Source organism: Mustela lutreola, chromosome 2, assembly GCF_030435805.1.
Source record: "Mustela lutreola isolate mMusLut2 chromosome 2, mMusLut2.pri, whole genome shotgun sequence".
NCBI classification, from domain to species: Eukaryota; Metazoa; Chordata; class Mammalia; order Carnivora; family Mustelidae; genus Mustela; species Mustela lutreola.
The window spans coordinates 84,074,284-84,650,999 of NC_081291.1; the positions used below are offsets into that span (position 1 = coordinate 84,074,284).

Here is a 576,716-nt window from a genome sequence, read left to right on the forward strand (position 1 = left end):
TCCCAAATCATGTTTGCATCCCTCTGGCTGAGAACGCCCTTTGGAAAATGCACACGTCTAATCTGGATGGGGGCTTGGGAGCGTTTCTAGAAATAACATCGCAAGCCCAGAAGGCACTCTCAGCGCGAGGATGTCAGGCCCTTGGGTAGCCGGCCGCGGTCTACTGGGGCTTGGGCGGGAGTAAAAGGTCTAACTGCTCTGCTGACCCAGCACCACAGGTCCCGGGATCAGAGCGACTTCACAAATCACATTTTATAGAAGAGAAAGAGGAGATGCCTGGAGAGGTGAAAGGCAGTCCCTTGCCAGGGCCGGGGCTGGAACCTGATCTTCTGACTTCCCAGGGCCTCTTCAGTTTACTTAACCCCTTTGCTACTCTCTGGAGGCTCCTATGCCCAGGGCTAGAGCCAGTTTCTTTGCGACCTGCTTTAAATTAAACATGAGTTTGCATGCGCTCTGCCTTGTGGGCGATGACGATGCACAAGCATTTTCAAACTCTTTGGTCATCGTGCATCTTTATGAGCTAATTTTGATCTACTGTTATCAAGAGAAAGGTATGCCTTGGATGAAGGAAATTCTCTTAATAGCCCTCAAACTGTTTGCTGGAGAGAATTCTGTGCTGTTATGCTGGAAGCTTTTTTTTTTTTTGGGGGGGGTGAAGCTATAGTAGTTACGCATGGTTAATATTCACATAGTGCTAAAAGTATGTTATAAAAAGTTGTCTTTTTTGGGACAACTGGCTGCCTTCGGCTCAGGTCATGATCCCGGCGTCCTGGGATCGAGTCCCACATCAGGCTCCTTGCTTGGCAGGGAGCCTGCTTCTCCCTCTGCCTCTGCCTGCCACTCTGTCTACCTGTGCTTGCTCTCGCTTCTCTCTCTATGACAAATAAATAAAATAAAATCTTTAAAAAAAAAAGTTGTCTTTTTAACTCTAACTTTTAATACCCCAAATCCCCTCCCGAGAGATAATGGCCGTCACTGTTTCTTACGTATCCTTCTAGAGCTATGGAGGCGGAGGGGTAGCTTACACGTAGGCACCAGTGAACTATCTGAAATGAAACAAATTTCACTAGAATTAATAACTTTGGGAAAAACCGCTCAATCTTCACTGATCCAGTGTTTCTACCCTGCCCCTTGTGTAACTCACATTCTTCCTTTTTCTCATCCTCTTTTAATTAAATTTTAACCCTTTTGTATTTCTAGGTTAAGAATTCAGGAGAGGGATAAGGCAGGCAGCTTCCACTGCTACACTACCACTGGCTAATAAAGGAGGCTCTGACTGCACCCATTAGGTGTGTTTGGCAGGATGATGATTTGGGAAGGGTGAGAAGGTGAGGAATAGCATTTATTCAGCACCTACTATTTGAGAGGCACTGGAAAATACAACTTCATATGGTGGGTGTTTTATTTCCAGTTTGTAGACAGGCACACAGCAGTGAGGGAGGTTATGTAACTTGCCTAAGTCCTGGCTTGTCTGTTTCCCAAGCTCTCTCAAACGTGCTTCCTCCCGCAGTGGGAACTGCGGCGGGCCAGACCTGTGACTCCACTGGGAGTGACAGATGAACATGGTCTGGGGCAGATTTGGTTCCTTGCAGGATGCTTTGTCTTTTTTTTTTTTTTTTTTTTTTTTTTTTATGCTTTGTCTTCAATTGCACGTGATCGAGAGAGGTGATAAACCCAACTTGAGTGAATGGGTTTAACACAAATACATACAGAGCAGGCTGTGCTGCTGGTATTCCCAGGCACCCAGTTTTAGTGGAAAGTGGGAAATCTAGAGCTGACGTTTGTGAGAGACCCCAGATGAGTGGTTCAGAAGGCATCAGAAAACATGAGATCCTCAAATGAGGGGGAAGGTGAGAAGACACGCCAGAAAACCAGGAATCCGATTCAGTCAGTGGGTGTGAAAGGCTGCCGCGGGGCCTGCGGGATTCAAACCTGAGCTAAGGGAGAAAATTCAGGAAGAAGGGTTTTGGCACGGAATGCTCTAGAATCTGAAGATGGGCTTCTAGAGGCCACTATTGGCTGTGATATTTGGAAGAGTGGGTTCAGAAATGTGGCAGAAAGGAAGCGAGATTGTGTGTGTGTGTAAGGCAGGAATGGGGAGAGAAAAAGAGAGCAGGAGAGGGAGACAGAAGTCCACATAATGTTCATGTTCACCTCGTGTCGTGTTTTTGTCTACTGCAACTCTACGTGGTTAGATTCACCAGCCTCTATTCTGAAAACTGGCATTTCTCCCAAGAGCACCTGTCCTGCCTAATGAGGGCAACTCAAGTGAATCCACAGGAAAGAAAAAGCAAAGTGATACTTTAAGTTTATCCAGCCTGAAATGCAAGGGATGTGCCTGCAATTCTGAATCATAAATGTATCAATGCATTATTTTATGGAATAAAGATGTGTTCTGCCCAAATTGGCTGTGAAGCGAATAAACATTATTTTTCTACTGAATTCAGCTATAAAATGGATTGAAATCTTCCCGTGAGGATTGGGTGGGGGATAAGAAAGAAAAGAGATAAAAAGCAGAAACTTGTTGCTGAAGGGAAAAGAAGAAATGGGTACGGAGCTGGCTTTGGTGGGCTCGTGAAGGACAGAGGTGAGGTCCCAGAGGTGACTGGGACTGATCTGTGTTGCTTTCTTTCACATACCTCAGCCTGTAAGGCTCACTCACATTTCCTCCTGCTTTGTTCTCCTGGTTTTCCATTTGAGGGACTATTAAATCCAAGAGAGCTGTATGCAATATTTTGCTTTACCAGGGTATGGGTTGTATAAAACCAGTGATTTCCTACATCATCAACTGGCAAATCCCCAATTATGTATACCAAGTTTCCTTGGACTGGGAGGTCAGATCCCACAGTGGTTTAGCCCATGAGCTTTGCGGCCACAGAGATCTGGGTTTGAGACCCAGCTCAGCTACCTAGCAGTTACGTGACTTTGGGTCGATTAAAACCTCTGGGTCTCAGTTTCCATACCCATATGGTGAAGATAATACACGTCTCATGGGGTTTTAGGAAGGGTTAAATGAGATGATACATATACATATAATATACATATATTTTTATAAGTGTGTTCCATGCCCTGTGCTGAGTATTTACATAGTAGTGATCATGGTAGTGATTATGGTGATAATGATGATTATTATGATGATGATAATAGTAATATAGTATCTTGTCCTAGTAGAATACCCTTTTTATTCATTAAACACACACACACACACACACACACACACACACACACACACATCCCAGTAAAGGAGAAAAAGAAGTTCGAAATCTTCTGCTACAGAAATCTATTTTGTTGCCCAAATGCACACAGTTTTCAGCTTTTTAGAATTTCAAGCCTTGGACATCAGTACTTCTAAAAGAACTTTATTCCCAATTAGAATGCTAACTTAAAAAAATATATATACAGATAAGAAATGCTATCATATGCTTGAGAGCCCCCACCTTAGGCAAGTCACATCACCACCCAAGAATGCTCAGGGGTCTTGCTAGTTTGTTAGTTAAACAAAATGTGGCAAGAACCCTGGAATGTGTGTGCTGGCCCAAGTGCACCTGTTTGCCCACGTGATGGTTAATGAAGTCACTCGTCTTACAGGGAGTGGCAGGAAAGTTTAGGAGGAAGGATTCAGAACCCTGACAAGGTCACTCCCTCACTGGGTGACCTTGGGCAAGTTACCGAACCTTTCTGTTGCTTCTCCTGTAACCTGGGGCTGATTATGTCTCTCCCACAGGGCTTATCCTAGGGATAGAGGTGAGAAAAGGACATGAATATAAGGAAACTGGCCTGGAGTAAACGCAATGGCGATTCCTCTCTTCCCCTCCTCAGAGCACCTGGTACAATCTTTACCAGTAATTCAGAATATAGATTACTGCAGTTTTCACCACTAGCAGACAGAAACAGTGACACACATACCCAAACTGCAGGCAGCACTTGAATCATGTGGAGAGCAAACTCTCGCATCAAAATAGGAGACCCGTTCCAATTAGAGTAACTTGACTATGTTGTTAATAGCTAACCTCAAAGAATCATCATACGGTGAAATGTATCAAAGCTGCACTGCCTGTTACTAATCTGTCATCACCACTTTCTATTGTTCCCTTGCCTTTGGAACCCCACCACCAGGATGGATGTCTCTGTCCCCCATTTAATCAGTTCCTTGTGAATGCCTGGAATCCTCTGGCCTTTCTCTCCGCCTCTGGACTATGAGGCCCTGCACAGTCCATTCTTGGCCGCCTGTCTGCCTTTTCTTCCTGCGCCCGAGCAGCTGGACATTGCTGGAGAAAGCCATTCAAGCTGGATGACTAGTTTCAGTTTCTTTTAAAAAAGGCTCAGAGCTCCCCTCTCCACGTGGGCGTCCCACACTGGTCACTTCCCCCTTTCTGAGATGACCATTTCATGTTTTCTCTCTTCTCAAACCTCCCACGCTTCCCTCTCTGCCTCCTAGAAAGTGATTCTGCCTCATTCTTTACTCTGAAAACAGAAGCTGTCTGATGGGGACTCCCTCCGCTCCTCGTCGCCAAATCAGTGATCTTCCTGCTTCTGCACCAGCCCCCGGGAACCTCCCTCTTGCTACGACAGAGCGCCCTTCCCACTGCAGGCTGGCTGCCACGCGCTCCGTCTAAGTGCTGCTTCAACTTCAGGGCACACATGAGTCACCTGGGGGAGCTTGCTAAGTGCAGAGCCGGGTCCAACAGGTCTGGGCCTGGGAGTTTGCATATCTAACAAGCTCCCAGGTGATGCCCATGCTCTGAGTAGCAAGACTGATTCTTATCCCTTCATTCTTTTTCTGGTCATTTTCATCATCATAAGGAGGCTCTAGCACATTTCAGTTTTAAGACTCCTCTTGTGATTAGATCTCCCACATTTTCTATATCTCCTTTCAAAACAATTCTTTTTTTTTTTTTTTAAAAAGATCTTATTTATTTATTTATTTGAGAGAGTGTGTGAGTGTGCAGGGGGAAGAGCAGAGGGAGGGGCAAGCAGACTCCGCCCTGAGCTCAGAACCCATTATAGGGCTTGATCTTAGGACCCTGAGATTATAACCTGAGCTGAAATCAAGAGCTTAACTGGCTAAGCCACCCAGGCGCCCCAAAGGGAGTTATTTTTTTTTGTTGTTGTTGTTTCCTTTTTAGTAGGCTCTGCACCCAGCATGGAGCCCAAGGCAGGGCTTGAACTCACGACCTTGAGAGCAAGACTGAGCTGAGATCAAGAGTCCCACACTTAACTGACTAAGCCACCCAGGGGCCCCTAAAACCATTTTTATTGAAGGAATTTTCTACCTAGGCTGCCTATATCCATTCAAGTTTCATCTCCTTTGTTATATCTTGATTTTCCTTCTGATTTTAAAAGTAATACACACTCATTACAAAAAAAACCTTAAGGTTATCAAAATATATCACACAGAAACTAAACCCTCATTCCGTCTTACGTAAGGCTTACTTACAATCTGTTTTTCACATTAAATTTTTTTTAGCTTGGAGAAATATTTACATATAGAAAAGTACAGATGATGATATAACAGACATCCTGTTTTCAGCCACCCAAAATGTGTTAACATTTGTCATAGTTATTGGCTTTATAACTCCTTAAAAAAAGAAACATGTCACTAGAGGTCAGACTGAAGTCTTGACTGTCTCCCTAGCGTTGTTCCCTCCCCTCCTGAAGGCAGCTGTTGGCCCAGATCAGCTGCAAGCGTCGGGAGCACCAACATGGCAGGGTCTAAAGAAGACAGAAATGGACTTTTGTCTGCATGGAAGTCTGGATGTCATGGTCGTTCATTGCTCTGTAGTATCGGGGACCCAGGCCTCTCCGTCTTGGAGCCCCAGCATGTCGCTCTCTAAGGTAGCAGGTCCAGATCTCACAGTTCGGCAGCAGGAAGGAAATTGAACTGTGGAATGGCTGAGAGGTTGCCCTTGGGTGAACTCTACTTTGTCCACATTTCTGCTTATGGTCCATCTATCATTCCAGCTTCTCTGTCAACCTCTAATTCCTCAGAATATTTCATCTGCCAGTGGCATTTTTCCCCCCACCAATGTATAGATTACGTTATTTTTAAGACAAACGTTTTAAAGACAATGTTTTAAAATGTCACCTCTGGATATTTGATTTGGGACTGTTTGGTCAGCCATTTGGTTCATCCACAAGGCTTGTTTCTGCCCATCTTTCTCTTCCCATTTTACCCATTTCACACTTGCTCTGCATCACATCATCCTCTCCTGGAATCACATTTCTTTCCATACACGGATTCCCAACTTCACGGCTACATTCTGGATACTAAGCTTTCCTGAATATGTGTCTGGTATGTCCAATAGCCTGACATTTCTAGATGGATGTATCTGAGGCACTTCGATCTCAACAGGTTCAAAACTGAACTTTTTCTGCTTGTTGTTGCTCCATATTCTCCTGGGTGTGGCCCCTGTCAACATGGTCCCAGCTGGCTCACCAGCACCACACCTACATTCCAGACCGCGGAACGTGCAAAGAGGCAATGTAAGGCCAGCAGTTTCCTTTTACAGGATGAGATCTAGAATTTGCTGCTGTCCCTTTTGCTCACTTCCTTTGGCACTGGTATTCGTTACTGTTGTGTAGTTAGGGCATTTCAAAACTTAGTGGCTAAAAGCGATACCATTTATCATTGCTCACAAATACAAGGATCAGGTGGACAGCTTACCTGGTCTCAGTGGGGTTGATGCACGCAACTGCTATCAGCACAGGTACGTGGTTCTGCTGGTCTTGGCTCGGCTGTCTGGGCCTTTGGGGGATGGATTGGTCTAGGATTGTCTCAGCTCATCTCTACGTGGTCTCTCATCTTCTGACAGCCTAGCCTTGGATGTATTTTCAAGGCATGGAAGGGTTCCAAGAGCTTGAAACCAGCACAAGATCACTTCCCCCACAAGTCTGCTGGCCAAAACAAGTTGTGAGGCCAGCTCCAATTCAAGGGGCAAGGGAAAAAAGGGACTTTTTCTTTCTTTCTTTCTTTTTTCATGGAAGAAGCTACAAAAATTTGAGTACTGGAAGGATTGAGATTTGGGACCATTTTTTTTTTTTTAAAGATTTTATTTATTTATTTGACAGACAGAGGTCACAAGTAGGCAGAGAGGCAGGCAGAGAGAGAGTGGGGGAAGCAGGCTCCCTGCAGAGCAGAGAGCCCGATGTAGAGCTCGATCCCAGGACCCTGGGATCATGACCTGAGCCAAAGGCAGAGGCTTTAACCCACTGAGCCAACCAGGTGCCCGGGGACCATTTTTTATAGTGGACCTATCACAGGAAGACTGGGGAATTTAGTTTCTAGCCAGGTCATGTGCCCAGCAAAAACTTGATGGTTCCATTTATAAAAGTAAGAAAGGGAGAATGGGTATTAGGGATAATTTATAGACTCTGCCTCAGAAGGAATTATAGTTCCCTATTCATCTTCCCTAAATGGAAGCTACACTCTCAATCTCTTGCTATAAATAATAATATTATCATTCTGACAAAATTTCTGTTCTTAACTAGTGCACAAATTTTCAATTTCCCTGGACTCTGGTGATTTAGCAACTTACTCCTTGACCTCTTAGTCCATAAAACAAATCAAATTAAGGTGCTTACAAACATTTTGAGAATTTAATACATCTAGTCTTTGGACTAATTTTGAAGTGCCTCGGAAAGCAGTATTTTTTTTTTTTTTAATTACTTAGAACCTACTTTTTCTCTATTTTACTCCACTGTGTAAAAACCCCCAAACAATACCATTACCATTCCTCCAAAGTCAAACAGACCTAATCTGGATTAACAAGGTCATCCTGGTATTTTATTACAAACCACTAAGAACACAGAACAATCTGGGGATTCTTTAATAGGGACAGATGTTTTACATTTAAGTAAAAATGCATAGTCATGCTTGAATTTAAAGTAATTTCCTCATTATTGTTTAAAGTGAATGGGGTCTCCTAGGGATTAATAACCACTTCTGGAGTTTCTCATCCTAGGTTTTGAATAACTGTCCATAAGCTGCTCTGATTTTTAAGTCATGGTGGTAGGAAGCTGTCTGGTGAACACGTAGTCATGAGCTGTACGTCTAAAGGACAGAGGCTCGAACTGTCCAGTTGCACAGTGATGCCCATCTTCATTTATTTGTTTGCCAGTAGTTCCAAGGGGGAGACTAAACAATGAAGAATGTTATCATCTTGCTTCTCGACGAGCCCGATGGAGGCGGGCTGTACCTGGCGAGTGTGACCTCTCTCTGCCCCTTCGTACTGTTCTTGCACGACAGATTAAGTAGAAGAATCTGGCTGGGTGTTTCTCAGTGTGCTCAGTGGCACCAACTGGAAAGCATCTGTTACTTTTCTGTTGCATAGCTTGACAGAGTTTCTCAGGAGGTCCAGATTTCCTATAAACCAGGACATGATTGTCATCCTGAACTCTGACCTCCCATCCAATATTTAAAAAGATGGCTGAGAGCCCAATGTAGTGTGGGAGGGGGGATGATGTGAGGGTGGGGTTAGGAATCTCGCCAGCTCCAAAAGATGCTGAGGTGACTGGTAAGGTTCATTCTGTAACCAGCACTGAGAGCCCCAACACCAGGAGACCCGGAGCAGCTGGGGTTCGTCTCCACTTTGACGATGTGGATTTACGAACAGGGAAGAGACAGGTGATCTCATTATGTCCTATGTTTTCCTGAGTGGCTCTGATACAGTAAGAGATTTTAAAATTCAGGAATTTCCCTTCAAAGAAAATCCTCTCAAAAAGTGATTTATGCGTAAGACTGCCTCAGAGAAAGGCATACATACCTTGAGTCATGTTTGCAGGCATAAAGGAAGATTGTGAGGCGGCTTAAATCACTAACACACCTCTGAACCAGTGGATGAGTGGCTGGGTGTGAGAGCCATAGAGAGTGGTGAGGATTCTTCAGACTGTAGGATGTTTATCTCTTTTAAAAGGATAACTGTACCACAGGGAAAACACTCCTCCAAACTGGCCCTGTGCAACGCCTGAGACGTGTTGCTAAAATTTAGTATTAGCACAAAAGCTCGAGTGACCAGCAGTACTGGTTTGTCCCAGACTGAGGGCGTTCCTGAGACAGAACTTTCTATTTTAAAACAAGGTATAAATAAAATCTTAAAAAAAAAAAAAAAAGGGAGAGGGTGGTGGGATTATGGACATTGGGGAGGGTATGTGCTATAGTGAGTGCTGTGAAGTATTGGCGATTCACAGACCTATACCCCTGGGGCTAATAATACATTATATGTTTATAAAAAAAGAAAAAAATTAAAAAGAAAAAAAAGAAAAAGAAGGGGGGTGCCTGGGTGGCTCAGTTGGTTAAGTGTCTGCCTTTGGCTCAGGACATGTTCCTGGGGTCCTAGGATCGAGCCCCAAGTCCGGCTCCCAGCTCTGGGGGAAGTCTGCTTCTCCCTCTGCCCTCTACCCTCCCACTCCACTGGTGGTCTCTCTCTCTCAAATAAATAAATCTTAAAAATAAAACCAGGGTAAGTCCTGGCCAAACTGGGATGAGTTGCTCACCCTAACCCACATTACCAATTCACATGATGAATGTGAGAGTGAAAGGTGCCTCGTGGAGAGGGCATATTTCCAGGCTCAGAGAGGGGGTCAGCTCCCCACAGGTGTACAGATGTGGCACTAAGGCAGGTAGGTCCTCAGAGGCCAAGCTGCCCTGAGCCCCTGAGAGTGTCAACTCCAAGAGATTCCAGATCTGATGTAGCTTTCAGTGCTATGGTTCAGAATATAGTCACCCTATATTCTGCTCCAGATTCCTCTGAGGACAGCTGTAGGACTCCTTTAGGTCACGAGGTGTGCCCCATGGCATGAGAGGTTCTGCCCCACATACCAGAGAGCCCCATACGGAAGGGACATTTTGACAGTGTGATAAAGCCACCTTGAAATAAAACACATATAGGTAGGTCAGGATCTTCTGGGAGGGCTTTTTGTACAACTGTTTTTGGTGTCAACTATGGACATACCTCTTTTTAAAACACAACTTAGAGAGACATTTAAAAACTGCCATTCCTGGCAATAATTAATGGCCCCTTTTATTGCAGTACTGAGATGCAGAGAAGTTCAGGGTCTTCCAAGGGACATGTTTCCAACAGTGGTCAAGTCTTAATGGTCACAAATCTCTAAGATTAAAAGCATTGTTTGATCTCCCATGTAATACCAGGTCCGCACATTTCCTTCAGTATTTTTTCCCAATTCTTGAAGATGGCAAAATTCCCACTACCTAGAAAGTGTACGGCACCTTGACTCTAAGACTGAATTATGACACTGTGTTTCTACAGTATGATCTCATAGAAGAAAGGTGCCAGTGGTTTTGCTTTAGCAAGCCTCTAACGTCATATACTTGGGTTGAAATCTCACTTTGGTACCCTGATCATTGTGCATAAATGAGGGCCACTGTCTTAGTCTGTCCAGGATGCTATAACAAAACACCACAGACTAGGTGGCTTATAAACCATAGAAATTTACTTCTCATGGTTTGGAGGCTGGAAGTCTAAGATCAGGGTGTCAGCATGGCTGGGTTCCAAGGAAGGCCCTCTTCCTGACTACAGACCACTGACTTCTCAGTGTCCTCATATGATGGAAAGGAGACAGGGAGCCCTCTGGGGTCTCTTTTGTAAGAGTACTAATTCCAACCATGAGAGCTCTGCTCTTAAAACCTAATCATCTCCCAAAGGCCCTGCCTCCTAATACCATCACTTTGGGAATAAGATTTCAACATATGAATGACCAGGGGTTGGGTGGTGGTGGGGGGGGAGATACAAATATTCAGACCATGACAGCCTACACCTTGAAGGCTTTGCTGAGATTTTATTAAGTAACTTACGGCCTGGTACATAGTTATTCTGAATAAATATTTCCTTTCTTCCTAATTCCCAAACCAGTGTTATAGGATGAACTTCTAGGTTGACTCTCTAATCTTGGAATAAGAAGAGAAGATCAACCACTTCTACTCTTGCTGTCTACACTGGATTCCTGTAGAAGAGATGAGGACTGTTTTATTTATTTGTAGTTTTATGACAAATTAAGGACATAACTTTCTGAATTATTTAAGATTTCAAACTACTTTCTCAATGACCAGTGGTCTTTCCTCTGTCAAGGATCTGCCAACATTTTATTAAAACAAATCTATAAAAAAATACTATAACTAGCAATAGCTGGCATGGAAAGTCAAATATTAAGGTATAAAATCACCCTGAATTTTAGAAATGCTATCCCCATGATCATTAGTGAAATGACTTAAGCTTTCTCAGTGCTAAACTACTCCCAAATCTTATTTTACAAACATTTTTGAAAATTTACTGGAATTGTATTGCTGCTGTGGTTATAGATTTCAAGTAAAATTACCATGTTTTCTGGAATCTAGACTCAACAGGCTCAACTACGGATTTGCTGCTCTCTCTGGAGTTTCTCTAGCTTTCACATTTTGAGGAAAGGGTACATTTGTTTGTCATTAAGTATTTAGATTTCATAAACATGGAGAAAGAAATTTTATAGACTTCCTATCAAATTGACATAAAATCTAAAGATGACTCATGGGAAAGCAAGCACAGATTTGTGACAGGATTTCCTACTAGAACTGTTATGATCTCTGGCTTCTAAATAGCACACATTTTTAAATGATCTGAAGTACATCCAGTTATGAGATGTAGATGTAATATACTGGATATATCACTTAAAATGTGCCCAATTGGAGTTGACATTTTAAAAAGTAGAAAAGCAAATTGAATTTAAATACTGTCAATAAAAGTCAGTATTAATATCACAAGTTTGGTTAAACATTCAAAAGCAAAAAAATCAGTTTAATAATTAATATTATTATATTATAATATATTAATATAATACATTAATATGGCTCAGTGCTTTTAGGATTGACTTTTTAAAATCCAAGGTATTAAAGTAAACATAAACTTTAGTGGTTAGAAAGTCTATAGAAAATAACACATTCTGGGTAATTTTCTAATAATTACTCTTGTATTATATTAATTTTATTTAAAAGAAAGAGATGTTAAGCAACAGGTATCAGACTCCCCCCCGCCCCAAGTATTTAGTGTTCTATATATCAGGGACCGGCAAACTACAACTCACAGGCCAAATTTGGCTATTGATTGTTTTGATAAATTGTTTTAAATTGTTTTACTGGAACACAGCTATGTCCATTCACATGAATGGTCTATAGTTCCCTTTGCTACGAGCATAGGGTTGAATAGTTGCAACAGAGACCATATGGTGTCTGGTATGCTGGAACATGTTTTCAAATAATATGAATGGTAAAATCATTATTAAAAAGAGAAAAAAATACCCCTACGTACTCTGGTTTAAAAGTTACCTTTTCAGGGCACCTGGGTGGCTCCATTGTTAAGCGTGTTTCTGTGGCTCAGATCATGATCCTGGAGTCCTGAGATAGAGCCCCAAGCCAGGCTCCCTGCTCAGTGGGAAGCCTGCTTCTCCCTCTCCCGCTCCCCATGCTTGTGTTCCCTGTCTCTCTCTCCGTCAAATAAATAAATAAAATCTTTAAAAAAAAAAGTTACCCTCTCAATATTTGAACAATATTTTCTTTAGGACTTCTCTAACCACAAAAAACGGCACCTTTGGAATAAAGATTTTAAATCTGTATCAGAACTATTTAGAGGTGAATGATTTCCATTTGTAAACCCCACTAGTTAGCAGTAAAGATGTTCTTTCAATGAGACCAAGTGGTATGGTGGGATTGTAACTGTAATTAGTGAACGCAGGAGTTTCCAACATGCCCTGCAACACAAAGAACCCTTAATTTTGGTCAGTGTTATCAGTGTGTTTTTCAAACTGCCCCACATAGAAGTCTCCTCTGCCTCCTATAGCTGGTTACCTAAAATAGTCTGAAGGTCAAAGCCAGCCAGACATACCCTTGTCACTGAATGTGTTGACCATAAGTGATACATTTGAGTTTATTTCTTCCACTAACATTATGGAGAAAAAAACAAAACATACCTAAAATAGTCTGAAGGTTAAAGCCAGATATACATACCCTTGTCAGTGAATGTGTTGACCATGACTGATGCCACTGAGTTTACTTCTTCCACCAAAATTATGGAAAAAACCCCACAACCAAAACTCAAAGGTAGTCACTGTAACAATTGTAAAAAGGAAAAAGGAGAGAAATAAATTCAAGTGGTCAAATGCAATGATAGCTCAGCTCAGACATGACTTTCACTAGAAGCTATTTTTGGAGTCTCATATTTTAATTGTTGAGTGAAGAAGGCTGCAACAGAAAGCATGTCTATGAGAAAGTAATGTCCAGCTAATATGTAAAGTGATTGTGATCTGAAACAACTGTAAAATCATAGGGTTATTGACAGCTGGAGAAATTCCACATGCTAAGCAACTCAGCTACAAAGAAATACTAGAGGTTTCAGATGAAAAATACACTTGAATCTTAATTGAATTAGACAAGCCTTGCTGCATGAAGGGCTATGCTGGTCACCAGGATACAAAGCAAACGCTGGGTTACCAGAAGTGCATTTACCAGCCACAGTGATTTATTGAGTGCTTTAATAATACAAGTGTACATCAACTGATCCACAGTCAAAAGTGGCAGGTCCCTAAGAAATTTACAAGCACTTTAAGTAAATCAAAATACATATTATTTTGTTCAATCCAACAGTCTTCTGTGTGGGGGACAGAAGGCTAGTGATAAACAGAGTCTCAGTAATGCACAGTGATTCTGATTGAAGCTTTTGTACAAAAACTTGTTCCCAGTAGCATGCACCCACCAATAAAGACTTCAGTACAAAAAATTAACCCTAAGCACTACATTTAAGTAGAAATGAGATATAATTCTGAATTCGTGTTTTCCCAAAGATCACATGAAAGGAAAAAAATAAAAATAAAACAAACAACAACAAAAAACAAAACCACACAGTAATACAAAGCTTTGTAAGAAAGCTCTTACTATTACAGATCCAACATTGTTTGCACTGAAAACAAAATTCCCATCCATGTTGAGGTGGGGAAAAAAAACCCCAAATCTTTCAAGTTAATAGAAATCAAAAAAGGGAATAAATTGAGAAGGGGGGAGGGATGGGTAGAGGGAAAAGAGAAGGAAAAGGAGGAAGAGGAGGGAGGGAAAAGGGATGACATACCATCAGAAAAAGGTTCAAAATTTAATAAAAATAAGAAAATAAGAACCGAGGTCAGGGCGGGGGGTTGGGTAGGGCTATTGATGCACTTGGTGAATGTGCTTGCACAGGTCCGGCGGGGGCAGCAAGCAGCAGGCCCCTATGTGGCATACCGCTTGGTCCACTGTCTGGCCATCCGGTCGTGCTCTGCTCTGTTGGTCATGTACTGTGTGGCAATGCTGCCCACCAGAGGGTCAGCTGGAAGGGAAGCAGAGTCAGGAGTCAGTAAATACCAGCGGCACTTCCTCTTTCAAAGTAGGGGAAAAGGAGTGTTTGGAAATAGCCCAAGATCAAGGAGGGGATGTGGAGGTGGTAGGAAGCTGCTGTTCTAACCTGGAACAATATCACTGTTGAAACTGAAACCATCACAGAAACAGGTTCAAGAGGATTTAAACTAGTAACACCAAATGTCTGAAAACTGGCTAAGATACTTTAAAAATGTGGTCTTTCCATTCAGATTAAGTAATGACTTTAGAGTTTAAAGGGCCAAAGAGAGGTCTGAGTCACATTTCTCCACCCTTGGAAAAAAATAATCTTATTCTAATTTTTGGCAGTCTAGAATGCATAAGTTTGAGTAAAACATAAATATCTTTAAGAGTTAGAGTCTATGTCACTCAAGACAGGTGTTTAACTGAACAGAATCTCTACTAGGGAAATGCACTAAACATCCATCTGCGCTTTCTAACTCACTGATCAAGGTAAAGGACAAGCTTAATGTCAGAATGACCAGTGACGTTCATGCTCTGCCTCAAATTGTATTCTAACAGTGTAGGCTGATGGGGAGCAAGACAGGCCTGTCATTCCAGCTCAAAGGAGGAAGAAGGGGACAGATGAAGGATAGGGAACAGGACACTGTGAGTGGGAAAAGGTGTTACAATCAAGTCTTAATATTATTTCAGTAGGGGAAGAAGGGGGAAAATCTCAAAACAAGTTAGAGAACTGATTAAAATTAACACGTGCTGTGAAGTGTGTAAACCTGGTGATTCACAGACCTGTACCCCTGGGGATAAAAATATATGTTTATAAAAAATAAAAAAAGTAAAAAAAAAAAAAAAAAAAAAAAATTAACACGTGCAAAATTTTTTAGTATGCTTAAACAATTAAGATTAGATTTCTTTCAGAGTTCCTTTTATCTTTCCAAGTTTAATTTTAAAAAGAATATTTTTTACCTGTAAAATTATACATGCTAACTATAAATGCAATATTAACAATAAAAACTGCCTCAAACAATACACAAGACAGAAAACTGTAAGTGAATATCATCTGTAAATTTACTCAGAGAGAACTACTCTTAACAGCTGCCTTATAAATCTTCCTGGACTTCTCTAAACACACAATTAAAAAAAGGTTATTATTTATAATCTGCTTTTATAATGTTAAAAACTCACTATATGGTAAGTAACTTTTTATATCAATAATCAAAAATCTACTTCATCATTTTTAGTATTAACCTGAATATAGCCAACTTCTTGTTTACAGGCATTTGGGTTCTTTCCAATTTTTGGCTTTATAAACAGTGCTGTGAGCAACATTACTGTGCACACACGTTCACAAATTTATGCAAACGTGGAATTTTTTTTTAAGTATATATGAATAACGTAAAAGAATGAAATGAAGGAATTTAAAAATCACATGTTATTAACCAAGTAGTTCTCAGTGCTAAAATGTTTTGCTGAATAGAAAATTAAGATTATAGGCTAGTGAACCAAATCTATGTAACAGGGGGTGCCTGGGTGGCTCAGTCAGTTGAGCGGCTGGCTCTCAAATTCAGCTCAGGTTATGATCTCAGGGTCCTGGGATCAAGTCCTGCATTGGGCTCCATGGTCAGTAGGGAGTCTGCTTGATGATTTTCTCTCCCTCTGCCCCACCCCCTGGCTCGCGCTCTCTCTCAAATCAATCAGTCTTTTTTTTTTTTTTTTTTCCAAATCAATCAGTCTTAAAAAAAAAAAAAGGAAAGCAAAAAACAAAAACAAAAACAAAAACCCAAAACAAAAGCTATGCAATATATATGTAGCAAATGACTATCACAGTGAATTTAATGGACTAACACACTCTTTTTGTAGTATTTATAATTTTGCATGTATTTATAATTACAAACCTAAGTACAGATGAATCTCCTTAAACAGGTTTCATATTTCATGGATTCAGTTATGACAGGAATGTAATAACAGTCTCTAAATATACATTACTTGCTTATTTCTCTGACAATTCCTTTCTAAAAAAGAAGGAAAAAATTCCCATCACTTTGAATTTCTACTTTCCCAAATCCTCATCAATCTTTGATATTATCCTCTATCAGTCTTCCTCCTCTTTATACTAAAGAAAACCTACAAAATTTACCAGTGGATAATTAAAATTTAAGTCTTCTACATTTTTTGCCTTGTTCTCAGCAATTATTTGAATTTAGGGTGTTTATGCTTACAGCAAAGGGTTAGATGATTTTAAGAAGTTCATTTTCCCAAATACCAATGCTGCATTGTATTAGAGGTTCCCTGAGGCTGAGGAACAGGATTTACAGTAGGGGCAATGGAAAATCAGGGGACTGCGAGTTGGTATATAATGCTCTTCATTAACTAAACCTCAAAACCACATCACCTCACCTGTTTAATAAAAATGTCATTTTTGTTGACATCATACTAGCTATGAAATACTAGCCGGAATGAAAGTCTAAGACTGAAAGACCTCCCCCCCGCCTTTTTTTAGATTTTATTTATTTATTCAACAGAGATCACAAGTAGGCAGAGAAGCAGGCAGAGAGAGAGAGGAGAAAGCAGGCTCCCTGCTGAGCAGAAAGCCCCATGTGGGGCTCAATCCCAGGACCCTGGGATCATGACCTGAGCTGAAGGCAGAGGCTTATAACCCACTGAGCCACCCAGGCGCCCCATGACTGAAAGACCTTTGACAAGGGGCAGCACACCTTCCTTTCCCCTCCTCTCTACTTCCTTGTTTCACCTCTGCCTCCCTACACAGCTCCAGGTGCAAAGAGAAGCTGTTTAGTAAGTGCTTGTTGACTGAATAACCATCATGATCATACTGAATACTCTGATCCCTCTCTCTCTCTCTCTCTCTCTTTTTTTTTTTGGAGATCGGTGATCTGTGCACCTTTAATTCTGGAAGAGAAAGGCTCAGACAACTCTTGCAACTTCATCTCCAGGCTCACCTCTTTACTGGCTGGGGCTACATTGGATACTCTGGAAACCAAATGGCTTAAAGCTTGTCCAGAAAAGGTGGGAGACAGGAATCAATACTAAACGGGATAAGCAGCAGCTGCATGGCAAGAAGGGAGTGGAAAAGACGGGCAAAGTACTGAACTGCTGAGTGATTCTATTTGCAAGATCAAAGAACATTCTATCTTGGTTGGTAGGTGATAGGGGAAAATTACATGGAAAAAAATTGGATTCTCCCTCCCCCCTCCCTTTCTAAAAAAGATTTTTATTTATTTATTTGAGAGAGGGTGATCCAGGGAGCATACACAAACAGGGGAAGGGGCAGAGGGAAAGAGAGAAGCAGACTCTCTGCTCAGTCAGGAGCTCTCCATGGGGCATGACCCTGGGATCATGACCTGACCCAAAGGCAGATGCTTAACCAACTGAGCCACCCAGGCACCCCTGGATTTCCTTAAGAAAACATAAATATTCTTAAAAAAACCATAAGCAAAAAAATAGTACAGAATAGTGGACAAGGGCATGAGGTTTGGATACATACGGCATGGGTGTGTATCTTAGTTCTGCCAGTCACCTTGGGCAAATTACTTAACTTCTCTATGCCTCAATTTCCCCAACTACAAAATGGCGACAATACTCCCTTGAATTAAATAAAACCTGCCTCATGGGACTCTGCCTGTCACTCTGTTTCCCTTTTGCTAACTCCATTTATTTCATGAATGTTAAGTATGGATAGAAGAACATAAGAGAAGGAAGGAAGGAACACACACAAAATAGCAACCATAAATAGCAGCTACTCCATATGGCATGTGTCCCTGTGTAGCACTGGCATTACAAGTTGGTTGATCACAGAAGTTTCTTCTCTAGACCTGAATTATCAGCAAGTCAGAAAAAGGGGCCTGATAGTGACTGTGATGGCTTTCTTTCACTTTTCTCCAGTTATTTTTAAAAAATTATTTTGTTATTGAAATTTTTGCTTTGCATTTTGCCATTTTTTGGATTCTTCAAGGCTATAAATGACTGCTTTGCCAGCTGTTCCGTTATACCTGCGATTAACACTATTCTCTTAGCAACCCATCAAGTCACTGGAGGTCTTCTGTGTGTCTGCCTTGTGATGATTTTTGTCTCTCATGGAATTTTTCATTGGTGGTTTGGTCTAGCTTAGTTTTCTTTAAATCTTTTATAAAACGAAAGAGTAACCGATGCTCATCATAATAAACTCAAATAATAAAGAAGTATGTACAATGTAAAAAACATTACCTTCTTCCCTCTAATTTCCTCCATCCCAAGGTAACCACTTAACGGTTTGATACTCATCCCTCCATACTTTTTTCTTTATGTATGTTTAAATCAAATAGAAAGCACATAAAAAACATCCTGCAACTTGCATATTCCTCAGTAACAATACACCGCAATTGCATTTCTGAGGCAGTACAAACAGACCTAGCTCATTATATTTAATAATCACAGGGCATTCTTTTGTGATTATTCAGCAGTCTGACATTCTTCTCCTGATGCACACATAGATTTGATCTGATTTTTTTGTTATTACAACTAGTATTACAGTCTTGTGTAAGTCTTTGAGCACATGGGTAAGTACTTCTGGAGGGTAGATTCCTCTAAGTAACAGTGCCAGACCAGAGAACACATATTATAAACTTCAGTAAATACTGCCAAACTGCTGTCACTCAAAGGATGTACAATTTACCCCATTTCTAAGCACTCTCAGCAACACTGCATTACCTATAATTTAAATTTTATTAGCTTAACAAAAAAAACCTGTCATTGTTGTAACTGCATTTAACTTGATGTCTTACTAAGGTTTAACATTTTCTCCTATTTGTTTACTGTTTTTACTTCTTCTCTGTGATTTGTTTGTTCACGTCTTTTGTCCATTTTCCCCTACCAATATGAAGGAGCACTTTATACATTATAAATATCAAGCATGCACTAAAGTTTAGCTTTGGCCTCAGCATTCAGCCAAAATCTGCTTTAGTCTATGGAAGACCGAACAGACAGACGCCTCCTTTGATGTCATTTCCAGCTTTACTGGACTTGTGGAGATCAAAGATCATGCAAGTTATCATCATATTTAATAGGCATGATACCATCACTTGTACTCAATGCTACTATCTGAATACTGGTTTCAAAAGTCTCAGTAAACATTATGGATGTCACTTGGGACTGAAAATCTCTTTCAGCCAAAGATAAACATTATGATGTACAAGGGAATAATCTGGAACTGCTTTCTCAGGTATTCAGACAAATGCTCAAATGAGATGGAAGAGGAGCTACCACATGTGAAAAAGCTGCTGGAACAAAATCGGTCTTAGCATTGTCCGCTGCATAAAATGATACTGACGGGATAGGTAACAACCAGTGGCTGCTGGGAAAGTAGCATATCCAGTGATTGTGGGAACCAGCAAGTGATGTACAAATAATAGAAATTAAAATGTGAGGGGAAAAAACCTTATGTTTGTTTCTTAGATACTCAGGAAGTGTTTCCTTTAAGCACTGCACACAGCTTCAGTTCATGGGAGCACTTCAGTGACACGCACTGCCACCGCCAGTCAAATATCCAAGTCTGGGAGCGGAGAAGGTAAGTTTACCTTTTTGTAATAGAGGAAAAGGAAAGTTCACTGATTTGACAGCAAAATCTCCATTACCAGCAATTTACACTGGCATAAATAAGCCTCCCCTCCCAATTCATGCTTTTCATCAAGTGAAACATCCATTTAAGTATTGTAAATACACAGAGGACCCATCAAGGAGCTGGCAGTGCTCAGAAATTGTATTACTACATCATCATGACAAACTTCAAATTTAAACATCCTGAATTTTTAAAAATAAAATTATAATATTACTTACATTCTTTTTTTTTTTTTTAAAAGATTTTATTTATTTGACAGAGAGAGAGAGAGAGAGAGAGATCACAAGTAGACAGAGAGGCAGGCAGAGAGAGAGGGGGAAGCAGGCTCCCTGCTGAGCAGAGAGCCCGGTGCAGGGTCTCGATCCCAGGACCCTGAGATCATGACCTGAGCCAAAGGCAGAGGCTTTAAACCACTGAGCCAACCAGGCGCCCCTATTACTTACGTTCTTAAAATAAAATTTCATATTTACTGTTGTATCTAAAAGGATCATTTTATGATAGGAATAATCAGCCTTGCCTCAGGCTGCTCATTGATTTTAACACTGGTTGTTCAGTATTCAGCCAAAATAAACTTGATGCATCTCTAAGAATAACACTATTTATCCATTATATATGGATGAAATACTTTCACTCAGTGTACCATTTGTCCTTTAACCCAGTTTACAATGTCCCTTGCCACACATAAGTCTAAAATTTTTAATAAGTCAATCTTCCCTTTAAGGCCCTCTTCATCCACCCCGGTATTTTAGAAGTATTCCATTTACATATAGTAACTTTTACACGCAAAGCTAGATTTATCATACACAAAATTTCTATACATATCTGGATTGCATTCTGCACTGATGTTCTTTCAACAGATTAATTTGCCTTTTGCTTTATTTGTTCCTCCTGCTTTTCTCACTATAGTTTTATAGTATGTTTTCATATCTGGTAGGGTAAGTTCCTACTCTTTTCCCTTTTTCCTTTACTAAAATTTTATTTGAAGAATCCTAATCTTGATGAGGTTAAGACTACGAGGATTTAAAGCTATTCCACCCCACAGGTATAGGAATCTTATGTTTCCTTTGAAGAGTGTTATCAAGATTTAGGAACATCTGAATTCCTCTGAGTCTACTAATTAAAAATCAAGTGAGTAGGACAGAGTTAAGGTTTTTGTATTCTGGAATGTGGGGGAACCAGACTACTAATTATAGCCTAGCCCAAACCTGAAAGATTGTTAAGTACCCTGAGAAAACACACGTGTATGTGCGCGTGTGCGTGAGAGAGACTCAAAGTGATTTAGGAGGAAAATTATCATATCTGTGATTTAAACCAAATGGTGGATATTACCAAACTAGATTTAAATTTGAAAATGCTAAACAGAACTGCATACAAGTCTAGCAAGATAAGCTGTTACTCCAGAATTCATATCTATTGATGGTAAAAGAGGTACTGAGTGTCCCAAATTCTAGAGAGACCATCAATACCTTCCATAGGACTTATTTAGAGAAGATGAGCTGGCTCTGACAACCCCAAGTACCTATCACAAAATACGGGAAAGGAGAGAAAGAAGGTTTGTGGGAATACTGAGCTACCACCTTGGGAATGTGGTGTGTGGTAGTGGAGCATCTCTGTGTCCCTCCTCCTCAGAACCATAAAAAGGGGGAGAAGATGGCTTTTTTCTCTCAAAGCCATGCAAGAAGGGTACCAAGAGACTCATCAAGTAAAGAATGGGGTGTCTGCAAGAAGCAGACTGGAGTGTCTTCCCTGGCCAGAGATTTAAACAGGGTATGAAGTGATTTGCCCTTGTCTATCTCATTATAGAGAGGGAGCACCAAGGAAGTGGTCTAAACTGTCCCTGCTGTCTCACTGGGGTCCTATCAAGAAGGCAGCTTCCCATGGGAGGGAACCCCAGTAAACTAAGAGGCTTTTAGGAGAATGCTATCTGGAACCAGCTTGCAACCAATTTTTAAATTTCTAGGAATTTAAACACAGCTATTATAAAAATTAAAGTTACAATTTAAACAAATTATTTATAAACAAGGGAAATACTTAAAACTTATTTCTTAATTATTTTATTGTTATGATTATTATTCTCATAAATTTTTTTATGCCTACTCTACCCATATGGTGCCAAAAATTCATGTGCTATCAGTTTAAGGTCAGGCATGTACTCCAAAGTTGGCAAATGCTACAATTTACCACTTGGGTTTACTGTTTTGTTGATTGTCTGGAGCTAAGAAAGTGATGGATAAAATGCTACTAATGCAGATTAAACCAAAAAGTGTAGCATGTCCAGAGTCTTTACATTATGAATAGCATAAAAGCTGGAGGATATATTCTTCCAGTTTTTGACATGAATTCAGCAAAGAAGTTGTTCAGGACATTAACAAGTGAAATTCCAACATCCTTCTTAATTTCATTTTTGTCTTAATTCTTAAATGCAAATATCATCCAACATTCATGTTAGAACTACACTCATTTGTCAGTTGCAACCATAGGATGGCTATAGAAGCAGGGAAAATAATAATCACGGGAAATTAGGAAAAACCGTTTTCATTCATTACCTAGCCCCCAACTGCTTAGGAGTTAGGCCTTGAAAAGGGAGAAGAAGGCACAATCTAAGAGCCAGACCATGTTCCATCCACCCTGATGGGAATGGAGGAGGAAACTGAATTTAAATCAGGTATGAGAGGAAAGTTTAAAAATGGACCAGATTCACCTTCTAATAACTGAAAGTGACCTGGATGCTATGGGAGCTGCTAAATATTATTAAAGAATGGAAAAGCAAAATTCAACAAAACATGGCCTAAGGCAGCGATGGGAGAAAATTAAAACCATTCCATATTAATACCTACTGAACTGAGACTGCTCAATAAACACAGTACAAAATATACTGGTTATAATCTAATGTATACTCTTGATAAAATATCTTTAAAAATTTAAAACCTCATCCTGTATGTCTACATAGCAGTGCTATCTATGTACATGAAATCAATGTGTGTTTTGAAACATAAAGTGTTTTATTAGACTAGACTCCTCTAAAGAATGGCACAGATGGTGCATTCCTACTGAGAAGTGATTGGGTTACAATTCCAGGCTTAGTTAAGCAATACTTTCTAATGAACTCTAAGAAAATATCCTTACAGTAGAGCACTTGTTTAAGACACTAGAGATTCACACATTGCTTTCCCCAAAATACCACTGTAAAGAGCTGTTGCTGCAAAAAGCAGGAAAGAGTCAAAGAAGCCATGATGTTAACGCTGTTTTTTTTTAAAAAAAAAGCAGCTTCACTGAGATGTAATTCATATAGTTAGTTTACCCAGTTAAAGTGTACACTTCAATGGCTTTTAGTACATTCACATTTATGCAACTATTATAATCCATTTTAGAATTATTTTCATCACCACAAAAAGAAACCTTGTACCCACTGGTGGTGACTCCTCATCTCCCCAAATCTCCTAGTAAGCTACTTTCTGTCTCTACCTATATATTTGTCTGTTCTAAACATTTCATAGAAATGGAATCATACACATGGAATCTTCTGTGATTGGCTTCTTTCACAAGACATAACATTTTCAAGGTTCATCCATGTAGCATACATCAGACCTCATTCATTTTTATGGTCAAATAATATTCTATTGTATGAAAAGACCACATTATATTTATCCATTCATTAGTTGATTGACATGTGGGATATTTGCACTTTTGGCTATTATAAATAAAACTACTATGAACATTTGTGTACAAGTTTTGCTTGAAAATGTTTTCCTTCCTCTTGATATATACCTAAGTATGGAACAGCTTGGTTAGATGGTAACCTACGTGTAACCATTACAGGAGCCACCAAAGTGCTATCCAAAGAGATTGTATCACTGTACATCCCTTCTAGCAATGTGTCAGGGTTCCAATTCTCCACATCCTCATCAACATTTGTTATTATCTAAGGATGGTAGATTTTAAGGAGAGACTAGCTTATTGGCTATATATGTACCAGGTATCCAGTTATCTATTTTTTAAAAAAAGATTTTACTTATTTATTTACTTAACACAGAGAGAAAGCAAGAACAACAGAAACACAAGGAGGGGGAATGGGAGAGGTAAAGTCGACTTTCCGCCAACCAGGGAGCCTGATCCGACAAGATCATGGGATCATGACCTGAGCCGAAGGCAGATGCCCAGTGACTGAGCCACCCAGTTATTTTTTTTAAAAAGATTTATTTATTTGAGAGAGAGAGAAAGAGAGCTCGAGCATGTGTGAGCAGATGTGAGGGTGGGGCAGAAGGTAGGGAGACAAGACTACTCCCTGAGCAGGGAGCCTGATATGGGTCTTGATCCCATGACCCCAAGATCATGACACGAGCTGAAAGCAAGAGTTGGATCCTCAACCAACCAAGTCAGGTATCCAGTTATTCAAAAATACATATTCTTCCCCATCAAGCATGGAAAACAAATTATTTTAGAGTATTTTTCTCATGGTCTCTGGCTGTGAGAGACTGAAGATTATCCTGATCTTGTCTTCTACTTCTAACCCTGATGGAAGTAAAAATGACAATAATAATCTAGTGAAACTTGTTTGCGATGCACATCTTTTCTTTAAAATAAAAAGATATATTTTTATTCCATAGTCCTAAATGTAGTCCACTCACTACAAACATGTATTCTAACTGATCAATTTTTCCCTCAAACTGTCTTTTCTGTTTATATTATTCAGTAGCTGAGATTGGGACAGGAGATGGCTTTCAGAGTGAGTGTGAGTACTGCAAACTTGCCCTAGATACTATCACACATGGCCATGGTCTCCACTGCATCTGGGAATCTGGACTTGAGTCCAGGGATATAAATAACCCAGCTCAGAATCAGAGCTGGACAAGAATCTCAGGGGTTTCAGTTTACCAGATCATCCTGCTTGCCTTTGAGTGCCGGAAATTTGTAGTTGAGGCAGCCATATGGATGTTGTCCTTGCTGAGGAATGACACTGAGGGTGTAAGCTTTGATTTGGGCTGAGGCTGCTCTTATCTTCTCCTCCAAAAGGGATGTTGTTGAATTCTCTGCTAAAGTTAGAACCCAACCATTACCTCTGTCTCTCACTGTGCTTGCCAACTCCCCTCTCTCAGTGTGGGTAGGCAGTTTTTCTTTCTCAGTCTTCTACCACAAAACCAGCAGTGTCTGGGGCACTGTGGGGCACTGTGGAGGATCAGTCAATAAATATTTAATAAGTGAATTAATGAGTAATCAGACCCAATGATAAGGATGAAATTTGGTATGTAAATGGCATCAAATTCCTGACATCTTCCTTCTCATGCTTAAGCCTAACTGACATTTTTATATCTAGATGATCAGCAGCTCTCCAAATTGCTGACTTGAGACAATAAACATTTGGGCAGACCTAGTGTCGTGTGTGTGTGTGTGTGTGTGTGTGTGTGTGGTTTAATATTTAGTTATCTTTGCTTTGAGTCTAGATCAGGCAATATGATCTACTTTTATAACTGTTCTCTTGCTTTCTTCAGGCTTCCCTGTCTCCTTTTTTTGAGTCCTTGAAGTTTCAATTCTTACAATTCATAAAGATTCTTATAGTTTGTCTGTATTCAGGAGTTTCCTGTTTTATTGATTACTTGCCTGAACTTGAACGTGTTGTTGTTTTAATCCCTTGGGCAACATGTTCTCTCCTATTTCTGCTTCAGCCAGATGGGCAGGTCTATTTCTAGGACTCAAACTCTTATTGTATCCTTCTAACATAGGTAAAGAACCATGTCCAAAAAAAAAAAAAAGAACCATGTCCAAACAAATTCTAATATATCATAAGTGGTAAATTATTTTCCATTTGTCTGGTAACCCACTGGCTACCATAAACCGACTAAATAATATTCACTGGTCTTAGAATGCATCTTTCTTGTTCACCAAAATTGGCTTAGAAATCTTTGGGAAACCAGGTATAGCCAAGTTCACATAGTCATTAGTGATGCTGTCACAGTGGCTAGGAAATCAAGTGCTGGGGATTCTGATTCCCAAATATCTCTTGGCCCTTCCCCCCCTCTTTCTCTTCATGGCCTCTGTCAGCTCTTACCTGGACCATCAAAAGATGTTCTTGAACGTCTGTCTTCAGTCTCTCCACTCTCAGATGAACTAAACTTTAGTCTTTAAAGGCACAAACCTGGTTCTGCAAGATCCCGCTTTCAAAACTTTCTATTCCTGTCCAACTTTGCTTCCTTCACCATACCCATCCTTCCATGAAAACCCCAGTGGCAAGGTTAACTATGCAGAAAGATGCACTTTTGCCAATAACTTGTCTGATGTTCCAGATTGTTTTTACATATTGATTTTTCAGTATTTTAATCATACTTTTTTCTTCAATAGGGGCTGTTCTAATGTTTTCCTTCCTATTTAGTTTTTATAGTTTCTGAAGGAAATATGTTTTCAAAAGAAGAAGACATATTAATGCAAGAGAACACTATAACATAGATTACTGTGAAATCATTACCCCTAAAGAATAATTCATGATAAAAAAACTTTGTGCTAAGTATAAAGTGCTGGTCTACATATTAAAACAATGCATCAATGCAAAGTGGTTTCCATCTTAATCGCTTAGAGCAACAATTCCTGACAACAGTTTGGTCAGTCTATATTTGTCCCTGTTTTCCCTAGGGAGATCAATCCGTGCAGAAGAAGAAAATACAAACCACTAATCTCATGGTGGGGGTGCCACGGGTTATGTTTTAAAACACAGAAGGAGGAAAGAAAAGAGGTGAGACAAAGGCACTTAACAAAGTTATCTGTCTACACATTAACTCCTTAAAAATAATACTGAACTATTTTTATTTTTAAAGATTTTATTTTAAAGTAATTTCTACACCCAATGTGGTGCTGGCACTTACAGCCCCTGAGGATCAAGAGTTGCATGCTCTACTGAGCCTGCCAGGTGCTCCAATAATGCTGAATTATTTGGGGACAATCACCTTGTCCCATAAGTGAGAAAGGGAAAAAAAGATCAAACTGCTCATTGTAGGATTTTTCTAATTAGCATTTTAAACTGGATTTTAAAGCTTTTCAGACTTAAGCCAACTTCTCTCTCACCAGATGGCCCTGTAACTTCCCTAGGGTGGAAATCCCAACTCTGCTTCCTGCTGCTTCCCTAAGTAGGTCTTTGATTACTTCTAACAAGCCCTGTTGCATTGGCCTCTCTAACCTGCTGATCTTTCTTTACCTTAGCACGTCTCAGGGGGAGCTGCTAGCCTCTTTAAAAGAAAAAAAAAAAAAAAGATGCCAAGCCTAATTTGGGACAAGGACATACCTCAAAACTCTCCAACTTTCCCACTCTTCACCACAGTGTAGGAATTCCAAGTTGGGCCTCTCTTTAACTGAATGCATAGCACCTTTGTAAAGCAGGGGAAATCCAGTTTGTATCTAGTTGGCTCCCTCCCCATTTGGCTGATTTCTTGGCATATTTTCCTCTCCTGGCCCGCAAAGACCTCTCTCCCAGAGGAAACGTTCATATAATGTAACTGTTATCTAAGGTGCCATCTTTTCCACAGGTATACACATTTTCAAAGAGAATTGTAGAGACCACATTTAGCACAAAGAAATGAAACTAAAAAAATATAATTTGAACAAAAGAGTATGTGCATAATTTCATTGTTTTCTGATTAAAAGGAATCTGGGGTTCTTCGGATCACATAGCTGAAAGCCACCCTTCACTCTGCCACTAAGGGGCCCAGCACACAACTGTATCTTTTCCATCCCCATCTCAGAAGCCTGCTTTTTTATGTCTACTTTTTTTTAAAAAAAATATTTTATTTATTTATTTGACAGAGAGAGATCACAAGTAGGCAGAGAGGCAGGCAGAGAGAGAGAGAGGGAAGCAGGCTCCCTGCTGAGCAGAGAGCCCAGTGCGGGACCCAATCACAGGACCCTGAGATCATGACCAGAGCCGAAGGCAGCGGCCCAATCCACTGAGCCACCCAGGCACCCTTTATGTCTACTTTTTATGTAGCTAGCTGCGTGAGTCATCTTCATGGAAATCTGACCTGCATTGATGCTTTAACTTTTCAAATGACATTTTAACATTCATATTCTACTACTTTAATTCTTTCTCCAAGATTTATTGTTAAAATTAAGAAAACAGGTTGTAGAAAGCTGGCTTCTTGGCTGTGATCATGCAGGCCATTTAATGTGTGAGAGGGACCACGCCTGTTACCCTGTGGAGGATGCTGACAAGAGTTCACTGACAGGGGTCTTAACCCACCCCACCACTATATTTATTCAAGAGTGGTCAAACCATGGGATTTTTGTTGGAAATTCAAAGGCCACTCTTGAGTCAGCATGAAATGGGACATGCTAAGGCCCTAAATTTTAAATGCCGTGTGGTGGGCATAGTCACAGGTCCCCGGACGCAAGGCTTCCTTTGGAGTATTTTTTTGAAACAAAATTTTGGTGTTAAAATTGAATCTGGTAACAACCACGAAATTATACAACCATACTTAAATTCTAAAATAGTTATTTTTATAGCAGCCCTATAAAGTTTAATTTACTCTCTTGCCCTGAGAGATTTAATGAATGCTTAAAACAGCTCCACCTATTTTTCTATAATTGGCTACATTTGTTTCAGATATAAACATGCTGACTAGATTTGCATAGCGATTATAGGTCTGGAGCTGCATTTTTTGGTGGTGGTGTGGGGGGGTGGGGGAGGCAATGAATAGACCTATTGCCCCTAAATGAGAATTAACTCACATCTGCATAAACAATTATATTTTCACTTGCAAATTAGGTACCATTTGTATCTATAAGGTTTTCTTAGTTTAAACAGCCATTCTTCAGACACACACACAGTGATTATTATTAGCAATTATGACTTTAAAAATATACATTTCTTTTGCAAGGTTAAATCAACCCTCTAGACCTGTTAGTTTTGCTCCATTTTGTCAGAGGTCATGAGAACAAATTTTTCGTCCTCATACATGCTATACTGTCCTACTTAGGTCTAAAAAAACAAACCAAAACACAAAAAACCACCCCTAAACCAAACCAAAGCAACAAAACCAAAACCAAAAAACCCAAAACAAAACAAAACCACTCAAAACCCCGAAACCCCACAAATACAGCCCTGTGGAAAATATATAACTCAAGGACTATTTATGATGAAAAGAATTAATAGAGTGGATGTTCCTTTTCATTTTATTTACTTGCCACATTCCCCTTATAGAATACTTTCAGCAAGGATTCTTGTTTACATCCCTAAATAATCAATTTGAAATTTACTGAATTGTTCAAAGAATTTTTATTCCAGATAAAACAAGAAGTTAAAAGTTTCAAAAAGAAAATCATTACAGAAAATAATATGGCCTGCTCAGCACACTAGGAGGGACTTCCAGCTCCATATTAATGAACAGATCCAGAGGGATACTGGATAGCCTTTTGGCCTCTAAATGAGAATATGCCCACTATTTGCGTGAACAATAACTATATTTTCACTTGCAAATTAGGTCCAGCCGGTACCTATAGGGCTTTCCACATTATATTACTCAGGCCAGGATAATTGTAGGAATTGGTAATAAATCAAAATAATATTAAAGAACTATTCTTATAAAGATAACAAAAGATTTAAGCATCAGCATTTTACTTGAGTAGAGTTTATTTCTAATGTACATACAACCAAACCACTGTGGTGTCAACTCATGTGAAATATTTTAACCAAACTTTAAAAATTCTCATGGGAGAAACAAGCAGATGTTTGTGTCCTTTATTCAGCACTGTACCAAAAAAAAAAAAAAAAAAAAAAGGGAAGGAAGGATGTATATATACTGCTCATGGCAAGATAGACCAGGCTGCTGGTATTAAACATGACTATATCTTATTCCTAGAGGCAGGTATTTAAGGTTTGTTTAAAATCGGAAATGAAAATTAGCTTAGTAATTTAAGTCTAATTCTCATTTGTACTAAGTTCAAGTCTCTAGTATATAATATCTGACAGAGAAAGACCCTCAGGTAATCTAGTGTGGGGGTGACAGGTCATGGTTAAGGCTGATTACAGGGCAGAAAAATGAATGTTTAATGTCTTCCATGCTCAATGGCTGTTTAGAATTGCCTGTCCCCGGGAGTGACGTTAAATGTTTAATGAAACGCACTTGGATTCCTTAAAAGGTGCTTGGCTGTACCAACAAGCCAACCTTCAAATTCATAATGAAGATATAAACCAAAATAAAAATGAGTCATTATTTCTCCAGGTCCAACACAGAACTTTAGTGCTTTATTTCATTAGCTGGTTATTTTTAATCCATCAAAACTAAAGTCTATGAGTTGCAGCATGGTTAGCCCATACCTATACCAAATCATTACACTACACTCGTGTTGAGACTTAGTTTTCTGAGGATTTATTTGACTGATCTCATTAAAATTTCTTAGGAAATGGTACTTAATTTATCAGGGGGAATGAAAGTGTTGTAAAAATTTGGTTTTAGACTTTGAACTATTAAAAAAAAACACATTCAGATTAGATTTTGGTGAACAGAAGTGTGGAAACAGGCAAACCAAAATGCTCATCCTGAAAAGGCATGGCATTTTCTAACTAATGGATCCTAAGAAACTATGTCATATTCAAAAATTTGGTACACATAACCCTTCTATTCACCTACAATATACCATAAGTTAGAGGAAGGATGAAGTTCTATAACTGGCTACAAGGTGAGTCCACTTTTGGGAAAATCTGATAAGATGGTACCTTGAAATTTTTTTCCAGGAGACTGATTTTGGGATGATCCAAACATCACACTACTTTTATTATTATTATTTTAAAAAAGATTTATTTATCTTAGAGAGAGAGTGAACAAGCATATGTACACAAGCAGGAGGAGAGAAACTGAAGCAGAGTCTGTGCCAAGTGCAGAGCCTGACACAGGTTTCAATCCCACAACCCTGAGACAATAATCTGAGCCAAAACCAATAGTTGGATGCTCAACTGACTGAGCCATCCAGGTGCACCCATACTATTTTTAAGTGAGTCTGAGATTCAGGCATCAAGCTGAAAACATATACATGTATACTTACAGATAAGTCTGTTGTATGTGTTTGCTGTGGTGCATACATATCGGGCAGAGGAGAAGCAATAATAACAGTTTTTGTATTCTTTAATTTATTTGGGCTTTCACCCTATACTTACAGAATAGAACATACTAGGCAATGTACTTTTGAGATCTGAGAATGAATGTGCAGATCGGACATGGTAAGTCTGATACTAGCTCAAAGTCATGGTGAAGTATTTAAGCAACCAGGTTTTGTTAGGGCATCAAGCCATTAGAGGCTTTGCAGGACATATCTCATTAGGTGGAACCAATCTTTGAGCAGCTACTATTGTTGGTCTGCCTTTGATAAAATGATCTATAATATAACCTTCAAGGGATATCAACCTAGAGTATAACAATGAGAAATGCAGTAAGACAGCCATTTTGACATGCTCCTCTCGAAATAGGCTGACCTAGTGTGTTGATGTCAAGAGACACAAAAAACTAGATTGACTTTCTAAAGGAATTTGTCACATCCTTATAAACTCCAAGGAAGGCTACTTAAGCCTCGTTTGTGTACAAGAGGGTAGGGAAATACAATGACAGACTAACTTGCTAATAAAGAACTGAGAATTTACTTTTGAAAGAAGCTATGGATGAAGTCTGGTAGGCTCTTAATCTTCGGAAAATTGAGTAAATGACTAGGAAGTTGAATCTCATCAACAGTATGAAACACATTACTGATAGATAAAGAAAGAAATAATGATACAGAACATACTGATTCTGTGTGCAACATCTCAGAATCATGAAATGTTACTGTTTGTTTTCAAACTGTATAGGATTTTATTTATTTAATTAAAAAAAAGATTTTATTTATTCATTTGACAATGAAAGAGAGAGAGAGAGAGAGAGAGAGAGCACAAGCAGGGGAAGTGGCAGGGAGTGGGATAAGCAGGCTCCCATCAAGCAGAGGGCCCAACATGGGGCTTGATCCCAGGACACTGGGATCATGATGTGAGCTGAAGGCAGATGCTTAACTGACTGAGCCACCCAAGTGCCCCCTGTGTAGGATTTTAATGAGTTAATTTAAAATATAAATTTTGGAGGCACCTGGCTGGTTCAGCCAGTAAAGTCTGTGATTCTTGATCTGAGGGTCATGAGTTTGAGCCCCAAGTTGGGTGTAGATTGCTTAAAAATAAAATCTTAAAAAAAAATATAGGGGCACCTGAGTGGCTCAGTCAGTTAAGCATCTGCCTTTGGCTCAGGTCATGATCCCAGGGTCCTGGGATCAAGCCCCGCATCAGGCCCCCTGCTCAGTGGGAAGCCTGCTTCTCTCTCTCCCACTCCCTCTGCTTCTGTTCCCTCTCTTGTTGTGTCTCTCTCTGTCAAATAAGTAAAATCTTAAAATATATATATATACACATGCATATGTATTTATATGTACATATACATATATATGTACATTTATTTATACTACACACACACATTTTGATGGTATTGAGGAAGAAATGTTGCATTCCTAAGATACACACAGTTTAGTCACTTGAATGGCATAAAAGATAAAATTCTAAAACATAAGTTTGTATTATATATTTTAAGGATGAGTCTTTAACTTCATATAAATTTGATGAATGTACATAACACTAATGTTAATAAAGAAATAACAGGCCCAAAGTGGAGTCTCTTGTGCTAAGCCCAATGTTAGCAAATCAAGATTTAATACTAACCTAGCTGCCATTTCAGTCCCTCCTAGCAATGGAATCTTAACTGGTCAGTCTGAAATTTCCTGGTCAGTAGTAGTGAGGTAATCCACCTGACAGACCCCTGAAGAAGCTGGGGGTAATCTGCTTTTTCCTTATCTCTCCCCCCTTCTGCCTATGAGAGCCTTCCATTTTGTTCGGTACCTTGGAACTCCTTTCCATTTCTATTTGCTAGATGGGATGCTGCTCGAGTCAAGAATCATGGAATAAAGTAATTTACTCAGCTGAATTTTGTCTAACACTAATTTCATCTTAAATCTAGGATCAGCTGGTTTTTTAATACTGATAAAATGTCAACAATTCTAATCTGCTTTCTTTTTGTGTTTATTCTGAGGTTTTGTCAGGTACCACTTTTGGTAAAAGTCTTCTCATGTCTCAAAAATTCAAAGAACTATTGTTAATGGTTGGAAAAAAAAAAAGGAACAGAGGCATTTAGAAAACCAAACCATTTCCTCCAGAAACAGATGTCCAATTTTGGGTGGCTATGTACAATCCATTTTAAAAGCGGTGTCAGTTTATTCATGTAAATGGAAGGTTAAAAATCATTCATTGACCAAAACAAAAGCACCAAAGTTATGGCTACAAGCATACTGAAGTACTCTGACAAGACATTAAAAAAGCTTAAGACACTGTAATGGAAAACTACTTCACTCCATGCTCACAAGTCATGCTTCTTTGTAGTTCTCCTCTTTTTGCCTCAAAAGGTTATAAACTTTATAATACCACTGATCCTTTCTCTAGCATTTCGTTTTACTAACGTGTGACCAAAGGTTTCTATCATTCCATTAGAAAGGAAATGTAGAGCCTTTTGGCTATCTTAACAATGGAAGCCTGTCAAGTAACTTACTGATTTTGCATAGATTTACATAGATTAATTTTATGATTTATACAAAAAAGTACATTTCCCCCCCGGAACCATTTTCAAATTGATATGACGACCTTAGGGTAGATATAATCAAGGTGATTAAGAATCAATATGAAAATGTTTATTATAAATTCAGAAAAGAAAGGACTTTTTAAACATTAATAATTTTATATAGTAACCACTATTGACATATTTTGGAAAATTCATTTTGTTATAAAATGCCTAGCTCCTATGGCAACATGTAAATGTGTTAGTAGTTAAGACAACTGGCCGAAAACAGCAGAAAATGGAGGAAAACAGGCTTCTAGAATTTTAGTCATCCTAGAGGTCAGTGTTTTTCTGGATGATTTATGACCATAACTACATGTTCAAAGCCTTGAGTGCTAACTCAAGAGCATTTCAGTCTGTGCTTCATTCATGTGGTAAAAAGTGATGCAAAGATGAAGTTAGCTAGTAGAGATGCCACAAAACCTTATATTCTTTTTTTTTTTTTAAATTTTTTATTTTTTATAAACATATATTTTTATCCCCAGGGGTACAGGTCTGTGAATCACCAGAAAACCTTATATTCTTAAATGTTCAGAAGTATGATTTGTAAAAATATCGTCACAAAATAAGAAACAGTGATCCAGACTATTCATAATGAAGAGAACCAGGATTCCTGATTGTGCAGACACTGAGCCGCAGGGTGGGTATACACACGTGAACGTACAACCTTTTCTGTGTACACCTACTTAGTTCTCAGGACTGTAGAAATGCCCAAACCCAAAATCTCTTCTTGGTGACTTCCTTGTTTAGGCCCTCTTTCCCTTATGCCTCAATAATAGCAACATCTTAATTCAGTCAAACAGATATTTACCATCAGCCTTCTATAATGCAGGACATGTTGCTAGGAGTAAGGATGTCGTCTTCCTGCCCTTCTGTCTAAAATTTGGGATAAAACAAACATTGGTCCTCCTTCAAGACCAGTGGGCAGTGCCATATCTTAAATAAATTAAGGAAATCCAGGTCTAGTCAACACCCACAGTCCCATAGGAATTAGTATACAATGTAGAGTATTTTTACCAACATTTTGACTGAAACTTTATATACACCCTGTATTAGTGTGCTCAGACTAATACCACAACAAAATACCATCGAGTAGGTGGCCTGAACAACAAAAACTTATTTCTCACAGTTCTGGAAGCTGGAAAGGTTCAAGATCAGGGTGTGAGTCAATTTGGTTTCTAGTAAGGACTCTCTCCCTGCCTTGCCGACAGCTACCTTCTCCCTGTGTGCTCAAAGACGGGGAGAAGAAGTGTCCTCGTGTAAGGACACTAATCCTACTAGTATACCCCATGACCTCGTTTAACTTTAAATACCTCCTTATTGTCCCTATCTTCTCATACAGTCACATGGAGTTAGGGCTTTAACATATGAATTTTGAAAGGACACTGTTCAGTGAATAGCACACCCTCAGAGGCTGCTTTTCCTGGGCCTGGAGGCCAATGATAGGAAGCCATGTTTAACACCTCCATCCTCTTTTCCTGACATTAAGTCCTCTCTGGTCAGCTATCCTTCTCAAATTCTCATCCATACAATTTCCTTTTTTGTCCTATACTCCTTCAGAATAATCCTCTCCAGCTGACCCCAACCTTGCTAGCCACACCCTCTCTAAGCTTCAACAAACAATATGCTATTTATGTACTTCCCTTATTCCTGACCCACCCTCCATTAGACTGTAATAGCTAGAAGAATATTTCCCATAGTAGCAGTGATCATAGCCCTCATAGAATCTCCTGTAGAGTCTAAAACAGTTCTTTCCAAGTTTTGGCGCTAAAAATAAATGTGTTGAATCGAGTGCCTGAGGATTCTCTAAAATTATAGTAATTAATAATAATTGCAATGGCTATTTATTAATAGGCCAATTTTAAATGACTACTTTAATAATGAATAGGAAAATGATTTTATGTTCAGAAATCTGTGAGAATAATTTGTGTGAAGGCAAGTATGTAAACAGAATACTGTGAAAACATTGGGGTAGACGAAGAATAATTTGAAAAGATTGCTAACCCCTGGACATTCATTCAAGAGAGACTTGCAGAGTACTGTTAAAATGCCAAGAGCAAGCTATCCTGTAGCTAGAGGTATCCTGGAAAAGATATTGGCACCTTATAATCACCAAATGTCAATATTGGCAGAGGTACTACTAAACACATAAGAAAATGGATGCTACACAGAATATATGCAGGGAACACTCACACATATAAAGGTTGTGTAAAGGTTCTGAAGTCCTTCAGAACTAAAGTCAGTTTCCTCTACTTTACCCTAAGCTGGGCAATTCTGAGCCCACAATTTAAATTGTGTTCCTAGAGGAGATTTTGAGTGATGTGTACATTATAAAATGTGCAAGTGAGTGTGCTACAATCGACTTTGGTGATGAATAAATCAGTTAAGAACAATGCTGTGTTTGAGGGTGATTTGTCTTAAACCAGCTTCTGGAATCTTACCCATGCAGAGTTCTCCTCTTTCTCTTCATGATCTCTTTGTACAGATTCCTAGGACCCTCTGAATGGGGAGTGGGGGTGGTTTCAAGGAGACAAGGCATCTTTGTTTGGGGCAGATGGAAGGGGAGTGGAATGTGCTGACTCTACCTCTTGGGTCTAATGTGTTTGGCTATTAAGGACCCACCCTGGTAAGGATGTCTGATGACTGAGAAAGAGTGGAGTTACTGTTATATCATGCCCCATTTCATGCTTCTACCCCTTGAAAGAAGGGTGTTGAGTCTCGTACCCAGACATAGGGCTGGAGACTGCAGAAAAGCTGATAAAAGCATTCTGGACTCTGTATAAGGGAGCACCATGTACCCTAGCCACAAGATTGTATGGGTAGAGAGGTTTTTAGCTGTAGGACATCCTGGTGGAGCAGGCATCCCGAGGCAGAGGGCTTCCATCATTGGTCACCATGGCCTTCATGGTGAATGAATACATGTTTTGGCCACAACTTCTGGTTTGTGATAATGTGAGTACTGTCAGACTTTTGTATTTTAATCTTCTCAAAGGCAGAGGGACTTTAACCTGAATATTTTAACTATTCCTTCTTTCTTTCCCTGGCCTTGGGCCTGAACCAGAGCTTAGTAAATAACTGTTGAATAACCAAGTGACTGAGCTTAAGGCATCAATGTGGTGTCCATGCATAGGAGCCGCAACTCAAATGTGTCACACACAGATCATGGTTGGGGCCATGTAATTGGCTGTTCAGAATTAGGCTCCAGAATCAAACTCCTTACCTATAAATAAGTTCTGACCATCCTTAACTGGGCAAATCACTTGAGCTCTCTGAAGCTATTCTCTCATCTACAAAAAGCAGGTTAACATTAGTGTCTACCTCATAAGGTGGTTGAGAAGATTAAATGAGAAAACTAATGAGAAGCACTGAATATAGTGCCTGGTACTTGGTAGGCTCAAACTTAGCTGTTGTTGTTAGCACCATATTCATTATTGTTACCACTAAGAAGCTTGGCAAAAGAATAGGAGAGAAGTTATCAGCCATGACTTACCCTCTCACTGCTTGGGTGTTAATGCTGCTGCATTCATTCCATTTCAGCTGCACTGGCGGGCAGAGAGGGCTTGCTTCTCAACACTCCTGTCTTTTCCATCCTGGGTCAAACTGTTACTCAACCTTCAGGATAAACTGTTTGGTGTCCCTAGGGAGCTGCTTTTATTTAATTATCTATTTATTTATCAAAGATTTTATCTGTTTATTTGACAGAAAGAATGAAAGAGAAGAAGCAGGGGGAGCAGCAGAGGCAGAGAGCGCCCAATGCGGGGCTCGATCCCTTAACCCTGGGACCAAATCTGAGTTGAAGATAGACGCTCAACCATCTGAGCCACCCAGGTGTCCCCCTGGCAGCTGCTTTTAGAAAGTCGATAGTGATCCTCTCCATTTGTTTTATTGTAGTAAAATATACATAAAATTTACCATTTAAACCATTTTCAAATAGTACAAACTCAGTGGCATTAAGTGCACGCACACTGTTGTTGGATTGTTGTTCTTTTATTATTATTATTTTTTAAGATTTTATTTCTGCATTAGACAGAGAGAGAGTGAGCACGCATGCACGCACAAGCAGGGGGAGGGGGAGAGGAAAAGGGAGGAGCAGGCTCTCCACCGAGTAGGGAAGTGACATGAGGCTCAATCCCAGGACCCTGGGATCACGACCTAAACTGAAGGCAGATGCTTAACCAACTGAGCCAACCAGGCATCCCTGGATGGTGATTCTTGAAGGACAATATTTTATGGCTTCCCCAGGGATGACCTATAGAACATTTTCCTTCCTCCTGGAGTCCACTGATGACCCTGACAATGACCAGGGGCCGCCTGGGTGATGCCTAAAGATCTGCTTCGGTTCAGGCACTGCCCCACATGCAGTCTCCATGCCTTGGGACTAACAGAGATGTACTCAGATCTTGGTCTAAGTTTTTTTCCATCATAAAAACATTTGTTTTCATAGGCAGTGAAGTCATTAAATGGTGGCTGGTGAGAACCCAACTGTGATCATGTGGATTCATAATTAAGACATGAAGTCAGACCTAATTTTTATCTTCTGAGCCACAAATAGAAAATCTACACGGTAAATAGATTGTCTGGGGGTGGGATGACAGCATGGGGGATAATAATGTTATCACTTATTTGACTACTTAAATTGCATAACACCTACTGCCTTTGAAACTATTTAAAGAATGTTAGACTAGAGAACATTTAAAGAGGAAAACGTCACAGTCATTTAAGAATTTCCTCCTTGGTGTTAACAAACTTTTTTCCATCCTATCTTTTAGTTGATTACTACAAAGGCCATGTATGTCACTGAAATAATGTATTAAAATAAACACACATTACACATTTTATAAGTAAAAACTGAAATTTCTCAAAAAGCATTCTAATTTCTATTAGGAAGACCACAGAAGAAATAAGAGGGGTACATTTTTCCCTTGATGCCTCGTAGATGAAAGATGATGCCTGTTCCTATGCTCCCTTGTTCTCAAGAGGGTACAGCTCTAGGAATCACTTTGCTGATATCAAAGAGGAGCTGAAACAACACTTCTTTACTAAAACCCCGTGAAAAAAGTGGAAATTAATTCTCCTGTATTTCTGAAATGTGTTATTTTTATTTCCTAATGAGTTTCTAAGGCTCTGTAGATTAACATAGTACAAGTAAGCAGTAAATGCACACATTACTAATTATTCATAGAAAAGGAGACACAGAGGGGAAACTTTATAATTTTAGGAATGAATCATCAGTAATTTGAGTGAACGGAAACAGGCTGATGCTTTGAAACTATAACGAGGCACAGAGAACATTCACAAAGTACAGTCTTGGTAACAACAACTTACTGCAAAGTTTGAATAGAATAGTTATTTGCACCTTTCTACCACAACGTAAGTTTCTGCTCAGTTTAACATACATACGGTATTTTGATTCTTATTAAGCAAAAGACATACTAGACAATTCTCAGGCATTTACTTTACATGAAGGTTAGGACCCAGATAAATTTGAAAATATTAATTAAAAATTACTAATGCTTCAGAATTTAACTTAAAAGCTTGCCCTTTCATCAGCTAAAATCTAACTTTAGGTTTTCTCATTTTAATTTACTAATTCTTAAAATTTTTTAATTATATAAAAATTTTAAATTATTTACTAACCCTTAAAAAATCAAACAATAAAACAAATATAGAAGTAAATCATGAAAATCCTCTCTTACCTTACACCTTCAAATTCTAATTCCCCAGAGGGTAACTGCGTTTTAACAGCTAAAATTCTAAACTTTAACAGCTAAAAATTCTAAAAATTTTCTATGCATGTTATAGTCAAATATGTATGTGTGTGTGTGTGTGTTTATGTGTACTTGGCCAGTTTTATTTTTTAATAGATCAAACTACATAGTATTGTGTATTTATTTGCCTTTTCCCTTTTTCAGGGTTGCAGAGCATCTATTTAACCATTCCCTAATGACACCAGTAAGAATTCCCCAGTTTGTTGGTATTATAATGTCATGGAGAGGTCCTTGTACCTATATCTTAAAGCACTTGTGAGTATTTTTACAGGAGGTATTCCCAGAAGTGCAATTACTGGTCAGAGGTTATGTGCATTTTACATTTTGCCAGGTGACTCCAAATTATCCTTAAAAAAAAAAAAAAAAAAAAAAAAAAAAACTAGTACCAGTTTACATTCCTAAAAACTGTGTCACTAATCTTTTGATTTTTTGTCAATTCAGTGATTAAGAAATGAAATCTCCAGTTGGTATTTACTAGAGTTTGAAGATCTTTTCCTATGTTTCCTGGTTGTATTTTGAGTTCTATGCATTGCTTGCTTAGATCATTTTCCCAAATGTTTACCAAGTTGCTGGTTTTTCACTTGTTGATTTATAGTTCTTCCTCTTTTAGGCATATTAAGTCTCTGTCCATTATATATGTTGCAAGACTGCTATCTGTGAGCAATTTAGGTATTTTTGCCATATAGAATTAAACAATTCTTACATAGTCAAATCTGTTGATCTTTCTTCTTTATGCTTTTTTTGGTTTTCATCTTGCTTATAAAGGCCTTTCTCCAATGCCAAATTTTACTTTAGAATGTGCATAACCTTTGGTATGTTTTATTGGAAATATCTTTTTTGAAATATATTTCCACTTGGTATAGAATTCTAGGTTTACAGTTTTTCCTTTAGCACTTTAAAGATATAGTGTGACCATCTTTCAGGTTGCACAATTTTCCAATAGACATTAGCTGTCATTATCTTTGCGTTTTTTGTAATAAAATGACCATTTTTCTGGGGATGGGTCTACTTTTAAGAATTTTACTTTATCACTCTCAGCAATTTGATATGATGTGCCTGGGTGTGGTTTTCTTCTTTCTTCTGCATGAGGTTCATCACGCTTCTTTGATACGTGTTGAAAGTTCTCATCAAATTCAGTATATTACCAACCATTATTCAGTCTAATTCTAACATCTGTGTTGGTTCTAGGTTAGTTTCCAGCGAGTGGTTATGCTCCTTACCACGTGCCACCTTTTCCTGCTTCTTTGTATGATGATAATCTTTGGGTGCCAGACACTGTGGATTTTACCCTGTTGGGTGCTATTTTTTTTTTTAAGATTTTATTTATTATTTATTTGACAGAGATCACAAGTAGGCAGAGAAGCAGGCAGAGAGAGAGGAGGAAGCAGGCTCCCCGCTGAGCAGAGAGCCCGACATGGGGCTCGATCCCAGGACCCTGGGACCATGACCTGAGCTGAAGGCAGAGGCTTTAGCCCACTGAGCCACCCAGGTGCCCTGTTGGGTGCTATTTTTGCATATTCTTTAAAAAAAATTAATTATTAAGTTTTTTTATTTTTGAAAACTTTTTTTTTTTCCCTGAGAGAGAGAATCTTAAATGGGCTCCAGGCCCAGCACAGAGCCCAACACAGAGCCCAAGACTGGGCTCAATCTCACGACCTTGAGATCATGACCTGAGCTGAAATCAAGAGTCGTATGCTTAACCATCTAAGCCACCCAGGCGCCCCTTACTTTTGTGTTCTTAGAAATATTCTTGAGCTTTGTTCCTGGAGACATTTTAACCCTGTCTGGTTTTGCTTTTATGACCAGGTAGGTAGGTTGAAGCAGTGCTTACTTAGTCTAGGGCTAATTATTTTCCATAATCCAAAGCAACTCCTTCCTGTGTATCCAAATGTCCCATGAATTATGAATTTTTCTAGTCTGGCTGATGGGAAAAGCACTATTTCCTTTAATCCTTTAGGGTGGTTCTTATAGTATAAGACCTAAAATTAAGATTCAGCATTATATGCTGCCTCAACATCTCAGGCAAACTGGGAAGGCTTCAAATGGCATAACCACACACATCCTCTTCCCGACTGCTTCCAGGATATTTGGAGTTCCCTCTGTGTGTGCAGCTCTCTCCTCTCTGTACTCTTGTCTAGTGAACTCTCACTGCCTCAATTTTCTTGGACTCAGTTTTGTTTGCTCAACTTAGAGAGTCGGCTGGAGTCCACCCTGGTTCCCTTTCTAGCACTACAGACTGAAACTCTCAGAGGGCAGTAGTCTTTGTTTCCTACTGTGTATCAAGGATCACTAACCTTTCCTGCCTGAGTTCTGTGTCTTTAAAACCATGGTTTAATAAATTTTGTCTCTTTTGGTTGTTTCAGGAGGGAAGGTAAATATGGTTGTCCCTGTTACTGGAAGGGGAAGTTCCTCCCTTTATTTTTTAAAATATTTTTTCTTTCTTGACTGCCTTTTCTGGGACTCCAATTACGAGTATTTTAAACAGCCTGATGTCATCTCACAGCTCACTGAGGCTCTGTTCATTTTATTTTTTAGACTTTTATTTATCTTGCTTCATTACTGATAGTTTCTATCACTATGTTCACTTTCGTTTTTCAACTTTCCTTTACTGTATGCAAGCTGTTAATGCTATCCAATGTACTTTCAATGTCAGGTACTATATTGTTTATCTCTAGAAGTTTCATTTCCATTTTCCTCATATTTTTTCTCCTCACCATGTTTGTGTTTTCTCCTACCATCTTAAGCATATGGAATTTACTTATAATAACTGTTTGAGCATTCTTGTCTACTAATTCGATCATCTCTGTCATTTCTGGGTCTGTTACTATGGACTAATTTTTCTCCAGGCACGGATTCTATTTTCCTGCTTTTCAAATGCCCAGTAATATTTTATTGGATGAACAACATTGAATTTTACATTGTTGGGTGTTGATATTTGTTGTATTCCCTTAAAGAATGCTGTACTTTGATCTAACATGTCTTTATTTAGTCAAAGTTTGATTCTTTCAAGCTTGCTCTTAAATTTTGTTAGGGTAGATCCAAAGCAGTTTTTAGTGCAGAGATAATTTCCTCCTACTATATTAAGGTAGTATTTTCTGAGGATTACGTAAATTTCACTTATTGGGAGGTCTTTCTTCTCACAGACAGCCTTGTGTGAGCTTTAGGAATTATGCGGCCTACTGCTTTGTGTAGATTCCTTCCCTGGCCCCAAGTGGCTTTTTCTGACATATGCAAAGATCTAAACTTAGCCAGACTTGAGGGGCTCCCTTTTCAGTTTCTGGAGCATTTTCTCTGTACAGTCCCTCTTCTCTGGGTCTCTGTCCCCACAAACACAAGCCACTTGGGTCTTCCCAAACCCCTATCTCTGTCTCCTCAACTCAATGAGACTGCTGGGTGCTCTGTTGGGTTTCCTCCTCCCTGTACTGCTCCCTGTACTGAAACTACCTCTAGGCAGTGAGCTGGGACAAATGTGGGGCCCACATTTGTTTCTCCTTTCTCAGCCATCTTGGTCTCGGGCTGAACCACAGTTCAGTGTCTGATTTTCTAGTTGGGTAAGGTAAGAGTATAAATCTAATTCCTGTTATTTCCTTTGTGGCTAGAAGCAGAGGTCCACTCTGCTGTATTTGAAAAATATTACAAACAATCCAGATAATAAAGTAGAGATAGTTCAATAATTAAATTTACTCAATCCTGCCTAAAAATAGCTAGGTTTCACTTCTACCTCAGGAACACATAGTCTCTGAACTTTAGGAGTCTGTCAGTTGATAGATCCTGACAAATTTTAAGCTGTCTTGGGGTCTGAGACATATTTTATACAGGGTAAAAGCAAAAGAACAAAAGGAGTGGGAGTAAAGGTTTAAAAAGTTCAGTTGACTTGAAATAAGGCAAAGTTTCTTGGGAAGTTCTTTGGCCAGATGGAGTTACATACAGGCACACAGTTTGTACACTTTGTGGGCTGTGAATAGAGAAGCAGGCTTCATATTATAGATGGCAGAAGACAAGACTAAATATTTCAATTTTTTAGATTATAAAGATAGGAGCCTAAAGCAAATTGAAATAATTAAGTCAAGTTTGAATTACAATTCATTTTTCTTATTAGTTTTCCTTCTAGAAGGTAAATTCCATTACATATGAAACTCCAAACTCACAAAACTATGAATAAGCCATTTAAAAGATCTTGTGCGAGAAATAAAATGGCTTTTTTTTTTTTCCTTAAAGACATCTCAGAGGCCAGGTTCACCATAACTTGCAGAGCTAATAAAGACCTTCAGTTCAATACCTCCATACAAGGATACTCACAGCCTTCAAAATGTTTACAGAGGCCTATACACACCACTTTATCTTTACAATACTGTTGGCAAGATAGGGTCAGAAGTACTATCTTAATTCACAAATGAGGGCACCAATTTATCTAGTAGGTGAGAGAGCAGGGCAACACTCTAGGTTTCTTGACATATTCAACATTCAGTATAATTTAGCTCCTTTGACTTAATCTTTCTTAACATGGCAAGGTACAACCTTCATTGTGCTCATGATCTACCTGATATTGGTCAGTCTAGCAAGGGCCATCATAAGGTTTGCTGAAGAGATGTATGCATGCAAAGGTATGCCAGTACTACTTAGAGAAGTCAGGCATAAATACAGTGAGGGACAACAGCTTAGAGCTATACAACATAAACCATCTTATACTGTAGACTAACCCCAGTGTTTTATTTATTTTTTAAAACATATTTTATTTATTTATTTAAGAGAGAGGAGAGATAGAGTGAGCAGGAGTAGGAGACAAGAACTCCTGATGAGCAGGGAGCCTGATGTGGGGTTCATTTCTAGGACTCCGGGATCATGACCTGAGCTGAAGGCAGATGCTTAACCGACTGAGCCACCCAGGTGTCCCTCCAGTGGTTTCATTTAAAGCCTTGCCATCCATACACAGGACAAAGAAGTTCAGAACATCAAAAAAGAAATTTTCCCATGCATGTGATACTGCTTTGGCAATGCTTCTTACAGAGCACAGGGCTTTAATATAGTTCCCAAACTAGATTTTAAAAAGCTACTGTTTAAAAAAAATAAACAGAAATCAACTGTTCAACTGGAGGAAGAGGTCATGGCATTCAGAAGGTATGTACTAGCTAAGAATGGCCACAATTCCAACATTACTCACAGGGCTCAGCCACATTTTCAGAGATGACACCATAACCTTTTGTGAGGTTATTCCTGCCCTGGCACATGAGATGGACAGGAGCCATTGCTTGGCATGTGAAGTGAAATGGTATATTCCAAGGTTATACTAGATCAACAGACACTACGAGCTAAGTCATATGGTTATAGAGATAACACTAAATAAAGTTCTTTTAAAATAAAACCAAATAAAACATAGTTTGGATATCCTTCTTTTCTTTCTTTTTTAAAGAACATTTTTCTGGGTGAAAGAAAGGTTAAAAGAAAAGGGAGAGCAACAGGTGACCAATTAGGATAAAAAAAGAAAAGACGAAGAGAAGTAGCAGCAGAGAAACAAAGAGGCTGAAAATACAGAAAAAGAGAAGAGACTGGCTAATAGGAAAAGGGAGAGAGGAGAAAAACTAACCAAGGATAGATACACCACAAAGCTCTGTCCTAAGGAAATAAATATGTGCTGGTCCATTTCACTTTGCCATTAGCTCCAGCTCAGTGATTCCTGAGAAGGATACACTTCAGGCTTGAGGGAGGAGTCAAATAAGAGCCTGGGGTGAAGCTGGAGTTTGTACGTATGCACTCTGAAAACATATACAGTAGATCAGTTATTTTTATATTACACACTACAGGAAGTAAAGCAGTAAAGAGTCCCTGGGCTAATGTGGACAGGATAAAGATGAGTAAGAAAGCACTGCAGGGTCACAAAGGCTGGGAAACAGCTATATATAAGAAGTTCTAGTCACTATCTCTTTCAAAAAATGATGTGCAATTACATTACTTCTTAGATGACCTCGGATGTGGTTCATTCTCTTTCTCTTAATTGCTTATTCTCTTGGAATTTGTGAAAGAGGCAGTTGGTAGAAGGCAGTAATGAATAAGCTGATGTGAGAATGTAAGCAAAAGCCCAGTGGTTCACATTGCTTTGGCTATTTCTATCTGCAGTCAGAAGGAAAAACCTAATGCTTCATCTTAAGAGGATCACTATTCTTTCCAGTCTCCACACCTGGTCCCTGAGGATATTAGGCAAATACTAGCAAAATACAGAAGTTTCACGAACAATTCCTCTGTACATAAAGATTCTTTAAAAGTCAGTGTGATCATAGAGTGTGATCCTTAGTGCTACATGGGTGATGTCAATGGTCTCAGAAGGTGGTGCTCTCTGAAAGGTCACCTGAAGAGGGAATGGGACAGCCACATGGGGAATTGTACTAAGACAGGAAGGAGAGATCAAGGCATCACGGTCTCTAGGTGGAGAGATCCTTCTGAGTGCACAAAGGGCAGTCAACATCCTGTACAGTGTTTTATGCTGTTAGCAATTTTAAAAATTACTTTTAATTTTTAAAATTATGTTCAGTTAGCCACTGTACAGTATATCACTGGTTTTTGATGTATGGTTCAATGATTCATTAGTTGCATGTAACACCCAGTGCCCTTCTTAGTACCTATCACCCTGTTACTCCATCCCCTCACACCACTCCCCTCTGTAACCCTCAGTTTGTTTCTTGGGGTCCACAGTCTCTCATGATTCATCTCCTTCTCTGATTTCTACCCTTTCAGATTTCCCTCCCTTTCTCTGTGGTCCTCCATGTTATTCCTTATGCTACACATATGAGTGAAACCGTATTAGAACTTTCTCTGCTCGACTTATTTCACTTAGCATGATCCCCTACAGTTCCATCCATGTCAATGCAAATGGTGGGTATTCATCCTTTCATGATGGCTGAATAATATTCTATTGTGTATATGGACCACATCTTCTTTATCCATTCATCTGCTGAAGGACATCTCGGCTCCTTCCACAATATGGCTATTGTGGACATTGCTGCTATGAACATAGGGATGCATATGCCCCTTCTTTTCACTACATCTGTATCTTTGGGGTAAATACATAGTAAGGCAATTGCTGGGTAATAGGGAGCTCTATTTTTAACATCTTGAGGAACCTCCCCCCATCAGGGAAATACAAATGAAAATGACAATGAGATACTACTTTAGCCCAGTTAAAATGGCAAAAATCAAAAGACAGGAAATAACAAATGTTGGAGAGGTTGTGGATAAACGGGAACCCTCTTATACTGTTGGTGGGAATGCAAGCTGCTATAGCCACTCTGGAAAACAGTGTGCTGTTAGCAATTTTTAAAAATGTATTCACTTAAAATCCATGCTATGCCATTTATAAACCAGGTACAGGTGTTACCGCTAATAAATATTATTAGAACAGTTCCAATTATCAATAACAAACCTATTATATTACCAAACCACCACAATATAGAAATGGACTAAATGAGGACAGAAGTGTAAATGGCAAAATAAATTAACCAACAAAGAAATAGCATTTAGAGTTTCATATGTAGCATACAGTGAGGATCTAAGAGAATTACATGAACCATACTCAGCTACTTAATAATCTCATGACTTCTACATATTTTAAATGATAGAAAAGATACCTGTGGCAAATGCCTACCTGGGAATAACAGCTGAAACCTTTCTGCTCATGTGGAGAGCAAGAGACTACAGAACAGTTGGACAACAGAATCAGGAAGAGTAAGTCTTCCTGTTGGAACTAAATTGCTTAGCAGACACAGTTATTTCTCTCCTGACAAAAGCTGTAAATAAACCCACATAGTGAGTGCTATGGTAAAAAAAAAGTGACTACAGAAGGAAGAGGACCAATTTTAAAGAGTGACAAACTTACTACTTGTCTGAAGCTGTAAAAAAATGAAAGGAAAATTTTTTTTTAGAGGAATAGAAAAGACCTTTGACCTAAAATATATAATTTTTGCATAATTTTATCCCTATCATTAAAAAAAAACCCTTTTTACTCTAGAATGAGAAAAAGTCATCTTCTGGTCCCTTTTTACCATTGTAATCTTTTAAAATCACCTTCATTAAAGAAATAATAAAGAAAAAGTTAATTAAAATCTACACTAAATGTTTTTGACTCTTCAGAAATTCCTCAAGCAAAGGAAAGAAAAAGATAGTCTTTGAATCACTCCTTGGGAGAACAGTTGTGAGGGAAATACGCATTCCCATGTGAGGAAGGAATGGTGCCTATTTATACCGAGAGTCTGCTTCACTTTTCAATTTCTTATTTGTGCTTTCAGAGCCTTCCACTGACAACATAAGAAACACGTTGCTTCAACAGTTTTATGCAGTCCCCCCTACTAAACAGCATCAGATGCCAAAGACTTGAAGATGCTTCACGGGAGAAAAACACCTCAAATACAATTTGCTATATTTTAAACTAAGAAAGACACTGATTAATTGATATTAGTGGAGGAAGAGGGCAGTTTTGGGAGAATGTAGAAATTGATAAGTACTGATCTAGTCCATCCATTTCCTTATTAGTGTTTCCCTAAACAAAAAAGAGATCATTGGTGATTTCTAAAAAGGAGAACCCAAAATGATATTTTCTAAAAAAGTAAATTGAAGAAGAGAATTTTCATCATAAATTAATATATACAGCAGCTGTGAGATCGACTTCCAAACCAATAAATTAGAGGTTATTGTTGCAGGGTCAGCAATCGACTTTTTAACCAAAAACTTGGAGCAATGGCTAATCCCTGTGTCTAGATTTATATTAATTAAGGGGCAAAAAATATGCATAGGGAAATACTAAGGAGAAGCAGGTCAAAGCCAGGGCTAAACATTGAGGTCAGTGTGTCTAAATTTACACCAAGATTATAATGAGACAAATTTAACTGACAAATACACTCTGCTGAGTTTCATCAAATTTGAGTTTGCAAAGCAAAGAGTCTCAAATGAAAATTAAATACTTAATCTTTAAAGGATAGTTGATTTAAGAGAAATTTAATAAGTACATACTATTTCTATGAGAAAAGAAGAAAGATATTTCCATTTTGAAAAACAAAAAAGAAAACCCAGTACTGAGACATTATCAAGGAGTACATCTAGACCCTTTTTTCACCTTTAAGATATCCATGCTCCACCATGAAAACTATGAATATGCAACACAGCCAGAGTTCCCCAAATGCAACTCCCATATATAAATTAATGGCTTCTTTGTCTTGTTTGATAACTGCAACTTTAAATCACCTTTCACCAAATTGGACACAGACTCCTTTGAACACAAATGTGATGAATCCTAACTTGAAGCTATCCACAATACTCTGAATGTGAATCCACTGAAACAATGCATTTTCTGCAGGAACGGAACCATTCTGAATAAGGCTAATGTTAAAATACACCAGCCCTATTAAACCCTTGCCTAGATAAAAGTGTATACATTCCTCAGGTAGATGAATCCCCCTAGAGAGGACCAGGGGTGGCTGGCAGGCTTATGTGCCTTTTCCCCCAATGGAGCAGGACTATTTATTATTCACACACTGTAGCTGAACAATCTTTTTGAGAGCTTTTCTTATAAAAATCTAACTCAAAGCTAGATAAACCACAAAGTTCCATCTCCTCTAGGTCTCCATTTGTCCTTACTTCCCTTATGTATTTGAATTAGACTGTATACGAAGAACATGTTTTCATCACAGGAGCCAGTCTCGACAGAGTCAGTCATTGGAGTACATGTGGCCACAATGCTCTGAATAACCTTGCTGATGTGAGCAGTTGCATCGTAAGGTACTATCTATACCTGCCTACAGGCACTTAGCTATATGGGTTTTTGTAGGCTGCCCTCAGCACTTGAGTATCACAAAAAATATGACTTATTTGGGGAATGCTTTCAGAGGGAAGGCCGTGTTGAATTAGGGAGAAAATATCCTTATATTTTCAAGAAAAGATAAATTGGGGCATTCAAAATTCAAGCTTATAAGTGCTTTATTTGGCAATAGGTCCCTTCATAGTATACTTAAGCAGAAAATTCTTCAAATATATCTAAAACATTTTGATTTATGATTTTTTTCCAGGAACACTACTTGTCACGGAAAGAAATATGCCTGTAGTTTAAAGGAACTCCTGTGCTGCTTATTATGCAAATTCCTCACCAATATGACATGACCAAAAATTCAACACCTGTAAGAAGCATTAAGCTCTAGGATCTCTTACAGGACAAACATAAGGAGTAAGACACAAGAAAGAAGTTATTGCTGTTGTGTAGGAATGATTAGTATGACATGCCAGACACATTTTTTTAAAGTAAGAATTACTGTGAGCGTTGTTACTGGAAGCACCCTGCCCAGGCCAGATACTGAATGGAAGGTTTTTTAAAAAGTAAGGAAATATAAAGATAACTGCTTGGTAATTAAGGGTCTCAGACTCAGACACTGGTAGGGTTACATTAATTCCTAATATTTCCATAATTATAATGTTTCTCCTAAGACACAGTATGATCTCAAATATCCAAATTAAAAAGGCAACATGTTATTCAATCATCCAGATGTTTTGTCCATACAAGTAAATCCCTGGACAATTAGAGGATTTTTATTATGTTGTTTTCAAACTCTCAAATTTCCATATTAAAACACCATAGAGCATTGTTATGATTTCAAATATATATTATTTAAATGTGTTGTTTAAATAATTTATCTTCATTTCTTCTTATAAAGAAAACCAAGACTACCAGTAGCCTACTGTGTGCAACACATCCTGCATACTTCAGTAATAAATATTAATAGAAATTCTAACACAGCAACTTATTCTGAAGTTTACTCTATTATTTCTTTAAAAAGGGTTGCTATGAAAGTTAATAAGTATGAAGCAATATTATCTAAGAATATTTAGCCTGTCTGAAAAAAGTCCTTGATAGCCTATAAAAACACCCAAACCTTAAATAAAGGTAAAGTTTTGAAGCTGACTGAGGAATATATTAGGATTTGTTACAACCATCTTTTCTACTTTATGAATGTGAAAAATCCACTTCCTCTCTGTCCTTGGTAAAGCAGAGTCTAAAGCCATCAAGTATAAACATTTTACTAGTATTTCCTACATGTGCTTAAACATATTAGGTCTTCATTTACTTAAAATTTCCTACAATTCATTAAAAATTACCAACCTGGTTGACATCCTAATTACACTGAGTTGGTGAAATTTTAGTGCTGTTATAGGACACACCAACCAGAATCTACAATGATGAAAAACAAAACTGTAAAACAAAACAAACCCAGAAAAGATATTATAGATCACCACCCTAGGGATTCATCTTCCTGCTTTAAAAATGCTGGTAGCATAGCTGTTACCTGGTTCAGTGGTAAGAAAACAAGTGAGAAAAATAAATACAAGCATGATAATACAAAGTTGTATTTTCTTCTTTACCAAAAGGGAGCAATTTCTTCAATGCCTCCCCACCCTTTTTAAGATTTTATTTATTTATTTAAGAGAGCAAGAATGTGTGTGAGAGAGAGAGAGTGAGAGAGGGAGGACACTTACATGCATAAGCTGGGGGAGCTGCAGAGGCAGAGGGAGAAGCAGGCTCCCTGCTCAGCAGGCTGGATCCCAAGACCCCAGGAACATGACTGGAGCTGGGAACATGACCTGAGCTGAAGGCAGATACTTAAATGACTGAGCCATGCAGGTGTCCCTGAGCCATACAGGTGCCCCAACAGGCACATTTTGAATGCAACCCATATAAGAGCAAATAAGGTATAGTTTTTACCATCTTTAAAAGAATCAATCTACCAAGGAGATATATATTTAAAAAAGTAACAGAGTTTTTCAATTAGCAATAATCGCGCCTCGGATAAACTTCATTGGCTACGATACTGCCACTGCGCAAAGCTGAAAGTAACAAAGTTTTTGTAGGTCAGCACTTTTGGACAATGATATAGCAAAAAAATAATAAACTGCTAATATTCTTTTTGACCTAGACAAACTGGATGTTCAGGAAACCTAGCAAACTGATTGTTATGTTAGATAAAAACTTGCCTACACAAAGTAGAACTATCAAGTGTTGATTAGGATACCTGCTTTGTCAAGGAGTCATCTCTCCCCTATATTCTGAAGCCACTAATTCCTTCTAGGCAACTCTGACTCAACTTCTTTCTATGTGTTTCACTACCTGGCAATTCAAAACCTAAACCCATGGTCAGATAATTTTAGCTTTCTTTTCTCATCCTGTGTTTTCTAGAAAATCACAATACTTTGATAAAGTACCATAAAATTGGATCTTTTAGTTTACATTATTATATACTAGTATCCCTTGTAAGACAACTAACGAGTTCCTTTCTACAGAAATAACAAGGTAGGGAAACACATTTATAAATATATTGGTACCAGAATTGATACCTTTTTAAAAAAGATTTTATTTATTTATTTATTTATTTATTTATTTTAGATGGGGAGGAGAGATCCATTAACAACTGGGGCTGGGGGCAGAGGAGGAGGGAAAGGGGCAGAGGAGGAGAGAGAGGGATAAGTAGACTCTGCACTGAGCACAGAGCCCATTGTGGGCTTGATCCCATGACCCTGAGATCACGACCCCAGCTGAAATCCAGAGTTGGATGCTTAACAGACTGAGCCATCCAGGCACTCTGATATTTTGTTTTTTTCCATGTATGATGGTACAGAATCATTTCTGTGAAACTTCTTTAACTCACAAAACAGATATGTTCTTCTCTTTAATAATGTGTATTCCCTGATTTTGTTCATCCTTTCAATGAATCTTCAGTTCTTCTAGGGCCAACACATCATGGATGGCATATTTCAAATAGATCTGAATTAGCCTATGGGAACCTGTGGTTTTAGAGGGGGCAGGGTGCCAGGATTCTGCTGATAATACTGAGTTAGAACCCAAAGTCCTTTACACATTTTTTTGGACCTGACTTACTCTTCTGGCTTTTAAAATATCAGATAGATTGACTACTTACATATAAATATAGCTTTCCTTTACATAAGGTGTCAGAGAAGTTAAGACAATGAATTATAGCCTATCTACATCCACATTTGAAAGTACTGATTAGAATGACTTCTGGAATTTATCAATGTGACATTTTAGAAGAGAGCCAGTTCTTCACAAAGAGAACAGCTTGAAGTTAGCTTTATGTTGTACCATATATTTCTAGTTCACAATTTTCTCACTTAAAAAAAAAAAGTCACAAGCATTAGGAGAAATCTTATGTCTATGTACCCATATTTAATGTCTTTTTTAGAAAAAAATATATTTTTGCATTCCTGCTGTAAGGGCCTATTTAGCCAGAGCGGCCCCACCTTGATTGAACAGCCATTTTGTTGTTTATGCAGTAAAACTTAAATTAACACCCCACCCCCCCACCCCCCCGCAGGGGAGCTTATTTAAAAGCAAGTCCAGGAAACTAGTCCCAGGTAACAAAGCCCCAATACGTGGGTGGGTCAGGTCAGGTAGAGATAACAGCCCAAATGCAGGGATGAGTCGGGTCAGGTGGAGGCATCCAATCAGTAAAGCGCACATACTGTTCCCTAGCTACCAAGGAGTGTGGGCCCCGCCTTTTGGGCGCCAATTCTCACCAAGGTGATAGGCTAGTTCAAATGTCTACTATAGGGTAAACTGTAATTCAATTGGTCACTTATGTGTGACCTAGCATGACTGTGCAGCTTTCTCTGTGTGTTATAATCTCATTCGCCACCTGTGTGGCCAGGCCCAACCACATGGCCTTTGCTCTATAAAAGTTAGTCTGTGAGGCAGGGAGGGGTTGTGCTCTCTGTAAGAGGCATGGCCCCAGCCAGTTGGTTTGATTCTCAATGCTTGGCACGAAATAAAGCTTTGCTTGACCTTCGCTTTGTATCAGTCTCGCTCCTTTAATCATGGACCCATTACTGGGGGATCCAACACTGGGGACCCAACACTGGAAAGAGAGTCAGCTTTGAAAACAGGTAGGTTTATTGTTTTTAGAGCTTCATCTGAATTTCAATTAAAGAAATTGTTCTTTGCCACTTCTCAAGTGTAGTAGAGTAGGATGTGTAGAAGCCAGGTCCATGCTGTTACAGGAGGAAGTAGGATCCTCTTAGAAGTCCATTTATGTACCTTTCATCAGTCTAAGAGCTCACAAGCTTAGTATATATAAGCTACACAAATATGCCTTGTCGAAATAATTAATTCTACTTTATGGTCCCCATTTCCTAGCAGTTGTTATCAATTATAAAATTTTCATGCTTAGTGACACAATTTATTATACAATCATAACCAGGTCAAAGATAAGCAATAAATAACAATCAAAGTTAGGTATCTGAGACAATTTATGGATAAGGATTCTACCAGTTATTTAAAAAACAGGCCATAAGTGATCGGAAACAAAGGGCTGGGACATTGGAGAATGAGGAAGAGGCCATTCTCTGACCTTTTCCAAAACACTATAAAAGAGCCATTGGGAGCAAATTCCTCTTTCCATTTGCTCAGTCCATTTGAGAAGAATAAAGCTCTTAGCAATGAAGCTGCAGCTGTGCTCACCCTCGGCTTAATCATTGTGTAAGGCTGAGGGTTAATTAGCTGCCATTCTTAGCTCTATTTGTTGTTCTAAGAAAGATATGCATACATCTAAGACTGGGATTAACCAATACTTGATATTTATTTGGAAGGTACTGGGAGGTACGGGGAAGAGCTCACCCATCTTGAGTGTTGATATTTGTGGGTATGCTCAGAGCATTTTCATATGAACTGACCTGTACAGTTCTGCCTGTTTGAAGAGTGGTCAGCAAAGACTTCATGGTTGTATGAATGCAGGACCCTGATGGCCCAGGCCAAACCACCAGACAGCTTTTAGTTTGAAGGCAGATGACAGGAATGAACTACATAGGGTGAGGGTCAGAGCCCAAATGATTCCCTCACAGAACAAAAGAGCCAAATCACACACCTTTTATAGATTACATCGCAGCTCATCTTAGGCAGTTAAAAAGAAATCCTCATTACGGGAAATTTCAAACATACTCAAAGGTAGACCAGTATAATGAACCCCCGCCAAGTACCCATCACTCATCATTCAACACTTATAATAGTCAATCTCATATCTTCCATATCCTTATCTACTTCTGATCTTTCTGGATTATTTTGAAGCAAATTCTAGATATCAAAGAACTCTATTTGCAAATAGTTCCATTTTTCTAAAAGGTAAGGATATATAAAAAATTCATAATCTATTTTCCATTTTATTATGTCTAAAAATTTCTGGCAATAATTCCTTAGTATCAAATGCTCAGTTTATAAAATTTCCAATTATCTCATAAAACCCATACATTTGGGGGATAATTTTTTAATGATACAGTGTCAGAATTACACTCAGAATAAAACAAATTTCTAATACTTTAGATAGCAACAGCAGTACAGTAGAAAAGTAGAACTGAGATAAATAATGCCAGATAACATCCAGATTTATATACATTTTGGAAAAAGAAGAGAAAAAAAGAAGTACTTTTGAAGTACTTCTGAAAATTACTCTGTAAATAAAGCATCTGGTAAAGGAAAACTGTTGACCTGCTTGTTTTATCTCATAATTTTCAGTGTTCTCAGGATAGTTCATTTTGTATGAGGCAAAATACTCATTATTTTTGGGCCTGAGGACCATAAGATAAGCATATTTTAAATAATGAAGAGACTTCATATAAAGAATGTAATGCATATCTAATAAGAGTCTAAAAAAATAACCACAAAAGGGCAAAAAACCCCTCAAAAGATAAAATCAAAAGGAACAGAGCCTAAATTTTATATATGCTTGAGAGGAGAGTATTGACAAATAAAAATATTCCGTGAAAAATGGAAATCTGATTAGTACTTTATATTCCAGCAATTCATGGATTAGATCACGTTTGAAGGAGAACTAAATTCCGAGAGCCTGGAAGGTTGGTCCTGGTCTTTCGAGTTTATCATCCTCTACTTTCTGCTGCCACTCTGTTCCTCAGCCAAACTCTGGCAGCCAGAAGATGTCTGACAAGTAAGAGTGCTCTGGCAGGCTCAATAAGCATCGCTGTGAAGTGTGAACAGCCCTAGAAAGGCCAGCAGTTAGACCTACCTAGACTGCTGCATTGGGATCAGAATGATTATCACTGGTGCACCCGTCCACTGGCTGGTAACTGTTGGACATTTTGCCACCCAAGAGATAATCCTTCCTAGGAAATAATGCAATAGGGACTACTAATTGAAGGTTAGGGTTCTTCCAGAGTTTAAATACAAGAGTGTCAGTGCTGAGGTGGTGTTTCGAGATTATTCAATGTTCTCTTCTCTCAACAAAATTTGACTGAGTGGGGATTTATCAACCATTGAATCTATGGTTAGTTGGAGTCTTAAACACTCTAGGAAATGACATCAACACCAGTCCCTGACTGTTTACAAGGGGCTTGCATATGTACCTCATAGGAATGCTGTGATTTAGGTAGGGCTGATGGTTACCTCTGCGTTGTATAAGAAACTGAATCTGAGGAAAGTTAAGAAGCCAGTACAAGTCACACAACATTGGGCTGGTATTAAAGTCTGTAACTGCTGACTGCAAATACCATGCAGTAAGGATGTGTGGCCGCACCCTCAAACATTTAACATTTATGAACAGACCAAAAAGTCTTAAAAGAGACAAAGGAAAATTATGAGAAAAGTATGAGAACTGATTTAAAAAATCAGTTTATGTAGGGAGAAGAGTAAGAAAACACTTTTAAAATTGGTTAAATTTATATCCTTATGCAGAGCCTACTTCAGAACTGACAGCACTCTGGTGTTAAAATAGCTCTATGTATTCAGTATACAAAATTATAGGAGAATCTTATTTATTTGTATTCTACCAAACTTATATGTGTGATAATATGAAGATAGGTTAGACTGAGGTTTAACTAAAATCTGGGGGGGTGGGAATCTGCAGATTGGAAGTGACCCAGGAAAGAGTGTGAAACAAAAGAATGGACATTATGACTTAAGATAACTCTCTTCAAGCCTCTAAAAGTGTGAACACACATATAGATGATGTGCCAATTAGGAAGCATTTTTATACGTGTTAAAGAATAAACATTTAGTCTGTTGGCATGTATTTTACAAACAATATTCTATTATCAGATGGGTTACAACTGGTAAAACTTGAGGTTTTATATTAGGCTTATTCTTACTATCAATAGCATTATTTTAAAAATCTATTCATTTTATTTATGTGATTTTGCTTTAGTCTAGGGTGATTTTATTTTTACTGTTTTGCAGAATGTATCTGTAATTTTCTGAGACACAGCAAAAGAAAAGTCTGATTTACTCAATAGAAATCCTTTTGATTGCTGAGAGAAGGTTTTGGTGGGATGAATATATTAAGTGGGGAAGACCTGTAAAGAGAACAGTTTCCCACATAGAAACTGATTCAGAGAGACAGGCCCATTTCAGCTGACTGGGACACCAAGCAGGTCTGGCTACCACTGGGATAAGGAATGCTTGTCAGTATGCAGCTTTTTCTCTAAGTGTGAAGCTACACCTTATTCCATGTGTAAGAAGTGAGGATGTTCATCAAGTGCTCAGAAGTGCCTAATAGTATGGTCTCAAAAGTTTCCTTCTTTTCTCCCCCTGGTTTTAGTGAGACATATTTGACTTGAACACTGCATGACGACCTGACATCAAAAATCTCTTTAATAAGTGACTTATTTCTCAAAATAAATTTTTCTCCTAAAATACCCCTCTAAATTTCAGCAAACCCCAGAAGTACTCTTTTGGAAGTGGGGAGGCAAATGCAGTTCCATGTTCTACCATTTCCAGGAGGACCATGTGGGTTAGTCCTCATATCACACAAAGAAATGTCTTTTGATGACGTTACCTCTAAAATGAAATTATACACAGACATACAGACAAATGGGATTGAAATACGAATAATGAGATAGAACACAGTATTTGTCATTCAGTTTTACATTAGTGTGACATTACTGAACTTTACTATCTGGGATAAAAGTATGAAATAATTTAAAAAACATTTTATAATGATCTTGTACAGTTACATTTTATTTTCCTTTTGGTTGAAGTATTTTTATATATCTTTATTTTAAAAAGTTTCTACTACTGAAAATAACAAACACACAAAATTTGAATAGATAATTTATAATTATAATTCAAGTTTTATAAACCAGCCAGGAGCTTAAGAGAGACCCCTGGTTCCCCTTTGTCATTTCTCTTTTCTAAAACTTCACATATTTAGGGAATAGAGTTTATTCCTGAACGTGGAAGATAGAAACTTATGAAATATTAACACTACTAATTAAATACTTGCAGAATTTCTCATTGAAAACATCAATGAAAACTCTGTAGCTACCTTTGAACTTCTGTAGTTTTTAAAATAAACCCAAATATGTAAAAAACTGGCAGCTGGTTTGTATTCTGGTTAAAATAAACTGGTCAAAGACACATAATCACACATCTAGGACAACACAGAAATTAAGAACTTCCAGCATTAAGCACACCAGCAAGCCACAAAGGCTTGGCCACAGGCTCTTTTAGTTTTCCTGGGAAGCTGTATTTCCTAGTTGAGGACCATTCAGCTTTTTTGTTCTATTAGCTTGAAAGGACGCATGGTTATTAAAATGCCAACAAGGTCATGTCTGCATGGAGCTGCTTGGTTGTTATCAGATTTTAATGGCCCACATTTCTCAAATTAACATCTTCTAGTAGGCATCTAATTAAAGATTAAGCCATTCAATTTGAATTTTTATTATTATTTGGCAGTAGAATGTAACGCATTCTTTAAATGCACTTCCCAATCCAAAATGATTTTTCATTAATTTTTATCACACTATGCTTCTTCCTTCTTGGTAAATAATAGGTCTTAAAAAGACTAATGAGAAGACACAATTTAAAAAGAAAGCAGTTACATACTATGGAAATTAAAAATCAATAATAATAGTGGTAGTAGTTATAGTGGTCGTAGTAGTGGTGGTGGTAGTAAATAATTCACTAAGGTCTGCCATTTATGTCTTGAATAGACTTGAATTCAGTATTAGACTTAAAGTCTCTTACCAGGGTTGCAATCTGTAAGAAGTGAGCAGATGGAGAGGAGAACTTTAGAAATGGTTAGGGCTGGACTCCAGTTGTCCTTTAGGATGTCCAGACAGATGACGCCCTGGCTGTTAATATTACAGTGATAGATTCTTGTTCGGAAGGTAACCTAGAAGAAAAGGTAAAGTTGTTATAAACAGACATACTTTTTATTGGACTAAATAATCCAAGGGTAGCTGGTTGAACCACATACTTAAATTCTCCTTAGGCACATGAGAAGAATCACGAAACAAAATCATTATTTTAGAATTTGTTATTTTGGACATAAAGAACTAAGCCCAAAAGCAAAATCATGTCCTTTTGCTTTTGATAAAGAGTCCTATCACTTGGGCGCCTGGGTGGCTCAGTGGGTTAAGCCGCTGCCTTCAGCTCAGGTCATGATCTCAGGGTCCTGGGATCGAGTCCCACATCGGGCTCTCTGCTCAGCAGGGAGCCTGCTTCCTCCTCTCTCTCTCTGCCTGCCTCTCGGCCTACTTGTGATCTCTCTCTGTCAAATAAATAAATAAAATCTTTAAAAAAATTAAAAAAAAAAAGACTCCTATCACTTAACCAATTTTCTGGGGACTGAATTTGCTCTTAGTGCAATTGTGGGAATGTTCATAAGAGAAAAACTAACTGTGATTTCCAAAAACATTTCAAAGAAACAATTTCGGAAATAAAAATTTCTAAGGTAACTTGGGAATCTAGTTGTTTTTAAGGATTTTGTATATTTTAGAGTTCAAAACAGCATAGAAATACTATAAAAGAACATAAATATTATTCATTATGGTTTAAAAACATGAATTAGGCATGTATGTAAATAATATAGTTTATAAAAAAACTTATTAGTTACAATTTATGAACCTTTTCCTCCTTAAATTCTGTATCTTGAATATAATATTAGCATAGCGTACCTCTGCCCTATGACAGCTAGATCACCACTGCACTTTGTTTAGGTGTAATTCTGAAACATGTTTATAACATTTTTAAAGAACTTCAATTCAAAATTTAAGTCTAAATCAGTTTTAAAACTCAGTCTTATAAAAGTCTTATGTAAGCAATAATAAGATCTTAATGCCATTTATTAATATCATGTACATTAGTATTCTCAAAAATTAAGTTGAAATATAAAAAAATCTTGATGTGTTAAAGACCAGTCTTCTGGTACCCTAAGTTTAAAATGGCTATGAACAACAACAACAACAACAACAAAGGCAGATCTCTGCTGTCACATCACCAGGGCATCCAGCATCCACTCAAACATCAGAGTTACTTCATTTGTAAAATCAAGACTCAGAAAGGACAGACAGATCCTGTCTACTACAATTACTGAACAACACAGTACCATTTTCATTTCATTAATACTCCTGATAGAACTGCCCTTCTGGTGTGCCTGCGTAGCTCAGTCAGTTAAGTGTCTGTCTTCAACTCAGGTCATGATCCCAGTGCCCTGAGATCAAACCCCATATCTGGCTCCCTACTCAGCGGGGAGTCTGCTTCTCCCTCTGCTCCTCCTCTTGCTCATGCTGTCTATCTCTCTAAAATAGATAAATAAAATCTTCAAATTAAAAAAAAAAATCTGCCCTTTTAGGAACATGCCAGAACTTATAGATAACTTTAACATTCCTTCTACACAAACACATTCTAAACACCTAACAATGCTGAAGAAAATAAAGCTAACATTTAAAAAAAATGCATAGCTGAATTTGCACAGAGAATCCCGGAGGCCAGAATTGAAAACCAAAAATTACAGTATGTACATGAGCTGACAGTATAGCTATCAGGGGTGGGACGTAGGGAAGAGGAGCGGGGGAAAGGATAGGAGCCAGTCTTGGTAAAATGGAGGCTTGGGTTTTGATGCCTTCGTGGAGAAAGGTGAAACCTTAGGACTACCTGTGGAAAGAGGCTGGAATTGAGAGCCCTTACATAGATTAGGATACTTGAGCAGCTAGTGTTTTAGTAAGCGGATGGACTTGAAAGATAATGTCTTCTGGGAGCGATAGCAAAGATTCTTACTAGAGAAAGCCTAGGCTCGGAGGTGAAGAGAAAAATGTTTCCCCTGAATTCTAAATCCGGGATATATATATACTATGCAAACACCAACTGAAAAAGAGTTTAAATGGCTATATTACTATCAGATCAAACATATGTTTAAGGCAGAATGAATAAAGTTGATTGCTGCATTAAGATAAAATGAACAATTCATGAGAAAAATATAATAATTCTGAATCTGTTGAACCTAATAAGATAGCCAAAAATATAAAAAGTAAAACTTAGCAGAATTATAAGGAGAAAATGACACATCTACAATCAGAGGGACATTTTGCTGCAGCAACTGAAGTCATGCAGACCAAAACATAGTAAGGATACTGAAAATAGGAACAACCAAATAAACAAAATCAAGGGATTGAACAAAGATGAAATTCCACACTCAACAAAGAACATATATTATTTTCCAAGCACATAAGAAATGGTTATAAAAAACTGATCACATGCTCTGCCACAGAGGAAGCTTAATATATTTCAAAGAATTATTAAGGCCACAAAGATTCTCTATCAAGTGTTTGGGAAACTGAAAACACATTTTTCAAATAATTCTTGTATCAGAGGGAAAAAAAACAGCTACATTTATAACTGAATGACAATGAAATGTTGGATTACCAACATCAAACTTTGCTATTTGGTAAAACAGTTGTCAAAAAGAAAACTATAGTTTCATATACATAAATTAGAAAGGAGGAAAGACATGTAATGAGTGTTTAAGGAAGAGAAAAAGAATAACAGAGTCCCATAAAAGTAGAAATAAATACATGAGCAGGATTTAACGAAATAGAGAATACGTAGTAATATTAAAATTCTGCAGAGAAATCAAAGTGCCTATTCCTTTAAGTACTAGATGAAAAGACAAAATATTTTTTGTGATCCAATGTAAATGATGAGTGGCTTCTATATACAACAATGTTTTAAAAACCTATCAGATACTGATTGGCTACTCAGAGCTAGTTAATACTCAAAATAACTCAGAGGTAAGTAGTATTACTGTACCTACTTTTAAAATAAAGAAACCGTAACTCTGTAAGGAGACAGATGCTAGCTAAACTTATTGTGGTAATCATTTTGCAATACATACATATATCATATCATGATGTTGTGCACTTAAAATAAATACAATGCTCTATGCCAATTATATCTCAATAAAATGGCAGGAAAAAAATAAATGAAGGCACAGAGGGGTTAAGGAACTGGCATACGGTTGCACAGTTGGTAAGTGGAGGAGTCAGAATCTGAACATAGCTTTGTTGACCCAAAACCTCATGTTCTCCTACTTAGCCTCAATGCCTCTGTTCTTTTTTTTCTTCCAACTTTTTTTTTTTTTAAAGATTTTATTTATTTATTTGACAGAGAGAGATCACAAGTAGACAGAGAGGCAGGCAGAGAGAGAGAGAGAGGGAAGAGGCTCCCTGCTGAGCAGAGCCCGATAAGGGCTCAGGGACTTGATCCCAGGGACCTGAGATCATAACCTGAGCCAAAGGCAACGGCTTAACCCACTGAGCCACCCAGGCACCCCTCAACTTTTGAGATTATTATAGATTCATACTGTGTTGTAAGAATAATACTGATGGATCATATATGTTCCTCATCCACTTTCCCCCAGTAGTAACCTCCTGCAGAACTGTAATACAGTATCACAGGAAACTCACCCTCAAATAGTCAGCTGATCTTTTCCACTTATAACCAGTTTTATACGCACTCACGTATATGTGTTTCTATGCAATTTTATCAGATGTAGATCTGTATGACCACAATCACAGCCAAGATACATAACAGTTCCTTCACAAACATCCTTTGTACTACCATTTACCTGGTGCAGCCACCTTCCCACTTTCCCCTCCCGATTCTTGACAACCACTACTCTCTGCCTCATCTCTATGATTTTGTCATTTCAAGAATGTTACATAAATGGAATCATATAGAACATTATTTTTTGAAGTTTGCTCTTTCTACTTGCACATTTCCCTTCAGATCCATCTAAGTTGTTGCATTATCAAGAGTTTGCTCCTTCTTATTGCTGGGTAGTATTCCACGGTATGGATGTTCTTTGAAGGATAAATGGATTGTTTTCAGTTTTTAGCTATCACAAATAAAGCTGCCATGAACATGTATGTGTATTTGTGTGAACACAAGTTTTCATTTCTCTGAGATAAATGCCCCAAAATGCAATTGTTGGGTTGTATCATAAGCTCCTATTTAGTTTTATAAGAAACTGCCATGGGGCGCCTGGGTGGCTCAGTGGGTTAAGCCTCTGCCTTTGGCTCAGGTCATGATCCCGGGGTCCTGGGATCAAGTCCTGCGTCGGGCTCTCTGCTCAGCAAGGGGCATGCATCCCTCTCTCTCTCTCTGCCTACTTGTGATCTCTCTCTGTCAAATAAATAAATAAAATCTAAAAAAAAAAAAAAAAGAAACTACCATAATTTTTTCCAGAGCAGTTGAACTATTTTACATTCCCACCAGCAGAGTGATGACCCAGTTTCTTTGCATCCTTGCAGCATTTAGTGTACTATGCTTTATTTTCGCCATTCTGATTGGGTGTAGTGGTTGGTAACATATTGTGGTTTTATTTATTTATTTGACAGAGATCACAAGTAGGCAGAGAGGCAGGCAGAGAGAGAGAGAGAGAGGAGAAAGCAGGCTCCCCTCTGAGCAGAGAGCACGACTCGGGGCTCGATCCCAGGACCCCGGGATCATGACCCGAGTCAAAGGCAGAGGCTTTAACCCACTGAGCCACCCAGGCGCTCCCACATTGTGGATTTAACTTGTATTTTCCTAACTGCTAATGATGTTGAACTTCTTTTCATGTGCTTATTTGCTATCTGGATACCCTCTTTCTTAAAAGAGGATGTTCATGTCTTTTGCCCATTTTCTAATTAGGTTGTTTTTTACTGTCCACTCTCTATTTTAAGTGGCGATATTTCATTTAAAGTGAAGTACAGTTGGATAAAAAATAAAGCATGAATTTGCAAAGAATCTTGTCGGTTTTTTGGACAGAGAATGCTTTACACTTTAATTTTTTATAATACTAATTAAAGGATCTACTTTGGTGATGTTTGTTAACTCTTGTCCCAAAAGGTGTTCATAAATAAACCACAAGAATCAAACAGGTAGTTTGACTGTTCCTATACTTTAATGTTCTTGGCTCCCAGAAACAGTACTTAAAAATATTTTATTTGTGTATGGTTGACACACAGTGTTACATTTCTTTCAGGTACAACACAGTCATTTAACATCTCTATGCTAAGCTCTGCTCACCACAAGTGTACCCACCATATAATACTATTACAACTGTCCACACTATAACACTATTACAACATCATTGACTATATTCTCTATGCTGTACCTTTAATTCTTGTGACTTATTCATTCTGTAAGTGAAAGTTTGTATCTCCCACTCCCTTCTACCCATTTTACCTACTCCCCAACCGCTTTCCCTCTGTTAACCATCAATTTGTTCTCTGCATTTATAGGACTGATTCTGGTTTTTGTTTATTCATTTGGATTGTTTTTTTAGATTCCACACACAAGTGAAATCATATGGTATTTGTCTTTCTCTGTCTGACTTACTTCACTAAACACAGTACCCTCTAGGTCCATCCATATTGCGGTAAATGGCAAGATCTCATCCTTTTTTTATGGTTAATATTCTATTGTATATATACAGAACACATCTTCTTTATCCATTCATCTATTGATGGGCTCTTGGGTTGCACATCTTTTCAAATTAGTGTTTTCTTTTTCTTTGGGTAAATACCCAAAAGTAGTTATTAAATCATATGGTATTTCTGGGCGCCTGGGTGGCTCAGTTGGTTGGACGACTACCTTCGGCTCAGGTCATGATCCTGGAGTTCCAGGATCGAGTCCCACATCAGGCTCCCAGCTCCATGGGAAGTCTGCTTCTCCCTCTGACCTTCTCCTCACTCATGTTCTCTTTCACTGTCTCTCTTTCAAATAAATAAATAAAATCTTAAAAAAAAAATCATATGGTATTTCTATTTTTAATTTTTTGAGGAACCTCCATACTGTTTTCCACATTGGCTGATGAGTAGTGATGCTGAACATCTTTCCATGTGTCTGTTGGCCTTCTGTATGTCTTCTGTGGGAAAACTGTTTATTCAGGTCCTCTGTCCATATTTTAATCACATTGTCTGATTTTTTTAGTGTTGAGCTGTATAAGTGGTTGATACAGTTTGGATATTAACCCTTTATGGGATATATCATTTGCAAATATCTTCTCCCATTTAGTGAGTTGTCTTTTTTGTTGTTGTTGTTGATGATTTCCTTTGTTGTGCAAAAGCTTTCATTTTGGTGTAGTCCCAACAGTTTGTTTTTGGTTTTGTTTCCTTTTTCTTAGGAGACCTTTCTAGAAAAATGCTGCTAAGGCCAATGTCAATGAAATTACTGCTTACATTCAGAATCTTCTAAGAGTTTTATGGTTTCAGGTCTCACAGTTGGGTCTTTAATACATTTTGAGTTTATTTTCCACAAATACCACCATTTGAACCAGAAAAAGTTGATGATCAGAGTTTTAAGTGTCACACATCTACCTATTGTAATGTAAGCTATGACCTCTTCAGGGTTCCCTTATTATACTCCTATTTCTAATATCACATTTGCCACAGGACCTCCTCATCAAACCCTCAGTTACCCATGAAAGTATTTTCTTTCAACTGATATCTAATGCAGTGCTGGCACATAGAAAAAGCCCATTGTTTGTTGAACAAATGCTGCCAAATCACAGGCTACTGCTCAGAGACAAGTATCTTTCTTAGGGGATGTAACATTTTATTGTTCTTTAGGTAAAAACATTTTCCAGCCACAACTTATTGTAGACTGAAAATTGGGGAGAATAATCTGGAAAGTAAGACATATTTGTTACTACTGCCTAATAATAAAGGACATTTAAAAAAACATGTGGCCTGTTCAGATCAGCATAAGTGTTCCACAATCAAGGCAAAAACTTGCTAATAACTCTTGAAACAGTTAGCATTCTTTTCCAGATGCTAGCAACAAAAAGGGGAAATGAAAAAGAATATATGCAAACTGATAAGGAATTGTCTGTAGTTCTTTTAGACTTTAGTGATACAGAAACAGAAAATGATGTTTTGAATATTGACAAATATCAAGGGATTTGTACACATTAGAAGATTTTTTAAAGACTGAGAAAGCACCTTTCTCCCACTCTCATTCTGAAGAAGATTATTCACATCTGACTCAATTTTATAGAAAAACCATCATGTTATCTTTTTTAGGGGACTGGACGGCAGTACATCCTTCATGTCACCCTTCTGACAAAAAAGCAAATGATAAAAAATGACCGAAAAGAAAATTCCAGTTCCATGCAGGGCTTAATATTTACTGAGTTCTGTGTATCACACAACCCACACCTGCATTTGCATTTATTGCTGTATTTGAAGCACAGCTCAATACTGATGTTTATAATGATAGCTATCATTCCTCAAGGAGAGGTAAAATTATATTGAGAATACTGTTTTCAAAGGCAGGGAAGACAGCACGTTTTAGAACATTTTCCATATATTAAGGAAAATTTTTAAATGATTTGGATATAGTGATACAGAAAACTTGTTTATCCAGAGTATCTAATTCCTAGATGACTTGGAATGAGAAGTGTTTTGATTGTTGTATAATACATAAACACACAACAGAGGCATTTGGGTGTGTATGTGTGGGGTAGACAGGATAATGCCCTATTACCCCAAAGATGTCCATATCCTAATCCCTGGAACCTGTGAATAATGTTACCCTTGCATGGTAAAAGGGACTTTGCAGGTGTGAATAAATTAAGGCTCTTGAGATGGGGTGATTACTTTGGGATTATATAAGTGGGCTGGATATAATCACAAGAGCTTTGTAAGAGGGAAGCAGAAAGATAGGCAGGGGATGTCAAAGAGTCAAAGCGAGATGAGAAAGCAAGAAGCCAGAGTGATGGGGCCATGATCTAAGCAACAAAGTAGGCCTCAAGAAGCTTGAAATGGCAAGGAAATGAATTTCCCCTCAAGACCTCAAAAAGGAATGCAGCCTTGCTGACACCTTGATTTTAGTTTGCTGACATCCAGAACCGTAGGACAAGAAATTCATATTGTTTTAAGCCTCTAAGTTTGTTGTTAATTTGTTACAGCAGTAATAGGAGACAATACCTGTATGTATATTTTCCGGCTGCATTATTACTTTAGCTTACAAATGTAACTTAAAATGTAGCTGTGCTATTTCTATACTTCACACAATCAGCTGCCCTTAAAAATAATTTTAGAAAGAGTTAACAGAATTCTTTATGTTGACTATAGCATAAAACAATGCTACTAAGTGGTGAATGATCTAGGAGAAAAGTCACTTTACTACTCTGAGCCCCTATTTCCTGACAAAATGAGATTTAAATTATTCTCAAGACCATTCGAGTTCCAAGATCCAAGAGTTATTATGAAAAGAATACGTGGTTTTGGGAGCTCATTGGACTTGAGCTGGAATTCTGACTTTAGATGAATCAAATTAGCCTGTTCAAGATTCAGTTTCCTCATTTTAACATGGAGAAAAATACTAGCTATACCCACAGTGGCTGTGAAGACTGAAGTACACAAGAAGTTCTAGTACCACACCTGGCACTCAGCAGAAATTCAAGCAGTGCTAGTCTCTCTTCCCCTCTTCACATCTCCTAGTTTTACAAAGCTATTTCAAAACCCGTGTTCATGTAATAATTCCCCTATCACCTGAGTTTTAAGTGTATTTTCTCTGTACCACTTCTTTGCTCTAGGGTAAGGACAACACTCCACATACAGACAAAAAGTGGTTTTATAAAGGGAGAGAAATCATGTAGGGCATGAGTATAGACAGAGAAGAAAATATTTTAATAAAATATTTCTGCCAAACTGATGCTAGATAATTTAGGAAAATGTTTTAAAATAAACATGAGATGTTTAACATCATTTTTTAACATCAGCTGAAAAGCTGATAATGACATTAAAAATGATCATTTAAAATAATATTTCAGAAATAACCTCTATTTTGCACATAGATTCCATTTTTCAAAAAACTTTTCATCAGGAGATAAATGACACAGTGATTTTACTGAGGAAGTATAAGATCAGTGAGAAATATATTCCTCTTAAAAATACTTTTCCATGGAGACCCAGAGAGGAAATATTTGGAGCTCCTGTGCCATAAATCAGTGAATCATGTAACAAAGGTCCAAAAATAGCAGGGTTAACATCATTCAAATGGATCTTGGCTGAAGGCTTACTATGAAACTAGTTTATCTGAACAATTTGTTAGTACACATTTTAAAAATGTCAGTAATACTAACCTTTTTGAGATTTCAAGTGCTCTTTTCTTAAAATGGACTTAAGAGCACTGCACCATCAACTACCACATCCTAAGAAAATAAAAACTAGAATAACCCATCATAAGTGAAGAGAATCACAAATCTTAAAGAAACTCTAAGAAATACACATTAGCAAAATAAAACTAAACCCCTTCCCAAATAGAAAACAAAACAAAAACAAAAAACCTGGAAATATATTTCTTCCCTCATAAATGGCAGTAAAGGAATTAAAATTAAACATTACTTAGAAACTATCGTGTGTAATGATGATGCCCACTCCGTTACACATGACTGTATGGTACAGTATGTTTAACTAGAGGATAGAGCCACTTTTAAAAAAAGAGTTCAAATATTATTTAAATGGTGAATGACAAAAGAACTTTCGAGTATAGAAATTTAAATTTAAAAAGTCTTTCTCAGTTCCTTTTAAGTACAGATGTAGAAAAACATGGAACTACTCCCATCTTGAGTAGTAAATCTTTTGAAGACAGGAACATCGCACTCAATCCTCAGGCCCCTTTCTCACTGCGCATCACCTGACTATACCCAAGCCCTGCAAGGGAAGATACTTGGTATGACTTTATTATGGACCAATAATTAGATTCCTTCTTATCTAACTTATAAAAATTAAATTTATAATAGAAAGTTTCAGGAACATATTTATATCAATGAGGTTCAATTTGATTCTTTTTCCAAATTTGTGTGTTCTTTTCTATTAGTGACTTATTCTCTCATTATATTTCCTATTCCATTTTTTAATCTTTTTGGGGGGAGAAGGAGAAAGGGAAAGAATGAATCTTTAACAGGTCCATGCCCAGTGAGGAGCCCGATGCCAGGCTGGATCTTGGGTTGGATCTCACAACCATGAGATCATGACCTGAGCTGAAATCGAGCCAGACACTTAATTGACTGAGCCCCCCATGTGCCCCTCCATCTTTTTCTCTTCAAAAGATTATCTCATTTCTTTTGACTTGTTCTACTGACTCAAGTTTCCAGAAATGGTACTCCAGCTCATTCTCTTTTATGGTAGGATCATATCATGGAGTGCACTGCAATCTGAGTAAGAGTTCATTCTGTGTGTATTATTTATTTTTCTGTAGAAGTCTCATGTACCTTAGACTGTATTGCTCTACATTTCCTTCTTCATGGGCTTCATGGACAACACTAGTTTGAGACCAGATTGTATCATATATGCCAAAATGTAAGGTAATATAGAGTTATCCTTAGGAAGAGCTGATTTATATTTAAATCTATATAAAAATCTCTTATAGATGTTGTCTCAATTACTTTATTTTGAACAAAATACTATTTGTTAAAGACACAACAGCTTGAAACCAGCTCAATCAATGTTTGTTTGGCATGCATATAGAGGTTTCCTTCCTCAATCAATTAAAAAAGAAAGAAAAGAAAAGAAACAACAAAGCTCTAAAAGTGGCACGCTCTAAGAGTACAACTTTATCATTTGAAGGCTTGGCTTTTAACTGCCTTTTAAAGGCCATTTGAAAAAGTAATATGGTAGTTTAAAACAATTAAGGCTTTTTTTTTTTTTTAAAGAAAACTGGTTTTATCAGTTTTGCATGCTAGAGAGGAAAAGGTACTGGTTTCTCTGTTTATACCATGAAATTAAAAAAAAAAAAATCGCAGGTATATCATGGAACATTGTAACACAAAAATTAATAATAAAAATTAAAAATGGCTAACAATTATTCAATGTTTATGTGCTGGGCAATACTCTAAGTGATCATGGCTTGGACAATTTTTCCAGTAACATAATTATATATGGATTAAAAAACTGCTGAATCCCCAGCAACTGAGGGACAAAGGATGATCCGGTATCTAAACTTAAACATGTACACAAAATATCATGGAAGCATTCCCATTATTTTAATTCATTGAGCATATACACAACAGGTCCTCATTCAATACCTGGGGGTCCATCAAAACCAAAACCCAAAGCTCTCTTGAGTTTAATACTTCCACCAGAGGCCTCACTCCTCAACCCCCATCCCTCATAAAATACTAGAACAGCTGTTCTTGAACACTGAACTTAAAACGATTATATGGGGCTATGTTGATCCAACAACACTCACTTATTAATTAGTACTGCACAGAGAAAACATAATTTAACAGATGTCCAATGAACCTACATTTCTAAGACAAGATGATTCATTTCTGCTTTATAACTGCAAAAGTGTCTCATACATAACGACAATTAATTACGAAGTACAACAGCTGAGATACTTAATGGATTAATGGATAATAAATGGCCAACCATATGACACTTGCTATTAAATTAGAGACAGTGACATAAACATAAACATAAGAAGAATACCCTCCTTTTATTTTGTTCACATTTTTTATAAGTCTCACACTACCCAAGGCAATTATATAAAATGTAACATATTTACAGATTTCCTAAATGTAAAATGGAAATAATATACAGGCTTCCTTTATCCTTTGGGAAAGAAGTAGTATATTTTATGTTTGTAGACATATGAAGTGACAGTTATTTATTTAAGAGATTAATAATTCAATATACATACAACACAATACAAAGTATTCATCATAACTTGCTGGAAATGACAATTTGATTTTTCATATAGCCCACAACAGTGTTGAAGTAAACTATATTTTAACACAGTTGAAAATGAAACAATGACTAATTCTGTTAATGATACAGTAAATTAACAGCAATTACAGAGTTGGCTGAATGCCCACTCTCTCAGTGAGTGTTATATTACACAAAAAAGAGACATTCTTTGAAAGTCTCCTTTGAAAGTGGCAGTATTCAAAGTTTCCAAACTTTGCACATATGCATGCTAGAGAGGAAAAGGTACTGGTTTCTCTGTTTATACCATGAAATTAAAAAAAAAAAAATCGCAGGTATATCATGGAACATTGTAACACAAAAATTAATAATAAAAATTAAAAATGGCTAACAATTATTCAATGTTTATGTGCTGGGCACTATTCTAAGTGATCTCCATTTATTACATAACTTAGTCTTCACAATCACCCTATGAGGGAGGTACTATTATTATCCTCATTTATGGATAAAGAAACTGAGACACAAGTTCAGAAAAATTCGAATGTGTGTAGTTGAGGCAATTTCAATACTAAATAAAGAAGCTGTAAGAAGGAAGGAAACAAAATAAACAAACACACATGCAGCTGCGTGTGCGTCATACCCCACCCCCCACAGGAGAGAAAATAGGAAGAGAATAAAGAAATTTATGTGATTTTTAGATCTAACAGTTTGAATTCACACAGAAAAGCTAATGTTGTAGGGATTTAGTTGCTTTTTCAGACCAAGTTCTGGTAAAATGAGAATTCATGTAAAGTGTTAGGCAAAGAGAAGAAATGTTTAATGATATTCCCTATTATTATCATTGTACTTATGCCAAATGACCTGTCATCTCTGAGATTACTGAAGATAAGAAAAACCAAGTCAGTTAAAAAAAGGTAAACAAATAATATTTTAACATGACTTGAAAATTGGCACTAAGATTTATCTATCTTTGAATAATTTAAATCTCCGCATTTAGAATATCCTAGTGAGTAATCTTTAGACATCTGTGGAGAACAGATGCAATGAACCAACCTGATACTCATGATACTGTACACTATTAATAGACAGCTAGCCAGGTAGCTTATTTCAAAAGTAAAACAAGGTTGAAGTCTGACTGAGAGAATGAAGGAGTGGGTGTTGAATGATAAAATAAGAAGCTGTCTGTTACTCTGTAGTTTTTGATCATGGGAGTGCAATGACGAATGGGGTATTTAAAAATCTGTAAGACAGTTGTTACATAGCATTCCCTTTTTTTTTTTTTTTTTTTTTTTTAAAGATTTCATTTATTTTAGAAAGAGAGGGAGAGGGAGAGCGTGTTGCCTGTGTGCAAGCAGGGGGTGGAGGCACATAGGGAGAGGGAGAGAGAGAATCTTCAAGCAGACTCCCCACTGAGCATGAAGTTTCACAGAGGCTGCATTTTACAACCCTGAGATCACACTGGAGCTGAAATCAGGAGCTGGACACTCAACCAACTGAGCCACCCAGGTGCCCCAACACAGCATTCCTTCTTAAACTAACGTCTCATGCATGAAATGAATCCTTTATGGCTGATGACACTACTTATTCCTAAGTACATAGAAAGGTATGTTAACACCATGGGAGGTTTTTTATCTTTTTTTGGGGGGGGTACATGATATGGATAGTGACCAAACCAAGAGATAAATGTATACACGTGAAACAAAACAAAACAAGGGGCACCTGGGTGGCTCAGTGGGTTAAGCCTGTGCCTTCAACTCAGGTCATGATCTCAGGGTTCTGGGATCGAGCCCCATGTTGGGCTCTCTGCTCAGCAGGAAGCCTGCTTCCCCCCCTCTCTCTGCCTACCTCTCTGCCTACCTGTGATCTCTGTCAGTCAAATAAATAAATAAAATCTTTAAAAAACAGAACAAAAGAAACAAAAAAAGGGAAATGGAGAAAAGATGGGCAACTCAAACCACAATCTGCAGCAGGTATGCAGGAAAGGAGGGACCAGATGTACAGTCAAAGAACCAGAAATGGATGAAGAACCATTTCTGACCATGGCCTTATTACCTCCTGGAACCCACCTTGCTGAGAAGAGCAAAGAAAGGAAAAGGTAAATGGTAAATATATAATAGACAGTCCAAGGTAGTCACTCTTATCTTGATTCTTTGGATTGAAGTATCCTTATGAGGATGAATATATTTCTCTCATTGCAAAAAAGGGGTATATAGACTTTTACCTCATATTAAGAACTACCACCAATATATTTCTGTTTGCCCTCCAGGAAACTACTCAAGAATTACTTGCTAGTTTTGCTGAAGGAGTATCTGATATTTAGAGGGATTTCCTTTTCTTTTTCTTTTTTAAAAAGATTTTATTTATTTATTTAAAAGAAAGCGATTAAACAGGGAGAGGGGCAGAGGCAGAGGGAGATGCAGACTTCCCGCTGAGCAGGGAGCCCAATGCAGGACTCAATCCAGAATGGAAGGATCATCACCTGAGTGGAAGGCAGAATCTTAACCAACTGAGCCACCCAGGTGCCCCTAAGAGGAATTCCTTAAATTTTTTTTTCTAAAGATAATTACGTAGGGTTTGTTTTCTTTTTAAATTTTCTTGTCTATTTATCTATTATCCTGGGCAAGTTTTTTCCTTCCTTCCCTTTCCCAATCTTCACTTGTCTACCATCTAATCTTTGCTACCATTCTGTGATTTCTAACATTATTTCTCTAGTCTCTATTTCCACTTTCTGGGTTATCTTACTTCATTCACATTTCAGAACTTCTGAAGTTTTGAATTTGCTTTCTCCCCTCCAGAATTCTATGTAAGACTACTGCCCTAAAAAGACTCAAAAGGTTAATTTCCTCTAAGGTTTTGTAAAAACACATCTGATAGAAACAAGGAAAAAGAAGTGTCAAATAGGAATGATTCAGAATTGCATGGAAAAAAATACACTGGTTTCCTAATGGAATAATACACTGGTTTCCTCGAATCTGCTGCTTGAATCTTCCATCCCTAGTATCTTACTAGTATCTTGAATCTTCCATCTGAACTAGTATCTTAAATAAAAATTGTAAGCTGCTTTTTTCTTTTCCCTGTAACTTGCAACATTCAACTTCATGCTATAGAAAATTGGCTGCTATGGTGTAACAACAAATACTACCTTTTTAAAGCAAACAGCTACACCATATGTGGCTTTTTAAAATAGTGCCAATTTCATTTTACAAAACTGATAACTGTACATATAGCTAAATAAAGATTTAGAAATGAATTTCTGTAGACAAGCTAGCAATGAATGTTTACTTATAAAGGGAACAAATTTATAAAAGGTTCTTAAGAACAGGATTTTATCTGATATTGATTTAAATCCCCAAGAGGGGAGAGTGGGATGAACACATATATGTGTTCAGTAAACAATGAACTGGGAAAATACAGAATATTTACATTTGAAAAAGAGGTCATATATAACACAATTAAAAGTGACAACCACCTGAGAACTTCTGATGTTTCAACAGTTATGATTAAGTGACTTTTACTGTGGGGTGGGGGGGATGGAGAAGGGGTGGGGGTGGAGGGTGCGGGGGGTGGGTAGGAGTGAATAATTGCCTGATATATAAAGTTTATAAAGAAATGTGTTATTTTGGGAGTGTCTGGGTAGCTTAGTTGGTTAAGCGTCTGCCTTTGGCTCAGGTCATGATCCTAGGGTCCTGGAATGGAGCCCCATGTCTCATGGCAGGCTCCTGTTCAGTGGGGAGCCTGCTTTTCCCTCTCCCTCTTCTGCTCCCCCTGCTTGTGTTCTCACTCTCTCTCTCAAATAAATAAATGAAATCTAAAAAAAAAAAAAAAAAAAAGAAAAGAAATCTGTTGTTATTCAAATTTTGCTGTAAGGCAGTTTTCAAAGTCTTGTAACTAATATTTTAGACAGTAGAGATTATAAATCTCAAACACTAACTGCAGAGTTGGGATTAAGAATATTTCATAGACCCTTCAGATTAGAAAATAGAACTGACAGACATCCTAGAAGTACAACACATAATCCTACATTGTATCTACTTCAAATAAATAGTAGAAAGAATTTAAAAATTTGAGATTTCTGAGTAAAAGTGACTAACAAACTCTTTCCCCCCACACCATAAGAATATTCATGTACTTCTGTCCTAACAATATTAGGATAACTTACTTTTCTTCAAAGGCCTGAATCAGTCAGTTTTTCATGACTTTTCTCCTTTTTTGGGTCAGAATTATTTAGTGATACACAGATTAAAGGCCAAAGGCAACAACCTCTTGTTTGCAGCAGAAACTAACATATCATCATAGTATGATAGTTATGCTGACCATCACCCTGACATGTTCTAAGGTCTTCAAAGATGTATGCATTCAGAGGCCCCACAACTCTTACAGATAGATGGTTTGAACTTCTTGGATGTCATAAAAGTATAAATTAAAAAGATTCATTTCTCAGGTATATATTTAGAAATTGTATCACTACTTTATAGTCACATAATGGATTATTTTTGGCTTGGTTAGGAGTAACTGTTTTTTTTCACTGACCGTAAGAATCAATTCATGAAAGATGTTAAGAATAGAAGATACAAGAACAAACCAAATATTTTATCCAAATACTAATTATTAGTACATTTCCACACTCAAAAATTTTTGAGTTGAATCTTCAGTTTGATATTACAGTGCAGGAATAGTATTTTCTTGAACACTGCTGATTGTCAAAATACACATTTGCTTACTTTATACCTAGCTTAGTGGAAGAACAAGATACAGTTATTTGTAGATACTATTGGTATAAGATACTGTTTGTGATAGAGTTATTGAGCTTTTCTTCCTCTGTAATAGTAACTGATAAAGGTAACAATGGGGCTCCTTTTCAACAATCTGTCTTAAAGATATGGTCCATAGTGATAATGCAATTTCACTGAAGTAATCTCCTAAATTAAGTTTTATGTACTGAGATGTTTTTGAATATTTTTAAGAGCAAACATAATGCTGTTACCCTGATTTATATTCTTATAGACATATATATTACATATATAAATATTGGCATATATTATATTTTAAAATGTAAGACTATATTATATATGATATTTATAAATAAATTATAATATATATCACATTTAGTGTATTGCTATAAATGTGATATTTCTCTAAATTCAAGTTCCATATATGTAATAGATTATGAAGCTTAGGACATGGTTGGTAGATCAAACTTGTTTTTTCCACACTTCAAAGTTCTGCCATCCTCCATCTTGATAACTTGACATTTTCTTTTACCTATGGAAATGTTATTCATCTTTAATGGATAGTTCTTTTTTTTTTTTTTTTTAAAGATTTTTTTTTTTTTTTTAATTTATTTGACAGAGAGAAATCACAAGTAGATGGAGAGGCAGGCAGAGAGAGAGAGGGAGGGAAGCAGGCTCCCCGCCGAGCAGAGAGCCCGATGCGGGACTCGATCCCAGGACCCTGAGATCATGACCTGAGCCGAAGGCAGCGGCTCAACCCACTGAGCCACCCAGGCGCCCCTTTAATGGATAGTTCTTTTATGAAGCATTCCCCAGCCACTTCCAGTTATAGTACTCAATCCTTTTTTCTAAACTTCTTTACATTTAATCTTACCCTTTTGTGTGTATATGTATATTTCTTTTTTCTTACCTAGACAGAGGGGAATCTGAGGGCAAGGCATGTGGGAGATTCTTTGCAATCTCTGTGATATCCAGCACTGCCACACATCTAATAGGGCTTGGATATATATTTAATGAGTGAATGAGTAAAGAGTAATTTTCTGTAAAAATCTTTCAGCGATCAAATGCTTGTGTTTCCTCTTCAATCCCCAAATAGGCAGTAGGAGTAAGTGTGGAAGAAGAAAAGAAAAGTTTTCTCTGAATAAATTTACTGCTTTTCTATTTGATTTGTATTTAAATTTTAATTTAATTTGGAAATTTTAGGATGTTTAATCCCAGAAATATGCTTGACATGATCAGACAGCAATTTTCGGTATTGGTTACAATCAACTCTTTTAAATAGTTACCAGTCCTCCTATAGGCCCCCAATACTTGCTCAAATATAACTCAACTCACTTGTCAGCATTTATACAAGTAAATATAACCAAGTAGGTCAGAATTTTTTTCTGAGAAGATGTATTAATGAATATGTCATGCATTTTAACCCTTTCTTCTTTGTCAAGAATTTCAAAATAATCAATTCTAAAAAAATAAACCAAGAAGATATTTATTAATGCCTATGGTCTAAACAGATCTATGTTAGGTTCTAGGGAAGATACAAAAGTATAAATATTGTTTAGTTCTTAGGAATGTTAGCTGCCAATTATAAAAAAAGTTTTGGTTTAGAACAAAGAACAAAAAGGATAAACTTTCACTTATTCAGTAGATATCTGTTAACTACTACCTTCAAAGGACTGTGTGGAACTGAAGAGAATGGGGCTAATGGATGGGAGAAGAAGCTAAAATGTACAAGTTAGGTCCTGACCCTCAGATGCCTGACCATCTAGCAGAGAAAGAAGAGAATCATACAGATAACTACGAAGAAATGTCACATGTGAGGACACAAGGCTCTAGGGTTCAGATCAGAACAGATAGTACCTGGTTGGGAAAAATCCCAGAAAGTATCAGAAGTAGGTATAGACTGAATTATGAAGGACTGGGATAAGGAGAGTTTGATGACTACCTTTTTTTCTCCTTCCCTGAAATTGTTCACCAAGAAGAAGATAGGTAACTTCAAATATGTCTACATCAAAAATTCTTTCTATGTCATGACATACTGACCTGCAGTTACTGACTTTATATATTCTCAGCTGATAGCAATGATTGTGCACAAAAGCTTAGATCTTCAGAAAAAATATACAGTGATATTAATGCATCCTGCAAAAAATGTGGAGCATGGACATGAGAGAAATGTATGAGTAGACACTACCTCATCAATTTCTCTATCTCTTCATTCTCCTTATTACAACTCTAGGCACTCATCATCACTAGACGAAATTATTACAATAGCCTCCTTCATGACACTTTCTCTTTGCTCTCCTTCCCTACACCATGCACCGGATCACTTCAAGGGTAATCTGTCTAGCATGCAAACACATCAACTGTCTATTGCCTGTAGGATAAATCCCTTAAGGTGGCAACATCTGTCTATCCCTGTTGGATGTACCACACAGCCCTGAAAAGGTCACACACTTGCAGTCCTCTGTGTACACTATTCTTTTTGTTAGAAATACAGATTTTTTTGGGGGGGAGGTACTGCTACCATCCTTCAAGTGCTCCTTCTTCAATGTTTCCACTGTATTGTTATCCTTAGTAGAGTTACTGGTATGTCTGTCCAAGCTCCATAAAGGCCAGGGCTGGGTCCCACCCTTTTTTTTGGGGGGGGGGGTGTCTCTTTTATTCCAGAGTGGATACTAACCCCCATCTTTATCTTTTAATTGTCTTGAAATCCTACCGTTAAAATCAATTCATGGATTTAGACATATAAACCAAAAAACCACCACCACTAAAACAAAACAAAAAACAACTAAAGAAAATATGGCTTATCCAAGCAATAATGTAGCAAATTAAGAAAAAAAATCACTCCTTGGAGTAGACAGAAGTGAACTCTAACAGATGGCAGTGTGAAGAGAAAGTCTTCAACTCTATTCAATTATATTAAATTTTATTTCTTTTGTTAACAAGGAGAATGATAGAATTTTTAACAAACCTCTAGAAAGGATTATTAAACAGAAGATTTGCTAGTACTTAGAAAATGATGTGGTAATCAATGTGATTAAGCATGGATATACCAAAACCAAACTATGCCATAGGTCACTCCATTTCCTTTTCAGTATGACTATTAAATTCCAGATTAAGGGAAGACATATTTGAACTCCAGCATGGTTTATGATGAACTCTATTAAAAGTCATTAAAAAGTCTTATGAGGTCAAGGCATAAACTGAGGGTCATATGCAGATTCTCTTTGAATGCTGGCGCTGTGCCAACCAGTTATATCTCTAAGGTGATTGCATCATTCTTTGTTTACCCCCATTAACAACTTCTTCCTATTCTGCTCAGGCATATACACAATCAAAACTCTTGGAAGTCTTCTTCCTTTATCACTGTCAATGGCGCTGGCCCAGTGCTAAAATAGACACAGCAGACTAACAGTCATAAATTCGACTTTGATGTATGTGGGGAAGTATTATTTATGACCAATGAGATTGTAACAAAAGTAGGGCCCAAAAGCAAACTGCACTATGGGAAACCTCACTTTGATTGTCTCCTTGGGGGCAAGAGAGAATCCCAGGCTGGGTGATAACTCAGTTTAGTAGATGTGCAATAAGCTCAAGAAGCAAATTTTAGCAGGGCGCCTGGGTGGCTCAGTGGGTTAAGCCGCTGCCTTCGGCTCAGGTCATGATCTCAGGGTCCTGGGATCGAGTCCCGCATCAGGCTCTCTGCTCAGCAGGGAGCCTGCTTCCTCCTCTCTCTCTCTCTGCCTTCCTCTCTGCCTACTTGTGATCTCTCTCTGTCAAATAAATAAAAAAAAAAAAAAGAAGAAGCAAATTTTAGCAGATTTTGCCATACAACCAAATAAATTAAATAGGCACAAAAAAGTTCTTCAGTGGGATAATGTGTGATCAGTCCTGTGTTTGTCAACACTTTATCAATGACTTAAATGGAGATATAAAAGACATGTTTATCCAAGCTGCAGGTAATATGAAGCTGGATTGTTTACACACAAGTTAGAAACTAAGAATAAAAAGATTTAAAGAGGTCAAACTATATGTTAAAAGAAATAATACAAAGGTATCAAGAAAAAAAGAACAAGGTATATTTAGGCTCAATGCTTACAATCTTTATAAGACAGAGGAGACCTGGCCTAAATGTAGCAATACAATGCTTTTTGAATAGAAACTACTGGAAAAATGTATATAAAGAAAAGTACACAGATCATCAATATACAGCCTGATGAGTTTTTAAAAAGTCAACAAGCTCAGGGGCGCCTAGGTTGCTCAGTGGTTATGCCTCTGTCTTCTGCTCTGGTCATGATCTCCGGGTGCTGGGATCAAGCCCCACACTGGGCTCTCTGCTCAGCAGGGAGCCTACTTCCCCCTCTCTCTGCCTGCCTCTCTGTCTACTTGTGATTTCTCCTTCTCTCTGTCAAACAAATAAATAAAATTATAAAAAAAAAAAAAAAAAAGGTCAACAAGCTCAGGTAACAAACACTGAGAACAAGATATAGAATATTGCCAGAACCTCAGAAATCTTACTTGTTTCTTCCCAGTCCCAACTATCCTCCCAAATGTAACCATAATTCTGACTTTGACTTCTACATAATAGTTCTGTTTTGTAACTTACATAAATGGAATCATATAGTATATAAGTGGAATCATAGAGTATATGCTCTTTTGTATCTTCTTTTAATATGTTTATAAGATTCATATGTATTGTTCATTGTTCTATTTTTAATTTCACAAATATATATTCCACTGTATGAATACACTATAATTTATTCATTCTATTACCCACAAACTCTTCCTCAGGAATCTTGTGTTTAAATACAGTTTAAGAAGTGATAGTTGTGCAGTGTGACATAGTGGCAGCAAAGACAGAGTTTACATACTTTCTTTGCCTAAGTATGCCTTGGGAAAACAAGATCATGCATTGAACTGGCTTTCATGATATGACTTCAAATTCTGATGCTCTAAAAATGGCACAGAAAAGTGAGTATGTTCATACTACATTACTGAAGGTGGATATCTATAGGGAAAAGTACTTAGTTCTTAAATTATAGTATTTTCCTGTTTTGCAAAAATTGGCCTGTATACTTAGCCTTATTTGAACCTGCATTTAAAGATGCAAATTATTTGCTTGTAATTTTTGTTGACAGATGGTCTGCATAAAACATAGCCTCAATACTTTATAAAATCAAGAATATACTATTTCAAACAAGATGAAAATAAAAACTCAAGTTTTTTCTTTTTTTCAAAGATTTTATTTATTTATTTGACAGACAGAGATCCAAGTAGGCAGAGAGGCAGGAAGAGAGAGGAGGAAGCAGGCTCCCTACTGAGCAAAGAACCCAATGCGGGGCTTGATCCCAGGACCCTGAGATTATGACCTGACTGAGATCAGGACCTGAACTGAAGGCAGAGGCATTAATCCACTGAGCCACCCAGGTGCCCATCAAGTTTTTTCTTTAACAAAGATTAATTTCTTGCCATTAAATTTCATGCCAATATACGCAGCACTTAATTTTAAGCATTTTAAGATAAACTGTATTACCATTCACTGTTTTAACAAAAATGTATTACTTTTTACTGGGTCTACTATATGTCCTTATGATAAACATCTTTGTAAAAAAGGACAACCCTAGGGGGACATAGGTGGCACAATTAGTTGAGCATCTAACTTGGTTTTGGCTGAAGTCATGATCTCAGGATTGTGAGATGAGCCCCACATCAGGCTCCCTGGGGCAGTCTGCTTGAGATTCTCTTTCCCTCCTTCTCTACCCCTCCCTGCTCGTTCTCTCTCTCTAAAAAAATAAATAAATAAACCTAAAAAAAAATGACCCTACCCTCTAGGTATATCTAATTCTGTGGGAGTGAATGAGAGCATGTGTGCACATACATGTACACACGTACACACACACACACACACACACACACACAGTCTCTCTCTTGCTCATTTTGAACTTTTCAATATGACACACCAACAAAGAAGAAACAAGATTTCAGAAGTGTTAAAGATATGAGAAAATAAATGTGTATTCACTTGCTTCATCAAATCTACTATTTGTTAGGTACTACAAGATCTTTGTTCTCATAGAGCTTAGAGTCTAGTGTGGTAGGTAGAAAATAAACTAACCAACAAAAAGTAAAAATGTCAGACTTTGAAAAGTTTCATCAAAGAAATGATCTGATGTGATAGAAAACAACCAGTGTGGAACTATCTATATAAGGTGGTCAGAAAATACACCTCTCATTAGATAATATTAAAGATGAGCTCTAAAGAATGAGGTGTTGGCCACGTGAAGAATTGTATCAAACACATCCCAGGCAAAGGGATTGGAAAAATCCTAAGGTACTTAAGATAAAAAGGAGACCAAAGAGAGGTGCAGTGTGGTGAGCCTGGTGGAGAGACCATGAGGGATTTGTAGGTCATAAGAAGTTTGGATTTTACTCTAGGTGCAGTGGGAAGTCACTAAAGATTTTAAATGGGCAGTGGCCAATCACTGACAGTGCAAAAATGAGGGCAATGTTGGAGACAGTTAAACATCCTCTTTATATAGGTATAGGTGCTAAATTCCAGAGTTTAGTGTCATCAAATTTCCATGGTTGGAAAGTAGAAAAAGCATAGGTAACTATAAGGTTTCTTTTTAATAAGAAAAAGGCTAACCTTCAGACACATGAAAAAGTGTTATTCTTACTCATAATAAGACAAATGCATATAGTTAAACACTCCTTCCTATTAGATTGTTAAAAGTCAAATATTCAGTATGCCACATAGCACTTGTGAGGAAATAGGAAAAAGGCAGGTACATACATGTAAGCTTGGAGTACAGTTTGATACAACTTCTTTGAAAACAGAGCTGGGAAAAACCTATTAAAACTGGAGAGGCATATAGCCTTTTCCCCTAGCAATCCAGTTTTAGGAAATTACCCATCACACAAATTCACTAAGACAGTATCTACAAATATTCTCAGTGAAGCACTACTTACAATGGCAAAAGATTGTAAATCATCTATACATCCATTGTCAGAAGACTGGTTCAATGATTATGTTATATTCATCCAATAAAATGCTATATAATTACAATGAAGCTGATCTACACATACAAATACAAGATAATCTTGAAGATGATAAACGAAAAGAGCAACTGTAGAAAAAAGAATGGTTTTGGAGGGGAATTAAAATGCCAGGAAATAAGAAGGAAGACTTAATTTTACTGTATATCTTTTGTGTTGTTTGAATTTTTTACTCTGTGTGTGTGTATATATTTATATAACACCTATTTAAAACTATTTAAAAATAAAATAGTCTGGAGGTGCCTATGTGGCTCAGTAGGTTAAGTTTCTGGCTTTGGCTCAGGTCATGATCTCAGGGTCCTGGGATCAAGCCCTGTGTCAGGCTCCCTGCACAACAGGGGGTCTTCTTCTCCCTCTCCCTTTGCCCCCTCTCAAATAAATAGATAAATAAATCTTTAAAAATAAATGTCTGAAGAGGGAAGTTTAGATTGATATAGGCCTACCTCAAAAAAGAAAAATCTCAATTAAAAAAATCTAACCTTACATGCAAAGGAATTTGTAAAAGAAAACAAAGCTCAAAGTTAGTAGAAGGAAATAATAAAGATCAAATCAGAGATAAAAGAAACAGAATTAAAAAAAATAGAAAAGATTAATGAAACTAAGAGCAAGTTCTTTGAAAAGAGAAATGAATAAATCTTTACCCAGATTAATCAAGGAAAAAAAGAGAGAACTCAAAGTGAGAAATAGAAGAGAAGTTATAACCAACACCACAGAAATACACAGGATTATAAGACTTCTACAAAAAAAAAAAAATCACACACCAACAAAGTGGATGAACTAGAAGAAATGCATAAATTCCTAGAAATATGCATCTTCTAAGACTAAATCAGAAACAAATAGAAAATCTGAACAGACTGATAACTAATGACAAAATTGAACTGGTAATCATAAAAACAAAAGTCCAGGACCATATGGATTCACAGGTGAATTTTATCAAACACTTAAAAAAAGTTAATACTTATATCTCACAAACTATTCCAAAAAATAGAAGATGAAGGACTGTTTCCCAATTCATCCCATGAAGCCAGTATTATTTTGATACCAATACTAAATAAAGACAGTACAAAAAATTTAAAATTATAGACGAAGATTCCTGATGAACACAGACACAAAAGTCCTCAACAAAATATGAGCAAACCAAATTTAACAATACTTTAAAAGGATCATTCACCATGGTTAAGTGGGATCTATTCCAGGGATGTAAGGATGCTTCAACATTCACAAATCAATCAATGTGATATACCACATTAACAAAATGAAGGATAAAAATCACATGGTCATCTGACTAGATGCAGAAAAAGTATTGGACATAATTTAACATCCATTCATGATAAAAACTTTCAAGAAAATGAGTATAGAGGGAACATAGCTCAACATAATGAAGGTAATCTATGACAAACCAGAACTACCATCATACTCAATAGTTAAAAGCTTTATTAAAGCTCTACGAGTAGGAAAAAGACAAGGATGTTCACTCTTACCACTTTTATTCAACATAGTACTGGAAGTCCTAGCTATAGTCATCAGACAAAAAAAAAAAAAAAAAAAAAAAAGAAAAGAAAAGAAATTAAAGGCATCTATATCGTTAAGGAAGTAAAACTGTCACTATTCGCAGATATCGTGAAACTATATATAGAAAACTCTAAGGACTTTGCCAGAAAACTATTAGAACTAATAAATGAATTCAGTAAAATACAAAGTTAATATACAGAAATCTGTTTAATTTCTGTACACTAATAACAAAGCAGCAGAAAGAGATAGTAAGAAAAATAATCCCATTTATAATCGCATCAAAAAAATAAAATACCTAAGAAAAAGTTTAACCAAGAAGGTGAAAAACTTGTACTCTGAAAATAATAAGACACTGATAAAAGAAACTGAAGATGACACAAATAAATGGAACAGATACATCATGACTGTGGGTTGAAAAGAATACTGCTAAAATGTCCCTACTGCCCAAAGCAATCTACAGATTCAATGCAATCCCTATCAAAAAATACCAATAGTAATTTTTACAGACTAGAAAAAAATTCTAAAATTTATATGGAACCACAAAAGTCCCTGAACAATCAAAGCAATCTTGAGAAAAAAGAACAAAGATGGAGGTAACACAATCCCAGACTTTAAGATATACTATAAAGCTATAGTAATCAAAATGTTATAGTACAAAAATAGACATATGTATCAATGGAAGAAGACAGAAAGCCGTGAAATAAACCCATGCTTATACAGTCAACTAATCTACAACAAAGAAGGGAAGAATATAGAATGAGGAAAAGAAAGTCTCTTCAACAAATGGTGCTGGGAAAACTGGACAGCTACATACAAAAGAATGAAACTCGGCCACTTTCTTATACCATACACAAAAATAAACTCAGAATGGATTAAAGACCTAAATGTGACACCTGAAATCACAAAAATGCTAACAGAAAACAAGCAATAAGCTCTTGGATGTTGGCCTTAGCAACTTATTTATGGATATGCTTCTAAAAGTAAGGGAAACAAATGCAAAAATATATTACTATACACTGGGACTATTCCAAAAAATATATTACTATATACTGGGACTATTCCAAAATAAAAAGCTTTTGCACATGAAGGAAACCATCAACAAAACAACAAAAGAGAAACCTAGGGGCGCCTGGGTGGCTCAGTGGGTTAAAGCCTCTGCCTTCGGCTCAGGTCATTATCCCAGGGTCCTGGGATCAAGCCCCGCATCGGGCTCTCTGCTCCACAAGAAGCCTGCTTCCTCCCCCCTCTCTCTCTCTGCTTGCCTCTCTGCCTACTTGTGATTTCTCTCTCTTTGTCAAATAAATAAAATCTTAAAAAAAAAAAAAAGAAACCTATGAAATGGAAGAAGATATTTTCAAATTATATACTCAATAAAGGGTTAATACCCAAAATATATAAAGAACTCCTACAACTCAACACCAAAAACACAAATGACCTGATTAAAAAAATGGGCAGAAGACCTGAATAGACATTTTTTCAAAGAAGACATACACATGGCTAATAGACACATGAAAAGATGCTTGACATCACTCATCATCAAAAAATGCACATCAAAACCAGAATGAGCTATCACACTAGTAAGAATGGCTTCTAACAAAAAGATAAAAAAATGTGTTGCCGAGGATGTGGAGAAAAGGGAATTCAGGTTCATACACTTTTGTGGAAATAAAAACTGATGCAACCACTGTGGGAAACAGTATGGAGGTTTTTCAAAAAATTAAAATAGGAATATCAATATGACCCAGTAATTCTACTACTAAGTATTTATCCAAAGAAAATGAAAACACTAATTCAAAAAGATATATGCACCACTATGTCTACTGCAGCATTATTTACAATAGCCAAGTTATGGAGTCAACCCATCGACACATGAATGGATAATGAGATATATATATTGACATAGTTATATGTATCTATAGATCTTCATATATAATGGAATATTACTCAGCCATTAAAAAGAATGAAATCTTGCCATTTGTGATAACGTGAATGGGGTATTACATAAGGGTATTACAGTAACCTAGGGGTATTACAGTAAAGTGAGATAAGTTAGACTGAGAAAGACAACTGCCATATGACATCACTTATATGTGAAATCTTAAAAACAAAGCAAATTAATGAGTGAACTCTTAAGTACAGAAAAAAAACTGGTGGTTGCCAGAGGGGTGGAGAGTGGGCAGATGAGCAAAATATGCAAAGGGGATTAAGAGGTAAAAACTTCCACTCATAAAATAAATAAGTCAGCGGGATGAAAGATACAGCATAGAGAATATAGTCAATAACACTGTGGTATCTTTGTATAGATACAGATAGTGACTACACTTATGGTGAGCATTTTGTAATATATATAAATGTTGAATTACTATGGTGTACACCCGACACTAATATTGTAATGTCAAGTGTAATTCAATTAAAAAAAAGAAACAGTTGGTTTTAAAAGCAAACTACTATGGAAGAGAGATGTTTTAAAGTGAGAAAGGCAGAATAAATGTGGAAATGAAGAAAACAGCTGCAAAAATTTGAAATAAACATATTGCTTTAGGTATTATTTCCTTGTATTAACTATTGTTTTATATAATCTATACAGATAGAGTTTAAAATAAATTAGTGGCCATGTGTAGGAGAAATAAAAATATATAATATACCACACATATATACTTTTATATTTGCAGATGACAAAGCAAAAAACCTTATTTAACCTAATTCTCTAAAAAACAAAAGAAAAATGGACGTTTCCCATTAATTACAGAAAAGACTATAAGGGGCCTTCTAAAGTATGGCTGTTGGCGATAAACCAATTGCTGATTTTTTTAGCAAAGATCGCTTCACTATAAAGGGCTGGGGCAGCTAGAATGGAAATCAGGAGGCCAGGAGTTCTAATCCTGACCCTGGCACTTATTAGCTATGTGATCCTAATTACAGTACTTAACAGTTTCAGTTTCCTTGATAATGAAACCTACCTCTCAAAGTGAGAGGATTAAGTGAGATAATGAATGTAAAATTACAGTATAATGTTTGCATAAAATACTAGGCACTAAAAAAATACAGTAATGTCTAATACACAGCTCTCCATAACGACCAAAATGTCAGCAGAATTTGAAGCTGAAACAAAAGGCTCAAGGAGAGCTGGAAGAAGGTCATTTAATCCATTCCCTTGCAGAGTAATTATTTTGATTTATTTTAGTCCTTATTTAGGCACTTGTGGGAAGAGTAATTTATTTGACTTGGTATAATTGTTCATGCTTTTATGATTTATTAACAGATGAGTCTTTTTAAAATAAGAATGTGATATTTTGTGAGGCATTATTATGTACTCTTGCATGGAAAATAACCTCCAATCCCCAAACACCGAGCACATAATGAAAAAGAGAAAATGTGAGTTTTGTTAATCTATTCAATTAACAGTCTTTCCTTTGGGGAGCCCATTCTGGAAATTTTTAGCTCCAAAAACTCAGTTTTGGTTTAAAATTGCATATTTCTGTGGGTGAGGTCATTTATTCTAGAGTTTTAATCCCCAAACCTGTATCTTTAGTTCACATCACTCACTTGAATTCCAGACCTGTAAAGCATCCTAATGAACATTTCCCACCCAAATGTCCTGTAGGTTCCTCATAAGAAACATGTCCCTGCCACCCTTTCTGGCCTTGGTTACTTAGAGTAGAAACTGAAGAATTGTCATAGATGTCTCTAAATAGTTACCAGTCGATACCAATACTACTGCTAAAATAGGACTTCTCTAAACAAACAAACAAAAAGCAGAATCAGACTTATGATACAGAAAACAAACTGATGGATGGCAGAAGGAAGAGGTATAAGAGATAGGCAAGATGGGTGAAGGGGAGTTCAAGACACAGTCTTCCAGTTATGAAATGAATAAGCCACGGGAATAAAGGCACAGCACAGGGAATGTAAGAGCATTGTATGGTGACAGATGGCAGCTACACTTTTGGTAAGCATAGTCTCATGTATAAAGAAGCTGAATTACTATATTGTATACCTGAAACTAACATAATATTGTGTGTCAACTACACTCAATTAAAACAAAAACAAAAACTCTGTTTCTCAACCACGGGTGATCTCCCAAGGGTCTCCAGAGGACATATGATAATATCTGGAGACATTTCTGTTTGTCACAAACTGGGGGGCTGAGAGTGGAGGAGAAAGCCTATTCTTGGCACCAAGTGAGCAGAAGCCAGGGATGCAGCGATTCATCCTACTTTGCAAAGGATCTCCCTCCACAAGTGAATTATCTTGTCCAAAATATCAATCATGCTGAAACTGAGAAAACTTGTTCTATCATTTCTTGAATGTAAACTCTGCAAAAAGAGGCATTTCTGTATGTTCAGTATTTGGATGGATGCTGCATAGTACACACATATTTACTGAATAAAGGGATTAAAAAAAAGAATTCATATATCATTCCCCTTGTCTTTATCCCTGAAGCAGTCTTCATTGTTTCTAGCATGGACTTGTATTAGCCCCTGCCTGTTCTCCTTGTCTACATGGTCCCTGGAGCTGTATCTTATTGATCTTTATATATCAAGGCCTAGAAAGCAGTAAGGGTTCAATAAATCTTTGCTTTATAAATTAACCTTAATATAGACATTTTAAATAGCAACTAATAAGAACTTACAGGAATCTTTGGCAAGTTTCTGCTAAACTACTGAAACCATAAGATAAATGTATCTAATTGCTTAGAATAGTTATACCTGTATGGATTAGTGTAGCTATCTGATGGTAGGTTTATTTTATTCACAATCTCGAACTTTTGTATGACTTCGTTCCTCCTCATTTTCTCCATGGGAAGACCTGCATAATACTTGCAAAGGCCAGCTGATAATATCTTTCCCTTAACTCAGTGACAAGCTATGATTACATGCTGACTCTGATCTTGGCCAACTGGGTACTGAGAACATTCCTTTCTTCCTGCCTAATTTTTCCTTGGACCTGTTTAAGCAAATCTCTAAGAGGCTGCTATCTTATCAAGAGATCCAGATCCAACTCTATGGAAAAAAAGAAAATCAAGGAAACTTGACCATTTGCCATAAAGGAGTTGATATTTGGCTGGTAGTCTTAAAAATTAACTCAGACCTCCTGGTTCTATGCAACCTTGAACACAACGGCATTACATATAGCTCTCTGAACAAATAATACCTCTAAATAAAGTAGAGACTATCACAATATTTTCTTACATGTAGAATACCATTTATCCACCTCATTTCTTAAGTGGATGACAGAAAATAATTTTTTTAAAAAATTTACAGACACTTAATCAACACAAGCTGTCTGTTCTGTCTTAATCTGTTCTCCTCAAGGGGCTCTTTTCTACAAGGTTAAGAAAATTACAAATTTTAAGCATCTTCTGACTCATTTGTGCAGAAGTTTCTGTCTTCACAAGACTATTTCTTTAACATGGCCTTATTGTCCCTGAACTTTCTGCAACTCATGGTGTTTCTCTCAGAGTTCCTAGTATTCCCTGTTTTCTGGAATAATGGATCCCTGCCCTTTGATGTTTGGGATCCTGAAGATTTCATTTTGAAGACATCTGATCTTTTTCTCTTCGGAAAACCCTTGTGAGGGGAGAGCATTACTTATCTAAATCTGAAAACCTTTCTTTGGAGAATTCATGTCTCATTGATAAGTGAGTTGCTATCTTCCCTTGGCTGTGACAGCAAGAAAGCTCCTCAATTTCCAAACATCTGAATGTCTCACTCTAATTTCCCTTATTCACTGGGCACCCTCCTCCCAAATAGAAAAACATCCTTTGTGAAGGAATTTAGTTCTGCCCATTTCTTTCAGTTAGTTATGCTGACAGTAATATCAATAAATACCAACTCCCACTCGGAGTGAGGTCACAGAGAAAGGAATTCCAGAGTATGAAGGAACTGCAAAATACTTGTTTGAGATCCCCTTTTCCACAGCAAGACTCTGATAGGGGTGTGTGAGTAGATCATCAGAGAGTCTGATTACATATCAACTCCAACTCCAAAGTTTGATCCAACCCAAATAGCTTAAGATGTCTTGGGCAATAAACATTTCAGGGAAAACAATGATAAACGAAAGGTCTTTCTCCAAAGTGTGGGGCTGCATTAGACTACAGAAAACTAGAGAGAGGGATCCTCATAAAATACGATGAAATTGAACTTCCTGTCACCCAAATGGCTGATTCCCTTTTAGCTTATTGGCATATTTAACTTGGTTTAGAACAAATAAAGTTGCTATTCCTAGCCTTGAAAACAAACAAATAAAATCCAAACCTTCTTCTTAGTAATTTTTATTTTTATTTATTTTTTTTAAAGATTTATTTATTTATTTATTTGACACAGAGAGAGAGAGAAAGATCACAAGTAGGCAGAGAGGCAGGCAGAGAGAGAGAGAGAGGAGGAAGCAGGCTCCCTGCTGAGCAGAGAGCCCAATGCGGGACTCGATCCCAGGACCCTGAGATCATGACCCGAGCCGAAGGCAGCGGCTTAACCCACTGAGCCACCCAGGCCCCCTCTTCTTAGTAATTTTTAAATTGGTGATGGTTGGGGGTGGTAGTTGGACACAAAAATGGATACAATGTGTATCGTTTTAAAAGTAGGAAGAAAATGCCCACTGTTATGATCTATTTTTATTCATCCCATTCTTTTGAAATTTCACACAACATTAAATTATAGCAGGGCATTTTGAAATGGCTTATTATGAAGGAGAATGGACTGAAAAAGAAAACTTACTAATGAGATACAAGTAATACTGTAGCCCAGTCATGACACTGAGGATACAACTGTGAGACTGATCTGTGAAATGGGAAGTAACCTCTCTTTCACTTAGGGCTAACAAAATCCAGAAACCAGTTATTTACTGTTCAACACAGAATAAATAGCTCAGTGTCTGTGAAGTAGGAATACTCTGGAGAAAAGGGCCAGGTGCCTTTGGAAAGAGGATTCTCACCAAAATGGGAAGATAGACACTTGAAATCTCCTCCTGACATTATTTCATCTCCCTTCCAATAAACCTGGTTTAGAGAATGATCTGATATAATTAACGTATATCAGAGTGTAAAATCTAAGTACAAGTGTTCCTTCTTCCCGGGACATGAGCAATTTAAATCGTCTCCACAATTGGGGAATGAAAGGGCCAGTTCAGAACTGGGTTTGGTTTCCAGTTTAGCTAACAAGCTTCTTTGTGACCCATGGACCACTTAACCTCCATGAGCCTCAGTCTTCTAGTCTACCAATGGGGATGATGGTAGTAATGAATACTGTCCTTATGGCAAAGTCGTATGGATTAAATTAATTCAACCTCTTTTTATTGAATGCCTACTGAATTGCCAGGCACTGTTATGGGTGCCAGGAATTTAGGAGTGACATTAAGATAGAAAAAGTCCCTGTACTCACAGAGTTTACACGCTAACTGAAGAAAAGGAAACATAATAAGCCCTTAGACAAAGAAATATATAACGTCAGGAAGGAGAAATGCTACTGAGAAAAATCAAGTATGGTGGTTGTGGTGGGGAATTTCACAGGGAGCAGAAGATGGTTGGGAGTTGTCATACCAGAGCTTCTCTGAATATGTAACATTTGAGCAGACACCGAAGGGAAAAATGGAATGACCTATGAGAATTTTAGGCAGAGGAAAACAATGAAAGCAGAAGGAAGAGCAAATGGAAGGGCTCTGAGGAAGGAATATGCTTAGAGTACTTGAGTCAAGAGTGACAGTGATTTTGTGAAAAGTATACGTGAACAGGGTTTTGTGTGTTTTTATTCAGTGAACAGGGAATTGCTGAAAAGCTTTAGGCAAAGAATGAACATATCTGACTTACATTATAAAAGGACTATTTCGTATAGGGGTGTACACTGCAGGGGGCCAGAGTGTTTGTTACTAGGGAAGGGTAATGAGAAATGGTTAGAGTCTAGATTTATTTTGAATATTTATCTTGAGCCAGTGAACCTGGGTCTGGCTAGGCTATGCATGTTTTTAACTTTAGCCACAAGAAAAATGGAATTCTCATTCATTGAGAGGGGAACCTGGAGGAGCTGGTTTGGCAGGAGTAGGATGGGGTTGCACAATCAATAGTTTGGTTTTGGACCAATTAAGTTTGAGGGGACTGTTGGGTGTTAAACTGGAGATGCCAAAAAGGCAACTGAATCTGTATGAAAGCACTTAATCCACAGCCAGGCCTCGTATGAACGTATGAACTCAGGTTAAACAAGGTAAGTCATGTTACTCCAAGACATGAGGCCAAGCCTCTCAACACCGAGGCCAGGGCAAATAAGTGAGAAACTGCACTTACACACATAAGCCATTGCTCTTTCTGAAAATCCTGAGACATATCAACTTTTGTCTTTGAGCAACAGCAGAAATATAAACAGCAGTAAAAACAAGTAAATAATAAAAACCTAATTCAAATAAAAAGTAGAACCCCTTGTTGAACTTTAGTTAAAGATCTCTCTCTGGCTTTTAAATGCTGAATATCACTGCTTCTTACAACTTTATTCATTATTAGCCTTAGCCTGTCAATTTAAGGTTAAAATCTAATGAGGATAATAAAGACTTTGAAAATCTGACGGAACTAAATTACTTATTTCATTGTCTGCTTTCAGACAATTAGTAAGTAATTCATGGTTTGATTTTATAAAGAAATAAAACAAAACCATAAACCATAAAATATATTCTGAAGTGATCTTTAAGATTTATTTTTAAATATATTTGATAAAATTTGTAACGAAAAAACAAACTATATTAAAAAACCTTTTGGATATTAATAATAGAGATTTCTTTTTCTCACACAAATACTTCAACATATGTATGTACATTTTTAAACATTTTAGGCACAAATGTTATTATTCTCTTTGGAAAAATACCTACTGGCAGTTACCATCTTGCCATTACCAAAGACAATAATGTTTTCCAGTAATAGATATGAACACTGAGAGTATGTTTGTCTTGTGCAGGGGTTGCCTGAAACACTAAAATAACAAACATATTGCATTTCCTACCTAACTACCTAACTACGCTTAAATCTGATTTCCTACCTAACTACGCTTAAATCTGTTTAAAATGCCCACTTATTGGGCACGTGGGTGGCTCAGTCAGTTAAGTGTCTGCCTTGGCTCAGGTCATGATCCTGGGGTCCTGGGATTAAGCCCCACATTGGGCTCTCCACTCAGCAGGGAGCCTGCTTCTCCCTCTCTCTATACCCCCTCTCCCAGCTCCTGCACATGATCTCTCTTCTTTCTCCCCCTCTTTGGCTCAAATAAATGGATAAAATCTTAAATAAAATTATCACTTACTTGTTTATAAAATATCCAGATCTACAGGGAGACAGAAAAAGCTGAATTATGAATAGGCAACCTCTATGCATTTCTACTGTAAAAATAAAGATCTACCTGTTACCTAATGTGACTTAAGTTTGTATGCACATCATTAGAATCTCTGAGACACAAAATATCATAGGGTATCACCATATTTTCAAAGTGCTTTTAGTAGAAAAAATAACATAGAAATTAAGCAATATAGAAATAAAACATATTCTATTGTTTTGCTTCTGATTTTTTCAAGTATGCTTCTTAATTTCATTTGGTGTATAACTTTCACGAAAAAAACAGTTTCGTATTATTCACAAAAAGAGAAATAATTCGGAAAATGGTATATGTGAAACCTTCCACATCTCATTGGTAGTCAAATCAATAAAAATTAAAGCAACCATGAAATATTACTTTTCATCTACTGGGTTGGCAAAGATTAACAAGGACTACGAATCCTCAGAGCTGAGCAGAGTGAAGGGAAGTACCGTACTATCACTAAGTTGATGGCCATGATGTCAATGGATACAATTTTTCTGGAGGGCACTTTATCAACTTTTAACAAAACTCTACAAATATGTATAAACCCATCTACCCACAGAAGTTCCATGCCAACAAATTTAGCCTCAGGAAATAATTATGTAAGTATACAAAATATGTAATTAAAAGGATGTTCATCACATCACTGATTATAACAGAAATCTTGGCAAATCTTATGTCCAAGAACAGGAAATTAAATTTGGTATATATATATACAATGGAATACTGTGGAGCCTCAATCATTCTAATGCAGTTATATGTTTATTAGAAAATAAAGAGCGTTGGGTGAAAATAGAATATTACGAAAAAGTAATTCTAAAACCAGGGGGACTATGGCTCAATATTTATGTATATTATCTGTGTGTATGCATACAGTATATTTTAACACAGAGAACAAAATCTCAGAAGAGTCATAAAAAAATGGCATGAATAATTAATTTTGGGGTCAGGATTATAGACCGTGAGAAACAAACTGAGGGTTTTTTCACATTTTAAGTCATAGAGGTTTATTTGTTGATATTTTTAAACTGGTAAACATGGCTAAATGGTTTATATTGTTGAATTATTTAATCTGAGCATGAGAGCATTTAAAATCCTCACTAAGGATTCCAAGTGTAAGAGTTTAGAAAAAGTCATCTCATGGATCCCATTATGCTATAGACTAATTTTATGATATGGATACCTGATAACCATTAGACAGCCAATCAGATTTTTTGTGAACCTCTGGGCTCACCAATAATTCTAACACCTACTGCCATCTGGGTTCATTCTTCAGACCACTGAGAAATGTTTCATTAATCAAAATATGTAGCTACTATGGTTGATGGAAAGGATGAGGGCAAAAGAGACCTCCTACCCCCCAAAAAAGGATAATTCCAAATACAGCCTATTTAGAATAATAGAGATTAGAAAAGCACAGACATGGCACTTCAAAAGTATTAATAAAAAATGCCTTTGTTTTAGTTAACAGCTTTCAAGACACCCACAAACTTCCGCCCCCACTTAGAATAGCATATCTGCCTACAAAATCTGGCTTCTAAAATTGATAAATTAGGTAGTGATAATTTGCATTCAAAAACTTCCCACAGGTTTCTAATAAATGTACATTTAAATTGTGATTTGAGTCACCAAAATTTGATTTTCCTCCATCTTAAGAGATTGTTTATTCAAATTCATTTAGTGAAATAACTTATTTTTTTCTGGTACTATTCTTAACAGATACTAAATCTGCCTTTTTTTTTTTTTTTAACAGAAATACAGGCAAATATTTACTTTGAGTAAAATGAAGCCCACTGTCTGAGAAGTAGAGCTATTCAAAAGCAGACTATGCAGTTGTGGGTCAGATTTTCCTCATAAGAATTAACATCTACTTCCCTGTAACTGATACCCTCCTGCTTCTATTTTTGTCCCATCCAGCCACCCAAAATAAGGTCTAAATCCTAACCCACACCATAGTTCCTAAAACATCTGAGGACAGATATCACATTCCTCCTACACCCTATTTTTACTGGTGAACATCTCCACGTTAACTGTTTTAATTCAGTGGAAGTACATGGTCTGTGTAGTCAGAAATCAGTAAATCCTTGGTTGTCTATTCTTGGAAATCTCTCTAAGCCTCATCGAAGTTTCCTCATCTGTGAAAGGGAACACTCAAACCTTAGTAGGGTGTTTCAGAAAAGAAATGAGTTGACACAACCGATATCCACTGTAGTGTTTTACCCAGTGAAGCAGTTCAAGAATGTAGATGACTCTCTGCCCAGCTTATTCTTGTTTGTTCTTAAAATGCAGAACTTAGTAGTGACTGGAGCACTCCAGATACAGTGCGATTGGTTCAGAGTTCCAAGGACTGTAGTCCTAAAAATATCTCCTTAAGGCTTCAAGAACCTTAAGTTCCCTCAGAATTCTAGTGAGCCAAAAGCCCCAAAATTTTATTTATCTGAAAATAAAGTAGGTCTCTCCTATCATGTATCATGCTTTCTTTCTGATTGTCACTGAACACATTTAGCTTTGTTAAATTCCATCTTGTTTTGGACCATTCTTTCAGTCCATTGGGACCTTTTTGGAAACTGAATTATTTTATCTAATCTATTGGTTCCCCATTCTAGCTTTAATCTACACGTTTCTGTCATCAGAACTTGGAGAAGCCCACACATCTTCCGAGATGTACAGAACAGCCTCTACCAAACTCACAAGCAGCACAATTTCCTGATCTGAATTGTCACTCCCCGTCCCCACTCTGTACTTCCTTTACTGAAGAGGCTGTCAGAGACAGGTCCTCACATCACTGGCAGGGCAATAAGTACTCCAGGTGACTTATGTGCTGAGCCCAAGTAGAATGAAAGACAAAAGGTTCCCATCCAATAAAAGGAGAAAATAAATATTAGAAGTTCTATGGCTTCATCACTGAAAACCAACCTAATGCAGGTATGGGTGGTCACCAGTGCTACCAGCTCTGTCAACTTGGTTAAAATATATCATGTAATGTAGAAAGGAACACAGGCTTTGAAGTCAGACTTCCTGGGTTCAAATACTGACACTACTATTTGCTTGCCATGTAATGCTGGGAAAGTTGCTTAGTTTCTCTGCACCTTGGTTTCCTCTTTGGTAAAATTATAGTTATTACTTTTGCTTTGGTAACAAAACAATATCCAAGCATCAGTGGAAAAGAAGGAAGAAAGGAAGAGAGAGGTGAGAAAAGAGAGGGAGGGTGCAAGGGAGGAAGGGGAATTACAGAAATTCATGGTAAAGGTATGGACCTATTTTTGCTTTTTAAAACTGTCCATTCCAACCTACAACTCAAGCAAGTTTTATTTCCCTCTGCACTGCGAGGTTAAAGTCGGGTCAAATGAGATTTTCTTCTTGGTGGCCAATGCAAAGAGTCAGTGTCCTTAGGGTCTTTTCCTTTCCAAAGTGGAGAATAAATTTAAATTCATCAAATGACTGACTTATAGGCAGTAGGAAGGAATGTGAAGAATTCTTAGAGTATATAGTCTTGTCTTAAATAAGTGTAAATTCCCCTATGGTTCATTTATATTAATCAACTATTACAAATAGGTTTTCATGAAATGTTCTTGGCATCACTTTTAAGTCTTTGTAGGTCACATGTTCCATTCTAGTGCCTGTATACTTCACGTGAGCAGCTGAACTGTAGAGGCATCAAAACTCCATAGCTGGTGCCCTGAGACTTGCTTTAGTGGGGCTCCCTCCGCAGTTAGTCTGGCTCCAGAGCTTGGCTCTGGCTCCAGCTTCAGGCTATGTCTGTTTTTCTGGGTTCTAGGGCTGGCATAGACCCATTCTCACTCACCTAGTTCCACCCATAATGTGCTGTTTTATGTTATATTACAACATAAACCACAAAAAGGAGACACTGAGAAAGGATGAGAAAAAGCAATGAAATATGAGTAAGGGGATGGGGTAGGGAAATAGCCTATAATTTTTTACATTCTGTTTCCTTTCACATATAATTAGCCCTGGGAAGTTGTCTATGTTAACAGAAGAGACATGCATTCCTAGATATGTATATTTAAGAATATGTATATGTATATACATATACAACAATACATATTGCTAAAAATGGATGAACACTTCATACTGACCTTAGGGGGTTTAAACGGATAGTCTGGTGAAAAGGTAATGTCAAGAAAGAACACCCCTCCTTCATAGACAGATCCTGGGGGTCCCAATATAGTTGACCTCCATTCATAAATGTTGTCTCCTTTGGGTCCAGCACTGAAATAAGACATACAAATCAAATGTGCTTAGAGATTATGTAAACCCTGGAACTTAAAAAATTCTATTTATGGTAACAATAAATTGAGCAATTCCACAAAAACATAACAAATAGGGTAATTCTATATGATGATTCATTTGTCAATATCATCAACACTCTATAAAGAAAAGATGCTGGTATTACTTAATAAAACAGAACCAGGAAGATTCTGTTTTGCCATTCACAACCCTATACCTATTGAACAAAAGATTCCTAGGACCAAAGACCAGAGGTAAAAGCACAAATATTTAATAAAGCATGAAATTATTTGTGAGATCCTGAAAAGATGATATAGTCATAGGGTGAAAGGACACATTTTTGAAGACAGAAAGGTCATTAGAGAAGAAAAAAAGTTGGATAAAAAGTAATCTAATTCCTTTGTTAACAACTGAGAATACAAATGAGGCTCATGGAGGTCAGTAAATGTTCATCATCCATAAAGCTCAGCTCAAGTATCATATCCCATCTCAAGTTTCCTCTTTTCTCTCTTTCTAGTCACAGAATCTCTGCCCCCTCAATCCCCATGTGTCACAAATAGTGTGGTCTATAGAAAACAAAATGTATCATTTCATTTTATAACCATGTTTTTAATTAAAAGTTGTTTTTAGAGTAAGATCTATGCCCAGTGTGGGGCCTGAACTCACAACCCCAAGATCAAGAATCACACGCTCTACCAACTGAGCTGGCCAGGTGTCCCTATAACTGTTTTTAAAGTGTTTACTTTTCTGTCCCTCCCTAGAAGGTCCCTGAGGAACAGATTTCTGCTTTGTCTTAGGGCCTAGTAAGTACATGTTTGTTTGATGACGAAGGATTAATAGGAAAGCAAGTGAAGCCACATGACTACTAGTAGTAAACATCTGTCCCTGAGTCTCAGACAAACTCACTGAGGAAATAAGGCCCACATGCGTCAAATGAATTATAATCTCCCTAGTGAACAGAAGGGCAAAATGAGATATAATTTAGCTTTTCAGTGTTCTTTTTGTTACATCAAGCTAATACCTGCATCTAATAGCCATAAATTCCCCTCACACCCTGTAGCAAAGTGGGCAACCCTTTGGAGAAGATTTTATTGTCAACAAAAATTTAGCTACTATTCTTTCTTATTTTGAAATTAGTTTATATCCATAAAACTTCATTGTTAAGCAGTATATCAAAAAAAACATGCATCTTAACTAAGGTGGGGTATATCCTGGGAATGTAAGGATAATTTAATAATAGAAAATTATTAATGTGGGGTGCCTGGGTGGCTCAGTGGGTTAAAGCCTCTGCCTTCGGCTCAGGTCATGATCCCAGGGTCCTGGGATTGAGCCCCGCATCGGGCTCTCTGCTGAGTTGAGAGCCTGCTTCCTCCTCTATCTCTGCCTGCCTCTCTGCCTGCTTGTGATCTCTTGTCTGTCAAATAAATAAATAAATAATCTTTAAAAAAATTATTAATGTAACTTACCTAAGAGATTAAAATTGAAAAAAATGGGTAATCTCAATGGTTGCAGGAAAAGCACTCAATAGGTTTAATAATATTAGCTATTTATGATTAAAAAAAAACTTTTAGCAAAACTAGAATAGATGTCAACTCCTTTAACCTGATAAATGGCATCCACTAAAAACCTCACAGCAACTAACATATTTAGTGACAAAATATCAAAAGCATACCCTTTAAAACTGAGGAACAAGATAAGGATGCCCACTATATCTATTTCTAATCATTACTGCACTAGAGATCATATTCATCAAGGTATGAAAGACACAACAAGGAAGGAAAAAGCAAAAGGCATATAGTTTGGAATAGAAAAAATAAAACTGTGGGCATCTGCAGTATCTACACAGAAAAATCTATATATAATTAAAAAATCAGTAAAAGAGTTTACAAAGTGGCTAGATTAAGATCAATATGAAATATCCACTGCATTTCAACACACCAACAAAATTAGAAAATATATTTTAAATATCTTTTATAGTAGTATTAAAAATAACAAAGAACCCCTATGAATAAATTTCATAGAGATTTTAATGGAGGAAATTATAAAACTTATTGAAATGAAAAGAGAATTAAATAAATGGAGGGAGATACCAAGTTTATGAGTAGGGAGACCCAGCATCCTACAAATGTCAATATACCCCCCAAACTGATCCAATGCAATTCCAATAAAAAGTCTAACAGTTATTTAAAAAAATTAAACTTGACAACTTGATTCTAAAATATGTTTGGAAACTCAAAGAAATCCTTCAAACTTTTCCACACACTTACAGGAATCTGATCTATATCAGAAATAATGGGGCCAAGAAAACAGTTTTTATATTATGGCAAATAGTGAAACTGGATTTCTATGTCAATAGACAAAGCTCTACTGTGGATGGATTAAGCAGCCAATGCAAAAGTCAGAAGTTTAGAGGTTGCCTAAAGAGACTGACAAGCCACAAACTGAGAAAAGGTATTTGGAGCACATAAAACTGACCAAATTCTAGTGTCCAGAGCATACAAATTTCTATGAATCAATAAAAAAGATTACCAATCCCTTAGAAAAGATATAAATGGGCATTTTGAGAAAGAAGAAACATGAATGGCCAATGAGGGGTAGGAAAAATATCCAATTGCATTAAATCAGGGAAATGAAATTTAAAATTATAGTTTAATATTATTTTACACAATGTCCAGGCAAAGATAAATGTGTGACAAGACCAAGTGCTGATGAGGATGTGGAAAAACAAGTTATACATTGCTTAAGAGTGTTCAATCACTTTGGATAAGAATGTGGACTTACCTAGTTAAGTTGAATCTATACACTCCTATATTATAACATTTCAATTACATTCCTATGTAAATACCCCAGAGAAATGTTTACACATGTGTACTAGAAGACATATACAAGGATGTTCATGGAAACACTACTTTTAATAGCAAAATTGGAAACAACACAAATGTCCACTGACAGAAAAAGGAATAAACTCACCCAAAGGAATACAACACAACAGTGAAAACATATTGATAAGCATGGATAAATCTTAAAAAGTGTCATATTGAATAAAAAAGAAAGTCTAAAGAATTATATACAGTATAATACTATTTTCACCAAGTTTAAAAACAAGAAAAAAAATGTATTGAGGACACAAATGTATGTCCATGGGAACATATGTCCCCATGCAAGAAAATTAATGAGAACAAAGCTCCAGTGAGTAGTTTCCTGGGAAGAAGCAGATAGTGGAGGAGTAGCATACAGGAGCTTCAATAGTTCTGGTGATGCTCTACTTTTCAGTATGTATGGTGGATTCAGGAGTTACCAGTTTTATTATACATCTCATAACTTACTTATGTGTTAGATATGTTCTTATATATGGGCCAAGTTTTCCTATTAAGAACAAGTATGCCCAAAAAGTCTACTAGGATGCTATATGAGGAAAGCAAGTTGCAGCATATGTATGGTGTGATCTTATTTATAAACTAGAAATATAAAATTTTATATTGTTTATGTATATATATCTATGTCAAAGTCTTTGAAGAAATGAACTGGAAAGACAGGCCTAAATTCATGACAGTGGTTGTGCAGGGAACAGGAGGAAAGAGGTGTAGGGTGATGGGATACCTCTAAAGATGGGGAACGAAGAAGAATTTGGTTTTATCCCTCATTTTGATTTCTCTTATTTAAAAAGGATGAAGATAAAAAGAAAAAATAAAATCACAGTTAGCCAAGTTTATTGCAAAGTGCTGAAATATAATGAGAAGCAGGGAAAGGGGCCAGAATGTAACATTCCTGACCCATGTTCCTCTTCTCCTGAAGTTGACAGTGAGGTACAGACAGAATATATTCAAGCCAGATGACAATAAAGCTTTGGCAACAACAGCTCCTTGTTGCCAGACGAGCTCACTCATTCAGATGAATAATATACATGGTGACACCCTGAGCTATAATTAGACCCAATATGAATAGATAAGTTTATCAGAAGGAAGAACTTAAAAGTAGAGTAAATTATAGGTTTGTAGTTACAACATTATTTCAAGGTAGATGAAGAAATTTAGTTTAAAAAATTCACACAGAGGGGCACCTGGGTGGCTCAGTGGGTTAAGCCGCTGCCTTCGGCTCAGGTCATGATCTCAGAGTCCTGGGATTGAGTCCCGCATCGGGCTCTCTGCTCAGCAGAGAGCCTGCTTCCCTCTCTCTCTCTCTGCCTGCCTCTCCATCTACTTGTGATTTCTGTCAAATAAATAAATAAAATCTTTAAAAAAAAAAATCACACAGAGAGAACACAGGTGTGAAACAGTGTGTGTAGGCATGTTTCCCAAATACCAAGAAATAATTTCTCTGAGTCACTTTGAGAAATTTTAAGATGACCTTCCAAGAATGGTCATCACATAGTTATATAATTTAGGTTAACTGAGAAGTCACCAAATAGTGCCACCGGAAAGGACTCAGAAGTAGAAGTGAAGTGATATCTCAACAAAAGCAGGCAATGCCTATGAATTATTTATTTTCAATTAGCACTCGTTTTAAATTTTATTTGGCTCTCAGTGAGAATATCATATTTTATTAGTTCTCTTAAGTCAGTCAGCGATCTATACAGTTATCAACAATGGATTAAATAACGCAGCTAACACTATCACTCTGAGTTGGTTTATACTATCCAAATATGTCTTCTAAAAAAGACTAGTAGTAACAAACTATCTTAAACACAGATTGGTGTTTTTTGACCTTTTTAAAAAGATTATTTATTTGACAGACAGAGAGATACACAGACACACAGTGAGAGAGGGAACACAAGTGGGGGAGTGGGAGAGGGAGAAACAGGCTCCCCATTGAGCAGGGACCCCAAGGTGGGGCTTGATCCCAGGACTCTGGGATCATGACCTGAGCCGAAGGCAGACGCTTAACATCTTAGTCATCTGAGATGAGGTATCTCAGGTGCCCCCAGGCTGGTGTTTTAAAATGCATCTAGAGGAACCTGGATGGCTTAGTCAGTAAGCATCTGCCTTTGGCTCAGGTCATAGTCCCAGGGTCCTGGGATCGAGCCCCACATCGGGCTCCCTGCTCAGTGGGGAGCCTGCTTCTCCCTCTCCCACTCCTCCTCCTTGTGTTCCTCTCTCGCTGTGCCTCTCTCTATCAAATAAATAAATAAAATCTTAAAAAAAAATGTATCTAAAACTTATAATACTTCTCCAATATATACAGATTAAGTCTTATCATCTTGGAAGTGTCATGTCTACAGCACCTGCAGTCCCAACGCTTATAGCAGTGGTTCCTGAACTACACAGCCCTTTGTTCCACTTCCATTTTGATATGTTCCAGTTGAGAAATTCTGGAATAAAAGTACAGAACTGTGTTGTACAATATGGTGGCCACGTAGCTACTGAACACTTTAAATGTGGCTACTTATTCAGATATGCTGTAACTGTAAAATATATACCAAATTTCAATGATAATGCAAAGGAAAATAAAATACATCACAACTTTTTGCTAATGACATTTTGAAATAATAATATTTGAGACACACTGGACTAAAAATATATTAAAAGTAACCACTTTTTTTTTTTTTAAATTTTAAAAAGATTTTATTTGACAGAGAGACACAGCAAGAGCAGGAACACAAGCAGGGGGAGAGGGAGAGGGAGAAGCTGGCTTCCCACCAAGCAGGGAGCCTGATGCAGGGGCTCAATTCCAGGACCCTGGGACCCTGACCCGAGCCGAAGGCAGACGCTTAATGGACTGAGCCACCTAGGCACCCCGAATTTTTTTTTTAAATGTGTCTCCTAGAAAATTTAAAATTACACATGTGGCTCATATTGTAGTTCTATTCGACACTACTGTTCTAGAGCAGTGCTGTCTAATAAAACTTCCTGTGATGATGAAAATGTTTTAGTTCTTATCATTATCCAGTATGGTAAGCACTAGCCACACAAGGCCTTTAGGCACTTGAAATGGAGCTAGTGAGAATAAGGTTGTGGATTTTCAATTTCACTTGATTTTAATGAATTTAAATCTAAACAACTCCATGTGGCTAGTGGTCAATACAGATCTAAAGGCTCCAGTAGCCCACACTGACCAAATCAATCTTTTTTTAATATGTCAGAATTATTTGAATTTATATAAATCCATTTACATAAAACAGAAGAATGGGCTTTGATATACTTTGGACCAAAAAAGTGAGATGCTGAAGCTGCAGACAATTTAATATTTTTAACGATCACTTCCCTCTTAAGTTGACCAAATAAAAGTTAGTGCCATAGACACCTGCACCATATAGACTATATGCACATAGTCATCACTATGATGATGAACATGACTGGACTCTAAGTTAGACTTCCTTTTCTGAATCCTAGTCTAACCATGTAAGGCCTGTAGAGCCCTGATGAATATGTAATCTCCCCGTATCATCTTTCAGTGCCTTAGTTTCCTCATCTACAAAATGAGGGAACTACAGCAAGAAACTTGTGTGGCAACGGAACTTTTAGTAGAGCTGTACTCCCAGACCTTGGAAAATGGGCCTGCAATGGTTCAAATAGTACTTTTCCAAATGTTAGCTGCTATTCTAGATGTTATTATGCTTCGTGGATGATACAGAAGCTCATCAACACACTCACAAGATTAACTGCCTGGTGATTTTATAAGAAGGATTTCAAGATCCCAGGACTAAAAAACAGGTTACTAAGCCCCAGACATTAATAATCATTATTACTACCACCATTATCACCATCATCATCCTGCAGTTTAATCTTAGGATATGTATGTAGATAGGGCAGAACTTTAGAAATCTTCAGAAATCAAAGCTGCCACTTCCAGGAAATTCAATTTTGCACTCAATGGAATGTTTATTTAACTTCAGGATTCTTAGGTATGAGGTTACTTAGCAATGTTTTCCCACTTGCAGCATTCTTAGTGATAAATACCCTTTAGTTTTATTTTCAGATTTTATTTTATTTTTTATTTTTTTAAAGATTTTATTTATCCATTTGAGAGAGAGACAGTGAGAGAGAGCATGAGTGAGGAGAAGGGCAGAGAGAGAAGCAGACTCCCCGCGGAGCTGGGAGCCTGATGCGAGACTCGATCCTGGGATTCCAGGATCATGATCTGAGCTGAAGGCAGTTGTCCAACCAACTGAGCCACCCAGGCATCCCTGTTTTTGTTTTTTGGTTTTTTTTTTTTTAAGATTTTATTTATTTATTTGACAAAGAGAGAGATCACAAGTAGGCAGAGAGACAGGCAGAGAGAGAGGGAGAAGCAGACTCCCCGCTGAACAGAGAGCCCGATGTGGGGCTCTATCCCAGGATCCTGAGATCATGACCTGGGTTGAAGGTAGAGGCTTAACTCACTGAGCCACCCAGATGCCCCTTCAGATTTTATTTTTTAAAGAAGAAAGATGAACACAGCTAACAGAGTCATTTAAAAATAAAATATATTTAGATAAATCTATTAAAATGCAAATATCAGTTAGCAAATTACTAATTAGTTGAATAACCAAAGTTGCTCCTTGGAGGAATTCTGTTAGAGAATCAACCTTGTAAACTGTGTTCAGCATTCTATGCTGTGGCCTACAGTGGATGACTCCTTCTACCATAAGAAATATTACTCACATTCAATAAAAATGCTGAAAAAGACTAAGCATTTACTGTATTTATTTAAGATCACAAGTTATTTTACATACATTGAATACTTTCAATGTGCTGTGTCACAGATGTGACTCTAAGACCAAGAGTTTTTGGCTGTGCCTGCCACCTTTTCATTTAACATCAACTTGAGATAGAAAAAGAGTAAGGCAGCCCAGGCAATGTAGGGATCCTGGCTCCAAAGCACAAGAAACTTGCCTTTGTAGAATGTCTGATGTGCCAACACTAACCTGAAATTGATTGGGACAGAATGGTGAAGAGAAGACAGTACAAGGGATTTCTTAGGAGCTCTGGAAATCTCTGCTTATACGTCAGATTCCACATAGCTGAATTCATCCCTTTCGGTGGTAAGCACAATGTTCACAGGCAAATGACATGCGCACATATCTCCAAAGTCCCTTTCAGAGTAAACAGCTGCAGAATATTGAGCTTCTTGCTTATAGTACAATAATGTAGGTTTCTCTAATGTCAAACTGGAAGGAAAGAATAGTCCCATCACTTAAAAAAATATGAAAGCAAGGTCCAGACCAGTTACAGATAAAGATAATTGGAAAGGCAGCTAAAGAGGGGAAATACCACCAAACTGTATGAATGAAATGAGAAAAAACATGTGGAAGTGGGGAGACCCAAGGGGGAAATGTTTTCAGACTTTTCTCAAGGTCATGAGCTGACCTATTTGTTGCTAAATTCAATAGTGCCTTTTGTTTTCATTTTACTGAAACTGCAGCTTCTATTCCCTGATTCCTAAAAAGCTCTCTTGCCCACATAGCTCTCCAAGAGTCTCTCTCTCTCCACTTTAGGGTAACTTCTCCTAGGGGTTCTACCATCAGTTACCCTGTTTCTTCATCTTCATTCTAGATATCTCATTACCCACCTCTGACAATCAACCTAACAAAACTGATGGAACCTCTAACCAGGTGGGAAACTCAAGAGTTATCCTTGACTGTGCTTCCTTCCTCCGTCTCTTCTTAATTTCCCAAAGCCTGTAGAATCTAGCTCTATAATCTGTTTATTGGCTGCATTAGCTCTCACTTAGACGATGGTACCAGCATGTGGTTTCCCTTCCTCCAGTCCTTCTTTCTTTCAATCCATCCACCAAACTGGAGATAGGGCAAGTTCCAGAATATCCTTTAAATGGGATCTTCTGTTTTCCTGCTTTCTCTGACTTCTTAAAGATCAGGCCCAAATTCCTTTGAAATATACAAAGTCTTTCAAAAAGATCTGGCTTCAGCTGACCTCTCTGGTCTCATCCCTTACCACTCACCCTTTCTCCAGCTCCATTTTCTAGTCATACTGGACCTACTTATAAAACTTTCAAGAGAGCTGGACTTTTTCCTGCCTCCTGGCTTTGGATAAGATGCTCTGTAAGTCTGAGCATTTTATATGTCCTTTAGGCCTCAAGTTAGCTGTATTCTTCTTGGGTATATCTCCTTTACTCTCAAAGGCTAAATACTTCTTTGGAAGTGGTAACATCCTATGCAAACACAGCATTATAAAAAGTCACTTATGGGAACTTTAATACTTGGAAAAGAAGAAATCTTAAGAAACAGCATTATCTGTGTCAAAGGAAAAAAAGGACTCATTCTGATAGTGAAAGAACATCCTCTATAGCTAAAAGGGTATTGAGTAAACAGGCCAGGATTATAGCTCTTGAGAGGAAAAATGAAAAATGGCATTTCATAAAGTTGTGAGGTTTCCTATATTTATATGTGGTAATTTTTTTGGAAGACCAATGACACCAAGGTCCACCACATTTTAGGAGGTTAGGAACAATAGTGGTGATAGAAAAGATCCACTTTGTACATACACTAAGCTCTAAGGAGAACTGAATGATTCATATTTTCTCCTTCATGTATTTTTCTTTCTAGTTGTTAGCAGTCTGGTCCTTATTCTTTTTTTTTTTAAGATTTTATTTATTTTACTTGACAGACAGAGATCACAAGCAGGCAGAGGCAAGCAGAGAGAGAGAGGAAGGGAAAGCAGGCTCCCTGCTGAGAAGAGAGCCCGATGCGGGGCTCGATCCCAGGACCCTGGGATCACGACCCGAGCCAAAGGCAGAGGCTTTAACCCACTGAGCCACCCAGGCACCCCTGGTCCTTATTCTTGAAGTATTCCAAGGAAAAATTATTTTTTTTGTCAATGAGTACTTAATTAATGAGACGAATCTCTGTCCTCGATCACGCTTTCCAGATTTGAGATGTGAAGATTAAAAACAAAACAAAACATGATTTCAGGTGACCGTAGGTATCTTTTACTAAAACATACTTTACTTTTATTTACTTATTTTTAAAGATTTTATTGATTCATTTGAGAGAGAGACGTAGACACACACATAAGCAAATGAGCAGAGGCAGAGGCAGAGGGAGAAGCAGGCTCTCCACTGATTCAGGAGCCCAACATGGGGCTTGATATCAGGACCCCAGGATCATGGCCTAAGCTGAAGGCAGATATTTAACCATCTGAGGCACTCAAGTGCCCCCCAAATCATATTCTAAAGTCATTATGGTCATATAATTTGTAATCTTTGTTAATAGTGTCAACAACTTAGCAGAGGTGAAGAAACTGGAGAAAAAGAGGTTTTTAAACAAAAAAATAATTACTACTTAATAATCACAATATTTCCTTTTCCCAGGGAAGGCAGTAGCTAATAAGATAGCGTCCTTAGTGAGTAAAACCAGCCTTCTATAAGTTACTGAAGAACGACTCAGTGATTTGATGACACCTCAGACTTCTTGCTTCTTTCTATATTACGTGTATGGTGTGTGTGTGTGTGTGTGTGTGTGTGTGTGTGTATTTAATTTGCGCAATGTGGAATATATTGCAGTGAGTATACAATTTTGCAACAGACTTAAAATTTTAAGACACAACTATATGAAATAATGAGCCAGGAGAAACAGAAATTGGGAAGCAGGAAGGAAGACCACAGGGAAAAACTGCCAATGGTTCCTTTTTCTCCCAAGCTGCATCTTTATAAGACACATTCATTTATAAGGACAAAGACAGTTACAGTCAAAAAGAACCAAATCTTATTTTATATATATGGGTTGTTAGAAATAAAATTACAATTATAAAGACTCGGGAGACCATCTAGTTCAACTTCTTCATAACACAGAAGAAGCAGAAGCATTAGTACTGGACTGCAATTTTACTGAGTTAGACATCTGGCCATGAAATCAGTCAGAATTACTTAAAATACTGCTATAGGATTTTTAATCATTTAGTTAGCTGAAAGGACTCTAGAAATAAGTTAACGGAGTTATTCACAGCCTTTTTTTTCCTTTTCAACAGACCCTCTTACAGAAAAAAGTACCTCCTTCAGCAGTGATTCTTACCGTGTATTTTGTGTGTGTGTGTGTGGGGGGGGTGATAATTTGAAAAAATGTAAAAGCTCCTCTCCCACCGAAAATCACGTCTACCAAAGCCTTCATTTCAAAAGTGATAAAATTAAGATTCTACAAAGTGAAGTGCTTTGCTCAAGACCCCACCCATAGAAGAAAACCTGAGCCCTCTGATCCTACGGAGAGGATCTTAATTTGCTGTCAACTTAGATAAGAAGACTCACCTGGAAAAACCATATAGTTACTATTATAATGAACTGCCCGGTGTAAGACAGGAGACCAGACATCAACACTAACACCCAGGTTTTCTTTTTATCTTTTTATCCTGGGCATGTTTCAAGGATTAGATTCAAGGTTTGGTGAAAAGCCATTTTTATTTTAGCTACTCAATTTTTCTTCTACTTTTTTTTTTTTAAGCTTTTCAAACTGAAATACTGATCTTATGCTACTCTCTCCATTTCCTTATCAATGTTACAACTTCTTGCAACACTACTTTTGCTGCCCACCTCCCACCCTGATGCTTGTGCCTTTTCTCTATTCTGTGTAAGAGATGAAAGGTCAGAAGGTACTCAGGGTTTACAGAACTAGCCTCTCTTATCTGCAATGAAATAACAATTTTGGCATGTGAGTTATCCAATGTAGCAGGTAATGTTTCTTTATTATTTAAAAATTTCCCTCATACATGTGATAGGAAAGCTGTAGAACTTTAACATGTCTATTAATCTTATTTGCAAGTTAAATAAGCTTTTGACAGAGTGCAAGTCACTGTTGCCCTACAGAGTTCTGAGGAAGCCAAATCCTTCCCAATCTTTTAGTTCTCAAAAATGTTACTACTCACAGAGGACAGAATGTAAAGTTCCCTGGTATCATTCCACAAGCAGCTTTATTGTTTTCTAACATTTATAATACTGTATCAAAGTAAAAATTTCATTTGAAAGTTACCAGGGGGCAGATCTTAGCAGGAGCTAACTATTCTTAGACAGGATAGTTACTGTTTATCAGTTTATTTGTGTAGAGTTATTACCGAGTCAGTTTGTTTTCCAAGTAGATAAAATACCTCCAATATACTCAATACACTTTCCTTTGGCTGAGAACATCTTTTGTTTTTGGACAGAAAAATGGTAAACAATAATTTCTTCATATGGCTAATTTAGTCCCCAAAATGTTGCCTGTGATATCCTGCATTTCCTTTGTATCCCTGACATTGCTATCTGGCTCCAAGACCCACTATCATGGTTCTCTTCCAACAGGTCAACTAGAAGGCCAATGGCAAAAGTAAACTTCGCATGAAGAAACACAATAAATGTTTGTTGAAAAATAATAAACAAACATCTTTAGTAAAACACTAGTCTATTAGTATAGCTTAATAGTAAAGACAGCTGGCTTCAGATCAAGACAGCCAGGGGTCCTGGCTCTGCCACTAACAGAGTGAACTAAAGCAAGTTATTTAGTTATCTCCTGTAACTTTTTTTGAAAAATGGCTCTCTCATAGAGTTGATGTGAGTAATAAATGAATTAATATATATAAACAGCTTAGAACAGTGCCTGGCCCACAGTAAAAGATTATACAACTTATGTTCTTAACATTTTCAGGTAAGTGAAAAACTAGCAGGGCTGAATCAGGGTCCTGAAGCTCACCTCATTGTTTACTCCTCGACCAAAGGCATGGAAATAAGAAGGGTTTCTCTTTAGGGGGTCTAACTTCCCTCTCCTGTACCTGCTGTATGACACCTTGTATGCTAATGTCTCTCTCTGTCCCCCATATTCAATACAAAGCTCATGAAAGAAAGTGACAAGTAACTGCTGAGTCCCATCTTTCTTGGTTAAGAATTCAGTAAAGAATAACTTTAGTTTCACCTATTCCATCCTATAACAACATCTGAGACTGCACCAAGTCTAAATTCTCAGATCCTATATAATAGTGGCTTTGAAATCTATGCTCTCATCTCTATGATAGAAGACACATCACAACTTCAACAAAAACAAATAATAAAATAGAGACCGCCCCCCCCCCCCCCCATGTTCAGGAGAAGAAAAGCTAAATGTCAGCTGTAGAGGAAGGTGCTAGGTGGCAAAAACAGACCCTACTGTAAATAATAATCCTGCATTAAAAGACACTGACTGTCAATAAAAGTTGGCATTTAGCGGACTTAATTCAAAATTTCCCTACGATTACTTCAGGAGATCAAGATCTCCACCAAGACCAAAATGCTGGCTATTGGGTGCAGAGACTTACTTTCAAGAGTTCCCCAGGGGCACCTGGGTGGCTCAGTGAGTTAAAGCCTCTGCCTTCAGCTCAGGTCATGATCCTGGGGTCCTGGGATGGAGCCCCGCATCGGGCTCTCTGTTCTGCAGGGAGCCTGCTTCCTCCTCTCTCCCTCTCTGCTTGCTTCTCTGACTACTTGTGATTTCTCTCTCTCTGTCAAATAAATAAAACCTTTAAAAAAAAAAAAAAGAGTTCCCCACCTTTTCCTTATAGCTTATTATGTGCAGAGCACTGTGCTATGATCAGCCCTGATCCCTAAGGGGCTTCATATCTGGGCAGCACTGGAGAAGGCAAGATAATGTGCTCCACGGTATTCATAATTAGGATGCTTCGGGAGCCCTGTAAAAAGAATGTTTTCATTTCCTCGTGGGTAGGTGTTCTTACACCAAAGCACTAGCAGGTCTCATTTCAGCAGTGACCTGAGAAGAAGAAACATCAGATTTACTCCAAGTAAGCATATGGTTTGAACATATCCCACACGTGGTGCTGACATGAACTGCACCTTCTCTAGGGAAAGGCTTCATAAAAAAGATGGCAATTAAATTGGGTTGGAAATATAAAGTAGATTTCAACATGGTACGGGAAGATGTGGCATAACAGGTTAAAGGCACCGCATGGAAAAAAGCGGAGTGGAGGAAAGTGATTTTCTTTTTTGGAAGAACAGCAAAGATGCCAGCTGACTGAGGTTAGATAATATAGGGCTTCAAATGCCATGACAGGAATTGGAAATATATTCTTGAGACCTACAGTTCTCAAATTTGTTCCTTCTAGGAGCTGCAGGGTTCCAGTGAGGTCTTTTGGGAAATCTAATCTCTCTGCTCCCTCCCTGAGTTTCAACTAGAAAAACTCCACTTTGTTTATACATACACACACACATATGTATATATTCAGCACATGATTTCATGAATAAAGGGAGTCCAGTGTTTTAAAAGAAAAGTTTGAACTGCTTCTGGAACTTAAACAGAAACAAAAACAAAACACCTGGGTCCCATCCCAGACTAATTCGATCAGAAATTAATGAGCACCTAGGACTGAGAACCACTAATCGGAGTCACTGAGGGCCTCAAGGTGCGGTCCAGAAAGCAAAAGCACTATGTAATCCTATAGAGTCAGAATTTACATTTTTTTAAAAAGATTTTTTTTTTTTTTAAATTTATTTGAGAGAGAGAGAGGGAGAGAAAGAGAGAGAGAATGTATACACAAGTTGGGGGAGTGGCAGGGAGAGGGAGAAGCAGACTTCCTGAGGAGCAGGGAGCCTGATGTGGGGCTTGATCCAAGGACCTCAAGATCATGACCTGAGCTGAAGGTAGACACTTGACCGACTGAGCCTCTCAGGCACCACCAGAATCTACATTTCTGAGAAGATCTCCGGATGACTAGTATATACATTAAAGGTTGACAGGCATTGAAGGAAGGTTTAAGTAGGGATCACACAATGAAATCCATGTGATATGATTTACTGGTCATCTTCTACATGTCAGATATGATGCTGGGTACTTTTTGTACTTCTGTGAGCCTCAGTTTTCTTATCTGGAAAAGGAAACTTTATTTACATTGTGGGGCTTCATAAGAATTAAATATCCATAAAGTGTTATGGCAAAAAGCATTTTAAAAATGGTAGCTATTACCATTAACATATATTTCTTCAAATTATTGCCATTCTGCAAAATTATTGCTATATGAAACTAAGGCTCAAAGAAGGTCAATGGCTTGACAAAGGTTACACAGTAAGGGGTTGAACTAAATTTCAAACCTAGAACTATCTCATTTAAAAGCTTCTCTTCTTTCCCACACAATGCTCTGACATCAAGGCTCAGTGTAGACTGGAAGTGGGAGAGACGGAAGACAAGGCAGTACTGATGATATACTAACTGGTGCTAGCATTAGCTTCACACTTCTGTTTAAGAGATTAGAATTGGCCAAAATTATAGACAAGTATGAATAAAAAGCAGGTTTGAGTTATGTAAATCCTAATATCATGTAAACACTTAGCAGCTTAGTTAATATTTATATAATATTTAGTTAGTATTTAACAATATTTAATCTCTAGATAGGTTTATAGAGTTCACAAACCACTTTCATATGCATCATGGTCTTTAACCTTCACCACAATTATGCAAGATGGGATTATTATTCTAAAATGAGATCACTTCATTTTTTCCTCCTTAAACCCCTATTTAATACATAAACCTGGGTTTCCAAATCCCTTATAGTGGCTTTCATGTCAGACCTTGTGTTAAAAAAAAAAAAAAATCCAGATTTTCAGTGACATGCGTAGAGTTCATCTCCTATCCTTTTTCCCTTTACACCATCATCAGAGGTCAGAAGATACACCGGTTTTTGGTCAAAGGAAATAAGAACAGGGCAGGCAGCATAGGTATATCTAGCTTGTTTGCTTCATTCGGCTCAACCGAATGAGCCACCCAGGCACCCTGCTACATCAATTTTCTACAGAAGCTATTATAACCTTTCTGATTTCAGCCATTGCCTTCTCTCTTTTTAAGCAAGTACTTGACTGAGCTCTCTGGGTTCTTGGCAGAAGTGCTGCCCCAACTGGAGGAGAGGTTATGTTTTTGTTTTTGTTTTTGTTTTTAAAGATTTTGTTTATTTATTTGAGAGAGAATAAGTGAGAGAGAGCATGAGAGAGGAGAAGGTTAGAGGGAGAAGCAGACTCCCCAAGGAGCTGGGAGCCCGATGCGGGACTCGATCCTGAAAGTCCGGGATCATGACCTGAGCCGAAGGCAGTTGCTCAACCAACTGAGCCACCCAGGCGCCCCTGGAGGAGAGTTTTTAAGAGATCAGCCCCACAAAACACCTCAGTAGAGATGAGAGAATAAGTAACCAAACAGAAGACTAAGAAGTCACTTCTTGGCTTTTGGTGTATTCATTAAATCTACTGAGGTATGTCCCCTATTTCCCACATTCTTTGTGCCAACATTTCTGAGGCATCCTTAAAAATCTACAAAATTCCTCATTCTATAGCTATAAAGATACATGTTTTTAAAATGGAAGCAAATGAAAGGCTCTAGAAACATTCTGTTCCTCACAATAATCACACAGGTGTAGCTATGACAGCACTTTTATTTTGCCTAGTTGTCTAGGAACAGCCCATTATGTCCTTGTTTTCATGAGAGATTTCTGCAGTCTGCCCTTGTAAAACATTTATAGAAGTGACTTCCTGCACTCAACTTAGTGATTTAATATTATACAAAGTTCATTAGTCATGGTATCTACATCATTTAAAAAAAAAAAAAGATTTTATTTATCCACTTGACACAGAGAGCAGAAATAGGCAGAGGGAGAGGGAGAAGCAGGACCCTGGGATCATGACCCCACCCCAAGGCAGCCGCTTAACCGAATGAGCCACCCAGGCACCCTGCTACATCAATTTTCTACAGAAGCTATTATAACCTTTCTGATTTCAGCCATTGCCTTCTCTCTTTTTAAGCAAAACAAACACAGATTTTATTGAAGATTTTCTATTTTAAGAACAACCCATTTGTAGTATCCGTAATAATTCCTGTCAATGTAGAGTATCTTTGAGGGATTTAGTGGTTTTTGCTTTTGGCGGTGCTACAATGGTGGAAATACCTTAATACTGCCCATCCCCATCTTAGTGTCTGCTAATACACAGGGCTGTTGGAGGCCAAGCAGATTTAATTTACCCACTTCTCAGCTTGCATTAACCTTTGAATAATAATGCACAGCTGAGGCTGCTATAAGAAACAAACTGAGGAATGAATAATTAAAAACATCTCCTCAGCCTTGGAAAGACCAATTCCTAACCATTAGGGGAGGTTTAATTGTGACTACAGCATTAAAAAGGCTAATTGTATTCTTTATAAATTGAAACAAATGCTAAGGATATAGTGTGACTACAATATATGTAGTATATGAAAAGCAAAGCTCTGAAAGCACCCAGTAATCAATTCAAATGAAAAAAGTAAGAGTAGTCTGATTCTAAAGAAAAACAATTACTTCTAAAGATGGGCACTCTTATTGTCAACATATAGAAAAAACTGCTACTACTTATAAAAAGCTATTATACTTTGGATACAGGTGGACTGGCTGGAATAGCATTCAAAGGGATAGAAATGTTAAAGCTGAAACAAAAGATTGAGAATAGAATAGATTACAGGAAATCCCTACCTTCTTTCAATCTGTCAAGTGCTTATGCCAGCTGGGATTCTTCTTTGCTTTTGATGGATTTCATTTTCCTTTGGGAACCGAAATCTAATGTAGCTGTCATATTTATGTGTTAAGATCACTAAACAGTTGTTGTTATTTTATGTACTTGCTAATAATTGTTAATATCTAATACAATTTTTAAACCAAAGACAACCCTCTTTATCTGAATAGCTGGAAACAATTATCTCTGTTACTAGACCTCCAGCAAAGGGCAGGACATCTCCTTAAATCAAGGAGGGCAGTTTCCTCCTATTACTGACTTTAAAACATGTACCTTTAATTCTTCAAATTGGGAAGTTTTTCTTGCACTTAATTATATTTTGCTAAATTTAAGGTCTTTTCCTTTACCTCTGTTCAAAAAACCATTATTGTTAGTGCCTTCTCCTAATAACATTTCTATTACTGGGAATTAGGGAGATAGAAACCTTTCTTCTATATGAAGCAATTTTGTGGCGTTTAAAATGACTTTAGTTTTCATTCCTATGCTTTTTTTGTTCTCTGAATCTTCTATAATTTTTGGTCTAACTTATTATAGATGACTCTTTGTACATAAGAGGTAAAAGGGTGACAAGTGAGAACAAAATTGGATTCGTTATTTTGGTATAGAACAGCTTCTCATTTGGGAGAACAAGAATATTATTTTTTTTCTTGTAGGTTATATTCTTGATATTTTCTTGTACCACATAAATTTTTGATATAAGAAAACTGTTGGCTTATACTGAACTTGTTTCCTATTGGGACTAAAAATTTCACAGTTCTACTTGTAATTAGTCACCACTGGAAAGAGTTCTCATTACTCCACTTTCCTCTGAATGTCACTACAACATTGTCAGCACTCTCAAATTGTCAGATACTAGTTTAAATTTCCTCTGGTATTCAGTCTATTGTATTTTTCTCAGAGTTAGCTGTTTTCTAACACTTGGTTTCACTCCATCCCTACCAAAATAAATGATCCCTACCCCTGGTTTCCCACAAGCCATGACTTCTGCCTCCGTGACAGCACTAACCTAGGCAGGCTTTGTTGTTTTTGGCCTTCAGCAGAGGGGTCCCTTGGGGGCAGGTACTATGTCTTACTCATCTTTGCATCCTTGTCAGCTGCAATGGTGTCTGGAACCCAGCAGATACCCAGAGAACATTTTTTGATTCAATGTGAATTCACAAAGAACTGACACTTTTAAGAGTGACCAAAAAGTATTGAGGGCAAAGTAGATACTGAATAAATATATGATTAACTTTTTTGGGGGAGGGGAAGGATGGAATTATATTTTATTTTAATCTTTTTAATTTTAAAAGTTTTAAATTTATAGAAACATTGCGAAGGTGAAGAGTACATAGTCCCTATATACCCTATAGCCAGTTTCCTCTAGTATTAACATTTTACATAGTATGGTACATTTGTCACAAATAATGAAGCAATATTGATACATTATTATTATTATTCTCCTTAATTTATTGAGATTTCCTTGATTTTTATTTAATGTTCTTTTTCTGTTTCAGGATTCCATCCAGGATACATATTGTTTAGTAGTTGTGCCTTTTTATGTTCCTTTCTTTTTTATAAAAATACAGGCATGCCTCATTTTATTATACTTTGCTTTATAGCACTTTGCAGATACTGCATTTTTTACAATTTAAAGTTTGTAGCAACTCTGCCTCACAAGTTTGTCAGCACCATTTTTCCAACAGTATGAGCTCACTTTATGTCTCTGAGTCACAATTTGGTAATTTTCCAATATTTCAAATTTTCTCATTATTATTATATTTGTTATAGTTACAGTGGTCTCTGATATTATTAATTGTTTTGGGGTACCATGACCACACCCATATGAGACAACAAACTTAATTGAGAAAAACTGTGTTCTGACTGGTCTACTGATTGGCCATTCCCCCTCTCCCTCTCTGTGGGCCTCCATATTCCCTGAGATACAAGAGTAATAAAATTAGGCCAATTAATAACCCTACAATGTCTTCTATGCGCTCACATAAAGGGAAGAGTTGCATATCTCTCACTTTAAATTAAAAGCTAGAAATTATGAAGTTTAATGAGGAAGGCATGTCAAAGGCTAGGATAGGCTGAAAGCTAGGGCTCTTACAGAAAATAGTTAGCCAAGTTGTGACTGCAAAGGAAAAGTTCTTAAAGAAAATTAGAAGTGCTGGTCCAGTGAACCCAGGAATGATGACAAAGCAAAGCAGCCTTATTGTTGCTATGGAGAAAGTTTTATGGTCCAGACAGAGGATCAAACCAGCCACAGCCTTCTGTTAACAAAGTAAAGCGGGAAGTGATCCTGTAGAAGCTGCAGCAAGTGATTCAGAAGATCTAGATAACTGATGAAGATGGCTACATTAAACAACAGATTTTCAGTGTAGATATAACAGCCTTATACTGGAAAGAAATCCATGTAGGACTTTCATAGCTGGGGAGAAAAAGTCAATGGCTTGGCTTCAAAGATTTGAAGGATAGGCTGGCTCTCTTGTTACAGGCTAACGCGTTGGTGACTTTAAGCTGAAGCCAATACTCACTGACCATTCTAAAGATCCTAGGGCTCTTATACATTATGTTAAACCTACTCTGCTTGTGCTGTATAAATGGAACAACAAAGCCTAGATGACAGCTCATCTATTTACAACATGTTTTATGGAATATTTTAAGTTCCATTGTTGAGACCTACTATTCAGAAAACAATGATTCCTTTCAGGATATTATTGTTCATCGACAATGCACCTGGTCACCTAAGAGCGCTGATGGAGATTTTTAGTAAGATTAATGTGTTTTCAGTCCTGTTAACACAACATCCATTCTGCAGCCCATGAATCAGGAGTCATTTTGACTTTCAAGTCTTATTATTTAAGAAATACATTTTGTAAGGTTATAGCTGCCATAGATAATGATTCCTCTGATGGATCTGGGCAAAGTAAATTGAAAACCTGGAAAGAATTCGCAATTCTAGATGTCATTAAGAACATTCATGATTCATGAGAAGAGGTCAAAATATCAACATGAATAAGCCAACCCTCACAGATGACTTTGAGGGATTCAAGGCTTTAGTGGGGAAGTCACTGCTGATGTGGTGGAAACAGCAAGAGAACTAGAATTAGAAGTGGAGCCTGAAGATGGGACTGAATTGCTGCCATCTCATGATAAAACTTTCAACAGATATGGAGTTATTTCTTCCAGATAAGCAAAGAAAGTGGTTTCTTGAGATGACTCTACTACTAGTGAACATGCTGGGAAGACTGCTGAAATGACAACAAAGGATTTAAAATATCACATAAACTGAGTTGATAAAGCAGTGGCAGGGTTTGAGAGGATTGACTCCAATTTTGAAAGAAGTTCTACTGTGGGTAAAATGCTATCAAATGGCATCGTGGGCTAGAGAGAAAGTGTTCGGGAAAGGAAGAGTGTAGAGATGCAGCAAACTGCATTGCTGTCTTATTTTAAGAAACTGCCACAGCCACCGCAACCTTCGATAATCACCACCCATTAGTCAGCAGGCATCAAAAACAAGACAAGATCCTCCACCAACAAAAAGATCAACTCCCTCAAAGGTTAGATGATGGTTAGCACTTTTTAAGCAACAAAATATCTTTTAATTAAGTTATATACATTGTTTTTATTAGACATAATGTGATTGCACACTTAATAAAATATAACATCATATAAACACTACTTGTATATGCACTAGGAAATTAAAAAAATTAATTTGACTCACTCTATTATATTTGCTTTACTACAGTGGTCTGAAATCAAACCTATAGTATCTTTAACCTACACTGGTAATAAAATAAAAACTTAAGTAGAGAAACTGTGTTATGGAAATACTTGGTACTATCTTTGCAACTTTTCTGTAAATCTAAAGTTATTCCAAAATAAAAGTTTATTTGTGCTCACTCTGGCATCACATATACTAAAATTGGAACTATACAGAGATTAGCATGGCCCCTTCACAAGGATAACATACAAATTTGTGAAGAGTTCCATACTTAAAAAAAAGAAAAAAGAAGTTAATTTAAGAACTGACACTGAAAACAACAAAAGCAATGGCTTTCTTGAATTTCCTTAAAGAAATTCTATACGTACAAATGTTCATCTTGTACAGCATGTTTGTTTTATTTTTATTTAATTTTTAAAAAGACTTTATTCACTTATTTGACACAGAGAGAAAGATCTCAAGTAGGCAGAGCAGCAGGCAGAGAGAGTGGGGAAGCAGCCTCCCCGCTGAGCAGAGAGCCTAATGTGGGCTCGATCCCAGGACCTGAAATCATGACCCAAGCCGAAGGAAAGGCTTAACCCACTGAGCCACCCAGGTGCCCCAATAAGTTTAAGTTTTAAATTTAAGTATATGATTACTCATCTCTCTATATGGAAGTTTTCCCAAAATATTTTCAAATGCTTTACATTAGCTACATTCTAATTCTATTAATCATACTGGTAACAGGATAGTACTGACCAAAAATATCAGTAAAATATCAACATTAAAACTACTTGCTTTCTGGGGAGGAGAAGCATAGGGAGAAGTGAGGGTGGGGATATTTCAACTAGATCAGTTCTGTACTCAAGTTTGAGTGTACCAATTCAGTTTGCTTGATCTTCTGCTCCCCAGACCACCAACCCTTCCACGGTATATTAGTTATTTATTCTCATTACTAAGCTCAATGAAAATGGATACCCAGTAAAAGAAAAGTTAGCTGAAATGCCAATGGCTACTTTCCAGTGAATGAGATCATGACATTTTAGGAACCCAAAATACCTTCTAAAACCCATCTCCCCTTTTTCCAAAGACTATGGATAGGCTGTGTCATTCAAGATTTTGTTTAAAGCAAATTATGTCAATTGAATTCAAAAGAAATGATACAACACCCCCCACCCCGAAATAGTTAAGATTTGCTCCGTAGTGATTTATCAGTTCTGCAGGTCAGGCTCTGTCACATTCCAAACTGTCCAGATGTCCATTCTTGTGACTTCCAGTAAGCTAGCGGTGGAGAATGCATTGCTGATAGCACCACAGCTCCAATATAACTACTAATAGACAGTAAAGCTACTTTTTAATATTGTAGTCCCAAACTTTCTGTGTTATAACTGCCTATCAAATGTCTTTCCATGAAGTTATAAAGGAGATCAGTACAGAATGTAAACTGATAAGAATGGGATTATTTGAGAGACCTGAGAAAGAAGTGGGGTTGACTGAGCAACAGTTAGTTACTTCAGCATACCTGCACATTTGACCATTTATCCCCTCATTTACTCTGAAGGAAGAAAAGAAAAGGGAGAAACAAGGAAGTGGGAGATAAAAGAAAGATAAGAGAGAGGAGTAAAAACTAGGTCTGAGACCATTAAAATGTGACAGAATACACTTAGAATTTACTATTACATTTTTAAAAGCTGACAGAATTGAATTTTCTTGTCCTATTCCAGTTCAAGCCCCAGTGAGTATAAAAACCTAGTTTTGTTTAGATAGAATATATTCTTTAAAATGTATAAAAGCAGGGGCACCTGGGTGGAACAGTTGATTAAGCAGCCAACTCTTGGTTTTGGGTCAGGTAATGATCTCACGGTCCTGGGATGGAGCCCACTTCTGGCTCTGCGCTCATCAGGGAGTCTGCTTGTAGAGTCTCTCTTCTCCCTCTGCCCGCCCCCCATCCAGTAACTAAAACATCTCCACCAGATTTGATTTACATTTATTGCTTTAGCATACCATGACTTCTTTTTAAAAATGGTGTTTTCTTCTTTAATAACATAAAGAAATGCTTAAAATGTTAAATAAAAGGGAAAAATGATATAAATGAAGTCAATTTACTTATTTATTCATGTATTCAACAAATACATTCTAAGATCCTTCTGTGTGTAGGTCACATAGGTAATGCAGATTTAGCATCAAGCAAAACCAAACTCTTTATGTTCATGGAATTCATATCCTAATGAAGAGAAGATAACACTAAGCAAATAAAAAAGTAAACACACAGTTTGATGGTGAGAACTAATGGGGAGGGGAGCAATAAAACAGGTTTGGTAAAGGCAATGATTCCAAATTATTTCTAAAAACAAAATAAAACCTAAAACACATATATAGAACATTTAGGTATTACTTTATGAAATTTATCTACTTCTATTAAGTTGTATTTTCCCACTCCAAAAACAATCACGTAAAAGCTCCTAAAAATTTGTTAGCACATGATAGACTCTTTTCTCTGCGAACTGTAATCTTATTTAGTTGTATGTTCATAGTTGGCTAAGGATTTGCAAAATAGCAAGAAAAACTGTCCTAATCCATGTAAGAGTTCTTTCTATTTTAGGTTAACAATTTATCCACTGCAAACACAATTATACTGTTTAGGACCAGAGCATGCTAAATATTCACAGTGTAATTTTTTAAACGACAATTTTGGTAAAGATTATACCTCTTCAGCTGAATCTTTTTTTTTTTTTCTTTTAAAGATTTTATTATTTATTTGACAGACAGAGATCACAAGTAGGCAGAGAGGCAGGCAGAGAGAGAGAGAGGAGGAAGCAGGCTCCCTGCTGAGCAGAGAGCCCGATGCAGGACTCGATCCCAGGACCCTGAGACCATGACCTGAGCCGAAGGCAGCGGCTTAACCCACTGAGCCACCTAGGCGCCCTTCAGCTGAATCTTAAAGACAGAAAATGTTTTTAGTAAAAGAAGGAATTTAACACACAAACTTCCAAAGTTAAATCAGCACAACTGGAAATAAAAAGCTCTGAAACTTATCAGTTAATATCAGAACATTCCAGTTTGATTATTCCTATAATTTTATGTATGATGTAGGTAGCAGTTTTTATAGTATACATGGATGTATAATAATAAAAATAGTTTATTAAACACTGAGCACAGTAGAAATGAAAAATCAAATTATTTAGATTCATTAAATTTAAATTGTGGGTCAATATCTTTTAGTGGTTTTCTACTGCCAATTTCATAAACTGTATAGCTTCAAGTATAATAAATATATCTGATGTCTTTGCTCATAGAAGCACTACTAGTATTAAGAAAATATTTGAATTGCCAAAACACAACACTATTTCTTAAATTTCAAAACAACAGCAACAAAAAAGAACCTCAGAGACAGGTAAAATAATCCCACCAGGTAGCAGACAGAAAAGCAAACCAATATTGATAAAAATATGTTGGGAAAGGAATAAAAATCTACTTTAAAAAGAAAATCTGTTTGCTGGGTTATTTGGGGAATGCCAAAAACAATAAGGAAAGGGAAGGAAGAAGCATGTGAACTTCAAATACTATAAAACAGGTGATAACTCATATAGTGAATGGGAATCCTTGGGTATTCTATGCTTCTGCTTGGATTGGCCGTAGTTCATTTCGAAAGCCCAAAAAATCACCACAGAGAAATTGATCCTCTAATTTTAAATTTAGACTCAATTACTTAGATGGCAAAAGAAAATCAACTCATCCTTGTTCAAAAAGACTCAATTTGCTGTAGACACATTAAGAGTATTCACAGGTTCACCTCTAATGTTCAGCTTGCCAACTCAGAGGCCTTGTACGGCAATTAAGGTAAGCAGCAGTTGAGAAGAAGGGTCTATGCTTTGGTAGTTATGATATTATCACATATAAGCATATTTCTCTTAGAATAAACATATATAAATGTGTTCTTCCTTTTACTAGAACAGTCTCAGTGCCAGGAAAATATTAAAGACCTGCTACTATGTTTGTAAACTTGGTTCACATGGATTTCAAAGAGAGTTGTATGTTTAATTGAAAAATCCAGCACAAAACAATTGAGATCTGTTTTCCTTTCATAGTTAATCATGCTTTAAAAATAAACTCTTGAAAAAGTTCAAACTCATATCTTGGCAGGTTCCTGCTCCAACATAAACCCTAGCTGATTGAAGTTTTGCTTTATTGATTAGAATTTTAAGAAATCCATTTTGTTCAATTTAACTATGCTACATATTAATAATGGAGTCACAAACAGAGACCAAGAGAAATATATTCAGGGATAATTGAAAAGAGAATGGATCATTACTCTTCCTAACAATGTTGTTAAAGGACTTCACTTAGAAAAATGGTTTCAGGGGCGCCTGGGTGGCTCAGTGGGTTAGGCCGCTGCCTTCGGCTCGGGTCATGATCTCAGGGTCCTGGGATCAAGTCCCACATCGGGCTCTCTGCTCAGCAGGGAGCCTGCTTCCCTCTCTCTCTCTCTCTGCCTGCCTCTCCAACTACTTGTGATTTCTCTCTGTCAAATAAATAAATAAAATCTTAAAAAAAAAAAAAAAGAAAGAAAAATGGTTTCAGAGACAGAACCTCTGAGAATGCTTACTCTCAGGGAGTAGAAAGAGTGAAACTAGAAGCATACCAAGAACAGAAAAATCTAGGTGCGATCCTGTTAGGTTTGATTGACCTTTCTGATACTGTAAGAGTTATCAAGAGGGCTTAAAAAACATCAGTTCTCTGAGCAAAGCCATGATGAGTAGATAAAAGTATACCTACCCCTGATAATGTAAAGGCCAGGAAACAAAGATAATCATCACAGGGTTACTCCTAAGAAGGAACCTTATGGGAAGAAACCAGAGGCTGATGTGGACCGGAAAGGGACCAAACAGAGAAAAGGACACTGAGGAGAGAATCCATGTTCAATCTACGAAATGGGTGGTCACCAAGAAGGTGAAAGAGAACACCAAAAGAATACATACACTGGATTGTGTTAGTTTTTTAAGTATATTACTTCTTTCAACTCATGGCCAGCATTCATGAACATTAAAATGTTAGGTTACTCTGCATATAAGTAACAAAGGTAGATTTAAAAGCTATTTATCTCAGTGGTAGGATGATTAACAACTGTTAATTGGAAAATTAGGCATTATTTCTAGAAAACAAAAAATAGTAAGATAATATTTTGTATTCACAATTTGCCCACCAGATAAATTTGTGGGTCTTCTGAGGTTTAGCCACCTGTTCTTAGGCAACATCTAAGTACAGATGTGTTTGTATAATAAAGGTCATTTGATCTTTTTGTTTCTCATTTATTCATTATAATTAATTCAAAGTCACTGAACCAGATGCATGAAGTAAAGAAAAGAATTACACATGGCCTTGAGAAAGAAAGAAAATCTTTTCCCAGGTTCTAAAGGATAAAAAAGAGAACTTGGAAAATTTTCCTAGAATTCTCACAGAATTACTGAAGTTAAGGTTCTTCTCAAACATTTAACACTTTGGAAAACTTGTGTTCCATTATTACAACTCACTAGACTGGAAAGGGACTATTCTATTTATTTCAAAGGTCCAAGAGAGCTTATATATTTAGTTTTTCAGAGGACTTAAGTCTCACCTATAAGGTAGGGATATGGTGTGGCTCCCAAAGGCTAGTTGTAGCTGAGCTTTAATTTCACTTCAGTGAAGAAAACAAAATGTCTTTATTATAACCAAGGGTATATTAATTCATCCATTAAAAGAAAATGCAGATGCTAGATCCTGGGTGCATGGTGGTAAGACACAGCTGCTCTTCTCGAGTCTTAAAAAATAAAGGGAGAAGACAGACAAGTTCAGGGACAATTACAATGTACTATGATGAATGCTGTCTGTAATAGGAGTAAGTACCGAGCACCTATGAAAGCAGAGAGAAAAGGCCCCTCAACCAACTTTCGAGAGATGAGATCTCAGATATTCAAAAAAGTTATCCAAGAGTACGGGAAGTGGAAGGAAAGGCAGGGAGAGAAAGGCAGGTAGGGGAAGAGCATAGGCAAACTGCAGGAGGCAAAAGACAAGAGGAAGTTTCTTGCAGAAAACTAGGCGTTGTATGGTGTGTGAGAAAGGGTGAGGCAGGAAAGGTAAGCAGAGTCAGACCAAGAAAGCACTTTTATGCAGTGCTCCACTGGACTTACCCTGAAGGGAATGGAATCAGGAATAGGTTTTAGAAAGAGAAGTGAACATGAACATATTTTTGTTTTAGACAGACCTCTCTGACAGCAGCGAGGAAGGGGAGACTGGGGACATGAGACCAGTCAGGAGCTTTACAGTACTCAAGGTAGAAGACGATGGTGGTAATAACAGTGTCCTGGAAAGAAGTCTGAATTCTGGAGCCAAGACACAAAAGGAACATGCTGAATTTGAAGGAGCTATAGGATGTCCAGGTGCCAATGCCCAGCCAAGTATGAAATTTAGGTGAAAGAACTGTTGCAGACTAGATTTGTGAGAAAAACAGAACACAGTGGGTATTCCAAGCCCCAGGAGTAGATCAAGTTATGAGAAAGCTAGCAGTGAAAATGGGGAGATATTAGGAGGGTGTTCTTATGAGAAACACTCATGGACATTTAAAAGTATGGCCTAACATGAGGAACCAAATGAGGAAAGTCAGGAGAGCATGGCATTACAGAGGCTAAAAGTGAGGAAAGCACTTGAAGGGAAAAAAAAGAAGTCAACAGTGTAACATACTGCAGAATGGTAGAGAAAATAACATTGAGAAAGGTCCCTCAGTTTTTATTTTTTTTTTGTTCAATTCAATTTTATTTCATATTTTTTGTGGGTGTATATATATATATATATATATATATATATATATATATATATATAATATACTTTTTAAATTTTTTAAAATTTCTTTTCAGCGTAACAGTATTCATTGTTTTGGCACCACACCCAGTGCTCCATGCAATATGTGCCCTCCTTGGTCCATCAGTTTTAGTGAAAACTGACGTTCGTGACTTTGAGAAGAGCAGGTTAAGTGAAATGTCTGGCATTGTGTGTTGTGGATTAAGGAAGAATGCACAATAAAAGAGATTAAAAGAGGGACAATGTGTTTCTCTCTCTCAAAGTCTGGATGGAAAGGGACAGAAAGGAATGTGGCTTGAAGAGGACTCAAGAGGGGATGAATACAAAGTATTAGGCAAGAGGGAGGATGAAATCATAGACAGAGCATTGAAATTTCTACCAGGACAGGAAGGAGAGAAGGAAGATAGAAGAATGAGGTTTAGCACAATGTTAGCCTCACATGTGTGGAAAAGCACATTTTAGTCCAGACTGCCACCTTGGTTGTGTGCCCATGGGTAAATCTGACCATGTACAAATTGAAAGTTTTCTGGTTCTCAGTTTACTCTTCTTAAGATGAGGATGGTAGAGTAGATAACCGCTAAAGTGCCCTTCAGTAATAAAGTTCGTAATTATAATTAGGTCATAATCTCATGAGGGTTGGCTTTTTTTTGTCTTTTTGGTGATAGAAGACTATAAAAACATACTAAAATATACAGAAGCGGACTTACTTCTGTCTGATATCCACACAGTCAAAAAGCACTTCGAACCAGAATTACATTGTAAAGAAAAAACCAGACTCACTGTGTGGCTCAGGCATGTAACAGAAATGTTCAGTCTGGCCTCGTCTGCCCAACCACAAAAACTGAGACAGGTTGGTGTTTCTTTTAACTCCTGGAGATAATCAGTAAAGACCATGTAAATTGATTTTGAGTAACAGGAAGCTACTAAAATATTCAGAAAAACTAAAGTTCTTTCTACAAAAGTATTTAAATGAAATCAAGGAAGATCTTACCTCCATTATGTTTTTAAAATTTCCTTTCTTAAATATCATTTTCATTTAACTATAACAAAAGTTTCTTACTCAAGCCATTTTCAATGTGTGTTGACAGAGTGGGGAAAAGGCACTCTGTTCTTACTAATTTAGAGACCCCATCTCTTTCCATTGAAATCAGAAGTTCTTAACCTCTTTTTTGTTCCATGACTCATTTGGCAGTTGGATGAAGCATATGAACCTCTTCTCAGAATAATGTTTTTAAATGCATCATATAAAATGCATAGTATTACAAAGGGAACACTATATTAAAATATGATTGTCAAAGTATTTAAAAATTTGGTGTTATAAATGTGCTTCCTTATTAGATTCAATGACAAAATTTAATCTGAACTGGTGAATCCAGTAATTATTGTAATCTTGAAGCAGTGAGGCATAGATATTATTTTGAGGTATCTGAAAGAAAAATAGTATGATTTCTACTGGTGTTAAGAAACACTGTGCAAGACCCTTTGCACCCAGCAGGCCAATAAGCGAAGAGAATGTACATGGTGCCTGGAAGTACTTTGTATTTCTGCCACCCCACCTCAGCGGATAGAACTGAGTCATATGGACCACTACCTAGTGCTAGGAAACAGAATTTCACTAGCTCTTACTCTGAAATCTCTCCAGTTTCATTTTGGTTTTTTTTGGGGGGTGGGGGAAGGGCTTTTATCTGAAACTCATTCTCTTCAGCAAGAGCTCAAAAGAACAACACTTCAATTCTTGAAATATCCATAACCATTTATCTATGGTAGTCACACTGGAAGGTAAGTTTGGCTGGGTAGAAAATCAGTTGCTCATGTTTTTCATCCTTGAGTGTCTTAAATATAGTACTTCATGGATTTTTCTTCAATCAACTAATTTTTCAATCTTTTCAAATTCCAATTTATGTTTTTTTTCCTATCCTATAGTATCAAACATTTTTTTTACTTTGTTTTAAAATAATAGTTCATAGTTTCCATCTATTTTGTAAACTTTTGGGGACATGTATGTTTTCATTGTTGGGATATTATTTCGTTCTTTATTTTTTCCTTAAAAATCTTTGCTTAATTTTCTTTTTTTAATGAAATAAGTTTTCCTATACTTTGAAAAGAATAGCCCAGGATAGTTTTTCCAACTTCATGATTCTAGAATTTTCTCTTCTCTTGTTTTCACAAAGTGATTTTTTAAAAAATGGCCTTCTACTTTGTGGGACTGTCTCTGTTGTCATCACCTGCTTTATTTATCTTTTTAAAAGATTTTATTTATTTATTTGATGGGAAGGGGGGGTAAATGAACTCAAGCAGGGTGAGCTGCAGAAGGAAAGGGAAAAGCAGGCTGCCCAATGAGCAGAGAGCCCCACGAGGGACTCAATCCCAGGACTCTGAGATCATGACCTGAGCCATAGGCAGATGCTTAACTGACTGAGCCACCCCAGGTGCCCTTTTTATCTGTGTACTTATTTATTAATTTACTTTTTAAATTTATACTGAAACTTCTTACAAAAAGAATTGAAAGCATTTTTTATGGTTTATCATTTTTAAGAGCTATATATATATATATATATATATATATATTTTATTGGATATAGTTGACACAATATTAGTTTCAGGTGTATAACATAGGGTTCACAACTCTATACATTATGTTATGCTCAGAAGTGTAGCTACCATCCATCACCATACAACACTACTGTAATACCGTTGACTATGTTCCCTGTGTTTTACCTTCATTCCCATGACTTATTCATTCTGTAACTAGAAGCCTGTACCTTCCATTCTCCTTCATCCATTTTGCCTGTTCCCCCACCCCACTCCCTCTGGTGGTCATCAAATTGTTCTCTGTATTTATGGTCCTGTTTCTGTTTTTTGGTTTGTTTTGTTTTTTAGATTCCACATATAACTGAAGCTTATGGTATTTGTTTTTCTCTGACTTATTTCACTTAACATAATAATCTCCTATATATATATATATATATATATTCTCTACTATAGATATAAAATGGAATATGTATCTACTTTTATATATAGATATATATCCATATACATATCTCACATCTTTTTTTATTCATTCATCAACTAATGGACACTTGGATTGCTTCCATATTTTGGCTATTATAAATAATGCTATAATAAATACAGTGTTTATTAACTTATGCATGTATCTTATCAAATTAGTGTTTTCATTTTCTTTGGGTAAACACCCAGTAGTAGAACTGATGGATTGTATGGTGTTTCTATTTTAAATTTTCTCCGTACTACTTTCCACAGTGGCTACACCAACTTACATTCCCATTGCCAGTGCACAAGGATTCCCTTTTCTCTACATTCTTGCCAACATTGATTATTTCTTATCTTTTTTGATACTAGGTGTTAAAGTGATATCTTATTGTGTCATTGTGCCATCACCTGGTTTTTATCTGGATTTTTTCCTCCCCTCCTCCCCTATTGCCCTGTACTGCTCAATTTGGATTCTACTTCAAGTAGCTTTTCTCTTTGAGATTTGTTCTGGAAGGGAGCTTTGGTTTGCTTGTTTCAAAAGTATATAAGAACCAGAATGATCCAGCACCATCAAGCTGAATTGCTTCTCAGTCCCCTTGTATTCACCTATGAATTAGATCTTACAAAAACACCCATCTAATCTCAGCATCTACTCCAATTGGATTAATGTGCTTGCCAGTGAGTAGCTGCCGGCAATTGGAGGGATTTCCTATTCTCAGGGCTATCAGCTGCCCTGTTTCTTTTCCTCTCTGCTCGCTCCCACACAGTTACTGGACCCATATGAATCTTGTAGTAGTTGGTAATTGGTCCTTACCAGCTAATATCTGGGGGCTAGAGGGGGTACCTGGTTTTGACATAGCTGCTATATATAGATTTTGATTCTGATATCCTAGTTGCTCTACCTGTTTTTATGAAGAAATTAAAGAATGATGCCACTGCTGCCAATCTTTCAGGGATCTTCTTCCTGAAATTTGTGTTTTTTATTTAAAATAATTATTGTTCAAAGTCTGCTTCAGAATAATATGAATTGGGGCTGTCAGTCATTCTAACAAATAGTAAAACATCGGTGATTTTCAAACTATAGTCCTTGGAACCATGGGAGATTTATGAATATGTGTATGCATGCCCGTGTGTGTACATGCACCTCTGCTTTCCTTTCTTCACCCCATTTTGAACAAAGGGGATCCACTGAGCTTCCATGAAATATTCTGTTTGAAGAAACGATTACATGGTTAAAACGGTCTGAATACCACTGTTCAGGAGTCATCTTTTAAAATCAGTATTAAAGGGGCACCTGCGTGGCTCAGTGGGTTAAGCCTCTGCCTTTGCCTCGGGTCATGATCTCAGACTCCTGGGATGGAGCCTCTCTGCTCAGCAGGGAGCCTGCTTCCTCCTCTCTTTCTGCCTGCCTCTCTGCCTACTTGTGATCTCTGTCAAATAAATAAATAAAATCTTAGAAAGAAAAAAATAAAAAAAAATGATATCAGTATTTAAAACCCAAGTAAAGTGTCATAAAACAGATTTAGTATTCAGAGAAATAATTCAAAACAAGAACTACAACCAGAATTCAAGCCAAAAAAAAAAAAAGAGTACTTTCAATAATCCCTCATGTTTTTTCAAAGGCTTGGGGAAAAAGTATGTATTTATTATATTCCTTTACATTTTTGTTAACAATTTCAACTATGGTATCAAATATAATTCTTAAATTGTCCAACTATTTGCTTAGAACAAATATGAAAATTTAAAGTTACATATGCTTAATCACAACAATGATCAACCAAATTCAATTTTTCCACTTTGTCTTATCTATTTAAAATTTCAATTTCCCTTAGAGGTGTTATGAATGAAATGCTTAAAAGAACAACTTAAGAAAAAATAAAAACAGGACCCTAAATGTAAGTGCTTGTTGATTCCTTGTAGGCCAATCATTCTGGTAGGTACTACAGTATACTATATACCTATGAAATTGAACCTCATGGATCCACCTGTCAGTCCCCTGGATCCAAGAGATCAAGATTCATACCTTCTGGTAAGCAAAGAAATTTTCATTTCCCTAGATGGTGAGATTCCCCAGGAAGCAAGGAGGGTAGAGCCATCTTAGAATTCTGGCAAACCAGAAAATAAAGAATGGGGCACAGCAACAGTAACCCTTCAGAGATATATATGGCCCAGTTTTAAAATTTGTTGGTGGATTCTAATGTATCATTTGAGATCTCCACATTTGATCTCTGGTAAATAGGGTCTTCCCAGGAATTCTCTTATTACTGTAATACTTTTAAACTTTCCAACCTGGCTGACAGATAGCAGCTTCTTTTACTAGAAGTTTCAGATTAGTACTACTTGGGCCTTTTAACATTTGCCTACAGGGTTGCAGGCCAGATAAACAAGGCATTGTAAATCCTTATTCAGAAACTTGCCAGACTGAAAAAATATTCAAGAATTGTGTCTACAGGAAATCTGTGAAGATGAGGGAAAAGAAAACTGATTTTGTGTTTATTTTAGAAATTAAAGGCCCTCAAGTAAAAGACACACAAACACACACATACAGAGTCAACAGATTACATTTTTCTCTGCAATAGGCAAAGTCCTTCACTGAACAAAGAGTGAATCAATGTTACATTCTCTTGGAACTTGTTTAATCATGTATAATATTAAGGAGAAGTTAAACTTGACAAGTATATTAAAAAATATATATGCCAGTGAATTACCTGTCAACTTGACAGGTTCAACTTTGCTTTAAGTTATTAACTGAGGTACTTGATTATCCTAAGAGTATAATATGCAAAAGTTCTTACTGTGCAGAATGAAATGTCAAAATGTCATTCTGTCAATGTCAAATGAAATGTCAAAATCCATGGTGATGACCATCCAGATGACTACTGATAGGAATATAAAGGTAAAGCCATAATGTGAATAAGAAAATACATTTTATTAGTGACTTATGTAATTTAGATGTATCCATTTTTTGTTACAACTGTTATTTTTAAGTTAAGTTATCCTCCTAATCCTCTGATGAGCTGAAAAATAACAATATCCATTCTTTACCCATTAACTTCTCTCAAAGGTAAAGGGTGCAGAATGTCAAAACTCGGAGATTTTGGTGCTCCTCTAACTCAAGTCCCTCATTTTATAACTAAGTCAACGTAGAACCATTGATGTTTATTTAAAAATAAACATAACGGGGGTGTCTGGGGAGCTCAGTCTGTTAGGTGTCCCACTCTTAATTATGGCTCAGGTCATGATCTCAGGGTGGTGAGATCAAGCCCTGCGTCTGGCTTGGCACTCAATGGGAGTCTGCTTCTCTCCCTCGCCCTCCCAGCTCTGGCACTCTCTTTTTCTATCTCAAATGGATAGATAGATCTTAAATAAATAAATAAATAAATAAACAAAAACAAAATTTAGTATGGAACCACAATATACCGGGCATTATATATACACATTTTCTAATTTAATCCTAATAACTTCGTGAGATGGATTTCATCACCCTCCATTTAGAGATAAGCAAATAAGAGATGCATGATTTGATCAAGAACACATACACAATTAGTTCCAGAGCCAGGATTAAGCTTCAGAGTCCAAGTCTATTTTAATTTTTTATTAATTGTTTGGCTTGTTTCCCAACTCTCTCTAGCCCTCTAATTTTACATCTAACGTTAAGTGACTTATCCAAGGTCATGTATCTGAGTAATAAAATTAATCCAGGTCTTCTGACACCAAAGATTTAGTGTATTTCCTCTTTTCTTCTCCACTGTTGTGCTAGGTATCTCTTTGACTTTAGACTTTGACTACTTCCTAGTGACTGCAATGAGTAAAGTACAATGGTGGATGGTCTGTGTAACATAACTTACACCCCTATCACAATGTGTCATGCTCTTTTTACCTTCTGATCACCACTTTCCCCTTTTCTCCATGGATCTGCTTCAATGTTTTTTTGTTTGTTTTTGGCATTAAGCCAAACAACTGTGTGTAATATGGGGAAAATAAAGGATAGTATTCTTTATCCATAAATACTTACAGTTTGTAGAAATTAAAATTTGAATAGAAGAAGTAGAGGGAGAAAAACAATTGTTAAATTGTGTGTTATCAACAGAAGTCCAGATAAAACAGCAGTAAAGAATGAAATCAGGGAAAATGACACATAGGACTGACAAGGAGGACTGGCCTTGAGGGAAGGCGGAAGACATGGCTTGAAAATACAGTAGGTGAACAGCAAAATCCAGAATGGTCTATATGGAGCAAAAGTAAGTGGGCTCTGTACGAGAAGTTCAAGGAAAGAAGGCTGTCCAGTATAGTGAGGCTTTGAATATGAGGCTTATATGACCATAATTTATGAAGACATTGTTGATTGCTGAAAATAAAACTAATAGTTACTATCTAAAAACCATAGTTATTATCTATTTACTCTGTCCCTATGCTGCACTAAACTTTTTTAGTATTTCACATTAATCTTGATTGTAACTCCATGAAGTAAAGATTATTAGGCTCATTTTCAGTTGGTATAACTGAGGCTTGGTCAGGCAGCTTGTTTAAAAGTCACTGGGAAAGTAAGTGGAGGATAAGTATTCTAAACCGTATCATTTGGATCCCAAAATCCACGCTATTTTCTGACAGCTGTTTCTCTGATAAAACCAACAGATAAAACAACAACAAAAAAACTTGCTCAAAGCACAAATCTTAGGCCTTCAACATAAGCCATATACAAGTAAACCACAAAGGGAAAAACATAGTTAAAAGATAAAAAGCCAAGAAAACAAAACCTTTAAGTCTGAGGTTTCTCATGCAGCCAAATGCAAAATATATAAACACATGTAATGAAGTATATTTTATGACCAACAGTGACTTTGAAATCCAAATGGAGCATACATTTTATATTTAATAGAGCCCTTACAATATTCCTTTTAGCCAACTTCACTTAATTGAGTACCTTATTTTTTCAGGGAAAAACTGCTTTGAATTTTTATCTCAGACCTTTCCGTAGTTAGATCTCATTTAAATCACCAAAAAAAAAAAAAAATACTCACTGTTTTGCATTCATTTTGCAAACACGTACTGAACTCTATGGAGCTTCTCCTACTGTGAAGGAGGAAGCAAATAATAAATACATTGTTGTAAGGGAAGTAAAGAAACTTTACTTCCCTTACAAGGGAAGGTTAACCATTACTTTGCAATAGGATAAAATATTCTGTAAAGAATTTACTATAATGCAATGAATGACAAATCCAAAGTTATCATTACAGATTGTCACACAGGCAAGGATCATAAAGACTTTGTTTTATAGGATAGTACTTGGTAGAAAACTAGCTATGGACTAATTGTGCATAAAAGGGGTCAATGTTTTCCACCTACCATTTACATGGGTATTTATCTACTTAGGTACTAATTGTAGTATCGTTCATTTAAATTCAAATTTAAAAAAATTTCTTCAAATTGAAAAAAATTTTTAAAAGCAAAATGCCTATTTAAGCCTTTTAAAAAAAATAAAAACCTAGTTTAGCCTCAATTAAAAAAACTATGAAATCACAGTTCTGATTACTAGTTATATTTTTCCCAATATAAACTAAAATTAATATGGGTAATTATACATTTTAAAATGTTTATTCTGTACTCTCTGTAATCATTCTGTACATCTCGGGTATAAAGTATCATGCTTTGTAAGCCACTTTAATAGGTAGGAACTCTCCTAAGATGTGGTGGTGGTGGGGAAATGGATTGCGGGGAGACAGTTACTACTGGGGCACCTGGGTGACTCAGTCGTTATGCATCTGCCTTTGGCTCAGGTCATGATCCCCGGATCCTCGGATCGAGCCCCACCTCGGGCTCCCTGCTCAGTGGGAGGCCTGCTTCTCCTTCTCCCACTTCCCCTGATTGTGTTTCCCTTCTCACTGTGTATCTCTCTGTCAAATAAACAAAATCTTAAAAAAAAAAAAAAAGGATTCTATTACTGTGCAAACTGTTATAGGAATTTGCTCAACTCTAAAGAACAGGTGCCTATACTAATAAATGCATGCTATGCTCTGAGACTAGAAACTCAGTCAAAACAGAAATTTTGTAAAAAGTGAGGCATACTACATAACTCTCAGTTACAGTTAAACATATATTTTCCCTTTGATAGCTATTGTTCAAGAGGACCTTTGTAGGCCTTCAATTGAAATGGCTTAAGTAATTCTATAAATATGTCACAATACTTGTCATTAGTTAAGGAAAAATGCCAGTTGTGCTAGAGCTGGGAGGCTGAAGGGTAAGTAGGGTTTGGAGATGTGAAGTATAGAGCTCTATAGACCTGGCCTGGGGAACAGCAAAAGTGAAGATTCCTTCTACCCACATTTCTATTCTGGCTAAAGGGTTTCCAATTCAGCCACTGCATAACCACTGGTGGTCTCTGAGAAGCCAGAAGATCATCCACTTCATCTTAAAGTTAGGAAATGAATTTGTCAGATACTCTTCGTTATTAGCAAGAGCTAATGGGACTGTGTGTGGGGAAAAGTTATGATAAACTATTCTAAAATTATTTTTTGACAATGGTCTTTTAGAAATTTGTGACTTTGGGGGTTTTAAAATGAGATGAACTATACTACATCTAGTGTGACTCAAATTGCCTACTTACAGGGGCAGGTAGAGCAGCCTGGATTCTGGATTCATGCAGATATAAGTTCTATCTTAGTTGTCACTCATTAGCTGTGTGACCTTGGAAATTCTTTAAGCAATCCTGTCTCAGTTCCTCCAATGGTGATAACATTACCTACATCATAGGATTGCTGTGAGGATTAAATAATAGGACATGTAGAAATAATAGTTGAAGAGTACAAATAGTGTGTAGAATAATAGTAAGAAGTCAATAAATTTTGTTATCAATTATGTAAAGGAACTTCTCCTTTAATGAGCAAAAATGGAAATGGAAATTTAAGTATCCATGAAATCTGGAAATGAAAATTTAAGTATCCAGAAAGCTCAGGTTACAACGTACTTGCTTTTCAGAAGATGTTAAGCAAATTATTTTCTAAGATACAGATGAACATATTGCTAATTGCTTTATTTGTATATAAGATTTATGTACATTTGAAAAACACTTGGTAATTAATGAAGCATTTTCTCACATATTATGTCATTTGATTCCCACCACAACGCCTAAGAAGTAAGCAGCACAAGCATAATTCATATTTGTAGATGAGGAAACTAAAGCTCAGAATGGCTATTTAATTACCATAGTTACACTAAGTGGAGAAGTACTTTTTTAGTACATCACCTTTGCCTCTCATAACATTTACTTGTTTAACAGTTTAGGATTAAAAAAATGGGTATTACAGGGGGGCCTGGGCGGCTCAGTGGGTTAAAGCCTCTGCCTTCGGCTCAGGTCATGATCCCCAGGGTCCTGGGATTGAGCCCCACATCGGGCTCTCTGCTCAGCGGGGAGCCTGCTTCCCCATCCCTCTCTCTGCCTGCCTCTCTGCCTCCTGTGATCTCTCTCTCTGTCAAATAAAAATAACATCTTTAAAAAAAATGGGTATTACATAATTAAATTCTGATTTAAGATTACTGTTTATTTGCTTTGCTTTAGATTTAAGTAGAATTGACAAAGTATTTTTCAGCACAATAACATTTCAGATATCTTCTTATTAGGTTCTAGAAAAGTACCCTGTGTTTGAGAGGCCCTAAAAATAAATAAAAATAAAAATAAAAATGTATGTTAATAGTTGATGCTACTGGAGTTTATTTTGTCTCCTTGGAAAAAAGTAGTAAGTACATTTAAACAATGAATTAAACACTAATCTACCATAAATGATACAAAACACTTTGCTAATACCATTGACTTTGCAGGTCAGGTTCTGGTTTATCCTTCAAAGACCAACTTTATCACTAGGTGACTGTTCACTTATGCAGCTACGAGGCAAAGTTCCTCTGCCATAGTTGCTGACTTTCTGTTAAATGTAAGCCAGGACTTTATAGTTCATATATTTTGTATATTTTAATTTATCAAGAACATTATGATCTTTAAAATGTTAACATTGGGTTAATGAAAATGGCTAGCATGAAGCGCTTTATTTCTTTTGAGTTAAAAGCAGAGGACCATTCTATAATACAATAAATGACAATCACTAAACATGAAGGAGTTTGTAACTATACTGGAATAAACTTAAAATGGGTTTAATCTGAGTAGAAAGATGTAGTCAATGATTATTACATTATGCTGGGTAGTAGTAATTAAAGACGAATAATAAGCAGCTTATTAATGTACTATTTTTAAGAAGCCAGCAAAAAATTTTACTTTACTTTTTAAAAGATTTTTATTCATTTGTTTGAGAGGAAAGGGTAGGAGGGGCAGAGGGAAAGGGAGAAGCAGACTCCCCACTGAGCATGGAGCCTGATGTGGGACTCAATCCCAGGACCTGGAGATCATGACCTGAGCTGAAGTAAGATGCTTAACTGACTGAGCCACCCAGGCTTCTCCTCTGCGCACATCTCCCCACCCCCAGCCCAAGCAAAAAATTTTAAATAAACAATGTAGAGGAGAGAGAATAACTCATCAGATCCAGAAGCCGCTTTAAGGCCCTCCCTGCAGACATTTGGCATCTAGGGACCCAGGAGGTCGGCCATCTCAAGTCATTGGGAAGAGAGTCCTATTGGCCTAATGTTCCATAACCAGCAGATTATGCAATATATGGTTACTAGGAATATATGATAAAAACTGAGTCTTGGATCTCTTATGGTTTACAGTAAGGCAATATTCTCTCTGATGTGAGAAGCAAAATAGATTTGGGCCTCCAGGTAGAGAGGCTCTGATTCTCCTTCGTAATTCCAAGTTTCCTATAATTCTGCCAATTAATACCATTTAAATAGAAAACATTGCTAGGGTGGGGCCAATATTCATACCTGCACAGTACGATTTGGGTTAGTTGATGATTATTTTTTCTCTCTTTGTACCCTAAAAAGGGTGTACACTGCAGGAATTATGGGAAAAAGACTGAGAATTAATTTTGAGCAAAATGCATTTACAAGAAAAGGCAGGTCTTTCAGTAATAAAGTATCAGGAAATGCAACATCTATTGAGCCCCGTTTATTGAGAGTAGTAGGTCTCCCCTGGAACATAGCTTTAACCATCTAACATGCAGTAAGAATAATTTATTATAGTATCACTAATGCTAACACTTCTGTAGTGTCTACTAGGTGCTAGGCACTGTTTTATATACTTTACATCCCAGTTGTGGTGGATTACCATTGCACACCATCCCAGTTTCATAGACAAGGAAATTGAGGCATAGAAAGGTTAAATAATTTCCTCAAGCTCACACTGTCAAGTGGTTCCAGAGTTCCTGATTATAAGTTACCCCACTGCTCTACAAGAACTCTTTTATTAGCTATAAAGGGATGACCAAGAGTATTAAAGATAATAAAATATGCAAAAGAGTATCAAAAATCAAGAGTATCAAAATCAAGTTCTTGGTCTGGAATTGGTCTGGTCCTTTCCTTAATGTGAAGTGCCCAGGTATCATTTAACACTTGTCCTGTCCTTAACCCTACTCACTTCCTCCTGGCTGCCTAGACTGGTGTGTGTCTAGCAAACAGGAGCAGGAGAAGACCTTGAAAGTTCTCTGAGATGGAGTGGAAAAACTTGAGGACTCAGGATTGGTCATGTACAGCAAATAAGATTTGTGAGATGCTGTAGTCTTTCATCACACATTATTCTATACCCGCAGAGACAGATAAAAAACTATCAATGGAGGATCGTCATTTGTCTTTTGAAATAAAATTAAGAATCTCTGGAATTTGTCACCGCCTAATGAGAATTAGCATTTTAATATCGTGCCCTACTTAAGACTGGCAGCTTGAAAGTATTACTTCACGTCTAAATGTAACAGATATTCTTGATACCAGTTACATATAGGTAAAAAAACATATATTCACACACGATTTTTAGCAATATTAAGAATAGGCACCATATAGAGAAAGTGTTAGACAATGAAGACTTCAAGTTAAAATCAATAAAATACAGTGACAACATCAGGGAGACATTTTTGAATTATGCTGTATAACAATATAATATTTCATACTGAATGATGCTAATCTTGTATTATTAAAAATGAAAAACAAGTTACAATGTATTCCAAATAAATCCCTTAGTGGGATATTTATGATAAATCACTTCAGTTCACTCCTAAGTTTACAACAGAGCCAGAACTCGATGGAATTACAGTTTGTTATAATTTCAGAAAACTCAATACAGTAGATGAAAATTACATTTAATATAAATGTCACATCATATAGTCATATTACTTTTGAAGTAACTATTTTATTGGAGTAGTGTGAGTTTTCAGAATATGCAATGTAATCAAGACATTTCAAGTAGAAATATGTTAACTTCATATTTAAAATGTAACAAATGTGCAATAGCGTAATCATGGGAAGTAGACAGTATTCTAATATCAGAAATATCTGTCTTGGAGATTTGCTAATCACACACATGTATGTACACATGCACGCACACACACTTCTGTGGCTTATTATATCAACTAAAATAAATGATAAATATAAGATGTGACATTTTATTTACATCCAGAATCCTTTAAAAAGGAAATCTAATAGTAACTAGAGAATCATTCAGAGTACTACAATCTATGAAGAGATGACTATTTGACTATTATGAATTTATAATTTCCTGGTATCAATGTATAAAAATTCTAATTTCTTATTTTCAATATCTTTGAATCAAGAATCAAGAACAGGATTCCTCTATCATACTGCTGCACAACTTCACCTATTGGTCAGTTTCAACTCAATAAATTGAAGACAACAATACTTGAATCAAAGCTACCTAACAGACTTAAAATGAACTGTGGCAAAATGGAGCAAAGATCTCACATAATGTTACTAACACTTGCTTTTGGGCCTCCTTCTAGGTACTATCACTAGCAACCTGTGGGTCTGAGGTTACAGTAGTGGTGCTAGATTTACCTGGGATCAGCTCAACTCTTTTCCAGTTCCTAATACAGCACACATTTTCAGAAAGTGACTGTGGGCCAACTATATGGATGACAGTTTTGAGACTGCCTCTACTTAGACTAATAGAGGCAACATTCTGCTGTAGAAATATGTGAAATTTAGTCCTAATTTAGTCCTGTACAATGGTTGTTCTGTTCTACCAATAACTGTTGTGAAGGCCACAGTTCCCTTACCTATCAAATGGAAATAACAAAACAGATTTTAATGGTTTTCTGTGAAAATTAGGAGTATTCTGTGAATTACAAAGTAGTTTAAGAATTTCCAGTACCAGGGCAGCTCACTGGCTCAGTAAGTACAGCATATAACTCCTGATCTCGGGGTTTTGAGATCAAGTACAACATTCAATGTAGAGATGACTTTAAAAAATAAAAAAGTAAAAATAATTTTCATTACTTAAAATCGTAGGCTCATAGATACATGGCCAAAAGATTAATGAGATGTAATGATTTCTTGAAATCAACAGAGTAATTTAGTAATAACTACTTAATTTTGTTCATGCTTTTTCTTTTCCTTGAATGTCCCTGACCACTTCAATTCCTCCTAATAGGTATTTATGTACATATTTTATCTCCTCTGATTATATATTAACATATGGTTTACAGTATAAACACATCTCATTGATCCTAATACTAGTAGTAATAATAATATCAAGAAAGAGCAGTAGCATTACCTACTGCTGCTGTTCCAAACTATGGAGGGTTTATTATACACCAATAATCTTAGATTTCTTGAGAGCCTTAAATATAACCTATGCGGCAGGTACCATTATCATTTTATATATTGATGAGAAAATAGAAAACAGGGGTGGTCGAGCTGGGATTTGAGTCTGAGTACTAAGTTAAATCACCTCTGCAATCGGTATTTTGTATGGTAGGCAAAAGATATGATTTCCACAGGGTCAGTGAGGTAGTGAATTAGCAGAGACTTGAACCCAGGTCTTCCCACTTCATTCTAGTGTTTTATCTTGTATCTCTGGCTTTCACACTAACTCCAACTGTGTGCCTATGACTTTTGGGAGGCAGCTCAAAGACTTAAAGTGCCAATCAGTAAGTGACATCCTCTGAGTTGCTGCTGCCTAGCAGTATCATGTCTTGAGACAGCTAGCTCAGTCATTCAACTTCCTTGCCAGGGATTCTTCATGGCGAAAACAGAGATAAGCAACTGACCATTACCTAAACTCACAGGACTTGAAAGAAAGGGAGGGGGGGACCTCTTTTAGTTATTCAGAATAAAAGTGTCCAGCACAACGCAGTTTTTATGTTCTCTTTTCCTTTTCAAAGTTTAAAACTAACACAAGAATTTGAATTCATCATATAGAAAGTACACAGAGAAAGGGGGCTTCATTCTGGTCTGTGTTTTTTATAAATCATAAAAGTTCTAAGGACTATGGAATTAAAATAGGCAAAGTAGCTCTATCTACAACAATAGGTGGAACTTCTCCAGAAACTTCCCTCGCAACTTAAAATGGGTCAAGTCCTGAATAATTTCCTCACATGATGAGTTTGTGTGGCAGACTTCAGAGCAATTGAAAGTTATTGCGGAGGTCCTGGAGGGGTGTGTGTGTGTGTGTGTGTGTGTGTGTGTGTGTATTTATCTTCCCTATATATATAGCTTCCCTACTATAAAACAGTATTTGCTTACTTTTTCTCCTCATATCTTGGTTAGTTTAAATATTTCATAATGTGTTTGCATTTATAAAAATTTTATGGTTCTCACTTATCTTCTCATTATTAGAAGCTGGTAAACAACTAAGAGTTCCCAATTAAGCAGATTTAATGGTTACTGAACTAATTTGGGGTGTACTTCAACTATGTGCATCAGTTACAAGTTTTGCTCTTAGTATTTCTTATCTTTCTTAGCCAAATTTTCTTTGTCAACCAGCAGAATGCTAATGAATTATTAAAAAATAAAAAAACATTTTGTTCTACTAGCTACAAAATAACTAAACAATGAAAAAGAAATTTCAAGAAAAATACTCTAAAGAGCCAGAGATGGTCCTTCTGGAATTTCCCATCAGTAGATTTGCATATTTAAAAAACAAAAAAAGCATTTGTCAGGCTTTGAAAACGTAACAGAACTCAATAATTTGTGAGCACAAAAGATCTGTGTTTAGTTTATTTATTATTATTATTTGCAGGTGGTGGTAAACAGTTTTATTGATAGGGAGGGAGCTGTGGGAGGCAAACTCCAGAGAGGGTCCAGGATTCAGGGGGCATGCATAGTGAAGGGGGAGGTCATAGGAGGGATCTGTGTTTAGTTTAAATGTGTGTGGCCCCATAATTAAGGCAGAAAACTGAATCTGAAGGGAGATCTAGTTCAAACTACATTTGCAAAAATTGAGATTGAATCTTATCAAATCAGAATAAACATAAAATATAGGCAAGTAATGATTCTCTTACTTCTTGATTTACTGATACTTTACTTGTATGGGAGACACAAAGTGCACTTCCTATTGGCAGTTAAGTTAGCTATGGACAGGTTAGGTAGTCAACTTGATTAGTTACGGCCCCTGTTAATAGTTTTGCTCCATCTACTTTGTATGCTGTGAAGCCTCTGTAAACCTGTACTAGGCAGGCACAGGCCCTTGTATGGCAGAAAGATAGGACAATCGTAGTGAGTTCTTTGTAATCCAGTCTCTCAGATTGGCCCCAATAAGAATCTCTAACACACCCATAAAAGAGCAGAGCATACTGCAAAATGTTAAGTCAAGCAAACAATTCTAATGTTTTCTACGCAATGTTCAGAATCTGAGTTCAGCTGAATTGCAGCTTAATTATTAAGTACATTGTATAGCAACCTAAAAGGAGATAGTATTTTATTTTAGCGTTTGCATTTGTATGCAGTTTTGAAAGTCTGGCATCTTAAGACATACACATAGTTCAAATACAGCTTTACAAAAGTTTTTATCCTGGTGTATCTGCACAGCATGATTTCACATCTACTCAACACCGGTTCATAGAAAGAGAGCTGTTAGATGATCCTAATAGTAGGCTATGCTTTCTGGTTTGTGAGCTGACAGTCTTTGTCCTGTAAGTAAAGCACTGTGAATGCTCATTTCCATTACATCTTCTTGCTATTTTCCTCTGGCATACAACTCTGTTGTTTTAGGCTTTCTGGCAGTTTACTTGATAATTTCTGTCTTTAAGTTATTTTTGAAACTAAAGAAGACACAAGGTAGAGCTTGAGACTTCAGAGGGCAGATGGAAAGCGCTCAGACCTGAGATTTCTATATAGGTCCAACCGAGCTCTAAGCTTTTAAAATAAGGACTCCCTTCATAGGTAGCACCACTTAAAATAAGCCATTATTTTTCAAAGCTTTTTATTCCCCTAAAATAACATGCTCTTTCTCTCTTGCAATAAATTAATAACTAATAAACAGAAGGTATGAGAGAAGGAAGTTACTACATGAAGGGCTATAAAAATTTTAAAAATCAGTTACAAAGTATTAAAAGCAAAGAACAGCTGATGACCATCTAAAAAATTGATTTATTTTTAAAAAACACAGAACTAAATTGAGAAAAGTAAAACATGTCTCTCTCTTATTCTTCCCTTTAAGTTCTAATAGCTTATGATTCTAACAGGAATCCGAAGTTAGCATTATTAGTTTTACACAGTTTGCAAATACCTCAGACTTTCTGTCTACCTACTATGAAACTAGAGCACAGAAAACTGTACTTTCAGGTTATAATATAGCAGACATCATAGCTATTTATTCTCAGGTGTTTATCTTCTTTATAAAGTAATCAGCAACTCTGTAATAAGCTCAGGAAGGGGTTTTCTCCCTCTTCAAGGTATTAACATCTTAACATTCAGGAGATACTTTTGGGGCCAATGTGCAAATACATCCTGAAAAGAAAGCTGTGACATCTTGACCTAGAAGAGAGTTCTGTTGGTGCAGAGATTAGGAAAATCTGTAATAAAAAATTTATTATTTGCTTCACGATGTACTTTTTAAATATGCAATATCTTGATTTATACTTTATTAGTATCTTAAGCGATTCCCTTTCTAAACTCAGGAAAGCACATAAATAGATTTTGTAAATCCCCAAACTATGTAGTTCTGTGTACCTCAGTTCTAGTCTCCTAAAATTTGTACCATTTTTACACGAGGAGTGAATATACAGAAAGACAAAGTGTACCAAAGCTTTAGTCTTGGGGTTTTTTTTGTTAATACTTTGGATATTCGTTCTGTTTAATCCTTTAAACTATATTTGTATCAACTCTCTTTTAAAAAACAGGTTAGCAATATACAGCATTTTCTCTTTTTGGTCACCATGGAAAGCAGAAACAAATTGAGAGCTTGAGAACATATTGTTTCCAACAGAAATGGATGAATTTAAAATAGTCTGTGCTCATCTTATCAAAAAATTCATTATTTTTAATAACATGTTGAAAATACCACAACTAGGGCGCCTGGGTGGCTCAGTGGGTTAAGCCGCTGCCTTCGGCTCAGGTCATGATCTCAGGGTCCTGGGATCGAGTCCCGCATCGGGCTCTCTGCTCAGCAGGGAGCCTGCTTCCTTCTCTCTCTCTCTCTCTCTGCCTGCCTCTCAGTGTACTTGTAATTTCTCTCTGTCAAATAAATAAATAAAATCTTAAAAAAAAAAAAAAAGAAAATACCACAACTAGGTTGATTTAATTGTCACATTTAAAATGTACATGATAAAGCAGGATACTCTACAAAAGGTGGCACTTACCAGTTACAGAAAGGCAGATTTAAACTTAGATGCTTAAGTCTTGCGAAATGTTACAAAATTATTTTATCTATCATTTATTCTTTTACAGTAGTTATTTTTCTAAATATGCTATTTTTAAAAATGGGACACACGGTTTAAGCTGTACAAGTCACTTACGGGAAAAACAAGATGGAATACCACAATACTGGCTTGCTATGGGAAATCTAAGATATACAATTGTTACTTGCGTAAAAGGGGTATATACTAAATGTACCCACTGTCATGTAAAGAACTTACATATCTTAAGGCTATCTGTTGGATTACAGGTATTTTGGGATAAATTATGGTCCTCTAAAAGTCCCCCCCCCTTATTGCCCTCACCAGATCTCTAGCCATATTTTGCTCTTTAAAAAATGACAGCAATGACGTCATCCTTCCCATCAGAGAGAAAACCTCAGTTCTCTTTTGCCCACACAGAATTATGTAGTAGCAATTCAACCACCTAGGTCACATGAATTGCCTGGCCTAATAAAGATTATAACTACATTAAGCCAATAATCTAAACCTAGATTTTAATTGGTCAATGTGTAGTAAAATTTAAAATTCCCTTGTTTCATAAACACGACCTCTGCCTTGAAATTTCTTCAGTTTCACAAAAATCTTCATAGTGATTAAAAATATACATTGTTAGCAAGAATCCAAATCCAAATAATCTGCAAGAGTCAACAGAGGATTGCCTATTGGTTCACAAGTATATACACCAACAGGAAAAGAATGTCTGTTAGAATTATACCTATTTATGCTTCAAATTCCCTTAAAGTATTTCAATTCTGTCTCTTGCTGCCAAGTAAATGCATGACCTTAAATACATGCAGCAGGTAGATATATCATACTGTTGAATGTGTTAAACTACCAATGGGTATCTAATATTAAAAAATGAGGGCGCCTGGGTGGCTCAGTGGGTTAAGCTGCTGCCTTCAGCTCAGGTCATGATCTCAGGGTCCTGGGATCGAGTCCCGCATCGGGCTCTCTGCTCAGCAGGGAGCCTGCTTCCCTCTCTCTCTCTCTGCCTGCCTCTCCATCTACTTGTGATTTCTCTCTGTCAAATAAATAAATAAAATCTTTAAAAAAAATATATTAATAAAAAAAAAAAAATGAGTAGACCTGTATATTTCATTTGCAACAATGTTTGAACTATGCAACAAACTCCATCTTTTTTCTCCCGTTTTTAGCCAAAGAAGTAATTTCCAAACTCCAGAAAAACACCTCAAAGAAATGCTGAAAATTCACCATCAACCTTTCCTATATTTCAATTTTAACAATCTTTAAAAAAAAAAAAACAAACTTTGCCTTATGACAAAACCAACCACATCCATCTTCCCTACAATGATTTTTAATTCTCATTAAAACTTTGCCTTATGACAAAACCAACCACATCCATCTTCCCTACCTTTTATGCATTGTTCTTTTTTCATTCTTAGTCACCATATTAACAAAGTAGAAATAAATTTTTTTAAAATCCCACTGACACAGATGCTTCTTGTCAAGAGAATAGGAACATATTCTTCACTTATCAAAATAATTAAACACTGTATGAAATAAATTCTAAATCACTGTAACTGAATGAAGTATATTTGCATATTTTTCAAGTTATAAAAGTAATTTATCACCAGGGTATTACTTTATTTTGGATTTCTTAAAGTGGAAAGTTTTACTGGTACACTGGTAGCAGAAAGACTAAATCTTCCATGGCATAATCAAGATTCCTTAAAAGGTAACATAGAGTAGTAGTTAAAAGCACTGACTTGCTGGATTCAAACCCTGGTTTTGCTACTGACCACCTAAGTAACTGTAGCTGAATTGGTCTTTATTCCATGCTTCAGCTTTCTCATGTGTAAAACTGTAATAGTCGTTCTAAGGAATATTTTGAAAATGACATATAGTGATACTTATGTAAGTACTACCTATTACTGATCTGATCATTCTTATTTTGCATGCAAATACAGCTAAATTAATGAGTATAAAAGGATACTATGACTCAGTTTGATGGAAACCATTTTTAAAAATAAACTTCAAAAAAAAATTTTTTTATAAAGATTTTATTTATTTATTTGACAGAGAGAAATTACAAGTACACTGAGAGGCAGGCAGAGAGAGAGAGAAGGAAGTAGGCTCCCCGCTGAGCAGAGAACCCTGAGATCATGACCTGAGCCGAAGGCAGCGGCTTAACCCACTGAGCCACCCAGGCGCCCAACTTCAAAAAATTTTAGGATCATTTTAGATTCACAGAAAAATTGCAAAGACAGTACAGAGAGTTCCCATATAACACCCCCCAACAATTTTCCTTATAAACATCTCATGACATAAGCAACTTTTTTTTTTTTTTTTTAAAGATTTTTATTTATTTATCAGAGAGAGAGGGAGAGAGTAAGCACAGGCAGACAGAATGGCAGGCAGAGGCAGAGGGAGAAGCAGGCTTCCTGCTGAGCTAGGAGCCCGATGTGGGACTCGATCCCAGGACGCTGGGATCATGACCTGAGCCGAAGGCAGCTGCTTAACCAACTGAGCCACCCAGGCGTCCCGACATAAGCAACTTTTAATGATAGCCCAATAGTGGAAGGACATCTACTCTCAGTAGTAAAACTACCCATATAGTTAATTTGTAATTTCAATAATCTACCTACCAGAACCAAACTTTAAAACGTATAAGTACTGCATTATAATGAGTAAGTGCTAAATTTAATGTTTTGGTAATAGTACTGCAAATACTATACTAATATAAGATATTTTTTATAGTCTCATTAAAAAGGAATAATAAAATGGAAAAGTTATTTTAATGTGTATAATTACTTCTACATATATAGTGGAGTTGCAAATTAAAACATGTAAAGAAGAAAATAAAGCTGGGATATTTAAATTGATATTACTTCATAATTTTAAGATTGAATAAATTTTCTTAATATCATAAAGTAATTAAAGCTATGGAAGGGCAATATGGATGAATAAATTTTGAAGTGAGAATTTTTAATTAAAGCATTTTCTTACTATTAGATAATCATATTTATAATAACCAATATAATGCAAGGAAAATTTTTCTAGGTTATTGAAGAAATAGAGGTAAAGAGGTACATCTGTAGTAATGCTCAAAGAGGTTACACATCTGAAGCACACAGCATTAAATGTAGGCATTCACTGTCCACTTTAGTAGGCACTAGTCATATGTGGAGATTTATATTAAAATTAATTAAAATTAAATAAAATTAAAAATTAACTTCTTCAGTTACACTATTTTTCAGTAACTCAGTACCAACATGTGGTTAGTGGTTACTGTACTGGAAAGTGCATATATAGAACGTTTCCGCCACTTCAGAAAGTTCTGTTGAACAGTACTGCTTGTTCTATACAAGAACAAACTGTTGGACTAATCACACCCAGTCCTAACCAATAGCTTATCCTAACCAACTGTCTTATCCAAACAAATTCTTTTTCTTAAACTTGCAAAAATGAGGCAAAAAAAAGTAAAAGGTGGCTTGTATCTCCTTTTCTGAATGTTTAAGAGAAACAGGAAGAGGTTCTGGCCAATTCTCACAGATGAATGGCCACCAAGAAATGGAAAAATTGCTGAGGTCCTCAAAGCCATTGCTGTACTCACGTGGCAGGGTAGCAGTGGGCCCAGTGGCCAGGAGGACTCCTCTTCAGGGGTACATTTCCTCACTAGGGGAGGGGTCCCCATGTGGGGCCTTCGCACTGGTGGGACCTTCCCCATTATGGGGCTGGGGTTTCTGCCAGTGAAAAATGGGAAATTTCATTGTTAGCCAACTTTGAATCTTTCCCTTTTTGAGATATTAAAAACACTGCTTACTGGATTATTTAGTTAATTCAAAACAGGATTATATGAGATAAACTCAGAACTGATTAATCATAATATCTGATTCTACCTGCCCTTCAATCTCCCAGGAAACATGATCTACAGCATGATTAGAACTATCAGAATCTTACTTGGATCTAGTCGCATACTGAGAAGATCAGATTGAAGCAGGTAATGGTTTTCCCAATCAAGGTTAAAAAATTGTCTTTTAGTTATCAGTAATGGACAGTGGTGAAAAGAGCAAATATAATCAGATGTAACATAAACCTTACAAAGTTCTATAGCTCCTCATTTTCACCTTATCCAAACTTTTAAAATTAGAGTTGAAAACAGGAAGCAAATGTTTGAGTTCCATCCACTTACTTCTCCTGACCATTCTGTGACTTGGTATTATATAATGGTGATAAATAGTCAATAATGATTAATGGTCTTTGAAATGGTCAAAAAAAAACAGAGATCTGTTGAGGTTTTTGGTTTTTTCCCAAACAAATTTTAAGAAATCCATGTAAGCAGTTTGTGGATATCTAAAAATGTGGCTAACAATAAAAATACCCCATGAACCCTTTCATTCAAGAATGTTTTCTACTTGTTCAAGATGAGCACTTTCATTGTTTTAGTGACAACATAAACAATTTTAACAGAATATTTTTGCTGACAGTTTAAACTCTTTTTGCCAGTGTACTGTACAATGGTATACCTTTGGGCAGAAGGGTAATGGGCCCAATTCAATAAAACACTATGGATTCTCCTGATGGGTAACATCACACTTATAGAAAAGCACTGAGGGCACCTGGGTGGCTCAGTCGTTAAGCCTCTGCCTTCAGCTCAGGTCATGATCCCAGGGTTGTGGGATCGAGCCCCGCATTGGGAAACCTGCTTCTTCCTCTCCCACTCCCACTGCTTGTGTTCCCTCTCTTGCTCTCTCTCTCTCTCTCTCTGTCAAATAAATAAATAAATAAATAAATAGGCACTGAAAAGACTGAAAAATGCAAGTTTGTGGTGAACTCTGGAGAAGATATAGGAAGAAGTAAACTCAAGGTGTTGTGCACTGCAAGACACTATTATTCCCATCAGATACCAGAGATTCTGGTTCTGGGGACTTACTTTTCCTAATCTTTCAAGTTGCAGCTTTTGCTTTTACAAGACCAGTGCTCTAACCCCTGAGCTATGGAGCCGCAGCTTTTGCTTTTAAACCCTTATAATTACCTGTGCTCCCAGACAATAATTTAGAGGTCAGGTTATTACAAATTGTACTTCTCTGTCCATACTACACTGAGGATGGGGGATGGAGAAAGGAAGCAGCAGTAGGAAAAGATACTTTGTACAAAATTAGATGTTACATCTGAATATAAGTTATAAACCCTGAAATTCATAACAGAAATCCATTTCAGATAGTTAGAAGATACCCAGAATCCAACTATTTAATGTCACCTGTAGTATGAATATTTTCCACAAGAAAACTACTATCATTTTTGATTAGTTTTCTAACAGAATCTGTATGGGAGGCCATGCATAAAAAATATTAATTTAATAAACTGTTACTAATTGCATTCAGAATCTTAATTATAGTGGGTAAATTAGATTTAACTGCTGTGGACAAAGTAAGATTGCAAAAATTAAAATTTTGATACAATCTGTGCGAAAATCAGTTTTAGATTATATGGTCAAACAGAAACATTGCCAAAGATATACATATGAAGATCTACATTAAAAATCAAAGATAGGCATGCCTTTTAGGAGCTGACCAAAGTTTCTAGAAGGGGGACTGCAATGCTTCATGACTAGAGATTCATTCTGAAAAGATTATGAGGTCACTGACCTGGACAGACTCAATCAAATTAAATTCGACTAGATCTCCTGTCTATCCAGAAACACCCTCATATTCACAGATAAAAATTTCTTTACATTGGCTTATCCATCAGAAAAAAAAAAAAAACTGCCTTAAAGAAAATGACTTTTAAAAATAGCAACTTATTCTTTTGAATATTGATTTAATATTCACTTTTCTAAATAATCAAAGTTTTTTGTAACCTATCAGGTCATAAGATTCAAGAACAAAACAGCAATGTCTGAAAACATATATAATGCTCTGTTTCAAATTCTAAAATAAAATTTTAAAAGATATTACCAGGTATGAATCTGTCATACGTGGTGGTCATATCCCCCATCCCAAAGCCATCTGGCGGAGAGAGGGTCTCCTCACCACACATCATATCTAGTGCAAGGCTGTTTTGGCTGTTGTGGAATGCCTTTCTAATTCACACAAAATGCCAAATATGTTAAGGGAGGCCCTAAAGACAACTGTATAATACTCTATTTCATTCACTGTAAAATGATGATGCTCTATTATATTAAAGACCATTAAGAAAAAAATTGCCAAATTAAACTATAACTAAGTGATTTCTTAAACACAAAAATTATTTTATACTTATTGAATGGGCTCTCATGATAAGTACAATGGTGATATATGATTGTATCACTGGAGCACAAATAAAAAGACTGTGAGCAAAAACAATTACTACTGAAGCCTCTTCACATTCAGATTTCAAGTATTCAGCATCACTTTTCAGCTCAGAGATGACTATTTTCTCCACAAAACACAGTCCTGTGTGTCATCAAGAGCATTGTTGATGCAGTTTATCTTGAAATGTTGCTCTACTTCTGCCTCTGGAATTTTCTTCCAAGCTGCTGACTCTCTTTGCAAGCGTTTTTGTGCACAGGCAATAACAAGTAACTCACAACAGCTAGCTGGCCAAAAGAAATACACAAGAAATGTTAAAATATGGGTGGGGTGGGGAGGGGAGCTTTCTAGAATTGCTGAGCTAGAGTAAAGTGCTCCTAAAAAGTCATGATAAATGCTTCTCTTTCATCTTCTGTCATCCATCCAACAACTCACTCCTTAAATAGTAATTAATCTCCTAATACATGAGGCAGGTACTAAGCTAATGATAGAGCAGTATGCAAAGCAGGTAATGATACTACCCTAAGGAATAGGATAACATTCATTTAAAAACAGAAAATTTATATAAAACTACAATTATTATAATATTACATAGAAGAGGCTTAGTGCAAAAATAAGGTATGACTAACTTTACCTTGTCTAGGAGGTCGATAATACCTAGGCAAAGAAAGGAGGGAAAATTGGTCAGGCAGAGAAAAGACCCAAGTATGAGGCAGGAGAGAGCAGGAATTTTTTTACATGGATAATTGCACGGGAGAAAGGCAAACTCCAGACTATTTGAGGACTATCCTATCAGAGTTCCAAACTATACCAATATTGGGGAATCTGAAATGCTACTATGTTCCTCTGATTAGAATGGTTAGAACAGAGCTGAGTAAACCCTTGAAACTTTCTCCCACAACTCTATCTGCAGTCAACACAGTAAATATTCTAAGATTAGCACCACTAACAAAGACATAAAGATGGAGGAATGGTGGTCCTTAATCATACCTCCTCTCTATATTTAAAATGACCCTGCAGAAAAAAACAGATGATGGATCAGGGTAAGCTTAAACTGTTGGAAGTCCCAGTAACAGCTGTCTTGATAAATATGACATTATATAGCTTCTGGCATTTGGTACTCAGCTATTTATGTGGTGAATGCTTCTCAGAACCCATTAGTAGGGAGGATCAAAAGCAGATTCCTGGTAGAGACAGAAAGGATACTACCCTGCCCCAGGGCACTGGAAACTCTCTAGATCTCTCTCAAAATTTAGTTTGCATGGACCTGGATCACCTTCACATTCTACAGAATATGATTCTAATCCAATATACTGATGATAACATACTAAATGGATCTGGTGAGCAAGAAATGTAAAGAATCCTGGTTGCCCTAATAAACACACACACCAGACATCTCACCAAAATTAAGAGAGACTGCACACTGCTTACATTTTTAAAAAGTCTAGTGCTCTGGGACATGCTTAGAACATCCTCTCTAAGGTAAAGAACATATTGCTTTTCTCAACACATGCTGTTAAGAAAAAGGCAGACCTGTTCAGATTCTGGAGAGAGCATATTCCATACTTAATATACTGTTTTGACTTGTTTATCAGAGACTTGGTGGATGCCAGATTCAAGAGTGACCAAGAGCTATAGGAAAGACTTGTAGCAGGTCCAGGCTACAATGCATCTGTGCCAGTGGATCTGAGGGTACAAGACCTATCCTTGATAAATAAGGAGGCTGTGGAGTCTCTGGCAAGTGCCACAAGAGAAGTCACAATGCAGAATCCTGAGTGTTCCATGGCAGAAAACAATCTTCTGTTTAAAAAACAGCTCATAGTATGTTATAGGGCCCCAAAAGAATTTTCATGCCTGATCATGGGTCAACAAATGACCCTGTGACTGGAAGTACTCACTGAGACATAATGTTTTAGATGGGCACACAAACAATTTGTTATAGGATGGAAAAGACTTAATTGGGATTAGGCCCAAGTACACTCAGAAAGCATGAGTAAATTACATTCACAGGTAATCCAGACTCCCATATGATGAATGTCTCTTTTCCATGACTAACTGATGGAAAAAAAAAAAAAAGGGAATTCAGAAGTAGGCAAAAAATGGACTACTGCCTCACTGCAGTCTTATTTAGGAATAAACATAAAGGACTGTGGTAAAGGAAGTCTGGCCAGTGAGAATAGCCGGAGCAGTACATTTGGGCATCCCTTTCAAATGGAGGGAGAAATGGCCTGAACTAGATACATCTGGACTTGTAGGTAGTAGCTAATGGCTTAACTGTTGATCAGAGGCCTAGAAAACAATGGTGAAAGATGATATGATAAGGAAATCTAGTAAAGATGGACTGGGCACAAATCAGGTGCATTTTTATATCTCACATTAATGCCTATCAAGAAGCATCCACCAAAATGTCCATATGTATGTTGTCAAATGTCAACAAAAGTGGACAGGATGAGTCATTCTATGGCTGTCAGCTAGCCTCCCACTTAGGCCACCAAAGAGTGGAAACAATGGGCCCACAGATAGAGTAGCAAAAGTGCTTCTGCTCACCAGTGTGAAAAAAAAAATGCTATTTTTAGCATGATTTTTAGCACTATTTTTTAATGCCACTGCTAAATGTTTTAACCTGCCTGCAAAAGATACTGATGTCAAGCTCTCATTATGACATAATTACTCAAGACCAGTCAATCACTTGGTATAAGATTGAGTACATGGGGGGCGCCTGGGTGGCTCAGTGGTTTGGGCTGCTGCCTTCGGCTCGGGTTATGATCTCAGGGTCCTGGGATCGAGCCCCGCATCGGGCTCTCTGCTCCTCAGGGAGCCTGCTTCCCTCTCTCTCTGCCTGCCTCTCTGCCTACTTGTGATCTCTGTCAAAAAAAAAAAGATTGAGTACATGGTAAGGGACAGTAGTTTGTTTTTATCAAAATTACTATCTACTGTGGGTATGAGTTTTGTTTTTAGCTCCCAATACTTTTGCTACCACCACTAACCCAAGGCCTATAAAATAACTGATCTATCAATACGATATCCCACAAAACACTACTTTAGGCCAAGGACCCATTTTATAATAAAGAAATGTGACAGTGGGTATATAACCTTAGAATCCATTAGTCCAACCATGACTCCATCCACAAAGAAACAGAAGGCCCCAGAGGCAGGTAGAGTAGCCTACTAAAAAGTCAGCTAAAAAGACATCTTAAAGATAACTTCCAACTCCAGAATGTGGTATATGCATTGAAACAATGCTTTCAATGTATGGTCTGTTACCTAGAATACTTAGATCTGGGAACCAAAGGATGAAAGTAGAATTAGCCCCTGTCATCACCATTCCCAGTGATCCACTTGCAGAATTTGTGTTTCTCATTCATGTGATTTCAGTATTTGCTAAGTTAGAAGTCCTGATTGCCAGGCAGATTTGGGGAAGTGGTGGTTTCATCCAGGGGACACATGAGAGTTATATTAAATATAAAGCTCTCACTACCTCCTGGTCACTGTGGGCTTCTCATATCTGTATACCAGTAGAAAAAAGGGAGTCAGGTTACTGTTGGGAATATTCAATACTGATTATCATGAAGAAGCAAAGACTATGACTATAAGGTGAGGGGAAAATATACCCACAACTTGGGGGATTTCATCAAAATATCTCTTGGTGCTTCCATGGCTAGTCATAATAGTAAAAGGGAAATTCCAGCATGACTCAACAAGAATAAGGCAACTAAGGACTCAGACACTTGAGAGAAGAAAGTCTGGGTCACCTCAGCAGGCAAACAACTCAAATAAGGCAAAACAATTTGCCACTGAAGAAGAAAATACAGACTTAGCTAATAAAAGGAGACGATGAGTATCACAGTTTTAGGGTCAGCTACAGCAGGAGGAACTGCAGCTAGTTTCTCTAATTCTCTTGCCTTAAGTTTGTGGGGTTTTTTCGTTTGTTTGTTTGTTTTGCCACATAATTAAAGTAAGGCTTCAACTTAGAATAGACTCAGTTAGTGATTGATTGCACTTTATCTCCAATCTCAGGGAAGAAGCAAGACCTTATGTTGTAGTATGGAAGCTAGGTATAATGTTGGGCATGAGTGAGCTGAGTGGTTAAAAGGGGACACCTTTTTTGTACCACTTTAGATTTCCTAAATCTCACCTGTGTCTTATTTCAGCTGTTTCTGTCAGTACTAACTTTACAAAGGTATAATCTAACAGTGACTTTTCTCATGCCTGTGGGCACTCCTTGCCTCTCACTCCAAGGCATCTTGGTTGACATAGCTTTGGATCCCTACCTGCATACCACCCATTAACTACTGGGGGAAGTGGGGAAGTAAATACTGTAAGGGAAATCTTGACTAACAAGAACTAGTGGAAAAATTCTTCCTCCTTTCTCCTTTCACAATGCACAGTGTTAAGACACAGTTTATAAAATTTCACAGGGTATGATCCTACATGATTGGGCAGTAGAAGGCAACTCAACAGCTCATTCATGTATTGACCCTCCCTCCTACCAAACTGCATTCTTCTCGTCTCTCTACTTCTTGGGATTATAGCCCCTAACAAAGTTAACAGCACATAGCCCTCTGCTTCAGACTCTTATTTCTGGGGAATCTAAGCTAAGACAAACCTCAAAGCATGTGGTGTCTTTATGACGTTCAGGAGGTCATTCCTCTAGTGCTCAGGTGTGGTAAGTGGTAACCACAGGCAGAGAAGAGATCACTCAGAGAGGGAGACAGAGTGAGAGAAGAGGATCTATGAAAAGACCCACGAAGGACCACTAGAGAAAGGTAATGGCTAGAAAAGAAGACTGAAGATTGGTGGGAAAGGTGGTAGAAAACTATAAAGTACTATTTTTGTGAGGCACACAGACAATACACATCTAAGGAGCTGTTGTTTTATTACTAAATTGGGTTAGATCCTGACTGCTGTGGATAGTTGATATGATGCATTATCAAAGAAAATTAAATAATATGCAAACAGAAGTGTGGTGGAGGAAGTTTTTTCAAACCACATTCCTATGAGGGGAAATCCCGGGCCAACTGAGCAAGAGTGGAGTAATCTGTAACCAGTAGTAACTAGTAACCAGACCTCCTACTCTGTGCCTCCCTGGGGGCAAACTGATGGTAGCCACAGACTGAAGAGAGGATTATCTGGTGGTTAAGCTATTAATTTAAAAAATTTTTTACCTTTTAAAGATTTCTTTGAAGAACGAAAAAAACTCAGATATAAAAGATAAAAGAAAAATGATTAATAAGACATCTTTTATAAAGAGATATTATAGAAAAAACACTGAAAGCTCAGTACCCTGAGTAAGGCACTCCAGTTTAGTATACTTAAAATTGTATTTCACAGCAAGTTTTTCTTCCTTACAGTCAGGAGCCTATAATAGTTCATAGAAATGCTTTATATATCTTTATGAACTCTTAGGATCAGAAAACACTTCTTCCTTGATAATCAGAATTCATCACAGGTTAAAAGGTATAGAATAATGTCATTCTCTGTTATAAGAAGCTACACAGTCCTTACATGTCTTTAAAAATTAATTGTATTTATCAGTTATAGAACTGAATTTTTTAAAATTTAGAAATGTTTGGTATTCTTCTCTAGTTCATTTGAACTTCTCTTTTAGTTTATTAATTTCAGTGTAAAAAAAGAATCATTCTGTCTGATTTTACTCTGATTTCCTGTATGTTTCATTCAGTATTCCTAGTCTTATTGAAATTAAAGTCTAATGAATGTAATGATACTCCAGGTTTTGTTAAAATACACCTATCATGTTCTTCCAAATTCCAGACAGGTTTTATTCTCACAACATGCACTACATAGATCATGTATAAATCTGAAGTTATAATTAACAATATAAAAGGGAACTAAAATCTAACTTTACAATAATATGAACACTGAGGAGCTTCAATTTAAATCACAAAGCATCGCTTTTTATAATAATGACATTCTTTAAGTTCTTAAATAAATATGAAATGTCCTTGAACATAAGTGTCACAGCAATTGTAAATATAAGTGTTTCAAAGGACCCAAGTGGAGGGTTTTATTTTCTGTCATTGCTTTTGGTAATTAAAAAACATGACATATTTAAAATCTTAAGCTCATAATAATGCTTCAAGCATTGTAAAGTTAACAACTGCCTTTCAAAAACAATTATCATAAGGCTACACTGAATACATTATAACTTCAAAATAAGACAGAATCAATGATACTGCAATGTTGGGGGAACTTCTCTAGCCACATGAGCATTATAATCAAGCCAGTGGGCTCTTATCATGAGATCTGCTTCTTGGCAGTAACACAATCATTTGTCTTCCTACTCAGAAACAGGGGCATCAAGCTTTCCTTCTCCAATTTTCTGATTCGTGCTTAAGTACATGGATGGTATTCCAACAATTCTAATACACTGACAGGCACAACAGCTGCCTGCCAACACCAGAGTGGATTTAGTTTTCATTTGATGCTTCAGAATACCCAAGTGATACAATACCAGGTCAAATAGCTTCAGAGATTTTAAAGTCGGCCTAAAAACCCCAGCATCTGTACACTAGAGCTCAGTATCCAAATAGTCCATTCTCTCTTTAGAATTCTAACTAAAATGTCAGCAGCAAAGAGTTTTTAAAGTAGCCTCCAGGTGTTTGAAATTTCCTGTGCTTGCTTTAGCAGACTACTGAACTACCTAACAATAAGTAAGTCATTGAGGATCTAAATATCCAGCTATACTGCTGGGAGTCAACAAGAGAGCTAGTTCTAGGAAGAGTAGGAAAGGAACCTGGGGGGACAAAGTGGCAGGAAATGTTTTCAGAACTCTCCCTTCCCCTTTTAAAACATCTAAGTCAACCAATAACTCAACTCTTCATGGTTACTTAAAATCTGGAAACTACTAAGAGTAAAATTTATTAGTATACAAATCAATTTAACTAGCCTGAAACAGTTACATTGATCTTTACTTTATCCTTTATCTCAGTATCTAGCCTTATAGAGCTATATTTCAAAGCTCTGACACAATTGTTTTGTTGGTATGATCTCTGACCACTTCCTTTTAAAAAAGTGTTATTATTATTATTACTATCATTATTATTATTATTTTAAAGTAAGCTCTACCCCCAACATGGGGCTTGAACTCACAACCCAAGATCAAGAGCTGCATGTTCTACTGAGTGAGCTACCAAATGCCCCCAGTTTTTTCTTTCCATGCTAAAATATTTCTGTTCACAAGGCATGATCCTTGGTTTGTTCAGACACTGAGGTGCAAATGCTCTCATAAAGATAACGCAGGTCATTATTTTATATATATTTATTTAAAAAATTATAAGAATTTCTAGTATTAATAAATATAGCTTTTCTGGTTCCACTGGAGGCTCATTCAGATACAATGTTGAGATCAGGTAGGTTTCAAGGCCATGGAAGCTTAGATTGTGCAGGTTAAACACAAACTGGACTAATCATTGAGAGGGATGATAATTGAGTTATATATCTGGACCGCGGAATGGGGTGGGCAATGCAATGCATTGCGGCTGAAAGTATTACTCTACTAAAACACATTCCTTCCCATTTTTTAAAAGATGGTGTTGGGGTACCCAGGTGGCTCAGTCAGTTGAGTGTCCGACTCTTAATTTCAACTCAGATCATGATCTCAGGGTTGTGAGACTGAGCTCCACAGTCACAGGACTCTGATAAAAATTATCTCCCTCTCCCTCTGGCCCTCCTTACTGCTCTCTCTCTAAATAAATAAAACTTACAAAAAAAAAAAAAAAAAGAGTGGTATCATGATAGAGGTTCCACATTGCTTGAAGAGAGAGGTAGAGACAGCTGCTAAGAGGCTAGGATGAAGAATATTCATTTTAAGAGTTGAGTATAATTCATTCCAGATCTCCTGAGAGTCCCTCTCAAAATCTCTGGGGAATTAGAGGTTATGGGCAGCCAGTCATTCTAGGGCTCACTGAAAATTCTAATTTCATTTCCCAGATCTATCTTTATCCAAACATTTATCCATGAATCCCTAGCATAATTCCAGACTTGGAAGGGAGGGGTGTCTCTGAGTTTGGCAGTATCTCCTGGCACAAAACCTCCTGGCTATGACATACACTCAGTATCCCTTTAGTTCTTGGATTCCCAGCATCTGCCAAGTAACAATATACAATGATGACCAGCCATTAAGGAATTCAGTTGCATGGCTTCCTTCTGCAGTGTACATGAGGAGACAGAGTCTCTTGTTTTTACAGAAGTATTTTATACAAATTATAAGTTGGTTTTTTCTCTTTTTAAAATCACACATAAAACCTAAAACATCATAAATTCAATGTCAAGAAATACAAAATATTTCTTTTGATCAACATTTTGTAAGTGTTACTGAGCTCCTATGCCAAATCTCGTACTCTACTTAGATTTCCTTGTTGATAAAAATAATCTATCAATCATTTGGGGACAAATCTAATAATATTCATGCTTTCCTTAAAATGAAGACAGGAGCGACTAGGTGACTCAGTTAAGCTTCTGTCTTCAGCTCAGGTCATGATCTCAGGGTCCTGGAACTGAGCCCCACATTGGGCTCTCTGCTCAGTGGTGAGTCTCCTTCTCCCTCTGCCTCTACGATCGCTTTTGCTCTCTCTAAAATAAATAAAATCTTAAAAAAAAAAAAAAAAAGAAGACAAAAACAGTTAACTGTTATGTGGTATGGTAAGTATTTAAACATCTCTGCAAGAAGCTACAGCCTTTTTTTTTTTTTTTAAACGTTTTTATTTATTTGTCAGAGAGAGAGACAAGCAGGGGGAGCAGCAGGCAGAGGGAGAAGGAGGCTCCCTGCTGAGAAAGGAGCCTGAGTAGGACTCAAACCTACAACCCTGGGATCATGACTTGAGCTGAAGGCAGATGCTTAACCAACTGAGCCACCCAAGCATACCAAGAAGCTACAAACCTTATAAAAATACTGGAGATGTGGTTGTTAGAAAATTTGTAACTATGGTGGTAAATCTGATAGTATAAACCTACAGTCATTCTGATTCTTTTATGGTTTCAATCTGAGCACAGGTGAAACCAAATATTTCAATTTATGAACTATGTTAAATTTCTTCTTTCCATTTACATGTGGGATGGGCCACATACACAATGATCTAACTTCATAAATATTTCAAGATATATCAGGTTCGTGATATATAAAATAAAATGAAAAGGAAAAATTTAATACTTTAAATATTACTCTAGTAAAGAGTACATGACTAAGAACTGAATGACTACCTGTCACCAACTGCCTATCACTCTGCTATAAAATTTACTTAGCACCAACTAATAAAAGATCACAATTGTATGACTACATAAAGTGTCTGACACAGAAGTTGCGAAGATTTGTCCCTTTTAATTCAAATCTTTTCATACTTAGATTCAAGTAATTTGTACTATCAGAGAAAAGACAGAAATGTGTTATCTAATTTTGAGTACTACTTCTGCCAATCTTTTGTTTAAACATTCCACAGGCTCCTAAATGCTGACAGAATAAGGCTCATGTTCTAGTTGTGATACCCTAAATCCTCCATAATTTGGGAGCCCTCACCTCAATCTCATCTCCTCTTGCTCTGGAATGAGAGAACCTGTTCTCCCTTCAGTGCGAATTCTTGAACCTTCTTAACACTGTACCTGTATCTGTTCTCTTTCTCTTTCTCTTCCTTTTTCTCTCTCCTTCCCCTCATCCTTCCTGTCCTCTCTCTCTTTCTTTCTTCCCAATCTGGGGCTTAAACTAACAACTCCATCATCAAGAGTCACATGCTCTACCAACTACGTCACCCAGGTACCCTTTTACCTCTGTTCTTTCAGAAACCCGCATGGAACACCTTTCTTGCTTCTTTCCACTCATTCAAGTCCCATCAAAATCAATTTTAGATGCCTTAAGGGAACCTATATTGGTTCATGTTTGTGCTCCAACATCCTAGCTCAGAGACTGACTGGCATGAAATGATGTTCTTTAAATTTCTTTTTAATTAAATGGACTATAACCAACTTAAGACCCCCATTAGTAGTCTGCCAACTGGATCATTACTCCAACTGGACCATTTCAGTAACTGATCTTTGGAATCACTGTGCTCATACTGCATCCACTGCCCCTGCTGACAACTAAATTTGTTGATTTCATGGCAATTCTCTTGAGTTTTTCTTATATTGATCAACTATAGCATTTATGGGTTATACTATTTCTTTTACCCCTAATAATAATGATGATGATTAGAAATGGACTGTGTTTACTACATGCCAGGACTCTTACAAGTATAATTAGCACTTTACATATAGTATTGCACTTTGCTCTGAAGATAACCCAATCTGTCATAATATTCCCATTTTATAGATTACTTAGCTATGGCACAGAGAGATTAAATATCTTGGAAAAATCGCACAGGTAGTAAGAGGATGACCTGGGAGTCACTCTGCATGAATAGTCATAAGGGTCAGTTTTAGGTAGCATGGTCAAAGAAGTCCTCGCTTTTGGAACACTTGGGAAGAGACCTGAAAGACAAAGAGCCAGACACGAAGGAAGAGTGTTTCAGGGCAAGTAAGAGCACAAAAAAAGGCCTCAAGATGGAAAAACATGGCATAGTAGATAAGTAGAAATAAGGCCAACCCTGGCTTGAGCCAAGTGAAGAGAAGAAAATCGCAGATGAGGCTGCAAGGTAGACAGAAGCCAGCTCATGGATAGCCTGTGGGAATGAACAAAAAGTTCCATGTGTACTGATTTACCTTTACACTTTACAGTCCTTATTTCTTACTCTCCATTCCAAGAGCCTCAATGGCAGAAACAATCTCTTATTTTTTTCATATCTCTTGCAGCAGCCAGCCCAAAGTACTATGCGAAGAACCCTGAAGAATCACACAACTGTAGATAAAGAATGCAGTGTGCGTCACCATTACAGGAGTGGCTGAAAAGGTCTAATGTGGGAGAAGCACCTGGAGAAACAGGACATTCCAGACTTGTAGTGTACAGCTGCATGACTGTGGAGGGAAAGTCAAAAAGTTCTTATAACAACAATATGGAATATGAAGAAATGATTTTGTTTTGGGAAGCGGAGATAGAATTCTTGAAAGAAAAAATTTTTGTGTAAGGAGTAACACTCTACATCAAGATACAATTAGGACTTGAGCTCAAATTTCCTTTAAAAGGGAAACAAGTTTTTGGGGTACCTGGGTGGTTCAGTTGTTAAGAATCTGCCTTTGGCTCAGGTAATGATCCCACGGTCCTGGGATCGAGGCCCTCATTGGGCCCCCTGCTCAATGGGAAGCCTGCTCCTCCCTCTCCCACTCCCACTGCTTGTGTTCCCTTTCTCGCTGTGTCTCTGTCAAATAAATAAAATCTTAAAAAACAAAAAAAAAAAAGGGAAACAAGTTCTCAAATTCTTTCCCAAATGAGAGTGTTCTAGTTTTTGTATGAGAATAAACAGATACTACAGCATATGAATGCTTAAGAAAACAAGGCTGAGAAATGCCCAAAGAAAAGGAAAGTACTTAGTTTCCTATGAAATGTTAATATATGATCCTAGCATGGGGAAGAAATACTATTAAACAGTGGAATGAATATAGTCACAGAAGTCAGAAGTCCACAATTAGAATCAGTTCAGTCACTATTGAGTAAGACCTAAAGTGAAGGTTCAAAATTATTTGATGCCTTGATATCTGGTAAAATCAGGAAGGCCTTGAATAGCCTAACCATAAGCTGCCCTCTCTACTTTGCTTTTGTAAGGCCCTGCCAGTAACACTCCTTATCAAAGGGTTCAGGTATAGTTCCTGCCTATCCCTGAGTAGCAGGTTTTAGTTCCCCTTCAGTTTGCAGAATTATTCAAAACAGCCAATCACATTGTTCTGTGGAAACCAGGGGAGACATCATTCTCTTAAAACTATAAAGTCTGCCTCCCACAGCGTCTGGCTCTTCACTCTACTCACAAGTGCAATTCTCATGTGACCTGCATGGAGCACGGGATCTTCCTCCCTGAAACTGTGAGTATATGTGACTAATAAACAGTTGCCAATCTCACTTGACAAGTATTGAGTGGTGTGTGTTCCACCATCCCTACAACCCTGTGTCAGGAATCTTTTCTGCATTGAAGGGGTGAAGAGGTGATTCAAAGCAGCCACTTACTGGATGTGTGACTGGGGCCTTAGGCCAAGCCATTTAACATTCATCTCCGAGCTTTTTATTCTGTAAAACAGGATTAACAATATTTACCTTGAGCCCTGTGTCTATAGCTATTAACATGAACAGGGTCTAGTAGTGCACTGTTAGACCCATAGTTGTTTCTAATGCCATCCCCACCCCATCACCTCCTCTGTACCCCCATGACTCTTACTACGGATTTAAAACTTGGAAGTTAAAATTATTAACAATTGAGTTTAGAACTATTAGATGGGGAAATAAACGACAGATTGGCCAGATTTGGTCTAAAAGCAATCTGGCTTACTTACTAGAAATAACATTTCAATTTCAGCTACCACAAAAAGAACTCAAAGAGAATTTTTCAAGTTTTTGGCAAATAATGAACATAGACATGAAACCAAGACTGCTTTCAAGAATAGTAGGTTCAACTGTGCTTTGTGAATCTTGATACACAAATAATGTAATAAAATTTATAGTGACAAAAGACCTTTTAATAAGCTAACACTCTGTGTGCAAATGTTTTATTTTTTAAAAAACTTTTAAAAATTGGTTGCTTCAGATAAGAGGGGAAAAGTACAGCTAAGAAAGTTTTACACTGGCAGAACTTCTTTTCTTCAGATTTTTCTTCTTTATCACATCTCAGTATGTGTAAACACACACCCCAGTGTACACAGTTTCCTAAATTCAGTGGTACTTCCTTATGCCTTTTGATTTTTTAGTAATTACATAATTTATACAAGTTTGAATATTTATGCATTTGGAGAGGAGGAAGATTATAAAATATACATTGTGTATATTCATACTAAAATAAAATTTTAGAATTGTAACAAAAGACTGGGGGATGAAACAGCATACTGGGGACCCTTTGGAAACACATGGGGTGATCATTTTGAAGTATTTTTTTTGTACTAAGAATTTTCTAACTTCATATTTTAGGTAGTTTCGTAAAGCTGATGCACAATTATCTCATTTGGGGGATGCAAACTTCATTCTCTTGAGAATTCTAATTTGATATTGAAATGCTACTTATTATTATAAAGTCTGAGATAAACCATAATTCAGGTTATGTTGCTCGGTAAGCAGCTGAATGTCATATTGAGATATTTTTTAGTGTACTCTTTTTAAACATAGCTCCTTGGCTACCACATTCAATAAATATTTAATCATGAGCTTAAAGTGGATTACTGTGCGCATGTTGTAAGAAAATTGCACAGTGATAAAGCTTGTAATAAAAATAAGCAGGACACCCACTGCTCATACACTATAGTTAAGTGTATTAGCTGGTCTCCAAAGCATTAACTTTTACTCAAACAGCAGCAATATTCTGTCCAATCTATTAGCTTCAGACAGTGCATACTAGCTGCAGGCTATTGGAAATCTTTATGTTTGTATGCTGAAAGAAAATGGTTTTCACAATATTATAAATAGTTTAATATAACACTTAGGATTTATCTTAAGCACAAATGAGGGAAAAAAGAAAAATTTCTGTTACAAACAAGGGAGGTTAAGAAATTTATCACTGTAGTCTACATGTATTCCCACAATTTAGATTTGGAAAAAAAAGCCAGACATGACTTGCTATGATTAACTTTTCTTAAGGGATATAAACTTATACAAGGAGACCACCGATGGGCCAGATTTTTCATTTACTCTCATTTTGTCAAGTCTATTTTTCCCTTAAGCCAAATAGTTTGGGAGTATTAACAAAATACATAACTTAGCTCAGTGTTTAATTTTTTTAAAAGCCATGAAGACAAGCCAATTTCTTGATTCCTTAAAACTGTAAGGTATTTTCAGCATTCAGAGATCACATACTGTGGTTAATTACAGCCAATTAGCTGTCATCAGCCTATACAATATATAGGTCTGATCAATTTGTTTCAAAAAATTTTTTAAAACAACCAATTTATAGTGTCAAACGATGCTAAAAAATCATGAACATTTACTGTTGACATTAGTGCCAAACATTCACTTGCATTAAAAAATTCTAAATCATATATCAAATAGGACCCCATATAATAGGGTTCAATCAGCTGATCTTCACCAGTTTTTCTTTTTTTAAGGTATAACCAAACTCACGATGTTTTTGTTTACTGTTGTAAAGCTAGACTAGTTCTTTATAGAAGAGTAAATCAATAATAAAGCATTTTAGTTGCAGGGATACTCATGAGAATGCAATTTTGTTTGCTACACTGCAGGATCTCAGGTGCCTGGAACAGTGCCTCGCATATAGGAAATGCCATTCAATAATTATTTGTCGAATGAACAACATGTAGGTATATAAGCCTTTTTAAAATTTTTTCTTTAAAAAGATTTTATTTATTTGAGGGAGACAGTGAGAGCATGAGTAGGGAGGAGGGGCAAAGGGAGAAGCAAACTCCCCACTGAGCGGGAAGCTTGATGCAGGGCTCTATCCCAGAACCCCAGGATTATGACCTCAGCCGAAGGCAGACACTTAATTGACTGAGTTACCAAGTGCCCTAGGTACAAGTCTTCTACCAAAAAGTCATATTTAATTTTTTGCTTCATATATTTAACATTATCACATAAATGTTGAATATATATGAGTATAGGAGTAGAGTACCTGTTAAAAGACATCAAAAACTGAAAATGTCATGTTTAATATTTGCAGTTGCAGCATATTTAAGAATCATTTTATCACGGTAGCAAACAAATGTCTATTCTTATAGGCTCACACATTTATTAATTTCATTACGAACTTCAAGAAAAAAGAAGAAATCTTTATGTTACTACTATCTGGAAATGAATCTAGATGAATCCAAATGAATATACGTAAACATATCTCTATAGGGTTGGGGTGGGAGGACTTTTTGAAGTATTTAAGTCAACCTTAATTGAATATGAAATATTCAAAATTGAGAAAACTACTACTACACTGGGACATAATAACAGGAAGCATTACACTCAAGTATTAAACTTGAAAGAAAAAGAAAGAGAAAAAAGAGAGCATATTAGAGTTGTAGAGGTTTACAGTGGGAATTTGCCAACAAAATGGTGTAAGTGGTACGCTGCTTCATGCAGTTACATAATAATCTCTTCAGAGGTAAAAAGAAATCTGCTCAAAGTCTAATGGAGTATTCATTTTAAAAGACGAGTTTAAGTGATAAAACTATTTGCTACAATTTTTGGCTTTTCCTTTTATTCCACTTTTTAACTATTAAACATTAAGAGTGTTCATTCAAATAAACAGTAATTTGCACTTTATGGCACTTTTCAGCCCACAATCCTAAAGCATTAATTAATTAAGAAGAACTATTTCTCCTAAATTAGGGTAATCAGAATTGAGACAGGCAAAGACTGTTGCTTTTTTTTCTCTGTACATACCATTTTGAATCTGTTTGTGATGTCATTACTGTATTTGATAAAACAGGAAATACTTTATGGAAATTACTGAAAAGCTGATTTCTGGGTATTGCTGTGGAAGATTTATCCAAATCTTCTGTACTGAAAGTTATATATTACCATATGATCATGATTAGCAGGGGATACCTACATGATTTTCAGTTATCAGATTTAAAGATGGTTTTACACGAATTGTTTGTTAGAGCTTAATTAGTAATGTATATCATCTTCTTCTGATTACTATTTATCAGGCTGACCTGCAGTATTTGGGCCAATGTGGCTACATTCTTTTTGAAAATGTTTTGAATTAATTTTAATCCCTAAACATTTATTTTCATTAAGTATCACACTAACTGCATTTTCACAATGTCATAGTTTATGATACGAAACAACCAAACTCAGGCCCTTAACCTTCAGCTTGCAGGGCGTAAGTAATTTAAGTGGACCCTGCCTGAGAAAAGAAAGGTTTTTCAATATACAGTGGTTAATCCAAATAAAGTCGTTTTCAAAGACTAAAAATCTGTTTATAGTCTTTTATCCTAAGGGTAAAGTTCTGTTTTGTTGTTAAGATGAGATCCAAAGTTACATTAGAGGTAATAATAAATCTGTAAATTCCATTATACGACTCTGTATACAACTCTGTATACATTATACAACTCTCTATACAACTTACTGTATATAGCTCTATTAAAATGTTATCTAGGAAAAGGACAAGAAAATTAATAGCTGATATATCCCACACCTCAAGAGAAACCAGGGAGCTTGTAATGATTAGAATCCATCCATATATAACTATACTATACTGTATTCATGCCTCTTCCCAAGAGTAAAAAAAATTGGAGACTTACATCTCTTATTAAGAAAAGAGGCAATTTTAACAGGTAAATAATATGAGAAAGTAAACTAATACTAGCCTAGACAACTAAATTTTTAAATCTAAGTTACACTAATAGCTCACAAAATTTGCTAACTTCCAAACAGTAGAAATCCATCTTCTTCTATAACTCAATATACTATAATAAAACATGAATCTTCGGGGCAGAACAATGATCTTCAAGTGTTGCTCCTATAAGTTACTTAAAAGACTTCTGTGTCCCCTCCTTTACTGAGAGAAGTAGGGGATGTATTAGTGAGGTTCAGCTATGAATTCCTACTACAAAGAGAAGAGTCCAGCTTTTACATATTTTATATTTCGGGATCAAATTTTGTTTAAACAAAGGGTCCACCACTTAAAACAAAAATCTCAAACCAAAAGACATCATAAACTAATTTACAAACCAATTACCTTCTCCCTTCTTCTGTTTCTCCCTGTCCCTTATATACACACATTCCTTACACTTCAGACATCTAACAGTACCACAAAATCAATGAAAGAAAGATTGGAGCTAGGAGGTGAAGAAGGCTGAGGAAAGAAAAGGAAGAGAGAGCAACTCTTTGAAACTAATGTTAAATGTTATCATTCTACCCAAGCTGAATATGTATGGTCCCTTACATGTTTGAGAGGATTAAGAGGTAAGACCCGATATTAACAAAATCTGTTTTTAAGAGCCATATATAAATATCAGTATCACTTCAATACTTGAGGGGCTCCAATAACACATGTACTCTATTTCTGCTTATCAGGAGAGTGGTAATGTTAACAGTGACAGTGAGGACACTAGAGTTTCTAGACAGCCAGGTGAACACTCATTTTCTCTGCTCCAACCATTATTGCTGATGGGAGTAACAAAAACAAACAAACAAACAAATCCTATCTTTATAGATTATTTTCTTTCAAAAAACCTTAAAGAAATCCCAATTCCACTAATGAAGTAAAAGAAAAGAATGGATGGGGCGCCTGGGTGGCTCAGTGGGTTAAGCCTCTGCCTTCGGCTCATGTCATGATCCCAGGGTCCTGGGATCGAGCCCCGCATCGGGCTCTCTGCTCAGCGGGGAGCCTGTTTCCCCCTCTCTCTCTGCCTGCCTCTCTGCCTACTTGTGATCTCTCTCTGTCAAATAAATAAATAAAATCTTAAAAAAAGAAAAGAAAAGAAGAGACAATGTTCTTAAATTGCTTCTTCAATGCTTCAAAAGTTCCTGGAAGTACATTAATTTTCTACTAACATGTAAAACTCTCCAATTAATTCACAAGGCTCTATTAAACATCCTTTACACAGAGTTTAGACAATTTGTTTAATTCTTATAATGATTCAAAAAAATATTGGCTAATATATCAAAACATCTTCTGAATACCTTGAATTCAGCTAGAAATTTTCTAGATGATTCATAAACTCTACATTCAGGGATTTATAAACTCTACGTTCAGGGATTTTTCTTATGACTCCCCAGTCCCGCAAATAAGATACCTTTTCAGACATGAAGACAACAATTTTTTTTTAAAGTTTTAATACCAGATTTAGCTTTTCTATCCTTACACAAAGAAAAGGTTTATTCTTAAGCTAATTTATTTGAGGTCAGAGCCAGAAGAAGGAGAAATAGCAATAATCTGGAGAAAAAGATGTATCATATACTAAGGTGGAATTGGTACATTTGATATCTTATGTGAGAATATAATATATGGATATGAAAGTTAAAATTTTCAAATAATGTTAACTTTTTTTCATTAGAGATAAAATAGGCCCCTCAGGATCTATTTGCTCTCTACTACTGATCAATAACACTTACATGCTATATGTAACATGAAAACAGAATGACAGCATCTTAACCAAAAGTTTCTTCATAGATTTTAAAGAAATGTTAAACATAGTTAAGCAGTCTCTGATAGTTAATGACTGGCTACGTTAGTGGAAAACTAGTTAAGAGCAAGAACTTCTAGGGCAGACCTCAGTTTGAATCTAGCTTAGCTATGACTTTAGGTAAGTAACCTTTTTGAGCCTTATTTTTCTCACATATGTAAGACTGTAAGACTGCTGTGAGGATTATAAATAATGTGTATAAAATACCCAGTAGAGTGCAGGTAGTAGATTCTTAGTAAAGGTAACAAAATTAAGTCTTCAGTTAACTAATTCTTCTATAAATAATAGGAAAAATAAGAGTTACCACAAACTATGGGAAAGTTATCATAACTTCAAAAAACATTAGAAAAGATAATTAGACCATGACACAGAATTCCAAGCAATGCAATCCCAATGTTAGTTTTAGAGAAACTGTAAATGATGGATTCTTGACATGTGAGTTTAGCTGAGAAATTTGAAGGCTAGCTGGTGAAGACCATTCTCTTAGATAACTTGCTGCTTCTCCAGCTCTCCCTTTGGAGAAATTTTAGGCCAGCATATTTTAACTGCCCACTTGGCATGGCCCCCAGCGGACCTCCATCATATTAAACAAAACAAAGGGGTGCCTGCATGGCTCAGTGGTTAAACATCTACCTTCGGCACAGGTCATGGTCCCAGGGTCCTGGGATCAAGCCCCACATTGGGTTCCCAGCTTGGTGGGAAGCCTGCTCCCTCTCCCATTTCCCTTGCTTGTGTTCTGTCTCTGGCTGTCTCTCTCTGTCAAATAAATAAATAAAATTAAAAAAAAAAAAAAAAACTCAAAGCAAAGAGACCCACCTTTCTGACATTTTTTCATCTTTTCAGTGGTACCAAAGTTCTTTGTGCCATATAGGCTTAAAATCTCAAAGTGTTTTATTTTATCAAAGCCTGTCAAGATTTCCTTTGTCATGTATCAAACAACCACATCAAAACCTTTTCATTTCCATTCTCTAACCCCTAAGTCCCTGTAAAGATATCAAATGGATTAATTTTCCTTACAGACCATTGGTCTTATCTCACTCCACCGCTGTAAAGTTAATGGACTCTTGACTATCTTTTGCAGTTTCTCTGTGGGCTACCTGTAGCAGAGTCACCCGTATAGTTATTAAGATGCACTGGCCAAATCTATACCCACTCAAAAAAAATGCTCTGGCAATAGGATGCAGCACTTCACAAACTTCTATGTGGTTTTTGTGTACACAGAAGCTTGTGAACACTAACTATAACATAAATATATATCCCCACCACTAAGAATAACAGCCAACATATTAAGTGCTTAATGTGGGTTGAGCAGTGTTCTAAGAGCTTTATATGGATAGACTCGCTTAATCTTCATGACAACCCTATGAGGTAGGTATTATTACTATCAGCACTTGACACATGAAGAACGGGAAAGAAGAAAAGTTAAGTGACTTGCCCTGGGTCACACAGCTAGAAAGTGGTGAAAATGAGATTAGATTTCAGGCAGTCTGCACCCACAATCTTGGTTTTTAAGCATTAAACAGACTGCCTCAGGCTATCATTCAAGGACTCTGAGTCTCAATTACCAACTCCAGCCCACTCTACCACTAGATCTCAATCTTTTAGTGAGCCTTTGCCTCTGAACTGTGAACTTTGTAAGGGCTTCTCAGTTTCCTACCCCATCCTAGGTGAGGTAGAATAGCTAGAGTGGGCTGGAGTTGGATATTTCATTTCTCCAGGTCAGTTAGGCTCTGATAAATACCCAACAGCTTAGGCTCTCCTCAGTTTCTCTTGAGGGCAGCCCTTGTTATGAAGGACAGGATGTTCTGGAGCATTTCAAAATGGTTCTTTTCCTCTCCCCCTGCCAGGAGCTGAAGGGGTTTGCTGTGAGAACCTAGTCAAGTCCTTGGAGGTAAAACTATGAAAGTGTAGAGACCCCCTCTGACTGGCTCCCACTGGAGTTTTTAACTCTCAGACTTGTTCACCCTGAACCCTGAATTTCCTCTAGAAATTCATGGATTATAGTTTAGGTTTTCTTACTCCAGTACCAGTTCCCACAGAGATTTCTACTTTAGTAAGTTGTGATTTTCTGTATTCACCCATTTGTTACTCCAGTTTTGGGGACAGCAGTTGGCCCTGTAACCTCACTTTTCTGACAGATCTAAGGGCAGTTACTGATTTCTTAGTTTCTTCAGCTTTTTCTTGTAGGACAGAGTAACAACTTACAAGCTCCTTAACTGGAGTTTTCGTTTTTTAAATTATAAAGTTTAGAGACAAATGGGATTTTAGATATTATCTTGCTGAATCACCTCTTTACAAAGACAAGAAATCATGGAGAGAGTAAAGTTAATTGGCTTGCCCAAGTACCAAGGGCTATGTATCTAGAGCTACTTAAAGTCATCCGAACTTGGTTAAACCCATGTTCCTTACTTCCTACCTGCAATTAAAAAGCAACCCTGTTTTAGAGGGAGAAGCAGGCTCCCTACTGAGCAGCACATGCAATGCAGGGCTCAATCCCAGGGTCTTGGGATCATGACCTAAGCCAAAACCAACTGAGCCACCCAGATGCCCCATAAAAAGCAGGTGTTTTAATAATATTATAGTTATATTTAAAGGAGAAAAAAAGAATCCTTACTTACAGAGACATGTAATGAAATATTTACAAGGAATAATGTGATGCCTGGGGTTTGCTTTGAAATCTGAAGTGAGATGGGGGTTTTTAGGGAGATAGTTAAAAGATGTGTTGATAAATATGATGAGAAAATAGGGTTCATTATAATAATCTTCTTTGTATAGGACTGAAATTTTTTATAGTTAGATGAAATATGTAGCAAAAATAGAAAAGAATGAAACAAATGTTTATTCTGACTTAAATTATCTATTCATACTGCTAAAAGGGTTGATGCTATTATTAGAAGGCTTGTAAATAAACATGCATCTAAAGTTGATATCAACTTAAAAATTACTTGGCTTAATACATCTACCAAATCATAAAGGTAAAATAAACTGTACCACTTACAAATCAAATTGCCTTATTTATATAAAGTTCATAGTCATATTCTCCATCATTTTAATATCTCATAGCTATCAGAGTACCTTAGTCCCAGCTGAGATAAAACTGACACAATACTTAGCTACAACTCTCTTATACAACACGTTAACTCAATTAGCTTTTTCCTTCTCAAATGAAATATTTTGCCTGCTGCAAAGGAATTTTCATCAATGGTACTCCCTTGCAAAAGGGAATAAAAGAAATGCTCATAAATTCAGCAATAGAATTAAATTTTCTATATTTTATTCTCATAAACCAGAGAAAAAGTCATCAAGTTCAGTTATCAATTAAAGCAAACAGAGGAAAATCAAAGGTATTCAAGTCTATTAATATTTGCTCTCCAATAAGGAAGGCTACCTAATCCCCTATTAGAAGAGATATCTCAGTTGACAACTTCTTTAGTGTCTGATTATAGATAAATGAATTCAATTAGGAAATCATTTGTACCTTAATATAATAACTGGAAGGCTTTACTATCTTTTCATTAATATTATATTACAAATTATGTGGTTTCTGCTTTATTTCTTAGACATATCTGGTTGAATACAGAAAAGAAGCTCCTTAAAGATTAATGTCTTATTTATCTGGCATTTTCTGTAGACTTTGGCACAATAAGTAACTACTGAATTAAATAAAATTATCAAATAGTACTTATCTTTCTAAATCAGGGAAGAAAAGTTTGGAGGAAAACTCTTAAAATATCCACACACTCCCAAAATTCTCAGTAGTGCGCCACTATTCAAGAGGTCAACAACAACAGACTCATTAACTAATTAGGCAAAATGAGCCTTCCTGAGCATATGAATTGAAGGAGGGTATGGGGATTCTGTTTTCAGTATTCCATTCATAGTATTCAGTCTTCATTCATAGACAGTAGCACCAGTCCAATGTACTACTAATCTTAAGATTCAAGAAGAGATGTAGGATTTATGACCATATATTATCTCACTGATAACATTCATGAGTATTCTAATAAAAACGTCATACATTTTGCAAAATCATAATTGCCCATATTCCAGTTTGAGGTATGTTTTAAGCACCTGGTATCTATTACTGGTTTCGAAATGAATAAATAATGCAAGCACTATACAGATTATAGCTTTAGTCTCTTATAAAGTCATTAAAAGCTGTTATAAGTAAAAGAAAACAAAGAACTCTTATCTAAGCTGGCAAAATATTAACAGTCATCCTGATAAGACACAAACAATAGTTAACCATTAAAACAAGTTATGACAAAGATACACTCCCATATTAAATCTTGAGAAAATGTTATGTGTATTGAGAAAAGAAAAATGAAACAGGTTTCTATTTTCATATTCTTACTGTAAGATAAATGATAATGAAAATGTGAGACAATTCTAGTGAAGGATTTAAAAAAAAATCATCTTTAGTTCATTTCACAACGCATTGTTAATGTACTACACCTCCAAGATACCAGCTGGAATAAACTGGCTTTACTGAAACACTAGCTCTAGCTATAAAACTGTTCTGTATGTAATTAGGTGAAAAAAAACCCAAAAAACAAAAAACCCAGTAAGAGTTTCAGAGACTTTAAAGCTTTAGCTTTGAATGTTGCGATTCCTTAAAACAGAAGGGACCTTTTAAGCAAGAATTGCAAACCAAAAGAATCTTTATCATATATTAAAAGTAGACACAGAAAAAAACCAGCCTTTAAGAACGTACTGACTTGGGGCGCCTGGGTGGCTCAGTCAGTTGAGCATCTATCTGCCTTTGGTTCTGGTCATGATCCTGAGTTCCTGGGATTCACCCCACTTTGGGTTCCTTACTCAGCAGGAAGTCTGCTTCTCCCCCTCCTTCCTGCTGGTGCTCTCTCTCACTATGTCCCTTTCTCAAATAAACAAACAAACAAACAAATAAATAAATAGATTTTTTAAAAAGAATGTACTGACTTGCCTAGCATAGAAGGGTATTCACTCACTTTGAGCATAAGGGCTGGTATTTGTAGAAAAGCTAAACAGAGATCTAGAACTTCGTGATTCAAGAATCTTAGGATAGGAAGAACTTGAAATGTCATCTTCTCTGAAACCTTCATTATACCTTCTCATTACTCATCATCTACCAATGGCTTGAACACCACCTTCTAGAAACAGATTTTCCAATCATACAGCCTATACTATTTGTAGTTTGCTCTGCTACTGCTTGAGTAAAAATCTGCCTTGTACTTTTTACCCATTGGTCCCTCTTCTGATTTCTGGAAAAAGAGTAAGCCATCTCTCTCTTCCATCTGTCAATCCACAGGTATTTGAAGTAACTCTGTTCCACCTCTATGTCAAACAATCCTGGTTGCCTCAAAGACTTACTTTTTCTTTATTCCTACATATGGCTGAGGTCCCGGCAGATCCCCTTGCAGGGGTCACAAGGTAATAACTGAAAAACACCTCATCTTCAGACATGCTTGTTTACCTACTCAGTATTTAACAAATTTTATAAAGATGCATGGATTCTTGGCTTCTCTTAAAAAATGGTAGATCTGGCAACACTAGATTGGTGACACTGAACTGCAGCTGAGCAGTGGCAAGAGATGGGGTATTTGACTCCAATGTCTCCCCACCATTCAAGTGTCATCTCTCAGAAAGAATCTATCTATCATTTCTATCTAAAATGGTCACGTTGGGATGCCTGGGTGGCTCAGTCAGTTAAGCTCAGGTCATGATCCCAGTATCCTGGGATCAAGTCCTGTACCTGGCTCTCCTTGTTCGGAGGGGCAGTGGAGGGGAGACGTGACTGCTTCTCCCTTTGCCTGCTCTGTCTGCCACTCTCCCTACTTGTACGTGTGCTCTCTCTCTTAGACATAAAAAAATAAAATCTTAAAAAATAAATAAATAAAATGGCCATTTATTTTACCCACCATCCCAATCTTTTGTTGGTGTTCCTCTTAAATAGCTATGAAAATTATCTCTTTAAAAAAATTTCTGGGACACCTGGGTGGCTCAGTTAGTTAAGCATCTGCCTTCAGCTTAGGTCTTGATCCCACATTCCAGGGATCGAGTTCCACATAGGGCTCCATGCTCAGCAGGAGTCTGCTCCTTCTCCCTCTGCCCCTAGCCCAGCTTGTGCGCTCTCTCACTCATGTGCTTTCTCAAATAAATAAATAAAATCTTAAAATAAAATTTCTTAAGGAACCTACTATTCTAGTGTGATCTGATCAATTATCAAATACCAACTTCTCAACTCCCTTGATTTGGAATATATGTATAATTTAAAAAATATTCATTTACTCATTCAATATCATGTAACATCTAACTGGTTACTTTTGGCACCACCATTAATGTTCTGACTTACTGATCAACAAACCTCCTGCTATCATGATACCTCAATTTCTCTCATTCAGTAACTGTGCCGCTACTTGGAAAAGCCAAACTTGGTGTCTTCCATTTATTCCTGTTAAGATAATCTTTTGGATCAGTGTAAGGCCATCTCCTAAGCCAGGTAATGCTTAGGTAATGCTTATTAGTCATTACCTAATTATGTAAGAGTCTGTGTCTACCACAATCATGTACTAAAAAATATTTTTGTTGCATTTGTTTAAATGATCTGAGAATCTATAATTACAGATGAGCTGACCTCTAAGGTAACAAAGAAACACCTATATAACAATCCTTATGAGGGGTTTAAACACTTCTAGCTCATGCAAATAAGATAGATCATGCCCCTTTAGAAGAGTTTTAACTTTTAGAAAGTTAAAGGTGCTTGGGATGCCTAGGTGGTCCAGTAGGTTAAGTTTCTCACTCTTGGTTTTAGCTCAGGTTGTGATCTCAAGAGCCTAGAGTCTGCCTAAGACTCCCTCTCTCCTGCTTCCCCTCCCCACTTTTCTTTCTCTCTCACACATAAATAAATCTTTCCCCTCAAAATTTATCCTTAATACTAAAACTCAAATCTTGCTTCCTATATAACTTTTGCCCTTCCTCATTTGAAAGTAAAAGCAATAAGGATGCTCTCTTCAACATGACCCACATGACCTTCTTTTCATACGTCAAAAGAGAGTTACTATTTTCCTCAGGTTTACTCTGTACCTGACTAGGTAACCCCTAGTCTGGGATTTTGTAGGCCTAATCAGAAAGGCAGAAAAATATTCATGCAAAGTCTACTCTTCTCCTGGAGAGAAGAGTTTATGGAGAAGACTTCATAGAAGAAGCAGATTTTCACTAAACTTTAAATATACATATCAACAGATATATCATGATTCAACACTTAGTGAATATTCTTGCCTCTTTACAAGTAGTTCTGGTGTAGATGGTGAAGAATATTGTAAATACATGTCTTGGAAGTTACAACTATGAACTTCATTTGTCCCTACACTATAGATGAAAAGAAAAGTCACTGACAGGGGCGCCTGGGTGGCTCAGTGGGTTGGGCCGCTGCCTTCGGCTCAGGTCATGATCTCAGGGTCCTGGGATCGAGTCCCGCATCGGGCTCTCTGCTGAGCGGAGAGCCTGCTTCTCTCTCTCTCTCTGCCTGCCTCTCCATCTACTTGTGATTTCTGTCAAATAAATAAATAAAATCTTTAAAAAAAAAAAAAAAAAGAAAAGTCACTGACAGATTATGCGTCATTGTTAATCTTCAGAAGTTCCTATCTCCTGCATTATTCTTTAGTACTTCCAATTACTTTACATTTCATATCCAACAGTCATAAAGGAGCCTCATTTGGATTTTAAATTATATATATACCGTAAGAACATGATATAACTACAGGACTGCCAATTAAAATTATTTTCCTAAATCACAGAATTTAAGTATCTAAAAATAGAAAGATGGTTACATAAATTATAATACGTTCATACAGTAAATTAATATGAAGTCATTAAAAAATATATATATTTGAGGATTCTTTAATGGTATAGGGAAATGCTTGGTGAAAAAACAAAATACAAAATTAATTTATCTAATTTCTATGAAAATGATACATACACACACACAGCATAGAAACCTGGAAAGACATCAACATGTTGATATCGATCATCTCTGGATGATGAGATGACAGATGGTTTTCATCATCTTTTTGCACTTTTTTATGTCCAAGTTCTCTGTAAGAAGACTGATTTTCTTTTACAATCAAAGGAAAAATTTTACTTAGAATGTCACTAGCATTCCCGTTATGTAACTGTACTTCATTAATAAGTATCAAACTAATAGATGATAAAAAATATGAACATAGATTCATGCCCTCAATGAACTTATATTTAGCAGACTATTGAAAATAATATAAATAACGATAATTCAGGCTAAAGAATCATTCATTAAGTTCTACAGAAAGTGAGGGCCACTTGTTCTAATGTTTCACCAAGTACTCCCTCTTTTAAGCATCTGCCTCCTTCTAAACGCCTAGAAAGTATTTTGTTCATTTGTCTTTGTGTTTGCATGCCAAGACTTAGCGTAGTCTACCAGTAGGTAGGTTTTTTTGTCAGCATCCACGCAAGTCTGATGCTGGTGGTTTTGAAATCTCTTATTTGAGGCATGAGACAGACGATCTCAGGATTCTGCAGCTCTGAGCACGGAGGAGGGAGAGGAGGAGGTCTCCCCACTGCATTTTGTATCATGCAATTCAAATCAGCTGAGCAAGTAGGTGCCTTGAAAGAAGAAAATGTCAATGAAATCAACGATCCATTTATTCACTTAACAAATATTTATTCAGTGCCTAATACGGCATCAGATGTCATACTAGGGACAAAGGCCATATCCGGCACAATGTTAAGGAAAAGAGTGTGACTCTGCTACCACATAGCTCAGAGTCTATCTAGCCAGGTTTCTTTCTCAAAAATATGCACAGCAAGCAAAGCGGGAATAACTGCTGCAAATTCACTCACTACAAAACAAAATAAAAATTCTCAAGCAACACCCACAACTTTCCAGGTGATTCTGATGAAGTACTTCCCCAAACAATTTCGAGTCCAAGTGGTTTTCAGGCTAGGCCTTTGCCAGGTTGGACCCAAGGGAGACATGGTTAAAGGAAGTGTATCACATGTTGAGAAACTATCACTTGACAGAACAACAAAAAGAGCACATTCTGAGGGTGAAGGAGTGGTAACTCTTCTCTACACTTGAAGCATCTGCATAGCCAGAGACAGTGAAGCTCAAGGGTTATGACTAGCACATTTGAAAAGTAACATTTGTAAAAGAAAATCAGAAGTCTAGAACAGGTGTCAAGGTCTTTAATTTAACTTCCCTACTGCCAAGGGAATTTTAACCATATTAAAGTATCATTTGCAAAGTAACAGCATGACTTAAATACTGCTAAATCTGGCACTTAAAGTGCATTACTGCTGTAATCATCACATCACATTTTCTCCTTCCACTGTTGTTCTGGTAATTCAAGGAGTCTATCTATATGCTAACATGAAAGATCTAACATAACGGTGATTTTTAAGACCTTCAGAAAATAGTATGTTGTTGACAGAATGCTTATCTTAAGATCTGCTTTTCAACAAACAATATTTTTCAGTTACTATCTTTCAGTTACTTTTTCTGAATCAGTTACTATCTTAGCTAGTGATTCTGTTTAAGAGTAATATAATTTTAGAAATATGGGAAAAGTTTAGATTTTTATTTACTAAACGATCCTCAAGAAGACAGTAAATTCTATTCCACTATAAATCTAGAATTGACTAAATTTAAAAGTGTATCTCATCTGTAATTACTTTAAAATACTAACCGTTTTCAATTATTTTTTGTCAATGACTCACAGGAAGATATATATTTCATATCATTATTTAGTGATATATACATATATAATTGAACGTAAAGGTTCACAAAACAATACTTATTACATGCGGTGTACTCCTATCCCATCCCATCCTAAACCATAATAAGCTGAAGACATTGGTCCCACTGATTTTTCACAAACCACTAACTGATCAGATTTGAAACTCTGAAAAAGATGTTGATACAGACCATACAATGTATCTCTATATGCAAGCTGACATTTGAAGGACCTAATCAGGAATCACCTCTCAGACAGTGGTTGGTTAGCTTAGTAAAGATTTTATTCAAGATTTTAACTCCAAAGGGAGATGGATACAATCTCTTCACCTGCATCCATTATCTTTACCTGCATCTCCAATGGAGGGTTCATCTTAAGCACAAAAGATGTTAGCAATAAATTTTATTGGGGAAACGGAGCTCAAAATATCAGAAATAGCAAAAAAGCTCTTCCACTTTTACGTGAACAGAGTAGGATTCTCCAAGTCCAGCAGCCTATACCTTTTGAGTTGGTTCCAAGGTCATTAAAGTATTCAGCTCTTCTTCCTGCACCAAACAGCCTACCCCACTCACACTGATGCCTAATCAGACTAAAAAGTGAGCTGATCCTGCCAACAAACTATTTTCTTGCTTTACTGCTTGCCCGAGTACATTTAAAAGAACAAAGTGGGAAATTTACTAGCCGATAAATAGGGTTCTTTGACTATTTTTGTGCCTGCTTACACTAATAAAGATTTGTAGAGGGGGCAAAATTTGATCTGAGATTTCAGTTTACCCAAAGAAAGGTTATGACCAAAAAACCCGAAAAAATATGAATAACCTAACTAGCTTGGTTAAATCTGCAACATAAAGGTCTATTTTACTTGTTGTCAATATAATTCTCACATAATACACAAATCAGTATTGTTTCATCAAACAATTTCTTTGAAACATATTTTAAATTGTAGAAAGAAATATTTAGCAAATAATTTTTAGGTCCTGAAATAATTATTATCTCCATTTCTCTTCATTGAATGATCTTATTATATTCTAATACAACTTTATACAAATTTTGTTTTTTAAACTACAAGGTCAGATGCTGCAGCAAACTAAAATTAGGCTTAGAGAATAGGAAAAAAAAGAATGGAAGAAAACAGCCTATATTAAAGAGTCAGGAAAAGCTTAATTCTAACAAGGGGGGGAAAAACCCCAAACTAATCTCAACAGCAAATATAATATATTTGAGTCCTAAATAGCTACCAGTCTGTCAATTCACAGTTTAATACTTGTTTTATAACATGAAACAGATGCATTCTTTATAACATTAAAATGTGGATTATTAAAATGAGATATTACTTTAAAAATCTGTTTCACCTTCTCATGTAATTAAACAGAATGTATTCTTCTCATTACCTTTTTTTTTTTTTTTTTTTTTTTTTACTCTGCTGTATTCAAATGTTTTTGGAGGGGATATCAAAGCCTTTATTTTAAAAGACTAAATGTCAGGACTGAGTTCCTAGCAGCTTAAATCTGCTTGGCAGCAAATAGTTCATTCACTGTGGCATTCCTAAAGCATCCAGGGTTGTCCTAGCTTTCTGAGGCGAGGTTTGAATATTGTTGCTACTGCTTATGTGTGTGTAATATTAAAAACTGGTAATACACAGAGCCATATGTAATAACAATGCTATTAAAATATTTTCTAGTTGTACCACATACAGATGTTAGAGGGAAGTAATGGATACTATATCTCCATTGTATTGCTTAAAGTATGTTTTTCAGACTCATACTAAATTAGATTTTCTGAGTTTGGGACTGGTAATTAGAAGTTAATGAGTTAGTCAAGTTTGAAAGACATTAAGTTAGAAGTCTGTGGAAAACACACACATTCGAAACAATTTTATACTACTCCACAAAACTACTTGCAAGGGAAAAATTCAGTTAAACAGGTTCTGGAAATTTAAGTGGTGATACAAGCATATCCCTAATAAAATAGTTCAGTACAAGTTGTGGTATGATTAAGTACTAAAAACTATGAAATAGGGGCACTTGGGTGGCTCAGTTAGTTAAGTGGCCTACTCCTGATTTCCACTTAGGTCATGATCTCAGTTTCCTGGGATCAAGCTCCACTTTGGGCTCCAGGCTCAGTGCAGAGTCTGATTGTCCTTCTCCCTCCCCCAACTTGCGCTGCCTCTTTCTCTCTAAAATAAGTATCTTTATTAAAAAAATAAAAACTACAAAATATATTATAATCATCATTTCTAAGAAAGTAGTGTTAAGAAGGAGATAACCAGTGAGGAGGAGCTGGTAAAAAAGTTGGTTTTGTAAAGAAGATAAGACTGGACATGACTAGAAAAAAATTAGGTGTTTCAGTAAGGCTGACTTAGTGGCAACCTTCTAAAAAGATTAGCTGGCAGCATCAATTAAAAGCTGTTAGCAATCACCTAAATGAGAAGTACTAGGTGTCTGAAGGAGGCTGGTGCCAATGAGGATGGGAAAAAAAGGATGACTGGATGTAAACTTTGAAAAAAGAATTCATAGGACTTTGTGTCTGACTTAATAAAGATGTGAGATATTCTCAAGCAGTAAATTCCGATGAGAGACTTGGGGTGGACATACACAAAGATAAAGATTTGAGTGAAAATTAGAGAAGGTGTAATTGTATAACTTGTTAAAAAAAAAAAAAAAAAGCCCATCCAACATCAAAGAGAAGAACATATGCAAGAAAAGCAAAAGGCCAGTGGCTCAGCTGTGGTAAATATGCAGTTAAGGTATTGAAGAGTAACCAAATCAAGAGTTAAAAAGGAAGCAGCTGGGTAAGACGGACAAAGAAAGAACTGCATCATGGAAGCCAAGGAAAGAGAAAATTTTTTAAAAAGAATGAGTCCTCCATTGTTCAAATGCACAGAAAGATCAAGGAGAAAAAGATTTGAAAGTATTACTCTAAATCTGCAGGTGACCAGACATCAACAGACATCAATGTTTTTTTTGTCAAAACATATAAAAAGCCAGAAGAAAGAAAGGTTTGAGATTCTGAAGCAGGTTACTGGTGTCATCTCAGGTATTTGGTTTTCAAAACTCCTTAAGCCTATCTAAATCAGTTGGCAATAGAAATAACTGATTTATGTCTATAAATGAAACCTATACCTGGCACTCCTCCCCTATCAATCATTTGGAAATCTGCTATCACAATTATGAATTTGTTTTAACTAATTATTTGGTGTATGGCTTTCCACTAACATGGGGCAAATTAAAATGGAGAAGTAGATAAACCCCCCCATATCTCCCAGAGTCGACTGAGCTGATGGCCCCATCCACCAAAAACAAACCCAAAAACAATGAAGTCAGTGACCTGACATATTGCCCCCATCATTAACCTTTCAGAAAAGACCACAAGAAGAAAATGCTTAACTCAAGGAAAATACTTGTAATGCCTCCAGCTCAAGTCCAAATGCATGGATGTTGAGGGAATGAGAAGATACGGAAGGCAGGGAGACTCTCAGGTTCCCTGAAATCAGACCTAGTGAGTGGCTTCCTATTTCATGTATTCATAAGGGCAGCCTTGACTTAAAACAAATTCTTTTACCCTCTGAAAAATTAGGGATTATATTCCAAAACTATAAAGTTTAAGTTAGCAGGATGGCTGAATCAGGTACCCTTGAAATATTCTTCTGTAGAAATCACTAAAATAAATTTCCCATGGAAAAACCTTTCTTAAATTCAATTCTCGCCTACTAGAATAGGACAGAACCTGGTGCTATTTTTACATGGTTTCCTTTGCTTGGGACAGAAGTGTAATAACAAGAACAAGAATAACAACAACAACGATAAGAATAAATGTCCATAAAGGAAACTTTAAGAAATACAGATAAGAAGAGGGGGAGGAAAGCTGACCAGAAATAATTACTGTTATTTCTGTATATTACCTTGTGAATTTTTTCTTTTTTTAAATATTTAAAAAAGATTTTATTTATTTACTTGACAGAAAGAGAGAGAGAAGACACAAGCAGGGGGAATGGGAGAGGGAGAGGCAGGCTCCCCGCTGAGCAGGGAGCCCAATGTGGGACTTGATCCAAGGACCCCAGGGTCATGACCCAAGCCAAAAGCAGACGCTTAACTGCCTGAGCCACCCGGGCGCCCCTGAATTTTTTTTTTAATTTAAGCCAGGAATAGCTATGTAGCTCCCTGCGCTTAACATTAGGGAAATCTTTCCATGTGTTTATATAGATAGATAGATAGATCTACAGAATGAATAGGCGCCATTAAAATGTTGATATATAGATCGATAGATAGATGGCGCCTATTCATTTTGCTGAACAGATGTAGATAACTTACCTCACTAAGCTCTCCTACTACTACACAAAATGCTACATGATTAGGCATGGACAATTACGTAATTTTTGTAATTTCAGAGTCACAAGATACATACTGCTTAACTGCCAGTTAGAAAAAAAATTCTCCAATCCATGGTTTTACCAACAGTGTACAATGCTGCCTATATACCCACATCATTGACAAACTGGGTTTTATTGTTTTTATCCTTGTCAACCTGACTGCCAAATACAGGTGTTTGGGTTCTGCTGTTTTGTTTGGTTTGGTTAATTAAAAATATTTCAGGTTTAAATATAAATAAAACAAAATTTGTAGTATAACAACAGCAGAGGCTAATTATTTTCCTTCTAGAATTAAATACCAAATTCCTATGGGTCTATTTTAAAAACATATTTTTATGTATATATGTATATATTTTTATATAATACTGTATGCATTTATATATATTTTTATATATCTTATGTATATGAAATAATTATAATTTGTAGAAACAGATACCTTCAGGGATCTGAAGTATACTTAGATGTAGTTTTTTTTAAAAAATGACTAATGCATTATTTCTTGAGCTATTAATATTCATCAAACCCTTAACTTTTTTTGCCAACCACGGTAAAAAGAAATACACATCATGAAATTTAATTTAGAAAATACATAGCAACATCTAACTAATAATTTAGAAGTTGAGAATAAGGTTGTACTTGAACACCTTCCTCAACAGTTAATATACTCATTCCCTCCCTCCCCCACACTTTCCAACATACCCATGGCCTCTACCTCATGGAAATGGTATGCTATGTTTGTGAAAGTTCAAAAAAGGGAAGGTAAGCAATTCACATTTATTTACCATTTGTAGTATACCAGGCACTGTGTGAGGCACTTGCAAGTGTACATTGGCTTATATAGACAGGAAGATATTTTCACTCACTGGAAATGGGGTCAGGTAGAATGAGTGTCTCCAGCCAGTGGGATCTCCCCTGAAAACCAAAAGGAATAGACCAGTATGGTTTTCTCCAAGGTTCATTACAAAATTCATAATAGCAAGTCTCAGATTTAAAAGGTTCTTTCATACTGTGACAATGTCATTAAAATGGAATTTCACATGCTGACTGTACACTGGGATAAAGCACCATTCTGGGTCCTGTTTATTCTCTTTCAAAACATGGATGAATGGAATGAGGCACATGTTAGAAGAGTTCTTGAGGAAGAGGGATAATGAGTTACAAAGGATTTTACTTTCAAACATAAAAAAGAAGGTAAAAAAATCAAGATACATGAAATACATGGTAATAACAGGTTATATATACCAACACTCAAATATCCATACTGCTTTCTTGAATGCTTAGTTGCTAGTTATTTAACGGAATGACTATTTGTTCGATGCATCAGGTATGTATTGAATGCTGATGTGTACCAGGCACTGTCCCAGTAGTTGGAGAAAATCTGACTTTACAGAGCAGTGTACGCTAGGGGATACAGAGCAATTCACAAGCAATTACTCTAGTTGTATGCAGAGAATTTGTGGAATACAAAGAAGGTAAGAGAAGTCTACTTCAAGAAATATCTAGGCTTAAAACCTAAAGACTGAGCAGGCCAAGGGGGAGCGTTGGGGGAAGAGTATTTCTAGGCAGAGGTAATGGACTTTTTTGCACCAAAAGGTGAAGAAGGAGCATTAGAAGTTGAGGGAAATAAAGTAGTTTAGACTGATTGAGTCTTCAGGAGGCAAGGCAGAATGACGTACTGAACGATTAAGGCTGGACTGATCTTAATGCCTATAACCGTACTTTGAAGTTTGATACTTTCATTCTCTTTCCTGGAAGTTTATAGTTAAAATATCATTAGGAAAAAATAAGGCCAAAGCGATATTAGCTATACTACTATAGAAATGAATATAACATAAATTTCATATTAATGGCTTGAAACATTTATCATCTGTTTCTGTTACAAAGCTGAAGAAAATGTTTACCTGATTAATGTTAACCACATGATATGTGAAGTTTAAATTAACTTTTCAAAAAGCATCTTGGTTCCTTTATAATATAATAGCTTCTCTATATAAGTTTTTCCTTAAAATTTCCATCAAATTGGCTAAGAGCCAACCTGATAAAAAGTAATGATATTCAAACTTTATCTGCATCAGAATTACCTGGAAGGCTTGTTAAAACACAGGTTTCTGAGATCCCAGCCCAGAGTTTCTGCTTCTGTAAGTATGGAGTAGGATCAGAGGATCTGTATTTCTAAGAAGTTCTCAGATGATGTGATGTTGGGTCCTGAGACCTTACGAACCACTGCATTAAAGTATCATGTGTAATTCTAAACAAATGAGAGGAGGAGGAAAGAAGAGTTGTCTCTGAACTCTTAACTATGGTCGCAAAAGTCAAGTGTCAAAATTCAACTTACTGAGTTACAGTTTCCAAAGATCTTGAGGAACTGACATTGCAATCTTCTTGTTTGAACTTACTGTTCTAAGAACCAGTAGGCATGCTACTAATACACCGCTTCTAATTTCACAAAGAGTGGTTAGAGTTTAAGTTTCTAAAAAATGTCTAATAAGAAACAGCAGCCAAGATCACCTCTGTAGTCTCTGTGAAACTTACTGAGATTTGGGCTGCCACTACTACTAAATGTAATCCATGTGCTTCCAAAATGATCTAGTGTACAATAAGCTCCTTTATAGGCAAAAGGGTTTTTAACATGAATAATAATTTCTCCCTTAAAAACACAGCAAATAAATTTTACAATAGTGAAAATTTAAGTTATAAAAAATTATAATGCATTTAATCAACTAAGACCAACATTTACATGCATTAGAAGTTATTCTGTTTAATTAAATATGTGATCATAATAATTGATAATTAATTCTGCCTTATCTCTAGGGGGCTTGCCACTCCTTTGAACACATGATGGCTACATATGGGATCCATACTGTCATCTAAATGTGCTGTTCATGCAACAAATTTAATTTAATAATAGCACCTAATTTATGACCACTTAGATAATTAACTTTACTCCTTTCTACACATATGTACACACCGCAGACAAGCAACTGTGATTTCACTTTTATTCCAATTAGTATTATTAATTTTAATAATGCATCTTTAACAAAGATGTATTAGGTATTTTCATAAACAGATGAAACATTCACTGATTCTTTAGAAGGTAGCATGCATTGCACTAAGTACTTCATCTTCACACTGTCAATCTTGGTCTTCTAGTTGAAGGAAATGAACTAAAAAGAAATTAAGTAACTTGCCTAATATGTTACAGCTATTAAGTAAATAGCTAGGACATTTATATCATACTCTTGAGACAGTATTAAAGAAATAACCAGAATACTTCTAGCTTGCAATATTGAATAATTAGTAAGTTTAATTTAGCAAATAATAAATGTGACCTCAATCTCCTTTTCCTTCCAGCTCTTCTTGGGAGACACTTGACAACCAACAGACATGCTGGTGAGGCCCAGAATGATCCTGAAATCTCTGAGTGGACCTTCACTTTCCTCATCACTAGGCAAGAGCCAAATGGCCAACAGTAAAAGAAAATGTTTGCCTTGCTCTGCAAGGCTGAGGAACCTGGAACAAAGACTAGTAGATTGGGGGACATCTGGAACAGAGGCCTCTGGACCCCCACAGGATTCAATCCCCCCAGCACCAGGCAATTCTTCCTCATGAGCTTCTCCTTTACCGTATTTTTGTTTGTGATGTGAAGTATGTGTACCTGATCCTTCAGAGCACATTATTCTGCAGTGATCACCTCTCTTTAATCTACCTTTTTTTAAATTTAGAAACTGTATACCAGTTCCAGGGGAAAAGAGGGAAGAGACAAAAAAGGGATGGTTTTTGTTCATTCTGTTTTTCTTCAAAAATTTTCATTCTTTTTTTTTTTTTAAATTAAAACACACTTATTTGCTACCAAATATATAGACATCTACAACATTACATTAGACATAATTGCTTGTTACATGACTATAACCCACACTAGCTATAAATGCCTCCAGAATAGGGAACATTTGATATTTTCTGCTTTTAGGTTATCTACACATATTTCCACTTGGTACACTGGACAGGATTCATATTTTCTCTATAATACTTCAGTTTTTTCATCTTGTAAGAGCAGATAATACATATTCTAACTTACTTTGCAGAGTAAAATTAGTAAAAATAAAAACTGAAGTACTATGTAATTAATAGTATTCTTCAGCCCTAGTCCTCATAATAAACTACAAGGTTTATCAGAACATTCATAACATACATGCCTCATTAGCTTTATGAGTATGATAACCAATAAGGCTTACAGCCAGTTATCTTCCACCCTATATTTACTCTCTTGACAAGTATTTGCAGATATATGTATCAAATGTGTGAGCAATGAAAAATAATGAAAAGGAAAGGAAAAAAATCAAGAAAGTATTGCTATGTACAAAAAAGGAGGGACACCCAGGTGGCTCAGTTGGTTAAGTGTTGCCTTTGGCTCAGGTCATGATCCCAGAGTCCTGGGGTGAAGTCCTGTGTTTGGCTCCTACTTCTCCCTCTGCCTGCTGTTCCCCTGCTTGTGCTTTCAATCCCTCTTTCTTCCTCTCTCTAATAAATAAAATCTTTTTAAAAAGGAGAAAGAAAGGAAGGAAGGAAGGAAGGAAGGAAGGGAGGAAGGGAGGGAGGGAGGGAGGGAAAGGAAAAGAAAAGAAGAAAAGACAAGACAAGACAAGACAAGACAAGACAAGACAAGACAAGAAAAGGGGAAACACTTGTGCCCTGTTGGTGGGAAGGTAAATTGGTGCAACCACTGTGGAAAACAGTATAGAGATTCCTCAAAAAATAAAAAACAGAAATACCATATGATCCTGTAATTCCACTGCTGACTATTTACCCCCCTCTCAAAATGAAAACACTAATTTGAAAAGATATATGCATCCTATGTTTACTGCAGCATTATCTACACTAGCCAAAATACAGAAGAAATCTAAGTGTCCATCAATAGATGAATGAATAAAGATCACACACACACACACACACACACACACGAATATTACTTAGCCATAAAAAAGAATGAGATCTTGCAATCTGCAAGCACATGGATGGATCTAGAGGGTATTATTATGCTAAGTGGAAAAAGTCAGGCAGAGAAAGACAAATACCATATGATTTCACTTATGTGTGGACTTTAAAAAACAAACCACCAACCAAATTAAAAAACCAAAATAGACTCATCAGTACAGAGAACAAATTGGTGGTTGCCGGGGAAAGGGGTGTGTGTGTGTGTGTGTGTGTGTGAGTGAAGGGGGGCCAAAATACAAAAAGGGGATTAAAAGATACAAACTACCAGTTATGAAATAAATTAGTTATGGAGATGAAAAGTACATCATAGAGAATATAGTCAAGAATACTGGGGCACCTGGGTGGCTCACAGGGTTAAAGCCTCGGCCTTCGGCTCCGATCATGATCCCAGAATCCTGGGATTGAGACCCACATCGGGCTCTTTTGTTCAGCAGGGAGCCTGCTTCCTCCTCTCTCTCTCTCTCTCTCTACCTACTTGTGATCTGTATCTGTCAAATAAATAAAAAAAAATCTTTAAAAAAAAAAGAATACTGTAATAACTTATGATGACACATGGTGATTACACATGGTGATCAATAAATAATAGAATTATCAAATCAATATGTTGTATACTTGAAACTAATATTGTATATTAATTATACTTCAATTTTTAAAAATAAAAAAGAAACCATATCATAAAGGCTAAACTGTTTAAATTCTGCAGAGAGAAACACCAAAAATATTTTAACAAAACATTCTACACAACTTGGAATTATCTCCCTTTATACAACTTCCCTTAAGTGTTAGAGAATTGATATCCACTTTACCAATTTTATAATAAAACAAAGAAGAAATAAAACCATAACTCTGAATCTACACTGAAAACTAGTGCTTACCCCCGACTATGACCTCTGTACTGGGTTATACTATCTCCTTCAAAAAGATATGTTCAAGTTCTAAACCTCAAATTTGTGAATGTGATCTGGTTTTAAAATAGGGTCTCTGGAGATGTACTTAAGTTAAGATACTGTAATATTAGAGTAAACCCTTTACAAAAGAAAGGAGAGATTGGGATACAGAGACACAGAGAAACATGCACACACAGGGAAGAAGGCTATTATGTGACAATAGAAGCAGAGACTGTAGGAATGTAACTACAAACCAAGGAACTCCTAGGATTGCTGGGAGCTTCCAGAAGACAGGAAGAGGCAAGAAAGGATTCTTCCCTTAGAGCCTTGAGAAGAAGCACAACCCTGCTGGCACTTGATTTCAGACTGGTCTCTGGAGCCATGAGAGAATAAATTTCTTTTGTTTTAAGCCACCAAACTTGTGGTAATTTATAGCAGTCCTAGTAAATTAATACAGACTTTTAAAGAGGAACACACATTAGCTATAGTAGCAAGACTGCAAAATAAATAGTTTTCCAGGATCCATTTTCTCAGTTGCCTTATATAGTTAGTGAAAAGGTGTGTGAGGAATAGATTTCACTAGAAGTATTAAGTACATGTTGTCTTTTCACCTTCTACCCACATAACGGCAGGTTAATCAGGGAATAGCCCAAGACTACTTCTAGAAAATTCTACCCAAGAGCACTTGTGTCCTATCTATATTCTATTGGCACTTGATTGTTTTGTAAACCACACGGATTTTGGTTTTACATTCTATCACAGCCATAGAAATCTCTCATTCTGCAACCCAGTACCTATTTTCTAATAGCCATCTATGGAACTCTCTTTTCTGTGCTGCTTTTTCTGGTTCACTGATGTTGTGTTGGATGTTTAAAGATGACACATCCAACCCCTAGATACATATTACCCTGATCCTTTCACAATCATCTACCTATATTAATTCTCACATGGCTGAAAGAGAAACAAGAGCATAGCACCAACCACTTTCCACTACTCTTGAGAAAATAAAGCCAATGGCTAGAAGTGTAGCCCAACAAATGTACCATCAGAATTATCCTCTTTAATTATGAAGTATGATGGAACCACACTCATCATTATGGTATAATATCATTAATCTGCTTTGGGTATTGTGGCTACTCAGATCTAATAACTTCCTACAAGAGTACAAATGAAGCATTACTCCAGACACAAGGGCCTGTTCTCTGAGTCACACAAAATCACTGCTGATTTCTGGCAACATTATTTATAATTCCCAAGGGAAATTCATCAAGGGCTAATACAACCTTATGGATTACTCATGTTTGATATTACATCCAGGTAAAGCAAAAGAACAGAAACTGACAAGCATACTTTAAGTAACACGTATACTCCTGATGGAAAAGAAAATCAAATTATAGTACTGGCAAAACTGGTAGTTTTTGTGAACTGTGACTCTTAGATACAGGCTACAAGGCCCAGCTGGGTGTTGCTCCACTGAGCAGCTTTTCATTGTCATCAAAACTCTGCTCCCAATTTCCAACTCCGGTGTTAAATTGAAAAAAGTTCATTTCTAATTCTGGGCCTGCATGACTTACTATAAAGATTTATGACCTAGAAGAGCCAGCCAACAGAGTCATACACTTCAACAGATCTAAAGCCTTACCCAGGGTTGGCACACTTACCAGTTTTAAACTTACATCTAACTCGGTGGGGAAAAACTGCGGCAGGAGCAAAGTAGCAGCATGTGTTTTAATTTAAAGATTAGATGTCCAGTATGATCCAGCTTTAATGATTTTCCAGATAAATTAAATCCAGTTTTTGACAAATAAAGTATCTAACCCAAGCTGATCCTAAAGGGCCTTCCTTTGAAAACAATTTATTAGCACAAAAAAGAGAAAGCTTTATTTCTTTACAGACAGGGTAAGAGACTGATAAATTGATCTTGAGGCCACAAATATTTATCAAATTTAGCTGTAGTTTTTTTTAAAGATTTATTTATTCATTTCAAATAGAGAGAGAGAGCACGTGCACGGGGTACGGGGGAGAGAAGAGAAACTAAAGCAGACTCTGCACTCCAGTGCTGAGCCGAACGGAGAGCTTGATCTCAGGACTCTGAGATCAAGAGTCAGATGCTCCACCAACAGCACCACCCAGGCACCTCTATCATATCTAGCTTTAAACAATCCTTTTCCCTTTTTAAAGATTTTATTATTAAAAATATTTTATTTAGTAATTTGAGAGAGAGAGAGAGAGAGAGAGAGAGAATAAGAGAGAGTACAAGTAGGGGAGAGGGAGAAGCAGGCTTTCTGCTGAGCAGGATGGATTCCAGGACCCTGGGATCATGATGTGAGCTGAAGGCAGACACTTAACCAAAAAAGCCAATGAGGTGCCCCTATCATATCTAGCTTTAAATAATCCTTTTCCAAAAATGTGTCTACAGCATTTATAGTTTGTTTCTAAATGGCCTTGCTTCACTAAATACAGAATTATAAGCAGAACTTAGCTCATTGTTATGCTACAAAGACACTATCATGATGTATTAATGTATTTTTATAGATTCTTTATTGAGATTATATAACCTTCTATGTATAGTACTTCAATTTTTGCATGCCCCAGAATCGGGTAAAAACCCTATATACACACTTTTTACCCAGGCTCAGAATCTCTGAGCCAGGGACTCTTTTAAAAACTTTAAGAAATGGTATCACTCAACCCTCTCATCAAAAAAAGCATGGGGGCGCCTGTGTGTGCTGCTCGTTAAGCTTCCAAATCTTAATTTCAGCTCAGGCCATGATCTCAGGGTCCTGGCATCAAGACTTGGGTTGGGCTCCTCACTCAGCAGGAATCTGATGGAGAGTCTTTCCCTCCATCTTCTCCTCTCCCTGCTTCTCCCCCCTCCACCGCTCGCTCTCTCTCTCCAATGAATAACTAAAATCTCTTAAAAATTTTAAAAAAGATTTTATCTATTTATTTGACACAGAGAGAGAGATCACAAGTAGGCAGAACAGCAAGCTGCAGGGGGGAAGCAGGCTCCCTATTGAGCAGAGAGCCTGATGCCAGGCTCAATTCCAGGACCCTGAGATCATGACATAAGCCGAAGGTAGAGGCTTAATTCACTGAGCCACCCAGGAGCCCCCAAATTTTTTAATTTTTTAAAAGATTTTATTTATTTATTTGACAGAGAGAGACAGCAGGAGAGCGAACACAAGCAGGGGGAGTGGGAGAGGGAGAAGCAGAATTCCCACCGAGCAGGGAGCCCGATGTGGGATCCCAGGACCCTGGGATCATGACCAGAGCCAAAAGCGGATGCTTAACAACTGAGCCACCCAGGCACCCCTAAAATCTTTTTTTTTTTAAAGTGCGAATACACATACATGCAAATATCTGCATTAACATCAAAAGGTTTCCCATACCCACCAGGGGTTCTATAAACTTCAAATTAAGAAATGCTGGAATATGACTACTAGAGAATCAGAAACCTTTGGAAAACAGGATTTTAAGTGTTTCTCTGGTCCTGGTAATTATTTTTAAGTGAGGCGAAAGGCAGAATAGGTCAAAAACTCGAAATTTTTAGATTATATGTGAGATGTGAGCATTTTAGAAAGGAAAAGGCACAAAGACTGGGATTTTCTTTAAAATACTCTACACACACACACACATACACACACACCCACAAAACTGCACAAAAGGTAGAAAGAGGAGTGCAGAAGACAGAGATGAAATGATATGGCAAATGGTAGTAGCAGTAAAAACTATTAGGTGTGTGGGGGTTTAACTCTCTACATCTGTGTATGTTTGGACAATTTCACAATTAAAAGTTTAGATTTTTCAAAAAGAACTCTCCAGCTAATCAAGACATCAAGATGTCAAGACATAATTTTTTTATGTTAACTGTGCCTTTTATTTTTTTTAATTAATTAATTAATTTATTTTTAAATAAACATATAATGTATTTTTATCCCCAGGGGTACAGGTCTGTGAATCGCCAGGTTTACACACTTCACAGCACTCACCATAGTACATACCCTCCCCAATGTCCATAACCGCACCCCCCTCTCCCAAACCCCCTCCCCCCAGCAACCCTGTTTGCTTTGTGAGATTAAGAGTCACTTATGGTTTGTCTCCGTCCCAATCCCATCTTGTTTCATTTATTCTTCTCCTACCCCCTTAAACCCCCCATGTTGCATCTCCACTTCCTCATATCAGGGAGATCATAGGATAGTTGTCTTTCTCCGACTGACTTATTTCACTAAGTATGTTACCCTCTAGTTCCATCCACATCGTCGCAAATGGCAAGATTTCATTTCTTTTGATGGCTGCATAATATTCCATTGTGTATATATACCACATCTTCTTGATCCATTCAACTGTTGATGGACCTCAAGGTTCTTTCCATAGTTTGGCTATTGTAGACATTGCTGCTATAAACATTCGGGTGCACGTGCCCCTTTGGATCATTACATTTGTATCTTTAGGGTAAATACCCAGTAGTGCAATTGCTGGGTCATAGGGCAGTTCTATTTTCAACATTTTGAGGAACCTCCATGCTGTTTTCCAGAGCGATTGCACCAGATTGCATTCCCACCAACAGTGTAGGAGGGTTCCCCTTTCTCCGCATCCTCGCCAGCATCTGTCATTTCCTGACTTGTTAATTTTAGCCATTCTGACTGGTGTGAGGTGATAGCTCCTTGTGGTTTTGATTTGTATTTCCCTGATGCCGACTGATGTGGAGCACTTTCTCATGTGTCTGTTGGCCATCTGGATGTCTTCTTTGCAGAAATGTCTGTTCACGTCTTCTGCCCATTTCTTGATTGGATTATTTGTTCTTTGGGTGTTGAGTTTGCTAAGTTCTTTATAGCTTCTGGACACTAGTCCTTTATCTGATATGTCATTTGCAAATATCTTCTCCCATTCTGTCAGTTGTCTTTTGATTTTGTTAACTGTTTCCTTTGCTGTGCAAAAGCTTTTGATCTTGATGAAATCCCAATAGTTCGTTTTTGCCCTTGCTTCCCTTGCCTTTGGCATTGTTCCTAGGAAGATGTTGCTGCCTGTGTTCTCCTCAAGGATTTTGATGGATTCCTTTCGCACATTGAGGTCCTTCATCCATGTTGAGTCTATTTTCGTGTGCGGTATAAGGAAATGGTCCAATTTCATTTTTCTGCATTTGGCTATCCAATTGGCTGTCCAATTTTCCCAACACCTTTTATTGAAGAGGATGTCCTTTTTCCATTGGACATTCTTTCCTGCTTTGTCGAAGATTAGTTGACCATAGAGTTGAGAGTCTATTTCTGGGCTCTCTATTCTGTTCCATTGATCTATGGGTCTGTTTTTGTGCCAGTACCATGCTGTCTTGATGATGGCAGCTTTGTAGTAGAGCTTGAAGTCCGGGATTGTGATGCCACCAACGCTGGCTTTCTTTTTCATATTCCTTTGGCTATTCGAGGTCTTTTCTGGTTCCATATAAATTTTAGGATTATTTGTCCCATTTCTTTGAAAAAATGGATGGGATTTTGATATGGATTGCATTAAATAGGTAGATTGCTTTAGGTAGCATAGACATTTTCACAATATTTGTTCTTCCAATCCATGAGCATGGAACATTTTTCCATTTCTTTGTGTCTTCCTCAATTTCTTTCATGACTACTTTATAGTTTTCTGAGTAAAGATTCTTAGCCTCTTTGGTTAGGTTTATTCCTAGGTATCTTATAGTTTTGGGTGCAGTTGTAAATGGGATTGACTCCTTAATTTCTCTTTCTTCTGTCTTTTTGTTGGTGTAGAGAAATACAACTGATTTCTGTGCATTGATTTTATGTCCTGACACTTTACTGAATTCCTGTACAAATTCTAGCAGTTTTGGAGTGGAGCCTTTTGGGTTTTCCACATATAGTATCATATCATCTGTGAAGAGTGATAGTTTGACTTCTTCTTTGCCGATTTGGATGCCTTTAATTGTCTGATTGTTGGACAAATCAAAGGACAACAAAATTGTCCTTTTGTTGTCTGATTGATGAGGCTAGGACTTCTAGTACTATGTTGAATAGCAGTGGTGATAATGGACATCCCTGCCGTGTTCCTGACCTTAGCGGAAAAGCTTTCAGTTTTTCTCCACTGAGAATGATATTTGCAGTGAGTTTTTCATAGATGGCTTTGATGATATTGAGGTATGTGCCCTCTATCCCTACACTTTGAAGAGTTTTGATCAGGAAGGGATGCTGTACTTTGTCAAATGCTTTTTCAGCATCTATTGAGAGTATCATATGGTTCTTGTTCTTTCTTTTATTGATGTGTTGTATCACATTGATTGATTTGCAGATGTTGAACCGACCTTGCAGCCCTGGAATAAATCCCACTTGGTCGTGGTGAATAATCCTTTTAATGTACTGTTCAATCCTATTGGCTAGTATTTTGGTGAGAATTTTCGCATCTTTGTTCATCAAGGATATTAGTCTATAGCTCTCTTTTTTGATGGGATCCTTGTCTGATTTTGGGATCAAGGTGATGCTGGCCTCATAAAATGAGTTTGGAAGTTTTCTTTCCATTTCTATTTTTTGGAACAGTTTCAGGAGAATAGGAATTAGTTCTTCTTTAAATGTTTGGTAGAACTCCCTTGGGAAGCCGTCTGGCCCTGGGCTTTTGTTTGGAAATTTTTGATGACTGTTTCAATCTCCTTACTGGTTATGGGTCTGTTCAGGCTTTCTATTTCTTCCTGGTTCAGTTGTGGTAGTTTATGTTTCTAGGAATGCATCCACTTCTTCCAGATTGTCAAATTTGTTGGCATAGAGTTGCTCATAGTATGTTCTCATAATAGTTTGTATTTCTTTGGTGTTAGTTTTAATCTCTCCTCTTTCATTCATGATTTTATTTATTTGGGTCCTTTCTCTTTTCTTTTTGATAAGTCAAGACATAATTTTACATCTGTGGTTACTGGGATCCTAGCTATAGTCACAGAATCAGGAAACAGACACATAGCTGCCACAACTAGGGCTGTTTCCTTTACAACAGGTTGTCCAGATCTCACTAACTTCTTTCCAAAAGAAAAAACAGAAAAATGTGACAAGTTAGTTTTGGTTAAGGGCTCTTGGAGTTAAGAAAAGGAGGGGTAATGGAGGATGGTATGAAATTTGATGCCCGCTTGCATAGTGGTCTTCTTTTTCGGGCCAGTCTGAAAGCCAGGGTTCTCTAGAGGGATCAGGGCAAAGGGGGGCTTTAGGGGGAGACCACACCATCTTGGTGACTTCCTTTGGAAAATATCTTTAGCATGTGAACCTGAAGAAAAAAATGTCTCCAAAAGAGGAGAATTTGGGGAAAAAATAGCCATGAATTCAATGTATCAGTAAGTATGGTTACTTTAAGATTTGGAATGGGCTTTCCTGATGACCTTTCTCCCCTTTGTGAGGGCCATGACTTTATAAAGAAGCTATGCCAAGAGAGATAAGTGAATTAAATTGAATACTCTGTGGCACAGTTTAGCAGGCAATTCATCATCAGGCAAGTCTCAAGTACTGCTGGCTGAATTTTAAAGCACTTTCTCCAATAAGGCTGGACATGCATGCCTCTGGGCATACAAATTTTCTTTAAGTTGGCAGGAGAATTGTTTCCTCATTCCATATTTCTTACAGTCAATTCAACTATCATAGTCACAGAAGACAAGAGTTCGCAGGGATAACCCCACAGATAATTTTTAGAAAACTCATTTTAAATGTTAGTTTCAATCTTCTCTTTAACTAAAATTTTTATCTAGCAACCCATAAATCATCAGATTAACTTGAGTTTTATTATGCTTTGTAACTCTGTGTTTCAACTGGATGCATAACAATATTAAAAACTCCTACTTACTAAATGAGTTCTTTAAGTCTGTTTTTGACACACTTTTACTTTCACTTTTTGGTTCTACCTTCCAGGCAATCAACATAAAGCCAGTACTTCTAAGTGGTCCAGATTTATACTCCAGTTATTGTCTTTATTCATTTTTTAAAACAAACATATATTTAGATTCTTCCAAGATGGTCTTTATAGTGAATAGTGTCATTAAAAGAGGCTGAGACCCTGGATGCCTGGATGGCTCAATGGGTTAAGCCTCTGCCTTCAGCTCAAGTCATGATCTCAGGGTCCTGAATTCGAGCCCCACCTCAGGCTCTCTCCTCAGCAGGGAATCTGTTTCCCCCCCCTCTCTCTGCCTGCTGCTCCCTCTACTTGTGATCTTCTGTCAAATAAATACATAAAAATCTTAAAAAAAAAAAAAAGAAAAAAAGAGAGGCTGAGATTTTAAGTTTGCCCCTAGTTATGGAAAACAATAGAAATGTCAACTCTTTTGAGTGACATCGAGACAGTACTGCCAAGGAATTTCTGTTCTTCTGATTTGGACCTGTACTGGGGATATAAAGGGTATCTCCAAAGAGCAAATTACACAAATTTATGAAGGCCGTAAAATGAACACAACTAAGTCACTCAGAACTGCTTTTCTTCCTTCTGTGCTGCTCCCCAGGTCACTGGATAACCCCATTGTCATCAGTCACCCAGTTGAAAGCCTGGACATCTATCAACTTCACTAGTTTTTTCAACTCTTACTGACTTTTTAAAATTCTTGAGAAAAATCCTTAAGAGAGTTTTATGGGAGAAAAAAATTACCTGAAGAAGCCATAACTCTGCATAACTATTTGCCAGTACCCAGACTTCCTACTGACCACTAAAACCAGACAATGTGCAGTGGCTGAAAATCCTTTCTGTGTGTCAGAACACCTGACTCTTCAGGTAATAACTCTGCCATTAAGGAGCTCTGAGATTCAGGACTAAAGAAAGGCATTGGACACTGTGTTAGATGTTTTACATGACCTCATTTCTTTCTTATAATTCACTGAGGAAGATATATCATTCGCATTCTTAAATAAGAATACAGAGGCTCAACCGGTTAGATGTGTTGCCCAAGTTTACAAAGCAGGAAGACAGATTTGGAATTCAAACCCAACTTTGTCTAGCACATTACATGTGATTTCCCATTTATAAAATTTTTAAATGAAAGCAAACCCAAAAATACTGTATAGGTAATATATTTCCCAAAAATGCACTGATAATATCAACATCAATTGCCAATTAAGTGCCACCTTTGTCCACACTTTATTTCAACATCAGAAAAACACCTAAACACGTGAGTCAAAAATATACAAGCCAGATTTCATAATACTAACTGACTGAAATAAACAGAATAGGGGGAAAGAGGCTATGGTAAACTACTCATATCACAGATTCTCCTGTATTCAATATATCCACAACTGCATAATATAATTTGACAGTGCAGAAACTGATGGAAATTTATAGGCAAATTATCTCTGCCTGTTGCCATAGGAGTATTGAGCACAAACAGACAGACATATTAGGCTTGGCAAATATCTGAATGCTTGAGTTGGCAATTATCTTAAACATGAAGCGTAAAAATCATGCTTCTTAAATTGTAAAAAAACTCTAATTTCAACACAAGTCTACGGAAAACAAGATACTTGGGACTGCTATAAACAAACTCTTAAAACAGAATTAAAAAAGAAAACCAGCAGAAAGTCTTAATCCATTACTTGTTCAATTTCAAATGCTATATTTCTAATAGTTACTCAAGTGATCTATTCTTCAAATAACAAGAAAAATGGACTCACAGCTCAATTTCTGCTAAGGTAGGATCAATTGTATTATCTGATAAAGAATGATGATAAGAGACTGTCGGTTATGGGTAATAAGTCCAAGGTAATTACTACCTGTTACAGAATCACTCCATTGATTTGGGCATTTATTTTTGATGAATGGATGTCATGTTGCAGAGTTAAGTGGGGAGGGAGCAGCAGGAAGAATACTTCAGAATACTGGCATCAAATTCTATTGCAGTAATATAAAAGTCAATGTTTGATAAATACTAATATAGATCCTTGTCATATATTACACCAACATGCAGAATTCCATTACTACTGAGTTTACAAATAAGCTAAGTATTGAGTATGTACATGCGCACACGCACGTGTAATCCATTCTTTCAGAAAATGATGTTAAAGGAATGGAATCGAGATTAGAGGCAGGGCGTCCTGTTTCTGAATACAGTCATTAGTACTTTGCATACAGCTCTTAGTCATGACTTCAGAGAAAATGGGATAGCAATAAGAGAAGGCAGGAAGAAAGAGATATACAGAGAAGCAATAATGACAGAGGCAGCAATGCTCCACTTTTTTGGTTACTGATGGGTGATTCTTCCTATTGGCTAGAAGTAGAAAATGCTTTTTGTCTGTTCTCCTTGTTTACTTTTAAAGTCACTAGTATCCTACTATAGCATTTATCACATATAATCACTCTGAAAATTTAATATGCTGATGACAGAGTTCTGTTGAAGCTGCAGTGCTTTTCCATGGAAAGCCAAATTTTTGTAATCAGAACCAACAAAGAACTTTTCAATACAGTGTTTTACCATTTGATATTGACAATTTTTAAACAATTGAACAAAACACAAAATTAGACTTGAAAATAAGGCCTTAGCAATTAAAGACACAAAACAAATTTTACTAGATCCCAAAACTGTAAAATTGAAGATGTTTGAGAGATGTGCAATTTTCACATCTGCTTTTCATAGTCACTGCAATAGCCATAAAATCTTGCCTATGGCTATTTCTCTGAACATTTAGATCAAGTACTGCAAAGTGCAAGTTAAGTGATAACTATGTAAAAATAATTACATTTGTTCCAGAAGTTAAATTCATTTTAGTTTCATTAAGCTTTTTTCCTTTGTCTAATCTTATGAAACAATTTTTTGTTAATTTGATTCTGAGTAAGTATAAACCATTTACGTAGTAAGGTCCAATACCTCCCAGCAAATCAGCCTGCCACTGCCATTTGCCTTCCAAAAGAAACATCCAATCATACCTGAGGCTGCTTTACCCATCAGGCTTGAGGTATGCCAAGTGTGGTTGGGCTATGGTTGTACTGCGGCTGAGGCTCAATCACATCTATGGTCTGGTGTCCAAATAAGCACCAGAATAAGGCCATAGGTTCATCTTGACTCTTCAACGAAGGATTTTTGATGGATAAGACAGACCTCTTGGAAAGTTACTGAAGCCAAAATGAGCCTCTGTGCTACCGCTAATATATTCCCATTTAAAAGCACATTTTAAAAAACTAGAATATTTCCTTTATTTCATGTATTATAATACTAATGACATCATAACTATAGATGGAGAGACAAATGTCAAATAAAGTTATTTTTTTCTGATCTGTATCTAATGAAAGGTCAATTATGTTGCCTGTAATGAATATCCAAACTAAAGATGGTTGAAAATCTTCAGGGTATTGTGGCTAAAATGCTAATGTATTTTTGAAATACAAAATGTCAGCTACTGGATTGAAGTTCTTAAAACATTTTCTAAACATTATCAATCCTGCATCAAAATCAAAAGTTTCTGCGCAGCAATGGAAACTGTCAACAAAACAAAGAGGCAATCCACGGAATGGGAGAAGATATTTGCAAATGACAGTACAGACAAAAGGTTGATATCCAGGATCTATAAAGAACCATAAAGGTGGTAGGTATTGGAGAGGACACGGGTTGCAAAGAGCACTGGGTGTGGTGCAAAAACAATGAATACCATTATGCTGAAAATAAATTAAAATAAATTTTAAAAAAAAAACATTATCAACCCTGATACTTGTGCTTCCTTTTTTTAAGGAGTATCCAGCATTCTTAGTGAAACTAGAAAATTTGAAAACCATTCTAGTGAAAAAAAAAAATTTTTTTTTTAAGATTTTACTTATTTATTTGACAGAGCAAGGCAGCGAGGGAGAGTACACAAGCAGAGGAGTGGGAGAGGGAGAAGCAGACCTCCCGCTGAACAGGGAGCCCAATGTGGGGCTCCATCCCAGGACCCTGGGAACATTACCTGAGCTGAAGGCGGATGCCCAACAACTGAGCCACCCAGGCACCCAGAGTCAAAATGGCTTTTTAGCAAATTGTTGATGTACTTCTTTTGGCAAACTTACTCTAAAGTACTAGTAATTATCAAGTAGGATCATTCTTGATATTACTTGGAAGTGATTTTATAATACCCTACTCTTATTTTCAGTTTTATTGTTTGAAAACAAAGACAATGCAATTAAGTTATCAAGTAAGGGACCTAGAATGAGAAATGAGAAAACTATAATAAAAACGAAAATAAAATTGGAAGCCAGTTCCAAAATATTGGGTTTCTCTGGCTATTTCTAGTATGAGTATAACTGAAGAAGAAATTATTTTGAGGGATATAGGGGACTGAAGGGAAAAGTTAAGAAAAATATAGATTCTTTACACTATTGTAGTTGAAAAACATGGGTTTTGGAGTCCATTATACCACAGCCATAATCTTAACCCCCCCCCCCACTTTATAGATGTGTGATATTAACCATATGGATTCTCTCGGAGCCGTTTTCTCACCTGAGAAGTGAAGATGACAATATTTACTTCATACAATTATGAGAATTAAATTGGATAACATGGTAATATGCTTACCACAGCATTTGGTATATAGTGAGTCAATAAACAATACTACTATTATTTTTCTTTATTTTTATGCCTTTTTTTTTTTTTTTTTTTTTTAAGATAGTGAGTATGAGCTGGAGAGGAGGGTCAGAGTCGGAGAAGCAGACTCCCTTCTGAGTTGGGAGCCCAATGGGGGAGTGGATCCCAGGATTCTGGGATCATGACCTGAGCCAAAGGCAGTTGCTTAACCAACTGAGCCACCCAGGTACCCCGTGCTTTACTTTCATCTCTACTTCTTACCTACCCTAAAAAGCATTTCATGATCCAATAATTCCCTGCTTCCTTTCCTGGACTCATACCATTCTTTTGACCACATCCCAGCTATCTGGTTTCCTGTTACCTGATAAGCAAAGCTGATTCCTGTCTGATTCTCTGCACTAGTTCCTCTAGTTCTTCACAGAGATATTAACATGATGATTTCAAGGTAACCAAGCCACAGCTTATTATCACCTCCTGCGAGAGGTCCTCCCTAACCATCCATTCTAAGGGAACGTGGGCGTCATTTTTCAGCAGAATCCCCCTTTTAATTATGTACAGAGCATATACTCGTATCTAATAATTTTATTCACTTGTTTGATTACTATCTGTCTCACTATACTAGAATATAAATTGGATAATAGAGTCTTACTTGTAGCTGTAACTCTAACACCCAGAACTAGTTCTTAGTACTAGTAGAAGGAAGGAAGGAAGGAAGGAAGGAAGGAAGGAAGGAGAAAGAAGAGGAATAGAGGAGGGAAAGACAGAGGTTTGAGACTGTACAAAGATGAATTTGAGCTTTAAAGATTACTATAATTCAACAGAGGATCTGGTATTCCATTCAAGCGGACAGTAAATGAATTCCTGTAGCTAAATTACATTACCAAAAGGCACGGAATCATGCAAACAGTGTTTTAGGTATACATATGAATATATATATATCTATATGTATACATATGCAAGTTTATTTATTCTCTTCTCTGTCCGCAGATCTTAGGATGAATCTTGAGAGTTAACTGCTAGTCATATGCTTCTATTCACAGGATACTTGAATTTATCCACTATTATTTTTCCTCAACTGTAAATTAAATGGCTCACTTTGTTCCTTTTTGTCTGTTTTCTGTTGACTGAAGATGGCTCAATAAACAGATTAGTAAAGAATTCTGATCTGTAGAATTTCTAATAGGAACATGATTCTCTAATTTGGATAGTCTTACAAATCTTTTTATTTTGCAAAATGTAAGCTCAGAATCTCTGCAAAACTGTATTAGTGGGGCTGCAAAAGACTTTATCAGCCGCACTGAACTTATATATGGGTTATATTTCTTTCAGTGTTTTATCAATGGAATGGTAATAGTTCAGACAGAGATGTGTTACCTTTTTCATGCTCTGAAGTATTGTAATGTTCAAGAAAAGAGAGTAATTAAAAGCAGTCTGCTGTGCAGCAAAGTAAGGAGTGTAACTCTCAAGTGACAAATAAGGATGCAATTATTTCAGCAAAGTGAGGAAGAGTCCAGAAACTGTCTCTATTTTTTTTCTTCCACTCTCACACTAGCAATATGTAAATGTAAATAAATGTATTTTATAATGTAAATAGTGAACAGTTAATTATATAAAGGTACTCCTTCGCAGAAGAAAACTGAGCTGTACACAGAGCTGTGTAAATAACTGAATTAGTTTTTCCATACTAAAATTTTCATTTTCATTTTATTTCCAAGTTCATCATATACAGTCTTAATTTATATCTAAGAAGAAAAGGTTTGTATTCTAGTAGTTTTCTTATAATTATGCTAGTATTTAACAAAGTATTTGACATAAAGTTTGTGTTTTGGGGCTTGATTTCAAGATTTAAATTCGGACTATTTTAAAGAAATAAGATGCACCACCAATGTTAAGGCACTGCTATAAAACACTCTACCTTCAGAATTTCCTGAAATCTCCCAGCAAAAAGTCAGCATTTCTAATAGTTTTCAGGAGACTTATTCTACTGGTAAAGAAATAAAAAATAAAAATAGGGAAATATCCTTTTGATGTCAATATAGAGGTGAGACAAAATGTTCATGTCAGTACACAACACTTTAACATACATCCCTATATGAATTCTTCACTGGTATGAATGGGAAAAGGTAAAATTTCACTGGTATGAATGGGAAAAGGTAAAATTTGTCTTCAAACTTTCTAATGCCAAATTGTCATTATTACATCTCCCTGACAATCTGAATTCTTTTTTACCTTTTTATTTTTTTTAATTTAATTTTTTTTCAGTTCCAAAACTCACTGTTTATGCACCACCCAGTGCTCTATGCAATTTCTTTTTTACTTTTTAAAGCTTTATTGTGGCATAAGTTAAAGTACACAATTTGATATGTTATCACATAAGACCTATTAAATTGTAAGACCTGAATACTCAGGTTCTTGTTTATATTCATTTTCAAAGCTAGGAAGAACAGAAAGATCGAGACAATGAGATCAGAATTCCAAAAAATGGTGACTTCTTCGGAAAAACAAGATGCTGAGGAATCCTACCTTGCAAGTTTCTTCAAAGCCCATTTAAATAATATAATTTAATAACATGGCTGTATGATACTTTAAAACCCGATATTAAAAAGAAGATGTAGGAGAAAAATATATAGTATTTATCATTCTAGACAGAATTATGAAGAAATGAGCTGAATACTTTTCACACCACACAAGAGAATACATATGTGTGATAAACATATCCTCCAAATGAATGAAAGTAACAATCTCTGAGAGTGGAAAAGAAAAAAAAGCATCTTCTGCAATCATCATGAGCTTAAAGAAACCATTACATTGAAATATTCAGCAACAGTAGAATGGATAAACAAAAAGTGTTAATTTATAAACAGAATACAACATGAAGAAAACAAACCATAAATCCATATAACATGGATGAATCTTAAAAATAATGCTGAAGAGGGGCGCCTGGGTGGCTCAGTGGGTTAAAGCCTCTGCCTTTGGCTCAGGTCATGATCTCAGGGTCCTGGGATCGAGTCCCGCATCAGGCTCTCTGCTCAGCGGGGAACCTGCTTCCTCCTGTCTCTCTCTCTGCCTGCCTTTCTGCCTATTTGTGATCTCTGTCAAATAAATAAAAAAAATTCTTAAAAAAAAAAAAAAATGCTGAAGAAAGAAGCTAGGGGCGCCTGGGTGGCTCAGTGGATTAAGCCGCTGCCTTCGGCTCAGGTTATGATCTCAGGGTCCTGGGATCAAGCCCCTCATCGGGCTCTCTGCTCAGCAGGGAGCCTGCTTCCCCCTCTGTCTCTGCCTGCCTCTCTGCCTACTTGTGATCTCTCTTACCTAATATATAGTGACTACTGTTGTAAAATGCTTCTGGGATAGCCTGGTGAGTTTATAAACAGCTTATTTTAATGTTCCATAACTTACTTGCATGTTTTAAACAATTCAAGCAATTTTACCACCCTAGAACTAAAAGGAAAAAACAGACATCAATTGCCTCTCTCCTTACCCTTCACCCCAAAGCAGAGGATTCTTAGGTACTGGGACTCTACCTCAAGGGAACATGGTTGCTTTCAGGAAATGACCTCACTAGGATGCAGATTTAGCTGCTGCCTGGCCCCCATTTTCTATTGTTTGGTTTGTTCCGAAGGGGAAAGTTGTGAGGGATCAAGGCAGTGCTCAAACACATCATCTAAAAAACCAGCAGTCCCTCCTGACCAGTCTTAGTTTTCTTAGACATGGTCCACCCTTAAGCCTTATTTCACCAGAAGAAGCAGATTTACTCACATAAATGGTCTTTCTCTCCTCTCCTGTTGTTTAAGAAGTGGGAGGGCTTTCCTTGCAGGGATTTGGTTATTATTCCTGGTTAATCAAGGACCTAACTACTGGGCTCAACTGCTTTACCTGATTAAGAGTCCAGTGGAATGACAGTAAGATCAAAGCAATTCTATGGCAGATTACCTTACTCCAATAAAGGATTGGGTTGACTGGAGATTGGACTATTGACCTTCCAAGTGCTATTCTACCCTGTGGTCTCAAATGATAGCCTTGGGTATTTGTCTGGATCACTTCTTCTTGATAATCTCTGGATTCCAATTTTTAACCTCTGGCCTCAGAAAATTTCAAAAAGCTCTGCTCAGATTCTTAGCTCTGCTGAGAATTAGGCAAATGACCAAAGGTAAGGAACAGTACCAAATGTTGAGCTCCTCTCTCCGCACTTCCGTTCTCGGGGTTTCTGGCCCCCAACTGCTTACTGACTTACTAGTTCTCCAAAGCCTGAAAATCAATTTTGTTTTGCCCAGTTTTTCTAGTTGTTCTTAGCAAAAAGGATGGTTTACAAGGAACTTACCCACCATTAATAAAAGCAAAAATTTCCAAAATTTGACTTTTGTCCATGATAAAACTGATTCTTAAACAGTTCTAAACAAGCCATAAAGGCATAATCATGGTGAATATGCTTGAGGATTTCAGAGATCAGTTACAGATTTAAAAGAAAATATAGAATATTTTTATGTACAGTACATTCAATACCAAAATAACATCTCTGTACAAAATAAATATGGAATCACTTTAATAAAACTATTTCTCCAAAAATGATTACAAAGAGCACCAGGAAAGTTACTACCTCAGGCAAAACTCTGGGTTCTGCAATTGCAGGCTCCTATATAGCCCAAAACCTAGACTATGTTGTTCGCACTCATCTCTCCAAATCAAGCAACCCGATTCTATTAGATTCAGAAGCCACTGTCTACTTAAGAGTTTTAAACTCCCAAAACTGCTCTTCTCAGTCACCAAATATAGTGCATTTGTCAGCCACCAAATATAGTACATTTTAATGTTCTAAGGCAGAGGTCAGCAAATCTTTCTGTAAAAGGCTAGCTAGTAGGAATTTTTAGCTGTCACAAATACCCAATTCTTCCAATGTGCAAAAGCAGCCACTGACAATGTATAAATCAATGTGTTCCAATAAAATATTATTTATGGACACTGAAATTTTAATTTAATGTCATTTTCATTTGTCAGTATTATTCTTCTTTAGATTTTTTTTCACACCTTAAAAAGTTGTAAAAATCATTTTTACTTTGTGGGCTATAAAAAAACAGGCAGTGGGCCATATTTGGCCTAATTGCTATAGTCTAATGACCCCTGCTTAAAAGCAATAAAAACTCAAAACTAATCAAGTTTTGGTTCTGACTACACCATTCATTTGTCTCTCTTCCTCAACTTTTCCTCTACAGACAGTGGTTCTCAAACTTTAGCATGCATCAAAGTCAACTGAGGGTCTGTTAAAACACAGGTTGGAAGGTGTCACAACCCAGGGCTCCTGACTCAGTAGGTCTAGAGTAACACCTGATAATTTACATTTCTAACAAGTGTCCAGGTAATACTGTGGCTGCTGGTTCAGGGACCAAACCTTGGGAATCACTGCTCTAGAACTTCTTCATTATTATTTTTTTAAAGATTTTATTTATTTATTTGACAGAGAGGGAGAACACAAGCAGGGGGAGCCAGAGAAGGAGAAGCAAGATTCCCCACTGAGCAGGGAGTCCCATGCCGGGCTTGCTCTCAGAACCCTGGGATCCTGACCTGAGCCAAAAGATGCTTAACTGATGAGTCACCCAGGTGCCCCTAGAATTTCATTATTATGTGCAAACTCTACTATACCCTAACTCTTCTTAGAACATTCCCTCTACTCTCTTGACTTGCCTGCAATGCATTTGTCTTCTATCTAATACTGTGGGAGTTCTCATCGACATTTCCTCTCCCTCATCCTTCATATCCAATAAAACATGAAGCCTTGATTATTTTACCTTCTATATATACTTTGATCTATCCACTTCTATAAATCTCCCACCTTACACTGATTATGCTTTTCACATCTACCCTGCCTCATTCTAAAATATTTTTGCTGAATACATGCAGAGTAATATTTGCAAGATGAAAATCCAATCATGTCAGTTCTTTGCTTAAAATCATTCTTCCAAGGTTTTCCAAGGCCCTACAAAATTTGGCCCTATCATCTCTTGTGGCTCATCTTTACATAGTTCTTCTGGCTTTTAGTTGTCCTCAAGACACTCTGACCACGCTTCTTTCTGGACTTCATTCATACTTACTGATTACACCCTTACTCCACTCCTCTCCCTATTCCCTCAGTCAATACCACTCATCCTTCACTTCTCAGAACCAAATCACATCTCCAGGAAAGTCATCCATGACTCTCCCAGACCAGGCCAAGATCCCTCCAATATATGATTTTTTCTAACCATCTGCCTCCACATTAAAATGATGAAAATAAGTAACACTTACTATACTAGGCACTGTGCTAAGTCCTTCATACAATTTATTTAATCTTCATAAAATCCCATAACATAGATGCTATTAAAAATCTACTCTCTCTTTCTCCTCCTTCTCTCTTTTATTAACTACATGAGAGAACTGAGGCATAAGGATGTTATAAATAGTTCACCCAAGTTCAAACAGCTAGTAAGTGGAAGAGCCAGAATGCAAATTCAAGCCATCTGCTTCTGGACCATAAATAATGCCTCTAGGATAGTAGAAAACTTCACTAAATTTTAATTTTCATATCCAGGCACCCTGCAAATAGAGTCACACAGAGTCTGGCACATATTAGGTACTCAATTTGTTGAATGAATTGATTCTATTCTTAGCAGAATATTATAATCATTAGGCCACATTATTAAAGTTTCAAAAAGAGACTTTCCACCCTATCCTTGGTCTTAGCATAATCCACTACATACTCTAAACAACTGTACTGTTTTATGGATCAATTCCTTTAAATTTGTACATACCCAACCTGTATCTATATGCTGAATTATTTTACCTGTTTATATATAAATGTAAGCCAGCACAAACAGAACATTAAGATACTGCCAAAATCTAGTCACTAAACTTTTTTTTAAAGATTTTATTTATTTGTCAGAGAGAGAGAGCACAACAGGGGGGGGGTGGCAGGCAGGGCAGGCAGAGCAGGCAAAGGGAGAAGCAGGCTCCTGCTAAGCAGGGAGCCTGATGTTGGACTCAATCCCAAAACCCTGGGATCATGACCTGAGCCGAAGGCATCTGCTTAACTGATTGAGCCATCCAGGTGTCCCTAGTTACTACATTTCTGTAATAATTATTTTTAGAGAGAAACAGGTATTCTTGTTGAATACTTTCCTTTATGTTCAAAGGGTATACAAGAGAACAATAATAGAGGAGTAAATGTCTTAAATTACCACTTCATTCTATTTATTATTGTTCTATTATTTTAAGATGTGATACACATATTCCTCACAATCCACACTATCCCTACCTGAACTCACACTATGCAGACTCAGGAAATGAACAAACTTTTGGAGATAGAACTGTTTTCCTTTGCTATTAAAACTTTCATTACCACTCACTACCCAAAACTTAGGGACAAAAAATACTTGGATAACGAGTTACCCCTCACCATTACAAACTCAGGAACCAAATGGAATCAGATAGTAAGACATAACAGAATTTAATTTATTTTGAAATTCTAATTTAAGGAAGTCATGGCAGTTTGGCTGGTTGCCTAAGAGAGGCATAGATTTTTAAAAAGGAGGGGGGTTTAGGAACAGCTAACTAGATTTTAAGCTTCCTGGGGACAGTGATCATATTTCTAAATTTTTGCATCATCCCTGTTGCTGATGAGTGCTTAACATATTCATACATAGGCAACAGAGTATCCACATTCCTGAAATGATTTACATATACACTTTAAATTTATTTCAAACTATTATTACAGAAGTAGGATTTTAAAATAATTAACAACTAACACTTAACTGGCAACTCAAGCTGATTTCTAGTAATTACCTACTAATTAACTTACAGTAAAAAAGGTAAGAAGCCTGCCTATGGAATGTGATGAAGATAGCTACTTACTAGCTGTGACTGGGTAAGTAAGCAATCATGCCAACACCTTAGATTTCTACCCTGCCAAATGGTGATAATATATGTACCACATAGGGTTATTGTGAGGATTAAATGCTTCCAATGTATGTAAAGCAAATAGCATTCCATAAATAACAATAAATAAGCATCTGATTAAGTCTTAGTTACTATATCACTACTGCTATATATTCGTATAAACATATATACTACATAACTTATCAATTTATTAAAATGAGATTATTGTGATTTAGATAGAAAAGTGAATGCCAAAAGCACACACATAATGATGTTATTTGTTAGTATATAACCACAGTGACAGTAATCTAAGTTTCATACACCCTTTCATTGGGGAGGCTATTCAAAGTAGAAAAATATCTGCAGAGATAAACCAGAAAGTCTTTTTTAAAAGACATGTTTTAAAACAAATAATCTTGTTGGAAGTCTGCTAAATCACACATCTTCCCCTGAAGCCAACAAAACTAATGTCAACTAAAGAAAAATATATCCATGTGAACAAATTCTGTACCAAATAAATAATATTGAATCATTTTCATAAGAACTACTTCTCTAAAAATAAATACAAGGAGCACCAGAGACTACTTTCATAAGAGCTATCTTGTAGAAACTCTAGACTGAGTATCAGGAACTGCTAACAGTTGAAAATACAAAAACGAACACTGAAAAGTTAGAGAAAATCATTTAAATACTTCCACAAATTTCAGACAAGAAAAATTCTATGATGAGAAATGTAATTAAATGGTTATAATTTCTTTAGAAAAGTATATTTTAATGGGTCAACTGAACACCCAAATGTGTAAGAGTGCAAACACTTCATTAACAAGAGAATTCAGATTTCTGTGACCTACCTTCAACAAGGTGGCACTCTTAAACACCAAGTGTGGAGACCTCACCCGCCAGGGCAGGTGTGCTCTGGACTATATTCCTGTGAGTCTTCCCGCTCAGCTCTCCTCCTATATTATAAGATAGGCATTTAAATCTGCCCAGCCCAGTCATTTGGCTCTGACGCACAGTGGCTTTGCTCTCATTTGGTGTACTTGGTTTTGGTATCTTGCCAATGGTCTCCTCAAATGGCTTGCTTTTTTTATTGTGAATAACTGATGACATTTTTTTATTGTGGTGAAACATACATAAAAATCTACCATCTTAATGATTTTTAAGTATATAATTCACTATCATTAAATATATTCACAATGTTGTACACCCACCACTGCTATCTATTTCTAAAACTTTTTCATCACTCCAGACAGACACTATACTAATTAAGCAGTTAACTTCCCGTCTTCCCCTCTATCTTCCCCTGGTAACCTCTATTATACTTTAGTTTGTATGAATTTGCCTATTCCAGGTACCTCATATAAGTGGAATCATAACAATATCTGTCCTTTTCATTTATTCTAGCAGGGGGAGAGGCAGAGGCAGAGGCAGAGGGAGGGAGAGAGAGAGAGAGAGAGAGAGAGAATACCAAACATGCTCTACACCCAACACAGGGCTCAATCTCACGACCCTGAAATCACAACCTGAGCCAATACCAAGAGTTGAACACTTAACCGACTGAGCCACCCTGATGCCCTGTCCTTTTTATTTACTCTGAGGACTGTTTTTAGTTTTATTTACTTTTTTTCTTTTTAAAAGATTTTTAAGTAATATCTATACCCAACATGGGGCTTGAACTCACAACCCTAAGGTCAGGAGTCACATGCTCTACTGACTGGGCCAGCTAGGCGTCCCCAGTTCTATTTACTCTTAGTGAACAGTGACAACTCATATTAATCTTACCTGATTATATCATTTGATACAATCAGATTACTAGGATATTAGATTGGTCCAACCATAACACTCACTTACCTATAGCCAAAAACCTAGGCTTCAGTAAACTGTTACGACAGTTTCTAGAACCCAGGTATGTATTTTAAAGAACTCATACTAAAAGATCTTAATTTTCTTCTTTTAATAGGGTTACCAGACTGGCTGTCATATAATATTTAAGATAGAGAAATATGTGGGTTCTTAGTTAAGTGATGGATCAAATCCAAACAGTGCTAATCAATGATTTGAGACTAATTTACAGCTTCTAAGGTTTCTAAGGTAGCTTCTACACATTGAAACTTGACCCTTTAACACTTCTCAAATAATTTTTATGAAAGAACAAAAATTATATATTTACATATGTTAGAAAGCCAGAAAGGCAGCTAATATCAGAATTGATATTTTTTAAGTTTGTAAAGAAGTGACAGATACAAAACACAATGTATTGTTTTAAAATTTAAAATTTATCAAAACACAATGATTTTTTTTCTGTCTTACTGTATTTCAGCTCCTGTGACAGGCACTGGAAATATGAATACAAGTGCTATTTTATAAAGATAAAATGTGGCAGATCTGGCCCACAGACTATCTTATTCTAATCAGTGTAAAATTTTTTTTTTTAATTGTATGAGTTGTCAAAAGTTAAAAATCAGACTTCTCACAAAGATGTACATATCTAACTTCTTTTTAAAAAACAAGGAAACTGGAAAAATTACACCACGGTTTCTATTAAGCAAAAACTGGCTGAGTTACATAGCGACTTTTTTGTTTGTTTGTTTTTTAAGATTTTATTTATTTGATAGACAGAGAGAGATAGCACAAGGAAAAAGAGAAAGAAGCAGCCTCCTCTCCCAAGCAGGGATCGTGACCCAGGGATCATGACCTGAACCAAAGGCAGATGCTTAACTGACTGAGCCACCCAGGCACCCCACATAGTGGCATTTCCATAGTGTTTGTACTTTTGTCTTCACCAAACCCAGACTTCTACTGTTCACACCTACTTGCTTCACTTACTTCACTGATCACCACAGGCATTACATGTAAAGTATGACTAAGCACTGTCTTGTCAGAAGGACTTCTGTTAACACAGGCGAATAAACAGAAGAATAGAAATGCTTAATAAAAGACATAAAAGAATCTCAACAGAAAATCACCAGGTACGGCAAACCTATGGGGCTGCTGATGTTTCAAAGAGACCTGTAAAGGTCTTGATACTCATCCGTATGTTGTGTCCTCCAGACTGCAAAAGGTGGAGAGGCTGAAAATGGAGACCTCTGCTTAAAGCTGAGAACTTCGAAGAGCTGCTTTGTCTCTTAGGAGAGCACTAGAAAACACTCACAGGATTGGGATCTAAAGCAAGAAGGATCATCTGTGAGATATAAAAATACCTGATCTGTACTACTCATAGGGCATGGTATTTTAAAAAAGGTGATTTTTTCCACTCTATCATACTATTCACATTTATTAGCTGATACTCTAATGTAAACAGTTTTCCCTCATCAACCTGAAAAGACAGGGTTAAAAGTTAATTCTTCCCCTTCTTACACCTATTTTCAAATAAGGAATTGGTTTAATTATAACCTTCAATGCCAGGATATAAATTTGGGGACAGCTCTATCTCAGTATTAAAAAGGGCTTGTGGATTTTTGTTTGCCCATTGTTAAATTAATTACATTTAACTGACTATCTCTTTCAATTTTATTGTCATTGTACCTTTCAATTCCAAATTATCCCATATTTAGACAGTGGGTGTCCTGGGCCTTTTTAGCACACTATTAGGTTGGTGCTAGCTTTTCAGCACAAGATTACCCCAGGTTCATCTTATACTCTCCTTCTCCACATCTGGAATCAGCTGTTTCTCCAAAGAAAAGAATCTTGTGGGGTTTTGTTATTATTTGTGTCCTTTTTTTCCTCCTTTTGTTTCCTTTTTTTTTTTTTTTGGTAGTGGTAGAGAGCAAGATCTGGGCACTAGGTATACTCCTCTGGGATGGACCTGCTTCTGGCCCTTCTCGATGAGCAGAACAAGAAATATAAATATATATATATATATGTATATATATATATACATGTATATAAATATAAATATAAATATATTTTTAAGATTGTATTTATTTATTTGACAGAGAGAGAGAGAGAGATCACAAGTAGGCAGAAACAGGCAGGAGGGGGCTGGGAAGCAGACTCCCTGCTGAGCAGAGAGCCTGATGGGGCTCCATCCCAGGACCCTGAGATCATGACCTGAGCTGAAGGCAGAGAGGCTTAACCCACTGAGACACCCAGGTGGCCTTGGAAATATATTTAAAATACAAGCTCAGGGCACCTGGGTGGCTCAGTTGGTTAAGCGACTGCCTTCGGCTCAGGTCATGATCCTGGAGTCCCGGGATCGAGGCCCACATCAGGCTCCCAGCTCCATGGGAGTCTACTTCTCCCTCTGACCTTTTCCCCTCTCATGCTCTCTCTCTCTCAAATAAATAAATAAAAATCTTAAAAAAAAAATAAAAAGATAAGCTCATATTGATAGTGCCAATTCAAATTTTACATTAGAGTTTTTCCCTTATTTTTTTTAATTTTATATTTGCAACTTTCTAGTACACTGAGTATCCTAGATTCTAATAACATGCTTATCTACTTTTATACATAAACATTAAAAAAATTTAAAATCCCAATACTATCATTATTACTAACAATAAAATTACTGATAAAAGTTCAAGGTTTTCTTGCAGTTTCATGTCCTTAGAATATAACTAAGGATTTCCCACTTTTTTTATTACATGAAATTTCCTATGTTCTTCTGTGTATTTCTAAGGCTTTTATATTCTATTCTAATCCACTCTTCTAACTGCCTAGGAGTAACTGAATTTTAATGGATATGTGATAAGTTAAATGAATCTCTAATTAGTTGAATGTGGGGAACAGTGACATATTTATAGATCAAAAAGCCTCTTAGGGCTTGTATATTTTTCTTTCATTTGTTCTTTCAGTCATTTTCCAATTCATACTCTGGCAAAAGAACATGCCTAGAACTTTGAGCTTTGGTATAAAAGGTTCGAAGAAAAAAAACCTTAATATTTGAGAGGACTTAAAAAAATGAGGAAAGGATGAATTAGGCACCTAATTCAGTTTGGGACTTTATACCCAAAATTTCAGGTCTGTAAAGTAAACATTTATACATTCAATTAAAAAAATTCAATAAAAAAAAAATCAAAGATCAGATAAAAAAATTTAGAGGAGGAAATTTTGCTTTTGCCCTGGAGCATAGTTTAAAATAAAATACATAGAGCTTTTAAAGTAAGCTGACTACAAGGAATATCTGAGTAAACAAACATCTGAGATAAGTCCAGTTATTAACTCCTGAATAATTTTTCCTAAAGAAGTGATCTGTTTTTTGGGTTAGAGATCGCACTGTTTGGTACTAACAAAATGACTTTAACAAAGGAATGTTATTCATACTCTAAAAAGTTTTTTAAGTTTTAGGAGTCAATTTAATATTGGCAATAACAGACATCAGAACACAATGATGAAAATAATCTACCAATTCTGATCTTTGCTTTCTTAGTTTATCTCCATTTTCTTTCAAAAATACTAGCTCAGTGTTTCAATAAATGGAATGGAAGCTGATAATGTAAAAATATTGTACTTTCTAATATATAAAATAACACGAAATACTTCATTAGTATTAGAGTATTAACATATAGACTTTCAATAAAGTGAAGAAATGCTACACGTATTTTTAAGGTATTATTAAAAGCTTTATAATTCCTTAGACATTTTTAAGATTAGTTTACATTTTAGTAAAAATGCTTCTATAAATAGACACCATCATACTGTTGTAAGGTTTTTATGTAGGATACCTTTTCTCCTCTAATGTCCTAAAATTAACAGGGTTCTCTATGACTAGACATGTATGAGAACAAACTACTCATTAGCATACAGAATATCCCCCAAACATCAATTATTTTAAAATAGACCAGCAGGGAGAAGTCCATTTATGGAACATGTTACATATTATACTGTCAACAACAAAAAATAATTACAACGTAATTACAGAACCAGGCAAGTTTGAGAAGTATTGTTTAAACAGTATAAACAGTGCTTATTTACTAATAGTTTTACACTATTTACTCCATAAATGATTGTGAATCAAGATTACAAAGAATGGTAATGAAGTGCAGACTTGTACAGCTTTAATTTCTTTGATAAGTGGTAATTTTTCTTACATAGTTAAGGATTACCTAGTGGTTTGAAATAGGTAAGTATAAGGTCACATTCCACTCACTTGAAACTCAGTTTCAGTTTTTCAGGAATTTAACTATTCTTTGTCCTCTTTGTTAAATATTCCTCCCATTAGCAGTCATCCTAAAGAAAATACATGTTTTTTTGTTCAAATGTCTATTCTGTGTTATTATGTATCACTCATTACTTCTGCATATATGACAGTAATTAAGACAAAGATAAATACTAATAAACTAATAAAACTAATAATAACTAATAATAATAACTAATAAAACATGCTACCATTACAATTTTAAAACCATATGTAATAAAATAATTTAAAGACAGAAAATAGGACTGTGTAATTAATGAAAGGAGGAACAAGCACTGTAACAGAAAATTGGGCTAAGGAAAACAGTTGCATTTGGACACAAGACTTAGCTTTGAGCTTCCTAGCAGCTAGTGATTTTTGCAGATATGGGTATCTCTATTTAGAAACTATATCAAGTGATGTTTTCATTTGCAGGAAGAGGTAGTTCTTGGGTACCCAAGGGGACCACTTCTATGTGCCAACCAAATGTATTTCACTAAAGCCTGAAATCACTTTGATAATTTTAGAGAAAACCAATACTTTATAAAAACTCCTTTGGCACATTTTAAAAGTGATGACAGGTATACATGCTGTTAGCTCTGAAAAACACAGCTATGCATTTTGTTATGCAGGTGATAAAAGCATTTATTCTGAAGCAGAGATATGTGAAAAAGATCAGGAAAAGTGTCATGCTGGTGATTTATTCCTGTTTCTTCCCCACCCCCATCAGCATGTCCCACTGTTAACTCTGTGTGGATGCTGTTCTTGCATACAGAACAGATCATAGTTTCAGCCTTCATCTGAAGTAGGTGACAGCCTTGGAAGGCTCTCTGAAACTAGTCGTTTTCAAACTGGTCTAAGGGATCTTGGATGGATACCAAATGCAAAGGGTCCTGGACTTCTAGAGCTCTGAAGAAAAAGTTCTTTCTCAATTTAAATACTTTTTTAACTTCCATAGCTAATAGCTCTCTTAGTAATGCATCCAATATGATATTTACCTCTCTTTCTTTGGAAGGCTAAAATACTCAGGGAATATGTTATAAGACATTTGAGTAACCAGCATTGCATATTTTTTTCTCAGGAACCATGAAAGTTATTAGGGCAAAAAAGAAATTTTAATGTTCCCAATGACAGGGAGGGGAAATTTAGGATAGATTTTCTGACACAAAAACACAGCTCCTGCCCATTTGACTCAGTTTTTTTCACCTTCAAGAGAAAAAATTAAGAGGACTCTATTATAGTTTCCCTAGCACACAACTGTTTTGATTAGAGCAGAGTGGTCAATGACAGTATCAAAATAATTTGGAATTATTTATAATCCTGTATGTTATTATTGTCAGTAATAGTAGTGAGTAATGGTAGGAGCAGTAGCATCTGGTGGAAGACTGCAATGTACAGTTTACTCTGTATGTTTGTGTGCATGTATAATGTCATTTAATACTCATAATAACTCTGAAACATATTGGTATGTTTACCTATTTACCAGATGAATGAAGACTTACAGAGGTTAAGCAACTAGCCTAAGGGAAGACATAAGACCAAAGCTAAAGTCATATGACATCAAATCTCATATTCTTTCGATTGTAACATTTATAAAATTATAAGATTCAGATGCTGGTGCACTTTGTCCACTCAGAAAGATCAATATTATTCATATATTCATATAATTTAGAAAAGAAATAGGGTCTAGCTCTATCTAAGACTTAAACTGAAATGTGTGCATCAGTAACAAGACATTTTGATTTATTTTCTAAACATAGGTTTTAAAAGTTTTTCTGTTTTAGCTAAACTACGGAAAGAACCTAGATGTCTATCAACAGATGAATGGATAAAAAGATGTGGTGTACACACACACACACACACACACAGGAATACTATGCAGTCATCAAAACCCCCCCAAAATCTTGCCATTTGCAACGATGTGAATGGAACTAGAGGACATTATGCTAAGCAATATAAGTTAATCAGTGAAAGACAATTATCATCATATGATCTCTCTGATATGAGGAGTTTGAGTGGCAGGGTGGGGGGTTATGGGGGGAAGGGAAGGGAGGGAAATATGAAACAAGATGGGACCAGGGAGGGAGAAAACCATAAGAGACTCTTAATTTCAGGAAACAAACTGAGGGGGCGGGGAGGGATGGGGTGGCAGAGTGATGAGCAGTGGGGAGGGTATGTGCTATAATGAGTGCTGTGAATTATGTAAGACTGATGATTCACAGACCTGTACCCCTGAAACAAATAATACACTATATGTTAATAAAAAAAATTCTCCATCTTTATTCTAGTAGAACTTACTAATATTTTTGTAATGATTATTTTTATTATTTTTGGCTTTTTTTGAGGTTATGAAGAAGGGAAATCTCTTTACCTTGCAATGTCTTGACACATGAGAAAGGCCCTCAAGACCTTTCTCCATCATTAATGAGCGGAGCATAGCCACTAGTATGTAAATATCCTACACCTGAGAATGAGTCAGAACTAATTATAGGGAGATTTCGGTGTACAAAAACAGACTAAAATATGTCTTACCCTTTTTCAATGACTAAAATCTCAAAACAAAACAAAACATGGTAACCGAAAAAATTATAACTCTTGAGTATCTTTTAAAGTATCTAGAATGATTTCTGAACAAGGACACATTTTCAATAAAAATGCAAACAACAAAATAACGGCAAACATTCAATAAACTATATTAGCATATTTTTGTTCTAAATAAAAATCAAGTATATTGTTTTTCTTTCTGCTGAGGTGATATTTTCAAAATCTCCAAGAACAGTCCTTCTAATGTATTTTTCTGGGTCAGGGTACATACTGCCACAGGCTATGGAATGAGGCAATTAGCTGTATGATTAAGCCAGGAGATCCGCTCTTGAGACAGGAATTTATCCAGATTAGGGGTCTCTTCTGCTTAAGATTCAGCTAATGTGTAAGATTCTTCTTTGACTTTCTATAGAAATCTTAACATTTATGATGCAATCAGAACTTACACTGTGTGCAAATTTGAGAAAAGTAAGGCTTTGGGGCATTAAAAGCTCTAGCAAACATCATATTAAATATGCACATAAATGAGTATCATTCCTAAATACAAAGATTTGTTTTCCAACTGTATGGATTATCCAGGCAGCTTTCTTCCTCCTTTACTGTGCTTTCAATCAATGGGTCATTTTGTGATCCCCAAATATATTTCCTTAAGGGCTTGATAAATCTTTAGAGTTTCAGGACAGAAGAATTTTATTAACAATCAAGAAGGAAGTAAAAATTGAAGAGGATGATGCTGGCTTTCCAGGTCTCGTCTATTTTTGCCTTTTCATTGATTTAAATAAAGACAGAAAAAGACTTATTTTGGACAAATCACAAAAATGTTAGGCTTTTGGGGGGAAGTGGGTTTCTGAAGTAACTATAATAATTATTTATTGGGTCAGACTAATACAGATCATCATTCCACAGTGTTAGCAGATCCCATACACAAATATGGTTTTATCTTTAAAATGCTGAGATACAGGAAGTTAAACTGACACAAATTTAACTACGTTATTTCATACAATGCTCTGTGAAAAGCAGTGTGTATATTAAAAATCACTAATCCAGGGGCACCTGGGTGGCTCAGTCAGTTAAACATCGGACTTTTCATTTTGGCTCAGGTCATGATCCCAGGGCGGTGAGATCAAGCCCCCTGTTCCGTGCTCAGTCGGGAGTCGGCTTGAGATTTTCTGCTTGAGATTTTCTCCCTCTCCGGTTAGCTCTCTCCCCCCCTCACCCTGCTCTGTCTCTCTCAAATAAATCAATAAATCTTTAAAAAATCATTAATCTACTTATCTATGACCCATAATCAATGAATTTGACCAAAAATAACAAAAGTAAAAACATTTCCACAGTTCATAGTGTGTGTGTCTGTGGGTGTGTGTGTTGCAAATGAATAGAATACCACAGAGAGGGGAAAGGAGAAAACTTTACGGATTTAACAAACCATTTGACTTCTCAACGTTTAGAAATATTTTTATTTTAAACCAGGTAAGATCTGCGGATAATTTTATTTGAAACACTAGTTTGGAAGACAAATTATTTTCAATAAAATAAAATTTTATTTAAATAAATTTTATTTAAATAAAATTTAATTTTTTTCTTTTTTTACTTAAATGTCCAAATGCAGTGATCACATATATTTTAAATACAGCTTCTTCATCAAGCAATAATGATAGATTTTGCTTATGGACCCTTTTAATTATCTTTACCACTATTGTCACTTGATATTTCATTTAATAGAAGCCAAATCAGTTTTGTCCTAAGTATTCTACAGCTACCTAGGTAATTTTATTAGTTTTGAATACAATTTTAGACCCTTTAAAAAGAAAATAACGCTATTTAAAAAATTTATCTGATTCTAGGTTTGGATGGTGGTGATAGCTGCAAAGCAGTGTTACATGTACTTAATGCCAACTATACACTTAAAAATTATTAAAACACTAAATGTTATGTATATTTTACCATAATTTAAACAATAAATTTAAAAGTACCTGATTATAAAAATTAATTTTTGTTCTAAGAAATTTAGAACATAGTAAAAATTCAATAAAGATAACCACTCTGAATTACCTGATATAATCTAGACTTCCAGTTTTAATTTTACTTGTTTTAATGATTATGCATATATTTTAGAGGCTTATCTCTCAGAATTTTAACCAATATTGAAAGTAAACTAGGCTTGTTTTTAACTTATATATTTACCTTTAATCCCTAATAAATAGCTTTAGTAGTATCAGTTACAGTAAAACTTTATCACTTGAAGCTCATTATTTTTTGTCTTTACATTTGAGTGAAACAACAGTGAACATGTAGTTTACTTACTTCTTTTTTTTTTTTTTTTTTAAATTTTATTTGTTTGACAGAGATCACAAGTAGGCAGAGAGGCAGGCAGAGAGAGAGAGAAGCAGGCTCCCCGCTGAGCAGAGAGCCCGATGTGGGGCTCGATCCCAGGACCCTGGGATCATGACCTGAGCCGAAGGCAGAGGCTTCAACCCACTGAGCCACCCAGGTGCCCCTAGTTTACTTACTTCTAAAGAAGTGTTTACTAATGCATTTTTAACTTTACACAATATAGTTACAATTTAGTGAAATAAGCAACCTAATAAATGAATGTTTCATTTGAAAGTCACAATAATTATTATGAAGAGGGTAAAAGGTATAGTTTGATTCAGTTTTTCTTTGTTCAGAAACTGGGGCCTCCTAGATGCCTCAAATTATCAAATACTGTCTTCATCATTCTCAGTCATTAGTATTCGTGCAGGATCATGTAATACTGATACATGTAATGCTCGAGTAAGACTGTCTCATTTTCACTTCTTCGTAAAAGTGAGCAAGAAATATTTATTTCTATAAGAATTAATATTGCTTAGCTTTTATATTGTTGTTTTAAGACCACTAGGTTTGCTAGTATGTTGTTTTAGGTGTCCCAAGTTTCAGGGAAATAACTGTATCAAAAAGGAGAAAGAAAAAAGAAAGGAATAGAAAAAGGGGAAAAAATTTCAATGAACTATATAGCCCTTCTCATATGTCACTTCTTGAGAAGTAAGATTCTGATTTTATAAATATCTACAAGAGTAAAAACCATAGTCTTTCCAAAACTCCTATAGAGAAATTATTTTGATGGGCAAACCCATTTAAAGGCTAATTTTGCCTGGTCACAGTTTTCTCCAGTTACATGGAGGAAAACTTCCATCAAAGTCTACTGAACAGGGAATACAAAAATCAAAGGCATAACAAAACATCTCAAATTTCCAATCACCATCTCATTTAAACAGACTAGTCTTCCTACTAGTGTTTAACTCAACATAATCTAGATGCACAGCTCAAAAGCAGCTGGATTTAAAGTAAATGATGATAAGCAAATTCTAACAATGAATCTGTGAAAGAAGAATAGCTGATGAGGATTTATTATTACATGTCTGAATTTTAGGCTTTCTAGAAAATTCTTTTTTATGCCTCTAGACTCATTGTTCAAATCTACTTTAACCTTTTTCCATTTGCTGGATAAGGGAAGGGCTGTTTACTATCTTCTAGAGATATTTCCAATATTGTAAAGTAATAAAAAGCACCAGAAAGGATCCAGAAATCTCTATACCCATAAAAATTATACAAAGATTAGTTTCTACATGTTGCTGGTAGTTATCAATTATGACATGGTTCCAGCATCCACCTAATATTTTTTCCCACCTAATATTTTTTGACAATACTTTTCAGCTCCTTTATTCGTTTATTTTGTCATTCATTCACTATTACTTGAGCCCTGTTTTTGTGCTGTACACTGTTTTACACACTGTAAATACAACAGTGTGCAACAGATAACATCCCTTTGTTTAAGAAGTTTGTTAACAGCTGGAAAAGCTGACTCTGAAGAAGTAATTACAAATATGTTCAGTATAAACTGTCATTGAGTAATGCCAAATGCTTTGGGATGATTTGACATGGAAGTCTAACCTAGAAGGACAGTTCAGGAACTATACTGAGAAAATGATATTTGAGATTTGAATGACATTTAGAAGTCAGCAGGACTAAGGGGAATGTAGGGAAGAGGAGGAGTACCATTAGGGTAGGGGGAACAGTGTGTACAATACCTGGAGTATAGAAGAGGAACTCAGAAAAGGGTAATGTAGATGGGAATGGAATACTATATGCTTTGAAGCTAGGAAGACTGGTAGAAGTCAGAGCATGCAGGGTGTTTCAAGCTATGTTGAGGATTTTAACTTCATCTGAAATACAACGAATTCCATCAAAAGGAATAAGGCTTAAATGATCACATTTATATATTTAAAGGATCACTGACTGAGTCTCCGGATTGGAGGGGAGAAAAACCAGATGTGAGGAGATCAGCTAGAAGACTATGGCATTGGTTTAGCTGAGAGATGTAGGTTGGGGAAAAATGAAGCAAAGCAGTTTGAGAGCTACCAGGAGACACAATGAACAAAACTAGTTAACTGTGTGAAAAGATGACTCCATATTTCTTTGTAGTGGTGCCATATATTACAAAGATGGTTAAGACTGAAATTAATGTTTGTTAGTACACTTCCAATAGCTGAATGTGTGTGGGAGCATGTTGTTTGTGCCTTTTAGAATGAATACGTGCACTCTAACTAGACTTACTGAAAACTAAGCAAAATCCAAAATGTAATGAGCAATTCTGAAACTACCTTATATCTAAGATTAAGCAAATAAATACACTGTGGATATCAAAATCAAGTTTCTTATGCCAAAGAAAAGAGCTACACACAAATAATTTCTTATTTGTAGGAGAAAGCTGTGGTCAATCTTGCAGTGTTGGACTATTGTTGGAGATATCATTATGAATGCATGGTTTTAGATAGATATAGAAATAAAAGACTATGTATGTATATATGTTACATATTTTCTAGCTCAGTTTATGAAAGGGTCTAGAAGCAATGGTATCATATCACCAGTGAGTTCACCCAGTGCCATTTTGGTTTCTAAGTGACAGACACCTTTAAAAAAATTTTTTTTTAATTTTAAGAAAGGATCAAGAGGAGACTTCAGGACTGAAGCAGGGAAAGTACAGAATAAGCCTGGAAGATCTTACATGTTAGAAAGTAAGGAAATGTTAGGGACGCCTGGGTGGCTCAGTTGGTTGGACGACTGCCTTCGACTCAGGTCATGATCCCGGAGTCCCAGGATGGAGTCCCGCATCAGGCTCCCAGCTCCATGGGGAGTCTGCTTCGCTCTCTAACCTTCTCCTCGCTCATGCTCTCTCTCACTGTCTCTCTCTCAAATAAATAAATAAAATCTTTTAAAAAAAAAAAGTAAGGAAATGTTCAAAGAGTGATAGAAGCATGTCAAAGAACAGAGGAAACAACTATAAGGAGCTCTCAGTGGCCAAACTGGGGACAACTGAAACAATGATAATAATGGATTATAATCCATAGAATAAAAACATACAGATACAAATAACTAAATATGTAAATGACAAGGGAAAGTTCTTCCTTGTCACAGAACTTCAATTATACTTATAGAAGGAATGAAGGAAATAGGAAATCACCATTTGAGAAGCAGTACAGTAATAACCATTTCAGGGAAGAATCACCAGTTAATGGGTATAAACAAGGTATTTACATAGTATCTCACTACAGGATACTAATTACAAGGGGAAACATAGCAACTTCATAGCAAGAGAAAGTAGACATCTCCTTAACCAAGTGATCAAAGTAGACATCGTCAGTAATAAGACAAATGAATTTTGTACTTCTTGATATGATGTATTGGGAGGGACACAATAGCACTTTTCTTGAAAAAAAGACATGACCTGAATTTAATCATAGAAAACATTAAATTAAAATTGTGAGCAATGGTCCAAATTGACTGACCAGTGGTCTTCACAGGTGTCAAGACTATGAGACAAACAGAAGAACTGTGCTAGATTAAAGGAAGCTAAGAAATACTAACTAAATAGAATTGAGAATACTGAATTGGACCCTAGACCAGAAGGACATTAATAGGGCAATTAACAAAATTTGACGAAAGGTCTACAGATTGGTCAATAGAATAATATTAATGTTAATTTTCTGAGTTTTATTATTTACTTTATTAGTTATTATTACTTTATTAATTACTTACATAACAGGTGGGGAAGCTAAACGAAGGGCATATGGGAATTCTTTGTGGGAATACTGTGGGCTATTTTTGTAACTTTTTGTAACTTTTCCAAAGTCTGAAATTATTTCACAATTAAAAACCTGAAAAACAAAAAAAGACGTACAAAGCTCTCAATGTTTTCTTCAATTTAATGCAGGGTAGACAAGACAATACAGTGGGGATGGTTTTGTTAAATTTAACTTTATAATTATATCCTATATTTTGGTTATCATGATTATAAATAAACCCTGACCAAAACATTAAAAAATTCTAGAAGTATTTACTACAAAATTTCTCTATGCAAATGTCAGTTTCTCTATGCTTTTGATGCATCCTTGTTTTTCTTGGCTCTTTCCCTAAATATTTACCTCATTTGAACATTATTTCAGTCTTTCCAACCTCTTCTTAAACATTATCTTGGGAACAGGTATATTTTCATTATGTTAGCAGCATGTATCTTTTAGATACATCCATAAAATATATTTGTGGGACACTTAGGTGGTTTGGTCAGTTAAGCATCCCACTCTTGATTTCAGCTCAGGTCATGATCTCAGGGTTGTGAGATCGGGCCCTGCAACAGGCTCTGTGCTGGGCGTGGACCCTGCTTAAGACTCTCAGTCTCCCTCTCCTCCTGACCCTCCTCTCCTAAAAGTTATAATATATAATTTGTGCTTCCTGAAATGATTTCATTTTAACTTGATTTCAAATCATCAAAGACAAAGTGATTAATGTTTGCTTTCATTTATTTTTAACTATTGGGAATAACTGGAAATACTGAAATATTGAAAGAAAAGGAATTAGGATGAAAAGAAGAATAACCTTAATTTAAAATCTTCAATTATTTGGATAATATTATGAATTTTCAGTTGCTAACCTTCATTTAACATGTGGATAAGCAGAAACCTATAAGCTTAATGGTTCTGCCAGGGTCATACAGTTAATATACTGGAAAGATCTGTTACACTCCAAATTTTCTCACAACACTATAATGAATAAAGGATAGTATGCTGAATTTATGAAGATTCATGACTCTTTGTAAAATAATTCTTTCTGTCTATTTGGTAATCAGGTTTTCAGAGTTCAAAACTGTGAACATTCACTTATATTAAATTTTTAACTGAAAAATATAAAGTATTTGTAAGCTCATTTTGGACAAGTGAGGAAAAATAATTTGCATCTACTATGTACCATCTTCTTTTCCTCTTGTGAACCAACTGCAAGTACTGGTTATACCACTGAAACCAAATAGGAAATTTAAATAGCTGAAGGTTGTAAAAATAATTATAGGTTGCCATTAGGAGGCACATGATCACATTTAATATCCTCCTTAGAACAAATATACTTTACACTAAAATACAGGTTTTAAAATGTTAAAAAGAGTAAAAAGAAGTCATGAACAATACTGTATTTTAAAGGAAAGATATAAGATGGAAGTTTTAAAAAAACAAATGAAATCCCTACTCCTAGAAACCATTCTTGGCCTGTACTGGACATAAATTTCCTCACGTGGCCTATAAATAAGTCAAAACAGGGAAGATTGAAGGCTAGAAACAATGCATGTCCTTGGTAACTCTGTTAGTAACTGTGAGCCAGAAACTTGAGAAAAGGATGATTAGGTTAATGGGATCTTTAGGGCAGATATTTAAATCATTTGTTTATCTTCCATCTAGGTAATGCACCTTCCCCTATTTTCCTTTTCCTCCACTTCTTTCTGTATGCTCTTTTCTTTTACCAATCCCTGCCCCCTGCCCCCAACCAGGAGGAAGACAACACCAGGGGGAGAGCTTTATTTCGTTTCTTTGGAGAGCCTATACAAGTGAGTAGGTCAATATTTTTGTCCATAAAAATGAGGAGTGTTTCTTTTAAAATATAGACCATGGTTCCAAAGAGTATGATCACAAAGTCAAAGGTCCTGCATTACAGATGCGGATATGAGTCTTCCTGATAGTCTAAAATTCCATTTTCTATCCTACTGCAGCATTAAATATTGGAGGTGGGCTTAAAACATAGACACCAGCCTGGGAAGCCACAAATTATCTTATGGTGATAATGTTAGTCTCAGAATACTGGTGAACTTTTATAGAGCACCTCCTCAGCCAGATACTCTTTTAAGTGACTGACAGGTATGAACTCATTTAATACTTAGAAACTTAGGTACTGATGATACCCTTATCCTCATTTCATGGATGAGGAAACTGAGGTACAATTTACTCAAAGCCATATTGCTGAGATTCTACTTATAGGGCACACGGTAAGTCACACTGTGGATTTATGAACGCTTGAGGTTTATTTATGATATACATAATTTTCTAATTGTGTCCTTGAGTTTAAATCTAAAAGACCACAAACTAAACATTTAAGAATTGGTGAACTGACTCAGTTTACCACTTAAACCTGAAAGCTCTGAAGAGGAATTAAAGATAGTATTTTAAAGCCTGTCTCCTATCGCTACTCTTACCTGTATACACTATGTTCTAAGCCATCTTTTTTCCCTTTCACTATCTCCTTACCCTCCTTTTCTTTTTTCTAAAAATGCTCTAATAATTTTCATAATGTAGTCACTGACCAAACTGTTCATTTGCAGAAGCATCTGGCCAATTTTTTTCTTTTTATGAAAAGTGAACAACACTCAGAGGTGTATCATGTACTTTAATTCTCAAAAGGAACCAATGAGATGATGTAAAAATTATGAAGAAATCAAAAGACTTTAAAATACTATGTGTTTATAGTTCCATAAAACAAATTTAATAATTAACAGTACAGTAAATGAAAGCGAATGAACATTTTTTGACATCCTGCCTAAGTAAGAATTAGATATTTTATAAAACATATTGTTTACAATGGAGACTTTGAACTTGAAATGCCAAATTTGGTTAGATTAGTAGGGGTGAAACAGTGTTGATGGAGACACCATTTACTTCCTTCTAGACTGAAAGGAAAACTTAGACATTATGGGGTACTTGTCTTAGCTAATTTGATTATGTAGTTTATTTAGCACTGGAGGCATAATGCTCTTCACTGCTTTATAAACATTTACTTTAATCTCTGTGAGATTATGTGAATGATCCTGTGGTCACAGACTAAATTTTAACATTACATAAACCATGCAGCTGGTAATTGAATGCAGTGTATTCTGTAGTGCACCAGTGTATTTATTTATAGTCAACTGTATTATTTATTCATAGGTGTGTATTTTAAAATCTGACTTGTTCCTGACACTAGGAATACATATTTATATTTCCACTGGAAATATTATGGAATGTAAATTAATATTTAGTATCAGCCTGATTCAAGAGATGAATTTGCTACAAAAAGGAGAAACATCCTTTAATAAGCCTTAAAGCCAAGAATAAATTTTTATATTATTTTTACTACTTCACAAATGTGGGAAACTATAGCAACACAGGCCTTAAGTTAAAAGAATTGTTATTTCAGGACAAATTGTAAAGAGAAGCATTTCTTTTGGGGAACATTTCCCCCTGCCATTATTGTTACTGTTATTGTGCTGGAGGAAGGATTATATGCTTTTGATAGCATAAGCTTAGTTGCCTAACATGAGAAAATATTAAAAAATTATCCTATATTGGGTTTTGAAGTCTGGTTTTTGTTACAACTCTATGTATTAGAGTGTATACACACACACACACACTCTCTCTCTCTATATATATATATATATTAATAAATATTTCCTTATTTTTAAAACATCTAAATCAAGATAATAAAGGTATTAACATTCCTGTCAGTGAAACACATTGAATAACATGCAAATATGCTTATGACTTAGTGTAAAATGAAAAGCAAAAGCCAAGAGTGAATATGCAATATACTCTAATTTTTCAAAAAAAATCTTCTAAGGCAAACATGAATATTACTTCTTAAGTAAACTTTTGTGAAGTATGGCATACAGAACAGTGTACAGTCCAGAACACCTGGGTGGCTCAGTGGACTGAGCATCTGCCTTCAGCTCAAGTCATGATCCCAGGGTCCTAGGATTGAGCCCTGCATCAGGCTCCCTACTCAGTGGGGAGCCTACTTTTCTCTCTCTCTCTGCCGTTCTCCCTGCCTGTGCTTTCTCAGTTACTCTCTGTCAAAGGCAGACACTTAACCAACTAAGCCACCCAGACACCCCCACTATGTACTCTTTTGTGTATGACTTGTTTTTGTCCAATATTGTGAGATTCATCCATGTTTATGCAGTTGAAATTTATTCATTTTTATTACTCAGTATTATTCTATTGTGTGACTATATCATAATTTATCCGCTCTTGTTAGGGGCACTTGAATAGTTTCAAGTTTGGACTTATAACATGTATTAACTTAAAAATGTATTTGAGGGGCACCTGGGTGGCTCATTTGATTAAATGACTAACTCAATTTTGGCCCCGGTCATGATCTTGGGGTTGTGGGATCAAGCCCAGCACTGGGTTTCATGCACAGCAGAGAATCTGCTGGAGATTCTCTCCCCTCTCTTTCTATACCTCCCCCCACACACACATGTACCTCTCTCTCTAACATAATTAAATTCTTTAAAAAAATTTACTTGGAAACCAAAAGTATCAACCAAATCTATTTTTCAAATAAACAACCTTAAATCATTGGCAAATGATTTACCATGCTAATTACTCCACGTTGATTTTTTACCTTCTTACGTGCTCCCCCCACCACCAGTTCTGACTACAGATATGGGGATGTCCAACCATGCTACTGGTTATGCTCGACTTCTTTTTCTTCACACATAAGTACTTTGATTTATTTGGTTCAGAGATTTCAGGAGAGGCAGCTAGCTCACTCTCCCTTTTCAAACCTCAGAGGCACTTAAAAACCTGTCAAAAGACATTCCAAAAAACTTTCCCACAGGTCACATATTGGGCAACTCCTGCTGTCTATAACAAAGAAATCAAAAGCTCATTTTTAAAAAGCCTCAGAACCACAAAACCCCATACCTTAATCATTAATGTAATTTGGGGCACATTTTATGAAGCAAGATAATATCTTAGAACTTTTATTGTTTAACATAAGTGAGTATAATCACCTCCTATTTTTATTTCCCACTATCTCTCTGAGTTGCTTTCTTCAGGATCCCACTGCAAGAAATGAGTAAATGGATAAGAACTGAGAATGAAGTATGGATGCTAATGAGATAGCATGGGGTAAATTAAGTGACTAAGTGTAAAGAACATCAAATAAGGACTACCTATACATACATCCTTTACTGGAGACAGTATTTACAGTAGGGATCCTAAGCAAATTATTAAAATGTGACTTAGGCATATTTAAAATACATTTCTCAAAGATATCTCTTTAAAGAAAAAAAAACTAATTCTCTTTTATTTTTATTTCCCAGTCTTGTACACTTATCACATTGTTCTATGACTGTTAATGTGTCTCTTCCTCAAGACGGACCTCCTTTGAGGGTGGGTATTTTATTTTATTTTTTTAAAGATTTTATTTATTTATTTGACAGACAGATATCACAAGTAGGCAGAGAAGCAAGCAGAGGGAGAGGAGGAAGCAGGCTACCCGATGAGTAAAGAGCACGACGTGGGGCTTGATCCCAGGACCCTAGGATCATGACCTGAGCCAAAGGCAGAGGCTTTAACCCACTGAGCCACCCAGGCGCCCCTAAATAATTCTTTTTTTTTTTCTAAGATTTTATTTATTTGAGAGAGAGAGAGAGAGCGTGAGAGGGGGAAGGGTCAGAGGGAGAAGCAGACTCCCCGCCAAGCAGGCAGCCTGATGTAAGACTTGATCCAAGGACTCCAGGACCATGACCTGAACCAACTGAGCCACCCAGGTGCCCTGTAAGGTATTACTGTTCTGAATTCAACTGTACACTCAAGTCTGCAATCTTGAGTGGTGAAAACATCCCCAAGAGATCTTGGAACAGGTGTTTGCAGCTGCACTCAACTGCACAGGTCTACTTCTGCCAAAGATTAGAAATCAACCAACTGCGATTAATTTGAATTTGGAGACCACTTGCCTCAAAGTGCACTTAAATTACAACCTTTGTAGGCTTGAGTGTAACTGTGTTTGTAGCGAACAGAAAACTGAATGATATAGCTACACACTGGGAAGGGTTACATCACCACACTCTTGAGGACTATGAGCTCTTTGTCCTCTGGACACCCTGTATTAAACTCCTATTGGCTATTAAAATTTAGAACAGATTAATGAAGACAATACTTTACAAGGCTCAGCAGCTCTCAGCACAATAGAGCCAATACAACATCTTTTTTGTCCTTCTCATTTTGTTGCATATCATTTACTTTATGTAGTTTAAAAAATAACAAGGCAAAACATTCTTCAGAATTTTTATCGCAACAATTATCACAATGCCAGCACACTTTTGTTATTATGTAACTAAAAGTTGAATTCCATCTTTTTCTTAAAAGACTTTATTTATTTGACAGAGAGAGAGCAAGAGAGCATAAGCAGGGGGAGCAGCAGAGGGAGAGGCAGAAGCAGGCTCTCCTGCTGAGCACAGAGCCTGAATAGGGGGCTCCATCCCAGGACCCCAGGATCTTGACCCCAAAGGCAGACACTTAACCAACTGAGCAACTCAGACACCCCCATGAGTTCCATCTTAACAACATTAACTAATCACTCACAAAATTAATAGTCATAGAAGAATACAAGTATAGGAAGAATAAGTCCTGGAAATTTTTAAAAATTCAAATTATAGATATCAAAAATTAGAAACCACTAAATTGATAGTTTTGTTTACTATTGTATTAAGCATTTAAATTACCTTTATAATGTACTCTTCAAAATCATTTTTGAGGGGGGAGGAGTCAAGATGGTGGAGAAGTAGCAAGCTGAGACTGCTTCAGCTAGCCGGAGATCAGCTAGATAGCTTATCTAAAGATTGCAAACACCTGAAAATCCATCGGCAGATCGAAGAGAAGAAGAACAGCAATTCTGGAAACAGAAAAACAACCACTTTCTGAAAGGTAGGACCGGCGGAGAAGTGAATCCAAAGCGACGGGAAGATAGACCCCGGGGGGAGGGGCCGGCTCCCGGCAAGCGGCGGAGCAACCGCGCACAAAATCAGGACTTTTAAAAGTCTGTTCCGCGGAGGGACATCGCTCCAGAGGCTAAACCGGAGCGAAGCCCACGCGGGGTCAGCGTGGCCTCAGGTCCCGCAGGGTCACAGAAGGATCGGGGGTGTCTGAGTGTCGCAGAGCTTGCGGGTATTGGAACGGGAAAGCCGGCTACAGAGACAGAGCCGACAGTAAGCTCGCAGCTCCGTGTTACCTTGAACCGGTCGCAGGCTCGGTGAGCTCGGAGCGCGGCCGGAGGTCAGGCAGACGGGAGTAACTGGGCGCTGTTCTCTGAGGGCGCACTGAGGAGTGGGGCCCTGGGCTCTCGGCTCCTCCGGGCCGGAGACCAGGAGGCCGCCATTTGTATTCCCGTCCTCTGGAACTCTACGGAAAGCGCTCAGGGAACAAAAGCTCCTGAAAGCAAACCCGAGCGGATTACTCACCCCGGCCCCGGGTAAGGGCGGTGTAATTCCGCCTGGGGCAAAGACACTTGAAAATCACTACAACAGGCCCCTCCCCCAGAAGATCAACAAGAAATCCAGCCGAGACCAAGCTCACCTACCAAGGAGTGCGGTTTCAATACCAAGGAGAGCAGCAGAATTCCAGAGGAGGAGAAAGCCAAGCACGGAACTCATGGCTTTTTTCCTGTGATTTTTTTTAGTCTTGCAGTTAATTTAATTTTTTCTTTTTCATTTTTTTTTTTTTCTCGCCTTCGGGTAAAATTTTTTTTTTTTTAACTGTTACCTTTTTCTTTTTTAACGATCTTTTACTAGTTTATCTAATATATATATATTTTTTTTTACATTTTTCTTAGGTGTTTTCTTTTTTAAAAAAAAATTCTTTTCTTTTTTTTTTTTTTTTTTTTTTTTTTTTTTTTCTTTTTTCTTTCTTCCTTTTTGAACCTCTTTTTATCCCCTTTCTCCCCACTCACGATTTTGGATCTCTTCTAATTTGGCTAAAGCATATTTTCCTGGGGTTGTTGCCACCCTTTTAGTATTTTACTTGCCCCTTCATTTACTCTTATCTGGACAAAATGACAAGACGTAAAAATTCACCACAAAAAAAAGAACAAGAGGCAGTACCGAAGGCTAGGGACCTAATCAATACAGACATCAGTAATATGTCAGATCTAGAGTTCAGAATGACAATTCTCAAGGTTCTAGCCGGGCTCGAAAAAGGCATGGAAGATATTAGAGAAACCCTCTCGAGAGATATAAAAGCCCTTTCTGGAGAAATAAAAGAACTAAAATCTAACCAAGTTGAAATCAAAAAAGCTATTAATGAGGTGCAATCAAAAATGGAGGCTCTCACTGCTAGGATAAATGAGGCAGAAGAAAGAATTAGTGATATAGAAGACCAAATGACAGAGAATAAAGAAGCTGATCAAAAGAGGGACAAACAGCTACTGGACCACGAGGGGAGAATTCGAGAAATAAGTGACACCATAAGACGAAACAACATTAGAATAATTGGGATTCCAGAAGAAGAAGAAAGTGAGAGGGGAGCAGAAGGTATACTGGAGAGAATTATTGGGGAGAATTTCCCCAATATGGCAAAGGGAACAAGCATCAAAATTCAGGAGGTTCAGAGAATGCCCCTCAAAATAAATAAGAATAGGCCCACACCCCGTCACATAATAGTAAAATTTACAAGTCTCAATGACAAAGAGAAAATCCTGAAAGCAGCCCGGGAAAAGAAGTCTGTAACATACAATGGTAAAAATATTAGATTGGCAGCTGACTTATCCACAGAGACCTGGCAGGCCAGAAAGAGCTGGCATGATATTTTCAGAGCACTAAACGAGAAAAACATGCAGCCAAGAATACTATATCCAGCTAGGCTATCATTGAAAATAGAAGGAGAGATTAAAAGCTTCCAGGACAAACAACAACTGAAAGAATTTGCAAATACCAAACCAGCTCTACAGGAAATATTGAAAGGGGTCCTCTAAGCAAAGAGAGAGCCTACAAGTGGTAGATCAGAAAGGAACAGAGACCATATACAGTAACAGTCACCTTACAGGCAATACAATGGCACTAAATTCATATCTCTCAATAGTTACCCTGAATGTGAATGGGCTAAATGCCCCTGTCAAAAGACACAGGGTATCAGAATGGATAAAAAAACAAAACCCATCTATATGTTGCCTCCAAGAAACACATTTTAAGCCCGAAGACACCTCCAGATTTAAAGTGAGGGGGTGGAAAAGAATTTACCATGCTAATGGACATCAGAAGAAAGCAGGAGTGGCAATCCTTATATCAGATCAATTAGATTTTAAGCCAAAGACTGTAATAAGAGATGAGGAAGGACACTATATCATACTCAAAGGGTCTGTCCAACAAGAAGATTTAACAATTTTAAATATCTATGCCCCCAACGTGGGAGCAGCCAACTATATAAACCAATTAATAACAAAATCAAAGAAACACATAAACAACAATACAATAATAGTAGGGGACTTTAATATTCCCCTCACTGAAATGGACAGGTCATCCAAGCAAAAGATCAGCAAGGAAATAAAGGCCTTAAATGACACACTGGACCAGATGGACATCACAGATATATTCAGAATATTTCATCCCAAAGCAACAGAATACACATTCTTCTCTAGTGCACATGGTACATTCTCCAGAATAGATCACATCCTCGGTCCTAAATCAGGACTCAACCGGTATCAAAAGATTGGGATCATTCCCTGCATATTTTCAGACCACAATGCTCTAAAGCTAGAACTCAACCACAAAAGGAAGTTTGGAAAGAACCCAAATACATGGAGACTAAAGAGTATCCTTCTAAAGAATGAATGGGTCAACCGGGAAATTAAAGAAGAATTGAAAAAAATCATGGAAACAAATGATAATGAAAATACAACGGTTCAAAATCTGTGGGACACAACAAAGGCAGTCCTGAGAGGAAAATATATAGCGGTACAAGCCTTTCTCAAGAAACAAGAAAGGTCTCAGGTACACAACCTAACCCTACACCTAAAGGAGCTGGAGAAGGAACAAGAAAGAAACCCTAAGCCCAGCAGGAGAAGAGAAATCATAAAGATCAGAGCAGAAATCAATGAAATAGAAACCAAAAAAACAATAGAACAAATCAACGAAACTAGGAGCTGGTTCTTTGAAAGAATTAATAAAATTGATAAACCCCTGGCCCGACTTATCAAAAAGAAAAGAGAAAGGACCCAAATAAATAAAATCATGAATGAAAGAGGAGAGATCACAACTAACACCAAGGAAATACAAACTATTATAAGAACATACTATGAGCAACTCTACGGCAATAAATTTGACAATCTGGAAGAAATGGATGCATTCCTAGAAACATATAAACTACCACAACTGAACCATGAAGAAATAGAAAGCCTGAACAGACCCATAACCAGTAAGGAGATTGAAACAGTCATTAAAAATCTCCAAACAAACAAAAGCCCAGGGCCAGACGGCTTCCCGGGGGAATTCTACCAAACATTTAAAGAAGAACTAATTCCTATTCTCCTGAAACTGTTCCAAAAAATAGAAATGGAAGGAAAACTTCCAAACTCATTTTATGAGGCCAGCATCACCTTGATCCCAAAACCAGACAAGGATCCCACCAAAAAAGAGAGCTATAGACCGATATCCTTGATGAACACAGATGCGAAAATACTCAACAAAATACTAGCCAATCGGATTCAACAGTACATTAAAAAGATTATTCACCACGACCAAGTGGGATTTATTCCAGGGCTGCAAGGTTGGTTCAACATCCGCAAATCAGTCAATGTGATACAACACATCAATAAAAGTAAGAACAAGAACCATATGATACTCTCAATAGATGCTGAAAAAGCATTTGACAAAGTACAACATCCCTTCCTGATCAAAACTCTTCAAAGTGTAGGGATAGAGGGCACATACCTCAATATCATCAAAGCCATCTATGAAAAACCCACCGCAAATATCATTCTCAATGGAGAAAAACTGAAAGCTTTTCCGCTAAAGTCAGGAACACGGCAGGGATGTCCATTATCACCACTGCTATTCAACATCGTACTAGAGGTCCTAGCCTCAGCAATCAGACAACAAAAGGAAATTAAAGGCATCCAAATCGGCAAAGAAGAAGTCAAATTATCACTCTTCGCAGATGATATGATACTATATGTGGAAAACCCAAAAGACTCCACTCCAAAACTGCTAGAACTTATACAGGAATTCAGTAAAGTGTCAGGATATAAAATCAATGCACAGAAATCAGTTGCATTTCTCTACACCAACAGCAAGACAGAAGAAAGAGATATTAAGGAGTCAATCCCATTTACAATTGCATCCAAAACCATAAGATACCTAGGAATAAACCTAACCAAAGAGACACAGAATCTATACTCAGAAAACTATAAAGTACTCATGAAAGAAATTGAGGAAGACACAAAGAAATGGAAAAATGTTCCATGCTCCTGGATTGGAAGAATAAATATTGTGAAAATGTCTATGCTACCTAAAGCAATCTACACATTTAATGCAATTCCTATCAAAGTACCATCCATCTTTTTCAAAGAAATGGAACAAATAATTCTAAAATTTATATGGAACCAGAAAAGACCTCGAATAGCCAAAGGGATATTGAAAAAGAAAGCCAACGTTGGTGGCATCACAATTCCGGACTTCAAGCTCTATTACAAAGCTGTCATCCTCAAGACAGCATGGTACTGGCACAAAAACAGACACATAGATCAATGGAACAGAATAGAGAGCCCAGAAATAGACCCTCAACTCTATGGTCAACTAATCTTCGACAAAGCAGGAAAGAATGTCCAATGGAAAAAAGACAGCCTTTTCAATAAATGGTGCTGGGAAAATTGGACAGCCACATGCAGAAAAATGAAATTGGACCATTTCCTTACACCACACACAAAAATAGACTCAAAATGGATGAAGGACCTCAATGTACGAAAGGAATCCATCAAAATCCTTGAGGAGAACACGGGCAGCAACCTCTTCGACCTCTGCCGCAGCAACATCTTCCTAGGAACAACGCAAAAGGCAAGGGAAGCAAGGGAAAAAATGAACTACTGGGATTTCATCAAGATCAAAAGCTTTTGCACAGCAAAGGAAACAGTTAACAAAATCAAAAGACAACTGACAGAATGGGAGAAGATATTTGCAAACGACATATCAGATAAAGGACTAGTGTCCAGAATCTATAAAGAACTTAGCAAACTCAACACCCAAAGAACAAATAATCCAATCAAGAAATGGGCAGAAGACATGAACAGACATTTCTGCAAAGAAGACATCCAGATGGCCAACAGACACATGAAAAAGTGCTCCATATCACTTGGCATCAGGGAAATACAAATCAAAACCACAATGAGATATCACCTCACACCAGTCAGAATGGCTAAAATCAACAAGTCAGGAAATGACAGATGCTGGCGAGGATGCGGAGAAAGGGGAACCCTCCTACACTGTTGGTGGGAATGCAAGCTGGTGCAGCCACTCTGGAAAACAGCATGGAGGTTCCTCAAAATGTTGAAAATAGAACTGCCCTATGACCCAGCAATTGCACTATTGGGTATTTACCCTAAAGATACAAATGTAGTGATCCAAAGGGACACATGCACCCGAATGTTTATAGCAGCAATGTCCACAATAGCCAAACTATGGAAAGAACCTAGATGTCCATCAACAGATGAATGGATCAAGAAGATGTGGTATATATACACAATGGAATACTATGCAGCCATCAAAAGAAATGAAATCTTGCCATTTGCAACAACATGGATGGAACTAGAGCGTATCATGCTTAGCGAAATAAGTCAAGCAGAGAAAGACAACTATCATATGATCTCCCTGATATGAGGAAGTGGTGATGCAACATGGAGGCTTAAGTGGGTAGAAGAATAAATGAAACAAGATGGGATTGGGAGGGAGACAAACCATAAGTGACTCTTAATCTCACAAAACAAACTGAGGGTTGCCGGGGGGAGGGGGTTGGGGAGAAGGGGGTGGGATTATGGACATTGGGGAGGGTATGTGATTTGGTGAGTGCTGTGAAGTGTGTAAACCTGGTGATTCACAGACCTGGGGATAAAAATATATGTATATAAAAAATATATGTTTATAAAAAATAAAAAATAAAAAAAAAAAAAAATAAACAAAATCATTTTTGAGCAGTTGCTGCTATATATTTGCTTAATATATAGCAAAATACCGATATTCTCATTTTGATTATTTTCTTTCATTCTTTTTAATTCTGCATTTAAGGTTAGCAGAGGCTCGGACACTGAGTATGAAAGTGATAAACTGATATTAGAACATCTAGGAGGAAAAAAAAACATCTCACCACAGGCAGCTATATCAGCCAATGGTTTTAACCTGTTGCTGATCTAATTGATCACGGTGCTATAACAGAAAGCTGTTCTGTGTGATTCATACGTTGTTCTATTGGAACACATTCTACTCCTTTGTTATTTTAAGCCTCACTAACTCTGGGTTTCCCTTCCCTTAAAAGGGAGTTTCTAACAGTGTGTTTCTTTTAAAGCTAGCAATTAATAGTGAAAGAAAACTGGCAGCTTGTTGAGTTTCAACCAAAGTCTTTAGTCCGTAGAAAAATATTCTTTGATTAAAATAAAATACTCAGCTATTTGAAAATGTGTCTTACACAGCTGAGTAGTTAATATCCTAGAGTATTAAAAGATTAGTATCTTTCATATATAAGTAACCTATTTGGTCCAGATTTTTCTTTCAGATACTACCAGCACATTATCACACATAGGTTGAAAACGGTATTTTCCCAACTATCAAGCATAACTTTCAGTGAAATGTATTTAGTGGCCAAAGATCCACAAGCAGTCCACTAATGAGAAATGAAGTTATTCTGCCTGCTTGCTAGTGAAATTTTAGCTATAAAGTATATATAATTATAAAGGCACTCACTATTTCACCAGACTGTAATAACATTAATAAGATGTTCTCTTATATAAATACTATCCCTACACTATATTGTTTTCTTAGCATCAGTAAAATGTTATTCATAACATTAAAAAATATGGAATAGGTCCATGCTGTCAGCATGCTTATTTTTACTTATCATAGAGTCATGAACAATTACTGAGAAAACACTATTATTTCCTTATTATAGCCTGGAAAACTCTGTTCATTCCTGAAAACCTCTGATTAACCTGCTTTTTGAAGAAGAAAATTAAGTTATTTATGAACTGTTGGGTACTGTGGGTGCTAAAAGATAATCAGAGACTCCTCTCCCCTTGAAGTGGTACCACTCTGATGGCCAATTAGTGCTTAGGGTAATATATTAGCTTCTTAAATATTACCCAGTGCCCCTTTTAAAATATCAAGCCATTTTCTTTTCTCTACTCTACCTCTAACCCTACACCCTACACCCCTAACACCTCCTCCTTCCATTAAAACTATTCTTAATTCAGCCATAAGCCTGAAGCTTATTGCTAAGAATGCTACCTACAACAGGAAAGCTGAACTCTGGAAGTAGATTTCTTTTTAAGTCCAAAGCTTGTAAGCAGGCTTTCAAGTGGTTAAAAGGTTTTCTGAGAACTTCCAAAGTTGAATTTTTACATAAGAAAAAAAAAACAAATTTGGAGGATTAACTTTATTATAACCATAGTGAGAAGTATAATTCCAGATATCTTTATAGGAAATTCCATTCTTTTCAGATCTAGTGAAGTTGAGATACACAGAGATTCAGAATGGATGAGCCTAGGGTGAGGACACTGCCTGGGTCCTGAGGAAAAGCTTGAGTTCCCTTCATTCTCCCTGGCTTTCACACTAGAGCAGAACAAGATAAAACCCAAGAAAAGCTAAAAGGTAATCCTTAAACCTTCAGGCTGGTGTGCTGGCTTATGGGAGGAGGGTTGGGGGAGAAGAGCTTGCAAAAACCATAAACCTTTCAGAAAGTTCCGTTTAGGACAAAGTACTGTGTCCCTCACAGCACAGTAGTAATGGAAAGAGGAAAAATGTATGGGGTTTCTCCAGTTTTTTAATGGGCCAGAGAGCAGTTTTCACAGGGTTCTGACTCCAGGGTAGCACAGAGAAAGCAATCGAGAATTTTGAGGTCCCCCTAAAGAATTTGGAAGTGCTGATGGAACTGCAGGACTGAAATTGATTTGGTTCAAGAGTGAGAAGATAGCTGGGTGCACATTTCCTGTGAACAGACAGAAGTGTACAGCTGTGCAAATTCTGGCACAGTTTGTCTACTGACCAGACAGAGACAGAACAAGGCTTGAGGCCCAGAAGTTAAGCCCATGAAATGCCTCTCTGGAAGGACAGCAACAGGGGCGATGTTTCTCTCTTCACTCAAATACCAACACTTAAGAAGGGAAGGGAGAGTCTTAGAGAAGAGGAGAAATTTTTATAGATTCAATAATTAGTAAAAAGAAAGTATTTTTAAAAAGAAGATATTGAGGGGCACCTGGGTGGCTCAAGTTGGTTAAGCGTCTGCCTTCAGCTTGGGTCATGATCCCAGGGTCCTGGGATAGAGCCCCACACTGGGCCTCCTTGCTCAGCAGGGAGTGTGCTTCTCCCTCTCTCTCTGCCTGTTGCTCCCCCTGCTTGTGCTCTCTCTCTCTCTCTAATAAATAAAATCTAAAAAAAAAAAAGAGGTAATAAGTTTGAAGGAAGAAGAAGAAGAAGCAGAAGTAGAAGCAGAAGAAGATATTGAGATACCTTCTGAAAAGGCAAGGCTGAGTATTTTATACTAAGAGGAGTTGTCTATTTTATAGCATGATTTGCAATAGCTGTCTATAACTAGAAAGAGATCAGTTTAGAAAATGAAGTTAATTTTTCTGCACACTCTGGATTGGGACTGGCCAATGTATACCTCTTGCTAAAAACTGTCAAATTGTAATACTGTCACAATGTAATACTCTCGCAATCCCCACAGAAATTAAAATTCCTAATCCATAAAAACTGTATTATGTAAGTAATACTGACTCCTTTTCCTCTGCATTACCCTTAAAGGATTAAAAAAAAAAAAATCATTCTATCATTCATGTCCGTTTACTGACCCTATAAAGCAGTATATAAAGTATGTATACATTCTCTATTAACTACATTAAGAAAAATTTAGCTCTCATTTAAATGATCTATGACTTTCTGAATTGTGCTATTAGATATTCTGCCACCTCTTAAAATTTTATTATGCATATGAAGCAAAGTTTTGAGCAGCAGAGTTAGTCTCTGATCTGTCCTTAGGACCAAGGGAAAGCAGTGAGTCAGGAAATAATTATAAGGTCAGGAAACAGGATTGTTATACACCCACTGCATTTAGATGATCAAGAGATGACCAAGACAGTCACTGATGGAGAGGTAATGAGGCATTGGTAACAAAGAAATCTTGGTTGTGGAGTAGACAAGTATTATTCAAAAACAAACCCTAGAGTTGTACAGACTAAACTTGCAGTTAGGCACTGTTGAGGTTGTGAGATAGGGCTGTGAGATTAGGATTAAGGCTTCATCCTGATGTCAGTCTTATGGAGGTACATTCTGACACTAACTACGGATAAATTCTTCACTTTTGTATGTTCCTTGAAAACTCTGCACCAGAATTTACTTACTTTGATTATTCCACCTTTTCCTATGCCCAAGTATATTTGGTTTTACTTCTCCATCCTTGTTTTAAAGATCCTCCAAAAGTTTTCCTCTATTCCTCCTCAGCATCCTTCACTCTCAAATTTTTGCCTGAGACTATTCTCCTCTTTGAGAAAACGTCTTATAAACTCCAAGTAGCTTTGAGAACTAGCCTTTGGTTAAAAAGAACAAACATTAAATATCTATTATCAATCAGGAACAGTGAGGTTATGCTGCTAACAAACATCAAAATTTCAGTTATACACATGCACACATAAATGAGACTGCAAGTATAAATACTGAATGTATTTAAGTATTTGATTCCTTTTCAATTCCCAGCAGGACCCACTATAACAGGCAGACTGAGGATTTTTTAAATCTGTCTTAATTGTATACTTGGAATTATAGTCTAAAGAGGATTTCAGGAGTCTAGGAGCATAGCCTTTCCATTAAAGCCATTAATTTAACATGAGAACTATCAAATGAGAGTACTATTTTAAGAAAATAAATGTATTGAATGGAGAGATAACTAAAAAGAACTAGAGAAACCACAGGTAGATCTCTGGGGGGTGATTTGACTTAAGCAACACTGACTCAGATTCCTAAACATGTATCCCCTATGTTTTTATAGAAAATCTTCCCTTTGAAATTATAGTATCTTCAAATACAGAAGGAAATTTATTTTTAAAAGGGGAAGAAAACTGCTGGCAAAGCCACTTGAAAAAATATTTATATACTCCAGGTAGCCTTTTGTTTTTCTGTCAGGGTTTTGAATTAACTATTAATTTTTTTATACAAAGGTTCTCTTAAAATGTCCATACAGTATACAATAGTCTAATTACTCTGCCTTGTTGAAGTGATTTACAGCAAAATAAATATAGTGAACTTGTTATAAAAAAGTAGTTTTACATGTAATGGTTCATAAAATTGATCAAGATCAAGCTCTGCCAACAAAATTGGTCTACAAACAACTAATATGTTTGTCATGATATATAATAAACCTCTTTAAAAGAAGTAGAGAAAATGAATTTCAAATAGCTCCATCAAAGATATCAATAACTAATTTTCTTTAAGAATTTCATTCTGTCAGAATCTAAATTGATACAAGTGTTGTGCAACCATAAATTATAAAGTAATTTATTAAATTATATGGTTAAAGACAATCATGCTTTCTATTTTGTCTTATATCTATATCTACATCAAGGCATGCTGACCTATTTCTTATACAGGGTGTCCCATTTAATCTGACTGTAACCCTATAAGAATTGAGATGCAGATACTTTTAATAAATTGCCCAAGGGCATATAGTGCTAAGCATTAGAAGCAAAATTCAAACTCTCATTTATATTCTTTCACTATACTCTGCTGTCTCTAAGATAAGAGTGTGGGTTAGAGCACATGAAGGAGCCATGATAGCATTCCACTCTACATTCAGACCTCTTTGCAACTTTTCAACATCATAAGCCTTACATTTTTTTTAGGGTTCTTTCTTTGCTGCTTTTCATAACTGTGGACAAATTACTACTTTTGTGTATTTTTTTAAAAGATTTTATTTATTTATTTGACAGACAGAGATCACAAGTAGACAGAGAGGCAGGCAGAGAGAAGGGGGGAAGCAGGCTCCCCACCGAGCAGAGAGCCCGATGCGGGGCTCGATCCCAGGACACTGAGATCATGACCTGAGCCGAAGGCAGAGGATTAACCACTGAGCCACCCAGGCGCCCCACTTTTGTGTATTTACTCTCATGTTTCTTGCACTCTTTCAGGACTGTGATGTTGGTAGGGTAGTGGCAGGTCGCTGCTGTCAGCTCTAGGGTAGCCTCTGCTTTGGGAAAAGTTCCAGCAGGTTTTCAGTATGTGGGCTGATATAGAAAGGTCTATTTAGTACCAGGCAGTGGGTCCTTGAGAGATCACCTTGGTTCCTGAGGCAAAAGTCAGATATGAATGTGCTGGTGTTAGCCCACTGTGCAAGTTTCTTTTCTAAACACAGCTCTATGTACTGCTTCCTCCTGTTGGAATTAAATGAAAAATAACTTCTGAATAACTTCTCATAACCTCTGTAACTGGTATCTGTGGACTTTGGATACAGCTTGGATGGTAGCACATTTGAAAAGGACCTTGATCTGCAAAATAAATATTTGTAGCATGTTAAAATAAAAACCAATGTTTAAGATACAGAACTCCTTTTTAGTCTTTCTGTGGCCATTGAAAAATGATATGTTTTTATCTTTTGGTACTTTTAGCTGAGCACTAAAATTTTGTTTGTTTGTTTTTTGGGGTTTTTAAAAGATATTTTTTGTTTTTTATGTAATTAAACATTTTAATGTTTAATTAAAATTATAGTTTCATCTGGAAGACATTTTGAAAATTTAGAATTCCAGTGTACTTTGAAGGAGAAAATTTATGAATCAAAGATAAAGGAATTAAATGAGTTAGCTTTCTAAATTCTGAATGTAGCAGTAAATTTCTGAATCCTTAGAAAACGGAGACTTCTGAGCTGCCACAGAACCAGCTACCACCCCCCACTTATATCTGTGACTGTCTTCAGTGGAAAGGCTACTGGTTTTAAAGTACTTGTCTAACTGGTTTTCCTGGTCACCTTTCAGTTCTTCCCACAGATTAGAAGAGGTATCCTCAATTGGAAAGCCTATAGTAATGAATTCTTGGAAGGATCAACCTAAGCATTTGAACAGCACTAGGAGACATCATTATTACAGCATAAAGTAGTAATTAATGTTCTAAACTGTGACCCTTAGTCATCCAAAAAAAATTTAATAAGCATGTTTAGTTCACGCTATATATTAAGGAAAGAGTACTATAATTTAGAAAGATTTCTGTTAAAAAAAAAAAAAAAGTCAGTGTTAAAAAAGTCTGGGGCACCTGGGTAGCTCAGTGGGTTAAGCTCTGCCTTGAGCTCAGGTCATGATCTCAGGGTTCTGGGATCAAGCCCCACATTGGGCTCTCTGCTTGGTGGGGAACCTGCTTCCCCCACTCTCCCAATCTCTCTCTCTCTACCTCCCTCTCTGCCTACTGGTGATTTCTCTGTCAAATAAATAATAAATTTAAAAATCTTAAAAAAATAAATTAAAAAAAAAGTTTGAGCCCATTCTCCCAACCTCCTTCTTTCCTCTATGTGACAAAGATTAATTGCATTTCTACTTTGTGCTAGCCCTGTACTGAATGCTGTAGATATAAAGATGAATAAAACCTGTTCTTTGTCCTCAAAGACTCTGCAATGCATGGTTCAAATAGACATATAAACAAATAATACAAATACAATGTAGTATTTTATTGGTTTTGTTCTAAATACTACTACTGGGTAGCACTGAAGAGAGAATAATGAAATATTCCTGAGAAGGTATGGGAAAGACCTGTCAGAATCAGCCTCAGATTCAATGTAAATTTTTCAGCCTTCAGAGTAAATTATGAAAAATTAAACTAAAAATTAGAAAAATAAGTTGATGTTCACTCAAGAAAATTTGTAACATCAAAAAATTTGTTCTAATTAGTAGGATAGTGAAAATTGAATGTTTATTTTATTGGCATAGTTTTTCATATGCATAATAGCATATTATCAGACTTTATAACTGCGTATTTGACTTTTACATTATGGTAACACATTGTTCCCCCCCCCCAAAAAAAAAAAATAACAACAACAACATGAAAGTACTTCCTCAGTTTTCCTAAGGGCCTTTGTTAGTCCTCTGATAGTCGATTCATTCTGAAGAACTTATTCTATCATCATCCTTGTTGGTTTTCTCATTTATCAGTGGCTTAGACTGGGATCCCAGCAGTTCTTTATCATTACTTTAATTCATTTCAGTACATTTTTTGAACGATTTCCAGTTTCACTTTATAACTGAATTAAATTTGCCTTGTATTTACTGAGAAACTGATGTCTTCAATAGGATGAGCATATATACACAGTGTGTTAAACAGAGAAATAACATTTGAGTTAGGACTAATTTTTTAAGTGGTTGCTTCTGCAGTATTTTCATTTTGTGCTGGCTTTAGTTTCTGTATGTACTTTTTTTAACAGTATGGGTTACTATTTCTTAACACAGAACGCTACATTTAATCTCTTTTAATTATGTGTACCATTGTGTGTGGAGCTTGTGTTAGAAAAACTAAAATATGAACGTAGAAAACAGACACATAATGATGCAACAAGATGAAAATGATGGCAATGCCCATGTCTGCCATTTGTCAAGCTCCTACTCTGTGCCAGTTGCTCTACTAGGCAGTTTTTATAGTAATCCTTCCTACAACCTAGCAAGGTCAGTGTTAACCATAGTGCTTTCATGGATAAGGAAACTGAGGAAATTCATACTGGTGGTCAGTGCCTCAGGAGCTAAAGACAAGCCATTCTAATCCTCAAGTCTGTGTACTTTGTAGTATATTATGTCTTTCTTTGGTGTAAAGAAGCATTTACTTCAGAGTTTCTTCTTAAAAATTATATCTTTGGGTACATATAAAATACACAAAAATTTGATTTAGCCAACAGTTGTAGGAATATGTTTCTAGGTTTATATACACAGGCTATTAAAAAGCTAGTAAAAACTATATATCTTCCTCTTGTTTATTGCTGAAAGATATCCACAAGTACACATCTTTTCTTTAGGAGATTCAAGAGTCAAGATGGAACAAACATGTGGAATTAATGAAATTGGATTTAAAAATATATATATATATACTAATGCTTTAAAAAATAGAAGTACATCTCATTCTAACAACTTATTATCCTTTTCAAAGAGAATGATATACTGTTTGCCAATGTCTATTTAATGGAGACCTGTGATTGCCACTGGAATTGCAGTTATTTAACAACATCTTTTCTACAACCTATTGTTTAAAAACACCAGGATTCAGCTTTGATATACACATGGGTTAAATGGAGAAAATACAGGTATTTTGCAGTTTTCATAAGTATGAAATCAGGAATTTTGGACACTAGTCTCCATTCAGCCTACAGCGAATTGTTAGTTATTTGGAACTTTTATTTCTTATTCAAAGAGCAAATCTGATCATGGCTTTTGGTCAAAGATCCTGTTTGTATAGGTTAAAAAATAATAATAAAATAAAAAATAAAATAAAATAAAATCTCTTCAATATCAAACAGTATCTGTGGAAGGAGTCCAAAATTAACCCCTTACTTACGCACACAGAACTCTGGGGTCCCAGGAATAATGGCCTTCCTGGAAAAATGCCTCTTAAGATGAGGTAAAACTTCAGAAGTTATTGTTTTACTGTCTTGGGGTTTTGTGTGTTTTTTCTTTCTTCTTCTTCGCCACCTTCTTCTTAACTATTGTCCTCTGGCATATATAATTAAATAATGAAATATTTCTTACATCTTTCTTATGTACAGGGTTTAATGGGCTCTTAGGCTTGGATCTTTTGGTTTCTTGTATTCTCTCCTAAGAAAAATAACAGGGTTATACTCTTTAAAGCTACCACTTTCTTTCAAGTTATTATTACACATATAGGTCATCATATTTTTGGTACAACATGTCCCCTGGAGCTTACTCTATTGTTATTTCTTATTCAGCATGTCTCAAAACCACCAAAACTGCTGAGGCATTAAGCATACTTTTTGGATATGCTCTTAGAAATACTGGAATTGGCATACTGCAGCTAGCCATTCAGCCATCATGTCTGGTTTTCTGCTTTGAAAACATTTCTGTCTTGCATTAGAGGCAGGCATTAAGGTCCCATGAGTTGCCCGTTTGGGCAGTAACATACAGAAGGAAAACATTTCATTTTGATTGCATCCAGCTATCTTTTAATGCCCTGAAGCACGAAGACTGATCTTTTGTAATTCTAGCCTAGCAAGTGTAATTGCAGCTATATTCCTATTTCTATAGGTCTCTAATTCCTAGACTAAGGTTCTACACTGGGACTCTTAGGTTAATTTTATATAATCTTTTAAAACATCCACTTGTTTTTTTGTAACAGGTTTGCTACCAGAACACAGGAGTCACAAAAACTACTACTAAATCTAAGCCATAATGGGAAAGGAAAAGATTTAGCACATCATCGTTGGACATGCAGATTTGGGCAAGTTTACCAATACTACTGGCCATCTGATCTATAAATATGATGTGACTGACAAAAGAACCACCAAAAGATTTTTAAAGGATACTGCTGAGTTGGGAAAGGGCTTCATCAAGAAAGGGCTTCCTACTTGCTTTGGATAAATTGAAAGGTGAATATATGTAAGGTATCAGCATTGATATCTTCTTGTGGAACTTTGAGAACAGTATTATGTTTTCATCACTGATGCCTCAGGACATAGGGACTTAATAAAAAACATTATTATAAGGGTGCCTGGCTGGCTCAGTCAGTAAAACACGCGACTCTTAATCTTGGGAGTGTAAGTTCAAGACCCATGTTAGGTATAGAGGTTACTTCAAACAAAACAAAACAAAAAAAAACCCCAAAACCACAACATGCTTATAGGCATAGTTCAGAATGACTCTTCTGTCCCAACTGCAGCTGCTAGTGTTGGTGAATTTGACACAGGTATCTCCAAAAATGAGCAGACCCAGAAGCATGCCCTTCTGGTTTACCTACTTGGTATGAAACAACTAACTGTTAGTGTTAACAAAATGGATTTCACTGAGCTACCCCACAGCCAGAAGAGATACAAGGAATTCATTAAGGAAGTCAACACCTACATTAAGAAAATTGGCTACAACCCTAACACAGTAGCGTTTGTGCCAATTTCTGGTTGGAATGGTGACAGCCTGCCAGAGCCAAGTACTAAGAGGCCTTGATTCAAGGGACGGAAATTTACCTCTAAAGCTGGCAATGCAAGTGGAACCACACTGCTTGAAACTCTGGATTACATCCTGCCACCAACTTATCCAACAGACAAGCCCTTGCATCCGCCCCTCCAGGACATCTACAAAATTAGTGGTACTGGTACTGTCCCTGTGGAGACTGATGGTCTCAAACCGGCACGGTGGTCACCTTTGCTCCAGTCAACGTTACAACTGAAATAAAGTCTGCTAAAATGTAACATAAAGCTTTTAAGTAAAGCTCTTCCTGAGGACAACGTGGGCTTCAAGGTCAAGCATGTGTCCAAAAATGTTCATTGTGGCGATGTGGCTAGTAACAGCAAAAGTAATCACTGATGGAAGCAGCTGGCTTCACAGCTCAGTTGATTATCCTGAACCATCCAGTCCAAATCAGAGCTGACTATGCACCTGTGCTGGGTTGTCAAACAGTTTACAATTACTCACAACTTTGCTTAGTTGAAGGAGAAGACTTATTATCATTCTGGGAAGAAGCTGGAAGCTGGCCTCAAATTCTTGAAATCTGGTGATACTGCCATCATTGATATCATTCCTGGCAGGCCCATATATGTTAAGAGCTTCTCTAAGTATCCTCCTCTGGGGTGTTCTGCTATTAATGACATGTGATGGGTAGCTGCTCTGCTTGTCATCAAAGCAGTGGACAAGAAGACTGCTGGAGCTAGGAAGGTCACCAAGCCTGCTCAGAAAGCTCAGAAAACTAAATTAATCATTCCTAATATCTGGGAACCCAGTCTTAATCAGAGGTAGAAGAATGGTCTCAGAACTGTTTGTCTCAATAGGTCATTTCAGTTTAATAGCAGAAGAATAGTTAATAACAATGCATCATAAAAACTTCAGTAGGAAAGAAGAATGCTTTGTGGCCCATTTGTGGGGGAAGGGAAAAGTTTTAAGTTATCAGTTTTTTGTTTTTGTTTTTGTTTTAAGATTTGTTTATTTGACAGACAGGAGGCAGAGAGGCAGGCAGAGAAAGAGGAGGAAGCAGGTTCCCCGCCGAGCAGAGAGCCCGATGCGGGGCTCAATCCCAGGACCCTGGGATCATGACCCGAGCCGAAGGCAGAGGCTTTAAACCACTGAGCCACCCAGGCACCCCTAAGTTATCAGTTTTTTAAATCAGTACTTAAGGAAAACAACTTGACCAAAAATCTGTTACAGACTTGAGACTCATTAAAACAAACTTTAGGGGCGCCTGGGTGGTTCAGCGGATTAAGCCTCTGCCTTCAGCTCAGGTCATGATCTCAGTGTCCTGGGATGGAACCCCACATCAGGCTCTTTGCTCAGCGGGGAGCCTGCTTCTCTCTCTCTCTCTCTCTCTCTCTCTGCCTACTTGTGATCTCTCTTTCTGTCAAATAAATAAGTAAAAATCTTTAAAAACAAAAAAAAAAACTTTAGGGGTGCCTGGGTGGCTCAGTCGTTAAGCGTCTGCCTTCGGTCATGATCCTAGGGTCCTGGGATCGAGCCCTGCATCGGGCTCCTTGCTCCGTGGGAAGCCTGCTTCTCCCTCATCCTCTCCCCCTGCTTGTGTTCCCTCTCTCGCTGGGTCTCTCTCTGTCAAATAATAAATAAATAAAATCTTAAAAACAACAACAATAATAAAGTTTAATCTTCTCAAATCTCATCCTCCTATCTCACATATTTTATATCTGTTGCCTCTTTAGATACTAAAAGCCTCATGTGGAAATGGCAAATGTAAGCTCTTCCCACTATTAATCACTACTTAGAGTGGGGAAAATTTCTCAAAAGCTATCATCAATTCAGTCACCAGAACACATTTCTGTTCTGTTCTCCTTGTTTTGTTCCCCCAACTTTTTTACTAATAGCAGGAGGTGGGAGTTTTTTGTTTTATTTTGTTTTAGTAGCTCTAAGGACCCTGCTTCTTGAATTTTCTTTTTCTCCTAAATTATCTATATTCTTTGTAAAACTTTGTCTTTTCTCAATTCTGTATTTCTTTTCCAACAGATCTCCATTTTTTTTTTTTTTAATCTTTGTCTTAAGTTTGCCCCTGTTGTCAATCACTATCTAAATGTTTCCTGTGGTGCCCCACTGAGGTGTTTAACATGAGTTCAGTAAGACACTTATCCTTACTACCTAGCAGCTTAAAGTCAAAACATAAAATACTGAAATGGATTAACTAAATATAATAGTGGTAATTTAGTAATTAAAGAAACATTGAGTAAATTTAGTAATTAAAGAAATTGAGTAAATTTAAAGCAAATTATAAAAACGGAATGTAGAAAGGGAACAACCTGGTATTGTACATCTAGCCTCTCTATATGAAGTATTCTAGGAAATAGAATCAAGTTGAGAATAAATCAAATTGAGCCACTGGGGCTCAGTCGGTTAAGCCTCTGCCTCTGGCTCAGGTCATGATCCCAGGGTTCTAGGACGGAGTCCCACATAGGGCTCCTTGCTCAGCAGGGAGCCTCTTGCTTCTCCCTGTGTTTCCCATTCCCCCTGCTTGTGCTCACTCTCTCTCTAACAAATAAATTAAATCTTTAAAATATATATAAAGGAACAAAATCAAAATCACCATAGTGCAAAGCTTTCTAAATAAATTTTACTGTATTTTCACAGGAATGTTGAGAAAGGGAAGGATGGATGGATATGTTCTGTGAAATGGTGAGAAAACAGGGAATTACTGAGAATGGCATTTTAATATTTAAGGACCTGAGATAGTGAGGGAAGAAATCATTAGCTTCATCAGTGGTAGAAGCAGAACTACCAGATTCATCTGAATATAAAGAGAATGAATGTGTTGAGTACTAGAAATGGGAGGAAAAGGAGATGAAGAAAGACAATCAAAGAACACACTAGTGAAAAAAAAAAAAAAGAATACACTAGTGGAAAACAGCAGTAGGAAGATGAATAGGTAAATGAAAACCATCTTTGAGTACAGTTCTCTCAGAAATAAGGAAGGCAGTGGAAGTGAAAGCAGAAAAGAAAAATAAGGCTACTGCTTACAGAATTTAAAGTGTTTCTGAAGACAGTTTAGTGTGAGTGACAAGCATTTTATGTATATGATGAAATCTACAACCAGTTGTAAACATATTTTTAATGAATGTTTTTTGACTTGTTAAATATCAATACCCTACATACAGCATTATGGATATCTTATATTTTTCACTCAATGACATTAATTCATTCTCTATATTTTCTCAATTAAATATATTCTCACAACAGCAAGTTTTCTACCCAGGCAACTATGTCCCTGTTATCTAATTTTTTTTTTAAAGATTTTATTTATTTATTTGACAGAGAAAGATCACAAGTAGGCAGAGAGAGAGGGAAGCAGGCTCCCTGCTGAGCAGAGAGCCTGATGCAGGACTCGATCCCAGGACCCTGAGATCATGACCTGAGCCGAAGGCAGCGGCTTAACCCACTGAGCCACCCAGGTGCCCCTCTAATTGTTTATTTTTCCATAAAATAAGAACTGCTTTTCATTTAACAGGATATGAGAGAATAAAGTCAAAAGTAGGAAAGATTCTTCTGGAAATACATTGGGGAGAGAAGGTGGCAACAGAAGGCACTCAACAAGTCTGTAATTTTGAAACAGACATGGTAATTTATATAGAATTGGAGGTGAATTGAAAATAACTAGAGAACCAAAACTTCTAAATAATAATAGATGGTGGTTTTGAGAGACATGAGGAAACTTTCTAAGGTGGTAATAATGTTTAGTACTTTGATCTGATTGATGATTATATGGGTTTCTTTCTACCTTAAAAGTCACCGAGCTGTATAATATAGAAAGAAATCTTAATATTTACACATTTTGCTGTATGTAAACTGTATCAATTTTTTAAAAAGCAAGAAAAAACCTCAACTGAATTCTAATCGGTGTTTCAGACTAAGATATTGTTTTCAATTTTTTTTTATTATTTCTATTGGATATATACTTAGGTATCATATTTGATGCTACTTTAAAAATCTTTTTTAAAGTGATGATACCCTAGAAAGAAAAACTAGCCAGTATATTTCATTTATAACTGTCATGAACAGAGATTTCCCAACACTAACCTCTGTTTTAGATTCCTGCTGTTGCTTCTGCACTATTAGTTGGTGTCAGCAGGGGGTTAACAGCATTCAATTTAACCTTGCTATTTGTACTCTGTTTTGAAATTTTTTTCTTTTTTCCACATTTAACTTCCTTACATGGATTCTCCATTTTAAGGATCTGTGCATGCACCATGGGGTCTATACACTGAAAGAATGTAAGTGCAGATAAGCACACAATAAAAGTACATTTAAAGATAATGTGAAGCTCTAAGACCTTTTTTTCCCCAGGAGCACAGAGGCTTTGCTGTGAAAATCACTGCAACAAGAGAAAAACTTTGTAAGACGACTCATCCTATTATTTTTCTGATTACAGACTTGTTTAAAATATGTCAGAACTGTATAGGTATGAATTATAGGTTATATGCGATAAATGGACATATGACCGATACGACAACAACTACTGTAGCGAGCCATGAAATCACATGGGAAGTAATTCCTCTCTCTCACACACACACATTGAAATTATAAAATCTATTATGGCCTGGGGTCTTATCCTCTACTACTTCCCCAATTTCTCTCTCTCTACTCTCCCCTCACCTCCCTGTCCTCTCCTTCTTGACCTTTCTATCCTTTAAATGCTGAGCCCTTCACAGTTAAAACACAGTTTTCAGCAGCAGGATGGAGAGGAACAAGTGAACTGAAGAGGGATGTCTACACCCCAGATCTGCGACCCATCTCATTGAATGCTGGTGAACCTCCTATGCTTATGCGTGATCCTTGCTTGCTCTGAGTAGATATTGCGTATAAGACTAGATTAATGAAAATGGAAAGGAAGGAATGCCACCACAAATTCTTATTATTTGGTGAGAACAGTAATAAAGAAATACCCGCCCATGCAGTTTAAACAATTGAAAGAGAGCCCTGTTTCCCTCCTCTTCCACCTCCAATCTCCTTAATTCCTAAAGCACCATTTTACACAACTCTAGCACACTCTTCTCTTAGTCTGGAGCCCAGGATTCTGCTCATTTCATTTTCATGTGTAGAGACACCAAAGTGAAAACAACAACATAAGCAACTCCAGTGGCTTGGAGTTGAGGTAAACCCAGATCTTACACAACTCCAGCACATTCTCCTCTTAGTCTGGAGCCCAGGATTCTGCTAGTTTCATTTTCATGTGCAGGGCACCCTGTTCGGTGCTAGAGACACCAAAGTGAAAACAACAACATACACCTCCAGCGGCTTGGAGTTGAGGGAGACCCAGATCTGCCACTGTATGTAGCAAGGAAGAGACGTGTTCTCCCAAGCAAGGATTCTGAAAGCCTTTCTCCAGAAGAGGATTATATTAACCCAGGCATTGTGCTATAGTACTGGTCTACTATTATACAGGGATGATATACTTCCTAATTTGTACCTACTGTCCTGGCATATTCATTTTTTAAAAAAATCCCCTTTCGCTGCCCCCAAAATCTGGACTATATGGTCACTCTAAGTCATAACAAAAATGAAATTCCCAAGATGGGTAGGGATTGTTTAACAAAAGCCCCAAATACAAACATATGACATTAAGTACTTTAAAGTTAATGTGGTAGCAGCAATGTTTAAAAATATTATAAACACAGATGCTCATTAAATGTTTTTCAAAACAAAACACTCTTTGAAAAGAGGGTTGTCATTACTGTGATATAATTTCTACAAGATGTCTGTAGCAATGTCCATACAATTTATGTAGAATAACCACCTACTATTTAAAACATCAAGTCAAACACAGTGACATAAAATCTTTACAGAAGAGAACTTGAATATTTCAGTCAGGGATCTTTCAGCTTTAAACATAAAATTAAATGTTTAGATCAGTTCTTCATGATTAAAGTTAAAGAATCATGGGCCTGCATTTTGAACACTGCTTTTAACCCATGATAAATGGAGAAAACAAATAATGTTTAAAATAGAAATATTGATTTTAGCATTTGACAAATGTTTTATATTTATCTTTTTATCTACCTTTGAAGACATTGCTTCATGTAAATTATTCTATACATTTAAATGCATAGGTATGAAATTGGAATTAGTAAAACATGCTCTAGCAAAAAGAAAGTTTGTTTTCTGATTTAATACTAATCAACCATTGCTAATGTGCTATAAAATCCTACTTTAGAGAGATACTGACTCCAATTATTAAAGTTAACGGCCTCCGGTTGCCTCATGTTGCCTTACTGTAGGACATTAAGCATGAAGAACCCATAATTTAATTATCACCTGTTAATATTGGCTCTAAGTTCATTTCTCCCCTTTCAGGATGAAACTTCAGTGATAAGCCATTTAAAAACCATTATCTTCCTACTCAAAACACCAGCCTGCTAACTATACCCACAGTATACAGATCACATATCTGCTGGGACTTTCAAGACGGAACTTGTTGCCTCCTGACTTTAGGGATTGCTAAATTGAAGTAAACTATTATTTCTGTCCATTTTTCATAATAATTTTTTAAAAGATTTTATTTATTTGACAGACAGAGATCACAAGTAGGCAGGCTCCTTGCTGAGCAGAGAGCCCGATGTGGGGCTTGATCTCAGGACCCTGGGATCATGACCTGAGCCAAAGGCAGAGGCTTTAACCCACTGAGGCACTCAGGTGCCCCTTTCATTCTAATTTCTAAAATCTCTGGATTATATAAAGATTGTAACTTATTCCTTCAATGCATTTATATACTTTAAAAACCATTGAAGAAGTGGAGAGTTATGTTATTCTACAATAATAAACGGCAAAGACTTAAAGAACTATACACACTTATTCCTATTTGGACATCATAAGATGTAAAAAAAAATCAGAGAATGTGATGCAAAAAGAGGGTTAGCTTATCATAAAATCCCACTGATATGCACTGGAGAAATATACAGCTCATTTATAGGAACTTATTAGAAAATCTGTCCCCTGTATCCTCCCTATACATGTACCATTCTACTGAAATCTAATTTTATCAGTTCACTCAAGAGAATGAAACTCAGAGAAATTCATTTGTGTTAACCAAACTCACAAGAGATTGATTTATAAACTAATAAATCACTTTATAATTTACCAAGAGAATGCTACCTGATCCAAGAACCCCAAAAATTTACCTAATGTTTTTGAGTTCTTACTACTATCAGTGCTGGCACTACAATGAATACAAAGGTGAAAAACAATCCACCTTCTCAGTAAGTTTACAATTTGGTGAGAGGGCTTGGAAAACAATAGATAAAATACAAGCCAGACTATAATTAATACGGGAGTGGTATGTAGTGGTTAAATGTATAGAAGAGGTCCAATACTTTCTTCTAGGTAGAATCTTATAGATAGGAAACCAAATTATTCTTCAGATGGATTTCTAGTGAATACATTTTAAGGTAGATTTCTCTCAAATCACTGCTGGTTAATAAATTATCTTTCCCACTTCCCTGCATATTTCTGTATAAAAAACCATAACCAGCTGTCTACAACTAGGATATGTTTGCTCTTGGATACATTCTAGACACTCTAAAAAAAAATTTTTTTTTCAAACTGTAACACATTCAGATCCATGTAGAGTCTTCTTCCTGCAGTTAACTATTGTAACAACAATCTCTTCTGTACTCTAGTGTCAAAACTTGTAGGTTGACTCCAAAGTTAGTGTATAAGGCAAAAATTATATATAGCCAAAATGTCCATAAAAATTTCATAGACTATATATATCCATAATACATATATTAGAAAAAATAGGTTCTGTAAAATAATATTCAGTAACATAAATGTATGTTTAGTAAAACATTATATAAGAGAATATATAATCCAAACATAATTTTAAAGTATTTGATTTATACTACTTTCTCTTAAAGGAGTATATATGTAAAAGAATTTGTACAAATTAAATGTATATATATATATATATATATGCATATCCATTATCATAATACCTATATTTGTAGATTTCTTCCATTGAACAGAATTTAAATAGACCACCACCTAACAAAAGGTACTGAAATCAGTTGTCTTTAAATCACAAGATGGACTGTGCTCCTTTGAGGAGCTTTCCAAAAGTCAGTTTATTTTAGATATTTTATGTGGATTCTTATTAGCTTCGGTCTCAGGAATCTCTCCTAGATTTGGATGTCAGTCTGCTTTTCTCTAATTACTATATTCATACCCAAATATACCATGCATCTGGTGGGCATTGAGCCCATATTCCTGCTCTGACCACAGATAGATAAACATCTGCAAGGAAGTCACAGGAAGGAAATCAAAGCCCTGACCATCAATTTCTTACACTGCACTCAATCAGCTGAGCCTCAGTACTGTATACCTGAAATGATAAAAGTCTCATTTAGCAAGCACATTGAAGTAGGAGTAGTTGTGTATACATGTTTCAGCCTGCATCAGAGGTATGTTACCATGTGACATGGCTCACTATAATAATAATCTTTTGTAATCATTAATGATATTATTACTGATGGTATACTGTTGCCTGATCATTTTCGTAATGAGATTGATATTATCTCTACAATATGCAAAAGCCCTGGTTTGAAAGCAAGGGTAAGAACCAGAACAATGGTTTCCCCCATCTACTAGATCGGCCAATGGTCCATTTATTAGATCATAGCCATTATGCAGAATATTGGGAGGACTTTGTGAAAGATGATTTTTAGAATCTGGAATTGGAAGTGTGTAGAACTCAGGCTCTGGAATCCAACAGTGTGTGAATTTCACCTATTCCACTTACTGGCTGGGTGACCTCTAGCAAGTTATTTTAAATTTTTTTCAAGGCTCAGTTCCTTAGCTCCCTTAGGGTTTTGGCTCTTTTTTAAAGTAGGCTTCATGCCCAGTGTGGGGTTTGGAACAACGAAGATTGAGAATCGCATGTTCTACCCACTGAGCCAGTCAGCCACTCCTCCCTGAGGGTTTTTTAGACAATTAAATGAAACTGATAAAGTGCTTAGCACAGTCCCTGGTATATGATTAGAGTTTAATAAATATTATGTATTTTTTAATTTTGATTACAGTGCTTGGAATTTCAAGTTTTCAATAATTTTTACACATCTCTTATATGTGCACCTGTATGAGGTGACAATCTGTGGTTAATTTGATTATTCTCCCTAGAAACAACAAGATATTTAACTATATATATGCTAACAAAGACACACATAATCACCATTCCAACACCTATTTTTGGTGTCTTAAAGTTAATCATTCCTTTCATAATATTTTCTTAACCTGCTATAATGTGAGATCTAGGACTACAGCTGAGCATATTAAAAGCAGAATAGGAAACCACACGTTTCTTAAAATAAAACAAAGTTTCACACACATGATGTTTATATATCTATCTAATAAGGAAATAAAGTCAGTAAGCAGAATGTACTCAAAGCTAACCAGAAAAGAGTTTAAAAAAAAAAAAAACCACAGTTTACTTTAAAATAATACACATTTTATTTTCATTAGTATGTAAAGGAATTTCATTGTAAGATGCTTTTTTAAAAAATTTCAAAGCTATGTGTATCCCACCTGGTAATTCTGTGGTGGTGATTACACACTAAAACACACACGTGATGCTAAAGCTGAATAGGACTTGCTATTCTGTCCTTCCAAACCTTATTAACATGTATGCCATGTAACCAACCTATCCTTTGCAGGGACCAGCAAGTCAAACTCATGTTTTTCAGAGCTTGATATGTGAGCTATTGGTGACCAAGACTGTGTGGGTAGCTCTCAATTTTTCTTTATTAATGTGTACCAAATACCATGATCATCTCCTATTAATTATAAGTGAATTGGCTTTTGTTTTTGAATTGATAGTTTCCTTATAATGCACACTTACTTAGGCTTTAAAAAAGGTGTGTTGATTTAAAAATTCCTCAAGAAAATTAGTATGAGGATAGGGCAAAATGTATAAAAGTCACATCAATTGGCTAACATTGTGGAGACTGAACTAAACAAACAGAAGTGGATAATCAATGACATTTTAACCTAAAATATTACTTGACAGACCTAAATTTTACCTGAGAGAATAGTAACATTAATACTAATTTTGTTTGACAAATCTCTGACTTCCTGTAACTATCACGTATTTAGTAGCAGTGATTTGCTAACTTTTGTACAAATTCTGTTGTCTACATACATCTGAGATGTTCAAGTGTTTTCTTCAAAATTGGCACTGCTATATATTTATACATATCTTTAGGAGAGAGGTTTCCTTTCAAAAATGTATGGATACTGATTGACTATCAATAAAAGGTATTCTTTTTATTGATACTGATTGATCTTATTATAAGATTAAGTATCTGTGGATCAGTAAAGCACTGGAAATTTTAAAATACATAAAGTAGCTCCTCACACCTGAAAAAATATTCCATAGAGTTTCTCCTATGTTCCCTCAAGATCGTATATTTACTAAGTCCTAATTATATCTCTAGTATGGTGCTAAATTTTGAGTATAGTATGGAAATCAAAATAGACATGGTTCCTACCCTCCTGAATCATTCAACTACTGGGCCCTCTGAGAATATGACACTTAAGTTGAAAATGTGAAGGGGGTAGAACAGGTAAGGTCCCAGCATAAGGAAAATATGCAAAGACTGAGAGGCAGCAAGGAGTTTGGTTTATTAGACAAACTCAAAATTAAGTCTGTGCAGTGAAAGCTTAAGTGAGTAAGGGGAAGCATGGTGAAAGATAAACATGGAAAGGTAAGCAGGAGTCACTATGGCAGTTTTTCTCCCAGTGAAACCCAACACACAGCTAAAATTGTTACTTTACCTTGAATATAAAGGGAGAAATATTGAGAAGATTTGAGTACCATGAAAGAATGATCCATAAAATTGCTATACTTCTTTACTGGGATTTAAAAAAAAAAAAAAATCCACCAGAACATCATTTTGTTGAAATTTCTATAAATTTCATCTCTAATTTCTAAACTCACTTAGGTTACTACAGGAAAATGTCCACTTGGGAAATGCCACACAAAGTCCCTTCAATTTTCCTTTTTTTCCCTTTAGCCAGCTGCTACTTGTAGCTACAGTACCACACCTCCCATGTTCCCCCCAAATATAAGAAGGAAATACAGAATTGGGTTTCTGGTGACAGAATAAAGAAGGAGGGTTGGAGGGCTACATAAGGACAGCCTTCTCCTATTTTCTCTCTAGCAGGTCTCTGTGCCCTATGCCACCTCTTCATATTTTATGCAGAAACTCTACAGTCTGATAAAATCTTCCTGAGACTTGGTCTCCCTGACCTTCATCCTCTATAGTCCCATTTTCACATTATTTTTTCTGCTCAGCTCTGTTGGAGTGCTTATGCACCAACTAGCAATGACTTTGATCTTGCGGTTAAATTTCTTTTTTTTTTTTAAATAATGAGAGAGAGAGTGAGTGAGAATAAGCAGGGGAAGTAGCAGGCAGAGGGAGAAGCAGGCTTCTCACTGAGCAAGGAGCCTAACGTGGGGCTTGATCCCAGGACTACAGGATCATGACCTGAGCCCAAGGCAGCCACTTAACCAGCTGAGCCACCCAGGTGTTCAATCTTGGGGGTTATTTAAATGGTGTAGATATCTGTTGTTTTACTACACCTTTGAGTATGCTTTCCCCAGATTCAGCACTGAATTTCCTAGTGATACTCTTTATTTCAGGTACACTGTAACTTTTTAAAAAATGAACAATCATGAGATTTTAAAAACAGTATACAAAATAATTTAACTGAGTTAATGAATTCCAGACAATAAGCATTAAGGTAGACAGACCAAGTTTTGAAATATAACTGGTTCCAAAGTTACAAACAACTTGAACTGAACTATATTTTCATTTTCGATAATCTTGTTCTGTGATTCACTGTGCAAGTCCATAGTATTATCATTGATATTTTAGTGGTGTTAGTGAATAATGCCTTCATTCTTCCTGCTATCCTCACTGGAAGCACACTTGATTTAATTCCTATTCTCTAACTAAAGACTTTTAGATAATCTCCCTACTGTCTGTTCTCTTTTGTTTCTATTTCCCACATTAAAAACAACTAAAAAACTGTATTTTCAGCACACACTTCTAGGTTCAGGATAAGGTTATGGTGTAGATTAGCGCTGGATTCAAATCAGATGGTCAGATATGACCTTTTTCTAGGTATATGTGGAAAAAATGTATAGAAAAAAGAGAAAAGTTATCCAATATCCTAATAAATCCATAAATTTCTATGTCTGTGAACAGAAAATGTCAAATGATCATCAACTTTTAGTTTATGCAACTATCTCAGAAAAGGCAGGATATTTTTTTCATGTTTAAGATCAGATTTGTTTAGGAAAAAATCTCTAAGGTGATAAGTGTGTGTCATTCTTTTTAGAGCCCTACATTGCTCCACATGGCCTTCCTGCCAGTACCCTGGTGGCCAGAATTCTGGTTCATAGAGCATTTCTTGTCCCCCTAAAATACACTAATATCAGGCAGGAAGGGACAAATTACTAATTAAAAGAAACCACACACTACTTTCCAAGTATCATTTAGAAATACATCCCAATACTTTTTTCTACCAGTGAGAATGCAGTTCACACTCAATTTATTCTTTTTAGGAACATGATTTCACAAAGTCTTGTTTCATCTGTGTGATCTACTTTAGATAAAAATTAAGTTTTCTTTTGGTGTGGTGTTGGTTATGTTAACTTCTTTAGATGCCAGTTACCCAGTGTTTGAGGCCATTGTGACCTGGAGATGAAGACAGATAAAGACTAAGGCGGCAAGGGGCAGGGTAGCTGCTGACCACAAGCATCTCACAAAGTTATGCTGGTAGTTCTCTATGTTTAGATCATTCTCTCTCTTTCTACTCCTTTCCCATCCTGGAGATAACTTACTCTAACAACCTATTTTTTTGAAATTACTGTAACTGAGAGATTATTAGTTATATTTACCACTGGTAGCTCACCTGGATTAATAATACTATTTACAGTTTATGAAATGTCAATAAAACAAGATAAGTGAAGTTATGGTATTATTCATAAGTTCTAGTTTGAGTTTACTGTGAGCATATGAATGGCATATTTGGGAGAGAAGTTGACAGTCATATTTTAAAATGACTCCAAACTTTTATTTTGGAAAAAATAGTATTTATTACATATAATTAATTATTCTATAATTATTACTAACCAAGGGTTCTATAATTATTTTTTCCTATATGTTTAAAAACCTGTACAAAGGACCACACATGAGAAGAATGGCATGTTTTTCACCTCACTGCTAGGTCAGCCTAGAAGCTGAGAGGTAATTGGAATGAACAGATGTAAATCATAAAGGGCACTGTAATTCAAGTTAAGGAATATATATTCACCTAAAGACAAAGAAGAGCAGTTGAAAAGTTTTAATTTTAAATGGAGTAACATTTTTAGATTGGAGTTTCAGGAAGTATTAAGCAGAATTTGAAGAATGGACTTGAAGAAAGAAAATTCGACATAGGAAGAGCAATTAGGAAATTACTGCATTAATACGGGTGAGACTGACTAGATATTGATACAAAGGTGAGGAGTTAGGAACTCAAGAGTTTTGATTGAGCCATGAGTGAATATGCATACATTTGGGGGGGTTTTGAAAGGGCTAGTGTGATAAATTCAGTTTGGGGCATACTGAATTTAAAGAATCTTTGGGACATCCAAGTGAAAATGTTCGTAAACAGGAAACATAGCAAACTTAAAAGGAAAGACCTAGATTAGGAACATGTATTTGGAGATCCAGCAAGTAGGAGGATGAAATACAGGGATATAGATGAAATCTAGACTTAGTATACAGAATGATAAAGAAGTCAACTGGCTTTGAAGAGATGAACAGAAGAAAAGGTGAGGGCTTCTAGTTTTTCCTTATCAGTGAAAAGAAAACCATTTTAAAAGGGACGTTAACATAAATTCTAAAATACCTGCCCTGTTCCTGTACAGATTTCAAAACACTCAAAAGTTTTTAACCAACTCATCTGCTCTAATTATTTAATTTAATCTTCTTCTTGCTGTTTATATCAAAGTTGTAGCCATTATTTGTACTCTCTGTCCCTGATTTGCAAGCCATTGTTTTAGAATCATGTTTCTTTCAATGCAAAGGGATCGCTTACTTTCTATTTTATCTCCTTATTTCTTCAATTTGGTTGCATTTGATTTAAATACTGGTATATATCTACAGTGGTTATCAACCTTTTTCAGTGCAAATCTATATTTTAGGTACATTATGTGTTGAATTGGCATCTGTGGGCCAGTCTATGAACCTGTTATTTATCACTTCCTTGGGAAAGTATATTCTGAGTTTCTATTACTTATTTTAAAGAAATTTGGGAATGTAACTTGCCTTAAATAAGGAGCTTGGCTATATGGGAAAATGGCCCAGTGTCTCTCAATTTCCAAAAGTCTGATCATATACTCTGATGTTACAGGACTTTTAACTAAATCATTCTATATATAGTACCAGTATGATTTACTCATAGGCAAATGAATGCACAGGCAAATAGTCTATACATACCCATCAATAAAATGAATTATTTCCAATACAAAGACTTCAGTTTTTTATTTAAAAAACTATTAATAAACTGGCTCCACAATTTAAAAGCACTTAATGTGCTCAAAATGATGTCTTATATTAGAGGAGGGAGGAATATTTCTACACTAGAAAATTAGCCCTTTGGATATTTGTTATTGTTTTTTAAACCAAACTAACATAACTTAAAATTCTATCTTAGACAAGTGGTTAAGGCTACTGACATCTTGATAATGAAAGATGTCTCTAATGGTTTGTGAATTGCCTTAGATAAAGGATCTAATTAATCATTCTCATGATGTTTGTATTAAATTGTCCTTTGATTCGAGTTGCAACAATTATTTATACGTTCTGTTCCTGTTTGCAAACCATTGTTTTTAGAATCATGTTACTTTCAGTGGCTTTTCTATAAAGGAATCACTTCATTTCTGATTATCGCATTCACAGAAACAATTGTTTCTTAGATGCCCTGAGCTGTGTTTTATCACTTGATGTTGTGATCCAGTGTCCCCTTAAAGTATTTCTTCTGTTAGCCTGGTTTGTGGTCTCCCTATTTTAGATCAACCATGCAGCAGGTGCTTGGACAGCCTTCTGTCATCTATTTTCAGTAGTGTTATATAGCATCCCACATAGCTTCAAGGACGATAAATTGGCTGGACGCCAGGGCTTGCACTGTAATCCTGCCTTGTCATTTAATGTTAAGTGTATTTCACAGCTGACACTGAAGAAACTGCTTAAGAAATCAGATATGATCTTTAACAGAGCCAAATCTCACTTTCGTATGCAGGGTTAGGTTCTGTTTTGATCAACACCAGGGCAAACACTATTTCAAAAAACTGTAACATTCTTCAATGTCCAATATATTGTTTCCATTCATCAGTCCATTCTCTCATATTTTTGATTCCTAAGATACATTTACTGATTTGTATTTGAATGGTATCTGTACCCTCAAAACAAACTAAATTTAACAAACTGTTCTGTGTGCACATATTGTTATTCACATCAAAATGTGCAGATCTGGAAAAAAAAAAGTACAGGTCTGACCTTTTAACGTTTCCTCTTTTTAAAAATTAATTAATTTTTTAAAAAGATTTTATTTATTTATTTGAGAGAGAGACAGTGAGAGAGAGCATGAGCGAAGAGAAGGTCAGAGGGAGAAGCAGACTCCCCGTGGAGCTGGAAGCCCGATGCGGGACTCGATCCCAAGACTCCAGGATCATGACCTGAGCCGAAGGCAGTCGTCCAGCCCACTGAGCCACCCAGGCGTCCCTTTTTTTTTTTTTTTTTTTTTTTTTTAATCTTCCCAATATTGTAGTCAGTTTACCACCAGTCATGTTGATTTCTGCCTGGTCAGTCTTGATAAGAACAGGTACTTGAAAATTTTTGCTAATTAAGACCACCTTACAGGAAACTGGTACAAACATATCAAAACACTAAAAGAAAGAAATTAGGTTTATCAAGCTGTAACATGGCTAAGATGCCACAATAATAATTTTAATGGTTGCTGGACTCTGGTTGTTATTTAGCCAATATTTACCCATTATATTAGAAAGAGCATTATAAATTAACAAAAAAGTCTTGCCCTTTTTACTTAGTGAAATCCCAAAAACTCTTCTGGGGGAATTTTAAAAACGTTTTGAAGGAGCTTCTAACGTGAACCAAAACTATCCAATTTGAATTTTACTAATTTTATCTGTTGAGCTAGAATGGGTGATTATAAAGCATAAGCTGTCAGCAAAGAGGATAAAAAGAAAAGCAAGGGGATGGATAATCTAAAAATTGTAGATGCCTGCCCTGAATATTTGAGTTGACTCTATCCTTAAATGATTCCTACCCCAGGTCAACATCAACACTGTTGCCAAATTAATCCATTCAGTTTCTACAGTGAGTCTCATTAGTAACTCTCTAATAGATGAGAAGAGTCCATTAAAGAATGCTGCCACAGTCATTTCATTAAATGGTTACTGACAGAATTTTAGTTAAAATTACAATCCAAAATTGTTATTCAACTGGTTATTTTGGGAAAAACAAAACAGACTTCTGTCTTTCCAGAGATTTAATGTTCTATTCTTTAATAGGCAGCAGGTAATCCAAACCAAATTTCCCAATTCATTTAGATTTTACATTAATGAGCGTTAGTAGGTAATTCTCATGATTAGTTAAATTTTGTGGGTGTTAGAGATGACTTGAATGGAGATCCAAAACAATTTTAAAAAGAGAAGACTTATCATTTGTGCTAAAAGTTTATAAGACAGCACATCTTTCCTTGATTTGATATATAGATGTTCATCTGGTAGTTTGCTTTCAGCTTTCCTTAAATGAAGGTGTTTTAAATTAAAGTGTCAGGATGATCCATCTTCAATCTTGACTCTTTTTATCAATTTACCTAGCACTTTCACTTTGGTGAACCACAAGATTTAAAGAAAGCACTGTGAGCCCAGTGTGTGCCATTAAATCTTTCTGGACTTTAGAAACCATATCTGTAAAATGGATTAAACAACTCCTCCTCCAGACCATTCCTGACTATAAAAGACAATTTCTTAAAGTACCTTGGGAACTCTAGCTGGATTCAGAGAAGTGTTATCCTGGTCAACACAGCCTTCAAAATAATGGAGCTGGGCGCCTGGGTGGCTCAGTGGGTTAAGCCGCTGCCTTCGGCTCAGGTCATGATCTCAGGGTCCTGGGATCGAGTCCCACATCGGGCTCTCTGCTCAGAAGGGAGCCTGCTTCCCTCTCTCTCTCTCTCTGCCTGCCTCTCCATCTGCTTGTGATTTCTCTCTGTCAAATAAATAAATAAAATCTTTAAAAAAAAAAAATAATGGAGCTATTGGAGGTAACAGGAGAGCTCACTATTTAAAAAGTTACATAAAATGTTACAATTATACTGAAAACCTGGATAAACTGTTATCAGGAATTTTATTACTGCACATCTACTAGCACTTAAAGATATTCTGTTCTTTCTTCGAGGTCAGCCTTAACTTTATGTCTGGTGAGCTAGGCCTTTTGTGGGAACTTACTAATAACATGGTGAGATCAAGAAGGAAGAGGATGATATTTGGGAAAAATTTTGTAAATTAACGTAAACAGAATCTTAATTAATATTAAAAGCAAAATGAGGGAGTTAGTAGCTGTTATTTACATGTATATTTTTTCCAGAGCTGTGCTATATGAATGAAGGCATGGGAAGGAAAACATGGTAACGACCCCCAACAGAGCTTATTTTTAGGGGTGGGTATATTTATACTTAGAAAACACAAAACTTCGTAAGTCCTACATCATGAAATCTTTGATTATGTTGTAGACACAAACCTGTCATAGCAACTCAGGAAAACCATCAGTATGGACTTTACATTGTCAAAGGGGTTTTCTGAAGATTTTGGAACTTGAGCATACCATCTATCTCTGTATGCTGGATGGTTGGGAATTTTTCTGACAGGGAAAAAGTTCCAAGTAACAGCTTAACCTGGCACAAATAAGTGGTTAGCTCTATCACTACATCATCATTATTTTATTATTATCAAAATTGGAAAACTTGTGAAGGAAACCAGTTTGTGTGTTAAGATAAACTGAATTTTTTCAACTCACCTGGTGCAAAATTAGTTCACTAAAATCATGGAGAATTATAAACACATTTATTTTTCCAGGTCAGGGCTGAATGCTCAGGCTATACTTATGTCTCTGACATTATATGAAATAAGTAGTTCTTTTTAAAGTGTCCTGCCCATAAAGGAATAAAAATGAGTACATTCTTTTTCACAAACTCATTCTTTTGAGTTTATTCTATAGATAAATAATAAAAATATTTGTCTAATTGGTATTATAAGACCAGAGCTATTCATATACTGTATTTATTTTCCATAGATTTATCTGAATGTATCATGATTTTTTAATATGAGGCAGGCATATTTGAGTTTTCACATATTAAGAACCAGTGTCGAATTTAGTTTTGACACAATACTTCTCTAAATAGGCTAAGCAGTGCATTTTAGTCGAGTATTTTACACACTCAGATTAGGAGGTATGATTTTTATTTTGAAACAGTATCCTACTAGATACAAAGAATTTGTATCTTGGATTTTCAGATCAATTTTCATAGATTCTAAACTGTTGTCAGATCCTGTTATTTTGATGTATGAATCAGAAAATAGAATTCTTATTAGTAAAAGTTCTACTGCCTGACCTTCTGATCAGTTACAACTTACCCAAGTTACTAAATCAGAAAGCTTTGTAGAATACTTGCTTTTTGAAAATCATCTATGAAGGATGATGAAAAAGTAATCTATTTGAGATTAATATTTACAAAGATTTATTGGGTAAGAGGTAGAGGTAGGGTTTAAAATGAAGAGATATGTAAGACATGCATATGCAAATACGTATAGAAGAGCTTTTAATTCTGGGGAGATTTAAATATAATGTTCATGATGTCTTAAGTAAATTATGGTTATAGATTACTCTGGGTGCAGGTCAGAAATTCTAACAGGCTATGAGATCATCTTCACATAAGGCACTATTTTATTCTGTATATTTATTCTTTAGTTCTTTCCAGAAGGTGAACTGGATTAGATTTTGATCACATTTCAAATAAATCCTCTACTTTCAACCTCTGCAAAATCTTTTTTATGGTGTCTGTAAAAAATAATCTTTGTGCATTTCCTGTATCCATTAAGTACTGTAATTATGATTTCCTTCTTTATCCATAAGACACAATTTTCTCATATTTTTTCTTGTTCTCATCTCACTGAAATTTTTTAAGTGAAATAATAAACAGAAAAATTAAGACAAGTCCCTAACAATTTGAAAATTGTGCAAAGCTAGTTTCTGTTATCGATGGCTTTGTGATTAATGGCTTTGTTATTAATGGCTTATATTTCTTCTTTCTTTACCATCCCTAATTATTTGTATTTGCTCTTGCTATCAGGTATACTGTTTTAAGCACTCAGGTGCTGCAGTGGTATAAAGTGCCTGACAGTTTATTGAAAATAAACCAAGATAAATTATAGTTGTGGCAGAAGTTCCAGTGTTTGCTATTTCTGATATGATACCATCTGTGCCTCTGGTGAATTCCTTTAGACCTTTAAAATGGCCTGTAAAACTGCTCAATGGAAATTTGACTTTTTTTTCCCACTAATGCTACACATCGATAATTATTCTACCATACTCTCATACTTTTTAAATTAAAAACGTCAATTACTTTAGGTCCAGTAAAGGTAAAAAAGTGAAAGATTTCAGAAGTGGAAATAACCTTGTGGAATTATCTACTCTATCTTTTCCTTTCAAAAAAATATTTTAACAATCAAATGCATTTAATTCCCATCTTCCTTTTTTTATTCAACAGACCGTCAAGTACACACAAATTATCAAATGCTATTTTTGAAATGAAAGCTAAATCATGTCACTACTCTGTTCAAAACTCTCTAGTGACTTCTCATCTCACATAAGCTAAAGTCCTTATAGTGGCCATCAGGATTCAACATGACCTAGACTTCTGCTTCCTCTCTGACCTCATCTCCTTGCACTCTTCCCATGCCTCACTCTGCTCCAGTCATATTGGTCTCCCATGGGTTCCTCTAGCATGACAAGAATGCTCTTTTCTGTCTAGGATACCTTTCTACCAGAGAAATTAAATTGGCACAGCTTGCTCTCTCATTATTTTCATGTATTTTCACAAATGTCAACTTATTAGAGAGGTCTTTCCTTGATCACCTATCTGAAATCAAAACCTCATACCACCACCACCCACCACCACCCACCACCACCATCTACTACAAGTCCTGTCTATCTACCCCTTTCCCAGCTTCACTTTGTTGCAAAGTATTTATTATCTTCTGACATGCCATATAGTTTATGTCTTCACTTTCTTCTTCCTCCATAAGACTATAAACTCTAGGCTGACAGTGTTTTGTCTTTTCTTGTTTGCTCATTACTGTACTTCCAGCACCTGAAACAATTCCTGGCACACATGAGGTATTCAACACATATCTGTTTAATGACCAAAAACTGGCTTAATAAAACAATGCCTTCTCTCTGCTCTGCTTTGTACCAATATTCACTTTTCTAGTTTATAAAAGTGATTTATACCATTTACCCACATACATAACCTAAGCTTAATTGAAAGAATTCAAAATAACTTCATGACAACATTTAAAACCTGAACTTGGCTTTGATTTACTTTTAAAAACCAGTGTTATGCATGAGTAGGTTGAAACTAAAAAGATGGAAAGGATGTACATGCAAACATTAATTTTTTTTTTAAAGATTTTATTTATCAGAGGGAGAGAGAGGGAGAGAGCGAGCACAGGCAGACAGAATGGCAGGCAGAGGCAGAGGGAGAAGCAGGCTCCCTGCTGAGCAAGGAGCCCGATGTGGGACTCAATCCCAGGATGCTGGGATCATGACCTGAGCCGAAGGCAGCTGCTTAACCAACTGAGCCACCCAGGCGTCCCGCAAACATTAATTTTTTAAAAAGCAGGAATAGCTATACTAACATCAGATAAAGGAGACTTCAAAGCAAGAAAACTATTAGAGACAAACAAGGACACTACATAATAATAAAAAGATTACTCCATCAGAAAGATACAATCCTAAATGTAAATACATGAAACTAGAAAATCTTAAAATACATCAAGCAAAAACTAATAGAACTGAAAGAAGAAACAGATCAATCCACAATTATAGTTGGGAACTTCAGTACCCCACTGCCAGTAACTGAGAGCACTATGAGATAGAAAATCAGGAAGGTAGAGAAGAATTGAACAAATAATCAACTCTCAGGATATAATCTACATACATAGATCACTCCATACAAAAACAGCACATTCTTTTCAAGAGCCCATGGAATAGTCAACACACTGTATCTCAGGCATCTAAACCGGTAAGGAAGAAGAAGTAAACCTCTGAGTACCCACATATAACATGATACTATCTAGAGAAAACCCTAAAGACTCCACCGAAAAACTACTAAAACTGATAAATGAATTCAGTGAAGTCAGAGAATACAAAAACAATGTACAGATATCTGTTGCATTACTACACACTAATAATGAAGCAGCAGAAAGTGAAATTAAGGAAACAGTCTCTTTTACAACTGCAACAAAAACAATAAAAAATCAAGGAATAAACTTAACAAAGAAGCAAAAGACCTGTATTCTGAAAACTATATAACAATGATAAGAGAAATTCAAGATGATGCAAAGAAATGCAAAGACATGCCATGTTCAAGGGTTGAAAGAACAAATACTGTCAAAATGTCTATACAACCCAAAGCAATCTACACATTTAATGCAACCCCTATCAAAACACCAGCAGCATTTTTCACAGAAATATAACAATCTTAAAATGTGTATGGGTCCACAAAAGATTCTAAAGAGCCAAAATAATCTTGAAAAACAAAAGCAAAACTAGAGGTATCACAATTAGAGATCTAAAGTTATATTACAAAGCAGTAGTAATTAAAACAGTATGGTACTGACATAAAATAGACAAAAAGATTAGGGCACCTAAATGGCTGGGTTCATTAAATGTCCACATCTTGATTTCAGCTTAGGTCATGATCTCAGGGTTGTGAGATTGAGCCCCAAGTCCAGCTCCACACTCAGTGGGGAATCTTCTTGGCCCTCTCCCTCCCCCACTTGAACACACACTCTCACTCTGCCCCTCCTCCAACATGCAAGCAAATGTGTGCACACTCTCTCTCACTCTCTCCCCCCTCACTCTCTCTCGCTCTCAAATAAATAAAATCTTTTAAAAAATAGACACAAATCTCAATGGGATTGAATATAAAACTCAGAAATAAACCCACAATTATATTGTCAATTAATCTTCAACAAAGCAGCAAAGAATATACAATGGGAAAAAGTCTCTTCAACAAATAATGTTGGGAAAACTGGATAGCTATATGCAAAAGAATGGACCACTTTCTTTCATCATAAACAAAAATAAATTCAATGGATTATACACCTACATGTGAGGCCTGAAACCATAAAAATCCTTGAAGAGAGCGCAGGCAGTAATGTCTCTGACACTGGCTGTAGCAACATTTTTCTAGATATGTCTCCAGAGGCAAGGGAAATGAAACCAAAAATAAACTACTGGGACTACTTAAAAAATAAAAAGTTTCTACACAGAGAAAGACAAAATCAACAAAACTAAACCTACTGAATGGGAGAAGATATTTGTAAATGATACATCTGATAAAGGGTTAGTGTCAAAAATATATAAAGAACTTATCAACTCAACACACAAAAAACAAATAATGCAATTTAAAAATGGGCAGAAGAGGGGCACCTGGGTGGCTCAGTGGGTTAAAGCCTCTGCCTTCGGCTCAGGTCATGATCCCAGAGTCCTAGGATCAAGCCCCGCATCGGGCTCTCTGCTCAGCAAGGAGCCTGCTTCCTCCTCTCTCTGATTGCCTCTATGCGTACTTGTGATCTCTGTCTTTCAAATAAATAAATAAAATCTTAAAAAAAAAAAATGGGCAGAAGACATGAACAGACATTTCTCCAAAGAAGATCTAGAGACGGTCAACAGATATGTGAAAAAGATGTTCAACATCCCAATATCAAGAAATGCATATCAAAAGTACAATGAGATTATAATCTCACACTTCTCAAAATGGTTAAAATCAAAAACACAAGAAACCACTAGTATTGGTAAGGATGTAGAGAAAAATGAGCCTCTTGCACTGCTGGTGGGAATGCAAACTGGTACAGCCACTCTGGAAAATAGTATGGAGGTTCCTCAAAAAATTAAAACTAAAACTACTTTATGATTCAGATATCACATTATTACATATTTACCCCCAAAATACAAAAACACTAATTCAAAGGGACACATGCACATCTCTGTTTACAGCAGCATTATTTACAATAGCCAAATTATGGAAACAGCTCACATGACCATCAACTGATTAACGGATAAAGAAGATGCAGGGGTGTGGGTGTATGTGTGTGTGCGCGCGCAAGCGCACGCACACATGCAACATGGAATATTATTCAGTCATAAAAAGGAATGAAATCTTGCCATTTGCAAGAATATGAACAGAACTAGAGAATACAGTGCAAAGCAAAATCAGTCAGGCAGAGAAAGACAAATACCATATAATCTCAATCATACCTGGAATTTAAGAAACAAAACAAATGAGCAAAGGAAAAAAAGAGACAGAGAGAGAGAGAGAGAAACCAAAAAAGAGACTTTTAACTATGAAGAAAAAACTGATGGTTACCAGAGAGGAAATGGATGGGGGTATGGGTGAAATAGGTGATAGGGAGTACATTTATCATGAATAAATAAATAAATAAATAAATAAATAAATAGGGCCCTTGGAATGGTCACCAATGTAGACGATATTTTGGGTCATGAAACAAACTTCAAAAAATTTTTAAAAATTGAAATCATACAAAGTATACTCCATCATAATGTAATGAAACTAAAAATGAACAAGAGACAACAGGAAAATCTATAATCAAGCAACATACTTATAAATAATCCACATACCGAACAGGAAGTCTTAAAGGAAATAAACAAAAATACAAATAACTGAATGTAAATATACCATACCAAAATGTATGTAGTGGGGGATAATGCCCCAAACCTCACATCTGAGCTGCACATAATTACTTCCTTCCAAAGATTACAGCAAAGGCAGAAAAGAAAGGGCAACTTCATGTCGAGAAACCTGGCAAACACTACCTATGTCATGTGATCAAATTGAACATCAGTGATAAGTCACACTGAACACATGCACCCTTGACGAGATATGATGAAATGGCACTTTACCTCTGTGGTCTTCCTGCCAAGACCCATCAACCCTATTTTGAACGTTTGAAAAAATGGAAAAAAAAAAAAAATCAGACAAATCCCAGTTGAGGGACACCACAAAATATTTCACCAGCACTCCTCAAAACTGTCAAAGTCTAGTGGAGCCTAAAAGAGACATGATGAATGAATGTAATATGATATCCAGAATCAGATTCTGGAACAGAAAAAAAAAAAATGCTACATAAAAACTAAGGAAAAATAAAATGTGTACTCTGTAACAATATATCAATATTGGTTTATTGTTTGTTACAAACATATCATATCAGAATAAAAATTTAAATTTGAAATTTAACACCCCCTTCCCCTGCCAAATGGGGACCTAAGCCTAGGCAAAGAATTCTTTGACTTGGCACTAAAAGCATCATCCATTAAAAGCAAAATTGGATAAATATATCCTCATCAGAATTTAAAACATTTGCTCTATGAAAGATTCTATTCAGAGAATGATAAGACTGGGGAAAATATCTGAAAATCATATATCTAACCCCGTATCTAGAATATATAAAGAACTCCCACAACTGAATAGTAGACAAGCAAACCACCCAATCAGAAAATGGGCAAAATCATAATGAGACATTTCACCAAAGAGGATGTAGAGGTGACAAATAAACACAAGAAAAGATGTTCAACTTCAATACCAAAATGAAATGTAAACTATACCCATCATGTACTATCACAACATACCTATCGAAATGGATAAAAGAAAAAAATAGTGATAAGATCAAATGCTGGTGAAGATGAAGAACAATTGGATACATAGCTGGTAGAAATACAAAATGGTAGAGGCACTTCAGAAAAAAGTTTTGCAGTTTCTTATAAAACTGAACATGCACTTACCTATCTCTCGAACATCCAACTCTGATAAATGAAAACTTCATAAAAAACATAAACATGAATGTTCATAGCAGATTTATTTGTAATAGACCCAAAGAGAAAACAACTCAAATGTCCTTCAATAGGTGAATGGGTAGATTGTGAGCCACATTCACAAGATGAAATACCACTAAGCAATAAAAAAAATACTATTAATACACACCAGAAAATTATTCTGCTGAGTAAAAAAATCCAATCTTAAAAGGTAATATACTATCATTTCATTCATATAACAACCTTGAAAATAACAAAATGATAATGGCTGCAGCCTAAAAGAGGGTATTATGAGGGATTCTAAGATGATGAACAGTTCCATATTTTTACCGTGATGATGTTTACACATGTGCTAAAACTTGATTGAACTAAATACACATACACATAAATGCATATTATATTTATGAAGTCTAGATACATTTGGTGGCTTTGTCGTTATCACAACTGTAATAACTGCTCTATTGTTATACAAGATGTTACAAAGAGAGAAAATTGAAGGGTTCAAGGAATCTCTTACTTCTGTTTCTTGTGGCTGTATTTGAATCTGTAATTCTCTGAAATAGAAAGCTTAATTTAGAAAGCCAAATTAGGGGCCCCTGGGTGCCTCAATCAGTTAAGCATCTGTCTTCTGCTCAGATCATGATCTCGGGGTCCTAGGTTCGAGCCAGAGACCCATAGTGGGCTCTCTGATCAGTAGGAAGACTGCTTCCCCCTCTCCCTCTGCCTGCTGCTCCCCCTGCTTGTGCATGCTTGCTCACTCGCTCTCTCTCTCTCTCTGTGTCAAATAAATAAATAAAATCTTTAAAAACAAATAATAAATAAATAAATAAAAATCCAATATAATGAAATTGGCAGATATTTAAAGGATTATTAGCTTCTTTCATAATGAATCAGTGTTAAGGATTGAATAAGAGCTTAACACAGTGACTGGCACAAAGTAACCAATCAATATTAGCAAGTTCTATCACTATTATTTGAAAAGACTTAAGAGAAATAGGCATTACTTAAACAGGTTTTGAAAGGACTTTTTAATTGCACTGATTTTCTTGTTTTTAATTCTTAACAAAACAAAATCATTAAGATGTTTAATGCTTGTGAATGATACCCAAGTATCAAAGGATAAACTGGATATAAAAAAATTTTTTTTAAATTACCATCTAAACATAATTACCCCAAGTTTCCTTTTTTTTTTTTTTTTAAAGATTTTATTTATTTTACAGAGAGAGATCACAAGTAGACAGAGAGGCAGGCAGAGAGAGAGAGAGGGAAGCAGGCTCCCCGCTGAGCAGAGAGCCCGATGTGGGACTCGACGATCCCAGGACCCTGAGATCATGACCTGAGCCAAAGACAGAGGCTTAACCCACTGAGCCACCCAGGCACCCCCAAGTTTCCTTAAATTAACATGTTCTACTTTGAAAATCACAAGTAAGTCCTAACCAGATTACATGGTAATCTGGTGGCCAACCAACATATTAATAAACTGCCTGGGTGTTACAGAATCATAAAAAGATCATTAGAAGTAAGTGGTTTAACAATGCTGTTTTAAACTTTTTCAGTAACAGTAAATACTTTCTTGTCTTACGCTTTCTTATTGAGTTAGAATAAATTAGTTCTTTGGCCAAAACTATGTAACCTTGTTTATGTTTTCTGAGGCTAGGATGCTAATTTGGACTGATCTTAGAAGCAACTATGTAAGCAGATGCATCTGAATAGTTTAGAGCATTTTAATATCCTAAAGCATTTATCCCATATCTAGTCCAATAACAATGCATAAAGCTGCTGGACAGTGAAGGGGTCATCTGTATTATCTTCCCACATAATGCGGTGAAGGTACTCGGCCTCATCCAAATTCAAAAGGCTCCCTTAGAAGACACCCAAATCCCAATTCCTTGTAATCTGTACACTATTCAATATTATAATAAGGACTACAGGGCTGTATCTACCTAATTTTTCAGGTACTTATTATGTGTCAAAATAAAATTTTTTTTTTGCTTTTTATTTATTTATTTGTCAGAGAGAGCATATGAGTACAAGCAAGGGGAGTGGCAGGCAGAGGGAGAAGAAGGTTCCCTGCTGAGCGGAGATCCCAATGCAGAACTCAAACCCAGTATTCTGGGATCATGAACTGATCTGAAGGCAGATGCTTAATCGACTGAGCAACCCAGGTGTCTCTGTGTCAAAGTTTTAAAGAAAGACAGTTATCACCTACTCCTGTAAGATAAATGTATATCCTAGCCAGCAAAATAGAGTAGATTTACTTTTGAAGACTTCTTATTTTCAGTGTTTAATTTTACACAATAAGGAAAATGCTCTTTCAAAGTCCTGTTACTAAGAGGCTAGAAGTGTACTAATAGATTAATGAGCTCATGTAACTGAAAGTATGACATTTAGAGCTGTGAAGGGGGGGAGGGGTGCTAAGTTCAGCTCTGAAGTATGTTTACAGACCAAATTTGTTTATCAACACTTAGGGTATTAAAATCATTTCTGACTTCTGATATTTTAGGAGACAATCTTCATTCTAGTTAAGCTGGGGAAAAGCTGGCTTCTACAGTGTTTCATTCCATACCTATTACAGTAGAATTTATGGAAGTAGTGTCATGGGAAAATAAATTTTTAACAAGATACCTGGGTGTTTCTATGCATGGTTAAGATTAAGAACAGCTGCTCTCTTATAAGTTATCACTTAATGCAGAAGCAAGACACTTTGTAATAATTTATTATTATTATTATTATTATCCCTTGCCAAACAAGGGATCTCTCCATTTTTCCTAGAGTGGAAGAACTTAGAGATTGACAAAATACATTAGGAGGGGTAAATACAAACTGCATCAACATCACAAATAAAGTTATGAGCATCTCCTGAAACACCCCTTGTTACCAAAGGCCCATTTACATCAAGGCTCTCCACAAGAGAGCCAGGAGGGATCTGCAGACATGATCACAGCTGCGCCTTGATGGAAGTCTTCCTAGTTAGCAACAAAGCCAACTGTACCACCCTACAGCATTTGTGCCAACAGAAGCAGGCTGTCTGAGCCACTGGCTCCAATTAGTTGTTGTTGTCTAATTAGCTTGCATACCAAAGGAAAACACTGAGGAAATTCAACAATCTCTCATCAAAGCCTAATATTTAAATTCCTTGCATCAATTCATCTAAAGCCATTTGGCAGTGAATCTGCCCTTTTGCCCGCCTACATACCAATTTTCTGCCTACTATACTGTCTCCTACTTTGGCAAAATATAAGTACTGCATTTGCTTTTAATGGTTTTTAACAAATGCAAAGCAAACTACAAAGAGAAAATAAGCAATTTCACCCCCCCAAAGTAAGTGGTAAAATATATCCACCATTTATTCAATGAACATTTCTTGATGCCCAGTCTGAGGAGCCATATTCATGTTAATAGCCCCATAAATAGTTGTCTACTTGGTCTGACTTTTCAATATAATATTGAAATTTTTACTTTTAACTATAACTAGAATTTCCTATTATCAGATATAAAATTCATATATCTATGAATTCCTACCTTAATTTTCATATCATTAAACACTAAAATGTTAATCAAAAGTTATGATTTTGTTATTTCTCAAGAGAAACCAACATCTGCCATAGCAAATATGATGCTGGGATAAGAGGACAACAGCTAAGTATGAATGTCTTATTCAGTTTATAGAGCACATGTGCAAAAGACTGAGACCAAGACATGTTAGTTAAATGACAGGAGTCTATGCTGTAGACTCAAAGACACAAAGATAGAAGATACTTTTAGAAATTAATGAATCTGATCTTTTCATTTCACAAATTATGAAATTTGCCTGTCAAAATTACTGGCATGCTTCATTTTTCTTTTTTATTGTACTAAATTATCTGAACTGTTATATTACTTTCTACATTAGATCTTTTCTTTAAAAAAAAAAAACCACCTTATCTCCTCAACTGTATACTATAACCACTGTTCCATATTTATGGTAAGGAGTATGAGATGAGTTAATTATTATATGCAGAAATCATTGAAAATAACAGATGTGCATATTCTATAATCCTACACTAAGATTAAAAGAAATATGGAATGGCATTTCATGAAATCAGAATCTGAAACACTTTATCTTCACAAGCTCCCAGACCACACCAACTCCTAATTTGCACACATAAGTTTTATGTAAATTGGGGCGCCTGGGTGGCTCAGCTGGTTAACCATCTACCTTCAGCTCAGGTCACGATCTGGGGATCCTGGGATCGGGCTCCATGTTGAGCTCTCTGCTCAGCAGGGAGTCTGTTTCTCCCTTTCCACCTCCCCACATCCCCAACTTTTCTTTCTCTCTCTCTCAAATGAATAAAAAATATCTTTTCAAAAAAAGTTTTATCTGAACCTTACAGTGTTTACAGACCTGTATAAGATCTCTTTGGTCTATAAAATTTTTGTAGTCTTCCCAGGGTTGATGCAATGAAACAAAGCTAACGTTTGGCTTATTTCAACAGAACATATCCTCTTAATTAGGTCCTTGCTCGTTTTCCAAGACTTCGGTAAGACTGACTCTACGTGTAGCATGTTCCCCAACCTACCATCCCACCTGATGCACACCCAACAATTATATAAAATGTTGCTTGCTCAAGTATTCTCTAGTGATCGTTTTTCTGGTATGTGTGGCCAAGGCACAATAAGCATTTTACTAGGCACTCATATTTGTCCTGCCAAGAGGAAAAAAGTAGGAGAATAAATAATCTTCATTGTCTGAAAGCAAAGAAAAAACAATTCCAGAATGACTTCCTGACTGACACTCTCCAATACTAATCGCAACCACAAATAAACCTGGGTAGAAGTACAAGCAATCTCATCTGCATTGGCCTTTTCAAGCATTTCTCCCCGAAATAAGGATACTTAAAGAGTTTCTCATTAGTGAAATGGAATGAACAACAGTGGGAGGAAAACAGTCGTAGTAGATTAGGTTTTGTATTGCAAGTTAAATGTAAAGTGTCATTTTGAGACTTCTAGAAAATATCTGATGCCCAAAACTATATACAACCTCCAACTGGTTTTTAGAAGACAGTAGACATTAATTGCAACCTTTCTCTTGCTTAATAATCAATATTTGTGGTAAGATTAAGTCATTTAGAAAAATCAACGGAGGAAAAAAAACTTAAATATTCCTCTTTAACCTAAGCAATTTAAAAACATAAAAATATCAGCAGCTGTTTAAAGGCATAGTCTCAAAAAAGAAAACTAAAACAGAAAAAGCGCTGAAATCTGTGTACTTCTCTAGTTTTATTACAGTTTACAAAAAGTAACTATGAGACAGGAAATTCTTACTTTTACACTTGGGAATTCCCAAGAGTCAAATGGCAGTCCCTTGCCACCTAAACATGAGTTAAGAAAAATTGTCTAATTTATTTTTTCTTTCCCAACTTAAATCAATTCTCCCCTCTTTTAAATTTCCATAATGCTTTAGATGAAGTAGCCTAATGCTTAAAGTCAGCCTGATATTTATATAGTTGTTCACTGTATGACCATATAACTTGTCATCCAAACCAGGACACTTTAAAATGAAAGGGGATTCTAATAATAATTATGCCATAATGAGAGACAGAAAACAAGACATATGGGCTCTCTAGTTATTCTCATCATTCTTTCTCCTCTATAGGACTCAAAGCACAATGATCGGGAGGAAACTGGAAATTCATTATTATACTTACCAGAATAGCACATTATCTTGCACAAACTAAGCATTTGGGTCTTACATGTTGGAAAATAAAACTCAAGAGGGCTTTCAGTTCTGGTTTGGGAAGCACAAATAAGTGTAACATTCAGATACCTTCAGATGAAAGTTAGGTCTATTGTTTGGGACTTAAAAATCCAAGAAAAAAAAGAGAACGGAAATTACTTGGACTATCCTGTTAAATATATTTTAATGTTCTCTGTATAATATTAAAGAATCTAAATATGTTCAAATTCTAACAGTAAAAACTTAGTAAGTACCACTATTAAAAAAAAAGTTTCTGAAAATATAGTATACTCCCAATAGCTGAATAATCTAGAGCATTTATCTACTTCCTCAAGCCCAGATTCGTATATAAATTGTAGAAAGAGTATACAAGCTGAATATTTTTATTTGCTTTTTACTATATATTTTTTGTTTTCCAATATATTATTTCATGCATATTATTTACAAAATACACATTTTATTATTAAATAAAAATTCTTGTCCCAAGGAAAAGAAAAGAAAGGATAGTGCTATTGTATAACTAATTCAATTGAGTAAAAGTATTCTGATATTTGTATTCTCAGTGAAAAAAATGACTATGTGCCTAGCTGACTCAAAACTGCTAGTTTGCCTGATACTAAATAGGGACCTATCCTGCTCTGTTTCACATTAACTTGTATCAGCAGATCTATTTTTCATTAGGACTAGTTCTGACTGGTGACAGAGGCAATTGATGTTGCTAAAACATTTATAGTTTCATTTCAATTCCACCTGGGTTTGCTGAATAGACATAAAACCACAGTCTTTATCGTATGTGCCATTTCTTGTAATTCACAACTGAGCCCAATTCCACTATTCATTATATAACACAAAGCTTAACAAAACAGAATATCATAGATAAAGAAAATAATTGGAATCCATTTAGGTTATTTTTCTTTTTAATCCTTTTCCCAAACTAAAGCTGTGAAAAAATCTTAAGGAAACATTTCTTACTACTTTTCTTTCCAGCAATTTTAGTAAATTGCAGACAAGTCGTCATTATCAGTGATCATGGGAGGCAGAAATAATAGAGATAACTATTTTCATTCTTCTTCACACCTAACATGCAAAGAATCTACTAACAAGCAACAGAAGTGAAGGATGTAAATTTCATCTCCTATTCCACTTTATGGTATTACTGCTAATTAGCAGTGAAATGGTCAGAAGAGGCCACCAGAAGGAGAGGAGAAAAGCACAGAAAACACACTACCTGGTTAATCAGACCCTATCCAGTTTTTCTAGATATATCCACCTTTTAAACTCCCTTCCTAATTTAGAAGGAAGTTTAGTCTTTTTTCCAAATTCACTTAGGGGTCAGTCAGGAGTTGGGCCAAGATATTTGTTTTTAAACAAATATAGACAAATATGATAGACCTCAAGCAACAAAATTTCATTTTTATAAAAAATCAAATATACTGAGCCAGATTTTGTTTTTAATGAATTCAACTAATAAAACATTTCAATTAAACTATTCTATCCAGATCCCAAACAACTGTAAGTGATGAAGTGGAACAGAAATAAAATGCCCAAGTACCAAATGAAGACTCCAGCAAAAACCAGCAAAACATCATGTAGTAAGTAGTCAAAACATTTAACATCGCACAGTTACTCCAGGATCAGAGAGTACATACTAGTTGGCTTATACAGCTTACAAACATATCAACAATGTAGCATTCATTCATCCACTTGTGTTTTTTATTTTTGGATAAGCATCATTTTTTAAAATTTAATTTAATTTTTTCACATCCACTTATTTTTAAAGTATTTACTGACCTTCAATCGGGTTCATTCAAGGCCCTGGAAAAGTGAAAAGGTATATCACAATTTTTGTTCTCAAGAAGCTCAATCATGAAAGGAGAACCCTCCTACACTATTGGTGGGAATGCAAGCTGGTGCAACCAAACCACTCTGGAAAACAGCATGGAGGTTCCTCAAAAAGTTGAAAATAGAGCTACCCTACGACCCAGCAATTACACTACTGGGTATTTACCCTAAAGATACAAACATGGCGATCCGAAGGGGCACGTGCACCCGAATGTTTATAGAAGCAATGTCCACAATAGCCAAACTATGGAAAGAACCTAGATGTCCATCAAGAGATTAATAGATAAAGAAGATGTGGTATGTGTGTGTGTGTATATATATATACACACACAATGAAATACTATGCAGCCATCGAAAGAAATGAAATTTTGCCATTTGTGACGACGTGGATGGAACTAGAGGGTATTATTCTTAGCGAAATAAGTCAATGGGGAAAGATAACAATCATATGATCTCCCTCATATGAGGAAGTAGAGATGCAACGTGGGGGGCTTGGGGGGGGTAGGAAAAGAATAAATGAAACAAGATGTGATCGGGAGGGAGACAAACCATAAGAGACTCTTAATCTCACAAAACAGAGGGTGACTGGGGGAGGGGGGTAGGGAGAGGGTAGTGGAGTTATGGACATTGGGGAGGGTATGTGCTATGGTGAGTGCTGTGAAGTATGTAAACCTGGTGATTCACAGACCTGTATACCTGGGGCTAATAACACATTATATGTTTATTAAAAAATTTAAAAATTTTAAAAAAAAAGAAGCTCAATCATGTTATGTGTACCAAGTGAGGCAATACAAAAGTGCTATAAAGACAGAATGGAGGAGGGGTGCTCAATCATGTTACATATACCAAGTGAGGCGCTCAAACATGTTATGTGTACAAAGTAAGGCAGTACAAAAGTACTATAAAAACAGGATGGAGGAGGGGCACCTGGATGGCTCAGTCAGTTAAGGTCTGCCTTGGGCTCAGGTCAGGATCTCAGGGTCCTGGGATCAAACCCAATGTAGAGCACCCTGTTCAGCAGAAAGCCTGCTTCTCCCTCTCCCTCTGCTTGTGCGCTTTCTCTCTCTCTCTCTCTGTCAAATAAATAAATAAATAAATAAACAAACAAATAGAAGAAAGGAGGGAAGGAAAAAAGGATTTCTGTCCTCTCAGAAGAAAAGTCTGGCTTCCTGGAGAAGGTGACATTTGAGCTAAAACTAAGAGGAAGATAAGAGTTTGCTAAAAGGGAGAAGAGAGGAATGCTGGCATTTGGAGTTTAACTTACATTCCTTACATTTGTGATAGCTTTGGAGTCATGCCAAATGACACAAATTATTCCTCTTAAATTTTTTAGACTAAAAATCATCAAGACATCTGCATTCCCTGGAAGAAATAAGATAGTAATAGTTACTACCATTCTTACTGGTGACGTGCAAAGAAATGGGTAAATATAGGTATAAATTATTAAGGTCATAAAATTTAGGCCAATTATTTAAATTCTAAACCTCAGTTTCTCCATCTGTAAAATGGAAATAATAAAAGTTGTCTAACCTACGTTCATAAGGATGCTCTGAGGCTCAAATGAAATATATAGAAAGCTTATTTTACTATACGACAATAAAGAAGCAAATCATAAAACCTAATTAATTTTGATTTTGATTTCTGAGACTCATGATTTCGAAATATTTAAGTGAGGTATTCAGATAAGATTTTATGTATTTATATTAATACTAACTACTGATAGTTACTTTAGCTTTACTGAAACATAAATGTTGAAAAAGGAGAAGAAATGCTTCCTACTAGAAAAAAACACAAAATTCTCAAGTCTCTATGGCTTAGTTAAGCCTAAATGAAGTTACTTGATATAAATGCCAAATTAATCCTAAACAAAATAATTATTACAATATTAAATTATAGGGGGAAATACATGGTATTTCTAAAGCTTTCTGAAAAAAGGAGACTACACACATTGCTTCATGGATTTCTGGAAGAGTTATCATTTTGTTCTTGCCTTTATAGCTATATATGTGTAATCTTAAATTCTAAGACTTAGAAAATTTTTTAATCTCTAAGGACTTCAATTCACCAAAATTGGTAGGGTGTGACTAAGTAAAACCTAAGATTCAGCCATCTCTAAAATTCTAATTAAAAACATTAGTGAACATATACAGAAAGGCAGTTAAAATCCTACAAAATAAGATACAAAATCTACAAGTTTTACACAAAACACTGAAAAGAATACTTTATGATCTCAGAGTGATTTCCCAGTCTAAAAAGCAATATTCTGGTCTGAGAAAATAACAGATTATAACAACGCCTAGTTCTACCAATCTCTAATTGTAGAACTTAGCTTAGTTAAAACTAATCACTACAAGCACGCTAACTCTACATAAATACATTTAGAGTTTTAAAAAAGCTTTCAAGATATCTTGCTGGCCCTTTCAACTAACTGAATAAGATTTAAAAAAAATTACAGCCCAGATGGTGACATTTGCATCAAATAAATACCTATGAAAGAGATGTGCTATAAGTTCATAATGAAAAATTCCAGCTTCCAAAAAAATGAAGACTTAGCTTACATAATTAGTCCATTAAATATTCTAAGAATAACTTTACTTATTGAAATGAGATTTTATTAACATTCTTCTCTAATCATTTATCTTTAATGTTTTCTTCTGTGTTTTGTGTGAGGTACAAAAGAGGGCTATTAAATCAAATGAGGAATAATTTTAATCACTTTAACAACAGGTTTTAAAACTTTTCAATACTTGAATTTGTTGAAAAATAACATCAGCACTAATGGAAATCATATTTCTATGGCCTAGATTCCTTAAAGAGTTACATGGCATTCCAATCATGCATCTGTCTCACTATCGTCCCCTCAAATATGGTGCTTTAAAAACCATTCAAGGGGTAAGACTTTCTAGAATGGCTATATAAGGAACTCAAAGAATTCCCTCACCATACCCCAACATTTATTGAACTTGCAAAAATTAAGAAAGAAAATAATTCACACTCTGGAAACGATCAATGGGCTTGCAACAAATTACAAAGCGTTATTAAATAAAATCTACAGACAGTGGGTAGCAACAGTAGGAGGCCAAGGCATTCCAGCTACAGCTTGCATACAACAACCCTCACCCCCATCCCCAGCAACTCCGTGTTACAGAAGAGCTGTTCTAGTAGGGTCATCAGTAGAATAGCAGTTCATATCTCCCACAGATACCTAGAACACAAGAGCTATTCCTAGAGAATATGACAGCTGGTAAACATCAGCAGATATCATTTCCCACAGCACTAAGCTGCAGAAGACCTACACAAAGAAGGTGGTAGCAGCGAGGAAGCACCCAGTTTGCTATTCCCAAATCCTATTACTAGAGCTGGGCTGGGGATAATCCATGGTAAGTGGCAGGATCACTTTCTAGCCTCTTCACAAGGCACCTTCTGCTCCACAGGGAAGAAGATACAGGTAAACAGTTAGCAAAGAGCAAGTTGTGCATCACCCTCAAGCTCCTGATCCACAGTACAAAAGTTAAGCCTAGAAGAGGTTCTAAATAAGCCTCAAAGACCAGAAGCATGCTATGTGGTGCAAGGAGCCAGACTTTGTATTATAATGTGGAGAAATTTATGCCCCACATTACTGAAAACAAATAAGCAATGAGCTGATGTTAAGGGTTGAATTATTTCCTCTAAAAAGTTTAAGTCCCAATCAACTCCCAACTGTGAATGTGACCTCATTTGGAAATAGGATACTTGCAGAGGTAATCAAGTTAAAGATAAGGTCATCAGAGTGGACCCTAATTCCAATATGATTGGTGTCCTTATTAGAAGAGAGAAATTTGGACACACACACACAGAGGAGAACACCATGTGAAGACACAGACACACATGAGAGAAGATGGCCATGTGAAGGTGGGAGACAGAGCTTGGAGTGATGCATTTAAAAGCCATGGAATGCCAATGATTGCTGGCAAACATGGAAACTAGCAAAGGCAGGAAGGATTTTCCCCCATGGGTTTCAGAAGGAGCACGGCCTGGCTGGTACCTTGATTTTGGATTTCTGGACTTCAGAACTAGGAGATAATAAACTTTATTTGTTTTAAGCCACCCAATTTGTGGAAATTTGTTATTGTAACCCTAGGAAACTAATCACAGCTAGGAATTAGTGAAGGCCAAACAGCTGGTTGTAATACTGATAGACACAAGACAGTCAGAAGCTTATCAGGAGATAGGGGGGTTGAGGATCAGTCAAAGAGAACACAGTTAAAACCACAATAATCCCTGGTAGTCCTGAACATTATACACATGTCCAAGGCTGTGCCTTCTGAGGAACAACTTGAAAAGGGCAATTTGTGCTAATAAGTCTCTGGCTGAACAAAGAACAAACATGTAACCTCTGTAAACACTGAGAACATTATGTCAAGCAAAAGACCTCAGTCACAAAAAACACGCTATATGATTGCATTTATATGAAATGTCCAAAAGACATTATATTCGTCTCTACAGTTGAAATGTAGATTAGTAGATGCTTAGGTCTGGAGATATGGGGAAATGGGGAATGACTGCTAATGAGTACAGAATTTCCTTTTGGTGTGATTGTTGCACAATTTAAAATATTCTAACTGAATTGTATAAAAATAAGGGAATTGCATAGTATGTGGATTATATCTTAATAAAACTGATATTAAAAAAAAAAAAAAACTATGGGGTGCCTGGGTGGCTCAGTGGGTTAAGCCTCTGCCTTTGGCTCAGGTTATGATCTCAGGGTCCTGGGATCAGCCCTACATCGGCCTCTCTGCTCAGCAGGGAGTCCACTTTCCCTAACCCCAACCCCCGTCTGCCTGACTCTGCCTACTTGTGATCTCCGCCAAATAAATAAATAAAATCTTAAAAAAAGAAAAAAAAACTTTCTAAAGCCTAAAACTTGCAAAAAATTACAACAAAATAATATCTATAGAGGCATGAAGAACAGTGTGAGGCTATGACTGAAAACAGGTCAGACCAAAGAAGAGGACGCCTTGAACCTAACCAATGGGCACAGGGGAAAGGGAACTAATGAAGGGAAACACTGAGTAGGTACAACAAGACTGGATGTGAGGAATTAAGGGGAGAAAGATGGCTAGGACAACTCTCAGGTTTCTGCACTGGTTACCTTTGTATTAGGCACTGTGTCAACCCAAGCAAAACCTGGCTTTCTCCTGGGAATGGTGCTTTCATATATGGCTGCTGCTAAGGCTGTGTGACAAATTCACTTAAAAAAAAAAAAAAAGAGTATTTACTTATTTGAGAGAGAATAAGCAGTAAAGGAACAAAAGCAGGGGGAATGGGAGAGGGAGAAGCAGCCCCCCATCAATACCCCCTGCTGCACTGCTGAGTAGGGAGCCCAATGCAGGGCTCGATCCCAGGACCGTGGGATCATGACCTGAGCGAAAGGCAGATGCTTAATGACTGAGCCACCCAGGTGCCCCCAAATTTGCTCCCTGAAAGAAGATTTACTCACTGGTTACAAACCACTAGGGCTGGCCAGATCCTGGAGATTTCAGCTAAGTTCCATAACCAGTTGCTGCCTTGATTCCAAAAGAGAAGGACAATTTGTTAAAAAGGGGAAGGATAGATTTTTTTGCCATAGGGTTGTTCTGAGAATTAAATGTGTTCATATACACAAAAGAGTTCAGAATAGTGTCTCGTACAGGGTCAGCACCATATAAGTGTTAGCTATAAAATGAAGAAAATTACAGTGTATTACCAAGGTCAACATACAAACATTTCTTATAAGATAAAGATTACAGCATTTAAGGAGACTGTGCTCACCTATAACTCATCTCAAGAAGAACACAGGTTTTAGCAGAGAACAGTCAGGCTCATTTCAGACCAAAGAGATGGTCAGGGCTTTGGCAAGTAAAGAGCAAAAAACAATAAGCCCAGCTCCTTCCTCTTTACTTTGGGAAGATGAAAAAGTTTATAAAATCAGGCTTTAATGAACTTTGGTTAACATGACCAATTTTATTATGATATAAATTTGGTATACAGTTTTAAATAAGAAGTCATGGTTTATAAATCCTTTACTCTCTGTAGAGTAACAGACTATCAACTTCTCTCCAATTAATGTTCACTGAGTTCTCAGAATTAGCACATACTCTCCTTTGTTATGAAAATATTTTTTAACAAGTGAAACATGTGAACAGATAAAATCTTAAAATAATACTCAAAACCATATAAAGAAAAATCAGTTTACAAGCAGATTGTTTATAAGCAGATCATTATTTACACAGATTTACTGGCAATTTTAACTCTTTCTTGTCTATAAATTTTAGAAAGTTTTTCTCTAACAAACACTTTCAAGTTAAAATCCACTAAGAATGTATTTTTTTATATGTATTAACTGAATAGTGACTTCAGTTAGAGCAGTTTTGATTTGGCTTCCATCTAGTAAATGGAAATTGGAGAGCTTCAACCAAAGGAAGAAATTAGTAAACATTCTCAATGTTTCTGAACTTGTTTTTTTGTGGGATTAAAAAATAAATGGGGAAATTTGCTTTAATAAAACCTCGATTGTTTCAATTATATCTAATTTCTAAAAGTTCCTTTCCAAAGACATGATATGTCAGCATGGAAATGTTCTAGTCCAATACATTTATTTTCCCAGGTTAAGAAACTGAAGTCTAGAGAAAGTAAGCAACTTGACGAAGGCTGTACAAAGCAGCTACTGACAACCAAAGTCTTTCTGACTATACTAAAATTTCTCCATCTTTTCCTACCTACTCACTATAAAGAACTATATTCTTTCCTACTGAGAATCATACTACACAGTCTAATGAAAAATGACATCATCACTATCTTACCCTTACTAATGCTATATACTTAAAGTGCTTTCTCACTCATTGTGTCAACTGAGACCACCTTTCAATTTGAATCCTTCAACTTGTCCTCTCTGCCTCATCCAAAGGCATCTTGTGTCTCTCCTCTCCATTCTAATTCCAATAGCCTCTCCAAATGGAGCAAACGCGGTGACATCTTTTCCCTCTCCACATTTAGGTTTCTGATATTCTTTAGCGACAGTGTTTTATTTTTTAAACATAAAAAACAACTTTAGAAACACATATTGAGAACTTTTAATATTATCCACCTTTGGTAAAAATAGGACAAGCTGGGAGCAGACTGCAGAACTTTAAATAGTTGAGAATATGAGGGGTTTTTTGTTTGTTTTTGTTTTGAAGTAACAAGGCAATGGAGAGAAGGGATACAATTAGAAATGGAACGAGATATGGAAACTGAAAAGGTGAGCCTGGTAAGCCTCTAGAAAACTGCTTGCAGTGTGGTGTTTAAAAGATGACTCAGCTTCAAATCAAGGTAACTGGCAGAAAAACTTAACAATGACAAACAGGAAGGAAAGAGAGCTGGGTTGGGGATGTGGTTGGTGAGTCAGATTATAGATCTTTTCAATTTAAGAAAATGGTAGGACATCCAAGTCAAAAATGCCCTAGTTAGCAGTTGTCAAAGAGGCATGGCTTTTGCACATAATACTCTTAACAACATTTATCTCTTTGCATTTTGGTATTTACATTAGTAACTACAATCAATTATTAATGTAATACTACGTTATATAAGTATAATCTCAACTGATCTAAGAAACTGCATACCTAGAAATATGAAATGTGTTTTACTCTAGAAATTTTTAAAAGATGGTCACAAATTCTTTGACACCCCACCTTTCAAAAAGTAGAGTCTAATTTCTGATGAATGTGGGTCAGACCTAGTTATTTCTGATAAAAAAGAATGGGATAGAACTGATGCTATATGACTTTTGAAGGATTATTTTTAGATAGCTTCTATGTCTTCCCTTCACCTTGCCCTACCTTCTCTTGAATACTTGTGCTAGGGAAAGCCACCCACCTTGTCTTGAGGGCACTCAAGCAACCTGTGGAGGTACCCACATGTGGAAATAATGATGCCTCCTACCAACAATCAGTGCCAACATGGCTGGCACATGACTGAGCCACCTTGAAAGTAGATCCTCAAGCCCCAGACAAGCCTTCAGATGACTATAGATTGTTGTTCAGTAGTCACCCTGACAGCAGCCTTATGAGAGACCCTCTACCTAGCCAGAACAGCCTGGCAAGGCTGCACCCACACTCCTAAGAAATGAGATAACAAATGTTTAAGTCACTACATTTTGGGGTAGTTTGTTATGCAGCAGTAAGCAACTGATATATTATTTCACCATTATAACTCTAGCACCTAGTATAGTACTGATGACATAGAATGAATCGAGATATAGAATGAATCGAGCTATTTGAAATAATACCTTAGCTATTATAACTGTGTTCATTTTCCTGAGCTCTTCTTGTGATCTAACCAAATCATAGCAAATTGAAAGCTTACTAGATGTCATGTGTCCAACAAGAATTGCTGTCCTAAAATGATAAAAATTCAACTTAAAAAAATTCAAGGTACAGTTTAAAATTTTATGGTTATCAATGATAGCAAACCTATTTTCATTACATTAACATTTACTAGTATAAAAACAATATCCTCTTTGCATAAAATCATCTTCTAATTTTATTGTTAATTCAATTGAACAAAATATAGCACCACAGTGGAATCTTCACACTGAAGGATGATCACAGTAATAATAAACCACAGGAAAATGATGGAAAAATTAACATCTGTCATCCTAAAGAAAGAAAAACTGGGAAGCAGTCTTACAAGGGAAAGAAACGAGTATCTAAATTACTGGCATTGATCTAGGTACTGTACATATTTCATCTCATTTAATCCTTACAACAATCTCTAAAACAAAATTATTATTTCCATTTTGTCCTTCTTAAGTAAACACAGCTAAGAGTAATGCTAGGTATACCTGATTTCAAAATCTGCAAACAGGGGCACCTCGGTGGCTTAATCACCTTCAACTCAGGTCATGATTCTGGATTCCTGGGATCAAGCCCCACGTCAGGCTCCCTTCTCAGGGGGGAGTCTACTTCTCCATCTCACTGTGCCACTTCCCCCTTGTGTTCTCTCTCAAATAAATAAATAAAATCTTTTTAAAAAAATCTGCAAAGATTCCACTATTCATCTCAAGGACACTTGTTTAAGTATTTTGGGGAGTTTATAAAATCTCAAGGCTAACATTCTTAAAACTCATTTTCCTAAAGGGGCTACTTGATCAGCAGGTCAGGAGAAAAGTACATATATGGAAAATTAAGATATTTAAAACCAAACTAATTCTGTGCTCCTATAAATCTTTCCCAATTGTAAATTACTACTCAAGTTGTAAAGCATTAAAATGTCCACCTCCTTTTAATTTACTTAATAAAAACTACCTAATACATTAAAGTAAATGTGTTTTTAAAAGTAATTCATAACTTAAATTTAAAATCCTATAAACTTTTAACAAAAATAGTATGTGATAATTCATAAATAACATTATTGAAATCATATGATTATTTTATGGTATCTACACAATCTAAATGTATGATCACTAAACAATTTTTTAAACTATTATGTTAACTTTAGTACTTACTTGCTGTACTCAACTTCTGGTCTGAAATAAAAACAGTATAGATGCTTTCACTTAAATAACCAATTATGCAAAAATGGAAACAAATACATTGACAGCTGTTCCCTTTCAAAGCCCTACTAATATGACTACAAAAATTGTAAAAGTGTAAGAAAAAATACATCAGTGTAAGGTAAAGAGAGAAGAGGTAAAATAATACATTTTGAGAGCTGGAAAGCACAAAAACAAGTAATAATGATTTAGCAGATTCAAGATACTGGCCCATAAATAAATTTATAAGTGTTGGAGGATTACTAGACATAAAGAGTCAAAAAAAAAAAAAAAAAAGCAACTTAAAGAAAGACCACACAGAAGAAAAAATTAACTTATTAACATACTCAAAGAGATAGTCACAACTATAAACCTGTAACTATACTACTTAAAAAAAAAAAAATCGTAAAATGGGGCACCTGGGTGGCTCAGTTGGCTGTGTCTGCCTTCACCTCAGGTCATGATCTCAGAGTCCTGGGATAGAGCCCAACATTGGGCTCCCTGCTCAGCGGGGAGTTGCTTCTTTCTTTCCCTATGGCCCTCTCCCTACCCATGCTCATGCTCTCTCTCTCTCTCTCTCTCAAATAAAATCTTTTTTAAAAATGTACAAAATGGAAAGAGGGCAGTAGAAGAGTATATCTTATTTACAAAGCATATTTTAATCAAATACGGGCAGCATCTTAACAAGAAATATCTCCAAATTAGCGTACTCCTTTTTAAAATTTCTTGGAATTATAAAGAATATAGTATTCCAGATGTCTGTTTCTCTGCTGCTTTTCTTGCATTATAAAGTCTATAAAATGTCTCTATTAAACAAAAGGATTCTTAAAAATATATTAAGGAAATATGTCAATCTTCCTTAGTTAAGTTAATTGGTAAAGATTTGCTTGATTTACATGCTGAATTAACATTTAGTAACAGAATTTAGTTTTTAAATATCTAAAAATGATCACAAACATTTTTCTGGATTGATAGGAAAATACTCAAAACTCTCCCACATTACCCCCTAAACATTTGAAGAAGGTTCTAAAATCTGTGTCCATGGTTCAATGGTGGTTCTTGCTCTGTAGGTACCCACTGGTTCATTTGCTTGTCATTCCAGATAGAATGATGGTACTATAAAAGAAAGCCAACTGAGAGTACCAAAGTGAATAAAATGTGTATGTGACTGGCCATAAATAATAAATCGGTGTTATTACACAATAGCTATATTTGCAGTATAAACAAAATGATGACTTATCCATCTCTTTGATTTGTTTTGATTGAAATCTTACTGCTGTCTATAATCTGAACCAGAACATTTTATTCTTTTTTAATAGATACAATTATTTAGCATTCATATACCACTCATTTCTGAAAATACAATGAATACATATCCTTTGAGAGCAGAAGAATGGATACTGAACTAACATTGCACTTTAGGTCTAATACACAACTAAAATACTGTTAGTGAGTTTTAGGTAAAGGATTATGTTTCTTTCAATGGAGGTCTGCTTCAGTTCTTAGATATACTTCTCTGAATTATAGCAATGTCAGCTGTCAAGGGAATTCAGGCATAGACAGGTAAAATGACTTGCTCGGGATAACAAAACAATTAGATTTGGGCAACCAAGTGGTTAACCCTCAGTCACTATTACAAAATGAAAAGATACTTCAAAACTCAGTTTATTTTAGGTAACCCACGGAATGGGAGAAGATATTTGCAAATGACAGTACAGACAAAAGGTTGATATCCAGGATCTATAAAGAACTCCTCAAACTCAACACACACAAAACAGACAATCATATCAAAAATGGGCAGAAGATACGAACAGACACTTCCCCAATGAAAACATACAAATGGCTATCAGACACATGAAAAAATGTTCATCATCACTAGCCATCAGGGAGATTCAAATTAAAACCACATTGAGATACCACCTTAGACCAGTTAGAATGGCCAAAATTAGCAAGACAGGAAACAGCATGTGTTGGAGGCGATGTGGAGAAAGGGGAACCCTCTTACAGTGTTGGTGGGAATGCAAGTTGGTGCAGCCTCTTTGGAGAACAGTGTGGAGATTCCTCAAGAAATTAAAAATATAACTTCCCTATGACCCTGCAATTGCACTACTGGGTATTTACCCCAAAGATAAAGATGTAGTGAAAAGAAGGGCCATCTGTACCCCAATGGCCATGGTCACCAAACTGTGGAAAGAAACAAGATGCCCTTCAATGGACGAATGGATTAGGAAGATGTGGTCCATATATACTATGGAGTATTATGCCTCCATCAGAAAGGATGAATACCCAACTTTTGTAGCAACATGGATGGGACTGGAAGAGATTATGCTGAGTGAAATAAGTCAAGCAGAGAGAGTCAATTATCATATGGTTTCACTTATTTGTGGAGCATAACAAATAGCATGGAGGACATGGGGAGTTAGAGAGAAGGGAGTTGGGGGAAATTGGAAGGGGAGGTGAACCATGAGAGACTATGGACTTTGAAAAACAATCTTGAAAAACAAGTGGCGGTGGGGGATGGGAGGTTGGGGTACCAGGTGGTGAGGGCACGGATTGCATGGAGCACTGGGTGTGGTGCAAAAATAATGAATACTGTTATGCTGAAAATAAATAAAAAATAAATTTTAAAAAAATCAGTTTATTTTAACTACTTCAACGCCCAGGCAGATTTCTAGTACATATTTTCCTAAACACTTTGTTTTCAAGCTCTTGCTTTTTTATCTACCATTAATTTCTGAAGGACCACCCAAGAGTAATTGTTAATAGGGTCATATCATCACTTTAACAGAATAATAAACCCTGTAGCAAAACAGAATATCATCACTTTAACAGAATAATAAACCCTGTAGCAAAACCCTGTAGCAAAAACTTAGTGTTAGAAAAATGAACAATGGTTTCATAGTAATGTTCTTGAAGAATACTAAAAGTAAATAAAATGGGTGATAAGGGAATGGTTATGATTTTATATCATCAAAAGAAAAGGGAACATTAATTATTGGTTTCTAAATGGAGTTCTCAAAGTGTGATAAACAGACTTCCAAGCATCCAAGAGATCTTCCAGAGTCAATAAAATCAGAATTATTTTCATAACATTACTAAGACTTCATTTGCCTTTTTCACTGGGTTGACATTTGTACTGACTATGCAAACACAATAGTTGGTAAAACAGCCAGCACCTTATCTCAAATCAACGAAATGGGACCAAACTACATTTCAGTTAAAAAAGAGAGGCAGCTTCACTTGCTCTGGACTAATGTAGTAAAAATTATTAGTAGTATTATATATTGGCTCTTAAGCATGCATAAAGCATTTTTACCGCATACCAAAATATGATGGCTGTGTTGAAGTAAAGCACTGTGTATCTGTTAGAGCTATAAGCTACATTAGCTATTTTTTTTTCATAGAACAATAAGAAAATTTGAACTTAGATGGTCAAAGCAAAGTTTTGATCTAAGCAAAGATCAAAGTTTTAGAAAACTTATATCTGCCACCAATAATTAAAGATTTTTCTCAATAAATAAACCCACACATATATGGTCAATTAATTTGTAACACAAGAATATACAATAGGGAAAGAACAGTCTCTTCAATTAATGGTGCTGGGGAAACTGAACAGCCACATACAAAAGAATGAAACTAGTACTATCTTACACCCATCACACAAAAATCAACTCAAAATGGATTAAAGACTTGAATGTAAGACCCCAAACTAGAAGATTTCTAGAAGAAAACATAGGTGGTAAGCTCCTTGGCATTACTTTTAGCAATGTGTTTGTAAATCTGTCTCCAAAGGGAAACAAAAGCAAAATTAAATAAATAAGACTACATCAAGCTAAAAAGCTTCTGCACAGTGAAGGAAGTCATCAACAAAATCAAAACACAACTTACTGAGTGGGATAAGGTATTTGCAAATGATGTACCTGGTAAGGGATTAATATTCAAAATACATAAAGAATTCATTCCACTTGACACCAAATAAGTAAACAACCCAATTTAAAAATGAGCAGAGGGGGCTGCCTGGGTGGTTCAGTCAGCTAAGCATTCAGCTGTTGATTTTGGCTCCAGTCATGATCTTAGAGTTGTGAGATTGAGCCCCACATCAGGCTCCTCACTCAGCAAGGAGTCTGCCTGAAATACTCTCTCTCCCTCTCCCTCTGCACCCCACGCCACCATTCACTTTCTCAAATAAAGAAAATCTTTTCTTAAAAATGAGCAGAGAATGTGAATAATCATTTATGCAAAAAGATAAACAGACAACCAACAGGCACATAAAAAGTTGTTCAATATTACTCATCATGAAGAAAATGCATATTATAACCACAATGAGATATTATCTCACATCTGTTATAATGGCTAGTGTCCAAAAGACAAAAAATAACAAGTGCTTGCAAGGATGTAGTGAAAGGGAAACCCCACTAACACTCTTGGTGAGAATGTCAACTGGTGCAGCACTGTGGAAAATAGTATATAGAGATTCCACAAAAAATTAAAAACAGAGGGGGCACCTGGGTGGCTCAGTGGGTTAAAGCCTCTGCCTTCAGCTCAGGTCATGATCCCTGGGTCCTGGGATCAATCCCCGCATAGGGCTCTCTGCTCAGCAGGGAGCCTGCTTCCCCTCCTTCTCTCTCTGCCTGCTTCTCTGCCTACTTGTGATCTCTGTCTGTCAAATAAATAAATAAATAAATATTAAAAAAAAAATAAAAACAGAACTACCATATAATCTAGCGATTCCATTTATGTGAAGAACAGGAAAATACTAATTCAAAACTAATTATGTTCATTGCAGCATTATTTACAAAAGCCCACACATGGAAACAACATAAGTGCTCAATGATAGATAAAAATGGATAAAGAAGATATGCTATATATATACAATGGAGTATTACTGAGCCATTAAAAAGAATGAGATCTTGCCATTCATGACAACATGAATGGACTTAGAGACTATTATGCTATGTGAAATAAATCAGTCAGAGAAAGACAAATAATACATGATTTCATGTGCATATGAAATCCAAAAATCAAAACAAACAAACAACAAAACAGAAACAGACTCATAAATACAGAGAACTGATGTTTGCCCACTTGGCAGGGAAAAGAATGACTGAAATAAGTGAAAGAGGACTAAGAGATAAAACTTCAAGTTATAAAATAAATGAGTTACAAACAAGATACCACATTGGGAATATAGTCATTACTACTGTAATGTTGTATGCGACTTATGGTGATTACAATTACTATGGTGAGCACTGAATAATGTACAGAACTGTTGAAACACTCTTATGTATATCTGAAACTAATTTAACTCTGTATGCCAACTACAATTAAAAAAAAGATGTGGTAAGTGTCATATGTGTACACACACATATGCATACACACACATACCCACAAACACACAGGGGCATAAGAAAGGAGAAAAGTCTTGCCATTTGCAACAAATACCATATGATTTTACTTACGTATGGAATCTAAAAAACAAAAATCAACAAACAAAACAAAACAAATTCATAGATAAAAAGAACAAATTTCAGTTATTAGAGGGGAAGGAGGCTGGGTGGTGGGCAAAATAGATGAAGGTGCTCAACTAAGTGTATGGTGATTATCACTTTGTAGTTTATACAAATATTAAATTGTAATATCATAAACCTGAAAGTTACATAATGTTATAAACCAATTTTATCTCAATAAAATATCTTTTTCTCATAAGATCACTGGTGGTATTTAAAAATTGATTTTTTTTTATATTGCATAATGAAATATATAAACAGGGCGCCTGGGTGGCTCAATGGGTTAAGCCACTGCCTTCTGCTCAGGTCATGATCTCAGGATCCTGGGATCGAGTCCCACATCGGGCTCTCTGCTTGGCAGAGAGCCTACTTCCTCCTCTCACTCTCTCTGCCTCTCTGCCTACTTGTGATCTTTCTCTGTCAAATAAATAAATTCTTTAAAATAGAAAAAAGAAAGAAATATATAAACATATGGAAGATTTACATAACTCAAAAAGCCAGTAATTTCCAAATGACCAACACCTGATAATACAGTATCACATATGGGTAAAAGATTCATCCAAAGAACAAAGAACCCTCACACCTTCAAACAGGAAGTGAATGAATGTGTGCATACAAAGTGTAAGAGAGACCAATGGATTTTTTTTATTTAATTATTTTTATTAACTTATAATGTGTTATTTGCCCCAGGGATACAGGTCTGTGAATTCTCAGGCTTACACATTTCACAGCACTCACCATGTCACATACCCTCCCCAATGTCCATAACCCAACCACCCTCTCCCTACCACCCCCCTCCCCCCAGCAACCCTGTTTGTTTTGTGAGATTAAGAGTCTCTTACAGTTTGTCTCCCTCCCGATCCTATCTTGTTTCATTTTTTCCTTCCTGACCCCCCAAACCCCTGTCCTGCCTCTCAAATTCCTCATATCAGGGAGATCATATGATAATTATCTTTCTCTGAATGACTTATTTCCCTCAGCATAATACCCTCTAGTTCCATCCATGTCATTGCAAATGACAAGATTTCATTTCTTTTGATGGCTGCACTGTATTCCATTGTATATATATACCACATCTTCTTTATCCATTCATCTGTTGATGGTCATCTAGGTTCTTTCCATAGTTTGGCTATTGTGGACATTGCTGCTATAAACAATCGGGTGCACGTGCCCCTTCGGATCACTACATTTGTATCTTTAGGGTAATTAAACAGTGGTGCGATTGCTGGGTCGTAGGGTAGCTCTATTTTCAACTTTTTGAAAAGAGGAACCTCCATGCCATTTTCCAGAGTGGCTGTGCCAGTTTGCATTCCCACCGACAGCGTAGGAGAGTTCCTTCCTCTTTCTCTGCAACCTCACCAACATCCGTCGTTTCCTGACTTGTTAATTTTAGCCATTCTGACTGGTGTGAGGTGGTATCTCATTGTGGTTTTGATTTGTATTTCCCTGATGCTGAGTGATGTTAAGCACTTCTTCATGTGTCTATTGGCCATCTGGATGTCTTCTTTGCAGAAATCAGACCAATGGATTTTAATGTAACAAAGTATGAAAAGTTCACTGATAAACTTACTTATAAGGATATAGAAATATCTAATTCTGATAAACTTAATAGCCTTTTCAGATAATTTTGGCAATTTTTGGTAATACACCAAAGGTTGACAAATAGTACTCATAAGATTACTATTTTGGTAATACACCAAAGGTTGACAAATAGTACTCATAAGATTACTATTTTGGTAATACACCAAAGGTTGACAAATAGTACTCATAAGATTACTATTTGTCAACCTTTGGTGTATTACCAAAAATTGCCAAAATTATCTGAAAAGGCTATTAAAACATACTTCTTTTTCCAACTACATGCATGTGTCATATATGTCCAACAACATATCACAAGAGACTACAGAAGCAGAATTCAGCTGTGGTATAGTAAGTCAGACATTAAAGAGATTTATAAAAATGTAAGACAATGTTACTCCAAGAATTTTTCAGTATGTATATAAACTAATACATATTTAATTCATATTAATATAAAATGGGCTTACTGTTGTTATTTTATTTATTTAATTTTAAGTAGTCTCTACATCCAAAATGGAACTCAAACTCAAAAACCCAAGATCAAAGAGTCACACGCTCCACCAACTGAGCCAGTATCCCTACTGTTGCTAATTTAAACAAATTAATTAAAAAATGTATTTTAGAATTGTTTTCATTTCTAACATAGAAAATATTGATAGATATAATTTATTAATTTTTAAGACACATGAAGCACTTGTCTACTTTATACATTATTTTTAAAAGCTTATTACCTAAAAGCAATATTTCTCAAATGAAAAGCATTATTAATTTCTAAATTTGAACTAAACATGAAAATTTACACCTGATAATAAAAAATAAATTGCACTTTCCTTCTTTCTCTGATGATCCTTCTAAATAAAAGTTAAGCTTTTTTTTTTTTTAATTTTTTTTTCTTTTAAATGTCTTAGTTCTAAAACTAACACAAAAGGAGAAAAATATACTAGGACACCTGTTAGTAATACTCTAGAACAGGATGGAAAAGGTTTGCCCACAAGCCAAATCAGACCTGCAGTCTGTTTTGGTAGTTTTACCGGAATACAGCCATACTTGTTAGTTTAAGTATTATCTGGCTGCTTTCATACTACCTTGTCTAGCTATACAGGAAGCTAGGTAAGAAGTCTACTTTGGATCTTGCTATTAACTAATGTGATCAAGGGCAAGTCATGAATTTGCTATCCATTTATAAAATGCACAAATGATCATCTGATCTCTAAGATCCTTTCTATATCTAAAAGTATCTAGGACTTAAATAATTTAGAAACATATGTTAAATATGTTTCTCTTCCAAATTTTCAAAGATCCTATAATCTTGCTCTTAACCTGTCCAACGCTATTTCCCACTATCCAACAGTTACCATCCCAGATTAGGAAGATGATTTATTTTCCAATTACATTTCCTGTTTTTATTTCTTGTTGTTTCTCCACCACTAAAATATCTTTTACTCCCCTAGCAAAAACCCCACACATCGTTAACTACTCAATTTCATGCCCTCCAGTAATCTTCTCTGGTGAATCTAGCTCATACTAATCAAAACCGCAGGATTTTTTTAGGAGAAAAGTAGAGTGGTCAGGGCTTTGTTTACAGTAAAGTGTAAATGGTTGGGAAGGACACAGACTAGAGTCATGAAAATAAGCTGAGAATAAATTTGGCGGGCAAATCTCAGGAAGTCCTAGACCAGGCCAGGAGGATGAATGAACATGAGTCAGCAACTTTTTTCAAGTTGAAATTATCATTACAATTATTAAAGACAAAGTAACTAGATTGGGAATAAAGATGAATTCAATTTGACACAAGCTAATTTTATGCTAGTGAGGAAAAGAAATACTAAAGCAGTAAGGTATTCCAGAAATAGTGGGAAACATGACAGTGAAAACCAGTGTAAGAGGTCACAGAAGAAACAGATCTCGAGCAAGAGAGTCATAAATTTTAGAAGTAGAAAGGCCCTTGAGCTGCACTGTCCCTGACTATTGCTTTGAGGTAAATAAGTACTTGCCACCAATTCAAAGATCAGCTGACAGTCAAAGAACTGTGACTCCCAAATCAACGGCTAAAACTTTTCTTGAAAAGGAATCAGAATTTAGTTCTCTACTTTCTATTTAGAAATGTTAGAGGCTATAAGCTGTATAAACTCTACAAGATTCAGAGCAGAGGTCACAAACTAAAATTCCATAGACATTTTTGTTTGAACTATAATTTTTTGTTTGTTTAGATTTTATTTTTAAGTAAGCTCTACACCCAACATGGGGCTCAAATTCACAACTCTAAGATCAAGAGTCACAAGCTCCACAGACTGAACCAAACAGGCACCCTTGAACTACAGTGTTTTAAAAAAGAAGGAAGGAAGGATGAATTGGCTTCCAACATCTTTGGCAGGAAGATTAGTTTGGGAGACATTTACTCCCATCATTTCCATCAACCCTTTCTCCATGGCACCCCTAGCAATAGATGCTAAAATTATAAAATGTGCACTTCGTGTGAAAATACAGCTGTAAGGCAGTCTCTAGGACCACTCTTTATGGTAACACAAGTAGTGCATATTATAACGTAGACTATACACCTAAATACTGTGCAGTGTATAGAGTATACAGACCCCCTTCCCCCACAGTTGGTTTGTATACAACTCTCATTTGGATATTTCCAAACTTTAAATGACTGCTAACACTCATAATCTGGTATACTTCACAGAAAAATCTAGACTTTCCATACATCTCTTGATTAATTAAAAGATCTCCCCACATGAAAGTAAGCTGGAGCCAAACCATGGTGTGTTCCCTTTGGACAAGAATCTGATTAGTTATTACTTGTGTCCCTCCTTGGCTTACTCATTCCTTCACATCACCTACAAGCCTCTTTGGGGGAATCTCCCTAAAACAGACAGAAGCTGAGGATTAAGGCCTCAGTTTAGAAAATACTTTGAGCCATGAAAAGAAACCAGCAAAGGGACCAAGAAAGAAATATCAGATAAAAGTATATTACTACTACAGAAATCAAAGGAGACAATTTCAGTGAGCGTAAGCAGACAGAAGAATGTAGTAAGAAGAGGTTACTGACTTTGAGAAAAGATTCAGTAATGTGTAGAATCCATTCTACAATGGATGAATTCAAGAAGGGCTAGAGTAAGGGAAAATGGCAATAACAACAAAAAATGACATGGATATTATATGTAGATAGGTTTATAAGAAAATTATTTTTAAATTGCAGATATTTAGATATATATTTGGATGAAAAACAGTAAGAGGAAGAAACTAGAAAAAATCTCAAGATAAACAATGAAGTTTCAACAGAGTGAATGATTTAGAGAGTAATTTCTTAGAACCAATGTATGTTTGGTTATAACAAATATGAATACATTATATAAAGATACAATAAATTGCCAAATTCTGAACTTGATACAAAGATGAGGAAGAGAAATGGAAATCAGATAAGTCATTTTTTAATTTTCTTTTCATTTCTGGTAAAGTAATCTTGTGAGATAACATCAGATTAACTAGAAATCAAGATTTCTCTTCAATGAACTTACATCATATAATCTATTCTTATAAAACTAGTTGACCACATATATAAATTACATCAAGAAAAAGTCTATACTAAATATTAGTGTTTCTCCTAGTTTAACCAGACATTGATTTATCATTATGGCTTGGTAAGCACTGCTTTATACTTAACTATATGCAATGGATAATTCAAGTCCTACCAAGGACGTTTAACTTTTTCTTTTAAAAACATCAAGTTGAAAAGGCTTTGCTCAGAAATTAGATCATTGCTCAATTACTCCAGTGGAACTATTAGTTTCTTAGCATTTTATTGAGTGTTCTAATAAATTATTCAAGGTAAACAAAACACGTTTCTACTTTACAGATTATACTTACGAGCATCCTCTCTGCCTAAAAAGCTCCTTCTTAATTCAAAAGAATTTATTTTGAAATTTATTTATTTTGAAATAAATTTTGAAATTATTGCATGACTTCCCAAACTGAGGTGTTTTTTTTTTTTTTTAAAGATTTTATTTATTTATTGACAGAGAGAGAGTCAGAGAGAGAGGGGGAATACAAGCAGGAAGAGTGAGAGAGGGAGAAGCAGGTTTCCCACTGGGCAGAGAGCCCAATGCAGGGCTTGATTCCAGGACCCTGGGACCATGACCTGAGCCAAAGGCAGACGCTTAATGACTAAGCCACCTAGGGGCCCCCCAAATTGAACTTAAGCAAAGAAAATTTATACCAGGAAATAGAAAAATAAAAGTATATTTGCTACTTTTTAATAAAAGTAAAAAAAAAAATAAAAAAAAAAGACTGTTCTTACTCCAGAAGTAAGATATATATTATGATTTTAATATAGTTTATTCAATCTTTTTCCAATAAGCCACAGGAAAAATACTCATAGATGACTGAAATCTTACACTTCAGTGAATTCGCCATTTAGGGGTCTCTCGGACATATCTAGAACCAATGTTTGCTCTTATTTTTTTTTAAAGTCGATGTTATCTCATAAAATTAAAAGGTTTGACCACACATTCAAGGCACTATGTTAGAGCACTAGACAAAATAAACAAGGTATCTACCCTCTTATATGTATGAGTACATATAATCGACTCTTAGTGGCTAAGACAGGTCCAAGATGAAGTTCACACTGATAGGATCTTTATGGTACTGTATTTAATATAACACAGGATAAAGTCTTAAATATAAGAACCACCTAGAAAGCTCATCAAACACTGGGGTACCGAAATGAACTTGGGGTGGAGGTATGAATTTTTATTCAGTTTAACCTGTTGATTTTCACCCAATAACTGAAATTAGGATGAGGCCAATAAAGTAGGTGACATTATGTGACATTATGTGACAATGCCAAACATTTAATAATCACAACCACCACATGAAGAATGTACTATTATCCTGATTTTAAAATATGAATAAAAAGAGGCACAAATAGGTTACAAAGCTTTGTCAAGGGTACATAATGCCTATACTGCCATTAAGTGGTAGAGCACCATCCAATTCAAGCTCCTAACCATCATGCTACTCTAGCTAACAAGGTTATTCTGAAGACCTGGACTGCTCCCAGGAGGAGGTGAATTTTCATTAAGTATTAGCAAGAGTTCTGGTAACTATTTATGAGACACCCAGCAGACAGATGAGAGGGTCTCTGAGCTAAAGGAAGTAAAAGAATGCTACTATTTTATCTCCCTCCAAATTTTACCAGGCTCAGCCTTGGTATCTCTCTTCTTTCTTAAAGACCAGGAAAAGAAACTGTTTCTCACTCTGGGAAAAAGAAAACAAAAACAAAAAAAGAGCCAGGAATGGAAAGTAGCATGGGTATGCAAGCATTCACACAAGTACACACTCAAAAATATACCCCTATATATTACCAATATTGTTTCTCAAAGAAGATACCATAATACTAAAAAATAATCAGTAATGAACAGTCCCTTAAATACTAAAAATTTATAAACGTGAAAATCTCAGAGGCACGTGGGTGGCTCAGTCGGTTAAGTGTCCAACTTCTGATTTTGGCTCAGGTCATGATCTCAGGGTTGTGAGATGGAGCCCTGCATGGGGCTCACACTTGGGCACAGGAGACTGCTTAAGATTCTCTCTCTCTTGCCCTATCTTTCTGCCCCTCCATCCCAAAAAATAAAATAAGAAAACCTCACTACATAGTCATTTTTTTTCTCACTTCGCCTGATACCAAAAATTTGGGAACCATTTCCCTAGAAGTGGTAATCTGTGGATGTGGTTATTTTTTAAGTGAACGTCATTAGTAGTATGTTACTTTTATATGTTCTTTGCATTTTAGCCTATGAGTATACAGCAACAATATTTTTTTAAATCAAGTATATTAAAATTGTAGAGAAAAGTCAGGTTTTCTAGCTTTGTTTATGTATTTTTGGGGCAGTTGATTTTATTCTCACTGTAATAATCATTTTAAATGCTTTTTCACACTATTCTGTCACTCTGTACTAAGAGGTTATAGAAGGCAGAATGAACTAGTAATTTCTGAGTCTATATACTGCACAAAGGCTTCCAGCCTAGGGTGTAAGGGAAGGCTCAAGTTCAAGCCCTGCATGCAGACCTGCATCTACTTAGGGAAGGCATCTCTTCCTAACTCACAAAGCCCTTTCAGCTGGTCAAACTATGTACCCTCTTTAAGGAGCATTTGTATCTAGCCCTAAGCAACTAACAACTTTTAAACCCAAGAAAAGGCTAAAATTTGAAATATTTTAAAGTCAATGGAAATATGTTATCTATAATCACATTTTACTCAAGTTTTTAAATTCTAAATCACAACTATGACAATCCTGTTCTTTGCTGTTCAAATAGTTGACAGTGGAATCATCTGGGAACCCGTGCAGAGAAATGCAGTTTCTTAGGTCCCATTCCAGACCTACTTGAAAGCAAAGTCTGCATTTTTAACAAGATCTCTAGGTGATTCTTAACGTACATTCAAGTCCGAGAACAGTGACCTAGACTACTAGAGACAGCAATCTTTGGGCCCCGTGTGGCTTGGATAGCTTCAGGAAACAGCCCACAATCTAATTTTAGTGCTCCCTCATTTAATACACTGACCTCCTGCTACAGCAGCTACTACCTTGTAGTTACCAATCTTAAGTAAGCATAGTAAATATGCTTAGCATATTTAGCATAGTAAGTACATGTTTGGATTTGGTTGTGACAAATAATTCTTATGCATAAATTCTAAATCTAACTATGCACTAGATGACCTAATTACTGACTTAAAATGCTTTTTATTTTTACTTAAAATGCTTTTAAGTCACCCTTTAGTGAACTCAAATTTTCCTTTAGAAATGTTTCAGATGAGTCCTCTGTAGTGTATTCTGAATACACATAGACACACACATCACAAGAGAAATTAACAGTCTATCAATCATCTTTACCCAAAAGTACAGCAGTATTTTAAGGAAAAATTTTATAATATGAAGGAAAAATCACTTTTATAGAAGAATTAAATTCCTAAAATATAAATTTAAAATAAAATACTACAATTTGATAATGAAAGTCTTTAAACTGTAATGTCACTGGCAGGTGTCATTTCTTTTTAGTTTCCTAACTTAAGTTTAACTAAACATTAAAAATACTTGGACATTTTAAAACTAAATAGCAAGTATTTAGAATATTCAGCTAATGTGTCTATTTAAAAATAATCAAATAAATCTTTTAACTATGGGGTCTAAAAATGTACCCTTTTTTATCATTTACAGTAACATACTATAGTATCTCTTTATTATTGAAATATAATACACATACAATGTTATATTAGTTTCATGTGTACAACATAGTGATTCAACAATTCTTTACATTACTCAGTGCTCACCACAATAAGTGTAGTAACCATTTGTCACCTATAAAATTATTACAATTTTATCAATATAATCCCTATGCTGTTCATGTCTATGACTAATTTATTTTATAACGGAAGTTCTGTACCTCTTAATCCTCTTAATCTACTTCACCAATCCCCCTTCCAACCTTCCCTTTGGCAACCATCAGTTTGTATCCTATATTCACAAGTCTGTTTTCTTTTATTGTTGTTGTTTTTAAGATTCCACATATGATTGAAATCGCATATTATTTGTCATCTGACTTATTTCACTAAGCATAATTAATACCCCTAGGTCCATTCATGTTACTGCAACTGGCAAGATTTCATTTTTATAGATTAGTAATATTCCATGTGTGTTTTCACACATGCATGCATCCAAATACACATTACATTTTCTTTATCCATTAATCTAGCAATGGGCAGTTGGGTGCTTCTGTATCATGGCTATTGTAAATAATGCTACAATAAAATAATTCACTTTCCTTGGGTAAATACCCAGTAGTGGAATTACTGGATCATATGGTATTTCTGTTTTTAACTTTTTAAAGAAATTCCATACTATTTTCCACAGTTGTTGTACCTTCCCACCAACAGTACATAAGGGTTCCCTTTTCTCCATATCCTTGCCAACACTTATTACTTATCTTTTGAATACTCGCCATTCTAACAGGTATGAGGGGATATCTCATTGTGGTTTTGACTTGAATTTCCCTGATACTTAAAGATGCTGAGCATCTTTTCATGTGTCTGTCATTCATCTGTAAGTCTTCTTTGGAAAATGTCTATTCAAGTCTTCCATCCATTTTTTAAATCAGATTATTTGTTTTGTTTGGTATTCAGTTGTATATATTCTTCATATATTTTGGATACTAACCCCTTACTGGATATGTCACTCCCAAATGTCTTCTTCCACTTACTAGGTTGCCCCTTTTTTGTTGAAGGCTTTCTTCATTCTACAGAAGCTTTTTACTTTGTTGTAGTCCCAATAGTTTATTTTTGCTTTTCTTTCCCTTACCCGAGGATACGTATCCACAAATATGTTGCTAAGGCTGATGTCCAAGAGATTATAATACCTACGTTTTCTTCTAAGTGTTTTATGGTTTCAGTTCACACATTCTTTAATTCACTTTGAGTTTACTTTTGTGTATGGCTTAAGAGAAAGCACACCAGTTTCATTCTTTCGCATGTAGCTGTCCAGTTTTCCCAACACCATTTATTAACCAGATTTATTTTCCTCATTTTATATTCTTGTCTCCTTTTTGTATACCGACCATATAAACATGGGTTTATTACTAGGGTCTCTACCCCATTCTATTGATCTATGTGTCTTTTTTGTCCAAGTACCAAACTGTTTTGATTACTATAGCTTTGTAGTATATACATCTTGACATCTGGAATTGTGACACTTCCAGCTTTGTTCTGCCTTTTCAAAGTTGTTTTGGCCCTTCCAGATCTTTGGGGATCCATACAAATTTTAGGACCCCTCCCTTCTAGCAACCACCAGTTTGTCCTCTGTATTTATGAGTCTGTTTCTGCTTTTGTTCAATGGGATTGCTTCCATTCTTCTTTTTGCTACTTCATTATTAGCATATAGAAAAGCAATAGATTTCTGTATATTAATTTTGTACCCATAAAATGGTATTTTAAGGTGACATTTTTAAGTTTGTCTGCCTGATTTGCTTTTGATATTTCCTAATCATATATTACATTTGAAAATTTATATCTACCAGTAGCAGTGTATCAAACTGCTTTTGGGGGATGCCTGGGTGGCTCACTTGGTGAAGCCCTGGACTCTGGATCTCAGATCAGCTCTTGATCTCAGGATTGTGAGTTCAAGTTCAAGTCCTGCACTGGGCTCCGCACTGGGTGTGGAGCCTACTTAAAAAACAGCAACAATAACAAAAAAAAACCCTGCTTTTTGCTAAGAAAAATTTTCTTTTAACGTTAAGATTTCTTTCATCATTAACATATTTTCTTTTAACATTAACAAATTTTCTTTTAATATTTCTTTTAACAAAATTTTCTTTTAACAGGTATGTGTGCCAGGAATGCTAGCCAAAGAACAAGACTTCATTGTATGAGGAAGGTGCTGACCCAGTTATCATTGTTGGTTTTCCTCCTTTCCAACTTCATGTTGTAAAACATTACAAAAATACTTTTAGAGAAAAGAATATACCCTTACATGCCCCTTGTCACGATCTTCAGGCTGTTATAACAAATACTACAGAATGGATAGCTTATCAACAACAGAAATTTATTTTTCACAGTTCTGGAGTCTGTGCCCAAGATCTAGGCACCATGATGGTAGTGTTCTGGTGAATGCTTTCTTCCTAGTTCTTTGCCAGGTCAACCTCTTGTGTTCTCACAGCATGGAAGGGGTTAGGAAGATCTGTGAGGTTTCTTTTATAAAAGCATTAATCCCATTCATGAGGGCTCCACTCTCATAGCTAAGCACTTCCCAAAAGCCTCATCTAATATCTCACACATCAGACATTAGAATTTCAACACAGGGGCACCTGGGTGGCTCAGTGGGTTAAAGCCTCTGCCTTCAGCTCAGGTCATGATCCCAGGCTCCTGGGATGGAGCCCGGCATCAGGCTCTCTGCTCAGTGGGGAGCCTGCTTCCCCCACTCTCTCTGCCTGCCTCTCTGCCTGCTTGTGATCTCTGTCAAATAAATAAATAAAATCATTAAAAAAAAAAAAAAAGAATTTCAACACAGAATGAGGGAGGGGGAAGAAACAAACATTCAGACCACAGGACTCATCACTCAGTTTCAAAATTATCAACTCATGATTGACCATGTTTCCATTCTACCCCCATGTATTAACTCTCATTACGCTCATTCCAGTTATTTTAGAGCAAGCCTGATATACACACCGAAATATTTCAGACAAAATTATGCATCTTTAAAAGACAAGTACTCCCCTATTAAACATACCTACAATATCATCCACTGGTCTTATATACACACACATAACTGAATAATAATTCCTTAATACAATCAAATATCCAATCAGTTCAAACAAAGATTCTTTACTGAAGCACTGAAAGAATGAAATTACCTTATAATATTTTAGCAAAATCTCTTGATTAAACTGTCCAAATATTTTATAAGTACAAATAAGGCCAGTAAGAGCTTATTTACATTTTTTAAACTACAGCTAATTCATTAAAATTGAATAGTTACTTCTCTTTTATTTTTAAAAAATGGTCTTTTGAGTAACATAAATATTACACAGCTCTTACCCAAATTCTAATTCCCTCAACACAGCTAAGTCTAGAGTAGAAACATTATAGCTGATGGCTATTTTACTTTTTTTAAGTAGGTTCCATGCCCAAGTGGGGCTTGAACTGACAGCCCTGAGATCAATAGTCATGCACTCTACTGACTGCACCAGCCAGGTGCCTCTGATGGCTATTTTAAAAAACAGTAAACCAGATAAACCAAATTTGACCAAATTTACTACTCCAGTTGTTTTTTAAAATTTTTCCCTATAGGGGATTGAAAATGGAGGAAACTGTTGTTAATTAAGACTATACCTCTATTATAATCAACTAGTCATAAAATGGGTTTATCCTGAACATCATGCTAAGTAGGAAAAGTCTTATATTATACAGAACCCCTCTTATATGTGTTCTTAAGGTCTCAAATTCCAAAGATCCTAAAGCAGTGATTCTCAAACCTAGCCTGCATCAGAATTATCAGGAGGGCCTGTTAAAACAGATTGCTGGCCCTACTCCCAGAGTTTCTATTTTATTGGGCATGGAGTAAGGGGCTGACAATTTAGATTTGTAACAAGTTCCCAGGGGACAATGCTGCTGGTCTGAAGACAACAATTTGAGAATCACTGATCTAAATTTTTGAAATCTTGCAAATCTGTATGTTTTGGCATTTGTTGTTAATTCAACAAAACAAAAAACATGGATTTTTGGACTAAGATGGGGGGTCTCAAGTCTCAGCTCTTCCGCCTTGCTAGTTACAAATCTGAGAAGGAGGGGTAGGTAACTGAGCATTTTTAAAGCCTGAGTTTCATCTACAAAGTAACTAAGTTCCAATCTTTCTAGTAAGAAAAAAACTTTTTTATTGGTTGCCTTCAGGGCACTTTGGAATATCACCCATTAAATCTGCAGTCAGGGTTTAGTGTAGGAGGGTGACATTTATTAACTTCTCTTAGTGTAAGAGTTTTAATGACAAAAATCAGCCTGTCCTCGCTGTCCCAAATAGGATGAAGCTATCTCTGGTCTTACTTGATTTCTAACATTCAATCAGATGAAACGAACTTTAGCACTCTCCAAGTTCTTTTTTTTTCTGATATACTTATGTCACTATTTTACAGTTCCAAGTCTTGATTTATCTTGGTCTGAGCCTTTTCTCTACAAATTAACCCAGTTCATCACCAAGTTAATTCACTGTTTTATTTTTTTATCATGGCTTTTGTAAATGACTATGTAAGATAAATTTAGTATAACAAGCTGAACCCAGTTAATTTCACATTTCTTACTTTTTATTTTAAAGACTTATTCATTTCAGATAGAGAGATGAGGGCGAGGTGTACAGGCAGGAGGGGCAGAGGAGAGGGAGAGAGATAAAAATAGAATTTTTATCCTAAAAGAATATAAAACTCTAGGAGAGAATCTAGATTTCACACCACAGAATACCAGTTTGGGGATAATCAAATACAGTTTTACTGTAGAACATTCAGAGCAAATTTTAGATAGAGTGAACTCAAACTTGTTGGAGTATTACCTCCTAAAATGCTCTAGAAATTTATAAGCTATCAACATAAGAATTTTATGTGTTTGCTTTGCTTATTAAACATGATTTGGTGGGAATACAGCAAAGAAAATTGCTCACAACAGTACAGAAGCTGATACATAACTACATTAAAGGGTAAGCCTGTGTCATTAGAGTAATAGTTATACATACTTAATTCATTACAATGAACATTCACCTGCTTCCAACTATATATTGAAGCCAGAAGGATCTAGATAAAAGCTTACAAATTGTAGTAATAAAAAAATTTCTGAGAGGGACCAAAAATGATATTATTTTTTTATTTTTATTTTTTTAATTTTATTTTTATATATTTTTAAAGACTTTATTTATTTGACAGAGAGAGACACAGAGAGAGAGGGAACACAGCAGAGGGAGAAGCAGGCTTCCCGCCAAGCAGGGAGTCCGATGCAGGTCTCGATCCCAGGACCCTGGGACCATGACTTGAGCCAAAGGCAGACGCCTAACGACTGAGCCACTCAGGTGCCCCGATATTATTTTTTTTAAATAGAGAGAGTGCCTTTCTACACAGAGGGGAAGGATTGGTGGGGGGGAGGTAATCTCAAGCAGACTCCCCACTAAGCACAAATCCAGATGTAGGGTTCAATTCTAGGACCCTGAGATCATGATCTGAGCCGAAATCAGCTCTTCTAGTTATCATTGATAACTAGTGTCAAGTAATCGAGTCAGATGCTTAACAGACTGAACCACCCAGGCACCCCGATTTTTTTTTTTTTTATTTCATTCAGTGCAATGTAGTCATTTGTACAGGACAGTAGAAATTACATACAGCACAAAGGAAAGGGCTGAGCTTTAAAATATATGGAGATGGGTTCAAGCCTCGGCTGTTTTTCCTTACCAGTTATACAACTTTGAGAGCAAACGGCCAAATTCTAAAACCCAAGTTTCATTTGCAAAATTTAGATAATTTCCCCAATCTTTTGGATCATTTTGGAGACTGAATTAAAATTACATCCAAAGTTATCTTTGGCCCAAAGAAAGTACTCAGTAAGTGGTGGTTAATATTTACTTCATTAATAAACAATAAAGCTAGTTTTGAAAAATCTGGCCTATATCTACTTACTTTCAATAAAAATAGTTCAAACTACTTACATTTCAAAGATTTCTAAAGGATTTAATACATCTCTAATGTTACTCCTAACAGAATTTTCAGAGTTTTCAATTCACAAGATTTTTTTATCGTTAAAAATAAATTGCAGAAAACTTCAGAAAAATAGATGTTAATTCTTTATACTGTGCTCAGTTTTATCAATGTTAGACCACAAGTGCATTTTTTAATATCACAAAGACATCTCATGATGGATATAAGGAGATACAGTTACTACTAGTGTATTAACCAAGTATATACCTGTAAGTACATGTACCTACATCTGAATATATGGGGGTATCTAAAACACAAGTGGATATAAGTAGATTTACCTAAAATATGAAGTCTTAGAAACTCTTCTCCTAGATAAAAATATAACTTTTTCATTAAAAGTTTTAATTTTAACCTTCATAATACAAGTATATATGTTTTCTATACAATATATCCCCCATAAAAACTGTTTCTGAGTTAATGTATAAAAAGTATGTTTAGGTGATAAAATCCACTTCTCCATTTAGACTCTACTAACAGCCAATCACTATAATCCATGCGTACCCATGAATGACTGATTCCTCAAGCTCTGGGTCTGGCAAGCCATTTACCAAGGCCACAGCCCACAGAATAGGATGTCACACCCTAGTGAAAGGCAACCCATTAAAGGTTGAACAGAAGATAAACTACGCATCTCACTGATAACTAATGTGAGAACCCTGCTTTCTGGTCATCCCAGATTGAATGGGGACTGACCAACTTGATCTACTATGGGAACTCTGAATGTGAAATAAGAGAGAACCTAACAAGTAAAGAAAAACAGAATCAGTAAAAACAAAAAAGGACAGTAAGAAAGAGACACAGAAAAGATGAGTCTCCAGTATTCCCTTCTTTACTCAACAAATATTTACTAATCCCAAGCAGTGGGTTACATGCCAGTGTTTTAGCAAGTGCTAAGAGAAGGCGCCATTTCTGAGTGAATAATATAAATGGGGCATCAGGACTGCTGTGAGGTCAATAGGCTTCCCAAATAAACAGCAACCTCAACACTTGTCAACTTCCAACTACAAATGGGAGAAAAAGAGTACAACGTATGAACAAAGAAGGTTCAAAGAGATTGCACACCCATATCTAGTCCCATTCACAATCCCTCAAAACTTCCCAGTTAAAAGTGGGACCAATGTGATCCTGATCCATATCAGCTTTTCACTGTAAGAGTAAGGGGGGACTACAGTCTTTGTACAACATTTATGTTTATCAAAATTTTCCACATTAACAAAACACCCTCAGGGTGAAAATATGAAATATGAAAATATGAATACCAGACAGGGCTGCAAATGAGAGGGTTAATAAAAAGACATACCAAGCAGTTTCAGGGACTTAATCACAGGGATTGCCCTGGCAAAATTTAAAAATAGGTTATGATAAGTTACTTATCTTTGGTACCGATAGTCCACCTTTGCTACAAGCCCCATCTTATCCTACTGTGTTCTCTTCTCTATCAAAGCCTCCTAAGAGTTTGGTATCAGTGATTTGAATTTTAATGTAGTAGTAAGTCAAACATGTTCTCTTTCCCAGGCTTATTTGCATTTATGACCTTCTAACAGGTGAATGAAAAGCACTGTTGACTATTAACTGATTTTAAGAATCAGTGAATGAGTGCTGACAGAGGTTTCCAAGAGGGAAGAGTTAGCATTTCCTGAAATTACAACTGAATGGAATCTGTCAATTTATTACCTGAAAATTAAAGACAGTACTTTTTTTTAAAATGACAGTTGTTTCAAAATCATGTTTACAATGGAAAATAAGTTAAATGATGTGGTTATTCTACCCAACCCCTTACATTTTAATAACTTACACAATGATTCAATGTTTGATTAGTAAAGTGTATGTAAAATTCAATAATACTAAAATGTGACAATTTAGTATACTGAATGATCCAAAAAACTATTACAAAAGGAATATACGAGTATCTGTTTAAATAAGCTATCAATAAATTGTAAAATATATCTAAAATAGCTATGCTTGGTTCTATACTGCCAGGGTTTTGGCAATTTAGGTTTTCACAGTACAGTTACACAAAATTTACAGCTGAATTCAACCACAAACCAATTCTTTATATTGTAAATTAGTTACTGATTTCATAAATTAATATTGGTCATTTGGTTATTGTTTTTAATTTAGTGTAGTTCAACAACAGCTCAGTATATTTTGGAAGCTAGATCTAGGAAGCATACATTTAATTCAATTCCACAAATGCTTCTGTGTACCTACAACATGTCTTAGACACATTCTACATTAAAATAAAGCTACACTGACAGCTAAATAGCCATGTTAATTATAAGCTTCCATTTACTGGCACTTAAAGCTCCTCAAAATAACTCCTCTTGGATCTGGAATATTTTTACTCTCTTCTCATCTGCAAGATTATAGTTAAGGTTAAGTTTGAGTAAATTACCTAATTTCATATATTCAGAGAACTATCAAACTTTTAAACATTATATGATCTTGCAGTGAGGACCTAACAGGGGCCACCATATCTTAAAATGAAAGAAAGTGCTATTCCTAAATTAAAAATATAATTAATTTTGGAGATCCAAACTAGTCATGACACTGTGCTAAGTAAGTTAGAAATCTTAAGCAACATGAGAAATTGAATATATATTATTTCTCATACATATAACAGGATTATGTGTTAATATATGAGGCATCTAAGTACACTTTAATGGATTTTTATTTGGAAAACTGCTTTCTGAAATGCAGTTATTCTTTCCCCAGAAGGCGAAAACTGCTCTATGTAGTTTGTAAACTTTTTCACTCACTTAGCTATTTTGTTACTTTAATTCCGAATGATAACATGACTAAAATTTGAATATTCCACAGAAAGTTTTATTAGCTCAATAGCTTTAGAAAACTTACTAAAAAGCTGGGTGTCAGACCTAGTGGAGTAGAAAATTCTGTGCACACACTTCATGCAACACAATTAAACTGTTTTTGTTATGCCTATTTCTCGGCATATTTGAAAATTAGTCCTCAAAGTGTGGACATTAATGACTGTTATCCTTAATAGGGAATCTCAGGACAACAAGATAGTGTTTTGACTGAGGCCGAAATCTTTGCAGTTTTGGTCAAAACCAAAGAGCCCTGAATGACCTGCACATGATAGGCATTCATTAAACATTTGGTGAATAGATCTAATTAAACGCTAAGGCCCCAGTTAAAATTAACAGGCAGAATCAGAATTAATCACAACTCCTTAATTTAGGACTCTTTCATATGCATCATTTATTAACTTTTCACGATTATATTTTTTAAAAAGCAATGACGAGGGTAACCTGGGTGGCTCAGTCGGTTAGGTTTTGACTCAGATCTTGATCTCAGGGGTCCTAGGGATCACACTATGTGGGGCTCCATGCTCAGTAGGGAGTCTGCTTGAATTCTCTCCCTCTGTCCCCTGCCCCCCACTCATATAGGCGCTCGCTCGCACTCTCTCTCTCTCAAATAAATAAATAAGTCTTTTTAAAAAGGCAATGAGGAAAACAATTACTTTTGCAATGACTACTTTTTTAAAGAAATATGTTGATTCTAGGATGGTAGGCAGAGGTTTTGGACGGGCTGGATAATCTATGACGTTTACATGGTGAACACAATATATAGACACAAATGTTGACCTTTGAAGCCTGCAGGAATTCATAACTCCCTGAAACCTACACCATCAATTATTAAATGAAAATTTATTATCAACAAGTCTAGCTTCTGGCAGTAGCGAATCTTTGAAAATATAAGTCAGCATGTATTTGAAAAGGATACTGTGTGAATACAATACTTTCACATGTCAATGTGAAATAATGAAGTTCTGATACATTTTTTAGTTTTGTATTTTATATAGCTTATTAAAAAACTAATTTTATTCCCCCTCCGTATTACTATTCTTCTAGTGCACAGCTGCCAACCATAGTTAAATCTGATTAGGCCCCATGCTGAGTTAATCAATCTGATAATGTCAGACATTATTAAGAAAGCATACATGATATGGTCACAATGTCTATTATCAAAAGCATGTACACTAAAGCCTTTGTTTTCCCAGAAACTGCAACCACTTAAATTAGCTCAGTTTTATTCTGTTTTGTTTTAAAGAATAAAAGAAAAAAAAAACTTTTTAATCTCCTCTTTAGGCAGGTACAAAAAATTATTCTGTTAAAATATTAATACTATGATGAACTATTTCTTTCACCTTATTAATCCTTGTTTATGTAATGAAATAATCCCCAAATCCTAATCATGGCTAGAAATAAAAACAAACAAAAATATAATGTCCACAATGTAAAATCAGTATCTTGAGGTAACTTTTTGTTTTTTTCATAATGATTAAAGATCTCACAACACAACCCACTCTACTTGTGATTTTTATAGCTTTGCCGCACTCAAGCGTAATTCTGAGCAAAGGAAAAAGCAGCATGGTCATCCGAACACACAAGGCTGTGTCATGATTCCACAAGAAACAAGATTCACACAATACATTTCAGAAGGCAGAATGCATTAAAAAGTATATTAATATTTTTACAGATTTTCCACCTTCTTTTTTTCTTCTGAGGTCACAAAAAGTTTCAAAGAAGATAATGGAAGGGAGGTTCTGTATTAAGGACAATTAGCCTCCTAGTTTACATATTAAATTTTTTTGGTTAAAAATTATTTTTAACAGGGCACCAGGGTGGCTCAGTTGGTTAACCATCTGCCCTTGGCTGGGGTTGATCTCAGGGTCCCGGGATGGAGTCTCACATCAGGCTCCCTGCTCAGTGGGGAGCCTGCTTCTCCCTCACCCTCTGCCTGCTACTCCCCCTGCTCGTGCTCTCTTGTTCTGTCAAATAAATATTTTTTAAAATTAATTTTAATTTTAACATACTCCAGAGCAGTAGAGTTTTCTAGCATTGTTTTAAAAGCTTTGTTTCTTGAAACTAAAACAAATTTAGGAGGAAAAATTAGAACTGAAGTGTACCTTTCATGGAGCTACAATTCCAAGAAATGGGTCGTGATATACAGTCTGAATCTGAGGGGGAAAAAGTAGGATGAAGGTAACTTACCAGAGAAGCGGTCTAGAGAGAGTAATTAAAAATCATAGAGCCTCTCCACCAACCTATGTACATATCGGATAGCAGTCTTACTTTCAGAGGCATCACAAGGCAGATAAAAAAAGACAGAAATTGTACGAAAGAATAAAAATAAGTTTATCTCTACTTTTCTCCATTATACCATGTCTTATCAATCTATAAAGCTCTCAGAATCTTTTAGTAAGTACCTTAAGTGACATCCTCTCTGTTGTGGTCTGTGGAGGTCTGTGGAGACCAGATGGGATGAAGGAAAGCATTCTGAACAGAAAGCAGCTCAAATTCAGATTTTTCGTGAAACTAGATCTGCTGAGCAACATACCCTTCTCAAATACAAACTTAGTCTTCTGGACATGGTGACAAGAGACTAAGGCGTCTCTTCTAAGTCTTAAATCATCCCTTCCCAAGCCACCACTTCATCCCCCACCCCAAACTCTATGATTATGGAATCAAGTTGGCTTCTTTTTAAGAAATTTGAATGCCTCCACCTATCATGCTGACATTTAAAAGGCTGCTGAAAATTATAGGGCAATAGAAAATTTCACATATTACAAAATGTATATTCCATATGGCAGCCAGAGTGTTCTTTCTAAAAAGTAAATCCATTTGGGCCTCCTCCACTTAAAACATTTCAAAGGTTTCCCAGTGCTTTCAGGACAAAGAACAGAATCCTTAACATGACCAAAAAGTCCCTCTGTGATCTAGCCCAATGTCATCCTGAGCTACTCTACTTCAGACACCTCAGGGTTGCAGGCACACGTCATCTAATTGCAGTCCCTAGAATATGCCATTTTATCGACCTCAAGGCCTTCACACATGCTGCCTTCTTGGCTTAAGACACTTCCTTCCCCCACGTGGTCTGCTGAACTTAAGAGGCAAAGGTGTTCATCAAAGATAATTTCTTTCTTGCCACTCCTCCTTATAACCTGTGTGATAGTACTTTCAAAGTAGCCTAAATATTTCTTTCACAGTCTTTCCATGATGATAAGCAAATAAACTGAGAGTAGCTGATGTCCTTTTCCTTTAGAATGTGGGCATCAACAATGGTTGCTTTATTCATTCCTATAGTTCCCCTGCCTGGCACTGTGCTTTGCACATTTTAGGCACTCAGCTGTTTCCTAAAGGGCGATATTAACACCTCCCTCACAAGGTTATTTTGAGGATCAGATGAAACAATCCATATAAAGCTCGGGTTGTACCCAGCACTCAATACAAGTTAGCTATTATTAATATTTTATATAAGAGTTTATAAAATAAGAGCAATTAGGCAATATTTATTAAAACTATTCAAAAAGTAGACAGTGACACAGCTTCACTCCATTTAACTCCACAGCACTTATTATTAAAAGGGGGGGAGGGGCCATGCAGAAAACTTATAAACAAAAATACTCAGTGCATCAATTTAAAAGAGTAAAGAATTCTAGTGATAAAGAAAGGAAAGAACATACAGATAAATATGTGAACAGTGAAAATCATTTTCTTTATAAATCTAGGCATTTTCTCAACAATGAATTTTTATAACTTAAAAGGATACCACAAAATACTAATTTTTTGCATTCACATACTGCCTTTGTTTTTAAACATAATCCAGAATGATCAGAAATCAGCACCAGATATAGAGAGGATAATACAGCAGCACAACAATTCACTACTACTATACTTTAAAAAAATAATTTTTAGGGGCACCTGGGTGGTTCAGTGGGTTAAAGCCTCTGCCTTCGGCTTAGGTCATGATCCCAGGGTCCTGGGATCGAGCCCCACATCAGGCTCTCTGCTCCTCGAGGAGCCTGCTTTCTCCTCTCTCTCTCTCGCTCGCTCTGCCTGCCTCTCTGCCTACTTGTGATCTCTGTCTCTCAAATAAATAAATAAAATCTTAAAAAAATATAATTTTTAAATCAACAGTCCTGTACCATATATTTGACATTCCTTCTTTTTCCAACAGCATTTTTTTTTTCCATTGCAGCAAAGAGTTTCTGCACAAGAATGATTTAATCACTAAGAAGAATCAAGTTTGTTAACATCTGAGTAATTTTTTAATAACATATACTACATCAAATTCAAATGAAAATGTCCTGGAAAGTGGGAGAATGATCCTTAATTCAACAATTTTAAAAGTTCAGTCACTTATTCCATGATGCTTTAAAATTATTATACTGATATTTATATTATAAAATTATTGTATAATCTATCCATGATTATTAATTTTATGTGTCAGCTTGACTAGGCTGGTGGGGAGAGGTTACCTGACATTTGGTCAAACAGTATTCTGAGTGTGTCTCAGGGTGTTCCAGAATGAAATTAACATTTGCATCAACTACTGGTAAAGAAGACTGCCCTCCCTAAGGTGGGTGGCCCTCAACCAATCAGTTCAAGGTCTGAATAGAGTGAAAATGTTGACCTTCCCCGGAGTAAGAGGGAAGTCCTCAATTCTGAGTGCTTGGGCCAAGAAATCAGTTTTTTCCTGCCAACTTTGTGTCCAGTCAACTCAAACTGAAATACCAGCTCTTCTTGAGTCTTAAGCTTGTCAGCTTTTTGGATGAACCACATGCCATCAGCTCTCATGATTCTTGGGCCTCTGGACTCAGACTAGAATCACACCATCAGCTCTCCTGGATCTCCAGCATGTATAGTGCAGATCTTGGGACTTCTCAGTCTTTATAATAAATCTCTTTCTCTCTCTGTATATACATACATCCTGTTGGTTCTGTTTCTCTCGAGAACCCTAATATATCACACCCATTTCAAAACCCTCCCACCTCACACACACTCTCCAATATACTCATATTCAGTATCCTGTTTTCCTTCATTATTGCTATGATCTCTACTTTTGCATGCCTACTACACAGTAAACACAAGGAACAGAGGAATAAATAAAATAAATCTGGTTCCCTCCAAATTGCTCACAGGTTTTCAGAAGATGCAAATATATCGAATTAGTGACAGCCTGTTAAATGGAATATAAATTCAGTTGTCAAGATGATTTCATAAATGTTAGATAATTGTCATTCTTAATCCAGGATCTGTACACCTAGGAGAAACTATTAATTGAGTTCCTTAAATGTTATTAAGGATTATAACTAGTAACAAATAGCCACAGAAATGACCTTTCTGACAGACAGAGCTATAAGTATCAGAAGCCAGTAATGATGGGTTCATTCAAACCATTCATTCCCTCCTTATTTCTTTTGCCAAGGCATAGTGAGAAAAAGCTCAAAAGACAAAAATACTGGGTTGGTACTTGTAATCAAAGCGTATCCTCTCTGCATAACTGTATGTACTCTGCAGTTCCTGAGGGCCAGAATACCTGAACCACACAAAATCTTTTCTACGAGGAAAACAGATTCAGCCCTGCACAGATGTGGGTTAAGCCACCAGTGTGTTTGCAAACCAGACTGAGTGGTTCCCATGACTCCCACACCTTGGTTTCAGCCTCCTCCTATGGGTGCAGAGAAACCCAAGCCCATGGGGCTCTTGTTGGAAGAAGTGCGGGGACAGCAAGAGACAAGCGCAGCCAAGTCCTAGCTACACAAATCTGCCATTCCAGCACATGTCCTGCACCAAAGGCAATCCTACCACAGAAGACTGAGGGTGGCATCAGCAGAGGATTCCTGATCCGCACACCCTGGATGACCTTGTGGTCAGGGAACCCCACTAGCTAAAATAAACAAAATCACCCATTGAAATAAAAATGGCAAAAAGGAAAGGATTCTTGACCACAAATAGAGTCAAGGGTCCCAAAAGTAGGGACCTCTCCGGCCGATGGCTGCTGGGATAAGTAGCCAAAGAATAAAAGCATGAGCCACTCAAAGTCTGCACTTAGATCAGGCATTTCTGGAGTCCCCAGTTAAAGAGAGGAGCTCCAAACCAAGACTTTCAAGAAATTCCTATTTCCTAATGTTACTGTGACTCCTATTTCTTGATTCAGAACTGCTCGGGCCTTCGAAAACATGTTGATTACTTATAAATAGAATGAAATAGTTTCTCCTCTTTTCTACCAGGCCGGTTACCACATTAAGGGCCGCACATTATTTTCCATCCTCCACGATTTCTCTCTACTGCTGCTTCCACTACCACGGGCTTTCTATTCTCTGCCAACAAAAAGCTCTAGCACAAGCTATTCAGCTGTTGCTGCTGCTGCAGTATCAAGTAAAAGCTGTTCTTTAGAGCCCAAAGTAGATGATACTTTCTTAACCAGCCCTTTACATGATAGAAAAGTATTTTCGTTTTTCTCCCCTGCCCTTGACTCAGCCCTCAAATCTGCTCCCTTTGGATGGTGAAAACTGATCTGAGTAGGCTGACTGTCATCTACTTTTCTTTATTTCAATGTATCCCAATAGCAAACACAGTTCTAAGGCCTTTGGTCTTTAGCCTTTAACTCTATATGCCAACTATAAGTGGGTTTCAAATGTCCACCTAAAACAAACTTCCTATATGAGAGGATCAAATCCAGCTTCCTTACTGTCCAGAACCCTGTTGCCTCCACCATACGTATTCCTGGGTTAGGAAGTCCCAGAGGTAGAAGGCGCCATTAGGTATAAAAGCAAAAGCATCTACTGGAAGAAGTGGCAAAATAGAATGCATTTTTATTTTTGCTGGGATTCTTGGTTTCTCAGGTCCCCTTATTTACAACTCCCATGACAGCTCTCATTTTCAAAGTTTAGGAGAAACTGCTGCTGGTCTCAGTCACCTCTTCAGTTGGGTCATACACTCTTGATTCATAACTTTTTTTTTTTTTGAAAGACGTACTTATTTACCTGAGAGAGAGAGAGGATATAAGAGAAAGGGGAAGCACTGATGGTGAAGCCCCACACAGGGCTTGATCCCAAGACCCTGAGATCATGACCTGTGCTGAAATGAAGAGATGGACACTTAATCAACTGAGTCACCCAGGAGCCCCTATCTTGATTCATATCCTGATTTCACCTACTGTCGACCATCTACCATATACCACATCTGTACTTCTCTGTATGACTTGGGGAAGGAGGGTACAGGGGAGTGGAATGAGTTAGGTGCTCTTACTTCTCAGTAGAGCTGAATTCCAACCCAAATCACATGCACCTTGCAATATCAATCATCATTCTGTTTTTTTTTTTTTTTTATGTATTTATTTATTTATTTATTTATTTATTGAGTCAGGATGAGAGGGCACACAAGCAGGGGCAGAGGCAAAGAAGGAGACTCACCACTAAGCAGGGAGTCAGTGTGGGGCTCAATCCCAGGACCCTGGAATCATGACCTGAGCCAAAGACAGATACTTACGTACCCGACTGAAACACCCAGGCACCCACCATTCTGCTTTTTATCTTTTTATCTTCAATTTTTCTATCTCCCTTGGTAAGCCTCTTTAGGTCTTTCAACAAAACTCCTCCTTCAGTGCTGGGGCTCCATTCTTCTGGTTCTCTCCTGCTTCTCAATATACCTTCAACTACAAAGTAAGTCTACATAAAAGTTGCCCCTTCCTCATCTTGCACTCAATCCTGAACCCATTACAGTGGGATTTCTATTCTGTAACACTCCACTGAAGCTGTACCTGCTAAGATACCTAAGACCTGTCTCTGAAGTAATGGATACTTTTTAATCCTTATCTAACATGGGATCTCTCTGCTGTATTTTACAGGACTGAAAAATATCTTCTTGCTGGAAATTTACCTTCTTGGCTTCTATAACAGTCCTGTAGCCTGGGAAACTTACCTATTTAATTGTGAGCTCAGTTATCATGAACAACTGTCACTATATCCCTTGTCTATACTTCTCAATTTTCAGGACAAAGATGTTAACTCTACCATGTGTTCATTTGATTTCTGTAGTATATATACGAAGCTCAGGATTCACTGGCAAATGTACAGACCATCATTCCATCCCTCTTAGTACTTCAGATTTTGTATGTGGATCATACCAAACCATGCATGCTTGGTCCCCACATTCACAGTATTAAACACAATTCTTATCAAATCATGCTTTAACATTATAACCTTGATTTTTTTTTTAAAGACTATTTATTTGAGAGAGAGAGAGCATGAGAAGTAAAGAGAGGCAGAGGGAGAGGGAGGAGACTCCCTGCTGAGCAGGGAGCCTGATGTGGGACTGAATCCCAGGACTCTGAGCCGAAGAAGGCAGACACTTAACTGAATGAGCCACCCACCCTATGGCCTTGAGTTTCATTGTGAGATCAAAAAGAAGCAGTCCTATAAACCTGTCACTACATATGTTACAGGAAATGTTACTGAAGAAACCATTCCCAACATTTTCCAAAGAGATTCTTCTTGAGGTTCCCACAGAGAGACTCAATTTAAGAATTAAGTCCTAAGAAAAGGGTTTCATGAGATATTCTTACATACACATTTCACTCTCTTCTACTTTTTTTTCTTTTGCTATAGTAAATTGAGTCAAATTCATATCCAGTCCTAATAGCTATGGGACCTAAAGACATGAACATCCGCTGTTCCTTCCATCCTAGTTTGGACATTTAATTCTGGTTTGCATTTTTCCCTATAGAGATTCAGAGCAAAAGTCAGATTTCCGAGATTTGCATTCTAGCTCCATCTCCCAGATTGTTAAATTTTGGCAAGTTATTTAACTCCTCTATGCAACATTTTCTCAACTGCAAAACACAGATAACAGTAGTACATACATCATATGATTGTTAGACAAGATCATGTGCCTAGCTCACAGTAAGCATGTACTTAATAAATGCTTATTAGTAGTAGCAGTAGTAGTCACCATAAATCCTCTGTGGAATGAGACAGAGTACAAACATACTATAGTCTGGATCATCCAATCTAGAAACTTTAAAAACAAAACAAAATAAAACAAATACCCAAGAAGGCTTCTAAGGCGCCACTAACCTATGCTGCTTCACCAAAATTTTACACTAATAAAAAAGGGTTAAGAACACTATGACTTTTGTGGTATATATATTTTTATAAAATTTTTATAGTTTATATTTTATACAATATTTTATTTATTTTAAATATTTTAAATATTTTTTTAAATTTTTAATTTTAATTCATTTTAATATTTTAATAAATATTTAACATTTATTAAATAAATTTTTAATAAATTTCAATAAATAAATAATTTTTAATAGAGAAATAAATATTTAATAAATATTTAATATTTTAATATTTAAAATATTTATTTAAACATTTTGTTTATTTAAAATAATTTATATTTTATATTTTATTTTATAAAATAAAATTTTTATATTTTTATAAAATCTTACACTGAGTCTAAGAAATAAATTATCTATGAACCAAGCTCTATAATAATAGTATACAGTCTTCTAATATTCTTTTTAAGCCTTTACCAAAAATACTATAAAAATCAAAATAACTGAAATAGTCCTTTTTTTTTTAAAATAAAATTTTATTTATTTATTTGACAGAGATAGATCACAAGTAGGCAGAGAGGCATGCAGAGAGAAAGGAGGAAGCAGGCTCCCCGCTGAGCAGAGAGCCCGATGCGGGGCTCGATCCCAGGACACTGAGACCATGACCCAAGCCGAAGGCAGAGGCTTTAACCCACTGAGCCACCCAGACGCCCCTGAAATAGTCTTTCAGTAAAGCATTTATGTTCCTTGAAATTAAAGTTATGATCTAACCACCCTAAGAAAAAAAAAATGTATACCTCACAAATCATTATAGCTCTTAAATGAAAGACCCCTCCCCAACTATAGTAATAAAGGAAAAAAAGCATCCTCCACTATGTTGACATAACCCTACTACCTGTTCCCAAAAAGGCACTCAAGAAGCAGCTGAATCTGTTAGCTTATTGCTGTCACAATTAAATATCAATTTTGCCAAAGCTGAAACCATTGCTATTAGCAGATGTTCTTCACAAAATCTATTCAACAAGTTAACGCATTCAATGACTTAAGAAGTTCAACCAAACTGCACACAAGATCTTTATGTAAATGGTTAGACATAGTATTTTTCTCTATGGCTCTATATAAACATCAGACTTTACACCTGACAAAAAGATACAAATATATAAAAGATAAAAACCCATAGTTGCTTGCTCACCTAACTCAATTAGATGTCAAAAACTCCCAGCTGTCCCAGTGGCTAAGTATATTAAGTACAGAATTAATAAACTTCTATATCCCATGTTTTTCCTCAGCTAAAAACTATCTCCACCTATCTCTCACTAACTAAAAGTTAATACTTCCTTCCCTTATCCTCACTACAGAAGGTAAAGACAGGAGTCCAGAAGGTACATCTGAGTTTTGTATCACCAACATTATACTAGCTTTTCCTCATCAGAAAGTTATTTTCCTTTGTACATTTAGAAAGCAAGCTAGCACAATTCCAAAAGGGTTTTATGCCTTCTAAAGCTAAAGACTTTTATACCAAAATTTAAAACTGCAGTAAGATTTAAACATTATACAGTCTCTGTGGTTAGCCTTAACTTCTACACAGGTAAAATGTTTTTCAAATTTGAAAGCATTCAAAACAGTGTTGCCTCTCTAAAACTGGCTATCACACATTAAGATGGACTTTCACACATAATTTCTAAGGTTTTAAAGAATTCTACCACACCCTTACACTGCTTACTAAGATATTAACTATTCCATGGAATTATAGGGATTTATTACACAGATTATTGTCTTACTTTTTTTTTTAAGTTTTTTTTTTTTATTATTTATTTGACAGAGAGAGACAGCCAGAGAGGGAACACAAGCAGGGGGAGTGAGAGAGGAAGGAGCAGGCTTCCCATAGAGCAGGGAGCCCAATGCGGGGCTTAATCCCAGGACCCTGGGATCATGACCTGAGCTGAAGGCAGATACTTAATGACTGAGCCACTCAGGTGCCCAATTATGTTTTCACCTTTTTTTTTGGGGGGGGGGGGGTCATGCTTAGCAAAATAAGTCAATCGGAGAAAGACAACTATCATATGATCTCCCTGATATGAGGAAGTGGAGATGCAACATGGGTGGGGGTTAAAGGGGTAGAAGAGTAAATGAAACAAGATGGGATTGGGAGGGAGACAAACCATATGTTTTAACTTTTAAAAAAATGTTTTTATACATAACTGGATTAAAGAACTCTTTCATTTTCACATTCTAAATTTTAGGTTTTCAGATTTATTTTTTTTAACTTAAACCCATCCTGAAATATTCTTGGAACTGAAATAATTCAAGTACAATTTGATATAGGCTTATAATTTACAAATGCTCGCCATTCTTTAAAAAAAAAAAAGTATTGTAAACATATATAATAAATGGTGTTTTCCAGTTGTATGATATATCCACCATGCTTACCATATGTACAATGACTCCAAAAAAGAACTAATGTATTAAAAAATCTCCTTTGTAAGTCAGGCACTTTTAAAGACATACAGATCAGTAATATTTTTAAAGAATTTTTATTTACTTGAGAGAGAGCACGGTCACAAATGGGAAAGGCAGATGGAGAGGGCGTGTGAGAGAGAAACTCAAGCAGTCTTTGCACTGAGCAAGAAGCCCAACATGGGGCTCAGCTCAAGCCAAAACCAAGAGCTGGATGCCCAAATGACTACACCACCCTCTAGGATCAGTAACTTTTAACCCTGCAATGTTACACACATATCTAGGACACCACTGTGACAAATTAAAAAGGGAAATTTAACACTAAGATACTACTTTCAGGACACAAAGGAAAGGACAGAATTTTAATTTTTTTCAAAAAGTTATATACTTTTGTGAGAAAGTAAATTGCTTTTGATAAAGACATTAAACAAAATCCCCTTCAACCTCAGGTCCTCTTAGGTTCTGTTCTCCCAGCCTTTTCACAATTTGCTTCTATAAAGAGAAATCTACACACAGAGTACTTCCATGAGAAAAGAGAATTCTAAGCCAAGTATTATATTTAGTGAATTTAAGTTGGATTTTGCAGTCTATTGATCTAATTTCATGTATTTTCTGCCTATAACTCTTAATAAGGAAAATGAATCAATTTCTTTTATTTCTAAAATGGGAAGGGTCTCCAGCCCCCTTTTACCCTGCAGTCTTCCACAGAAATCTTTCATTTAAGGAAATGAAACAGCATAAAGCTCTTCAGATATGTTAAATCATGCAAACAATTTCCACAAGGTAGACATGATATAAAGTAATCTTTCTACATGTTAACATGTACACATGCAATGTAGGCTCTGGTCACTAAATTCAACTCTAACAAAAAAATGCTGATTTGATTTTTTTTTTAAACACTGTTTTTTTTAAAAATAAAATAAAATATAATATAATACTGGTTTTTTTTTTAATGAGAAGAAATAATATAGTAAGAAAAATGCAACATTTTTCAGTAGATACTCAGATAAAATGAAAAAAGCCCTAGTATCTTATGGAACCATGTCTCCCCAAATACATATAACTTTACACACACACACACACACATTTTCAAGGGTCACTAGGAAGTAGTGAGGTAGGAGTGCCCAAGACACATGGAGAGGCTGCCTGGTTTATTTTAGGAGAGAGGGGACAGACCTTCTGCAGCCCTTCTGTAGTTACTCAAGATATCCCACAGAGATACTGGTTGGTAATTTCATGTCCCTGTTACATACATTTCCCATAACCTAAATTCACATTTTGTGACTTCTTTTTCCACTGCAATTTTAAAAAGCAGATTTACCAAAAAAAGAAAAAAATTCAATTATCAAATCATTATGGTAGACCTGAAACTAATATAACATTGCATGTTAATTATACCTGCAAAAGAACTTAATTTATTAATTAATTTTAAAAAGAGAGGAGAGTTTTAAGTATGAGACAGGAAGGTAGCAAACTAGAAAGAAGAGCTGCCCAGCGCCTGAGCCCTGCAAGGAGGTAGAAGAGAGAAGTGCAGCCTCAGGTCATCTGTGGGGTCCAAGATACCTTGCAGAGAAGACAGGGAAGAGGGCAACACCCTCAGTGGGAAGAAATCACACTGCAATGATTCATGGAATGGGTCATGAAGGCTTTCCTCCACCTACTCTATGCTGTCCTCAATAAAAATCCACTTGTTCCCTAAAAACAAACATTTGAACAAAAAACTTAGTATTTCAGATGACATGATCATCTTCAGAAAAATCTAAAAAAATCAACAAAAACTTTCTTGAAACTAATAAGCAATTATAACAAGGCTGTATGATACAAGGCCAATATACAAAAGTTAAATGCCTTCCTATATACCAGTAATGAACAAGTGAAATTTGAAATGAAAAATACAATCCGATTTACATTAAGACCCCCTAAAATGAAATAGTTAGAAGTCTAATAAAATATGTACAAGCTCTAAATGAGGAAAACTGAAAAAACTCTGATAAAAGGAATCAAAGAATTAAAGACATGGACATATTTTCTATATCCATGAATGGGAAGATTCAGTATTGTCAAGATGTTAGTTCTTGATTCTAAAGTTTTTAAGGAGAGGCAAAAGACCCAGAAGAGCCAACAAAATACTGAAGGATAAGAAAAAAGTTTAAGCACTACCCAACTTCAAGACTTACTATAGGGGCACCTGGGTGGCTCAGAGGGTTAAAGTCTTTTCGGCTCAGGTCATGATCCCAGGGTCCTGTGATCAAGCCCCGCATCAGGCTCTCTGCTCAGTGGGGAGCCTGCTTCCTCCTCTCTCTCTCTGCCTGCCTCTCTGCCTACTTGTGATCTCTGTCTGTCAAATAAATGAAAAAAATCTTAAAAAAAAAAAAAAGACTTACTATAAAGCTACAATAATCAAGACAAGGCAATACCAGTGAAACAGACAAATCAATGTAAAAGAATAGAAAACCCAGAAATACCGTCACATAATCAACCTGATCTTTGATGAAGGAACGAAGGTAATATAATGGAACAAAGGTAGTTTTTCAACAAACAGTGCTTGAGTAACTAGATATCCACATGTAAAACAATAACAACAAATCTAGATACAAATCTTACAACCTTTACAAAAATTAACTCATAATGGAATACAGATCCAAATGTAAAAACACAAAACTATAAAATTCCCAGAAGATAACACAGGAGCAAATCTAGACAACGTTGTGATTAGCGATTATTTTAAATACAACACCAAAGGTATGATCTATGAAAACCAGAACTGATAAGCCAGACTTCCTTAAAATTCAAACTTTCTGCTCCACAAAAGACACTGTCAAGAGAATGAAAAGACAAGGCATAGACTGGGAGAAAATATTTGTAAAAGATACATGTGATGAAGGACTGCTATCTAAAATATAAAAGAATGCTTTAAACTCAACAATAGGAAAATAAGCCACCGAATTAAGAAATGGGCCAGAAATGGACCCACAACTATACAGTCACCTAACCTTCAACAAGACAGGAAAGACTATCCAATGGAAAAAGACAGTCTCTTCACAAATGAAGCTGGGAAAACTGGAAAGCAACATGCAGAAGAATGAAACTGGACCACTTTCTTATACCATACCCAAAATAAATTCAAAATGGATGAAAGACCTAAATGTCAAAATCCTAGAGAACACAGGCAGCAACCTCTTTGACATTGGCCATAGCAACTTCTTACTAGACATGTCTCTAGAGGTAAGGGAAACGAAAGCAAAAACGAATGATGGGGGGCTTTATAATTATAAAAAGCAAAGGAAACAGTCAACCAAACTGTAAGACAGCCTATTGAATGGGAGAAGATAGTCACAAATGACATATCCTATAAAGGGTTAGTACCCAAAATCTATGAAGAACTTATCAAACTCAACACTCAAAAGAACAAATAATTAACTTCAAGAATTAGGCAGAAGACATGAATAGACATTTTTCCAAAGAAGACATACAGATGCCCAAGAGACACATGAAAAGATACTCCACCTCATTGGGCATCACAGAAATACAAATCAAAACTACAATAAGATATCACCTCACGGGGCGCCTGGGTGGCTCAGTGGGTTAAGCCGCTGCCTTCGGCTTGGGTCATGATCTCAGGGTCCTGGGATCGAGTCCCGCATCGGGCTCTCTGCTCAGCAGGGAGCCTGCTTCCCTTCCCCTCTCTCTGCCTGCCTCTCCGTCTACTTGTGATTTCTCTCTGTCAAATAAATAAATAAAATCTTAAAAAAAAAAAAAAGATATCACCTCACACCAGTCAGAATCACTAAAAGTAACAAGTCAGGAAGCAACAGATGTTGGTCAGGATTTGGAGAGAGGAGAACACTCTTACACTACTGGTGGGAATGCAAACTGAAGCAGCCATTCTGGAAAACGGTATGGAGGTTCCTTAAGGAGGGTGCAGATTGCATGGAGCACTGGGCATGGTGTATAAACAATGAATCTTAGAACACTGAAAAAATAAAATTAAATTTAAAAAAGTTAAAAATAGAGGAGCACCTGGGTGGCTCAGTCAGTTAAGCATCTGCCTTCAGCTCAGGTCATGCTTTCAGCTTCCTGGGATAGAGCCCCATGTAGGGCTCCCTGCTCAGTAATGAGACTCTTTTCCCTCTCCCTCTGCGATGCCCCCTGCTAGTACGTGCACACTCTCTCACTCTTTCTCTCTTAAATAAATAAAATCTTTTTTTAAAAAAGTTAAAAACAGAACCACCTTATGACCCAGCAATTGTACTACTAGATATTTATTCAAAGGATATAAAAATTCTGTTTTGAAGGGGTACATGCACCCTGATGTTTACAGCAGTATTATCAACAATAGCAAAGTTATGGAAAGAGCCCAACTGTCTGTCAACTGATGAAGGGATAAAGATTTGGTATATGTACACTTACACAGACATGCACATGCACACATGGAATATTAAAAAGCGATCAAAAAGAATAAATCTGGGGCGCCTGGGTGGCTCAGTGGGTTAAAGCCTCTGCCTTCGACTCAGGTCATGATCCCAGGGTCCTGGGATCAAGCCACGCATTGGGCTCTCTGCTCATTGGGGAGCCTGCTCCCTCTTCTCTTTCTGCCTGCATCTCTACTTGGGATCTCTGTCTCTCAAATAAATATATAAAATCTTAAAAAAAAAAAAAAAAAGAAGAAGAAATCTTGCCATTTGCAGCAAAACGGATGGAGCTAGATTATATTATGCTAATCAAAACAAATCAGTGAGAAAAAGTCAAATACCACATGATTTCACTCAAATGTGTAATTTAAGAAACAAAACAGATGAACACAGGGGAAGAAGGGAAAAAAAGAGAAGGAAGCAAACCACAAGACTCTTAAGGATAGTGAACAAACTAAGGGTTGATGGAGGGGAGGTGGGAAGGCAGATGGGCTAAATAGGGATTAAGGAGGGTACTAGTGATGAGTACTCGGTGTTATATGTAAGTGATGATTCACTAAATTCTACTTCTGAAACCAATATTACACTATATGTTAACTAACTAGAATAAAAACTTGAAACAACAAAAAGTTGCTCTTATAAAAAAATAACGCAAAGTGAAATGCTCAGTTTTATTAATGAGTGTCCATTCAAAAAATACTGAGTCATTAAAAAATATTTGACAAAATATTTTTTATTTTTTCAAATATTTGATAAAATATTTTATATATTTTTGCTATAATAAATTGTCCTATGAGTATTTTAAAAAATGGGCCAAAGGCCTTAAGAGATACATCACTGAAAAGATAAACATATGGCAAATAAGCATATGAAAAGATGATTGGGCACCTGGGTGGCTCAGTCACTTGAATGTCTGACTCTTCATTTCAGCTCAGGTTGTGATCTCAGGGCTGTAGGACTGAGCCCCACATCAGCCTCCAAGCTCTGCGTGGAATCTGCTTAAGATTCTCTCTCTTCATCTACCCCTCTCCACCGTGCAAGCATTCTCTCTCAAATAAATAAATCTTAAAAAAAAAAAAAAAAAAAAAAAGGATGCCCCATATCATATGTAATCAGGGAAATGCAAATTAAAACAATGAGATACCACTGCACACCTATAAGAATAGCCAAAATCAACAGACTGAATCCCAGTGAGAAGATAAAGCAATAGGAACTCTCATACATTGCTGGTGGGAATACAAAACGGTACAGCCACTCTGGAAGACAGTTTGGCAGTTTCTTGCAAATTATAGTCTTACTATAGAATCCAGCAATCATACTACTTGGCATTTAGCCCAAAAAGTTGAAGCCTTGTGTCCACACAAAAACCTGCACACAGATGTTTACAGCAGCTTTACCTCAAAACTTGGAAGTAACCAAGAGGTCTTTCAGTAGGTAGATGGATAAATAAATTGTAGCATACCCAGACAATGAAATATTACTCAGTGTTAAGGACAAATGAGCTATTAAGCCATAAAAAGACACAGAGGAACTTTAAGTGCCTATTACCAAAGAACCCCGCCTGAAAAGGCTACACACTGTCATGATACCAACTATATGACATTCTGGAAAAGGCAAAACTATGGAGATAGTAAAAAGATAAGGGGTTGAGGAAAGGAAGACCTAAATGGAGCACAGATTATTTTTTAGGGCAGTGAAACTACTCCAGACACATTATGGTGGATACATGTCATTATAAATTTTCCAAATGCAGAGAAGTTATACCACTAAGAGTGAACCCTCATATAAACTACGAACGCTGAGTGATAATGATATGTCAATGCAGGTCCCTCAATTGTAACAAACACAACACTCTGGTGGGGGTTGTTTGATAATGGGTGAGAGTATGAATATGTAAGAGTAGGAGTTACATGGGAAATCCATACCTTCTGTTCAATTTTTCTGGGAACCTAAACTGCTCTAAAAAAAGGTGTATTTTTTTAAAATGTTACATACACAAAAAATTAAAAATAGATTTTACTTACATAAAAATGCAACTTAAAGAAACAACTGCCAAGGGCTTTCTATATTTTAGAAAAAAATCTTTTATTTCACACAAGTCAGAACATTATGACAAATATCTTTCCTTCCTTTTTTTTTTTTTTTTAAGAGCATGAGAGATGGGGAGGGGGGAAAGGGAGAGAATCTAAGCAGGCTCCACACCCAACACAGAGCTCAACATGGGGTTCAATTTCACAACCCTGAGATCATGACCTGACCTGAAACCAAAAGTCAGAAGCTTAACTGACTGAGCTAGGCTCTACTACCTTTTTCTTTCTTGAGGTTAAACTCATTTTTAGAAGATCACTACCAAAAGAAACATATTTATTATAATCAATGTAAGGATCTGATTTTTGGAAGCTCATCTTACTGTTGTTATTATTAAAATTAATATAGAAAGGCAAACTAGGGGTGCCTGGGTGGCTCAGTGGGTTGGGCGTCTTCCTTCGACTCAGGTCATGATCCCACGGTCCTGGGATCCAGCCCTGAATCGGGCTCTCTGCTCAACGGGGAGCCTGCTTCTCCCTCTCTCTCTCTGCCTGCCTCTCTGCCTACATGTGATCTCTGTCTGTCAAATAAATAAATAAAAATCTTTAAAAAAAAAAAGGCAAACTACTTAAAAGCAGCCCATTCAAAAGCAGTACCTTAAGGTAACCGTTTAGTAGGCAATTAGTCAACTGCTAGAAAAGGTTTAAGCTATTTTTCTACTTTTACTATCACTACAAACCCATTTATATCAAAATCATTTCCAGTGCTATGGCTCACCCTCTCATATTCTACACTGAAATGGCAAATGCTGCTGGTGACATCTCTTCCTTTGTGCCATACCAAAAACACATACTAGTCACCATCTTTACTCCCCTTGTGAAGCATCTACCGCTTTGCCTCTTGCCTTCCTAATAAAATATAAGTTCTTGGTCTTATCTTCAGTATGTTCAATTACATGCTCTAATCTTGCACATGCAGCTACCATTCCATCCTGCTAGCATTCCAATCCCATCACTGTGCTAGGCTTAGCCTCCATTATCAATATAATTAATTCATACTTTACAGAGCAATCACATGGTTATATATGTACCATCTTTTTAAATCCATTTCTAATATTCATTTCTCCCAGGAAGAGAAATCTTTTTAATGGCAGTGGCTAAAACAGATGAAAGATGCAGAACTAAATGAAGAAAAGCAAAACTATGTAACATAAGGAATTATACCAAGTGTAGGAGATTCCTTTCTAGTTATTAATTTTATAAACCTGGAAGATGCAGAAAAGTAAACAAATGTCAGTCTGTATACTATAAATTTTTCCACAGAATACTTCTGCATTTGTTCAAATTTAAAAAGAGATGAAAGTGACGCTGACATGTCTAAGACTAGATACTGGATATTTTCTGGCTTCAAATGTACTATGTATCAAAAAAAGGTACGAGCCAGAACAAAGTCCTAATATATTAAACTTCTCTTCCCTTAAGAAAGATAAAGCAGTGAAGCAAACACAGGAGAGTTATTTTGTTGCGGACCTTCACTCATGAGATTGGTCCTTAGACAGAAATATAAAAATAAAAGCTCACCTCATGGTCTGATTTAACAGAGTAGGACCAGTAAAGGGTTAGTCCAGCTCTGATGTAGATGAGCTTGGTAGAAGAAGATCATCAAGCAAGATCTTAGCCTGAGCCCTGTGCTATCATTGTCATTACATGTATCCCATTTAGATGACAACCTGAGACATTATAGCTCTGAGTTGGCCTTTCCTGAAAGATGTACACATTCACAGAGGAGCCATGGTTCAGGAGTTATTAAAAAAGTTTCTCCCATAAGCCGCATCCATCTAGAAGAAAGGAATACATGTTCCATAAATGCTCCCTATCCCAAAACCTGAGGTAAGAAAATAGGGAAATGACTAAGTTGGTGTCACTTCCTTCTTGATTCTCGACACCCAAATAAATAGAGTTCTACTCTTTTTCAAGTGTCTGATGTCTTTCAAACAATACAGATGGGTAGGAGGAACTAAAATAGCCTACATATTACTCAAGCTAGACCAGATGCCAATCTAGCAACCTCTGGGAAAACACAGAAATGGACAGTAAGAAGAAAGTGATTTTCTATGTGGGTGTGAGTGTATGTGTGCCTTAGAACATAGATAAAGCTCCTAGGTAAACAACTAAATTTCAAAGCAGCATCTAATGCACTGTACTAAAACACAGAAAAAACTCAGACAAAAAAAAGCAGCAATGCTGATGACCTAATTCAGTATTATAATGAGAAATCTTATAATCCTAATAATTTCAAAGGGACTTTATTAATTGCTTTTAAAAAAACTAACATAACCTCAACAAATCACACTTTTCTCCCTTTTTAAATTTTAGAACTAAAGAATTAAAATGCTCTTGATAAAATAACATACCTTAGCAATATGGTTTGAGATTAAAACACAGAAATGTATTTAGTTTACATTACTAAAAAACACATAGATGCATGTGCACACACACATCTTGTGGTGGAATATCCTTTAAGATAAAATAATAAAAACAGGACACGGGTGCCTGGGTGGCTCGGTCTGCCTTCAGCTCAGGTCATGATCTCTGGGTCCTGGGATAGAGCCCTGCATTGGGCTCCCTGCTCAACCTGCAGTCTACTTCTTCCTCTACTTCTGCAACTCCACCCTGCTCATGTGCAAGCTCTCTCTCTCAAATAAATAATATTTTATAAAAATAATTTTAAAAAGTAATCTAAAAACCCAAACATTCAATATGACACAGCAGTATCAATAGTTTACCTAGATGAAACAGCTAAAATAAACAATTATTTTCATCAGAAATAACTTGATTGTATAAATACAATACTAATTTCAGTGAAGACTTTCCCATATACATAAAAGTACGTGTTTACTAAAAAGAACTTTGTGGGGCACCTGGGTGGCTCGGTGGGTTAAAGCCTCTGCCTTCTGCTCAGGTCAGATCCCAGGGTCCTGGGATTGAGCCCCGCATCAGGCTCTCTGCTCAGCAGGGAGCCTGCCTCCCCCCAACTCTCTCTCTCTGCCTGCCTCTCTCTTATGATCTCCACCCGTCATATAAATAAAATCTTAAAAAAAAAAAAAAAAAAAAAAAAAAGAACTTTGTAATGAGAACGTTGTAAGAACAGAAGAAAAAATACAGGGCCCAAACTCACATGCCATCTTCATTTCTAAAGAATAGGCAAATGGAATGATCTCCATAGCTGCCACAGGGGGCTTATGAAGGGCAGCATCATTGGCATTTCTAAAAATACTGTCTCCTGAATTAACTTCAAAGGCTTGTGTGGGATAGCAAGTTTACTAATTCTCTCAGAAGCTGAGTACTGTATTTCATTCCCAGCTACTGGGAAATTTATCCAACAATAGAATAGTTTAAATTAGCTAAATATGCTAAAACTCAAGATGAAGACACTAATTGTGATCAAAAGTAATATGTTCAGAAGTTCATTCTTTTTTAAAACAGAGATAAGCAAGTGCTTAAACCTATAACCACTTCCCACTAGACCAGTGTCAGTTATGTGGAAATGCCACAGCTCCCTATTTTAACTCTTTCTTGTACTTGTCTTTCTCAATTCCCTTTAGCTGTCACACTAAATCGTTGCATTTTTGCTTTCTGTTCATATAGTATATCCTTGATAAGTAGTAAACCTCTAGCTTTAACCTCTTTTAAATTACACTATTTTAAAGTTAAATAAAACGTACTCCTTAAAATGTCCTTCACTATTTCACAACAAATTGTTTTTTAATAAGATGTGTTGATGACGGCCAAGTTATATAAAATCATAAAGCACTTAGGCAGTGCTGGCTTATGCTTTTCATTAACAAATTTCTTTTAAACATGGCTATTTAGGGGCACCTGGGTGCCTCGGTCATTTGGGTGGCTGACTCTTGATTTCAGCTTGGGTCGTGATCTTAGGGTCCTGATATCAGGCCCCTGCCTGGCTCCACTCTCAGGGGGAGTCTGCTTGAGGTTTCTCTCTCTTCCTCTCCCTCTGCTCCTCCCCCTGCTCATGTTCTCTCTCTAAAATAAATAAATCGGGGGGGGGGGGGAGGGCACGTGGTCATATATTTACTGACACATCATAAGGCCTAAGAAAAAAATGTCTGAAAGAAACTAACAGAGTCACTAACTCCCTTTTGTAAAACTACTTAGAGAATAATCTGGCTATACCCTGCCTTCCCAAACCACTCTTTTTCTTACTCTCTTCTAATTTCCACTTACCCTTCAAAACCCAGGTTACATATGGCCTCCTACAGCAAATTCTCCTTGGTCAATCTTTCCCAGCCAGGATCGAACACTCCTCCTCACCCTTATATAACAATCACATAACAGCCTATGATTTCCTTCAGAACAATATAATTCTTGAATCAAAGGAAGGGGAAAAGAATCCCAAGCAGTCAAGCAAGGTCCATGCCCAGGCCCAGTGCAGGGGCTGGATCTCACAACCCTAAGATCAAAACCTGAGCTGAGGGGCGCCTGGGTGGCTCAGTGGGTTAAGCCGCTGCCTTCGGCTCAGGTCATGATCTCAGGGTCCTGGGATCGAGTCCCGCATCGGGCTCTCTGCTCAGCGGGTAGCCTGCTTCCCTCTCTCTCTCTCTGCCTGCCTCTCCATCTACTTGTGATTTCTCTCTGTCAAATAAATAAATAAAATCTTTAAAAAAAAAAAAAAAAAAAAAAAAAAAAAAAACCTGAGCTGAAATCAAGAGTCAGATGCTTAACCAGTTAAGGCTCCCAGGCACTCTGTGAACAGGAATTTTAAATGAGGTCAAATAAACCTTAACATATAAATTTATACCAATATACTAGATTTTAGTTAATCAGTACTCCCCGTACTGGACCACACGTTTCTTGAGACTAGAGGCTCATTTGATATATGGATACCTAGTCAGCTGCACTAACCAGCACAGACTAGCATCTCAAACACGGGCTACTGGGACTCCTATATCAGTACCCCACAAACATGGACTTACTTGTACCTCTAGAAACACAGGACAACCAGATATTCCCTAAATCCAAGAATTAATATCTCCACGACTCTAATCATACTATTACCTACTATATGGAATCTTGTTTCATCTTCCTATTATTTACTTCATGGGTCCTCTGTTGCCTTCAAAACCCCCCACTTAAAAAAAAAAAACACAACTCATTTCATGACCTTTTATCATCCTTCAAGGCTCAGCAACCTGTCACAACCTCTGTAATGTCTGCCCAGCTTGCTTCTGTCAAAATTACCTCTGCAAACATCCACTGAAATGTTTAATAAAATGCAACTCATATGAAGGTCTAATCACAGGCAAAGATCAGTCTCCTCAACTAAAGCAAAGCTCCCTTGCGCCACGTTATTTATCTTCATTCATTACCTGTCTCCCCTCCTCCCCTGAAAAATTTTATAAGCACTCCATAAATGTATTTAAGATAAATGCCTAGCTAACCATTCCATAGCATAATACTATAAATGTAAACTAATGCTAATGGTCTATAATCAAAATGTGAATAAACAGAAAAGCATCTTATTGACATTTTTAAATTCATAAACACTTTCAGTGCCTTTAAAAATCAGCTTATTTTATTAAGAAACAGTAACTTAAAAAAATAAGAAATAGTAATTTTTAAGGTTCACCTGACTTTATAAAAACACATTATGTAGTAAACTGAACTACAAGAGTCCTCCCAAAGCACTTGTTTATGTTTCTCTTCTCATGACAATTAAATACTACTTTTTATGTAGGCTGGCATTTTCTTGAGAACAAGATCTTCTGAAAAATATAAATTCTACATTTAAATTTTAAAATTAGTACGACACTATTTCACAGAGACCAGAAAAGAGGAAAGGAAATTATCTATAACTTCATTACTCCAATGCAAGGATTACAAATTTTTCTTCCTTTCAAAATTTTTTAAGATTTTATTTATTTCTTTGAGAGAGAAAGGGAGAGAGAGACACACACATGGGGGAGAGGGGAGGGGAAGAGGGACAAGCAGAGTCCCTGCCAAGCACAGAGCCTAATACAGAACTCAATCCCAGGATCCTGAGAACATGACTGGAACTGAAGTCAGGTGCTTTACTGTTAGAGCCACCCAAGACCCCCTAAAATTTTTAATATTTATATTTTATAAACTTAAATTCATATATTACATATAATATAGCTTACTCTTTTTTTTCAAACTTCTTATTTTTATTTTTTATTTATTTATTTTTTAATATAATTTTTTATTTTTTATAAACATATATTTTTATCCCCAGGGGTACAGGTCTGTGAATCACCAGGTTTACACACTTCACAGCACTCACCAAAACACATACCCTCCCCAATGTCCATAATACCACCCCCTTCTCCCAAACCCCCTCCCCCCAGCAACCCTCAGTTTGTTTTGTGAGATTAAGAGTCACTTATGGTTTGTCTCCCTCCCAATCCCATCTTCTTTCATTTATTCTTCTCGTACCCACTTAAGCCCCCATGTTGCATCACCACTTCCTCATATCAGGGAGATCATATGATAGTTGTCTTTCTCCGCTTGACTTATTTCGCTAAGCATGATACGCTCTAGTTCCATCCATGTTGTCGCAAATGGCAAGATTTCATTTCTTTTGATGGCTGCATAGTATTCCATTGTGTATATATACCACATCTTCTTGATCCATTCATCTGTTGATGGACATCTAGGTTCTTTCCATAGTTTGGCTATTGTGGACATTGCTGCTATAAACATTCGGGTACACGTGCCCCTTTGGATCACTACGTTTGTATCTTTAGCGTAAATACCCAATAGTGCAATTGCTGGGTCATAGGGCAGTTCTATTTTCAACATTTTGAGGAACCTCCATGCTGTTTTCCAGAGTGGCTGCACCAGCTTGCATTCCCACCAACAGTGTAGGAGGGTTCCCCTTTCTCCGCATCCTCGCCAGCATCTGTCATTTCCTGACTTGTTGATTTTAGCCATTCTGACTGGTGTGAGGTGATATCGCATTGTGGTTTTGATTTGTATTTCCCTGATGCCGAGTGATATGGAGCACTTTTTCATGTGTCTGTTGGCCATCTGGATGTCTTCTTTGCAGAAATGTCTGTTCATGTCCTCTGCCCATTTCTTGATTGGATTATTTGTTCTTTGGGTGTTGAGTTTGCTAAGTTCTTTATAGATTCTGGACACTAGTCCTTTATCTGATATGTCGTTTGCAAATATCTTCTCCCATTCTGTCAGTTGTCTTTTGATTTTGTTAACTGTTTCCTTTGCTGTGCAAAAGCTTTTGATCTTGATGAAATCCCAATAGTTCGTTTTTGCCCTTGCTTCCCTTGCCTTTTGCGTTGTTCCTAGGAAGATGTTGCTGCGGCAGAGGTCGAAGAGGTTGCTGCCTGTGTTCTCCTCAAGGATTTTGATGGATTCCTTTCACACATTGAGGTCCTTCATCCATTTTGAGTCTATTTTTGTGTGTGGTGTAAGGAAATAGTCCAATTTCATTTTTCTGCAAGTGGCTGTCCAATTTTCCCAGCACCATTTATTGAAGAGGCTGTCTTTTTTCCATTGGACATTCTTTCCTGCTTTGTCGAAGATTAGTTGGCCATAGAGTTGAGGGTCTATTTCTGGGCTCTCTATTCTGTTCCATTGATCTATGTGTCTGTTTTTGTGCCAGTACCATGCGGTCTTGATGAGGACAGCTTTGTAATAGAGCTTGAAGTCCGGAATTGTGATGCCACCAACGTTGGCTTTCTTTTTCAATATCCCTTTGGCTATTCGAGGTCTTTTCTGGTTCCATATAAATTTTAGCATTATTTGTTCCATTTCTTTGAAAAAGATGGATGGTACTTTGATAGGAATTGCATTAAATGTGTAGATTGCTTTAGGTAGCATAGACATTTTCACAATATTTATTCTTCCAATCCAGGAGCATGGAACATTTTTCCATTTCTTTGTGTCTTCCTCAATTTCTTTCATGAGTACTTTATAGTTTTCTGAGTATAGATTCTGTGTCTCTTTGGTTAGGTTTATTCCTAGGTATCTTATGGTTTTGGATGCAATTGTAAATGGGATTGACTCCTTAATTTCTCTTTCTTCTGTCTTGCTGTTGATGTAGAGAAATGCAACTGATTTCTGTGCATTGATTTTATATCCTGACACTTTACTGAATTCCTGTATAAGTTCTAGCAGTTTTGGAGTGGAGTCTTTTGGGTTTTCCACATATAGTATCATATCATCTGCGAAGAGTGATAATTTGACTTCTTCTTTGCCGATTTGGATGCCTTTAATTTCCTTTTGTTGTCTGATTGCCAGATGGACATCACAGATATATTCAGAACATTTCATCCCAAAGCAAGAGAATACACATTCTTCTCTAGTGCACATGGAACAGTCTCCAGAATAGATCACATCCTCGGTCCTAAATCAGGACTCAACCGGTATCAAAAGATTGGGTTATTCCCTGCATATTTTCAGACCACAATGCTCTAAAGCTAGAACTCAACCACAAAAGGAAGTTTGAAAAGAACCAAAATACATGGAGACTAAACAGCATCCTTCTAAAGAATGAATGGGTCAACCGGGAAATTAAAGAAGACCTGAAAAAAATCATGGAAACAAATGATAATGAAAATACAACGGTTCAAAATCTGTGGGACACAACAAAGGCAGTCCTGAGAGGAAAATATATAGCGGTACAAGCCTTTCTCAAGAAACAAGAAAGGTCTCAGGTACACAATCTAACCCTACACCTAAAGGAGCTGGAGAAAGAACAAGAAAGAAACCCTAAGCCTAGCAGGAGAAGAGAAATCATAAATCAGAGCAGAAATCAATGAAATAGAAACCAAAAAAACAATAGAACAAATCAACGAAACTAGGAGCTGGTTCTTTGAAAGAATTAATAAAATTGATAAACCCCTGGCCCGACTTATCAAAAAGAAAAGAGAAAGGACCCAAATAAATAAAATCATGAATGAAAGAGGAGAGATCACAACTAACACCAAAGAAATACAAACTATTATAAGAACATACTATGAGCAACTCTACGGCAATAAATTTGACAATCTGGAAGAAATGGATGCATTCCTAGAAACATATAAACTACCACAACTGAACCAGGAAGAAATAGAAAGCCTGAACAGACCCATAACCAGTAAGGAGATTGAAACAGTCATTAAAAATCTCCAAACAAACAAAAGCCCAGGGCCAGACGGCTTCCCGGGGGAATTCTACCAAACATTTAAAGAAGAACTAATTCCTATTCTCCTAAAACTGTTCCAAAAAATAGAAATCGAAGGAAAACTTCCAAACTCATTTTATGAGGCCAGCATCACCTTGATCCCAAAACCAGACAAGGATCCCACCAAAAAAGAGAGCTATAGACCAATATCCTTGATGAACACAGATGCGAAAATACTCAACAAAATACTAGCCAATAGGATTCAACAGTACATTAAAAAGATTATTCACCACGACCAAGTGGGATTTATTCCAGGGCTGCAAGGTTGGTTCAACATCCGCAAATCAGTCAATGTGATACAACACATCAATAAAAGTAAGAACAAGAACCATATGATACTCTCAATAGATGCTGAAAAAGCATTTGACAAAGTACAGCATCCCTTCCTGATCAAAACTCTTCCAAGTGTAGGGATAGAGGGCACATACCTCAATATCATCAAAGCCATCTATGAAAAACCCACCGCAAATATCATTCTCAATGGAGAAAAACTGAAAGCTTTTCCGCTAAGGTCAGGAACACGGCAGGGATGTCCATTATCACCACTGCTATTCAACATAGTACTAGAGGTCCTAGCCTCAGCAATTAGCTTACTCTTTTTATATAGATCTCTTCACATTGCTATATACTTTGTCCACTTATTTTAACCATCCAATGAAAGGATTAACCATAATTTAACTATCTCTCTTCATATAATATTGTCTATGTTCACATTTTTACTGTTATGCATATTAGTCTTTACTTTTAATTATTTCCCATAAGCTAGAATGATTCGTGTTAAATTACTGAATTAAAGGTTATGGACATTTCTATTGCTACTGAAGTACAGTGCCAACAACATGCTTCAAGGGAAGCTGTATCGTTCATGGTCCCCCAGCAACATTGTTTCATCAGCACTGTGTATGACTCCTTCTTGTTTAAAATCACATTTCTTAGATTCCTAGCAAGTTTAAACATTTTCCATATGCCTATATTTCCTTTGTGAACCATGTTTTTGTATTACATATGCCCATCATGGTTTTCTTACTGCCTGTTTGTCATCTTCTGCCTGTCATCCTCTGCCTGTCTCATTTACTGTGAATACATTTTCTAGTTGTTATTTACCCCCATGGGAGTATTTTTTCCTCCCTCTCCACCAATACACACCTTTTTAAGCTCCGTAGTTTGGAATTTGGTCAAATTACTTCTTTTTTCTAATTTCTTCCATCACTTCTATAAGGAATCCCCAAAATCACTTTACTCCTAGTTTTATTTTTCTACTTAACCTTCTAAATCATGGGTAAGGAATATGTCATCTCTGCGTGCCTTCAAAGAACCTTTCTCTTTAATATTCCTGATTGAGAGATAAATTGCAAAAAAAAAAAAAAAATACTACCATTACCGTAATTTTAATAGTGTCTATATAGACTATTCAGCCAATCAATATATACAAAAGAGTGAAATAATACTCTATAATGAAAGAAAAGACAATGGCACAGAATTGGTTTGCTTCTTTCTATTGTAAAAATATAAATCATAATGTTTAAGAAAATCTGGTTTTGCTGACAAACCCAATTTAATGTCCATAATGAAGTCATACAAATTCTTTTTTGCATACATAACCTACAGGGTAGCAATCTGGATAATACTGTGTTATTCATTTTTAGAAGTCATAGTCCATAGATCTGTTACTCACAGAGTTCTATACTGTGGAAAGAAGCATTACTGAATAATTTATTACAATTCATACCATAACACTGCTATATAATAATTCACAGACACAACACAACCACTTTTATTATAATGATGCCTTGGTATGTTTGTTTGGCAAGGTTTTTTGTCAGTCATCAACTCTTCAACAGAAAAATATATTATGTCTATACAATTTATAGATTTAACAACCAAAATATTGCCTAGTAAAAAGCAGACAAGTTTTATTCCTCTTTTCCAGCTTGAGTAATTGCAATTTTATTTTGTTGCAGAGAAACAGTCAATCAGGCCAAAAGACTTACTACAATCAAAAACATAATACGTGTGCCCCTTTGAATGATAGCACATTTATGCACAGTACCTGTCAATATAATTTGCATTTGAAAACCTATGAAGACACAGTTAAAATGACAGCTCTGGAAATTAATCTGAGTGGCGAGAATGGCAGCACAGGTTTTATTTCACTCTAATGGTTACAGCTTTTACCTATAAATGTATGACACTATGGCAAATAATTACTGGTAACCCTATCCTGTGTATTTTGGGAAAGTTGTACCTCCTGAAACATAAATAGTCCAGAGAGATAATGGAAAACATGTAGGAATATTGTTTTCATATACAACTGACCCTTCGATGATACAGATTTGAACTGTGCAGGTCCACCTATAACATGGATTTTTTTTTTCCAGTAAATACAGTGCAGTACTGTAAATGTAATTTCTTTTCCTTATGATTTACTTAATAACATTTTTCTCTAGCTTCCTTTATTGCAAGAAAGCAGTATAGAACATACATAACACAAAAAACATTTATTACTTGACTATGTTATTGGTAAGGCTTCCAGTCAACAGCAGGAGGTCAGCAGTTTGGGGGGAGTCAAAAATTACATAGATCTTTCAACTGCATGGGGGGGTGGTGCTCCTAACCTTCTGTGTTGTTCAATTTTCCACTATGTGGATTTTATGGTTTAATTATGTTAATTCTAATTTAAGTTAATAATTAATTGCTTTAAAATAATTTACTATTACCTATTTAAGAAAATAAATTTAAGAGGGATGCCTGGATGGCTCAGTTGGTTGGGCTCCCGACTCCTGGTTTCAGCTCGTGTCTTGAGTTTGGGGACTTGGGATCAAGCCCCATGTCGGGCTCCCCATCAGCAAAGTCCGTTAGAGAGTCTCTCCCCCTCCCTCTGCTCCCCAGCCCACTCCCTGTCCCCCTCTCACACACACTCACTTTCTCAAATAAAATCTTTTTTAAAAAATTGAGATAAGCTTCTTTAACAACAAATAAATGTAGAAGGTACATGATTTGCATGAAGCCATCAACTTTTTCTTTTCATGAAGTATAATTAACATATATTATTTTATTAGTTTCAGGCTACAGCAGTGATTCAACACCTATATACATTTCAAAATAAACATTCAGTATAGTCACCACCAGTCACCATACAAAATTATTACATTATTATTGACTATATTCTCTATGCTGCACTTTTCGAACCAGGAACTTGACTTTAGAACCACAAGTTTGTATCTCTTAATCCCTTTTTACCTATTTCACCCATTGCCCCACAGCTCTCCTCTCTGGCAACCACTAAAGTGTTTTGTATTTATGAGGCTGTTTCTGTTTTTGTTATTTTGTTTTTTAAATTTCACACACAAATGTGAAATCATATGGTATTTCTCTTTCTCTTACTCACTTCACTTAGCATAATACACTCTACATCCATCCATGTTACAAAAGGTAAGATTTCATCTTTTTTTTTAAGGCTGAGTCATATTCTATTGTATGTATACCACTTTTCCATTATCTATTCACCTATCAATAACCACTCAGGTTGTTCCCACATCTTGGTTATTGATATAATGTTGCAATAAACATAGGGGTTCATGTATCTTGAGGCCTGTTTTATTATAAACTTACAACAGTTTTTGCTGTATCCTAAAGGTTTTCTGAACTGTTGTGTTTCCATTTTCATTTGTCTCCAGGTGTTTTTTACTTCCTCTTTGATTTCTTTGTTGGCCTAATGGCTCTTTAGTAGCATGTTGTTTAGTCTCCATGTGTTTGTATTTTTTCCAGTTTTCTTCTTGCAACTGATTTCTAATTTCATACTGTCACTGCTGGAAAGATGTTTGAATAGAATTTCAGTCTTCTTAAATTTATCAAGACCTGTTCTGTGGCCTAACATTTGATCTATCCTAGAGAATGTTCCATGTGCACTTGAAAAGAATGCACATTCTGCTGTATCTGGATGGAATGTTCTATACATATCTATTAAATCCACCTGGTCTAATGTGTCTTTCAAAGTCATTGTTTCCTTATTGATTTTCTGTCTGGATGATCTATTCATGCATGTAAGTTGGGTGGTAAAGTCACGTATTATTATATTATTGCCAATTTCTCCCTTTATGTCTATTAATAATTTGTTTTATATAGTTAGGTGCTCCTAAGTTGGGTGCATATTTACATTATATGCTCTTATTGGATGGATCCCTTTATCATTATGTAACACCCTTGTCTCTTTTTACACTATTTGTTTTAAAGAGTTTTGGTGGATTTTTTTTTTTTTTTTTTTTTTTGCCTTATACAAGTTTTGCTACCTTGCCTTTTTTTCCCCCCACTTTCTTTTACATGAAATATCTTTTTCCAGCTCTACAATCTGTCTGTATGTGTCTCTAGGTCTGAAGTGAGTCTCCTGCAGACTGCATATAGACCAAGATTTTTTTTTTAATCGGCTCGATCACCCTATGTCTTTTGAATGGAGCACTTACTTCATTTACATTTAAAGTAAATATTGATAGGTATGTCTATTGTTTTTATGTTAATTATTTTATGGTTGTTTGTCTAAGATGTTTCTCTGTTCCTTTCTTCTTCTTTTGCTCTCTTCTTCCCTTGTGATTTGATGAGTTTCCTTGATGTTGTGCCTGGACTCCCTTCTCTTTACTTTTTATGTATCTATAATAGGATCTTGGTTACCATGAGGTAATATATAACATCCCATATATACAGCAGTCTATATTAAGTTTTTGGTTGCTTATGTTCAAACACATTCTAAAAGCAATAGATTTTTACTACCGTGTCCACATCTTTTGTATATATTGTCATATTTTACATCTTTTATTTTGTGTATCCCTTAACAAGTTTTTGTTGATTTTACTACTTGTGTCCTTTAACCTTCACACTAGCTTTAAAAGTGATTGTAAAAGGGGCGCCTGGGTGGCTCAGTGGGTTAAGCCGCTGCCTTCAGTTCGGGTCGTGATCCCAGGGTCCTGGGATCGAGTCGCGCATGGGGCTCTCTGCTCAGCGGAGAGCCTGCTTTCCTCTCTCTCTCTTTCTCTGCCTGCCTCTCTGCCTACTTGTGATTTCTCTCTGTCAAATAAATAGATAAAATATTAAAAAAAAAAAAGTGATTGTAAAAGTGATTCCTTTATTATATGTTTACTATAATTACCAGTGAAATTTATCCTTTCATAATTTCCTTACTTCTAGTTATGGCCTTTTTTTTTTCTGCTTAAAGAAGTCCCTTTTATATTTCTTGCAAGTTTAGGTTATACTCCTGTTGTTGTAGTTTAAGTTCAGTGGTGAGGAACTCTTTAATTTTTGTCTGGAAACACTCTCTCTCCTTTAATTCTGAATGATATCCTTTCTGGGTAGAGTATTCCTGGTTGTAGGTTTTTTCCTTTCATTTTAGAATATAACATATCACTCCATTCTGGCCTACAAAGTTTTTGCAAAAAAATAAATTGATAACCTTACTGGGTTTCCTTTATACCTAACTACTTGCTTTTCTCTTGCTGCTTTGAAGATTCTCATATCTTTAATTTTTGATGTTTTAGTGTTCCCATGTCTTGGTGCATGCCTTCTTGGGTTCATCTTATTTGGAGCTCTCTGCGCCTTCTGGACCTGCATGTCTGCTTCCCTCTCCAGATTAGTTAAGTTTTTACCTACTATTTCTTCAAATAACTTTTCTGCCTCTTTCTCTGTCTCTTCTTCCTCTGAGGCCCCTATAATGTAAATGTTAGTATGCTGGTATTGTCCCAGAAGCCCCTTAACCTATCCTAAAATTTTCTTCTTTTCTTTTTTTCCCTTCTTTTTTGCTGTTTAGCTTGGGTGCTTCCCACTACCCTGTATTCCAGATATCTGTTCTTCTGCATGCTCTAATCTGCTGATGATTCCCTCTAGTGTATTTTTCATTTTAGTTACTGTATCCTTCAGCTCTAATTGGTTCTTTTTTATATTTTCTCTCTGAGTTTATCCACACTTCGCTCAAGTCCGGTGAACATCTTTATGACCATTACCTTGAACTCTTTTTCAGGTAGATTGCTTACCTCTCTTTCATTTTTGTCTTGTTTTTTCGTTTGGGACATATTCCTCTGTCTCACTTTGTCTGACTCTCTGTTTCTAAATATTAGGTACATCAGGTACATCTCCTGATCTTAAAAGCAGTGGCTCTATGTAGAAGGTGTTCTCCCCTGTCACCAGAACCAGGCACTCCAGAGTGTCCCCTGTGTGGACCGCATTGCACCCTCCTGTTCTGATTGTGCTGCTAATGCCACAGGCATTTGGTGAGTACGCTGGACCTCAGCCTGGCTGTCTGCAATGATCAGCCAAAACTGTTGGGGTGTAATGGTGAGCAGGCAAGGCTGGCTGGGAGGCCCAGCTATAGCTGCTGCACACGTGACGGCCTGTGGGACTAGCCCACAGCGCAGGAGCTGAAAAGTGTCAGAGAGTGGTGCTGGCTCCCCCACCACCCTAGGAGGCAGGTGTTTTGGAGGGGTGCCAGTCCCAGCTGGGACCACCCACCAGGTGTGGCAGGGTGGTATTTGCTTTGAGGGGATACTTATCCCCATGAAGGCCACTGCCAGCTGAGGTACTTTGGTGGGGTGTCTGCTGTGACAGAAGGGTTGGGTGGAACACGTCTGCAGGGGAACGAACACAAGGGAAGGGTGAGCAGTGCCAACAAGATAGATGGAGATTGTTAGGACTAACCCCCACCAGTGTCCAGCCACCTAGGATAAAGGAAGGCAAGAAAAATAGCACCTGCCAGCACTTACGATCCTAAGGAACGCTCCTACAGATCCTTGCACCTCTAGCACACATACTAAAATTAGTCAGTAAATCTCCTTCACATACAACCCAGGCACTTTTCAAACTGCTATGTCTGAGCTGAGTGGACTACTTCTTCTAGTCCACTAAATGATATAGCACGCCATTTAAGTGTGCTTTAAGTCTTGGTTTCTTACAGCCCTCCAGCAACCCTGGGGTTATGTCACTGAATTTTAAAGCCAGACATTAGTGGGGCTCATCTTGCCAGTGCAGATCCCTAAGGCTAGGGTGTACTTGATCCCCTACCACCTCAGGGAGGACCTCCAAGAGTCCCCGTGATACCCCTCCCACCTGTGGGTTGCCACACTACGGGTCTGGTCCCCAACCACATCTCTACTTCTTCTACCATTCTCAATGTGGCTTCCACTTTATGTCTTCAGCTGTGGAAGATTTGTTCTGCTGTTACAGGTCTCTGTAGGATGAGCTACATTACATGTAACTATTGCCTCAGGTGTGTCTGTGGGAGGAGGTGAGCCCAGGATCCTCCTACTCCGCCATTCCCCTGCTCTCTAGTATCAACTATTCTTTAAGTTTCCAAGTCAGGTGCTTTTAAAATTACGGAGAGGATGCTTTTTAACTCTCTGACAAATTTAAGAAATAGTATCATTATTTAAATGTAAAGGTATAATTTATTTCCCAACTCTTGCCAAAAAGGCTAACGGTCTTATAAGAGACCTTACACAATTTGACCATTAAAATATAAAACTGGGACACCTAGGTGGCTCAGTTGGTTAAGCGGCTGCCTTTGGCTTGGGTCGTGATCCCAGCACCCTGGGACAGAGTCCCGCGTCGGCCTCCTTGCTCAGCGGGGAGCCTGCTTCTCCCTCTAACTCTGCCTGCCACTCTGTCTGCCTGTGCTCACTCTCTCTGACAGACAAATAAATAAATCTTTAAAAAAATAAAATAAAACAAAAAATAAATAAAATATAAAACTGAACAGCAAACCCAAAGAACAACGGTTAGGGGCAAAGGGTGGAGGTCATCAAAAACCCAAAGATCCTTCCCCAGATTGCCACATGCACATTTTACCTATAATTTCAGGAGGTGAAGCTGATACATAGAGAATGGATTAAAAACTCAGGCCCCAGAGAACTAGAAAAGAAATTATCCATTGAAAAGCTTAGGCTAGGGGGCGCCTGGGTGGCTCAGTGGGTTAAGCCACTGCCTTCGGCTCAGGTCATGATCTCAGGGTCCTGGGATCGAGTCCCACATCGGGCTCTCTGCTCAGCGGGGGGCCTGCTTCCCTTCCTCTCTCTGTGATCTCTTCCCTTCCTCTCTCCTACTGTGATCTCTCTCTGTCAAATAAATTAATAAAATCTTAAAAAAAAAAAAAAAAAAAAAAGAAAAGCCTAGGCTACTAAAGTTACTATAATTAAAATGAAATATAATTCCAAACTTCCTTGCAGCCAAAGTAAATAAAAAGCACAATGGGCTAAATAATTCTCAATAGCTAATAGAAGGAAGTGTGCCAGATCATAAGGGAAATCTGTCTGAAACTAAATCCTTAAAGAATTTGTCATATGAATTCCTATAAAGGAAATACTGAACATTATATAAGACAATGTATTCACAAATACTTTGGAGATGAAGAAATATTTTTCAATGATAAAACCTGAGGGAATGATATAGGTTCCCCCCATTATCCAAAAGTAGAGCATTCCTACGAAAACTTTTGCAAGCTGAAATGATGTAAAGAGCAATTACCATTAATTTATATAGAAAAACTGTTGAGTGCTCCTATACCCTCCCCCCAAAAAACCTCTCCCAAGGTTTTCTGATACCTTATGACATACTCTGCTAACAGATGCACGAAATAAATTGAAATAAAATAAAAAATTTGCTGTTTTTTATTTTTTACCCTTTTTCATTAAAGCAAAAATCCTCTTCAGATTTCTACTTGTAAAAACAGGTACTTTCTTTCATAAAAGTGAAATTGCATAATGCAAACTTTCAAATGGTGGGGAGGATGGATACCTATACTAAAATATAGGACTAACTAGCTTTCTGATGATCTGGTCTAATTTAAGCTTATGACCACTCTCCAGTTTCATGCGAATCACAGCCTCTAATAAAAATGAGAAAATTTTTGCTGACCTAGTCTCAGAATCCTCAAAGCAGCAATTTTCCATAAACTGGAGTAGACATTTGAAACCTTTATATGTGACACAAGAATGTAAGAGAGAACCAAAAATCAGAATGGAAGCACATTGAGAATATAAGAAATCGAGCCAGTCTGATTTTGAATCCTGACTCATCTACTTTAATAGCTGTGTGCTTTTCTAATTGTGACTAAACTGCAGGTTCTCATCTGCAAGGTTGTCATAACAACAGTCCTTACTCTCAATAGAACTGCTGAGAATCCAATGAGTTTATATAAAGCACCCAGAACAGTGTTTATTGACCTATCTACAACTGTGAAGGTTAAATAGCCATTAAACGTGGTCTGAAATGTAACTTATTAGCTACTAGGCAATCCCTCAAGAATATATATTTTTTAAACTTTAAGTTAATATTAAAGCCTTTTTAACTATCAGATTCAATTAAAATGACCAGCTTTTTACTTAATGTAGATACTTACTGTCGAGATCACTAGAATACCTCATCTTGGCTAATTAACTACAACCATCCTGAATCAATTCCTTGCCTCCCACTTGTTCTCTGCGGCCAAAATTTTAGGAAGTTGTAAAATAAATTAAGCAAACTTTATAGAAAATGGATGGATTAAAGAATTATTTCTCTGTATCTATCTTACTGAATGTCCAGTATTTTTTTGTATGTATATTTATTTGAGAGAGAGAGTGCAAGGAGAGGACCAAAGGGTAAGGGAGAACAACTCAAGCTGATTGCACACAGAGCACAGAGCCTGACTCCACAACCCTGAAATACTTAACCAACTGCGCCCCCCAGGCGCCCAGAGTGTTCAGTATTTTGCAAAGCCATTTGTTGTCAAATGTTTCCATTTGCTTCAGCTCTGTTGATCAAGTTCATCTTTAATTTATGTGAAAGTACAGCAATGTTATATCTTACTTTACCTTACTTCATTAGGTTCTAAAGTCATTATAAAAGGCAAAAATTGCAGAGTCAAAATTAAAATAACCTCTGAATACCTCTCAAGTCAGCCTATAAAGTATTATCGCTCAGGAAGGCCAAAAAAGCCAGTTTTTTCCTAGCACTGTTCAGATACCTATCCATTCAGCTGAATACTAGATGAAATAGCTGATCTGTTCAAGAAAGACCAGACACAATCAAGAACTGAAAGAACATCTTCCAACTCTCACTGAGAAACTCACATTCACTGATTAGAAAGACAGGAATGGCTGAATGACTCCCCTATACTCTTTTATTTAAGGGACACTAAGTATACATAGTTGAATTACAGAAGTTAAAACAAGATGTAATGCATGTGAGAGAATATCTGCACTAAAAATTCTAAAAGTGGTTCTGATACCAGGCAACTTCAATGTTTATGTCTTACATATTAATTGTATAATGTGGCAGTCCTTCTTTAAGGGACACTAAGTATACACAGTTGAATTACAGAAGTTAAAACAAGATGTAATGCATGTGAGAGAATATCTGCACTAAAAATTCTAAAAATGGTTCTGATACCAGGCAACTTCAATGTTTATGTCTTACATATTAATTGTATAATGTGGCAGTCTTTTTTGAGGTTTCCATATGCAAGCTGATCAGAAGATGTTTTTGTGTTGAATGCTCTAAATTTTTTTTTTTAAGATTTTATTTATTTATTTGACAGAGATCACAAGTAGGCAGAGGCAGGCAGAGAGAGAGGAGGAAGCAGGCCCCCCGCTGAGCAAAGAGCCCAATGTGGGGCTCGATCCCAGGACCCTGGGATCATGACCCGAGCTGAAGGCAGAGGCTTTAACCCACTGAGCCACCCAGGCGCCCCAAGTACTCTAAATTTTTAATTTTCCATTTGGCAGGCAGAACTCATATTCTGTGGAACAATTTGAAAGTTACCTGTTCCCCTTAATTCCTTCCTTCCATCAGGGATTATACTGGGGAATTATTTTGCAGCCTTAGAGAAATTCCTTTCCCATCTATAAAACAAAGAGGAACACCAGTGAGGATATGGAGTAATTCAGACCATGTTGCCTCATGATGATTCCCATATTCAAAGAGATTCAGATGTCTGTCATTAAGGCAATCAGCTGATCAAAGCATCTACAGAATATGTGTGAAGCTGGGGTATATCAGGCCAATCAATAATTGCTTATTTGATTAAAAAAAAGGGATTCAACTACAAAGAAAAGGGCAATACTTCTATACTTCTGCAATAGAGAGAAATGAGGATAAAAAGTATTAGAATTGGGAACTGGGGGCAAAAATATACTTGCTTGGCATTCTACTAAAGCTTTATGCTAATCAAAACTTTTACGTGGCAATACTATCCTTTTTTTTTTAAAGATTATTTATTTGACAGACAGAGATCACAAGTAGATGGAGAGGCAGGCAGAGAGAGAGGAGAGCAGGCCCCCCGCCGAGCAGAGAGCCCGATGCGGGACTCGATCCCAGGACCCTAAGATCATAACCTGAGCTGAAGGCAGCGGCTTAACCCACCGAGCCACCCAGGCGCCGGCAATACTATCCTTTTAAAATACAACATTAAGGGGCACCTGGGTAGTTCAGTGGGTTAAAGCCTCTGCCTTCAGGTCATGATGCCAGGGTCCTGAGATTGAGCCCTGCATCAGGCTCTCTGCTCGGCGGGGAGCCTGCTTCCCCCACTCTCTCTCTGCCTGCCTCTCTGCCTACTTGTGATCTCTGTCAAATAAATAAATAAAATCTTTAAAAAAAAATAAAATAAAATACAACACTAAGATTTTTACAACTTAAGAGTTGCTATTTGGGTAAAAGACAAAAAACCAAAATGAACTTACAAGTGACTTTTTACAAGTTACTGTTTCTCTTTAGTAAAAGGGGAAGGGAAGAAAGGAGTAAATATCAGTAGAATTATTTTAGAAATTAATTTCTGGGGGAGAGCTGCAGCGAGAAGAGCCTTTGCAAATAAGCCTCTAAATTCAGCCTACTTTCAACAAAATTCTATTTCAATACTCTGTGAAAGAACTCTTCTTTAGGCCCAAATGTCTCTGCTTAAAAAATTATATATTCATTGATATAAGTAAAATGTAACCACACTATACTCTGATTTAAATATCAGATAGTAATTAGATATTACTATAACTGAACAATATTATAAAGCCAGTCAAGTTTTACAATATTTCAGCAAATAAATTATTTTACTTTTTATATTCTTTGGGAACTGGCTTTTTTGAAAAAAGTAAAAAGAATAGAGTCTAGAAGTCTTCCTCTGTGGTTATTTTTCACTTAATAAATAGTGACCAGGGGCACCTGGGTGGCTCAGTAGGTTAAGCATCTGCCTTCAGCTCAGGTCATGATCCCCGGGTCCTGGGACTGAGCCACATCAGGCTCCCTTGCTCAGTGGGGAGTCGGCTTTTCCTTCTCCCTCTGCCTGATGCTCCCCCTGCTTGCACTCTCTCACTGTCTCTGTCAAATAAATGAGTAAAATCTTAAATAAATAGATAGATAGATAGATAGTAGTAACTTAGGAGTGCCTGGGTGGCTCAGTTAGTAGAACGTCTACCTTTGGATCAGGTCATGATTCTCAAGTCCCGGAATCCAGCCCTACTTCAGGCTCCTTCTCCCTCTCCCTCTGCCCCCCATCCACTTGTTTTCTCTCTCTCTCTCAAATATATAAAATCCTTAAAAATAATAAATAGTGACTGAATGCCTAGTAAATGCCAGGCAATTATCCAGGTGGTTTGTTAGGCACTCTCATGTAATTCTTGGGGAAGACACACATTACCACTATGGCTTAAAAAGAAGAAAAGATTTAATAAAATGCTTCATTTTAATTGATTATAACCAGGTAGTCTATGCTCAAAATTCACTTTATGGCCTATTTTGAACAACTTGTGCGTAGACACTCGCCTGAAGTTTCTTGCTCTTCCTTTTGAAATCTGCCTTTTATTTATCCATTCATCCATTCATTTAACTATAATCACCCAACCATGCATATAACAGCTGGGGAGTAGAATGAAAGAGGTTAGGGCACCTGGGTGGCTCAGTGGATTAAGCCTCTGCCTTCGGCTCAGGTCATGATCTCAGGGTCCTGGGATAGAGCCCCACATCAGGCTCTCTGCTCAGCAGGGAGTCTGCTCTTCCCCCCCCCCACCCGCCCCGCCTGCCTCTGCCTACTTGTGATCTCTCTCTTCTGTCAAATAAATAAATAAATAATATCTTTAAAAAAAAAAAAGAATGAAAGATGTTCTTATGTAAATATGCAAAGACAGACCCTGAATTTAAAGAGGCAAGGTTTTTCCTCACTTTAGAAAGGTCAAAAAGGAAAAAACCAAGTATGTGGTAGATCTAATGAAAGGTATAAGGTGTTTAGATAACAGTAAAACTGTTTAAAACAGTAAAACTCTATTACTAAACAAAACTGCTTGATTACTATGATGACTTCAATAATTCATGTTATTATTATGGTATCAAGGGTCCTCTGCTAACCTGAATTGATACATTTGAGAATAACCTAAGGCCTGTAATACTTTTCTTTGATAAGTTTAGTTGTAGCATTTAACGATATTCAATACTCTGTGCCAGTTCAGTCAAGTCACAAAAAATTATATCCTGTGAGGCTTTCTAGTCATTTGTTATGATTTAGTAAAAAGAAAATGGGATTTAAACAATTTAGGGAGGGGGGCCTTGGTGACTCAGTCGGTTAAGCATTTGCCTTTGGCTCAGGTCATGATCCTAAGGTGGTAGGATCGAGACATGCGTCGGGCTCCCTCTCAGCAAAGAGCCTGCTTCTCCCTCTCCCTCTGCCTGCTACTTCCCCTGCTCGTGCTCACACTCTCTCTGTCAAATAAATTTTTTAAATCTTGAAAAAAAAGCCTTTTTAAAAAAATTAGGCATTCTAGTCTCTATTATCTGAAAAACGTTAAGAAGGCACTTAAAAATTCAGGAACCACCCATGGAAGGCATTACTACCACTGGCCAGCCTCACACATTACTATGTTATTTACTAATTTTCTCTGTATGTTTTCCTCTTGGAAGCATTGTTCTAGTACTCAGCTATAATAAACAAACCCAGTATAGTTAATTACGCTGCTACACAAATAATAAAAAGTTGGCCCTTTTCCACTTTGTAAAAATCTTCCTTAAGGAGGCTAATGAACACCGATACTGAAAAGTCCACTGCACAGATATAACTTATTATAAAGGAAATTATATTAGAAAATATACAGAAAGCTAGACAATAGTCAGTCTTTATATACAAATAATATATGCAAATATAAATTTGTTAACATATAGTGACAATTACTAAGTGTCATTGAATCTTGGTTAAAATTTCTGTACAAGGCATATTTATCTTCAAGTTTCTATGTTAAAAAAACTAACCATGTTTAAAATATCTCCCATGGGGCGCCTGGGTGGCTCAGCGGGTTAAAGCCTCTATCTTCGGCCCGGGTCATGATCCCAGGACCCTGGGATCGAGCCTCGCATCGGGCTCTCTGCTCAGGGCAGAGCCTGCTTCTCTCTCTCTCTCTCTGCCTGCCTCTCTGCCTACTTGTGTTCTCTGTCAAATAAATAAATAAAATCTTTAAAAAATAAATAAATAAAAATAAAATAAAATATCTCCCATGTAACAATTCATGTTTTTTTTTTTCCATTTAAAACTCAGGGTATATGTTTTTTCCACCTATTAAAGCCTCCCTTAATAGATTAATAAAATTAGATTAAATGAGATTAAGTGCTGCTCAGGTTTAAGAAAAAACAAACAAACAAACAACACCCTTTGGTATCAGAAGGAAAAAATCATCAGGGATGTATCACTGATACACAGGGGCAGCTAAAATATCAAGTGAAAATGAATGAATATGCAGGCTAAAAAAGTCCTGAAGCATCATAATTTTCATATAAAAGGTAAAATACTGGGATGCCTGAGTTGCTCATTCAAGTTAGGTGTCTGATTCTTGACTCAGCTCAGGTCATGATCAGGGTCATGAGATGGAGATGAGTAGATGTTTAGGGCTACGTGCTCAGTGCTGAGTCGGCTTGAGATACTCTCTCTCAGGCTCCCTCTGCCCCTTCACCCACTTGGTCTCTCTAAATCAATCAGCTGATAAAATATTTTTTAATGTAAATATTCTCTAAATTGGCATCAGGTGGAACAAGATTTGCTTCATCCTTTTTAAGAATTTTAAAGAGGACTATTTGATTTTAAAAATTCATCATTAAAGCCCTAAGGCCAAGAAAAAGACATATTAGTTGTAGACAACTGATTTTAAATTTTCAAAATATCACAGAGCTATTCGGAAGTTCAATCTAACCAATGCTTGCAAATAGGTTATGAATTTGCCAAAATGATTATGCCAATACTAATGACAGAACAACTTTTTGCTGTGCCACAAAATGGTATTATTTTGAACATTAAATAAATTATTTTCCTAAAGCCATAACAACCAAATGAGTATATGATGCTTTTCAGAGAAAACTCAGAATATCATATATGAAACAAAAAGTCAGAGAAAAGATGCGGGAAGGGGGTCAACATCCAGGGTAAAGGACCCAATATTTGAAGTCTGATAGGAAATCTGAGGCTCAGAGATTGAATAAATATATTCAGAAATTTGACACTGTAATACTTGCCATTACAGAACTGCTGGGAGCCTAAAGAGATGAAGATGAGACCTGATACAAAAATAAGCACTCAACAAAGGATGATATTTTAAAACTGTCCATATTACTATCTCTAGAACAAAGAATTTTGCTCACCAAAAAACCAAACAACTAGAAGAGTGTCCTCTGAAGGTTTTCTTTGCAGTTCCCTTTGTTTAAACTTCAATAGTTATTTGAAATCAATAATTATTTGATCTTCTTTATATTTCTATTCAGTGATAACTATTTTCAAGCAAAGCAGTTATGGCAAGTTATAAGAAACTTGGAGGTTTTAATTGCTTTTATTAACCAATTTATTAGCCTAATAACACTTTAATGGCAATAATTCAATTTTTCTCAGAGACTTGCAAGTTAGTACAATGTACTGCTTCAATCCTCAATATGATAATTATCCTTGATATCCACCTGCAAAGTGCTCCATAGTGTCAAGAGAATGAAATGATCACCTTCTAAATCATAAAGAACCTAGTAAAATGGTGAAGGCTGTCATTCCATGACATTTGTATTCACAAGCAAAGAGTGTAGAAACAATTTCAAACACATTTCCATAAACTCAACAAATAGTCTTTCTGTTTCAGTATACAATCTGTCTTGGTGGGCTACTCAACACTGTACTTCAAAATACAAGGTAAAAGGATGTTGTTACTCTAACCTCATCTGAAGAATAAAGCTTGATGTAGACTAAGGCTCTACAACAGATCTTTATTTGTATAAGAATAATATCCAATCATGTTTTTTAAAAAACAATTTAAAAAGCCATCAGACTGGGGGAGAAGCATGAATGAAAGAGAAAATAAGGGAGGCTTAAAGAGTACTAATAATGTCCTGTTGTCAATAAAGTGCAATATATTAAACACTTAGATGATCAGTGCCTTTAGTATTCCAACTATCTAATGGGAGAGAATAGACAATACTCAAAATCATAAGTAAATGTTAGGTGTTTAGTGCTGTGGGAAGAGAGTAAAAATGATTGGCGTGCTGAGATAACTCTACCAGAGTAGGCTCTTAGGCTCACTGAGGGGACATTTCAGGTCAGAGACTAAGTCATGCAGCTATTCAAAGGAAGAGCAATTCAAGCAGAGGAAATCACCACTATAGAGACCCTGAGGTGAAAGCATGTTTGGTATGTTAGAAGAATAGGAAAGAGACCAATGTAGCAGGAGCAGAGTAATCAAGAGAATGTAAGCTGAGGTCAGGGAGATAAAGAGGGACCTGATCACTTCCTGTTCTTTGTAATGGGAATCCAAGGAATAATATGAACTGACTTTCATTTTAAAAGGATCATTCTGTCTTACTAAGAAAAGACTATAGAGAAGGAAGGACAGAAGCAGAAAGACCCACTGGGAAGCTGTAACAATTCATTCAGGCAACAAATGAAGATGGCTTGGACCAGAATAGTAACAATGGAGGAAGTGAGAAGTGGTTAGCCTCTATGCGTACTTTGAAAGTAGGTTTAAAGGCTTTGCTGAGGGCGCGTGGGTGGCTCAGTGGGTTAAGCCACTGCCTTCGGCTCAGGTCATGATCTCAGGGTCCTGGGATCGAGTCCCGCATCGGGCTCTCTGCTCAGCAGGGAGCCTGCTTCCCTCTCTCTCTCTCTGCCTGCCTCTCCATCTACTTGTGATTTCTCTGTCAAATAAATAAATAAAATCTTTTTAAAAAAATAAATAAATAAAGGCTTTGCTGATATAATGGATGCAGAGTGAAAGAGAAAGAAAGGATGAATGAAAATCAAGGATGACCCCAAGATGTTGAGCCTAAACGGAAACATGGATTTGCTATTAACGGAGCAACAAAGATTGTGGATGAAGCAGATTCGTTAGAGGGAACAAGGAGTTAAGTTTTGGATTTGTTACTTGAGAGGTGTCAATTAAATATTCAAATAGAATGTTCAGCAGGGGGCACCTGGGTGCCTCAGCTGGTTAAGCAACTGCCTTCAGCTCAGGTCATGATCCCAGAGTCCTGGGACTGAGTCCTGCACTGGGCTCCGAGCTCCACGGGGAGTCTGCTTCTCCCTCTGACCTTCTCCCCTCTCATGCTCTCTCTCATTGTCTCTCTCAACTAAATAAATAAAATCTTAAAAAAAAAAAAAGAATGTTCAGTAGCTGCTCAACGTATTTCAGTAATAGTGTTTATTTTATGGACAGGTAATCAAACAAAATTTAAACAATAAAATTAAATATTAATTGTTAATATCTATTTGACTAATCAATATAATAAACTTTCACTATTATTAATCTTCATTTAATACATCTATATAGGGGCACCTGGGTGGCTCAGCCAATTAAACTTCTGCCTTCAGCTCAAGTTATGATCCCAGGGTCCTGGGATGGAGCTCCGCATCAGGGTCCCTAGTCAGCGGGGAACCTGCTTCTCACTCTGCCCCTCCCACTCTCTCAAATAAAAATTTGTGCTTTCTCTCTCTCTTAAATAAAAATTTTAGGAAAAAAAATTATATATATATATATATATATATATATATATAATAATGCTTCACCATTTAAAGGCCATAAAACGCTACCAAAAAAACAAACAAACCTCAGCAAATACTAACATACTCCAACAGAATTATAATTTCATTCCATAGTCAGTTAAAAGTGAATATGGGCAAACAGAAAATACTTAGGCTACCCAGTAAGCTTAAATAATCACAGCTCAACAACACAGAGGGTTTAACTCACCCCTACAGCAGATGTATAATGCTTAGAGGTGAAAATGCCAAAAGATTTTGTCAAATTCCATCTGTAGTTTTCACTGCAGACATAGTAAATCCTGCAGATTCATAATGGCATTGTAAATATTGCTACTGTGCACCACAAAAACAAAACTATTTAATGACAGGTTTTCTCTCTTAACAAAATTATGGGATCATTACCATTTATAAAGGATAACATGGTAAAACTGGGACAGAGTATTTACAGTTAATGTTAGCACACTGCTATGCAGTTACATACTGTCATACACCAAGTATTACCTAAGTCAGCTGTTTACCTAGTAAGATTTAAAAAATTATTTTAATTAGCTACTGTATGCACCTAGCTTTAAAACAAATCAAAAATCAATTAAGCCCTAAAGAACTGCTAAGCTAAATAATTAAAACTTAAATAAACAGGAGAAATGTGGAGGTAAGACTATCAATGGAATAAATAAAAAATGGGTTCTCTTAAGCCACCCCATACCCCCATTCAATTTATTTGATTAGCATATCTTGTTATAAAAATGTTTTCATTTTGCTAAGTGAAAGAGCAAAAAGGCCACAACTTGTATGATTCCATTTATAAGAAATGTCCAGAATAGACACATCAATGGAGACACAAAGTCAATCAGTAGTTGTCAGGAGCTGGTGGTAAAAGAGATTGGGAAATGACTGTTACCAAGTATAGGGTTTCTTTTTGGAGTGATGAAAATGTCCTGGAAATAACAGTGGTGATGGTTGCACACCTCTGTAAATACACTAAAACCATTAATTTACACAATTTAATAGGATCTATTTTATACTATTTTAATCATAATCATATAAAAGCCTAAAGTCCTTTATAGTACATTAGGTAAAAGCACTTCCTACACACTTCAATAACTCAACAGTTCTATATTAATCACTATATCACAGTATCACAAATGAAGTTCAAGATGAGATCCTAAACTAGTAAGAAAATTTTAAACTCCATATACTCTGTTTCAGAAACACATTTTATAAGTGATAAAATACAAATTTTGTGAATATAAAGGGACACATTTCAGGTGTTCAATGAATTCACTCATGCAGAACACTTCATCTTCCAAAAAACATACAATTGGATAATTCTCCATCTTGCTGAAATGTTTTCTTTTTCCAAGTACTTCAATAAGCCTACGTACTAGCTTTTAAAAACAGTCTTTTCCCCTGATATGGTCTGCCCTTAACCATTTAAGATTATATAACTCTATATTTATGCTATGCTTTAGCATTTTGGGAGCTTTCATATATATATATATATATATGTATATATATATATATATACACACACACACACACACACACACACACGTACATACTTGATCCTTTTATCATCTTATGAAGTTGGTGGAGTAAATTCAGTATAGATAAGAGACTTGTTCAGTTTCTTCTCAATAGCAGATCTCAGACTAAAATTCAGAGGTTCTGACGCCAATGAAAAGGTGCTCAGCAGGGGTGCACGAGTGGCTCCTTGAGTTAAAGTGGCTGATTCTTGATTTTGGTTCAGGTCATGATCTCAGGATCCTGGGATGGAGCCCTGAATAGGACTTTGCACTCAGCAAGGAATATGCTTCAGGATTTTCTCTAACTCCCTCTGCCCCCACATAACCCCCCCACCCACCCAGCTTGCACGTTCATGCATTCTGTCTTTCAAATAAATAAATAAATGTTTAAAAGAAGAGAAAAAGGTGCTCAGCAGGTTTTAGTGAATAAAGAAAACTGCTGTATGAATTATTTACTACTTACATCATACTTCCATTATATACCAACTGATATGTTTATCAATTTATCTAATTGAGTCAACCTTACTTCAACAATTAAGATTTTTAAGCTTCTAGTCAAGAGGCCATACCTTACACTTATTCTATGTCACTATAGCACTGAGCACCTGTAGATGAATTGGCTAAAATACCAAATTATCCATGGACACAAAATATATTCATGGCTGTTGACCTGTATCATCATCAGGAAAGACAAACTAAACTAGAAAACAATTCCTCAAAATTTTACTCTTAAAATTATCCTCCCCCAGGAACTTGTATGAGAGCTTATAACCAAACTTAAGCTCATGTTATAAAGAAAAAATTAATAAATACATTGTATAGAAAAATTTTTAGCTTAAGCAGGAGCTCATACTTTTCAAAACTGATTACTCTCTCCTAAACTATTGACGGTGGTAGGCCCTGTTGTAAGATATAAGACCTAAAACAGGGGGCGCCTGGGTGGTTCAGTCAGTTAAGCGGCTACCTTCGGCTCAGGTCATGATCCCACTGGGATCAAGCCCTGCATCAGGCTCCCTGCTCAGCGGGGAGTCTGCTTCTCCCTCTCCCTCTGCCTGCTGCTCTGCCTACTTGTACTCTCTATCTCTCTGTCAAATAAATAAATAAAATCTTAAAAAAAAAAAAAAAAAAAGACCTAGAACAATGTACCGATCTGTGAGAATGAAGCAAAGTTACATTAGGAAAGAAAGATATTTTAGCTGACAATAAGCACAACCCCAATTAATGAGTTTTGCAAACATGAAAAGCTGAGTTAATTTAGTGATACAATAGTCAGTGAAACCTCCTAATGAATTTTCTAATTGTTTTCCTTTTATTGACATTAACCTATTAACTGATGAGACTTCTACATACTGGTGAAAATGGAAAACCTTCATCAAGAGATACTGACAACCAAGCAATCTAGGGTCACACACAAGATATAGACATGTATGCTTAGCTTTTTAAAGAAAAATAAAACATTCACCAGTTCTCTGCCCTAGTAACTGCATAAAAATATTTGAATGCTTATTATATGCAATATACCATATTGAGAAGATAATGAATTAGGTCTGCCATATACCTTCACCATCCTAAAAACAAGTGAAGGAAGTAAATGCATATAACCCTTATAAATATTTTAACTACATCAACATCTAGCAATTATTGACCCCTTGTGCACCAGGCACGACTTTTGAGTATCTTATATATGTTAACTCATAATTCTCACACTAAGCTCTGCAATTTTACAGATGAAGAAAGGCAGAAAGAAGTTATATAACTAGACCAAAAAGTGTGTGCGTGTAGATACATCCTGAATACAACACATTAAGAAGTTTATACACCATGACCAAGTGGGACTTAACCCTGGGATGTAATGACAATTCAACATACTCAAATCAATAAATATGATACACGACAGAATGAAAGATAAAAATCCTATGTATACATATATGTATATACATATACATATATATATGTAACCTAGGCAGTCTCTCCAGAAGAAACCACTATGCAACACTGCCTCTTTGACTCAGAGCAGCAGCTGCTATGGGTACACTGAGAGTAGAGAAAGTAATAGAACAGAGGTGATATTTGCGCTAGGCCTTGAAGTCCAAATGAAATGAAGAGAAGGCTATGCTTAAGCACATATGTAGGGAAAGGTTTTCCAAGTCTGCTACTTATCTTTGGCCTTTTCACACAAAGAACACAGGGAGGATTGGTGACAGACAGGCAGTCCATATATTCACAGGAAATGTTTGAGAGCACACTTAAGTCAACCCTGGCTTTAAGAGTAGCCTTTGCTGTTCTCCAAGTATAATATGCCTGACAGCTCTTTCTCCCTGGCAAAAATGAAGAGTGTATTCTGATCACACTTCTGTGTTCAGAGATAGGAGCTAGAAACAATAAACTGCCATACTATCAGCAATGACTTCTCTAATGAGAATACACTAGATGAAGAGAAAGACAATAATGACACACACACAACTGGCTGTGTTCAGTCCACAGTCATAGTCCAGCCATGAGTTCTCTAATTAACCTGCCCCTGAGCCTGACTAGACAATATTCAGGTGGACAGAACCTTCCCCAGGGGAAAGCCTTCCCTCTTAAGCTCAATTAAAGAGTCTGGTTGAATAGGTAATATGAACAATCTTGGAAAATTACAAAAGAAATTACAGTTGGCCCTTGAACAATACGGGTTTGAAGTGCCAAGGTCCACTTACAAGATGAGCATTTTTTATAAAAACAGCATATTTTGTTTTTTATTTTCTTAATATTTTTTTTCTATTTACTGTAAGAACACAGAATATAATACATATAACATAAAAATATGTGTCAAACAACTATTTATGCTATCAGTAAAGTTTCTGGTCAACAGTAGGCTATTAGTAGTTAAGTTCTGGGGGAGTCAAAAGTTGTATGCAGATTTTCAACAGTGGAGGGGCTCAGGGGGATTTGATGACCCTAAACCCCGCATTATTCCCAAGTCAACTGTGCTCTTGAAATTTCAATGCAACTTGATAATCTTTACTCATTTATTATTGTCCTGGTGAGAAGAGTAAGTAATTATAATCTTATTCCAGTTTTTATTCACTTGAAAATTTTACTCATGACCAATTTCAGACCTACTAAGAACTGAGTCCTCTCCCCCTGGTTTTCCTCCTAGTCCCTAAATGACAAACTCCTCTGTCTCCTTCCTCTTTGTCTCTAAAGGCTATGGTTTCAAACAGCTTGGTCTTGTGTCCTCTTCTTTTACCATACCCTTTCTTTAGATATATTCATCAATTTCTGTGGACTTAAGTACCTTTAAGATGACAACTTCAAATTGATAGTTTCAGCTCTCCAGTGCATGTTCAACTGCCTATCTGGCAACTTCATTTGGATGTCTCATATTTTACAATTAACATATCCAAAACAGAACACTTTTTCTTTTTTTTTTTCTAAGTAAAAATGACCATGGTATAATTCTCATATTGGTAGATACATATCTTTGCTATATTAAAGACAAAAAAATTACTTTAAATTTTCAGACTAAAATGAACTCTCCCATAAATCAGCAACTTATCTATTTCACTTTATTTTTTCTCCATGCCCAGGCAAACAATTCAAGAGAATATTATAAATACTAATTTGTGCTTTGATAAACCTTGACAGATGCTTTGCCTAATTAAAGTTAACTCTATGTCTTTTGTTCAGATTAAGTTTAGTACTTTTTTCATATTCCATGAAGCTTTTATTTCAATAGGGAGCTAATCAAATCTATACCAGTCTAAAACCAGTAAAAAGGTCCTCAGTCTATCTAAGGTAGGGACGAAGATGGGGTAGGGGAGCATCCAACGTGCACCTAGAGAGAGGCGCTGGGCATTGTCTTGGAAGTACTGAGAGTAGGACCAAGCAGAGTAGGAACCAAACAAGGGTAGGGTAGGAAAGGCACTGCCTGGCAGGCTGAGCCTGTCTGCCTATCCCTACAAACCAGGCAGAGACTCCAAAGACTACTCATGCGGCCATCTGCACCAAAGGAAGTCAATACCTAATCCGGACTCCCTATGAACAAGTCCAGATCTTCACAGTGCTATCCATAGTTCCTGAGAAGAGCCAGCTGTGGGCACAGTATTACAGTCACATTGCCCTGGTGACATAGCAGCATCTGCAGATCATGTTGCTCCTACTTCAGACTCTTGATCTTGTCTGCCAAACCACTCCCACCAAGAATCTTCCGCATTTCAGAATAGGCACCACCATTTCCCCAATGACTCGAACCTGATAAATTCTCCCTTTCCTCTAACATCCACCCCCCAACTCTGTCATCTATCTGTTTGTCAATTCTCTTTTAAAAAATATACCTCCAATCTCCCTCTTCACATCCTTACTGCTACCACCCTAAACCAGAATACTGGCCTCTCTTACCTGGATGACTATCACCTCCAATCTTACACCCTGCTCTTCCAGTCTAAAGCCAGAACAATCTTTATAACAGCCAAACTCTACTGGATTTGGCCCCAGCCTCATTTTTCAATATTGTGCTACAGCCTTCCTCTGCCCACTCCCCACTGTCCTTCAATTCAGCCACACCAGACTTCTTCCACTTCCCTGAACACCAGAGCAAATACCTGCTTTAGTCTCCACACATGCAGATTGGTACACGAAGAGTTCTGCACACCTTATGCAGTTAGCACTTTTTCTTCATTTACTTCTCAGTTTAGATGTCACCTCCTTAGAAAAGCCTTCCAAACCCAAGGTACAAGTAGAATCCCTCTCTAAAACTCATCCTTTGTTTTCTCCATAGCAATTATTGTCTGTATGTCTCTATATCTGTTTTCCCTTTCTGTAAGGCAATTTTAGTTTTTTTTAAATAAAAGTTCCCACCTATCTTCACAGATGAAACATCAAGTCCACAAAGACTATAGATCCCTTTTGTCTTGTTTATAACTGCAACCCCAGTACCCAGCACAATGCTGATCACATAATAGGCCCTTAGAAAACATCTGTTTAATGGAAAATGAATATTAATCTCAAATTATACTCTATTCAGCTTATTTTATTATTCATTTAACCTAGTAATAGTCATTTTTTGAATACACCAGTACCTTACACAAGAATGTAATGTTATTGTTTCCCAAGCCCCAATACCATTTTAAGCCTATTCATAGGCTTCCCTGTTAATCTCTGACCAGCTGCTTTTTATCAAACATGGAGGTTACAACTATCCTTGTGACAAATTCTTACCCCTTAACAATGTGGCAAAATGCATTTGTGCTCTATCCTACCCTAATTCTAATAAGCACTTAGAGATGCTTAACCCAAGCCCACAGGGATCAGTACCGCAGTAGACGAACCCTCCTTCCCAAGTCTCCAGTAGACTATGGGGTGTCAATCCCAACAGTTTTTGACTATGTATAACTTATAAAATCCATGTTGTAAAAACATAAATAACAACTTAAACCTGCCTAATCGCTTACCTAAAAAGCGTGCTTATTCAAATAGTCTCTATTTTGTAGATCAGCCAGAATTCTCCAGGTGAATTCCCAGCTAATGGGCCTGTCCATGGAGCTGAGGTCACTGGGTACATTTACATGTATGGGTCCAAATGAATGTACATGTGTCCAACTGAACATCTATCTCTAACTACCTTCTACATAGAAGACTGAAAGTCTGCTTAACCAAAATTTACCATCTCTGAAATCCACAGTAAGGAGTCCCCAACAGGCTGATAATAGAGCTATACTCAATTTGGCTATGTCCTAACTCCTAATCCCTAACTTCTTTTTCTTTCTTTTTTTTTTTCTTTTTAAAGATTTTATTTATTTATTTGACAGAGAGAAATCACAAGTAGATGGAGAGGCAGGCAGAGAGAGAGAGGGAAGCAGGCTCTCTGTTGAGCAGAGAGCCCGATGCGGGACTCGATCCCAGGACTCCAAGATCATGACCCAAGCCAAAGGCAGCAGCTTAACCCACTGAGCCTCCCAGGCGCCCCTCTTTTTTTTTTTTTAAGTTGCCGGTATTAACTTGTTATTTTTATTATAACATTTCCTAAATGAATATAAACATAATGCCAACAATACATTTCTAGTATTTATAGCTCACAGATAAAAATACTAAAGTAAATACAAACACAATAATGCATCTAATAAATTTTAAATTAATAGTGCTAGCTTCATATTTTGGACAACACTGTTTTGCTGAAACTAAATAAATTTCTTCTATATACCAATATCATGATTAATTCATCTGAAAATGCACACCGAAATGTATACCATGAATATTCTGAAAACAGAATTTTTTAAAAGTTGTTTCCTGTTTTAATTGCAGTATAGTTAACATACAGTTTTATATTAGTCTCAGATGTACAAAATAGTGATTCAACAACTCCATACATCGTTACTCAGTGCTCATCTTAAGTATACTCTTAACACCCTTCATCGATTTCACCCTCCCACCCACCTCTCATTTGAGATGCTTAATTTTAAAGCAGTACCCTCAGTTAAAGTTAACTCTTTTTTCAACAAGAATATTTTTTACTTGAAGCATACTTCAGAATATATGGTTCTAGTATAAAAAACAGTCCATCAGTAAAAATATAAAAATATATTGTATATCTTCTTCAAGTACACACAGAATACCCTGGTTAAATCACATAAAAAGAACCATCTGGCTGGTTCAGTCAATAGAGCATGTAACGCTTGATCTCAGGGTTGTGAGTTCAAGCCCCTCATTCGGCATAGCAATCACCTAAAAAAAAAAAAAAAAATATATATATATATATATATATATACACACACATACACATACACACACTCTCAAACTCCTAATTTCTTAAAATGATGGCACCAGGGGAATGAAAGACTATCTCAAGTGCAGAAAACGATGACATTAGAAACCATGTGCAACTCCATTTCTATATAAAAAAATTATGTCACCAACCAATCCATTAACCCACACCTCTAGTGAGCTCAAAAACCAGATGGACTGTTTAACAGCTTTTTCCTGCTTGCAAGTTGGACACATCTAGCCTACACATAATTCAAAGAAGTAAAATAAATCAATTTTAGCTAATGACCATATGAACATTTTGATAAATACTTACTGTTTCATAACAACTATATTTACATATTTGAGGAGGCTACCCTAAATTTAGTACTTAAAACATTTTGTCCATTATAATATATTCAGAATACTATGTGATTCACGTTCAATGGTTTTTAAATACTATGTATTTTCACCTCATTCTACATATTTACTGACTTTCCATTAATACAGACTAAGAACAGAATAAGTCTGCTACATAAATATTAGAAACTACTTCCAATGCTACATTTGGAGTCCATTTTACCTTTCAGGCAAAGCTAACTTATAATGAGGTTCCTCTGGTATCACAATAACTAAAGCCACCTGGAAATAGTCCAAGGCATTTGGATAGTGCCAGAAGTGACTCACACCCCCTCAGATTTAGAACAAAGTGCATAAGCATTTGTTTCAGTGTATTAAGAAATCATCCAAAGCAAAATATCTATTACGAGAACTCTAAAAATTTCTAAAGCATCTGATAACAACGCAACAGGATAGTAAAAGATAATTACTTTGTCCTTTCTTAAAACCTATCTGCCCTGATGAATGGATAAAGAAGATGTGGTATGTGTACACACACACACACACACACAGTCATACACACAGCAGAATATTACTCAGCCATCAAAAGGAATGAAATCTTGCCACATGCAACAACATGAATAGAACTAGAGAGTATTATGCTAAGAGAAATAAGTCAATCACAGAAAGACAATTATCATGTGACCTCACTGATACATGGCATTTAAGAAACAAAATACCTGAAGAAAGGAAAAAATAAAACAAGATGAAATCAGAGAGGGAGACAAACCATAAGAGACTCTTAATCATAGGAAACAAACTGAGGGTTGCTTCAGAGGAGGGTGGTGGAAGGTTAAGGTCACTGGGTGATGTACATTAAGGAAGGCACACGATGTAATGAGCACTGAATATTATATAAGACTGATGAATCACTGATCTCTACCTCTGAAACTAATAATATATTATATGTTAATTAAATTTAAATTTTAAAAATATATATTATTTAAAAATTAAATAAAAATGAACCTTCTTTAGGTGTGCCTGGGTGGCTCAGTGGGTTGAGACTCTGCTTTCAGCTCAGGTCATGATCCCAGGGTCCTGGGATCAAGCCCTGCATCGGGCTCTCTGCTCGGCAGGGAGCCTGCTTCCCCCTCTCTCTCTGCCTACTTGTGATCTCTCACTCTCTGTCAAATAAATAAATAAAATCTTTTAAATAAATAAAATCTTTTTTTTTAAATTAATCCTCTTTAATTATTAAACCAAGGGTGTATTGTTAGACTTAAGAATTACTATTACTGTATTTCTATAAGGTAATAAAATATTCCTTTGGGGGGGAAAAAAAACTTGTCTGTCCCTTCTCCTACCTCACATCCCAATTATTGGCAAAGGAGGATCATAACACTGTTTAACATCATTTATAAACCAGGCTGTTGCCAGATATTTACTGAGGTGATACACAAGGGCTTTGCAAGGAAGGGCAAATCTTTCATCTTAGGATTGGAGAACATGTTAATTCAAAAAGAACTAACAGAGACTCCTCCTATTCCGTCCTGCCTTACCCTACCCAAGGTGGTTAACTCTCAGGCTTCTATAGTTCTACTTTCCCAGATTCTAGGCCATCTTCTGCTGCCCTGGTAGGCTCAGATTAGTACCAGTCCCGATCTGCAGAACCCCTTACTACTTTGCCACCTGAAATCTGAAGACTACTCCATTTGCCTGCTAACTTGAGCCTAATACCATAATGTCAATTGCTGAAAACAATAAGCAGTCTTGCCACTCTTCAGAAACAGTCCTAGCTTCAGGCAAGGATTATCCTCCAGCACTTGCAGCTGAATCTGTCACCTTCTTTCAGTTCACCACTCAGGTCTTAGATCATTCTGCTCTGATGCATTAGACCACAGAATTTTGCCCTAGCCCTACAGACATGAATGACAGTTATCTTTTCATAATATTGGACCAAAATGCTAAAATAAATGTCTCAATCAGTGGTCATAAGTGAGGCAGGCAGTCCACATGTATGTATAAAGAGCAATGGTAGTTTTTTTAGTGTATTCGCATTTGAAATCTTTAAAATTTTGAATTTTCTTTTAATCCTAAGATTTACTAGATCATGGAACGTTTATGTTAAAAAAAATCCCAAAAAAAACCCACAAATTTTCTTCATTAACCCTTATTCAATTTCTAAGAATGAAAAATAATACTTTTCCAGAATCAAAGGGAAGAGGGGGAAACCATGAGGATTCCAGTTTGTTACACAGTTTGATAGACTTGAAGGTATGTATATGACCAAATAATTACTCAAGAAATTTGCATTAGATGATTAACTTAATTTTTATTAGTTTATTAAAAGTAATATTTTTATTTCTTGACTATGTCTGAGAAGTGGTGTTTATGAAATAACATGTAATAATATCAAACTGATGGATATTAATTTATGTCCCTAAACCCCATGCCAGGTTCCTATTTCCTCATGTTCTTCATATGTTGTCCTTTTCTTATAAATTTAAAAGTTATGAGTAAAGAAGAAAATAAAAACCTCACTTACTAATTTAGGTATGGAACTGATAACAAATAAACAAGCTGTTTTACATATGCCAATAAACTGTGTAAATCACAAGCTACATACTCCAAAAGGACATAAATAAGAGGAAAAACAAGTCACAATCTATAGGTGAAGAGGACAAAGGTGATAAAAATATACTTCATTTGCCTAGGGTCCAGCAACTGAGAAACACCATTCTAGTACTACTTCACATCTGACACCTGAAAAATCCCTCTGAAATAAGCAAACAGATTCATTTATAATTCCTCTAGAGATTAAGCAGGTATTACCTCATGAAGTCATCTGTTATCTCTTTGGACAGCTCTAACTGAAAATGAAGACTTTCTCTCCAGAAGAAAATGGTTTCCTTCTAATTTAACCAAACAGTGCTAGTTTTACTCCCTATAATCACAAAGAGTAAGATTAATTTCTCCTCCATTTTATGGCTCTGAAAACAGTTAAAACACAGCTCTGGTGGCCCCTTAACTTCTCCAGACAAAATAACTCCAGTACCTGTCAAATGGACTTCATAATCATGGATAAGAATTCTCCATTTTCTTGTTTGCATTAATTATAATTAAATTCTCTGAGTGCATAAGACATATCCATTCTATCACTGAAATAAGCAATACATTGAACTCCCAGAACTGAATACTAGTCCTGGCTTTCTCATTAAACTGCACATGGGAAGTACCATTTTCTCTCTGGGCTTGAGAGTGCCAGACCATATGCTTTTCAGTTTCAATATATTACGAATCCATCTAAAAACAATGATTTGCAATATTGCTTTTAGTTTGTTAAAAAGTTAAAAATAAATATTTACCCAATACTTTATAATATTCATAAAGGTCTTTTACTTAACTATAGGCACTACAGTGATGATCTAAAAACAGCAGTATTTAAAAATTCCTGACAGAATATAATGGTCGCTGGTGGGAAGAGAGGAGAGAAGGGGGACAAATACTTATGCAGTATAATTACATAACTACAAGCACAATTTTAAAAAGTCAAATTTTACCTAAAATTGAAATTAAGCATAAATTTAAGCTTGAGAAGTTCTCTAGATCCATGCTGTGTAATACAATAGTCACTAATCACATCCGGCTATCTAAATTTAAATTAAGCAAAATTAGGAGTTCGTTTACTAACTGGGGTTAGCCATCTTTCAAGTACTAAACAGCCATATATGGCTAGTAGCCTCTGTACTAAACAACACACATACAAAACACTTATATCATAGCAAAAAAGTTCTACTGGAGCAATGCTATTCTAGAAAGATTCACCTGTATCTATTTTGCAAATGGAAGACCTACATAGCAAAGTCTAAAAACACTTGGCCTCTAATGTCAGAAACGCCAAAGCTGAAATCCTAGTTCTGCCACTTACTTGCTGTGTGACCTTGGACAAGTTACTTAATCGCTCTAAGCCTTTCTTCCATCTATAAAGTACTGTCTAAAACTAGTAGATACTCAAACTTAGTCATAAAGATGAAAAGAGATAATGCTGGCAAAGCATTCTGCACACAGCCCCAAACACTGGAAGCATTCAATTGTTGTCAGTTCCCTAATATAATTATTCACGTATAGGTACAATGAACATCAACTAAATACTAGGATTTGAAATATAGAAACTGAAGAGAGCATTCTTCCAAGTGGGTAAAATAGATAAATCAGTTGTAACATGAAGCATCAGGAGAACTGACAACAGTGTGGTGGGTGTAGGAGAAGGGGAAGTCCTAGATTCTAGTTGGAAGGAACAGCAGGTGCCACGGCAGGAACCTTGGCTCCTGGTGTGAGAGCTATGCCTCTCCTTTTGGTCATTTCACATTATTACTATGCTTCATCTTCCATACAGGTCAGAGGTGCAGAGACGCTTTACACTCTAAGGATTGGAATAGAAAATGAATCTGAGGGGTGTCTGGGTTGCTCAGCCATTAAACATCTGCCTTCAGCTCAGGTCATGATCCTAGGGTCCTGGGATCAAGCCCTGCATGGGGTTCCCTGCTCAGTAGGAAGACTGCTTCTCCCTCTCTGACTCCCCAGCCTGTGTTCCCTCCTCTTTCGCTGTCTCTCTCTCTCTGTCAAATAAACAAACGAATAAATGATCTTTAAAAAAAAAATGAATTTGAGCTTACAGCTTTGCCTATTATACATCTGGGCAAATGTGCTGCTTCCACACAAATGGGGATTTAGCTACACCTTTAAAGCATCCCAGTAAGTCTCTAAAGTAAGCATTCTAAATAATAAGTTCTAAATGAACAAAAAACAGTAAAAAAAAAAAAAACACCGTTGAAAACATAAATTTAAAAATCAAAATTTCCATTATTCTCAAAATAAAATATACCAACAAAACTATTTTACTTGTTAGTTGCAATAACAGTTGATAAAAGATATTTAAGTTGATGAATGTAATAATCACTGTAAAGAAATGCTTTGAGTGCACTAAAGAATACAGTTTTCAGGACAACTTAAAAGATAAAATAGCAATGTGAATTAAAATATCACATGTAAGAAAGTAATATGACACTTTCTATCTAGGAGCTTAAGTAATAGAGCTGAAATAATAACCAGCTTAAAACTGGGCAAAATAAAATAAGTGATAAAATGTTCTGTTCCTTTTATAAAATATACTCTCAGTGTGATCACTTAACACATGTTTTTTCAGACATATTCTTGTATTGCTCTTAAAATAGCAAAGAATTTTCAAAAAAGAAATAAAACTTCAAAGACAGCAAGTAATGGGCAGTAAACTCACTTTTATCACTCAATATTTTTCTTTATTAAGAAATAAACATTTTTAAATGTATAATTAAAGGCAGATATTTTAAAAATTAACATTTTGAAATAAAGTAAAAAAATTTTGGTGATTTTATGAAGATAGTTAGGTCTTCCCCAAGCTCCGTTCTAAAGTAAATGTACATGACAGCAAACAATTAACACCTGAAGTTCCCCAACTGAAGTAACAGCATCTTAAGGTTCTATGCTGACTATGCCCCAAGCGAAGTCAGCCTCAAGTAAAGGGAAAAAGAAAACATACGTATATTTTTGGCAGGAAGGAAGAACACCTTGAAAATCATAAGAAGTACAGAAATGAAAACATAAACAAGCTTGAAACTCTTTATGTCAATGGAATATAAGGTAAGACCATGTTTTCTCATTCTCTATCACACTATACACATACTGCAATTCCAAGGCTATCCAACCCACAGGTGCTATTCCAAACAATTCTTTAGCTGTTCTAACCGTTTAATGCATCTCAAATATTAAAGATTTTTGTCTTCGTAAATTCTATGCAAAACCACTCAACACTGCAGCAATGGAGTCAAGAACTCCTAGGAGTGAATAAAAATATTCCTCAATTATCTGTACTAAAGAAAGGAAAGATATGAATAATTTGGTATCCTATTTAAGACAGGTCCTCAATTATATTTAAATTTTGTCATTTTAATGACTCCTTAAAAGAGGCATTCCAGCCTTCTGCTAACCAATACACATTTATATCACCTTTCAGTTATTCATAGTGTTTATTTATTAATCATCAGCCTCAATCCAAAAAGACTGATGTGGCTTAAAAAATTTATGTAGTATAAAAATACAAAATGAAGATACAGGCTTCAAAAACAGTTGTGGGAAAGAGTAAGAAAATAAAATACAATCAGAGTTGAGATTTCTACAACTACTAAAGTCAAAAAGTAAAGAAGGCTATTAGCTTCTGGGCAACCAAAGTAAAGAGGAAAGCATTATCAGTCTTAGGATTTGCAGAAGTCACAGATACTGGCAGTTTCTGTCAAGAGTATCATCATTCCCCTAGTCTTGGTTCTCAAGCATCTATATGTCTTATCTCTCAATTAATTATAACCAGATTTTTAGGATTAGGAACTATAGTGGATATCTTATTGTAGCCTACAATTGCCCTACCTCAGACCTAATATTAAGCCTTCAATAAATACTAAAATAACTGTGGGGGAAGGTGACATAGAATCAGGCTTACTGGGAAAAACAAATTTCACATTAAAAGTGCAAACATTTGCATACATTGAGTTAAGAACTGTTAAATGTAAAGAAATTCTTTACTGAGAAAGTGCCAATAATAAGAATACTAACGCTAAGATATACATCCACAAACACACACACAAGGGAGAGTGGCAGAAATCAGTATACTCAAAAAATTCCTTTTCAAAATGCTTTAAAGGCAAACAACTGTCTCATGGAATTCAGAAATATAAATCAAACATAATACAAATGACATTTTGGATTACCTTGCATGTTGATTTTTTTTTTCTTTACTGAACCACAAATGACTATCCACAAATGTAATTTTAAATGCATTTTTCTATCTAGTCACACATGTAAAACAATAAAGGATGGAAGAGTAGAAAACCTGGGTTTAAATCCAAATCAACTAGTTGTACAACTCCGAGCAAGTTACTTAACCCCAGGATTCTCATGGAAGAATTGATAAAACTAAATGACAATCATCTATGAAAATCCCTGAATAGCTAAACACGTCATACAAGTATTACCACAATAACCAAAAAAGGAAAACAATTAGTGGCAATAATTACATTTTTGTACTGGAGATTCTTTACAGAGTTCACGCCTATATAACTGCTATCCCCAATTTCTATTTCAATGCCTTCCCCTTCGGTCATACAGTTTTAGAAAATAACCCATACAAATACTACTTCAGTTACTATGATCTGGAAAATACAATTTCCACTATTAAATGGCTCTCATCAACAGTAGGTGAGACAGTGGTTAGATTTATGTCCAGTCATGGCCTCTCCTTTACTGGGAACAACACCTTAACTAATGAGTGAAGACAATGAAAAATTAGAGAACTTAAAGTTTGATTCAAAACTTACTGCAAAGCTACAATAATCAAGATTCTCTGTCAATAAGAGGAAAAAAAAGACAATGCAGTACTGGCTGGCATAAGTATAGACATACAGATCAATGGAATAAAATTTAGAGTTCAGAAATAAACCTTCTCATTTATGATTCACTGATTTTCAACAAAGTTGTCAAGACAATTCAATGGTGTTTTCAGCAAATGGTGCTGACATAACTGGGTATCCACACACGCAAAAAATGAATGTGGACCTTTACCTCATATCATACACAAATGGATCAGGATCAAAATATAAAAGCTAAAACTAAAGAATCCTGAGAAGAAAAATATAAGTGTACATCTTTGTAGTACCGGATTAGTTAATGGTTTCTTAGAAAAAACACCACACACACAAACAACAAAAAGAAAAAACTAAATTAGACTACATCAAAAATTAAACTTTGTCCTTCGAAGATCGTTATTAACAAGGAAAAAAAAAAAATCCTACCCACAGATTAGGAGAAAATATTTGCGAATCATATGCCTTATACAGGACTTGTATCCAAAATAAAGAAAGAAAGAATGCTTACAACTCAGCAATAAAAAGACAAATAACAATTTAAAAATGGGCAAAAGATTTGAATAGACCTTTCTCCAAAAAGATATAAAAATGGCCAAAAAGCATATGAAAAGATGGTCAACATCATCAGTATATTCATGAAGATAATACCAGTCAAAACTACAATTTTAGTATATGTGCTGCCGAAGTGAGCATGCCAGTCGAAACGACAATGACATATCACTTCACACCTACTAAGATGGTTATCGTCAAAAAGAGAGACAAAAAGAATAACTGCCAAAGTTGTGGAGAAACTGGAACTCCTAAACAATGCTGGTAGGAAGGTAAAATGGTACAGCCCTTTGTAATATAGTATGGCAGTTCCCCAAAAGGTTAAACATAGTTACTTTATGACTCAACAATTCTACTTGTAGGTATAAACCCCCCAAATGAAAACGTATGTCCACACAAAATCTTATACATTAATGTTCAAAGAAGCATTATTCATAATAGCCAAAAGTGGAAACAACCCAAATGTATATCAACTGATGAACAGATAAATAAAATGTAATATATCCACACAATGGAATATTATTCAGAGACAAAAAGATAAAAAGTACTGATCCACACTACGTGGATGAACCTTGAAAACATGCTTCATGAAAGAAGCTAGTCACAAAAGACTACACTTTATATGATTCCATTAATACAAACATCCAGAACAGGCAAATCTGTAAGAGACAGAACAGACTGATACCTAAGGCTTAGAGTTGGAGAGCTGGGAGGAAATGGGGAAGGAGTAACTGTTAAAGGGTTTGGTGTTATCTTTTTGGGGAGATTAAACTGTTGTAAAATTGACTGTAATGGTTCCACAACTCTATGAATATAGTAAAAGCCACTGAATTTTAAACTTTAATTTACATCTCAGTAAAGCCAATTCGTTTTTTTAAATAAAAGTAAAGCAGAGCCTGTGTTCAGTGAGTAGATCATTGAAACAGCAATAAAAAGTGAAAACTGCTAGGATAACTGAACTACATCCTCTTTTTTTAGTATTTCCTGATTATACTTCTCAATTATTAAATCATAAGTCCAAATCCAAATGAGTCATTTTATCATAGTCTCTACTTCAAAAAGTAGTAAGGATCTCTGTCATTTCCATTCTCATGCAGTTAATACAAACTTGGACAGTACCAGATCATGACAAAATTTGCATTTAGTTTCCCTATAATACAAAAGAACAAGTTTGGATGACAAAAGTTTTAATTTTAATTTGGAGATTTTTCTAGCTAACTCCCAGTTTCCCACTACCATCAAGGAAACAGAAATGAACATATCAGCACATTTACAGATTCAAGATCTGTGCTTTTGACAATTTGTGAAGAATCCTGATAGTCATGACATAGAGTCCTTTACAACGGGCAGCAATTTTACCTATTAGGGATCTGTAGGGATATGACGTGAATTCTCTTGGCTCCATCCACCTAAGCTGGTGTGCAAGGAACTAAAGTAGTGAGCAATTCTAGTCCAGTAACTCCAACTCAGCTGGCAATATGAAAACATTTATGGATCTGAAGAGGACTCAGAAGATAGCCTTTGCAAATGTCACGGGTCAATTATATTATCCACCATAAGAGTTGAAACCAAGCAAAATATACTCTACTACTTACAGGAAATATTCTAAATATACAACCAAATTTCACCCAAACTATATATAATTTTCTATGCCAATGGCCCTACAGACCCTATGATTTTATGAACAGAAACTTTTTTCTAGATATAAAGTTTTGTTTTTAAACATAAACTCAGATTGTAATGAAAAAAAAAAAAAAGGTAACCGAATCGTTTCTTAAAAACTGTATAATTTCATTTTTACCTTAAAGACAACAGAAAAAGTGAAAAGAAAATTCAAAGATATGTAGGCAAGTGTTTCCCATAAGAAGAAATAATTCAACCTATTATTTTGTGAATGCTCTAAAAATAGTATTTAGGTTCATTCAAAACCTGAAAGAAAAAAATTAAACAATACCACAGCAGTTCCCCTAAAAATGCCTTACATAACCATATCTATCTACTCTAAATGATACAATTCAGAAAGACTTCATATTCCCAACATGTCTAAATGACAGACTCACAGAATACTTACATACATACTAGTTCCTCCCATATAATTCCAAGAACTGTTTAACTAGGCATCACATAAGAGATGCTCCAAAATTCAGAGATGCTATTTCTAACCTGACAAATACACAAAACTGGGCTGTACTAGTCTGTTAAGCTTCCAGAAAATAAGTATAAACCACAATCTAAGTGGAATATGACACACAACCACCCCCACTGAGACAACAATAACAGATAAAATACCTGTTCCACTCTGTCTAAACAAGTAAACCCAGAGATGTTCCCTCATACATAATCTTATCTGTAATAATGAGCTAACAACTACCCAGGCAACCAAGAGGAAGGATTTTGACAGGCCTGTGTGCTGGTAAAGGTAATACACAAAGAGGGTACTAGGGGAATGTGATTTTGACTCCTGCTATTAGGCAGATAACTTTAATATAGTATATTTCTATAAATTAATGCATTACAGTCATTAGGACACACATAAAGGCAGCACAGAACTTTTAAAAACAACAAAAGTACTACTAACTTTGTGCCAAAATAAGTCAAACAAAAATTATGCTCTCATTTCTCTTATTGAAGATAGTAACCACATTCCCACTGAAATATAGATGGGCAGATTTACTATAAACCACAATCAAATATTTGACACCAAACAATCCAAAGGCCACACAGTAATCCACTTAACAATCACATTGACATCTATATTAAGTAGCAAGTACACAGGACTTGTAGAACTAATCACCACTTCTCAATCAGCCACAACATAGAGGATCCTTTGCTTGCCAAAGGGGAGCACCACATACATGAAGGTGGATATGAGCTTTATCTCTGTCTGGTACAGTTCAATCAACTATTTGGGGATCAAGAAAAAGAGTCAAAGCCACTGAATCACAGACCTGGCTTCTAAAGCAAACTTGTTAACTATCCAATCTTCATTACATTAAATGAATTTCCTTGCAAATTCCCACAAGCAAGCAAATTAACCAAAGTAGGTCATTTTTCTACAATGTTATATATCAATCATATCTCAATAAAACTGGGGGGAAAAAACCCTGCAACCAAGCAGGTATCTTTCCTGAAACTTTCTGAAGGGCTTATTATGTGTCACATCCACATTTTAAAACCCTTCATTTATAAAGAGTTTACATAACCAGTAATGATATAATTAACTATGGCTTAATGAAAAAGTAAATCTCCAAATTTCAGACATTAGAAACTTTTCTTTTTTTACTTTAAGATTTTAATATAATATTAATTATTAATTATTAATAATATTAATGGTTTTAGTTTATTTAAATAATTGCCATTATGTAATTTCTTTCCTCACACTTATTTTCATGCATGTTTATAATACACTGGTTTAATCAAGCTAAATTATTATCTGTAATAAGTCAAAACTAAATTAGACTAATGTATTAGAAAATAATATATAACAAAGTTGCAATCTAACCATCAAATAATATTTTATGTGGATTCCATTTATAAAAAATGAGCCTTAAACAAGCTCATTAAAACAGAGTAGTTTATTTTACCAGTACTTTATAAAATTTAAGCAAATAAGTATATAAACTAGGTTCATATATTTACCAATTAAGTTGTAAAAGTATTACAAAAATAATATATGTGATGAAACTATTTTTTTAAAAAAGATTCAAACCATTAAAATTAATACTGTCATAAGAAACAAGAGATTTTAGGTTTCAAACTGGAGTTTTTCCAAAATCAATCCATTTCCAAGAACTGGTGACCAAAGCCTAAATGATAATTTGCCATCTGAAAAAGTCTTTGATGCAACAGTCTTAAGCGTGACAAGAAGTCTTACTGTTAAACAGTTTTACTTAACATAGAAATATTTGTTCTATTTGAATAAAACATTTTTTTAATATTATTCCAAGGGCATATACTGTACATGACTTTTGTGTAAAGAACCACATTAGATTCACCACAAACATAAAATACCTTATTAGAATTTTTCCTATACAAAACAGTTTTCAACTAGCCAAGTATCAAATACCCATCCACAAAATTCTCACTTTCATTAATACATAGAGTTGCTATCTTTGCTTTCACATAAAAATAAGATCAATGAAATCAGAAATCATACCAAACAATAAATTCTACCTGCATTCAATATTAGCAACATATTCCTGTAATCTGTCCTCTCGCCTTCAATCTACAAGACTATACCAATCTAAACTATGAAAACTCCATGTTGGCCTAGTTCCAACACTGACCTTGTATCAAAATAGAAAGAAATGTTTTATAATAGTCCAACAGCCAATCTTTCAACTATTGCATCAGACCCAAGATATAGTATAAGGTAGGAGGTTATTTTTCTCCTCTTCCTCTATGTACCCGTATATCATTAATCATTTCCAGGGAAACACTATTACTTCTTATAAGTAAACCCTGACCAGAAAATTGAAGAAAGGAGAGAGTTTTAAATTTAACATTGCTGCCTCAAATCACCCATTCTTAATTAGCTACAGCCGAGGACTGTAAGAAATAATGAAAACCATGAAAAAACACTATTTAATGTTCTGGTCCTTTTAAAAATCAATTTTCAACAACGTAACAAGTGAATTATCAAATAGCAAATATTTTAGCCACACTATTATTCTATATTAAAGAAATTAAGGCCCCCACACCTATTCCACTGAAAGATAATTAAATTTGTTACTCTATAATTTCATTATCTTATTGTTATTGCATTATTCTGTTTGCAACTCCACTATACCTCTACAAATATACTTGATAAGTATTCCATTTCTACACAGAAACAATAACTGTCTTCCACAGTCATTTAAGTTCAAACTATAATGATGTTTTACCAATCAAACTACAATAACAGTTATACATGAGACCAACACTCAATTATACCTTGCACAAAAGATACAAATAAATAAAAATCTGTAAGTACTTACCTACAGTTGGGAGGAGGGTCCAACGTAATCTCTGCAAGTTCCTTCTGAATTCTTTAAAATAAAGACAAAGTTATGTTAAAATGTCTTTATTGTCTTAATAGTTCACTAAAATGTTATACTTTAACACAAATATTTCCCATTTGTATGCTTTTTAAAAAATACTAATACTATAGGGACGCCTGGGTGCCTCAGTTGGTTAAGCAGCTGCCTTCGGCTCAGGTCATGATCCCAGGGTCCTGGGATCGAGTCCCACATCGGGCTCCTTGCTCGGCGGGGAGCCTGCTTCTCCCTCTGCCTCTGCCTGCCTCTTTGTCTGCCTGTGCTCACTCGCTCTCTCTCCCTCTGTCTCTGGCAAATAAATAAATAAAATCTTTAAAAAAAAATACTAATACTATATAAATCATCATATACAATAATAACCAAGCCATAACTTCTGTCATGATTTTGGCAATGCACCTACAAAAGGTAAAAGGATTGGTCGTTAAGAGTACACACACCCTGTAGAAGCAACACTAGAAACTTCATCTAACCAGGACACCTGGATGGCTCAGTCAGTTAAGCGTCAAACTCTTAACTTCTGTTCAAGTCATGATCTCCGGTTTATGAGCTCAAGCCCCATGGCAGGCTCTGCGCTCAGTAGGGGGTCTCCCTCTCTCTCTCTCCTTGTGCCCCTCTGAATGGCTCACCAGCTCGCTCTCTCTAATATAAATACATCTTTTTTAAAAAGCTTCATTGAACAACTGATAATAACCAAAATTTGTAGTTTAAATTAGATACCTTTGCCACATTATTTACAGATCATTCCAACTTCTTATTTAGAACATCCCCACTAAGATGGAAAGTGATTATTAAGATGAATCCAAGCACTGTAAATGATCCAATCAACTGGTGAAGAAAGAATTATCAGGATCTCATTCTAACACCTGAAACTGCTATCCAAATATAAATGGTATTCCTCCCTGAAGCCTCTAGGTTGGAGAAGACTGAGACTTTCCAATCTGACACTAAACCTTTTGCAAGAACTATCCTAATAATATGTGGATAATCATCTTAATGTCATTGCATTGCAAAAAGAACTTTTTAAAAACCTGCTTTTGTGCTCATGTTATTTTTTAACTTTTGATTTTTAACTGTACCTAACCTCTTATTTATATATACATACACACACACACACACACACACACACACACACACACACAAAGGCTTAACAGTGCTACATTGTTTAATAAGACCAAGCAATGTCTTAACTATCATTCAGCATTATTAAACATAGGCTTTGTCAAAGCAAATACAAAAAAATTCTCAAAACCCCACTTCTTCTCCTTTGCTTTTTAAATATGAGGATTTGCTAACTGGATACCTGCTATTTGGTTAATTACTGTGATAGTGAATGGATGATAGTTGACTAAAGTACCTTAAAAAATAAGAATCTGAACAAAAACATTTACTATCAAACAATTTCATTCCACATTTTTTTCAATACAACAAATGAAAATAAAGAAATAGACATGACTTGTCCAAGAGGATTAGCTTCAATTTCCTGAAAGAACTGCATGCTACGAACACAATTTTCACTTTTCTAAGCCATGTGATTCAAGGCTGGGGAAACATTATGAAGCTGAGCAAGACTAGTAAGTTCAAAACCAAGAAAACTTTCATTTTAATTCTGTTCTACCATTAATTGAGAGTTCTTGGATAAAAAGACTACTCAAACCTGCATCTTCTCCCTCAGCCTTAGTTTCCTATCTTATAAAATGAAGAGGTTTATTTTCCATACTATAAATAGGGCAACTAGGATTTGTTTTATCTTTAAAACATATTCCTTTAAATATGGATTCTGTGATGTGTTCAGATACACATAAAATATATACAGCCCAGGAGCGCCTGGGTAGCTCAGTCAGTTAAGCGTCAGATCTTGGATTTGGCTCAGGTCATCATCTCATAGTTCCTGGCATCAAGCCCATGTAGGACTCCATGCTCAGTGGGGAATCGACTTGAAGATTCCCTCCTGGTGCCCCTCCCCCCAACCATACATGGGCTCAGGTGCACAGGCTCATCCTCACTCTCAAATAAATAAATATTTTTTTAAGTATATACAGCCCATAATTAAATGAGAAATCTCAAAGACTGATATTGGTGAACACCCTTTATGAATTTCATACAGAAGTAAAAAAATAGGTACTTCAAAACTAAATCAAGTAAGTCCAGATTAATGATAGCAAAATAAGCACACACACATTCACCTCCCACTCCTTCAAGACCCCACTTAGAGCAGGTAGAAAAGCACAGGGGGGCAAAATACTGAAAGTGCAAAAAGGAGTAAATAGCAAGAGAAGGAAATGAGAATTTCAGTGTATTTTTGGAAGATAAAGTAGACAGGCGTAAACTAAACAGGTTGAGACAGCCCAGAAGGGACTGCAGAGTGCTTAAGAATATAATAAAGACACATTATTTAAGGGAGGTGGGGAGAAAGACAACCAGAAATTCCAGAAGAAAAACACCTGTGTTGGGGGCACCTAGGGTCTTGGGATCAAGCCCCGCATGGGCGGGGGGGGGGGGGGGGGGCAGGACCTCTGCTCGGGGAGCCTGCTTCCTTCTCTCTCTGCCTGCCTCTCTGCCTACTTGTGATAAATAAATAAATAAAATCTTTTTAAAAATAGAAAAGAAAAAAAGAAAACACCTGTGTTAGAAAACCATAGATCAAATATGAAGGCAACTAAAATGTAAAACTATTTTAATGAAGTAACAAATGTTAAGGGGGAAAAAAGAGAGATTGGACCTATCTAGCCTAATGTTATGACCCACTGGGTATTCTAGAGATCATGATATTGGATTTGTAGCAAATCTAATCGTAAAGTTCTATTTGGTCTTGCACTGAATATTTTGTTATAGTAAATGCACTGGCAATTTATATGTCTTTTGCTTATAAACAACACAAAGAAGATTCACTGTAGTCGTGCTATGCAATGTAAATATTACTAACCTTCAAGGTGTAAAATTAAGTGTACCTAACTGAAAACAGTTTGAGAAGATGGAGAAAGAATGAAGGTTATTAATATCTCCATTTTACAAAGTAGGGAACCAAGAAATACTGTTGAAAATTGAAAGAATAAGAAATAATGGCTTAAATATACGATTTAGTTATGAAAGACATCTAATACTTTTTTTTTTAATGTAACTACCATTAACTGGGAGGAGGAAAAGGGAATGAAGAGTAGGTAAACAAGCTACATCTTCAAATTTCATAGCAAAGAGTCAAAAGACACTAACAATTCAACAAACAGGTTTAAGTATTCTATATAATTTGTTATGCAGAAACACCAACAGAAGGACTTAGTGATGGTGAAAAGAGTTTGCTTCAAGGGAATAAGCTGGGATAGAGAAGGTATTTGGACAGAAATTGTTGCTTTCCACTAAAATGTCTCTGTATTGCTTAATTAGTTATCAGAAACATGAATAACATCTATGAATTGTTTTTAAACCAAGAGGACCAAAAAAACAGCCATTCAAAAGAGCAAGCTTAAATTGTCGAAGAAAGCTTTTTAATAGAATTTCTATGGGATTTTCAAATAACTCATCTTGTTCTATGCTTATACCATCCCTCTGGGTTTAAAAAATTGATAAATCAGGGGCACTTGGGAGGCTCAATAGGTTAAGCGTCTGACTCCTGATCTCAGCTGAGATATCAATCTCATAGTCATGAGGTTAGCCCTGCACTGGGCTCCAGGCTAAGCATGGAGCCTACTTTAAAAAAAAAAAAAAAAATTGATAAATCATAATTTTCTATCAAATAATTCTATAATGGAACTCGAACCCCTCTAAATGTCTATAATTCCAGATCTAATTATTCAATATAAAAAGCAATTTACTGATAAACTTGACAACTCTAAGCAATGAGTCTATACATTAAAATGTATTTTGTGCCACACCTAAGAATGGCTGTATTTCTCTTGACAGAAAAGATAATACTAAGAACTGCTATTTAAACAGTTGCAAGATATCTTGCTGCTTTTAAGGACAGCAATTCAATTCTTTCTCAAAAGTTGTGATCATGGTATGTATTAAGATTCTCAGTCTTGATGTGGGGAAAGTAAGGAGGCAACTATTTCAGAATCTGTCCCTTAGGTTGAAGAAAAATGAAAAAGTATTAGTAATTCATACTTACAGCCTACCTTTCACATGATGATCTTTGTCTACTAAAAGTGAACTAAATAAATCTCACAGAATTCTCTTAGTATTACTGTTTTATCATTTCCCATTTAAAAGATAAGGAAACTAAGGCTAGTTATTGTACCCTGGTAACATGAAAGACAGGCAATTATCTTGCTAAGTCAAACAAACAAAAGGCCTCTCTCTTATCAGAACTTTTAAGACAAAATTATTTCTTCAGACATAAATCAACTAGACAATTGCTTAAATTCCCATTTTCTATCTAGCAGTGCCACTTCTTTGGTTATTATGATACAGAAGTCAGGAACTGCACGTAAGTATTGAGACAAGTCAGAAGCAAAATACAAACTAAATTTCAGTTCGTAAGACAACCTAATACCTTAGCTATTCCAGAAAGAGGTAAGAGTCCTGCATGTGACCGTCATTTGCTAAAAAGAATGGAGTGGGAAGAGGGGAAGTGAAATAACAATCATGATTTATTTGGACTTACATAAAGAATATGGTATCAAAATTATACAAAATGGAGAAAATATGAAGTGCTCATTTTAACAACACCACATTGGATTAATGGTTCAGAAAAATGAAGCAGTAAGTACTGACATGTTTAAAACACACACACAGATTTCAGGCTAAAGAAAATTCAGTAACTCGTTCAGATCCAAGTAGAACAAGAATATTTGGACATGGCAATTCACAAAGGTATTTTCTTAGCAGTTACTTTAAAAAAAACAAAAAACAAAAAACTTCATTCCACCAAAATTACTTTCTATATTCCTCTATGGACTGTATTCCTTGATCACCTGAGAACTCTTATTCTGACTAACAGAATGAACTGGTCAAAACCCTTGAAAATGAAATTATTCTCAGGAAGAAAAACATCACACCATTAATTACTGAACTATTTTAAACTTCAAAGTAGCGAGCACCTGGGTGGATCAGTCGGTAAGAAGCTGCCTTCAGTTCAGGTCATGATCCAAAGGTCCTAGGATTGAGCCCCACACTGGGCTCCCTGCTCAGTGAGGAGCCTGCTTCTCCCGCTCCCCCTCCCCTTGCACATGTGTTCAAGCATGTGCTCTCTCTCTCTCAAATAAATAAAATCTTTAAAAACAAATAAATAAATAAATGTCAAAGTGGTATCTGAATTAACCCCAAAAACAGAGTCATTGCAAATAGTAAGCCTAAAGTTTAATGGTTGAATGATGATCTGTGATTTTTAAGATATCTTCAATTAAATGATTTTGCACATCAACTGTAAGATTCATCCTGATTTCAGAAACATTAAAAAGTTTGTATATGTACATTTAGAACCAAGAAGATTAAGTACAAAAGATTATCTATGAAGAGTACTACTTCATTCTAATGCAGAAAACTAAGAGCTGATATAATAAAAGTTGATGCTGGAAAGTACAAGAATCCACCTTCCAACCTAACAATAATTTAGTCTAAAACCAAACAGCATTCATTCCTAAAACACTCTATTATGTCCAATAAGATTACAATGTCTAAAGTTAATCTGGAATAAATGTGACTTAAAATTCACATTTACAGATGTATCAACACTTGAAAGTAGTGCAGTCAATTCAATGACAAGCTCAAAACAGTTATTTTATTCAACTGACTCATAAATTTAATAAAATCATCAAAACTTGTCAGTGCCAGACATAGTCCAACTACATACTTGCGAGTATAACAGGAGTGATACAGACATTATCAGGAGAACAGACCATGATAACAGCATGCCAATGTTTTAAGAAACAAATTCTTGCCAAAGAGCAAAAATTGATCAAAGATGTAACTATAATCTTCCTCTTCACTCAAAATAGATGAAATTAATTCATACCATTGTTTAAATAAAATACCCACTTAACTGTTTCCTGTATCCTACCCTACATTACTTTTCCATAATACTTGAAAACCGAGATTTTTTTTAAGAAAACATGTTTCTACACAAAATCATTTAGTTCTTCAATTATAGCACATTTCAGGCAATTGAACACCTATGTGCAAAGTGCTTTTCTTGAGTGACTATAAAATGCGTATAATCACAGCATCTGAGTATATCTAGTTTTACAACAGCACTACATCCTCAAAGGCTAACATATATCTCATTGTCCGAAAATTTATCAAATGAGCTTGAAAAATATCTACAAGACTTTAACTGGCACAAAGTCTGACAATGACAGCATTGGTGTATGAGACCTTATCAGATGCCAAATAAATGCTTTATCACATTTAGTTCTCACAACAGCCCTATGAAGACAGTACCATTATTATCTCCATTTTATAGAAAAGAAAACCTAGAATTAGAAATGTTAAATTATGGGGGCACCTGCGTGGCTCAGTGGGTTAAGCCTCTGCCTTTGGCTCAGGTCATGATCTCAGGGTCCTGGGTTCAAGCCCCACATTGGGCTCTCTGCTCGGCAGGAGCCTGCTTTCCCCTCTCTCTCTCTGCCTACTTGTGATCCCTTATTTATTTATTTATTTATTTATATTTATTTATATTTATTTTTCCCTGCTTTCCCCTCTCTCTCTGCCTACTTGTGATCCCTCTCTGTCAAATAAATAAAATTTAAAAAAAAAAAAAAAAAGAAGAAAGAAATGTTAAATTATGTATCTAAAATCACAAGGCTATTTGCCAGAACCTATAATTAAACCCATACCCCACCTCTAGAATCCAAGCTCTACACTGCTTCTGATAGATAAACTTTCTCCTATAAAATGACACCAAATGGAAAAGACTTCTCACCTGAATAAAAACCAATTAATGATAATAAATCGGAATTTCATTTTGAAACTACCTCTAACTTTGAATCTTGTAATTAGTACTGGGATCTTAATATCCATGGAAGATCCAATCCCTATAATAAACTCAAGGTTCTAAGGAAACCAGTAAATAAATATTATGACCTTCCTATGGTAGGCACTGTAGATATAATGATGAATTTAAAAGATGCCCTCATGATTCTCAAATTTTTTCTCAGTTGTTAGAACTTAAGCAAAGATGACAAACATAAAATAAATAAAATAACTTCACTATCAACTAAATCAGGGAAAAGGAAGAGTGAAGAATTAAGCTTTTTCTTTTAACTTAAAAAGCCAGCAGGGAAGCCGCATTTTTATACTTAAAACATATAGTAAATGATTTAATCACTTCAGATACTGAAACCCGTAAAACACCTGGAGATCTTCTAGAGGAAGGTCATAAATCACAATTTTAAAATCACAGATTACAGACAGGGGTGCCGGGGTGGCTCAGTTTGTTAAGCATCTGCCTTCGGCTCAGATCATGATCTCAGGGTCCTGGCACTGAGCCCTGCATCAGGCTCCCTGCTCAGCAGAGAGCCTGCTTCTCCCTCTCCCCTCCCCCCAGCTTGTACTCTCCCTCTCTCTCTGTCAAATAAATGATTAAGTCACTTCAGATACTGTCACCCATAAACTACCTAAAGATATTCTAGAGGAAGTTTATAGGATTTAGTAGCCTTGTGATCTTAGATACATAATTTAACATTTCTAATGCTGGGTTTCCTTTTCTGTAAAATGGAGATAATGATACCATCTTCATAGGGCTGCTGTGAGAACTAAACATGATAAAGCATTTATTTGGCATCTAGTAAGATCTCATACACTGATATTGTCATTTATAGACTTTGTCCAGTTAAAGTCTTGTAGGTATTTTTCAAGTTCACTTGATAAACTTTGGGAAATTAAATATATGTTAGCCTTTGAGGATGCAGTATTGTTAAAAAAGAAATACTCAGATGCTGTGATTATATGCATTTTATAGTCACTCAAGGAAAGCACTTGGCACATAGGTGCTCATAGGTGCTCAACTGCATGAAATGTGCTATAATTGAAGAACTAAATGATTTTGTGTAGAAACATGTTCTCTTTAAAAAACCTCAGTTAAACGTCTGCTTCAGTTCAGGTCACGATCTTGGGGTCCTGAGATGGGAGCCCAGCATCAGGATCCCTGCTCAGCGGGGAATCTGCTTCTCCCTCTGTTCTTCCCTCCCACTCATGCCCTCTTTCTCTCTCAAATAAATAAATAAAATCTTAAAAAAAAAAATCACAAATTCACAAGAAAGAATCTGTCAGTAGAGGGATTCCTTCAGCCAAAAAGCAATTCAGACAACACTTAATACTTTAACCAATGCAATAATACCAATTTCTATTATATGCCAGCCAGGTACTGTTTTGAATTCTTTACACACACCATCTCAAAACTACATCTTATCCCCTACTTAAAAAAGATGGGGAGGACTAGGTTTGAATATATAATCTATACCTGTTTTACACACTGCAGTAAAATAAAGTAAAAGACGATCCATGTATGTGATAAAATTCATGCAATCCTCAGTTTCACACATGATACATTAATAATCTCTCCTAAGCAGAATTTGATCTTTTGATACATCACTCAAGAAACAGGATTTTGGGGGCGCCTGGTGGCTCCGTCATTAAGCATCTGCCTTTGGCTCAGTTCATGATCCCAGGGTCCCCGCATCAGGCTCTGTGCTCAGCAGGAAGCCTGCTTCTCCCTCTCCCGATCCACCTGCTTGTGTTCCCTCTTGTCACTGTCACTCTCTCTCTGTCAAATAAGTAAATAAATAAATAATCTTAAGAAAGAAAGAGGATTTTGAAGGATTTTACGGTGGTACTCCCAACAGGGGGAAAGGCAGGGCTTCAAGAAAGAGTCTTTGCTAACAAGTAATCATGGGAGAACTGAGCACGGAGCCAGGAGAAGCACTATCTAGACCCCACTCTCCACAGACCTAGCCAGCCCATCCTCTCCCTTTTCTGATAAGCTAAAGATGCCATGTGGAAATCCTTACTATCAGAAGCTGAGGGACTGAATTATAGTTTTCTTGTGCATATGCAGGCACAGTCTGTATCTGAGTATCTCTTACCCACCCACCCCAACCTCCTTTCTTTCATCTAAATGTCGTATTTTCTCCCTTCTTACCTTTCCTATCCATACTAACTCCACCTCCCCCTTTCCCAGCAGCAGGTCATTTTGTGTTTTGGCCAAGCAGCAGAGGGGTCATGTCAGCCAGCTAAAGGCCCTCTGGACTTGTGCTGTGACAGCAAAAACAAACAGAACCCTTTCCCCACACTGGCATATTCTACAAAGGCTTAAAATTTGAGGCTATCTGCCTTCCACACAACTCCTTCATCAGAAGTCAGGGATCAGCAATACACTTTTGGGAAAGGTATGACTACCACAGTCCCTTGGAATGACCACTCATGATCACTCCAACATCTCTATCTAGAAGCTCATGTTCCACATGGAGGCTTGAGAAGGTTCTTCCTGATCCTGAGAATTTACTAGGCCAGAAGGAAATTGACTAGGCCAAAGGTCTGCTAGACTGTAATGGTTTTTGGTCTTCAGGAAAGGACCCCCTAACCCAGACAACCCAATAAAATATAAAACTATCATTCAACACTCAGACATTCCTCTATGCCTAAAACTTACAAAATGCCTTCATTATGCTTCCTATTTGACATCTTTTAAAAGGTATTAGAACAAAACAAGAACATTAAATCACAAAATAGGGAAAAACTGTACTCAATCTAGTTTACTCTTAAATTATTTTCCAAGAGATATTCTATAATTAAACAATATTAAAGTTTATGTCTCTCATAAGCAACTGATGTGGCAATAGAGAATCATTCAAGTATCTACCTTCCAGATCTATTGTCTAGAGAAAAAAAAGCATATCAAGATGGACCCACTGCCTAATACAATAAAACCAAGATGTATTTGTCAAACTTCAGCATTTCTAACTTTACTAATAGGGAGTAGTAGAAAATACACATCATTCAACAACTTTTTTAATAGAATTCTACTCACTGTCCTGTTACAGAAAAGAATAAAATATTTATAGTCAAGTAAATCAAACTATCACACTTTTACACACATTTTCCTATATATGCTCAATTAATAATACATAAACACACACAATGGATATATATATTTATGGATGTGCCATTCTGGTTAACTGACTTTAAATATTAAAAAGTTCATATTGCCTACAATTAAAACACTGTAAAAGAATCTTGAATAAGAAAGAAAAATCCCTGAATCTCATGGACCACACCCCAGAAAAATGACTAAATACAACACAAAGATAGAATTTAAAACAATAAATTGAGACTAAAACTTTTCTAAAAGGCATATAATAATTGAGGTACCTTTTAGCACTAGTTGACAATTTAGCAGCTGTTTTGCTGGATATTTTTCCCTCCTTTTTCTTGGGCTGAACTTGCTCTCTTTCTGGTTCTTGCTGAACACTTTCACGTTGGTCTCCATCAGAACTTCCTCCACTAGTGCTTGGGCTGTCATCAACTCTTTGTGCCTCAGTGGACATTTTAGACCCTGGATTGAAAATAAAAAATCAATTATTTAGTTATGGGAGGACTACCTCTAAAATAGAGAAAAAGTAAACCTCAAAGTAGAAGCAAAGCTAATATACAATGAATACAGTTGCCACTTACAAATCAGCTTTGGGAGTTGCCAAAACTTTTCTCTCAAAATGTAACTAGGAAAAAAAATGAAAACCACAAAATATACACACAAAATGTTCACAGTAACATTATTCATAAAGCTTGGGCACCTGGGTGGCTCAGTTGCTTGAGCAACTGACTGCCTTCGGCTCAGGTCATGATCCTGGAGTCCCAGGATCAAGTCCCGCATTAGGCTCCCTGCTCAGCAGGGGGTCTGCTTCTCTCTCTGACCTTCCCCCTCTCATGCTCGCTCTCTCTCATTCTCTTCCTCTCTCAAATAAATAAATAAAATCTTTTTAAAAAATTACTCATAAAGCCAAAAGAGGAAACAACTGAAACGTCCACTAATAAATGGATAAACCAAATAGTATACAGCCACACAATGGAATATTATTCAGTTGTAAAAAGTAATGAAGCACAATATATACACACTACAACATGGATGAACTTTAAAAACATTACACTAAGTGAAGGAAGCCGGTCACAAAAGACAACTATATGTTTCCATTTACATGAACTGTACAGAATAGGCAAATTCACAGAGACAGAGAAGTCGGTAAGTGTTTGCCAGGACTAGGAATGAGGGAAAAATGGGTAAAGGAGTGCTAATAGGTATGAAGTATTCTTTTGGGGTGATGAAAATGTTCTTAAATTAGATAATGGTGATGTTGTACAACTCTAAATATTCTGAAAACTACTAAATTCAAATCCTCCAAACTAGTCAACTGTTATCTCTGGTAACAGAAGAACACAAAAGAACACAGAGGCCCACATGATTCTAAATAAAAACTGAACCACATGATGGTGTCAGCATTGATCGAGCAATATACCAAGCAACTGTGTTTCACAAGAAATGGACACTGTCTTGAGATGCTGAGGGACTCCCCTACCCCCCTCCCCAGCCTTGGATAAAATATTCCTAAAGGCTTTCAAATTCCCTTTGCTCTGAGTTCATGCTCCCCACACAGCTCTGATTATCAACTCAACTTTCTTAATACCTTGACATATAGCTGCAGCTACAACCTGGATAGCAGACACAAAAAATTCTAAGTGAGAAGGGATATCCCTTCTCAACTGTCAACCCATCATAATCAATTTCTGAGTCTGATTTCTATGAACAGATCCCTTATGACCAAACTAGCTTAGAGTGTACTGACAAATTCAAAACGAAACTGACAAATCAATGTCCAGATTCTAAAGAGCCTTGTGCTCACTATGTTACTGTCACCTAATAACCACTTTGTAAAAGAAAGTACCTCAAATAAAGCACTGGTGTTTATTACTATAATTAGTCTAAATATATATATAGCTAGTTAACAATGATGAAAATTCATCATCACCCAAGATTTAACTTACAGCTTGCTCTAAATCAAAGTGATTTCATAATACAAATCTTTAATGGATTGAAGTTTTTATGGTAAGACAAACCAAAAAGCAATGGAAGAGAATGGAAGAGAGGTGAACAGTCAACAGAAAATACTGAATGCCTTCCATGAGACGTCACACAAGCACACCATCACCCCTCTCAACTCCAACATCCCATCCCCCATGCCAAATAAAACAGATCTGCACAAGCAGCTCTGAAACACACTGAGAGAAATCTGCCTGCTCTTCTACCTATTCTGTAAATGGAGAGCATCAGTCTCCACAGCTGTGACACCTTTTATGCGCACTAAAGTCACTTAATAGAATACTGAAATTTTATATCAGTATGTTTCATGTCTAGCTCTAACAGTCCTAACATATTTCTTGCTTTTTTTTTTCATTTTTATTTCACTTTAATTCTTACCCTTGGATTTAACATTGATTTTTTTTTCCAACTTACTTCTTTCAATTAAAATATATCACAAGTTTAAAATTTAGTAAGTATGTATATATAAGAGCAAGTTAGAGCAGATGTGCATGGAAGTCAGAAAGAGACCAATTCTCAGGGAAAGGTCCTTGGATATAGCAAAATGCTGTTGGCACTATTTTAAGAAATGTGGAATGAGTGAGAACTCCTTTTATACATCCTAAACCAGAAGCAATCCATTACATGACAAATATAGGGAAATCTAAATGAAATGAAATTCTTTTTTACTGAACCTGGAACCTCAGCTTAATAAACTATGCCCTCAGTTTCAATTATTTATTACTTTAGTTATACACATTTATATATATACATTTATAGAGTTACAGGTATATATATAGTATATATATTCTTCTTAATATTCTTATTTATGTACATTTGTATGCTAATACTGCAATGAGCATATAATTACTTGAAGGATTACTCAATGATTCAATCTGAGCTATAATCTGAAGCCCAAATTTTGAAAATTGCTTCAGAATATAGAAAAACGAAAACTAGTCTCTCCAGAGGACTACTGAAAAGTACTATTATGGGGCACCTGGCTGACTCAGTTGGTAGAGCATGCAACTCTTGATCTCAGGGTTGCGAGTTTGAGCCTAATGCTGGGTGTAGCGATTACTAACTCAATAAATTTAAAAAGAAATGATTAAAAATATCCAAATAGGGAGTGAGTGCTAATAGGTATGGTGTTTCTATTTAAGGTGCTGAAAATGTTCTAAAAACAGATAGTTGTGATGGTTGCACATCCTTGTGACTATATACTGAGACCACTTAGTATACTATCTATTTTGAAAGGGTGAGTGTTGCAGTACATGGATTATAACTCCACAAAGTGGTTATTAATAAATGGGCTTGGGTCTCAGTGTGTTTGGCTGATGGAGTTTAGAAAACTGACAGATCAAGAAATAAGTGGAGAAGTACTGAAGATGTGGATACTAAAAGAATGCCAATAGAGGGTAAGTATTAGAGGAAATCCTTAAGGAAAATTCTTAAATTGTAATATACATATAGAACAGTACACAAATGGTGAGTGTTGGCCAATGAGTTGTCATGTACTGAACACACTTGTGTTACCAGTATCCAGGCCAAGAAATAGCATATTCGTCTCTCCTGTTACTACCCTAACCTCTAAGACCACATCTTGTCCATCTCTGAACTTCACATAAACTGTATGATGATATATACTCTTAAGTTTCACTACTTTCCATAAAGAGAAACCCAAATAGACGTATAATTTCTATAGTTTCACCATACAGAAAAAATTTTATTTCTACTTTTGACCTCACGTTATTTCATCCAAATGTTAATGTAATTCATCAGAGACCACTAATAAACACTACAGAAACTTTTAGAAACAAAGTTTTCATGTCTTTTTCAAATATCAAGAGTAAGGCAAATTTCCACTGATTTTGGTCTTAAATGCCCAATTACAGAAAAAAGTATTAGGAAAAAAATTATTGCACCACTCAGGTGGCAACTAATTTTTATGAAGAAAAAGCAGTCTACAAGCACTTTAATTAACTATAAATATAAAATTGGTGTTTCGTCTTTTCAAAGTATAAATGAATAAAAAGTCATGAATCAAAACTCTTTAAAGCTATATTATAAATCAGCATTTTAAGATTATCTTTAAGATTAATTCCTAATTAGCTAATTTGATCAAATCATCTAATCTAGAAGGAAGATAAATTTAAATTCCAGGGTTATAAACATAGAGCTCTTCTTCAATGATAGTTTCAAAGCTAGTAAGATATTTAAATCTACATTTTTAAATATAGACTCAAACTAAAACTTGGCTTCTAAACATAAAATAGACTTTCCTCAAAAAATGTGTTATATTTAGAGTTTAGATATTGTTCCTTCTTCAACACACAAATTAAGCCTGTATTAGCTATGCACTCTATGTGGTAATTACAGTCCTGGAAATCAACAATATAGTAAATGAAATTCACTTGTTCCATAAAAACGAAATGATTCGGTTATAAACATAACTGATAAGTAAAAGCAACTATGATAACTTCATAAATTTGATTACTACCCAGATAAGCCTTATAACTGTATTTTATGGTATAAAACTGCAATGTGCATTTGAGCTTTTACAACAAGAAAACGCCTAATTCTGTCATGTAATATCTTGTTATTTGTCTTCCTACTAAAATTTCTAAACTTTCTTAAAATGTAAAATAAAACACAATTTTTGAGGAAAAGGTGCTATGTTCTGGGGGAGATAAAATGGGGTATGACATTATATGAAAACACTACATCATCAGCATCAACCCACATACAAAACGCTAAAGAGCCAGAGCATCCAAATTGCTGAGACAATTATTTAAATCCCAAGGTCCAGACTGAATTATTACCACATATTCAGGAACACACTTTTTTTTTTTTTTTTTAAAGATTTTATTTATTCATTCGACAGAGAGAGATCACAAGTAGGCAGAGAGGCAGGCAGAGAGAGAGAGGAGGAAGCAGGCTCCCTGCTGAGCAGAGAGCCCGATGTGGGACTCGATCCCAGGACCCTGAGATCATGACCCGAGCCGAAGGCAGCGGCTTAACCCACTGAGCCACCCAGGCGCCCCAGGAACACACTTTTTAAAGAACAGAGGATTTAAAAAAAAAAAAAAAAAAAAACACTAAGAAGAGCTTGAAATCTTCCCAAAGCGCTAGGTAATCTCAAGGTAAGCCCTAGGACTTCCTTTTGTACTTTTAAATACAAATATCTGAGTAGACTCTCAAGAATACACAATATAAAACGATGAATCTTGAAAACATGCAAATAGGTCTAACAGCCACCGAGCACAGGATGATGTCTTTCTAAAACGGCCTTAATTTCCTTAAGGGAAGATGGATTGGACATTTCTGGTTGGTCGTGGGGGGAAAAAAGCCACAAGAAGCTACGCTTTATCTTCATTAGAAATGGTAAAGGGCAAAAGGATCAAAACATTATGAGAGAAGAGAGGGGGAGAAGTGGAGGGAGGAGGGCCGAGGGAATCCAGTTTCAAACCAGGCCAGGGGGGGCTGCAGAGAAGAGACCAGAAAAAAATGGGCTTCAGCTCCAAACTGTGACAAGCGCTAGGCTTCACAAAAGACCAATACAACACACACTTCACACCAGGGTATACACAAACACACCCCACAAGGTCTTCTCCAGGAGAGCCGCGGGGGTGCGGCGGCGGGGGAGCCAGACCCGGCACTCACCGGGAGAGACACCATGTGCAGCAATTATGCAATTAGGGAAAATAGCAAAAGATCAAGCCGGGCACTTTCCACCGTGACATTTATCCAGTACTTTTGCAAAGACTTAGTTCCAGGATGCGGCTGGGAGAGGAAAGGGGCTGGGGAGGGTGGCGAAGGATGGGGAACTGAGAACGGAAGGGGGTAGAAGATGGGCAGGGTGGGACGAGGCGGGGGGGGGGGATGAAAGGGGGGAGGGGTGGAAAGGGCGAGAAACCGGGGCAAGGAGGCTCGCGGGAGGGGGCGCAGGGAATGGGGCACGCCGGGGAACAGGGGAGAGAACTAGGGCGCAAGCGGTGTAAGCAGAGACCTGCGACGTGGAGGCGAGGTTGGGGGGGAAGCCCGCCAGAGGGAGGACGCCGGGGACGGGGACGGATGGTGGGGGGGGGGGCACCGGCGAGGCCCGGGCGAATACCTGAGGGAGGGGCGTCCGCGCAGGTCGTGGGCTCCAGCCCAAGCGCGGGGAGAGAGGGCTTCGGGGGCGGGGGTGCTGGGAGGCCTCGAGGACGGGGTGTCCCCGCAGACCGTCTAGTCACCGAAAGCCGGACCCGCGCACCACGCACCCGGCCGCCCGGCCACGCCTGTACCCGCCGCGCTCGCGCCCGCTCGGACTCACCCTCAGCGCCTCCGCCGCCGCCCGCGGCCGTTCCAGCTCCGGCTCCCGAGGCTCTTGCCCGCGGCGGCTGCTGTGGCCGCCCCTGAGTCCTGGAAAGTGAAGCCACCACCTCCGTGAGACGCTGCCGCCGCCCGGCCGTCCGCGCGCGCGCCCGCGAGTGCGCGTCCCCGCGTGCCCGCCCGGGAGAGACCGCGAGAGCGCGAGCCCCACGTCGACCGTGCCGCGCCGCGCGCCTCCCGGCACCCCAAGGCCGCTCGGCCCCGCCTCCTCCCCGCGCGCGGCCGCGAGGGGGCGGGGGCGAGCGCGCGCACAGCCGGGCTGCCCGGCCGGCCTGGCGAGGGGGCGGGGAGGCGGCGCGGAAAAGTAAAGTGACAGCCGAGTCCCGCAAGTGAGCAGTGGCGGGGGTGGGCGAGGGCAGTGCCATGGAGAAGCGAAGGCAGGGACACAGGAGAGGAGAGGGAAACAGAGGCTGACGAGACGACCTGAGGGGAAGGGACGCGGGGACCTTGACGGGCACGCGCATTAAAGGGAAATGTTGGCTGTGGGTAGTGGGAGTTGCCCTAAGACGGAACTGGGTGCGGCATTCTACGCCCATCCATTGCAGCCCTGGACTTGCCTCAAAGAGTCCGCAAAGTACGCTACTGGGACTGACCCTGTTGACATACCAGCCAAAACTCGGATGCACGGTGCCCACATGCACCCAAGAAGAGAAAAGTTCGCACTATCCTGGAGAGTTCGCAAAGGCTAACCCAGACTACGCTACAGTGTAACAAGAATGTTCTGTCTTTTGGTTCGCCCTGGCCTAGAATGTACACGGGTACCCAGGAGCTCCACGCCATTTCTCATGCCCTGGGAAACTGGGGAGAGAGGTGAAAGGAGGAGGAGCTATCAGAACGAGTAGGCGCTGCATTAATGCCCAAAGGCAGTGCTGTGGCTAACCGGAGGGAACATTGGGTTCCCCTATAATCTTCACCCCAAATAACCATTTAAAAAAAAAAAACCCTATGTCTGCCATGCAAACTCAGCTTCTACAAAATTTCCCCCACCTCTACCCCTCTTAGCAACTGATAACTGTTGCTGCTCCTAGACCCATTCTATATAGGAGCTGTCGTTATATGTGTGACATATCCTTGAGCTGTCACTTTTTGTGGCAAAAGTGTCCAGCCTACAAAGGGCTGAAGGTAGCCCCACCAGAGTCCAGCACAATTCAAGCAGCCAAAAGAAATCAGTGCAGTAAGACCCCAGAGGACAGGATCAAGTCAAGATCCATACATATGTCTATAACTGAAAATCCCTTTATCCTTCTTGAGGAATATTAAATAATAACATCCTTGAAAATTGGCAATGGTGGGTATTGGTTTCCAGCCTCCAGAAATTACTATTGAGTAAAAAGTGGGTGTGTTCTTGGGTGTCCTTTCTATGCAGCACTCAAGGATATCAACAGGCCCTGTACCCTAAAACTCAAAAACATGTATTGGAAGATTACATATTTAGCATGTCCTGGGGTTATTATCAATTATATAGCCACCTATACCTCTCACATGGTACAATATTTTATGCATATAATGCATAAAATTTGCTTTCTAATATTAGAATATGACCAAAATAGAACATTTCATAGATTGCCTTAAATGTCTGCATAATTTATTTTACCTCATTAAATCTCCATATTTTAATATTTTCATTTCTTGATTGTGTTTTGTGATGATTTGGTGAGAATAGATGACAGAATTCCCGTTTTCTAGGTCTCTATACTTTTCTCCAACAGACTACTTGTGTATATATACTCAGGTATATATCCTGTTGGGTTTTGCTTGGTTTTTAATGACTATTTTATAACAAAGTTCCCTTCTGTTATAGAAAGTATCAAAGTTGTTTTTTAGTCCTGGTCATTGGCAGCTGGTGGCTAGGAATGCAGCAATGTCAACCTCTAACTCTGTGAAAGAATTGGAAAATTTTTCACTGTTTAACTGCTGAAACTATGATTGCTGTGGTACTTCATTTATCTGCAAATGTTATAACTGCTATGTACTATTTATTGAATTTAAGAAATTAAGGGTATAATACAAATCAGAATTGCCTTTTCTTTAATCCAAAGAATGTTGAGTACTAGGCACTGTCTAATTGATTGGGGTATGATATGGAATAAAAGAAAAAAATCTAGGGCACCTGGGTGGCTTAGTTAAGCATCTGTCTTTGGCTCCAGTCATGATCCTGGAGTCCTGGTATGGAGCCCGAGTGGAGCTCCCTGTTTAGCAGGGAGTCTGCTTCTCCTTCTCCTCCTCCACCCCACTCGTGTCCTATCTCTCTCTCTATCTCAAAAAAATAAATAAAAATCTTAGAAAGAGAGAGAAATCCCTATCCTCACAGAGCTTCCCTATTTCTGAACTTTCTCTTTGTTTTATAAGTTACATCCAATTCATCAGCAAATTCTGTTGATGCTGCCTTCAAAAATACACCCTGAAAGTATCCACTGCTTCCCACCTCTCTCCCCACAGCTCAGACTGTAGTCTAAGCTACCATCATCTCTCAACTACAGCCTCCTATCTGATCTTGCTACTTCCCTTACCTACTATCCCTCCATTCCCCCCTCCCTCAGGACACACAACAGTCTATTTTGTCCCTTAAAATATAGGTCTCTCCTGCTCTCAAAACCATCAGTGGCAGGGTGCCTGGGTGATTCAGTAGGTTGGGCATCTAACTTCAGCTCAGGTCATGATCCCAGGGTCCTGGGATCAAGCCCTCCACTGGCTCCCTGATCAGCGGGTAGCCTGTTTCTCCTTCTCCCTCTGCCATTCCCCCTACTTGTGCTCTCTGGCTCTCTCTACCTCTCTGTAAAATAAATAAATAAAATCTTTAAAAGAAAAAGAAAAGAAAACTTTCAGTGGTTTCCCATCCTAGAGCAACATCCAGAATTCTTACAATGGCTTCATGGCCCATGATCTGCCCCCACCCTCCCTCAGGACCCCCTCTGATCACATAATAAAACTTCACCCCATTCTCATTTCCCGCCAACCACACTAGCCTCCTTGCTATTATGGAACACACCAAATATTTCTTTAAATACTTCTGACTTAACAATTTCCTATCTCTAGAACATTCTTCCCTTTACCTCTCCCCTCAGCTCTTCTTATAGCCCTTATTTTGCTTAATTTTTTTTCATGACCATCATAATAAATCTGAACTAATGTATAAGTACTTTGGGAACAAGAATTTTGTTGGTTGAGGTTCATTGACTGATATATATATATATATATATATATTCAATAAATACTGGTCCAATAAATGAAATTGAACTCTTGCTGTTAATGACATAGTAGACACTCTTTTTAATTTCTCCAATAATAATTAGCACTTAGTGTGTTCTTGATTTGTACCAGGCAAAGTTCAAGTACTTTACATATACTAGCTCATAAACACCCCCATAAGGTTGGTTTCATTCAATAGACCCCACTGTATAGATGAGAACACCAAAGTACAAAGAGATTAAGTCACTTGCCCACAGTCACACAGCTAGTGAGTAGCAGAACTGGGATTTGAAATCAGCAGTTTGGCTCTGGAGTTGATGAAATTCAGGACACATTAATTTGAGCCCAGTGTTACAAATAGATTTCACTTGATTTTCTCAAGTCCTCTCCCCTAAGACTCAAACTTGGTCTCCAAAACAAATAGCTTACCTGCCGTATATTTCTTGCTCTGATCCATCAATCTATCATCATGAACTCACTCCTTTCCTATATTTCTAATTTCTGGGCTTTAATATATAGCCTACATTTTTCCCCCTAGAATTGGCAAATAAGAATGGTTTTTATAGGTCCCTTCTTTTTTTCTTTTTTTTTCTTTAAAGATTTTATTTATTTATTTGACCAAAAGAGAGAGAGATCACAAGTAGGCGGGGGGGGGGGGGGGGGGCGGGGAGCAGGATCCCCGCTGAGCAGAGAGCCTGATGTGGGGCTCAATCCCAGGACCCTGAGATCATGACTTGAGCTGAAGGCACAGGCTTAACCCACTGAGCTACCCAGGTGCCCCTTATAGGGCCCTTCTTATAATTTTTGTTATCACCAACTGAGTATGTAGTATGGTACATGAGTAGGTAGAGTCACAATTAGTTTTCTAGCATGACTGGAAGTATGCTAGAAAAGACTTGGGGGTAACTGCACTGGTTTCAGCAGATGGTTTTTGCATCATACTGGGAGAGCTGCTCCTTGTTTGGGCTGCTCCCATTCTTGTTAGGCACCCAATGGTCAAGGATTGTTAAATATGTGGATTATACTCCCTGGAGGAAATATCATTATTAACTTAAGTTTACCAAAGATTAGGACCCTGTGAGAATGAGATGAAAGACAACAATCTTTTGCTTACAGTGTGGCTTGAAAGGGGTTATAGGACATTCTGTGTTCACTCTGAATGTCTTGGATACTTAAGAGGAAAAACACTGATGTGGGATAATTGCAGCTCCATTAAAGCTGAGACCCTGGGAGCCCATTACTTAGTACTGTACCAACACAGAGGCATGTACCAGGTGTTTAAAAAATGTTTGATGTAAAAGAGGGTTACCAGAGAGGCGGCAGGTGAAGGGAGTGTAAAAAAAGTGATGGGGATTAACAACACACGTATCGGGACACCTTAACTGGCTCAGTCAGTTAAGCAGCTGCCTTTGGCTTGGGTCATGATCCCGGGATCCTGGGATCGAGTCCTGCATCAGGCTCCTTGCTCAGTGGGGAGCCTGCTTCTCTCTCGGCTCTGCCTGCCAGTCTGCCTGCTTGTGCTTTGTGCTCTCTCTTTCAAATAAATTTTTTAAAAATCTCAAAAAAAAAAAAAAAGCACACATATCATGATGAGCACTGAGTAATGTATAAAATTGTTGAATCACTATATTGTACACCTGAAACTGATATAACTATATGTTATGTATAGTATGCTAACTACACTGGAATTAACATTTAAAACTTAATAAACTTAATTAAAAAAAAAGTTTGTTGAATGCATGAATAAATGAATTCCTAACAGGTAATGGAAGAATGCCAAGGACAAACGCCCTTGGTGAGGGACTGCCACCTGGGCTGCCATGTGCAATTATACATACTGTACATTGCAAAAATGTGCAGAGCAGGCACCCCCTAAATGTTGGTCAAATGAATGAATATACTTGCTCTTTCAACTGCCATTTCACCATTCACATAAATTAAGATGCAAACACAGAATTCTGGCTGCTCCACCCACCCCTGGTCCCTGCCCAAGTACGGTAGCCAGCTTCTAAGATGTCCCCAATGATCCCCACCCCTGGTATTCACACCCTTGTGCAGTTCCCTCCCACTTCATACTAGGGCTGGCTAACAAATGATAAGAAGTGATAGTATCTCACTTCTGAGATTAGTATATAAAATATATTAGGACTTCCATCTTGGTTGCTGGCTGGTTCTCTCATTCTCATCATTCACTGTGGGGGAAGGTAGCTGACATATTGGAAACAGCCCTATTGAGAGGCCCATTGATTCGAAACCGAGGTCTCCTACTGAGACCCATATGAGCAAACTCAGAAAGAGATTCTTCCACCTTAGTCAAGCCTTCAGATGTTGCAACCTTGCTCAACATAGGCCGTGCAAACTCATGAAAGACCCTGAGACAGAAACATCCAGCTAAACCACTCTTGAACCTTGAGATAATAATGTTGTTTTCAGCCACTAAGTTTTGAGAGTGATTTCTCAAGCAACAGTAGATAATTAATACACATGCTCTCTGATGAGGATGTTCCCTCCTCAAGTCCTCTATGTATCAAGGATGCTACCACTGTGGGAGTTTCTGCGGGGCAAGGAGTCCCACTCAGTGCTGAAATGGGCCATTACTTCGAACTTCTCAGAAATATAGTGGGTTCTAAGTAGGTGCTGAGATATTGGTAAAGGGTAACCAGAGAGAGCATAGGCTAGGAATGGGAAAAAGGAAAGGTGGTTCAGAGGAGCCATCCTTAGACCCCCATAGGAGAACGATAGAAAAAATCTGCTCTGATAAAGACTATCATCAGAACAAAGGAACAAATAATGATATCTAAGAGTCAGGGATTTATTGAGCAATGAGATTATAGATAAGGTTCTTTTTGTTAAAACTATTACACTGCTATTAGTACAATAAATTAAAAAAATGTTTGGAACTTGGCAAAAGTCTGAAGGAGACAAAGACAGAACAAAGGAAAGGCAGTGCCTGATTTTGCCTTTCTTACCCAGTATAGAGATGCTTTGGAAGTGGGCTGACTGGATTCATGGTCCTGGCTCTACTTCTTCCTTGCCATGATCATGGACAGGGTACTTACCATCTCATTGGCTCAGATTCCTTGTCTATGAATGGGGCTTATTTTAATAGCTGATACCCAGGGTAGGAGAGAAGATTAAATGAGTTACTACATATAAGCAACCTAAATAGAGCTTTAAACAAAATACAAGTATGAGATACTAGGCTTCCTAGTACTTTGTTAAGTAGGAGGTTGTCACCCTCAAGTCTAGGTGCTATGATCTGTCTTGTGTTTGCCACTTTTTCTTGCAAAGAGTCTCCCAGTTCATCACAGCAGCATGTTTCCCTGCATTCTACACTGTTTAAAAGCCTATGTCCCCTAGTTTGCTGTGAGCTGCTCAAGGGCAGAGACCATGCTTAGAATAAAGAGTAGGCACCTCCTACTCTTTATTGGCACCTCCTACTCTTTATTACTCCTGTTGGCCAAATGAATGAATATAACTGCTTTTTCAACTGCCATTTCTCCAAATTATGGAATTTGGGCAAGTAGATATAGTTGTTCCATGTCATTCATTTTAACAGCCGTTTCAAAGAATGCATAAGCTCTTTACTATTTCTTTTACATTCAGAAAGTATATTAATGAATATTTTCCAGAGCTTTATGAACCCTCTGGCCCTCTGCAGATTCCATGAAGAAAAACTGTGAAATCTCTTTATATAAGGCCAAAATGAAAAAAAAAAAAAGCTACGATTTGCTGTCTCTCACTTACTGCTTTTATTTTCCTCTGCAGTCATCTTGCTATTCCCTTGTCTACTTGGAAATGCACAGATTTTATTAAGATATAATTCACAGACCATACAATTCACCAATTTAAAATATGGCATAATGATGATTTTTTAGTATATTCACATAGTCATGGAAGGCCACAATTTTTGTGAATGGAAGAGAATAAAGATTCTTCCACTCCTTTCACTTTCTTTCTATTCTGTTATATTTTTCTATTGACCGGGCTTACTATAAGTAGTCTACAGAAGAACAATTTCCTTGGGCTCTCTGGGATTAATATTACAACCAAGATAATATCATGAAAGAAGTCAAGGGTCAGAGCCCTCAATCAGTCACTTCTCTTACTAACATGGCCCTATTCATGCTGTCTTGGAACACCAGCACCCCCCCATATCAGCTGAGTTCTCCAGGAAGCAGACACCAAGATGTACTTAGGAATGCAAGAGACTTACCTATGCACCTATGAAAGAAATAAATAGGGGAAAGTAGCAGGAGTAGGCAGTGACATCCTTCAGGCTACTAGGCAAACTTGTCTGATCCCTGTGAAGGGAGGGAGGATAGAGAGAAGATTGGGTAGGAAGAGCCCCAGCTTCTGAGGCAGCTCTGAGTAAGGCCTGTCCAGTCCAAAAAAAGCTCCAGTGCAAACACTGCCCACAGAGCAGTTCCACGGGTGTGCCTGGGTGGCTCAGTCGTTAAGCATCTGCCTTTGGCTCGTGTCATGATCCCAGGGTCCTGGGATGAAGCTCACATTGGGACCCCTGCTCGGCAGGAAGCCCGCTTCTCCCTCTCCTGGTCCCCCTGCTTGTGTTCCTGTTCTGGCTGTCTCTCTCTGTCAAATGAATAAATAAACCAAACCAAAACAAAACAAAACAAAATCCAAAAAACAAAAAAACAAAACAGTTCCATGTTGGGCAGAAATGGCCAGATCCTGATGTTTCCACCATGCTTAGTCATTTGCTAAGACTTCCCAGGAAGATCATGTCCTTGGCTCCATAGGTAAGATGGGTCCCAAAAGCACATACAGCTGGAAGCTGTCAGCAAACTAAATGCTTCACATCTGATAAGACAGTGCTTTGTTGAAGAGTGATCCAAGTCATGTATCCTCAGAGCTGCACCCTTGCATTGCCTCTTTGTCAGCAGAACTCCATATTCATGAATATAGTTTGATACTAGACTTCTGTTTGTCCACTGTCTTGGGCTTGCTAACTTGAACGACCTTCTTCACCCATGCTACTATTGCGCACCATCTCCACTTTAACCCAGGTTGTAAGCCTTGGGCTTTGGGTGGTAGCTGATACACTGCCCCTGGTTCTTCCATTTGCATTTGCTTAACAGTTGATAAATACAGTCATACAGTCCCGTGCTGTGCTCAACATGCATTAGACTGGCCTCAGAAATCAAAACAAATGCCTGGCTTCTTTGGAGGTTTGCAAATAGAGAGAATAGAGTATTAGCTTTCTTACTAACTCTCATCACTCCTCTCTCTTTTAAAGGTAAGAGAAAAAGCCCCGCCAAAGTTTGCTCTGAAGAACACGTAAGAATTCAGAGTTGGCTTTTTTTGCCCCTCCCCAACTCCCCCAACCCAGCCAAACTTGTTCCAAAACTGCATCCAAAATTACATCCCTATGGAGCTATGTACCACTGAGGAAGGTTCGGATGACAGAGGCTAAATAGAGTTTTCTTTCTGCTTGTTCAGAGTAAAGGGCAAACATACACTGTTTCCTCCATGTATCTTCAGCCTAACTTTGTCAAGGACACTCACAACAAGCTGCTTCTTAACTCATGAGTTGGAGAGTATCAATGGATATATGGTGTGTGTGTAAATATCTTTATATTGTGTATACATAATTTATTCTTAATTTGACTCTCAACATGTATAATTAGCATTGAATGAGTAATAAAAATCACTTTGCAAATACTTCCAGCAAGCTGCTGGATCTTTTTCCCTGATATATAGGATAAGTTTTTATCAGTGTGGTCTTGTGAAGGATGACCAATTATAATTGTTATCACTAAATTACACAATTACTTCTTTCTGTCACACTATTTAGTAGTATAAACATCATATTAAATTTTTTTCAATGCACTTCAAATTTTTAATTAAGTCATCCATGACACATTGTTCTTTTCCCTTCCTCTTCAATGAAATCTTTTTTCATCTGTTATCTTTATTTTCCTCATTTTTTTGGTTCTCACTCCTCCAGTCATGGAATCATGTAGGGTGGAGGCAGATAGGGAAAGGGAAGAAGACAAGCCCACAGCTTGAGTCTAACCTGGGATTCACAATACCAGGTATGCCCTTAGGGATGGGATATTTAAATGAGGGGCCAAGAATCAAGCATCCTGAGAAGAACAAATGAAAAGGAAAAAAAAAAAAGAAAGAAAGAAAGATTGGAGTCCTAGATTATTTACTTATAGACAATGAGCACATCACTCTGAATAAAGCCAATTGTAGGCAAGACATAAAATCTGTTGCTCCCTGATTATTCCAGCTCAAGCCCCCACAGACTGTTAGTTAAGTCCAAGGGGGAAAAATGTCCATGACTAAGAACTAAGAGCCATTTATTTGCCCATAAGATACATTTGACATTATAGGGTCCTGGATTGCCAACAACCGCGCAGTGTAACCCAAGAAAGAGAGAAAGTCAGCCATTGCCATGTTGAGGGAATTGACAGGACAGAGTCTATGGAAGGGTGTGGGAGCCAGCAGAAACCTGTTGCAGAGGTACAACTCTGGCCCAGGGAGGCACTGGCAGGGAAGAAGGGACTGTGTTATATGCACATGAGGGAGCTCACCTGGTGACTCTCAGAGAAGATGATACAGGGGACTCTGAAGGAGTTCAGACCTCTCGGCAATAGTGGAAAGGATTTGGCATGATGTCTAACCCAATCACTGTATGATTTAGAATTCTTTCAAAATAATGTTCTTGGAGATCTCCAGAGATAGGACCTCTCTCGTCCCCTGAAAGTTGACTCCATCTTTGAACAGTTTTGACCTTCTTCACCCCTACATTGCCTTCTGATCCTTTTCTCATTGTGATTTGTCTTATCCAATAATACTAACAGCTCTTCTGCAAGAAAACTTTTTACATGATTTTAAAAATGTCTAATATGCCCCGCGAGTTGTCCTCTCCCGAAAGTAAACATTCCCTTTTTCTTCATTTGTCCCTCATCGGACGCAGGTTTGTGTTCCCTCACCATTTAAATCAATCTCTTCTAAATGCACTTGAATTTGTCTGTGCTTCTCTTAAAATATAGTGTCAGGAACTGAACGCAGTCTTCCAGGAGTAGTCAGCTTAGCCCACAGCAGAAGGAAGCAGATTGTCACCTGCTCTCTCCAGTTCGGGAATCTGATTCTGAACTCCTAAAGGTAACATAAATTCCCATGCTGCATGGGGATATTGCTTTTCAACTAAACATTAGATTAGGGTCAAAAGAATAAAAAAAAAATTTTTTTCCGGAGACCCAGCTTAGGAAATAATCTTTTTTTTTTTTTTTTTTTTTTTAAAGATTTTATTTATTTATTTATGACCCGAGCCGAAGGCAGAGGCTTAACCCACTGAGCCACCCAGGCGCCCTTAGGAAATAATCTTGGTGTATCTATTTAGTACGTTCTAAATCTTTATCTCTCAAATTAGCATACACCCACTGCTCCTTGGGCCTTTAGAAAATAAGGTTGTCAGCATTAAAGAATAGTCACAAATTTTACCTCTTCCAGAAACTCTTGATTCTCTTAGAGATGTGTTTTTTTTGGGGGGGAAAAATGAGGATATGGATGGCAGGTCAGAATTACGTACTTTTATCTCAAGAATAATGAAATTTATCCCTCACCAAAAAAGTCAGGTAGCCTTTCCAATGCTTTTGAAATTGTGTTATGCTTTCATTTTGGTAGTAAAAACTATAAATTGATTTCTTTGGAAATTATCAACATGGGCTTCATCTACAGAGCACACACAACAGCAAATTATTAGTATTCCCTTTTCAATAAGGATTTAACTTTTTTCCCACAAGAAAATTTTGTTAAACAAATACATTTACATTCATATCTAGAATATTTTCTGATAGAGCCATACATAATAATTAATCCAAACATGGTCAACTACACAGTACAACTTCATCACATTTAACACTGTTAATGGTTTGTTTACTAAGCTTTTTTTCCTTTCATACCACAAATTCAACTTCCCCAACATTTCGAAAATTTTTGTTTTCATTTCTCATAGCTGAGTTATACATAAATGTGCTCTTATTGATATCATGTTTTAAAATATCACACCATTCCATGCCTCTTTACCTTTAGATACAATTCCTGGAATCTACTGTTACATAACAAGCCAAAAGTTGGTAATTTCAACAAGAGCAATCACATATTTCACTCATGAATCTGAAATTTGGTCAGGGCTTGGTGGGAATGGCTTATCTCTCCATGGCACATGATCACTCGGAGCAGTTTCACTGAGAGCTGGAAGACCTGCTTTCAGGATGGCTCATTCACATGGTGGGCAAGCTGGTGTTAGCTGTTGGCTAGGAGCTCCACAGGAGTCCTGGGTGGGGACCTCAGTTCCTCCCCACAGGGACTTTCCACGGATTTCTTGGCTTCCTCACAGTATGGTGGCAGGGTTCCAAAAGCGACCATCCCAAGAAACCCAGACAAAAACTACATACTCTTTCCTAATATAACCTCATAAATCACATATTATCATCCCTCCACATTGTACTCATGGAAGCCATCATACATCCACCCAGATTCAAGGAGAAGGGAATTAAACTTCACCTCTTGATAGGGGAGTGACAAGTTTCTAATAGTTTTTATGGGACTAGAGATATTGCTGCTGCCATTTTTGGAAAATACAGTCTGCTAACAGATCCATCTTTCCCTTTGCCTGGAATCCCCTTTCCCTCATTGTTCTCTATGAAGCCCAGCCCATCCTTCAATGCTCTGTCCAGACAACACTCACTTCTGCTGTGTCACATATGTGCCTCATATATTTTTCTATTATTCCTCTTTATATAGTGACTTGTACTTGTTGAAATCTAACTTACCATTACACTGTGAGCTCCTCAAGACTCCATGACTACTGGCTCACCATCAGTCATCCCCTAGGTGAGGAAGGTTTGATGACCCTGAAGGAACCTTTCACTCACTCCCACAGATGTTACTCCCATTCCACAGTTCAGTAAGACTCCTGATCTGGGCCACTGATTTACAGCTTTGCTACTCAAAGTGTGGTCCACGAACTAGCAGCAGAGCCTAGCCTGGAAACTTGTTAGAAATGCAGACCATCATACCTTACCTCAGACCTACTAAATCTACATTTTAATAAGATCCCAGGGACTTGTTTGCATATGAAAGTTCTGAGAAGCATTGTTTCAGAGAAAAGCTCTGGCCCCCTTACATAAGCTCGTGGGGCCAAGGGAATGTGTCCATCTGGAGCCCATGCCTCTGCTTTTAGACCATGCCTCTGGTAAACAGAACTGTGGAATTATCTGCCCACATGGCTTTTTTTCCTAGCAACTGCTTGGATCTCTGCCCTGGGTCTGTCCTGAAAGGGGACTATGTTTCTATCACGCACCACCCTAGGTTGGAAGGGTAGATACACACACACACACACACACACACACACACACATACACACACCACCATCCCATACAGCCTTTCATGGGGTAAGGCAGAACCAGGGGGTGAGAAAAGAAGAGGGCAGGGTATGGTTGGGACTTCCCATTTGTTCCCATTGGTACTTTTTGTCTTGGGCACCAACAATAGTCAGGAGCAAGCTAACAAGGATATTCATTTTTCCAGCCTCACTGGTGGGATTTTGATAGGGATTACATTGAATTTATAGATCAATATGAGGAGAGCGGCCATCTTGACAATATTTAGTCTTCCAGTCCAGGAACATGAAATGTCTTTCCATTTATTTAGGTCTTCTTTAATTTCTTTCAATGATGTTTTATAGTTTTCAGTATACAAGTCTTACATTTCTTCCATTAAATTTATTCCTAAGTATTTTATTCTCTTTGTTGTTATTGTGAAGGAATCATTTTTTAAACTCAAATTTCTGGTTTTTCATTGCTAACATATAAAGAGATATAATTAATTATCTTGCTTAAGTCCTTTATTAGTTCTGGAAATTTTTTTGTGGATTTCTTTGGATTTTCATATAGGATCATGTCATCTATGGTTAATGGCAGTTTTACTTCTTTTTCTCCATTCTCAATGCCCTTAATTTAGAAAGAATTGTTTTTTATTGCACTAGCTATAGAAACTCCTGTGCAAAGTTGCATAAAACTGGTGAAAGCAGACATCTTTGCCTTGTTCCTGATCTTAGAAGGAAAGCATTCAATATTTCAAGCATTAAGTATAATGTTAGCTGTGGGTTTTTTATAGATGCCCTTTATCAGGTTGAGGAAGTTCTCTTCTATTCTTAGTTTGAGAGTTTTTATTATGAATGAATGAATGTTGGATTTTTTCAAATGTTTTTTCTGTGTCTATTGAAATGATCATGTGGTTTTTTTCTGTGTCTTTTGAGATGATCCTGTGTTTTTTCTCTTTTATTCTATCAATCAACTACATCTTAATTTTTTCTCTTTCATTTATTATGTGTTTTCAAGAATTTTTAGGGCTTCCTGAAGTTCAAAGCCAAAAGTTGTTAAGTTTCACTTCTTCCATTTGTCTTGGAGGCAACTGATTTTCTCCCCTGACATAAAACAATCTGATTATCAAATGTTACTCCTAACCTCCTGCTGGGATGAGTCTAGTTTTTCTTCCCTCTCTTGAGTTTTAAGTCATCTCAGGACTTGTTGAAGTAATTCTAAAAAGGATTAGGTTTCCAAGGAGCAAATAGGTATAAATTGATATAAAATTTAAACCCGCTCAGGTAAAACCTACCCTCTCTACCACTGCTTTTGCAAATCACCTGAGAGCCAGAGGAAAATAAATCTCCAGATACTGCTTATCTAGAGAAAGTTGTAGAAACAGAATTGAGGACTGGAGGAAAGAGATGATCTATATACAGACAAGGATTCTGGAAAGAAATCTTGTTGAGTGAACATTTAAATGAACAAAACACAGATTCTTCATCCTGATAACAGCAAACATTTACTGAGTGCTACTCCATATTTGAACTATTCAAAGTACTTTAAATATCACAGCAAACCTGTGAGCTAAGCATTGTCCCATTTTACAGCAGAGGAAACTGAAGCACAGATTGATTGGGCATCTTGCCTGATGTCATGCATTTAGTAAGTGATGAAGCCAGTGTGTGAGCCTAGGCTGACCAGCTGTAGTCTGTGTGCCTAACCACTTGGTGTTACACGAAAACAAAGCAGGGGCAATTTAAAACTGGTTTCCAGTAATTTACGGTTTCTATGGAGTAAAATCCTATGTCTTCTATACAGAAGAGGACTCCACCCTTTACCACTATGACTGATGCATATCATCAGACTTGATCCTTTGAGTTCAGTATCAAAAGTACTTTGTGTGTATAAGACAAGTAACCCATTTTATTTTATTTTTTTTTTTTATTTTTATTTTTTTTTTTTTTTAAAGATTTTATTTATTTATTTGACAGAGAGAAATCACAAGTAGATGGAGAGGCAGGTAGAGAGAGAGGAAGGGAAGCAGGCTCCCTGCTGAGCAGAGAGCCCGATGCGGGACTCGATCCCAGGACCCTGAGATCATGACCTGAGTCGAAGGCAGCGGCTTAACCCACTGAGCCACCCAGGCGCCCCAAGTAACCCATTTTAAATGGGCAAAAGATTTTAACAGCTACCTTGGTAGGTGGGGACTATATGAATGGGAAAAAAACAAACAAACATGAAAAGATGCTCATCATCATTAGTCATCCGAGAAATAAAAACTAAAATCACAGTGAGGTACCAATATACACCTTTCCAGAGGGCTAAAAAGTGAAAAGTTTGACAATAATAAGCGTTCATGAGGATGTGGGAAAACTGGAACTCTTGTATACTGCATATATACAACCACTTTATTTTTAATCTTATTTTAATTCCAGTAGAGTTAACATGCTGTTATATTAGTTTGAGGTGTACAGTACAGTAATTCAACAACTTACACCACCACTTTAGACAACTCTTTGGCAGTTTTTTTTTTTTTAAATAAAGCCAAATATAAACTTACCATATGACACATATATTCTGCTCCAAAATATTTACTCAAGAGAAATGACAATCTATGTCCAAGAAAGAATTGTATACAATGGTGGTAACAGCTTTGCTCATAATAGTTCTAAGTGGAAATAGCCCAAATGTACCACCACACGAGAATGGATAAACAAACTTGTATATCCATCCATACAACAACATAAAGGACCGCAAAAGCATTGAGAGGAAAAAAGTCAGACACAAAAATTATCCATAGTATGATTCCATGTGTATGAACTCTAGAGTAGGCAAAATTCATCCACAATGATGGCAAGCAGACCAGTAGTTGCCTAGGGCTGGGAGGTCAGGTGTGGGTTGAGATTAACTGCAAGGGGGCGGGAGAATTCCTTTTGGGATGATGAGTAACGTTATAGAGTTTGAGTGTGGAGACAGTTGCACAGGTATATATTGTTAAAACCCTTTGCACTGTACACTTAAGAGAGCTGACTTTTATTCTATGTAATTCCATTTCAAAAAAAGTTGATCTGAAAAGAAAATCCATATGCATGACGAAAAACACCAAAATAGAAAATTTTCTTGGAGATTGATTTGTTGTTTATTTTATTCACCTAGAAGCCAGAGTGGCTTTTATGGGTATAAGGGAAACACAAAAGATATGGTTCCTGAGATGCTCTGTTCCAGAAGGATGTTTGGGTGACATGCTATTTTGGTAACATCCTTCAGGTGACTGGACAGCTGGAAGGAGAGGGACTGTGGGACAGGGTTGGGGGGAGGGGTTGTGAGGAGGTGGGGGTGGGTGGGAATGAAGGAGACTGGAACAGACTTCCTGCTGCACAACTGCCTAGATGCTATCTGGTACAAAGCCATTCACTCTATTGTTACATTTCTACTAGAATTATTTTGTCTTTAGTTTTTCAATTTGTTGAACATCACTATCCTAAAAGGAGGAGAAAATAGAAAGGTAGAGTGGGATAGGATGAGGGATTGGAAACATTCAGACAGTGACTGCTTAATTATGCCGTAAAAAATTTACTGCTGAGAAAGAAGAATGGCAAAGCCCTTAAAGAAGTAAGGAGGAAGGGGCTGAGGTGGTCCAGAGGCAGGGGGAGCTTGTATACTGCCTCAACTTAATCTTGCATTTTCTTTTTTATGGGTGTCAGATAGCCCTTGGAAGGGCTGGCTGTATATTCATTTATTTAATTTAGCATTTAAATCCGAACAATGCTTTCAGACTTAGGTGTGCACAAGATTCTTGTGAGGGAAATTCAGGTTCCTGAGCATCCAACCTGAGACCCTGGTTCAGTTCCTTCAGGATCTGTGTTTTGTCCTATATGGTTTGGATAAACTGTCTTCATGGGCTACACTTTGAGAAAAACTGACCTGGAAGATTACAAGTGAGAATGAGAAAGCATAATTTGATGATCGTATATACTCCAGAGAAAAGAAAGATAGAAGTGGTCAAAAGAAATCTTATATTAAGAAAAGCATCAGGGCGCCTGGGTGGCTCAGTGGGTTAAGCCGCTGCCTTCAGCTCAGGTCATGATCCCAGAGTTCTGGGATCGAGTCCCACATCGGGTTCTCTGCTTAGCAGGGAGCCTGCTTCCTCCTCTCTCTCTCTCTGCCTGCCTCTCTGCCTACATGTAATCTCTCTCTGTCAAATAAATAAATAAAATCTTTAAAAAAAAAAAAAAAAAGAAAAGAAAAGCATCATGGGTACCCAGGTGGCTCAGTTGGTGAAGGCCTGCCTTCAGCTCTGGTCGTGATCTCAGAGGCCTGGGATTGAGCCCCACCCCACCTGCTCAGCAGAGAGCCTGCTTCTCCCTCTCCCTCTGCCATTCCCCCTCCCATGCTCTCTCTCTCTCTCTCAATTAAACTAATAAAATCTTTAAATATATATATTTAAATATATATATATTTAAATATATATATACATATATATATCAGTATTTATTTCGGTGAGGGGTGTGTGTGTGTGTGTGGTACACTAGGGAGAGCTAAGTAAGATGTTAGGTAGAAGGTTGAGAGCCTTCTGATACAGGGAACATATGCTTTGCTACTTATCACCCTGACCCAGACCTGATTTTAAGGACTCTACTAGCCTATGCCTCAAATCCTTTTTCCCAAAGCCCATCAAATCGGTAGCAAATGTGAAACATTTGCAGGCCTGTCCACCTAATCCATCATAGTACAATACAAAAAGATACGAAGAGACCGAGGTGGATAAAGGAAATCAATACCCGTTTCCTGTTCTTTACCTTGAGATCCTTTGTCTGGTTTCACTATGTCTTCAACAGAATAAGAAACATAGCTCGAATTCCCAATCAAAATCAGATAAAATGCAGGCGATAAGACATTGTGTCTCTCCTTTCTGCAGATAAGAAATTTGAGTTATAACAGGGCCAAATTGTCTAAGCTCACTGCAGTTTTTTAGTGATTAGAAGTTTTTTGTGTTTCATAGTAATTTATATACTTAACCATAAGGTATTTAGAAAACAAAGCAAATATTCCAACAATAAAATGTTGAGCAAATTGAACAAAAGTTTTAATTCTCTAAGAATTATAAATAATTCTGTATACCTTCCAATTTAGATTGTAATCTTTCTTTTAAAATCCCTGAATAGTATTAAATTGCATCCACTTGACCAAATATAAATATATTTATACTTGCCATGCTTTACCTATTGAGTAACAGAAATACAAATCTACTTCATTAGTAATATCTAGCCTGATGGCCCCACAGAGCAGTCTTTGCACGTGTTTTCTAAATTATCTACGATTTTTTAAATAAATCATGTTTTTAACAAATATAGATATATATCTCATCTGGACACTTAGCAAATTATGTGCTTATTACACACATACTACAGTGTTTTCAATTACCCTTGAAAGATTTTTCAAGTATGAGACCATGTTGCTACTGGATGGCATACCTAAGGCATTTCTTCAAAATGGCTATATAGTGAAAGAGAATAAACCTTATTCCTCAGCCTTTGCATAGAAGTGTGTTTAGTCTGAGGGTTGCTGGGGGGTTGAGGGTTAGGGAGAGGGTGACTTGGTGATGACATTGGGGAGGGTATGTGCTATGGTAAGTGTTGTGAATTGTGTAAGACTGTTGATTCACAGACCTGTACCCCTGAAACAAATAATACATTATATGTTAATTTTTAAAAAAAAATTTTTAAATTTTTTATTTTTTATAAACATATATTTTTATCCCCAAGGATACATGTCTGTGAATCGCCAGGTTTACACACTTCACAGCACTCACCAAAGCACATACCCTCCCCAATGTCCATAACCCCACCCTCCTACTCCCAACCCCCTCCCCCCAGCAACCCTCAGTTTGTTTTGTGAGATTAAGAGTCACTTATGGTTTGTCTCCCTCCCGATTATATGTTAATTTAAAAAATATGTTTAGTATTATATTTGTAGAGAACATCAATAAAGTTATAGGAGACTCTAAGAAAAAGGTGGAGAAAAAAGCCAATTTATGGCAGGTCTAGTAAAGCTTGTGTGCTTGCTTAATAGTCCCCTTTCCCACTTGCACCTGGGCACCAACATTCAGGTGTGGTTAATGTGGGTTTCCTTTTGTTTTGGTTATCATTATAAAGATAGGGTTATACCCTCAAATCCCCACTCCCCCATAAAAGATGCCTAATATCCAGGTCTTTACGGTGTTTCTCCTGCTGCGGGACTCTCTTGATTTTTAAGTTTTGGCCAACAGAGTATTACTTGGGAATGAGGAATTAGCCTGAAATGACCCTCCTTTATGTGAGTCTTAGCTGTTAATAGAAGTCAACTGATGAAACAGGTTACAAGTTTTAACAGGAGGCAAAGAAATTTAACACAGCTGTAATTATTACTATAGGGAATACGATCTCATAAATACTTGTATGTATGGAATATCATTGCAAAAAAACTCTTTAAAATTATTTTTAAAACAATTCAAAAGTTATTGTTCAGAGGTTAAACTAGAAAGAAACTTTCCTAGTATTATGTAAATAAGCATATGCGATTTAGGATAAATTCTCCAATAGCATCATATATGGGTTTAAAAGCATTCTATTTCAAAAACCTACTTGGACGTGAAGATGACGTATTGTGGAAAACTGTGGGATGAATCCAAGATTAGTTCTGGTCAAGACAATGATGCTGTATTTTGTTAATTTCCATCAGGATTGCCCTGATCTAACAGTTACTGCTTGTCCTTGGGGTAAATGTAAATGTGTGTGTTCTTTTGTAAGCATTTGCTTATAGGAGAATGTGTTATTATGCTAAAAAAAAAAAAAAAAAAGGAGTGATTAACAAATTTGATTATCTCCTCTTCTACTTTGGAGCATAGACAGTGACAAAGAAATGGAACAAATGAGCTCAGCGGTTGCCCATGTAATACCACATGTGGAATTAAGAAAGATGTACTCAGGTTTTTGGCTGAGAATTGTCCATCCATTGCCTCTCCAACCCCTTTGCCATCTTAATGCACACAGGCTCCCTGCATGCTTTCATTCCCAGCATCTGTGTCTTTGTTGAAGGGTTGCCCCCAAGGGTCTGGAATCCAATTTGCCTATACTTGGGGAGTTGGGAGTACCTAGGAGTTCTCCCAGTCATGTCCTTAACCAAAGTTTAATAGGTGCAAGGGTATAATATGCTACTCTCTGGCCCCCTAATGGGGATAGCTCTGAAGAAGGACAAATACTATTGCCAGAGCTTCCCTGTTGAATCAAGCCACTGACCAGCTGTAGGATTTTGCTTGATAACCTTGCTGGCCTTCTTTCTTCTCTGGTTTCACCTCTCTGCTGGCTTGTTCTGGGAATGTTTCCTAATCAATCGCTTTAACATAAATCTTAATCTCAGGGTCTGTTTCTAGGGAACTCTTTCTAAAACAGGCGGTTCATTGTGGATGCTTGTGAATGCCTTGCCTGGGTCACAGAGGTCAGCCCACACACCTGAACAAAATGGGAAATGAGATGGGCTTCCTTCTTTATAGTTGATGCTGTCCAGATCTCTCCTTCAGGACCTAGGCACTCATTTCCCCAGCTCTTGGGAACATTGGCAGCTGACATCCTTCTCTGTGAATTGCCATTAGCCCAAGTGTAGCCCTCATAGCATGGCTGTTCAATGTGGAGTTCAAGTCCGGACTCCTTGTCTCCATCTGAGACAACTTTGAAGTGTTATCCCAACTCTAGAGCTTCCGTGGCATCAACTGAAGACTGTTGCTATTCATTGTAGCCCATTTTCTCCTTCTGCCCAGGCTTGCTTTTTTCAGCCACCCCCCTGCCCCAGCCCGGTATTCTGAAGAGCATTCTTCCGGAAAACTCTTGCCAATAAATCTCTCTCTGAGTCTGTTTCCTGGAGAAGCTGACCCAAGATATTCTTCAACCTAGAGTTGGGAGGGTGTAGGAACTCTGACCTGTAGAGGTGTCTGAAAACCAAAGGCTCAGAGAAGCAGCTTGCCTGAAGCCAAGGCCACATAGTTTGTAAAGATTGACAGAATCTGACTCAAACCACCTGGGTTTGCATGTGGATACCTTCCCATTTGCACATAAAACACCCAAAATATGCAGCTAAATTTTATTTTTGAAGATCAATAGTCACTTGTTTTTACTTTCATTATTTATTTTAATAGTATATTAAAAGACTTTATTTACTTGTTTTTATTTTCTTCTGATGAAAACAAGTACTAACTACATTTTTTTTTTTTTTTTTCAGGACAACCAGCCATGTTATTTCTCTACCAAGTACATTTACTTATACTCTCACAAAGATTAAAACAGGAGCTTTCTGGCACTCAGTACTCAGAAAAACATCCAGAACAATACTTGTGCTCTAAGGATAAGTTTCTGTATGTTGGAAGAAAGTTTCCATCATGTACTAATGATAACATTTCATTTGGGAGCAGATGACCAAAAGAACAGCAGCTTAAAGGGCAAACGTTCATTAACTGCCCAGACAAGCTTCTCTCATCTATAATTAATAAAAAAAAAAAGATGTATATGGATTTGAACACCGTGGGCACACATACTGAATCCTCTTCTTCCTTCACCATCTTATGTCAGGCTCTGTCAACCTGTGGGCAAACAGGACTAAATAAAAAATGTTCATTAAGTTATCTATTGTGCCTAGTTATGCTATGGCTGCAGAAAATGAATAGAATTATGCCTGGTGTTTTGCCAGATATGACCTAGTATTAATAAAAAGAAAGACATAATCTCATCTGCTGTGAAGTTTTGGAAGAAAATAAATTCTGAAGAAAATATTCTTGATAACATTGGAAATTAAGTCTACAATATTTTATTGATATTTATTAAATACATTTCATTAGCACTGTGGAGATGGGAGAGCAAGAAATAGAAGGGAAAAATGAAACGTGGGAATACAGATCGGGCTGGCAAGAATGAGGGAGTGAAACTGATGAACTGCTATTGATCAGTATTCCCAGGGTAACTGGTTTTCTAACCTATCATGGATATTTCTCTCTCTTGAGTTTAGGTACTAGGAGATAGTAATAATGTTCTGCTGCTGTGCAGTAGAGTTTTCCTGTATCTTCCATGTTCAATATGATAGTCACTGGCCACATGGGGCTATCCAGTACTCAAAATGTGACAAAGGGCAACTGAGGAACTGAATATGAATTTTCTTTTTTTTAAAGGATTCTATTTATTTGTTTGACAGAGAGAGGCACAGTGAGAGAGGGAACACAAGCGGGGGGAGTGGGAGAGGGAGAAGCAGATTTCCTGCTGAGCAGGCAGCCCCATGCGGGGTTCGATCCCATGACCCTGGAATCATGACCTGGAAGGTAGACATGACTGAGCCACTCAGTTGCCCCCAAAATTTTAGATCTTACACTCATCATCAGGATTCCTTTTAGGAATCCCAATTAAAAAAAATATATATTTTTTTAAGATTTTATTTATTTATTCAACAGAGAAAGAGAGAGATCACAAATAGGCAGAGAAGCAGGCAGAGAGAGAGAGGAGGAAGCAGGCTCCGCACTGATGCAGAAAGCCTGATGCAGGGCTCGTTCCCAGGACCCTGAGATCACGACCTGAGCCAAAGGCAGAGGCTTAACCCATTGAGTCACCCAGGAGCCCCTAATCTTTTATTTCTTTATTTGAGAAGGAGAATTAACGAGAGAGAGAGAGAAAGAGAGAGAGCACGCATGAGCAGAGAGAGGGTAAAGAGAGAAGCAGACTCCCCATTGAGCTGGGATCACCCTGCAGGGCTCCATCCTAGGACCCTGAGAAAATGACCCAAGTGGAAGGCAGATGCTTAACTAAGCCACCCAGGTGCCCCTAAAAATGGCTTCCTTTGGGATGCTAACTAGGCCCATTTGGCATATATATTCCACTTTATATGTATTGGCTTATTCAATTCCCAGTTTAACTCAATGAGATGGTAACTATTATTATCCCCATTTTAGAGGCCATGAATCTCAGGTTCAAAGAGATTACTTGCTTGCCAAGAGTCACATACTAAGTAGTGATCCAAGGACATGACTATCAGTGGGTACAGCAGATGCTGCAGCATCGTGGCTGAGGACCAATTGCTTGGCATGAATTAAGGGAGGTTCTGAGAAGATGGTGAGAAGAGTGAGAAAGATGGAGAGAGTCTGGGACTCTGTGGGATGAAAAGCTCATGAGTCTGCAAGGAAGGAACTAGAGCTGTGTTATAAATATGGTAGCCACTAGCCACATAGACCTATTTAAATTTAAAGACATTAAAATTAAATAAATCCAAAATTCAATTTCTCAACCATACTGGCCACATTTCAAATGTTCAAAAGCCACATAGTAATGAAGAGCATTTCCATCATCATAGAAAGTTCTATTGGACAGGACTGAGTCACAGGGTAGTTGAGGATGACTGTATCTATTCGCCAGGGAGGTGGTTTTCACTGATGTAAAGTAAACCTCTCTTTCATCTCCCCCTACCCCGGATTACCAGCAAAACCCGTTAATTTCATGAATGCTCTGTAGGAATAAATACGAATGGAAGAAAGGGCTATATTTCTTGCGTAGCTCAATATGACATGGTATATGGAATATGCTTCAAAGACAAGAGACTGGAATCTAAGGTGGTCACATGAAATTGTGAAATGTATTCTTGGGGTAGGATGGGGGCTGGAACTCCCATAAACTGTGGAATTAGGGGAGCGACGGTGGTTCAAACCAATTTTCACTAAGATTTGTGGATCCTGTGACCCTCTTCCTTCCAGCTGACAGTATTCATATGACCATTCTTATAATGTGAAAAGGGGAATTATGTTCTACTCTATTCTTGATCCCATAGACTTTAAAACATTTGTCAAGTTTTCTTGAAAGCTGCAATTTGTGGTAAGTTCATATTTATCCATCCTGTTATTGATTTTGAGTCACCACACAGGGGACATTCCTGGCTGTAATTAATAATAGTGGTTAGCAATCTAAGTGCATCTTAAACACTTTATGTGTATTAAACTCTCTTAGTCCTTAGAGTGACTCAGTGAGATAGTTAGTGTTCTCCCCATTCTGGCAATGAGTCCAAGGCGCTAGACACTAAGTAACTTGCCATGAGTCCCATAGGGTGAGAGGCAAGATTTGAATGAATTTTTGCCCAGAGGCCAACATAATGTCTTATCTTTTGATAGGCAGATAACTAGAGAGTCTTATGGTTTATTGGCTTGGCTCCTGAATCTTGGCCCTGTGTGTTGCCTTCATGGATACCTCATTGCAAGAAGAGTCAGCACTGTGAGTGAATTAAAGACATTAATTTATGTGCCTGTCATCTCTGGGAGTGTGGAAATCGAATACCAAAGAACATCAGGGACATCCTGAACACTCTGTAGCTCTTAAGGTGCCAATCTCTACCCTTTGGGTGGAAAATTAAAGTATCCCTGACCAACTGTGCAGCTATATGAAGGAACTAGCTGCCAAGCTATTGAAAATGTCTGAATGTTCACTGAATACCTGTTCACCAACCACGTTACAGGAGAACAAGGAGTAGAGATGTAAGCAATCTATAATTAATGTATATTATAATCCTGTAGCATGGAGTGCGGGGATGGACTTTAGGGGTCATAGGGGTCATTTGGTCCAGACATTCTCAATGGATGGGCTGTAGACAATGTTTCAGAATCATTCAGGAAGACTTAAGTATGCAGAAACCAGGTCTTACCCCCTGGAGACTCTGGTTCCACAGATCTGTGGTAGGATCTGGACATCTGTACTTTAAGGGGCTGCCCATTAAAAAAAAAAATTCATTGGTCATATTTGGAGGATGTTAGAGAAATAATTCATTATTTTAAAATCTGCCAAAATGGGGCACCTGGGTGGCACAGTGGGTTAAGCCTCTGCCTTCGGCTCAGGTCATGGTCTCAGGGTCCTGGGAGCGAGCCAAGCCCTGCATTGGGCTTTCTGCTCAGCGGGGAACTTGCTTCCCCCTCTAGCTCTCTGCCTGCCTCTCTGCCTACTTGTGATCTCTCTCTCTCTCTGTCAAATAAATAAATAAAATCTTTTAAAAAAATCTGCCAAATTAAGGGGGAAATCATGCACTTATCTTGTTTCTCATTTACCAGTGCTAATAAGAAAATTGAATAGCTATTTAGGAAAAATTTTTCTTTCTTTTTTTTTTCTTTTCTTTCTTTCTTTCTTTCTTTCTTTCTTTCTTTCTTTCTTTCTTTCTTTCTTTCTTTTTAAAGACTTCATTTATTTATTTGACAGACAGAGATCACAAGCAGGAAGAGAGGCAGGCAGAGAGAGAGGAGGAAGCAGGCTCCTCACTGAGTAGAGAGCCCGATGTGGGGCTCGATCCCAGGACACTGGGATCATGACCTGAGCGGAAGGCAGAGGCTTTAATCCACTGACCCACCCAGGCGCCTCAGGAAAATTTTTTCTTTACAGAAGATCGCAGCTAGTAGGTAAAGAAAGAATGGTTAAAATATCACCATTCTATAAATTCTAATGAATCAGTGGATCAAGGCCATGATCATCAGTTGTTGTGAATAACACAAAATGGGCCTCCTGGTGAAGATACACAACACCATGTATAAGTGTTCTCACCAAAAACTTAAACTGGAATCTTATCAAGTTTCTATTATTTGACTTTCAATTTTTTTTTTTTAAAGATTTTATTTATTTATTTGACAGAGAGAGACAGTGAAAAAGGCATCATAAGCAGAGGGAGTGGGAGAGGGAGAAGCAGGATTCCTGCCCAGCAAGGAGCTTGATGCAGGGCTGGATCCCAGGACCTTAGGATTATGACCTGAGATGAAGGCCGATGCTTAACAACTGAGCCACCCAGCCACCCCATCTCACTTTCAATTTATAGGAATATAAAGGACAGAGGAGCATGCTAAATGACACTACTAGGATTCAATAATCAAAATCCAGATTGTGAGGGATACCTGTGTGTCTTAGTCAATTAAGCGTCAACCTTCAGCTCAAGTCACTACTGCAGGGTCGTGGGATGGAGTCCCACATTGGCTCCTTGCTCAGCAGGGAGCCTGCTTCTTCCTCTGCCACCCACCCTCCACCCCCCGCTTGCTGCTTGTACTCATACGCATGTGCGCTCTCCCTCTGACAAATAAATAAAGAAAATCTTTAAAAACAACAACAAAAATTTTTTTTAATCCAGACTGTGGGAACATCTATAGATCAAATAATCTAGTTTCTTCATCAAATACATTGAAAGGGGGAAGAAAAGGGGAAATCCCTAGAGTGAAAGAGACTTGAGAGATAAATCAATAAATTGAAAATGGATCTTGTGGGGCTCCTGGGTGGCTCAGTGGATTAAAGCCTCTGCCTTTGGCTCAGGTCATGATCCCAGAATCCTGAGTTTGAGCCCCACATCAGGCTCTCTGCTCAGTGGGGAGCCTGCTTCCCCCTCTCTCTCTGCCTGCCTCTCTGTCTACTTGTGATCTTTGTCCATCAAATAAATAAATAAAATTTTAAAAAAAGAAAAGAAAAGAAAATGGATCTTGTTAAGGCTCTTGATTTGATCCCACACTTAAATTTTGTTAGGGGTGATAATTATGTTGTAGATGTATTTTTAGAGTTACTGTAATACTTATGGATGAAATTAATATTTACAAATAAAATTAAAAATTTTATTTTAAAATATTTCAGAGAAGAGATGTCGATCAAGAGTTATATGAAACAAGAATAGTCCTAAGTTGACAACTGTTGAAGCTAGGTGATGGACACTGAGAAGTCATTATACTACTGTAAGCTTTGATTATGATAAACAATGAATCTTGGAACACTGCATCAAAAACTAATGATGTATTTTATGGTGACTAACATGACACAATAAAAATTAAAAAATAAAAGAAAGAAATTGCCAATCAGAAAAACTTGAAAATAAAAATTGTGTCCCCAAATGCAAAGGCTATGGCTTATCACAGGGGTCAGCAAATTATAGTTCTCAGGTTAAATACAGTCTGCCACCTGTTTTTGTTAATAAAATTTTATTAGAATACAATAAACTACACCTATTTATTTTCCTATTATCTATAGCTATTTTCATGCTATAGTGGCGGAGCTGAGTCATTGCTACAGAGACTGTGTAGCCCCATAAAGCCTAAATTATTTGCCATCTGCTCCTTTACAGAAAATGTTTGTCACCTCCTAACTTAGAAGAGGTTGTAAACTGGAAAAAGAATTGAGTACTAATTTTTTTGTTTGGTCGTTGTTATACACATAATTTCTCATGTGTGTGTTTCTATTTTTTTCACCTTTTTGAATCATGTTAGGAATATTAGAATTAGAATATCATCATTTTTTTTTTTAGGATTTTATTTATTTATTTGAGAGAGAGACAGTGAGAGAGAGCATGAGCGAGGAGAAGGTCAGAGAGAGAAGCAGACTCCCCATGGAGCTGGGAGCCCGATGTGGGACTCGATCCCGGGACTCCAGGATCATGACCTGAGCCGAAGGCAGTCGTCCAACCAACTGAGCCACCCAGGCGTCCCAGAATATCATCATTTTGTAACTTCTGATGAGTTAATGGTTTTAGGCAATGGGTATCAATAGCGATAGATCTAAGCATTGGTCATCAAGGAATAATACATAAGAATATTGACATAATGGGCAAGACTATATGAATGATGAATGGTTTAAGCTACTGTCCTAAAACAAATATGCCTAGGTGATTCCAATGGACCAAGCTGAGAATATTAACCTCCCTCCCCTTCATTATTTATATGAGAAAACAGTTAAGTCATGGAACAGATACCAAAAGAAGGTACCCACTCAGAGACCCAGACAGGTTTCATCATGTGAGTTCTTTCTGCCCTCTCACAGTGTACTAGAGTGTTTAAAACAAAATGAAATGGTATATGAATCCTAGCAAGATGTGCTTTGCGTTAGTTTTCTCTATCTCAATTCTTGTAGTTCCTACAGACTGTATTGGTCAGTAAAATATTGTGTCTTGCAGCATCACTACCTGCCAAGTGGAGAGAGAAAGGAGGTAGTTAATGCAATCACTGTCCCCACAGTGATGGTCCATATATTATCTGTCTAATCTTCTAAAGAATTGGGTTGTGCAGAAGGTGGAGTATTGTTATATTCCCAACACTAGCTTCTCTGAAGGACGATTATATTGCTGATTTTGTAGGGGTTGGGGTTGAGAAGTGGGAGGGGAAATAGTTGGGAAAAACGCCTTAAGGAATCTAGGGCTCTCACAAAGCTAAGGGAGGTAATGCTGGAGTAGCAGAAAGGCTTGGAGCTGAATGACTTTGTTGGAGCCCTGACTTTTCTGTTACAACAATGTGACTTAGGAAAAGCCACTTAACATGGCTTCTTTTTAACCTTTGTGAACTTTAGTTGCCTCTGATACTTCACAAGGTTGTTGTGAAGATTAAACGGAGTAATGGACCTGGAAGAATTTTATAAACTCTATAACACTAGGCGACTGCAAGGGGTCATTACTTAAGCTTATTCATTCTGCCAATGAACTAGAGGCATCTTTGACAGGTGCCAAGTTCAGGAATGTTAAAAGAAGCATTTGGCTTTCTTGCAGATGGATGATTTACACTGAATCGAAACTGTCACGCCTTCTTCATCCCTGGCTAGACAGTCCATGCTATGTTCTTAGACCCAGTAGCTTACTTCCCATTTACTCTCTTGTCCCTAGGATGGTAGCTGGATGTGTCATGCAGAAGAAGCACAGAATGAAAGGAGACGCAGGAGTTTGGGCAGCCACACACTTCTATAGCATCCCTCTATTTATAATTTGGCAGAGAGATGGTAAAATGAATACAATATAATGTGTAATAGAAAACAGAACCAAGAAGGGAGCAGTACGGAACACAGAGAAGGTAGATGTACTTTTAGAGACATATGGTTTGGGGTCCCCCATAGCATGACTTTCCAAAGTCAAACGCAGTTTCTTGCTTTTGTGCTTACCTCTGGCATCTTCCCAGCCTATTTACTTCTCTTGGTTCTAAACAGTACCTGACAAAGTGTTATGCACATAGCAAGAGCTCAGTAAATATTTGTGGAATGAATAGTCCTTCCATTAAGGCTGAAAACTGAGAGTTGGCTACACATATTTCTTTCCTTCTCTAAAAGGACTTTGATAGCTCAGAGGAGGGTTGAGCCATTAAAGCAGCATTGAGAATTCAGTCCAGGTTTGAGGTGATTAATTATCATCCTGTTTTCTCTGGCTTGGCCAGATACCATAACTACTTTTAAATGTTCTGTACAGCTAGCATTTAGCTAGAAGCCTCTGACAGCCTTGGAAACTACTATTGTCTAAACATTTTGTGGAGATGTATTTTTTATCCTCTGTTAGCAACTGAATTCTTGCTCTTGTATGCAGTCTAACTGCCACTCAAAGCAGAATATTTTTATTTGGTGCATCCTTTCTACCTTTCCCACTCCTAAATGCATGAGTGAAAGTGTTTGCTGCTTAAAAAAAAGAGTAAGAGGTTTCTAGAGCAGGTCATTGTTGCACTAAGATTCTTTGACGTCTTAGATATTGAATAATAGTATAGGTATTAAATAATATTTTAGCTATTAAATAAGTATGCATTATGGACATAGGGGTGGGTATGTGCTATGGTGAGTGCTGTAAGTGTGTAAACATGGCGATTCACAGACCTGTACCCCTGGGGCTAATAATACATTATATGTTTATAAAAAAATAAAAAAATTATAAAAAAATAAATAAGTATGCATATATTTTATACAAAATACTGGCCGAATAATGAGGATGTCACATATAACATGGTAACTATAGTTAATAATACAGTACTGCATATTTTAAAGCTGCTAAGAAAGGAGATCTACAAATTCTCATCATAAGGAAAAAAAAACCTTTTAACTATAGTGATGGATGTTAACTAGACTTACTGTGGTCATGATTTCCCATAACTACGAATATTGAATCATTATGTTGTACACCTGCAACTATTATAATGTTGTATGCCAGTTATATCTCAATAAAAATGATTTGACAGAGTTGTAAATTGAATATGAAAAAAAAAAGTACTGAACAGTATAGCATTTGTTTCTGAAATTTAACACAATTGACCTAGACAGTAATGGCTCTTTTTGAGAAATTTATTACTTAGGACTTGCCTTAAGTCAGGTTGGTTAGAATCAGAGCCTGGGGTGGGGATTCTTGTTTGAATGATTTATTGGGGAAATGTTCCCGGAAGAACAGGAGCACCGAAGCTGGAGAGCGTAAGGAAAGGAGCTAAGCAGAGATGTGGACTCAGCTGGAGACTGGCTTCAGCCTGATCCCACGTACCTCCCCCCCACCCCGCCCCCGCCCCAGCATACACTACATGGCTTCTTTTAAATGGTAAAAGGAGTTTGAAAGCTCAGTGAGTTTTGTAGTCCTTTTACTTGACTAAATGAATAATCATATGAAGAAGCTCAGGTAACATAGCATTTCCTGTCTCTCAAAGAATTTCTGTTCTTCATGTATTTTATTTGGTTAAAATAATCCAGAAGTAATATTTTTAACCTCTCATTCTTTTGCTTTTCTTAAAAAAAAGAAATTGATGAATGTGAAAGAATTGACTAAAGATTATTGCTTAAAATACTATTCTGGAAAGAAATTATAGAAACTAATAGCACTTGTGATGTGTACGTAGATAGATATGGCAACTTGAATTTGTTAGTTCAATTTTTTAGTTCATATTAAAAAACAAAGTTTTCAGATTTAAAAATAATCCTTGGTTTAGTTGTTAGATAGAGGATGACAATTAAGTAGCAGCTCACATGATGTATCTGGAGAAAATTTTTACCAACATCAATAGGACAAATATTAAGTGTCTAACTAGGAAATTCTGCCACCCTGAGTAGACTATGAAACTTCTTACTTGAATGCAGTTGGTGACAATTATTTCAGTATGCGTGTGAGGGGGAGGGATGTTGGCGAGAATGGGATAGGATTGTAAGAATGAAGGTGTGGATTTGATACATTTTTCTACAGCTAAATATAGCATATGTATTCTATATATATATACTCTCATATTCTATATATACTCTCTATATATTTTACATATATAGTAAATGCATAGTTAAATAGAGAATATATATATTCTATAGGAATATATGTTTACCTATAGAACATTTCTCTTTTTTTTCCATTTTAAAATTTAAATTCAATTAATTAACATATAATGTATTATTGTTTTCTTAGGTAGAGGTCAGTGATTTATCAGTCTTATATAATACCCAGTGTAGAACGTCATTTCATCTTCATTTCACTGCTAGCACCAAAATGGAAATAGCATTTGTTACCTAAATTGGGTTAAGGGAGAAATAGATTAAAATTCATACAACATTTTGCATATGATAATGTAATGAAGTTTGTCAAAATTACTCATTGTCTCTTCCCTTCTTACTTCTTTCTAATTTCTAAAAATAAGTCAATAATTTATGCTATCTCTAAAGGTATTATTTATTGTTTTTTAAAAACTTTTTATTCTTTTGCTGATTACTCTTTATTCTACAATTCTTTTTTAAAATTCCATTTAATTTATTTAAGTAAACTCCACCCCCAAAGTGAAGGTCTAGTTCACAACCTGAGGGGCACCTGGGTGGCTCAGTTGGTTCAGTGGCTGCCTTTGGTTCCAGTCATGGTCCCAGGGTTCTGGGATGGAGCCCTGAATCCAGCTCCCTGCTCAGTGGGGAGCCTGCTTCTCCCTCCCCTCTGCCTACTGTTCCCCCTACTGTGCTCTCATTCTCTCTGTGTCAAAATAAAACAAAAACAAAAACAAAAACAAACCTCTCACATCCTGAGATCTACAGATTGAGCCAGCCAGGCATCCCCAACAATATTTTTTGACACATGTATACAGAAACGTATGAGCAAGCTTTATGACACAAACAAATGAAAGATCATTAAGTATGTATACTGTAATCCAAAATATCATATAACCGTCGAAAAAGACATACAAGCATATATGTGAACCCAGATGTTTCCCTGTGGGAACTACAAAAACAATCACAAGGATGGGGAAGAGGGAGATTGGGAGAATTTGAAGGTCAACCGAGGTGTGTAAAGTGTTTCCAAGTGTTCCAATATAAAGGTAACTTGAAAAAGGTCAGAAAGATGGTGGGTTTTTTAAGGGTAAACAGGACATACGAGAAAACCTCAGGTACTGGGGTCAAAAGTCAATAGGAAACCTGGAAGAGCCTAGGGTCCCAAGGAGACGCAGGAAGTGGGAAAGTGTTCAGAAACCTCCAAAGAGGACAGAGTTTAAACCAGGTTCAGGGGAAAGCCCGTGTTGCCACTGCGCCAAGTCCTGTAACATACAAACTAACAGAACCCTGTTGCTTTCTTCTTCTTTCTTTTCTTTCTTTCCTTTTTTTTTTTTTTTTTTTTTAAAGAGTGGTAGTGGGGAGGGGCAAAGGGAGAGAGGGACTCTTAAGCAGACTCCACACCCAGCATGGAGCCCAGTGCGGGGGCTTCATCTCACAACCCTAAGATCATGACCTGAGCCAAATCAAGAATCCAACGCTTAACTGACCAAGCCACCCAGGCACTGCCTTGCTGCTTGAAAAATAACAATCCTTTCTAGGAACTAGAGCCTTGACTTGGCTCGGTGCCCTGGACCCTCACCAAGACCCGTCCTTCTAGACGGCTTCCTTTGCATGTCACATATGCCAGCTCAGAGGTTAGCTCTGCTCTCTTCATCGAGAGATCATTTGTACTCCTCTCCCATTCCTCATTGCTACTGCCGGAGAAAGGAATCCGGATTTTGTGGTATGAGGTTAAAAGGGGGAACCATCTTCCATGTGGGCTCCCTCAGGACATCCAGAGGTTTCTGAAGACCTAAGAAGCGGTGGCGGTGGGACGCTGAAGGCACAGAGTGAAGGGAAGGCAGTCCTGGTGGGCTGCCCGGTCCTGAGCTGACCGATGGTGGGTGGGTGGGTCTGCGCAGCAGAGGCTGGACCCAGCAGTGGTCTTCAGGCGCAGGCACATTCCCAGGAGTGCAATCGATGACTCCCTGTGCGGTGTGCAAAACATGTCAGAGCTCCTGGGTTTTTTTTTTCCTCATCTGACATTAAGCTTCAGTACTAATGAACATACATATCGACACGGGTGCCTTGAGTGAATGGGAGGTGGTGTGTGCTACAGTCTTGGAGGTGTTTCGAGGTGATGGGGGGAGCTCCACTCCATGTGGTGAGCAGCAGGGAGGGTTGACCTTGGCACCTTCACGTATCTGAACGTTTCCAAGCTCTATGATTGATGTCTTCTAGGTTACTTGTGCCATATTAATTGCATTTGTAAATGATTATATCTACTTGAACTAACCCTTGAAAGATGAATGAGGAGATTAGGCAGTTCTACCAGGAAACTGAAGACTAAACTAAATGCAAGCGTAAGCAAACAACCAGAAAGGGGCAGAGCTGATGCCACTTTTACTCTTAGATAAACTCATCAGTCACTGAGGAGGTAAAAATGATGTTGATCTAACTAGGTCTGACAGTTAGCCAAAGTAAATTGTCATTAGCATGACGACTTTATGTCATAGATACACATCTATTTTCATTAACGATGGTCCTTACCTTTTGTGACTATGGAGCACTAAGATAATAGTGGATGTGTTTTTAAGAATAGGATGAACGCGGTGGAACAGGGGGAACAGGTCAATAGGAAAGTCAGGAGGAACAGGGCAATAAGGAGTTGGCTTTATTTTTCTCTAAACATCCTTCTTAACCACGACTGTCTTAGTCCATTCAGGTTGTTACAATAAAATACTGCTTCGGGTGGCTAATAAAAAAGCCAGAAATTTATTTTTCAGAGCTCTGGAGGCTGGGAAATCTGAGATCATTGCAGCCTTTGCTGATAAGGGCCATCATGCTGGTTCATAGCTGCTGCTTTCTCGATGTATCCTCACAGGTGGAAGGGGCTAGGGGGCTCTCTCTCTCTCTCTTTCTTTCTCTCTTTCTCTTTTTAGATTTTATTCATTTTGGTGCACCTGGGTGGCTCAGTGTGTTAAAGCCTCGGCCTTTGGCTGGGGTCATGATCCCAGGGTCCTGGGATCAAGCCCCACATCAGGCTTCTGCTTGGTGGGGAGCCTGCTTCCCTCTCTCTCTGCTGCATCTCTGCCTACTTGTGATCTCCATCTGTCAAATAAATAAATAAATAAATAAATAAATAAATAAATAAGATTTTATTTCTTTTTGAGAGAGATTGTGTGCACTCTCTTCCTCAGCCTTTCTCAGCCTTTCAGTTAAATGAAGAGAAGCAGGAGTCTTTTGTGACTGATGCCCTTATTGTTTTATCTTAACGCTTTTGTGCTGTTCTGAATGTACTCCAGTGAGGAGGGATGAGGGTGATACATTCTACTACTTACTCCTGGATCTAGCTCCTTCAGCTCTGACCTTTGGCGTTCTGTCCCACGACCCTAACTCTTCGACTTCCTTGTCCCCAGGAGTTGCCTTCTTGGGTTGGTCCCATCATGGCGGCGTGAACATGCATCCATGTGTGCATGGGAAACACTTACATTCTTTCCACCCGAATGACTGCTTCAGTTGCTGGTCTCCCCTTGCCCCCAGAGACCTCTTGATGCCTTTGATGGCTAATGGCACTACCTAGCCTCCTGCTTTCTGCTGCCACTAGCTGGAAAATGGACCCACATCTCCATGTTAACCCCTTCATCCAGTCAATCCCCAAGTTATTCTGGTTTTACCTTCCAAATATTTCTCAAATGGAGTTTTCCATGTCTTCTCTGGCTGCCATTTTTCTAGTTCAATCTTTTCTGTATTTTTCTTTCTCACTTACCTTGTCCTCTTAAAAACCTACCTTCCACACAGCTGCCAGAATAATTAACAAAAAGGAAAATGGAATCCTATTACCACCCTGCACGATGACCCTCCTCCAGGGAATTTTCCCTGAGACTCACTTCCACCTGCACTCTCTCTGCCCCTGAGCTGGGTTAGGAGCCCCTCTTCTTCCCTCTCTAGGCTCTTCGGTCAGTTCTTCAATTACTGTACTTACCTTGCAGGTGCCAGTACATGTGTGCCTGTCTCCACCATCAGACTGAGCATCTGTGAGGAAGAACAGGGTCTTTTTTTTTTTTTTTTTTTAAATTTTATTTATTTATTTGACAGAGAGACAGTGAGAGAGGGAACACAAGCATGGGGAGTGGCAGAGGCAACACAAGCATGGGGAGTGGCAGAGGCAGAGTAGACTTCCTGCTGAGCAGAGAGCCCGATATGGGGCTTGATCCCAGGACCGTGGGATTGTGACCTGAGCCGAAGGCAGACGCTAAACTGACCGAGCTACCCAGGTGCCCCTGAACAGTCTTTTTGACTTGACCTTCCTTGTGCTGGCACATGAGTGGCATTAAATGAATATCTGCTCAAGGAACAAATGAAGAAATGAAAGAATAAAATAAGGCTTTAGGATAACTGAGGGCAGGAGATCAGATGGAAAAGATGATTCCCTCCTACTTGCCCCTTCATTGTTTCTGCTGCGGTTCTGGGTCACCACCAAGTGGGCCTTCTCAGCAGTAGGGAAGTCATCTGTGCTCCAACCACCTGTCTGCGCAGTCTTTTTTTCCTACTTACGAAAATACAAGGCTAGGGGCGCCTGGGTGGCTCAGTGGGTTAAGCCACTGCCTTCGGCTCAGGTCATGATCCCAGGGTCCTGGGATCGAGTCCCGCATCGGGCTCTCTGCTCAGCGGGGAGCCTGCTTCCCCCTCTCTCTCTGCCTGCCTCTCTGCCTAGTTGTGATCTCTCTCTGTCAAATAAATAAATAAATTCTTAAAAAAAAAAATACAAGGCCAGAATAGATGATCATTCCTTTTGCTTGTAAGCACAAAGATTCCTTGCCTCAGGGGATCATGACGGTTTGCCTAGTTTAAGAAAACAAAACAAACAAGGGAACTGGTACTTGTGGGTTTTCTCCGTAGGATTCCAGACATGTGGTGGGTGGGGTCAGGGTGTGAGTAGTCAGAGAGAGGTATTTCTGCAATGCTACTAGATTTCCAACGGAGTCTGATGGACCCAGTCCTTACAAAGCATCTTCAGACTTTTCATGGCTGCAGTTGCCAACACGAAGGCAGAAAAAGAATGGACAGGATGACAGGCAATCATGAGAACCTGTGACCAGAATGGGAAACCTAGAGACAGAGTATTCAAGAAGCTACCCTTTGATGCGGCCCCGAAATAGCAGCCTGGGAGAGGTAGGGAAAGACAGGAACATGGTGGCCCTGATGGCACATTTTGCCTCTGTCTGTATTTACCTAGTGTCTAGCACTGAATCTGGGAAATAGCAGACATCTGCTAAGGGGGAAGGTGACACAGGACTCAGCAATGTCTAGGATTATTTAAAAAAAACACAAATAAACTTGTCCTAAACCATGGCAGTCACTGAAAATAACTTACTCATGCAAAAGTGTGGACTTTCTAAATTAAGAGAAATGGTTTTGGCCTTCAGTTCTTGCATATTCCTAAGATCATTGTTATATAAGCAGTTAAGATTCTTTCCTATAAAACTCTGAAGAAACACCAACATGCTTTTGTTTTTATTTTATTTTATTTTATATTTTATTTTGATTTTATTTATTTATTTATTTGAGAGAGAGAGAGAGAGAGAGAAAATATGTTGGGGGGGGGCAGAGGTGGGGAGAGGGAGAGAGACATAACCAGACTCCCCACTGAGCAGAAGCCTGACATGGAACTCTGTCTCAGGACCTGGAGATCATGACCTAAGCTGAAGGCAGGTACTTAATTGACTGAGCCACCAAGATGTCCCTTGAAGGGAGAGAGGGAATCTTAAGCAGACTCTGTGCTAAGAATGGAGCCTCTTCCAGGGTTTGATTTCACAACCCTGAGATCATGACTTGAACTGAAATCAAGGCCTTGAGCCTTCGCAAAGACATTTAACTGACTGAGCCCCCCAGAGACCTCTTTCTCTCGGGGGTGGCTAATTTGAGAAAATATAAGCCTAGAACTGCTGGAAGACATATTTGGGGAAAGCCTGCCTGGAAATGATGCCAAGTCAGAAGAAAGCAGAGCTTTCTGATGGAGGAAATCAGATTCCTGATAGCATTGTGTGTATGCCTAGATCAAGCCAGACCTGTAACAAACTTAACTCTGGATTTTTTAATGTTCCAAGTCAATAAATTTCTTTTACAACCTTGTTTAATTAAGACAGTCTTAGTTGGGTTTTTTATTACTGTTTACCCCAAATTCCTGACGTTCTAAGACCCTAGAATTCTACTTAGAGTAGATAGAGTCTTTTCTATTGCTATCTAGGAGCTACTTCTTATATACGCCCTTTGATTCACACAGGAATATTACAGAGGCCCAAACTATGGAAAATGACGGGAGTTGTTAGGACAGAAGCTTGTTCTATTTATTCTTCTTCTTAGATAGATATGTAAGGTAAAGAAATATTGATTTGAGACACGAGACATATTTTTAAGGCTTCTATGACCTTTTGAATACTTTCAAAGGGAAAATAATTTTCCATTTTTCCCCTCACCCTCTATTTCTTTTCTGAGTTCAGTGGTAAAAAAAAGCTCTTCAGCTTTGAATCTTGAGTTTTCTATTTGTCCTTCCTTCCAGCCTCTCCCTCTTCCCCTACCCCTCTTGCCAGTCTCACCACAGTCATGCTTAGACAGCCTCAGCACCAGGGTCCACACCAACACCAACAGCTCCAATTCAAAAATAGTTTTGACATCATTGTTCTAACTTTACATCTCTCCCCCACTTTCTTGTTTGTGCTGAACTCAGTTCTGGCCTCAGTTGAGACCAAAAATACTTACTGAGCAGCTACTATGTGACAAGCACAGTTTTAGACACTTCAGATATATCAGTGAACAAAACTTAAAGATTCCTGTTTTCACAGAGCTTGCATTTTACTGTATGTGTGTGTTGAGGGGGTTGGGTAGAAAATGAATAATAAATATTACAAGCAGGTATATTATATGGTCGTAAAAGGGTCATGAAGAAAAAAGGGGGGAAAAAAAGCAGAAGAGAAGAGTAAGGGGATCAGGTTTCCTGGGAGTGAGAGGCCACACTGAGAAGGTAAAATGTGAATAAAGACATGGAGTGCAGGATTTAGCTGTTAGATTTGGGAGAGAAGTTTCCAAGAGTGGGAAGAACCAATACCAAGTTCCTCTGCAACAGTGCACCTGGGAGTGTACATGAGATGGTGTATGTCCCTGTCACTGGGCGGTTGGGGAGGGGGGAGACGGGGGAGGGGAGAGAAGTAGGAGGTGAGGCAAGGTGAGCAGTGGGAGGAGCGTCATGGGATCAGTGTCATGGGGGACTTGGGTTTTTACTTTGAGGAAAATGAGTACTGGATGGTTTCAATAGAAAGGGACATGACCTGACTCAGATTTTAAGTGATTACTCTGGCTTCAGAGTTGAAAATAAGTTTCAGAGGAGCCAGGGTAGAACACTGAGGATGTAGTCAATGCCAGAGATGACGGTGGATGCCGGAGAGGTGATGAGAAATGGCTGGGGTTTATTCTGAAGACCAAGCCATCAGGACTTGCTGAGAGATTGGAGGGGGAGCTTGTAAGAAGAGCCCAGGAAGATATTTGCCTTGAGCCTTTGCAAGGATAGAGTTATCATCAACTGGGAAGGAGAAAACAGAAGGGGACGCACTGTTGAGGGGATAGCAACAGTGCAATTTAGGACAGCTGAGGAGGAAGTTAGCGATGCTGGGTAGGCAGCTGCATACCAGATTTCAGGAGATAGGCCTAGCGTAGAGAGAGATACTTGGGAATTGTTACCGTCTAGATGGTACTTAAAACCTCATGTGAAACTTCAGGTCCTTCTTATCAAACAAGCCTCCTATTACCTTCCTGATCTGACTTGCAGTGAGAGCTGAGAGTGTGACACATTGGGAAAAAAAAATACAGGTTTTGTAGTGGGACAGATCTAGATCAGGATACGACTGATGCTACCTTACTAGTGGTGTGACTTTGGGCAAGCTCCTTATCTCTCTTGGTTGCAATTTATGCATCTGAAAAATTGAATGAGAACACCTACTTTTTAGGATAGTTAAAACTCATGAACTTAAATAATGCCTGTGAAACTGCTGGAACATAGTAGGTACTGAAGAATTAAGTTCCTACCCACCTTTTTTTTTTTTTTTTTTTTTTTAATCTGGTATGGATGCTTACCAATGATTGCAGCCCTGTTCTACTTCCCTGGAGCAGCTATATCCAAAGTGGGGTCACTGAAAAATAGCATCACCAGGGAGCTTGGTAGAAAAGCAAATTGTCAGGCCACATTATTCCAGGCTACTGAATCAAAATTCCATGGTGGGATCCAGCAATTTGCATTTGAATGAGTCCTCCAGGTGATCCTGTAAGATTCTAGAATTTAAGAACCAAAGCTTTAGTGTCCATTCACAAGCTTCCATGTGAGCCCTGAGTACACCAGTCTCTCTCTGCTCATGGCCCTGCATCGCTGTTGTCAGAAAAACTTTTATTGACAAAGTTAAATGGCTTTACTACACTTTCATTCTATTTGTTCTTTAGCCCTGACCTCTCAGTTGAGTCCAGACTTACACTCCCAATTTTCTCTACATTGAACATAGCTCTGGCGTGCCTGGGTGGTTCAGGTGATGAAGCGTCTGCCTTTGGCTCAGAGCATGATTCTGGAGTCCTGGGATCCAGCTCCGCATCAGGCTCCCTGCTCAGCGGGAAGCCTTCTCCCTCTCCCTCTGCCTCTTCCCTATGCTTGTTCTCTGTTTCAAATAAATAAATAAAATCTTAAAAATAATTAAATAAGTAAAGCAAGCAAGCTGTTCTGGAACACACTCCAACTAAAGGGACTACATACAGTGTCTCTTTAAAAGAAAAAATGACCCGGATGTGAGGGCGATCTGGCTGCGACATCTGTCACCCCATTGATCGCCAGGGTTGATTCGGCTGATCTGGCTGGCTAGGCGGGTGTCCCCTTCTTCCCTCACCGCTCCATGTACGTCCCTCCGGAAGCTGTGCGCTCCAAGAGGACAACCTTCCCGGATAGAGGAGAGCAACATTCTTCGGTCAAGGGTATAGAGTAGCTGCGCTCCCCTGCCAGAACCTCTAAACAAGCTCTCAAGGTCCATCTGTAGGAGAACGTAGGGTAGTCAAGCTTCCAAGACTCCAGACACATCCAAATGAGGCGCTGCACGTGGCACTCTGCCTTTAAAAAAAAAAAAAGAAAAAAGAAAAGAAAAAAAATGATCCAAAACTAAAAACTGTAACACCAACAACTCCAACTTCCCTCTGTCCTCTTAGGTTCCTTATTTTAACAGTAGAGAAAGTTATTTGCTCACTACATGTGCCACGGTGCATGTATTATTTCACTGATTACTCCCTAAAACTCCATAAAGTAGGACTAACACGAGGTTTCACTTAGCAGACAAGGAAATTGAGGATGAAGGAAATTGAGACTGAAGGAAGTTAAATAGCTAATGCAGGGGTACACAGGTTGGGCCCATTAGGGGAACCAGAGGAAGACCATGAGGCTGGAGGGGAAGGAGGGACTTGTTCTGTCCTGCTCTGCTTAGAATCACATCCTACGGTTCGTGGGCAGCAACTGGGCTCTTCCTTCATGCAGAGAGTGCGTGCATGTGTGCCTGTGTGTGTGTGTATGTTTGTGTTTCCCCCAGGTTCAAGAAGACTGAATTAAGCAATCTCATGGCAGGGAATTGGGTACCAATCAAAGAACTTTCATTCCTCTCTTCAGGGTCTTAACATAGACCTCTTCTCTCACGCTCTGGAGGAAACGAAGTCACTTTTGTTTCCACGGAACAATCAATGGAGCTTCATAAATAGGTTGTCTGCCACTTTACGTTATTGTTAGTTTGTTTCTATACAGTTGACTTTGGGGATATGGAAATGAAGATCTGTTTTCCTCATTACTAGGGAAAATGAGAGTTTATTTTTTGATGCCAACTCTTTAAATATAAAAACAAAATTATTTAAGAAACAAGTAGGAGTTTTCATAAGGAGGGTTATATGGTAGAATATATTAAGCAATATGTAGGAGAGGCTAAGTGTAGCCCCCCCCCCCCAAAAAAAAATGCTGTAGTGAATAATAAGAACATCTGGAGTGTAGACTTTGGTAATTTTTGGCATTATCATTTGCATTTTAAATGGATGAGCAATAAAACAGCAGCTATTCGTAAATGTCTCTATCCAGCTTGACTTAAAGTGCACAGTTTATGATTTCACCCTGAAAGCTGGTGAAGTTTTCTAAGTACCATATTGTCCACTTCCCTGTTCCTGAGAAACATCATGTTAAGAAAAAATAGAGGTTTTGTGAGGCCAAAAGCTACAAAAAAGCAGCCATATGAAGCTCTGGGAGTAGAGAACTCTGCTTGAGTCTATTTACCTCCACAAAGTTCAGATCTTTGTTGCCTGCTGTAGTCGTTCGGGTTCTGTAGACTGATGAAAACACGACAGACAGGGCATTTGGAAATGGATGTCTTTCCTTCTTAGTTGTCAGATTATATCTTTTTCCTTTCTTACTGATGCATTAAAAGCTTATTCTTTGGAAAGTAGGGGTCCCAAGAGAATATTATCTAACCCTAATTACTCATTTGGAGATGAAAATAAGAGAGCATTCCTTAAAGTAGGGGCTTTTTCCCTTTGAGGGCAAGAAAGTTTTCCCTTCTTATCCTTAGTCATGGAGGTTGTGCTGCCCCTGACACATCCTTCCTTCCCGTTCTGCTTCCTGACTCATTAAGAAAACACCAGGCAATACCCTCTGTTACTTAAAACATTTTATTTGTGCATTTGATTAAAGACTGGTATTTTCTGTTGATAAAAATATTTGGACTGTGGTAGTCCAGTGTAGGTGCTGCTTACGGAGTGTATTTAGGGAAAGATCCACGTGCACAAAGCGATGGTGAAAAGCCTGTTGGTTATTGCTTGTGGTGAAGGAACGACCTCAGCAGATAAACTTCACAGCTCACAGCCATGTGAGAGGGTATTTCCTGGGCAGAGTTCCACATACCATTCTGCCCCATGGGACTATTGTGGACTACTACCTAGTTACCTATGTTGCCAAGGTTTTGTTTATTCTCTTCCCCTTTCTTAAGTTATTTATCAAATGCCTTCAGTCTCCTTTCTGTTTGCTCCCACATCAGCTTCATGCCCCCAACTAGCTATGCAAGATTTAGAAGGTCTTTTGTTATCCTTGGATTTCATTTTCTGTTAAAATTGTAGGTACATTGGGGCGCCTGGGTGGCTCAGTGGTTTAAGCCGCTGCCTTCGGCTCGGGTCATGATCTCAGGGTGCTGGGATCGAGTCCCGCATCGGGCTCTCTGCTCAGCGGGGAGCCTGCTTCCCTCTGTCTCTGTCTGCCTCTCCATCTACTTGTGATTTCTCTCTGTCAAATAAATAAATAAATAAAATCTTTAAAAAAAAATAAAATTGTAGGTACATTATTGTTAAGATCTTTGTCAGTTCAGAAATTCTGTGGTTTCTTATCTATGCTTCCATATTTTAGTGCGTTTGACTTAATTTTTAAGCTAATCTTGATATTTACCTCTCATTTGAGATAAATGTCACAAGCAGAGATGGGAAGAAATAGTATCGTGGTGTCTTAAGTACAAGAATTAGAAGCGCATGAATTACAATGAGCCTTAAGTTATTAGGTGGTAAACTTACCTTTATTTCATTTTGCCTCAGATGACTCCTATATAAAAGGCAGATAATATTATTTGGAAGTCCAAGAAAGAAGACTGCGGGATGTAATTATGAATGCTATACAAATAGATAATAGAAGGACAGTGGTGACATATATGATTGACTATTACATGAAAACCATTCTTGGAATTGTATTGCCTCTTGCTAAGGGTAAAACATAGCAGAGTGTTTTACCTGAAGTCTGACTGTACTTGTGTTGGGAATCCTGAGATAAACTCCATCATAAATTAAAAGCAAGAATACCATTTATTCTAGGAGCTCTTTTAAACCTAAATATAGTCATCACTTTATCTCATTAAAAATTTTTTTTTCCTCACTTAAAATTTTTTGTGTCCTAAGAACATTCATAGGCACTCTGTAGTGCTATCACCATTCAACTCTTCAGTGTCTCTAAAACCAGAACAGAGGTGTCTACATGGCTTAGTAGTTACGTGTCTGCCTTCGGCTCAGGTCATGATCCCAGCATCCTGGGATGAGCCCCTGCATCGGGCTCCCTGCTCAGAGGGGAGCATGCTTCTCTCTTTCCTTCTGCCTGCTGATCTGTCTACTTGTGCTCTGTATCTCTCTGTCAAATAAATAAATACAATCTTTAAAAAAAATAATAAAAACAGAACAAATTTCCACCTAAAATATTATATGGGTTAATTATAAGATTTGAAAGAGAATAATAATATTTAGATGAGAGAGGAAAATGATCTCATTACTTGACTCTTTGCTCCATTATTGCCTTAAAGAAAAACCCCATTGATTTCATTGAATAATGGTAGAATATTAGAGAATAATTAATATAGTTTGTAAAATTTTATAAACATTAAGACAAGTTGAGACAGTTATTTTGACTAATGTCTGTATCTAATCATAAATTAAAATCCTGAAAGGAAATGATATAAACATTAAGACAAGTTGAGACAGTTATTTTGAATGATGTCTACACTTAATTGTAAATTAAAATACTGAAAAGAAATATAAACATAGATTCCTTCTTTCGTGTAAAACATTATAGTCTGCTTGATGGTTAGAAAACTGCTGGTTTATCTGCAAAGGGCATTATCATGATTGCTACGGTCAGAGGTTCAATTTTAAACAATTTGAGTCTGTAGTATGTGTTTACCAGGCTAGTGTTAAAAACTCTTTCTAAATATGTATTCCCAGGATATAGCTATTAGAGAAAGTCTTGTCAACTTTCATGCACTTTTATGACAGATTGTTTTTCTTTTTCACACAAAGGATACGTGGCTGATTCAAAGCTCAGAACAGTTCAATAGCTGTTATGTGATACCATGACAAGTTCTATCTAAGCTGGTTTAAAAATATTCCTCAGGGAATGTTTCAAAGAATGGCACACAGTGACAACGGGAAGAAAACTGCTTTATTAACAGTCGGCAATTCCTACTGATTGCAGGCATGTGGCATAGCCCCCGCCCAGCCTGGTGACGGGTCAGTGTCAATGTCCACCTCTAACACAACTGCGTACATTCTGTGTGAGTATTTAGGAATGCTCTTGGACCAGCTAGCTTTTTTCCTGACAAAAAATAAATTTATATTAAGTAAATAGAAGCCAAGTGAAATAGGAGACATTGCTCTCTCTGATGAAGACTTAGCACTCCCTTCGACCAAAATGCGAGTCGGCAGCTCCAGCTCACCGTCTTTTCCACGACCCTCCAGGTGAGACAGGATTTTCATCTCCTGCTTTTCCCTTTGTGCCTTAGTCTCATTTTTACTTTCTTCCCTTTCCTTAACATCCCTTTTATTTGCTTTCCCACAGACATCCTACTTCTCCTTCCTCTGTTGTTTCCTCTTTTTTTTTTTTTTTTAACCTTTTCATAGATTTTATTTATTTAACACAGAGAGAGAAAAAGCACAAGCAGGAGGAGAAGTAGGATCCCAGCTGAGCAGAGAGCCTGAGGTGGGGCTTGATCCCAGAGCCCTGGGATCATGACCTGCGCCTAAAGCAGACACTTAACAGACTGAACCACCCAGACACCCCCTTTCTTCTTCATTATTTTTCTACCTCCTTGCATTTACTTTCTTCTTTCCATACTTTCAATTCTCCCTCTGTCTCCCTTCCTGTGTTGAAGTCATTACAGGCTAAGAGAACCAAATAAATGGCACCTGCCAGTGGCCCCTCTGATGTCAGACACAGAAAACTGATATTTGTGAATTTTTTTGTTTGTTTGTACTGGCAATTACAAGAAATTCAATGTTAACATCTTAAAGTCATGCCTTAATCAGAGGAGTATTTCTAGGAAACCACTAATATGTGAAATGCAGAGTGGAACTAAAGAACTTTTTAAAATACCAAAATTAGGGGTGCCTGGGTGGCTCAGTGGGTTAAAGCCTCTGCCTTGGGCTCTGGTCTTGATCGCAAGGTCGTGACCTCAAGGTCGTGATCTCAGGGTCCTGGGATCGAGCCCCTCATTGGGCTCTCTGCTCGGCAGAGAGCCTGCTTCCTCCTCTCTCTCTGCCTACTTGTGATCTCTGTCTGTCAAATAAATAAATGGAATCTTAAAAAAAAAAAGCCAATATTATTTCATTTACTAAGGTTCACCAATGGCTATTTAGATTTAACCTATTAAGTAAATAAGCAAACAATGAACTCATTTCAGTATAAGTAGGAGAGAATTCATGAATAAGTAAAGTGCCCTTTTTTTGCTTTGGTATATTAACAGGAAGCTTTCAAAGGAGTAACACCTCAGATCTATAGCAAAATTGTTTTCTTTAAAATGAAACAAATGCAGAAAAACAAGGCGGGAGGTCATACTACACAAACCACACCTGGGATCCACCCAGTGTAACTGCCTCAGCTCATTGAGAAAAGGGAAAATTGGCCTGTGAACATAAGCTGCCTGAAGACTGAGTAAGCAATAGGTTACTTTCTGTTTACATTAGTCCTTAGGAAGCAAATATTAAAATACAAATATTCTGCTATCAGCCTCTGTATCTCCATGTGAGCTAAAGGACACTAAGTCTTCACAGGTCATGAAATATTTAACTTGGTACTCTTTCCCCTTAGAATCGCAATATTGATACCTAAGTAAAGGTAAACACTAAAATGAACACAATATTACTGTTGAGTCTCAAGACATAATTTTGAAACAAGGAAAAGAACGGGGCATAATTTTAACAGTAAGGTAACCAAAACATTTATTTCAAACATAAAAAGGCTGCTGATAAGACATCCCCCAATTTTTCTAATCAGTAAGTAGGTCTTCCTTGTAAGCTCTCAGGAGGATACCCAGGGAATCCATGGTGCATTACTAAGTCATTGCTATTTATTAAATATACTCTATTGGTTGGACTATAGTTTGTGAGCTATTGTGTTAAAATTACTGCAGTAAATGACCTTACAAATATTAAATAATGAAGTTATTTAATCAAAATTAGCTTGTAGCATTTTTCAGATCTGCATTAGAATAAATCTGGATTAAAATAAATATCAAGCTTATTTTGATATTAACCTATGCTATTTTGTGCTAACCTAAACCATTTCCCCCCCTGACTTTCTTACATCAAGTTGATAGCACACTTCTAAAAAACCACATTTTTAAATTTTGGGAAAATTTAAAGGGTATGGAAAAGTTTTAAGAGTAAGAATGGTACAAGGAAGATCTGTATATCTGTTATTAAAATTTTATCCAATTTGCAGTGCTCCTTAAGCATACTCTCTGTGTATGTGTTTATGTGTATATATAGATATAAGTACATATATTTTTCCTGACTCAGGGTCAGTTGCATATACCGTGGCCCCTTTACCCCTAAAACATGATGTGCATTTTCTAAGAACAGAGATAGTCTCTTACCTAACCACAGTATAGTCAAAACTTCAGTAAATGTGTTAATACGCTTTTTAAAAAAGATTTTATTTATTTATTTGACAGAGATCACAAGTAGGCAGAGAGACAGGCAGAGAGGCGGGGTCGAGGAGGGGGAGAAATGCAGGCTCCCTGCTGAGCAGAGAGTCCAATATGGGGCTCAATCCCAGGACCCCAGGACCACGACCTGAGCCGAAGGCAGAGGCTCTAACCCACTGAGCCACCCAGGCACCCCCCCCACCCCCCGATACACTTTTATTCAATCTGTTTTCTCACTTTTGTCTGTAGACCTAATAATGTCCCTGCCTCACTGGCTCTCTGTTACAGAATCCTGTCTAGGATAGGATAGAGCATCTTGTGGTGATGTTTCTTTAATCTGGAACCTTTTTATAGCCATTCTTTTGTCTTTTATGACAAAATTTCCTCATTTTCGGTTTGCTTGATGTTTCCTAGGGCTTAGAGTCAGGTTATGCATTCCTGGCTGGAATATTTCGTAAGTGAAGCTGGATACCTTCTTAGGGTGTCTCATGGAAGCACACAGTGTTGGTCTGCTCCCTCTTAGGGATGTTAATTTTCATCACTCAGTCTAGTGTTGTTCTATGTCTCCACTGTGGAGTTACTATTTTTTTCTCTTGCAACTAGTAAGCAATCTGTGGGAAACATATTAAGATCCTGCAAGTATTCTGCCTTCATCAAACTTTTTCCTAGATTTAGCAACCATTGACAATTCTTGCTTGAACTGATTTTCTCTGTTGTGGTTATAAAACGTGCAAAACTCCTGTATGCCACATTTACCAGCTGGCACTTGACATTCTACCACAAATAACATTCCTCCTTTCTCCCTCTTTAAGTATTTATCAGTAGTGAGGACTTGTGGATTCTTTTTTTCTCTCAGTGGTTTATAATTCATTACTGCCCTTAAGCATTTTGTGCTCAAATTGTCCCAGATTTGGCCAGAGGAGCCCCTTCAAAGTGACTCCCATGTCTTTACTACTTGGCTTATTTTTGTGAGGATTTCCTTGTCTTATGTTCCAAGCCCATCTTTTGTTTATCCTTCCAGCCCCAGAACTGGCCTTTTTTTCTTCTTTGTTCTTTTTTTCTGAGAAACCCTATTTCCTGGTAGTTGGCAAAGGTATTTAAACTGGAAGATCTGGGTGTTAGGTGTGTTGTTCTTTGCTGCTGAGGTATCTTTGTTTCTGTGGCTTTCAGCAGACAGAGCTAATAAATACTGGCCTGTATGTACACATGTACAACCACACGTATTTATACATACACACATGGGTATACATGCAGAGACACATACATATTTTATTTTATTTTTATTTTAGAGAGAGAGAGAGAACGCAAGCAGATGGGGGGTATGGAGAGGGGCAGAGGGAGAGAATCTGAAGGAGACTCTGCAGTAAGTGCAGAACCCAGGGTGAGGCTTGATCTCATGACCCTGAGATCACAATCTGACCCAAAAGCAAGAGTCAGACACTTAACCAACTGGTCATGCAGAGGAACCGGCACATACATATTTTAAAAATCATAGCTTCACCCATTCCTCCAAGTCCAATCTACCACCAAAGGGGTTTTTCTCACCTTCCTCCATTCTCTATTTGTATGTTTCTGCTTTCGCAGTGAGAACCTGGTTCCCAACAATATCGACACATTTATTTCTTCATTGCTGCATTTTATCGAAGGTGGTTTTAGAAATATGTAGCCCATATCAATGCAATGAACCAAAAAAAAAAGAACTTAGGTTGTGTATGCAGTTTTACCTCTGCTCCACAAGCTGCATAAGGCTAAAGATACAGAATTGAAGTCAAATATTGTGCTCATAGGTTTCTGAGACTATTTTTTTCTTTCCCTACTTACAAATACAATATTTACTTGAAATATATTTGGACTCATTATTTTGGTTTGCTTTCAGTTTCAGATTTAAAATTTTTCCCTTCCCATCTTTGTTGATTGAAATTTACTTAATTTCTTGAATGTCTAGAACAGTAACATGCTTCCAAAACTCAAAACTATATGAAAAGATAGATGCAGAACCATCACTTGCTCTTACATCCCTTTGACCTCACCCTGTCTTACCCTTATTTTGTGCTCTTGTTCTTCCTGTGTTTCTTTGATAATGATAACAGATACATGTATGCTGTCTTATCTTACTAGAATTTACTTAAAAAAATTTTTTTTTTACTTAATTATGTCTTGGAAATAAATTTATATCAGTTCATAGATACCAGTCTCTTTCTTTTTACAGTTTCATGGTACTCATTTGGGGATAATAAGCCAATCTTCTAGGCTAGGGCCTTTATGTAGTTCCTGATATTTTGCAATTACAAATAACGTTGCAATGATTAAACTTGTGCATGTGTATTTTCGCATTATTGGAGGTATAGCCTTCAAGATAAATTTCCTAAAGTGGAATTGTGTATGTAGTTTTGTAAAATATTGCCAGTCACCTCCAAATGGGAACTCCTTCATCTTGCATTTCCACCAGCTGTGTAGGAACATGCTTGTTTCCCCACAGTCTCCCCAGCCAGTGAGGTATGTTGTCAAGCATTTTAATGTGTGCCAATCTAATAGATGAGAAATAGTATCTCACTATGGTTTTAATTTGCATTTTCCTTATTGTGAGTAATATTGCATGTCTTTCATTTATATAAAGGCCACTTTTATATCCTAAACATTTTTTTCCTATGTCTTTATCAATTTTTCTTTAGGATTTATGGTCTATTTCCTCTCAGTTTTAAAGCATTCTTCGTATAGTAGGTTTATTAGCTTCTTATCAACATAATATGTGGCGATTGTTTTCTCCCCGTTTATCATTTGTCTTTTGACTTTATTTATGGTTGTGTTTTTATTAGCCATGCAAACATTCTTTATTTTTATAAAGTCAAATTTATCAGGCTTCTATCACTGTATTTACTTATTGTTTTTAGTCCTAGAAGACTCTCCTTCCCCCCAGATGAAAGGGGAATTTGCTTATTTTCCTTTAGTATTTGTATCATATTATTTTTTATATTAAGTTCTCAGATACATTTGGAATGTATGCTTGCTTGTGTATATTTTGAGGAATTAATCTAATTTTATCTTTTTTTTTAAACGGTCCTCCAGTTATCTCAACACTATTTATTTATTTTTAAAGAATGTATTTATTTATTTATTTATTTGAGAAAGAGAGCAAGAGAGTGGGAGAACACGAGCAGGGGGAAGGGCAGAGGGAAGGAAGAAGCAGATTCCCTGCTGAGGGAGGCTGATGGGGGTCTCGATCCCAGGATCCTGAGACCAGAACCTGAGCCAAAGGCAGACACTTAACTGACTGAGCCCACTCAGGTGCCCCAACACTATTTATTAAGAAGACTAACTTTGCCTCAGTGATCTGAGATGCCACTCTATCCTATACTAGACTTCTGAGTTTTGCTGGGTGTATTTCTGAACTCTGTTTTATTCTGCTGGTATGCCCATCTGTTCATGTACCAGTATTGCCCTGTTTTAATTATCAAGTCTTTGTAGAAAGCTTTAAAGGCTGAGAGAGCAGTCCTTCCTAAAATTCCCCCCTTTTAGTGTTTCCTATCTGTTCTTTATGTTTTTCCCCTATGTGAACTTTAGGATCCATTTATCTAGCTCCATAAATAGCTTATTGGTATTTTAACTGGAATCCCGTTAAACTGATAAGTTCACTTAGAACTGATACGTTGATGTTGTTGAGATGTCCTAAGAACAAGAGATGTCTTTGCATTTGCTTATCGCCTTTGGACAACCCATTCTTTTCTTTCCATCTTAAAAAAAAAAAAAAGCTTTTATTGCAACAAAAGCAGTATGTATACACTGTAGAAAATTAAGAAATGCAGAGAAGCCAAAAATAAGATGATAAAAACTTACAATTCCTTTGTCCATTCATTATAACTATTAAATTCTTAGTGTGTATTCTTCCAAGTCTTTTATCTAGGAGATCACACTGTCCATGTTGGCTTGTTAGTTACTTTTTTACAGTTAACCATCTCTAACTTTTTGTGTCCAAAAACCTATGAACATTTTATCTAAATCACGTTTGTATTCTAAATTCCACAATTGGGCAACCTATTCCTAATCAAAGTGAATAATGATATTAGGTACTCTCTAATTTTTTTTTCTGGTATGCTTCAATCTAAACTAGACGATAGAATAAATAAGAAACTTAAATGTCTGTGGGAAAGGGAAAGTAACACTTCGAATACCTTCTAGGTGTCACATACTTTACAAAATGTTATTTACTTCTCAAAACAATAGTGATGTTACTGATTTAGCTTGTCATAGATCGTATAAGGGAGTCCTCTTTCAAAGAGCTTATCTTCCTTCTCTAAGAATAGTTAATGAACAGCAGGAGCGGGACTCAGACCCTGTTCTGTGTGCCATCACTGTCCACTTTCTTAACGTTCACTACCTGTTAAAAAACGACACTGCATCACTCTTACTGCATCAGAGGTATGCATTGTATACATTGTCTTATTTGATTTTTAGAAGTACCTGTGACATCTAAAAGGCATGGGCTATTATTACACTAATTTTACAGATAAGGAATTGAGGCTCAAGAGCGGGCGAGTGTCCCAAGATTGTGGCTGGTTAAGTGTCAGACCTGTTTCTAGAACATGTGACCTCTAACCCTGTTCTTTTGAGGATATCACATCCAGCCTAAAAATTCAAAGGGAAACAACTGTACCTCTTCCTGTTGGTGTTACACAGGGATGATTTGAAAATGAATTCTTTATAGGAAAACAGCAACACAGTCCATGCTTGCCCTATGGTGGGTTGAAAACTTCCTTTGTTCACTGCGAATCAGAGGGTAGCAGTCAATTTCCCTACGACTGTAATTTTTGTTCCTATCACCACTAGCTGTCTTGTCAACAAAATATAAAAACTGAACTTGAATCAGTGGATCTTAATATTTTTTATATACTGGAATCACCATGATGCTTAAATAACTACAGACATTTGGATCATCCCCCAGAGATAACGTATCCACGGGGAGAAGGTGCAGAGAGAGACAGCCAGGTGGAGGGAGGCCTACTGCTGGGCAAGAGGCTGATGAGAAAGGAGGGAAAAACAAGGGATTAAGCATATGAAGGAAGAGAAGTACTTCAGAACATAGAGAAACCGTTTTTTCTGTAGCTCTCTCTTTTTCCTTTCCTTTACCACCCACAGAATCTCATTTCCATGCACTCTTGGCTAATGTTGGAAGAATGAGAGAAAAATATGGACTTTTAAAAGTTTGGGATAAGGTTGAAATCACCGATGTTGTGTGACCAAACTCCCCTCCTCCCTCCCTCCCTCTTGCTTTCTTCCTTGTTTCCTTCCTTCCTTCCTTTCTTCCTTCCTCCCCTAACATTCATTAAGAGCCAGACTCTGTTCTCAGGAAATGCTTATTGAATTTATACGTTAGACTTTGGGCCTACAGGGACTCAAAATATTAAAAGACAGGGTTTACATTCTTGAGAGGCTCATAATTTTCAAATTGTGGGAGGGCATCACTCACTTAACTGGGGTGATGTGATAATGGGCTCATCTTCTTCACTTCTCTATGTCTCTATGTTCTTGTTCTTCACTGTGCACCAAAATCACCGGGGTGCTTGTTAAAGCATAGATGACTGGGCTTACCTGCAATTTCTGGTGCAGTAGGGCTGATGTGGGGCCCAGTAATTTGCATTCTAGGAAGTTCCCAGGTTCTCACTTTCCTCCTAATTGCCATCAGAAAATATGGCATAACACAAGCAGCTTTCTGAAGTAGTTTTGCCTGATGGTGATGGTCAAGGGTGTTGGGGGCATGGCTGGATGCATCTTGTGTCTGTGAAACTCCTGACCAAGTGAGGGGTAAGTGTGAGATGAATCAGATCTTTTCCCTTCTTCGGCGCTGCCATGCTCTGCTAGCTCAGGTGGTGCAATGAACTATGACTGTCTTTTGCATAACAGCTCACCACAGCCCCATTTCATGGAAATATCTCTAGATGGTGACACATAACCTTTCAATCTGGAGCAGTTGCTAATATATATTTTGAGTGGGTCTGTTTCCACAGGTACTTGGAAGAAGACATTCTGGGTATAGTAGGATAACAACTTACCACTTTTAGCCTCCTTTTTAAAAATAGCATGCTCTCAGAAGATGTTAATTTGGTAGTGGTGAAATAGGCAAGGCTTTAAGAACCAGTCTTTTTTTAAAAAAAAAAATGTTAAATTAACATATAATGTATGAATAGCGCCAGGGGTACAGGTCTGTGAATCGCCAGGTTTACACACTTCACAGCACTCACCATAGCACATACCCCTCCCAATGTCCATAACCCCCCTCCCTTCTCCCAACCCCCCTCCCCCCAGCAACCCTCAGTTTGTTCTGTGAGATTAAGAGTCTCTTATGGTTTGTCTCCCTCTCAATCCCATCTTGTTTCGTTTCTTAAGAACCCAAACTGCCTACATGCAGGTGACTTTGAAGTTAGTATCTTATGTCCAGATTTCTCTGAGCTCTGGAGGTCTTCCTTGGAATCTTACATGCATACTTCAAGCTTGTAATAGTCAATGCAGAACCCATCATCTTTCTTCCCAAGCTCTCCTCTGTACCTCGATTTTCTATTTTGGTGACTAACACTACCATCTAGCCAGTTTCCCAAGCTGGAATCCTCCCGCATCCTTCACTTTCTAGGTCATGCAGAATCTTAACAGACTGGGTTGCTGTGCCCTTCTCTCTATTCCCTCAGCTATGGTCTCTGTTAGGCCCTGACTCTTCCGAATCATCACGGTGGCCTCCCAGCTGGGCTTCCTGCCTCATTTGGTCTCACCGTGGGCCCATCTCCATAAAGCTGCTAATGTACTCTTTTAAAACTGCAAACTGGGTTTCATGGCTTTCAAAATAAATTAAAATTTCTCAGCCAAGAACTGGGCCCTTCAAGAGTTTGCCTTTGCTTGCCTCTCTGCCCTCAGAGCTCACCACTTTCCATTTTATATCATTCTCTCTAGTCATATAGAACCAACTGAAAGTCATTGAGGTGTTATTGTATTTTAAATATTAATACAAAGAACCCTTCCTATTAAAGTAGCTTCAAACAGAAAAATTGCAAGACTAGGACAAAAACCTCATATATTCTTTATCTAGATTCACCAGTTGTTAACATTTTAACAATCTCTTTTATCATTGTATCCTCTCTCTCTCTCTTTCTCTAATCTGCCCATTTACATAGTGTTGTTTTCTGAATCACTTGAGAGTAAATTGTAGACCTTAAGCTCCTTTTATCCAAGTGTGTATATGCTAAGTACAAAGGAATTCACTTGCACAAACACAGAACAGTTATCAAATTCAAGAAATTTAACATCAATAAAACAGTATTACCTAATAGACCTCATTCAAATTTCACCAATTGTTAAAAAAAAAAAAAAATTGAAGTATAGTCAACAACGTCATGACTAGTTTCAAGTGTACAAGATAACATTTTACGAATTTTTATAGCACTTTTGTTTTGTTCTTCTCTGGGGCCACTCTTCACAGGTAACTACCCTGTCCCTGTAGTCCTTCAACATGGACAGTTTCTTAAGCATCCAGGGCTGCGTCCAGTCTTGTCAGTCTTTCTGGAATACACTTTCCCTCATTGCCCAACAGACTCTTAACTACATCAAACTAGCACTTACCAGCACTTGCCCAGACATGTTTTACATGGCCGCCCAATCTGATTTCCCCACATCTTGCACCATATGGAAACCTTCATTCCTGCACTAAGCACACTGCTGTTCTCATTTGATTTGTAAGCTGCTCAAAGATGAGGATAAGACTTTATTTAACTTTTTATCACTAGTGGCCAGAAGAGCACTCAGCACAAAGTCTGTGCTCAGTACGCATATTTTTGATATTTTTATAGGTATGCTCCCATGAATCAGTATTTAACACTTAGTGGTCTAGTACCCCTCATATCCAAAGAGTGCCTTGTATTAATAGAAGTGTGAGGACATGGGCTGGTAGGAGTGTGAAGTGTTATCACCTCATGGGAAGGTAATTTGGCAGTACTGAACAAAATTAAAAATTCAAGTTTAAAAATCCTATTTTGGGGGCTGCATCTTGTGATAAACCAAGGACCAGTACGTAAAGTCACAAGTGCAAGGAAGCTTATTGTAACATCATTTATTGTAATTAAAAAAAAAATACCAGAAACAATTTAAGTGTTCATCAGTGGAAGAATAGTTGATTATGGAATATGCATACAATTAAAAAAGAATGAACATTTTGGTACATCCATATAGTAAAATGTAATGAAGGCATAGCTACTATGCCGAACAAAAGAAACCAAACACAAAAAGGTGCAAACTTTTGGGTTTGATATAGGAAATTGTGAAACAGGCAAAATCATATCATGGTTTATTGGCACCGGCAGGGCAGGTTTGACTAGGAAGGGACAGAATGGAACTTTCTAGGATGATGTTCTATATCTTGAGAGAGTGTCAGTTCCATGTGTATATGCACTTGTAAAAATCAATTGAACCATACACTTAAGGTCTGTGTCTCAATTATTTGTTAATTTAAAAAGTGTGCATAGCCCTGGAGCTAATTGCTCTGTTTGGGGGCTATGTTTTATTACAAAAGAAGCACATATATGTAAAGACATGTTCACAGGGAAGTTTGTTATAATGGTGTTTATTATAGCAAAACAACAAAGACAACTAAAAACTTGGAAACATCCTAAATGTTTGTCTCTAAAGAAATAAATATATTTTGATATAGGTATAAATAATGTAACTACTTAATAATAAGTACAATCTAAATGTATTAATCTGGAGGGATGTGCATGATATGTTTTTAAGAAACTACAAGTTGTTGAATAGAGTGTATAGTATGTTATTGTTATAAAAGTAGGAAAAACTTTCATATAATTATGAATGTTTATAGAACATATGGAGAAAGGTAAAAGAATCCACACCAGATTTAACACAGAGAAACTAGTATGTTTCTGCAGTTTGTACATATTTTTATAACTAAAAAACAAAACAAAACAAAACCCACCAAAGTGAATTCAGTCACAAAAATACATGCAAGGAAACAGATGTAAATATATAAGAAATAAAACCAGTTGAGTCTGAAGACATAGTTCATGTTTGGCTCAATTCCAAGTGTCATTCCATTCCAGCTGTCATTTGCCTTTTTGCCCTTTGTCCCATTGTCTTTTGTTGAATAACACTGTTGAATGAATAATATAAATAAATGATATAAAGAGCTCCAATAAAAGAAATCAGAGAACATTACGTTGTGTTCCCATTGAGGTTAAGCATGTGAGTGAATCAGCGGACTGGTTGGACTGGTGAACCACCAAGTTAGCAAATTTGACAACTTTTGGCAAATAACGATTTATGTTGTGGGGATGAGGCAGAGATGTTTTCATGTGTCTTGTATTTATTTGACCAAACCTTTTTTTGAGGGATGCACAATTATGATGCACACAGATTGAACAGAATGAAAACAAACGTTTGTGTGGTCAGGCTTGTCCTTCTGGCTAAACCAGGCCCCAGACCAACACATCCGAATCTCTCTGTTTCCATGGAGGCAGCGTGTTGTTGGAAGAAGAGAATTTTTAAAAAGGAAAAAAGCTGGGGCGCCTGAGTGGCTCAGTGGTTTAAGCCTCTGCCTTCAGCTCAGGTCATGATATCAGGGTCCTGGGACAGAGCCCCAAATTGGACTCTCTGCTCAGTAGGGAGCCTGCTTCCTCATCTCTCTCTGCCTGCCTCTCTGCCTACTTGTGATCTCTCTCTCTCTCTGTTGAATAAATAAGTAAAATCTTAAAAGAAAATAAAAAAGGAAGAAAGAAACAAAGAAGGAAAAGAGGAGAAAGAGCTCAGGCTTTACTGTAAGAGAGGTAAAGATTTGAATAATGGCTCCTCTTAAAAGCATGCCAGGGGACAAGAATTGAACTTCCTTTTGCATCTCTCTTTCTTCATCAGAGGTGACTGTGAGGTTTGGTGTATTAAAAAAAAAAAAAAAAAAAAAAAAAAAGAGAAATGCCTGGCACGTATTAGATACTTGAACAGATTAATGTACCCTCTCTTCTAGTTACACTCTCATATTTATACCTGCCCAGCAACATGCTGGTATTTTCCTTTTGGCAATTCTGATCTTAGGAGTGCAACTAGCTCAGAAACAAAGGAATTTACCTAGCCATGTAGGTAACTTGCCATATTTCACCTACATTTGACACGTCTACTTCTCCCAAGTCTGCAACTTCCTATCATGAAGCTGGCTTGTTTCTGCCCTTACTTCCACCACTTTTTGTCTTGAGCTGTACAGTTTTAGCAGAACAGGATCCTTAAGTCTGCCTTTGTGATAAAAGAGACAGCAGCTTATAGTAAAGTGGCTTTCTCTCTGTGGGTTGAGTCTGCCTGACTGATAACAGATCAGAAACAGCAAGTGGCCTTTGAAATTGAAACACTGACTGTAGTGGGGAAAATGAAAGGATCTTACATTTTTGATCAAAGGACCATATCTTCTAACTTGGAAAAGGGGGTTATTCTGTCTGCCAAGGCCTCTTGATACTGTGTTACCTACTTACCCTAAGGAAGAAGATTCAATTTCATAGCTATTACATTGCTACATAGTTTTAAAATATATTTATAGATACACATTTCCCCATTTTGTTTTCCTTTTCTAACTGCTGTCCTCTAGTCTGGCCTCCAGGCAAAAGGTCCTGTGATTCTTAATTCAAACAGCATTTAAAACAGTCCTCTGGATCCTTAATCTTCAATGAATATTTACTACTAAAGAGAAGACAAACTTCATTTTTAAAAAAGACTTAGTTATTTATTTTAGATAGAGAGAGCACATGGGATGGGGCCTAGGGGAATGGGCAGAGGGTGAGAGAGACTCTCAAGCAGGTTCTATGCTTATCACAAAACCTAATGCGGAACTGTATCCCTCAAGCTTGGGGTCATGACCTGAGCTGAAATCAAGAGTTCGATGCTTAACTGACTATACCACCCAGGAGCCCCAAGAGAAGATGCACTTTAAATTAAGGGAGGGCATTAAATAAAACTGAGGCATTAAATAAAACTGAGGACGCCATGATGAGTAGTAGGTATTTAGTGGGATAGTTTCTGGTGTCATTCCACAGGACGAGATCTGTGTTATTATTAAAACTAGCCAAGGGAGAGCTGGAGATATGGAAAAGGCAAAGGCCTAGACAAAGAGTCCAAGGTCAGTGTGTTTGCCCCAGGTGTCTGAAATGAAGAGAGATGCTCAAGGGAATGAGGAGAAAGGGGTCATCAACATTAGACTAGAGAGGAGCCTATCCAGAACTGGCCACTGGGAACAACGTGACTGGAAATTAGACAAGGGATGGACAGATGGGAGACAATCTAGAATTAATTCCCCAGACAGAGACTATATTCTGTTATTGGGATCCTAGGGTATTTTGTGGGGAAGATATTAAGTCTTTATTGACTTATGACTTTAGTGACTTACAAATTATGTCAGTTGCTGGCCTACCAATCATCAATGCTGAATCTGCTTGCTTCTAACATGCATGTATATATGTATGTGGATATACACACATGCAAAGATACACACTCATATAGATTTATGTTGTCTTATTTCAATGTAGAATTGGCTTCTGTGTGTCAGTCCAGTTACTTATTTCTCAACAACTCAAGCTAGATCTCAAACCACAAGTATTCTTGATTTGTCTCTCTACTTAAATACCTAATCTCCATTTATATTCTCAATTTCCTCTCACTCCTCCTACCGTTGGCTCTTCAGGCTTCACTGTCCAATATGGCAGCCACCAACCACGTGTAGTTATTGAGCACTTGAAATGTGGCTACTGTAAATCAGGATGTGCTGTAAATTAAAATACAGTACATTAAAAAGATTATTCACCACGACCAAGTGGGATTTATTCCAGAGCTGCAAGGTTGGTTCAACATCCGCAAATCAGTCAATGTGATACAACACATCAATAAAAGAAAGAACAAGAACCATATGATACTCTCAATAGATGCTGAAAAAGCATTTGACAAAGTACAGCATCCCTTCCTGATCAAAACTCTTCAAAGTGTAGGGATAGAGGGCACATACCTCAATATCATCAAAGCCATCTATGAAAAACCCACCGCAAATATCATTCTCAATGGAGAAAAACTGAAAGCTTTTCCACTAAGGTCAGGAACACAGCAGGGATGTCCATTATCACCACTGCTATTCGACATAGTACTGGAGGTCCTGGCCTCAGCAATCAGACAACAAAAGGAAATTAAAGGCATCCAAATCGGCAAAGAAGAAGTCAAATTATCACTCTTCGCAGATGATATGATACTATATGTGGAAAACCCAAAAGACTCCACTCCAAAACTGCTAGAACTTATACAGGAATTCTGTAAAGTGTCAGGATATAAAATCAATGCACAGAAATCAGTTGCATTTCTCTACATCAACAGCAAGACAGAAGAAAGAGAAATTAAGGAGTCAATCCCATTTACAATTGCATCCAAAACCATAAGATACCTAGGAATAAACCTAACCAAAGAGACACAGAATCTATACTCAGAAAACTATAAAGTACTCATGAAAGAAATTGAGGAAGACACAAAGAAATGGAAAAATGTTCCATGCTCCTGGATTGGAAGAATAAATATTGTGAAAATGTCTATGCTACCTAAAGCAATCTACACATTTAATGCAATTCCTATCAAAGTACCATCCATCTTTTTCAAAGAAATGGAACAAATAATGCTAAAATTTATATGGAACCAGAAAAGACCTCGAATAGCCAAAGGGATATTGAAAAAGAAAGCCAACGTTGGTGGCATCACAATTCCGGACTTCAAGCTCTATTACAAAGCTGTCCTCATCAAGACCGCATGGTACTGGCACAAAAACAGACACATAGATCAATGGAACAGAATAGAGAGCCCAGAAATAGACCCTCAACTCTATGGCCAACTAATCTTCGACAAAGCAGGAAAGAATGTCCAATGGAAAAAAGACAGCCTCTTCAATAAATGGTGCTGGGAAAATTGGACAGCCACTTGCAGAAAAATGAAATTGGACTATTTCCTTACACCACACACAAAAATAGACTCAAAATGGATGAAGGACCTCAATGTGTGAAAGGAATCCATCAAAATCCTTGAGGAGAACACAGGCAGCAACCTCTTCGACCTCTGCCGCAGCAACATCTTCCTAGGAACAACGCAAAAGGCAAGGGAAGCAAGGGCAAAAACGAACTATTGGGATTTCATCAAGATCAAAAGCTTTTGCACAGCAAAGGAAACAGTTAACAAAATCAAAAGACAACTGACAGAATGGGAGAAGATATTTGCAAACGACATATCAGATAAAGGACTAGTGTCCAGAATCTATAAAGAACTTAGCAAACTCAACACCCAAAGAACAAATAATCCAATCAAGAAATGGGCAGAGGACATGAACAGACATTTCTGCAAAGAAGACATCCAGATGGCCAACAGACACATGAAAAAGTGCTCCATATCACTCGGCATCAGGGAAATACAAATCAAAACCACAATGCGATATCACCTCACACCAGTCAGAATGGCTAAAATCAACAAGTCAGGAAATGACAGATGCTGGCGAGGATGCGGAGAAAGGGGAACCCTCCTACACTGTTGGTGGGAATGCAAGCTGGTGCAGCCACTCTGGAAAACAGCATGGAGGTTCCTCAAAATGTTGAAAATAGAACTGCCCTATGACCCAGCAATTGCACTATTGGGTATTTACCCTAAAGATACAAACGTAGTGATCCAAAGGGGCACGTGCACCCGAATGTTTATAGCAGCAATGTCCACAATAGCCAAACTATGGAAAGAACCTAGATGTCCATCAACAGATGAATGGATCAAGAAGATGTGGTATATATACACAATGGAATACTATGCAACCATCAAAAGAAATGAAATCTTGCCATTTGCGACAACATGGATGGAACTAGAGCGTATCATGCTTAGCGAAATAAGTCAAGCGGAGAAAGACAACTATCATATGATCTCCCTGATATGAGGAAGTGGTGATGCAACATGGGGGCTTAAGTGGGTACGAGAAGAATAAATGAAAGAAGATGGGATTGGGAGGGAGACAAACCATAAGTGACTCTTAATCTCACAAAACAAACTGAGGGTTGCTGGGGGGAGGGGGTTTGGGAGAAGGGGGTGGGATTATGGACATTGGGGAGGGTATGTGCTTTGGAGAGTGCTGTGAGGTGTGTAAACCTGGTGATTCACAGACCTGTACCCCTGGGGATAAAAATATATGTTTATAAAAAATAAAAAATTAATAAAAAAAATTTTAAAAAAAGAAAAGATTACAACCAAATATTTCCTATGATCATCAGCACAAAGATCCTATACAAATATTAAACCCATGAATAAAAAAAAATACATAATGAATTTCAAAGTCCTAATATGAAAAAAGGACTGTAAACTATTTCAGCAATTGATGTAATATTATTATCATATTTAATATTATATTAATATAATATTAATATAATATAATTGATGTAATATTAAAAACAATATTATAATATTGACTATAGTATTAAAATCATAATATTTGGATAAATTAAGTTTAATTAAAATAATTTCATATGTTTCTTTTTCATTTTATATATGGCCACTAGAAAATTAAGGATTAGGTTATGTGGCTTGCATTTGTGGGTCATATTATATTTCTACTGGATAAATATTTCTACTATCCAGGCCTTCTTACTTCTTTCTTTAAGGAAAAAAAAGGGGGAACTACCCAAAGCAGGTTCCCAGATAGCTTACCTGAGTCTGCATATTGATGTGCCATCAATTTCTCTCTATCCTTTCATAGACAGTATTGTGGAGTGAGCACAGTGCTAGCAGCAGACTTGCCTGGGTTCAAACTCTGAGTCTGTTGCTTGCTACCTGTCTGACTTTGGTCATTCTACTGTATCTCTCTACAACTGTTTTCTCATCTTTTAAGTAGGATATTAATATAAACTACTTTATAGAATTGGTATGAAGACCAATTGAGTCAACGTATGAAGCACTTTTAACTGTATGGCTCAGAGAAAGTACTCAATTAATGTTAGCTGCTTTAGTTTTCCTTAAAATCTCAGAGGAAGGCTGTCTTTTACTCTGAACCTCTTAGGGTATTTGGGTGTCATATTTATGCTTCCATTTAGCAACCTCTTTCTCTTTTTCTCTCTTCCCTTCTTTTCTGACTTTACGTAAGCTCCACTAATATGAGCTTAAAAATTCTCAGGAGTATCCTTGATCTTGAGATGACTTCTGTGTTTGTTCATGTTCTTCTATCTTTCCTCTCTTTCAAATCCCATGCAATCTATTTTTCTTCAAGGGTATATTACTCGCCTCGCCCCCCCCCCCCCCCCCCCGCACACACATTCTGACCATGTGATTTAGGACCTGGGCTGGAAGGCAGAAAGGATCAGGCTAATTCTTATGGGGTAGGGAACAAGGAAACCAAACCCAAGTTCTGGAACAAAGGTGGTATCAAGAAAGAGGGGAACAACATCAGACTCAGTGGGGAGTAGACACAAGGGCAAAAATCCCTTATAGGGTCTGTTTTTTCTCCAGCTTTTTTAGGTTTAGGGTTAGGTTGTGTGCTCGAGACCTTTCTTGTTCTTGAGAAAGGCTTGTATCGCTATATACTTTCCTCTCAGGACTGCCTTTGTTGTGTCCCAAAGATTTTGAACATTTGTGTTTTCATTTTCATTTGTTTCCATGGATTTTTAACTAACTGAGCCACCCAGGGTGCCCTGTTTCCATCAATTTTTAAAAAATTGTTCTTTAGTTTCCGGGTTAACCCATTCGTTCTTTAGTAGGATGCTCTTTAGCCTCTGTGTATTTGAGGTTTTTTTTCCCAACTTTCCTCTTGTGGTTGAGTTTTAGCTTTAAAGAATTGTGGTCTGAAAATATGCAGGGAATGATTCCAATCTTTTGGTATCAGTTGAGAGCTGATATATGTGACCGAAGATGTGATCTATTCTGGAGAATGTTGCATGTGCCCTTGAGAAGAATGTGTATTCTCTTGCTTTGGGATGGAGTGTTCTGAATATATCTGTGATGTCCATTTTGTCCAGTGTGTCATTTAAAGCCTTTATTTCCTTGTTGACCTTTTGCTCAGATGATCTGTCCATTTCAGTTAAGGGGTGTGTTAAAGTCCCCTACTATTACTGCATTATTGTCGATGTGTTTCTTTGATTTTGTTATTAATTATTTAATATAATTGGCTGCTTCCATGTTATGGGCATAGATATTTAAAATTGTTAGATCTTCTTGTTGGACAGTCCCTTTAAGTATGAGATAATGTACTTCCTCCTCTCTTATGGTTTAAATCTTTGGCTTAAAATCTAATTTATCTGATATAAGGATTGCCACCCCAGCTTTCTTTTGATGTCCATTAGCATGGCAAATTGTTTTCCACCCACTCACTTTAAATCTGGAAGTGTCTTTGCGTCTAGAATGAGTTTCTTGCATATTGATGGGTGTTGCTTTTTTTTTTTTTTTTTTTAATCCATTCTGGTATTCTGTGTCTTTTGATTTGGGCATTTAGCCCATTTACATTCAGGGTAACTATTGAAAAATACAAATTTATTGCCATTGTACTGCCTGTAAGGTGACTGTTCCTGTATATTGACTCTGTTCTTTTCTGGTCTGTTACTTTTAGGCTCTCTCTCTGCTTAGAAGACCCCTTTCAATATTTCCTGTAGGGCTGGTTTGGTGTTTGCAAATTCTTCCAGTTTTTGTTTGTCCTGGAAGCTTTTTAATCTCTCCTATTTTCAATGACAGCCTAGTTGGATATAGTATTCTTGGCTGCATATTTTTCTCATTTAGTGCTCTGAATATATCATGTCAGTCCTTTTTGGTCTCTATGGATAGGTATGCTGCCAATCTAATATTTCTATTGTTGTATGTTACAGACTTCTTGTCTTGGGCTGCTTTCAGGATTTTCTCTTTGTTACTAAGACTTGTAAGTTTTACTATTAGGTGACGGGGTGCAGACCTAATTTTACTGATTTTGAAGGGGGGTTCTCTGTGCCTCTTGGATTTTGATGTTTGCTCTTGCTGCCAAAATAGGGAAATTCGCTGCTTTAATTTGCTCTAATATACCTTCTGCCCCTTCTGCCCCTTCTCTTTCTTCTCTTTCTTCCTCTTCTGGGATCACGAGTATTCTAATATTGTTTCATCTTATGGTATCACCTATCTCTGGAATTCTCCCCTCGTGGTCCAGTAGTTGTTCATCTCTCTTTTTCTCAACTTCTTTATTCTCCATCATTTGGTCTTCTATATCACTAATTCTCTCTTCTGCCTCCTTTATCCTAGCTGTAAGATACTCCATTTTTTATTGTACCTCATTAATAGCTTTTTTAATTCCAATTTGGTTAGATTTTAACTCTTTTATTTCTCCAGAAAGGGATTTTATTTCTTCAGAAAGGGATTCTCTAGTATCTTCCATGCTTTTTTTTGAGCCCAGTTAGCACTTTGATAATCATCATTCTGAACTCCAGTTCTGACATCTTACTAATGTCTGTATTGATTAGGTCCCCATATGTCAGTACTGTCTCTTGTTCTTTTTTTTGAGGTGAGTTTTTTTGCCTTGTCATTTTATCAAGATAAGAATAGATGAATGAGAGAACAAAATACTAAAAGGGTAGCAATGATCACAGAAAAATATACACTAACCAAATCAGAAGAGACCCAAAACTGGGAGGAGAAGAAAGGAGGGGGAGATAGATAGATAGATTGATAGATACTAGATTGGTGAATAGAACAGAGCCACACACTTGATTTTGGGTGTATTTTTGTCTGTTAAAAGAGACTGCCTCCCAACATTTTAAAGAAATAAGATTATATATACACACACATATATGTATGCAAAATAAGGATAAACACAATGAAGGGATGGAATATGACTGATGAAAATTTTAAAAAGATTCTAAAAAAGGAATTGATAAGATAAGAAGTTGGTTGAAAAAAGAAAGGAAAAAAATAGGAAAGAATGTGATCAAGCTGAAGACTAGAACAAAGCCATGTGCTAGATTTAGGGTATATATTGATCTGTTAGAAGAAACTATATCCCCAAATTTTAAAGAAAGAAAAACCCATATGTATACCAAAAGTAAAGTTAAATACAATGAAGGCATAGAATATGGCTATGACAATGAAAATTTAAGAAGATTTTTTAAAAAGATATTGATAAGATAAAATAGTCAAAAAACATTAAAACAAGAGGAAAAATATAAAAATAAAATAAGAAAAAAATAAAATTAAAAAAATTTTAATTTTGAAAGACTAAAGAATCATGGGGAAAAAGCCATGAATTCTATGTGCTGTATTCCCGTGTATCTCTGAATTTCTGCAGTTCTCATTGATCAGTGAACTTGGTCAAGGCTGGGTATTCTTGCTGATCTTCTGTGGGAGGGGCCTGTTGTAGTGATTCTCAGTGTCTTTGCCCAGAGGCGACCAGGCTAAGTAATCTGCTTGGCTTTGCTCTTTGGAGTTTTTGTTCTGTGAACGCTTTCCGTAGAGCTCTGGAGGATGGGAATGAAAATGGTGGCCTCCCAATCTCCCCACTTCCCCGAAGGAGCCGAGAGCTCGGGGCCCCAACCCTTAGTGAGTCCACAGAGAAGAGCAGTTAATCCCTCCTGTCTTCTTAGTCTCAGGCCACAATTCAAGCTCACCTGGCCTGCGATCGAGCATTTCTATCTCTGGTGAACAGCCTCATTTGGAGTCTCCAAACCCAGCAGATTCCTGCAGTGCCCTCCTGCACCACTCTTCCCAGAGAAGGAAGGTGAGTCTCCCTGGATCTGCCACTTGTGGGGTCCCTGCCTGAAGAGCAGTGGTCAGACTGTGCCTCAGATCATGGTTAAGGTAACTCCATTCTGAAAACTCACTCCTCGCGTCTGTCTCTGTAGTTGGCTTTCCCTCTGAAACCCGGGAGCTCTGCCACACTCAGACACCCCTTGTCTTTTTGTGAGACCCCATGTGTCCTGAGACCATACTGTCCCTGCAAGGGCTCCACATGCCCCTGCCCCACAGCCTCTGGAGCCACATCCCTCAGTGGAGCAAACTTCTTCTTCTTCTTTTTTTTTTTAATTAATTTTATTTTATTTTTAAAATTTAATTTAATTTTATTTTTTCAGTGTTACAAGATTCATTGTTTATACACCACACCCAGTGCTCCATGCAATACATGTCCTCCTTAATAGCCACCACCAGGCTCACCAACCCCCTTCCCCCCTCCCCTTCAAAACTCTGTTTGTTTCTCATGGTTTGTCTCCATCTCCGATTTCCCCCAATTCACTTCTCCTCTCCATCTTCCAGGGTCCTCTGTGTTATTCCTTATTGAAGTAGATGTCTTAGAGTTTCAATTTTGTGCTCTGCTGCTCTACCGCTTGCTGGGAACTAGCCCCTGCCCCCGAGGTCTCTCTTCCTGTATATCGCCTTGGATTCACTTCTCTGCACATCCAACCTTCCAGAATGTGTCGCTTTTCTGTTCCTAGAATTGCTGCTCTTCTTCTCTTTGATCTCCTGTTGATTTTGTAGGTGTTCAGAATGGTTTGAGAACTATCTAGCTGAAGTCCTGGAGCCCTATGATATTTAGGTGTCCTATTATTCTGCTATCTTGCTTCTGCCCCCCATCATTGAGTCTGTGTCTGCAGGTGAGGAAAGGAGATGGCTGGTTCTGGCAGAGTCTCATCCCAGGGGCACTGATATATAGAGGTACGAGTAGTGTTTGAGGGTGTCTTTGGCTCATTGTTAGGGATAGAAGAATTCACAAACATGCCTATTTGTCTGTATAATTACAGAATCAGTGAATCTGAATGGCATGAGCAGGACCAAGTGAGTCAGTGGGACACACGGGTAATTACCTCAAGATGATACCCCCAAAGGGTCAGAGAAGGAACAACTGAGCAACAGTCTGGCCTAACTATAGGACAGTGGTGCTCAAACTTCAGTGCACATCAAGATCACCTGAAGGTTTTGTTGACAACACATTCCTATGACTCCCCCCTTCCTAATTCTGTAGTTCTTTTTTTTTTTTTTTTTTAAGATTTCATTTATTTATTTGACAGAGAGAGATCACAAGCAGGCAGAGAGGCAGGCAGAGAGAGAGAGAGGAGGAAGCAGGCTCCCTGCTGAGCAGAGAGCCCGACGCGGGGCTTGATCCCAGGACCCTGGGATCATGACCCGAGCCGAAGGCAGCGGCTTAACCCACTGAGCCACCCAGGCGCCCCCTAATTCTGTAGTTCTGCGCTAGGGTCAAGTATTTGGATTTCTAACAAGTCCCCAGTTGACGTTGGTGCCACGGACCCCAGGACAACACTCTGGGAAGCACTGCTCCATTATAAGTGGGTTCTCAAGGATAATGCTCTATGGAAGGCAGCAGAAACCTCCAGAAGAGTTTGTGCATTATCCCTCCCCTACTCAAGTTCACTGGCCCTCAAGGGGAAAGCTCCTGAAAGCAATTGCCAACCCTGACCTGTGGGAGCTGTGGCTCTAGCCCCTTGCCTGGCCAGATTTTTAGTGTCCTAGGAGAGACAGATAAAGTGTAAACAACTGCTTATTCATTGGGAGCAGCCAGGATGAGCTTGAGACTGGTTAGACAGTCTGGTTAATGGGAAGTTACAGCTTGGCAGTCATTTGGATAGCTTGTATTCACACGGGGCATGCTGCAGAGCAGAACTATATCCAAATGAGTAGCTCTAGGCGTCCTGACTGGATCTAAGGTTGTTAATACTCTTCCATGCTTAGCTGGGACTAGATCAGGTGACTGGCAGAAAAGAGAGTGAGCCAAGCCTCCGTTGCTGGAAAGGGTCAGATCTCATACCTCAACACTCCTGTCCTGCTAGCTTTCACCTACTCCTGCTCCTAACAATGACTCCCTTCACTCTTTTCCTGGTTTCTCTGCTCCGTTCAACCTCATATTTCTTTTCCCACTTCCACAGTTTCAAACATTTGCTCTCTTGACTTGTCTTCCTCACCCCTTCCTCTACCTAGGCACACATTCAGTCCTGCCACCCGAAACAATCAAATCCTTTGTGAACCTTTCAAGTTCTTGCTTTCACTTGTGTCTTCCTGTTTCCCTCAAAATTGTCCCCCTGGGGAAGGCGTACTTTTTTTTTTTTTTTTTTCCACAACAGCAAAGAATCTGACTGTTTTAGTCTAAATCTATTTTGGGAGGTAAGTCCAACTCCTCCAGCAGGGAGGTGCCCAATGATGGCCTAGGATGGCTTTAGCCTCTTTGTAATTTTCATCCAAAGCCACCCACTTACAGATACAATCAAGTACATAGAGTGAGCTTGCTTTACAATTAGGTTTTAAGACAAATTCTTTTGCCCCAACTTACAACCAGATTTCATCCCTAAGTCCTTTTAGGGAGAAATTTAGGAGCTGCTACTGACCTTTCTGTGGCTTAGGGTTGTCCCCTCAGGCCTATATAAATGCTGAGACTTTTGAGTCTCTAGATATTGGGCGCTCACCACATGTCCCAGGGACCAGGGGTCAGCAACAAAACATTTAATGAGGCCACTGGAAGCATCGACTGATTCTTGCATCCCCTACAACAAAGGTTTCCCATGCTTTCCTGATGATAAGAATGACTTGACTGCTTCGTAAAAAACAAAATAAACAAGTCTGATGCCTCTCCTATAATTTGGTTTCAGTAAGTTTGAGGGTGGGAGCTCAGGCGTTTTACTTTTAACAAACAACTTAAGTGGGATTTTGAGAATATCCTAAAGTATTTAGCATAGTGTAGTAAAACAGCTGTACTCATAATCGATAAATATTTGCTGAATGGAATTTAATTTGTTTATTTCCATTTTGTTATTTTGCTTTACAGTGACTTCTGCTTTTATATTTTCAGGGAGCTCTGTTTGCCTGTTTTTTTTTTTTTTTTAATTTTTAAAAGATTTTTTTAATTTGTTTGACACACAGAGATCACGAGTAGGCAGAGAGGTAGGCAGAGAGAGAGAGAGGGAGGAAAGCAGGCTCCCTGCTGAGCAGAGAGCCTGATGCGGGGCTTGATCCCAGGACCCTGGGATCATGACCTGAGCAGAGGGCAGAGACTTTAACCCACTGAGCCACCCAGGCGCCCCTATTTGTCTGTTTTGAAGGGTCATACCACTATGACTCTTTTAAGCATGTTAACCCTGTAAATTGTTATCACTTAGGCATTGAATTCTGGAATTCAGTACTTATTTTTAATGGCAGAATTCACCTGTAGGTTTCTATAGTGGCTATATTCAAAGTCTTTACCAATATTGTAAGATCTCTTATTCCCAAACCTTCCTGGGGAAACCATGTTTCATTGATGTAAATGGAATATCTCATCATTTGCTGATTATGAACTGTGTTTGCAATTTACCCTGGGAGCATATGCTTTATTAAAATTGTGATATTAGATTTAACTTCCTAAATCATTTTATGAAGCTAATGTAACATTAATACCAAAACCTAACAAAGTATTAAAACTCAAACACCATGGGCTAATTTCTCCTATAAACACAGATGTAGAATTTTTGAATAAAACTGTAGCAAATCAAATACAGCATTATATTAAAATAACAATATATAATTAGCCAATAAGTTACAGGAGTTCAGCGATGACTTGATATGAGAAAGTATATCAGTGGAATTCATCATATTATTTGGGAGGAGAAAAACAATCAGATGCTAGAAAGGACTTGGTGAAACTCAACAGCTATTTTATTCTTTAAAGACTTTTACCAAATTTGGGATAGAACACTGTTTCCTTATCAACATCTTGGAATGCTTATTTCAAACTACTGGTTTGTAGGATATTTAATGGCTATCACACAAGGCATTGATGTCAAAGTCAGAGTTGAAAAGAAGGATCCTCACCAGCATCTTTCATTTAACATAGCCAATGCTATTAGATTTGAAAAAGGAATAAGAAGCACAGGGTAGATTATTCTTTGATAATGATTCGATTACTGACCTGAAAGAATCAGCCAAAAGTCTTTTAAAAATCAAAAGAATCATAAAAAATCAATAGTTTTCTTATAAATTGGCAATAACCAGAGAGAAAATGGAATGATTCTAGTTACAATAATAAAACCTATAAAATATTTAGTTAAAACATAATAAGAAATATGTAAAACTTGTGTAAAATTTGTTAAGGGAAAAAATTAAGTTGAAATATGGGAAGATATATTATGGATTTTGATCAAAAGACTCAATATTAGGATGTCAGTTAACTCCAAATGGATTTACAGATTTGATATTTACTGAAATATTATTGGGCTTCAGTGGAGAATAGGACCAATGGATTCATTAAAAAGTTCATGTGAAAAAATAAATAGACTCAAATATCCCAGAAAATTTTGAGAAAGAATGAGAGTGGGCATGTGTATGAGTGTGTGTGTAGTCAAGTGTAGATATGAAAGTATATTTTGAGTTTTTTTTTTTAATATTTTATTTATTTATTTGACAGAGAGAGATCACAAGTAGGCAGAGAGGCAGGCAGAGAGAGAGAGAGAGGAGGAAGCAGGCTCCCCGCTGAGCAGAGAGCCCGATGTGGGACTCGATCCCAGGACCCTGAGATCATGACCTGAGCCGAAGGCAGCGGCTTAACCCGCTGAGCCACCCAGGCGCCCTATATTTTGAGTTTTAAGAGTTAAAACAGCAGGGTGCTGGTGAAGCTTAGATGACCAGAGTAGAACAGAAAGGTTAGGACAGTCCCAAGTCAGATCAATAGCCACAACATAATAGTGACATTTCAAATCTGTGGAAGAAAATGATTAGCAAAAAGGTGCTCTGTGTGGTCTGGCAGAAAATCCCTTCCTCAGTCTCCCCTCCTCCTGGCCTCTGGCTCAACTAACACAGCTCACAGGCAAAAAGCTTCCCACTATTTTATTATTAGTATTCTAGACTTCATTTATTTGTTTATTTGAGAGAGAGTGAGAGAGCGCACAAGCAGTTGGGAGCAGCAGAGGGAGAGGGAGAAACAGGGAGTCCAATGTAGGGCTCTATCCTGGAACCCTGAGATCATGACCGGAGCCAAAGACAGACACTTAACCAGCTGAGCCACCCAGGCGCCCTCCATTATTTTAAATTGGAATTCTAAAAACGCAGAAATAGAAGATATTTGATCAATTGGTCAGTTATATGGAAAGGAATGAAGTTAAGATTTTATAATGCTATCATAGATTCCAGACGGATTATGAACTAAATATAAAAAATGAACTCATTAAAGCACTTAAAGAAGAGAATGTAGGTAGGCATTTATACAATCTTGGAATGGAAAAAGCCTCTAAGTATATAAAGTAAAAAATTATAAAAGAAAATATTTAGAGGTTTAACTATTTAAAAAGGAAAAAAATATGTATATCAAAAAGCACCAGGAAGATAATTAAAAGTGATAAAGTGGTTAAATGCATTTGTAATGTATTATTTCAAAAGGCCTAGTAATCTAGGTGTTCTTATAATAAGAACATTGAATATCCCAGTAGAAAAATGGATATGCAATTTGCAGAACAAAAAATTCACAATGTACAGTAAATATAAAGAAATAGCATGATTAGTAGTTGGCAAAATGAAAATAAAATGGATACCATTTTTACTCTTTATCAATATGGCAATAATTAGAAATAATAAAGCCAGTGTTATCAGTGTCTAATTTTGAATATTAGGTTTTTGGGTGTTTCTTTTTTCTTCTTTTTGGTATTCTTCTATGTATTCCAAAATTTCTACCATAAACACTTACTATAGTTTTAATCCTAAAAAACAAGGAATTTTGCAGATTACTTAGATTTGTCAAATTTTAGCTTTTAATTAATCCCACAGTGATTTTGGATTGGCATCCAGTCTCCAGTCTTATTTCTCTATTTCAATTTGCCCTATTTTTCTATCTACATTTTCTCCAGAAAGACAAATATGGAGCAGATCATCTACATCCGTGTTTACATTTTGCATTGTTGTGTGCTTTGGCGGGGGAGGGTTTACATTGTTTTTATTAGCTCTTTAATTATTTTGTGTAGTATTCTGCCATGACAGCAAAATACTTGAAAATGTAATTAAGAAATTCTCAAGCACAGCAGGAGATTTTGCTGGAAAAGAGAACCTTGAATATGAAACTCAGCAATCAAGAGGGATGGGGACTTGTAAACTGTTTGCGAACCCTGACACAGGAGGAACGGGAATAAAGCATCACAACACTTCAAATCCATGGTGATTATAGCAAAAGATATTTTTATTATTACTTGATGTAGCTATTGCCTTGGTGATTTCCATGTGATTTTTCCCTTGGATAGTTGAGTTTCGCTCAGTTTATTTTGCAAGGTCTACCTGTTGCACTATCTCAGGGAATCTACGAGGCATGATGAAATAATCCTATGCAATTAGGCTAGGAGCAGGGCCTCAGCACTGGTTGTATACAGTTGAGAAGTTGTGTGCCCCGCACCTCCCGGTGTGTCCAAGTTTCTCTACTTTACCCTTGTCTAGCCAATATAAAAGCACTTCTTCCCTGATTCCAGATGGACAATTATTGGAACTTAATCTTGCTCTGAATCCCAACCATTGACAAATGTATTTTTGTTCAGACGAGGACTCTGTTCTCCATGCTCCCTGCTATTACCTGGAATCCTCTCCCAAACCAGATGGGCCACAGAGATCCATGGTATTGCCACCCCTTGACTTCTCTGATCACTGATAATGAAATTGCCCATAGTATGCTTGTGGATCCATGTCCACCACGTCAAAATCATTCTCTTCTTACGAGATGTAGCATGGACTGTTGGCCATCAATTTTAGTGCTCACCCCAGGCTGAGACAGTTTCTCTGCCCATTCTATCTGACTCAAGGAACATCACTTTCCCCACCAACCTGTGTCTAGAGCTGATTCTGCCTGAATTATGACCCTATTTTTTCCTAGGGTATGGAAACAGTGGTTTGAAAAAGGAGCAATTGATAAAGTTTAGAGAGAATTTTCTTTTTCTTTAAAATAAATTATGTAATGTTTTGCTATATGTAATAGAGGTTAAATAAATCTGAGATGCTTTTACTTATTTGGACCTGGGGTCAGATTGACTTCATCATCTGTGGAATAAGTTCAAGTGTCACTATTTTACCTCCTTTGGAGGATATTAGGGGAAATAGGTCATTTATAGACAATTCTATGTCATAAAATAGAAAAGTGTGATAGTTAGATAACTGTTTTAGATAAAGTCTGCACACATTTCAATGGACAAATAAATAGATAATGTCAGAGATGTATTTATTACACAAATCTATCCTCATATTTTATTTAGAGTCATTTATAACCCTAAGAAAAAAATTGCCAGCTTGAAACATTCATAAAAGAGCAAACAAATACCCTTGGGCAAAGAGTCTACCCACATAAATTGATTTCTAAATAAAGATTCAATTTAGATTTAAAAGTCTTGTATGCACCCAGAGGTATCTATTATATCTGTAATTTCCTTGTGGGGTTCTAGTGCCTGATTGTGCTGTCATCAACTTCTTATTAGTTGCTTTCTCATGGAAGAAGGAAAGCTTCCAATTAGCACAATTTTTTTTAATGAACATGTGTTGGGAATCATTGCCAACATATATCACCTCTCTAATGTTGATCTAGAGTTCTCTCTACCAACCATTCTGCATTTAGTGTTTGGTTCACCTGGTTAGCTTTGGGTGATGATACTCCTGAGATAAAATTTAAAAATTGAAAAAATCTTTGTTTTTCTTATTTATTAGGAAATATCATGATAACTTCAGATACTGGTTATATTAAAATTGAAAAATACACAGACATTCTCAAACACTATTTTCAGTTTTACAGTTAACCTGCTGTACCACTGAGAGAGCATGCAATGCTGGGAACATGCTGGGAAGAACAGTGTTAGGCATGAGCGCTCCAAGTTTTAGCTTCTGGTCTCTTGGTTTGTCCTTTTGAGGAGGACCACTGAGATTGCTACCCACAGGACCAGCCTTTATATTAGAAGTGCTTTCATATGAGGCACATTTCCCTCCCCACCCTTCTGAATTCATCAGGAATCACAATGATATCCTCATGGGCATCCATGCCATCCCCCCACCCCCCACTTTGATATCAACCTTGGAATAGGCAATATGTTTTTCTTACTTATAATCGTGCATTTCCAACTTATTAACATAACCCAGAAGTGCAGCTGTCCCTTGATCTGTCTGGCTGAGTCTAAGTTCTGCACACATTTTTGACTCAGTCTGGCCTCTTCGCTGACTTGCATGAGAAACTGAATCACGCCAAGCATGTCCGGGTTTTGTAATTTGTGAAAGATGGTAAGGGTTTCTGGCTGAAGTCTTAGTACAGGGAGTTTCATTTGGGAAATTCTCATCACACTTTCTTCTCCTCGCCTTTCTCTACCTGCCTCATTGCCCACCAGGGGTCCCTTTTTGCCTTTTACCCATCTCCGGGAGTCCTTTTGCCATACCTCATTCTATTCACATATTTGTCACTCAGACAGTGACAGTGAACTTAAAGGCTGGGATATTTCCTTTGGATTTGTTTGTCTTTGCCTGGAGGAGTCACTAGTACATTGTAGTTAGCTCTCAAAAAACATTTGAAGAATAAATAAATGAACAAAAGGAACTGTTAATTATGGAGATTTATTCTTTTTACTCTGCAAGGGAGTAGGGAGTTTATTCTCTGGTGTTCTTTCCATGTTTATCCCTATTATTACCTGTGTTTATGCTAGTAAGGTGAAACGGAAAAGTGAAGCAATTAAGAAATTTAAATAACAAATCTATCATTTTAACTTTGAGGGTGAGAATTCATTCATTCATTCATTCATTCATTTGACCAGTCAATACTTTTTGAGAATTACTAGGTCCAGACAAAAACTCTATCCTTGACTAAGGAGTAGGCCTCAAGCTTTGTACCCATGTCTATCTTTGGTCTGTGTAGGCCAGTCTTAGCAATGAATCCTTCTAAGTCAGCCCTTATTCCCTTGGTATTTGATGACCCTCGCCTGCCCACAACAAGGATCCTGTTAGGTCAGTTTACCAAGAATTCCCCCCACCTTTGATGTCTCCTCTTATTAGTAATTTATCTCCTGTCCTTCACCTTTAACATGCTCTTTGGCTGTAATTCTCCAGCTGTCTTTGCTACATTCAGAGTTAAGCTCCATCTATCTCCCTTATGGCAATACCCCTATTGTGATGCTCTTTTAAAAAATTTTTATTTATTAGAGGATCTCTAGACACCACATGGGGCTCAAACTCACGACCTTGAGATCAAAAGTCACGTGCTCTTCTGGCTGGATCAGCCAGGTGCCCCATAATGGTCTTGAATAAAAAGTCTTCCTTAACATTTTAACAAATGTCAAATTAATTTTTTCCTTACCAGTGTCAGGCATGAAACAGGTAAGTTATTAGCTTTCATGGAGCTTAACTTTTAGTTGGTATAGAGAGAAAATAAGCCATCCCCCCAGAACACAAACAAACATGAAAAAATAGCAAATAAGTTAAGGCTCCCCCTTAGGTATATAGAGGGCTTCTTTAGATTGGCTGACCAGAGAGGACCACCCCCAGGAAGAAGATGGAGAAGCTGGGAGCCGAAAGAAAGACCCAAGCTTCATGCTGGGATGAGGGAAGGGAGCTACAGGTGGAGAGTGAAGCAGGATCTAGGGGGAGGGAGTTGTAGGAACATGCTGGGACAGAGTGGGGGAGGAGGAGATTGGCAAAGGGTGAGACCAAGAAATGAACCAAAGCCAGGTAGTGATGGACTTTGTAAGCGAGGGGAAGAGTTGGGGTTTATTTCACGGAAGATTGGGCTTAAAATGGATGTTGCCTGGGTTTTTCACATCGCACTGCTGCCATTGACAGGTTTAAGAAATTGTCAAACAACTTCTTCTTTTTAAACTCTTACTGAAGCTCCTTTCTCCCTGGATTTGTTATTTTGCATAAGATGACAGAAAAGTGGGGAATGACTGTTGCTTCGGGATATTACCATTTTCTGTGTTTCCTTTAGTATTCTAAGGTAAAGGAAAAATATTTTGCTAGTTAATAGTCGGTTAGCAGTTTGTGCTTCGTTGCTTTGAATTATTTCTTATACCATCAGCTCCTCTCTGGGACCCTTTCCCTCCTGGAGGGTTTTTTATCATATAAAAGATAGGTCTGCTTAATTGTTTTCATTTTGCTTGGGTAGTCTTTACTGATATGAGAAAATGTTGAATGTTTTAAGTCGTCCTAAGTTTATCAATCTGGTTGTATTAAAAATTTTAGTTTATAGGTCCATCTTCTCAAATTCTTAAGTCTTCCCAATTATTGTTCCAAAAGATTGTCTTCTCACTGTGTTCTTTCTCAAAGAATCTACATATTTAAGTTTGTGACACTATCATCATCTGATACTTAATACTACTTCCAAAAAACTTTCAGAACCTTTATGCTAGGCATTTTATTTGAAGAGCTATACTGTAATTTTCTATCATATTATATTCTTGCAAAACATTGTGATTCTGATAGTTATATTTTGTCTGGATCACAGGATGGGTGTTTTTCTTTTACTTTGTGAGAAAGTGCTGAACGTCTTTCCAAACTAGGACCATATATTCCTTCCATCAACAACACCTGAATGTTCTAGTAACTGCACACTTTATTTCAAGGACAAGCTATAGAGTTGGCTGGGCATCCTGCTTTAGATAGAGTTCTTTCTACAATGTGCCAGTGATTCTCTATGGTCCTAAATTCTTTTTTGAAAGAAAAAATCATTCTTTGTTTCTATTCTTTTAAATAATATAGTCAGAGAAGGTAAGAATGGACTTATTTCTAATCTTGCATTAAGTGCTAGAAGAGGGGCAGGGAAAATGTTCTTTCTCTGGGGCTCAGCAATATGCCAGTGACCTCTTTCACATAGAAGGGGAGAATCAAATTCATGTTTGGTTTACTGTGATTTTTTTTCCCCCCTCTGGCATTCTGTCATGCATAAGAATGAGGGTAGAAGAAGGTTAGAAGTAATTATATTGAGAACTACAATAGATGCCAAGCTTTAGTCATCATTGTATTTAGGGCTGGAAACACTCTGAAAGGTTGATTTAAATCACCCTTTTTACAGATGATGAAAATAAAACCCAGAGAAGAAAATAACTTGTCAAGGTCATTCTTCTGGTTAGTCAACCCAGCCAAGGTAAGAACTCAAAACCTAACCTGTCTTTTTAGTGCTGGTTTTGCCTTGCTTAAGAATCTCCATTATCACTTCTCTGAATAAGCCTGGATGTTTTCTGTTTATTTCTTTGTGAAAACGTGTTTTTGTTCAGAATTACAGGTGGTGAAATATACAAACTGGTCAAATATATTCTTTAGAATTGTTGTAAAACAGAAGACTCTATAAAACAGTTTCATAAAGTAATTGGGTCTGAAACATTTTGAATTTTTTCCCTCTTCAAACTAGATGATGTTATTATGCAGTTGCCATGGAAAAGCATATGTTAGCTGCCAAAAACCTAAAACAGAGCTTGGATGTTAAGCAGGTAAGGTTAAGGCACGGAGTATAATTTTTGTGGAAGAAAAGATAGTATCCATTTGAAAAACCACCTTTGTGTTAGGAAACATCTAGTTATATTCTTTCTGTGCAGCTTGGAGGCTTAAACACCTTTATCAGTCTATTCAGATGAAAAAATAGTTTTCCAATGTCCACATTTGTTGGAACCTTAAAAGTGATTCTTCCAGGAAAATTTCAAAAACAATTCTTCAGGCTAGAACTTTTCATACACTGTTTACTTTCATATCAAGAAAGCCTTGGTCTTCAAATAAACAGATGCCATTTGATTTTACCATACTGTTGATGGTGTGGCTCAAATGTGCTATAACTACAGAATCAGGAACTGGATTTTGAGTGTGTGTGGTCCCCCCCCCCCCCCGCCCCCACCAAGAGCTCATGGGCTTTGAAATAAAACCAATAAATCCCTGATGCTCTAAATAGTTTTCAAATCTTATTTAGAATATTTCTAGAAGTCAAACCATGAATGATTATCCTATGTAGATGAAGTCTTATATAAACTTGCTTATATTCAACTATCCATTCAACTTCAATTCCATTCAACTATCTCTCTGGATCTTTGGCCTTTTCAAAATCTTTATTGAGAGAAACTAGTTTTTCCCTATAGGAAAATCCTAGAGTTCCCAGAGTGCCTTTGCTCTAGAGGGGGGATGTATTAGCCTTCCCAATGGTATATATATTCCTCTCCGATGCTAAAAAATAGGGATTTTCTACATGCTTCCTGAGAAAATAAGTTAAATTGAATTTTATCTTGCATGAATAAATATGAAAACATACATTAATAAGTAAGTCTGTTAAGACTCTCATAAATCTGGATCATGTTTTCTCCAACTCAGTCTGGATCAGGGGTCAATAAACCTTTTCTCTATAGGGCCAACTAGTAAATCTTTCTGGCTCTCTAGCTCTGGCAATCGCCCGTCTGTCATAGGCACTCATGTCTGTTGCTATAAGGCAATAGAAGCCATAGACAAGATGTAAACCAATGGAGGCAGCTGAGTTCCAAGGAAACTTTATTTACAGGCGGCATACCCATAGGCTATCGTTTGCTGACCCATGATCTAGCCACACAACATTGTGCTGTATGTGAAAGTAGATGAAGCATGAAGGATGTGAGCAGTAGAGTCCTTTTGACTTTTATTCTGGTGTTTTCCTGCCTTTGTTCATGGAGTCAGGGTATTTCTACTTCATCTTCTCACACAGAGATAGTGTCGTAGAAGGCTTTTCCATTTGTGAAGGAAAAGTGTGGACATTTTGAGGTAATCTGCTTTTGTCTGGGCAATCTTCTTTAGAACTTAGCATACCACCTAGGATTAATAAATGCTAAATAATAATCATTTTTCATTTCACCACCATACCCTTTATGGTGTCTCCTCTGGCACCCCCAGAGGTGTTAGCCTGTAGCTTTTACAATGTTCTGTTACACGTTGTCAGCAGCACATTGCTGATGAAATCACACTCGAGAGAGAGACTTAACTGCCAGGCTGTAAGTATTCCTGACAGGTTGCTCTTGCACAGGTTTGGCTTCTCTTGTCTAAAGATTAAAAATCTTGTCACAGCCGGTAAAAAATGAAGTACACGGAAAACCACCGAGCATCCACAACTCACAAAAGGCACTTCCCTAAAAGTCAGAATTCAGCTGAGGGGGCTAGATGATATGAAGTAAGATGCCTGGGAAGTGATGATCAGGTATTTCATAGCACTGGGTGGTGGGGGGTGCTGTTTGTGCCAGGGGCAGGGTCTTGAATAGCTGCGAAGCTCTCTTTCATGATTAATCAAAGAATTTTGTGTTTCTACTTCATTTAGACAGATCCAAACTAGTAGTCCTACTTTTGTGTGTGTGTGTGTGTTTGCTCTGAAGATGCGTTTTCTTGACCATGAGCCCAATTTTTCTTTTCCTTTGTTCTTAGTGCAATGGTTATAAAATTGTCATTTTGCTCTCCTTTCAGAGTCTTTGCTTAAGCTGGATGTGTGCCCAAAGCAGCAGGAGATGCTGTCCCATAAAGCTAGAACATTTTATAAGTACTGGCAGTGAAGGTTTATTACTTCATTTCCAGAACAGCACAGAGAGCCTCTGCGGAGGTCTCGGGAGGAGAGCCACGGAATCTGGAAGTGCTGACTGTCACGGTGCTGAGTCAGTGTTGCCTTTGTGGTTTTGGCTTTGGCTTCGTGCCTTGGGTGGCGATGAGCGGAGGAGGCAGTGGGGATTTTGGTGCTGCGAGTCATGTTGAAGTAACTAGTTAGGTGATAACAGCTGTCCAATCAGGCAAGACTGGGGCCAGTCAGGAAGACGAGGACTTGAATTCAGATAGGTAATTTTGACAGTCTTAAACAATTGGTGTGGCTGGTAAACTTTTTAAATTTTGAGGTATTAAAAGGCGTACCAATTCCAGAAAAAAACCACATGTGTTTGTGCTTTTGTCAACCAGAGAGGAGTTTTTTGTATTTGTTTCAAGTCCTTTTATAAATGAAACGAGATCATATTAAAGATCAGAGTTGAAGTATTCTCTTTCCCATCCCTCGTTCCTTTCCCCTTGGTTACCTGTAAGGCAACTGCTATAATCTGTGGGTGCACTCGTCAGAGTCCTGGTAAGAAATGGATGTCACATTCAAGATGGATGGTTTGTGGTGTGTGGTGTATAATAGGCAGATGTAGGCAGAATATAGGGAAGTCACAGTGGATATAGGGTGCCAAAACCTGTGGGTCTAAAGAAAGGGGAGGAAGGAGGGAACAGGTACTGGATTCTGGAGGAGGGAATTGTGTGGAGGTCTCGATAGGCATTGTGCCTTTTGGTTGAGGGACAATACTTGCCTAAGGCAGCACTGCAGGGATGTAGGGGGGCAAACAAGCACCCCAATCTCATTTCCCTTCTGCCCTCTGGGTGCTCGTCTGTTCCCCTACTGGCCACACCCAACCTGGAGCAAGAGGCCCCAGATCTGGTCATGCAGATCAGCTCCTCATGGCGAGGAAGGAGGTGGGATATGGAGTCAGAGGGCAAACAAAAGACATCTAGCACAGCGTGTATCCTGCGACTACTATTTCTAAGTGTCCCTGTACACGACAGTACATAATAAATAGTGTATAGCAGGGGCCCATAAACGTTTTCTGTAAAAGAGCAGATAGGAAACATTTTAGATTTTGTGGGCCTCATACACCCTCTGTCATATATTCTTATTTCTTAATTTTTAGAAACCTTTAAAAATGTAAAAACCAGTCTCAGCTTATGGGTTATATAAAAAAAAAAAGTCATGGGCTTGATTTAGCCTTTGGGCTGCAGTTTGCTGACCCCTCCTGTATCGTAACAATTTTGTGTGTTTTAAAACTTCTGGCATAATTTTTATTATACTCTTACTCTTTTCTAACACTGTGCAACAGATTGTTACAAGGACTTGCAAGAACACTCATTTATTATCACACAGTTCTGTAGGTCAAAATTCTGGGTGGGTTCACAGATAATCACTGAGATAGGAGCGATCAATATCTTGGTTGCTGTGTTACACAGCTTTGGCTTTAATGATGGAAATCTAGTAGAGGCATTTTTGTCCATGGGACCTCCCAGGGGTCTTCAGATTATATCCAGCAGGCAACAGTTTACTGAACCCAGCCATAAGGCTGAATTTAGCCATTGTCATGGATGAATGTGTTGCATGGATAGGAGGAACACTATCTCCTGTTCACATACTACCACTAACTGACTTGGAACCAGTGTGATATAATCCTTGTCCTGGGTAGCTTACAGCCAGTGATAGAAAAGGCATTTTGTTGTTCTTTGAATATGACTGAAACAGGTAATAACAGAGGAGCAGGAAATGGGATGTCTTCTCTTTGGTGAACATGACAGGGTGCCTATAAATCAGTGAGGATTTGATGCCTGAAAGTGGATTAAATAGAGAAGACATTTTAATCTCATACGGCAAGAAGGTCAGAGGTAGGGTAGCTTCAGGATAGGTTAATTAAGAGCTTGACCATGTTATGGTCAGCTCTCCATGTTATGGAGGACCCAGGAACTTTGGATCTCTCCCTCCTGCCATCCTCCGCATTGATTTTTCCTCAGGTTTCAGTAAAATGCCCAGAATAATTCTAGGTCTCATGTTCAGACAGAAGAGCTTTAGATGTAAGGGACTGCCTCTATTAGGAGGGAAGAAACTTTCTCCAGAACACCCCTTCCCCAGGGGCATTCTTTTCATATCTTTCTGGTCAGAGCTGAGTTGTAGGCCAACTTCTGAACCAACACTTGCCAAAGGGAGTGATATCATCATTAGACCAATAAGGTTTATTTCTGGAGCTGGGGTCAGTTTCCTCGAGGCCCATGGCTGCTGGGTGTGTATCTGAACAAAATCAGAGCCTTGTTAGGAAAAAACAGGATGGGGGGAAGCAAGACTGGAGGCCAATAACAGTTCCCACTGTGTCCTCACAGTCCAGATCCTTTCAAATATATTGAAAAGTATTCATAGCCACATTAAGTGTAATTTCTCTACAACTATATAAAAATAGAAGTGTAGTCATATTGGTAATATAACTTTATGTTTTGAAGGCATTTTGTTAACCAGTTTTTCACTTCAATTTTATAAGTTTCTTTGCATACTTTAGAATCAATAAATCTTTTGTCAGGTCTCAAACATTTCAAAAATCCCTTGTGAAGTTTGTAGACCCTGGGCCACATGAGAGTGGGGCCACCTTCTAGCTGGAGGTAGGATAATGAAGACAGGACTTTTGTCATTTATAGGTGAAATACAGGGTTATTGATCCATGATTAATTTCAAGTATATGGAGAAGGGCTGTTTTCTTGTCCAGGGGACCAAAGCTTTTATTGCACAATTAATGATAAAGCTAAAAATACAAAATCCTTGAGGTAGTACTTCAAGCTTCACTGAAACCATATTGGCAGCTTTTAAAAGTGAAAAATGAGAATCAGAGCAATAGACACTCCAGAAGTAAGCAAGGAGAGCCTAGGTATGATCCCAAAACCCCAAATCTTTTGGGCATCTATTTTCTAGTCGTAGATCTTACATCAGATGTACTGTACTCCTTAATACCACATATATTTATCAAACACTGCTACGTAGCAGTACCTGGAGGGTAGAATGAAAGATTTAAAAAGTCTGAAATCCAAGATTCTTTTGTCTAAGGAGGCTGCCATCTTGGAAGAGGAGGATGAATGTTGAGGATGAATTTGTAGTCATAGATTTAAAATATAAGACTAGTTAATGTCCTCATTAAGTTTATTAAAACTTTTTGATAAAGGCCCATGTCCAACAAATAGTTCTTTTTTTCTGCTCTTAGGACCTTTTATGTTGTGTAGTGGTTACTTTTAAACACACCTCTCTTTTCCCGACTAACCCATAAACTCTCTGAGGGCAGGGATTATGCCTTTCTTACCCTTTACGTTCATGATTCCTAGAATGGTACCATGCACAGAGATGTCAGTAAACCTACGTTAAGTGCATGTAAACTAATGGGGCACCTGGTTCCAACAACAAACAAACACACCCAAACAATACAACAGAAAAGATACCGAATGCTTCTTACTGCCCTTCTGGCAGATTCCTTGGGAAACTGAACTGACGTTAAAGATCACTTGGCTTTATTTTTAACTCTCTGGCTGTTAAAGTTTGAACATGTTAGTTTTTCTTTCCCAGAGCAGAGCTTTTGAGATCCATAAGGGGAAATCTGTTGACGAGGATACAGGACAACAACATGTCACAAGGTGAGTTCAAGGGGAAGAACATCTCCTCACCCCAAGCTGTGAATGCTCCAGGTCTTCCTCCCTGTTCTTTTCTCCAGGCTTTGTATGTAAAAATTGTTACAGCAGTTTGCTTCCTGCCTAGCGAGAATCAATTTAAAGCTGATTTTACATATTTATTTAAAAATGGCCTGTAATGTATTTTAGAGTCAGTATTGATTCCACTTGTCTTTGTGATTACATCTCTGACTGGTGTTTTGTTATGTTGCAATTGCACAGTAAAGTAATAGGCTCTGAGATTCTATCAGTGCCTACTCTTTTCATGTTGCAATTGCTTGATAATAATTCGATTGTATCTCTGCCTGATGTTTTAATACTCCTGTCTTCCAGATTGCTCTTACTGGGGAGATATTTACCTCAGTGAGTTGCTACACACTAATAAAAATAAACAAAGCAGGAAAACATGTGGTTGCATATACTTCTTTGTGTGACACTTGTCTGGGCTGACAGTGTGGCTCAGGCTGATTTTCACAGATACCATATGTTCCAGTTATCTATTGCTGCATAACAAACCACCCCCAACTTTAATGGCCTAAAACAACCACCATTTCATTACGCTCAGGGATTCTATGGGTCAGGGATTTAAATAGGAGGAAGGAAGATTGCTTGTCTCTACTCCATGAGGTCTGGAGCCTCTCTAGAAAGATTCAAACAACTGGAGGTCACATTATTAGCTGGGGACTGGAATGATCTGAATGTTTCTTCAATCATGTGTCTGATTAATGGGCTGGGGTAAACTGAAAACTGGGCTCTGCTGCGTCCGCCTCCTGGAATGCCTGCCATGAGGCGTGGGCTTCCTCAGAGCATAGTGGTCTTATGGTAGATGCCCTTCTTGCATTCAAAGCTCCATGAGTGAGTGTTCCAGTCAGCGAGGCGGGAGCTGCGTGACTTTTTCTGACCCAGCCTCAAAAGTCATGCAGCGTTTATTTCTGCTACATTATCTTGGCTACAAGCGAGCCACTAAGATTGGTCCACATTCAGCCAGAGAGTAAATAGACTCTACTTCTTGATAGGAGGACTGTCCAAGAATTTGTTACCATCTTTAAAATCTTTACAATAAATGTTTTACTTTTTTTAAGTCTGGTTTCCATCTTTTAAAATTAAAAAAAATTTTTTTTTTAATTCTTAAAAAACATTTTATTTATTTATTTATTTGACAGAGAGAGTACACTTGGGTGCTCGAGAGAGAGCTTGATGGGGAAGGGGATGGGAAGGGCAGAGGGAGAAGCAGGCTCTCCTCTTAGCAGAGAGCCCGAGGTGGGGTTTGGTTCCAGGACCCTGGGATTAAGACCTCAGTCAAAGGCAGAGGCTTAACTGACAGAGCCACCCGGATGTCCCCCACACCCCCCCTTTTTTTAGACTTATCCAGTCATTTCAGAAAGAGCACACAGTGTGTGTGTATGTGGGGGGGGGTTGCAGTGAGAGGAAGATAGACTCTCCGCTGAGCAGAGAGCCTGTTGCTGGTGGGCTCCATCCCAGGGCCCCTAGACCGGGACCTGAGCAGAAGCCAAGATGTGGATGCTCAATGGACTGAACTACACAGGCCCCTCCCTCCCTGCCATCTTTTTTGAATTTTAAAAAAAGATTCATTTGGTAAGGGGCAAGTTTATTAAGTACTTATTAAAACATGCTGAGGCATGACAAGGAGTGAGGAAAAAGAAAGAAAAAAACCTTTTCTGACCATGAAGCTTGCAATTTAATCAGAAAGGTGGCATCCAATTATATAAAAACCTGAGTAACATATTTACAAGGTAAAGTATCAAGGAGTACAAGTCAATATGCCCTAGAACTTTGCAGTAACATCTGTGGAATTTTTATAATATGCAAATATGTTGGATCGCCTCCAAAGTGTAACTACTCACAGTAACAAATATCACCCAAGCAACCCTTACAAGGCTCAGGAGTCTATGAAAAGAGGAGTCCAATGAACATAAAATGTTAGATTTGGAAGGAACTTTAGAGATGATTTATTCCAAGTCTTTCAATGTGTAGGTGAGGAACTGTAGGCTCCAAAATGTAAAGTCACTGGCAGTTCAGGAAGAGGGAAGAGTAGTGCTTATTCAGCAGGGTCACCTTAAGCATACAAAACATAACTTCTATAGGTTTCAGTTAAATATTAAATTATGTCAGTGTGATTGTATCAGTAAGCTCAGGCTGATATGTTTCAGTAGCAAATTATCCCCAAATCTTAGTGATTTTACAACTGAGGTTTGTTTCTTGCTTATCTACAGGTCCATGCTGGGTAAAGCATGGCTCTGGTTGATGAAGATCTTCACTAGGGTAAGCAGCCCATGTGGGACATTGCTGGTTGATATAGGGGTAAAGAGATCATGGCAAAGCAGATGCTGACTCCTAACACTTTGGCAGGGAGTCACAGGCTAGGCCTGACATCCAAGGAGCAGAAAATATGATCTTTTCTGAGAGAAGAATTGCCTGCAGTGAGGGTCAGCAAGTATTTTGAACAAGAATACAGTTCATCACAGTGATGTGGGTAAAAGTACTTGTGAACAATGGGACAGCAATGAATGCAAGTTGCTCTTGATCTGTCCAAATTCTGCCAGCCTCCAGTGATGGAACTGAGGTGGCAACATATTCTCCTCTTTTCTGGAACTATTCACTGGACACCTTTCTTACCATGTTAGTGCTTAACAAAACATCCATTTTAGAACTGTCAATCAACATAGTCCCTTTGCCAGATATAAGGACAATATCCTAAGGATAAATCTTTATTATATATTTAAGTATATATATATATACTTTTACCTATATAAAATACATGTGTATATATAATGTAATATATATTTTTAATATAGAATTTGTATATATATAATATAGTATATATATTTTGGTAAGAATTGTTCTTACCAAAGAATTGTTCTTACCAGCTGTGATTGCAGCTTTCAGTTTGATTGATAATTTTATACTACATGCTGGAAAGCCTCGTTGCATGTGTCTTAAATCAGCCATTTTCACCTTATGTGTTTTATTTGTGAAGAGGAGACTTCTATCACATTTTTTATGACAGAATTTGTCCTTAAAAATACATAAATTCCATTACAGCTATATAACTCCTCCATAATTGCCTTATTCATCTCTAAATTATGCGTAGAGGAGGCAAGATGGATGATACAAGCTTTTCAATGTTTTATGGAGGAGTCAGAGGCAGACTTCTTGGAAACTTTCTCTCAGCTCTTCTTTTTCAACTAATGCAGGCATCAAAACTCAAGGACACTCACTTGCTGTAGAAGCCTATTTGCATAATCAATCAGATTATTTGCCAGGCTCAAAGAGTTGTGATGTTTGGATCCCCAGGGCTTTTTGGGGGGGGGGGTGGTAACCTTTCATGTGGGGTCACCAGGGTCTTCCAGATTTGATGTACTTTCACCAGTGGGTTTTTGAAGCCAGCCTCCACTCTGCTCTTACTTTAGTTTATGTGGAACTGGAGGGGTGGAATTGACACGCTTTTTCAGAGGGAAGGTAAATTGAGTTCTATCTTTGAGCTATGGATTGTTGAACAGGTTGCAATATAGTTGTTACGCCACTAGCCTGGTGTTGACCTTCATATAGGAATTTTTGTATTTTTTACAAAGCAAACATAAATCCAATGAACCTTAGTCATGGCCAAAAGCCAAACTGAGGAAACCTCTGAAATCTAGATTAAAAAACCCATGGCAGCATTCATTTCATATAAGTCAATGAATTATAAAAGTGAGGGGGATTAACTTCAAATAGCCCAGCTCTCTCCTTACCCCCGAAACACAAAAAAGGCAAGTTCTTGGTAAAATGCCATTTTTTAACAAGGTAAAAATATATTTTTATATTAAAAATAATAATAAGGTCTGCATTGACCCATTCCATCATTAGCTTCTCCATCAATTCACACCTCAAAATGTTTTCTCAAATGCTTATGTATTTGGCATGTGGGAGTAAAATTTGAAGTGATAGCCTAAGCTTCTAGAGTAAGTGAAATCCATTGCAGCAGCAAATTAACATAAAATAACACTTGTGAGAGAAGTTAACTGGCTAATTAGCTGTACACTGCCATAGTCTAGACCCAACTTTGCATACAGCCAGAGGTATAGTCTGTAGGAGGCTAGAAAACCATTACACTAACCATTTTCCCATATCCTTGCAGGAAAAGGAAGACCAAAATGTGCTCCAATTCTGAGATATGGTCCAGAGCATATATTTACTTAAAAAAAAAAAACAAACAAAACAACAAACAAACCCAGGGTGCCTGGGTGGCTCAGTGGGTTAAAGCCTCTGCCTTTGGCTCAGGTCATGATCTCAGGGTCTTGGGATCGAGTCCTACATTGGGCTCTCTGCTCAGTGGGAAGCCTGCTTCCTCCTCTCTCTCTGCCTGCTTCTCTGCCACTTGTGATCTCTGTCTGTCAAATAAATAAATAAAATCTTTTAAAAAATTTAAAAAACCATCTATCAAATATAAAATAATTGTTTGAATACGACAGCAACCGCTAATTTGATTGCAAATTAGTGGGCATCTTTAGAATACCAGTGGCACTGTGAGAATGAATTTTAGACTTGATCTAAGCTCTCTGGTGTTATTTATCTTCTGTTTTCTATTGCCCAGGAGGAAAGGAACAAAAATAACTTTAATTCTTCCTTTTGTGCTTGTGAAAGGATGGTTTCCTGGCATGGACCTTCTGTTTCTTATATTTTTTCACTATCTTATCCTCAGTTTATAAGGCAGAGCTTATACTCAGATGATGGGAAAACTACCTCTAAATTCTGTGCTCCTGTATTATTTTATGTATCATTCATCTGAGAGCACTTTATTTATCCTACCTGTGTATAAAATTACACACACATATACATAATACACATATTTACATATATAATTTCTAACAAATGGTCATTTTGAGTGCCCAAAACATGAAAGTAAAAGTTTAGGGGCTTCTCCAGATTCTGAGATCGTGGAATGGGCTAGGGGCCATTTATGTAGCACTGTTTTTCTAAGGTGTTTATTTCTCTAGAATGCACCACAGCCTATAGGAGCAGGACTACCTGACCATGAAATGGGACAAAATCCTGAGAAGCAATTTAAAATAAAGGAAAGAGACAGGGAGGGGATGGGATCGTGTGGAGCAGTTAGATTTTGCTGTGTAACAAAGAGAAAACTTCAAGTGACACAGTGATAAGCCAGGGATGTTCTGCTGAGCTCAGATGGGGTGACCTGGGCATGGCCCTAGGCTGCAGGTCCTAGTCAGGTCTGACCCACATAGTGGTCAATTTTCTGGGGCCAGCTGGCTGCTCAGAACCTCATGGCAATGGCAGAAACTCAAGAGCATAGCCCAACTAACCACACTAGTCTCTGCATATGTCATGTTTGGTAATACCTCATTAGCCAAATTAAGTCATGTGCAAAGTGAAGAGGAGTGGATATATAGTTCTCCCTTGTGTGGAGAGAAGAGAAGGAATATTTGCTGAACAATGATCCTGTCTGCACAAATGGTCTGCATAAAATCTTCAATGTATTGCTTTTTTAATTGTGTGGTAGAAGGCTGGCTTGATAACTTGATAGTTTAGTGGGGCTGGAGAGATGATGAGGGACATGTAGGCCATGTTACTATTAATAATACTAACATTATTAATAATAATACATAACATTTATAAAGGCAGGATGTTGCAGGCTATACTACTACTAATAACAACAGTAGAAGCCGCATACACACTTACTCTTTAGACATGGTTCTAAGCACTTTACACAAATTCATGTGTTTAATCCTCACAGCAACCCTATAAAGTAGATGCTATTATTATCTCAATTTTTAGGTGAGGAACAAGGGGCACATAGAATTAAGGTGATTTGCTTAAGGTTAAATAAGTCTAGTAAGTGGTGAGCAGAGATTTAATTAATTATTTATTTATTTGACAGAAAGAGAGAGAGAGAGAGACAATGAGACAGAGAACACAAGCAGGGAGAGTGGGAGAGGGAGAAGCAGGCTCCCCACTAAGCAGGAAGCCTCATGTGGGACTTCGAGCCCAGGACTCTGGGATCATGACCTGAGCTGAAGGTAGATGCTTAAGGACCGAGCCACCCAAGTGCCCTATGAGCAGAGATTTAAATCCAGGTGTTCTGGATCCAGAGTCCATGTTCTTAACATACCACACCCCCACTTCAGTTATTTTATGGGCTAATGGCTGACATGATCTGATTTACATTTTGAAGAGTTATTCTAGAGTTTTTGGTAGAAAGAATGGGTGAAAGTGTGGAAATGGTGATGTCTGTTAGAACAGTGTTTCTCAAAGTGTGAATCTGTAGTCTACTACTACAACTTTGTTATGGCCCCAGACAAAATAAGCTCGGAGATTGAGAGGAAGCATTTATTATTATTATTATTATTTTTTAAAGATTTTATTTATTTATTTGACAGAGATCACAAGTAGGCAGAGAGGGAGGCAGAGAGAGAGGAGGAAGCAGGCTCCCCGCCGAGCAGAGAGCCCGATGTGGGACTCGATCCCAGAACCCTGAGATCATGACCTGAGCTGAAGGCAGAGGCTTAACCCACTGAGCCACCCAGGCGCCCCGAGAGGAAGCATTTAGAAACTCTTATGGTGAATTTGACATTGGTCCCAGACCAAAGTGTGTGGTCGTTATCCTAGTAATTCACTTTTACTGCACGTTACAGAAGCGGTGCTTCCTAATGGATGGGAAATGGAGCACAAAACAAAAAGAAAACTGAAAACAACTGTCCGTTCATCACAAACAGCTTGAGAAACCCTGAGGAGATTAGTGCAATAATCCAAGTGTGTGCTTATTGATTATGCCTGAATGAGGGTGGTACTTGTGGAGACAGAAAGTAGATGGATTTGCTAACAGTTTTAAGAATGGGTCAGTCCTACTTGTTAACATCTTACAGAGAGGAGAAAGAGTATGAGGCAGGTTTAAAGGAAAAGATGCTTCTCTCCCTCCATTTAGACACAGCCTGCATGCTGCATGTGGTAGCAGTTATAAAAAACATCACACAGAAATACAATTCTATTTAAAACCCAGCAAAGAGGAACTTAGAGGAAACTTTTGGTGATTTTTGGTGTAGGTGAAATGCTTGTTTACTCTGTTAGAGCCGTCAACTCGTCTTGGTTTGCCTGGGACTTTCCCAGTATTTACACTAAAGTCCTACATCCTGAAAGTCCCTTCAAGTCCCAGGCAAACCAGAGTGGTCAATAACCCTCTCTTTAATATTGTAAATAGTAGTTTATGTTATACTGGTGGTACTCGGGCTGTATGCATCTTTTTCTGCTTTCTTACCAGCACTTCTGGTGAGGTCCTTCATTCCCAGGATGTTGGAGCCTAATACAGATGCCCAGACATAAAAGGGGATTTGAATGAGCCCTTTTGGAAGAGATTTTGAAAATGATAAAGAAATAAGAAATGGGAATAAAATGAGATGCTAATTATTCAGACAGATCCTTGAATGATTTCCTGTAACCTAGAATTTCTCACAAATTCTTGGCTTTGCTGACTTTATTTGACCATGGAGAAGAGAAAGCAAGAAAGGAAACTACAATTCTCGTCCATAGGGAAGAGTTGGTGGGGATCATGGAGTGTCAGTAACTTGAAGAGGACATGGCTGTTTCATTTTAGAGTGCACACAGGGGCGGGATAGAACATGATGGCTGGGAGCCGTGATCTCCCCTCTCCACATGAATATCGATTTCAAGCTTTTAGAGTGTCAAAGGATGAATCCACAACGAGGAGACATAAAAGAAGATCTAGATCAAGGGTGGAACAGCTTTAAAAAATCTTAATGCTTTGAAGGGGAAATGGGGAAAGTTCTTGTTGATGCAAATATGAGCTTTTCATGTAGGAAGCTCATTCTTGAGCCTTTCCTACTTATGCAGGAAGTGGATTTGGAGCTTCAATCCCACCAGCATGGCGGTGTGTAGTGTGGACTGTGTAATTGATGGCTAATTAGCTAGTGGGCTTCAGTCTAGGGTGTCATCCGAATCATTAATTCTGCCATACAGATCCAGTCCTCATGAAAGGGCTGCCATCTTGGCTTTTTAATGTAACATTTCTACTTTCTCTTGGACCATATCCTCACTCTTGCCTTAGTGACTGTCTTCTCTTAGACCAGATGACTCCTAAATCCTCTGCAATTCTGGGTACCTGCTTGAAAGGCTCATCCTTAACCAGGATCTTAGCATCCTTCTCTCAAGGATTAAGTGTGAATCTGTGTCTGAAAACTAAGACCACACCTCTCTTTCACCTGTATCATCATCATCTGGAAGTTTCACTCCCTGAGACTGAGATCTTGCCTCCTCTTAATAGTCTACCTGCATCAGTAAGCGCAGCATTTGGCTTTGTGTTTTCAGCTACTAACCAAACACCCCAGGCTTAGAAATTCTTGAATACTAACACCAACTCCAATGAACGACCCTTTGGATATTCAATTTTGGGTTACTGGTTACTCCCATTCAAGGGCTAGCTCTGCTGCTGGGCCTGGTCTCCTGTCACAGAACTGGTTTCCTCTTCTCTACTGTGTCTGAGTTCATAGGATACTTTTTGACCAAGTTCACTCCAGTAATGACAGCTGGGCCTTATCAAACACAGAGGAGGATGATCAACTATGTGACTACCACACAAAGGATAAAGAGGACTGCCAAGGCATATGGTGCAATATTCACAGATGACAGAGAGAAAACAGGACAGTTCAATTCCATGTATACTTCTGGTTTCCTTATTAAGTAGAATAATTCTCAAATGTGGTGAAGAGAGAATTGATGTCTGGGATGGGTGATGAGTAATAAGAGGACACCTAAGTACTTAAATGAAAATTCTCAGATGTTCAGGTAAATTACTCCAGGATTCTGACAGACCTCTCATATGGGATTATTTAATCTTGATGGATAATCTTTGATGAACCTGAGAGATGCAGGAGATAGTCAATCATACCATTTTCCAGAAGGGGAAAATACAGATTTCAAAAATTAAAGACGTGCAAAATTAAACTCTTTTCACAGAAAAAAAATTGAGAATACATTTTTAATAAGATGGTTCTTAGTGCTTAGAAAGAAAGTGTTGATATAATCCAAGGGCAATAAATGGCAAGTAAGTTGTTAGAAACGAAGGCAGCTTTATTTCTCTTTCAACCTCGTGCTCTCTCTCTCTGTTGGCTCCTGTTATGTACATCTCTCTAAGCTCTGATTCATTCTTCTATCGTTCTTTTCCAAAGAACAGCTGCTGCTTCCTCTGCTCTTCCTGCATGACACATCATGGCTATCACCAAGTGGGGGTATCCTCAGATTCTGAGTCTGTATTCCTTCACATGTCAAGTACCTGTCCTAAGTACAAATTCTAGAAGAACAGATTTTATGGCCCATTGACAAAACACCCATATTTGACCCATAAGAAGGCTCAAAATATTGTATTTATATTCTTACTGATCAAGAATAATTTGAGCAGTGGGACTAAGACCACACTTCCTCTAAAGCTTCTTTTCCCACCTTTCAGCATCAAGAAAAGACTCACTTACTGGGGCTAAGCCCTTGCCTTCCCAAACCTATCATCATCAAGGATAAAAAAGGAGCTCCTGAAATACCCCTCTTCCTACCACTGAACATTCACAGACTTGCCACCAGTCTTTTGAATCTATAAGGACCAATCTTATTTAGTATTTATCTGTGCTTATACAAGTCACTTCAAAAGCCTTTTGACATACAGGGCAACTCTCATCTCTCCCACTCTAATGCTCCAAAGACTTTGAACATCCTTTAATCTGTTTCATCTGCTATGCTTCCTCATATCTTGAAACCCTTCACAGTGTGCTCTGAATTCCATGGTCTACCATTAGTAAAATCCCATATATCTTTTAACTTTTAGTTCCATATATATATGTATATATATATATATATATATATTTTTTTTTTTGTCATTTTATCTTAATGGATATTTGGTGTCCCTTGAGGATGCTGTGTCTACTGTAGCCTTCTCAAATAATGACTGTTTTTCTTCTACTACTTTCTCACTTCTAGGCCTGAGCTATTAGAGGGGGTGTCCTCTTTGCTCTTTATTGCTGGTTTTAGACCATTTTCTTCCTCCTCCCCTTTCTCTTCCACTCTGAATTCAAGATCATCAAACTATCAACCATTCTCTCATCCACTGAGTTTAGATCATGGGGAAATCCTCCAAATTTATTTATGATTTTAGATTCTGATTTTTTTTTTTTTAAAGTTTACAAGTAAGTTTTGTTGTGGTCACAGGTCAACAGCAAAAACATACGGAAGTTAAGGTTCAGATTCTCTCTATCTCCTGTTTTATCATATAAATTAAATATGGAGAGGTACACACAAACTTTTAGTAAGAACAAGCTGTTTTCAAATCCCCATTTCCTGGTAGAACACACATCACTACTGCTTAAGGGTGGGGCAAAGTAGAGGCATACTGTTAGAGCACAAAGTTTCCTGAGAAGAAACAAATCAAAATGTTCCAAGTCTTTCTAGTTGACTCCAATTACGGCAGCCACTCAACACTGCTCCAGGCAGGCTGCATTTAGACTAAAAACATAAAATAAGGAACTTCAAAACACCAAAACCTTCAAAAAACTTTACTGGGGAATAAGTCTAGCTCTGATGGAAGAAGCCCACCTATGAAAAAGAAGTTGTGGGTATTTATGTTGGTCTAACGTACATTTGTGACTCCTACATTCATGGCTCAAAATAAAGACCTCAAATACAAATGATTCTAAAGCTATTACAACCCACAGTTATGGGATTCACCTAGATGTGCCTGTATTAGCTTTTAGGATATAATCTCTATACAGAGGAGCTGCACCTTCCTAATGAATAACCGAAGCACATGGCCATTAACAGGGGAATTGGGGGGGGGGAATTTAAATGGAGTATAGGATTCTGCTTTCTACACTATTCAATGAACATATATCTAGAAGGAATATGAAATGTAATCAATGCCCAGGTGTCTCAAAGAGAGCAACTCCCTGTGACAAGTGTGATTTGGAACTTTCTAGAAGAATACAACTCAAACTACTGTGGGTCCACACAAAACCAGTACCTCCTCTCTAATATGATTCTTATGCTTTAGTGATTCAAGTATACATAATATACGACTGATTCTTTCAACTTTCTGATCTCTTAGTTCCTTGACATTATCTTTTCCAAAAATCTTGTCTTTTATTCTACCTCAGCCACCATTTCCCATTGTCATACTTTAGACTTTGTCTTTATTGATAACCATAACTCTTTTTTAAAATTTTTTCTTATTTTTTAAAGATTTTATTTATTTATTTGACAGAGAGAAATCACAAGTAGACAGAGAGGCAGGCAGAGAGAGAGAGAGGGAAGCAGGCTCCCTGCTGAGCAGAGAGCCCAATGCGGGACTTGATCCCACGACCCTGAGATCATGACCTGAGCCGAAGGCAGCGGCTTAACCCACTGAGCCACCCAGGCGCCCAATAACCATAACTCTTAACTTCATGCCTTTCACTGTCTTACCACTATCTCAAAAATTTTCCAGTTCATTCCCTTTAATAGCCCAGTCCCAAATGGTTTCCAACACCCTTCACCCGCATCACCAAACTCCAATTCATTGAGCATACTACTTTTCTTCCATTCCTCAATCCTTTGATGTCCTTTCTCTTCTCCTTATCAGGGTAAAATTACACATTCAATCTTTATAATCAGTCCCTTGCATATATCCTCATCTCCTTTGCCTATATCTTGGTAAAAAATATAACCTTGGTGAATTTCATCTTTTTGATTACTCCAAACTTATACCCATATCTAGCTGAACATGGCTAGAAAAAAAAAATCACAACCACATTGGCTAGTCTCATTATAAATCCATAATTAGGGATCTCAAATAGGTCCTTAATGCCTTCAGGCAATCATAGATTCCTTATCCATTCATTCTCTTACTCTCCTAGATGATTATGTCATCTTCTCTGTCTCCTTAAAAGTCCAACACCTCCTCTTCCATTTAGTGGAGGAGTCTAGTCTATGGTGATGATCTTGCTTTTGGCTTCCCTAAAAAAGTGAAAGCAATCAGAAGAAAACTGCCACAGATTCTACCACTACATCTATCCAGTTACCAACATCTGAATTGATGTATTCTACTTTCCCTATGCCTATCTCAGCTCTTCTCTCTACCTGGATATTAGATTACATATCCTCTTGCTCCAGCATCACTTCAGCAACTCTTCCCTCTCTTGCCAATATCATCAATATTTCCTCTCTTTATGGGATTGCTCCCATTTGTTGTTTCTCAGTTATAAATACCCTCTTCTTGTGGGGGGGAGGGTGAGAAAAAATGGGTGAAGGAGAGTGGGAGATAGAAGCTTCCAGTTATGGAATGAGTAAGTGGGGGATGAAGGGCCTACAACAGGGTATATAGTCAATGGTATTGTCATAGTGTTGTGTGGTGAAAAATGGGAGCTATACTTGTGGTGAGCAGAGCATAATGTATATAGAAGTTGAATCACTATGTTGTACACCTGGAACTAATGTAACATTGTATGTCAACTATGCTAAAAACAAAACAAAATAAAACCCTCTTCTTGTTGACACATCTACAACATTTGATGCTCCAAAGTTCCTCTAATATTTTTTGAGCTTATTGTCTCCAATTCTTATATCCCCTTAGACCACTCCGGTCAGGTTTTCGGTCTCATGACATCATTGAAACCACTCTTGTCAATATAAGCAATAAGACTTCTAAGTAGCTACACTGAGTAGTCAATTCTCAGTTTCCATTTTGCTCCAGGATTATCATTTGACCTAGTTGAATGCTCTTTCTAGCACTTTGTGCATTTGGCTTCTAGACTTCTATGCTATCTTAGCTTTTTTTCCCCTAGCTTAGTGATTGCTTTATTTTAATCCCCTTCTCTGGTTCTTCCTCTGTCTCCCTAACTTTTTAATATTACAGGGCCCCAGGGCTGAGTCCCTTGATTTAGTTTCATCCTTTTTGAGCTCATTGAGTCTCGTGGCTTTAAAATCTATTCATATGCCAACAACTTGCAATATATCTCTAGCTTGGATCTCTCTCCGAAACTGCAGATTTGTATTTCCAATCTATCCAAAACAGACTTTCCGATCTTCCTCTCCCATTCCAAACCTCCTCCGTCTCTGGCCTTTCCTGTCACAGTTGATGGTAGTAACTCCAACTGTCCTGTGTCTCAGGCCAAGAACCTTGGCATGACTCTTTTCATAACCACATGCAATTTATCAGTAAATACTGTGGACTTCACCTTCAAAATAAATGTGAAACCCAACCCAGTTCTCACCACTACCATTTCTTACTACTGCTGCCTTGGTCTGAGTCACCATCTTTCACTATGATTATCATAATAACATACTAACAGATCTTACTAATTCCTTTTAGATATAGCAGCTAAGGTTATCCTCCTAAAATGTAAATCAGATCATGTCACTCTTTTGTTCAAAACTGTGCAATAGGGGCGCCTGGGTGGCTCAGTGGGTTAAGCTCATAATTACCACATTTTTGCACACTGCTTTTACTTTATGCATTTTTAAGGAAGCCATAGGAAGTGTGGAGGTGTGCATGAATGGCTTGTGTGGGTCAGATCTGAAGCGAGGTATATCACTCCCATCCACAGCAGACTGGTCAGAACTAAGTCTCATGGCCCACAATACTATCAAGGATGCCTAGAAATATGATCTAATTTTGTCCTAGAAGGAAAAAGAATGGTATTTCTCATGAAATCACGACCCTCTTTTGAATCTCGAGTACTCTAAGTTGGCTTTGTTTGGTCATGATTCAGTGTATCTGCTATTAAAAATATCATTCTGATCTCTGGTCCCTTTTAGTCTCTAGATAGGCTTGTTTAACTACATCCCTTTATGCTCTGTAAAGGAGATGACAGAATCTCTCTGCTGGATTTGGATTCCTTAAAATTACATGACACTTTGGGGATTTTCCAAAGCTTGCAAAATATCATTTAAGGGAGGATAACTGAAACATCTCAACTCAAAGACAAAGTTTTAAAGAATTTCTTTCATTGGTAGGTATAAGAGATCTTTCTTGTTTCCAAAATAGTTTGGCAGGTTAATAAATTAATAGGTCGTTTTTACCAAATTAGTGATAATTGGGTATTCAGCTTATAATTCCTTGGAAAAAAATTTCTGTATGATATATTATATATAGGCATTTTTGTTCATTGTAATCCACACACCAGAGATAGTTGCTGGATTACACCCTCCAGAAGTGGTTAGCCAGCATTTAATCAAGAGGCCACGCTCCAGAAATGGTTATTCTAAGTGAGTATTTTACTTACATTGATTTCTGATCAAGACAACAGACCTTGTTAATTAGTACTTTATAGGTTAGAAATGGACCTTCATTGGTGAACTTTGGGATCAAGATGTAGGAATTGTCTGGAAGCTACTCTATACCTATGCATGAACAGTGCAAGACTAAAATTCATCTAGAACATACGGTTACACCTGTGCTAGTTGTTTTTAATCAACACTCATTCTGATTGGGTAATAGGTACTATTTTTTAAAGATTAAATAAATAAATATTTATTTATTTGAGAGAGAGAAAGAAAGAGAGAGTGGGGGAATGGGCAGAGAGAGGGGGGAGAGAATTCCCAAGCAGACTCCCTGCTGAGTATGGAGCCCAATGTGGGGATTGATTCCAGGACCCTGAGATCACGACCTGAGCTGAAATCTAGAGTTGGACACTCAACCGAGGCACCCTGTACTATTTCTTTTAAAGATTTTATTTATTTATTTAAAGTTTTTTAGGGGGTGGTGTGAGGAACACAGGAGAAGGGAGAGGGAGGGGGAAAGAATCTCAAGCAGACTTGGTGGTGACTGTGGAGACTGCTGTGGGGCTTAGTCTCACAGCCTGAGATCATAACGTGAGCTGAAACCAAGAGTCAGATGCTTAACCAACTGAGCCACCCAGGTGTCCCACCTTTGTACTATTTTGATATTAAATAATTTACACATTGCTTCTTGGAACAAGGTATAAGAATGAGAGAGTCCAGGGGTGCTGGACATGGAGCCTGCTTAAGATTCTCTCTCTTTCCCGGGCGCCTGGGTGGCTCAGTGGGTTAAGCCGCTGCCTTCGGCTCAGGTCATGATCTCAGGGTCCTGGGATCCAGTCCCGCATCGGGCTCTCTGCTCGGCAGGGAGCCTGCTTCCTCCTCTCTCTCTGCCTGCCTCTCTGCCTACTTGTGATCTGTCAAATAAATTAAAAAAAAATCTTTAAAAAAAAAGAATTTTAAAAAAAGATTCTCTCTCTTTCCCTCTTCTTCTCCCTCACCACCACTAGTGTTCTCTTTTTCTCTCTCTTTAAAATAATAAAAAAAAAATCATACATGTAAGCAGACCCAGCAGTTAGTACCTTAGAAAAGGGATGGTCACTGCATTTGTTTATAGGGTTACACAGTCTTCAACCAACACTAACTATGAAGCAGCTCTAAAAAGGACCTTAGGTATGATTCCTAGGCAGTCTTATATTTAGTCACTATTTAGAAAGATTCTTGGTTGTCTGACTTTACTTGAGGGTTAGTTGAGTGCTGATGTTTGAATTTTGCACATTTGGCTTGGGTAAGCCTCTCCTACAAGGTGCTGTCAGATTTTCTAAAAAGATAGAGAGCTGGGATTTCATCAAGTTTAAAGAACAGGATACATGATTGTCTTGGGATTGCCTGCTAACTAAATGACAGGACTCCATCAGACATTTATCTTCTTCGTTACTTCGCAGCAAGGTTGTAGAGAGATCTGGAACTATATTCTACCTCTAATGAGGAGCTTTCAACTTGCAGTATGGACACTTTGCATAGGTAGAATTCAAGGTATCCATGGTATTGGATATGAAAATGAATTACATTTTTATGCTCACTAACTATAACTGAAATGCAGAATTTCCTTCAATTATGAGTGTAGGCAACATACCTTGGTGTTACTAACATTTTTTGTTGCTAATAGAAATCAAATTTATTTTCAAGACATATTACTGCAGAAATCTCGACATGTCATTTCATCTCATCATTACCTTGCAATTATAGTGATCATAGACCCACTAGTAAGTCTATTTTTAATTTATTAATAGAGAATTCTACATATTTTTATGTCACAGGTATTTAAAAATAGTTCAACAACTGTATTTCAAGGTATTTTGCTTTCTCTTTAATACTTAAGCATTTTATTTTATATATTTAAAAATGATAGTCTGAGAAGACACAAAATGATAAATATCTGCTTTTTTGAGACAATTAATATTTACCAAAAAAAGCCTACTGGTTGTTTTTGACTGAATTAATTTAGGTTAGTTCCCAGCAGTGGACAGGTGGTGTAAGAATAAAGCTAATGGGAAAAATGTGGTCAGGAATTAGAACTGTTATCCTTCATGCAATTTGGGTGATTGTAAGCTAGACTAGCATCCATGACAAGGCTTGAAAATCAGAGACAGTATCTCTGCATTTGACAGACAGAGATCACAATTAGGCAGAAGGCCTGGCAGAGAGAGAGAGAGAGGGGGAAGCAGGCTCCTTGCTGAGCAGAGAGCCCATTGTGAGGCTCGATCCCAGGACCCTGGGATCATGATCTGAGCTGAAGGCAGAGGCTTTAATCCACTGAGCCACCCAGGTGCCCCACGATGGTTTTCATGTTAGAGAATAGTCTTTCATTTTCTCAAAAAGCTAATTTATCTTGGTGTACATTTTTACAGTAGTTATATCACTATAAATACTAGGTAAGGAGTTAAGTTAGGTAGTTGGAGATAATAATAAAAACTAAAAGAAAATTTCTTTCCTTTATTTTAGAATTATATGTAAGTCAGCAGTTTTTAAAACTTTTTAAAAAATGTTTTGACCTACAGTCAGAAATGCATTTTATATCCTGAGCCAGTACGTGCGCACGCACACACACACACACACACACACACCCAAATCTTCAGGAATCAATACTTACTCCTTACTACATTTCCATTCCATTCCTTTCCTTCTGTTTTATTCCATATTTTTCATTTAGAAAAAATACTAATATATCTGAATCTGAAGTTTGAAAAAAAATACTGGCCTAGGTGAGGTTTGTATATTTAATTTCTAAACATAGTTCAGAAATGACACACTATTTTTCTCCTACCTTATTCATAACACTTGTCATTGTGAAACAAAACTGAGTGAGAGGGTTAGCAGGAGGACCTAACATTAAGCACTTACTATGTGCTAATAATGTTACATTTTTTTTACAATTGGAATCACTCAAGAGTTAAATCTGTCCATTTGAAGTCTGGGCAAACAGTGCTCTTCTACAGGTTTTAACCCGATGGCACAGAGCCCCTGGGATAAGGTCACTGTTTGTTCTTTATGAAGGCAGAGACCTTCTCTAAATCTAGAGGAAACAGATTTCCAAATAAAATCATTCTAGCCAAGAGAGACACTGAGCCAAATTAACAGTACCCGTCCCCACCATCTCTCAAAAAACTTTGGCAATAGGCTTTCTCAAATGGAAGTGGTACAGCTGTTGTCTGAGGTAGAGCTATCGCCTCATGGCCTAACAATGGCTAGGTCACCACTCCAGCAACTGCGGAGCCAACAAGACTAAGACATTCAACAACTAATCATGGATCTCCAGGAAGGAGACAAAACTGCTTAGCAACTCCCCAAACAGAATTGCTTTTAACCATGTGAAAAGAATTTGATTAATAGATTCAGAGAGTTTGGTAGTAACCACTGACATCCAAGCATAGAGTATGTTTATAGCAATGTGAGGCTGGCAAGTTGTTTCAGGCTGAGTCTGGGGGTTGAGCCATGGAAGAGGACATTCAAAGCATAGTTATTTGTGTCTTATATCTTTAAATGTGGATTCCCAGTGACTTTTAATTCAGCTGTGATCAGACTCAATGAGTGGGTAGTAAACTGGAAGGCAAGTTGTAATGTACATTTTTGGATATCTAAGCCATTAAAACCAAAGTGTATTTGTTCACCAATGTATATCATTCCTAGTGTTAAGATCTTTGGGAAAATTAATGAAGTCTGCTGAATACAAAATGCATATAAAAGGACTTGAGTCTTCATAAAGACTTTCACTGAGTTGTGTTGGACTGTGGAGTCATCTTTTTCCATTGCAGGGTTATACATGTGTTAGAGATCGGAGACTTCTGGTATGCTTTGGCCAGTCTTTTCTGACCACAGTGAGGATTTATCTCTGGTTTTTGTCTGGCTTGGTAAAAAGAGTGCCCCAATAGATACTCAGCATTCACAGATGGAGCTTCTGAGCTATTCCATTTTTTCTGCATGTTCCAAGCACAGCTTCTGGACCTCCTACATCTTATTAATTTGATGCATTGGTTGACTCTCTCCAATATCTCCCTCTTCCTTACTCTTTTCTTGCATTAAAACCCCCAAAGCACAGGGTCACCTGAGTGGCTCAGTCAGTTGAACGTTGGACCTCCTCTGATTTCAGCTCAGGTTATGGTCTCAAGGTCCTGGGTTGAGCCCACTTCAGCCTCCATGCTCAGTGGGAAGTCTGTTTGTCTCTCTCATTCTGCCCCCGTCCTGTCATGCTCTCGCAAATAAATAAATAAATAAATAAAGCACTTCATAACAACCTCCTGTTTGACTTCCTATAATTGGGCTTCTGTTTTCTTTTTCTTTTTCTTTTTTATTTTTTTGTTAAAGAGAGTGCATGTAGGCAAGCCAGATGAGGGAGTGTGGGAGGGGGAGGGCAGAGAGAGAGGGAGAGACTCTTAAGCAGGCTTTATGACCAGTGTGGCACCTGTCACAGGACTTGATCTAATGACACAGAGATCATGACCTGAGACGAGATCAAGAGTTGGTTGCTTAACCACCCCAGACGCCATTCCAGTAATTGGACTTTTTACCAATAGGGCCTATTTGGAGATGGTTTGAACTTGAAGGTAGGTCTCAGAAATCTTTGTTAGCATCTTCTTCCTTTAATGATGCTGAAGGCATGCTAATAAACAGAAGACAACTAACATTTGTCAAACATCTACCATGTGTCAGACTATAGTGGAGGTTATAGGGAAATTGACTGAAACAAAAAATAGGTCAAAAATAAATATTCCCAATCATAGAAGTTTGTCACATATTGGTAATTTCATGCATGATGGTGACAGTTTTGCAAATATTAAAGTGTCTTAAATATTTGTGTCTACTTATCAGAGATTTTCAGAGGTTTTAAGCTATTTTTATGAACCTTGGGATACTTACAGGAATGTGGTGTTTCTGTTCATTTCCTCACATATTTGGAGTTGGTTTACTTATTTTTAGCCAATTAGCCCTGCTTTGCTTGTTTGGCAGTTCTTCATGAATTTAAATTTTGTCTCTAGCTTTGAGTTTTCCAGAAGTAAACTCCTACCAAAAAAAGGGTGCTTCCATCCTTTAGTTCATATATTGATAAATTTTGTCTGTGCTAGTGCAGTTTTATGATTTAAAAATTAAAATTTTGGAGAGCTGTTGCTCCATTTTCTCTGTTATTTTGTTCTTTCACATGCAAAGCTCATTTTTGTCAAATGGTGCCAACTTATTTATATAAATTTTCACCATTTTCATTATTTATTTCTTTTCTGTATAACAGCTTTAAAAATAATGAAAGCTTTAATGTTCAAATAACCAAACTATTGGAGATCCCAGATGTCCATCGACAGATGAATGGATTAAAAAGGTGTGGTGTTTTTATACAATGGAATATTAAGCAGTCATGAAAAAAATTGAGATCTTGCCATTTGCAATGGCGTGGATGGAACTAGAGGTTGCTGAGGGGAGGGGGAAAAGGGATGCGGTAGCTGGGTGATGGATATTGGGGAGGGTATGTGTTGTGGTGAGCACTGTGTTGTGTAAGACTGATGAATCACAGACCTGTACCCCTGAAACAAATAATATATGTTAATAACAAAAAAGAAAGCTTTATTGAAAAAGCAGCTTTGAAGAAATAATAAACTTTTTTATTGGATATGATGAAAGTGACATAAGGTTTTTTGTTTTTGTGTGTGTGTTTTTTAATTAAAAAATTTTAAATTTAAATTCAACTAATTGAGATGTAATATATTTTTTTAAAAGATTTATTTATTTATTTATTTGACAGAGAGAGAGAGAGGGAACACAAGCAGGGGGAGTGGAAGAGGGAGAAGCAGGCTTCCCACTGAGCAGTGAGCCCAGTGCTGGGCTTGATCCCAGGACCCTGGGATCATCACCTAAGGCAAAGGCAGACACTCAATGACTGAGCCACCCAGACTCCCCAAGACGTTATGTATTATTAGATTCAGAGGTAGACGTCAGTGATTCATCAGTTGTAAATAACATCCAGTTCTCATCCAGTGCCCATCACCCAGTTGCCCTGTCTCTCCACCCTCTCCCCTCCAGCAACCCTCAGTTTCATTCCTATAGTTAAGAGCCTCTTATGGTTTACCTCCCTCTCTGTTTTCATCTTGTTTTGTTTTTCCCTTTCTACCCTTATGATCCTCTGTTTTGTTTCTTAATTTCCACACATGAGTGAGATCATATGATAATTGTCTTTTTCTGGTTGACTTATTTTGCCTGGAATGATACCCTCTAGTTCTGTCCACATCATTGCAAATGGCAAGATTTCTTTCTTTCTTTTTTTTTTTTTTCTGATGACTGGGTAGTATTCCATTGTATATATATACACCACATCTTCTTTATCCATTCATCTGTTGATGGATATCTGGGCACTTTCCACAGTTTGGCTGTTGTGAATATTGCTGCTATAAACATTGGGATACAGGGTCATTACATTTGTATCTTTGGGGTAGATATTAGTAGTGAAATTGCTGGGTCCTGGGTAACTCTATTTACAGAGTGGCTAAACCAGCTTGCATTTCCACCAATCCCCAAAGAGGTTTCCCCTTTCTCTGCATCCTTGCCAACACCTGTCATTGCCTGACTTGTTAATTTAGCCACTCTGACAGGTGTGAGGTGGTATCTTATTCTGGTTTTAATTTGTATTTCCCTGAGGCCCAGTGATGTGGAACATTTTCTCCTGTGTCCCTTGGCCATTTGTAGGTCTTCTTTGGAGAAATGCCTGTTCCTGTCTTCTGCCCATTTCTTGACTGGATTATTTGTTCTTTGGGTGTTGAAACGATAAGTTCTTTATAGACTTTAGATACTAGCCCTTTATCTGATAAGCCATTTGCAAATATCTTCTCCCATTCTATGGTGGTCTTTTGGTTTTGTAGACTGTTTCCTTTGCTGTGAAAAAACATTTTATTTTGATGAAGTCCCAATAGCTCATTTTTTTTCTTTATTTCCCTTGCCTTTACAGACATGTCTAGCAAGAAGTTGCTGTGGCCAAAGTCCAGAGGTGGCTTCCCAGGCTCTCCTCTAGGATTTTGATGGAATCCTGTCTCACACTGAAGGCTTTCATCCATTTTGAATCTATTTTTGTGTGTGGTGTATGGAAATGGTCCAGTTTTATTCTTCTGCATGTGGCTGTCCTATTTCCCCAACACCACTTGTTGAAGAGACTGTCTTTTGTTCATTGGATCTTCTTTCCTGCTTTGTTGAAGATTAGATGACCACAGAGTTGGGGGTCCATTTCTGGGGTCTCTATTCTGTTCCATTGATTTGTGTGTTTGTTTTTTTGCCAGTACCATACTGTCTTGATGATGACAGCTTTGTAATAGATCTTGAAGTCTGGCATTGAGACGCTGCTAGTTTTGTTTTCTTTCACAACATTCCTTTGGCTATCTGGGGCCTTTTCTGTTTCCATACAAATTTTAGGATTATTTGTTCTAGCTCTGTGAAAAAAAGGGTGTTCTAGTAGGGATTACGTGGAATGTATAGATTGCTCTAGGTAGCATAGATGTTTTAACATTTGTTCTTCCAGTCCATGAGCATGGAATGTTTTCCTTTCCTTTCCTTTTTAAAATTTTATTTTATTTATGACAGAGAGAGATAGCAAGAGAGGGAGCACATGCACAAGGGAGCTGGAGAGGGAGAAGCAGGCTCCCGGACGAACAGGGAGCCCAATGTGGGGTGGAATCCCAGGACCCTGGGATCATGATCTGAGCAGAAGGCAGAGGCTTAATGACTGAGCCAGCCAGGCACCCCTGGAACGTTTCATTGTGTCATCCTCAATTAATTTCTTTCTTTCTTTCTTTCTTTTTTTTTTTTTTAAGATTTTATCTATTTATGATAGAGAGAGATAATGAGAGAAGGAACACAAGCACAGGGAGGCTAGAGAAGATTTCAATATGAGATCCCTGAGCAGGGGTGCTAATATGGGGCTCGATCCCAGGAGCTAGGATCATGACCTCGGCTGAAGGCAGCAGTTTAATCATTGAGCCACCAAGGGGCCCCTTCCTCAATTTCTTTTATGAGTGTTATGTAGTTTTCTGAATACAGATACTTTGCTGCTTTGGTTAGGTTTATTCCTAGGTATCTTATGGTTTTTGGTGCAATTATAAATGGGATTGACTCCTTAATTTCTTTCTCTTCTGTCTCATTGTTAGTGTGTAGAAGTACAACTGATTTCTGTGCATTGATTTTATTCCTGCCACTTTAATGAATTCCTGTATGAGTTCTAGCAATTTTGGGGTGGAGTCTTTTGGGTCTTCCACAAAGAGTATCAACAACTTTAGGTTTTTAATATTATTTTAGCATTGGAATGTTAAAGTTGTAAGAAATACTTGTTTGTACAATGTCTCATAGATTAAGTATTTCGATACTGATAGGCATTGTTGAGCTTTTTATCCTAAGGACATTATGTTAGTTCATTGGGCTGCTATAACAGAATGCCATAGACCGTGTGGCTCATAAAGAATACAAATTTATTTCTCACAGTTCTAAATGCTTGGAAATCCAAGGGCAAGGCGCTAGCAGATTCGGTGTCTGTTGAGGACTTACTTCCTGGTTCATAAACAATTATCTTCTTACCATGTCCTCACATGGTGAAAGGGACAAGGAAGCCCTATGGGGTCTTTTTTTTTAAATAAGGGCTCCATAATCCAGCCAACTCCCAGAGGCCCCACCTCCTAATACCAACATTGAGTTTAACATATGAGTTTGAGGGGGACAAATATTTTGTCTATAGCTTACACAAATATTGATTTTATGTGGTATTACTAATTTTGTTTAAGTAATCCTTTGGCACAGTTGCTATCACCAAATTATGGCATTTAGACCTTAAAATACCCACAAAGAATTATCTGTGTTTGGTACACTTTGTCTCATAACTACCAACTATAGTAGGAATTATTGTGTCCATTTTACAGGTGAGAGAACTAAGGTTCAGAGAAGCTAGTAAATTCTCAAAGGTCTCTGACTCAAATCAAAATTTAATGCAAGAGTGAGACTGAATTCATTTGAATTCAAACACTGTATTTCAAATCTCTTAAAAAGCCAAACAGCTATGTTTATTTCAACAGGTTTTCATGATAATAATTTCCAATGATTTCATTTAGATAGACTGTATGTAGTTGCTACCTACACAATTATAGGCTACTTCAGGGCGCCTAGATGTAGGAGATGCTCCCAGTATCTCAAAATTGAAAAGATACCAATTCTTTACAAAATAATATGTGAGGGGCATCTGGGTGGCTCAGTCAGTTAAGTGTCTGCCTTCAGCTCAGTCGTGATCCGAGGGTCCTGGGATTGAGCACCACATAGGGCTCCCTGCTCAGCGGGGAGCCTGCTTCTCTCTCTCCCTCTGCTGCTCCCACTGCTTGTGTGCTCTCACTCTTTCTCTCTCTCTCTGTGTCAAATAAATAAAATCTTCAAAAATAATAATAGTAATATGTGAATATAATAGAATGCCATATAAAATCCTAGGACACATTCAGAACAGAAGGGCCTTAAAAAAAATTTCCTTGTTTTAAAGAATAAACATGAAGGGACGCCTGGGTGGCTCAGTTGGTTAAGCAGCTGCCTTCGGCTCAGGTCATGATCCCAGCGTTCTGGGATCGAGTCCCACATCGGGCTCCTTGCTCAGCGGGGAACCTGCTTCTCCCTCTGCCTCTGCCTGCCATTCTGTCTGCCTGTGCTTGCTCTCTCCCCCTCTCTCTCTCTGATAAATAAATAAAATCTTAAAAAAAAAAAAAGAATAAACATGAAGATCGAAAATCCAGAAATTTTCTGAAAAAGAATACAGAGATGAAACTTATTCTATCATATCTTAAAGTTTATTTAAAGTTTAAAAATGTGCAGTCTTGAGAAAGGAGCCAAAATAGACATATAAATCCCTGAAACAGAATAAATAAGTGGTTAATAATGACCGAGGAAAATCTTTGAATCAGTGGGGAAATGGTAAGCCCCTAGGCAATGATTATATCCACACACACAAGCTAACTTCCCATTACTAGCATATGTACGTCTTCACAGGCAAGAGGTGCCGGGAATTCATGCCCCTCCATCCCTCAACTGGTGGCAGACAGGATTTGATGGCGATATTCCCGGCTTGGGTAACTCTGAGATCTATGTTCCATTGTGTCTCCCAGAGTACCCCTGTGGCACTGAAGTTCAGTTGCCCACAGTAAGAACTTGCATGATAACATATTTATTATTGGTTACTCTATGCCAAACATTTATGTGTACCTTCCCTCCCACTCCCAAATGAATATGTTGAAACCTAATTCTTGAGGTGCCTGGGTAGCTCAGTCGGTTAAGCATCTGCCTTTGGCTCAGGTCATGATCCTGGAGTCCCACCATCAAATACAGTATTGGGGTCCCTGCTCAGTGGGGATTCTTCTATTTTTCCCTTTCCCTCTGCAGCTCCCCCGCCCCACTCGTATTCTCTCTCTCTCGCTTGCTCACTCTCACTCAAATAAATAAATACAATCTTAAAAGAAAAAATGCCCAGTGTAATGGTATTAGGAGGTGGGCCTTTGAAAAGTGCTTAGATCATGAGGATAGAGTCCTTGGAAATGGGATTACTGCACTTAATGAAAGACACCCCATAGAACTTACTAGCTCTTTCTGCCTTGTGAATAATGGCTAGAAGGTACCATCTAGAAACCCGAAAGGGGGCCCTCACCAGACCAAATTTGCCTGGGCCTTGATCTTAGACTAGCCTCCAGCACTATGAGGAATATATGTTTGTTGTTTATAAGCTACCCAGTATATGGTGTTTTGTTATAGCAGTCCAAACAGAATATGACATTGACTTTCTTCTCTTTCCTCCCTTACTTTTCTTCTCCACTAGTGAGGTTTTTTTTTGCTTTTTTTTTTTTTATCACCTACAAATTAACTACTTTTACTTGAATCCTTGTCTCAAAGTTTCTGGGGTAACCCAAGCTAAGATACCACCTTACCTATTTGTTGTGGATATTGGAAGTAAACATTTTGGCCTAAAACATACACAAATCCAATCCCCGTCTGGGACCCCTTGTCTGGAATTTATATAAAGATGGCTTCTCACTTGCCTGGCCAGTAGTGTGTTCCTTATTTTTGCCTCCTTATGTCTATTTTATTTGACGGCACACTAGAATTCCCAATGTGCTGCTCTGACTCTTCCTTTTTTTTTTTTTCCTGGCAATGCACTTGGGGCTGACTTTCTGGTTAGCCACTTTATCTACCTAATATCTTGACACTACATGTTATTATATGTAATATAATGTTACAAATAACATAACTATCAGTTATCTATTATTACATAACAAATTACTGCCAAATATTCTTTAGCTTATGACAATAAACATTTGTTATCTTACAGTTTATGTGGGTCAGAAATCTAGGTGTAGCATAGCTTTGTACCTCTGGCTCAATTGATACTCAAACAATCAGCTAGAAGTATGGTCTCATATGAACGTTTGACTAAAGGAGATTTGCTTCCAAATTCACTCATGTGGTTGTTGAAAAGCTTTGGTTCCCGGCCGTGTGGGTCTCTCCACAAGACTACCTCATGACATGGTGTATTAGTCTACCTAGCTACCATAACAAAATACCACAGATTGGGTGGCTTAAATGACAGACGTTTATTTTCTCGGTTATGGATACTAGAATTCCATAATCAAGGTCCTGGCAATTTTAGTTTCATATGAGAGCTCTCCTGGTGTTTAGACAGTTGTCTTCTCACTGTATCTTTACGTGGCCTTTATTCTGTGTATGTGTGAAGAAATAAAGAATTCTGATGTCTCCTTCTCTTCTTATAAGGACACCAACCCTTATGTCCTCACTTGAACCTAATTACCTCTCTAGAGGTCCCATCTCCAGATATCATCACATTGAGGGTTAGAGCTTTAACATGGATTTTGGGAGAGACACATTTCAGTCTATGATACATGGTATGGGAGAGAGTAGAGAACTAGTGAGAAAAGCATCCCTAAGGGAAGCTTGAAGGTGACATCCCATCACTTCTACTGTGTTCTATGTCATAGAAGTTAATCCCTGAGTTTACCTCACACTCAAGAGGTGAAGATTAAACAAGGGTGTGAATTTAGTAGGCAAAGCTCATTAGGAGTATAGGGAAAAGCTCTCTGTGTCTTTCTTTTTATGATACTGAATATGTGGGTCTTTTTTTTCCCACACATCAGACAATTCTCTGTGACATCAGCTAGATGTTCTTCAGTTTAATTCGATTTAATTCTGACTTGCCAAAGTGCAGACCCCACAGGTTAAGGCCTCCTCCCACAAGACTGCCCTCAATTTCAAATGCCAATAGCAAAGTAGTAAGTTCCCAGGTTACTCACAACTTCTCTATAATTTGGTTACAAAAGAGGTTCCCACAGTACCCCCCCTTGGAGTTGATCATTTGCCAGAACAACTCAGAACTCAGGGAAACACTTAACATTTACCAGTTTATTACATAATGAAGATACTATAAAGGAAACCAAGGAATAACCAGATGAAGGGATATACAAGGTGAGGTGTGGAAGGATTCTGAGTGCAGGAGTTTTGTCTCTGTGGAGTTGGGACGTGTCACTCTTTCCAGTGAGTAGATTTGTTGTTTCCCATCCAGGAAGTTCTTGGAACCCAGTACTTTAGGGATTTTTATGGAGCCATCATCATGTAAGCATGATCAATTAGACACTCTATTTCCAGTCTCTTCCCCTCTCCAGAGAATAGACAATGTGGGTGTAGTGGATATGTGGGGAACCTCCATGTTCTGCTACAAGGACCCATATCTCAGTAGGTTGCTGTGAGAATTAAATATGGTTATACACATATAGCATCCCAAATTTTATAATTTTCTGGAGTAAGCATTCATTGGGGATTTTACTAGTTATTAACAGGTTTGATTGTTAGAGGAAAGCATTCATTAGACAATGAGCTAGGGAGGAATATGGCCCTGAAGGGTTCCACTGGGTAGATTTAAGAAACGACATTAGAAGTTTGGCCATCATCTAAGAAAATATGTGGGTTCCTTGACCCAATTTATATCCAATCTGCTTTCCTACACTTCAGCAGACATTTAGCAATTCTGGTATCAAATTCAAGAAAAAAAATAAATAGTACTCTCAAAGGGGAGAATGAACCAGTTGTATTTGTATGCGTATGATGAGGAAAGAGAGGAGGCCGTATTCTAACTGAGGGTGTTATAAATCGAGAACTTGGGTGAGAAAGGTACACACAGATTAATTTATAGACTCCTGTCAGCAATGCTACTTTTAAAATAGCACTTCTATGCTCTCTGGCAAAGGAAAAGTGAAACAGTTGGAACTGCTCCAGGCTCAGGCTTGTAAAACCACCAGTAAGTGAATCCAATACACAGATGTACATTCCTACCTTGAACCACACCTCTTCCCCCACACTCTTCCACAAATCCAATACACCAACCCCCATGAAAATATTTAAAGCTGGTTTGCAAAATCCAGGCCTCAACCCACACTCATTACAGCCACAATCTCTTATCTCCTCTCCTTTGGCCATTTCCCAATACACAGACTCTCTTTCCCAGCTTTGCCTGCTTCACATGTCAGAGCAAAACTTGTCTTGGGCAGAGTTATTCATAAAAGATATTGAATAGGATGGAGCCTTCATCTGTATGTGGATCCATTCTTGAGCTTTCTATAGGAATGTGGTTCAACCAGCCAAGAATCCCTACAGCAGAGTCAGTTTTTCATTTGGTAAATGTTTTCAATTCTAATTTATTGCAAGTACTGTGCCAGGCACCAAGGACATAGCAGGGCACAAGCCTCAGACCTTTCCCTTAAGGGAAGTCTGGTACGGAGGCAAACAGATGGGCAGGAGTGCAGAGCATCATGGGAGCACACAGGAGGGGGAGGGGTGGGCTTGGCACACAAGGCTCCTTGAGGAGGGTGAATTGGAATTAGCAAAATGGAGGTGGCAAAGAGATGTGAAAGGAGTTGAGGGAAAACTATATGCAAAGTCATGGGAGTAAAATTCCAGAATAATTTGCCAACCAGGTGATTATAAGATACTAAAGAAGGCACTATATCCATCAGGTCCCGGATTCTTGGTCTACAAGCTGGCCATCAAGTTGTGGCAGCTGGAAAGAATTCTAGCAGTTTTGGCAAGACGCTGAGTCCAGGATGAGTTCTGTTGGGGCAGTAGGGTATGTTTGAAATTTGAATTTGAACGTCTTTGGGAATTATAAACTTTTTGTAGTTTGCCCCAAACCCTGCCCATTTTTTAGTGTTGTAAACCAGTGGTTTATGTATTATATTCCATGTCTGACTTCTTTGTAATCCTGTTCCCCGGTCTGCGTTATTCCCTTAATTTTTAATATAAGGAGCTTGATTGCTAGGTAAATAGATCATTCATTTATTCTTTTATTCAACAAATATTTACTTTGGCTCAGGAAGGGGACTGGGTACACAGTGGTAATTTCAGCTTCGGTGGAGCTGATGGTCTGAAGAGGAGGACAAATAAGTAAATAAGCAAATGGGTATATAATATACAAATAATGACAAGTGCTTTGAGGGTAATGTGAGATGGTAATAAAAGCCTATTTTAGAATGGTTGGCTGGAGAGCCTCTCTGAGGGAGAACACTTAAGCAGAGACTAGAAGAAGCAAGTTTTTAGAAGAGTTTGGGGGAAACATGCTCCAGGTAGCAAAAGTGAAGCCAAATGCGAGTTGGGCTGCTGGTAACTTGCACAAGGGAGTTTTTGCTCACCAAACCATGAACCTTGGCACAGGGCAGTGTCTGTTCAGAAGAAGGGATATGCAAATTGCAGGATGGTGAGCAGAAACTCCATGAGAAGGCCCTAGTTGGGAAAGACCAAAGACCGATCTTTGAACACTGGAGAACAGATGTCCTTTTAAGGTAGAATGAATATTTGAGGGGTGTTGGGTGGGGAGGATGGAGTTGAGAGATAGCTCAAACTGCAAGTAGTATGGGAAATCCAGCAATGCTGGAGGAAGGCCGTTTGAGGAGATGAGAGTGACAGGGACACACTGGGGTGAGGGGGGACATCTCTGCCAGGAAGACCCAATATGACACGTCATCTGGTTTCCAGGCAGGTCCGTTCCCTGGGAAACAAAGATTTAGAAATACAAAGCAATGGAGGGAAGGAGGCAGGTAGAACAAGCCTAGCCTTAGGCCAGTGGAACCTGGTAACATTGGTTTCCAACACCATGGGAAAGAGGAGGAAAGTAGAGAGAAAAAGAGTTGGATTTAAGTAACAGTGCAGGGACTCAGTCACCAGAACTGGTGCCTAGGATCTGAGAAGAGTTAGGGCAACGCTTTTGGAACATAGGTTATTGGGATGCTGACCTTTAAATTCCTTTCTTACAAAACTTAACTTTGGGGAATACCCAGAGCAGAGCTTGGTTTGTAGGAAGTAATTGAACTACATCAGATTTGAAGACTAGATGGACCATGTGAAGATCCAGGCAAGTCATAACACGATCGACACATCTGGTGTCTTTAAGCAAAGCAGAGCCTAAATGCAGTTTGATGTGACTCAGTGCTCCAGTGGGGACCCTTAGTCATTTATTATTTTTTCATTTTTTCAGATGCATCAGGCATTTATTATCCACCACCTCACATCCTCATGACACTGCTGTCTCTAGGGTCATTGGCCACTTGTTTTCCCCAGCTGCTATGGCAACTAGCTTCATGTGGTCACAGCCCAACAGTGCCCTGCTTCCTGTCCCTGCTGTGCAGGACTTGCTTGCTGCTCTGGGCTTTCCCCAAAGCCTGGGAGGTGTGAGTTGCTGAACTGGCATCATGTTAAGCATGCAACCTGAGGTGTGGGGGAGTGAATGTCCTGTGAAGTGAACTTTGGTCAAAGTGAAATGGAAGCTAGTTGATAAATCCTTCCTTCTCCTGCTGAGACACCCAAGCTTACATGTCTCAGAAGATGATTGTGTGACATGGAATAATTGTTCTTGATTCCAAGTAGTGGCCAACTCTGTGGTCTTCCTTCTTGCCACGCTCCCGCCTTGCCTCTTTGCGCCTCATGGGTTGTACCTTTGATAAAGTAGCAGTACATACGCTTTTGCCTCAGGCTTTGCCAAGGTACAATCAGTTTCCAAACTGTTCTGGGGTCAGTGGCCTATAGGTCAGTAGCTGCACAGTCCAATGTTAGCTGAGAACCACACGTGGCTATAGAGCACTTGAAATGTGGCTGGTCCAAATTCAAATGCAGTGTAAGTATAAAACACATATCAGATTTTAAAAATATACCAGAAAGATTTAAAAAATCTCATTAATAATTTTTAATATTTATTATATGAGGAAATGATATTTTTGATATATTGAGTTAATCAAAATGTACCATTAACATTAATTTCACTTAGTTCTTTTTAACATTTTGAAGTGTGGCTACAATATTTCCATCACATAGCACTTGTCTAGAGCTCATGGAATCCAACTCTCACCCATTTGAAAGTTTAGAACAATACCTGGCAGTTTTCCATCTTCTTTTGTACTTTTGGGACTTCTCTTGTTTTCTACAGTTTCTTTAAAACTTACAAATCAGGGATTCAGTCAATAAGTGATACTTCCAAACCAAGGGAGTATTTTTATAGGGGTCAAAAGAAGCAGTAGCCTGTATATTTTGTCTATGTGAATATTAAAATGGCCAACTGTATTTGTTAATGCATAATTCTGCAGGATGTTACATTTATAATTTAAACTATCAATGAACAAAGGCTTCTATTTGATGCCTTATCAGATATATTAGCATAAGTGCAATAGGTGTTGAAAAGGCTAGCAGTTTTATAAGCATTAATCTTTTGGTATATTTTATTATATGTATTTTCCAAACTATAATTGAGTATCACGAGTATAGTGCCTAAGGATTAACTTTTTTGCCTTTTTTTTTTTTTTTTTGTCCACTATTATCAATCACATGTTATGATTTGGCAGGTTAAATTAAATTTATTGCAGGATTTGGCCCTGCTCCTTTCTCTGGAATTTCCTTGTGGCTTTCTTGCCCAGGGAGGGTATTTTATCATCAAATTGTCTTATTAAGCTTTCATGCATATGACACCAGCTACGCACTAGTTACAGTGCCAGTCAAATAGCCTTGGATTCCACTCTGTTCTATACAAAGACAGGGTTCTGGCTTGAAGTCACATTCTTTCTCTTGAAATTTGGTTCTGGCTGGATTGAAACATTGTTAAAGAACAGTTTGGTGTGAAGTTGCTTGAGGGATAAGAGTTGAGTGAGTTCATACTTAAAAGGAATGTGACTTGAGTGGGAGGGAGAAAAGAGGGGTAAGGAGTCAGCTTCAAGCTGAGCAGGGAATGGAGGGAACAGGTTTTGAAGATTTAAAAGGAGCAGTGGTTTTAAAACAACACATCAATTTCACTTGCGGTTACACCCTACCTAAGTATAAGCTTTTTGGTTTTAGTTTTAAGTCAACATGATAGCAGACCATGTTCCTTTTATTTTTGGTGATCAATTTCTTGTTAAAAAAAGTCCAGGAACCCTACTATTCAAGATATTGAAATATCGAATTTGAATGTTGAATTTATTCCAACATGATTCTAAAGATGACCTACAGTATTCTCCTAGCAGACGTGGTATTTGAGTTGATCCTGACAGCCAGATTTGGAAATGAGTTTCACATGCTGAAAATTTATTAATTTCATTTTCTAACCTCTAAATTGTTTTCATTGAAATTTTGTTTCTTTTCCTTCCAAATACAAGAAACTAAGTGTAGGGAACTGATTCTATCGAAAGCTTTATTTTGATAAGAGAGGAATTAACGAAAAGTTGATTAAAGATATGCTCATAACTGAATCGCTAAATTAGTATTAACTTCATTCAAAAGCACAAAGGAGCAGAGCCCTGGGACAATCCCAGTAAATCAGGAATCAGGAATTTCAAAGTAAAGTTCCTCACCTGTTTTGCAGTATTCCAGGGAGGTTAGAATTACAGGCAGTAGAGGAATAGAAAGGTAAAGATTATGTCGCATTCACAGCCCATAAGGATCTTGCCCTACCGTGGAGAAGTTCACCTGCAAAGCAGACTTAAGCCCATAACACAGTCTTCTCCAGTCTGGTTTTGTTATGTTAAATAAACATCTTGCAAACATTATCATTAACAGCTTTCACCGTTCACAAGATTAAGGTTACTCTGTTAACATTTTATGACCCAGAGAGGTAGGTTATCGTAGACAGAAAATATGAAAAAAAGTGAACTATACCTTAGATTTCTTTTTGGGTCAACCAACTTAAAGTATAATATAAATAGTAAACATCATCATGGTAGTTGCTTTTGAAATGAAAAAGATTGAAAAAGGTGGTATTTATAATGAAAAAGGTGATATTTATGCTGAAATTGGAAGAGAGGACTTGGCTGACCTGAGATTGGTAAACAGTGGGAAGGCTGTGGTTTTGGTGTGTGGCCAGCAGGGCTGTATTTTAACCATTGCTATCCTCCAATCCCAAATAGAGCTCTGATACATAGTAAGCCCTTGCAAATGTAGACTGAACAAAGGATGGGAAGCCAGGGGTCATCAGTGGCATTGCCAACTCAGCAGGCCAAGTGCTACATGTGAGCCAGGAATTGGACCAGGGGTAGGTAAGCCGAGGAGGTTTTGGGAGAGAGTAGTACAGGGAGATGTTGCTGAGGTTTTCTGGTGCGTTCTTACCTTCAGGATTGGATGTGAGCTTTTCTTTGAAATAAGATTTATTTATTTATTTGAGAGAGAGAGAGAGAGAGCTGTGGGGGGAGTGGCAGAGGAAGAGGGAGAGAATCTTGAAGCAGACTCTGCACTGAATGTGGAATCTGACATGGAACTCTCTCCCAGGACACTGAGGTCATGACCTGAGCTGAAACCAAGAGTCAGACACTTAACTGAATCACCCAGGTGGCACATGTGTACTTTTCTGAGAGGCATATTAGAGGTGCTCAGCAGGAGAGGTCCACCTGGATATAGTTCTGACAGAACCAAGCAGAGTAAGAAAAGTAAGTTGAATCATAGATGTGTCTATGTGAAGTGGAAACACATTTTTGAGGACTGTGAAAGGAACCTGAGAAGAATTAAGTATAAGGCTATTGAAAACACTGAAAAAAAAAAAAAAGCTGAGTTCATTTATAAAGAACACATTTAATACTGGTTTTTAAAAAGAAAGAAAGATGCCTGAGTGGCTGTTTGTTAAGTGTTTGTGTTCTTCTCAGGTCATGATCCCAGGGTCCACTGGACTCCCAGATCAGTGGGGGGGATTCTGTTTCTCTCTTTCCTTCAGCTCTCCATGCCCCCCTCCCAGCTTATGTGTTTTCTCTCTCTCCCTTGTGTGTGCACACTCTGAAATTTAAAAAAAAAAAAAAGAAAGAATAAGCTAATAATTGTATTTGAAGTATGTATAGCATTTTCCTTTTAAACACAACATGATTTTTGGGCTATCACTTAGTATAAGTTGTTATTGATGAAGGTGTGGTGGGAGGGCCAAGAAGAGGGAACTAAGTGAGCATCTTGTGTGCCAGGTCTTATGATAAGGGATTTGCACATGTCAACCCCTGTGACCCTCACCATATATTACTAACACTTAAAAAGTTGATGGTGCCTCCTAGAGAACATGCAAAGCTCCATTCCCCCCTTGTAATGATTCTATATATAATACACAAGTACACATGTAAGTTTCAAACACCAAAGGAGGATGATATGATAAATTATTGTCACTCCTTATGCTTTCCATAATCTCACTTTCTTTTATGTATGTAATTGCCATTAACGATTTGATTAATGGCCCCAACAAATTTTTATTTATTCGCACATATGTATCTGACTTTTTAAAATATGATGGTAATTGTAGAGGAGTACAATTCATTGGAACATAAATACGAAATGATTTAATTTTTAAAAAATGACTCCCCTCCCCCCCAACTATGTATGTTTTAAACTTCTGTCTTGTTGGGTGGTATGTAGGTTCCTTAATGAAATTTCAGTCCCCTTCCATAACTTTCCTGTTACTTTCAGCTATTAGAATGATTTCCTTTAAATATTTATGATTCTCTATTTTTTAAGACTTCAGCCTTAAATGCAATTTAGAGGGAATTTCCTTCCCTGACACCAGTGAGGGCCAAATCTGTGTGGGCTCCAACTGCTCTATCTGTATGGGAGTCAGGGTAGGAAACTTGCCTGCAGCCTTTTCTTGATTGGCCCTATCTGCTATTCTACTACTTATGAGCTTGATGAAGGCAGTAGAAGTATCAGTATGCTCCTTGCAAAAGAGGCTTCCTTCCATCCAGCCTTCATGGGCATCAGTAGTCCTTTGTCATATTTAGATACCTATTCCAGCCAAGGATGGCGTCCTTTCTCATTCTTTAATAGGGCACACCTCTCTCCCCATGCAACACCCAGCTATTGTGGTTCTAAGAAGAGTTCTTCCAGTCTCAACTGCTTTGTTGAATCTCTCTCTAAGGCTGGTAGACACATGTGGGATCCCTTCTTCCATCTCGGTCAGAAATCAAGAACATGATGGGGATGGGGGCAGTTCTGACTTTCTTTCTACCTGGTACCTCCAGTCGCTGGCCACTTGCAATCTTTCTCCAGTTCTCTCTTATGCAGGGAGACCATTAGATCTGCTGGTCCTATGTGGGGAGCACAGAGCAGATCATTAGATCTGCTGGCCAACCAGACATGCAGATGAGGAACAAGGTACCAAACTCTTCTTGCAGTCTCTCCCAGTCTTTATGGGAAATTCTGTTGAAGCCTCACTAGAGATTGTCTACATTTTCCTAGGGGAGAGGAAGCAATATTCTCTCTCTCTCTCTCTCTCTCTCTCTCTCAAGGGAGTTGCGGGAATAGACTCTTTTTATGAATTGCTATTGAGGGCCTGGCAACTTCCTCCCCTCTCAGTTCTCTTTTTATGTGGACTGGAGGAAGGTCATGTGGTGGTGGGTGGTAGTAGGACTTGTACATTTTTGTTTCTGTAAGGTCTGTGGGAAGGAGGGTGACCCCAGTTTTGACTGCGTTGTGCACATAAAACATGAAATGCTTAGTACCTTCTATTTTCAGTCCTGACCCTTAGGTGAAACTTTGCACCGTGAGAAAAATCCAAGTTGACATCTTGTTTCATATCCTTATGCACTAAGAATTTGCTCCCTGTGCTGTTTGTTCTCTATTTGTCCCTCTGCCCGAGATCTGTTCTCCACCTTTATCTGCCCTGCAGTGGGCCCTGGAAAGCTGACTTCTATGAATTACATTACTTTGGCTCCCTTGTTCTCTTGCTTCTGGTTGGTTCTGACTAAAAGAGACACTGGAAGGAGATTGGAGAGTGGTATAGAAGGAAGTTGGGATATTTATAACCTTGACCCTCTCTCCTGACCCAAGTTCCTCTGTGGCTGAAGCACCTGCCTAGCCACCGTTCTTGCTTCTTTAGCTCAAGACTGGTAGAGCTTCCCACTGTTGCTAGTACCAAGCTGCATTACCATCCCGTGTTGCTTCCCTTAACTGTTTCTGTCCCTTTAGCTCTGTCCACACCTCTGAAAAGAGCCCCTTCTTAAAATAATTTTTGTTAAATCCTTTGAGTGGGGCACCTGTTTCGTGTCATGACCATGACAATCCCCTTTTCCATTAGCAGAATATTCTGAAGGCTACTATGTCTTTAGAAATATATTTATTCAAATTTTAAAAAGTGGCCGTATAACCTAATCACAAGGAAACATCAGCCATATTCAAATTGAGGGACATTTTACGAAGTAATTGACTTGTTCTCTTTAAAAACGTCAAAGTTATAAAAGACAAAGGAAGATGAAGGGACTATTCCAGACTAAAGGAGACTAAAGGTACTTGGCAAGTAAATGCAATACCTGGTTGGGATAAAATGTTGACATTTGGGGAGTTCATTCTACTGTTTTTACTTTTCTGTGAGTCTGAAATTATTTCAAGATGAAATGAGCGTGCAGTGTACATGACCTCTACCTTGCTGTGGGTCGTTTATATAGGTTTTCCCCCATTTTTCTCCAGGACAAGCAGTCCCGCAGTGAGCACCCTTGTACGTGTGCCAATATTTCCGTTAAACAGAGTTAAGAAATAGAGCTATTGAAGCAAAGGTCATACACATTATACGTTTTGGCAGATTTTGCCAAGTTGCGAAGACTATTTAGAAAATACCTACAATCTGTTTTATATTATAGCAAAATTATGAGAAAGCTTTTATTAAAAAGTTAGATTGTAACCTATACAAATCAGTCTTTCAAACTGATCAAATTTGAGTCACTAGAGTTAAGTTATTTGTACATGCATGAGCTCCTCTCGCCCCCACCCTTTGGCCTGTTACATTGTTTTTAAAAAAAGATTATTTATTTATTTATTTATTTGAGAGAAAGGGTGAGTGAGAGAGAGAATACATGAGCAGGGGCAGAGGGAGAAGCTGACTCCGTGCTGAGTTGGGGGCCTGATGTGGGTCTTGATCCCAGGACCATGGGATCATAACTTGAAGGGAAGGCAGACATTTAACTGATTGAATCACCCAGGCACACTTGGTCTGTCACATTTTTTAATGCTCTGTTGTTTGCATCCCTCCTTTGCCCTGGAGCTTGTGACTCATCTTTTAGTCTGCCTTTCTCAATTCCATTTACTTAGGAGGGTAAAGGAGTTAAAGTACTACTTTCAGAAATGAATCATACTTGATTTTTGTATTAAGAATGACATTGCTTCTTTCCATGAACGTATATAACCAAGTATTCACAGTTAAAATCCTTTGAAAGATCACCAAGTGACTTAATATCAAGGATGGATTCAGAAATGTTATAACATTGTATGTGCTATGGTGAGCGTTGTGAATTGTGTAAGACTGATGAATCACAGACCTGTTTCCCTAAAACAAATAATACATTATATGTTAATAAAAAAAGAAAGCAAGAATATTTCTATTAAAATAAAAAAAAATAGACTTCAGAGAAAAGAAAATCACCAGGCAGAAAAGGGAAGTAATATAATGATAAAACAATAAATCCTTCAAGAAGACATAGAAATCCCAAGTATGTATACACTGAACAACAGACCTGCCTACTACGTGAAGCAAAAACTAATAAAATTTACAGAAATAGAAAAAAATTGCTATACATTTTAAAGAATTCATTTACACAATTGTTCTTTGGATATGGTCACAACGTGTTAAAGCTGGAAAGAAAGTTATAGACCATTTGGTCCACGCTCTTCTTTTGGTGATGTGGAAACTGTGAAATACAGAATTTGTTATAGTGCCTGAATTCACAGTCCTGATAACTGGCAAAACAAGCTAAGCACTCCTGTTCTGACCTTTCTGCTTCCTACCTGAACTATCCTAAGTAAGGGTCTACAGGCTATGCTATGGAACAGATCATGCTATTAGCCAAGTTACAAGACTGGAGATGATTCAGGCAAGGATGCCTGGGAAAAAAAATTATTTCAAGTACATAATGAAGAAAAATTTGCATAATGTGATCAGTATAAATGATTTACTGGAATATTACTGGTAAGGTGGGTACTTCGGTTTGACTGCTGGGAACTGCATCAAAAGGTACAGTAATTATTGTATTAAAATATATTAATACCTTAGGCTCAAAGAGTTTTGCACAAGTGATAATTCTAGCATGCTTCATACACAATGTAAAATATGACTTAACATGTATCCCCTGCTTTTTGAAAGTTTGTGTTACTCCACTTCGCTTTTACAGAAGCCTTACATTAAAATGGTGAGAGGTTTTGCTGTTTTGCTTTTGTTTTTTGGTAAAGCAAAAATCCTCTTTGGATTTTCTTTCCATTAGAGAAACAGCTACTAATGTAAGCCTTTCCTTTTTTTTTTTTTTTAATTTAAATTCAATTAGTCAATGTATAGTACATCATTAGTTTTTGATATAATGTAAGTCTTTCCTAAGAGCAGAATGGACTAACATGAACTTTCAGAAAGCAGGGGATACTTTTCCTTTTATGCCATTTTTGTTTATGAAAGATTTTATAGGATGCTCTACTTTTGGGTAGTGGGAGAAACCCATATCTGAAAATGATTAGATTTCCTAGATAATCTGTGAAGCTGATATTGGATGATTTAATCCTAATCCTCTTTACAGGGGCATAATTCATACAAAGATCACATAATTTGGCTTTTGTAATTGAAATGAACAATTCTCTGAGTGTTTATCTAAAACAAGGAAAGACAACATATAATACCAGTGTGAGCACTAACCCATCTCACCCCTGCCGAGTCATTTACTTTTGCTTTGGAAACGTATTTTTAAAATTTGGTTGTGTGCTTCATTCTGAAACTCAGGAAGTTTCATATAGAATCCTCAAGTTGCCACTAGATCATGTCTGTACCTTCTTCATAACTCTGGTGCGATCACTAACGGAACATACTGGGATTTGAAAAACTTAAATTGGTACATGAAAATTTCATAGCACGTGGGGCTAACTTTTAGTAGGTCTGATTATCAAGAGAAAGAAGATGGCTGGCTAGGGAAATGACAGTTTCTATTCCAAAGAACCCTAAGATTTAGGCTTGATTTGGATTGATGTAGCTATCCAAAAGGATCCATCTGGTCAGTGGGTGGAAGCAACAGGCATTTCAGTCAATGATGATTCCTAATTTGGGTGGCTCCAAGTCTTCAGCTAGTAGTTGTGGGTTAAAGAGAGTTGATAATGGCTGGGCAGATGGTCAGGTCCCAACCTAAGTGGCTCTCAGTCCTGACACATTCAATTTCCTCTATTTAAAAGAAATATTGGAGTACCTGGGTGGCCCAGTGGGTTGGCCTCTGCCTTTGGCTCAGGTCATGATCTCAGGGTCCTGGGATCAAACCCCATATTGGACTCTCTGCTCAGTGGGGAGCCTGCTTCCCCCTCTCTCTCTGCCTGCCTTTCTGCCTACTTGTGATCTGTCAAATAAATAAATAAAATCTTAAAAAAATAAAACAAATATTTTGTTATACCCCTTACTTAACATAAAATAGTCTACAAATGTACTTTAAAAAAAAAGAATTGACAAATATTACCTTAGTTTCAGGTGTACAACATAGTGATTCAGTAGCTCAATATGTTATGCTGTCACCACAAATGTAGCTCCCATCTGTCACCACACAATGTTATTACAATACCATTGACTATATTCCCCATGCTGTACCTCTCATCCCTCTGACTTACTCATCCCATAATGGGAGACCTGTACCTCCCACTTCCCTTCACCCATTTTGTCCATACCCTGACCGTCTTCCTGTTGGCAACCACCTGTTTGTTCTCTGTATTTATGGGTGTATTTTAGTTTTCATACAAACATAATTTAAAAAATCTGTATGCACTAATTATAAAATAGAAAAGAAATTTAAAAGTAACTAATAACATTTATCTTAATGTATAATGCTTGTGCACAACCACGTTGGAACTGTGCTTCCCAAAATACACCAGAACAGCACTTCCCAAACTTGACTGTGCATACAAATCCCCTAGGATCTTGTTAAAAAGAAGATTCTTGTTCATTATATGTTGGGTGGGCTCTGAGATTCCTTATTTCTTACAAGCTTCCTGGTGATGTCCATGCTGTTGGTACATGGAACACATTGTTCCTAGAAAACATAATGAAGACTTTTGCACTGGGAAAGGGAAAGCTACAAATGTAATCTGACAGAGGTGCATTGAATTAGTGATTGAATTGCGGGGCATAGTGTTGCCATTATTAATGTGATTCTTTGGGAAATTCATGATCAATTTTTGGCAAAATTCAGATCAAAACAAAGCCAGCTTTTCCCTTGATCTGCACAGTAGCTGCATTCTTGCAAAAATATTTTGTATATCTGTGTGAAACAAAGTTCAATCCTAGGCTCAGGTAATTGTAGACAAATTTTTCACCTACAGGAATGCCCGGTGGGATACCTGAAGTTTTTGTGGAATGTGGGACCACCCTTTGTATAGAGAACTATCCCATGGATTGCTGGACAGTTAGTATCCTTGACTCCTGACCACTAAATATCAATAGCACACCCAATCATTGTGACAACCGAAAATTGTTCCCCAAATACTCTGGAGCACAGAAGATCTACACAGTATGAATCAAGACAGAGTTCTAGCCAGGGTCTGCTCATTAGTAACTGTGGTAGAAACCCATTGCAGGGGTTCGGCAAACACATCAAAGATTAGGGAGTGCAGTGCTTGGAGACTGGGAAGACCAGACTCACTCTGATGTGCGTGATCCTTTTGCATGTGATAGAAATACTACAAACTCTTCTGGGGAAGGGATGGGCTGGAATAGAGCATGCCTCTCAAATGTTAATGCATCTACAAATCACTCTAGGATCTTGTTGAAATGCAGGGGGCGATGCAGCAGGTCTGGGGTGTGCCCTGAGGTTCTACATTTCCAGCAAGTTATTAGGTATGGCTCTGGCTCCACAAGCTCTGAGTAGCAAGAGACAGAATACCTAACTTGGTGGGCTGTAGGTTGAAAACATCAGGCCCTGGAGCTGAGACTTGGGCAGTCAGAAGTGAACAATGATCATCCCATCTTTCTTTCCACTCTGTAAGGATGATTTTTTCCCTCATTTTTAAATTCTTAGATTAATGAATATCAGCATACTAAGGCGGAGCTAGCTTGTCTGCAGGATTACTGATTCTTATCTTCTTTAAAATGGGGAAGCTCTGGATCACATTTTAGGTCTTAAAGGTCATTTTAGGTCTTAAAGGTACAGAGTGAATGCTACAGAGATGTTATTTATGTCATCAAAGGATTTAATTAGGCATAATCTGACATACTGTTAATGGATAATTGAAAGCCAAATTTTCCAAAGATAACATCCAGTTCAAATAATTAGTTACTGATGATTGAGAACTTTCTCTAAAACTACTGTGGGAAATTTTGTCATTTGGTTCTAGACTCAAAAAGACAGACACACAATACACATGTTATAAATCTCTACTCTTGTGGCCAGAGTTTTGCAAGCAGGTACTTAAGGCATGAAATTTAAGGAGGCACCTGCTCTTTGGGGTTGCACAAGTACATGGTTGGCACACGAGAGTGATTGCCTCCTTAAATTTTGTACTCCCCCTCCGCTACCTTGCCCTAATTCTGACCCTGCCACTAACCATGACAGACATTGCTAGGGATAATGCCCATGTTAAAGATTGCATGATGGATGTACCATTTACCTGGATGAAGATTTCTTCCATGTATCTTTAGTTGATTACCTGTTCTCTGGACACTGTTCTTACTCATAAGATTTTTAGCTTGTCACAATAAACCCTATAGAAAGTCATACTAGATCTTTTCTTGAAGACATGTATAGAGAAAAATCTCAATAATTTTCTAAACAGATTTCCTTCTATCTAACATTTCTTCTTGGTCCTCTTATAAATATAATATTATTTTACCAAAGAATTACATGATTTGTGTATTTATTATTTTGAAAGCTTAATTATGGTTGAGAATATCTGCATTTAGTGAATAAAAATGGGCAAAACAAGCCAAAACAGGAAACAAAAGTAAAAACTACAAATATCCCTTTCCTCATATGACTTGTAGTTATGATTAAGTCATGAAAAATTTGTTATTTGTGTAAGAGAATCAGATCCCAAAGGCCAAAACCAACACTTGAAATGCTTCTGCTGGAAAAGCCAACCTAGAGTGCTATAGAGCTAGGCTTTAATTGCTTTGTTTCAGACCTGCTATACCAATATCTCTGACTGAAGAGTAGACATTTGGAATATATAAAACTGCAAGGAAATGCTGGTACTCAGGCAGAATGAAGAACTAGAGCCCTAAAAAATATGTTTATTTTCAGGGTGTCAGAAAATGCTCACATTGTGAAAACACAGTTTATTTCACTATATGTTGACCTAAAGATGTGTTACCAATTTTTAAACATTTTTATTTAATGTATGAAAAAATGATATTACAACTGCAATAATGAAAATAAACAAATTCTACCATCCTTATAAATAACTCACTTGTTTTCATTTTTTCTTTCCCTAGCTTACTCTGACCTCAGGCTTCATGGGTATGTGGATTTTGCAGTGGTGGAAGGTCCCATACTCAAAAAGGCCCCACAAATTATGTAGTTGGTCATGTCTATTTATGTGTATATATCTGCATATAATTTTACATAGTTTGGAGTCCAGTGATGATTTGAAGTTGTGCTCCTTTTATTTTTTTTAACCAAATTACATCATAAGTATTTTTTTCATGGCACTTTGTGCTGTTTCACCATCTGCCTGGTGATTAGTTTTAAAGTATATAATATTCAATTAATCTTATCTATAATTAACTAACATTCTCATACCTTAGCTTAATTTCCCCCATATTAAACTCCTTCTTTTTTTTCACTAATATATATTCTATAGCAATGACAACTTTGTGCATTTAGCTTTAGCCTTCGAAAAAGTTTACTCAGGATACATTCCCAGGATGGGAATCACTGGGCTGTGCTGACCATACTTCTTGGTTTGCCTAGGACAAAGATAGTTTATGCCTGGTATATTTACTAATAGTGCCCCTTTTGATATCAGAAGTGCTCCCATTTGGGCTATAAGTTTTACAATTCTTGCCTATGACTGGTATTACAACTACTGAGTACTTTTAGAAGGGACAACGATAAAATCAAATGATCAACAATAAGATATTATAACACAAATAACATTGAGAATAACCACTTTAGAAAATAAAACACAGGAAAACCCCCCAGCTTCTTTAGAAAAGATGCTCAAACTAAATTGAAATTCTAAATCACATGCTAATTGAGAAGGATGGAATTAAATGACCAGTAATATTTTGGGTTATTTGTAATTGTTAGCATATATATGGTTGTTAATGCCCCATGGTGGTGGGAGGTACACTTACAAATCAAGATGCTAACTTTATTATTTTAATTTCTAAAATTTATTTTATGTTAACTTTATTTTTAAAGACCACAGATAATTCAGGTATTGCATTAAAATTTCTTTAATCCTGGCATGACCAGTTTAAAATTTGTGATAATTCAGAAAGGATTTTAGTTTCTCTTTGTCAAGAAAAAAAGGGCATCGTTAAGTAAGGAATAATGTAGAGAGAGAGGTATTTATTCACTTTGTAGAATAAAGAACTTCAGTAATTGTACTTACCTAGACAAAGTGAAATGACTCTGTAAGCTGAGTCTCATTGCTGCTTGGACTGATGCCCTAATTTACCAATTCAAATAATTCTTAACTATTCATTAAAGTGAGCTCTTCTTCCAAATGTGGTTGGTATGTCTAGCTCCAGTTATTATATGAACATGGCCATGGCAAAGCCTCATTTCCTCTAAAGTAGTACATCATTACATTACTTCTCCCCATTTCAGACAGGCTTGCCCCTTGAGTTTGTTCTAAATTTATGGTATTTTGCTTTTTTCCTTTGAAGCTAGAGGCTATATTTTCAGGATAAATGCAAAAACTCAACTGCTTCTAAGACTGTGTTTGGATATGACCTTTATGAAACAAAGTGTAGTCCAGGATTTACAGGGCATGAAGATTCTGACAGAATGTTTCCTTTTTCAGGAAGGAAAGGACAACTGAAGGTCAGGGGCACAGTCCTGGATATGAAGGTAGGGCTGCTGGGGAGATCAGGGAGTCTGTTCATGGAAGATTAAGGAGTTTTGAAGGTTCTGTTGAGTCTGAAATAGCATCACTTTAATCTTGTCTTCAATACCTATCAACTCCATGACCAAGGATAAGTCAGTCATTCTCTGAGACTTAGTTTCCTTGTCTGTATATTACTGAACAGATTTCTCCCACAGTAACTGCGTGGTGAGTTTTGTTCCTAAAAGTGGAAGAATAGACAAGGATGCCTGAGAGGACAGGTAGAGAAAAATCATGAAAGTTGGGAGTTTTGGGAGATTCTTCTCAAGCAGAACAGATCCCCAAGCTTGAGGAAAGGAGGTAGGAGAACTTTGGGCAGGCTTAGCCATCTTGATTAGCTGGATCAGAGTGCATGATTACCCATTTATGCCCTTGCCAGGAGACAGGCATCTTTTAGGGCAATGCTGGCTTCGTAGGGTGTGGTCTGGAGATGACCAGAGTGGAGCAGTGGCCAGAGGCAGTATACCCATTGCAAGGGCAGAAACCTGGATGGTAGGGGCAATAGTGACTTTAAGGAGAAGATACAGTTGTGCAAGAAAGTAATTTTGCATCTGGATATCTGTCCTAAACTTTTAGTTTTGGATTCAGGGACCTCTAAAAAGCCCCTTGCATGTCTAGAATCATGCATTATTCTCTCCTTTATTTATTGAGAGCTGACCAAGTGCTCAGCACTGGGGATAAAGGGGAACGAGATATGATCTCTATTCCCAGGACTCTCATGGTTTAAGGTGGAGACATTCATTATAGTTTAATGAATATATCAAGGCTTATTTATGAACCTTCCTGGATAAGTTGACTTTGTGCTGGAAGTGAAAATCCTGCCTTTCCTTCCAGGAAGCAAGCCTTAGATGTTGTCTTTGTCTGGTGCCCCAATGTCTGGGTCTTGTGGTGATTCAGCTTTGTAAATCTAACTCTCACCCTAGGGGATCAATCTGCCAAACTGGTTCTGTACCATCTGTGTTGTCTGGTTTCTCTGCTGGGTTTTTTTTCTTGGGGAGGGGACTAAAGACACTCTTGCAATGTCTTGAACCCTCTTGGTCACTTTCCCATAGAACAGCTTTGGGTTCCTTTTCCTTGACGCCAGCCCCCTACATCAGTTGGTAGATTGAGGACCTAGTTCTTCATCCTGGTGCCTGTCACTAGTGCTATTTCCTAGGAGCACTAAGCCAGGACCTACTCCCATTAACTGTATTGTCTCATCAACCCCCACATCCCTCTCCCTTTTTCTATTTTGTTTATTGTGGATTGACTGCCTCTAGCCATTGACACCTACCTGAAGATAGGTGAAAATAGTTAAAATGAAGTCAGGCAGCTAGTAAATGGAAATACAAAGAATTCAAACCCAGGCAATCTGATGCCAGAGTCCATGCTCATAACCACCACATTGCTATCTCTCATCATTGTATAGGCACTCCTCCATTGTATCTACTATCCAGTACTGCTTCTCTTGAGAAAATTCAATTCAGAGTCCATAGTACTCTAGCTTTGTGTGCAATCTGGTTTTCTCCTTCCCTCCCTTCCTCCCTTCTTTTTTTCATCCTTCCTTTCTCTGGAAGGTTTTTGGATCTTAAATTTATAGCTAGTGTGCTCCTTTCATGTGTCTTGATGTAGGTCTTTTTCTCTTTTCCTTTATACTTTTGGTCAGCAAATACTTTCAATTTTTTAATTCTAGAGAAATTTCCTGATTCATTTATTTGACAGATTTTCCTGTTTATCCATTCTCTCTTTATGAAAAACAAAATCCTAGATATTTGACTCATCTGAGCCTCAATGGACTTCTGAACTGATCCTCTATGTTAACATTTTTCTTTCATATTTTTCATCTTTGAATTCTATTCTTTGGGGGAGTTTCCTCAATTCTACTTTCTGATTTTTCTACTGAGTTTTAAATTTTGGCAATCATATTTAAATTTCAAAGAATGTTATTTATATCATTCTGTATGTTTTTTCTTTTAAAGATTTTATTAATTTATTTGAGAGAAAAAGCAGAAACATGGGGGGAGAAGCAGAGGGAGAGAGAGAAGCAGATTCCCTGCTGAGTAAGGGGCCTGACTCAGGGCTCCATCCCAGTACCTCTGGGATCATGACCTGAACTGAAGGCAGGCACTCAACCTCCTGAGCCACCCACCCACCCCTATATCATTCTGTGTTTTAAAAAAATAGATTCAATATTTTGTTTATTTTCTCCAATCTCTCAAGTCTCCAGTTAGAGAATTTTGACATTCTCTTTTATTTCTAACACTGTTCTTTCCATTCTTGTTTTTGTTTTTGTTTTGGGGTTATTTTGTTTAAAGGAGAAAGCTGATCCCTGTGTGAAACATTCTTTTTTATTTTTATTTTTTTTTTTGAGATTTTAAAATTTAAATTCAGTTAATTAACATATAATGTATTATTAATTTCAGAGGTGGAGGTCAGTGATTCATCAGTCTGATATAATACCCAGTGCTCATTATATCAGGTGCCCTCCTGAACATTTATCACCCAGTTATCCTGTCCCCCCTCCCTCTTCCCCTCTAGCAATCCTGTTTGTTTACTATGATTAAGAATCTCTTATGGCTTGTCTCCCTCTCCAGTGTTGTCTTATTTTATTTTTTCCTCTCTTTCCCTATGATTCTCCGTTTTGTTTCTTAAATTCCACATATGAGTGAGATCATATGATAATTGTCTTTCTCTGATTGACTTATTTTACTTAGCATAATACTCTCTGGTTTCAACCACATCATTGCAAATAGAAGATTTCATTTTTTTTTTATGACTGAGTAGTAATTCATTGTATATATATATACACCATACACCACATCTTCTTTATCCATTCATCTTTCCATAGCATCTGGGTTCTTTCCACAGTTTGGCTATTGTGGACATTGTTGCTATAAACATTGGGGTGCAAGTGCCCCTTTGGATCACTACATTTGTATCTTTGGAGTAAATACCTAGTAGTGCATGGGTCCTGGGGTAACTCTATTATCAACTTTTTGAGGAACCTCCATACAGTTTTCCAAAGTGGCTGCACCAGCTTGCAACCCACCAACAGTGTAAGAGGGTTCCCCTTTCTCCGCATCCTCATCAACATCTGTCATTGCCTGAATTGTTAATTTTAGCAGTTCTGACTGGTGTGAGGTGGTATTTCATTGTGGTTTTGATTTGCATTTCCCTGATGCTGAGTGATATGGAACATTTTTTCGTGTGTCTGTTGACCATTTGGATTCTTCTTTGCAGAAATGTCTGTTTCTGTCTTCTGCCCATTTCTTGACTGGATTATTTGTTCTTTGAGTGTTGAGTCTGGTAAGTTCTTTATAGACTTTGGATATTAGCCCTTTGTCTGATAAGACATTTGCAAATCTCTTCTCCCATTCTGTTGGTGGACTTTTGGTCTTTTGGTAGACTGTTTCCTTTGCTGTGAAAAAGCTTTTTATTTTGATGAAGTCCCAATAGTTCATTTTTGTCTTTATTTTGCTTGCCTTTGGAGATGTGTCTAGCAAGAAGTTGCTGTGGCCAAAGTCACAGAGGTTGTGTCCTGTGCTCTCCTCTAGGATTTTGATGGATTCCTGTCTCACATTGAGTTCTTTCATCCATTTTGAGTCTATTTTTGTGTGTGGTATATGGAAATGGTCCAGTTTTATTCTTCTGTATGTGGCTGTCCTATTTTCCCAACACCACTTGTTGAAGAGACTGTCTTTTGTTCAAGTTGTGTATTTGAGACCTTTCTTATTTCTTGAGAAAGGCTTGTATTGCTGTATACTTCCCTCTTAGGACCAAATTTGCTGCAACCCAAAGGTTTTGAAGAGTGATTTTTCATTTTCATTTGTTTCCATGAATTTTTAAAATTCTTTTTTAACTTCCTGGTTGACCATTCATACTTTAGTAGGATGCTCTTTAGCCTCCATGTATTTGACTTCTTTCCAAATTTCCTCTTGTGATTGAATTCCAACTTCGAAGCACTGTGGTCTGTAAATATATAGGGAATGATCCCAATTTTTGGTACTGTTTGGTACTGATTTGTGACCCAGGATGTGATCTATTCTGGAAAATGTTCCATGGGCACTTGAGAAGAATGTTTATTCTGTTGCTTCAGGATAGAAGGTTCTGTGTATATCTGTGAAATCCATCAGTCCAGTGTCTCATTAAAAGCCCTTGAAGATTCCTGGTTGCTTTTCTGCCTAGTTGGTCTATCCATTGCAGTAAGTGGGGTGCAAAAGTTCCCTACTATTACTGTATTATTATCAATGTGTTTCCTTAATTTTGTTATCAATTGGTTTATATAATTGCTTGCTCCCATGTTAGGGACATAAATACTTACAATCTTTGCATCTTGTTGGATAGACCCTTTCATTATGATATAGAGTAATTCCTCATCTCTTATTGCAGCCTTTGGTTTAAAGTCTAATTTGTCTGATACAAGGATTGCTACTCGAGCTTACTTTTGATGTTCATTAGCATGATAAATGGTTTTCCACCCCTTCACTTTCAATCTGGAGGCGTCTTTGGGTCCAAAATGAGTCTCTTGCAGACAGTATATGGATTGGTCTTGTTTTTTTTTTTTTTTTTTATCCAATCTGATAGCTTGTGTCTTTTTATTGGGGGCATTTAGCCATTTGCATTCAGAGTAATTATTAAAAGATATGAATTTAATGCCATTTTATTATCTGTAATATCCTTGTTCTGTGTATTGTCTCTGTGCTCATATTACTTTCTCTCTTTGCTTAGAGGATCCCTTTTAATATTTCTTGAAGGGCTGGTTTAGTGATCACAAATTCTTTAACTTCTGTTTGTTCTGGAAGCTTTTTATCTCTCCTTCTATATTGAATAAAGCCTAGCTGGATAAAGTATTCTTAGCTGCATATTTACCTCATTTAGTACCCTGAATATATCATGCCAGTAAATTCTGGGCTTTTTCTGTGGATAGGTCTGCTGCAGTCTAATGCTTCTACCTGAGAGGTTATGGACCTCTTGTCTCAGGCTACTTTCAGGATTTTCTCTTTGTCTCTGAAATTTGCAAGTTTTACTATTATATGTTGGGGTGTTGACCTATTTTTGTTGATTTTGAAGGGGTTCTCTATGCCTCCTGGACTTGGATGCCTGTTTCTTTCCCTAGATTACATAAGTTCTCCACCATTATTGGTTCCAATATTCCTTCTGCCTCTCTCTCTCTTTCTCTTTCCTCTTCTTCTGGGATCCCAATTACTCTAATATTTTTCTCTTTTATGGTTTCACTTATCTCTCAGATTCTCCTCTTGTGATCCAGTAGTTGTTTCTCTCTCTCTTTCAGCCTCTTTATTCTCCATCATTTTGTCTTCTATATCACTAATTCTCTCTTCTGCCTCATTCAGTAGTTAGGGACTCCATTGCATCTCATTAATAGCCTTTTTGATTTTGACTGGGTGCAATTTTAGTTCTTTTATTTCTCCAGAAAGGGATTCTCCAATGTCTTTTATATTTTTTTCAAAGGCCAGTTAGTATCTTTATAATTGTTATTCTGATCTCTAGTCCCAACATCTTACTTATATCCATACTGATTCGGTCCCCGGCATCATTACTGCCTCTTGTTCTCTTTTTTGAGGTTAGTTTTTCCATCTTCTCATTCTTGCAGAAAGTGGTTGCTTTTCTATTTGTAGAGTTGCAGCTATTCTTTTCTTAGATCTCCAGATGATTTTTCAGGTGTTCAGAATGCTTTGTTACTTATCTAGCTGAATTTCTGGGACCAGATGAAAGTAAGATCTCTTATTCCTCTGCCATCTTGGACTATATCTATGTGAAACATTCAGTGTGAAGTTGTGGTATTTGACTAATCCATATGTTGACTATCCCAGCTATTATGGCTATATAACAAATTTCTCCCAAGTGTGGTGGCTTTAAAAAACAATAATCATTTCTTACCTTTGAAGCTTTCTGTGGGTAAGAAAGTTCCTAGTGGTTTTGATTGGTGATTTGGATTTGGGATTGCTCATAAATTGGGATTATAGTCATCTGAGGGCTTGACTGGAACTGGAAGATCCATTTCCAAGGTGATTCATTCAAATGTCTGGAGAGTTAGTGCCAGTGCTGGGATCTCCACATGGGCCTCTCCAAAAACTGTTCTTCCATCATGGTAGCTGGATTCTTCAGAGTGAGCAGTTCAAAAGAACAATGTGGAAGCTGTGAAGCCTTTTAAGACGTATCCATCAAAATCTTTCCTTGTCACTTCTACTATATTCTGTTAGCCTTATAAAGTCATACATTATTTAATTTAATATGGAGGGGACTAAACAAATGCATATCAAGAGGTAAGGGTTGGGGCAACTGGCTGGCTCAGTCAGTTAAGGGTCTGCCTTTGGCTCAGGTCATGATCTCAGGGTCTTGGGATTGAGCCTCACATGGGGCTCCCTGCTCCGCAGGAAGTCTGCTTCTCCCTCTGCCCCCACCGCTTGTGCCCTCTCTCACACCTTCTTTCAAATAAATAAATAAAGTCTTTGAAAGAAAAAGAGGTGAGGGTTATTGGAGGTAATTTTGCGAAACAGCTATAGAGCTCACTTCCAATTCATCATCCCATCTTTAGTTTTATATCTTGTTCTTACTTTGGGGTGTGGATTAGTTTCCAGTTCTAAGCCCCTCTGAGGTTCTGTGGAAAAGTCAGGTAACTCTGTGACCTTATTTCTGTAACTGCCTCTATGCACACATTATGCTATGCCTGTTCCCCTAGTCCCTCTCCTTTTCATCTTTCAGCATTTTCTTGAAATCTGTCTGCCAGTGGACTCCCTCCTGTTCTCTTTTTTATGGTAGGTGTATATATTATTCCTTCACTCTCATTAGTGAATTCTTAAGAGGAACAGAGAGAAAAATATTTGATCAATCTGTCATTTTTAACTTGAAGCCAGACATTTTTTTTTAACACAGCTCTCAGAATGGGACATAATTTTATTTCATAAGTGAATTTTCTGATTATGAATAAATTGCCTTTCCCTAAGACCTAAGAACCTCTAGTTAATCTAATTGAAATTGAGGGATTAAAAGAAAAACTTTGGTTTATCTATTAGACATAAATAATGCCATGTGCAACATGCTGCTTTACACTTAAATTTGGGTACCCTTATTTTGGTATTAATGTAAAATTAGGGCTGCAATTTATAATGGACTCCATGCTGTGATGTTGACACTGTATTTTAGAAGCTAAAGAAAAAGATGAGTTGATGATTGGTGATCTTGACACTTTTGTGGCTGAAATAACTCTATAATATACCTTTTTGTATCATTAAAAACATATCTTTCCCTCACCAAACACAATTCTCTCATAAATATTTATAGTTCTCCATTCCCTAAGCTTTTTATTACAGAGGCCTTCATTTACCCCGATGCACTGCTCTATCTTGTTTTTTTTTTTTTTTTGTTAATAAAGGACGCACATTTTTCTTTTGAAACCAGTAAGAAACCAAATTGAAAATAGCCCAAAATATCTAATGTTAGAGTTAATTTTATATTCAGATTTCTTTTTTTCTTAAAACAAAAACCCAACTACTATATAATAATGTTAATTGTTTGAAAAATTGGGAAACACACATAACCAGAAATAAAAAGAATAAACAAAAATCACTCATGATTTTACCATTTTCCTCTTGGTATATACATACACACTTACTATTTTTTGTTTTAATTTTTGTCACTTAATTTTTTTTTTTTAAAGATTTTATTTATTTATTTGACAGGCAGAGATCACAAGCAGGCAGAGAGGCAGATAGAGAGAGAGGGGGAGGCAGGCTTCCCGCCGAGCAGAGAGCCCGATGCGGGGCTCGATCCCAGGACTCCAGGATCATGACCTAGGCCGAAGGCAGAGGCTTTAACCCACTGAGCCACCCAGGCGCCCCTTGTCACTTAATTTTTTAATGATCATATTTCCTTATTAATGTATATAAGCCTAAAATATAAGCCAGTTATTTGTCAGTATACTTTATATCTCAATAAAGCTGAAATAAAAAATTTAAAAAAGGAATTAAGACTAAAAAATTAATTTAATATATGCATATATTCTACTTTTTAAATATAATAACATATTTAATCAATTCCCTATTGATAGAATTAAAGTTGCTATAAAATCTTAATTATAATAAGCAATGCTGTGATTACTATTCATATATGTGTATGTATACACAAACACACACACTGTCTCTTTGATTCTTTCTGAAGGATAGATCCTTTGAAGTAGAGGATTTGGATTACAGGACATAAACCTTTCATATTGTCAACCTGACCTCCAGAAGGGTGGAAATACTTACACAACCACAAACATGTATTTGAACCCCAGTTCTCCATACTCCCTATAGCACCAATATTAATTATTTAAAAATATTTTCCAGTGGCAAGCTTTCCATTTCCACCTCCAGATTCACTCTCCTGCTTCTCCACCCAGCTCTTTGGAGCATTAGTGGGTTCCTTGCCCTCTGGCTCCCTAATGGGTCTAGTGAAGCTATTGGCAGGAGATCAGCAAATGGGAACATGGTGAGGTCAAGACATGTGTTCTTTTGTTCCCTCTCTGCCAGGAAGATTGGTGGATGGGCTGTATCCTTATAAAACCTCACAGCTCCTGTCTGGTGGTTTCCATTCATTCTGTGTGCCAGGAACTGTTCCTTCTTTGCTCTTTTCTACTGAGGCAGAACAATGTCTCCCTTCTGGGCTATTGCTAGTCCTGGGTGTTTCACCTTCCCTGATTGGTTTCCCTTAGCACTGTCTATACTTTTGCAAAAAGTTGCCTCATATTAAACTTCCTAATCATTCTGCTTGAGTGTGCCCTGTTCTCTAGCACCCCCCCCGCCAGGACACTGACTAATAGATGTGTAAAGTAATATCTCATGTTTATGGTAATTTTTCTGCCCTATATAGTACAATTTCCCTCCAGATTTGTCATCTAACCTTGTTTTCAGCATCTTTGCAGTTCAGTATTAAATAGCTTTACAAAATCAGAGTTATTGACTTTTTCCTTGCTATGTCATGTTTAGAAAATTCTTTCCAACACTGACTGTGCAAATGTACATCTGGATTTCCTTCTTGTTTTTGTGAATAATTGTATTTTAGTGTTTACATCTTTAATTTATCTGGATTTTATTCTGAATGAAGGTATGAAAGGGGGATAAAATTTTTTCTTCTTTAAGCACAGATTTTTCTCCCAGCTTTCCAACAACACTTACCATTTCCCCACTGATTCAGAGGTCTTCCTTGGTCATTATTAACCACTTATTTATTCTGTTTCAGGGATTTATATGTCTATTCTGGCTCCTTTGTCAAGCCTTCACATCTTTTTAACTTTAAATATGTTTAAAATATGGTGGAATAAGTTTCACCTCTGTATTCTTTTTCAGAGAATTTCTGGATATTCAGTCTTCATGAATTTTTTTTTCAAGGCCCCTCTGTTCCAAAATTGTTTGGGGATTTTATATGACTTTATATTATATTCACATATTCCTATTATTATTTTTGAAGATTTTATTTATTTGACAGAGAGAGAGGTAGAGAGAGTGAGAGCACACAAGCAGTGGGAGCAGCAGAGGGAGAGAGAGAAGCAGCTCCCTGCTGAGCAGGGAGCCCCATGTGGGGCTCAATCCCAGGACCTTGGGATCGTGACCTGAGCTGAAGGCAGACACTTAACTGACTGAGCCACCCAGGTGCCCCTTACATATTACATATTATTTTGTAAAGAATTGGTATCTTTTCAATTTTGAGTCTTCCAGTACTAGGTATATGGTCATTATATATTTACTTAAGTCTTTTACTGTCCCAAAGATTTTTGAACAGTTGTATTTTAATTTTCATTTGTTTCCATGAACAAACGTCTCAGTAAAATTTCCTCACACATCTTGTGTAATTTTTATATTAGAAATAAATTGTCATTGCTATCGTGGAATTTTTATTCTTGTTATGAAAAGATACAGTGAGGAAGAGACAGTTATTCCTATTTGAGTTTTGAAAAATCACTAAGACATTTAAACTCAAATTCATTATAAGTTACTTTTTTTCATTATAAGCTACTTTGAAAAGCATTTCAATTTTTTCTCTAATATTTCTACTCATGGTAACTGAACTAGCAATTTCACATTAATTTATAGTCAGATATTATATAGTGTTATTGTTAATTCATTGAAGAATAATGGGCTTCTACTTCTGAGACCACACAATACCTTAATATTTATACTCTAAATCTTACCAAACATTAGTGGCATCCACAATAACCTTATGAGGAAAGAAATCCATATGTATAAATTAATTATCTATAAAAATAAAAATAAAAACTCCACATACATATATTTTCAAAAATAAAAACTCCACATACATATATTTTCAACACAATGCTAAATAAAAACCATGTACAGATTGAATAGCCCTAGATTTTCTAGAGCTCTTGCTAAATGTGAACAATTTTTACTGCAATAAGATGAATACTAAACATTAACTCTAGAGAATTTAAGTACACTAAATATATAGCTTTAAAAAGGCACCTCGAATTTCAAAGTGAGTATAGCATTATTGTAGAAATTATTAATGTTCCAAGGTCTTTATAGATACCCCAAACGAAATTTCTGAGCAGTTTGTTTTCTATAATGTACCTAAATTTTGATGCATTGTTTTGAATTTCTGAATTTAATTTTTTTTTTAAAGAATAGACTTTAGTTTTTAGAGCACTTTTACATTCACAGCAAAATTGAGCAGAAGGTACAGAGAGTTCCCATATGCCTTTCACCCCCACACATGCACAGTCTCCCCCATTATCAACAGCCCCCACCAGAGTGGCACATTTGTTACTATTCATGAGACTACACCGACACATCATAATCACCCAAAGTCCATATTTTACATAATGGTTCACTTTTGGTGTTGTGCATTCATTGGGTTTGGAAAAATTTATAATGACAGATTCCCCATTATAATATCATACACAGTATATAGTATCATTGTCCTAAAACTCTTCTGTACTTTGCCTATTCATCCTTCCTTCCCCTGAACCCCCAGCAACAACTGATCTTTTTCCTATCTCCATAGTTTGCCTTTTCCAGAGTGTCATATAATTGGAATCAAACAATATGTAGCCTTTTCAGATTGTCTTCTTTCAGTTAGGGACATACATTTAATGTTCTTTCGTGTCTTTTTATGGCTTGAGAGCCCGTTTCTTTTTAGTGCTGAATAATATTCCATTGCCTGAATGTACCACAGTTTCTTTATGCTCTCACCTACTGAAGGGCATCTTGGTTGCTTCCACGTTTTGGCAACTATGAATGAGCTGCTGTAAATATCTGTGTGCAAGTTTTTGTGTGGATATGTTTTTAACTCCTTTGTTACCAGGATGTGGGATTGGTAGATCATATGGTAAGAATATATTCAGTTTTGTAAGAAACTGCCAAACTGTGTTCCAAAATGGCTGTACTATTTTGCCTTCCCACCAGCAATAAATGAGAGTCCCTGTTCCTCCACATCCTTGCCAGCATTTGGCGTTGCCAGGGTTCCAGATTCTAGCCATTCTAATAGACGTGTAAAGTGTCTCATTGCTTTGATTTGAATTTTCTTTTTTTCTTTTTTTTTTTTTTTTAAAGATTTTATTTATTTATTTGTCAGAGAGAGAGTGAATGAGAGCGAGCACAGGCAGACAGAGTGGAAGGAAGAGTCAGAGGGAGAAGCAGGCTCCCTGCGGAGCAAGGAGCCTGATGTGGGACTCGATCCCAGGACGCTGGGATCATGACCTGAGCCGAAGGCAGCCGCTTAACCAACTGAGCCACCCAGGCGTCCCTGATTTGAATTTTCTTAATGTATGATGTGGGGCGGCATCCTTTCATATACTTATATACCATGCGTATAGCTTCTTTGACGAGATATTTGTTTAATGGGCTTTACTTTTTAGTGTGAATGTTTCAATTGAGGATACAGCTGTAGGATGGAAGATGTTATTGATGAGCCAAAATATGAGATTAAGTGGTTTATATTATTATATGTTGGCTTACTGCCTTAATTCAGTTTCTTTAGACTTTTGTTTTCTTTCATTGCAAGAGCCTCCCTGACAATCTATCTTCTTTCCAAATTATTTACCTTTAGCCCTTTGTGCAGTGACCTCAGGACAAGTCAGGTATTCCTTTTGCTCAAAGGAATATTTCTTTTTTCTCAAAAAGAAATGAGAAGCTTTGAAATTTTTTATGCCTATTGAATGAGCTTACTGTGTTTAGGCACAGTCCCCCCAAGTTCGTTTCTTTTGTAAGCTGAGGCTTTAGCCAACCCGTCTTTTCCTTTCCTATTTTCATATTGTGCTCACGTTGTTCTGTTCTCCTCTCCACCTTTGAAGCCTTATCCTAACTCCCAGCAGAGGTTCAAACACTAACTCTTTTATTATGGTTTTGTTGATTTTCTTCACCTGCAAGAAACATTTCACTTTTTTCAAGGCATTTTCTTGGTGCCTCTCACATGCTTAATAATTTTTTGGTGAACATCCTTCAAGAATCATTCTGTTTAATATACACCTCAATGGCAGGTGGAATGTTTTATCTTTGTATGCCTAGCATAGTTCACTTCTCACACATGGCAGTTTGTAAAACTGAGTGGTAGTTTCTAATGCCAAGACTCATAGTACAATGCTGACATTAGCCATAGTTGACTTATGATATAATTAAATATGTTACAAATAAAGTTGTAGGTTTCCACTATTAATTTTATGCCAGAGAAGGGCAAAATGGATTTTTTACAACTATTTCATATATACCAATGTCTTTCTCCTTCCCATGATCCTCTATTTAACTAGATTAAGTGTTCTTTGACAAAATATACAATATAAAAGGAAAAATAATCCTGGGTTTTAGTTCAGTAGGATAGAAAATACTAGGTAATAGATTTTTATTATAGGTGTTATATTTAGTATGTCTGAGTATGGCTGTTACTTGATTTTTAAATAGCTTACCCTTCTAGAATAAGTTTATGTTTATTTAGGAATGTTTTAGCTGTACTAAGTTGAAAAGGGGATCTTGCAAACTTAAGTATGGTGAAGATAATCATTGTGCATATTTCTATGAGTGGTTATAACGGAAAATTGTCGGTGGCTTAATTTAAATTATTTTTTTCTTTTGTATTATTTCATAAAAAACCTTTGTGTAGTCATTTTTGAATCAAATTATTGTGGCTACCATTTTGGAGGATTGGAAATGGCTCCAGCTCTTATTATCACTAAGAGGGATAATTTTATTGAAGAATTTCCAGTGGGTGGTATAATAATCTAACTGTTTAATAAATTTTTTCCTATTGTAAAAAAGAGACAATTCTATAGGGTAGGATTGGGTTTAGAACTTTTGACCTTAAATAACTCCAAATGAGGGAGTACCTCTGCAAGTACCACGGATGGGAATTCCCTTAACTCCCACATGGGCACGTAAGAGCGCAAGCATGCTAGAGAGTGTTTAACCCCTGGACATGGCCCAATTTCTTTTCATACAGTAGAAGAGAAACATGATTTTAAAAATCTACAATAGATGAACTAGAAAGAAAAATTCTGGCTGCCTTAGGGGTTAGTGGACATAAATGAAGTTTTTGCCATTTCCCCCCCCAATAAAATACGGTTTAAATTTGTTTGTCCTTAATTGTTTCAGACAGAAAAATGGCAAAGTTTAAAAGGCAGGTAGCAATGGACTATTGTCAGTATCCCTTGCACTTCAAAAGTAGAAGCACTTTTTAAAAGACATTTTCTATTTTTCTTACAAGTTTAGTTATGCTGCGTGTAATTCTTCTGAACTGGTTCAATGATTACAAGTGAATTAAACCTACTTTTCCATGTCAGTGGATGAATAAATGCTTTGCTGTATGCTTTCAAAAACATAAGGCAGAAGAGTGTGGGCCAGTGTGGATATGCTGGGAGTTGGAACTGAGTTCTGAGTCTTCCTCTTCTCTTACTAGCTGGGAGATTTTGGCACAGTGACTCCACTTATGCCTTAATCTCCTCTTCTGTAGAATCAGTGCAATGCTGGCTTCATATATTTGTTCTGTGGACAAGAAATACTGTCTATAGAAAATGCTTACTATTGCCTGGTACAAACTAGGAGTTCAAAAAATGGTAGATATTTTGATAGCTGAAATACTCCCACATGGAATTACTATAAATATAAAAATCAATAAATTAGATATTTGGCAAGAAACTCAATGAGTGAGGATTGGCTGGAAAAAAAGAACAAAAAAGTAGGTGCATATCTTGGTTTGGTCAAGATAGGGAAATTACAGAAAGGATAGAGTTTCCTCTGAGCAACTCGAAGTAAGAATTTCTTCATAAACAGAGAGTTTTGTTAAGTGAACATTCCTTGCATCTCCTTTTGGATAGAGCTGCATTTACCATCTTTATGGTTCCATAGCAGGTGACTTTTGTATCAACCTTGGGTATGTAATATCACTCACTTTTTTCTAGCTCAAACAAGTCCTTTTCCAACAAGACAGTATTCACATTGCCGTATGGTCTCAAATGCATTTTATATTCCAATATCAGCCAGTTCTCTATCCTTGGGGATAATGACATTTCTTGGTATTCATAAATATCATCTATTTATCTACATCTCTTCACCTATTTAACCACTTGGAAAAGTTTGTAGCAGAATGTATTTATTTATTTATTCATTTATTTATTTATCTTGCTTTCTACTGATACCCTCTTTTCCTATAAAATACAGTCACAATAGTTTAGGTAATTTCCTGGGGGAATCTAATGTGGATAAGCCATGGCTCTTTTTTTGGTGCTGCAGTTTCTCTTGGGTTCTAATAGAATGTCTGTTTTTGCCCTTTGCATGTTTAAAGGTCACATATTGTAGCCCTAGTACTCTTTCTAAGTATAGAGGTAACATAAGAGAAGCTAAAAGTATGCATGAAGTAGAGAGCAGAGTCACAAAAAAGAATTGAGAGCAAAGAGACATCAAAATTTAATGAGGCATTTAAAAAACGTCATGAAACACTTACCTGTGACCTAGAGACATTGACTTAAATGACAATTGATCTATTGATAGAGCATGAAATAAAAAATGTGGACTACATTTGGAAAAATAATAATATGACTAAAACAATGAGAAGAGCAATTATAAATATTTAGAGTATACTTGTGAGGGGCCAGACAAGAGACAAGAATACTCTATGAAACTAAAACATTGTTGAAATGAGAAGAAGGAAAATGAGAAGATTAATACAGAATGGAAAGGGGCATGTAGAATAACTATCAACAAAAATGTTGCTATTTCAGTAGAAAAAGTTTTGCACTTTGAGGAAAAGTGACCATTGGTTTTTTCCCCATGTTGAAATAATATGAGATATGATGTAACACAGGGAAAAGCTATGTTAAAATAGGATGCACAATTTTTTGAAAATACAAAGGAAAAGAAGACAAGAGTTCTTAGATGACATAATATAAAAAAGAAAATTACTATAGTTAATGAATGAGTAGCCTTAAAGGAGAAAGACAATGTTTTTTTCACATTCAGAAAACAATGTATCTGCATTAGTTAGAAATCTGTCTGGATGTTCAAGTTTAAAGAACTAGTTAGCTTCCATACACTAGAAATCTCTCCTGCATTTGAATGAAGATGAAGATCAATAGGAACTGCCAAAGAAAGATGTTTATGAGACGTTTTAGTTGAACAAAGTAGATTAAAAAAACAATACACATGGTATAATTCTCTTTTTGTAAAGAAAAATATAAATGTGCACACATAGGAAAAACTCTAACAGGGACTCACTGAAGAATTCTAGGTGACTATCTCTTAATGGCAAAACCATTAATTTGTTCATTTGTTACTTCATTCCATAAATTTTATTGAACAACTGGTATATCTCTGGCACTGTGTCTGGGTAGATATTGGTGAACAAAATAAATATGCTTCCAGCTCTCATGGTATTTAAATTCCAGAGGAAAAACATACTTAACAAGTAAATAAATGAAAAAAAAAAAAAAACCTAGACATTATTGATAAGTGCTCAGAAGGAAAATAAGCTTGATATCCAGAATGCTGTGGCACAGAATACTAGGGTAGACCTGGGGGTTACTTAGATGGGCTGGTAGCTTTCATAAATCCTCTCTCAGAAGGCGATATTTAATCTGGTGTTTAAAGTAAGGGAAGGTGCCAGCCCTTTGAACATCAGGAGAACAATAGGAGAAGAACATGGGAAGAACATGAGAACTGTAGGGATAAAATGAATATGAATAGACAACACTTTAAATATATTTTGAACTCAAGAAGCTCAGGGATGTAGATTCAGGGAATATCTTTGCAAAAATGGAATAAACGAGAGTAAGTTGTGAATTTTATTTTCTTTATACTTGCAACATAAAATATTTAAACACTTTGCTACTTACATTTTTTTATAATCAGGGAGAAAAAAGCAATAAAGGTTAGGAGAAAATGTCTAAGTTGCAGAGTGACCAAAGGTTGAGGATTTTGGAATTGACAAAGTCAAAGTTATTAAAGACATAAGAAAGGGGTATTTTCACAGACGAAAAAACTAAGATGGGAGTCTGAGAAAGTCAAAGGCAAAATAAACAAGCAGTGACTATAGCTATGTTATTAGCTGCTATATTTTGGTTAATGAGAAATACAAAGCAATGTATACAAATCATTTGGAAGTCACATATTAAAGAAAGAGGACCTATTTCTCACCCATCCTGTGATACTTGGCTTGAGTCCCATTCCCTTCATGGAGGCTTCTTGATGACTTCAGCATAGTACGGTGTTGCTTTGTGAATTTTTATAGCATTTATAAGCACTATAATTTATACCACTATCAATACTAGCACTTAATTGGGGCCAACTTTTGTTTTCTAACTGTATTATGATCAAGTCATCTTCTGAACAAAAGTTATACATTCTTTATTTCCATGGATTCAAAAGTCATGATTGTATAAAAAGATACTTTAAAAGTTGGTTAAAGAGAAGCATAATTTAAAAAAATTACATATATAACTTAAACATTTACTTTTATTTAGAGTGTAAGTGGATATTCGTCAATCTTCTATCAAAAAGCAAAATTATTGAAGTATGAGTTTGTTGATTGAAGTACCATTTGTCTTCCTTGTATAAAATTTACCCATTGGGAATTTATCTACAATTTTCATTTTTTTGAACAAGATATTAAAGACATTCTGTAGAGAAATTTGAGAACAGAATCCTTCCAGCATTCTTTCTTTTTCTCCAGGCCTTTAAAATTGTTACACCCAGACTTGATTCAGTTCTAGTATTTTTAAGGGACTTGCCTTTATTTTGAAACTTTCCAAAAGCATTCAGCTGAGATTTCATATAAACAACTTTTTTCACCCTCATAGTTATCAGTTTATAGAACATTCAACTGAACTACATAATTACAAAAACAAGTCCAACTAGCATTAATAATATAGAGACAAACTTAACTGAGTCTTGCTAAAATATAACTCAATTGGTTTAATTCCTGTCATTAAGTAGGGTATGTATGTGTGCGTGCGTGTGTGTATGGGTGTGGTGTATGTGTACTGATCATGAGGGTCAATATACTGTTGGCATCAGTCAGTGCAGTGTATTTTTGCAGGGGCCTCAGGAAGCCTCCGTTAATCTGAGATAGGGTGTATGAGTTGAAGATAGTTGTGCTCCTTTCCTTAGGATCCTTTGGTTATTTAGGTACAAACATTACTTACATCTCTTTCTGAGATAAAGGGAGAATTGGGAATTGTCCAAAAAAGAGGGCCAATATGCTTGTACATATTGCTGATTCTTGTCCTAGCTGAACACTGGAGAGATGGGACAATTTTCTTTGCATCTCAGTGAAAGACACAAGGAGACTTCTATCCATTGCTATGGCTTAAAAGGCAACAGCTGTCATCAGGAAAGTATTCCTGGACCCAGAAAGCATTTAGTGCCATGCATTAGATATCTGATTTAGCTCCTGCATAACCTAGAGATGACATCAACTCACTGATGTCTCTGGTGGCTTGGGAGCTCAAGGGAGTGGTCGCCCTGAGATCCTTTCAGAGGGTCTATGAAATAAAAATTATTTTCATAATGATATTAAGATGTTATTTGCCTTTTTCCACTCTTATTTTTTTCTTAGGTATGCAGTGGAGTTTTTCTAAAGACTAAATGTTTTATGATATTGTAGCAGAGTGAATGCAGAAGCAGTTGGGATAACTCAGTTGTTAACTATTCAGCCAAATATTAAAGAGATTTGCAAAAATGTAAAACAAGATTATTCCCTCACTATTTTTTGGGGGGGGAAATATAGTTTCTTTTTTTAATAAAATATGCTGTTTTTCCATCGCTGCATCACAAATTACCACAATTACTGTGGGTCAGAAATCTAGACCAGGCTTGCCTGAGTCCTCTGCTTCAGCTTCTCTACAAAGCTGCAAAGTGCCCACCAGAGCTGGGGCCTTATTTAAGGCTCAAGTGAGGAAGGGCTGGTTTTTAAGCTTAGGTGGTTTTTGGCAAGATTTTGTTGTGTTCTGACCAATTGGGCACCTCAGCTCCCTTCTTGCTGCCAGCTGGAGAGCCCCATCATTTTCTTGACATGTGATCTTATCTATTTGGCAGTTTACCTCACAGCAAAAACCAATAGAAAGTGTCTTCTAGCAAGATGGCAGCCACGATCTTAAGGAACATAAACGTGAAATAACATCCCATGATCTTTATCATATTCTACTGGTTAGCAACAGATCACAGAGCCCACTCAAGGAGAGGGGATCATGCAAAGGCAAGAACAACAGAAAGGGGAACTATTTTAGAGTCTGTCCACTCCAACAGTTTATGTGGTGGCATAATGCAAATCTGAATAATTTCATTTGTTCTAGGTAATGAAAATATGACACTAAGTCCTAACTACTGCAACATCTTAATAATAATAATAATAAATAATACTGTCTCATAAAAATATGCTGTTTTTAGTAACATTTATTATTTCTTTTTTTAACTCTTTTTATTATTGTTATTTCTAAATGAGTGAATTAATATTTTTTAAAAAAAGATTTCATCCATTTATTTACTTAAGAGAGGGAGAGAGAGAGAGCATGAGCTGGGAGAAGGGCAGAGGGAGAGGGACAACAAGACTCCTTACTCAGCGGGAGTCTGGCCCTGGGCTCAATTCCAGGACCCTGAGATCATGACCCAAGGTGAAGTCAAATGCCTAACCAATTAAGCCATCCAGGAGCCCCTGAGTGAATCAGTATTTCAAAATTTTCTCTTTTAATTTCAAATATGGTAAACACTGAAAAATATCACCCATGTGAACAAAAAGCTTTTTGGGGTCCTGGATAATTTTTAAAGTATAAAGAGTCCTAAGATAAAAAAGTTTAAGAAGTTAAGATGTAGAAGAGACTGGACCAAACCCTAGGAAATGGTACAGCCAAGAGATGTAGAATTTCTAATTGTCAGTTAGCATTTAACAGATCATATCATTATGGATACTTGATTCTGAGTACTTTTGAAGGAGAATAAATTCTTAGAGCACTTAAAAGTTTTGCCCAAACCTTTTAAGCAAAACGAGACACAATATGGAATAATTAACAAACAGAAAAAAAAAAAAAACAACCCAGACAAATGTTTCTAAAGAATTTTAGCAGGAGAGGAATTGACGTGAGGTGAATAAATTTTCATGTCTGTGTAATGGCACAGTCTTTCACAATGTAGAAGGAGTTTAAATTTAGGGAACTTTAAAAGCTTCTAAAATTTTTCTATTTTTATTTTAAAAATTGCAGTCTAGCTAAATTAATTAATATGTAGTTAATTTTCTTTATTAATATTTTTCTCTATTATATGTGCCAGCAGTTAAACATGTTGTTTTAACTGCTATGAGAAGCAGTAGCTGCTCAGATACTGAGCCAATGTAGTAATCATTTAAAAAAGATACTTGGATTCTCAAAATAGTGGGGATAATTTTGTATGGAGATTGATAGTATGTTTGACTACAATCTTTTAGTGACATGAGTTATATGCCAGTTTCATCTTTGTGAGTTATGGTTAACAACATGACCTATTTGTACATGTTGAGTTTTTGAGGATTCAGTAACAATAGGTGATATACTCCAGTGGTATCATTAAGATTCAAGAGCTCTTACAAAGGTGAGTCTTTGGAATAACATTTAATTAATTGCCCATGTAGTTTTCAATCAGCAACTAACCTCTAATTATTCTGTAAGTTCATCCTTGAGCATGCTTTTCTTAAAATAACATTCATCTTTTTTTTTTCACATTGCAAGAGGAATATGTATTTTCATTGTAGAAGTTCTAGTAAATATGGAGACACTAATTCAAATAAGTATCATAGACACATCCTTCTCTTGAAGATCACTCTATTAACATTTGGGTACATCTCCTTCTAGTCCAATCTGAAATATACATGCATGTTTTCCTTATGCAAATATGGAACCATACTGTACATACTGTTTTATAAATAGTTTCCCCCCAACAGTATTTCATTAACATCTTTCTTTCAAGTATACATTTTGTTAGTATTCACACTAAATTTTCTCAAATATTTTTGTTGCTATTATCTATGATTATGAGAATGTATCATGCTGTCTTGAAGGTTCTATCACTCAGGGTTCTTGTTTGCACACAAAAGAAACCCATTCTGGCTAAATTTCACAGAAAAAGAGTTTACTGGAAACATTGGCAGCTCCCAGGGTGGAGGGCAAGATGGACCAACAAGGCTCAGAACATGGAAAACCTATGCCCACTACAGTGAAACACTAGAGATTTCTGTCTAAATATGTGTACCTACCTGCTTGACTCTATAGAATCTATTCCATTTGCCTAGATTAGAACTGAGAGAGAAAGATATGGGCTGGTTGTCAAAATGGTAAAGGGGGAACAACAGATACTGACTTAAATGGGAAGGACTCCTACAGCTCTGGACCAGAGGGGTTTGATATAAGACCAGGAGACTCAGGATCCCTCAGCTTGATGTCTTGTGAGTCAGGTGTAAGACAGGCAGGTCTTCGTTTGTCACTTACTGCCATTGATGGCACGCAGACCTTATTGTTATTTATTTGAGTGATGGGAATAGCCATAGTGGGCTACCCCCAAGGGGGCTTGTGAAAGTCAGCTGGAAACAGGGCTGGACAACTTGAAAGTGAGGTGCTCTAAGTCTGTGGCAATGTGGAAAAGCAGAGGAGGCGAACCCAGGATGTGAAGAATCTTAATATTTAAGGCTGTGCTATATCAGAGTAGCAAATTAAGTCCTGTCACCCCCCCATTTCCCTTCCCTAAATTGCTAAGTCTGAGACCATGCGTTAGTCTGACTGATAGAACAGCTTGAAACTAGGCCATTTGAAATACAGATGAATTCTTGTGGATAGGTGAGAAAATATGTCATTTTGAAAAGCTGTCTTCTACTGAAATCATTGCATAATGGCATTCAGCAGCATTAGAAACGACATGGAGAAGAAATAGTGCTTCGAGAATAGAATTTCTCTTAGCTTTCTTTAGAGTGCTGAGGAGTTCTTCCAGAGAAATACACTCTTGGTCGACTGATTAAAACTGATTAAAACTGGATCTCCAACGACTATTCTGACTGGGAGAAGCTGTCCTCCATACAGCACTGGACTGACTCTTAGTGGTGACAAAACACATTAGTCTCCATTCTCCTTCATTCCCTTCCGTCATCCCATTCCCGCCAAAGAAGGAGTCTTTTAGTGATGTTTAATTTAAAAAAAAAAAAAATATTTATTTACTTATTTTGATAGAGAGAGAGAATGAGTGAGAGGAGCAGAGGGAGAATCCCAAGCAAACTCCCCAATGAGTGAGAAGCCCAACGAAGGTCACCGTCTCAGGACTCTGAAATCACGACCTGAAACGAAACCAGGAGTAGACGAGTAACCAACTGCCACCCAGGTGACTGTAGTGGTGTTTAATTCTTAAAATGGGAGCTTCCCGAGAAAATTTGTTCCCTAGTCTCTGCAAGTTTCTTTGTCTAATCTGTTTTCTCAGCAAATAAGGACTTCAAAGAGTTGGCAGTGAGGAGTTAAGAAATGGTCAGTAAATGGGGAAAGAGAAAGGGAGGTATTCACACTGACCAAGAACCTACTAGTTCCATTTACTTTGCATGTAACTTCTTGTTATTCTCCCCACCACTTTGTGAGTGGTTATTAGTATTTCCATGTCATAAAGGAGTTAACTGCAACTCAGCGAGCATGAGATTTGCTCATGACCACAGATGCTAAATAGAAGAAACTGGATGCAAATTGTGGTCTCTTCCCCTTTAAACTCTTTTTACCATAACAGTTGAGGGCAAGGAAAGGAAGCAGGTGAAAGACGTTGCGTTTGGTGGGGAGAGAAGAGAAGAAGAAACAGGACTATTTTATGACATTTGTAATAAACATTTGGCCATGTTCACATCTGCATTTATAATTGATCACAGTGTAACAGCTAATATAAAATTACATAACTGCAAAGAACTGATTGTTGATTGAATTTATCTAACAGCCTGGTTACTAACCACTAACAATATGAAAGCTGTATCTGTGACTCACATATCCGTGCTCTTTATGTTATCAGAAGCATTTTTATGGTAATTCATTCCAATATCTGATAATTTTTGTAATGGCCACATCTGTTTATCTTTCTATATATTCATTCAGCTTTCCTCATTAGTAGGATATTAGCATGTAGAGAAATATATACGTACTTACATACATGCACACTCAAACAAGTTTTTTCTTTTTTTATGTTTTTATTTAAATTCCAGTTAGTTAACATACAGTGTAATATTAATTTCGGGTGTACAATGTAGTGATTCGTCACTTCCATACATCACCCAGTGCTCATCACAAGTGTCCTCCTTGATCTCCACCACCTATTGCACACATCGCCCCACCGCCCTCCCCTCTAGTAACTATCAGTTGTCCTATATAGTTGAGTCTGCTTCTTGTTTTGCTGCTCTCTCTTTTTCTCTCACTTCCTTTGCTCATTTGTTTTGTTTCTTAAATTCCACATAGGAGTGAAATCATATATTATTTTTCTTTCTCTGACTGACTTATTTCATTTAGTATAATACTCTGTAGCTCTATCCATGTTGTTGTAAATGGCAAGATTTCATTCTTATTTTTGGATTAATAATATTCCATTTTATACATATACCTAATAATATTCCATTGTATATATATACTGCTGCTTCTTTATCCATTCATTAGTTGACGGATCCTTGGGCTGTTTCCATAGTTAGGTTATTGTAGATAATACTGCTATAATCATCAGGGTGCATGTAACTCTTTGAATTGCTATTTTGTATTCTTTGGGTAAATATCTAGTAGTACAATTGCTGGATAGTAGGGTGATTCTATTTTTAACTTCTTGACAAAACTCTACTCTGTTTTCCAGAGTGGCTGCACAAGTTTGCATTCCCACCAACAATGTAAGGCTTTCCCCTTCTCTGCATCCTTGCTAACACCTGTTGTTTTCTGTTATTGATTTTAGTCATTCCGATGGGTGTGAGGTGATACATTATTGAAGTTTTGATTTGTATTTCTCTGATGACGAATGATGTTGAACATTTTTTCATGAGTATGTTGGCCATCTGCATGTCTTCTTTGGAAAAATATCTATTCATGTCTTCTGCCCACTTTTTAATTGGATTATTTGTTTTTCTGGCATTGAGTTTTACAAGTTCTTTATATTATTTTGGATACTAACACTTTATCAGTTGTGTCATTTGCATATGTCTCCCATAGGTTGCCTTTTAATTTTGTTAATTGTTTGCTTCACTGTGCAGAAGATTTTTATTTTGATGTAGTCCCAATAGTTTTATTTTTGCTTTTGTTTCCCTTGCCTCAGGAGATATATCTAGTAAAAAGTCGCTATGGCCGATGTCAAAGAGGTTACCGCCTATGTTTTTCTCTAGGATTTTGATTGTTTCATGTCTCACATTTAGGTCTTTCTTCCATTTTGAATTTATTTTTGTGTAATAGTATAAGAAAGTGGTCCAGTTTCATTCTTTTGCATGTTGCTGCCCAGTTTTCCCAGCATCATTTTTTGAAGAGATTGACTTTTTCCTGTTGCACATTCTGTCCTGCTTTGTCAAAGATTTACTGACCATATAGGTGTAGGTTCATTTCTGGCTTTTCTATTCTGTTCTACTAATCTATGTGTCTATTTTTTGTGTTAGTACAAGACTCTTTTGATGATTATAGCTTTGTAATATAACTTAAAGTTTGGAATTGTGATGACTCCAGCTTTGTTTTTCTTTTTTCAATGTTATTTTAGCTATTTGGTGTCTTTTGTGGTTCCACACAAATTTTAGAATTGTTTGTTCTAACTCTGTGAAAAATACTGTTGGTATTCAAAAAAAGGTTTTGATTCTTGGGACATCTCTAAGTTTTTACATTGTTTAAAACAATATACAATAATATCATTTTCTGATTATAAAAATAATCTTTGCTAATTAAAGTTTAAAAGTGTGATGAAAATAAATGTCACCCAAATCTTACAAACCAATGGAAACCACTGGTTTATTGTATTTCCCTATATTCTAAAATACATATCTACAGAAAAAAAAAAAACCCTTCTATTTTGAGATAATTATAGATTCATAAGAAGTTACAAAAATAGTGCAGAGCCATCCTGTATAACTTACCCAGTTACATTCAGTGGTTACATCTTACAGAATTATAGTACAATATCAAAACTCAAGGGGGCACCTGGGTGGCTCAGTCAGTTAAGCATCTGAATCTTGGTTTCAGCTCAGGTATTGATCTCAGGGTTGTGAGTTCAAGCCCCACATTGGGCTCTACACTGGGTATGGAGCCTACTTAAAAACAAACAAACAGTATCCAAATTCAGGGAATTGACATTGGTAAATGTGTGTATATAGTTCTATCATTTTTAGCACATATTCATATACTTTCCACCACAGTAAAAATTATGTATGTACATTTAAAAAATTAAGATCATTGTGTATAATATGCTTCATAACTTTTTTCTCCATTTAACAATGTACTACACTGAAGATTTTTTTTTTTTTAAGATTTTATTTATTTGTCAGAGAGAGAGAGAGAGAGCACAAGCATGGGGAATGGGTGAGGGAGAAAGCTCCCCACTGAGTAAGGAGCCTGATGTGGCACACAATCCCAGACCCTGGTATCATGACCAGAATCGAAGGCAGATGTTTAACCGACTGAGCCACCCAGGTGTCCCTGAAGATATATTTGAATACAATTAATACCTGTCCTATAATGATAGCATTTTTGTCGGCCTAGTTTTCCATTTTATAGACACACATCCATGTGCATCTTGGATAATTTTTTTATAGTGAGTAGAATTGTGTGGCCAATGGCTATGAACATTTTAAAAGCATTTGCTGAGGGCTCCTGGGTGGCTCAGTGGGTTAAAGCCTCTGCCTTCAGCTCAGGTCATGATCACAGGGTCCTGGGATCAAGCCCCGCATTGGGGGTCTTTGCTTCCCTTCCTCTCTCTCTGCCTACTTGTGATCTCTGTCAGTTAAATAAATAAATTAAATCTTAAAAAAAAAAAAAAAACATTTGCTGCATACTACTGAATTACCTTTTGAAATATTGTATCAGTGACTCATGTGAGTCAAAATGAATGATGAAGCCCATTAACCAGTGACTTGGTCACCATAGGTTTTAGCATTAAAAGAAATCCGTACCAGGAGTGGGGTGACCAAGCTCCCTGCTGAGCAGAGTTCCCGAGCAGGACTCAGTCTCAGGACCCTGAGACCATAACCTGAGCCAAAGGTGGAGGTTTAACCCACTGAGCCACCCAGAAACCCCTGAATTGTATATGTTAAATGAATGAATTATATGGTATAAGCTATATCTCAATAAAGCTGTTTAAAGAAAAAAAAAAAAAAAGAAATCAGTATCTGGGGCCCCTGGGTGGCTCAGTCGGTTGAGTGTCTGACTTGATTTTGGCTCAAGTCATGATCTCAGGGTCATGGAATCAAGCTCGTGATATACTTTACACTCAGCAGAGAAGTCTGCTTGTCCCTCTCCCTCTGCTCCTCCCCCTGCTTGTGCACATCCTCTCTCTCAAAATAAATAAATAAACCTTAAAAAAAAAAGAAAACAATACTTATTAGATAGGTGAAGGTGTTATTTTATCGTACATTAGTTTGCACATATGTGATTTCTAGTGAAGTTGAATATTTTTCATATTTATTAAACATTTCTATATCTTTCTTATAAATACTTTATTCCTATATTTTAGACAAATTTTTCTTATGGGGGATCCTTTCCTTTATATATTTCTAAGTGTCATTTCTGTTTGAAGGATATTATCCCACCATCCTATATGTAGTAGTGTTTTGTATGTTTGTTTCAGTTTGTTGTTGGGTTTCATATTTTGTTCACAATGATTTTGCTGTACAGAAGTTAAGGACTTTCATGTTATCAAACCTATCAAACTTTAATTAGTTTTCACTTTTGGAGAGTACTTTTCTACCTTGAAATAATTAAGTTATGTTTTTTTTGTTGTTGTTCTTTAAGGGTTTCTTTTTTTATATTAAACTCTTCTAAACATCTGCCATCTATTTTAGTGTATAGTATAAACTAAGTATCTAATTAATTTTTATTCTAAATTGTTAGCTATCTCAGCAATAGCTTTTAAAGTCCTTTTCATTAACCTGAAATGTCTCATTTATATATTAGGTTCCTATGTCTAGTACATAAAGTTTAGAAAATGGATTTTTAAAATTAAGGTATAGTTGACATACAATGCTACATAGTTTCAGGTGTACAACACAGTGATTCAAGGAGTCTGCATGTTTTGCTATGTTCACAAAGGTAGTTATCGTCTGCCATCATACAACACTATTACAGTATCACTGACTATGTTTCCTATGCTGTGCCTTTTATCTCTATGACTTAGTCATTCAACAGCTGGAAGCCTGCATGTCTTGCTCCCCTTCACCCATTTTGCCCACCCCTGTCTGGCACCCACCAGTTTGTTCTTTGTCTTTATGAGTCTGCTTCTGTCTTTTTTGTTTGCTTGTTCATTTTCTTTTTCAGATTCCACACTAAAGTGAAATCATGTAGTAATTGCCTATGGTACAAAGTGGATTTAAACTCAATATGAATTCATTTCATTTACCCGCTTACTCAATCTGCCGTTTGCTCATTCCACAGACATTCACTTAGTGCCCACGGTATGCTTTAGTTGTGGTTAAAATGGTGGACAGGGTGCTTGTCACTATAGGATTTTCTTTTATGACTGGGTTTGTAAAGGGAAGAGATTATAACAAATAAGTAAAAAATACTAAAAAGTTTAGATAGAAGTTCTGTGAGAAAAAGAAAATATGACTGTGTCTCCTGATTTCACACTCTAGTACACACTCATACCATCATCACTTGTTTCCGGTACATGACGTCTGGTAAATTCCGTTAGCTTATGGGTCACCTTGCTTATATGTCACTTCTCAGTAGCATTAGACAGCTCCTTTCCGCTTTTACCTTTGAGCCGCCTGTCTCCTTTGTTCTGTGTTTCTTCCACAGTACATGTTGCTTCTCACATGCCATGTGTGCTGTGGGTTATTATTTATCATCTGTCTCACCCTACTAGAAGTAAACTCCTCCAGGACGGGGATTTGTTTTCTTCATGGCATATGTCCAGCACTCTAAATGGTGCCTGGCATAAAGCAAGCATTTAATAAATGTGTATTGAGTAAACAAGGCTGGGAAATACTTAGTGACATTGCAGCTGAGTTCTGAATAAAAGGCCTTCTCTGAAAATATCCAGGGAACGATTATTTTATACAGATACATACAAAGAAGGATTTTTATATAAAACTCTTCTAATCACTTTTCAAAAATTTTTTCATTTAATCCTCTAATGATCCTATAGTGTACATGTAGTTGTTAATCCCATTATGCAGATGCAGTAACGAGGCACAGGGAAAGTGAATAACTCAGTCAAAATCACTCACCTGTCTAAACACAGGCAGCAAGCCAGGCAATACGGGACCAGTTTGTACGCTTATCCACTATGCTTTGCTGTCTTTCCAGGCATAGCCAGTGCCATGAACCTGAAGCGGGAGCAAACCTGAAGTTTTTGAAAGGACAGCAAGAAAATCAGTGTGCCTCGTGTTTATTTACGGATAAGGAACTAGTATGAATTAAGTTCAGAGAAGGAGGTGAAGGGGAGAACATAGAAAGCATTAGAGGCTAAGTAAAGAACGAGGCAAAGATTGTTCTTACTTTAATGATGTGATCTGAGTCACAGTTTAAAAAATTTGCTCTGGATCCTGAATGGAGAAGGAAGTTCATGAACAAGAAAAAATCCCCATGAACAGTTTGTTAATTCTGTTTCCTCTGGAAATAAATATTTTAAAGTTATAGTTAGTTTATAAATTACCTTCTTGAATCTCTTTGAATCTTTGTTATATTAGCTAACAGAATATATTTTGTTTCATTTTGTCATTTTTGGCACAGTGAGCTTTAATTCATGAAAATGAAGATGATGCAACATGAGAATTTTTGAGAAGATGAACAGAAAGACATAATAACATGCACCGATGTCAAACTGCAACCAATTCATAGTATCCTGGCTCATTTCCTAAAATTCAATCATTTTTTAAAACATCTTTGTTGAGGCACAATTTACATAGCAATTATGTTACGCAGTGACATAATTCAGTCATTTTTAGTGTATTTACGGTGAATAATTCAGTCATTTTTAGTGTATTTACAGGCTTGTACATTCATCACATTCTCATTTTAGAACATTCCTATCACCCCAGTAAGAAATTTTGTGCCCATTATCAGTCACAGTGCTAGGCATCCATGAATCTACTTTCTGTCTATAAACTTTCCTTTTCCGGATATTTTATATACATGAAATCATACAGTATATGATCTCTCATGTCTGGCTTCTTTCACTTAGCATAATGTTTTTGAGGTTCATCCATGTTTTAATATGTATCAGTACCTCATTGCTTTTTCTTGGTGGATAATATTCTATGATATGAATATACTACATTTTATTATTCATCAGTGGGTAGATGGGTTATTTCCACTTTTGACTATTATAAGTAAAAACTGCTTTAGATATTCCCGTACAAAGTCTTTGTGCAGAGATGTGTTTTCATTTGTCATGGGTGAAGACTTCTTTCGGAAAGGGTGGAATTGCTGGATTTTTGGTAAATCTATGTTTAACATTAATTTTCTAAAAAAAAACCCCAAAATAACCTGCATCATGGTTTTGTTCTGATAAATTGTCATCCCCAAATAATTTAGATTATTTTGCTATTAAACACAAATTTGTAAAACTAGCTTTTGGTATATATTGATATTTTAAGTTATTGAATATGGAATGTCTTTGCATTTCAATAATGTTTCAAATATTGAGAAATAATTTCTCTATGCTCAGATTTTTTTCTTGGTGCTAAGTTTGTGACTTGATTAAAAAGGTCTTTAAAAGGAAGATGCTCTCTAAGTTATCATTTCAGAACCTATATAGAGAGTTATTTCTCTCTTTAAAATAATCTTCATGGAACAAGAGGTTTGCAAATCAGAGTGAATATCTTTCTTTGTTATTTTAGCTGCTGACATTTTAAATTCAATTTAGAAGTGGCCTTATATTTTTAAAGTTAATGAAGTGGATTTCAGGTTCAGTTAACAGTAATTTAAGATGACAATTAAATCATTAGTGAAGCTAATTATTAAATCGAAAACTCACTGTAATACTTAACCTTACAAAGAAATAAAATCCTACATCCAAGGGCCATGCAGACTGTGAGCTGGTTGATAGGTGGTTCTTTTAACAAAGTAGCACAGTAGCAAGGTTGACACATGACAGTCCTATACATGGTATTATTTCCAGCAAGCTGAACTTTAATATTTAGGTTCAACCTAGCCATGATTTTTTTTAGCTAAGTGACATAGGGTATGAAACACTGTTTCACAGCATCTCCGGCATTGTTTCTGAGTACTATAAATATATCCACTATGTTTGCCCTGTTCATCTCCAACTCATATAACAAGCATAGTAGTTGCTGTGTTTATTATAACAAAAATAAAATCAGAATGATGTTTCTAGGAATGCTTTAATACTTTTGTTTTGGTAGCAAGGTCATGCATGTCTATTGGGTATATACCTGGGGCAAAATTGTTGGTGAATGAGGAGTGCTATGGTTTGACTGTGATAGATGGGGCCATTCCATTTCCCTAAGTGGTTAAACCTCTTAATACTATTTGATTATATCTGTTGCTCTATCTTAATTTAGTAGGTAGAACTGAAGACAATACAGATTCACTGACAGTGAAATAAACGAATGACTAAGTGATGATATGTACACAGTGGGATATTATACTGCAAGAAAAACAAGACTATAAAGTTCAAGTAACAACCTGCTTAAATCTCAAGGACATAATGTTAAATGATTAAAGCAAGACACAAGGTGAAACAAACTTGAAATAAAATCTCTATTTTTACAAAGTTGAAGGCAAAATTAAGCTGTGGTGTTAGAAGTGAGAGTAGTGGTTAATTTGGGGAGTAAAGAGGCTAGTGATGGAAAGGGGGCAGAAGGGCATTTTCTGGTACTGTTTATTTTGTGTCTTGACCTAGATTTATTCACTTTGTGATATTTCTTTGCACTGTACATTTAAGATCGACACATCCTTCTTGTATGTGTATTAAACTTCAATAGTAAGTAAAAGACAAGTAGGTGTTAGACTTAGAAAAATATTAATTTAAGTTCTTTTGATTTTAATTGTAACATTGATTTGACTTAAGCAGAATCATTGAAGCAAAATTTATTCAAAAAGCTTTCACACTGAGATTCCTTAATATATGCTATCCCATAGAGTATATTTTGCCCTTTATTTTTGTGATTTTTTAAAAAAAGATTGTCTTTGTAGTTTTGTTCCTTCTTAACAGCTTAAAAATTTTCCCAGTATTTAAATACATTTTTAAGAAAGTTTTTAAAGTTAAAGTTAACACAGTATAATATTAGTTTCAGGTGAACAATCTTGTGATGCAACACTTCCATAAATCACCTGGTGTTTATCACAAGTGTGCTCCTGACTCCCCATCACCTACTTCACCCGTTCCTCTACCCCCTACCTTCTGGTAGTAAGAGGGGCAGTACATTTTAATTACTGACAATAATGTTACTCTTGTGATTCTTTTATTTCAAGGCCATTTTGATTGTTTCATCATATACTTATTTTGTAAATTCCCCCAATACAACAAGGCTTTTTTTTTTTTTAATTTTGCTTTATAAATGAGCGTTGGAGGACATTTTTACAGATTTTTTTCATCCCTGTTTATCTATGGTGTCTCTCCATTTATTTAAGTCTTCTCTTATGCCATTTAGTAACATTTTCCTTTTAAAACTCAATTATAATCACATGGTTAAAATATGAGTACATTCTTGTTGCTAAACAATTAAAACAAATAAATTAAAATCTCAAATTCAGATATATCAGTTTTTCCTCCATAAGGCTATTCATAGTTACCAAACTTTTGTATACATCTACATATGTGTAATTGTACCCCAAGAAGACATATGGTTATCATGCTACAGTATTTTTGTTCTATATGAATTGTATCATATAATCCACATTTGTGTGTGTGTATTTTGATTTTCATTTTTCTCTACCAACAATATGGCTTATAAAGAGCTTTTTCCATACTAGAACATTAGAATTCCTTCATTCTTTTAAATTGCTGATTTGTATTCAATATAATAGGTATATAATAGATTATTTATACATTCTCTCTCTCTCTCTTTTTAGATTCATTTATTTGAGAGAGAATGTGAGTGGGGGGAGGGGTGGAAGGAGAGGGAGAGAGAATCCTCAAACAGACCCCTTGCTGAAGGCAGAGCCTGTTGTGGGGCTCAGTCCTGGAATCCCAATATCATGACCTGAGCTGAAATCTACAGCTGGTTTCTCAACCGACTGAGCCACCCTGGCACTCTTATTTATACATTCTCTTCAAGATGTCTTTAGTGAATTTTTTGCAGCCAAAAAGGTCAGCTCAGAAACTCAATTTGTTGGCCTACTAAAGGGACACCTTTCAGGAATAGATTCATAATAACCAAACTCACAGAACCTGAAGTAATAAACCAATTTATTAATGCACAGGTAGGTAAGTGCCAAAGGTTCAGATATCTCTAGAACTCTCACCTACTGTCCAAAGATACTCCATACAGAGAACCAAATTATCATTTGAATGTCGGCTAACCCAATTTTTAAGAAAATATATGCACATGACAGTCCATTTGATATGGGCTGAAGCCTTTCAACTTGGAAAATCAGTTTATAATCTTGCTTATTGAGCATGGAAGGAGAAAGAGGAGAGAGAGTGAAGTTAGGTACAGGAATCACCATCTCTGCAATGTCGGATATACCTGCCCTTGGTCAGAGAGATGTTTCCTAGGCAAAGGCATCCTCACCCATCCTCACTGCTGGGATGGCCCAGCTGATATTTGCCTCTGGTGTTCTCTCTTCTCTGAGCTTGCAGGGATGGCCCTGTATCTGATGGGTGTATTATATTCCATTACAATCAAGCATTATTCTCTGAGAGCAATCCATGTTATTTAATCCTAATAATAAAATCAATAATTACAGTAGTAGTGTTTATTTAGGGTTTATGATGTGCTAGGCACAGTTCCAAGTGCTTTAAATACATTGACTCATTTAATCTCTTTAAAGTGTCTTTCTCTATCTACATCTTTGTCCATCAAGTATTGATTTGACAGCTCATCTATCTGAGGGAGCAAACATTTATTTTAGTTACACACATTCTTGGAGTGGCTCTAAGTATAAGCCCAATATATGGAAACACAACTAAAATACATTAGAAACTCTAAGTAGAGGTGATTAATTTTGATTAGGTCAATAAGGAAAACTTCTCATGGAGGAGGAGAAGGGGCTTTAAGGCATGAGTAGAATTTTTATGGACAGAAATAGAAAATTCTTCACTCTTAAAAAAAATGACAATTATCCTGCTTAAAAGGTTAAGTTTCACTTAACTGTAAAGTTTGCTTCCATGAAATACCTAATTCCTCAATAATGTCTGACACATAAAATGTATTTTATAAAAAATTTGCTATTGGGGGTAGGGTAGGGAGGAAATATGAATATTTTCCTGTAAAATTCTTATTGTCTGATTAAAGTAAATGGAAATAAAACAATACTGTCATTGGTCTTTTCTTTCTAATTGTGTTTCTCATGCACTTGCACAATTTATATCTTAATGAAAATGAGGCTCACGAGAAGCTTTTAAAGTCCAGGAGGAGAAATTAGAATGCATTCCCCTTGATTGCAGCATTTGCTATTTTAGAGGGAAAAAGCATCAGTGGTCACTTATAAATTGTGATTCTGACCTACATTGCAGAGCTAGCACATTTTCCTGGGAAATTGATCAATAACACACTGTTAAAAGAGAACCTTGCTAATAGCCTTTCCTTAGAAAAAGGTAAGGTTGACAGTCCAGGAAACAATTTGTTCAATTTCATCTACTCTCCTGGAATTCCCAGCAGGTAAAATTGCTCCCTATTTCATAGTTACAAAAGCATTTCACTTAAAATAATAATGTTGATGTTGATTGCATTTTTAATATAAAATTTATAAACAAGGGACTTCTGGATAATTAATGTAGCAGTCTCGCTGTGTCTGACACCCTTTCTCCCAGCTTCTAGTACAGTACACTAAAATGATGTGTAGAGAAGACTGAAACAGGCATCAGAGGAGGAAACTAAAGGAAAAGCTGCAAGTCAAACTTTGCATGAAATTTCTGCTCTCACCGATGAAGAAAAATTGAGATTCTTATTTTGGGACTATGTTCCACTCCTCCACCTTTTGGATCAGAACAGAATAAAGAACCTCAGGGTTGATAGGAAGAGATAGTAAGTCAACCCCTTTTTGAAGGCAGCCATCCCATCAGTCAGGATTTCCCAAACTTGGCCCTTTGACATCTGGAACCAGAGAATTCTCTGTTGTGGGAGGACTGTTCTATGTAGTGTGGGTTGTTCAGTAGCATTCTGGTTTCTAACCACTGGATGCTAATAGCTCTTCCTTATCCCTGGTTGTGAACCAAAAATGTCTCTAGACATTGCCAAATTCCTTGAGAGACAAAACAGTTTGGGTTGAGAATCACGACATAGATGACTAGCTTAGCTCATGCCTCGAGCTTCTCTGTCCCACCTCCCTTTAGTCTCTTTTCACTCTCAATGACAGGAAGCCAAGGGGAAGTAGATGGCCATGCCCTGAAATCTGAGGTGTCCTGACCCTAAAAAAATTTTAAGAAACTCATTTAGATCAAAATTTATCTATGGTGCTAGAAATTAAAGTAATGGTTACTCTAATGGTATCAGTGGGGATGCAAAACAGGCTTCTTCAGTGATAGAAGGGTTCTGTATCTTGATCTAGGTGGTGGTTGTACATTTGACGAAATTAACTGAGCCCAATTGTTAAGCTGAGTACAATATTTAAGTATTTAAATTTAAGTTATTTAAATAAAATTTAAGTTAAAAATCTAAGTTAAAAATTTAAGTTAAAAATTAAATTTAAGTTAAGTTATTTAAATTTAAATTTACTTAAATTTAAGGTATTTAAGTTATACCTCAATTAACAATAAAAAACAAGGCTCAGGAGAAAGAAACCCCAATATAAGGCATATTAAAAGGAAAAAGACAAGGACCATTTCTTTGAAGATTGATAATGAGAGTGAAACTCTGAAAATTAAAAGATGTGAAGATCTTAGAATGCATGTGCTTGCATCATGCATGTATGGGAAGGCTAAAAGATTTCCATTTCTTCTGTGCTGGTGGCCTTTTAACATTTCTATGAAGCAAAGGGAAAATTAGAATTAAAACCTACGGCTGTAATTCAACCTGTTGCCAGAATCTTGAAGACATTTCAGCAAACTACAAAGATAATGGATTAGTCTAAAAAATGCAATGGATTAGTCCATCCGAGCTGTGCCAACAGAAACAGAGTGCACATGCCCAGAAAGTCAAGAAGGAGAAGCTCCCTATGAGCCATTTATCTGTCTCCTTGAATGTAGCATTGTACTAACCAGTGTTCTATGTAGGTCTTCTGTGTTGTCCCTTTCCTGGTGACACCAATGCTTTTACATCTAAATATAAAAAGCAATGTCCTAGAAAATGCGAGGCTAGAATAGAGTGCAGGGGTCAACAATGGCTTATTTGTTTGGGGAGTAGAGTTCATGCAAGTAAAGCCCTCTGTCCAGAGTAGTAACAGTGAGAAGGAAGTGTACATTAAGTAAATCTCAACATGAATGTAGAGCATCAGAATTCTGGAATGGTCAGTGTAATAGTGGTAGATCTGGCACCTCAAATCACGTTTTTCTGTAACAATGGTGTGCCCACTACATTTCATGACAGTTCCCCTAGTCCTCGTTCCTAACCAGGGTTCCACCTCTCATAGGGATTTGGAGGTTGCTGCTGTTGTCCAAAGCCAGTAAGTGGGAAGTGGTCAGTGCGTCTGCCATTTCCCACATCTCAGCAGGTTCATATTTTAAACATGATCATTCCGTCTAGAGTGACAGGTTTGTCCAAAACATTTAGTATGCTATGCATAATTAATCTGCTAGATCTACAATATGTCCACAATGGTCAATTTGTCCAGCCAGTAAGGTCTGTGCTCTTTGTTTGTTTTGCTTTTCCCTGGCATGTCTTCTAGGCCCAGATGAACTCTAGTATGTTTAAGGCGCAGAGAGGTCTGAGAACAAACACGGCTGGGCTTTGGTATATGCATAGCGCTTCTGCATGCACTGGCCCAGGACTGTTCCTCTGGCTTGTCTGTTCAATCTCTTTAACAGCTATCTCCTCTTCTAAAGGCGTGGTGGGAGTCATTCCTGCCTTGCTCTGTCCTAGTGCTTAGCAGCTCTCTATTAGGGATATTCTACAGAGATGAGACAGACTGGTTGTATCTTGCCCAAACCCCAGCCTGGGATCTGGGAGACCTGGGCAGGAGGAGACCTTTTCCTTTGGTCCTTTCCCAGTGTTGCTCTCACTTAGCACTGTCATGGATCAAGGAATTCCCCGTCAGTGACCTCAATGTACTTCTCTCCCACCTCCCTGCTTTGTATAGGAAGAGCCATTATTCATTGACTCACTTATTTATTAGTTCATGCATTCATTTAACAAGCATGTGTTATTTATTATTTAGCATCTACTGTGTTCCAGACATTACTTTGTGGGTGAGGGCTATAGCAGTATATGAGAAAGATAGGATCGTTATTCTCTTGGAGCTTATTGCTTAGCGGACAAAAGAGACTAAGCGAATAGACAATCAAGCAAGCATATATTAGGAGGTGGGAAGTGCTAGGGCGTAAATAAGACCAGGACATATGATCCTGACTGGGGTGAGGTATGGGGATACTTAGAAGATGTAGTTTTTTTCCTACACAAATAAGAATGTCAAAGACTTTGGAAAATCTTAAAATAGCCCCAAGGTTATTAACTGCAGTCTGATACTCGATAGCCTATTGACATCCATTTTCTCCAGTTCCTCCTAAACAAACCACTTCTCAATTGTTCATGCATATCAGGGAAGGCTGAGTGAACCAGCTTCACTCAGCTGTTTAATATCACCCATTCCTAGTAGCATCATCCCTTTGCCAGTGACTAGTTTAAGACTCTGGGCCTAAGCCAATCAGCACATGATATGATCTTGTCACTAGAGATCTGTTCAGGGATGGGCTCATGATCCAGTTTGAGCCAGTGAGAAGTACAGGGGAGTTCTCTGTAAATGTCTGGGAAGTTTCCTGGAAAACTGGAAGTTTTCTGGAATAGGAAAAGGTGGTTTATGTCTCTTACTAGATGTGAATGAAAAGGTAAGCAGACAGTTGTTCTTGGCAGGTGGCGTATGGCTGTGAAGTAAATAATCCTGAGAGGAAATCTGACACTCAGGAAGTTATCTGGTTCTTGAGGACATCAGTGAACCTCTAAGCCAGCCCGTCTTGAAAGCCTGCTCTTTTGCACTCATCATTTCTGTGTGGGTCACAGCTTCTGTTTATGGACAGAGCAGGTTACAAGAGCCCTTAGGAGCAGCCCTCAGCTGGTGGTGGATGGGGGATGATGGAGAACTACCCCAGTGTTGTTCCATGTTTGAGACAACTCTGAGCATCCTATGTGACAGAGAAGCCCTCTCCAAGGAGAAAATATGTGCGCCGAGCTGCGAAAGACAAGAAGCCGTCAGTGAGAAGAGTACGCACAGCTGAGACACTGGGTTGGCAAGGACTCCAGTGTGGGATTTGTTCTGGCATATTCTAGATTCGGAAGAAAGGAAGGCAAGTACGGCTGGGCTGGTTGACAGACAGCTGGGGTTCTAGAATCAGTCTGGCTAAGTCCTCCTCCTCATCTTGTGTATAGTTTGGCCTTGAGCAAATTGCTCGACCCTTTTGAGTTTCAGTTTCCTCATCTTTAAATGGGCTTAATAACAGCACCCGTATGGACAGCCTTGTAATGAGAATCAAATGAGCTCATGAATGTGAAATGTTTATCACAGTACCTGGGCCAGAGTAATTATACTCTCATCTAGATTAGGTTTGCTTGCCTAATGTTCAATTTGCCACAGGTTTTACATCTTTCTGGGGTCTTTGTCAGAATAAAATCACACCCAGCTGCACCTTGGGACAACAGAGTGTAAACCACTGCGCTGGTAAACCCTGAGGAACCATAACTAAGCGTTTTAGATAGGGATTATCTGGATCAGTTTAGAGCTCTACTTGCCCCAGAGTTTTCCTCCCTGCCAGGAAGTCTGGAAGCATGCCTTAAAAGCTTGCAAATGTGAGATCAGTGTCTCATCGGAGCAAGAACACATCGCCTCTCCTGGAGCAGTGTCTGCTACAAGCTATCAAAAGATAATCTGTCAAAATCCATAAAGCCTGTGGCTCATGATGAACACATTGGCCAATTTGTCCATCAAATAAAATTAAAAACCTACTACAGATATGCTATTGAGAAAAACTGGAAGTGCTAATTAGGCTCCCTTGGAACACACATAATGTATTACCTGACGGACCTTGACACATGTATTGTGGGCTGCTTTGAAAGCCTGTCTCTGGACCTTGGAATCTAATGGATAGCATTACTTCAGGAAAGATTCTGAAGTAACCTTTATGTCAAGGGCCATCAAAAATACCACTGCCTCTTTAGGCCATATTCAGCTTCCAAGGAGTCTACTGCAGAATCACATATGTTAGTTGCATGGATGGCTATGTGCAGTAATCCCAAAGCTTACCTGCCAGAGAGAGGAATTCTACTCAGACTCTTAGCAGTGTGTTACCCTAAGTCCATGGTGAAAGCCATTGGATTTAATAACATTTATTTGCTTTCAATAAGAACAGAGAAAATATGTTTCAACTCACTTGCCAGTAGTGATATTTTCTTTAGAGCTCCCTGTCAGAGATGTCTAGTAAAATAATAGGAACTGCTAAGTAATATTTATCTAGGGCAAGTAATATTCTTTTGACCTCTAGTAAGCTCTTAAAGTAATCAAACCTCTCCACATTTAGTCAAAAGCAATTAAGTGACCATTTCTATCTACCATCATGTACTAATTTTCTATAATTATGTGTTATTAAAAGTGAAATGAAGAGATAGAGAAAGATACAATTCCTAGCTGTGCCATTACTCATTCTTTAACCTTATTAATAATAATAGTAATGATGACAGTTCATATTTATGACAGCTTACCAAGGCCCAGGCAATAGGCTTAGCATTTAACTTACACCCATCTCATTTGATATTTGCAAAAAGTCTTTGGGAGGAAGATGTATTATCATTATATCTTTTTAGTAGTTGAGAAATAGAGACTTGAAAAGGTTAAGACATTTGTCCGGGGCACACTCTTAGTAGATGACTTGGTTGTGTTTCTAAGTTGGGCTGCCTGGCCTGGCAGATCATGTATTCATTGTATATTCTGCCTCCTCTGGGGCCTAATTTACACATCTATATTTGTCTTCCTCTTCTAAGCGACTGGGGAGTCCAGCGCTCAGCCCAGACTGAGTTTCCAGACTCAGTGTAGGAATGGGTGGGCTGACTCACAGCTGAGAGCGTGGAGCAAAGTGGGACTGGAACCAGGACTGCAAGCTACAGGAGGGCAGGGCGGGGAGCAAGGATATGTCTGAAATGCCCACTCCTAGTCCAGTGAACCAAAGTGAAGGATCAGCAACAGAGAACCTGAAAGCCAGAGCAAGCAAATTTGGAAGTCAGCCTGGAGAGATTGCCAGAGTCTGGGGAGACGGAAGTAATGGGGACATATGAGAGATGTCCAGGACAAAGGTGGTGGCAGGGCAGAGCTGTAACGGTAGCTGAGCACATTCCTGTGATCCAGGAGATGGAGCTATTTGTGTTTTCTCTCTTCTACAGAACTCATGGAGAGTAGGGGAAATAGCTTAGGTGCAAACACTTTGCAAACTCTGAGAATGTTACTGCGAAGTGTTGTCTGTGTTTGTGAGTGCAAAGTCAAATAGTGTGCGTCTGTGTGTCTCCTATAGCACCCTGGGCTATGGACTGCTGACCTAGGACACCTCAGTTAGGTTTAGGACTAGGAGAATAGTAGGAAGACAGTTTTGGCAAAGAAGGAGAGAAGATCACTTTCCAGCCTACTCATGTGTTCCAAGGGGAGAATATTGAAATGTACCAAGAGAAGAACAAACACTATTGAAAAATAATGCTGCAGTGCCATGGTTTCTAGGTGATAGTATGTGGTGTATTGGTAAACTGGATACAGGATTTAAAATGCATGTGGTGGATTTGTTTTGTAGCTCAGTTCAGCATGGGTTCATGGCAAAGGCAATCTCTGGGGTTTGTGAGTGCAGTCATTATTCTGGGCAGGGGGCAGCTCAGATGCAGTCAGGGAGAGAGCTTGGTTGACTTCCTCCTCCCCATTCCCTGCAGTACAGGGAGGAAATGTGCAGAAATCTGGTCCTGGGGTCCTAGAGAGCCCATGTTGGGGTTTCTCTTCTACTCCAGCAGCCCGGAGAACTAGAACTAACAGCAGTGGGAGGCAGCTGGGTTCAGACCGCAGCCTTGGGGAATGCACCCAGCAGGGAGGCTAGTGCCTGATTTGGCTGGCAGCGGGACCAAGACGGGGAGCGGGCAGGGGCACAGCTGTTAGCTGGCACGGACGCCTGGCAAACAGCAAGCCCTAAGCCAAACGCTGGAGGTTCTGCAGCTTCACCAACAATGGGAAGAAGCTGTGTGGAGATATTTCTCTGCTGGGAATGCCCTTCACTCCCACTGCATACCATTTACTCGAGGCTGCATAGGAAATAGACATTGACATCAACCGGCCCTCTGCATCATAATCTGACAGAAGAATTCCAAGGACAGTCTGAAGAAATCAGTAAGCCCATCCTTCCAGTTGGTGGGGGAAACACTAGGCCAGAGTAAGCCTTACTTTCCTCAGGGCTGAATAAGTAGGGAAAACCCAGAAAAGCCAATAGAGGAGAGAAAAATGGAGAGCTCACTTTGAGGACAGAGAGAAAAAGGACAAAAAGTTTAATGACAAATGAATATCTTAGGATCAGAAGGAAGTGATTAAACAGAGATAATTGAGGTTTCTGAAAAGGAGATCAGAGCAAAGGGGTGAGAGTGACATTCAGATACATGATAGAAGAAAACTTGCCTGATCTCTGGGAGCCCTGATTATGGATATAGAAATCACTCATGCAGCATCTGTCTGTATTAATGAAAATGTATCTAGACACATCCTGGTTATTTTAAAAAATTTTCAATTCTTCCAAAGTATCCAGGGAGAATATCAGGTGGCCTATGAAGGAGGCAAATCCTAGTTCTCTCTGATAGTCTCTCTATAGTATTAAATTTTTTTAAAGAGATTTTATTTATTTCTTTGAAGAGAGAGAGAGAGAGTGGGTGAGAGAGAGCATGAGTGGGGGAGTGACATGCAGAGAGAGAAGGAGAAGCAGACTCCCCACTGAGCTGGGAGCCCTATGTGGGGCTAATCCCAGGACCTTGGGATGAGCCACTCAAGATGGCCAACTGAATGAGCCACCCAAGCACCTCTATAGTATTAAAGTTTAGAAGAGCATAGATTACAGGGATATCTGGGCAAAGATTTGGTATAAGAATGGAACAAGAATTTTATTCTTGCATATATATGTAATTTTTATATATAAATTTATAATTTAAATTAATTATATATTATGTATAATTAAATTTAAAATAATTTATATTATAATAAATATATAAATATATGGAAATATATTATAGAATATATATAGAAAACGAAGTTTATTCTTGTGTGTGTGTATATATATATATATATATATATATGAAACAATAATGACTCAAAGGTGAACTTTAGCTGACCCAAATATAGGAAACTTAGGAATGGGAAGATTATTGTACAAAATGGTTTGCTCTAAATGCAAGATATCCAGAAGTTAAATTTAAAGAAGTGTTGCAAATATACTTTTAAGCCAAAGAAAAATGTCAGAAACAATTGGAAAAAAATACATTTAATAATAATTTGGCAGACTAGGTTATGTATGTTTGTCCAAAGTATTTGACACATAGTACATGCTCTATAAGTATTTGCTGAATGAGTATAGGATTTTTACCATGTATGTAGAAGTAAGTTGAAGAAATGGAGATGGCCAGAACTTGGAGGAAGCTGAGTCATCTCCTCCTTCTCTTGTGTAAAGTAGAAAACGCAGGAGAGTGAGTAGTGGAACTTTCTGTTCTTTTAATGCCTTATTTCAAAGTGAAAGTCAAGTACATTATTTCCAAATGATGATTATTATTATAAGGTCAAAGGGACTTGCTCACATTCTCTGAGTGAATAACTTAGGTCATGCATCTAGGAAGTGTTGAGCACTGTCAGAGCAGACAGTTACCTCTCACCATTTAAAAACAATGCTCCTGGGGCATCTGGGCGGCTCAGTGGGTTAAGCCTCTGCCTTCAGCTCAGGTCATGGTCCCAGGGTCCTGGGATGGAGCCCCGCATTGGACTCTCTACTCAGCGGGGAGCCTGCTTCCCCTTCTCTCTCTGCCTGCCTCTCTGCCTACTTGTGATCTCTCTCTGTCAGATAAATTAAAAAAAAAAAAAATCTTTAAAAACAAAACAAAACAAAATGCTCCTTCTCTTTTTTGTGGTTCCTGGGAGGTGGTAGGTTGCTTCAGAATGGAGCTGAACATCTTTTTCCCAGAGACTTGCTGAAATGGATGATGAATGCAAACTTTTTACCTTTTATGAGAAGCATAAGGCCACAGAAGCTGCTTCTGCTGCTGTGGGTGAAGAAGGCAAGGGTGACGTGGTCCGAATCCGTGGTGGCGATGACAAAAAAGGCTTCACTATGAAGCAGGCTGGTCTGACCCATGGCCATGTCCCCTGCTGCTGAGTGAGGGGCATTTGTGCTACAGACCAAGGAGGACTGACTGGAGAGAAAAAGTGCAAACCTGCTCGAGGTCGCACTGTGGATGCAATCTCAGTGTTCCCAGCTTGGTCATTGTAAAATAAAAGGAGGAGAAGGACCTCCCTGGGCTTACTGCTGTGTCTCGTCACTTGGCATGCAAAGGAGCTAGCAGGATCCACAAGCTTTTCAGTCTCTCCCAAGAAGACGATGTCCACCTGCATATTGTGAGAAAGTGCCTGAATAAAGAAGCTAAGAAACCTAGAATCAAAGCACCTAAGACTCAGCACCTTGTTACTCCGTGGGCCCTCCAACAGAAACGTCAGTGTATTGCTCTGAAGAAACAGCTCACGAAGTAAAACAAGGAAGAGGCTGCAGGACGGGCTAAACTTCTGCCAAGAGAAGGAAGGAGACCGAGGGAAAACGCCAGCAACAGAATGCCGAGGGACAGAGCTGTCTTCCCTGAGAGCTTCTACTTCTAAGTCTGAGGGGCCAGTCAAAAGTGAGATTTTTCTAGAGTTACAAATAAATAAGAGCAGAGTTAAAAAAAGAAAAACAAGCCAGTGTTCCCCTGTCAATAATGGGAGCATAATGTGTCCTTCCTTGGTTTCTCACGAAAAATTCAGCCATGGAATTTGACTCAATCATACCACATTCTCCTCTCACCTCTGTTCTCTATTAGGGTGATTCACTCTTTCTTAATTTTTCACATTGTTCCTCTGAATTTCTATGATTCATTGAACTAGGTTAGTCAGGGCTTTCATTTTTAGAGAATTGGTTGCAAATTGATTCATAACATGGTTCTTTTAAGATGACCACTTAACAATGAGTCATTGTTGGCTTTTACAGGTGTCTGTGTCAGTAGCTCACTCCTTGCTGAGCACTGCTCTTTCCTCAGGGAGAAACAGTCCATTTTGAGACTGCAGGGACCTCATCCACCAATTCACAGTCGTTTGTGTTATAAGCAATACCAAAGCTGTCTGATTCTAGCCACTCTAGAGTGAGGGGAAAACTAGTTAAGACTATTTGCATTGTCTGTCTCAGGGAAGACAGGGAAGCTTATTCTGGAGATGACTGATTCCCGAATCAATTGCTCGCAAACCCCTTGGCTTTATCATTATTCATACATATTGGATCATCTTTTAGATAATCTGAAGTTGTTCCCTGATTTGGGGGTGAAGTCTAGGGCAAGTCTTTATCTTTGTTCTAGGAGCAAAGCTTCAAGAGATATTAAGGGTGCACAACTCACCTCCCTCCTGATTTGACCCTAGCTCACAATAAATGTGGCAGTGGGTTGGGGATTTCCTGGGAATTTCTTTGCTCTGCTTGAAATGTGCCAGAGATGCACAGCCCTCTTCTTTGTCCTCTGTTGTTTATTATATCCAGAGAACATTTAATTCTCTGTTTGAAGAAGGCTAAAGCTGGATTATTTTTGCCTAAGGATTATCACTTTGTGAGTTATCAGGGGTAAATTTTAGACTACTTTTCCTGAATATAAACATTGTACACACACACATACGTATATGTATGTATGTGTATATATATATATATATATATTGCATGTATGTTTGTATATATGCATATATGTATATATTTACATAAAATGTAGTGTTTCAAAGTCAAATAAAATATTTTTATATTGCCTATTTCTTTTTGTGAAAGTCAGTAACTTTTTATGAAGTCAATAACTTTGACTTTATTACTATTACTTAATAGATAATATAAGCATAAAGGCATGAAATAAATCGTCTTTACAAAATATTTTAAATGACAAATTCATATCTCCTAACATCTGTATAATTTTCTCAATAATCTTGATTTCTTCTACTTTTAATGTTATGATCCAATAGTTTTCAAAATATTTCCATCCACTATGTGTTCATACTATAGATATAATATATATATATAATATGTATATTTCATATATAGATCTCTATATACATATATACATCTATATATATGTATATAGAGATCTATATCTTTGAAATATCACTTGGTTTGATTTTATCACATGAATATCCAAAGGACTTAATTTGTCATGTGTTCCCAATCCTATTGTCAGGAAAGAGGTCCTGCAATTGCAGGGCTGCCAAAAGGAAGAATAATAGTTTAGATCACTGGTTTTCCAATTCACTCATTCACTTGCTTTGTTCGTTTCTTTGTTCATTCATTCAGTAGGAGGGAGAAAATAAAATATATTTAATATATATTAATAGTATGTAATAGATTACAATTACATGCACACGTATGTATACACTCACGCATATATAAAATCTAAGGGAGCGTGAATCTGCCAGCTCACTGTGGTCTTCTGGTGTGTGCTAGGGGCTTGGTGGAGGTTGGAGTGTTAGGGAATAAGGAGATTTACGTCGAAACGTGAGGGAGAGAAGGATCCATGAAAGAAGGTGAAGTGCGTGTGGGGAAGAGTGGTGAGGGAGTAATTTGCGGGGATGCATTGTGAGCTGAGGAAGGGAGGCCAAAGCCTTGGGGCGGCTTTGGAATTTGGACAAAGGACTTTAGGAAATGTAGCCATGGGTCTGTGTTGGCTACCCTTTGGCATTCTTGCAGAGATATCATTAGGTATCTCTTTTGGCTACTGGGAAGTGTTTCTTGGAATGGCAGCCGGCACTGAGAGTGAACATGTGCTAGGTGCTGATGTTACAATGGTGGGCATAAAACACATGCTGTCTGTTCTCATGAACGTACATACTAGTAGAGGACTGGCATGAATCAAATAACCATCAAAGTATTCTTCATCCATTCACCCACTGCTTTTTAAGCACCTATAATGTTCCAGGCAGTGTTTTAAGTCCTTGGGATTCTGGTTCATCAGTAAAACAAACAGACAATATTATTCCTGCCTGTGGTGGCTTTATAATGTGCCAACTTATCTAAGCTGGAACTGTGTTTCCCAGAATTTCCTCTCTGTAAGGCTCTGAGTCAGGGATGGCTACAGGAGAAATCTGCACAAGATATGAAAGGCAGGAGCAAAGCCGCAGCCATGAGCCTCTGAAGGTCAGTGCAGGGCGCCAGGCACCGCTGGAACTCGCGCATATTGGAGCTGATCTGTGGGATGGCCTTTCTAGAGGGCTATTAGGTAATCTTCGGGTCCTGCTGGGAAGCTTCTGCTTCTTTGTGGCTTGAGCCCAGCGTGGTGCTGCTTATGGAGAATGGGCCCAACTCTCCTGCAGATTCCCCCAGCACTGAGTTTGAGTCAGTGAGTGACAGTCGTAGGTTCCAGTTTGTCTGTATTTGTCCTTGTGAATTCCACGCTGTTCCTGTGCTCGTGCGCATCCAGGATTCCTTCCTGAATTGTTGACTCGTGGTGACTTCAGGCTCCAGGCAGAAGTAGAGGCAGTAGCCCGCTCAGCTTGCCCCACCTGCTCTCATAACCGCCTACCAACTAATCCCTACAATAGATCCCATTTTTTATAGTGGTTCTGCTGCTCTGATTGAACCCTGACAGATACTCCACACTTGGGCAGTTTACATTCTGGATAGACAGTAAATGGTTTAATAAATAAATTGTAAACTATACTTAAGAGTGAGAGGTGCTATGGAAAGAAAATCAGAGAAGGAAATTAGAGGGGGAAAGAGTAAAGGTTAGGTAGGGTGCCATGGGGTTGAAGGTGGGGAGGAAGGTGCTCAATTAAATAGGGTGTCCCAGTGGGCTTGATTGAGAAGGTAGGATCTGTACAAAGGCTTGAACAAGGGGATAGGTGGCCAAAGGAAAAGGTTCGAGGACAGAGGGGACATAGAACCCACTCGCTAAGGCAGCAGAGTGTCTGGAGCATTCCAGCATCTTCAGGGAGCTGGTGTGACTGGAAAACAGAGAGTGAGGAGGAGGACACGAAGATATCAGGCCAAAACTGCATCAGGGGTCTGATTTGTACAGCAGGGGTTGGCCCGTAGCAGCCTGGAGACCAAATCCAGCCCCTCTGCTTGTTTTTGTACATTGTCTTCTTGGCACAAGGCCATGCTTGTTCATTTACACATCATCTAGGGCTGCTTTCTGGCTACCACGGCAGAGTTGAGTGGTTGTGACAGAGACCATATGGCCTACACAGCCTGAAATATTTACTAAAAAATGTACTGACCACTGGTGTAGCGCTCAGAGGTTTTGGCCTTTACTCTGAGCAAAATGGGAGCCACCTCAGGGTTTTGGGCAGAGGAGGGCCACGCTCTGGTTTGTGTGATTACAAGCATCACTCGTATTGCTGTGTTGAGAGCAGATCATGAGGGGCAAAGGTAGAAGCAGGAAGACCCATTAGGAAGCTGTCATGGCGTCCAAAGAGGAGAGGATGTTGGTATGGGCCAGAGCTGTGGCGGGGGAGATAGTCAGATTCTGTATCTCTTGAAGCTTGAGCCAAACTGACAGAGTGGATTTGGGTGTAGGATAATAGGGAATCAACAAATGTACAATTACAACCCATCTTAAGTGCTAGTATAGAAGGTTTCCTCAGAGGTGCCTCAGGGACCAGTGGGACGGGAACAGTGCCAATCTCCCGCCCAACTGGGGCACGGCTGCACTGTCTGTTTTGTGCATTGGGCTTTCTACTAATAGGGTTGTTCTCAACCTTGGCTGCACATTAGAATCATCTGGGGAGCTTTACAAGGTACTGATGCTTGGGTACCACCCCCCAAACTCTTATTTAATTGGTTTGGGTTTTGACCTGAGCATTAGGATTCGTAAAAGCTCCCCAGATGATTCTTCCATCAGCCAAAGTTGAGAACCACTGCTCTCAGATTTCCTTTGAATAAACTTCCCATGCCTTCAGGTGATGGAAAAGGGCTGGTTTGGGATCTAGGAATGTGTGCTGGAATTTGCCTGCTTAATTTTCATCTTCCCTGCATTTAGCACATGCATAATACCACCTTAATTTCCTTGGAAAGAATTCCTTCTTGGGGCGCCTGGGTGGCTCAGTGGTTGAGCCTCTGCCTTCGGCTCGGGTCGTGATCCCAGAGTCCTGGGGTCGAGTCCCGCATCGGGCTCTCTGCTCAGCGGGGAAGCCTGCTCCCCCCTCTCTCTCTGCCTGCCTCTCTGCCTACTTGTGATCTCTGTCTGTCAAATAAATAAATAAATAAAATCTTAAAAAAAAAAAAAAAAAAAAGAATTCCTTCTCCCCTTTGTTCATAGCCCTGGTAGAAAGTGCCTGTGTCACTCCCTTCCTCACACCCACACAGGAAGGTGAACTTCCTGGACCTCTTCTTTCACTTTCCCTGGTGCAGCTACATGGCAGCTGTTTGACGTGAGCCTAACCTGTTGGACACATGGGTATCAGAGGTGGTTGAAGATGACTTGTTGCATCAAGGGCCAAAATGCTAGTACAGTACGGTCCAGGATTTTCCACCATGAAAGATTGCTGAGTATTGTTCCCAGCATCTTGACCCTCAGCGCTCCCTTGGTTTTTTTCAATCCATTCCCAAGCCTGTGCCATGGTCTCTGGTACCCTGACAGTCTCCTTCCCACTACCCTATATCATGTTGAAAAATTGCCTATTGCTTAAGTTAATTTTTGCTTGTAGCCAACAACCCTATGGGTACAGAATGCCTGGGTGGCATTCTTTGCTCTGTTTGTATCATGACATTATTCTGGTCTATTCATTTGGCAACTGAACACTGTGATTTCTTTGTTGGAAAAGAGCAAACAAGAATAACAATCTATTGAACTATGCTTACTCAATAGGGAACAGACAGATATGAGTTGATGCCAGATCCTTTGGAGGTTATAATAATCATTTATAAAATGAACATAGCTATCAATAATAACAATAATTTATTAATCATCTACTTCTTGAAAGTACAAAAATTTGATTTAATATTTCTATAGATGCCAAGTCTTTGGCTAAAATGCAGCTTATGAAAAATCATCAAAATGCTGAGATAGACACAATCTTAATCTTGGGACGTATGTTGGATATCTAAAGGAAGAGGAATAGGTGTCAGTTTGGGTCCTGCAGGAAGCATACACCAAGACAGAATGAGAAATGCAAGAGTTTTGGTGCTGGAAATACCTGAGGAAGAGAAAGAGCAGAGGTCACAGGACAAATTAAACTCTTCAGACCAAGCTGCACGTGTGACACCTACAGAAGGAGAGGGTGTAGAAAGGAGGATCTGGAGGAAGAACCTGAGATTGCAATGCAGCACTGAGAAAGTCTAGATCAGGTTGGTGGGGAACTTGAGAGTGAAGATTGCCAATGAGAGGAGTCCTGTGCTGGCCAGGAAGCCTTGGCTCTACTCGCCCTGATATGCTCATTGGTTGGGAGCACCTGGGAAGAGCCTGGCCTCCGTGTGAATCCTGGGGTGGATCTCAAAGATGTAGCACCTGAAGGTAGTCAACTAACCACATTCCTTACCGCAAGTTCTCTCTTGAAAGATTTGAGCAGCTTATTTCCACAGAGGTCACAGAAGTCCATAGGAGGCAAGGGAGGAGGAGTTTTCCTTTTAAAAATCAAGTTTCTTCCTCTACCAACCCTGACCATTATTCAAGACCATGCACAGCATGAGAACCAAGTAAATACAAGGAGGTTTATTATGGTTTTTATGTGAGCTTTAGCAGGAAATCTTTCAATCTGTTGTTTGAGGAGGGGTGAGTCATGGTGAAAAATGAATGCATTTCCTTTCCCTGGGAAAGGGTCAGAGGTGGGTTGCTGGGCAGGACAACAAGCATTGGGGTTTTAAGAACTGGGGCCTTTGGGGAAGCATAAGTACATTTTGGGAGATCTCTATCCCATCCCTCCTCGCCCATTCACATTGTTCTTTCTGTTTTCTCTTTCTCTCATACACTATCTATTGCTCTTTCTCTACTGAATCCTTCCTATCACTATATAAACATGTTCTTACAAAGATTCCCCTTGTCCCAAATTCCTTTCAAGCCACTCTCCTTTTATTCCGCGTCTGTTCATGGCCAAACATGACAGCTTTCTCCTCTTCCTTTGTGCTACTCATTCCTTAGTCACCTCCTACCCTCAGAACCCCCGTTAACATTAAACACTTGTCAGGGGCACCCATGACTTCAGTGGAGCAAATTCAGTGGCCAGTTCTCCATTCTTGCCTTGTGTGACTTCGGTAGCACCCAACTCTGCTGACACCCCCTTATTTTTGGAATGCTTAGCTTTCTCGGTTTCCCCATTTCTCCTGGTGTATACAAAGGGTTCATTAAGAAAGAGCTCCCAGGAGAATTGGAAAGCGTGTGGGGAAGGTGGGTAGGGAAGGAAAGACACCAATCCAGTGGTATTTCAGACCAAGTCCCAGCCTCAGACTGATCCCCAGGGAAGCTATAAGCATAAATTATACCTCAAGATTGTCCTGGCTTGGTGACAAGGGAGCTAGGCATTCAAACTCCTACTTCCATCAGTCATTGGGTAAAGACTGCTCTGTGTGTGTATGTGTGAGCGCACGTGTGTCTTGGGGGCAAGCGTTTGGTACGAGAAGACCAGATGTGAACTCCCGAACATTTTCAGCTGCCTGTGTTGGCAGCCGGAACAGTCCAGTAGCTCGAAAGAAATCACTGAAGAAAGGTGCAGGCACCAGCTTTTGGAAAAGCACCCAGAGGATGGGGGATGGATGCTGAGAGCAGTCAGGAGGATTCCATGTCTTGGTGGAGCGCATACAGTATCTGTTACAATCGTCTGTGATGGGAACGTGGATGGAATGGTGTGGGCGGAGGCTGAGAGTAAGAAACAGAAGAAGCGAGGGTGGGTCTGACCTAAATCCCTGGACTGGAAGCAGGCCTCTGTACCAGCACCGCTCATATGAACCCACATTGCAACTCATGGATTGCCTTCTCTGAGCCACTCACCTAAGGATTTTCCATAAAACAGATCTGCAAGGGGCCTCTCTTAGGAATCCCTGTCTGGAGTCACCTATCCACCTGGCTTGTACTGAGGCCTGGACTCCATTGCACATACCTTGTCTTGTCCCAGCACCTCGCCTGAACATAACAAGATCCCTTGTGGAAGGCTATGTAGTCATTCTCCCCACTATCAGCAATGAACAGGAATGTCTATTTTGTTGTGTCTTTCAGATTGAGATTTTATGATGAAAAAAATCACTAATTTGATAATTTTGGAAGGAGTGAAGACATTCTCCTGTTAAAAGTTAGGAGGGACACCTGGGTAGCTCAGTCAGTTAAAGCATCTGCCTTTGGCTCAGGTCATGATCCCAGGGTTCTGGGGGAGCCCGATGTGGGCTCCCTGCTCAGTGGCTCAATAAGGAGTCTGCTTCTCCTTCTCCCTCTACCACTCCCCCTGCTTGTGCTCTCTCTCTTTCCCTCTCTCTCTCTCCCTCTCTCTCTGTCAAATGAATAAATAAAATCTTTTTTTAAAAGTTAGGAAATTGTTTAATAAACATACTAGTAAGTTTTAAAAGAGCATTGTAAGGGCTCCCAGGTGGCTCAGCCATTAAGCCTCTGCCTTCAGCTCAGGTCATGATCCCAGGGTCCTGGGATGGAGCCCTGCATCACGCACCTGCTGGGCAGGACACCTGCTTCTCCCTCTCCCCTTCCCCCTGCTTGTGTTCCCTCTCTTGCTGTGTCTCTTTCTGTCAAATAAATAAATAAAAATCTTTTAAAAAATGAGCATTGTATACACATTACATGCAATGTATACACATTACACTGTAAGCTGGGAATAGAGGAACCTGGATGCTTTTTATGTGAAAATCCTGAAAATTGGAGAGAGGAGAACTGGAGACAACTGGTTTTAACATTTTGATTTATTTCTTCTAAATATTTTTTATAATATATTTTATGTTTTCCGCATAATGCTTTTCCCATTTAATGTTATAATTTAAGAAGCCTTTGCACATGCTATTAAATACTCTTGGAAAACATTATTTGAAGCTGCTATGTAACATGTAGATGTCCTGTTTTACTCAGCATTTTTTGGACCATTGGATATGGCAGGTTTTTACAATTCTGTTTTGTAAATACCACTGCAATGAACAATAGCATAAAAGTGTGTGTGTGCATGTGTGTGTGTGTGTGTGTATGATGGATAGCTTTCCAAAATACTTTAGAGCTTGCTGTGGTTTAAAAATATATCTAAAATTTCTTTGATTACTCATTTCTTCAAGAGATGACTCTTAATTCCCCTCCTCTTGAGAATGAGATGAACTTAGTGACTCACTTTTTTTTCTTTTTAACATTTTAAAATTTTAAATTCAATTAATTAACATATAAAGTATTTTGGGTTTCAGAGTGACTCACTTCTAATGCATAGACTAGGGCAGAAATGATAGGTGTGACTTTGGAGACTATGTCGGAACCAGCCAGTGACTTCTTGCTTGCTTTCTCTTGGCATACTTGTCCCTGGGGAAGCCAACTGATGTGTTGTGATGATGGTTGTCAAGCACCTCCGTGGAGAGGTCCATATGTGGGGACATCTGCTAACAGGCTGCTCCAGACACTCCATTCCACAGCAGGCAAGGAAATCCTTTTGGAAACATACACTGTAGCCCTAGACAAGCCTGTAGGTGAATGCGGCCCTAGCCAACATATTGACTTCAACGTCATGAAAGACCCAGCTGGAGCTACCAAGATAAGCTACTCCTGAATTCCTAACCCACAGAATCTGTAAGATGAAAATGTCTGCTGTTGTGGGTTTTTTTTGGTAATTTTTAATGTAACAATAGATAACTAATATAAGGCTCTTGATGTATTCAAATTGCCTTTTCAAAAGGTTATACAAATTTATTCACTCATCAAAAAAAGATAAGAATGGCTGCTTTACTATGCCCCTTTCAATTGAATTTTTATGACTAAAGAAAAAAAAAACGTTGCTAATGGAGAAATAAATCATTATAAGTCTTAGATTCTTTCATTCTGCTTGGTTTAAAATTAGAGTTGCAATAATTTCAGTGTCACTTAATAAAAGTTTTAAGTAAAGAAACCATTAATACAAGGACTTCAGAAAATTCAAAACAGTGATTTAAGTCATTGCCCTTTATTGAGAAGGATAAGAAAGGGTAGAAAATACTTATATGTCATTTATCATAATATTTAGGTTAATTTTATGATTTTCTTTATCTTGTCATAATAAAGCTGAGCTTCTGTCCAACATAGGTTTACTAAGAATGGAAAAATGTTTCCTATAATCTTGAAAGTTTTTCTTTTCTTTTTTTTTTTTTTGAAGATTTTATTTATTTATTTGACAGAGATCACAAGTAGGCAGAGAGGCAGGCAGAGAGAGTGGGGGAAGCAGGTTCCCTGAGGAGCAGAGAGCCTGATGTGGGGTTCTCATGATCCCAGGACTCAGGGACCATGACCTGAGCCAAAGGCAGAGGCTTTAACCCACCCAACCACCCAGGCGCCCAGATAGTTTTTCTTTAATAGATACAAAGATTAGTAAATTGAATCTTTAACACTATTAATGTTTCTTAAATTTACTAGACATTATGTACTAGAGAACAGATCTTTTATTTAAAGTCCTTTAATTTGGGGCACCTGGGTGGCTCAGTGGGTTAAAGCCTCTGCCTTAGGCTTGGGTCATGATCCCAGGGTTCTGGGATCGAGCCCCACATCAGGTTCTCTGCTCTGCGGGGAGCCTGCTTCCTCCTCTCTTTCTCTGCCTGCCTCTCTGCCTACTTGTGATCTCTGTCTGTCAAATAAATAATAAAATCTTAAAAAAAAGTCCTTTTTAAAAATTTTTTAAATTTTTTATTTTTTATAAACATATATTTTTATCCCCAGGGGTACAGGTCTGTGAATCGCCAGGTTTACACACTTCACAGCACTCACCAAAGCACATACCCTCCCCAATGTCCATAACCCCACCCCCCTTCTCCCAACCCCCCTCCCCCCAGCAACCCTCAGTTTGTTTTGTGAGATTAAGAGTCATTTATGGTTTGTCTCCCTCCCAATCGCATCTTGTTTCATTTATTCTTCTCCTACCCACTTAAGCCCCCATGTTGCATCACCACTTCCTCATATCAGGGAGATCATATGGTAGTTGTCTTTCTCCGCTTGACTTATTTCGCTGAGCATGATACGCTCTAGTTCCATCCACGTCGTCGCAAATGGCAAGATTTCATTTCTTTTGATGGCTGCATAGTATTCCATTGGGTATATATACCACATCTTCTTGATCCATTCATCTGTTGATGGACATCTAGGTTCTTTCCATAGTTTGGCTATTGTGGACATTGCTGCTATAAACATTCGGGTGCACGTGCCCCTTCGGATGGCTACGTTTGTATCTTTAGGGTAAATACCCAGTAGTGCAATTGCTGAAAAAAAAGTCCTTTAATTTAAAGAACATGCCTCTGCTCCTCAACCTTGTGATAATTAACTGACATGATCTCACTAATCTGGTTATAGTGATCTCAAGTAGCTTTTAAGTCTTGGTGTAGGAACACGTGGGTGGCTCAGTCAGTTAAGCGTCTGCCTTCAGGTCATGATCCCAGGGTCTAGGGTGGAGTCTTGCATCAGGCTTCTTGCTCACCTGGGAGTCTGCTTCTCCCTCTGCCTGCCTCTACCTCTGCTTGTGCTCTTCTCTCTCTCTCTCTCTCTGACAAGTAACTAAATAAAATCTTTAAAAAAAAAAAGTCTTAGTGTAAGGAAAGTCTTTGTAACCATTTCCTTCTTATGTAAGCCATACAGGTAAAAATAATCATTATAATATTATAATAACATCAGCACTTAAAAATGAAATCTCAATTTCCATACTCTTTTGATGAGCTGGAAATAGAGAGGAGATGTTTTTATACTAATACACCAATACAGGAGTGCCTGAGTGGCTCAGTGGGTTAAGCCTCTGCCTTTGGCTCAGGTCATGATCCCATGGTTCTGGGATCGAGCCCCCGCATTGGACTCTTTGCTCAGCAGGGACCCTGTTTCCCGCTCCCCGCCACCCCCCCCCCCCCCCGCCTACTTGTGATCTCTGTCTATAAAATAAATAAATAAAAATCTTTAAAAAAATAAAACACCAATACAATCTTGAATAAAATGTAATGCTTGTAGGTTTTCAAATAGCCTCATCTATGAGAATATGTACAGTACTTATACACAGTACATATTATTTCTGTGTTTTCAAAAGCTCATCTATTTATTTTCATCGTTATTTTGAATCTGTGGAGTGCTTTAAGCCCCTCTGTGAGTGACACTGGAGAGAGCAGTCAGTCACAGGAGCCTACACTGGCTGTAATTCTGTCATGCACCCTGCACATGCTCAGTTGCTAATTGAGTGTGTGGTGACATAACCATGAAATAGTAGGAAATATAGCATAGAAGGAACAACATGGAACTGAAATGAAAAATAATGATATGATACTTATTAGAAGTATATTTTTCATTTACAACTTCTGGAAAACAGTGATGTAATTTATATTTCCCGAGTTTACTCTTTTTTTTTTTTTTTTTTTTTAATTTTTTATTTTTTATAAACATATATTTTTTATATACATATATTTTTATCCCCAGGTCTGTGAATCACCAGGTTTACACACTTCACAGCACTCACCAAATCACATACCCTCCCCAATGTCCATAATCCCACCCCCTTCTCCCCAACCCCCTCCCCCCGGCAACCCTCAGTTTGTTTTGTGAGATTAAGAGTCAATTATGGTTTGTCTCCCTCCCAATCCCATCTTGTTTCATTTATTCTTCTACCCACTTAAGCCTCCATGTTGCATCACCACTTCCTCATATCAGGGAGATCATATGATAGTTGTCTTTCTCTGCTTGACTTATTTCGCTAAGCATGATACGCTCTAGTTCCATCCATGTTGTTGCAAATGGCAAGATTTCATTTCTTCCGAGTTTACTCTTAAGTAAAGTAGTCATCAGGGAACTTATACACAGGTCTTTAGTTTCATTGATTTTTCTGGCTTTTAAGTT

The 576,716-nt window shown here is 37.3% G+C and overlaps 1 protein-coding gene, 2 non-coding genes and 1 pseudogene across 4 annotated transcripts; 2 read left to right on the top strand and 2 right to left on the bottom strand.

Moving 5' to 3' along the window:
* Window positions 1-13,480: 13,480 nt before the first annotated feature.
* UBE2E2 (ubiquitin conjugating enzyme E2 E2) lies at window positions 13,481-395,697 on the bottom strand. 2 transcript variants are annotated; one of them, XM_059162497.1, is made up of 6 exons: window positions 395,473-395,697; window positions 389,456-389,639; window positions 379,094-379,144; window positions 97,054-97,186; window positions 58,382-58,529; window positions 13,481-14,339 (listed from the first exon to the last, which is right to left on the bottom strand). In XM_059162497.1, exons 2-6 carry the CDS (start codon window positions 389,629-389,631, stop codon window positions 14,242-14,244), a joined length of 606 nt encoding a protein of 201 aa, XP_059018480.1. In that variant the 5' UTR covers window positions 389,632-389,639; window positions 395,473-395,697; the 3' UTR covers window positions 13,481-14,241. The 2 variants fall into 2 exon arrangements, with proteins under 2 accessions (XP_059018480.1, XP_059018482.1); XM_059162499.1 differs by lacking the exons at window positions 379,094-379,144; window positions 389,456-389,639; window positions 395,473-395,697 and adding an exon at window positions 183,237-183,355.
* On the bottom strand, window positions 51,097-51,230 carry LOC131826091 (U4 spliceosomal RNA). Its single transcript, XR_009351410.1, has one exon. It is a non-coding gene; the product is annotated as a U4 spliceosomal RNA (small nuclear RNA).
* LOC131826165 (U6 spliceosomal RNA) lies at window positions 118,491-118,594 on the top strand. Its single transcript, XR_009351459.1, has one exon. It is a non-coding gene; the product is annotated as a U6 spliceosomal RNA (small nuclear RNA).
* Window positions 395,698-563,671: 167,974 nt separating the features above from the next.
* On the top strand, window positions 563,672-564,520 carry LOC131825558 (small ribosomal subunit protein eS6-like; annotated as a pseudogene).
* The last annotated feature ends 12,196 nt before the right edge of the window (window positions 564,521-576,716 follow it).

Excerpts from the sequence above, each read along its gene's own strand:
- UBE2E2 (XM_059162497.1), bottom strand. The coding sequence starts at position 389,631 with ATGTCCACTGAGGCACAAAGAGTTGATGACAGCCCAAGCACTAGTGGA. Across the intron at positions 97,187-379,093 it reads GACCCTCCTCCCAACTGTAG|TGCTGGACCCAAAGGAGACA; the intron begins GTAAGTACTTAC and ends GTCTTATTTCAG. Across the intron at positions 58,530-97,053 it reads ATCCGTTTAAACCCCCTAAG|GTTACCTTCCGAACAAGAAT; the intron begins GTCAGTATGAAG and ends CTTTTCTTCTAG.